The following is a 576,716-nucleotide window of genomic DNA, read 5'->3' as shown; positions in this document are numbered from 1 at the left end:
AGGGTTTTTTCCAGGAGAGTTTGAGGGAGGCCTAGAGATTCTTTCTTGGGAGCATGGAGGAGGAAGGAGAAGTGCTGTCCAGGCCTGAGGAGTCCTCCTCTTCCTGCATCCAGGCTCTTCCCTGCTTTCCCATGAATCAAACCGTAATCTATTTCTTCATTTATTATGTGTAAGGTTGGTGTACTAAAATTAATTGAGTAAATGTTCCAGACTGCTTTTAAAATCTGGATTATTCCCCCCTCTGAAGAATTCATCCCTTAGGGTAAGTTTAGTGGATAGCCACTGCTCTGAAATGAAGAGAGTGCCATGGGGTTTCTACCCTTATACTTTCTGCCCTGTTTCTTAGAGGGTGTAATTACTTGTGATGTTGATAAATTGAGGCACCACAAAATGTCAGACAAATTTCTCTCCTGAAATTCAGAAAGATTTGTTCTTTACCTACGTTCACTTCAGAGTTGCAGCTTGAGCTGTTTCTCTTGACTCAGTTCCTGCCATTCAGTGAACTCAGTGTGCTTTCTGCACACTGAGTTGTGATGTGAGCCTGAAGATCTGAACAGAAAGGAATAGAGAATGCATGAAAACAGCACCTAAATAAAAGTATGGTTATACCACAGACTTGACACAGATAGAAAATGGGGAGGGAAGAAGAAAGCTGAGCCATAGTCACATCAGTTCTTACATGGCAAACAGATAAAGGTAGCCTCCTTGAGCTCTGAATTGTCAAGTTATGAAAACATTACTTTAGAGGGAATTTCAGGTCAACTCCTCTGACCTGACCTCTAAAGAGGCTGCTCTTCATCAGCTACACAGCCTATGGAGACCTACCTCACCTTAGTCACGTGTACTACCTGAAGCTAAACCCTATGAATACACCCACAAATGTTATGTACTGGTTTGCTGTTATTCACTGCATTGCTAACATCACAGCATAATGTGAAAAAAATGATATTTAACTGGGCCAGGAAAGACTATCTGTTGTGCTGGGTCTGCATTCTTAGACATGTCACTTCAAATCTCCATGCTCATCTCATGAAATGAGCTGCTTTGAATACTTCTTTTGGAGACAGAAATTATAAGAAAAGCACAACCACTTTCTCACGAGCAGCCAGAGCCAAGGGAGCGTAAGTAATTTGGAGGAGATGAGTTTAGCAGCCGCTGTAAGCCCCGTGTCCTAAGGCATTCCAGCTGGCATGAGAACTGCACCTACTCGCCCCGATGTCCTGCGTTTCAGCTGGAGACAGCTCTCTGAAAACACACCCGGTGCTTCAAGTGCACATTCTGACCCAATACTCCCTCCCAGCGGGCTGTGTTTAACTCACACGTGAAATAATTTTATTCTGAATTAATTAAAAAATCACTTGTGCCTCGCTCATTATGGGTAGCGCCATATGAATAAAAAGCACCACATTTGCTTGTATCTTCAGGCGTGCTTTCAAATCATTCTACGTTTATTACTAATGCATATATACATACACCTTATCATTATCATTCTGTCACGACTCCAGCCATGTTTCTAGTCATTCCTTTCATAGCTCGCACTCATATTCCTCTTTTGTTTTTATAAATGTCCCTAAGGAATTGCTAAGTGCCGCGGGGTAACCAAGGAGCCCCTTCCAAGGAGCCCCTTCCAGAGATTTGACCCCGTACAAAGCTGTTCGCTGGCCCTAACCGCGCTCCCCTTCCCCGAACGGACCATTTCCTCCTTGAGTAAGGGCGGGCAGCGCGGGCAGCGAGCGCCGAGGGGCGGCGCGGAGCGGGCAGGGCAGCGGCGGCACCGCCCCGGCTCTGCCTTTATAGTCCGGAGCCGGGCTGCGATCTGCCGAGAGCTGCTGCGGATCCAGCACAGCACCAGCTGCAGCACCGGCCCCAGACCCAGCACCGGCTCCGCCGCCCAGGCACCGCCGCCGGTAAGTGCCGTGCCTCCAGAGCCCAGTCCGCAGCTACGGGCACCAGTGCGGCGTCTAAGTCGATCGACTGTTCTTTAAATTTTTAAAAATTTTCTATGCAATTTGAAAGCTGCTGTGATGCAGCAGCAGGGAAGGTCAGTTCTGCTTGCCACAGTATGTCAGAATTTTTAAAGGAATCAGCACTACTGCTGTTTGCGATGCAGAGGTTAGGCCTGAGAAATTAGTTATGGTAACAAGGAATAAATTACCTGTATTGCTGTCAAAAATGCTAAAAATAATTGTCTTAATAATGCTGAAGGGAAGTATATCTGCTGAAATTTCACGTGAATCTGAAAAGCGTGCATAGCCAAGTACCAAGGTATAATTTGCTTTCTTGCATTAGTGTTTTTGTGTGTAATGTCTAATAATGTCTGTTTTCTGAATCAATCAAGTTATTTTTATACTCCATGTTTTGGTTCATGCCACTGAATGTGTGAACTTAATGTGAGTTAGGCGTGTTCAGTAATGAGCTGTAGAGTCCTTGCACTCCATTTCTTCCAAATGAAGTAAAACTAGAAGGTGCAATTCACACATCAGCAGGCATTCAGTCTGCAGGACCAAACTGGAATTACTCCAGAAACCTGAAGCAAGTACAGTGTGGAGCAGGTCTCCAGCACCAGCTCAGTTCTGTACAGCCTCTTCTACTGCACTGTTTTTTGGGTTTGTTTTTTTTTTTTTTTTCCTCCCATGACTTACACTGCAATTTAAAAAAGAGAAAAAGGCGTATGGGATTTTACTGTACTCCCATTGTTATTACAAGATAATTATTTGCTATTGGTAAAATTCTTATGCATGCTTGGCTACAAGATCCAGCTGCATATAAGAAATCAAGATAGAGTATGTTGTAAACCTCTAATATTGTAAATAAGTGAGGCAACATCACCAGCAGACTTTCAAGAGCTGTCAGTGGTCAGAGGCAGGTGGCCAGGCTTACCTAAATGCTGAGCATCAACAAGATGCAGCTGATAACTACAGAGGTACTGGAAAAAGGAGTTTTCTTTCACACCCTGAAGTTGCAAGCTCAATGCTTTCCTTGAAGATAGCAATGGGCAGTTAAATAGGTTGGGTACCAGCTAAATACATCTGCCAGTTTCCAACTTTCAGTTCATAATGCAAAAATGGAGTATATATTTTTCCAATTTCTCTTTCCTTGCTTCATTTGCACTCTTAACAAAAGATATTGCTGCCTCTACCAAAAAAAGCTTTAAAGTACAACCTCTGATTTAATATATGGAAATAAGCAGATACCTCACTGTAAGTAAATGCTTAATTCTTCAGCAGTTGTGTTGTAATTTATTCTGAAACCAACTGAAGACAATAGAAGCAAGATAGCTGACTCTGCAAACTACAGCATGACACTAAATTTCCCTTTTATTTTCAGAACCAAATAATACAGATAGAAGAAGACAAAGGGAGAAGTTAACTAACAACATGAAGTTACTCATCTTCCTCACAATAACCTTGGGTGCACTTGTCACGGGACTAGAGTCTGTAAGTTTTTTACATTTATCAAAAGCCTAATATTATTTAATGGAGAAAGGCATACCCAGCCTGCAAAGCAGAGGGAATACTTTGAAGGACAGAATCCATTGTTGAATAAATTTTCTGGCTTTTATTCTATGGCACAAATGTGAAGCACCAAGGTCACCAAAGTGTCAGGGGCAATTGATGAATGTTGCATCTTTGCTGTACTGCTTGGTGGAGAGGGTGAGGTTTCCTTCCCTGTTTTAAGGACAGTGACCATTAAAAGCTGCTTAGGTTCTTACAGCATAAATAATTGCAATGTTGACTTGATGCAGTGGCACAGCTCAGCAGGGCTTGTCTAAGCTTGGGCTTTTTTGGTGGTTTTTATTTGCATGACATGGGATTGGGTTTTCCTTCCCCATTCTGTCTAGCTTAATTAGAGCTCCACTTCTGAAGTGCAGAGCCGGTTCAGCAGGTAGCTACATGCAAAAATCTAAACTGTTGAAGGTGTGCAGTAGGGAATAGAGTAGGGAAAAGATGATGAAAGATGATAAAAGGATCTGCCTCCTTAAAAAATCCTTTTTTTTTTTTTTCCCTGTAGATTTATAGCTGGAGGTACTACAAGCTGTATAAACGTAAATCAGAATACAAGGGTAAGCATCTGTCTGTTCTATTTGTACCTAAAAAGAACTCATTATCCTATGCTTGCTCCTTTATATAAGAAGACCCTTAATGATACTGAAACACCAAAATGTACCTTATTTTTAATTACATTTCACCTCTGCATTCAAATGTTTAGTCTATAATTAGTCATGTCTTTTACTTACAGAATGCCCTTGTTTGAATGGAGGAACGTGCATTACCTATTACACCTTTAGTGGAATTGGTCGTTGCATATGTCCATATGGATACACTGGGCTTCACTGTGAACTAGGTAGAGTATCTGTCTTCCTAATGCTAGCTAAATTTATTAGAAAGGTCTAAAAGGTAGTCAAATAATTAATATGAAATGCCAAGTGAAAGTATTACCCAGAAACATGACTGGATAGCCTTTAGCAGTTTATGCTAACAGGCTAAATGAGGAGAAGCAAGTAAATGTTGGTGCAAAATAATGATCTCTAATTTTTATTGTCCCTGCCTCCTCACTAAGGTTGTTTACTTCAACCTTTCTTTCAGTTTGTGGTGGGAAAAAATAAGCTGGTTTGTGAATGTTCAGAGGCAGAAGAACTTATCAGATTGTGAAGGTCACTTAAACTGTTAGAGAATTAATATGCATGCTTTAAAGTGCAAGCTACCTGATGCTCAAAATCCATAGAGAGCAAATTTAGTAACAATATCTAGTCAATCTAGATAGATGCAAAATCTGTCAATCTAGTCAATCTGTCTTTGAGTGTAATGTAATAACTTTTTTCCTCATTGGGAGGATTTGTCTGTCTGTCACAGAACAATTATGAGCCCAAATGTGCTGCTAATAAAAGATTTATTTTCTCAGACACTGGCAGCACATGCTATACTGAAAATGGGGAGAGCTACAGAGGGATGGCAACAGAAGACAAATGTCTGCCCTGGAACTCGCAGTCACTATTCAGGAGGGGTCTTTACAATGCTTACTCAGAGAATGCTTTGCAGCTTGGGCTGGGCAAACACAGCTACTGCAGGTAAGAAAAGCATCACTCTTCCTGTGATAACTTCTATTACCACAGATCCGGAGGTGGTTCAGTGAGAAACGTGTTTTTTAAAAACTAACATTACGGAGCTGAATTGTTGATGAAAAGTATTTGCAATGTGACTTTCCAAAGCATTTTTCCCTTGCAACAAAATATTTTGGGTTTTTTCAGAGAGGTTTTTTTTAAATCCCAAAACACCTGGGATTTTAAGATACTATGACTCTTACAGACTGTCTTCATGAAAAGACCACTCTTTTCATCTTTTAGAAACCCAAATGGAAGGAGCATGCCCTGGTGTTACACCAGAAGGGGATCTGTCATTCGAGAAACACCTTGCAACATAGACAAGTGTGGTAAGTAATATTAGTTTCAACACAATTGGTGCTTTGTTTTTTTTTAGTTGTATTCCTAATAGCACAAGGTTGGAGTTTATTTGTAAGAACATCTGAACAAAATTTTTCTTTTCACAGGACCTACATGTGGTCAAAGAAGTATCAGCAGGGCCTTCAAGATTGTTGGTGGAAGGCAGGCAGAGGTTGAGTCTCAGCCTTGGATAGCTGGCATCTTCCAAACCCTAAGGGGCATGGACATCTTCCAGTGTGGTGGCAGCCTCATTGACCCTTGCTGGGTGCTGACAGCTGCACACTGTTTCCACAATCCGTAAGTGTCCAGCTCCATGGGCTTCTTACTTGCAACTATCTTCAACTGATTTCTTAGTGCAGTGCTCCCTGAGCAACCCTTTGGAATGCACCACAGTAAGAATGTTCCTTTGAACAAAACAAGAGCAGCAAAATAAACATTAAGCCTGTGGGATCCCACATCTAACAGAATGAACTAGCATAACAAGGTGCAATTTAACCAGCCCAGTGTATATATTGGTGCCAGGATTTCATTTTTACCTTAGCCATTTCCCAAACTTAATGATTGTACTGATGAGCTGTGCAATACATCTATGGGTGTTTTTCTATTGAATTTTTGTGGAAAGCTGATCCTTTTGGCATCCTGCAGAGGATTCTTAAGGCCAACGCCTTGCATTAGTAGCAACTAGATAGGCATGTTTCAAAGTGTCTGAATATCTACCTTAATCCCTTCAAATGTGAAATTAGGATGCCTTCCTTCAGAGTATTGGATCAACTTTCAAAGCAGACTAAATTTTACTTTTTCTTATCTGCACTAAAATAAATATGAAAAAGAACTGGGGCTGGATCTCAGCTGTTGATCTTACTCTCAGAAATCAGCAATCTTATCAATGTCTCTACTCTCACTCAGGTCAAGAGGGCGTATAAACAAATCTGCCTACAAAGTCTTCCTTGGGAAGTCCATACTGAATGTTACTGATGATAAAGAACAAGTATTTATGGTTGATGAGATCATCTCTCACCCTGACTTTACAGATGAAACAGGTGGCAATGAGAATGATATTGGTAAGTGTCATCTTAATATAAGCCTTTAAAACACTGGGATAGGGGAAGGCTGCGCAATTGTGGCATGCATCTTCTAAAAGAAGCAGAATCAGAGATGGGAAGAAGGGGAACATGAATAGCCTGAAAAAAACCCTTGGCTGACAGTTTTGCATTTGTAGAAATTTTGGTTGTGGTGCATATCAGATGCATTACCTGGCAGGCAGACTCTGGACCTGTGGAAGACATGGCATTCCCATAAGCAATGGTGGCAGCATTGCATTTCTGCCACTTTGTTATGTTTAAAGATCACACTGTATATATAGTAAATGATGAAAAAACACATGCACAGTAGGTTTCATCATATACCATGGGAGTGCCATATCAGCCAACTCATTAGCTGAAGGTTATCCTGAATTAATTCAGACTTTTATGAAAGTCTGGGTTTCGCAAGCCTATACCTAAAGTCAGTCAGAGATTAGGTTTCTGCAACTTGAACAGAACCAACTTGCCACTCTTGCACTTGACACTTAGAACTCTACCACCCCTTCCATGTTCCTCCTGCTGCTGCAGGTAAAGAAGATCCAAGAATCTTTTGTAAGCCATTCAGGGTAGGGGGTGCCACCCTCTACAGCCAATCAGAAAGTTCATGTTTTAAAACATCTCAAGATACTGTTGAAGACTATTTTGCCTGAACTATCAGCCCCTATCCTTTGAGGAAGAAAGTTCAAGTCAGAACATTTGTCAATTTTAGTGTTGGGAAACTAATGTTGTTATTAAGTAATGACTCATTCCAAAAGCAATGAGGGGAGTCACGTGTAACCAGAACTAAATACAATTGCAACTATTCCCATTAACTGTACCGAATACAGAACTGGACCTCAGAACTTGAGGGGGAAAACTTGCTTTACAAATCTAACTGCATCTTTTCTGTCTTGGTTCATAGCTTTGGTAAGGATAAGGACAACTTCTGGACAGTGTGCAGTAGAATCCAAGTATGTCAGAACAGTCTGCTTGCCAGAGAGGAACCTTTACTTAAAAGACAATACCCGCTGTGAAATAGCTGGCTATGGAAGACAAGATTTTTGTAAGTGAATGACTTCTCTTCCCAAAGTTGGTCTTCCACAATGGTGGGAGTGTGATTATTTTTGCACCAAGAACTGTGAAATATTAAAAGAAAATTCCTTTCCATTGTATATAATCCATGTACATTTCTTGAAGATGAGCTTTGCTCATGTTCCATGGCATTTCCTATCTGATGCTTCTCTAGGTTGTCAACCATACAAAGTAAGCCAAGATGTAAACCACAACTTCTATCATTCCTGGTGTGATGAGGAGCAGAAAAAAATTAAAGCTGTGTGGGAGGATTAGCAAAGGATTGCATTTGTGCAGAATTTCTATCAAAAATTATTAAAATACTTCTCTCTAAAAACTAAGCTTTATATTTTGTATTTGGAAGACTTGTTTTTCTCTGAGACATGTATAAATAGTAAAAGCAAACCAATAAGATTTGCATAAGATTAGACTAAGAACCTCAATGGATAATTAGAATGATTGTGCTAATTTAAGTGCAGAAACTGTGTTCTGGGGGTTTCTTGCTTCTTTTTTCTTGGAGGGTGAAAATAATGAAATACTTTTTTTTTTTTTTTTGGCAGATGACCCCTTCTATGCTCAAAAACTGATGTCAGCCACTGTGAACTTAATATCACAGAGAAAATGCAAAAATGAATACTATGATGATGTTAGAGTTACTGACAATATGGTCTGTGCTGGGGATCCCATGTGGCAGATTGATGCCTGCAAGGTAAAATTGGTTTGGTTTATTTTCTAAATTATTTCAAATGCATGTAAGCTACTATATGAATTAGTTGGCAGCACCTTGTAATTCTGCTAGTCCTAAGAGTCTCTAATGTAACTGAAAATTACTATGTCACGTGGAGTTGACCTATAGTGTGGCCAAACATCTGAAAATAAAGTTGGAAACCAGAGTTAGGTGTTACCCTCTCCAGGTCTCACCTCCTTTGGAGGTGTAAGAAGTGCAGTATCTTAGCTACTGTTTTTCCTCAAGGCCTGATTTTCAATCTTTTCAAGCATATCTATCAGAGCTATATAGCAACTGTTCTAATCAGATTGGACATTAACTATATCTTTGATAGGGTAGATTACAATGAGCACTGAGCTTCTCCAGGTTCCTCAAAATTAGGTTTATTTCCCTGCATCTTACTGGGCAGAGTGGCCATAGGAGACACCGAAAAGAATAAACATCCTCAAGTGTAAAATTACCTTATGCACAGGGAGATAATTCTGTGATGAAGCATTGGGCATGTTGGCCTTAACTTTGTATCACTAGTCTAATATCTGTGCTTATAAACTTAGGATGGGGATGGAGGGTGTTTTTCCCCAGGTGACTGTTCTCCTGGTATCCTGACAGGAGGATCCTGACAGGGGGAGCCAGTGAACTCCTCAGCTTTGGACACTGCTCAAATCACAGCAGATGCCAAACCTTCTGTTCCATCTAAGCAATTTTCTCAAAGATCAAAGCTTTAGCTCATAGGTCCTTACTAGCTTGCTTAACTCTACAAAAACAATCACAGGCTCCATCTGCAGAAAATGACCTAATGTGTTCTCTTTGTCAGGGAGATTCCGGTGGCCCCATGGTCTGTGAGCACAATGGCAGGATGATGGTTTATGGGATTGTCAGCTGGGGAGATGGCTGTGCAAAGGAGAACAAGCCTGGTGTTTACACCAGAGTTACTCAATACCTTAATTGGATTGACTCCAGCATGAATGGGCTAGCTGCCAAGAGTCGTTTTCTTCCTGAACCAAAGTGACTTTTTTCTTCAGCTGGACTGAAATGAACAAAAGTCAGCCTATACTGACACCAGGACAGTGAAGACCTGAATGTCACGAGAGGCTTTCATTTTGAGTGCTTGTGTGGTCAGTCACTCACATCAGTGTTCCTGAGGCATGAGGCAGAGAGATGGTTGATTACCTGGAAACCACTCAGTGGGAAGCTAAAATATTTAACATTTAAATGAGTATTCCCATGCACAATACTATGCATAGCAAGTTAGCTGTACACTTCATTTATAAACCAGCATTTGCTCTGGAAATATTGATACAGTTTCAACTTAAGTATACTATAGATGACCTGAAGTCTAAAATCTCCCCTCATTGTACTGAATAATACTAAATCTCATGTCCCACAAACCTAACCTATTAAGACCAGTACTGAGAGAGTGATCAGACTTGGCATCAAAAAGTGGGAGGAAAAAAGTAGTAGCTGAGTCAGCATTACAAACTCTTAATGTATTTAACTTAAGAACTGCTGCAAGAAGGTGAAATGGAAACTTGCTGGACTTCCAGGTCACATGCTGAAGTTGTCTGGGTCCTTTGGAAAGTCTGATTATGCAATCTCTCTACATGTAAACAGAGAAGATTTAACAACTTGGCCTTTGAATGCTGCAGGCATCAGAAGTCACAAATTTATTTCCATTCATTTAACTGATATTATAGGGAAGTGATTTTTTTTTTTTTTCTCTCCAAGACTTATTCTGGGTTTATTTTTAAACTTGTCTTTGTTTTGTACATTTGAATTATTTTATAGATTTTAATTATTTGTATGAGGGCTGGAACCTCAAGCTTTATTTAATTATTTTTACTGTGTTTAACTTATTGTTTGTATTATGGATATTAAATATCATTAAAAAAACCACCTTCTTCTGTGTTTGTTTCTCCTCTCTGGAAATTAGAAGGGTATAACTCAAAAGAGAATTGTCATAATTAAGTTCTAATCTGACTGTAATCTTCCTCAGCAAAACAAATATTTGTACTTCCTGATTAGTGAAGTATTTGATATGTATAAGCTAAATTCTCTTTTCCCAAAAAACACATGGGTGTTAGTGAAAAGTATACTACAGCTCTAGCTTTGTGTAGTCTGGGTACATGAACCTTGCACACTGGTGATGGAATGAGAGGAAGAAGAACCTTGATGAAGTCTGGTCCTTAAGACTCAAAGTTCAGACAAAGTAGATAACATCTCCATTCTTTGCAGCCCTGTTATTAAGTCCTTCAGTTCCCTTTTTATAAAATGAGTGGGACAGTACTTCTCTTTTCCCACCATCTGCCTGGCTCTGAGGTGTCAGGAGTGAGAGTTGACAAGTGTGTGACTGTCCTGTGATTAATGCCCTGGCAGCCCAGTGGTAGACAGGGACACTAAGCACTACTGAAAATGGTTATCAAATGGTTACTGCACTGCTGGATTGCAAACTCTTAGGCAATACAATTTGTGATTGGGATCTGCAAGCAAATGTATTAGCAGAGCTCACCAGTGTGTGTGGTAGATTTGTTTGTGAATTCCTGATTAAAGTATGTGCAGGGAGTTGGTTACAATTGCATTGTTTCTGGAAAATTAGAGATCTCATGTGAGAGACATGGAGACTGTAAGAAGAAAAGCACCTCCTCACTGCTTCTTTTGACAGCAGCTACCAAGACTTTACTAGTGCTGGCAGAGAATATTTCATGCCCAAAGCAACAGTAATACAGTTTCAGACAAAAATATACTAGATTTTAAGCATGTCTTTTGGCATGCTACAACTTTCTTAGTTCAGTCTTCCACTTAATATCCAAATACTTAAATCAGTGAATTTCCAACAGGTGGAGAAGATAAATACTTTCACATCCATTATGTATTATTTTCATTGCAATGAACAGCACAACTTCTTGGGGCTTTTCCTATGCAGAGATATAATTTAAATTTCAACTTTTTTCCATCATTATGAATGTAAATAAGAATGAAAAAGGAGTGATAAATAAAACTTGCATTTAAGTCTCCTTCAGTTTGAAGTCTAGGAAACTCTAGGTAAAGTATAAATGAAGACAGGATCTTGGTAGCAGAGACCATTTAGATGCTGTTTGGGTGGGCAATCTTATTCTTTAGTTTATACTGGATAAGTTATTCCAACAAAAATCTTTAGATAAACATACACTATACATACACCTCTGCTCTGGCTGCTTTTCAGTGTTCTCAGCATGTTTTTGGCCCCACAGCTACACTATCAGCTGCCTGGCTAGTTATCAGATGCTGAAAAATGAAGGGCAAAGATAAGAGCAGTTTTGCAAACTTCTTCCTGAAGCAGACTCCACAGGAAATACTCTCTATGTTACAGAGAGTGTAACATGGTGTTGGTCCAGGTTGAGGTACTGGTGAAAAGGGAGAGAAACAGCCTAGAGAACTGTGCATGGAGGCTGGCAAACACCCCTGCAGAATGGCAAGAGCATGACCACAGAGAGAATGGTTTTGAAGATGTTAGCTATCTGCTGGATACAAACATAAATGCAAGGCAAGATTTCATATTGTAAAGCTACTCTTAGTTAGAATGGTTCATTGATTTCAGGTACTTGCTGGCAATCAAGAGGAGCAGAATAGGAGTCCAAAAAGTATTTAGAAACAGAGGTGGGCATCAGCCCAAGTGAAGAGATCATACTCTCGGAAGCCTTAGAAGCATGACTAACATGATCTCAAGTTCCTACTTATCTTCAGTACTTCCACATAAGAAACGTATCAAATAAAGAGGACAAAGCAGTACCCGATGTGTCCAGGGCACATAGGGAGCTTGTTTAATCTGTCAGCTCTTAGAAGGAAGTGATGAATCCTGAATAAACAGACTGCTTGACCTTATATAGCTGAAGCTTTCTTCATGGAAGTGAAACTAAAATGACTCAAAGCACTTAAAAATAACATCAGTTTATTTTAAACTAAGGAATGAGGAAATGTAATACATCATCACTTATTTGTTACACCTCTTCCATGTACAATTGTATGCATGAGAGGATTTTGCTTGTGCATATTGAAATCTAAACTAAAAACCCAACATGCCTATTTTGTCACTGAACCTTTGGCTCACTTCTGACACCTAACCACAGCTCTTATTTTAGGCCTAATGAATACAGAATTTATCCATAAAAAGAGGATAAAATCTTTCTGGATTCATCAGTCTTGTAATTTCAAGTTTCAGATATCTCCATCTTAGCTGAAGTTTAAACAGTGACATATTTGAAACACTACATATTCATTGAAGAAAAAATCTGGGCTCAAACTTGGTCTGTCAAACTCTTCCAAATCCATCACATCTAAACAGAAATAAACAAAATTAAAATAGTTGGTTTGGGCTCTTGCAATGCAACTGAAAGGTATTTTGAGAAATCATCTAACCTCCGGTTCCCTGCTTTATTATGAAATCAAGGAACATGCTCAGTGACTGAGATGACTGTGTGAAAAAACAGATATTGCAGGGAAATTTAGAAATAATATTACACAATTTACCCATCTTTTTTAAAAGTGGCTTTAAGAAATGGGTCCTATGAGAGAAAATAATCTGGATTTCTGAATTAACAATTAAAGGCAAACCTCTTAATGGTAGACTAATAACTATAGTTTTGTGCAAACTTTTCAGTGACTCCTCAGTGATTCTAGAAATGTCTAGAATCAAATTGTTTCTGTGTCCCACTGGACAAAATAATGTCAATGAATAACATGTGGAACTGGCAAGAGAGTAAAATTATTATCCCCCATTGGATAGTGGAAATGTTATTTTTTCTACTGAGTAACTGAAAAGTGGTTTGCATGTAATACTATGACTTGGCATCACACACATGAATTACTTCAGTATGCTTTGAGCTAGAGGCCTCTGGGTGTGTGATAAAATCTCCCAAAGCTCAGTATTATTGTAAGAGGCAATCACAGAAGAAAATTAAAATTACAGGCAACCACGAGACTTTGCCAGTCACAGGCATGCATTTTGGGATTTGGTGACAGTATAATTCCAGAAAACCAGACAGACACATTTACACATCCACAGGCAGTTTCACATTTATTAGATATGAACCAAAGTATCTCTGCTAGACACAGCTGGGATGTTTCAAGTGCAGTAAATTCATAACATCAACAGTAGTAGTTAAGAATTACTTACCACTAGTTCTTCACTAAATTTTTATGCCTTGTGGCACAAAACTTTAGTCTGAGTTAAAACAAAGCATCCCCAAGTGACATAAACCAGAACATCACTACAGCTGTTGAAATTGCAGCTGTTCCATGAAGATCACAGCATGTACTTGGCATTACTACCACATGTTAGCACCCAAGATAAAAAAATCTTCACTAATGTTCCAACTCCTTCATCTTCAAATGCACCTGCAAAGTCTGACACATTGCAAATTTGTGTGGTTGGGTAATATTTTTATTTTTAAACATGCTTATGTGCTTACATGCTATGTTAACATCAGTCCCAGGCACATGGAGTGCCTTAAACAGCTGCCTATGATCATCTCAGTCAAATTTTGCTCTAGAACTTGCTAGACTGTACCTGAGCCAACATTGCAGAACAGCAAGGGGGTTTAAGTAGCTGCGATTCAAAATTGAATAGATTTATCTCAGAAACTATTTTCCTTAGACACCTTGTATTTGGGAGAGGTGTATTTGATTAAAGACATGACATTTTATGTATCCTCTTAAAGAACAAGCATTTGCTAATTTAATCTCAAATTAGACATGCACAGATAAATTTGAAATATTTTCCAGAACAACCCAGTTCCATCTAAAATAACTGCAATTAGGTTTATCTTACATATTAAATCTTTTGCCCTCTAAGAAGACTCTGTCATATGTGAACTGTGTCCTCTATTTACAATAGGCTTGTTTTAATACACACAGCATCAAGAGATCTTTTGTTGATTACATGGAGAGACAAATCAGAAAATTTTTTTACATTCTGCAGCTGAAACCAGACTACAGAAATATTTTTTGACAGCCAATTCAACTCAGCCTTAAAATTACATTAAAGGAAATTTAAAACATTCAAAGGGAAAATTATATCAGTCACTAGCTTTACTCTTAAAAAATTGGAACAGTTTTTATTTTCACAGTCCTATTCTAGACATAAAATACACATATGTCCTTCTCAAGAATGAAAACAATCATATAGCCAGGAAAAATTCTGACTGTTCAGAGGCAACACAGCTATCAAACATAAAAGATGGTAAGTGTTGGAATAAGATAAAGAAGCAGTGGATTTCAGCCTCCCAAGGATGCTACTTTACGAGTGCTTTGAATGGCAAGCTTAAAACCAAAGCTTGTCACCTGACTGTGATCTACGTCAGCAATCTTTTATATCATCAAACCTGCAATAATAATAAAAGGATACATTATTAATACATTGAAAATGCCAAGAGGTAGCAATGTTTGTAGAACTCTCTGGAACCAGACACAGAATCTCAATGAAAATATCCCAGACTGCAGGGCCAGGCTATACATACCTGAGCTGGCACTTACACTGATAGATTTTGTGTCAGTATAAATAAAGAGACACATATAAAGAAATATCATAGTTTTCACTACATTAGTTTAAATAAGTTAATTATCTTTTCCTGATGGGACAATTTTACAGATACAAAGAATGTGGTAACAAGGTTCAAATTTCACAAATACCACAGATTTTCTGCTATGCTTTTTCCTACTAAACATTCATGTCAAAGGCTGAAGTTTTTTTAGATATGTAATGTATTTTACTGACTTAATCCAAAGAACCCTACAAATCTCCAGCATCTGAGCTCCTGAATTAAACCTGAAAGAGAAAATAGCTGTATCTGCTGGTATATTCTAGTTTCTATAGGGACAATCAAGATTAGATGCTATTCAATAATTAGATTTTCTTTGTCTGGTATCTGTTAAACTTGCCTGGACACTACAACTAACATTACAATCTCCAGGCTCTTCCAATGCCAAAGAGCATTTCTGTAGGAGCTTTCTCTCACAGAAGGTTACCAGTAACCCAACCATTTTGTTGGTATCACTGCACAGGAGCCAGTGGCTAATTTTTAGTAACTAACCCGCAGCCAAACAGAACATTTAGTCTTGTATTTTTAGTAAAATAATCTTGGTATGGAAACAAAGATGCATCAGGACAGGGTTTATACATTAAGTTTTACAAAAAAGAAATGTAGAATTCTTTATCTCAAAGATATAGGTAATCAGAGCAATTTGGAGATTTGTGAGTGATTAGAGAAATAATGTTATAAAGGCAGAATGTAAATATAGCACTGAAAAGCACACCTTTAATACTGAATGATCTACAAGAGTGATCGTAGTACTAAATCTCCAGATTTAGTACTAAGTGTTTGGGCCAGCCTCAGCTCTCATTTTACACAAAATAATATCACACCTACAAAGCTCCAGTGGACAAGGCAGTTTCCCTGATTTAAATCCCATTCTTCTCTACTAAAACTTTTATGAAAATCTGCAGAAAAATTAAGTATCTTTTATCGATTGGTCTAGATAGGCTCGGGCTTCGATGGGCCGCACTTTCTGTTGTTCAAATCCATGAGTAAGTTAAGGGCTAAGGCGGGCAGTGAGGCGAGAGCACCCCCCCGCTCTGCCGGCAGCCGAGGTGCAGACCTGCCGCTAGATGGGGGAGCAGCCTCGGAAAAGGAGACGCTGTCGCTCGCAGCCAATGCACAGGCAATTCATTGAGCACGTTAATCACAGTGAAGGGGTTTTATTTATAGCATCACCTTTGCCCTCCTTCCATCCCAGTAGTTATAAAAAGGTGAGCATGGGACAAGCAGTAGTTACTCAGCCGCTTGGGTACATAACCTGGCACTTCTGTGATCTTGCCAGACAGTCTGTGATTCTTCACTGGCATTTATAATCGTGCGTTTGCCTAATCTACCTAGACTTCAGGTAATGCTAACACCCTTCACAGCAGCAGAATGACCTGAATGCTGTGTCTGTGAGAACCCCTTGCCACAACAAAGACAGCTACTTCGTGAACAAAACATAAACAAACGGAAAAAACCCCAAACCACCAAAACCCCCAACAACCAAAACCAAAATCAAACAAAAGCAAGTTATTTCATGTCACGTTCACAGGAAGTCGTGGAAGGCATGGAAACAGCAGGAAAAGTGTTTAAGAAGAAGCTGGGAAAGCGTACTACAACACATAACCATCTTCCTCCAACAAAGCACGAGGTCGACTGAAACAGCAGAGGCAATGATAATCTGGCACGCAGAGCACAAGCAAACGCGGCAATACTAAATCTTACCTAAGAAGAGTAACAGTTATAATTGTGTTAAGTGGGAGCGCTGACAGTGATCCTCGCTGAGCCGCTCTAAAGCGATGGATCATTAAATCGCGCCCGCCAACTGCCGCTGTACGAGAGCATTTGCTGGGAGCATCTCCCGCCGCGTCCGCGCTGCCGGCCCCGCTGGAGGCGCCCGCGCCTCGCGGCGCGATGGGAGCGGCGGGATGGGAGCGGCGGGATGGGGCGGCGGGATGGGAGCGGGGAGACGGGAACGGCGGGATGGGAACGGGGAGACGGGATCGGCGGGATGGGAGCGGGGAGACGGGAACGGCGGGATGGGAGCGGCGGGATGAGACGGCGGGATGGGAGCGGGGAGACGGGAACAGCGGGATGGGGACGGCGGAATAGGAGCGGCGGGATGAGACGGCGGGATGGGAGCGGGGAGACGGGAACGGCGGGATGGGGACGGCGGGATGGGGACGGCGGGATGGGGACACCAGCGGCAGGAAGCCCCCGGCCAGCGGGGAGAGCGAGGACAGAGCGGGCGGCCCCGGCTGCGGCAGCCGTGCGTGTTGCCATACAAACGCCGTGGAGAGCGGATGGTGCCTTCCCCAAGGGACATCCCGGGCACCCGCAGTGGTGCGAGGCGGTAACCCCCACTCATTAAAGTAATTCCCATTTTGTTATAGGAATACTGACTTCAGGCCATGTGGCCGCGACTAAGCAGAAACCAACTCGCTGTTCTGGCCTGAGAGATGCTGACTCTTCTCCAGCTGTCACTTGCTACACACAAACAGAGACAAGTACTTTGCTGTCCCCGAGTTAGAACAACATAGTGAATTTGCTTGGGATTGGTTTACGCTTTCTTAAGGTAATGCAAACACACTCAGATAATAGGCAAAAGTTTGTTTGCAATTTACTTTTCATGGGTCTTCACATCTGACACGTTCAGGCAGGGAAACAAAGTACGGTCAAGTGAATTCTGGAAATATGCTGCCACCGAAAGCTGCATCAACATTTCCAGAACACAACTGATCATACATTGACTAATTATTGTGATCTATTCAGGCATTGATGCACAGCTAAAATGATAAATCTTATCAATTTATTCAAGAAGTTGCCCTGTTCTGAAAGTAAAAATGGCATAACAATGTCAAAATAGATGTAACACAAAGATTAGCAGAGCTTCCAGCCAGAGAGCATTTAAATGTTTTTAACAAATAAGTCTGCATACCCCTTTGCTACAGTTGTCTGATTTGTGTTATCACTTGTCACCAAATTTTAGGAAGCCCATGACCCATTACATTATCATTCTGTACCTTGGAAACAAGAAACTGTTAAAGCATCCATGACTGGAAAATTGTAAGATTAAGAAACTTTTTCAGGCTCTGAATTATCAAATTAACATATTTTAAAGAAATATAAGATACATGGCAAAGATAAAGAATCCTAATTCATCATTCCATTAAAGATTAGTTTAAAGATTATTTTCTTTTTGACACATGAACAGAACTCAACAGTGCTTAAAGAAGCAAATGAACAAAGCCAAACACTTATTTCATCTCACTCTGCTGATGGCAAACAAACATGACATCAGTCAGAAAGCTGAGATATGCTGCATTTCTCACAAATTACTCACCCTCATTAGAAACAGGTTTTGTAACATTTAAATAGGTTTGTTACTTATTCTCTTAGAGTATTACAGGAGCAAAGCACATTAAAATTGCCTAGTTTTTAGGTTACTATTGATCTTCCTTATGCATTACTTAAGTTCTAAAATTATGCCAAATTCTCCATTCCTTTTAGAGTTATTTCTGCTAGGATATATGATGTATTGTGTTTTGACAGCAAATGAGACCAAGCTTTGGCAACCAGTATTGATTCAGAAGTAAAAAGGAAGAGGCAAATAATTGTCATAACCTTCAGTGATTTCAAAAATTTATTTCTAGAATTTATATCTTTTGCAAAATTGGTGATTTAAATGCCAAGGGTAAGTAAATAGCTTTTTTTTTTTCCTTAAAGGATAAATCCTATCTGAGAATGTGAAGATAATTCAGCATAGAAATATTTCTAGAGCATTCAGTTAAGAATTAAATGAAATCTAACAGTCAAGCAATCAATTTCCTCAACAAGATTCATGTGACCTATTAGCATATGCTACATAAACTCAAGATTTCATTACACAGGAGAGATCTCTCTCGTGCAAAAGATGGGAGTTAAGTAGCTGTCAGTCCCAGGCCCTGCTGAAGAGGGGAGCTCCTACTGTTACTGCCTGGGCTGCACTCTGTGTGGCAGCCTTCCAGCACCTGCAGGAAGGTTATGAAAGCCACAGCATTGGGAGATACTCCACATGTGTCACTGGGATAAACACATGCAGAGAACTGATATCTTCTAGCATATGTATGAAAACAGAATTCTGTACCTTAGTGCAAACAAAGTGGCTTTCATAAGTTAATTCTTCTACCAGTGTCTTTCATCATGGACAGCTTCTGATTTTTTTAACTCTCTGACACCAAAGCTTATTGGGCCTTTCAAAGCATGATAACTTCTTATTCATAGCTGATAACTTCTTCAGGTCTTTTGGAATACAGTGCAGATACATCACTCTTCAGCTATCAAACATTCAGTTCTCAAATCTCAGCATCAGATATTCAGTCTAAGAGTAGTCCCAGACACTACAAGAGCCAGGGGTATATTTCCTGGACTCTTTGGAGAGTATTCCTGGTCTCTTCACCACAGAACTTACTCTAACTTGTGTGTTCCCTTTCTGCTTTTGTGCTTATCCATCTCTAAAAATAGGTTTTAACATATGCAACATTTCTCTATTCACTTACATTAAGAGGCATATCACGCAAATATATATAGAACATATTTTCTTACTATAATCATAGACTTAAAACATTAACAAATCTAACATTAATAAAAGTAAAGCCAGCTTAAAACCATTATTCAGTTTGTCCCAGGTCTTAAATTTGAATTTCCAGTTCTTTATGTCTCTTTAAAATTATCTCTGTGGTCAATAAGGAATTTTGTGAGCTCTTGTAATCACACATAAAGGATGTTACTGCAACCAGTTAGAAGACATATAAGTGAAGTTAAACTGCAGGTGAGCAAACAGCCCTCAAGGAGGAAGACAAGTGTCTATTGCTTATTTAGCAACCAGTTCAAATGTGTCCACACGCCAGTGTTTGGTCTGGCACACAGTTCAAGAAATAAAGAAATTCGATGGGAACACTGTTATGTCCCAGACCTTATGCAATGAAGTCTCTTGTAAAATAACTGGACAGACAATGTAAAAAAACAGGAGGGAGGATTCAGAGGCAGCAATTAGGACAGAGCTACACTTTGGCATTAACCTTTCAAGAATGAGTGAAAATTTTGCTCTGCCTAGGAATTATAAAACAATGGTGTGCTCTAAACATCTTGTTTTGTGAGATGTGATGGACAAACCTGGAATTCTGACCAAAATTTTCAGAGAAACTCTTTAATTTGTGGCTATTGTAGATAATTTTAGGTATAAAAAGGAATCCATGACCTCTCTGCAGAAGTAGAGTACAGGGCAATGATGACTTTGCAGAGGTTTTATTAGGACTTCTAAATGGTGGGGTAGCTGAAGAATGTTGGGACTCTGCTTCTAAAAGAGATATAGACCTGCACAAACTTGTAGAAACCACCCCCTACTTCTATACTGCATTTCAGTATTTATTAGTAAGACTGTCTGGGTTTGGAAGAAAATTATTTTGGGGACAGAAATTAATATCCTGAGTTTGAGATATGAAGCTCACCAATACATGGCAGAATATTCACAATGCATGGGCCCAGTTCACTAAAGATCCACATGTATTCATTGAAGGAAAAGCTTTCCCTTCTACAACAAAAAAGGAAAATCAGTGTATTTACAGATTAATGAAAGGAAAGGGGGTAATTCTTTGGTTATGTTTTATCTTTTTGATGCAAATAATTCCCACTGTTCCAATGAAGTGTAGATGTGTGTCTAAACAAAATATTTCCTACTTATAGGACATTTTCTGACTAGGGCTATAAATATTACAACTCTAAAATTTTAAAAAGTATTTTAATTTTTTCATGAAATATCACAGCTTTATTTTAGCTGTTGTAAAGGGGTTAAACTCTGCTAAAGAGGAAAGCAGTGCTTCAGCAAATGAATCCAATTTTCTTCCCTAACTATACAAACTGTTGCATATATTTTCCCCTCTAGCAATCTCATTTCCATTGTTTCACACTACCACCCTGAATAGTAATTTGGCTTTGAATAATTCCTCTCATCATAATGCAGATGTCAACACCAAATGATAGAGGCACATGCTACAGCATATGCAGCAGCTCTGGATTAAAATGCAGACTCTTGTATGCAGAGCCAGTGGAGCATGTGGTTTTTATTTTTCAGCTGTTTCCATCAGATTGAAAATTCCACAGACTACAGAGTTTTGAATAATTTAGAATGCTGCTTGGAATACTTTTTAGCTAGAAAAATATATAAAGAGAGGGGGGAAATTGCTTAATTTTAGTTTGTTGGATAGATTCAATTCCTAAATAATAGTGTCTTCCTAGGGAGGAGAGACTAAGTACATAAAACATGCCAGTTCAGGAGAACATATTGATTCACTATATTAATGAGACTCCAGAGCAATTTCATCTTTGAACAAGCCCAGCAGCAGGGCTATTTCTCTGCCTCTGTGACAGGAAAGGAATAAAAACTAAGCTGTCGACTTGCTTGACTACTCAGAACTGACAAGACTCAGGTAGGTGTAGAATAAATTAGCCTGCAACTGCTTTAACAGCAATGTTGGGGAGCCAAACACCATGGCAGCTGTTAGCTGCAAAGAAATAGCTAAAAATATTTATCCAAATGCATTGGTGATTTAAGTTAATGTTTTAAAAATGTGAGTTAAATGTTTTAAAAGTTCTATTACTTATAGATATCTCTTGAGTTAAAGAGCATGAAACCCAGCAAGGGAGTAGGTTAAGGTCAGATTTCTCATTATGTGTCTTTTTCCATCTCTTCTGCATGTGTTTTCCCCAGCTAGAGCCAAATCTAGAAAGGGTATTTATGTTGCACATAATTTTTCAAACAACTATTTTACCAGATATAAAATACATCTTAATGAATCTCACATGAAATAAAAAATAAAATCCTCTGCAAATCTTTTTTGTCTGGATTATGTTCCAATGAATAAAACAGCAGGACTTGAAATTGTTTTTCAGGATCAAGCCCAAATATTCAGCCCTCACCTCAAGGCCAGCAGCTCCCACAGAATCTGACAGGCACCATGTAATCATTCCAGAGGCAGAATCTGGCAGCTCACTTTTACCCTACAGTCCAGTTTGCTGTGAAATAGAAATATACTGCAGCAAAATCAATCTCCTGCAAAGGCAATACTCAGTCAAGAGATTCAAAACTACAAAATGCCCAAGTATTAATTTCTTATGCAGTTAATATTTTGCAAATATGTGCAAGTCATAGTTTGAAGGCTAGGCTGCATCTCCAGCAAGAGGCTGATAAGGGACTGAACTGTGGTAGCAATAGTGTTCTTTCTCTGAAGAGCCCCTCCGGGCCTTTCCTCACTCAGACCTGTCAAGTCTCTCTGCTCTGAGTGATGACTCACTCAATCAGACCTTCACACTTCTGCCTCAGTGTGCATTCCATGTGTTTGCAGCACTGGGATTCTCCTCTGGATCTTTGCTGTGCCTTGTTCATGTTTCAGAAGGAGCTGACGTGGCAGCAGTGCACATTTTCCAGGCAGCTGCCTGCAGCTCTGTGCTTTCCCACAAATACATGAGCCCATTACATGACCTTGAGCACACCAGATGCACAACCTTCTCCCTCATCAGCTGGAGTCCCATGAGTCAGCGTCAATATCTGCTAAAAGATTCCTGCTGGGAGCATTGACCGAGTGAGCAGTGGGAATATAATTCAACAAATCTCTCCATGTCTAATTAGACAGCACTTGCACTCAAGTGGAATCTACCAGAAGCCAACACTACTGGATTAATGGGGACTGGTAACAAGTCACCAACTGGACTGTGACCTTCCTCTGCTCCAAGCAACAAATGGAGCTCAGTGACTGACTGAGGGAGGAATGCCTGTGGTTCCAGCTTTGCTTCTGAGACTGACTGAGATTGGAAGCCCTGCACATCATGAAAAGCCAAATAACTCATCTCCTGCATCTCTCAAAGCCATGACTGAATCAAAGGGCTACACCTTGTGTAGGCTCTTGTCTGTATTCCCATTTGGACTAACTCCCATTTCAAGGCATAGTGGAAGACTATTCAGTAAGAACTAATCATACTTACAATCACATCCCTTACTGACTGTAATTGTAACTATACAACTTAAGCATTAACTTTCTGCACTGCACTTTCATGCTGTGTGTTACTTCATTTTGTGACACATTCCTAGGACAAATGGAAATACAAAATAAAAAAGCTGAAAACCACAAACTCAGGGAAGCCACGTTAATTTATGCATCCATCTGGTAAGTCCTGCTATTTTTTCTCACATAGTACCTAGTAGACAACAGTTATTTTATATGGTTCAAACCACTTCATTATTTCATTAGCACTTTTACTGATTAATTAAGTTGTCATGTCAAAAAGAATGAAAGCATAAATTCTGTTAAATAGGGAATTTATTATCATCATCACAGTCTAAAATTGATGCCTTGATTGAATTTTCTGCAAAAGCTGCACTACTAATTGAAGTGAACAATATTACAATGTCATGTATTCTGCACCTAGCTGGTTGCTCATATATTCAGAAGGAAACTAAGCTTAGTGGTTTATGAAGACAAAAAACTCACTAAAACAGGTAATTCCAACACAAGGAGAAGTGCAGGGAGATGAATCTTCATTTGGAATCTCTAAGGGCAGTTAACACATTAAAAGTAGCATATTGGTTGTGAAGATAGATATTAATATAAAGACATTCTGACATTCATGATTAGCCATAAGTAACATTTTTTTTAAATTAAAAAAAAACAGCTAGAACATATTTAAACCAAAAGGAATGAGGTATTTAGATTTCATGAGTAGTTATTCTTGTGTAGGGACTACAAGACTTCATACCAACAATCAAAGCAAGTTCTGAGTGTAAAAGCTGTCTTCACCTTCCTTCAACAGACATTGATCTCAGTGGACTTAGGATAACAACAGCTTTGGGAAATGGCTCTGATGCAAACCTGCATGATGACAGGAAGGCAAATGTTGATCCCAGAATATGATGTGCAGCAGAAGTGCTATTTTTTTCTGATCTCTGTGTAAAAAGAAGTGAAAGGGTGCGTCTGCATCCCTGACCCCAACAAAGGAAACATTAGAATCCTTCCTAACTTTGTCAGGGTGTCACCAAGCTGCTAAATGTTTATTATCATACTGGGAAAGAGTGTAGCACAGCAATTAAATCAACTAAATTGTGTTTCTCACCTGGTGCTTGTGTGTCAAGCACAGAAAATAAAATTAGGTCCCCATTCTGAACCTGCAATGTTCTTGTCTTCCTTCACCTACTAATCTCTTTCATGGCCAGAGATGAGACCTGATTTAAAACAAGCAGCCTAGTCAACAAGAATCCTGTATTGCAGAACAAGCTAAATAGGCATTTTGTGAATTACTAATGGTATTTAATGGTGTCTTTAATTAGAAATAATACCATTCATCCAAAATGGAATAAGAAAAGCTATGAGAACTTGTAATGACAATTGTTGCTTAGTGCAAAGCCCAGAGTCAAAGGATTTAAGGTTTCACTCACAAGAAAAATTGTATTCCTTATGGTTGGAGAGAAGAAGCAAAATCATAACTCAGGTGTTTCCTTAAACAACACAAAGACATAAGTGAAAAAACCCACATGGATCACACAAAAAAGCCCATGATTTTACAGGATGGTGGGGAAGGTGAGAGGAGGGATTTGTACACAATATTGCCATACTTGAATGGTGTATAACTGTATTTAGGATTATTTTAAAATAAATTTATTTTAAAGGTCATCCACAGGGAATCTTAAGCAAACAGAAGACAAATCTGAGTGGCTCTAAGATTGCTAACATTTGCATTTCACTTTCACATGCTGACCCAAATGAGAAAACCACATAACTAGACCAGCATATTTAATTCTGCCTTGCAGAATCATTCAAGCTCTCAAAATTAGTTTTATTTTCCCTCTGAAATGAAAGCAGGAAAAGAATTCCAATACTTTTGTAGCAACACAAGAGTTCAGGACAATTTAAATTCCTGCTCTAATATTTGAATATAGATTATGAATATTTACTGTGAATTTTCATCCTACACAAATCTAAATGTGGTAAAACATAGTTTTAAATGGGCTTTTTTCACACACCATGTCTGTAGGCCTATTTTTCAAGCTGTACTCAACCAGCAGGCTATAATTCAATCTTTAAATATCTCCTGTCTGTTTCTAAGAATTTTCACATTAACCACTAATCGTACTGAAGAACTAATTTCCACAAACTAGTTCTACATATTATTTAGCAATATTACTGCTGTCTTTTAAGAATTTTTCTTCTGCATGTAGAAGTATGCTTTAAGTCTTAGAAGAAAAGTGTATTTTCTAGGCTTGTATGTAGAAAGGAGGATGTAATAGACATCCACATCAGTGATTTCCTCTTCATTGAAAAGCCATCTTGGAAGTACCCAATATCTAATCACCACAATCTATCAGGGTAACACACAAAAATATGAAAGAGTAATTTATTTTCTTTCCCCTTGTTGGCTAGGCAGCATTTCACTTGACTGATACTCTATTCAGATTGACCAGGCCAAACAGAAAGCTGAGGATTTTAGCCAGGATGAAGACAACACACTCACATAACTGCACTGCTTCCAGCAGCCAAGCTGAATTGCCCAGGTTTAGCAGGCCACCTCCATGCAGCAAGGCACAGGATTTGGTGTGCATTAAGTACCAGCTTAGAGAGAAAAAAACCACTTAGACAAATCTTCCTCTTACAACAACCTCACTTGCTCATGAGAGTGTCTGAAATAGCCTTTGCAGTTAGATGGAGCAGGAAGAACATCTTTGGTGGTTTTGGGAACACAGTCAAAGTATTCTGAAAATGTAGCAAACATGAAAGGTTACCTTGAAAGCAAACAGCAGCAGCCAGTCTGCTACTAAGCCACAAAAGTACATCCATTAAAGATCTTTTAATGTCTTATGTGGGAAAGCTGGTAAGTGCCAAATCAATGAAGATATAATTTTAGATCACTGGGTAAGAATGCAGCAAAAATATTCCAGTCTTTTTTGAAAAATAAAAAAGACCAATTCTTAGAACTAGGAAAAAGGTACTGTCTGCTGTTTTATATCAAGATACCACTTTTTGAGTACTTTATATATAGCATCAGGTCACAGAGGATTTCACAACTCTACAATGAAGATGAAGCAGAAGCTGAAAACAGATATTAAATGCAACTGCATCTCACAACATGAAAGAAATGTACATGAGGGGAGTTTCCTCCTTCCCGGCCCTGCAGAACAAAGCAAGAACACCGACATCATTAGCCTCCAAAAACTTCTCCCAGAGATGAGAACCCAAATGGATTCCACACATCTGTCTGTGCTCTGTTCTTCCAGCCGTAAAACTGTTCCTTGCTAAGGTAAAACAGATCAAGTCCTCTGATACAACTGCGACAACTGAGGAATAGATTCTTTGTGATTTCCTGACCCCAGTCCTGAATTCCCCCTCATCAAATAGCACAGTTTTAGGGTTAGTCTGACTGGCATTATGTGAGAAAACCCAGATGGCTCTTACAGCTTTCAGAAAAGCACTTTGCCTTATCCTGGCATAGCCATTGTGCCAGTATCTGAGAAAGCTGTGATGTAAAGCTGACTGTTGTTTTTACAGCAATAACATTTGCCAATATTTACCCAAGGAAGAGGAGTGGCAGATGGTTACAAATGAGTCATTGGTAAATAATGCAAGAACATTTTTTAGCTCACCCTGAGTAATCCCTTGGGATTGCTGATGATCCCTAGGAGAGAGACAACATCAATTCCATGGACATGGATTTAAGAAGAGTCTTAGCTAATTCAGAGGTAGAATCTTGATTTGGACTAAATTTTGTACTGCTTCTTTGCATGGTCTAATCACTATTTATGTTTCCAACTAATTTTTATTAACTACATTTGCAAATGTCTGTAGGCCTTGAAGTCAGTGTTCCCAAAAGCTCAAATCAGGCTCCATAGTATCATTACCTCCTGAATAATTTTCGACACATAAGTGAGTGTAATGTTTTCCTCTCCTGCCAAATTAGGCATCGCAACATATGCACACCCAAAATCAGACATAATAGCAGCTGAACCACTGAGATGAGCAAGTAATTTTGTCAATGTGGTGTGGCTCAAACCTTAAATAAGAAAATTCTTATAGGGCCAGTTTTCTTTTCTATTGAAGTACATTTATTTTCTCCTCCACCACCACAGTGTAGCTATTGTTGATGGATTCAGACTTAAAGCAGCAGAAGCAAAAAGTCAGAAAATCTAAAATAAATCTGCATGAGTCAACAGTTAGGGAGTGGACTTTACTGTGACCCTCCATTTGTTGTGACAGAAAGATTTCAAAGTGAAGGCAAGTGAAGGCAAGGCTAGACAAAATTACAATTACGATTCCTTTTTAGAAACACAGTGTATCTCATGAACATGCCCTCATTCTACTTCCTTCAGCAGATTGACACATATTGCCCTTGCTTTAAGCCCCAGCCACAATGGGCTCAGCTGGCTGCTGCACTTCCGTAAATTCCTATACCCCCTGTACTGTCTCTAACCACAGCAATCAACCAGCCACCATATGGCTTAGTCCTTTCCTTACAAGCTTGTGTCTTACCAACAGGATAGATCCACATAACAGAAGCACTTGCAGCAAGTTTCAGAACAGAAAAACAAGTTTATCTAATTGGTCATTGAAGGAGGCAGTAAAGTTTTTGAGAAACTGAAACATTCCCTCTTTCAGACTTCTACTCCTCACTTGTGCTTCAGTCAGAAGAGCTTTAGATCTGAAATTTGGTGCTGCTGCTGCCTAGCAGCATGTACACAAGGCAGCAACAAAAGCCTAGAAAGGCCCAGCTCAGCATAAAGTCATTGTAAACTTAGCTCGATGAGCTAGCATTGCTCATCAGTCATCCAGAATCAGCATTGCTCTGCTGAGTGGCTGAAAAACACAATGGCCTGTTACAAAATATAAAATCAGAGCTGACTAACAGAACTCTGAATTTTCCCTACAAACAGAATTGAAATATTATATTCATCAGGTCATAAGGTGCATCACTACTACAAGAGCACCCAACATCACATATCAACTCTATTCTTGTTTGCCAGGACTAACACCTCACACAGGAAGACATTTTTAGCCATTGGGGAGCAACAAAAATCACGAAGAAAAACAACAAACTGCAGCTCTGTTTCACTGCTAGTTGGTTTTTTAAAGCAACCTTTACTGATCTTATCCATTTACTTTAATCTAACATCTGTGTACAGGCACATCTCTCATGTCCAAGTGCCACTAACACTTATTTGCTCTCTGATGCCTGTCTTCCTGTATGAAATGGAAATAGAGATCCTTCTACAAGCCTCGAATCTACAAGCCTACAATAACCACATCACAACTTGATTCTGAGGATCTGAAAGTCACTTCAGATGATGTCACTTCTTAGTTATTGTGCTGTCTCATCAACGTTAAAAAAATGTATCTTCTAATCAAGAAAAAAATTATTTCCCAAGCTATTAACACTATTTTGAAATTTTTCAGCTTACAGTGTCCAAGCACACTCAGATTGCTCCCCTCAGAACCATTCTCCCTATTGGTAATTGTATGCTTCTCCAGATAACTAGGAAATTACAGCTTATTGGGTGTAAGCAAATTACTGCACATATAGGGCTCTGGTTGGAGAGACAGAAATAGTGATGTATTTGCTTTAGAGTTGCCTAGCCCTTGCCATCAACCACCATGACATGCTGATTAGTGTACAACACAATTTATCAACCAGATGTTCCAGGCTGGAATTCTGTACCTTATAATCTGTGCTCTAAAATTGTTATATTTAACTGTGGTTGTTATCTGCTAGACAATAGTTTGAATTTTTAAAGTGCAGAAAATACCTAAATCATCAAGAGCAAGCAAAGACATTATTAATTTAAAAATATGTCCATTTAAACATACATTCCTACAGAGCAAAACGTAGTCAGGTAGGTGGCTAAAAACTGCTAGATACTAATGACTACAAAGGCACGTGGGTTACATCCTGTTGAGACTCCAGCAGATGCTCTTTGCCAAGTGCCCCTGGCAGCCCAGCAGCATCACCAGTACAATTTCCAAAGGTGTTGTGCTAGAAAAAGCTACAATTTATGGCAACCAAATGCAACAGAACAATGCTAGTTCCCCACCACCACAGTAAACCCACCAAATATCAGCAGTGCTTGTCACAGTAAGGATTACAAATATTACTTTGAATAGAAACCTAAGAAATTTAGGCTAGCCTGTATCCTGCCTATTCTCCTTTTATTTCTGTTCAGTTGGTTGTGAGATGGAAACAAGAAGGAGTGCTGTGGCATGCATCAGTAACTTACACAAGAGTTCATTTCTGATGCAAATAATTTTACAGTAAAAGGAAACACTATGCAAAGAGAAATTACACTAGTGAGAAAGATTAGGAAAAGGATACAGTCAGAGTTCTATAAAGAACATGATAGTACAAGAAAATCCAAAATAATAATAAAGAGTGTTATGTTCTGTTACAGTGTGGTCACTAGGGACAACATATGAGAGGCAGAAGTGAGAAAGACCAGTTAATCAAAAAACCTTTAGCTACAATTGATTTCAAAAGCTTTTCTCTTGCTCTGGCATAACAGGTAGGCTCTTCATTTAAAGTTTATAAGCTAAATAGACAGAAAAAAAACATTCCAGTATAGTAGTGACCAAAGGAACCACTACTTCCCTGCCATCCTTCCCCTGGCTGCATTCTGTTTTCTAAGAATTTCAAAGATTTAAAAAAAGAAAGAGGAACCTGAACAATTAAACCAATTTTGTGGTTGCTTACTACTTAAAATGCCAGTATGTCTAGATCCATTCATTCAGAACAGCCTCAAACTTAACATAGTGGTTCTGTTTTCTGTAATTCATGTTTACAAAACATGAAGATTTCCCAGTTGTATTACAACTTTTTCTAGGCAGGATTACACTAAAAATCCTTTGATTCTTGTGTCTGAAACTGCATCATAATAAAGCATCTCATTGGTTGTCCACAAAACTGTTTTCAGAGTTTAGCACTAACTAGAGTTTGGAATAAAGTAAACATAAGATATGAAAAATATTTCTGTGTATTTATGGACTTGGGCCAGGAGAGCAAACAACTGAACTTGTAGACCTTTGCAATGTGAGCTGGAGACTGCTGCATTGGACAGCAGGAATGAGGGTGCACTCTCTAATGCTGATGTAGAGGGTTTGCTTGCTGCCCCAGTGTAGACATTCAGAGCATTTTAGTGACTTCCCCAGAGTTCAATCTTCTACTTGAGACACCAAAAAAATTACCCTCTCCTTTCCTTGGAGTGACTTACACAGTGTACCTCAACATTTTTCCACTTCTCTCCATGCCTTGTACCCAGAAATATCCTGTTTTCCTAAGCAGGATAAGCATTGTGCCTGCTGTGCCACAGTGCCTGTCTGAAGGCAAGAGCAAACATCAGCAGGGCATCCCTAATCAGCTCAAACCTTCTGCCTCTTGCTTCCAAGCCACCAGCCCTTCTATTTCTGTACAAGTGTCATGACCTCTGATGGCACAACACAGCCATGCTGCCTTGCTTGGGTCTCCAGATGCTTCATATTTGTGGTCTGTCTGTTACACTGGCTAACAGCCCATTTCCTCATGTTGCTTAGGCTGGCCTGATAAAAATGCACATATTTGGGGATAAATGCAGTTGCATGATATGCCCACATTAGGATTTGCACTCCTGTGATATCTCAAATTTTAAAAAACATTACATTTTGCTTGAATAGTATATTTCATAAACTTGCCAGTATAAACAATGATGTTTGATAGGTACTTCTCACTTGCAAAATGAAATATGTAGTATTGTATTTAGAATTAAATACATAATAATAACTAAAAGCAATGAAAACTCAAACTGTCATAACCATTACTGACACTCAGCAACAGTATGGAAGCTTGAAAAGCAATATTATTCATATAACATCACTTCAGAGCCATTAAACACACTGGAAATGGAAGAAGAGGTGGGCACTATATTCTCCCACAGGCAATCACAAGAAGCAGAGAAAAACACAAAACAAAGTCCTTGTTTAGAACTTAAAGCATCCTTGAAGTACTACCACAGAAGTCTCTAATAGCCCATGTGTGTTACAGAAGGTTATTCTTCACACCACAGACTAGACTTATTTTCCTCTGCTGTAACAGAGACATCCAAAATCACCCACCCCCAGCACCTTGCATATAATGTTCTCTCTTTTACAGAAAATGGATTTTTGTTTCTGCTTTAGTCATGACACATAGAAAAGGACAAATATCTGCTTGGGAATTCCTGATCGAAACTGTCTGCATTCATATGACACTGTACTTGCACAGTAGTCATCTGCTTTTAGGACATGCCAGAATTACTGTGCATGCATAGCTGTTTCACTCAACATTTTCCAGAATGCCTGTGACAGCATGCCCAGGGTTTCTGGAAGTGCAAACCTGAATCAGAGCTGTTGGGACTTACAGCATTGTTCACCTCAGGAATTTCGTATATATTTGCATTTTGCTTACTTGGGAAAAGCAAAATAGGACAGAGTTGTTATATTTTTAATTGTGTGTTCGTTTCAGGCAAAAATAGAATTACCATTTTTATCTATACATTTCAACCATATACCAAGAAGCTCAGGGTTTTGCACACAGTTAGACCCATTGCACACAGATGATACTATTTTCACAGCTGAAATATATATTTACATGTGGACCTGCTTGCTTACATTAGTTGAAAATCAGCTGGAAAAAAGTGCAAATTAACAGAATACAGAGAAAAGTAAAAGTAAAAGAAAAGAGAGACATTAAAGAAACTTCTCCAGGGCACATAGCAAGACAGTGTCAATGCTGGAGTCCTAAGACTTAGCATTTCTTTTATTTGGAGCTCCCAGCTCAAGGAGAATATGCTTTTATCTCTTAGCTCAAAAAATTGTAGACTCAATTCAAAGTAATTCCTACCATCCTCTACCTATTATCAGGTTTTCCACTGTAGAAGTCGTTCAAAGATTTGGAATAACCTAGCTTTCTTAGCAGTGATTCATAAAAGCAACAAGAAAAATCATAAATAGTAACAATTATGGTTGATATCATTTGGCACTGATGCCAGGAGGAGGCTGCCTGCCAAGGGGAACATTCCTTGCAAGTTAGTCCTACAATGTGCTGGCAGCCAGCAGTGCCTGGAACGAATCCGATGTCCTGCTTTGTCGGGCTGCTCCCAGGGCACCAGTGAGACAGGCCAACACAGGGGTGCTTCAGGGAGCCCCTCAGGGTGCATGGAAACGAGGGCAGCCCCTCTTCATCTGGACAAGGGAGGCTTTGTGATAAGTGGAAGCTTTTCTCAAAGTTTGTGGAGTAAGACACAGGAAGAAAAAAATCACACTGGAGAGGCCAGGCTCTGCTTCTCAGGAATTGGTTTGCATCTGCTAGCAAACCTTAAACTGGAGTTTTCTCTTTAATTCAAAATACTATGTTTCACAGAGAGGAAAGTGCCAAGATTTTTAGCATCCATCTCCACGATAGAGCCGACAGCAAGTGCAGAGGATTGTTTCAATTTGTAAAGGATATTGTAGCTTTTGGACCTGTAAGCATCATTGTGTACTGCAGGAGGAGGGGCAGTTGTCAGACAAGGGATTTAAAACTAAAGCAAGTCCATGAACAGCGAGTTCAGTGCAGTTCTTTCTGGAATCCAAAAGGTTAAGGGTAATTTCTTTGAACCGTTGTCTTCCACCATAGAAAATGCAGATCTGCTCTGTTGAAGGCTGAACTGCCTCTCTATTTCTGATATTTCCTAATACATTTTTAATACCTGGTAAGGCATAGGAATGATTTCACCTAGTGATTTAGGAGCAGATTAAGACAGTAGATGCCACCTTACCATAGGACAGCACCTATATGAGTGCTTTAAAACACTTAATGAAGATTAGGGGAAAAAAAAGTATCTTGCATCTCCTACCGTTCATGGTAGCCGTGAATATTTTTATTTCACACTGACCAAGCACAGAGTCCCTTATGCTGACAAGTCCAGGCAATTTCAGATTCTCTCAGATACAATTGCCAGAATAATTGATTACTTTTGGCTCTCCATGACCATAAAAGAGTATTCTATGAGCAATTTCCATGAGTAGCTGAAAGTTGTTATTTGTTCATTAAAAGAGAGCAACTTCTACTGTCGAGAACTTAATGAAAATATATATAATGTTCTGTGATGCTCTTAATTTTAACTAAAACCAAGAAAAACAAAGGAAGAAAATAATCCCTTTCATGTCACTATCTATATTTCTTAAAATTCAGCTGAGTTAGAGATCACCATCTTGATTCAACAAGCTTTAAGATAAAGATGTGGATACTTTTCAGAATATATTAAGTACCACTTCCCAGATTTAATAACCATATTTTCTTTATTTATACATTTTTTTGGATGTTGAAATTCTCAAAGGTCTTGGTTTCAAGCTGAAACAAAATAAGAATTGAAAATTGAAAAAAAAACTAATCATAAACAGAGAGGTAATTTTTGAGAAGTTTAGACACAGCGCTTGAAGTAGCTTGGTTCAGGGAACTCACTTCCATGCAGAGTGATAGTACAGAAATGATGATCACAGACTGCCCAGGGCTGGAAGGAAGACTGCGGTGCCAAAGTCTGCTGAACTTCTTAAGAGCCTGTGGCACAAAACTTTCTTCTGCCCATCTCAAACCCTGCTAATATGAAGCACTGACTATTCTGAAGGCAGGCACAATATTCCATTTCATTGCTATTGTCCTGTATTCCAGTCTCTAGTTATGTAATCTTGAAAATCATTAAATAATTTCTCCTTTTTTGAAAGGACATTCTGCTAGTCCATGTTCAGTCCATGTTTTATTGGTGGAGAATTTTTAAAGCAAGACATCAGATAACCTGACTACATGCTTCATGTCTTTTCTTAGAAAATATGATTTTAATATATGCCAGCAATATTCTTTAGTTATTAAGCACATCTATACCTGAATAAAAAATACTATTGTATGCTGTCTGATGTTGCAAAAATCTTTGCTTTAAAAAATTTCTCTGAAGTTATCATTATAATCTTAAATACAGGAAGAGCCTTGAAACGCTTTTTTAAGTCCTGAAAACAGAATATTGAAAGTGTCTGGACAAAGATGTAACCCTATTAATCCTAAAAAGACAAGGATTTTAAAAGACTGAATAGCTCAAAGGATTAGCAATGAAAGACAGACACTTTCACATATAAACTTATCTGAGTTCATCCAAATACAACAGTTACTGAGGTCATCAAATTAAAAGAAGATTTGGTGGTTCACTGGAAGCAAGTCTGTGGCTCTCAGCCCAGTTTCTAAAGAAAAGATACTCATTAAAAACATGCCTCTATTTGGCATTCTGGCAAAGTGCGTCTTTCAGAAAAGACCAAGAAATGAAAATACACAGAACAGTTCTCTTACAACAAGAAATATTAGTGGCCTAGCTAGAAGCATGTGGGGGGCACAACCTCCCTTTTTTCAATTGTGGATATGCAATGCAATCCATAATCCAATAAAGCAGATTTTTACAGTATTACTAATGCAGAATTTTCTAAAAACTTGTAATGTATTCAGTAAGTGGTGAGTTCATGTGATTCACCACTGAATTCTTCACTTCTAAACCTAAACTCTGTTTACACCACAATGGGACTTATCACTTACACTGTTGCCGTGGGCTTTCTTTTCTACAGTCCTTCCACACAGAGCTGGACTGAGCAAAGCTGGACTCCTTTCTCTCAGGAGCACTCTGGGAAGGCATTATGAAGGCATTTTACTGGACACTGCTATCCCACACTCCCAGGGGACACTGGTGGGCCTCAAGTACTTCAGCAGACAGTGCTGTCAAAGGCACCAAAGTCACTGTGATGAGTCTTGTCCAGAGCTGCCAAGCCAGGGACAGAATGCAGGTCACTGCCCATCCACGTGGGATGAGGCAGGGGGAATTCCACAAGTGATCAAATCTCTTCTTCCTCAGCTAAGCAGCCATCAGACAAGACTTTTGCACTCAGTTACCAGATCAAATTTCTTCATAAAGATCCTCAGTTCCATGGGCATGCATTTCTTCAAGTGTTAAAAAACAAAGCTAGACACTGGGGAAAAAAAAGCAACATTTTCTGAGAAGCTACAAATTAATAATCTTTCCTCAAGCAAAAAATGAATGGAGAAAAATACATTTTTTCTTAGATGATTTTTTATGTGAAAGCATATGAAATCCTAGACATGTTTACATGGCTGTAAACTTACTGTGATCTCATCTCATAAAGATAAGCTGCATTTTAATGGAAAATACTTTTTTTCACTGTTTTTTATCAAAGCACCAATGGACTTAGTATTGGGCAGTCTCTATTCCTAACCTAGTTCTCTGGCTAAGTGATCAGATTAATTCTGTGCCTAGAAATCAAATCATGTCCTCATGTAGGTGTTATGAATGTACAAATGATACACATTATCAGATGGTTTGCCTCTTCTGCTTTAAAAACGGGGAGGGACATGGCACTCCAGAGCCTTCCAGCTATAAATGCTTTCTGTATATCATTGCATAGTACACTTGCACTCACCAAACTCAGGCTGGTGGTAAAAATAACCCTCTCTTGAAGAGCAGACATGAAGTTATCTACTAGTGCTTCCACCTGTTAACATTTTTCAGAGAGAGGCCCTGTCTGGAAATAACTTTGTATTTCATGATGAACTCTATGTGCTTTACTGAACAGAACCAAGATGTGAGTCACTGCTCTGAGCTGTGTAAATGCTAAACCTGCTTCAGGCATGGAGGCTCAGATTTGTCTGAAAATAGACAGACATCAGAAGTGGGGCAGAAAAGAGACAACATAAATCTGGACCCTGGATTTTTATTTTACCTGAAAGAAATGTTAGTGTTCTCAGGATAATCTCAAGAAATATGTCACTATAAGGAAAACATCACAGAGTAGGAGCAACAGGCTCTGCGTTCTAGAAGATAAGAAAATTTCAGGTCTCTATTTAAGCCATGCTTCTCCTTCCTGCTGGTCACTGGATTATATTGGTGAGCACTGGGACAGTCACTTTTGCTGATGACTCTTTTAAAGTGAAATGAAATAAAACATTTTAAATTTGCATGGAGTATATATTTATTTATTTATATATATATATAACGTTCTCAAATTTCTTCAGCATTATGTCATGAGATTATAGAATTCATTGAGTCAAACATATCTGAATTTAAACATTATTTGGCTACTGAGGTCATAAAATCATGGCATTTATGTATCAGAAAAAAATACTAACAACAGTAATTATGTTTAATGCAGAGATTGCCATTACCACTGAGAGCTTAGACAAAGCAATTGCAATATTTTGGATAACTGTGCACACTTGTATTAATTCTGCAAGAATAAAAAAAAAATGTGCAGTACAGATAAAGATGACATGGTGAGGTTTTGCTCCTGCCCTGATAATACTGCAGGTAAGTTAAATGTATGCATACAGAAAAAGAGCCACAGCAGTATATAACCATCTATTTATGAGATCTGCTATGAAAATGTTTTGGGTTTGATATAAAAGATTCCTTATCAAGGAAGATACAGTAGGGCTGAGGAGTGGGAAGAAAGATTAATTTACCTTAGGAACATGGCAGCTTAAGAAAATACCCTAGCAGTGTACAGCTGCAACCATCAAGAAAATCACTAGAGAGAGCATAGTTTAGCTGTATCTAATTCAGTGAGGAAGCCAGAGAACTGGGGGAGGGCAGTTTTGACTGTTGTAATTCAGCACTGCACCACGGCACAGTGGAGACTGCACCAATCCACAGGCTTAACCATGCTCCTCATATCCACACTGCCCCTACAGTCACTGGCAGTATGACCTCCCCAGCTCTCCCTCAGCCTGATGCCCAGCAGGGGTGTAGCACACCCCTCACTCACACAGGGTCTCTACAAGCTCTCAGAACTGTATCAGACCCACTCAGGGGATGTGTGGTGCAGAGTCTTGTGAATTAGAGTCAGTTCCTGAGTGGTCTTCAAGGGCCCTGGTCTCTGTACCAACCAAGAAATACTTTTCTAGGAATTTTAACAGATACTCCATTTTCCCACCTTCCATTATCTCCCCCAAAATAACAAATAACCCACAACCATTGTGACACACAGCAGATGTAACTGATAGACAGCTATTCACTTTCCCATATGAGAGACACTAGAGCTCCAACCTATAATATTCTGGCAAAGGTACTGGCAGCAAGGCAGCATTGCTTTCCAAAGGGAACTACAGGCTATTCTGTCTCTCCTATTTGATGGGTATTCCTGACCCTGAACTAGTCTTTTACATTGCAGGGGAAAAATACAGCAACTAAAACGTAAAAAATAACTCAGTTCTGATATATACACTTTTTCACAGGGGCAGAGCATACCAGCATAACAGCAAATCCTCGTGAAATTTTTGCAATAGATTAGTCTGAAATAAAAACATCATATTTCCGTCAAAAGGAAAGGAAAAAGCCAAAATTTTAGCATCTCTAGCAACTATTGTCTCAAGGCTTTTCTCAGTGACAGGATAGATAATTAGTGCATTGGCCAGTTACACAGCCAGTAACAAACAAGTGAAATAGGGCAAGGAAAAGAAATACTTCTCCATGTAGCTGTCACATAGAAGAATGTTCTTCTTGTATGACTTATATTGACAGTATAACTGAAACCAAGGTCTTTCCAAATAAACAATGCAAAAAGCCTGACTCAAGGAACCCAGAATCTGCATTTGGTTTCCCACAGAAAAACAGTATATTTATACTTCCGGTCTGCATGTCTTATTTTAGATCACAGAAAGTATTTTCACAGATCACTTAGTGGAATGAAAAGCTACAAGATCCTAAATCTCTTTTTTTCACTAAAGCAAAAATCATCTGATGGTAAAAACCTTATGGGTTTAGTTGCTGTTAAACTGGATTTGATTTGTTTTTTTAGCAATCTTCAACTTTATAATTTTTTAATCCTTCTCCTTTTTGTGTATGACAGCAAGTGAAATACAGAAACACAGACAGAAATACATAACATTTCTGACAACTATATTAAGTTGTTATCACAGTTGGTGCTGACAAGAAGAAAGATTGTAGTAAGCATGCACTGCCCTTGCAAGAAATCTGGAGGAAGTATTTCCTGAGTTGTCCACACATGTTACTAGAATCAATGGTTGTTCAAAAGACTGTAGTAATCTATGGATTCTGTACAATAACTCAGTGTCCCACAAAATTTAAAATCCAACAGCCTCCTAATTGTTGATGCTCTATTTCAGACAGCTTCAAGACAAAGCCTGGTTAAGTTTGTGTTTGAATCCACTACAGCCACTGTCCCAAGCAAAATATCTCTGGTTCTTTCTATACTAGGAGTTTCATTACTTCTGAAAGTGACAGCTAAACCTCAAGCACATCTGCTTGGATTTTTTGTGCAAATGTGTGTGTGTGTGTGTGTGTGTGTGTGTGTGTGTGTGTGTGTGTGTGTGTGTGTGTATTTTGGAGGGGGTGGGGAGGGTAGGGGGTGTTGGTTGGTTGGTTTGGTTTAAGGACTATTCCTAACCAGACCTATGGACACTGGTGAGAAAAGCTGGAATCTTCTGCTTCTGTTCCTATAGTACCTGCACATCACAGGCACATCATCTGGGAATGTGCTCTTTATCATGATTGAATACCAAGGCTGCAAATACACAATCTCTACAAGAGTTCTCACCTTGCATGTTTTCTAATCTGAGCTCTTAACTTGAGTTCTTTACTGCAAGGAATTAATGAACAGGAAGAAAACCTTTCTTGGTTTTCACTCTCCAATCAAAATATGTGTAAGTAGCTGTCAAAAATAGCATTTTATTTACAAGCAGATAAGATTTGAGATAGATACCAATGTGCAAACGCAGAGCATTCCAAAGCCACTTCATAATTCCTTCTGAGATTTGAACTGCACTATAAAACAGTCCTTTAAAAAGTATGAACTCTCTTCAACCAGCAAATGGCCTGACACTTCAAAGAAATATTTCCAAAAACCATCATAAAGATGATTGATATATACCATACAAGTTTAGCTATTTAGCCATCACACAGGTGAAGCTAAAGATGGAGAAGGTAATACAGCTTACCTGACAGTATTTGTTAAAGGAAGCACTGTAGGACCTTGAAGGCCTCAATGGAAACCAGAAACTTCTGCAGAAGTAGAGTTCATATTTATGAACTCTAGCATTCTGCACTGAAAAGCTCATTTCCCAAGATGCAATAAGGTATGTTTTAGGAGTCACCATCTGTGAGATTATTAAGTCTCAGAAGGCTCCAGAGTACCAGTAACTTCCTTTGCAATAGATTTATAGACATTATCCACAATACAAGAATGCTTGACATGAAATAGAAGAAAATTCTGAATCCCTTTCTAGGCTGGTGCTGGCCATGGATAAAGATAAGCCCAATGCAAAGTAATACATTAATGAACTACCACATTTAATGGGGATAACAGAAAGTAAATCAGATCCTAAAAAGTAATGTAGTGTTGTAATTAACAGCGGAGTTTTAATTAAGGGCTGGAACTTGAACTACTGTCTGGGATTTTAGAATTAGAGTGCCCCATTTCTGAGCTTTTGTCCCCAAATGAGCTACAGGAATTAGGCATACTTATTTTAGAGTTTTTATGACATTAAATAATTAGAAAACTCAAGAACTAGTGTTCAATTAGTAGTAATACAAAAGCTAAGACAAACTGAAATTGTAGACAGAAAAACTGAATGTTATATTATATGCGATTAGAAAATTACCTAAACTGATGTAATGAAAGCAGATTTTTTTCATCAAATAATAAGCAGTCAAAATTGTGCCTCTCCAAAGAAAAGCCTGACAACAACACTCCAGCCATCAAACAAAAAAACACTACTGAGTGTCTGAAGATAATGCAGTCACAGGGGAATTCCTTTTAAGCATATCTGGCTGACCCAGGAGTCTGTGGGTGTGAAGAGTTGTCTGCATTAGTATTCAGTTTTAATGCCTCTTTTGCACCACCATTGTCAGGCCCAGGAGAAAGCTACAGCCTAAGCAATACAGATGTGGGTGATGAATTTGTTTCAGACTGTGAGCTATTAACAAGTAGATTAGTCAGTCGGTTGGGTGAGAGGGATAATACACAGGGTGTGAAGGGAGCCTGTCACTGAGTCTCCAGAAAGAGCTATGAACTGTATTTCTGAACACATTAAAGGTGATCTGTTTTTAAAGGGGATTTTAAACTAGCTTTTAGACACGTGAATTATTTTTACTTATATTTAAAGGTCTTTACTTCACAGAAATATTTTGAACTGAGAATTCTTGTCTCAGTCACAATGAATTGCACACCCTGGAATGTTGCTCTTCAAAAACTTGACCTTGTCACAGCTCACATTGTTGCAACACTGCAGATTATTGGAAATCTAGGGCATTGTTTGGTCTGTAAACCACACAGCTCCTGAAGAAGAAACAAAGATAAAAAATAGTGTGAGCAGAGATGACTCCAGGATCGAGAAAAGCACCAGTCTGCGCTCTCTCTTACAGAACTGGAAGTTGTACTGTTTCCTTGCCTCTGTGTCTTCAGGCCTAATTCCAAACAAAAATTCCTATTAGGGATTTAAACATATTTAAGGGGATATGATCACCTTTCAGTAGAATGCTAATAGGAGTTTTGTAACAGTAATAGACTGTTGTTACCAAAAAGCATGTTGGAATGTCACAGACTATATAAATTCTGTCCAAGAGTCATATGTGAGCTGCTTGTCATCTCCCAGAGTGTCTGAAAGCTTTGCAGACCCTGAGAGATATTTTGTAAGATGTTAAAGCTCACCAACAGCACTCATGACTGAATGGTGATACCCCAACTTCTATCCACAGTTGTAAAGCCTCCCATACATTACTTACTCCTTTATGGCTCTTCACAAAGGAACCTCGGGCTCACCAGGCTCTGTGCAGTTTTCTAGCCAGCACAGACTGTGCACTGTGTTAACACAGCACTATTTATTGTGGTCAGACACAGCTGACCTTACCTATTGCTGAGCTACTCCCTGTAATTTCTACAGAAGAAGAAATTTATCTGGTTCAAGAAGCTGAATTTAGTTTTAACCAGACTAAGTTACAAGTGTTTATGTACACAGTCCAAGGGCAGCTCCTGCTCTGCTTCACAGCTCCCTTTGCAATATCCAGGAGCACCTCTGGACTGTCAAGGGTGTTTAAGTCTAGACTGAATGTGTTTGGGAATAATGTGCACATATCTAAAAATAAAATTCTGTTGCACTAGTCCTGGTAATGCTAAAAGAGAGACATAGTCTCCAGATTTTTTTCCTCAACACAGAAGTTATTTGAAGTTCAGAGGTAAATTCCTTGCTCTATTACAGAATGCGTGCATTCTATTACTTAATTCAGTGACATGAGGATTTCAGTAAAGATATTTCCTTGGGTGCTTAGGACTTGGACAAAATTTTGCAAAGTTGCACTAAGTACTTAGAAAATCTGGATCATCTGCATAATGGCTTATGCAGAAATTATGCAAGAATGAGGTATAAACTCTTTTTTTTTTTTTTTTGGTCTTGTTCGTATATAAAAGTAGTAGCTTTTATTAAATACTCATCCACATGTTCAAGTGTTCATATAAACATTTGAGAGATATGCAGAAGTCTTACAACAGTATAATCTACACAGAGAAAATAAATCACCTCCATGTAAGAAAGCTTTACCTATGCCAAATATTTCAAGAATGGAAGCTCAGAGAAAAAGACACTGCCAACACATAAGTAGTAGTATCACATCATCTCTAGCTGAAATCTAACACCTATAGATATGAATTTGAGAGAATGGATTCTCAGCCATGCATATTACTGGAGCTGGGAATCCACTGGAGAGGTCAAAAGAATTAGCCTAGAATACCCAGAGCTGGCAGAATAGAACTAACAGTGTTGAACACCTTGGGGTGTTGCAACTCAGGTGCTTATTCACAGATGTATCCAAGACCATTGGACAAAAATCTATAATAGGATTTGACTGTGAAACTAATTTTCAGACCACTTCTTGACACTTCTGAGTCTGATATGTAATCACTCCATTCATGTCAAATTAAGTGAAATAAAAGCACATAGAGACAGTGTTCTCAAACACTTAAAAAAGAGGCAGTACAGACTAAGCCTAAAAATATGACTCAGCAATTTCAGGCACTACTGAAGAAGGAAAATTGTTTATTTTGAAAAAGTCTCAGTTCCTTTTTTTCTAAAATAAGACTTATCCCATGCCAACCTCAGAAGACACTACTACATATTAGCTAATATCTAAACCATCCTTTGAAAAATACAGTGATGAATGAACTTGCAAAGCACACAAATAGATATAAGCAATACCATTTCTTGCAGAGAAAACAGGTAATCCACAACCATGGAGATCAATCCACCAGCAGATAATTTGATATTCTTACTGCTAAACAATACCTCTAGTTTTTTAATAACTGTAAATTTTGGCAGCAAAAAGATAGGAGTATTTACTATTCATTATCTCAAATCATTATGTTCTATCTGTATTTCTTGCAGATTACAATGGGGGTGTTTGAGATGATCAGTTTTGTAAATCCAAATACTTAAGAATGTCATTTTGCCAGTATGTGAATAATGCAGCCTGTGAAATCCCACCCTAATGGGATTTTCATATGTAGGGGAATGAATGTATCTAAATTCTGACCCAGCACTATTTTATGTCCAAAAGGAGTTTGATTTGTATCAGGTTACAACAAAAGTAACAGGAAGAGTTCACTGCCACATTATTGAGGTGAAAAGAACACCCACAGTCTCCTACCATGGGTGGGAATTCCTAAGTGGGGTTTCTTAAACCTTCCTCTGAAAGTGTCAGGACTGGCCACAGTCTGATTGAACTTGGAGGGGTTAGCAGTCTGAGCAATGACAACAGCTCCCTTCCTGTGGAAAGCCTGTGTAAGTATTTGTGCTCCTTGGAAAATGTACAGAGGAAGTACTTTCTATTTCTTATCTCAAATGAAGGCATCTTTCTCTGCTTTTGAAATACTAAAAAGTCTGAACTCGGTGTGTCTGTAGGATGCCAGCTGGGAAAGACAAAAGAGAACAGCCTGGAGATTTTCATGGTGCATTCCATACACATGGAAACATTTGCAGTAGCACTAGCAGTAGCACCAAATTACCTCTTCCCACCCTAGAAGTCATCTTCTGGCCATGGCATCTGCGAGACAATACATTTCTAAGGTGTCAGCTGCCATCTATTTGATTTTGCAGGCCAAGGGGGCAGTGACATCTTATTTCCCATGTATTGACTTGCTTGAAATTCAGTCTACAGAGATCAGAAAGTTAGAGTAGAAAGAAACAGTAAAGTAGAAAGAAACAAAACTCGTTTGATTTTGGAAGAAGTGGAAGAGTCACACACTGGATAAGGAGCAAAGAAGCACATTTCTCCATTCTGCAGTTTTTATCAGCTACATGGTTAATTCCCTGGGATGCTCCTGCAGTGTCTGTCAAATGTCTCAAAGTAAGCCATAACTTAAGAGTATTTAACAGTTTATAGCAGGCTCAAAGCTCATTGGAGGCAATTATCACCACTTCGAATATAACTCAGTTTATGCTTGCATGCATTTCTAAGTAGTTTCGTTATCAGTAAAAAAACCAAATTTTTTTATCATGATGACTACTCCTCTCCTTAGGTATCTATTTTGGTCTCAGCTTGGGCCAGAGTTGAGTCTTTCCTAAATTACTCTTTCCAAATGAATGTCATCATTATCGTTGCCTTCTTTTCCTTTTTTTCTTTTTTTTTTTTTTTCCCACCTTTTATTTGCTTTTATTTTTTTCTTGTCTTTTTTTTTCTTTTTTTTTTCTTTTTTTCCTAATATATATTAGCAGCTTTTGATGTCATCACAGAATGGAGGAGCCTGGGACACTATGGACAGGTGCTGGGCAAGATTCTTTACATAGCTTTTCTGGGAAAAGGCATCTCAACCTTTGGCCTCCAGCAGCTGTTGCTCTTCTAGTCCTGCATTCACTAAGGATTTCTCTCTCTGCTCCCTGAATGTCCACACTCCCTCTTGTTCTACTCCTGGACCACCCAAGTTCTTGCCTCTTTGCACCTCCTGCAGCTTCAGCCCTGGGCTGCCGACACCCCGAGCAGAATCTAAGCCATACAGATCCAGCCTATTGGGCTGTTTGTGGGTCAGGTGAACTTTGTTTGCTTGTGTGTTGGGCTAGTGGGGATTTTTAGGGGAGTATACACTTTTTTTTAAGATTTATTTGCTTTTTTTAAAATGTTTTCTTAATGCTCTTTTAGTCAGGCAGGTCTGAGTTGCAGCTCCGCTCCTTCCTGTTTTGTGGCTGGAGAGAGCAGAATGGCAGCAGCCAGGACGCAGTGCTTCCACTTCCTCCTTTCCCGTGGTGTAGCCTGCTGCATGGCTCTGTATGATCTGCTGGATTTCAGTGCAAAGGCCATGGTCCCCCACTCACACAGCACCTCTGTTCAGCCACCTGCATCCACCAGAGGCTTTGTGAAAAAAGGACATGTCTCTCATGACTACACAATCAGCATATTTGCTTTGGATTTTTGCATCTGCAATATTAGTGTTTCTTCAAAATATATATTCATGTTCTTCTTGCACTCACTTTTTTTTTTAAGAATACTAATGACATTTGTTTGCTATTTGGAACAGAACTTAAATTTTCTGACAGCCTAACCAAAAATGCACAAATTCAATGGTCTTGTTGTGTAACCTTGACTATCTGTTATGTAACCCTGATCAATTTCATGGACATGATCTCTTTCATATCTCATGTAATGACATCTGCTCTTTCATTGGTAGGTTTATTTCCTATCATAACATGTGGCATTTGATATTTATATATCCTCTTAGCATTGTACATTGGACATGAAAACAAAGTGTGTTGAAGCCCTTTCTTTATCCAGTTGAAGGGCACTTGCTCTTAGGGTTTGAGCCTCACAAATCCACAAACCATGATTCTCTTTGTACTTCAGCTATTTAACTAACACTCCTGTATTTCGCAATGAGACAGATTAAAAGGAGAACCAGGTTTCAGTGTCCAGTGGTGTCCACTCTGCTTCCCCCAGGATTGTCTCAGCTGCAAGATTTGGAAAGCAGCTGTGCCACAGTGATACACCTTGTAACCATGGAGGACCACAACTAGTCCTCAGAAACTCACAGCTTGTACAGAGCTTTCCTGACAACACCTAGTGCAGCAAATGGCCTTCCCTGCTCCAACTCACATTTGGAAATGCACTTAGTGATATTATTTTAAACTCTTCCTGAAAGTTATAGAAGTACTGGTTTCCTACAGCAGCAGAAGGAAGTTAACATCCCAAGTGGTTTCTGTTGTGGACATGTGAACTGTATGTACTCAGATGTGTGTGTGCATGTGAAATTTCTTAAAATGTGCCTCAGTTTTGAAACATGTTTTTCTTCTCCTTTATCATTAATTTGAAATTAAAATACAGAAAGCATGTTTCTTATGTTCACTTCTTTTTAATGTTTCATGGACAAAATAAAATCTCCTTTCATGAAATCTCTCAGCTACTCAAAGCAGTCCTGTCAGTAGAATGCCTAAATTATGTTCCCAAAATAAATTTTCTCCATCTCAGTCCTGTGTTCAGAATCTGTTTTCTTTACCTCATTTTCAGATCTAATTTTCCCAGAGTCTCTATTGAATTATATTCTCTCTGCCTTTGTTCCCAGTCTCGAGGAGAAACACAAACCTACTTAAAGACACATTGCATTTTTAGCCTATATTAGTTAGAGACATTTTGATTGAAAATAGGCTTGCATTAAGCCATGGGAAGTTGTTTCCAGGCTTCTTTTTTAGGAGAGAAATGCCATAAGCTTACTCCCAACTTACATAAAGGAAATGCAAGGAAAATATTCCACAGAGAGTACCAGTCCAGACTGGGAGTTGAACTGCTGGAAACTAACTGCAGGGAAGGATCTAAGGGGTCACAGTGGACAACAAGCTGTTCATGAGCCAGCAGTGTGCCCTTGTGGACAAGAAAGCCAAGAGTATCATGGGGCACATTGGGAAGAGCATGGACAGCAAGTTGAGGGAGGTGATCTTGCTCCTCTATTCAGTCCTAATGAAGGGCATCTGCAGCACTGTGTCCTGTTCTGGGCTCCCCAGGACACGAGAGAGACATGCAGCACCTGGAGCAGGCCCAGCAGAGAGGGACAAAGAAAAAATTAAGGGACTGGATCATCTCTCTCACAAGGAATGCCTGAAGGAGCTGGGCCTGATCAGCCTCGAGAAGAGACAACTGAGAGGGGATCTCATCCATGTCTGTAAGTATCTGAAGGGAGGGTGTGGAAAGGATGGATTCAGGCTGTGCTCAACGGTGCTGGGAAACAGGAAAAGAAGCAGAAGACATTAATTGATACACAGAAAGTTCCACCTGAACATGAGGAAGAATGGAACAGATTGCCCAGAGAGACTGTGGAGTCTCCCTCACTGGAGATATTCAAGAACTATTTGGATGCAATCCTGTGCAATGTGCTCTATGAAGACCCTGCCTGAGCAGAAAGGTTGAACCAGATTACCTCACATGTGATCTCTTCCCAACCTTCCCCTTTTTGTGATAAGAATCAATCAGTGCATGGGAGTACATGCTTTAATATAGGTATTCATGTACATATATTTAATATATAATATGCATATATTTAATATACGTAGAGTTATTTTCTTAAAGCTCATGTTTTGTGTGGTAAAAGCATGCATGGCATTTAAAAATTTGTTCAGCAAGCATTCCCTGCCACACGACTAGATGCAAGCCCACTTCATGACCTGATCCACAGCTGTGCTTCTCAGATCACTGTGTCCGTGGTTGTCCATAGTGCCAGGATGTGATGACACAGCATGAGTTGTTTTTCCTCACATTATCATTAATTATCAAATGCGAACAGTACTGTGTTTATACAATATATATCTTTGTTGCAACAGAGACAATTCTAGGAGAGGAAAAGCTCAGTCACAGAAAAGAGGATATAAGAGGAACAGCAGATAACAAGTTACTCTAATATCACACATTATTTCTTATTACCCTGACACAAATTTTGGTCCTTCTTTCATGAAAAGAGGTGCTAGAGTAGAACCATTTCACAGGAACGTGAAGATGCCCAGTCAGGCCAAGTGTGTCATTGAGCACAGTATCCTGACTCTGAGGGAGGTCAGAAGTAAATGTCTATGAAAGAGTACAAAAGGGGGAAAGAATAAAATAATTCCCAAAGTATATATGTTCATCTGAAAAATCTAAAGCTGGGGATTTGAACTAGAAATAAATATACCCTGATGGGTATATTTGTGAATGTGTACAAATGGCTTTTGATTTTTTTTTCTATATAAGCTTTTGGAATCAATAACTTTTTTGATGATGATATAGTGAAAATATACCTCTGCTAAAGTTATAAGCACTTAACATTCAGAACCCCCTTTTTTTTTTTTTAAATTTACAGCTATATGTAGCACCTTTTTTTTTTTTTTTCAATTTTTCAACTAAAGTCTGAACAGTTTTAGTATGTACTGGGGAGGAGGAATCTTTTAAATTAATTTTTGGACTCCATGATCATATATAGGAATGGAAGCTAAAAAGCAGAACCAAATCAGGCATTAGGGTTTAAGCCTTTTGAGACATAAAATGTACTGCCAAACAGCAGCCATACCAATATCTTCTTACAGAATAATGTCCAAAATCTCTTCAGTTAGGCAAAACCAATTTTATCTCTTTATATAAGTTGCTACATTTCCTATTTTGGACAGCTCTGGAAGATAAGGATGTCATATAGCAGCACTTCTGCTAAATCTTTCACTGATGGCACAGTAGCAGAATCACTATGACTCAATGTTAATATACAATCCTAATTTGAGAGACTTGTGACTTGAAATTTAGGAGTCCTTTCCAATATAACTTGCACTTTTCATCAACCAGAAAACTATTGATGCTTTTACCTAATGACATATAAATAATACACTCTTACATGGACCACTATATAACCTTAAGGAAACTCAAATTCAATTGCTATTTAGACAGCAGTCAGTTCAAAAAGGTTGAAACACATCAGTTCTCATTTGCTGACAGAACACAGAATATTTCCTTTAAGGAGTTTAAAAAGAAAAACAGAATCTATTGCTCTCACCTTCACCACCTTCACAGAGTCCCAGGACAACAAGTACCCTGTTTCTTTCACAGCCATTCTTGCCTGAGCTGTTCTAGAAAACTCACAGTTCTTTCAAATTCAGTAGGAAAAATAGCCTACAAATTATTTTCCTTCATAAGAAGCCCACGTCCATAAGAGGAAGGCTTTTCTAATGGCATTTCAATTTGTAAGACTTTGGTGTAATTTTCCTTGTTTGTTTCTTAAAGCCAGATTTATCCTCATGCTAACAAAAGGTCTTAAGCCTTGTCTATAATACACATGTCTATATACCCAGTGAACAAGGGTACAGAGAATTCTGTAAACAGTGGTCCTGTTTACTACAAATGTGAACCACATTGCACCCCCCCTACTCTGTCAGTTGCCCTTGCTGCTTTGGCTCTCTACTCTTTTTTGGCCTGTAGGTCACTGCTTTTTTATGTGCCTGGCTGACATGCACATGGTCCTGCTCATAGAAATCAGAACCCTCAAAGATCTGCAACAGCTAAATACAAATGAATCTACCAGCAAACAGAATCTTTGAGCCTTTACATTTTTTGGGCTATATGTATATTAAAAGTGCTTCTCAAGACTTTGAATCAGAATTTGCAGAATGTGAGGTCTAAATATTGGTGAATTTATTTCTATTGAGAGAAAATGTTCTGGCAGAATTTCAACCAGACCTGGCACTGAGCCCCACTAATTTCCTCACAAATGTTTTTCTTATGGGTTTTCCTGATTAAACTGTGATCCTAACAGATTGATATTGGCAGATATTTGGATCTGGAGTAAGTGCACTATTACATACTTTAAAATAGAATTGAAAAAAATAGATGTACTTCTGTTTTTGAGGCCCTAGACAGTTAACATAAACCATGCTTCTTTCTGCAAACACAGTATTTGTATTTCATTCCATCACTTTGGTTAAAACATGACAGCAATTACCTTTCTGAAGAAATTCCAAAAAGCTCATATACTTCCAACTGTTTTGTCCCTTGCTCTGCTGAGGATGTCTTCCCAGGCTACTACAGCTGCTTCTCTTCTCCCATATTTGGAAGTTGGCCTTCAGCATGGAGATCCCTTGTGGGTTTCTGTTTAAATTCCAGAGTCACTGTTGCATATTACCATTTCCTTCAGCTGATGTAAATCAAATACAGTATGAGTGAAAAATGAGTCTAGGCTTGGCTAACTGCTTTGCAAGGGGAACTGTGATGAAGGCAGAAAGTTTGTCTCAGGAGGCAACATTTCACAAGCACAGCATGCTTTGCACAGTGGGACATTGCTGAGGCTATTCCCCTTTTCCAGCAGCAGTTTGCACACACTTTACCATTGAGTTGGCAGTGCTGACACAGTATGCCACAGTGGAAAACTCACATGGAAAATATTGTTGCCTGGCATCAGAGACATTTTTCTATACACAAACAAGGAATTTCATTTCACTACTGGCATTTTAGGGCATTTGCAGTAAACTTAATAGCCCATAACTTTTGTTTCTCATCCTCCAGCACCTTCAAGACAGCAGAACCCAAACAGCTCCTAATTTAAAAAAATGTTAAAACTTTCATGAATCAACTGTTAGTGTGTAAGTACACTGAATACATTATATTGTATTGTATATAATGCCTATAGGAATTATTTTAAAACATTTTAACAGAACTGACAGTTTATAGCTAAGCTCCTTTGGGACAGGATTTATGAAACTCTCATTCCTATCTCTGAATACTGATGTGGCAATGTCACCTGTGGAATGGGGTAAAATGCCACTAACACTTGACACCTACCGGAAAGCAAAACAAAGCACACATCTCTTATGTATGGATAAGAGATGAACAGTTTGATTTTTAATAGCTAGGAATCTAGCTATAGAGGAGACTAAGATAAAAATGATCATGTTTTTGGTATACTGAAGAGATTCTAAACCAAAATTTATATAACATGCCATGAGAAGAGCTTCCAGGCCCAGCAATGTAGCATGAATTTATGTCATTCTGGATTCTTCCCTTTGCAGCAGGATAAAACTCTCACTGCAATCCTAATGGTCTTTAAAATCATGACTGCCAACGTCGAATACACACTGTTCTTTCTGTAATGTCACTGCATTTTATGTGGAATAGAGAAAAAAAACCTCACAAAGCAATCTTACAAAGAGTCCTACTGAATTTGCCCCAAGTACAAGGCCCAATTATATGAAAATAACTGCAAGTTCAGGATCTGGGGGCAGGAAGAAGGAAGTATTTTTGCATTAGGTTAATTATTCTTTACTGTAATTACTTGAAGCTCCTCTGAGACACTTTTAGAAGTGTCTTAGTTTTAGTCAAGATGTATTAATAAACACAACACAGATAAGAAACTCAAAAGTATGTCAAAAAGTATATTCATTCTGTGGATTTATATCTCTACCGTAAATAGAGGGAGTTTATAAAGTGATACAGAAATTAAGTGCTATCTAGCACTTTCTCTTTGAAAATAATTGGGTATTTAGTATTTGCCGATGTCAGTATATTCCTATATTTACTCATATATGGCTACAAATCTTTAGTTTGCACACTAAATCAGATAATTATATAAGCCATAAAGAAACCATGAAAACGTTAAAGATCTCTACAGTTATGCAGTTAAAACCAACCACATACAGGCATTTACAGAAAGAGTTCATTATTACTCCATATAGCACTTCTCAATTTCAGCCAGTGGCTTTTTAAAAAGCATTGGCCAGTCTAAAGACTTTGACTTCGTGGTGAATTTGAACACACATGGATTTACAGAACCCCCAAGACTGCTCATCCTTGCAGTAGGGAAATAAATGACTTACAAGACTCCAAACCAGCAGAACACTTAAAATGTCAGACCAAATTTACACTTCCCAACACACACATGCTTTAATACTTGGGTAAATCAACCCAGCACAAGGCACAACTAGGAAAGGAATTGATACATACAAGCTCCTAATATTAGAAGTTGAGAAAAAAAGTCTGCAGAGGCACTGATGAACATATACCCCTGCCCCCCAAAAATCAAGTATTGCTTAGATCATCTTGGAGGCTGATTTGGACACAGAGGCCCTTGAAATGAAATTGAACATACCTGCATGCAAAAATACTTAATAAAGGACTGATCCTTTCTTGTAAGGCAGATAAAAATATGAGAACTTACTGTAGGGATCTCATCTGAGATATCTGTCCATTTCAGTGCAAAGTAAAACAGGCAAAACTTAAAACTGATCAACAGGAGTAATTTAAAACAGCCTTTTCTTCTAAAGGAAATGCATCAAGACCACACAAGAAGGTAGATGCCACACCTCAGCTGGGAGATGCAGCAGCTCTGGAAACTGCTTGATAACAAGAGCTTTACTGCCCTCTCAAAGCAAGTTCTTGGAAAGGAATCATGGAGCAGAAAAGGGCATTTAAAACCAAATGACAACATCCACGTGAGGTTTAATATTATTATGTTAAACACATTTGACATCTTTGGTTTGTTTGCCTCAATTTCCTTGTGTCTGTGTGTCGAAATGACCATAAATATTAGCCAAAATCCCTATTTGCAAAATTAATGTTTAGATTATTAAAATGGTCACTTACTGCAAGTAAAGCATTTGGATTGTTTACCAGGTAGTCAATTATATTGACAAGCTCTGAGCCAGTTTACAAGTCAAGCTCCTGAAAACCACCTGTTGCTCCATGAAAAACCAAAGTCTACTGTAGGTTAATAGTAATGTTAGCACAAGAGTAGAAAGACTTTTTGTTTGTATTTACTGTGAATAGAATATATAACTTTAACTGCACATAAACTATCATAGTGCTTTGCAGGCACACAATAATGTATTTTCACTTGCAATTTCTTAGAAAAAAGTAGAAAAATGGTTTTTTGAACCTCATTCCTGGTTAGCAATTTCTAGAATAAATACACAAAAGTATGTATTTATTATGCTTACCTTTCTTTTCTACATGTTTCACATTCTTAAAAACATTCCTTGAATTTTTTGTTGCTATTGTTGTACTACTTACTCTGCAATAAACCCCTTCAGAATGCAGAGTAGTTAAAAAAAGAGTTCTGGGTTCAGTGCAGTTGACAGAGTAACTGAGAAGATGAAAAAAATTAACTATATTGGCACTCTTGGTTTCCCAGCAGAACTTCTAGCAAGAAACCCCTTGCAGGAGACAGGGAACTGGTAGCAGCCTTCTCTGCTGACCTAAGCTCCATTATGTCTGCACAGCAACAGAACACAGCTATAGAAGGGCAGCTGGGAAGGATGGAACAAAGTTTGTATCCACGAGCTGGATGACAACTGTGATGTAAATTTTCCAGTTGTAATAGGCTGCTCCCATCTAGCTCAGATAGTGACTGATGATGAGTCAGTGTATAAAAATTCTGAAGTGTTGGTGTCATTGAAGTTCCTAGCCAGCCAGCCAAGATGCAGAACTACACAGAACCTAACCTGGCTTCATGGCAAAAGTCAACTAAATAATGGTAAGGCACATTGACAGGCCATTGTGCAGAAGTTACATTGTCAAACACCTTAGTAAACTTTCTTTCTCCAAGGTTGTCATTTATTAGGCATGAAATTTATTCCTGCTGTGCCACTCACCTACATACCAGAGCTATTAGTATAGTAATACCATTCTACAACAAACTCATGACAAATTTAAAATTTAAGGTGAACATTAAATCTTTTTTGCTTAAAATTCAATCATCCATTGTTTACTCCTTAGATTACCCAAAGTCAATGCTTGAGAAGAGGGAAATGAAGACTGTCTACTGATCAACAGTAGTCTCCAATTCTCCAGAAGTTGATAAGAGAATTATCAGCTTCTGATAATTATTAAATTTCAGAATATTATTAAATTTCAACATATACTTAAATCTTCATAGGATCAAGACATTTATACAATCCAGTTTATGCAATATATGAATATAGCATTTCTGCGAATTTCCTCAGGTAGCTAATCAGTTTTTACTCAGAAAAGTTAGAAGTAGGTGCAATAAAGGAACAAGATTAGAAGATTCCAGAGAAAAGTGATTAATCACACCCAAGTGTATTTGCCTAGAAAGCATAATTCTTCCCTGCTGTTGTACCTAATACCGAAAATAACTACTGTAAAATGAAGGCTAAGGCTTCGAGTTAATCAGACATGTTCACTTCAATAAAGTACTAATACTAGCATTATAATTGCAGACAACTGCAGGTTCACAAAGCACTTTGCAAATAGCGCAGTTCCACTGCTCCCACCACGTGCAGCTGCAGTGCCATGTACCCTGAACATGGGATACAGAACTCTCCAAAAGACACTGTGGCAGAGGCTGCATTGCAGCTATGCTTTTTGTAAGCACACAGTGTCCTCCCTTTTTCCATCTAAGCCTATTGCTTCTGTATTCATGCATCTCACCTCAGCAAAGACAGAATTTCTTTGCTTCGTCAAAACATTTGTGAAAAAAGGAGAATTTATTTGATCATTTGGGTCAGAGAGATATTATGCCACTAAAGACAATGGAGATTTCTGTAAGAAGAAGAGTCTGCTGGCATCAGGTTCTCTGCAGAAATGGGTTTAACTGGACTCACCTGAGTTCACTTCAAAGACATGGAAAGAATGCCTTATAAAGCTCATCCTTTCATTGAAAGTGCATTAACTTATTTGAGATGCTGGGCACCACTATCGTACTAATAATAGATATTACTTCCTAATAAAGCTAACAATTTGAGTGTGTGGAAAGGAAAGGAAATTTTGCAGTCCTTTGTTTGTTTTGTTTGATATACAATATCATATTGGAGAGAAAAGAAATCATACGGTTCCATCCTAGGCTTTATAAACAGAAAATATCACATCTATCATTACTACTAAGACCCAATGAATTAATGATTAATGTAGAACTTGGGGAAACAACATCATGGTATGAAATGGAACTTTTTGAAAAAATTAACTGCCTGAAACTGTTACTCACATGACATCAATGTGACAGCTGTGAACACTGCAAAGGAAAGAGAAAAATCCGTCAATTTAGTACTTTAAAAGGAAAAAAAAACAACAACCAGAAAAGCAGTGTTACCTATATTGCTCTTAATTGCATAGAATTCTGCTGGATGTGGCTTCAAAAATTAGGCAGCCACACAAACAGCATGGAGGAATTTTCAGTGATGGGCACGCAGTACAGTCACATAATGCAAAGAATAAAATTTAAATTTTATATGGGCAAAAATTATACCAATGTAAGTGAAAGAGTGAAACAAACTCAATACCAACACATCCCAAATACAAGTACAGATTTTGGTCCTCTAGGCTGGAAAAGTTTCAGGAGGCTACCAAAAATTTCCATCTGTTCTATATTCTAATTTGCCTGTAGTAACTGTACTTATTTGAGCCACCAGATGAGCCTTTCGTAATGATCAGATAACACTTTTCCCTGAAAGTCATGTGCATAAACGTGCATATTTCAGCCATAAGTCAGTACACACAATCCTAAATCTAAAGCAATTATTTTTAATCAAAGAACTTCGCTTATACCCAAGTTCCACAAATGACTAAATACGTGGGGTTTAAGTTTGCATACTTCATTAAAACAGAATTTAGCAGATTATTAGACATGAACTAAATGCTTTTTGTAATTCTCAGATCCTGCACACTGCTGTTCAGAAGGATTTTTATCTATTCTCATTATTACTCATCCACAGTATGTGAAAGAGGTATTGCTAGGCATGTATATGCTAGAAATAGTACCTGCTATACAGCCAATAGCAAACAATATAAACTACTCTTACAGTGCACAATTCAAGTAACTTAAAACACTCATTACTGCTGAAAGACTGATACTGTAATTATGTTTTGCATGCCAATAGCATAATTTGATTATCTGTTATTGAGCCTACTGGTATACCTCTTTCCAAACCAAGGGGGATTGTACAATGTGGAAGTCAGTACTATGATTTCTACCTTTGGAGATTCAATAAATATACACAGAGAAATACAATTTCCATCACACTAAATGAGAACAGTAAACAAGCAAAAACAAAACCTCCGAGCTAAATGTGTTGCTGAGATTTCTTAGCCTTGCACAAAACCTGTTTTTCATAGCTTCTTAGGCCTACAACTTGTAACTGTCCCTGTAGCTCCAACCATGAGGACGCTGGTACAAGTTACAAAGAGATCCTTGAGCTCACCCCAGCCTTACTGATTTAATTGCTCTTTCTATACGTCTCTGTGTCTGCTGGCAGGAGTGGCTGTGTTCAAACACTGCACAGAAAACACATTGTTTGCTCTGCAACACTTCAGAGTGCAACCTAGTCTGACAGGGACATTGATTTATAGCTTAAAATAGCAGCGCAAGGATAAACCCCTACAACCCAGCAATAACTTTCCAAATGTGAACCTGTGCTGGTTTATCAAAGACAGTAAGAAGTGCAGAGCGTAACTCCTTACTCAAGTTTTACTTTATTTTACCACGAGTTCTGCCAGTGGCACAGGACACCGTGCCCGGGGCTCGCCTGAGGGCGGGCAGCGCTCGTACCCCGAGCTGGGACTGGCAGACACGATCCCAGCATCGGGAAAATGAGATTTATGTTCCTCTCTGACTACGGTCTGTACTCCTTCTCCCGACACCACGCCGCTCACCTAAGTATACCTAAACAAGCTCCCGCAGTTAGCGCCAGCCATAGCGGTAAAAGCCAAGCCGAGGCTCGCTCTCCGCGTTACGTGATGGCCCTCACACCGCCGCCGCCTCAGCATTGTCCCGCCGTGTTCCCTCAGCCCCTGAGGGCAGCGGGACGGCAGGGACAGCCCTCCCCACCTGAAGGGGAGCGCGGGCGGGAAGCGACGCCTGCAGCCTCTCGCCACTTTCCCTCAGCGTGGGCGGAAGCGTGTGGGGCCGCGCCCAGGGCGGGCCGCGCAGGGAGAACGCGCTACCAGCACGAAGCAGCGCGCCCCAAGCAGCGCTCGGGGACAGCGGCTCCGGCCAGGAGCGCCACCTCCCCTCGGCCAGGCCGTCCCAGCGGTGCCCAACCCCACGCGCCCGCCCAGGCGGCCACGCTCCGCCTCAGCCCCAAACAGCGAACTTGCGCCGGCGGCGGGCGTGGCGCAGGAATCCCACGGCCCTCGCCCCCCGCTATCCCGGCACCCCGGCATTAATCGTCTCCTTATATGGACACCAGAATGTCTGACGTAATCTGGGCTCTGGGAAACCAGCGCCCGCGCAACCAAGCTTGGTTGGGAAGGCGGGTGGTGCGGGAAGGGCGGGAGGTGGAGGGGGAAGGAGGCTCTGGAATGTTGATGGACGCGGCGTTGCGCCACTGGGAGCTGCGGCCCCGGCCCGGCCATTGGGAGAAGCGGCCGGGGGCGGGAGCCGCGGGAGGGGCGGGCTGTGGCGGTTGAAAAGCCGCCGCCTGGCTGAGGAGCGGCGCCAGTGCGGGGTGGGCACTGCTAGAGGGTGGTCGGAGGGCAGCGAGTTCGAGTCCCGCCTCCGCGAGCCTGAGCCGGCAGCCGCTTCTCCCTGTGCCACACTCCGCTCCGGGGCGACGGGAGCTCGGAGCGGTCGTTCGGTTTCCTATTCTTGCTCCTTTTCCTCTTTGCGCGGAGGCCGCGGCTTTCTCCGTGGGGCGCCAGCCCGCAGGGACAGAGTTTGCCCGGAGTTTGTGCTGAGTTCGGGCCCCGGCCCCCCTCCCCGCCGCCGCCATGCCCGTCTTCCACACGCGCACCATCGAGAGCATCCTGGAGCCGGTGGCCCAGCAGATCTCCCACCTGGTCATCATGCACGAGGAGGGGGAGGTGGACGGAAAGGCCATCCCGGACCTCACCGCCCCCGTGTCGGCCGTGCAGGCCGCTGTCAGCAACCTGGTGCGGGTGAGTAGCGGCGGCCGGCCCGCCTCCCCCGCGCCTTCTCCTGCGAGCGACTTTGGCCGCCGCGGCCAACTTGGGAGTCCGGCTGTGGCGGACAGGTGTCCCGGCCCCGCCCGCCAGGAGCGGCTGGGCGCGGGCCCCGAAAGGGAAGGGGTTAAGTTGGAGGGCTGGCTGGACCTCTGCGGCTCCCGGCTGGAAACCGCCTTCGACTGTTCCCGCTCCGGCCGGCGAAGGAGCCGGGAGGGCCGTGCTGGGGAGCGGCGAGTTGTCCCACCAGCGAGTTGCTGCCGTCTCGGAGCGGAGAAGCCCTTGCCCACCTGAGGAGCGGCACCACATTAAAGTGCAGTTCGCGTGGTAGTTGCTGCTGTTCATACCCGCCCCGAAACGCTTACAGATGGCTCTGATACGCTCTGTGGCTCTTTGCTGCCTAGGAAACTCCTATTTTAAGTGTATGCTCTATAAAAGGCAAAATACTTACTTGGCGTGAGCCTATCCAAAGAATCCCAAACCCAGCCAATAACAAAGCCCAAACCTCCCAGACATTTGGGTTTCATTTTTAAGTTGGTGAAGGCTGGCCGTTCCTTATCAGTGCAGGAGTTGAGGCGGGACAGACCTGTGGCTTCCAGGCAAAGTCTGGAGCTGTAAATTGCTCTTGTTACGTAGTGTCGAGTATGAGCTACTTTTTGCTTGTGGGAAGCTAAAGGTGACGGAAATTTGGCCTGACTTTCTCGACTTGGTGAAAGCAGTTACGCGTAGCTCATCTCTTGAAGATCTGAGTACTTTCAGTATGGACACTGCAGTATGAGAAGTGCAGGTGACTAATACATTTGAAATGTTTTAGTCGTATTAGCACTTTTATAGTCAACAAAAGAATAACGAGCTGTTGCAAGGCAGAAATATTTTCTTTGATATAGAAAGCACTGTGACATTGCCTACTCTTCTACTGCATTAAGAATTACCTGGTAATACTTACCTTGCACTTTTGTTAAGCTTGTTTCCACATACTGAGTTCATTTTTGAACATCACAAGTTGCTTGCTCATTTTAAATCCTATGAAATTCTGAAGTAATTCCTGGCAAGAAATACCCCTAGACGGTAAACTTTGCCTTCAAATGAACAGCTATGCAAGTTAAAATATTGTGTCACTGTTAACCAGTGTTTTAGTGCTCTGAAATCATGAGGCTTGTGGGCATAAGAAGCTGTCAAGATGACTAATGTACATGATGTGTTTATAACGTTTTGGCCTGTAGTACTTGCTGCTGCTAGAATAACACCGCTTTGAGGTTTTGCAGTTTGCTACGGTGTAGCTAAGTCTCTTGTTCACCATGATTGTTACAGAATATCTAATATATTTGTGCTTCTTGCTGGCTATAGCGGACTTATCTTTTTATGAAGAACAGTTGTTCTGCAGCACTTCATTGATGTAGTAATAGGTAATCATAGTAATTTGGCTGTAAGGATGTGAAGTCTGTGTGTATGAAATACTTTTCCTTGAAAGGAAGATGTTGGAGTAATGCTTTGCCTCTCTGAGCTAACCTTGTAACATTGGGTTGTGTGACTTTTTCCCCACACCACTTTCTATCAAAAGAGACTTGATCTGATAAAGTCTCATTTATTAGAGAAATGCAGAAATGGAATTAGTTTCCTTCTGCAGCTTGCTTATGCTAGCTCTGCTTTCATTTTGGACTGTTTTGGAAGCCTCTGTTTTTCTCTTCTTGCCTGCTAGTTAGATAAATGAAAGATTGTTGAATTATTTTTTTTTTTCCTATTCACAAAGAGCAAACAAAAGTGGTGTAATCTGAGGTGGCAGTTACCAGGAAGATGCCTTGATCTGTTAAAATACACCTTTGTCTACATTAGGAAAAATGCAGAATTAAAGTTATTTCCTGTCTAGAGCTCTGTTTTCAGTGCATCACTCTGAAATGTAAAGGTGATTTACAGCAGTTTCATAGGAGCAGGAGAATTTGTGCAGACAGGTTCTCAAATTACGAGCCTTCTGGTGGCTTCCCAGGTGACAGCAAAGATGGAGTCATCAAGCAAGCAAGAGAGAGATGTAGCTGCTGGCTCGTAGTGTTGCTTGCTGTCTGCCCAGGGTCCTGGTGTACTGTGAGTATCACAAAGTACATAAAGAGAAGTACTGAGGAACAGGGAGTTTTTTAGTGGTAATTTTTTATATACAGCAGCACTACTCTCCATCTGCCCAGCCTATAGTAAGGATTCTGCAGTTTGGAAAATACACTATTTAATTTATTTAACTATCGTGTGTATGTAATTGCTGGTAGCAGTGTTTGATGTTTGAGACCCATTCTTGTGGAAGGCCTGGAAGTACTGTGAGAGGAAATGGGCTAGGAAATTACTCTATGGCTATAAGGAAGGACCTATGTGCAATAACTTGAACATTCCTGAGATACACTATTCAAGGTGAAACAGAAGTTGATAGCTATGAGAGTTTTATATTAGGACTACTAGATTAGTCAAAAGGGGGTCCTTCTCCTAAATATCCTGACTAGAGGCCTCTATAACAGAACTTTAACTTTGGCATGCATTTCTGTATTAATGGTTATATTGTATTTTAAGGTTTGCCTGAAGCCATCTTAAATTACGTGGCTTTTTTAATGTAAAGTTTGCACATTCAAGTAGACCTATCATAGAGATACTTCCTTGTCAGAACTTAATTGTAAAGTAATCCTGAAGAAGAAATAGTCCAAGTCATTGTTGAAGTTAATGAAATAACTAAATCTTCACAAATTAGTCATTCTTGTAGTAAAATACCAAAGAAAGACTTGGCATCTGTTTGCAGTATGCAACAGTTTGCTTCCACTGCATCTTGATTATTCTCTTGGGGAACAGCTTTGCACTATAATTCTCAAATTGTTTTGAAGTATTTTGATGAAATTTCTTAACTGTGGGGTAAGGTTCTTGTTTGTGCAAAAATATAATGTGGAGGTAAGCATCAGAAGCTTTTTTACACAGATCAACTTTGACTGGAGGCAGAATTTGAGGGTGAGACTTCAAATACCACAAGACTATGTACTAAATTTGTCCTTTTGACTGAAAATCTTAATGTTTGTATTGGCTTGTATTTAGAGTGGATGTGTGCCTCTTATGGCAAGGTTGGCACTTAGTATTTCTTTTAGCTAAAAGATGCAACAGTGGAAGCCAACAGAAGTGGTGCTGGAAGTGTATAATAGTCAAGGCTACCTAATAGGTATGGAATAATTTTGAGCTTGCTAAATATCTAATTAGCTCAGAGGAGAGTGGAATGAAGTTTTGAGTTTTGACTAGTCAAACTTCCCCGGGAGAAAATGAACCGTATGGTGATTTTCTAGTTTCAGGCTTTCTTTCCCCTAATTGTTTTTGGAGGTTTTTTTATTTGTTTGTTTTGTTTGTTTTTGGTTTTTTGAAAATTCATCAGGCTTTTAGCCTATTTTAAAGAAAGTGATTTTTATCAAGGATGGCTGATGATGATGCAGAAATGGTAAACCAATCACACAGATTATATATGGTTTTATTTCATGGAGGAGAAAAAAATTGCTACTTTGCAGTAGTGAATTTAAGAGCAATTATGTTCAGACCAATGTTCTATTATTGCCAAACAGAGAAAGCAAATTCTCCTCTGTTTAAGCTCCATACTGCCTTGTGTGGATTCTGGCATCCTGTCAGTACAGGCATAGCCCACTGTGGTCACTTCTCTCTGCTGTTTCAGACAGAGCTGCCTCAGAGCAGTGTTGCTGTTGCTTTGCCAAATACCAACAATACCATGGGTGAAGCTGCTGAGTTTGACAGACTGGATTGTAATTCTCTGCATGAAAATTAAGGTAGTAGAATGGACTTCAGAAGCACAGAATTTAAAATACTGGAGCAGGCTCAGCAGCTCAAGGTGGTGTTGGTTTTTCAGAATCTGGGCTGTTGAACCAGGTTAATGGTCTGAAAGATCTGACCTTCTTTACCTGAGACCAATTGCTTGAGACTTACCCTGCTTTCATGTCCCTCATTTTCATAGAGCTTGGGCCATGTGAGCAAAGTGATACTCCTACGAAATGCTCATAATGGAAGATTTAGGACACTAATGGTAACAAATGCAGTGACTGAGATCCTTCAGAATAGAGATCTGCTCTGAAAAAACAGTGCTTGTCTATTTGGTGATGCATCTTCTGCCTTTCCATCCTCTGTGCTGTCCTTTTATATGTGAGTCGGTTTCACAAGTGTCTATATGCATCCAGTTTCTATTATATTATTTTTTATGGGGAAAAAAATTGCTTTCCTCTCTATTAAATTGCTGATGACCTTATTTCTCAATAATATGTTATTGTTGAATGCTGTGATATGACTTTATTTATCTACTGATGTTTGGAGGCTTATGAAACACTACTGGCACCTTTTTGTATCTCAGTCACTGTGAGTAGCTAGGTCAGGCCTGACTAGGTCAGGCTAATCATCAGGAAAGGTCTGTTAGACTATAAATCTACTGTTTCATAGTCAAGGTTTTTTAGATGCTTCCTTTAAGTAGGTCTGTGCCAAGTACTATTTTAAAATGTAAATAAATCCAATCTAGATTAAGCTTGACTGGAGATTGTACATGATGGGAACAAGACCCTGTAGTACTGGGTTAAAGTCATGCGTGTCAAAGGCTTTTGTGACTTCCTGAAGTTGTGAGGTCAGCCTCTTTAAACTACCACCAGCTGAAGCCCACTCCATCTAGGCATAACTAAAACTACCCAGATAGTTCTTAAAACAGATGGAACTTGATTCCAGTACTTTGGCAGTAACAAAAATACTAAACCAAACAAAAAAGTTAATTGTGAGAATGTTGCATTTAGAACAGCTGCTATAGCTATACTATTTCACCTTAGCAGAGGAAGAAGCAGCAATCACCTGAAGCTACTGGCATGTTCTGTCTGCATATCCATGGGCCTGTGACAGGTGAGAAGTTGCCTGGGGTAGCAGGGCCATTTGGAAAGGGCTATCCATCTTCCCTGGACAGGCTGTAAATTGCCTACTGACACCTGCAAATCACCAGCTTTGAAATCACCTGTTTAAATGAATTGGTGAAGAATGCAGCATACTTTGAAATCCTTGTCATGATTCTAGCAGCAAAAGTCAAATACATGGATAAACACTTGGAATGAGGAGAAATGGTCTGACTGATGGGAGAGGATGGTGAAACAGCTTTACCCTCCTAAGTTTTCTTTTGGCATGACTGGCTTGTCTGTAACTCAGGTTACAAAGAGGGGAGTGAACTCTTGTGAGCGGCTTAGTGTTTGTCTTTTGAGGGGAAAAATTAGCTTGCAATATGTTTATATATCTTAGAAAAGGATGGAGAAGAAAGGAAAAAGATAAGCTTTTTTCCTTGCAGAGTTCTCTGCACAGCACAAAAGATGACTCTCAAGGGGGTTGTGGTTTTTGCATTTTTCCTTGATGTTTGTAACTTGTCATGGAATATGTAGAGATCTATGCCTCTCTATTTCGAGTTTTTTATACTGTTACATTTTGAAGCTGAAAGAAATGGTCAAAAGAGCAGATCATCTGAGCTCTACAGAACTCAAACTTAGTGATAAGTGAATGAGCACTAGAATGGGCTCGAAGCTGTCATGAGAGAATGTCTTTTCACTACAGCTTTCTAGGTATTATCTATGAGCAGTAGAAAACCGTGATTAGTGTTTTACAAATAGTGAAAATTTCCTTTTTTTTTATTAGAACATCCTTTTTCAGTGTACAACAATTTCTTCAGGGATCATTTGCCATATTGTGGGAACTGCAGCCATATGCTCTGAGAAAGTAAATAAACCCCATTAGGGTGTGTTTGGGAGAGGCTGGGAGAAGAGTGATTAATCAGACAAAGCAGCTTTGTAATAACAAAAGCACATCATAAACTTTTCTTGCTTTTATCTGTTAGGAATCATCTTTGCATATGTGATTAATTAGTTTCTGATTTGAGTGGAATATCTTTGTTCTGTCGTTGTGTTTTTCTATACGTAATTTATTCCAATCTCCTCAATCAGCTTTAAAAGGAATCTTTTTCTTTTCTCTTCCTTTAAATGTACATAGAGATGGTGAAGGTCTTCTCATATGCAACTTGCTTTTCTGGACGTGAAAACTGAGACTATTATTGTGGGTTGGATAGTCTTTATGTAGCAGTTGAACTAAAAAGTTCCATATGCCAAGAATCTGGTGAACACTACTCCTGCTTTGAAAAATTTATTAAATGTTTTTTTTTCCTGAATAAGTCAATTGCACCAGTGTGGGAAGAGTAAGGACCAGTGTTTTTAGCAATTTATTCTTCCTGATGCCTTGTAACTTTAGGGAGTGATGTAGTTTTGCTTTATACTTTGAAACAAGAAGATATTTTTATCCACATAGTGATATTGGACTGTAGATGTGGAATTCCTTTTAGCAGTTAATAAAAATTAACCAAACAAAACATGGTTCATAAATGTGTATGTGTACCTTCAGAACAGAGTAATTTGCAAGTGTTTCCTCCTTCCCAGTACAGTTGAGACTTGGATGAAGCCAATGTGTGAGAGGACTGGGTGGGGGGTGGATCCAAACAGTGGTTTTAGAAATGTGTTAGCAGATGTGGTCTCAATGCTAGTTACTGGAAATTATGCCAACTGATTTTTCAAAGGAGAGCATAGGCCAATCCTAGTCATTCTTGCCTTGAGTACTGCTTCATTTTGGTAGTGGCTTTACATACAGTGCATACTAGTTTTTTATCCCTGCTTCTCTGTTGAAGACTTGTGTGTGTTTTTCCTAAGCTCCTTTTTCTGACTGCATTGTCTTACTAAGTCTTACTGGCTTGTTGCTACTCACACTGAAAACCAAGTCAGACTGGCAAACTAGATCTGAAGGAATACTACAATATAATTTTTTTTCGTGGCACAAATTGTATTCTATCATTTGCTCAGTCAAATACTGAGAAGCAGTCCTTGATACAGAACTTCTCTGCAGTCACAGTCCTTAACTTCTGCAAATTGAGAGCCTTCCTGGCATTTATCTTTAAACATAGCCATAGGAGTATTGTTATTGAATTTGAAGAGTAAAGTCGCTTTTTTGTAACTGTGTAACTGCTAGATTTTATCCACTATATTAATTTTAATGTCTAATTGTGTCATTTCTTCCTTAATTTTTATCACAAGAGATGAGAGGGAATTTACTCCAAATATTGTCCTATAATTGGAGTCCAGAGAAGCAACTTGTGTTGAGGCCTGGAAATAGGCTGGATGAATGAATGCAGCTACCTTTATTTCAGTAGATACTTTGTGGATACAAGATGACTTAGTGCATGAGGAGATGAAATGATCACATGAAGGCTGGATTTTCTTTTCAGTTACAGCTATTTCACTGATAAATATCTCTTCCAAGCACAAGCCTAGCGTCCCAGCAGCTCAAAACTGAACTGGGAGGTGGGGGGAATATGGGCATGACTCTACAGGTATAACACTTGGAACCAGATCTAGTTTGTCCTTGGAGTAAATCAGGCCCTAGTGCTTCTGTGAGGATGTGAAACATAGACTAGAGAATCAGTAGAGGGGGCAAACCTTTCCTGTGCTTACTTTGCCTAATTATTAAAGTGTACTGAGGTATGACTTGTACTTGCTCAGATCCTGAGATTAGAACCCAAGATTTGTGTCAAAATATATTGAACAACTCACTTTGTATCATACCTTGTATTCAGAAATCAATATTGTTCTGATGCTTCAGGAGAGCTTTTTACTACATGAATAATGAACAATGAATAACCATAGTGGCTAATGAAGGGGGACAAAAGCAAAAAACTGAAAACCTCTTCATTATTGAAGCCTTTGCAGAGTTTCTGAAACTGCCAGCTCATTGACTCTTGGTTGATGATGATATCTAACCTTTTCTCTCACTGAGAAAACATGTGTTTGAACAGTTTCCCAGTATTCTGACTTCATGGGTAGGATAGGAAACTGGTGATTCATGATGGGTTTCTCCAGTAAAGAATGGAGAAAAGAAACAAGCTGTTTCTGTTGGTGTTGGCCTAGGATACTTATGAAGAGACCTATTGTAATAATGTTGCATTGCATTTTACATCCATGGCTACACCCACAGAATAGCAGATGTAACTTGAGGTTTTTTTTCACCAAAACCAATTTTTTCTTGTGCCAAGCTCTCAGGGTATTTTGGGGACCTGGGATTGCTGAAGGCAGATATTCTCAGAAAAGACAAGAGAAAGAAGTCTTTGAGTACATAATTTTTTGTGTTGTTATCAGGCACCCACAGTGGGCCTATGTTTTACCTAATCTTTTTTTTTGCTGCTGTATTTACACAAGCAATTTTTGTTGTCTTTCATGCCCCTCACTAGGTTCAAGTCTAGATACTTTGGGATGGACCCCATCCCTGCATGCTCAGCTGATGTCTCTGTTCCTCCTAGCAGGAGCACTGTTCATTTAGGCAGGCCTCCTACCACTTGTCTTTCTGCTTGCCAGGGTGAGCCAGCTTGGAGTAGGTGATCCTTGAAAATCAACCAGCTCTCTGGAATCTCTTTCTAGGGCTGTATTCTGTGTGATTTCTACAGTTAGGTCCCTGCAGAGGCTAAAGTTGGTTCTGAGGCTCAGGCTCTGATTTGTCTATTTTTTTCCTTTCAGGATTCTTAATTTTACCATCTCATGGTCACTCCATCTGTCATCAGCATTCCCAATCAATTCTTCCCTAACAGGAGAGCACCTCCTGCCTTTGCCTCCTCAATCTGCATCTGCCAATGAAAGATAATTAGTGCTTACAGTCTGTGAAAGAAAAAGCACAGTCAAGCAGTTTTCATATTAAACCAGTTTTTTTTTTTTTTGGTGATGGCTTAAGAAGGTTTCATTTCAGCAAATATCACACTTAGTCTTTGTCCTCAGGTAGATATGGTGCATAAATAAAATGATGGCTAACAGACCTGAGAAAGTACTACTTTGAACTTTATAAGCTTTATGCTCAGATATCTTTGTATGCAGCTTAAAATGTTTGGGTATGTTACAGCTGTTCTGGTCTCATTGCTCAATGTTAAACTTGCATTTGTGGGAATAGTAAAATACAGTACTAGTCCGTTTGAACTTCATTTTAGTAGCTGAACCTTAGCATGAACTAGACACAAGCCTACCCCTCCTTAAATGCTGAAAAGCATGCAAGAAAACAACTATGGTCATTGATTTCATAAATGAGTATAGTCACAGAAGTGCCATAGTAGCAGTATGAGAAATGGTGGTGAGTTCTGCACCCCTGAACTCATGAGAGGCACTCTGATCACCTTAGTTAAGTCATTGAGGAGGCAGACTGATGAATGTTCTCAGCCTTTCTTTTTGAATGGATGCATCAAAATGAGAAGCTTGTTAAAGGCTGAGCCAGGAAAGTCCATATCAACTTCCCTGCCCATTCTCATCTTTCAGCCATTTGTCTTCAGTTTCTGAAGTCTGACTTTTCCTGTCAAGCAGGGGAGCTGTTAAAAGCTGTCATCTAGAACTTATTTCAGCTAACTTGCTTCTTTTCCTGCCTTCCAAGCTTTCCCTGAACTTGGAAGGGGCTGCATATTGCAACTGTTTTGGATGAGGGAAGCATTAATAATTTAAATAATTATTTTTAATATATTTTTATTATTTTTAATATATAATTATTATATGTGTTTTAAATATTTTTAATATATTTAATTTAACTAATTAAATAATAATTTGTTCTTATGTGGGTTTTGTTTTGTTCACCTGTACAAATACTTGCCAGAAGGAACAGAAACTGACTTCAGCTAGACTGATAGTACATGTGAGATACAGATATGTTGTGAGCTGTGAGTGTTTTTGGGTGGATTTGTTTCCAGGTGGCCACAAACTTACAGTTAGAACAAATGGACTTATTACAAATGACACCCAATTGTTCATAGGCAATGAATGGTTAAGCTCTTCAGTGCAAAATGGAATATAGTAATACATAACTGAGTGAAAAAATTAGTGTATTAATTGTATGCAAGCTGGCATGTTTAACCTTTCTATTTAAACTCTGGAAACCTTGTAAGTTGCTAACAGACATTTATGGTTTTAATACAGAAGTGTGTGATGCACTGAATAATTATCTAGAGTTATCACTAGAAAAAGATTGCTGCATCAAGCACCCAGATGGAAGTTACTGGAAGTTTAATTTTTTCTGGTATGCCTGTTTGCCATTAAAATCATAGGAGTTTTTGTAACTTTGGTCAAGATAAATCACAAAACGTGCTTCACATTTCACTTATGAATGTGTAGGCAGGTGTTTATTTGCCCTTTGGCTAAGTCTTCAAAAGCTTCTGTTTTTACACTTGATAAGAAGTTTTCTTCCAAGTGTTGAGTGGGCTCTGTTACTGCTTTTTCAAATTACTGCATAACCAGGTTTTTAGGTGAGCTAACAAATTAAACTGACTAATGTTTGGACTACAGTAAAAATCACTTTCATGAGCCTAGCTGTCTTTGCAGCTTTTGTAGCACAATAGTTGTGCTGAATAACAGAGATGAATAAATGGGGTTTCTCTCGAACTACAGAGTAGTAGCAAAAAGGTCACTTTTTATTTAGCTTGCCCTGATAGAATGACAAAAAGTGGATTGTGAAAGGCTAGTAATTGCCAAACCACTCGCTTAACTGTAGCAAGTGAAGTGCTCTTTGGGTTTTTGCCCCACCTATAAAATGCTCCCTTTTTCTCAAAAAAAAAAAAAAAAAAAAATCAAAGCATGGTGAGTGAGAACCTCAATAAATTATAGGTAGGTTTCACTTAGACTCCAGTTTTTCTGCGTAAAAAAAGACAACATAATACCATTGCATTTCTTTAATTTCTCTTTGGTAAATGCTGGCAAAACTTACATTCCTCAGCTCTCAGGCTAGATTCCACTGGCACTTGAGCTGTCAGACCAGCTGAGCCCAGACCACTGCCTGTGCAGCAGGAAGACAGGAATGTATCTTTTTGTTGAACTGATTTTTTTCTTTTTTCCTCCTCTTCCCAGCTTGACATCTGTGATGATTGTAGTTCAAAGCCATGGAATAGAAAGTGTTTTATCTGTCAAGCACAAGTAAATTTCTTGCAGAACAACTTTGCTTCTGGCAGTTTGGAGGTGGGCTGGGGTTTATAATTGGAATATCTGGCCTGTTCTCCAGTTTCAGAGTAGTGAAGTTTTGTGACCCTGAAATGGTCACTAACACTACAAAGCAACATTGCAGCAGATTTTTACATAGTTGTTGTGCATTTTTTTTTTGTCCAAAACTGCAAACTTCTTTGCATGTGGCTTTTTAATTGTAGGCATCACCAAAATATTTGAAACTGACCTGGCTACTGTATGGTAATGGAGGTAGTAAACTGAAGGCATTTGTAAACTTGATGGATCTAGTATTTGCTCTCACAATTGAATGCAATTCCTTTTTCCAGATAGATTTTTCCTATTACCTTGCTAGATGGCCCAAACCCTTGCATTTCTGTTTAACATAGCATAATGATTGTTCAGAAAAGTTGTTCTCTTCTGTTCTGTTACTATTAAATTTTGAGCACCTTCCTCAAGTAGGACAAAATGTTGGGAGCAAGTGTAGCTTCCTGTTATAGGAGTTGCTTTTACTTGGATTTGCAGCAGTACTGTTGTTTCTTTTCCTAATACATTGTTGTAGCTTGAACAATAACTTCATCTCTAATATATTTTTTCACCAATATATTGATATATATATATCTTCATTGATTTCTGTTAAACTTGCAAGAGGATTTTAACAGTTGGAAATGGGCAGCCCTTTAATGTATTTTTCCTATTGTAGAGTTGGTTTGTCAATCTTCTTGTTAGTGTGACACTATTGTATGTGAAAATGGATGATACTGTGTATTTGTAGAGTGCCTGGCACAATGGAGTTCTAAAATGCTAACAAATTGCAGTGAAGAAGAAAAAAAAAAGCTGTTTTAAAGAAGTTGAACTTTCTCATGTCTCTTTTTGATTAAATGTCAAATTTAAATATTTTTTTTTTTAAGACCAATTTGTAGAGGCTTGGCTTTTCTACCACTTCTGAGCTAACAATGACTAGGTTTATTCCTTTTATATGCAAGAGGTGAACCCAGGCTTTGACCAGCTTTGTCAATCATGGGAACTTAACTAAAGCAGTTTTAGCTGATGTATTTTTGTGGCACTGGACTGTAACCTTTTAGTTGCTTGCTCATATTGCCTAATTTTCCCTCATGGTTTCAAAAGAGAATTGAGTATAGCTCTAAGATGAAACTACTACTGATAAAGCCTGTCTATCCTGTCAAGCATGTGCAGAATCCACTGCCTACAATAACAGGGCCAAACAAATCCATTGATATAAAGAATTGCTACAGATTCAAGTATTATGTGAGCTGGGCTTTCCAGTAGGGACTGCAAGGGTAGGAGTAATGCTTTTGTAATGTTTTAATTGGCTGAACATAGAGAGATGGTGGAAAAGAGGTTTTAGCAGCTGAATGTTGACTGTAAAAGTGGCTAAGAGTAAATTCTACTCTAGATGCATGGAAAATAATAATTGTTCTGAGAGGGAAATTGGGTCTGTAGAATGAATTAAATGACAAAAATTCTCAACAGAATCGGTGACAACTAGGAATTGAATTGCACTTCTCTTAATGGTTATGTTTTTCCTTAGTAAAAGACTTTGATTACACTGGTAAGGTTTGCTTCTGTGCCACAATTCATAAGCTTTTACTACAAAAACTCCAAACCCTAGTCTCTTCAAAGAATATCGTTTTTCAGTATGAGTCAATAAAGAAATAGCAAATGCTATTGAAATTAGTTGGTTTTAACGCTTTTTTTATGTGATAGTGGTTTGTTATATGAACATATAATGAGCTTAAGATTGAAAAACTAATTTTAATGGCTGAATGAGTCTCTCTAACTTGGAATGAATGCTGCATCAGATACTATTTTATTTGATTTTTAATATTCTCTATCAGCTCTCTTGAGTGGCTGCTTTTTAATACATTGCAAATTCTTTGTAGTGACTCCACATATAAGTGGAATTTTCTACAGGTGGAATTCCTTGCAGAGCTGGTATAAGTGGCCTTGAGCACTGAAAGCAAAATCAAGCTGAAAAGTAATCACAGGATACCAAGCTTCTGGCACATATTTTCAATGGTGATGTAAATGTGTACTGTCCCTTGGAAAACAGCTTACCATATCTAGTTAAGTTTGCTTTAATGTAATTAGATACTGTTTTAGCTAATTAAAATATTGCGTTTAAAGTGTGAGCAATGATTTACACCATGAACTAAGTGCATGGTAGAATTAGTTGTTAATCAAGTAAAGTGAGACTATGAAAAACAAATTGTCCAGTGTGCTACAGAAGGTGGATAATTGCTATAAAACACTGTGTAGCAACTATCTTGTTGGTCAAGATACTTTTGCTGTGGCAGAGTTTATGCCAGAAGATTTAATGCTGTTCGTTTCTGTTGCTACAGTTGTGCATTAGTGAGCATGTGAAGATGTTTTCAATATATTAAAAACGTAGTGAAAAATATTTCTTTATCAGTGAAAGAATTCTAGATGAGTGGTTGTTTTCTTTTTCATGCTTCTTATATATCCTGTTTTCCTGCAGGAAACCATTCTTGCTATGAACTTAGGAAAAAAAATAAAAATCTGTTCTCTGGAACCACTGATGCTCTAGGAGGGAGCTGATAAGGGAAGTGGTGCCACTCTTTCAGTGGGAGAGAGAAAATCAGTGTTGAACAGTCTGATATTCAGAAGTCAGTACAAGCATATAACAACTGGATGATCCTAAAATTCACAGCCTGGTAGTCATCCTACGTTTTCAGTTGTGACATGTTAAAATGCCTTGTTTAGGTAGTAATGCCTGTCCAATCAGCAGTGTTTTCAACAAGTAAAGGAGTTATAAAAGGTAACAACAGACTTCGTAGTTAAATAAATGGTGAAGAAAAAATAAGGCACTTATATTACACATCTGTCCTGTAACAGGTACAGTCAGTTATAACAGCAGTAAATTTCAGATGCGAACAGTAGAGAAAGAAACTGCACCACTGTTCTACATTTGAAATGTACTCAACAAGTAATAGAGAACACATTTTGTCTTTGCTTTTTTTTAGCTTCTTGACTATCTGTGCCAACACATGGATAAGTGGAATACTAATTTATGTTGTGATCTATGTAACAAATAAGTTACTTTATCCTTCTGATGAAGGGAAAATAAGACTGGGTAGACTCAGCTATAAGTTGAGTTAATTTAGAGATGCTGCAGTACATCTTTATCTGTATCAGAATCAGATTCTTGTAGGCAGCCCTGCTGTATCTGGAACCAAATCTGCCTTCCGTTTGATATGATCTGTGCATTTCCTATGATAACACTTTTTGTTATTGCTCTCTTGCCAACAGGGCCAAAAAGCCTCAAGATTAGTAAACTTTCTGGGTGCTTTTACTTGACTTCACACTTGGAATGATGTGAGGGCAGGATACATCTCAATTACTGGGGCAGGACAGAGATCCTCATCCACCAAAACCCTCTGCAATGTGCAGATATTAGCATATTGTCAAAGGTGGTGGAAATAGACAAGCAGAATAATGATATTGGGTTTCTTGTTTTTCAGACAAGCATCTGAATAGTGAGAAAGCTTAGCTTTGAAATCCTGTTTTCTTTTAGTACAGTACTAATGTGTACATACCTGCAGCAGGATTTGTTAAGAAGTGCTCTGAAACTTGACCATGGATCTGAGTACATGGAAATGAGCTGGAAGAGCTTTTCCAGTCTGCATGCTGTTTTGGTATGTGGTGTTGTCTTTAGACTTCCTTGTAAAGGTAGCTGTTTGCAGCTCTCAATCTCATTTGTGGACTGTGGTTGCTGCATCTTGTTTTTCCTGCTGAGTTTTGTAAATGCCTAAGGGTCAGAGATGACTTTCATGAATTATGTTATTTGACTGAAGTAGAGTTATAATGTCCTGAAGTCATTTTAACCTGAAGTACTGCTTTGGATAAAGAAGCTTTTCTTTTGATAAAAGAACTAATTTCCAAATTATAATAGTTCTATAAAAACTACCACATAAATCAGTATGTATTTACTTAACTTCTGTTAAGTTAATCCTGTAATTAGACCAACCATCCAGGCCTCAGCTCTGTACTGGTAAGAGTTAGTAGGTACTAACAGCATGAAGAAGTATTTTGGTATCCAAATGATGTTGCTTTCTATTTTCCATATGGTTCTTGTTTCATAGTTCTGTATTTTGTGTGGACAGCAGGATTTCCTTAGCCTTAAGCCAATTAAATTTTTCTTAATCATCAATGCAGACAGGTAGGTTTGCTGGTGTTGGGGACCAGATGGCTGCTGTGTTCTAATTTGCCTCCCAGATGACTTTGGAATTGTACCCTGCTATGGCTAGAATGCAGTCTCCAGGGCAATCATGAGAAAACCAGGAGTCAGGACAGCTTCCATGCTGGCTGAAAGGACAAGTGAATAGGCTCTGATTCAGCAGTCTCTTTACTATCATTCCTGGTTTCAAGCAAGAGTCATGTGGAAAATTTAGCTGCAAGTTTCTTTGGACTTCTTTCTGTCTCTAATTGCATTGGCCTATTCCCCTACAGAGAAGTAGAAAACTCAAAGCTTCTTAAACCAGTGGTAAACTCACTAATTGCAGGTGACATATCAATCCTATTTATAATTCAAAGCAAGATGAGTAGATGAAGAAGAAATTGGGAATTTGCTTTGTTAAAGGCTTCTGAGAGCCTTTGAAGGTAAAACAAAGGTTTGTTTTTTAAAAAAAGTTGTAGCTTAAGACTCACTTTTTTAGCTGTATTAAATGAGAAGGATGAGATTGTGAAGTGACCTGTGAACCTGTTCACTTTGATTTTTTTTTTTTTTTTCTAAAAAGATCCAGCATTGCTTGATTCTTCTGTTCAGAGTTTGCAAAAGTCCTGTCTTTACTGGAATCTGGTTGTATATGACAGCTTTTGAGTGACTTGTAAATTCAGATGAGACAAAGTAATTTCATAAACCAAATCCCCAAAGCTGTTTGACTTGCATCTGACAAAGTTTGATGCTAGGCTGCTATGCCAGCACATACAGAATCCTGTTTTGACACATTTACCACATGGATTATGTCAGCTAAGGGTTAAGGCATGATAAACATTCACTCCAACACCTGTATTTCTAAATAGATTGGAATACCAACAACTAATCTTCTTGAGAGTGTAAATAAAGACAATGTGGGTTGCAATCAAAATTCTGTATCTGACAAGAACAGAGGTAAACAGCCAAGTTCTGTTTTGCTTCTTTCCTGCCCAGAGCTTCTTCCAAAGCACTTTCCATATAATTGAGCTCTGACTGGTTTCACAAAAGGAAAACTGAACAACTGTCAAGTATCTACTGAGCCCTTGCCACTTCTGAAGCCATTGAGACAAATTGGTCTCTGAATCAGTGTGGGATAAATGGTCTCCTTTCTAGGCCTTCAGTGGGTAGGCCTTGTCCAAGGAGTGAACTCTGAAAGGTATAGGATTCACAACTGGGTATAATGGATCTCAGTCATCACTTTCAAGTGTAAGACCCCTCAGTATGGAACCTGAATTAAAAATTCTTTCATGAAGATTTATTTATCTCTGCCCATGTTGTATTTTTTCAGTCCAGACTGAAATAAATGTCATCTATGCCAGCAAGGAGTTAGCATAAATTTGGTGTAACTTTGGCTTGCTTCTAGCTCAATTTGATTCTTTGTTCCTAGTCATGAGATCTAGGTCAGCTTTACTTTGTTAAAGTGTAGGATGTGTGAAAAGTACTGGTAATTCCATTTTGGGATGGATTCTAGGTGTAACTATGCAATATAGAGACTGTTGTCACTGCAGAATTAAAGCAAATACTTAATTTTATTTTTTCAGGACAAACATCTAAAGAAACTGGCAAAAAAATTGCAAGGAACTTGATAGGACTGAACTGATGAGATTTGATTTGAGATTTAATGCTCTTATTATTGTCACAGTCCTTCCTGAAAGCTTGCAAGACATGGAAGAATGCATAAAACAGAGAGTGGATTTTTATTGAGTTGTTCTCTGGTAAAGTTAATTTTACATCATACAGATCTTTGTGTGGCACTTGGGTTTGTCAAGCAAAACTCATATTGTAGCTTATTTCTTGGGGGACATGGGGGTAACAGCCAGGGCTCTTATGTGTTCACTGGATGATGATGATGGACTATTTTTAGGCTCCTTGCTGAAATGACAGATGTTTTAAATTAAGCTTCTGGAACATTGCAAGCACTCTTTCTAAGGTCATCTTCCCTCTTAACAGGGGAAATCATATAAGCTGTGAGGAAAATGTCCCTTCCAGCATTTGGCTAATTGTCAAACTGGTATTATCAACAGAGGCATTCAGAAGAATCTTTGTTTAAAAAAAATAAATAAAATAAAATGACCATTAAACAATCAACTTTGGACTCCCATCTTAATTATTTGTGTGTTTTTATTTGATATGATGAATGCAGCTTTTACTTTTAAACTGCAGAAGTAAAAAGGGCTAGATATTACTGGGTGCTTGTCTGTGTTTAAAGAAACTCTTACAGAATTACAGAAGATGAAGTTATTTCTCCTTCTGACTGAACAGCTGTTGTTTGCTATATCTAGCAGGCTAAGAAGGTGGGCAAGGGACCTTGTCTTATTTTTCCTCAGTAGAAACAGACATGACTAAAAACTGCAAAACAGCTTATAAGGAAGAAACTTGGCTTGATGAAAACTTTTTCATTCTTTTCCATGAAGAAAATTCTCCACACCAGAAAGCTTAAAGCATACTGGTTTTCTACTAATCAGTGGCAAATAGGACTTGCAGGGGACTTACAAACAAGGTTAAAAACTAAATGCAGCAGGAAATCTCATCTTCCTCCTGCTTATAGCTACATTCCTAGAAAGTTTTTCAGTAGCTATATATCCCCTCTGACTTGTGTCCCCCATTTCTTTTAAATTTCTTGACTTGTCTGCCTCTTGCTCTCTGCTTTTTTGAGCAGGGAGCAAGAAGGAAAGTAGCTCACACTTTCTTCAACTGATTAATCTCTGATCTCCAAAGAGTTTGGAAATTAATATGGATGGATAGAAGTTATAACTAAAACTGTCTTGGTAAGGTTTGCCTGAGAACTCTCCTTACTCTGTAATGTGCAGTGTTGAAATTATGGTTATTTTAGTGTGTTAGTCAGGGAATTTTCTTTAGAACCATGAGTAAGTGCCACTCCAACATTGTGTAATGGCAGAAGCTTCTATATCACTCTGTCACTTCCCAGTAAGCTAAAGAAAGATCATCTTAGGAGATAAGAATATCTAAAACCCAAGTAGGGATCCTGTCATTTTTTCTATATGTGTACTGTTAGATGGAAATAAAATGTGTGTTTTTCAGGTGGTTGTTTTATATTAGCATGAAGCTGGCCAAGCTACCTGTCTGAAATAAGGAATGTGTAGATACTACATCTTGAAGGAAAAAAAAAAAAATCCTCATTTTCTTGGATGGTGGAGAGGGTAGTTGTTACTGTGTATTACACTGTAGTGTGTCCAAAACTTGCTTCAACCCTGTGAAGTTCAATCTGAAGAAACCGGATCTTGTGAAAGCTAAGTAGGAAACAAAGCAACAAAAACCCTAACCACAAAGCTAGAAGTGCAAACCCACTAAACTTGGAGGATATATATATATTTTACTCATGACTCTGTCTTCATGTTTTGAGACTTTCCCTGTTAAATATTATGTGGAGTACATCTTTTGTTTTATATGCCATTTCTATAGTTTCTATATCTTGGCTACAGCTGCAAAGAGCAACAACTGAAGAAGTGAAATAACTTTGTTTGCATAGCTGTTTTCTATTTAAACACATTCAGGAGTGCATTCTGTGTTGGTGCTTAAAACAAGGTTGAAAGTCCCTTTTACTAGAGAGGTAGTGCACCTTTTTAATTGAGGCATCATTGAACCTGCTTGAAATCTTGTGACCCTTCTGCATGGTATGCAGTACTGAGGATGTGAATGAACTTACAAGAGAAATGTCATTGGAATTTGGGACAGGTTTTGAGATTTTTAATCTCTACAGAAAACCCCTAAACAGAGGAGGAGTTGCCTCTTATCCTGTATGTTACTTCCATTTGAAGACTAAAAATAGCTATTTAGCTACTTTGCTGGCTATAGCAAAAACGTCTGTACATCTATATATGTAAAGTAGATATATATCATCTGCCTACAAGTGGCTGATAATCCTTCTTTGACTACTGAGCTATCCCTTTATAGAAGATACTTATCCTTTCTAGACTGAGTGGTGAAATGCTTTTTCTATGTTCTAATACACCTGGCCAATATAAAAAATGGCTAAAGTGACCTTCAACTTGAAGTGCTCCCACATTGTAAGCTTTATTTTTTTTGCATACTTTAAAGTTATTCTTTTTCAATATACTGAACTATATGCAGGTGGCTACAGCTGCAGGAAAATCTTGAAGGCATAGTTCTTGTAAATCAAGTATTGCTCTTCATTTTTACCTGGTGAGAATCTTTTATCTAATGATGTAAAATCCAGAGTTACTGGGAATTACTCAATTTTTGGTGTTATCTTGATCATGCACCTATCCATGCCAACTTGTGAGAAATATAAAGAATGTGTTTCCTGAGTGCAGTGGAAAAAATGAGATTTAAGCAGGCATAGTCTGGTGGGTCATGAGGTGCATTTAGAATCATGCTCCTGAGGCATTGCTATGAAATACAGAAGTCAAAATAACACTGCAGTTCTGTGCACTAGGACAGTGCATGACTGTTGGTGAATCTACTGTGAACACAAGGGACAGAAACCTACCATAAAATTCAAGATCTTTAACATTTTTTGTTCTTTGACTTTTAAGTATCAGTGTGACTAATTCTGAGTGTAGTACTAATAGCTTAAAAAAAAAAAAAAAAAAAAGAAGTAGGCTAGGCTGAGTCTGTTTGAAGCAAATAAAGTACTCAGACCAATGTACTTCTGTGAAGTTCCTCTGAAAAGGAGCAGACCAGGACACAGTTTTTGGCAAGCAGCAAAAATTTGCAAGGAAACAGTGGTTCTGGAAAGCTGTACAGCATTAGAATTGGCAAGTGCTGTGCATACTGACACACTACATCTTCTGTCCAAACCCAATGAATCTTTAAGCACCAGCTGATCAGGGATTTTCAGGGCTATCTTGTCTAGCTTGAGCAGGTCTGGCAGCTCTTAACACAAAGTGGTGTCTGGTTTAAAGACCTTCTGCTTTGTGATGCCTTTCTGAATAGCTTATTCAGCTGGAAAATACAGCGAACAAAGGAGCTGGAAATATTTTGTCAAGTTGGTGATCTCACAGTTCAGAGAGTCAGCTACCAATTATAAAGACTTCTATTGTATAACACAAGAGCTAGTGTATAGAAAACTCCAGATCTTACTCTCTTTCTTTATTGGCTCCTGCATAATTACTTTTTGCCTAAAGGATGGTGTGGATGTGGGGTGTATTCTCGGTAATTAACTACATTTTTCTAATCAACTAAGCTGCTAGAAAAAGGGGGCAGTAATTTTTTTTAGCATTGAATTTGATTTCTGACTTGTGGAGATTAGGACAAAGGGAAACCTTCAGAGATTACTGGTTTTTTTCTGCACTTAGTTGTAAAAACTTATTGTTTCTATGAAGAGTAGGAAGAGGGAGAAGTGCGAGTTGGTGTCAACTCATTTAATTTAGTAGAGATTTAATTTAGGAGAGAATCATAAGGAAACAACTTATGATTTCTAAAGCATTAAGTTAAGCACAGCATATAGTGGTCTCAAAAGCAGATACAGGAACAAGAACCTGGTGAAAGGAGCTGTCATTAGTACAAAACATTTTTCTTGTTATTTCACAATTTGCTTTTATCTGGCCTTGACTCTGAAATTTTGATTCTTAAGTATGTCATTTTTTTCTCCTGCAGGTTGGAAAAGAGACTGTGCAGACAACAGAAGACCAGATCTTGAAAAGGGATATGCCACCAGCATTTATCAAGTAAACTAATTTTATTGTAAATCTTGTATTGTGCATACAGGAAACCTGTTCCAATGTCAGGAACAACCTCTTTGGCAGTAGAGATTTGTCTTGTTACGGGCTGTATATATGAATACATATCTATGGCATTTTTTCCTTTAAAAATAATAACAAACATTAATCATGGTAATAATAGTACTAGCTGTGTGCTCCTGTAGGTTTGCTTAAAGTGTCAGAGACAATGTGGTGTCTCAATATTTTTCTATTTATTTGGTTGATAGGAAAATGTGAATTTGTCAGTACAGGCAGCTGATAGCATAACTGCCCAGAAATCCAAGATATTTGAAGAGCAGTTACTTAGTGCACAGTGTAGTTAGTAGACAGTAAGTCCCCTTACAGAAGACATTCTTAATTCTATGTCTTGGTGTAAAGGAAGCTGATTCCTTCTGTTGCCTTAAGCCTTAAAAATAATACATAACCTCTTGTTGTGGAATTCCGAAGCTACTTATTGCTACCTGACAGATTTCTAGTGAAATAACTTTCCCCTACAATCTACTGCCTATGGGAACCTCTATGCTAGCACTGTCTAGTGTAGACAGAACTACTGAGTATTTTACTGTTACTTCCAAACACCAAACAGGCAGATAGCAAGGAAAGCATTAGGACAACTGGGAAATTAATAAAAGGGAGGAGGAAAGTGATGTCTAAAGAGAGCATTTATTGTAGTCAGTGAATAAGGATTTAGTTTATTGCATTGTAGGTTGACAAAATGAATAACTAAAATAATACTTAGGACCAGGTGATATTAGCACATGAGTTCAAGAATGAAATAGCTGAATTATTGGTGAAGTAGTCTCTCTCTTGAGACCACCAGTATGTCAATCAGTGATGCTGGAGCCTGAGGAACTTTCTGGGGAATTCTGGGGAACGGGAGATGTGTAGATCTGATCTACTTTTGGAATAAATGATTAGAAATTCTGTATTAGAGAGCAGAGACACCTCACCTATATGTAGTGTGCTTTGGGTGAATTGGCAGTGTTTCTGTGGAGGGAAATTCTGCCTTACAAGTCTATTGGTAATGTCTTAGAAATATCACAAAGAGGGGAAAAGGTAGCCCAGGTAATACAGTATACACTGATTTCTAAACTTAGCAGGATCTAGAGGCTTTTAAAAAGGTGAAGTAGCTGCAGGGTAATTAGAAAAAATTCTGTATGAAAAAGAGAAAACTGAAAGTGGAAAAAAAGATTATATGGTTAACCCTGACAATGGTAGGAGGAAATCAGTAGGACTGTGGAGCTCTTGATTGGGATTGTGCTTTTACCGTGTTAATAAATGTTCTGGAGACCAGGCTGATTTGTGAGGCAAGAGTACTTAGAGATGACCCCAAATCTTATGCAGGGCAGAGAGGTTAATTGATGACTCTGGGAAGTTACAGTGCCTTATTAATTGAAGTGACTTGATGTTAAGTGTGGATTAAATTACTTTGCAATATCTGAAATTTTGCACGCTTGGAAGAGCAGCAGGTCTAATGGCAGGTAGAATGATTGAACTGACCATTTCCAATAGTGAGCAAGGTCTTGGAGCTCTTGTACGTTGGTGAGAGCATCCTTACCTGTTCATAATGGTCGAAAAGTAAATAGAACATTATTTCCAACAATCCAAATGTCATGATATATTTTTGTTCCACAGCTTGAATACTGCATGTACTGGTAGTCACAATTTTTTTAAAGATGGTAGTGGGACTGGAAAAAGCTCACAGAAGGACTTTGAGAACAAAGGCATAGAATTACTTTTGTATAAGGCAAAGCTGAGAAGGATGGAACCCTTCAGCCTGGGAAAAGTGACAGAGGAGATTGAGGCCCTGACAATGTCTAAGGAAGTAATACTTGCATGAAGAAGGTATTTTTCTCGTGCAGAACTCGACGGGGGAATTGCTTTAAGCTAGTAGTTTGTAAGCCAGCAGTAGGGAGAGGTACTTTATACAGCCAGTTGTGTACTGTTAAAACTCTTTTTATGTGGGTTTGGAGATTAATAGCTAAGTACTTAGAGAGACCCATTGTGGGTCATCAAATAGGCAAACTGCAGGAAGTCCGAAGAACTGAAAATAGTTGAAGGATGGGAGAGTGCCTAGAGGAAGTATGATAATTGCTTATCCTGTTCTTAACCTTCCTTAGGCTTTTACTTGCAGCTACTACTGGAGACAGGATACTGGGCTAAATGGGCCTTTGATACAATCCACTACAGCATTTATCATGCTGTGTTCCTGGAGTGTGATCTTCTGTGGCTGTAGGGGAGTTTGATTTTTTTGAGGGGAGTGTTTATTTCATGAAATGAGATCAAAGATTTTTTTCTTGATGAATTGTATGCAAATATGCAATTTTGATTATGCTCATTTTCTAGGATGTGTGGAGTTTTTAGTTCATTTTCAGTTTATTGCTCACCTAGACAAGTAAGGGATTAAGGAAAAGAAATTTTAATTGCTATACTGTATTCAGCCTTTGATCAAAATGTAGCAAATTGTGCAAGACTTCAATAATTTCATTACTGTGGAAATGTGACACAAGCACTGCTGAGTGATACCACTTTATGCTCAGTGCAAGAACGTTTTCTGCAGCAATTCATGACTGCATAAAGCTATGATATAATGCAAAGTGGGAACCAGAGCTCTCTGTTGGAGTAATGACACCCACTTGACAGAGTACTTGCTATCCTAGATGCAGTAACCTGAGTTAGGATCATTCAATGGTTTTTATGAATGAGAATCTGTTTCATTTGTGGGTTTTTGTTAATCTGGAGTTTATACCAAAATGAATTAGTACATGTTAGCATTTGTTTTTAAGGAGTATATTGTTATGAATATCTTGGTTGTGAGGACAAATTATAGTCACAGGTGAGCTACAAAGGAAGCCTTATCTTTTACTGCTGTAAAGGACAGAATTTCTATGCAAGAATTGAAACAGATGAGGGTCCTTTTTTGGTTTTGTTTTTCTGAGAAAGAATTTTTATTTCTAAAGCATTAGTTCAGGAATTGGCATTCCTTTCTGAGGGAGTGCTCTGGCAGAATTTCCTGGTGCATGGATGATGGGTGAGAAGCAGTACACATGTGCTAGCACTGCATTCCCTGTTCATATTTCCTCCATTCAGAAAGTCTTGGAGGATAGATCTGTTTATTCTTTTGAAAGACTTGATACTGGTATCGAGGGTTCATAATAAATATATATTATGGTAATCTGTAAAATTTTTCAGCAGGAGTGTGATTGATTGTGCAGCAAAATAACTTGCTGCTGAAAAGCTGTCATGCATCTTTCACTTGCTACTGACATAAACCACATTGGAAGTGTTGACTTAGAGTTTAAAAAATGCTGAGTTCTTTATCTTAATTATCTTAATCATCAGGGAGTTTAAGTAATGCATATAATTAGCTTCAGATGTTTTGCAGTGTCTTCCTGTTACTTGTTAAGCTTCTCTTGTAAAGAAGTGAAGAACTGCAATCTCTAGGTAAAGAATAGACTATTTGTTTACATTCTGAATAAGAATTTCTTTAATTTGCATGCACAAGGTTATTTAACAAATCAAGCAATAATGCTGTTCTATGTTAACATTATTTTGGTAGCCAAGCTGTAGCTGCATTGCTGGTACCTGTATTAACAAATTATTATGAATGTAAAATATTAACTTTTTTCTTTATATTTCTAGAACTGCAAGTAATTGAAACTGTATTGGTTAAACTGGAAAATGACCTCTGGGAAAATTAAGATGTCAATCCTAAAACCTAAAAACTAAAATAATAGTTTAGCATAAGCTATGTTTTTTGCCTTGTGTTTTGTAAGGAATACATTTAACAGTGATGAAGTTGATTGACTACCCAGAGTAGTATGGTTAGAAATATTGTGACCAGTGACTTCCCCACAAAGAATTTGGCTGCTGTTAAGGTAGCTTTATTGTAATCCTGCCTCAAAAATAAATATACTTTTTTAAAATATGTTTTGTTGGGTTTTTCATGTTGCAATATAACAGAGATTAGAAACTTCATCATAGCAATGAACTTCTAAACATGTTTGATTCTTGTGATAGAACAAGTGGTTCATTGCATTTTTAGGGGCTTTGGTTGTTTGTGTTGTTTTGGTTGGTTTTTTTAATGGAAGTAAATGAATTTCTTTTCCTAATCTTTTGCTTCCTAGCATATGTGCTTTGCAGCAGATGAAGTGTGCCTAATTTTCAAATACCACTGTGTTTTCTTGGACATAGCTTACACTCCTGAAGTATTTTAAGTGCTTTGGGAAGTTTATACAAAATAGGCATTGTGCTATTGAAATTCATGTTTGCCTTTAAGAGTTCAACCCTAAAACTGCAAAAGAGAACTTTGAACACTTATAAACACTATTTTCATTAATTATTGTGACTTCTAGTATAATACACATTTATGTTAATTCTTTTCTTATAAAATGAAAAAGCCAGCCTTGAGATAATTATTAGTATTAAGCAGATAACCATGAAATTAAACTGTAGGAAATTAAGTATTTCTGTGCCTATAGCTCTGATCTGCTGAATAGGTGATTTGTTTAATCCCTTTCTTGGCAGAGTTGAAAAGAATAAATGTGAGAAGCAAGCACAGAAATCTAATTTAGTGAAGTCAGTTGACTTTGATAGCACAACTAAGTGCATTGCATAGTAATGAGCAGACCATTTCCACTTTCTGCCTAGAAGTCTTTCTGCATTTTCTTGCTTGGTTAGAAGTCCTTGCCATCTGATATGCTGAGCAGATGTCTCCCAAAAAGATCAGGTTATGATAATGCAGCTGGTCCAATTTGATCTACTCTAGGGAACTATTAGCTGAAAATTTTAGTTTCTGGATAAAAGTGTGTTTTCCTGTAATGGGTGTCTTATTTCTGCTAGTTAAATTTAGATGTAATCATTAAGTTCTAATATTTAAATTAGCAAAGAACATGGGGGGAAATGGGTTAACCCTAACTTTACAAAACTACTTTTATTAAAGTATGAGAAAAGAGCGTGCTTAACTGGTCAGTTGGGCTATGTGACAAGCATGCCAAGTGGTCATGAGAGGTAGCATTGCTGTACTAAGTGTTTTATATTTGTTGGAATCTCATGTTATTGAATGAGCACATGGTCTTCATATGCACAGAGCATTAGTATTACACTAGACTTAAATGGAATGGGAGACAGTGGAGGAAAGTGCAGTAAGTGTAGTCAATAACTACAGTCATGAGTAGCATACCTACCATGAAAGGGAAGTCTGAATTTTTTATTTTCCAAAGATGTCACCATGTAATTACAAGATAATAAAAGCAAAACATGTTCAATCTTCCAATTTTTGATATTTTAAAATTGTGTTAAATGGTTTGATGGAATCTAATTTCAGAGCTCATAATTTTATTATTGTAAATAGCTTTTGTTACTGTAGTTACATACTGTAATATCTTGCAAAAAATTTTTTTTACTTTTATGTCTGGGATTGCAAGCTGCAATTGAACATTGTACTTTACCACTACACTTTGTTGTTATTTAAAAAGCTCTTTCTACGAGTGTTAACATTCTGAAGACCTAGACTACAGCTTCAATGAGCAGAGCACAGTGTATTTTGTAAAACTATGTTATTTTGTCCTGATGTGTAGCTGTCATTTAATATTTATTAAGTGATTGCTGCTTGAATAACAATGCCTATACAAGGCTGATAAAAGTTAAGTTACTTTTATTGTGAACATAAAAGAATGATTGTTTTGTTCCCTCCCTTGCCATGAAGAATGTAAGGTATTTTGCTGGGTTGGGAACTCTCCTTAATGACACTGTAAGGGGTACTTCAAACATTCCCTACATGGGAAGACTGTGACTTCTGAAAAACTGGGTTGTATGGTTGCTGGTGACTTTCTGTTAGAAAAAATACAAGAAATACTCTTGTCTTTTAATGAATGATCAGTTTGCTTGTGGTGCTACAAATGGTGAAGTTAAAAATAAATCCAGCATTTTCTCCAGCTTGTTGTCATACAGACAGAAGCTGATCAGCAAATGTTGTCTGCTGGCTTTCCACAGAGTGGAGAATGCCTGCACCAAACTGGTTCGGGCAGCCCAGATGCTGCAAGCAGATCCTTACTCAGTACCAGCTCGTGACTATCTCATTGATGGATCAAGAGGAATCCTTTCTGGAACATCAGACTTGCTCCTGACATTTGATGAAGCAGAGGTAGGAATGCCAGCATGACTGACATAAGTGCCTGCACAACAGTATTATTAATTGAAATGTTCCTCTAATGAAATTAGCTGAACCAAACTATCAAATAGATTAATGAGGTTTTGACCATTTTAGCTTGATTGGAAGCATATTTTGCATTCCCTTCTGTCAGAAGGAGCTTAAGGCCTGTTGCTCTGTTTTGTTAGGAACATTTTTGCATGACATTGTTTAGATGTTGCCTGTGATTGTTGCTCAAAAAGGCCAGATGTTGTCAACTGTCTGATATCTTACTGATGCTTTTCTTTTTTTTACCTTACCCATTACTGATCATCGTAATTTCTTATGCCTTCTTTGAAAAGCCCTAGGCCACTTTCTAGCATGTCTGGCTCATTAGGTCTGGCAATTTAATTGGCCTTGGGGCATGGGAGATTATATAGATTTGGACTGTCTGGCTAGTCAGGCAGAAGATGTATTCTGATAAATCTAACAGTTGCTACATTTTGGCTGCTGCACAAGCCAAAAACTGACTCAGAAGTGCTGTTTGTACATCCTCATATGTACAAAAAATGCCATAATTGCAAGGAAATGTAAATCTCATTTTGGTTTGGTTTTTTTCGAGTCTTTCTCATTTCTGAATAAGAAAGATCATGCTACAATGAAGAAATAAAGCTAGTGCTGTTAGAAATGCTGATGTCAATCCTAATTCTGCAGCAATTTATTAAGCTATGGAATTGTGTTGCTCTTCTTGCTGTTCTGAGTAGTCTAACATCTCTCATGGCACTGTTAGCATGTTGTTTCCTGAAATGGTTTTTAACAGAAGTGTTATGGGACTTTCAAGGAAGTTAATAGGTTTTAATCTCTCTTTCTAGTGATTAGGAAATTGACTTTTGTGAAGTTAATGCTTTGTGGGACTCACCTGACAACTCCTCATTTAGGAAAAGAAAGCCATTAGTCAGGAATGGTTGACTTTTCCCAAGTACTGAAGTTGGCATGTGTCTGTCCTATGTTTCACTATTAAGTAAAATTGGGACAAACTGAAATGAGTTTCAGAGGAAGCTTTGTTTTTTTTCTAGGTGCTGAACACTGCATGTGGTTGATACAAATTAAATGTTAATTAACTTGTTCTTCCATAAGGATTTTATGTAGTGATGTCAGAAGTAATATGGTTCAGAGGTTAGAAGATTTACTGACTGAGAACTGTTTTGGAATCAAATGTGAACTGAAAAAAAGTTAAGCTGAGGCAGAGGTCCAGAGGTAAATGAAGTACAGCCTTCACAGATTTTTCTGGAAAGTTTAAGCTGTTGGATCTATCTTCCCTGCTGGAATGCTGGGTAATATTTTATCCATATGTAAAGCTGTATGGTGAATGATACTTCCTCTGAAAGCTTGAAGTATGCTTTCTATGTAGTTTTGCTTTGTGATTTAAGTTAAACATTTTATTGATGAAATTGCAATGGAAAACTTCAAGCATGACAGCATACATAGATGAAGTTCTTTCTAACCTATTTTCTCAATGCTGTCCTTCATTTATCATACAAAGTGAAAACATTGGAAGTAGGATTTTGCATTTCTTAGTAGTGGAAAGCTGATTAAATATTGGCTTGCCACTACAGCACTTGACTAATGGCATTTGGGTAACTTATTCAGGATCTCAGACCTTGATAATTGCCCATTTGTCATGTTAGCAAATGCTATAACTAAACTCTTCTAATAAGAGGTTTGCATTTCTAATTCAAGTGTTACTTAGCTTTACCTAAGAAATAATGGAATGTTCCTCTCTTAGGTCCGTAAAATTATCCGTGTCTGCAAAGGAATATTGGAATATCTGACTGTGGCAGAAGTGGTAGAGACAATGGAGGATCTGGTGACTTACACGAAGAATTTAGGGCCAGGTTTGATTTGCTCCCATCTTTCATAAATATACTAAGTATAGTCTTTTCCACTACTTTTTTTCCCTCTAGCACCTTCCTCACCCAAGTTTTGAATACTGGGACAATGATAAAGCAGTTGCTTTGGAGGTTTCTATTGGAAAGAGTCTGTTTCAGAGTCTCTCTTAAGAATGCAGAATATGTTGGTAAATGATATATGCATATGGGTGATGTATTTTTCCTATACTGTGAAGGAAGTAAGTATGCATTAGTAAGGATAAAACATAAAAAATGAAAAAGCTGTGTCACTGAGCACTCCCAGATATAAAATCCATTAAGCTGATAAAAAGTCTGCGCTGGCTGAGATAGTTAGGCCCAGTAGGAATTTCTTGGAATAGGATAAGCTACATGCCATATATTAACTTCTTAATGAGGTTGCAGAAATAGCTGTCTTAAATATAATACAAAGCCCAGCTGTTATGGAAATTCTATGTTTGCTATTTGATGCTCCTTCACTATTTGTTACTCTACTGTGCTAACTCACTTTCAGTGGTGGAAGTGATTGTAAGTGAGGAGCTGCTTTCTCTATCTCTTTATTGCTCTAAAAGAAACCTACCATTAATCTATGTCATTTGCTATTTCAAATGCTTTAGCTTCAGCATGAAATAGCTAAGGTATTTAACAAAAGCATTGTGTAAAATCAAGATGTGGTGGTGTAGTAAGATGTTGGAATTAAAATTACACTGAACTAAAGAATGCTTATATAAAACCAGCAGGAATCTAGTTAGTACTCTATATTTATAAATACATGTGTAATGTGGCTAGGTGATAAATGAAATTACTAAATTGTCATGGCACAGAGCATGTTTGTAGATTATCCTGTTTTTATTTAACACTTGTATACTTGACCTTGTGTCTAGATGTGGAAAAATTTCTAAGTTCCATGTGGAGGTATAGTGTTCTCTAAATTTTATTTCCCATCAGAAATTACCTTCAATTGAATAGTTTTTGCCTCATTTTGAAGAGGCAAAGATTAAAACAGAAGAACAATCTTCTCTTTCCCTGAAACTTTTTCTTTGACTTGGTATATACACTTTTAGTTTCTCTATGGTTATTGTCTTACATAGCTTTAAAATGAAAGTTCTTCCTAACTTCAGTTTGTGCTTTTGGGCTCAGTTACAAGCATTTGGATCTTTTCACTGAACCTCAGACATAATTTGCTGTTACATATGTATGACAGAGGTCTTGGGTGTCTTAGTTTCTTAGAGGGAGATGTAGGCTTGTTACCTTCATTGCAAATCATCTTCTTTAAACTCATGATATTCTGAATAAATAGTGAGCCTTGTGCCTCTGGAATGCTGTAGAAGCTCTGGCTTTGCCTGAGCTGGTTGATGCTCAACATCTGCAGCCCATGCACACAAAACATAATGCCCATAGTCCTTGTGTCTTGTGGTTACATTAATGGGCATCTGAACTTATCCTTTCATGTGAGTGCTATATAAATAGGAGTATGAGCAGGTACACTTAAAGTCAAGGAAGTGCTTATAGGTTTTGTACTGGAAGTAGAGAGAGGAACATGATTACCTGTTAAGGCTTTTGTCATTTAAAAGGAAATGTGGTTCTGCACAGCTTGCCTCTCTGTGCTGTCAGTGTGAGGATCCTACTACTCTTCAGTGATGTCAAGAAAGCAGTGTTGAAATGCCTAAGATGCTAACCAGCAGAAAGGTAATTCAGCCAAAGAATATACAGCTTCCTTCCAGTTTTATACCCTGGAGGAGAAAGAGTAGGACCACAACACCATCAGTTTAAATAATCTTAAGTTTTTATGAGGCTGTCTCTGAAGTTTCCACATGCACTGTGTGGTAAACCTCTCAGGTCTTAGCTATTGAAAATAGATTTGCTCTAGAATAAATGTAATTCTTTTCAGGCTTCTAGGGTACTGAAATATTTCTAGCAAATATGAAGTGTAAATAAATACAGTTCTTGACCTCTGGTAGAACTTCAAGCAAACAAACAAAATCCTGATGTTTTTGTCCTTCGCTTAAGGCATCAAATCCTAACAGAAAAGATTACACCCTCCCCCTCCCTTAAATCCTCCTCCCCTCTCCTCCTCCCTTAAATCAGCTTCCAGTGTTCATTAAGTGACTTCATGTCCTAAAACAGTAATTTTAAGTATTTTCCTGTTTTATTAATAAGATTCTAAAGAGAGAATTTTGAGTAGTCCTTTCTACTTTACATAGTGACTAGGTTTTGAATAGGTGATTTCTCTGAAGTATCTGGATTGTGTTAACAGCTGGTAATACAAAAGGTTTAAACTTCAATATAGTTTTCATCAATCATTATGCCTTATTCTTGTTTAGCAACCTCAAGTGTTTCAATGTTCCATTACTTTAATCTTTAGGAATGACAAAGATGGCCAAAATGATTGACGAGAGACAACAGGAATTAACTCATCAGGAACATAGGGTTATGCTGGTGAACTCCATGAATACAGTGAAGGAGCTATTGCCAGTACTTATTTCAGGTATTTTTTTTGCTTTGTTTTTTAATACCATTCTGAATTACTGTTTTGAACTGCAGTTCTGATGTCTTATGTTTATTAAAAATAACCTTGACATTTGTAATCAATTGCAAGTTACTGTGCTTCTTGCATTAAAACTACAATCTCTTTGAGATAAAATGGTCCATGCAAAAGAAAATGTTACATATAAGTACAGTAGAAGGTCAAATTAACCACAGATTTGTTTTGCATATACCTTTTTCTAATCTCTGGTATTTTCACAGCTATGAAGATTTTTGTAACCACAAAAAACTCTAAAAGCCAGGGAATAGAAGAGGCCTTGAAAAATCGCAATTTCACAGTAGAGAAAATGAGTGCTGAGATAAATGAAATAATTCGTGTTTTGCAACTCACTTCGTGGGATGAAGATGCCTGGGCAAGCAAGGTATTTTCATAGCTGCATTTGTATGTAGAAGCCTAGTTTTTGTCTACTGTGTTTTACCCTTTTAAACTTGTGCTTTTGAGACCACTGAAATATGTATGTGTGCATCAGTTTTGTAACAGTAGGTAATCTCATCATATAATCTCTTCAAGGTCAAATATCTTCAGAGATAAATATATTCATGTAACTTTCAAAATGAGCTTTCTCTCAATAAGCAAAGTTCAACTAGTGTGGCATTTGAAGGTAGTTCAGTGGTTTAGTGCAACTCAGTGGTCCAACAGAAGACAGCTTTATTCATGCTTTAGTTTCAGTATCGTTAGAAAGTCCTGGAAAATTGTGTATTCCACTCAGAGAAGGATATTTTCTCTATGTATAACTACCCTACATAATCATTTTTGACATAGGGAATTAGGTATAAAAGTTACCATTCTGTACATTCAACTGGTCTCATAGCTAGGCATTCATAAGTGAGATTGAGACTTTCCTTCTAGGTCCTGCTAGAAAAAATAGGCTACTGTTGTATTCCTTATGCAAAAGGCTTAAAATTGAGAAATTTTAGTTAGTTTGGAGAATTCCTCTTTAAACACCTGCCCCTTTTCTCCCTGCCCCATTTTTATTCTGGGCGTGAGAGTAAATTTCAGGTGTTTGTCTTGTCTCAAAGAAAGCTGTTAGATTGAAGAGGCTTTCTGGGTAAGTCTGATGCCTGTGAAGCTGCATTATGGTCAGGATTGGTTCCTTACAACTCAGTGCTCAGCTGCAACCACTTACCTGGAGCCAAGTGCTGCTCTGAAGTAATGCTGAAGCTACTGAAGTGTCTAGAAGACTGTAAAGCAGGTCTGGCAGACAGAATCACAAGTGTTGTGGGCTTACAAATAAATGCAGCTGCATAACTGAAATTCCTGCCAAGTTCTTTTGAGTACTTGGAAGTAAATTACTGAAGGTATTTTTTAAAGCATTTATGCTATGGGCAACAATATGAGCTTTAATGTAATAAAAAACTTACTGAGACCTGAAGCCAGACTGGTTAGTAAACAAACGCTAGCAGGAAATCTAACATTGGTGTAACCAAGACATAAAATCACTTTGGCCTATGTTGTTTGGCACTTGACCCTTAGTTTGCCTCTTGAAGTATTTTGTCACTGTCACTTCCTTATTATAACTACTGTATGCATCTCTGTTTTTGTTGTCCTGTTTCTTACCCTTTTCTCACCTTTAGAAGGTAAGCTTTCTTCCACACCCTCCACCTCTACCTTGTACTAAACCCAAAAAAAGCATGTCTGTGGGATTTTTTTGCTGTGTGCAGACTGTGTGCTGTGCAACTTCTGTGTGCCAGCTGTGACACTGGCATTTATACTTATGGATGTACACACAGTTTAAAAGAAAATAATAATAGCTCTGTCTAGCTGTGTGTAGCATTGGCTGTCACTGAGAATGGTAATTGCAAGCTGATCTGCATTAAGACTCCCTCTGAATCTGATTAGAGTTAGGGCAAGATTTTACAGCACATTCTTGCTGAATGCTTTTATGTTAATTTATGAGTCTCTGTAGTGACAAATAAAGGGTCCAGTCATGCAGGAATGAGCTTTCTGCATGGCCAGAAAGCTTTATTAAGTCAGGAATTTTGTCTGTTCCATAGTGGCCATTCCATAGTTTTACCCATAGCCTTCCTTCAGTTCATATAGTTCATGTTCTTTAGGTCTGTGCTTAAAACTGTAGTCTTGTATGGGTACTTCATCAATTCAGTTTTATTTTTGGATTTAAACTTAACTGTATTTAATGAAATGTGAATACAGTTTTATTTTACCCAGCAAATTTGGAAATTTTTGTGGTAAAGAAAAATGTCTATTGCTAAGAGTGGTGTTATGGGTTATGTTTTGTGATTAGGAAATTCTTATTCATATAGCTGGTAAGGCAGATTATTAAAGGATTTAATTAAGAAAACAGTTGGTATATTAGCAGCATTTCCTAATGGAAAATATTGGTTGTTATGCTTAATGCATACATATGTTCTGTGGATTAGTATAATTAAAGTATCATTCTATTCTGAACTGAGAAATTTTTAATTGTATTTTCTTTTTGAACTAAGGCTGATGATTTGGAACTGTAGCACTGGGCATTAATCCAGTGATGACAAAGTATTTGAACTGAAAAATGCAGTGGGATGAAGAAACAGAAATTTGTTTGCTAATAGCCACCTATTACAGACCTTATTCTGTATTTGCACACATATCTAACAATTTACTTGTTTTGCTGGGAGGGAGATGGAGCTATTTAGCTGTAGCTGAGGTCACTGTTGCATGCATTTTGTGCCTGGTGGTCAAAAGGAGTATTTCCCCCATGCTTTTCTTGAATAAAGTAAGGTGTTTGGAGGTGCCCAGCCTTGAATTTTTATGTGTGTAGTACATGCTATTGCTGATATTATTGGACTTTATTTTATGTTTATTATTTGTCTTGAGTTATTTCTTCCTTGAGTTATTACAGTCTCTCTAGAGAATGAACAAAGTATGGAGCCAAAGTTGTAGGTTTTGTAGGAGTTGTTGCTGCAGGTCAACTACTCTGTTGATCTTCCTGGACTTTGCACTTTACTATTACTGGATTGCAATAATCTCTGTTTACACTGAATTTTAAAAATAGTATAGTGGTTTAGAATTGAAATACTATTCTTGGACAAAATCTTGGGGAAAAGAATTGTATCTATTTTTTCATTCATAGCTTTTAAGTTTTTTCTTTGAATTTTTTCATTTTACAGAGAATTTTTATTTTGTATATCATTAGTGTTTGTTTTAAAGTGAATTTGAAGAAGTACTCAATTCAAACATCTTTCATTTCTATGGAATTGGAGGGTATTAACAGTTATAAGATTGAACCCTGAATGGTGACTAAGCTATCTATCTTGCCAGAACACTGGCTTTGTCTATTTCCTCCAGCATTGCCTTCTTTGGTCATGAAATGCAGATATCCTTAGACTACACCACTTTATTGAGTCAGAGGTTGTGTTTTACATTCAGCAAGGAGTTGTGTAGGATTTATTTTGCTCTTTTGCATAGCAGAGCCAACACTACCTGCTCCCTGAATAAACTCAAAATTCTTGGTAGTGGCAGAAATGATGCATAGCAGTGTCTTAAATAATATTTGCTTTGAATTGATTTGGAAAAAATCCAGCTTGCTCTTTTCTCTTCAGACAGTATTGCCCTAGTTGTTTAACTTGATTAACTGAAATTGTTTATCTCTTCTGAAAATATAATAGTGCTGAATTTTAAAATGAAATTCCTTTTGGCAACAGGGGATCTGTTGGCAGGAAGAGGAGGGAAAGAAACAATTTGTGCTGATAAAACTGTACAAAATTTTTATGCAGAAGAGCAGTAGGATTTAAGAAAAATAATGCTTGCAACTGATATTCTGTTAGAAAATCCTAAAGACTTAAATTTTAAACATGTTTAGCTGTTTAGGGTTTAAGCAGCTGTTTAAACAGCTACAGGAATCAGGACTATCAAGATGCTTTTAAGCAGTGAGACCTTGAGTAAGTTGCTGTATTTTTCTAGATTGAGTGTTTCTGCTTTTGTCTTCCTTCTGCTTACTTAAAAGCCTGAATTGGTAAGTCCAGACCTTTGAGAGTGGCTACACCTTTGTTGCTTGCCAAGTGTCAGACACCAGACAGCTCTGGAGACACAAAAGTGCTGTACCAACAAACCTAGTTAAGGATGCATTCTAGTTCATTGCATTACTCAGCTCACTGCAATGAAAGCTCCTTTTCAGGCTATAGCTGAGAGAGATTCCTTGGGCTGTGTAGATGGGAAATTGATGCTTTAAGAGCAGTTGTCTTGAAACACTTCAACTCCTATGCTAGGATTTGACCAGATTTTTTTCAATAGGAAAAGGGGACAATATTTTGCCAATATGAGTGCAGAGGAACACAGGATAGCAAGACTCAGCCTGGAGGGCAATCCAGTTATGGAACTTCATATGACAGGGCAGATGGATCCTGCTGCTGCTGGGGCAGTGCTGGCAGTTAAAAAATCATGAGTGCAAAAGCTGGAACACCCATGATTTTTTCCTCAGATATTAGACTTTAGATTCAGAGGCTTCTATATAGTTCTGCTGAAACTGCAACTCTGCAGGCAGCTGAGACAACACAAAAGCCTGTGATAGTAAAAGGGAGGGGTAAGGCAGTGTTTCCCAACACTCCTTTTCTCCACCCACTCCTATCCATCTCATTGACACAATAAGAACATCTGTTGCCTTTTAAAAAGTTCAGTCAGTTCCTTGTTTCAAATTACTTTTGGGTAGGCAGCCCTGGCCTAGACCATTCATTTGAAACTAAAGTGGCTTCAGCCCGATATAAACAGCAGAAAACAGTAACACCTACCTTCATAGCTGCTAAGATTTATATATATATTTGAATATTCATCGAATATTTGCTTGTCTCTTATCGTAACTGAATGTGCAATTCTTGAGCTACAGAGGACTTTTAAAATAATGTGCCCATCTCCCACCACTAGCTGCATATCCTACCTTTTGGAAGTTTTTTTGAAACAGGTCCTGACTAAATTTGGAGACCCAGTTTCTAGATTTGAAACCCAGTCATGCAGGTGAAAATAATTCTGCTTTTGGTTTTGTCTCTCAGGCTGTGTTCTGAGAGGATTTAAACATATTCAGCTGCATCACGTGACATTTTAGAAATTGACTGCTGAATTATATTATAGCACCTTATGGATAGCTGACAGACCAACATGCCTGAATAAAAATGCCAGAGTATTCAGTGTTGTGTTTTTAAAACTAAGCATGCAGAATGAACAACTCCACAAAACCATGGCATTTCTTTAGTATTGTCAGGATAGCATGTGCTATAGCAGGATACTGATGGTAGTAGGCTCCTCTTCAAAAGCATTGGACAATAGGCAGTCTGATTCAGATGCTACATGAGAGCCAGGCTTCTTTTTGTCATCTCTGTACCAATCATGGGATCTTAAATGCATTTAAAATGGTACATGTAGTAAAAAAACTGCTTTGGCTTTTCCTCAACATCTTACTTAGGTACTTGTTACTGTTTTCACTGTCCTTCCATTTATGTAAGATGGAAAACTTGTGGCCTCTAGTGGAGGGATGGCACATGAACAATGTACAGACTGTAGAGAAATCAGAACTGGGAAGTTTTTTCACCTGCAACCAGTCGTTGGATAGTAGTGGCATACTAGTGAAAGAAACAGCTTCTATGATGCTTCTGGCAGAGGAGTTCAGAGTCCTAAACAATCACATGTAAATACATGTGTTTATCTCCAAAGACATTCAGCTCCATACCTGACTTTCAGAAATTAGCTGGCAGTGTTGTTTTTCTGTAAACAGTGACTGTTTGACTTTAAGCAGCAGAGCAGGTGAGAAATGCAGATGTGCAGCCTCTTATGCTGAAGTAATAAAATTCACTGGCCCATTTCCAGATATGGCTATTCCAATTACATCACAACTCTTCTACATGCCCTGATGTAAAATGGAACTAACTCCAAGATGTGTGCTTATTAGAGCTCCAACTTTAGAAATGAAAGCACTAGTAAATAAAGAAATAGAAAACCACTAAAATTGCATGCATAAATTTTTGCATTTGAGTGAAATGAAAATGTCTGTTCTAACTGGAAAGAAGCAATTATGACCCGCTAGTTTGAAAATGGATTTTGAGCTGCTTATATGAATGTGTTTTTATAAGTAGACTCTGCTTTATAGAACCTTTGTCAGCTGTGGTTGTGTTGATTACTTGTACTTTGATTTTTTTTCTTTTATAATCATTTTGCTGGTTTCTCTTTTGTAAAGGACACTGAAGCCATGAAGAGAGCCTTAGCCTTAATAGATTCAAAGATGAATCAGGCAAAAGGTTGGCTGAGAGATCCAAATGCACCTCCAGGTAATATTTAAACACAAACAACAGCATAAAGTATTTTGATTTCTGAAGGCCTTATAATTTCTGTTGTTTAAGACAAAATGTCTTCAAGCATTACAAACCCTTCCATAGTGGATCATTGTGAAGGAGCCTGTTTTCACTCCTTTTATATACTGGGAATTAAACAAGATGTGTCTCATGGCCTGGAAGCTTTGCTGCTTCTCAGTGGTCTAAAAGATGTATTCTATGGAGCATGCATGTTCTTAATTTGCATTCCTGGAGTAAACCCTAAAACTTATGAATTGATTAGTACTTGACTGTAGCCATGGCTAATATTTAAAATCTCTTCTTTTGTATTTTCAAATTTTTATAAATTGAGATTTCCCTAACAGCATCTCTTAAAGTTTTTCTTTTAGTCTTGACATAAAATTCTTGGTGTGAAAATCTGCCATAAATATACTTAATTGCAATCACCTTTACTTATATAAGGGATTTGTTTACTGTTGTATGTGTCTTTAAAGTAAATGAAACTCAATAGAGGCCTGTTCCATATGAATGTTGAAAGACCTTATCAGATGGACTTCCTCTGAAATCAAAGCCAAACTAACATAGTTGTAAAAGCTGGATGTGAATTGTAGTTTTTTGGTGTCTATCTCTGTTTTTGCTGAATTTACTTTCATGCCTGAACCTAATGTAGCTCACATAACATGATGCTTTCAGTAGTTTTCTCACAGAATGTCTGGTTTGTTGCACTGACACTGTGTCTCAGGGGATGCTGGTGAACAGGCCATAAGGCAGATCCTTGATGAAGCTGGCAAAGCAGGAGAGCTGTGTGCAGGCAAAGAGCGCAGAGAGATCCTGGGCACCTGCAAAACCCTGGGGCAAATGACTGACCAGCTGGCTGACCTGCGGGCTAGGTAAAGCTCTCACGTGGCAGGGACACTTCACAAATGCTATGACAAAGTTTCTTCTGCAGTTGCCACTTCCTAACCTGTAGAAAAGCAGGCCAGAACTGTATTTTACCTTTTTTTCTTCAATCTCTTCTTTTCTGATAAGAATACTATATTTTAGTAAGAGAAATGTTAATTATATAATATGATGATCAGAACTGCTCAAGTAGATAATTCTGAGTTTGCTTGCTGTCTAACACATAACCTTCCTCCAATATGAGGCAGAAAGGAAGTTTTAAACTCTCCTGTTAAGTCTGTCTTCCAATGAGGATATACCATGATTGCTGTAAGATACATAGATATTCTACTTCTCAAGTGTTTTCTGGGATGTTAGATTACATGTAGTGGTTGTTGTTTGCCCTTCATTGGTAAATTCTGCTGAACTTTGTGTGTGACATAAATGAGGCAGCTGACATTTTATTTTCATATTTATTTTTTTAATTGGCTTGCTGTCCTCACTTAGATGTGGCAAGACTTTAACTCCTGCAGATTATGACTCTCTGCAACAGTCTGTAAATGAGAAGAGGCCTTGTCCAGGGTAGTTTAATGGAACTCTATCCTTAAATGGCTTTAGTTTTTGACACTTAAAAAATGTTTCTTCTGAGGATGCTAAATGTCACATTCTGGAATAGGGAAAATATGCTCTTAGTTTCTGTCTCTTCTTTTGTTCTTTGCTTGTTTTTTGTTTCCTTAAGGAAGAAACAAAATCTGATTAAATACTCTATCTATTGCAATAATTGCTGGGAATACTCACAAACAGGTTCTGTTCCCTTTTCACTAGAAAATAGCTTTTGTCAGTGCTGAGCTGAATCTGTGGTGCTGTTTTTGTCTCGGGCAGAGGGCAGGGTGCTACACCCATGGCCATGCAGAAAGCCCAGCAGGTGTCCCAGGGGCTGGACTTGCTCACTGCCAAAGTGGAGAATGCAGCCCGCAAGCTGGAGGCCATGACCAACTCCAAGCAGGCAATTGCTAAGAAGATTGATGCTGCTCAGGTACCACTAGTGATTGACAGATGCTTCACAATGTGATTACATTGCTGCTGTTAGAGCTGGGATACTGAACTGCTGTAGCTGTTTCCAAATAAAACATGGATACTTGATAAAAAGAATGAAGAGGGGATACATGCTTTAACAAAGAAAAATCTTAAATTCACTGATTTACAGCATATGGGGAGTTTTGCTTCAATTGATGATCTTTTTTAATAACTTACTTTGCATTGCTAAAGATTTTAAGGTTATTAAAGTAAAATAATGGAACACCTTGAATTTGCATAAAACTAATCATTAAAGAAAAGAATAGAAAAGTTTCAGATTGAACAGACTTACTTGTGGATAAAACCAGAGCCCTTTCTTGATGTATATTCTGTTGAATGAAGTTTTGAAAGCTGTGTTGGTATTTCTTGCTCTATGAAAGCATATATAGAATAAACATTTCTTTTTGTCTTCACTTGTACACAATTTCTTTCTGTTAAGAATTGGCTTGCAGATCCTAATGGGGCAGTGAAGGAGAAGAGCATATTCGGGGAATTATGAATGAAGCAAGGAAAGTTGCAGAGCTGTGTGAGGAGCCTAAAGAAAGAGATGATATCCTTCGTTCCTTGGGGGAGATCTCTGCTTTGACAGCCAAGCTGTCAGATCTGCGACGACAGTAAGTATTTGTTTTATCTCCATTCATTTATTTGAATGACTTTCATGTGCAGTTCACAATGCTGAGTAAGATCAGAATATTGATGATTAAAATAAACCCTTTTTAGTTGTAGCTTTTGTCTCAAAGCCTAGCTGCACTAGCTTCCTTAAAAAAAAGGTAACCAGAGATGTATTGCATAAAAGTATTTTCTTTCTACACCTATGGAATATTTGAGAAGGAAACTGAAGCTGAAAGTGAGCTTGTTGGTACTGTTGAAACAACAAGGTAATGAGAATTATAAGTTTGTTTATGCAGATGGATGTCATCACTGGGTTTTGCTAAGGAGTTTACTAGATATAAAAGTGGAATATCTATCTCTTCCATAGCTGTCAGTGTTCTAAGCTGTAACTGCAAATTACACAAAAGACTTTCACAAATTATACTTCTGTATCAGTTTTGTGAAGAGGCTGCTTGAGAATGGAAGAGGAGAAACAGTTATTGTATAAACTGTGATCTTCACCTAAGGCCGGTTGCAATATAGCAGTAAATATTTTTCTTGCTTCATTAGTTAATTGCTTTAATCAAGATTGCATTGAGGTTTAGCTACTGTAGGTCTTAATCTGCTACCTTTGTCAAGTTTATATATAGCCTTTAGTCTGTGGCTGCTTACTTTTCTGCTTGCAATCTGTATGGCATGATTGCAGTTGCTCATAAGACAGCCATGGAAATGGGAAATCAGTTTTTACACCAGTATTGGCAAAGACAGTGCTGTGCCTTCCCCCACCTCAGTGCTGTGCTGAACATATGTAATGTCCAGGTACCATAGCAGAAAATTGCTCTTCAGAATCTCAACCCAAGTGCCAAATTCAACCCTACTTAAAAATATCAACCTTAGTTAAAAATATTGTTTTCCTGCTGAATTTGAGATAATCTGTAAATGATATTTATATGACTATACTCTTTTTATTTTTAATCCTTAGTGGGAAAGGTGACTCTCCTGAGGCCCGTGCTTTGGCTAAGCAAATAGCTACATCACTCCAGAATTTACAGTCCAAAACAAACAGGGCTGTAGCAAATACAAGGCCAGTTAAAGCAGCTGTCCATTTGGAGGGCAAGATTGAGCAAGCTCAAAGGTGGATAGACAATCCTACAGTTGCTGATCGAGGAGTAGGTAAGTGTTTCTTTGTGATTCCCCCCCCCCCCCCCCATTTTTAGAATCAGCCTGTCACTAATTTTGTGGTGGAAACTACTCCTGAGATGCTGAGGAAGCATTGAATCTTCACTGATGTGGAGACTTGAAGATTTATAGCTAAGTCCTCACTGCAATTACAGAATTAAGCTGGGCCATGATTCCCTTGATGTTCTTTCCTAAGGAATGGAACAACATGTGCTGTAGAGAAGACAGACTTAAGATTGCTCCTTGCTTTTCTTATTATGCAAATATTGTATCTCAAATTTGAATTTATACCCACTCCAGCAAATTGAGTAATTAAGTCCTTCAGAGAAGAGAACACTCATAAACCTGACCTAAAACTATCACTTCTTGTATGGTTTCTGGGTTATCTGAAGAGAATGCTTTTAATTAAAGAGAAAAAGGATCTGATAATCCCAGTCTGCTCTCAATGAGCATGTAACTCTGGTCCAGGAGTTACTGGCACTTGGCAGGATACTCACAAGAAAAGTAAATTAAAACATAAAAGATGGCAGCAGTGCTGGGTTGATTCTTGGATAGTCTATCACTATGACAACTAAACAATTTTAAACTTGATCACAAACTTGAATTACTCGTAGGTTAACATTAGCTTAAAATTATTCTCCAGTAGGTCTTTGATGGATTTAATACATGATGAGTTCTTTTAGAAGAATACTGCTATTGTATTATTGAAAGAACAGAGAATTACATTCCTTTGAATGAGCAGGAAGGCATCTGGAAGTGAATGAAGGAAATTGCTCATGTTAAAAATAATTTTTTTTACAGAAGAGCAGTTTGACACCTGTGGAGGGTTGTAGGTGTTCCCTATTCCCACTGTCCCTTTCCAATCCAGACTAGCTTGAATTTCTTACTTATGGTTTCTGGAATTCTGGGAGAGGGCATTTGACTTTTTAAGTTATATTTTCTACTTTCCTTTTTTGTCTCATTGGCTGCTCACTTCGAATGATGTGGAGATGAAGTGCAGTGTTTGAATTTGCAGAGTACTTTCTGTTGGAGTCAACAGATCAGTTATTTAGAAATACCAGACAGTTGCCATGGTTAATTTTGCCAGAGCACTCCAGTTAACAAGGATGCATCTCTAGCCAGAGTGCTGAATGAACGCAAAAAGATAACGGGAGACAGTTGAGTTCCTCTGCGATTTTGAGCAGTAATTATTCAGTGATAAACTGCTGAGATCTTTTCTCCCCCTAGATGAGTGTTAGAGCCCCAAGAGCTCTGATGTGTGTGCAGAGCTCGGGGTGCCTCTGGTTGGCCACATTGGGGCACAGTGCCAGTGTCCCTGTCCCCTGTCCCTGCAGGCCAGGCTGCCATCCGCGGGCTGGTTGCCGAAGGCCGGCGCTTGGCCAACGTCATGATGGGCCCGTACCGGCAGGACCTGCTGGCCAAGTGTGACCGTGTGGAGCAGCTCTCTGCACAGCTGGCTGAGCTGGCTGCTCGCGGGGAGGGAGAGTCCCCCCAGGCCAGGGCCATCGCTGCCCAGCTCCAGGACTCGCTGAAGGTAAGGACTGCTCCCCTCTGAGCAAGCCTTCAGGGTGGGCGGCATCTGAAACAGAAGTGCAGCTGCAGACCTGCTGGCTTTGCTGAGCTGTTTAAAGCAAACTTTCTAGATGGGCCTTGTTATCGTGCCATAGGGGTTAATTTCAAATGAACAGTTTAGAAGGAAAATTTAAGTCTCTCTTATAAGAAAACAGTATGCCAGCGCTCAGATTTGAGGGGTAGGGTCTCAGATGATGCTGTTCATAGCTTCTAATGCTGGCTTCAATGAGTGGTATGTAAGGTTTTGTATATTTCAAATTCTGTAAGAGTCATACTTTCTGAGGTAATTTTATCTTGCCTGTTCCAATGGCGGACATTTTTTCTTTTTGCAAGAGGAGGTTTTATAGGATTTGAACCCCTAAAGCTTATATCACTCTTCATATGCTAATAATTTTCACTTTTGTTAAGGATCTTAAATCACGGATGCAAGAAGCAATGACCCAGGAAGTTTCTGATGTTTTAGTGACACCACAACTCCTATTAAATTGTTAGCAGTAGCAGCCACTGCTCCCTCTGATGCTCCCAACAGAGATGAGGCAAGTAGACCCAGGTGGTCTTTTCTTTCCATATAAAGCTTCAGTTATTGTTAATTTTACCTGGAATTAGTATTTTGAAAAATAAATCAGTGTTCTGAAAAATGAATTGGTATTTTGTTCTCCAGTCTGTGATACATCCTTATTAATTCTGACAAGATAACTATTGCTATGCAAACCTCTCCAGACTCCTGGAGATTGTGAATTGTATAACCTTGGAAACAGTGTTGTCCCTGATTTCAGGAAACAGCAAAAATGTCTCCCTGTGCTGTTAATATCACATTGCTGTCAGTGGGCTCCAAAATTCTTGTGCAAAAATACCTAACACACTAGTTGCTGCATTTTTATATCTTAGCATTACATAAGCTGATTACAATAGCTAAATTCATGCCAGAATTAATCAACAGATTAAACCTATTCTCTTGCTAGATATTGTTTCCTGTACTTGAAAGTCACTGGCTGCACATGAAGTACCTAAAATTTGTCTGGCAGTTCTGTTTGGCTATTTTGGCTTTTGGCTACATGATCAAAATAATTCCCAAGGCCTTGGAGAATTCAGCTTTACTGCAGGATAGCTTTTTGTCCAAGTATTTTGTTTCTTGAATATCTAAGGACTGTAAAAGGAGGGAATTTTTTTCCAGTGTGAATTTTTAGTGTAAATCCCCTTATTTATTTTTCAAATATAGCTACTTTCATATTATGGGTTTGAAGATGAACCTCTGAGCTAAAATAGTTTTCATAGAGTACTTCTTGCAGCAGTAGTCATCAGGAAGTACTGAACTTCATACCTTGAAGCTATAAAGTGTATATTGTCCCATTGAATTAGTAAAGAAGTGATTCTGGTAATGTAAAGATTAAAAAACCAAATGCCTTCAAAGCTTTTGTGTCCTTTTGCATCCTCTCAGGATGAGTTAAGTGGGGATGTCACAAAGATGTGTCTGACACTTTGAAGAAATTGTGTATTCTGTTAAGGGGTTAGGGCTTTTTAAAATGTATTTTTCTCTTCTGATAACTAGGTGTTTGATGAAAGAGCAGCAAACTTTGAAAACCATGCTGCTAGACTGGGAGCTACAGCAGAAAAAGCAGCTGCAGTTGGAACTGCCAATAAAACTACTGCTGGAGGGCATTCAGGCAACAGTGAAATCAGCAAGGGGAACTCACCCCACAGGTGCTTGCTGGGTTGAAGGGCTGGGGATGACTTCTGGGCAATTTTCCTTATGCTTCTGTTGTCAGAGAAAGTTATTACTACCAACAAGGAACATAGTACTGACATTCTTAAAAGGGGAATGGCAAATATTTCTAAACGTGATACTAAGAAGAACAAAATGATCAAATGACAGATTTTATTCTTCAACTCTTACACAGAAGTGTCTGTGACTAATGCTTGAAACAAAATGATTTTGAGGCTTAGTAAAATACATAAGTGGAAAAAATGCTCCTTTCTTTTTCCCAAAATGTTCCAAAATACACCTAAATGTTGTTCGTGTAATAAGTATTGTATTTTAGTGGTTTCAAGAGTTGTCATTAAGATAAATTAATATGTAATTGAGGTTCCAGAAAAAAGTGTTTGTGCCAACTAATTTCAGAAGTATGGTAGATCTTCAAGGAGCTAGATGTTGCACTAGAATTAATGAACTAGGTTTTCAAATGTGGAACTACACATCCAGTCCTGAAAAAACAAATGCATTTTCAAGGATGTGTGTAATGTTGATGTGTACTGAAAATTAAAAACTTCTTCTGCTGGCAGGTAGTATCAGCAGCTCGTATCCTCTTGAGAAATCCTGGAAATCAAGCTGCTTATGAACATTTTGAGACCATGAAGAACCAATGGATTGATAATGTAGAAAAAATGACAGGTAAAGTAGCAATTTTTGTTGAAGATCCTACCTGTGGCTAACTAGCTTGTATACATTTTTCTCCATTCTGCTTGCATTGATGAAACATGCAAAGAATGACTGATTAAAAATAAATTAAGATAAGTGGGAATGTGCTCTCTGACTCCAGGGATATGTATGTTACAGGATATACAAAAAAGGCTTCTTATCTGTTAATACTGAGCTGTAGAAAAGCAAATCCTGCTTTAGTTCTATTTTGGGAAAATCAGAATACCATAATTTTTTATTGCAGTTGCTATTCTAGCAGTACATCACTATGACAACTTGAGGTTTCTTCTTGGCATGTTGAAATAGGACAGATAATTAACTGAAGGAAAGAAAACATGTTAAAAATATTGTAACAGCTTGATGAACAGAGAAGAATACAAAGCTCCTGATCCTACTGAGGCACTAAAATGTTTCAGTCCTTGCCAAGTGCAGATCCTTTGCACTAACCTGCTGAGCAGCTGACTGTGTACTATCTCATCCTTCATCCCAGTAATTATATCCTGGGTATTTTAGATCTCACTGCCTTGTCACTATGAATCACACCTATGTGAAAAGCACATCCAGAGGCATATTTCCTTTGGAATGAATGAGTGAGTAAAAAAAAGTACTGAATATGTTTAAAGAATGTAGTGTGAGAATCTCTGCTGCATATACTGTGTTAAGCCAGTTCTTGACTGAAGCATTCCATGGTAGAGGAGTAAGAGCTTGGGGTGTTATTAACAAACTTCACCATGGTAACTGTCACAGAGGTACAGCAGAATCAGAAGTTGAACTGCAGTAGTACTTTAGTCTAATTTCCATGTCCTCTTCTGCTCTTCCCCACACCCCAGTTTTAAAATACTTTTCTGGTTTTGAACTATCTCTGGAACACCGAATATCCCTTTCCACAAGTGAAACTAGAATATTAATGTATTTAACTTTTATTCTAGGGTTGGTGGATGAAGCCATTGATACCAAATCTCTGTTGGATGCATCAGAAGAGGCCATTAAGAAGGACCTGGATAAATGTAAAGTTGCAATGGCCAACATGCAACCTCAGATGCTGGTAGCTGGTGCCACCAGCATCGCCAGACGAGCAAACCGCATCCTGCTGGTTGCGAAACGGGAGGTGGAAAATTCCGAAGACCCTAAATTTCGGGAGGCTGTTAAAGCAGCCTCGGATGAGCTGAGCAAAACTATATCACCCATGGTAATGGATGCTAAAGCTGTGGCAGGCAACATTTCTGATCCTGGTAAGGATTCAGTCAGCTCATTTAAAATGTGCCTTTTATTGACTGGAGATGTGAAGTAGTGCTCATTTTTTTTTCTTATACAGCTGTGTATCTCCTTTTATGTAAATATGGTGTACACTTAGTTCTCAGAATGATGAAATCAAGCTCACACCATTAACTGCTGTATCCTGCTCTTCTAAAATGCATCAAAGGTCTTTGGCATATTCAAGGAAAGGATTCAGCATTCTAGTATGATATGCGATTTCATGTTCTTAATTAGAAGCATTTGTTACTAGTTTTAAGTAATAGTACTTTATATAAGAAAATATTGCATAGGTTTTTTTATTCTAAAAGTTGTTCAGTGAATTACTTTGGCTATTGATAGTGATTATTACTCAGCCAAGGCTTTATTGCATGCATGTTGCATGTGACACTAACATTTCAAGCATGCAAGTCTGCTGTAAACAATTTGGTAGGTTTTAGACATATATAAGTGTACTTAGCATAGTACATTATAGCAGTAATTTTTGGGGGTAGTGTTTTAAATATTACCAGGTTCTACTAAATTGGTATTAAACTGGTAATGGAATTTTTGTTCAGGTTTGCAGAAGAGTTTCTTGGATTCTGGATACAAAATTCTGGGAGCTGTGGCCAAAGTCAGAGAAGCCTTCCAGCCTCAGGAACCAGATTTTCCTCCTCCTCCTCCTGACCTTGAACACCTTCATGTAAGTGGAGTTTGTAAGAAAATATGCAGTTGTCATTGACATGTGGATTACACTGAAATTACTTAGGTATATTATTATTCCTTAGAAATAAAAGGTATTGTCTGGCCAGCCATGCATACAAGTAGCCTCAAGTCTAAAAAATACCAATCCAGCATTCAAAAGGAAAGACTGAAATATGGTATTTTCTTTAACAGGAAGCACTTGAAAAACTGAGGTCATACAGTCATGTCTTGCCATGACACCACTGTTCACTCAATCTTTTCTTTATTTCATTTCATTGCACTCAATGAGATGTTTGCCTTCCTTAGCTGACTGATGAGCTCGCTCCTCCAAAGCCACCACTGCCAGAGGGTGAGGTTCCCCCACCCAGACCACCACCACCTGAGGAAAAGGATGAAGAGTTCCCAGAGCAAAAGGCAGGAGAAGCAATCAATCAGCCCATGATGATGGCTGCTAGACAGCTGCATGATGAAGCCCGGAAATGGTCTAGCAAGGTAAGAAATTGTTGTAAGTGTTTTGTGCTGAAAGGATTCTCTTTTAATTTTATTTTCAGGATCAGTGTGTTTTAACTTATGACAGTGCCTTTCACAGACTAAGTAGTAAAAACACTGGTGTAGGAGCAATAAGAAACCCTTTCAAGATCAGAGTGAACAAGGGTCAACAATGCTTGGAATTGCTAGGCTGCTTTGTTCACATACCCCTGGGAACACAAATATGCCCTGTATGCTAAGGTGTTTGTGATCCTTGGTGCTGGTATTGCCTAGAGAGTCACTAATACCTATACTTACGTGGGCTGATTGCTGTATTTAAGTGACTTAAGTATGGAAAAGTCAATATGGATGTTGCAGATCCCAGCAGTAGGAATCATAACCTGGTTTGTCTTAATTCTGGAAGAAACTGCAAGGTACTTTGCAGTTAATCTGATGCATTTATGATGGAAAAAAATTACCACATATAGGTGGCCTGGTCTCATTCTTTTTTTGGAGTGAATCACATTTGCTTTTAAGGCTGAAATCCTGAATTTCCTTCCCATTTCAGTGCTTTGACAAATAAGTGTGAATTTGTAGGTCTCATAAATGCTAATATAATTTTGCTTTGCTTTTCTCTTTTCTCCTTCCTTCCCCCAAGAGCTACATTTTTCCTCTGGCAGAAGCTGAGTGCTGAGTAAGAACTTCAGAGATTTAGCTAAATTTAAGGGTCATAATTTGGCTTTAATAATCTCACCCTTTCTCTGCACTAAATTAGGTGGTGAGTAAGGAGATAAACTTGAATGGCTTACAGAATCAACTTCAGTGCTTTGCACTAAAGGAACATCTGTTTTGCAAGCACAGATAAAATACAAAAGAAGTTTCTGCCAATCTGTTTGGATGTCTCTTATCCAAAATCCAAAGCTTTATTTTCCCCAACCAAACACATTTTTATATTACTAAATGGGCATTACTGGGATATATTAGTGATCTCAGAAGGTAATTTTGAGGCTAAAAGCCTTAATCTTGGTTTCCTAAAAGTGTTTTGATGTTGGAATCCCAGAACTGGTAACTTAACAATACAGAGTAGGTAATAAAATGCTTTTAGCATATATGTACTATATGCATTGTAAATTAAATAGTGCAAAGCCAACCAGCAGACCTTAAAACTCCTTGCTGATTATGAAAGACCTCAAAGCACAGTGACTTTAGATTATAAAGCTCTGTATTCATTGCTGTTTCTTTAATTTGAGACTAACAAACCAGTAAGTTAGCCTGGCAACTGTCCTTCTAATTCTTTTTTAGCAGTATCATTTTAGCAATAGGAGTTCTAAAGTTTTAAAAAAGTTTTAAAAAAACTTCTCTAGTCTCTAAACTCACCTGATTGGTTGGAAGAGGGATTGATGGACAGTGCTACTGAGGAATATGGGCAACACCTGGAAAAACAGAACTATGAGGTATTGCTCATATGAAGTCCCAACAGACTGTATGTCAACTGTCTTTTGCCTTTTTGCTGATCACTTTAATCTACTGGTACTTTGCCTGTAGTAAAGTGGTGGTGGTGGTGGGGGCGCAGGAGGTGAACAAGTACTTAGTCTTTAAAAAAACATTGATAACATTATTCATTCTTCTAAGAATGCAAATCTGGTTTTTTTCCTTCTTTGGAAAAGCTGCTCTTCACTGAGTGGCTTCTGGGCTTTCATGTTGTACTCCATTTTTCTCATGGATCAAGAGCTGAACAATGTCTATTGCTTTAGTTTCCCTGGATTCCCCCTCATTTGAATAAATCAGAAAATGAGGGATATTTGGATACTTTTCATCAGATTAAGACTTAAATAAAAGCTGCCTTTGAAATTGAGTTGATTAGGCCTTACAAGTGTTAGAACTTCCAAAATTCCTGTATGTTGTTGTTGACAACAATTTTTTTTTTTTTCTATAAAAGGTTATATCTTAGGCAAAACACAGTTGCAAATTCACAGCTTTTGGTAAGGGTACCTTTACTTTTATCACACTTGGTTTTAGTTGAAGAAAGACAGTTAGTAAACTTGCAGACTATTTTTGTATTGCAATATTTCTTATTAATGTCTATATGGTTATACCTCTTACTTCTTCCTTCTCTAACGTAATTTATTTGCTTGAACCCTCCCTCTTTTTTTTTTAAGGTACTGGATCATAGCAACATATCATGGCAAAACAGTATCATATGCTTCATAATCCTCTTTTTAAATTAATTCATTTTCAGTCTTCTTTAAGAACTGTAATATTCACAGTATTCATGGCATTCAACATCACCTCTTCTTTTTCCAACCCTGTGTTGCTCTTTTACATGTTCTGTGTGATACCTCAGTACTTGCTTCTACAGTGTCTTCCATCCCATCTCTTTTTTTTAACTTGACAGCAAGCAGCGTCAGTGGCTTTTCTGCTGCTATCTGCTCTTGATCACACATAGGAATGGGCTTCCATACAAAGCTTTGGATCTGCACAAACACCAGTTATCAGCTGCTGTGCCTGCTCTGTGCAGTCAGAATGGCTTCCATTGAGGCAGAAAAGCCATTCATTTCATTGTTCACCTGTCAGTAAAGTGTTGTACTATGGGTCAGCTTCTGTCTGCAGAAGCTGAATGCTCAGATGGAAAATGTTGCTGCATATTTGAATTGTAACTTCTTACTATTTTTGGTAACTTTGGTTCACAGGTGAACTGTTTGTTTCTTTCTGCTAATCTTACATCCCTTCCCATCCTCCCCTTGACCTGATCCTAGAGCTGCCTTGTCAGATCCTGAGAGGCCAAGAGGATGTTTTGGTCACTAAAACTGCTGAGTTTGTGCTCTTCTACCAAATTCTGCTTCTTGTACTAACTGTGCCCTGTTTCTCCACCCCTGCTGCCACCTGCAAAGCCTGATGTGACTGTGATTAATGAAGCGGCTGAGGCTGGTGTAGATGTAGATGAGGAGGATGATGCAGATGTTGAATTCACTCTCCCCTATGACATTGAAGATGATTACGAGCCTGAGCTGCTGTTAATGCCAACCAATCAGCCCGTTAACCAGCCCATTCTGGCTGCTGCTCAGTCTCTCCATCGGGAAGCAACCAAGTGGTCTAGTAAGGTACTCTGAGTCCCGGGGACTGATCCGCGTGCATCCGGCCACTTGGAACGCTGACACATTTGCACCACTCTTGATCCCTGCTGGGCCCCGCCATCCTGAATGAATAAGTGTGCCTGCACTTCATTTTAAGGACTGAGAGTGGCTTCACCAGTTTGCTAGATCTGTTTGTCAGTGCCGGATTGGAGCTTGATTGGGGTCACTTATTAATATTCAAAGACTTCCTCTCCCTTTGCATCTGCCTGGTCTTCTTTGTTATGGCAGTTTTCAAATTGTAAATAGGGATTGTCTTCCTCTCCTTCGGTTCCTTTTTCCTTTCACGTGGGCTACCTGGGAAGCCATGGTTAATGGTTTCCTAATGACTTCCGGATACAGCACAGTATACAGAATTCAAGAAGTCATTTAAGGTGTCTATTGTGCTTGGCCTCAGTTGATGCCGTCAATTAACATCCCTTCCAACAAGGAATGGCTTTGTATGACAGTGTTTATGGAAGAGACTGCCTGACTGCTGGCTTGCACTGGGCTCTATTGCAAATGCTGGTCTTGAGAGAATTCTTTTCTGAAGAAACTGCACTGAATGCTGTTAGCTGCTGAATTGAGATCCTGTCTATATGAAACCAGTGGAAATCTAACCAGGTTCAGACATTCACGAGTAGCCTGTCTTCTGTCTAAGCACAAATGTTTGCAAGACTGGGCACTTTTCATAGCATGCTACAAAAAATAAGGTTGGTGTCCCATAACAAACAAACTTTAGGGGAGTGTGCATATGTATGTGTGTGTGTATATACTTACCTAGATAGTTATACTAAACCATTTAATAAAAAGGGCTTTAAAAATGTTCTTGTCCTTTTCAGATTCTGGTGCTTGGATAACTTGTTAGACACTGATCCTTCTACGTGAAAACATGGAAAAGCTTTGTGTTATGTCATTTATATCCTAACTGGTTATAGCAGCAAACTGTTTAGCTAATAGGTCACGGTAACGAATAGCTCAGCTGTTTGGGTCACTCTGTCTGTAAAATGCCTGGGATATCATCTTCAACTTGCTCGTAGTGAGTCACAGAAATGTGTGCACAAGGCAGAGGATACCGCGGCTCAGCTGGGTTCTCACTGTGTAATTTTTTTCTCTGAACTTGGTCATTATCTGTGGGATTATTCCAGGGAAAGTGTGTGCTAATACTTAAACTCACTCTGCTACTAGTTCATCCACACAACAGGAATGCTTCAAAGCACCAAATAGTTCTCTTTTGACTAACAACTTTCTATGAAGGGGAAAAAGAGAAATATACTAAATGTACTGACAGACTACTAACAATCAATCAGCCAGGTCTGCTTTCCCTTGCACCAGGTTTCTCTTTGGAACAGTGTATAAGAAATGGGTTTGCCTTGGTCACAATTAACTCACATAGCAAATATTTCTCAGATGTATTTCTGTGATATTTTGATATACAAGAAATCTTGATTTTAATACAAGAAATATTACTAGATTGTCTTTTGATAATCCATGTTCTTATCTCCTGGAGGCTTTATTTTAAAGAGAGAGATTATATAAAAAAGATTTATTTTCAAGGAATAACTTAACAAAGTAAAAGTTGCATCTCACTTCCACATTACCAGTGACAAAAGTTTTTTTGTGTCAGATTCTCTTCTATTTATGCTTCAGCATTATTAGCAGCATAGCTGGTGCTTCAACAACTTCGGTTTCAGATGCCACTGAAAATTTCATGCGCAACTGTTATGGCTACAACTGGTTTAACAGGTTGTTTAGCACATTTTTTTTAACTTTAAAAGAAGTCTTTTTTTTTTTTTTTTGGGAAAATTTGGAATTTCAAACGCTAATAACATGCTTTATCCTAAAATCTAGTCATCAGAGCAGTAACTCATTCCATGGACAAACTAACACTTTACAACTTCTTTTTCAGTTTTGAAAGGACTTTTTTTCCCCTGAGTGTTAAGAAAAAAAAAAGTCAGAAACTCTGTAGTTAGTACAGAACTCCCCTGTTCCTTGAAGAAACCTTCCATGATTAACTTGTGAGCGCTGAGCGCGTGGCTGGCAGCAGCAGTGACCGTGTCGTTCCGTGCAGGGCAATGACATCATCGCGGCGGCGAAGCGCATGGCGCTGCTCATGGCCGAGATGTCGCGCCTGGTGCGCGGCGGCAGCGGCAACAAGCGCGCGCTCATCCAGTGCGCCAAGGACATCGCCAAGGCGTCCGACGAGGTCACCCGGCTGGCCAAGGAGGTGGCCAAGCAGTGCACGGACAAGCGCATCAGGACAAACCTGCTGCAGGTAACCGGGGACTGGCTGTGCTCCTCTCTGGCGGGGCGGGGACAGGAGTTGTGCAGGAAATCACAGCTATCTTCCCTTGGCTTGGGAAGTTTGGTCTAGGTCTGTGTTTTTAGGTCCCATGGGAATATATAAATATAGATATATGCATGTAGTAATTATGTTGGGACAGACTGGACTGACACCATTATCAGTCCTTCAATAACAACTTTTCATGTCTTCTCTCAGTGGACTTCTTTCAGGCAGCTCTGACTCCTTTCCTCACAGGCAGCTCCACACAGCACTGACTCCTTCCCTCTGCAAGTTTCCTTCTACGTGACTGACAAAAAATGTCCCTGTCCTGGCACCTAACCCTGTCTGTCCCTTACATGACCACGTCCCTTCTTCCTCACAGCACAGCCAGCAGACTCCATCCCAAACTGCAGCAAACCCTGGTTCTTAAGCTCCAAATGCAACTTACTCTCAACTAGCTGACCCACTCTGTTATAATACCCATCCTTACTGGACAGGCAAGGCTGTCTCTGCTTTCTGGCAATCAGCACAGCTGTAATTCATTAGGAAAGATTGCCTTCTACCCTATCCTTGCAAACTATTCTTCTACATATATGTATTTATGTGAATATATATTCTGTCAAGTTAGAATTTGAAGTCAAAAGAACTTTTGAAAAAATATTGGGCTACAAATACTGATCTGTCTAAATTCTGCATTGTTTTGTATTTCATTCCCTCATTCCTTTGCATCAAATAATAGTACCAGAAATGCAACAATTCTAAGTTTTTTCAGTCTCAGCCAAATATATATATATATATATCATGCTATTCCTAACCAAGCAGACATTTTAGGAGTATCAGGAAAAATGGAAAAATGTTGGCTCCATCCCAAATATTTCCAAAGTAAGTAAAATAAGATTCAAATATCCTACCAATATTTATCAGATAGTTTTGAAGGTTATAAGATCACCTCTATGCATATTCATTTTCTAATAGCATGAGAAAATAAAAACTGAAAATTAAAACCGTTTATCTGAAAAAAATGGATGCATAAAGTATTGGTTCAATTTACTATACAAAGTTTTTATACCTGTTGCTTAGGTCTGCGAGCGAATCCCAACCATCAGTACACAGCTGAAAATTCTCTCCACTGTCAAAGCTACCATGCTGGGCAGAACTAATATCAGTGATGAAGAGTCAGAACAGGTAAGAGGTGCAAAAGCTGTGATGGTAGCATGGAACTGTTGATCACTTTCATGGGGACAAATATACAGCCTGTTCTATCAGATGTGTTCTGATATTGAAGCTCATCTCAGCTGTTTAGGGAAGATAACTTTAGTACACCACCTTGGTTTCTGGCTCAAACGCTAATGTTTAATAGAGGAACAAGTAAAAAAGCTACTCGGGTTCCAGTTTTGCCATGAACAAGTTGCTAATCTCTGCTTTGCCCAGTAAAAAGCCGAGGGAATGACTCGCAGACACGGCAGGCTGGACCTGGGAGGGGCAGGGGCGCCCTCGGGTGGATTCCGGGGGAAACGTTCATTTTCCAACATCACCTCGAGTCCCTGCAGCTCAGTTACCTTCCAAATGCATCTTTTGAGGAGAAATCCTGCAGCTTTCGCTTCCGAGGGAGGTTATTCTACTTAGTTACATTAAGGTTGTATTCAGATTTTGCACAAATACCCAGTGAGGAATGGGACAGTTTTGTTTTGAGTCAGGATGACACTTGCTGGTTCCCAGAGTTACTTCACTTCTATTTTCATAGTTTCAGGCAGCAGACTTAATCTATTTGTACTGGGAGTCTTTGTGCCCAGAGTGTCCTAATCGTGATATTTACTGATACATTGGAAATTCTTCTTTTTTTTTGACAGGCAACTGAGATGTTGGTTCATAATGCCCAGAATCTGATGCAGTCTGTGAAGGAAACTGTGAGAGAAGCTGAAGCAGCATCCATTAAGATAAGAACAGATGCTGGATTCACCCTTCGCTGGGTCAGAAAGACCCCCTGGTATCAGTAAATACTTGCCACGTTAGTATTGCTTTCTGTAACTTAAAATGCCTTTTTTTGGAAACAGAAGAGATATATTAACAGCAAAAGGTGCTGTATACATGAGCTTAAGATTAGCTTATGCTAATACCCCATTCTAAGGGTATGAATTATAAGATAATGCATTTCAAATGTCTATGGAACACATTTGATATCCAACACCTCCAATTTGCTGCCAACAGTAGACAGTTGTTATAATTTTTTTTTCTTTTCAAGATTCTCTTAGTGAATTCTGTACTCCCAGAAGCACATTTCATTTATGCACTGTATAGTCCAGTAGTTTCCATGTGATGATATAAAACATGGACCTCACTTTCTAGCTTGTCTTGAGAGTTTAGGACACTTGGTTACTTGGCAGTTTTTTAGAGACACTCATGGATACAGAAACTTTCAACTTCTCAACAGGATTTCATCTGGCTATTCTAAAACCATGCAGAAATGATGGAAGGTATGAAGTTTAAAAGAGGGAAGATGGGGCAGCAGAACAGTTGTAAACTGAGGATTAAAACTCCATGTCTGAAATGCTATTTTTTTTTTCTTTTGATTCTTGCCTGGCAACAGTACTTTAACAGAAACTGGAGCTGTCTCTGTCCCTCCCCTGTCACCCTAGGTGAGCATTCCAGAATTCTTGTACTGTACTGAAAGGTTTTGCAGATGATGTTACTGGCACACTGTTGACAGCTTGAGCCTTATGGCTGGAGATCTTAAATCATGGAACTCTTCCCTTGCTCTCAATTCAGCAATGTATTGAGCTGAAAATTCAGTCCTGGTTCTCTTAATTTAGCTGCATGTCCAGGACCAGAAAATGCCACATGCTGGCTCTTTCTTTTTGAAAACCAAATGAGCACATGCAATTTTTCTTATTTCCCTCTTCCCTCCATTGAATGTTATTCTAGCTGCTCAAGGTGAAAATTTAAAAGATAAAGATATTCAGTTTAAAAATACCTTTAGCCTCACTGCTCTTCTTTCCAACAATGCATAAGCTTTTTGAAACCTGAGCTCTTCAGGGACATGAAACCCTTTTTAGGTAAGCTGGTGGCTACCAGCAAATGGTAGTTCCTAATGCTGCACATACCTCATTATTTTTACTGCTTGTGGAGTTTGGAGTCTCAAAATCTATTTTTTTTCAAATGAATTGAAAAAAGTGTTACTGTATCTTGAAAAAAATCCTAAACAAAATAACAACAAAACCCCCACACTCCCTCTCCTTTACTAAAATAGACTTGTGATGTTGTATCCTTCCATAATTGAATATGCCTTCATATATATATCTATCTCTATATATTCATATACATTCATGTAATTGCCCCATAGAAAACTTTGAATGTTTGAGAATGAGTTTCTACATTTGCAAGGAATACTTGCAGACCTTTGCCCAAATCAGCACTGACCTCATAATACCCTCCTAATTTGCTGAGAATTGTTGCACGATCAAACCAGCTTGAATAGAAGTGTCCTTGGGTAAAAACTTCTCAGTCTTAACAGCTCAAAGGAAGAGACACAGCACAGTCAGCTGTCCTCTACCTGCCTGCAGCAGTTATCTATGCTTGGACCTTCTCCCCTCCACCCCCTTCATTGCACTGTTACCTAAAAAGGGAAGTTAAACTGTTGATAATACAACTGTCTCAAACTGACCTCAGCAAGAGAAGGCGTGTGTTCGTCTTGAATTTGCTCCTTGTGTCTGGGTATTATGAAATATTTGGTACTTAGGATCTTTCCTTAGTATTCTCTTCTTGCAGTTACCTGCAACAGGAAGAGGAAGGAAGGGGTGCCAGAGCCTTAACCTGGATGCATTTGGTTGGTTTCTATAAGATCTTTAACATAATTTTAATGTAGTAATTTCTATTTAATAGTACATAACACTGAATATGTAGGGATTATTTTAAAGGGATTTTCTAAATAGTCTTCCTGTATTACTTTTCAATGCTCCTCACATCCCCTCATCCTGCTCCCACCATCCAGGCTTCTCTGTGAGATTTTTTTTTTCCTAATTATTATTATTTTAGCATCACTGTTTAGTTGCTTGAATGATATTAATGCAATATTACTAATGCCTTTAATACATAATTGTTTATGCCAAAGATCACTTTTTTGTTTATTGAGGAATGTTTGCAGGAGAGTTATGAATCATGGTTGCCTTTGATATTCTTCCAGAATGTTTGCTCTAAGTTCTCGAGCTGTTTGTAGAAGCCGAGATACTTGTCCACCTTATGCAATTACTGCATTTTTGAACACTATTTGTCTGAAGTGCAGCAAAACTTTGAAAAAGACCATGAATGTCACTTACAAATGTTTTACCACTATAAAACTTTGTTTATAAACCAAAATGTATTGTATAGTTTAATGTTCTCAACTTTTCTTTGGTTCTGTTAAAACAATAAAAATGCATTTGTACAAATATCAGCTTCTGAGTGTTAATGGTAACAGCAGTGGATGATGCTGTAACAAGAAGAGCAGCAAAAAGCTAAAGTAAAAACAGTTATTTCTACATGTTCTGAACAGAAAGCAAGTGCAAATTTTTTTGAACAGGACAAGATTAAACAAAGTTTTTTCTTTCGTGCCTGTCAAACCAGTAGTTAAAGAATTTACTGGAAGCTGTGTTCAGTGGAACAGAACAAGAGATTTTCCTGAAGCCTGACAGTGATCTGTATTGTGAAAACTTGAAATGGGGTTGGCCTGGTTCCATCAGTAAGGGAAGAACTGCTCCTCTGACCAGCATCTTGCTAATGTGAATTTTACCTCTTAAATTGAATGCAAGGGTGATTAGTATGAAACCACGGTTGTATTTCCTTCACTCCATCACTGTAAGAATATCTTAAAAACATTTTTTCTTGCCTAAAATTTCTACTGGCACACAGTATTCTGACCTGGTGGAACCAATGTTTATTGGTACTGTAGGATCAAACATAGCCCCATAGTGCCAGAGGGCACCTGGTATTTAGTAATAATTGATAAAATTCAGAGTTTTGTCCTGTTCACACAGTTTTCTCCATATGTGAAAGAAGATGAGACCCTGGCAGACAACCACCTTTGTCAGCACTCCCAGAGCTGGACAGGAGGAGAAGGGAAGATCAAAACTTGGCAGTGTAATTCCTTGCTAATGATATCCTGATTCCTTAAACTCTCTTCAGAGAGGTGCTGGTACTTTTTTTTTAAAAAAACAGAACACGAACACAGGCCCTCTTGTGTGCCTGAGCTTCCTCTGTTTGGAGATACAGAAGGAACCAGCACATGTACAAGAGGTACTGGATACACACACCTGCAGCCATTTTCTTGACAAAACACATCTCCGTGCCCAGACTGGTTTCCTACAGGTGAGTGCAGTTCTTGCTGACAGTGAGTTGTAGTGATGAGCTGGGCTTTTCCCTGCAACAGCTTTTGTGCAAGATCCCTGGTGCCCAGGTCCTGGAGCAGGCAGGTTTATTCAGTCACAAGTGGGAGGCAGCGCTGGGTCGGGACTGGAGCTCTGACACTTCATGTCCTAGCTCAGGAAGGATGTCAGCTCTGAAAGGCCATGGGGCAGCATTTCTAGGCTGCTAATGCAGCTTCAGCCTGGGATGTTACCAGTTACCTCTGAAGACAAGACTTCTTCTACAATTACCTGAAGGATGCCATTTGCTGAAACACAGAGTGGAACTCTAGGATGAGTGTTGAATTGATGGATCAATGGAAAAAGGCAGACTAGAAAATTGGTGGCTTTTAATAACCAGGGTTGTGTCTACACAACTGGAAGAACTTATTAGATCTTATTAGATGCTGGTTCTTCATAGTGCTGTTTTATCTACTGTAATTTTAGAATTTCATATGGTTGTTTATGGTCAAGTTTACCCCAACAACATTACCAAAGTTACAAATAGAGACTGTATACTCATTTCTTTCTTTGCTGCCAGGGTTCAGATAGACTTTCCCTCCTCTTTCCAGACTGGATCAGTTTTTGTCCCAGTATTTGAAATTTTGACTACTAAGTAACTTTGGTTCCTACTCTTCATCTGAAGTAAAGCTAGTACCTATTCATTGATTTTTAACAGGTTAGAGAAACTGAGGGTCTCCAGTATCCCACCCTGAATTAATACTGACCAAATGCATGGTTTGGAACCTGATAGCTACTCTGGAGTATACACTGGTTTAGAGAGATGTTTTTGTTGGTATATAACAAGAAGGTCAGCTTTGCTCTGACTGTCTTTGAAATACCACAAATAAGTGTCCTCCATTTAAAAATAAGAATATGAAAGGGACCATACCTGTTGTGCTCCAAACAGCCTTTTAAAACTCTAAGCAGCTGCACAGTGATCAAGTTCAGTAAAGATGAAGCAAATAGTCATTGTGTAATAGTGTATCAGATACTTCCTGCTTAAGAGCATCATGAATGGTTTCCAAGAGTATGAACATTTCATAAGGTGAGACACTTGCAGCAGAGTTCCCTTTATTTCAGAACATTAAAGCACACAACCATTAAATACAATTGACACTTCTATTGTGCTATCTAAAAAGCTAGGCTTGAAGGTACACACTGCACAGATCTGGTGGCATCCACTTCAAACAAGTGGAGCATCTAAATCAAAGCAAAGGCTTCACATAAAAAATAGATCTTACTCTCTGCAACTGTATTCTTAAAAAAAATGATGGGGATGATGAGATTGAATGGAAACAAAGTGGATTACTGAAGCAACAATCACCTCCCAGATTTAATGCAGGATGTTATTTTTATCAGCTCATCTGCAGATGGCAGAAATGAAAGCTGATTAAGGCAAATGCTTCTTTAAGAAAGGCGATTTCTTGTAAACAACACAGAAATTATTTTTTACTTCATCAGAAGCTTTTTCAGGAGTGACACTTGTGATGTCCCAGGCCCCAGGGCGACCCTTGCCCCCTCACTGCTACTCTCTGTTTCTGAAGGGATTACATGCTGCTTGGTGGAATGCCAGCTTGCAGCTGGCTGTGGGTAGAACTGAGCTTTCTTTGCAGGCAGCTCCAGCAGCAAAATATGCCACCAAAAGACTCTTCCAATGGCCTGTCTGGCCTCCAGAATGAGCTTGACCTCAGGGCTTTGGTATCTGACTGGCAGTGTAGTGTTTGCAACATTTTGTGGGTTGCCCATATCAAACTATTCACCAGCACAACAATTCAGTAAAAAAAGAGTGAAAGTATAATAGAAAAAAAAGTACCTTATTTTAAAGCCATATTAAGAAAAACTAAGCTATGCTTTCATTTTAAGAGCTGCTGTGCACAAATGCTTTGATCCCAAACTAATCAGTGTCTATTAATTAATTAATTGGCACCTAACCAACATAAGTCACTAAGCAGTCAAGTTTTTTTAAGGGGAATTTCCTCTCAGCCTCTTCTCATGTCCTGACTTGGAATTTTCCTGCTTTTGTAATATATTTGACACCTTTAAAAGGCTTGTATTTTTCTCCATACATGTCTAGGCGATTCACTTTCAGTCCTGAAAAAAGACAGAGACAGGAACAAAGTTAAAAGCAGAATGCTAGGAATCACAGAGGTCTGACTAGAAATCCAGTTGTCTTGAAGCACATTAGGATTGGTTAGAAAGCTCATTTTCCTTTCTTTCACAATTTCATCGGGTTTGAAGCAGCAGATGAGAACATTCTTGTCACCTAATCATAGCTGTCTTGGCAGGGCAGCACCTTGTTTCTCTTCTACTCCAAAAGCCAACATCCTCCTTCCAAGAGATGAGCTATCTTCCACAGCTCCTGTACACTGCACTGCTTTCCAGTCATGGAGATGAAGCAAGGGACAAGATTCAGAATTCTTTTCACTCCAAGTTGTAACTGCAAGAATCAGCAATCCCTCTGCTCTTCCTTGAGGAAGGCCAGTAGCTATTAATTACCTACAGCTTCAGGTTGTTCTGTGCTTTCTCACAGGTCTGTTATCTTTGGTGTCCAGCCACTGGAGCAGCTCTATCTTGCTAGATTTAAACTAGTTTAAGAGGAAACTGCAAGATTCAGTCCTTACACAGGAACTGTTATTTACTGTAAATAGACTAGGGGCCAAGAAGACCATAGCCTGGTACCTATCCAGAAAGGTACCACGTGTACTACCACCAACTCTCATCAACTACCTTCAGTCATCCTCCTCCTCCTCCTCTCTGAATGTGAGTTCTTGCACTGTTAGAGCCTTAATCCTGCAAAGCTTGCTTGGAGAAGCATTTTACACAGGGATAACTCACATGAATTAAGTGTTTGCAGACTGAGGCCTTGTCTGCTTTAAATTTACTTTAGCACTTACCCTATAGACTTCATTCTGCTTTGATTTGCAGATTGTTTCAAAGATGAACAACTAACCAACTTCAGAAGGAAAGAGTAAGAAGGGCATTCTTCAAAATTAATACATTTTTATGACCACTAGAAAGCAAGTCAGGAGCAGCACACTAAATCATTATCCATCACTCTTCACTAAAAGGATATGTTTGCATGTTTAATGCACCAAACATGCAAACAAATGCAACAAAGAAAAATCACAGTCTTTTTTGAGCAAAACAATTGAGAATTCACAATTCCCAGGAAAGAAATCTTCCAGCAAGGGTAACTTGGTAATTTGCAGGTTGGGACAAATCAGACTTTATCATTTTGGACCAAGCTGACTTTAGATTCTGCATCTCCAATTAAATTATTAACACTTTCCCACTTCATTTCCTACACTAACTTGTTCTGCTAGCAATTTTACAATTTCATGTAATACCTCCCAACTCACCTGAAATTGCAAGCTGCTGTATCTTAAACTGGATGTTTAAACTTGGGTTCTCCTCTGGCTTGGGGGCTCCAGACTGCAGGTTTACCATGCCCTTCAGGTTTGGTAGCTTTTGAGGGGTAATTTTGCCCACATCCCATGCTAGCACCTTGTCAGAAAGGAGAGAATAGTAGTAACAGTATTCTAGGAAACAACCTCTTAAGGTCAAGTTCATGTCCAGCTTTTAGCTTGCAGGCTGGGTACAGTCAGTAGCCTGGGAGCCCTGAGAATTACCTCACTGGCTGGGAGAGGGCTCCTGCAGGTATGGGGTCTTTTTTTCACCCTGTCAGTGTGGGTCTGTGCACTGAGAACATCTTGTTCCCTTTGCTAAGGATAATTGACCCTGATGTCTGTTTGTGTCAGCTGGATCCATGAAGCCAAGACACTAACAGCATATAGACCATGGAAACATAAACACAGGAATGAGGGGGTAGGAGCAAGGCACTGGACCAAAGGAGATGTCTAAGCCAGACTAACTTTCTCAAGGCTCACTTGTTTGCCAGTTTCTTACACTCACTGGAGAAACCACAAGAGGTGGTTTGTTTGTCCTCCTCATAAACTCATAAATACAGAAAAACCTCACTTCTCTATGCTTTTAAAAATTTTTGCAATTTCAATCCCAACTCTTGATAAAAACTCTTGAGTAAAACTCATTTCTGCAGAGAGGAAAGCATGCTTGAAGGGTTTTTTTTTTTTTGTTGGTGCTTTTCTTTTAAAATGATCAAGATCTATTGTTTTTGAAACAAAATGCTACTTGGAAAGCTTTCCCTAACAATTTTAATGAATTGCTGACTGAGATATTCCAAGGGCAGCAGAAAGCTCGGAGCAGCGTATTAGAGGCTGCAAAATAGTTTGGCTCAAACTGCTTAAGAGCAAAATGGCTCCTGGTACTAAAAGGTTTCAGGGACTTTATGAAATTTAGGTCTCAACCCCAACTCAGAGGGAAGGAATCAGGAGCCCAAGACATGTTTTTTCAGACACTTTTCATTTCCTGTGCATCTTTAGGCAGATCTTTTAGAAGAAATTTTTTCTCATCTCTTGCTCCCAGTTTTTCTGTGTACCCATTTTCAAGGGTAGTGCATTTTCTTCAGAAAAATAAGTTTTCACAACATTTATTGCAAAATGTATCATGGCTGAAACTATCAGAAAAATACTGCTGCATCCACTAATATATTAATGGGTTAAAGATCAGTGTGAAAAGAGAGGAAGGGAAGGAAAAGGATACTGACAAAGTCAGAAATCAGAGCTGGTGCATAACTAAGTTTGAAAAGCAAATTTTAAAGGTAAATTTTGAATTCATAAATGTATGCTGAACAGAGTTTTCTGCCAAATGTAGAACACTGTTCCAGTATTCTGCAATATGGGTGACTTGTAGTATTGCCACCTTCAATATTTAAATAAATAAAAATTCAAGACTTACTTTAGTAACTGGGTCAAATGTATAGCTGCCTTGTGTAGCAGTGAGGTTCATGTTAAGTACGGCCTTTGGCATGTGAACTGTCATGACAACTCCTTCTACTGTTTTCCCCATATTCTGTTTTGGTCCAATGGTAACATCAAATCTTCCTGAAGAAGTATTTTCCTTAAAACTGATCATGTGCTTCACGTATACAGGAATTGCCACCAAGCTGAAAAGAGAAGACAATAGCTGAATGCATCCTGGCTAAATCTCTGCTTGAGAAATTAATGCACTTCCTCATAAACAGTTCTTCTGTTTCTGGTAGGTATTCAAGTTAGAACTGGTTTGTTTGAGAAGTGATAAGTGAAGTGATACTCTGCTCTTCAGCATCATTGCTGAAATGATTTTATCAGCAGAAAATCACAAGAAAAAGATATTTACTTAATTTTTTTCTGAATACCTTGTCCTATTCTCTCTTAATTTTGTGGTTTTTTTTTTAAAAGTAATCTCACTGAGCCAAATCTCAGAAGAGCCACTAGTCAGATCAGGCTTTAGTTTGCAGATATCTGCAGTTTGGACTTTTTTTTGCTTTACTGTCTTCATGAAGCTCAGAATCCTCCATGTCCACAGACACTTAACCATAAAGTATCTAGCACCAACAACAGTTACTAGGACTGAATATCCCTATATTGCTGCCATCTGTGATTTACTCCACTGAAAAATTATTGCTGAGTATCTGCAGGTCACTGAAAAATGGTTTTCTTCTTTTAGTAGGGACAGAGCAACAGATGAGACAAAACCTGAGTACACTCATTTCAGAACAATGCCAATCCCCCCTAGAAGGAGGAATGTGCTGCTGCTCAGGTGGAGAGCAGCAGGTGGTGTAGCTGGAGGAGCAGTGTGTGAATGCAAACGTACTTCTGGGAACTGACACGGTAGGAGATCAGCCTGAAATTCCCATCGGGAGGGATAAAGGAAAGGACTCGCTCCGACTCCCAGCGTTTGAACCGAATGCAGGGATGGAAACTGACATCGTCCAGCAGCCGTGGGTTCTGCAGGAGTGGCAAAATGGTAAGTGACATCCCATCAAGTACCAGTGGTTTGAGCAACTGAACTCCACCCAATTCCTATTTCTTGGACTCTGAGTAGCCATTATCAGAGACATCTCACTGAGCTAGATGGATTTCTGATCTCACCCAGTACAGCAGCTCCTGTGAGGGTCTTTTTAAGTACAGACAAAAGTAATTCTAGCTACTGAACTATGCAGCTTCTACAATATACTGCAAAACTCGTTACTTTTCATGAAATAGTGATAGTGATCCTAAAGTTGTTTAATCTGATCACTAAGAAAAATAAATCCTGAGCAATTAAGATTTCCAAATATAGGCTGAATTTACCATGAAAGACAGAGAAAGATCTGGCATTCCTGAGAGCTTAATACACGAATCAATAACACCTTGGATTTCTGCAAAGACTGTGGAACCTGCAGGGAAAAACAAGACACTTGACTTAACATTATTATGAAGGGCCTAACAGATGTGGTGAGGTGCAGCTAGAGGGCACAGATGACATTTGCACAACACTCAACAACATGCCAAGCCCAGCTAGGAAAGGTCATTCCAGTTACCTGTGTCCTGGCTAGCTTGCTAAAATACATGAGCCAGAGCAAACAGCCTGTCCCAAATTGGTTAATTACACTTGTGCCAGCTGTTACACAGGACTTGTACTGGATGTGCTTGAACTGGTTGCCAGCAATAAGCAAATAAGAATTTCGTAACACATCAGTTCTGAATCTTTTCTTTCATCCCTATACCCAGTCCCAAAAAAACTAGCAAGTTGTGTAGTGGTACATCAAAACAGTCAATGTCAAAATGCATTAAGTTGGTGCTATAAAACTCCAGCTAACTTTGGCTTTCACAAGTAAAGGTCGTTTAACAATGAAATTAAATATTCATCTTGATGTTAAATAAATCTATAGCAAAAAACCCCAAACCTCCAAGCAAAAGTACCAAGCATTTTACCCAGGAAATGCTCATTTCCTGAAATACCCTCTAAGTACAGAAAGGCATAAGCAGGACTCTGAACTAATTAATTAGCTCCACATGCAAAGGTAATTTTAGAAGATAGGTAGAAACTGGCTTATCTTGGCAGGGGAAAGGAGAAATGGTGGCTTTATACTTTGAAAAGAATAGATCCTGTTTCAGGTTAAAGTAGTCAACCATATCCCTATGAAACAAGATAACTTCCCTATTCTAGGGGAACAGCCTCATCTACCATAGGCCTAGTGAAGGCTATAAAAGAGTTCTTGCATTGCTAGTCCCCAAGGGATCAGAGCAGAAAAGAGTAGCTATGACTACTGCAGCAGAACCTCAGCAGGAAATTAAACAGTGATTTGGCCTGAAATACACACAGAAATTCACCATAGTCTTGATTGTACCTTCTCAGACTGAGCCCTCACACTGCTCCTGGGAATCTGAAGGAGCTAGGACAGAAACAGTCCTCAGCATGGTCTATAAGGGCCCTATAAAGGGCACCTTCTTTTAGCTTCAAGATGGGGAGAGGAAGAGCTGCACAATAGCTATTTATGACTATCCACTTCAACAGTGGCTAAAGCATTTGCTGAAGTGCTGTACAGAACCAAACCAACACTGACACTGCTACTATTCATTCAGCAGCACTGAATGAATAATCAGAGGTTTGCTCCCTGCCCCATACCACCACAAAAGGGTGTCCTGCAGTCTTCACTCTTGCTAACTGCTGGCCCCAATACTGAACAAAACACCAGGTTCCTGCCCACAGCTTTGCAGTTTTCTTTTTGCATAATTATTTTCCTTTTTCTTGGCATGTAAGTTATCAGGTTCCTCCCCAAAGTTAAATCTCAGAATAAAGACTTCTGTATTTGAAAATGATACATTTCATTCACATAAAAGAATGAAGTATTATTATTATGCTTCATAGTACTTGGCTCCAGTTTGACTATAAGGAAAACAATACTGTCCAACTATTTTGCACCAAGTTTATCTTGCTATTAAGAAAGCTAATGAAGGATTTTGTCTTCCTCACTTGAGGGCCTTCAAGAAGTACATTGTTGGAAGAACAATGGGAGGGAGATAATTTTTTCATCACATTTCAACTAGTTTTTTTTCCTATTTATATCTGCTATGAGATAATCAATATACAAACAAAAAAACATACTTCTTGTGGATGTTCTCAAAGCAGCCCAGAGCATGTTGCTGTTTTAAGGTGAACTGAAGAAATACACTTAGGTTCATAATTTTAAATTGAATATTTCTACCAAAGATATAAATGCATGTATATAAAACATATGCAGAAAAATAAGAAGATTGGATTGTATTGTCTCTAAAACATCATTAGCCACATGTAAACACACTCAAGAAACAAATACTAGTTTGCAAGGCATCTTACCTGATTTGTCTATAATTGCATCAATTTCTTCAATGACATCGAAATAGGCTTCATTGTTCGTGTATTTTACTCCTGCTCTGCGCCAAGGAATGTTGGATAACTGTCCAGTGGGAAGAGTGTCTCCCACATTACTACTGCCTTAAAAACGAGAAGGAGCTCAAAATCAGTAATTCATTACAAAAGGAATGTTTCAACTGCCAAAATTAGAAAGCAAGGCAAGGCTTGCCCCCAAGAACTGCAGGCTAGAGCCTGGACCCTACAAGGTTATCTGTGAGGTGATCTGAAGGCACTGGAGCCATGTGTGCAGATTTAACAGCTATCAGACTGCATCCTGCACAGGAAAATACAGTGCTCGAGTCAGCAGGAGGTTTGAGTGGGAGTAGATGTGGGGCTAGATCTTGTGGAGGATTTCATCACTAATTCAAAACATGACAGCTCCCTGTGAGAGCCTTAAGCCTGCTGCCCCCTTCTCCTAAGAGTTTTAGCTGGATGTCTTCAGGGCTGATTAACAAGGTAAGAGTCATTAGCAAGAAAGATGTGTAAGAAGCCTTAGGGAGGGCTCCTACAATCCTTGCTTGGAGCTGGCGTTAGGCTGAGGGTTTCACCTTGGCACCCATCTGGGCTACCCTGCATCAAGGTGACAGCCATGTCTCTACCTGACTATGTGTCAAATCCATCCAGACCCTGGCCCAGACTGGTCTTTCTGGCTTGACCTGTCCCATTCTGATGGATGTTACTGGCAAACACTGAGCTGTAGATGACCCATTATCTTCTGATCCTGTCCCCGACCTGCTGCCTCAACTTCTGGGCTCCCAACCAATGATGCCAACTGTTCCTGCTGACCTTGCTCTCACCCTTGGCTCCTGGTTCTCAATATCATCCAGCATGAGAGGAAGGCTTCCTGAGCTACATAGTTATAAAGTAAATGGATACTTTAAAAAGGGGAAAAAAAAAATTATCTTAGCACTTCTGAGGCTTAGATGACTGATGCCTGAATCCCAGCACGGTGGAAACAACTCCCTCTGCTAGAAGTAGGTCTTGGGACAGGGCCACAGCTCATGCTGACTTGTGCCCTTTAGCACAATGAGCATGGTAGTGTGTTCTGCCACGTGAAGCAGCTCCACTGAGAAGCTGGTGGCCAGCAGGTATAATTTCTACAAAATCTGCTTGGGCAGGCCCTATTCTGGCAGGCAGAAAACAGAAGTAGTTACTAGTAGAAGTAGTTACTCAAAAAACCCCTTCCTAAAGTCCACCCCTGTGTGTGCTACAATGCAGGGGGGAGGAGCTGCAACCACTTCTTCACTCCCACTGCATCTCTGAAGAGGAGCAGTTGCTGTGTCTGTCCCTCTGCAGCCTTGCAGGGTGCAGCAGTGCTGCCAGGCCAGGTAGGCAGGAGACCTCCCAGGCTGCTCTTCCCACCTGCTCAGCACTGAGCTGTTGACAGTGACAAGATGCAGGCTGCCTCGGGCAGGCGCTTTAGGCTCCTAGGGAATTTTAATAAGGCTTTAAATAAAACAAGAGGATTTGATGCTGCAACCCTTGGCTTCAGCAGTCTTAATTCTCCTTACAGAGGTCCATCTAGTCCATTCGTGTCATATTTTTTATAAGTGTAAATACCAGCATCCCAATCCACATTTAAAAAATCAAACTAAACTCCAAATAAGGGAATTAAAACTGATGAGATTTATACTCAAAGACTAAACCATATCTACTACCTTAAATACCAGCTCCTCTGAGTATTTTCTGTGTGGCCCTGCAGCCCAGCTACTCCCCTTCTCTAACACAATGTACAGGCAACCATCTCGTGTCTCTCTGCCCCCATGTGACACCTCATGGCTCACCTCCCTTGCACCCTCTTGCCAGACAAGCAGATTCCACCAGCTCAGCTGACAGACATTTGGCTTCACCACTGCAAGACAGACCCATTTACAACAGCCTGAAACAGTTGTGAAATCAAATCCATATGAATCCATGTGCTTGGTGGTGGGGGTAGGGTGGAGGTTGAGGACAGGCTATTTGCTTCCCTTCATGCTATCTGTTCCCACCTGTCAAGGATTTATTAGGTATCTATTATGTACCTTCCTATAAGGATTTCTTACAAAATGCTTAACCTTCTCCACTGCCCCTCAGTTATTCAAGGCTTGGGGTGAGCTCTGTACCAATCCCAGTGCACCTGTCTCCAGTATGTCCTGACGGTGTTGAAGCTGCTGTTCCTGAGGGACTTCAGCAGCTGTGGCTGAACCAGGCAGTGCCTCTGAGGACAGCAAAGGGGCCAGGCATGAACTGCAAACAAGGAGGGAGTTGTTTTATTCAACTCCTATTGATAAGAAGTGGCAGGACAGTGCCCTCACCTTACAGATTCACACCAATATATTATTTTTTTAGCTACAAGGAATGATGGGGCTTTTTTGAAACAGCCATCATTGCTGAAATTACATATTTTCATACCTGTGATGGAGTTGACAACAGAGCGCAAAATTGTGGGAGGCTTAATCAGCTCCTTCAGTATGTTAGATTCTGTTGCCAGTGGAAAGCCATTGTCTAGCATTTCTTCTAGAAGTTCATACACAATTACTACATTGTCCTTAATTGCCGTCTCAGAACATTCGCCAAAGTAATCCTAAACAAATTCAGAGATTACAGGAGAGAGGATTTTTATTCCTGTTAGAATGCTTTACAAAAAGAAGTTTGTTTGTTTTTTTCTTACAGAAACCCCTCCAATATATGAAGGCATTTTAGTGCCTAAACTGACTATTTCTATAGTCTGATGGCATAATCTTGTTAATGTTATATTTATCACCTAACTGGAAATCCAAGCATGAATAGTGAAATAATGTAATATGATGTACTACATTTGACTTGTGAACATTTATACATCTTAAGTTACAAGACTCCTTGTAAAATACAGATACTATCTTTTGGCATTGCTCAATCTTCACAGTGTTTCCTTTACACACAGTAAAGTAAAATTGGTGGATAAGTGATTTCTTTGCAGCTTTTTCCTCACTACAGAGTGCATGCTGCCCAACTACATGCTCCTTCTTCCCATCTACAAAATATGAACAATACAAAACCTTACAGAAAAAAACCCCAGCATTTACAAAGTAGGATTTGGGTTCTGGCGCTTTTGAGTGCACAAAATAAACCTCTTTGTATTCTATAAACCTATACTTGACTTCAAGGGGTGGTCCCAACTCCCCCTGCCTGCTAAGGGCATAGACACCTCTCACTAGATCAGGTTGCTCAAAGCCCCATCCAACCTGGCCCTGACCACTGCCACAGTTGGGGCATCCACAACCTCTCTGGCCAACCTGTTCCACTCACTATTTTACTACCCTCACAGAATAGAATTTTTTTGTAATATCTAGCTTAAATTTCCCTTCTTTCAGTTTGTACTCACTTCTCCTTGTCCTATCACTACAGTTCCTGACAAAGAGTCCCTCTTTGGCTTCCCCATAGCCCCCTCCAGACACTGAATTTTAAAATCATTGAATGGTGACAGACCTGGAAAGTATCTGCTACTCGGTGCAAAAATTCAATTACAAAGAGTGGTGGCACTTCTGTCTGTATGACAGACACAAAGAAGATTTTATCCCGATAGATGCTGATGAGGTAGTGATGTGGAGTGGAGATGACAGGAGGCACATTCTCAACATCAATTGCTTTCTCCTGAGCTTCAAAGAAATAATCGCACACAGACTGGCTCACAACGCTCTTCCAGTGCTTCTCCAAGAAGATATCACCAGAACAGTTTATAAGAAACAGGCTGTGGATCATTTTCTGTTGGAAACACATTAAAAGAAGTTAAAATAAACAAAAGGGTATGTGGACATTTCTTATTCCAGATTCCCTTCCTTATGATGGTTATTCTTTATTAACACACACTATGAATTTAGGAAAAATATCTACTTTGTTGTTTTTCTTTGAATTCCATTTTCTTTATTTAGAAGAACATTCCACCAAAAAATATTTGCCACTGGATTAAGTTGCTAATCTGTATCATAATGCAAGCACAAAGAAAGCACCCTCGTTTTCCACTTTCATCCCTATCTGGAATTTGCAATTTATTTTTTAAAGAAAAGCTGACTCCCATGAGCTGGCACTCGCTCAGACGTGCTTGCCGAAGTGAAGGAGTTACTTGCACAGAAAGTTTCTATGGCACTGCAGTTGGCCTGGCAGTTGCCCACATAACTTAGAATTGCTCTGTCTTAAAGATACAGCTCTTTAGCTTGTCAGCTTTCAGCTGTTGAACTAGAAAAGTACTTTTTCCTTGCTGGCAGATTAGTCTTATGATCTATGCCAAACTGCACTTGGGTAAAGGGTTGGAATTCATTAAAAGTACACAAAACTAGCCATTTAAATCTGATTTAATGAATAAAATTGCCTCAAATGTGCTTGGCATGCATGAAATATGTTTACATAAAATGTTTTTCACTTAAAATCTTACTTACTTAAAAGGGGAGTATGAACTGCAGGTAAGGAATGTAACTTTCTTATCTCTTTAAACATTTACAAATAACATGCCTCAGCCACTGATCCTTTATTTTATTCATGAGGCAAGAAGCTTATGTGCCTATTAAAACAAATAATTCCAAGTCTATTTCTCAACTTTCAATGTGATAGTAAGTGAACTGAGTAGGTGGTAAAATGAATAGACAATTATCTCTGCATCTACAGAGGAGACAAATGCTAGCAGACTTCAGTTTATCTCTTCAGCCTTTACATGAGACAGATACAATGCTTTGGCTGACCTCTAGCATAAAGATCCCCTTACAAAAATAAGTTCCAGTTGAAACTTGGGCTTGGAAAACAAACCAACAGTGGCTTCTCAAGGTGAAGTTAACCTCAATGTCAAGCATAAATTCATCTGTAGTGGAAGAAGCTGGCACTGGATGTTCTTCCCTTTTGCCTCTCAGGTATTGATTTGAGTAGGTCTGTAGCTCTGCAATTATCTACATTAGGAAAATGGTCCAGGCAGAAATTGACCCAGCAAAAGGAGCTGCTGGTCACATCAGCTTCCTAAAGCAAGTTATTACACTGTCAGAGAGTGCTAGAGCCAGCACAGGGCATGTGGTGGAAAGGGTAGATGATAGCAATGGAGATCCAGAATTGAAAGTTAGTCTTTGGAGGAATTCAAACATGACTGGAAAGAGACCGGACAAGTACTGGGTGTCCACACCTTGAAATAGGAAGACCATCATCCATGCTGCATGTCCAAGAGAAGCCAAATAAACCAAAAACCTATCATGGTCTTCATTATTTTTACCATATTTGGCCAGGATCTTGACCTAAAATGCAGAAAAAAAATTCTCCTTCTCTGTTAACTCTGGCACACTAACGTAAAAATAGCATGGAAGCATCTAGATGCACATGGTCCAGTCCCACAGAGATTTTAACAAGTCCAAACACTCTATGACTAAATCTCATTCCAAAATACTGGAATAGGCACTTAGCTCCACCCAGAGTGAGCTTGTGTTGCTGTGTCTGAATCTAAACTACCCAGAGTACTAACTCATCTATCAATACACTTGTAACAATGAAAAATGGTTTGGCCCTCCAGATTTTGACAAAACAAACCTATGTCTTCCAAAGCTCACCAAAGACGGTGAAGAAGGACAGACAGCTCAAGAAGGTTGTCAGCATGCTATTCCCTCCACCTAAGTCAGCAGATGTGGGAAGAGAGCCCACATCCAGCAAGAGCAGCTGGAGTTTACAATTTGAAAAGATCCAGCTTTTCAAATTCTAAACTCCAGCTGCTCCTGCACATGCATGACAGCAATGTGCTCATCTTCACTGGGGCCATGCCAGGTCTCAGATAGCTCCTGCCAAGAGCATGCTGCCTTTGGTAGCCGACAAAAAAAGACCAATAGTCAAAAGGTGGACAAAAATATTCATCTAAGCCAATATGGAATGTGAAGGGAAGTTCTTTTAGAAACCGTGATTGAAAATTTGCCTAAGAGTGGGTAAGCAAATAAAGCTACAGAGTGTTATTGTATGTTTCTACTATCTCTCCCCTGGAGCAAATTAATATCTAATTTAGTTTGTTTAAAAAAACCAGACAATTTTAATACTGTGAAAACAGCATTTTTATAAATGAGCCTTGACACAATTGCTTTAATCCAGTTCAAGTAAACATGCTCTGAATTTAGCCAGTGTTGAACATTAAAGCCTTTGAAAATCTCCTGGATAGTCACACAACAGTGGCAAATATAATCAACCACTGAATGTCACTATTGTTCAATACCTCGGCTGCCCACACATATGAAGGTGCTCAGCTATAAAGCTTAGAACAGACCTCTGTACATTTTTAAATCAATACAATAGCATATCTGTTAACAAATATCAGACCCATTTCCTATTAGATGCACACAAAGCTGCATCTAAGAGTCCAGTACAAGCAGCACTGGTAAGACTCTGCTTCCAGAGCAGCTGATCCACAGCTCGCACTGGAGGAGCTGTGTTGGACAGCAGGTAGCTTCCAATGATACACCGACAAAGAGTATCAGACACATGTGACAGTGTTTGCAAGCCCCAGCAGTTGTGCTTCTGTTAATGTTTATCCAGATTCTATTCATCTACAGATCAGAAATGGCTGCATTTGTCACAATATACTTTGAACAAGCGCAGCTGTGCAGCAGACCACACAATCATAGCAAGCTCCTGTTGCACCAAATGACTGTAATAGCAGGGCCCCTTCTTTTGCCCTAAGTTCCACTTAGGATATTAGACCATGACTTGATATGCAATCAAGGGAGGGCATGGATAGCCAGAAGGGGAGGTACCTCTGCCCTTCTTCACTCATCTGCCCCAAGCTGCCTCAGTACCAGCTGTGCTCACAGGAGTGTGGCCTCGTGTGAACGGGAGCAGCACACTGATCCAGGGGACCGGGATCCCACCCGGCTGCCTACCCTATCTTCTATGTAAGATAGGGATTACAGCATTGCCCATGACATGTATTCTGCTTCTAGCCTAAGACTTCCCTTCAAATCCTCTCACATACTCTTTTTTTTTTTTTCGCAAGTTTTAGCAGTATGCTAATTTGAAGTGCTCTGGAAAGCGGAAGCTCTCTCCTTGCAGCCTAAGTGCAGAGCAGGCAGCCACAGACACACAAGCCCTGCCCTGTCAGTCAAGGGGCAGCTCAGCTGGTACACTTCCCAGTGCTGACCACTTATAGCACTGGGGACAGCAATCTATTACACACAAGACTAAGTAATTTGATTTATCCCATACATTGTCAAGCAATTGGCACCAGCTGATTAAAGATGGATTTTATGTTGAATACCTTAGAACTGGTAACACTACAAAAATATCAATACAAGATATATAAACTACTATTTAATAAAAATAACTAACATTGCTCCAAATACAGAAGATTCCTGTTACTCTATTTTGAGTGCCAGATTTCATTTCAGGCATGTAGAGATCCCTGAATTAATTTCTCAGTACCTGACTTTCTTGTCTCATCAGAACATAAGACTTGAAAAGCAGAAAGGATTGGCAAATGCTGAACATAAGAAATCAATCCAGTAACATCAAAATTCCTCACACCAGTAGGCCAACAGCAGTGTGTTAAGAGCTGCAGCACTTTGAGGGTAAAGGTCTTGAAACACAGGCCCTAAGTTTTAAAATCACCAGAATTCAGGAATCATGAGACTCTTCTCCATGGAGCAGTGTATGCAGACACCACTTTGAAATGTCAGCACAAAACCAGTCTATGTCAGGTACTGAAAGTGTTTCTAGGACTATTCTACAGGACACGCCTCCCATCTCTCTGCTCTTAGGCCTACCTAAGAGCAGATTGAAGGAGTCCATGGATAACTATTTGCATTTAGGCCAAAGCAAACTGTTCAAGCTCATTTTCAGTAGACTGACAGCCTTTCATGTTACTGCCTAACTGCAAAGCACCTTACAGACTCTGCAGCAACTGTAAGAAGCCCTGCAGTTTTGCAGCTTCTTCTCACAGACTCCCCATCCTTCCTCTGACATGCAAAACTCCACAAGATTCTTCTCAGCTATGTCCATCCTACAAGAATCTGAAGTCCACACAGAAAAAAACCCCATATTTTAACTAAGATGCTTTCAGTGAGCTGTTTCCACTTCTCAAACTTTTCTTTTGACTAAATCTGGATTTGCAATGTTACTGATTTTCAAATTCTTGGCATGGAAACATTGGACTAAAGTCACCGCAGGCTCACAAGACAAAAGTGGAGCTCACTGGCAAGAGAGAGAGGCTGAGAGCATGGGAAAAAAGACTGATTGCATATGCTTTTCCTTAGCTACAATTAAATACTCTAAAATGTAATTAATGCAGAAATACTGTCAACAGCTGCTTTTCTGTAACACTGAGCTGAGTTATATTCAAAGCTCTGAAACCATGAAGTGAGGAATTTATCACTGACCTCTGCAATGCCCTTTAGAGCTAGTACTAATTACTGAAAACAGCTCCAAATAGGACCATCACTAGGAAAGTATTCCACAGCTTCAACATTCCCAGAATTTGGAAAGCTGCTCTGAAGGGTGGAAGGATCAGTGGGGGTAGACTGTCTGAGTCTCTGTTATGTATTTGTGGAAATGAACTTCTAGTGACAAGTGAATGGAAAGTAATCAAATGCTTACAGTAATCTGGAGAAATAAGCTAAAAATAGGCAGTTCTATTTCTATTGTGAAGCTAATATTTTTGTCACAATCAGCTTAGTCAGTACTTTAGCTTTTTCCCATAGATTCAAAATGTGCCACAAATGTGTTCCTGACCTCCCCAACCCCATTCACTGGCTTTCAAACCAGCAAACCTAATAAAGAGAAGTCCCATTAAACATCTGAACAACACTTTAAAGACAGCCAAAGTGGCAGCTCTGAAATATTGTATAATTGGCAGGACCAACCTGACACATCATTATTAGCTGTGATTCAAGTTGATAAATCTGGAAGTCTCAGGTCTACTAAAACATGAATGTTCTATAATTTCACAGTTTTTTAAATGCTGTTATTATTTGTGTGTCTTAATGATGCTTCTCAAATGTCATTAATCTTTTTACATGTAAGATGATCACATCTTAGGTATCTGCATATCAAAGTAAAAGCATTTTTGCAACCTTTTTTAAGAACTGCTTGTTGTCCCCCTCTGTTAGTCAAGCAAAATTTTGTATCTACTCTACTCAACACCATGAAATACTTGTGTCTGTACAACTACTCAGACATATTTTATCAGCAAGATCATCCTATTAAAAACTAAATGCTTTGCTTCCCAGATGTTCAGCATATATTTATCTTTGCTCTCATTTAAAACACTGTTTGTAACTTTCTGAAATTGTTTTTAAAAGGAAGTAGTCCTTTGAGAATACTCTGAAGTTGTCTTAAATCAGTGTTTGGTATCCATAACAAAATTTGCAATTTCCTCTGTGCTTTTACTAGTAGCAATTACAGCCTGTATGATAATTTGTGCAGCATTTCATCTACTGTCTGATGAGCTTTCCAATAATACACTTACATGGCACCTCTGTTCAATTTACTTCCAGTGTAAATCTTTTAACTGCTGGTAAGAGATTTCCATCTCTTGTCAACAGAACAATATTAGATTCTGAATAATCGAAAAATGTTAGATCCTAAATAACTGCAGTTCCCTTTGGGACCTGCAAGAATAGAAAGCTTTGTTGTAAAAGCTGGAAAAGCAAGAATTTCTTAGGAAAAAACCCACACCAAAACCTACAAAAATTCATTGTTAAAACTACATTTTTACACGGAGACAGAACCTTTCAAACACAACTTATATCTGAATCAGCAGCTTTAGGACTACTAAGGGACAATTTAAGAAATTCACTCTCTGAAAGCAGTACTGAATAGACAGGGCCAAATGGACACAGATATGACAGATATCATGTGACATATTTGCAGTCCATAGTATTTGCAGGAAAATAATGATAGTACTGGGCTCATCTTCCAGCCAAATCATGAAGAACTCTGAATGGACAAGGCAGCAGGATTCAATCAGGAAATCCAAGCCACAACTTTCTGAGGATGTTTTGTTCACCATGCTCTCCCAATTCACTCCTCCAGTAAGTCTGACAGGCCAGAGCAACAGTGCTACCAGCTTTATACTACTGTCTTTCACAGTCTTCACTGTCTTTGAACAGGCACTCAGGGTTCCAGAAAGGACAAGCACAGTGCCAAAGAGCCATGCACTACTGAAACACTCCATCAGAGCCAGCAAGCACCACTGGAACTCTGCTGGGCATGACAGCTCTTCCTAACATATGCATTCTGCCCCAACCAGTCCAAACACAGAGGGCAGAAAGAAGGCACATAACTTCTTGTACCTTCCTTCTCCTCCGAGAAGACAGAGCAAAGCAGCACTCTAATTCTTTTATCCTTATGAATGAGTCTCATGAATACTAAGAAGCTCCTGTTAAAAGACTGCCTTTCATACATTATGTTAAATAAGCATTAAAAAGATTTAACTTTTCTATATTAATTTTTTAAAAATTATATGTGAAGCTGTAAGTTGGGGAAAATTAAAGATATATAAGAAGAAGGTATTAAATATTTTAAACAAATTTTAATTTGGTTTCTTACATTATCATCTCCCACTGTTCAGACTTCTCTACCTCAAGGACTTCAATTTCTCTTTTCTGAATGTTCATGATAAGGTTTTTATTAAGGATTCTTCATGTAAGGAGATCTTTATATGGGAGAATAGCTGGGACTTAACTGGTGCATAACTGTCTTGCACAACAGAAAATTTAATTTCTGAATAAAGCCAGCAAAATAAAACATGAGAGGGCATGGACAATTCTTCAAGTCTGATTTTCCATTGGCAAGGAATTTTCAGATATGCGTACAGAGGCAGTAAAGAATCTGCCGTTTCCTTCCCCCAAAAGAACAAAGTTTGCTTGTGTTTTTGAGTTAGCACCCAACATGGCATATAATACCTGAGACATTTTTACAGATAAATATAATTCAGATATTTCCTCTTTTTATTTTTTCCTTTTTATTTTTTTTTCTTTAATAAATAAAGGAGAAGCTATGTATGATTCAAACCTGCTGGGAACTGCCACAGCAGAATCATTCTCATGACTGGCCTAGTCAGTTCCTTTGTAAAACACTGCTTCCATCATATTACCTCTTGCATGAGTAATTAAGGTTGGTTTTGATTTTCTTGATAATTACCTTTTCCTCTCCCATACTGCAGTCTGCCTGTTATGAACACAAATTTTCATCTCCCAGGTATGATTTTTTTCCTGGTTCGTTATAGAAAAGCTGCCTTGAATGGTGACACTAATCCTCCAGTTTGATTAACACTTTGTGGGTACGAACCATTCATCACACTAAAAGATGGTAAGTGCATTACTAATTCAAAGAAGATTTGGACTGAAACAAAAGAAAAGAAGCGACAAGCTCCACTCGGTTACCGCTGGGTACTGAGCAGGGAGGGAGCGATGTGCAGCGCGTAGTGGTGGATGATAACGGGTTTATTCCCAACGCACATGATGCAGATCCGCACTCACAGGGCCCCTTGCTAATGAAGCGAGCTCAGCACGAGTAGAACCACCATGGCTACAGCAGCGCTGCCGAACGCCGACCCAGGTGAGCCGGCGCCGCTCCCCGCCCGCCCTGCCCCGCCCGGCCCGGCCTGGCCGCGGGCTCTGCCGCGAGCGGCGGCTCCCGCAGCGCCCCTGCCCCGACACCACAGCAAAGGAGCTGCCGCGGCACAACGCCCTCAGCCCCGCGCCTCCTGCGGCGTGAGCTCTGCCCCTGCTCACTGCCGCCGGGCGGCTCCGCGCTCCGTCGGGGCCCAGAACAAGGGGGTGGTATTCAAACACGGCCATGGTTTTGTATTTAAATGGGCACCGAACGACGGAAACGGGGGCGGGTAAAACGGAAAGCCTTGGATTTGCGGGGCAGCCTCCCGGTACCGCCGCTGGCGGGGATGTCGCCCCTGCCCGACGCCGGCCAACCAGCGCGGCCGGGACCAGGCACGGGCGGCTCCCGCCTAGCAGGGATCCCGTCCTCCGAGCAAGGACAGCGCCGCCCCCGCTCCCTCACGGCCCGGGCCCCCGCGCCCCACGTACCTCCCCCGGCCCGGCACGGCCCGTCCCGCTCCCGGGGCAGCGGCCAAGATGGCGGCGAGGCCCGGCGGCGGCGCGGGGCCGCCCCCCGGCGGAGGCGCGGGCGGCCGGGCCGCTGCCTGCTCCGAGCGCCCGAGCACGGCCCCCTCCCTCCCCGGGCCCGCCGGCCCCGCCGCCGCGGCCGCCCCTCACCGCCGGTCGGCACCGCTCGGCTTCGGCAGCCGGCAGGAGCCGGGCGCTAAACCCACCCGGGCCGGCGCCGCGGCAGCGCGCGGCTGGGCAGGGACGGCGGGCGGCGCGGGCTCCGCTCCCCGCCCCGTCAGGCGCCCGGCGCGGCCGTACGTTCGTCCCGGCGCCCCCGCCCCCCGGCGGCGGTGGCGGTGCCGGCGCGGTCGGCGGGGCGGGCCGGGGCCGGCGGGCGGGCCGAGGGGAGCGGAGCGCGCCGCACGCCGCCCAGCGCGAAGATGGCAGCGGGGGAGCCGCAAGCCAAGAAGCTCAAGCTGGAGCAGAAGCAGCTGAGGTAACGGGCGCCGGGACGGGCTGTGCTTCGCCAGCAAGCCCTGCGGGTGCCGGAGGGTCGGTGCGCTGCCCCCGGCGGAGGGCGAGACACGTGCCGTCCCCGCGGTGCGGGCGGGATCGGCGGGCAGGGTCCCGCCGCGCCGGGCTGTGCGCGGCCGGGCAGGCGGGGGGTGCGGGCGGCCCCGCCGCGGCACCGGGCGCACGTGGAGGCGGCGGGGCCGTCCCGCCGCGCTGCCCCGGCTCCTGCCGCGGTACCGCTGCCCGGGCCCGGCGGTGCCGCCGCACCGCGCTCCCCGCAGCGGGGCAGGGGCCGCGCTGTGCCCCGGGGTCGGGACGGTCCGTGCGAATGAGCTGCTGAGCATCTGCATGGGTGCGGTGAAACGGAACGCTGCCCGCAGCGATGGTCCCCGTACCAGAGCACAGCTGGGGTTGTCATTCCGCCTGCCTCCCCTTGGAAAATACCCTCTGAAAAATGCCCTCATTAATACTCGCGCGAGGGTCTCTGTCCCCGTTGGACAGGAAACTGAAAATCTGCGTTATCAGTTACATTTTCTTCCAGACACGTGAATATTTAAAAAATATTTTGATATTGAAAAATCAGTGCGATTTACTATACTTCCTCATATGTATGATCACAGTACAATAGCACTGACTGAATCCCATCTGAATGATGGCCTGCACAGACATAAGTCATTTATTTTTAAATGTCATAGCAGAAAAAGGTAAGGTTTCTCAATGGAGGATGCACAGTCAAAATGAGAACTCTGAGTACTGAGGGCTGTAGAGCGGGTTTTTTTCGTGCAATTTCAGGTTTGATTTCTCGGGATTATTCAGATATGAATATAACTGTAAGATAGCTGACTTCAAGTATTCAGTGTATGGAGATAATTAATGACATAAGGCTTGAAAGGTCCAAAATTATCTTGGCGATAACTGATAATGAATAAGTAGCTAAAATATAGCATAAATGGGATGTACTTTAGTATTGAGATGAGAACAGTCTTTTTCGGTATTGATGTCCTTAGTAGAAGAGCTAATGCTATTAAATTTGTCAAAGTCAGGCTACTTGCTTCTTTGGCAACCAAATGACTTTTCAAGTTTCATAATGGTTGACAAACTCAGTTGCAGATAGTAGAAGAGGAAAGATGTAACTGAGCTCTGAATGCAAATAAATGGCAGGCAGCAAGATAAGGTCGTAGTCAAAAAGCAACAGTTATCTCTATGGCCCTTAAAGCAAGATGAAGCAATACACTTGCAGATGCAATGTTCCTGTTTATAAGGTTTATTAAAGGAAACTGCATTTTAAGGTGAAACATGAGAGAAATTTAAAATTTGAGAATATTATTGATGTACTAAGTTAAAAATGTAAAGGTTGTTTGCAGTGGAATGAAAGGCAATGGTGACATGCTTTGGTAATGACTGACTAAACTGCAAATACTACTTCTGTAAGGTATCATAGGTAAAACATGAGGAATGTTGTTAGAACTTGCACATGCTAATTCTGTTGCAAGTCATTTCAAGACGAAGTGTAAATAGGCTCCAACTCTGTTTCGTAAGAGGAGAAATGCCGTAATTAACTGGCGATCAAATAAAGTTAAGTGTGTGCTGTGTGCCACAGGTTGAACTCGTGAAGCACTTGGTGGTTGGACTAGATTTGGCAGACCTCAGCACTCATTTGAACGTAGTGGCAAGAACGTATTTGGCTGAGTGAGTGTCTCAAAAAAGGTACCAGATTGGTCGAGGTTCCATGACTTGGCTGTATTTGTAACGAGGTTTAGTTGTTAATGCAAAGCACTGCTAGTTATGCTTGGAAACAGTTAATCTATAGACTAGAAAAGAAGTGAAAGATCACTTGACAGTTTTGAGGCTCAATAACGGTGTAGTTGTTACACCAAGAATTTGAGGAGATTGTAGAAAGCAATTCCTTGTTCTCAACATGTGGATCTGAGGCTCTCCAGTCTATTCAGAAGACCATGTCTAATGGATTCAACAAGGATGGTTGTACCACATTTATCCTTCCATATAAAATCAACCTCAACCTTTCCTGTGACTACCATGAAAACTAATTTATTGTAAAATAAATTTTAATTCCTCAATGCAATACATGCCATACCTCACCAAAAATTGCAAATGTTTCCTTTCCCTTTCTCTTTTTTTTTGTCAAAGTGGTTCATAGAGGTTTCATGGATACATTTTTAGACCCTTTTGATCTTTTCAGACAAAGGAAAGCAAGTATCATTCCCTCATGGGTTCAGATAGCTATACTAGTTTGAAAGCAGTATAGGATGGCTGGCTTCTGCCACCCAGTAAGCAGCAGACAAAACCCGAGACCCAAATTGGCATTCCCAGCTCAGCAATGTGTTGTGCTGACATTCATCTGCTGGGGGCCAGTTTTGCATTGTCTTTATTGATGGGTGCAAATCCCCACTACAAACCAATGGGCTTTAGGCAAGGCCATTAATGTGTGCTGCCTTGTTTCGGGCTTCTGACTGCATCTCTGCTGTGTGAAGTAGAATATCATTGTATGTGTGTGTAAACTGCGCTGTTTGAACAGAAAATGGGCTTGCAAAACTGCAAATGGCTTGTCACTGAGTGGCAGCATCAACTTACTAGAAACATCATGAGGCCTTACTTTAGAGGAGAATTACTAAGGATTTGTGTCCATTTATATTTGGTTTTGTTAGGGAGGTCTGTGAAAACCGCAGGCAGATTCTGATAACAGCCTGGTTCTGTTGTGTAAGAATTTGGACTTTTTCTGTAGAAATGTTTAAGCTTATATCTATGTGTCTGAATAGAAGTATGCATCCATATTTCATTTCTTCCTCTGCACACAAACTTGTCAAGTCTGCTGTGCTGCATTATGACCTTCTGGCTGTTCTGCAGCTGCTGTATTGATTGAATAGTCATGACGTGGCTAGTTGTTTGAACAAATCAGTTTATCTACATGAAGACAATGTAAGCATTCAGTTTGGCAAGTAGTTCATATTAAAAGTACAAAGTACAGTATTCCTCCTCTTCTTTTGCTATTAGACATCTCCTTTTTTAAGAATAAATTATCAAATATTCTGTACTTAATTGTTACCAAAAGCAGTCCTTTGTTATTACTATTCCACTGAATTTTAGAAAGCTTGATACTAGCGGCTGTAAAAAATGTTGCCAATTTCACGCATTTTTAATTTTCTTAGTAAACTGACTTTTAACTTAGTTTATTTCTTCATCAACTCTTTATAAATGAAAGAAGATTCTGAATATTTTAAGTTAGCTGTGACAAAGCTTTCACTTAGAATTTAGTAAGTAATTTTTCTTTCTCTTTTATCTTTTTTTTTTATTTTATTTTTTTTTTAATTGTAATTTCACCTTTCTCCTCAGTTGTATTCATTTCAGTTTTTGACTTCATGGCTTATAGTTTTCTTACTTTCCTGTTTCTTGTATCTGCACATACATGTAATACTTTCCATGTTGGTACTCGTAATGTCCTCAGGTCAAAGAAAGATCTGAAACTCAAGCAGTTTGCTGCATTTGTTCCCAGAATTAAAGCAATAGACTTTTTCGTCAGATTAATATTTAGTCCCTCTTTAGAAATCAGACAAACAAATACTGTTGAAGACACTTGCAACAGACCTTGCTGATTTTGTTTTATTTAGGATGCAACAGCAGTTACCTTCCCTTCCAAGCTGTGTTGACAGAAATATATCCAAAACCGGAATGACCTGCAGCATGGAAACTACTGTGCTCTTACAGTGCAGGCACTGGTTTCCTTTGTTCACATGTGTAACTCTCAAATTACCGGTAACAAGTGTCTTCACCTGGCCTTTGATGTAATCCTCTGGGATTTTGCACAGCATGTGTCATGTTTCCACAGTTTTGTTCTTGTTTTGGAGAAGCTTGTTATGGTGTTTCATCCTTTTAATTGAATAATTCCTTGCTTCATGGTAGGGAGTGTGTAACCTGAGGAAAGAGGAGGTTGTGGGAAGCTCTTTGTTCTCTGGAGCACAAGCTCTCTTTCCCTCCTTACTGATGTTACCTGCAGCCCACCTGGCCAGCAGAGTCAGGCCCCCAGCAGTAGTTCAGAATCACACCCTCAGAAAGGTGCACTCAGCCTTGCTGGGATGCCTCCCTTCAGTCACTGCGACTAGTTCTGTCTCTGAGGCTGCTTGCAAGCTGCATTACCTGGCAGAGAGGAGCCAGTGTAAATTGGCCTATTTAATCTTGAATCTTGAAATTATGAGTTTTCCTGCAATTTGAGTTCCTTCTTTTTTAGCTAAAGAAAGAGTTTTTGTTGGATTACTCACCTTATTGGATCTACTAATATTGCTTATAAACAAGGAAGATGCCCAGGAAAGAGACTTGAATGAATGTGGAATTAGCTGACTGTGGTGTTAGAGCAGCATGTGAAATTCTGTAGAACAAGACCTTGGCTTAGTCTACTGTTGCTGAGGTATATTTCATGTGGAAATTTTGGAAGCAAAATTCTGGCTTGTGATTCAAGGTTGTGATATTGAATTTTAGTAGTTACTTACACAGGCATAGTACACAAATATTTCACAAAACCAGTTTCAGAAGCAGGAAATGGGTTGCTATCTAAAGGTCATTAATTACTATTTGCTGACAATGTATTGGAAAACCTTATCTTCTTGAAAAAAGTAAATTGAATTTGCAGATACAGTGTGTACACAGTATTTTTTTCAAGGCTGTTCATTTTTTATTTACATAAATTGATTCTTAAAAATGTATTATTCATATAATATATAATAGTAGCACAAAATGTTATTGTTTGTATAATATCAGCACGTTCTGTGTGACTGTGTGAAGGAGAGAAGTCTTTGGTAATTACTCAGATTTCAAGAAAGGGAGAGGGATTTTTTTCCATTTTGAACTGTAATAATTTCCGTAATGATTGTTTGACCACAGTAAAAGCTGTTCTGCACTTGAAGGATATGGTAAGATAAAGCTACTTGCTGGCTTTATGCTACCTTGGGATTTCATTTACAGTGAAAGATTCTTGTGGGTTTTTTCCTTGTATGTTCAGTTGCACAAAGCAGTCGTAGCTGTCTCAAGGGCTATGCTATTTGATTAGAATAAAATAGAAGAAAGTATAGATGTCTGCAATATGCTGAAGAGTTAGCAGATGTATAGAGTTTCCTTTGCTTTTACAGCTGAACACTCTGTGAAGCTACGTGAAAAGAAATGGGATGATGTTATAGAATTTTTATAATAATATAAGATTTTTAATACTTTGCCAATACAACCCAATCAAGCTAAAGTGCATCTTATTTTATGTTGCAAGATATTAAATTCTCTCTATAGAAAAATTTCCAAAACAACTGTTATAATATATCTGCAAGCTCAGCAAAATGCAGTTATTGAAGGAGAATTTGTGGATTTGCTGCTCACTAGTCCCATTTTATACTGTCTGCTGGGCTGTTGTATGAAAGGTCACCCCTCTGTCTTGCAAACAGATGGGTAGCTTATCTAAGATCAACCTTACTTTAGTACTTTGAAGAAATTGAGTGAAAATATGGGGGTTAATGGAGAACTTTTTGTTTATATATTGTAAATGGTGAGATTTATACCAAATGTTTGTGATATAAAAAGTAACACATTAGTCTAGGGCTAAGGCCTAGATTGCCTATCTCTTGTACATGCAAGTTACAAATATATAACGTGTAGAGTTTCATGGATTACTTCAGTAAAGTACAGTTTTAAATGTCCTCATATGACTGCCTGTTATTTTATCAGGTAGGGGTGGTTTATTTTCAATTCATAGTGTGCTCGAAAGGAAACATTTTAGTGAAGTCACCTGAGGAAGTTGTTTGTCATATATAGAGAAACTTACATGGTCATGAAGATTTCTCTCTTGTATAGCAACAAAAGCAGTCAAGAAATTGTGGCTAGACCCTATCAGGCATTATATATTTTTAGGTGCAAAAGCTGTGAATTGCATGTATCTCTCAGGAATTTCTGAGGCCAAATCACATGTGAAGGCAAGGTCAGCTGCCCCATGCAAGAGCGAGAGTTTGGAAGGTCAGGAGTCAGGACGGCTGAGCAAACTCAGGCTGGCTGCCCAGCACATACATGATGGGGCTGCAAGTTGAACTTGGGGCACAAGTATTAAGTTCATCTCTGGATGATTCTAAGTCATAACTGACCATTTTCCCAGGGATCCCCTGGTTGCTGTTTCTTCACTCGCTTAGGTTAGCGTTAGGTCTGGATGTCTAGCACTTCCCTGGCAAGTGACAAAAAGCCCAGTGATAAGTGGTAGTAGAAGTAGGTGGTGTCTCAAAGATGTCAGTAGCAGTAGAACCTGTGGGTGTGTGATAGCACAAGCAAGATGATTGGGCACAGGGAATTGCTGGAACCTTATAAAGCGCTATTGACCGATGTTGAGGTGTCACACATGCTATTCCACGAAAAGATGTTAATATTTTTTAGAGAAAATATGCTTAAGTGGTGAAATTTAGAAACATTTGGTGGTATCTCATTTGGCCTCTTACTCTGTAGCTTACTGTTCATAATATGCAGCTGTACATTGCAAATTACTGTAAATATAGTTCATGTTGAAGTATTATATCTATTTTTATTTACATATCTTTATGTGCTTGTTAAATCGGGCAATTATTTATAAGGGAATCTATAACTAGTTGAAAAAAATGTTTTGATTATTTCAAATACAGTGATAGAACCAAGAAGGCAGCGTCATTCTATAGTTATATACGATAGCAAGTTATGTAGCTATTATATTTGCTGGTGATAGGGTTCTCCTCCCCCTCCTTCTAGGTTACAAAACAAAGGTTTGGCTATTAAGCACTGAAACGGTTAAAGTAGACATAATAAATTGTTGAACATGAATCAGAGAATACAGCCATTATGTATCTATGTATTTGCATTTCAATAAAGTTCACAACCCTCCCTCAGGATTTGAGGACCTCTTGCACCTTGCGTTGCAATAAAAGTAAGAGGATGGATGTGTTTCCCACTCTTACTTGACTTTTCAGGACCCCTGACACACTTCATAATGAGAATTTTGTGGCGAGTTCAATAAGTGGTGATGAGTGGTTTTGAGTGTCTGATTTAGAGAACCTAGGCAATTTGTCCTACATCACATATTGAGCATAAATGTTCCTGTTATTTTCTTGTGACAATGCAGGTCCTTAACCTTCATCAGTGTGTCATATTTTGGCATCATCTCCTCTGAGAGACCCCAAAATCAGAAATAGATGGAACGTGTGGCTTTTTCTGAGTACAGTATTTCCATTTTGTAAATGGAAAGGAAGGAAAACTTTGGACTAATAGCCACAGGATTATAAAGTTGTGAAGTTTAAGTATTTAGTTAGAGGTGACACAGCAGTACTTGACAATGTGGGATTCACTTTTGGCAAAAACAAGCTATTGACTTCAGTTTCATGAATCAGTGTTTCTGGTGCTAGTAAGTTAACAGAGTAAGTGCCAAATGTGCACAGTGTGGCAGTAACTTTGACAGCCAGATGAGGAGTGACGATAGAAACCTGGCTTTAGCGCGGCTTTCCCTTTCTGCTAGAGCAGTTCTGCCAGCGTCAGGCGAGTAAGAAAAGGGGGTGAGCAATGACGGGCTGCCCTTTTCTGCCCGTGTCTGCCGCCGTGCCCTCTGGCCGGCTGGGCACCCGGCGCGCTGCGTTCCACAGGTGGCCGCGGGCGCTCCGGCGGCGCGGCGTGAGGCGATGTGCGCGGGGCTCGGCCGCCCGGCCCCGGGGGACGAAGCCTCCGCAGGAGGGTACGCGGCGCGGCCTCGCGTCCGACCCAGCGCACAGTTCAAGAAAAAACAATGAAAACGCGCGTTCGTGTCGAGGGTGTCGCGATGGCGGGTCGGAGCGGGCGCCAGCTGCGGCCGGGACGGACCCGAGGCGGGGGGTCCCCTCGGCTCCCACAGCCCCGTGCCACCCGCGGGCAGCGCTTCCAGGGGCTCCGCGGGCCATCTTTACTGTGGGCGGTGCGGTGGAGCCCCGCACCTCTGCGCTACCGCCGCTAAACTTAATTTTCAATCAATTGTCACAGTCTCCCGCAGTCGCCGCCGGCGCCCGCGGAGGGGACGGCAGCAGCAGGAGGTGTGTGGGAGGCGCGCGCTCTCTGCCCGTACCAAAGATGGCGGCCGAGGAGCCCGGGGGTGCCGGGCGGGCGGCGCCGCTCGGTACCGGGCGCTGCCGAACCGGGGCTCGGGGCCCGTGGCCGGCGCCCCGCGGCTCCTCGCGCCGCGCGGTCGCCGCGCAGGGCCCGGGCCCGCCCCCGCCGGCCGCCCGGCCAATGGCGAGACGCGCGAGCGGGCGGGGCGGGGCGCGCGGTGGGCCGGCCGAGCGCTGCCCGGCGCTCAGTCGCGGCTGAGGCGCGGGCGCCGGGCAGAGAGGCGACAGTGCCGGTGCCGCTGCCGGGGGCTCTGCCGCGGGCGGCTGTGGAGCCATGGCCACTGTCAGGTAATGCCGAGCCCCCGCGCAGCGCCCGCGGCACAGCACTGCGTCCCGGGGGAAGGGGCGGCGGGTGCTGATGCACTCCCGCTGGCAGGGCGGGGGCGCCCGGCGCGATGCTCCGCCGCAGCCGGGCTCTTCTCCCCGCTGTGTAATCAGGGTGCGGGGCAAGGCGGTTTCGTCCCATCCTTCTCCCTCTGCTGCGAGTTGGTTTGACGGCTGCACGCCCGCTCCCCTGGGGCGAGGAAGGAGGGAGAGCCGTGCCGGTGCCCTGGCGGCCCCTCAGCGCGGTGGGGACAGCGCTCCCGGGGCGCCGCGTTGGTTTCTGGCGGGCAGGTGGGCGCGCCCAGCCGGGGCTCCTGCGGGCGCTGGGCGACGCCGGTGCCCAGCGGCATCGGGAGCGAGAGCCCCGAGCAGCCAGCGCCGGGCGGGCCCGCAGGTGATCGGCGGGGCGGTGGCCGGGGGCTGCGTGCGGCGTCGCTCGGCGGCGGTGCCGCTGTCACAGGTAGCGCCTGGGCGTGGGCGGCCGCCGCCCGCCGGGGTGCCGCCCGTGGGCGTGGGAGGACGCGCGCCGAGGGGCTCCGGCAGCCGCGCTGGAACCTTAAACCCCCGCTGTAGCTTGCCGTGACTGGAACTAGATTTTAAAAGAATCCCCAATAACGAGAAGCAGGATCTTAGTAGCAGGCTAAGCGCTTGGCAGGGTTTTTAGAACTATGGTGGTATCAGCCTGTCAGCGAAACCTGGAGAATGGCAAACCCGTAACTTAACATTCAGCTAAAGTCGTTACTGTGAATAGTTTTTCTCCCTCAAACGCTTCATCTTAAGCTGGGGTTGTACTGTGAGGTAAATCGGTAACCTGTGATCAGGTTTTCAGCTGCTGAAGAAATGCCTAAAATGACAGACTCCAAGTTCAATTTGGCAATTCAGGGCAATTCTCCCATCTCCTCTCTCCACCCTCCAAACTCCGTGTATCAGGTTTCATTTACACTGTTTCTGACCGAGACGGTAACTTTGAAATTGCAGTAGTATTTCACTGTTGGAGCTTGTGGAGTTAGTGCAGCTGTGTGAGGAGCTGAGTAGTGGTGGAACAGTTTTTTCTGCGGCAGCCTTGCTTACATAAGGCCAAAGCTTTTAGGCTTGTTTTCAAAGTTGGAACCTGTGAGTGCGTCACTTTAGAAGACTACAAAAGTTTCATAATAAATGAAATCTTCACTGAAGATGTTACTCTAAATCAGTATGTAAATAGCTTAGCCAAATATTGTCTTTGCTTAAGACTTAGGTCAGGCAAGTATGTGAGCAGTCCTGCAGGTCACCTTGTATATTTAAGGTCTATATGCTAAAGTGATTTGCTGACCAGTAACACAGGAAAAATTTCTGAACTCTAGAGGGATTGGATAATAGTTTTAAGGCACTTTTGTGTTAGATGAATTATGGTTAACAGTATCATCCTACTTGTAATGATGTTACATGGGTATGTGGGATGAGAGGAGGATGCTCTTAGTTGAGAGCTTATAGCTCAAGTGATGTAAATCTGATACTATTGCTATTTAATTACACGTAGCAATAACTTTTGGTAAGTTCAAATCTTCTATTATACGGGGTTTTAAACTGAAATGCTGTGAACAGGCTTAACACATGCTTTGTTTTGCCCTGCTTTAAAGGGCATAGTGAAACCTTTTAGAAATACTAATATTTTACATCTTACAGTACCATGTACCTTATATTTTTGTAAAAGGAAGACTAGGCACAGAGCGTGCTGCCATGCAATTGCACACCCAAATATCTCAGTCATATTTAAGGCTTTCTGACTTGCCAATATCTAAAGGCCCAAAATATTCCTCTGTCTCTGTGCCAGTAACTAATAATAAGCTTTCACTGATATTTTGATGTTGCTCTTTCACGGAAGTGCACAGCAGCATGGGATGATAACAGTATTGTGTGATAGTTGGATATAGTGCTGCTAATGTTCAGCAGCCAACTTGAATCAGGACCATATTTTAAAAATGCCTGCAGCCATAGAGCATGAGATTGGACACAGCTTTCCAGATCATTCAGTTGCAGTAAATTTTGTTGATTTCTTAAAAAAGGTTCAAGGGTAGCTCAGTATTGATATTGTGCGTTCTTTTTTGTTTGTTTGGATGTGTTTTGTTTTTATCCTGTTTGGTTTCATTTTATTACTTCTGTCACTTGTGATAAGAGTAAGGTGTGAAACACTGGCCATTTGTGTAAACTCAGTTGTATTGGTAATGTCTGAACAAAATGCCTAATTAATAGCTGAAAATTTATTTATAACTTAGTGAGTTACGTTGCTTAACTTATAATTGCAACTCACACTTCATGTAGTCCTAAGCTAAAAGCCAAGTCATAAAATATATTGCTGCTTGTCAGTAGTTATGAATGTAAATGTGATGTACATCAAAGCTTTCTGTAGTTACTGTTCTTATTTTTTGCCTGCTAAATGGATGGTGTGCTTTTGTGTCCAAACAACTTTTCAATTTGTATGAGCATCTTATTTGAAGTTTAGAGTTTAAAAAGTATGTGTCTTGTTTGTATATATATACTCTTTGTGTGTCTGTATGCATATACACACATAGATGCTGACTGTATAGTCAATTACATATGCCCTTACTTTGTGCAGGTTAAGGAATTATCATCTGCTTCTTGAAGAACTCCAGATATTCTTTTGCAGTAGGTTAGTTGGGTTAAACAAGAACATCCTTTTTGAATGATGCCAGTATTCCAGTGAAAGAGAAGGGATTGGGGTGAGTCAAGGAGGCTGGAGACTACAGAAATGTCTTCCATGTCTGTGACAGAGATGTGTTCCCAAATAACCTATGTATTGTGGAATCTCAGATTTTGGGAAATTATTGCTGCTTCCTCACTATGTTTTATCCCTAGTTGGTTGGGAATAATCACTGAAATTTTAATCACTGCAGATGTCCAGTATGACTTAATAGCAAACAGAAAGCCTGTAAGGTTCAAATCTACTGTTAAAGGCTTCAACTTGGTGAGAATGTAATAGTTAACTATCTCAGTTTTTTTCCTCTGGAGACTCATAATTTAGCATTCTCCAGAGTCATAAATTTTTGGGGTTTTTTATGCTTTTGCAGAAGCTTACATGGCTTTACAGAGTGTATGAGATTTAAAAAAAAAATTAGTTTTTGCTGAACTGAAGACAAGTAGTTGCTGTACTTCATGTAGTGCCACAAGAAGTGCAATAGTATAATAGAAGTGCAGAAGCTTTGCAGCTCCTCAGAAAGGGAAGGGTGATTTGCATTGCACTAAATGTAGCCAGTGTTGGGTTAGTCAGGTTGAACATGCTAACAATTTACACAGTCAAGTCTTCCTCTTTAGCAGTAGGACTTTCCAGATTGGTTCACAAAGCTTGTATTAGAAAATGCTGATCACAGTGGGGATCACAGAATCAGTTAAGTTGGAAAAGATCTCTGAGATGGAGTCCAACCTCTGAATTTTCTCTGCTTGTTGACTTTTGAAAATTTGTGACTTAGAAATTGTTTAGATTATTCCTGTTTTGCCTGTAAAGGCATTTTTGTCAACTACAGTGACAGTTAAGGACGGACGCAACTCCAGTCCCCAGAACAAATGGAGTGTAAGGATTTTTCTTATTTTTTTCCAATGGAATGTTAATATGTAATTTTAAGCGTGGAAATTCTAATATCTTGGGACTTGAGTAATTCTAACAGCTAGGTGAAAGAACCAAAAATGTAGAAATATATTGAAGACACAGAGCTGGAGATTAGTATATGCTATCTTATGTGTTTAGGTTATTTGCAAAAATAGGTAAACAATTTATAACATTTAACTTGATTGCTTCAAAGAGATCGATGTTAATCTGCTCAAAGTTTTATGTGTTTAAAATGCTGTCAAGTTTTGCTGTCCTACATTTAGTTGTGAGAAACAACTACTGAATTTGAGGGGAATTTACCCAGAAGTTTCAGTGGAATGTTTCTGAATTTACTAGTCTAATGATAGCTAGCTTGGCTTTTAAAACTTAGTTCCAAATGGTGCCCTACATACAGCCTCTGGAATATTGGAGATGATTATAAAATATTGTGGGAGAAGGAAGGCTTGAGAATGAGCAGGACTTACATGTGATGTAAAGAGCTGCCTGGATTAAATGGCACCGAAAGTTCTAGTTCCTGCTGCTGCTGACATGTGAGGAGTTTGTATACATATTATTGGCTTCATAGAGCTTCTGCACAAAGTTGCTCTTGTGCTGCTTTGAACACATTGACCTGCAGGTTCTGTAGCCAACAGCTCTTTGAATGTTTGGTAGCTTCTATTTTGCTTTTCCATTGAACGTGGTAACTTCTTCATAGGCAGTGACCTCTGCATGTCAGCTGTATTTCAGATTGTTTTTTTTTAAATACAGCTGCTGTTTTCTGGCATAATGACCATTATGCTGACTCTTGTCTTATGCAGAAGTTATTCATGGTATGTTTTTTTTTTTTCTTAAGTGTAGTTATAAATTTATTGATGTGTGGAATTTCACACCATGTGAGAATCAGGTAAACATTAAGTACATGAACATATAGCTTGGGACAGATCTGCATTTAACACTTGAAAAGTTCTGACTTCATTAATTGTCCTACAGTACTACTTATGCAATGCTTAGGTTTTACAATGGAGAGAATGTTCTGTCTTGTGACTTTAACTGCAATCCCCTTTATCCTTACTCTTCTGAACTATCATCTGTCTCTTGCACTTCTTGGCTTCTAGCCAGGTGTAACTTACATTATTTCTAACACTGTGCTATTTGTCACACTGACAAAAGTATTAAGTCAGTCTTTCAGGTTTTTACTAGGCAGATGTTAACTATCCCAGTTGTGAATGAGCTGGATTTCTGGCTTCATCTTCATGAAGCAGCATCTTCCACATTTTATTTACAGTGAAATGGACTCTAAAGGACTGTCCTTAAAGCTACAAAAACTAGATCCTTAAAGGATGGTTTGCTCTGTCTTGGTATCAGGGTTTCCACAGTGCAGTGTGGGTCACTGTTCCACTGAGTGCAGTCCTTCAAGGACTGGCTGCTCCAGCGTGGGTCCTTCACAGGGTCACAGGTCCTACCAGGAAACCTACTCCAGTGTGGGCTCCTCTCTCCATGGATCTGCAGGTCTCTGCATCCCCATGGACCTCCATGGGCTGCAGGGGCACATCCTGCCCACTGTGATCTTCACCATGGGCTTCAGGGGAACCTCAGCTCAGGTGTCCGGAGCACCTCCTGCCTCTTCTTCTCCGACCATGGAGAAGCTCTGACCATGCAGAGCTCTTCCTCTCACATGTTCTCACCCCACTCTTCTCTGGCCACATTATGTAGGCACAATAACATTTTCTCCCCTTCTTTTTAAATCTGTTATCACCAAGGTGTAATGATAGTTTCTAATTAGTCCAAGCCTGACCAGCAGCATGCCCATCTTGGAGCTACCAGGGACTGGCTCTGCTGGGCATGCTGGAAGCTTCTAGCACCTTCTCACAGAAGCCACCCCTGTAGTCTCCTGGCAACCAAAACCTGGCCACACCATCCCTGTACAGGTGGTCATAGTGAAGCTACCTTCGGTAGCCAGAGCATGGGTGTGCCTTGCTGGCTGGAGACAGTAGGTGTTAGTTTGGCAAGGAATGTGATGAGTTTGGATGTAGTTTTAGAGAACAGCTGCATTCACTCCTACTTGACACTAGGCCACGTATCTAATCCTTGGGTATTACTGCATTATCACCCAAGTACATGCTATTCAGGAAAATGTAACACATGGTTTCTGAATTAATCTAAAAAAAAGGTTAAAGCTATCCTTCTCAAAAGCACTGTTTAAAGTGTCTGACAATGCAGAATCCGTGGTCTCTTTGTTTCAGTTTATTAGAACATACCTAAATTGTTAATTATTTATTGGTATCCAACGACTGACCCTGGTGTGATACTTCCCCTGTCTAAAATTTGGTATTACCACTTGAGTGTCATCCTTTAAAACTCCAGAATGTGGCATGTGGCTTAAATTCTTTATCTGAGTACAGTTTAGCAGAACATTAACAGAATAATAATATTAATTTAACAATATATTAGCAATATAATATGTTTATTATTGCAGTCTATGTATTGATCAAAGATCACTATAGGATGTTACTCAAATTTGACTCTCTGTATATGCCAGGTCACTGTGTTTTTACTGGGCTGGGCAGAATGTGTGTTTTTTGTTTTCCTCTGTAATAAAAAAGTCTTTACATTTACTAGGAACAATAAACCAGTGCAAAGCTAACTTGAAATAATTGATTGTCTTACAGTGAAAATGTCCTGTTTGGAATGGGAAATCCTCTGCTTGATATCTGTGCAGTTGTGGACAAGGACTTCCTTGACAAGTAAGCATTGATATATATATTTTTTTAAATGTCAGTTTTGTTTCCAGAATGATGCCTGCAAATAAAGAAATACTTGCCTATGTAATGCTGTGTTTATGCTGATCCCTGGGATTCTGGCCTTGTGTTGGAAGTAGGCAGCATGGTATCTGTCATTTAATTGTTCTTGCTCTATGAAACTGTGGTGGTGGTATGTATGAAAACCTTCAGTGTTTTCATGTGCTTTTTTTATCAATTTATTCTAGTCTCCTCATGTTGTCTTTGTTATTCTTTAATTGGAAGGAGTCGTCAGTTTCAGTAAGCTTTAGGTAGCTCTTATATGAATCTTCGTGTGCTACTTTTGATTTACTATTACTGCTATTTCTTCAGGGATGTCTATGGGCCATTTCTGTAACACAGCAAGAAAACTTGTACAAATATACTTAAAAAAAATATTCCAGTTTATCAGTCAGGAACAGGACTGCTTCTTATCAGGTTGTCTGTTATCTTGCTTAAGCCTACTTGTTATGCTACCACCCATATAACCATGTAATATTGCTGGATTGCTTAATTGGCATTAAGCTTACTCATTCTTGAATCAGCTTAGAGATCTGTCTTTTCCAGAGGTGTAAAATACAGTTGTTCTTTTAAATCTTTCTTCTTGAGCTCCATTTTTTATTGTCAGTTTTTCTCTGCTATGTAAGTTGATTTGATCTTTCAGAGTGGTTGCAATTTTTTCTTTTATTTTTAGAGTGTTAATTTTTTCTCTAATAATTCTTAATTTTGTTAATGGGAATATTGCATCAAAACTAAGTTTCACATCAACAAATAAAGAACAGGTGCAGAGTTTTTTATTTTTGAGTATGTATTGTCAGCCACAAATATTATGCTTTTAATAGCAATAATTTGTCAATGATATTTAATCACTCAAATTTTATCTTAAGGTTTGTTTAAGTGGAAGCCTCCGTGTTGTAAGCTGGAAACAAAAGATAAGAATGTAATGGACTGTGTCAAAGTCAAGCACCTGGAACTTTAGAAATCAGGTCTATGTCTGGAATATTAAAAAAAGTTAATTATTGTGGTAAATAATTCTCTACCTCATGTTTCCACTGAAATACCTTGAAAGCCAGTCTCTAAAAATAAGTAATACCCTTCTCCCAACTGTGCAGTATTCCCAACTAATCCTTATAAATTGCTGACATAATAGAGATGATGGGATCTCTACTGCAGCACTGAAATCTTTCAGGAGTGCATTGTGCTTTTCACTGGATGTGATGTGCTGTGCAGAATTTAATTTAATTTAAAATTTAGAAGCCTTATGTACTCAAATTTGAATCCTGACAGACAAATTAAATTATCTCCTGGAGCAGAATATATTCTGTGAGGATTTCTTAACTGCCAAAATGTATTTGTGGGGTATTGCATTATTGAAAGCCATAAGCAATCTTCTCCCAGCAGTTTCACAGGGAGCCTGCTGATAGTGGGATAGCTCTGGTATTAACCTCAAACCTGAGGAGCTTGTTTACCTTCTCCCACACCCGATTTGCTATCCCTCTCCCTGTTTGTCAGTGTGTGCAGAGAAGTCCATTCTACAAACTGACAACACTGTTTCTACTCCAGGTCCAGCTACCTTTTGCAGCACTTCCTGAAATGGGAATCAGATCCCATGCTTCCTCAGCTTGTGTAGGGATATAAAATAGAAAATGTAGCTGTAGAACAACTGCTAGAATAAAGTTATCTATTCAAATGCTGCAGGGAGGTCCAAGAACACAGACATTTCAGGGCTGTGAAGCATTTGAAAAGGAAATTGTTAATCACTGTAGTCTCCTTTTTGTTGTGAACAAGACATGCACCCATCTCTAGCCATGTAGTGTGTCAGCTTTTGGCATCTTGGCAACCTTGAGTCTCTTTCTCACCTCTTCTACTGGATGGGAATGTTTAATGGGCTCGTCAGGCCAGCAGGGCTCTGACTTGAGAAGGTAGTTTAGGAAAGTACGAACAGTTTAGGGAAACAGCCCATATGAATTTTGTACTTTTAACTTTTACAATATTTCTGTTGCTTTATCCAGCTCTCATACATTCAGTTTGAGGAATAAATATCTTTGTTCAGAATAAAGGACTTGATGTTGCAAGTTGAATCAATATATATTGTCAGTGAAATTAGAGTATTAAAATGAGTCCTCTAAACAGCTTATTTTTGTAACTTCTGTTAGGAAAGTGTGAATAAAACAGCATGAGGAAGTAATGAAAGCAGGCTTTTAAACAATATTTCATTGGCTTACAATCCATGTTATAAATAAACCTGAAAAGAAACATATAATGCAGTCCTACCCCTTGCAGATTTAAACAGTTGGCTGCCATTTAATACTGGTTTGAGGAAACGAGCAGTATTGGAGGGCTGCATGAGCATTTTTGTCTTGGGTTGTTAGCACAACCCTGACACTTAGTTTTCAAAGTGGATTTTGGTTTAATCTGATCTCCAAAGTCTTTTGCTCTCCCGACAAGTTTTGGAGGGCTTTAATACCTTCCTAGACTTCAAGCCTTTCCTAGGAGGGGCAGCAGAACATCACTATGCCCAACTGAGCTTTTCAGACTGTATCAGCAGTCTGGCATTACCTGAGCCAGAGAAGCTTTAGCCTCTGTTCAGTTGTGATTGCTGGGTCCTATTTCTTGCCTCTGTTCAGGGAGACAATCTGGAAAAGTGTAGCAATCTTGATGCTACTCTTGAAAACTGGTGATACCACAAACCACTTTAGTTTATGTTTACAGAGCTGGAAAGAAGTCTTGAAATAAATATAGTCCACCATATGTCCTTTTTTTAGTATCTGCATGAAAGAAATATCAGAAATGTGGTTTTGTTTTGTTTTTTCAGTCTCCTTTTTGCTTGCATCAGCTCCATTATCAAAGAGTATTTTTCTTTAATTCTGTGGATGCTTGCTCAAAGAGCAGCTTCTTATGGGTGAGAGGGGAAGGAATAGAAGAAGTAATGCATTGTGGGTGAACTGTTAACTATAGCTATGCTAATCTGTGAAAATAACTTTGCTAACAGGTATTCATTAAAGCTTTTGGTGTATTCACTTCTACCCATGGCATTTAACAGGAATGATTCTTTTACCTTTTAACTTCGACAGGTACTTAAAAATAACTTAATCTACACTACATATGTTAAACTCTGCTAAAATGGGCGAAGAAATTCTAATTCATGCCAATGATGTTTTAAGACACTAAACTCTGTACTGCTGGCTCCTGTAAATACTCCAGTTGCTTGTTGTTAAAAGTTAGGAGATGACTTGTGTCCCTAGAGCACTCTGTTTTGCAAATAATCAGTTTTTGACATTGAATTTAGCTTACATAATTATAGTTAATTTTTAGGCTGTAGAGATCTGGGCAATACTTGTCACCTCAAGTGCACTTTGGTGGCTGAGAAATGTGTGCTCATGGTATGGATAAGTTTTCTCTTGCTGGGTCTGTAGCTGCATGAGCTGAAGAGGAAAAGAGAATCAATGTTGACAAATCAACATTGACAGAACCATTGTGCCAGTCCTGAAACTTCTCAATGTGTGAAACCTATCTTCCCTAACAGGAAGAGGGAAGGCAAGGAAAATATCTACAATTGCCAGCACCTGTATAAGCATGTAAATATCTTTCAGCCTGAGTTCTTAAAAAAGGAGTGAAGACATAGGGGTAAATTAGGATATATGTTCTATTTATCACAGCAAGTTTTAAGAATCATATTGCTGTATTTCACTAATTTCTGGGCTCTTGACCAGAGCAATGATCTCATCAGTTGAGGTATGTTTACCACTTGGGCTGCCAAATTCCATTATAGTTATAACCTGCAGACTGACTATTTTATCACCGTCATGGTCCAGGAGTACAAGTTTCTGTGTGATTACTTGTTGGTTGTCTAAGCAGACAAGTATTAGGTTTGTTTTCTTCCCCTTTAAATTAGGATCTGTGGCAATCTTTGCACAAGTTCATTGAGGATGCTCAGTAAAGATTGGAATTTTTATAACTGTCATGTCCTCTACCATCTTAGTTCTTTTCCCTGCATTCTCTGATGAAAATACAAACTGTATTTAAATCAACAAATGGGTTTGTATTATTTTTCCTCTTCACAGGAAAATAACAGGTTTGAAGAAACAGGAAAGGAAGAATAAATGGGGTCTTTGGAGTGGTGATAATGACTGCTATATGAAAAGAGAATATCTCAGTGAAGGAAGAAGTGCTGTCATTGTGATCTGTAGTTTCACAAGTGTGGGTTTGGATCTCCTGCAGTGTGCTGGGGACTTAACTGTGGCACTGAAAGTGGTTGGGTCATTCCTGGAGATCCCAAGATCATAAGCATCCTTCACCTTTCCTTACTACAAAGTACTGAGAGAAAGTGATGGATTAGTTGAGCACTAACTTAGGAATAGAACCACGTTAACATCTAGTAACTTAACCATTCCTGTGAAGCTGTTTTAATGTTTGCCATGATGAAGGTGAAGGAAATGTACGTATTTGATCTTTTTTCCATTCTTGTGGCAATTTGGATTTTAAATTAAGAAAAAGTTTGCAAGGCAGCTTCAGCTGACAATGACGAAAAGCTTCTGCTTACTTGTGTTAAATTTAGGTTGGTCTGTATAAACTGTGGCTTGTGTTATTCTCAACATTTTCATTTTGTTACCTTTGCTCCTGTCTAACAGAAGCCTTTGTAACTTCGCATGGCAAAAAAAAAAAAAAATCAAAACCATTCATGCAGTTAACTGTCATGAAGTGGCCAAGGGTCTAAATAGCTTTTACACAATCAGAGGTGATTCTTTTTTCACCAAACTTGGCTTCAGTGCAAAATAAACCCTTCCCCAAAATGCATGCTGGAGTGGGCTTGAAAAATGAGGACAAATGGTGATTCTGTACTAGGAGGTTGCAGTATCTAAGAGTGCACAGGCTGCAAATGTGGGTTTTGCTGCTAGATTTAAGTAGGGACCACCTACCCTCTTCAGACTTGCAGCTTTTTAAATTTCATTAATGTTAACTTAGATTCTGTGCTTCATCAGCCCTCGGGGAGTGGTTGGTGAGGTTTTGTATTGCTTTGAGCTGGGAATTGTGTTACCTGTTCTCCTGGGTTTGACTGAGACAGGGTTAATTCTCTTTCTAGTAGGTGTCACAGTGCTGTGTGTTTTGGATTTAGTATGTATGGTCTGTACAGTGATGAAGGTATGGAAAGTACTTAGTAAAAACTTTAAAACCTCTCCCTGAAAATTTGACCCTCCCCTTTCAGAAGATAATTTGGTGTATGATGTTCCATTGTTTCAGTAATTCTTGTAAAAGATTAATCCTGAAACTATCTGTTGCATTGGGTCATCTGGCAGAGAAGATGAACAGCTGAGTGCTATGTTATTACATTGTGTTTTTTGTATGTCTGTAGAAGTCCATTTAATTAATCTCAAGGTCTGAACATCGAACATTGTTGAAACTGTTAGGCCCAATTGCATCATCTGACTGTTGGTAAATCATAAAAACTCCAGTGTTTGCTTGCAAAAACTTACAGTAATGATAGCTGTCTTAAGAATGTCCTTTTCATACTAATATGTCTATAAATTTGGTAGTATTTCTGACAGCATAATTAAAGCTTTCTACAGACCTAATGCTTTCTCCTAGTGTAAATATGTAGTTTGAGTGAAAGATTTTAGTTATGCTCCATTTAGAAAAGGCTATTTGAAAAATCAACTTAAGGAGTGACAGTGTTGCATGAAGAGCTGTGATGTTTTCAGGGTGTATAGGGCTTGAACAGCATTTATAGAGGAGCTTGTAGCTATGTATTTACCTGTAAAATAAAATGTAAGATGTTCATGAATGGGAAATATTCCACTCTGCTCTTTATTGTGTGTCTTTGCTTTCTTAAATACTTGCTTAGTAATCAGCTGCAAATAATGAATTATTCTCTTATTTTTCCCATTCTTCAGAACACTTGTAGATTTTATGCATGTCAGTAGAGCATATCTAGTTAATGGACTAATTGTATTTAGAATAACCTTAAGCAGATGACAGATACACACAGAGCTTATCTATATTTTCCCTTTGCTTACAAGTGAAAATTTGTTAAACAAAACTTTGTGACTTTCATTACAAGGCAAATGATGAAATAATGGGTTCCATTTGCCTGTTCAATGCAAACAAGGAGCTTTATGTGAAAGAGGTCTGTAAATTAAGAATGTGTCTCTGCTTTTAATTAGGCAATAATATTAAATGAAAAGACCCTTGCTGAGGGTATCTTTGGAAAAAGCTGGGTCTTGTCAGTATAGATCTGGAAACCATCTGAAACTCACTGGTAAAACTTTTTCTTTGAAAGTATTACTTGCTGTTTGTACTGAAAAACTTTGCATATTAGAGTTTCCAGATCGCATGATTATTTCATTTGGGATACTGTAAACAAAAATTGTGATTCATGTTCTGGATATGGTTTCAGGCATGCTTTTTAATTACAGATTACTAAGATGTGATTTTAATATTATTTTCCTTTTCCATCCTGTTTGTCCAACCCAAAATTTTCAATAGAGTAGTACAGATTAGAGGGGTTTTTCCTGCTACAGTAATAAAGTGAAACTGGTTGATCATTTGTGATTTGAAGAGTAGAAAAACCCAGTCAAAAATTAGTGACTATTTGACATAGTCTCAGGTCTTTTACTCTCTAGATGAAATGGATATATTTTAGAAAAGATGGCCCTTTAGTGATAACATTTTTGAGGTGGTTGGACTACCTTCATCTTTCTAAAATCTTCAGTTTCAAAAAATGTTGGTATTTAAGTAAATTATAATACTCGTTACTACTTGATTAGTTTTTCTTCATTCAGGTCAGGCAATATGCAATCTCAACAGTTTTTCTTCCCAAGTTACATTAATCAAGAAGAGAGAGACTTAGTCCTTCCTTTTGAAATTAAATACTAATTGTTACCATTCCTTTTTAGTAGCTTGCTGTTACGTCAGGCTATTCCTGAGCAAAGTGCAGATTCTACATTGGTGTTACAGGTAACTGTAACCCATGATATGAGGTGCTTGTGTCACTGAAGATCCCTGATCCTGTGTGTCTGTTCTTCAGCACACAACTGTGCCCAGGCGCCTGCTGTGTGCTTTGCCTCTTCTCATCCTGCTCCTTTTTGGAGTGTTGGCCTTGTGGTCTCTTTTGTAGCCACAGGGAAAGGGTGGAGGCAGCCTGTCTTCCTCTTAATTACTGGTGTTCTTGTTTTCCCTTAGCCAAGAGCTGTAGTGGGGTAAACTAGCTGTTTGAGTGGTGTTTTACGTTATTTTTGTCAGGGCAGAATCATCAGTATTCCAACTTACTGGAGATCTGGTTGTGTTGTAGACTTCAGGATGTTATGAACCCTGCAGTTCCCTTTTAAATTCAGATTACATGCAGAGCTGGGGACAGATTATTTTCATTTTGCAAACCCTTGACTCCTTTCTTCAATATGTTAGCAATCAAATTATTTTCATTTTTAGTTCTACTTGAAACTTGTGGGTTTATGCCACATGAATACTCAGGAGCAGTGGCTTAACAATTTTTGGTAATTATTTTAGCAGATTGTTCCAGTAATTTTTTTAGCTTTTATTTCTTCCCTTGTTTGGTGACAGCAAAAGTGATTAAGTTTCAGTGTAAGAATCTGAGGTGCACAGGACAAAGTGTGAAGGGGAGCATATGGCTGTCTAACATGACAAGCTGTAACAAGTGAACAGTAGCATGAAGTCACAGAAATACAAACATTACCATGAACATTTCTTCAGTTCTTGTATTATTGAGGCTCTTTATTTCTTCAGTCTTGAGGCTGGGTTTTATTTTTTTTAAATAACAGAAAATTCCCACTGGTAGGAAGGTAGGCAATAAATACTACTGTAAGATTAGGCTGTCACTATAGTCTGGAAGTGTACAGTCAGCTTCCTCCATTAGAAATGAAACTATACCCAAATTCACTTCCAGACCACTCCAAGTAAAGGCTGCATGCAGTCTCACCTGTGAATATTAAGTTAAGCCCAGTGTCCTTCATGGCTTCAGGCTAGCATGCCTTATCTGTTCTATGTCAAGACAAGAAGTACTCTTACAAATGTAAATCTTCTGATTTCTGCCATTAATATTTCCCTGGTTTCCCAGCAAAAGAGACAAAGTGTTCGAGAATCTCACGTGTCTCCTGACAGTTTATTTTGTATATTTACTGCATACAAAAGAGATCAAAGACCTTTCCCCAAATCTGATTGCAGTAACTCCTATTTTGCCAGATTATCTTGCAGTGTGTTTCAGAAGCTGTTTTGAAATGTGCTTGTGATGTTATATGGGGCAGTGTTAAACTACAGCCAAAGTTCTGAACAGAACCCTCAGGACATGTCAAGGTCTGTACGTAATTCTGCAAGCAGTCCTAAGACAAAACACTCATCTGGGCCTAAAGTGACAGAAACTGTCCAAATACCTCAGTCAGTCTCTTTTTCTTCTGCCAGAGCCTTGCATGTCTGGACTTGATGTTGCAGGTGCCATTGTGGAGGAAAAATCAATATATACTAAGCAGTGGCAATGTCTTGAGGCAAAAGGGAGGAGCAGTTCTTCCCAGAAGACACAATTGCAGTTCTCGGTATATCCCAGTGGCAGCTGATCAAGGACTTAATCTCTCAAGAGCACTTCCCTAAATCTCCATCTTGGTATTGACCATTGATTTTTCAGGATGAAATCAAAATTTTCAGTGCAGTAAAAAAGCTTTCCCTGCCATTTTCTATGTGCTACTTTTTCTTAGAAAGCTGATGACTTAAATGGCTTGGATGTGTTCTTTCAGCATGGTGGAAGTTTCACAGTAGCTGTAACATTTGTCTGTAGCTTTCTATTTGCTCTAAACAGTGTTAAGAATAATTTGTAGAGAAGGCAAATTAAGATGCATGAATTCCATGGCAATTAATTATTTAAGTTTCTGTAAGCTGGACTGTCCTGTATTAAGCCCTTGGGTGTAGAGACAGGTGATGAGAGAGATGTGGCTTTTAGTAGAGACTCATTTAGGCTGCAGTAATAATATGAAATTAGTACTTCAGCCTAGCCTGTCACAAGCAGAAGCACATTGATAGTTGCCTAACAGGAAAATGGAATACATTTTAAACTATATTTTTTTAAAGAAATGAGAGTAGTTTTAACTGACATGTAAGACTTGCTGTTAGTTTCCTTATAATTTCTAAATGGAACAATGTGGATTTTATTAAATATGATACACCAGTCTTTTTCCATGTCTTCCTATGAATGACAAGGTCAATTCTTAGCATTTTGAAGACAGTTAAATATTTGATATCAATCAAGATTCAATACAGCCTCAGAACATTCAGTTCCTTCCTTTTGGAGGATTTTGTTGCTTGCAGGTAATATTCTGAGCTGACTCTGTGGTTTGTGAGGTCTTCACTGACAAATAAATGTCATTTGCTCTGTCTAATTGATTTTTATTGATGTGGCATTTATTTCTTTGTACTAGAGATGCTAAAATAATTCTATTTTAGAGATTCTAGTTTCATTTGTTCTTTTTGGGGATAGAGATGGAACAGATCTAGTACGGGGACAGAGTTGTAATTCAGTTATGAAATGTACTTTGTGTTAATGGAGCCCAGCATGGTCTTATGTTTGCAGCAGTGTAAAAAGTAGTGTGCCTTTGTTAGTGTGTCCAGAGTATTAACCTCTATTTTATTGTAGATGTAGAGCCTACTGAAGTTTATCCTGATGGCTTTTTAGAAGTCTGCCTTCCCTGAAAAGGCGATGAAGAGTTTGTTTTCAAGTGTAATTTGAGTAAATTGAGTAGCTGGCAGTGCTATTCATATATGGCAAACAGGGAGTCTTTGTTTAGAAGAAATCATCAATATTTAGAAGAAAAAGATCAATCTGAAGGTCACGAGTGATCACACTACTATACCTTCTCAGAATTAGATATATATTGTATATGTACATATATAAAATTCTCAAAGCAGAGCTCCTCATGGGGCAGGGGAAGTGTTTGGGGATTTTCAGTGCTAGTGGTGACAGGATCTGTTGTGGAATATGGTCCAAACAATAAATTTTAAAGTGATAACAGTGAGTGACTGTGGGTAACTAGGAACCCTTCAGTTTAGATTATGTACATGTTACTTTAATTGTTGTTTTTCAGTAAGTTTTATGCAAATAAAACTTTACACATGATTGCGGAAACCGGTTTGTGTTTATAATCAAGATGAATTATACTGCAAATGAATGTTTATTTCTGATTGAAGAAAATAGGTATGTAAATGTTAGATAGTCATTTCAGGACAGGAACAATGCAAAAAGAACTAGGAAAACTAACGAAGTGGCTGAAATATTCAAGGCTCAATGGAATGATAGTAATGGAGTATGTTAAGAGTTCAGTCTTTAAGGAAAATATCTATAGTTCTGCACAAATTGAATTAATATTTTATCCCTTGATAAAGTTATTAAAGGTCAACAAAATGTATTTCTACTGCTGGAATGAATCTAAAATTCAGAGTACCAATTAAAAAAAAATGTACAGAGTGTGTAAAACTTTTAAAATTATATTTGTAGTCAGATATTTTAAAAAATATGACTGAAAAACATTTTTCTATGTCTGTATACAGTAAGTGTTTAGCTGTCTTAAAATTTTAACTTCCTAGTTTGTAGCTAAGGAAACTGTTTTGACAAGGCCACTTCTATATGCTTAAGTCCAGAGTGATAGGGGCTGACCCTATTAAATGATCATAGTTTTTCGCAGTCTGGTGATTAACAGGCTTTGAACTTTCCTGGCTTTCTTAATCCCTTTTAATCATTTAAACCTATTATTGTTTTGACTTCAATTTCAAAAGCCCTTTAAATCTGTCTTACAATATTAATAGCTGATTAAAGTCCTGATTTCCAACCATATTATCAGTGGGGTGCCTTACCTTACTACACTGAATAATTTAGAAACAACTAGGAAAATACTGATCAAGGGTGAAAAAAAAAAATCAGAAAAACTGTACCTAGTAATTTCTATATTTAAAGTAGTGATCATATCCATGCATTAAGTGGGGGAAACAAAATGCTTTAATTTATGCCATGAATAACTATTTCTTTTTTCTTTTAGGTTTCAGTGGTGTCATTTTAAGCTGATCCAATGTTGGCATTTAATTCTATAATCTATCTTTTATAATAATTAATGTTAAAAAAAAATTCTGCTGTTTTCTTAATCCCTTCCACTCAGAAATTCCAACTTTTTTTTCTGAAAAAGAGGTTTGTATAGGGAGTGATGCCGCCAAATTATGACTCCAGTCATAATAGTGGACAGGAACTGAGTAAAAAGGAAAACATTTGAAATTTGCTCCATGTGTTCTCCAAGATGGTCCTTCATTCTCTCAGCTCTGACATAGCTATTCCCATAGCAAGGTTTTAAGTCTGGATTTTTTTAAGTGAAATGCCCAGTACATGTGGTTTGAGCTGCAGTTTATTTTTTACCTAAGCAGATGCTTTTGTTTAGTTAAGCAGTATAATTCTCTGCCAGTCAATGTACATGCCCTTTCCCAAACCAAACTTGATTCTTTGTCATTGGTAACTATGAAGTAATTTATTTCCTATTAAATATGAAGTAATTTATATTCTCTGAAGTAATTGCCATTTTTTCAAGTATCCTTCCCGTTACCACTGGTGTGTGCTTTACCTACGTTTCTTCTTCTGAAACTGAACACTTCAGCTAGAAGTTTTTCTGTTTGAAAATGGAAGAAAATGAAATAATTAGTGAGGCTTACTGCTCACTCTGGGGTCTTTTTGCTAATTTTTGTTTTGTTTGTTTACTTGTTCCTATTTCTGTATTGTAGTAGCTCATTGCTGTCTTAAATGCTTGGTGTGAATTGGAAGCTCAGGTTGAATTAGTTGCAGTTTGTAATGCCTCATTTTTCCTCTCTCCAAGTTACTGCTCTGTGGTATGCCTTTACCCCCACCCATATTTTTATGCTTTTAATTTACTTATTTGGCTTAACATTTGGAAGTCTTGACTGTCTGCTAGAATGCTCTGTTGTCATGGTATACCCGTGCTGTCGTCTGTGGATTTCATCAGTAGCTTTTGTACTTAATGCAGGTCACTCATGGATGTGTGGCATGGTGTTGGATCTAGCACTGATCCATGTTGAAGTCACTCTGATTTATGCATTCTCTCACAGTTCTAATATTTCCCCAAAGGAATGTCTCAAAGGTGTTTTAAGTAGTTTCCTCCTTTTTTCCTATAAGTGCAAAACTTAGGATTTTTTTCTGGAAGCAGGCTTTCTTTGGGGTTGTATTGCTGTAATACAGTCTGTCTTTACTCTTTCAGTTTTTCAGGGGTAGCAATCTGGACTTTTATATTTGTCAACAAAGCAGTATCTATTGAGTAAGGAATTTTTCTAAAATGCTCTAACCTGTTACAAGATCATCCTTAAGTAACAGTGAATAACGATGAGCTGTCACTGAACCCAGAAATTAGTGTAGAAAAGGTCTCTGTTTTGCTGTCAGCTTGAGGCCAAGAAGGAATGTGAAAAACAGGGAGGACCAATGCCCTGTTAAAGAGTAGGAGAGAAGCTAAAGAGGGGGAGAGACTTTGAGGGAATGGAGAGTGTGAGGGACTGGAGAGTGTGGTGCATTTCAGATGGTGAAACTGGGAGACTAAGCAACAATGAAATCTACAGGGAAAAAAAAAAGTAAACCTATTAAACTGGTAGAGTAAAAACAGTGCAAGTCAGGCAAGACAGTGAGACTCAGAATATGAATCAAAGGCCTTTACTGTTTGGGTTTGCCTTTTTTTTATGGAGGGAAAAAACATGTCTTAAATATTTGGACTAAGGTCCTTGTATCTGCCAGTTATAGAAAACTTTAATTTGGTTTAGCTAGTTTCATCTGGTCCATGATGACTTGGGCTGCTAAAATTACATACCAGGTGTGGTCTGGGTTGTGGATTTTTTTGTTTTCATCTGAATTTAGAAAATTCACAGCCCTAGAATCTGGTTTAGCAAGGTCAAAATAATGATCCAAACACATATAAGCCATGACACTCACACTGTATTTGTGTGCATGGAAAGATTATTGGGCTAATGGGAAGAGTAAGGCTATATTAGATTTAAGTGAAATGTCTAAGCTGCTGCAGCATTGTCAAAAATACAGAAATACTTCAAGTGCTGTTTTACTAGTAAAGGAAAAGCAGTTTCCTTACTGCTTTTTGATCTCTATGTTGATCTAGTCAGGAGAAATGGAGTTAGCACTTAGGGCAGCATTACTTATTCTGTCTGATAAATTGCAGATGGAACTTGAGAAACGGGCTGACCTTCTGTACCATCCCCCATAAATCTGGTGCGTTGGAAGTATTTTGTGAGCTGGGCTTGCTGTGTGCATTGGCCTGTAAATGCTCATGAGGATGCACTGTTGTAGCAGGTTCACACATGGCTGTGTTTCTGACCTGCATGATCTTGTGGGATGTGAGAACTGCATAGAAATCAGTCAATATACTCTGAAAAAGGACACGTGAATGTCCCAAAGATGCCTGTTCTAGTTTTGTCAAAATTAATAATTAAGAAAAAATAAAAGAAAAAGGACTGTGTTTCCCTTTTTTGTTTTTAAGCTAGTGAAGGTAGCCTTAACATCACTTGGAATTTGAAGTAACACAGTTGCTGAATCATTCTTATGCAACCTTCTTTAGATTAATCTGAGATACAATAAATCCTTAAGCTTCCTTAATGACTTATTTGAAAATTTATGAAGAAATGCTTCTGCAGAGTTCTGTCTTAAAAGGTTTCATCTTTTATTGATGAAGCATAGCATAGTATAAATAAAATCTACTTGTCTTGTCCACTTAATGCAACCAATGGGTGTTAAGTGTCTGATGGAGAAATCACACTCTGTTCCCTTTTTTTGATGATTTTTCTGCAAAGTTCAAAGAACACATTGGAAATCTGCCCTTTCATGTATTGAATTTTTGATCAATCTGGGGAATACTTAAAGCAGTAAGTGCAGCAAAGCTTGTCAAATACAATAAGCTTGTGGAATAGCAAAGCCCAGGTGCATTTAAAGGTGAGCAAGGTTAGTCAGAGCCAGGTACTGAAGCAAGAAATTTGTATTTATTTGTACGTCAACTGAAGTAGAGGAATATTTGTGTAGATCCATATTTACAGCTTCTGAAATGCTCTACTCTCCCAGCTTCTTATCATGGAAATAGTTTAAATATAGAGGTATTTTTTCTGGCTACTCACATTGATGGTTAATGCAGAAAAATACTTTTATCTCTAGTGTCTTGTTCTTCACAAGTATTTTTGAAAGTAGTGATCAGAATATTACCATCATGCATATGCAGTTTTTCATGCATCCTTGTGGGTGGTCTGCATTTTATCTTGGCTCTTCTGGCCCAAGCAGCACATATATGTGTGTGCTGATTTTCATTTTGATATCTGTGCAATTATTACTTATTGTTAGATTGGTGGATTCTGGTTAAGGTCTATTGCCATTTTTAAAACCTGTTTGCTCATCAACAGTTTCCTTTTGGACAGGAGAATTTTACCATTTTTTCAGGAAATTTTTGATAGAGTTGATCTGAACTTGGTATGTTTGGGGTTTATCAGCAGTGCATGTTTAGTGCAGGCTATGTTTTCTTTTTAATTTGGTTAAGGCTTTGTGAAATTGGATGCTGCCTGAAGGGAACTGTGCCTTATGGCTGTATGTTACATTAAAAATATTACTGTAAAAATGCTCGTTGCTGTCCAGGTACATGAACTTTCATTCTATCTTGTATTAGGAGCTGGGAAATAAAAAATGCTGGAGTTGTAGGATTACTATTTCAGAATGAACTTCAAAAGGCATTGCAGAAGTTGAACTTCAAAGTTCTGGTATGCTTAAAAAATGAAAAACAGGCATATAATAAAAATGATACATTTCTGCAGAAATTGAAATTGAGGTGATAAACTCGCAGGTGAATGTTAGGCAGGTCATGCACATGAAGAAATGAAGAATATACTACCTTTCTTAACTACTGTAACTAAATAGAATATATTGGCCAGAGTTGTACTTCTAGCTGTGGGAATAGATCTCTTCCAAGTGGCCTTGGCATTTTTCTCATTGAGTATATTTAGATATACTTAGAGCACATTTCTTCAACACCATCTGATTCCCCAATAGCATGTCCTCAGAATGCCTGCAATAATGTTTTAGTCTGGGTCTGTTACTTTTTTCCAGGCTTGTGGAGAGGAAAAAATATTTGAGATTTCTGTAGTTGTGAATTTATAATTTATTGTGCCTATGTTTCTTGATGAAATACAAGCCAGATGCAAGAGATTGCTTATTTGTCCTCTAAGTTAAATGTGTAAACGTGTCTTTTTGTAAGGTCAGAAAGAATGCTGTCTACTGTGAAACTTACAATTTAAACTGTCATTAGAGATGAATGATAGAATTATAATTTCTATTAGCACCTATCTGGAGCTAGGACACTTAAGCTTTGGTTAGAAAAGGGTATGTTGGAGTGACCATGGTACAATGACATCTAGAGTCAAACCAAGCTGCTGTGGCTGAAGAAACTTCCTCAGGAGCTGAGTTTGGAAAAGCTGCTGTCAGACGTGGCGGCTTTGCCCAGGGTGCAGCGAGGCGTGGGGCTGTCAGGAGCTCGGAGCTCGGGTGCGCCCTGGCACAGCACAGCTCCGTGCACAGGCAGCTGTGCATGGTGGTCATTGCTGCAGCTGCATGGACACCTGCCATGCTGAAGGGGCTGTCTGGAACACTGCCTGCTCTTCCAACAGATTCAATGTTTGAAGGATAAATCAAAGGCTTAAAGGTACTGCAGTGTGTTTCGACATTCACCTACAGTCAGGCTGTAGAGCCTTTTGCTTATTTTTACTCTGAAGCCCCCTTTTTTTAAATAGTACCTCAAGCAGTACTGAAAAGAATATTAACATTTTGAAAATATCACAGTTTGCAACTGGATAGTTGAAAAGAATAATAGTTATTTTGTGTTCTAGGATATGTTGAACTTCAAATTTCAGAGTAGAAAAAAAATGAAGTTGTGATCACTCCTTTGCTTACTTCCACAGCATATATGCTTTTCTTCTACTCACTAGTTTAATATCAGGCAATTAAATCTATAATGCATACACAATTTGTTGTTCTGGTTGCTTACAGGGTTTAGATGCCCTTACTTTAAATTTTTTGACTGCTTATCTTTAGCTTCAATTTTGCTCTTAGTATTGTTAGCTCCTAAATGTTTTTTAGAGAAATTCTGAAAAATCAAACTTTCGTCAGTTAGGACGACCCAACTGGTACATATCAATCTTGCCTGTGAACCACATGTTGGGAAAATATTATGTAAGCAGCTCTCTGTGCTAGTTCCACATTTAAATATATTAAATAGTTCAGCAGCTGTGTATGAAATACAATATACATCTTAATGCATAAATTACTGATAGGAGTTTGAACTCTACAAGCATGTCCCTTTATGGAAGGTTTCTTTGTCAACTTGCTATCAAAGCAATGTCTTTAGGGATCAAGGAAAAACATTTTTTAAAAACTGTTTTCTTAGTAAAAGGAGATGGTGGTAATAGTGAAAAAAAAATTGTATAAGCTGAGGTTCACCAAAGGAACCATTCTGCTAATCTCAGGGGTAGCAACTGTGTCCTTCCCAGCCCCTCTGTGGTATGTCAATAACATGGCCCAAAATCACACATCTGTTCAACAGCATTCCCCTTATGTTACATGATTTCTGTAGTAGCTTATTAAGCTGAGTAAGTAGTGACAGGTTTTATTTGTTTCAGTGTTTTCCCCTCTAAATAACTGGGGGGGGTAAAATTGTGGTTAAATAAAAGTGTAGTAACAAGGATTCTGGAAGCTTTGAAAAATTCAAAGATAGATTTTATTTCTCAGAAGAGGAAATTGTATTAAGCTGAAGTAGTCTGACTACTGATAGAGGAAAAGCATGCAGCTTAATTTTTAGTGAAGAATGCCTGTGACTTTCTGTGGGTATATTTGTTAGTGGGCTAAATAATCTCCATTGCAAAATGGATTGCATATTAGTGTATCTGCCTATGACAGATAAATCCTTTGGACAAAAGCCTGATTTTATTTTAAGTCAGATTCCATGTTTCTTAAGAAGAGATAGTGTCCTTTCCTGAAAGATCTTCCTTTCAGAATTTCCTGATAACTCCTTATGTTTTCTCTGATATATGAGTATTTGGTATCAGTGAAATGCTTATTAAGGCATAACAAATGGAGATATTAGGGAGGTCTAGCAGCATTATGAAGAGACTGGTATTGGGCTAGACCCTTTTCCATATAAGGTAGTCTGATACTGTTGATTACAGAAAACATTAAGTAAATGTAAGATTGTAACAGTAAAAATTGGTGTCTTAAAGACTGGCAGGATGGCAAAGTATGAAGAAGATTGGGCAATTAAAACAAGTGACCTGAATCTGTACAGGAAACCCTCCTTACTCTGAGTCAAACATGAGCCCTGCACTTGGAAGGAGGACAGGGATGAACCCCACTGTATCCTGATTAGGAGTGCCTACACCAAGGGTTTAGCACCAAAGTGGATAAATGGATTCCAGTTAGTATGATACTGTAGCAAATAACTTGGGGCAGTCTCTGTGTTTGCAAACAATAAAAATCAGTCAGTCAGTGTCTTGTATGTCTGAATGCAGTGAGCACTAGTGAGCTTGAGAATGTGTCCAGCATTGGTGTTTTCATTTTACATGGATGCTGAAAATACAGGTTTCAGAGAGTATCATCAGAAAGTGCTGTAAGGAATCAAGAAAGGATATTTTGCCTATTTATTATAAACAGAAATAATTTTGCAAGATAGCTTGAGTGTAGTTGTTGGTTCCCAGAATCTTTCCTCAGGAGGATTAACTTACAGTTCTGCAGTTGTCTAGAGCAAGGAATGGCAACAGAGGACAAAGGGACGGTGGGAACCTTCTGCAGTGTGAGCAGATAGCTGTCTGCAGGGTTGTCCAATGGACACTTCTAGATGCTTCCATTATGAATGACTGTATTGCAAACCAATCAACCAAAAAACCCACCAAATCCAAGAGAAAAAAAAAAACAAGCTACACAGAAGACTGTAGCAATTTATTTTGAGATGACAGAAGATTTTGCTGTGGGGCAGAACAAAAGTGAGGTCACTCCTTAAAGGTTTTCCACAGTGAGTGACAGTGCAGGCTGCAGCATGGCTGGCAGTAGGCTGCCCTTGCACAGACTGCATTCTTGTTTCCCTCTGATCAGGCAGTGTTGGCAACCTATTCTGTTAAGTCAACTATTAAGCTAGCAAAGTTTCTTTCTCTCAAGCACTTACTTTTATCAGAAGTTGCTTGTATGGCCTGCATAAGTTTTCCTAAATAGCCTGTGGTTAAAGTGTATTTTTTCTAGGAATTTTTTTGGTATTTATTTTAATAGTTTTATTTAGTACATGGAGAAACATTACAGACACATTTCATGTTCCTGTTGTCTGTAATCCTCCCTTTCATGTTTTCTCAGATTCAAATTATAAGTCCAATATATGGTTCATGGTATGAAGTGCAGTGATTTTTGGTAGTCAGCCAAAGTATCAGTATCCAGTAGAGTTTGAAGCCATGATATAAAGCAACATTTTGTGTGATGTTAAGTTTACTTTGATAAACACATGATAAGTCTTTAGAAAGTTTTGTGACTGTCTTTGCCATACCTGAGGTATCTGAATAGACAAATGCATAATTTAATAATTTGAAACTATAAAACTGCATTTTATGGCCGTATTCTCTTGCAAGTAACTCCTTTGTGTTTTTTCTTTTTTTTTTTTTCCCCAAGGTATGGGCTGAAGCCAAATGACCAAATTTTGGCAGAGGAGAAGCACAAAGAACTGTAAGCATTTTTGTGGTGATATACATGCATGTTACTGATATACTTTTTAATGTATATACATGTGTTACTGTTGAATATGTGAAACAGAAATGTTAGCTTTTGCTCTTTAGTATTGTCTGCTGTACCTTGCAAAGTTTGTCTGAAAACTAATTGTTGCAAAAAGAGATTTTAAAATCTTTTTTCACAAATTTATTTTAAAAATTATTTCTTTGTTCATCCGAAATGCCTGTGTTAATTTCTAAATTAGATACAGATTTGTAGGACGACTTTCACATTTCTTGTTTTCAAGGTAGAGATAGTGGGGAATTTGGCCCATTTTGTGTTCATCTGAATGCTTATATATAAAAAGAACACCCCTTTTTTTTCTTATTATTTTAAACTTCAGACTCTTTCATATTACTGTTTCCATTATTACATTAGTGTTATTTTGCTTTATTTCATTATATACCTAGAAGACTTTGGCAGTTTATCCTTGTGTAAGATAATGTGCCTGTTTCAGATGAAATTCACATCTATAGCTGTCAAGTTTTTCATGTTAAAAGTTTGGATCTTTTTAGTAAGGTCACAGATTTCAAGCAGTAGAAATGTATTCTGGTAACAAGGAATTTAATTCCTCTGGAAAAAAAGATTTTTTTCCAAAAGCCTTAGTGATGGAATTACTAACCAAATGTCCCATGTTCTTTCAGAGGATGGAAAAAGACATTTAAGTTACTACATCATGGTAATGTACCTGTGACATTAAAACTGTTTGAGCTCCAGGCAAAAGACAGGCAACAGCAGTTGCCTTTGATGAGTAGATAAGATTGGTTTTATGCAGAGCACATGCTGTAATGATAGAACCCTTATGGACAGCATAGCTATGATTAACCCATTAACCCATTTTGGATGCTATGAGCTAGAAGTGTTAAAAGTACTGGCATGCAGAGGGGTTAAACACAAGGTAAATCACATGCAGGTCTGTATTTTGGACAGTACAAGTTGTACTGTGTACACAAGCTTTATTGGTTCAATAGATACTGATTAAACTGAACCTTTTGATGTGAGATAGTTCGTTAGAAGTAAAGTCATCTTTCAGCTTTTCATTTTAGGTACATTTAATATTAGTTAATTGCATGTTTGTTACTGGTATGTTAACAGCATAATCACTTCTTAAATGGAGGGTTGAACTAATTTTATTAAAGTAGTTCTTTATTAAATTTTGTTTAATATAGAAAATTCAGTAATAATCAAGATTTACATGGATCAGCTGCAACAGAAACCCTTCTTTGGTGTTTTGTTGTACACACTGCAGTAGCTCCTGAGATGATTTATATGTTGTTCGGTATAATGAAAGAGGTTGAACATGCTTTTGCCACTCCTCTTGTCATCTTGAATGTCACTGGATACTTGACCAGGGAAAAACTCTTGTAGGTCAGTGTCACGTTGTTTTCAGGGGAGACCTTTGGAACTTTCCTAATGCTGTGTACTCTTCTCCTTGGACCATGTGAACACAACAGATTGCACATTGAACTTCAGAACACTTTCAGTCCTTCAAGCTAAATTCTCTGATTTAACTTATGGATGAGTTGTTAGATGCTTAATTAACCTTTCCTGATGTTTAAGTAGACTTTCCTATTTAAAAGAAATGCCAGTGCTAGGAAACATGCAAGACAACTTACCTCTAGGATAATTGTTGCTGATGTGGTTATAAACTTATTCTTAGGTACAGTGTCCTTATGATTAAGGTATTCTCCTGACCCTGTTATAATGTTTTAAGTCAAATACGAAGTTAGTTTCTACATATTACTGTTCAGTGCCAAAATCCTCCTACTTAAATTATTTTATCTTTCAGTCTTTGAAATGTCAGTAGCTTTTATATTGTCTTCCCTAGCAGTAAAGAAGACTTCTTTTGTTATTCTAAATCTAAAATCCATAATGGTGATTTATCTGTCTGTCAGATGTCCTTCATTTTCTCAGAGATACTTCTGTATAGCTGTTGTTCATAAAAATATAAATTTTGTTGAGTAATGAATTCCTTATCTCCAAAGGTAATTGAGCCTGCTATCCTAACTTGGCTTTATCCTTTAGTCCTTGAGTTAGTTATCTAGAGAGATAAGCACAGCCACTAAGACTGGCATTGGTTTACAGGCATGGCACCGTGCTTAACATCTATTTTAAGTGCTAAAGTATGAAAGATCACCTTTTATTTTTTTTTTTTCCTGCTTTCAATTTCAACTGTAGCTGCCTTCTAAATTTTTCTTTTTATTTTGTGTACTCTTCTTTTGTCTAACAGGAATTTATTAGCACTAAAGCTGTTAAGTTTGTGCATATATGCATTCTTTTCAGAATTTAGCTGGAAATATCTACTCCTTCCCTGCCCCAATCAGCTTTTGAATGTACCTCATGAAGGGTGGAGGGTACTGTCCTACAGCTCATCCTGTTTCCATGTAAAATCAGCAGATTAGTTGGAGCCATCAGCACTGGTGATCAAGCCAAGCCATGCCCATGTTGTAGGGAATCATATGAACAGCACACTTGTTTTCAGTGGCCAGTCTGCTGTTCTGCAGTGGGAATAACAAAGGTGGGGGAATGGTGGTATCTTCAGTTACCATTGATGTTTTACAAGGGAAGCATACATTTGTGGCTCAAGGGATGTCCTGAAGATGTTTCCCACCTTCCCTCACCCAGCTAATCCCCTTCAACTCCGAGTCCTGCAGGGCTGTTAGGGAAACTCACATGTAATAAGATTGGTAAGGCCTTAATGTTGCATATATTTTTTTCTTCTGAAAACAATAAAAAAATATAAAGTCTGAGTCAAACAAATATCTCTTTTGACCCTTTGTATGGACCTTTTACAGGAGTTGTTTCTATTTTTAATTCTCAGAATTGGACTGAATGGCTTTAACTGAAGGTAATATTGGCCAAGTATAGACTTGTGTATGCTGCTGCCTAGGCTGATTTTTCTAAATTATGGTTCCACATTAAAAGTATTGTAGTAGAATAAATTCAGGCTAGGTGCAGCAAGCGATGGCGTGTGATCTAAGTTGTCTTGGTATTAAAGTAGGAATACTTTAATACAGAGTCCATTTTCACTGTGGAGATTAAGTGTTGACGGAGTAGTTGGGGCTTTTTACTAATATTTTCTTTTATTAAAAATAGGGGCTGTTTGCCAAATTTTGGTAGCTTGACTAGCTTGTATGAATATAGGCGATGAAAATATAGTCATTGAGTTTTAAAACATTGGAATTCAGTAGTACCACTGAGACTGTAAGCAATGCTTCAGAGCACTTGTTATAGTGCAGCTTTGACTGCTGGTTGAACCGTTTTATAAACTGTTTTGCTTAAGCAGTTTTGGCTGTGATGGGGCACTTTTGAAAGTTTGTTGAAGGAGAGATTAAGAAATGTAGCATCTGCTTTGTGTTTCTGATTTTGTAAGCTTTCTTTTTCCAGAGATCAAGACCATGAAGTGAGGAGTAAGATAAATACCAGCTTTCTTTTTCTTCAGTTGGTTTTGGATGTGTTAGTCAGGAGGGAGAGAGCAGATGTGTTGCTCTGCTGCAAGTTAGCCGAGAGGGATTTCATTCTTACCTGCATACATGCTATTTTTCATATTGATACTGAACAATGGAGAGAGGGACTCTTAAATTTAAGGGCAATTGTTTGGGTGACTGATGGAGTTTTGATTTACCTGTAAGATCTGGCAGGAGGTGGTGTGTGTATGTTTTCTGGTTTTGCTTAGGTAATGTAGTTATTTAAGTGGAAGGGTCAATCTTGGAGTCATAATAAGGATGTTTGGGGATTGCAGGGGGCCTCTGATGCTTGGGAAAGAGTAGAGAAATCTACAGTAGGGATTTAGAGGTAGTCTGGGTATGTTAGAGAGGATGGCAAAGGGATTAGAACAATGTCAAGGGAATGTTGAAGAGCAGTGTGTTAGGGGCAGAGGGCTGCCCCGTGTTAGTCACTGTCTATCACAGAACTTCAATACAAAAGCTAAGGCACTCGACCCCAAGCACAACTGGAGAGCAGCCGTATGTCATTGATTGTTCAGCTTGCAGGGAGAGAGACATGAACTGTGGGTCTCCAAAGGGATGCAGCTTTTGGGAGCAGCCGAGTGTTCTGTGCCACTAGAGGGGGCGGTTTGTCTTCGCTGACACTCACAGGAATCCTTCCCTATGTGCTGCCTTTAGGGTTTGGCCTGTTGGGCTGAAGTCTCTCTAAAAACCCTTTGGTTTTTATCCATCCTCTTTCCCCCTAAAGCTAAAAAAGAGGGTAGAAAATTGTTTGTGGAAGCAGGGGGAAGAGAATGTAAAATATCAGAAATAGGAAGCTTTAAGTTTTTGTTGGTCTTCTCAGCATATGCTGACAATAATGGTGATTTGTATGGATGAGGTGATACATGAATCTGTCACAGCTGTTGAGTTACTTGATATAATATACTTCACTTGTAATTACATTTGAGTGGATTAATATATTTTATGAAATATGATTTGGTAATGAATTAATGTGGAAAACTGTTGTGACAGTTATAATAAAGTGCCCAGATTCATGAAAAAACTTGCCAGCTCCCACTTTTACATTACTTTATTTTAGATTTCTTCCTTTTTTATTTTTTATTTTTTTTTAAGATTAAGTATCATTTTGACCTGTATCCTGGTATAGAGTTTTGTCTGAAAATTTCAGTAAAAATCTCTACTGTGCAATTGATACTCAGTTTTACAAAATAATTTTTTTTTAGAATTTTTACAGAGGAAAACTCCTAAGCTTCTCTTTTTAATGAAAAAATAGTGATTTAGAATGACTAGTCTCTTAAATGGCCACTTTCTCCCAAGCAAATAAAATTCTGTTTATGTTGACTCTGATTGTTCCATAACATGTAATTAAGCACTTCTTTACTTGAACTTCCATTAAGTGCTTGGGAATTCTGTAGAGTAAGAATCTGGTTATTGTGCTGTGGATATTTGAGAAACTTGTAAATGTAAGGAATGAACTTGTTGGTTGGGAAGAGCTCAGTGCTGATCTGGAATGTTTTCTTAATCCGGTTCCTTGAGTTGTTGGCTCCCTCTGTAGAAACTATGTTAAATTGCAGTTTGATTTCTCTAGAATTCTTTTATCACTTCTGTGTGATATATATTCACACACACATAAAAGCTTGAGTCAAATGTACAAAAAGAGTGATTTATGGTCAGCTACAGAATTTCTGTTAAAGATTTCCTCTCTCTGTATTTTTTCCTTCATTTTTCTGCATGTCCACCTTTCATGCAATTATTTTGAATTACAGCACCAATGCAAATTAGTAGTGTATAAATCGGTTTATTAAATTCTCAGTAACAGTCCTGCTTAAAATTTCTGAAAGTTAAGGTTCTAAGTTATAGCAGAAATACTTTTAACTTCTTTCATGAAGCAGTCTTTACATATGCTTGAATTGAAAATCAAAAATTTCAAGTTAGTTTTAGTGTATAATTTCATTTTGCATCCTGCTGTTGGAGATATTAAATAAGTAATCTACATAATACTTGTACGAGATGGTAAGCAGATTGCATCTGTATTTTTGAACTGTGCTTATGTATTAGTACAGTGTTTTAATTGAGCCTCCTGCTTCTCTTCATGTTCTTTTGTGTATATAGTACATTAAAGCCCAACTTTGCTATGTGGCTTTTAAAGCCTCTATTAGAATAGTTTCTATTGTTAAACAGCTCCTGGAAATCAGTGTCAATTCATTCTTATATTGCACAGTGCTTATTTGATGTAAAATAAAAGGAAACTTCTGATAATGGCTATGGCTGGCAGTTAAGAACAGGCTTATGTTCCTCTGGGGAACTTGGTTTTGTAGCCCGAGATGCTTATCTGAGGCTGTTGTGAGATACAACACTTCCATAGTAGTGGGAAGGAGGAGTGCTGGAGGGGAAAGAGAAGGATAGATATGAAAGCCAGTGGAGAATCCAAAATATTTTATCTATGTGACATATGAGGTGTAAAAACAGCTGCTAAAGGATTGAAACTTTATTTGCTTATGAGTTCCTAGTGTCAGGTTCACTGTTATTGTACAGTTTTGCTTTTAATCTCATATGTTAATTTTTCTTCTCTTACCTTCAGTAGAGGTCTCCTTGTGCCATCTGCTTTGATTACCACAGCCATATCATACATAGGTGGTACAGAATAGATATCAAAAGATCCTTCAAGGGAAAGATGTTTTGTAATATTCCAAGTGGTAATTCCAGCTCAGATTTCATTGCTTACAGGAGCTCTCACTGTGCTGGTTATTGAGTTAGATTGATCTCTCGTAACGATTTCTTACTTTGACAATTTGTGCAGGAGTAGGTGGACTGACATGGGCCACCTATTTGGTTCTTCTGTGTAGTGAGCTAATGAGGCCAGGTTACTCTCTTTTTCTTCCTGACAATATTCCTGACATAGTCCTGACAGTGATTGCTGTTCCTCAGTGTCTACAAGACGTACATGCTTTAAAGCAAGGAAATAACATTTTTCCTTTTGCTGCCTGTTCATGAGTTCACCCTCTGCAGAGCCTGAGCAGAGAGCCCACAGCCTGAGCTGAGCTCTGACTCAGAAGGTTCACGCAATTGAACTCCCGTAGATCTCTTCAGCTTGCCTGTCACTCAGAGCTCATAGCAAAGGCTTCACAGACAGCACAGCATGGCTGCACCCTCCTGTCCTCCTGGCGTTCATTCCCAAGAAATGCAGTTTGGCACTCAGACAGGATTGTCCAGAACAAGGAGACTTTCCTCATGACTTCTCTTGGCACTTTTCTTATTTTTACAACTCGTTAAAAAATGATGTTAATGTTTCAGCTGCACTGACTCCTGATATTGATGAGGTGTGGTGCTAAAGCAGTAGTGACAGGACTGTGTGCAGCAGATGTATTTGAAGACTGAGTTTTGAATATGCACAATGATTTTTTTTCCATACTGCTGCATATTTCTGTCACTGTGGTTGTTTCTTTCCAATGGAGAATGAGGTGCACTGTTACAACAGGATGTAGTCTTGTGCTACAGAACATGCCAAATCTCTCGGCGTTTCTGCTTTTTAGCTAAGGTGGCTAAGGTTTCTGCATCTTTATTGCACAGTTTAGAATTGGACAAGATCTGTCTTGGGAGTATTAATTTTTGTGTTGTGCAATTTAGTACAAAACTTGTGATTTTTCTAAAATTTAGAAATCATTAATTGGACCTTTGAATAGCCTAGAGGATATAATGTCTTAGTGTCTCTTAGAGAATGTATTAAAGATTGCTGTGGGATGCCTTTTAGCTGTCAGAGTAATTATTTAACTTCAAGCTGCAAGTTACACTGTGAGAACTGCATATTCTGAAACAGAGTGAGAATTTAACATGGAATTTTAAATCCATTTTCTTACTGTATTTCTTACATGTCTTTTGCTCACAGTCCTCTAGAACTAGAATAAAAGCTAATACTCACCCAACCGTTTTATGGAATTACATTGATTTTCCTGCCTTAAGTATACTGTGTGTGAAGGAGAACCTTCAGGTAATCTTCTGTTGGCAGAGCCTGTTGTAATTCCTATTTTGTTGCGATTTTAATGATGTGGCACTAGAGCTGTTGGGGTGGAGGCGCGGTTTGAAATCCCGGCACAGAGTGCCACCAGCCAGGGGCTGCTGAGAGCCGCAGCCACCTTGGTGGCAGCTCTTTGAAACCTGCTGTAAAAGGTGTAAAATGTCTAAAGCTTTCAGCGGCTTGAAAGGACCTGACAGCGCACTGTTACCTTTTTGCTTATACACCTCTAAGCTTGAGGCGAGGCTTACCACTTTCATTGAGGCTCTTTAAAAGCAGGGGGGTAAGAAATGTGTATTCCATGTGCAAGCAGTTTGAGCTTGAGATGAAATGCACCTGAGCAAGGTGGGGCTTGTGTGGGGTTTTTTGTAATGTACACCACAAACAACTTTCATGTTCAGATTGCTGTTAACTGGTTAGGTGAAATTGCAAAACCCAGAATAGGAGTGTAATCATCTCTTCTCTAAATTCAATTTTGGTTTTGTTCTGGTTTTTAACATGTTGCTGGTATGATTATCTAAAACCTGGCAAATGCCAAAAAGAATAAAAATACTAGTTTTTTGTTTCTTAATATTTTTTTTATAATCCTGGGAGTAAATGGAGAATTTAAACTTCCAATATTTATGCATTTTAGTGAAAAAAAAATATTACTGTCTCAGAAGATAAACTGAATTTTCAAATGTAGACACACTTAATTTGGTTTTTGAAGAGGTCCAGGCTTCTGTGAACTCTTAGGAGTTTAAGAATAGGACTTATTTTTTGGTGGCATTCGTATTTGCCTGCTCTTTTAAAATTAATAAAGTATGTGTACTTATTGTGTATTGTTTTTCCATAATTCCATGAGAGACTTAGAATTTAATCCCAGCATTTTTCCTAAATGATCAGGTAATGAGCTTTATTGTAGCCTAGTCCTGTTGTTCTGACATTTGGATGCAGTGAATAACAAGGAATAAATTTTTCCTGTGTTGGGACTTCAATTTTCTCATTTAAAGGTTTGGGTTTGTTTTTTTTTTTTTTTAGTGAAACTCTTTAGAATTGACTTTCCAGAGAATTTCTACTGATGTCCTGCTTGTTACCGTATTATCCAAATGGCAGAATCACATCAGATATTCCATTTCCAAAGCAGTTAATGCAGTATCACTCTCTTTGCTAATTTGGCTTGAAAAGTATCCTCATTTAGAGATGTAAGCACCAGAAATAAAACATAAAATGGGCTGTATCATTTGTTAGCAATAAGAGAGAATGGATAAGTCTCTATTGCCCATTCGGTCTTTTCTGAGTTAAGCTTAGCCCCAAGAGTACCAATTAGTGCTCAGAATAGTGAAATCTGCTATTTTAAAGGTAGTCATCTATCAGAGCAGATTAAATGGCTTGTGTGAAAATAATTTAGTAGCTGCCCATTAATTGCATTTCCTTTCATAGAACTGTAGAAAGAGACCTCAAGAGAGCATTTAGTTTAAATCCCCCAATCCAGCTAGAGATGCATCTTTGTCATTCCTGGCAGATATTTGTCTGGCCTCCTCTTTGGAAATAGTGAGAGACAGTGCAGTCTTACTGCACAATTTGTAATGGTGGGCTGCTTCATTCTCACTGAAGAGTTTGCTTACAGGATGAACAGAGAACTGTTGCCCATAACAGTGAAGAGGGAGTTGGATGGATTACAGAATGCATAGGAATTGTGATGGGGATAAAAGGGCAGTGGTTCTAAGCAGCGAGCCAGGACCATGTAGGACAAGGCTGTGTGCAAAGAGAACCTGTTCATGTATTTTTGCTAGGGTAAGGTTCTGTGCACCCATGACCCCTACAGGCAAAAACATAGAGCAGACAGAGTAGCCTGTAGTGTGAGGAAAATATTGAGACTTAAGCCATTTTAGTAGTGTGATGGAAGAGGCCACCTGAAGTTGACCCTGTGATTTAATCAGGACATCTGGAAGCCCCTGCTTAGTAGTGTTGAGTGTATGTGTCCAGTATGGATGTGCAGTTCTGCATTTGCAGGGAAATAAGTTTCTTTTGCTTTCCTACTGCTCATGAATAACACTGAAGACTTGCCAGGAAATATAATCTGATCTACATACTTATATAGCTCAATAATCATTGTATAGTGTGAATCATCTCTCAGACATCTAAATTGATTTATTCTTGAACCTTTGTACCAGATAAGATTGTAATTTTATGGATTTGTGGCCAAAGCAAACAGGGAATGTAGCTGGCTCTAAATTGCGTGGGAAACTTGCTGCACATTGAGAAGCTGTGTGCCTGAGTGATGGAGCCACCTGCCTATTCTGAAGGGGGTCTCCTGCACTGATGCTGTTGTGGCTGTGTGATCAGGTGACCTTGTTTATAAGAAGTGGAAACAGCAACTGACACAGTGCAGCTTCTGTCCCCAAACCAGTGATCACAGATGGAGTGCAGCTGCTGCAAGGGATTCAGCGGTACCTTATGGTCCCCTGAGTCAGCTGGTGCAATTGCAGCTGCAGATGCCAGTGTCTCTGCTGAGCAGCTGAAACACACAAACATTATACAGGCAAGTGCAGGGTGTGTGGGAGGTGATGGACATAAACTCCCTGTGCCAGTTAAGCATCTGAACCACCCTGCACCCAGTATGTCAGTCCTGACCTGATCTTGTCTATTTAACTGATGTCATGATTCTGGTTGTGAAGGGAGTAACAAGAGAGCTACAGACAGTAGCAATATAATGGCATTACTTAATTTCAGTTACTTACTTCTAATAGCTGTGTAAAAAATCCCGAATATGCCTATGTTCTCCTATCTTGCTTGTCCTCAGTTTAGTTCAGTGGGATGTCTGCAGGTGCATTATTGGACTATCAAAGACAGGAAAACAGAACCACAGTCTTTCACTATATGGGAAAAAATATTTCGGGAAATTCAGTGTTAGTGCAAAAATATGTTGGGTGCTTTAAGTTGAAATTGAGTATTTAAACAGGCTCTGCAACTCCAGCAGTTAACACTGTGATTTTAAGCTGTAGCGACAAGTTATCTTAGAGATTTGGTGAAAAACTTCTGAATTAACTTAAAAGAACTTTTCTAAAAGTAGTTGATCTCTTGAGCTAACATTTCTAGCACTCAGCAACAGTGATATTTCAGTCTGTGTGCATCGATGTATAAGCCTACCAATTCACATCTATTGACACAGTCCTGCACAGATTTCTTGAATTCTAAGAAAAAAAAATTGGGTTAGAATTCCAGCAGCTGCTGTGAGAACGTTTAGAAACAAACAGCAGCTTTGTTAAAACTTTGCAGTGTAAATATCAAACTTAACAATGAAGAAAAAATAATTCCATCATAGTTGTCCAAATACATGTGCTAGTGGTTGATGTATTTTATGGGAATCCTTCCTAAGTGGGAAGGATGTGCTTGTGTCAGGGGTTGGACACTGAACTCTTAAACTTTGTGACTGTTTATTTACTCTCTACTCTGAGAAAACACCCTGCATATATCTTTTAAACCAGTATTTCCTTTATTTCTATTGCTCTGGTTATTGCAGTTGGCAATTACTGTATAACAGCCTTTTTCCCCTTTATTGTTTTATGGGATTTCTTTTGGTTCTGCCGCAGGTGCTTAACATCAGTAAAGGTTACCACTTCAGTACTGAAAATATAAAATATTTGTTTTTCTCAGAAAATAGGACATTAAAGGAGCAAATAGAAGGGAAAATCTTAAATTAGTATAAATACAAAAACTAGGGGGAAGAACAAGGAGGTATAAAATATACAGGGTGAAATTATTCAAGTATATTATTTAGTGGAAACGGCCATGGTTGTCTTTTTGTTTGGGTCTTTAAAGTGTATACTGAGAAGACACTGAATAATTTTTGCTAAAAACAATAAGAAGCAGCCTAGTTCAGTTAAAAATATTTTCAACTTTCAGTCAATATATTAGAAGGTTTCAGTATCAGAATAAACTTGAATTACAGATGTTGCAGTATTTGCAAGTTGCACAGTCTTATACTTGTTACTTCATTCATTATTTTCTCTCCCGGTTATTTGTACGTGCAGTTGCTCTTTTCAAACTCTTTGCTAGCACAACATTTCCTATCAATATCCCTATATTCTTAGACTGAGGGCAGCTCAAAAAACTCTGATTAGAAGTGGAAGTACCCTACTTACCTGCTTTACAGTTGCTTCAGTGGCTTCACGCTGTTATGAGTGCTGAATATCTCCAAGGGAAGATACTGCCACTGGATGGTGCTATTGTTATGTTATTTAACTCTCTTTCTGTGACAATGTGGATGGCATGGAACCTCCACCCCTCTCCCCTTCGATGATTTCGTGAAGATCTGCTGCAAGAAAGTCCTGTGTATGGAGGTCACAGTACCAATAGTATAATAGTCATTCACAATCCTTACCTTCCTGAAGGCTGGGCAAATGTAATTCTGTCTGCTGTGATCTGTATTTGAGCTTTGCAGATGAATGTTTAATACAAGTTGGGATGACAGCCTGCCTTTGCTAGTACAGTTGTTTGCAGGGAGGGTGATGTTCTTGAGGAGTAGGATATATTTGAGCCAATCAGCTGTGTGAAATCTGCATATTCATAATACATCTAATTATCCAGAAAGAGATGCTGAGTTACTGAAATTGTCACTTTGAACGGTTTCCTAACGAGGGGACTGTCTTTTAAAACGGCAGGGGTTACATAGTTAGCTACCTATTACATTAGAAAAAAAAAAAAGTTTTGACTGTTTTATGCAAATATACTGCATTACCTTGTAGAAATGAGAAGGTAAATCAGCTTTTGAAAGCCCTTCATGTTTTTTTTGAGGGTGGAGAAAATGAATTTTTCTTACAAATTTGCATTTCAAGAAGTAAATAACTACTTGAAAAGGTGTGCTTTCTTTTAAAGATTGCAGTTTGATAAGCTAGAGATCTGAGTGTTAAAATGGGCTTTAGAAATTTTTGAAATTCATCCTTGAATATGCTATGAACAATTGAAAACATACTTCAATTTTCTTATAAGATGGCTTAAAAATGGTGTTTTTTATGCTTGCTCTTTCTTTCCCTTCCATTTTCATTCACAAATTTTGATCTATCTGGAGCAATTGGAGTAAATTTTTTTAAGAGGCCTGGGAGAAGAGAGGAAGGGGAAGAAAGAACCCTAGAACCTAAGAAAACTATTGCTGTTGTCAGTCCTGACTTCAGAAGAAATTATGAGATTTGGCAAGACACCTCCTTGTGTATTTATAGCCTGCCTCTTTTACCAGTTGAGATACTCGGTGTCTGTCTCTAATAACTCTTGAGCTCAGTGGGCAATATCAGAACCCTGTTTGACAGGGAAGAGAAAATGTGTAGGATAAGAAGTTACTGAAAGTCTCAAGCAAGTTAAGGGCATGATAAATAGGAGAGTTGCATGTAGGGAAAGGGTGGTGGAAAACAGACTTTTTTTTTTGCAGCAGGATCAAGCCTGATGGACTGGAGCAGCCTATGGGCACTGCCCAGTCAACCTCAATGCAGGGAACCACAAATCAGCAGGTCCTCCCTTTTCACCAGCCAAGCAGCTGGGCTGGAGGAGGTGGGGAGAAGGATGAGGGGGAGAAGGAATTGTGAAGGGGTTTCAAGAACATGGCAGAGAAGTAAGACTGATGGTATAGCAAATATAGAATATGCTTTGTTAAGAACCAGGCTTTTTTTAGAAGCAGTTTTACCTACAGCAGATACATTAAGAGGCTGCTTCTTGGATATGTTTGTTACTTGCTGAAATCAGAAGCTGTGTGCTTGCTCCATCTGCACCTGAAAGACCTTAGTTTGTTTATGCTGCATCTGTCCTGGAGTTCTAATTTTCATTTTATTACTTGAATTCTCTAATATGAGAGTAGCTAGCTTTTTCCCCCCTTTTTAAAAAAACTTCTTTTTGTTGTCAGACAGCCTGTCTCAAAGTCTGTTTTAACAGGCATAAATTTCAGTCTTCTTTTTTTTGGTGCAATTATTGCATATGATTTATATTAATTTTTCTCCTTTCTGTCTCAACCCATCAACTCTTTTACTGTGTCAACTTCACTTGCTGTTGTAGATGTTAGCTGTATTTAGCACAGACATAATCAATGGCAACTTAAACTTCTGAGGTAACAGTAAGTCTATGTGAGGTAATGCTATGTATCTTAAATTCCCAAAGAGGAGGTAATTTTCTTCCTAGAGTTCTGATCAGTAACAGGGTTGGGATAAGGTAGGATGAAATTAAACTGTGAGGAGCTGGCTTGAAGTGTTGACAGACTATTTCTGAGAGAAGCCTGGGAAAAAATTCAGGGGCTTAGGGACATGCTGCAATGCTATTTGGTATAAATGGAAATTCTTGGGGCCAAGAGGGGTGCAAGAGAAGATGTGGGGTATGCCTGCTGGAAGCTGAAATGCAGGAGTTTACAGGGAGCTGACCAACATACTTTGGAGCTTCATGTGAAAGTTTTTTATGACAGTGGTATTGATTATATACTTGGAGTGTCTGTTGGGCTGAAGGTTGTACTTACTTGAAGCAGGGAGATGTTGTAGGTGGTAGAAGTTGAAAAGAGATGCAAAGCATTAGCCTTAATATGTCTAGGATGTTTTCTAAAAGGATTATGAGTAATGGACCCATTCCTCTTGCATTGAGGGTTGAGGAGATATATAAATCTAGTTGAAAATCCCCTTTGCTATGTTTAAATAGTTTAATAGAATATGTAACTCTTCCCACTTGACACAAGCAAATGAGCACCTAGATCCTGGGTTTTTTTTGGTTTTTTGTTTTTTATTTCCAGCTGGCTGAAGTTTTAAAAAATTGCTTAGCATTAGAAAAGGACCTAAAATGCTTAAAAGTAAGTGAAAATCTTGAATGATAATCTTATTCCATGTACACAACCCTGTAAGCTGGATGAATTCTTTTAGTGTGATATATTTTTTTCTTCATCTCTTGAATACCTGAAGATGTATTTCAGAAAGAAAAAATGGGAAAACTACCTTTGCATTCTTCTTTGTATCCGTCTTCCTGGGACAAACCGAGATCATCTGCAACATCCAATACTGGCAAGAATCTGTGTTCTTGTAATTGAAAATTGGAAGTCTTCTGTGGATGTTTATTGAACAATGTCATGTCTCTGTGAGGTGTTAAAGGATTAATTGATTAATGTATTTTATAATTTCATTTATCATGCTTTATATCACATTTTTTTGTAGGTCACTATAAAATAATGTTACTTAACAGTGGGGTAAAATATGGCATTATTCATCTCTCTGGGTTTTTTCAAATTCTTGTTTTACTGTAGGCTCAAAAATGACAAGGCCATACAAAAAATGTCAATATCAAACTGGAATGAAATTTCTGAATGTTTGTAGCTAGGTATGCGACTCTAGATACATTTCAGTTTTTCAGGGGTTTTTTCCTTGATGATTTGGTTTACAAGTGGAAGGGTTATTATGTTCTATTATGTGACTGCTGCTGTACTGTCCAGCTTCTGTATGAAATAGTGAAGCAGAATGAACCCTTGTTTGAAGGAATATGAAATCCTAGGTACATTCCCACATGGAGTTCTCATGTTCGGTGTGTCATAGGTCTGCCTCACTTCAATTCTTACTACTAGAGATTCATTTTCTGAGTGTGATGAAGTAACACATCACAAACTCATGTTTTAGTCAGTGTGATTGTGAATATAGATAGGGTGTTCAACATAAAGATGTAGTAGTAACATATGTCTTTTTAAAAATTTGTAATGTACAGTAGTTGGGATAAGTTTTGTATAACAGATATTGTTGAGAGCATGCAGCTTCATTTAATAAAGACAATTTTTAAAGATACTGTCTGTCCAGGCCTTATGTTTTTGGGTCCAATATATTTGTAGTGTAAATTCATGAATTTTTGCTGATTATTTGAAGTCCCTTCTCCAACTTTTTTTTCAGTTACCCATTTACTTCAACTTTTCTTTGCCGACTGTCATTTTTTTTTTTCCAGTCTCTTTTGTAAAAGCAGTTAGAACTTGGGGTTGCACCTTAGTGCCCTGTCACCTTTTGCATCTTGGGATCCTATTCAAATGCTCTATCTTGCAAGAGTAAGAGTCTTTAATAGATGCATTTTAAGGAGGGTGAAAACTGGCCTTATATACTTCTCCTCTGATTTTTTTTGGTAATATATCCTGGTTTCTTCTTTATCTGTTATCCATATACTAGTTGTGCTAAATCTGTAAACTGGTTTTAATTTGTTACCTTGTTCCACTTTTCTGTAAGATGGAATTGCTGTAATTGTCCTGTTTCAGTTCTGCTGTGACTGGTCCTGTCTGGTAGAGCTCTGTCTTTCACTGTATGGAGATACATGCACAAGTAAAAGAGGAGGGTGGAAATCTTGGCGTTCTCCCAGGAACAGCTTGCCTCCTCTGCCATAAAAACTTCAGTGTAAGAGATGTTGTCCCAGACTTGACAACAGCCTTGATAGGGAGAAAATGCAGACTGTTGGAGAGTGGTTTCTGATATAAAAGAGAAGCTAACCAAGATCAAACCAGTCTGGAAGTTTAAGGCATGCAAATTGATCTAAGATGAAGCATGCTGAAATTGGTAAACTGGTTGGATGAAGGAGTGAAAATCCTCAAGCAGTATGTTGACAATTAATGGAATGAATTATTTTTCCTTGTGAAGTCCTTAATAAACTGAGGTAGGAAAGGGCATATGCAGGTGTTCAATTTTGCATTAAATACCCGAAGATGCAATGAGAGGGAACAGAGCAGGGAAATTTCTCATATTACGTCATTACTTGTCTCTGAGTACTTGGCGTTATTTAAAACAACTTTGTTGAATTGAATGAACTTTGATCCTAATGAAGAACATTTGATTGAATTAACTGCAGACTTCCACTAGTGTTTGTCTTGAAGAATTGTTTACAAGTGTTGTATGTGTATCTAAACAATCTACAATTAGTATATTTAGCATATTATACCTTAATATGCAAATTTCAGTTAGCCAAGATGTATATGTTTAAAAATTGCGCTTGATGTTTCAATCTCTCTTAGCCAAAAATATAATTCACTTAGACTTGCTTTTTCTTCCTGCTCTTTCATCATGGAAATATGGGTTTGGAATGAGGCAGTGTAGGCTTGGTCTTCAAGGATGCAAAGCAGTGTTAGCCTAATCCTTTCTGATGCTGATAGAGTGGAAGTGATTTGCTCCACGTACTGTACCTTGGGGCCAGACACTCTGCTATAACCTTACCTTCTCTGTACTTTGCAGTGGAAAGGTGAGATTATGGCTGGTTTTGGGAGATGAGGGCAAGTATTGTGATTGTCTGATGTATAATGCTACCTATAGGTTACTACAGCTCTGGAAATCAGACTTGGAATGCCACTTCTGTTTAAATAGACCGTAGGTTATCTAAGTCAGTGTTAATACATAAATGAAGGGTGCTTAATTAAGATGACTCACTGGAATTACATACAAGAATACCAATTGGGAAGATGGATGTTATGTGTAATCCTGAAAACACAGCAGGGATTAGCCTTTGAGGAAAAGATCTTTAGCTAATCTGGGAGATGTCTGGACAGACTGTACTAATGTGTTCTGTAGGTGCCTAGATATTAGCATCTAGTTTGGATTTCCTTTTCTTCAGAACTGATTTTTTCATCTGTCCCCACCTATTTCACTTGACTTCCCATTGTAGAGTGTTTGTGAGCACATAAACTGAATTATTTTTGGACAAAACAAAAAAGAATGTTCCAGGAGCATGCCTTATCTGCCTCAGCTGCTGTGAGCTCAGGCTCTGGGCACAGGCAAGAGCTAGTCTGACAGCTGCCCTGAAAAGCTCATACAATGCGTGGCTACTCCTAAAGCCAGCTAATTGTCTGGCTCCATCATGGCTCCACTATAGGAGCTTGAAATGAGTTTTAGATCTAGGCCTACTTGGGGCAATGCACTACTATCCACAAGCTATCTTCTGTTGGCATTGTTAAACCTTTCAAATGTGGGACTGCAGCTGCTGAGCTCATAGCTGTTAATGCATTTGAAGCTTTTATCTTATTTGAAGACTAAGTAAGTAAAGACGTGGTGAAGAGTTCACACTGTTCTTGAAAAAGAATAACAACCACTGCTGGATTTAAAGAAAAGACAGAAATCAGGACTGGGCTGGAATGTATGTACTGGTTGTTAATTATGTTTGTTTGTTGGCTTAGGGATGTTTTCATACACTTAAGATTTATTAAAAGTTTGCTCTTCAGGAACTGAATTTAAAGTTGTAATAGTTGGCTGTTCCTCTTTTTCCAGTTCAATTTAAGTTCTACATTTAGGCTTAGCACAAACTGTTTTAATAGAGACTTTACCATCACTGCCAGACTTTCTGGTATCATTTCTATATTTAATTTCATTTGCAATACTAAGATTTCAGAGTAATTGCTGCTTGAAAAATCAATGAAGTAAAGCATATTTCACAGATATTAAATAGCGATATAACATAGAAAAATTGTGGGGAGTGGTAAAAGACATGGAATAGTTGTGCTTTTGTACCACCCAGGTAGTGAGTGAAGTAAACAGCATTTTGGGAGTTTGGGAGTTGACACCCTCTGACTCCTGATATAAATGAGAGAAAGTGGTTTGAGTTTTGAGAGAAGGGAGGAGAAAGTTGATAGATGATGCATCTACTGTCCTCTCTGAGGTTTACTTTTCATTTTCTTGTGATTTGCTCTGAAGCCTGTTAGATCATCTTCAGTTTTCTTGAGCTGATAGGCTACTAAACTGTTTCTTTGGGATTGGTTTTGTGACTTCGGTTTTGAGGTAAGACTTGACCATCTAGACGGAGGCCCGATTCTCTAATGTATAGGATTTGAATTTTTTTGATGACTGTTCCTCAGCCTGTCATAGTTTTGGGTTTTTTTGATGTCTACCAGATCTTGAGTTATCAGTGAAGTGGATTTTCTGGTGAGTGTTGTTATTGTATCGCTGGTGAGTGTGTGTGAGAGAGGAATCAGTTCTATTCTTAAACTTCTGGAAAAAGTATCAGTGTGTCTCAAATTGTCAATAGGCCAGGCATGAAAAAAATGACCTACTTCTATGGATCAGAGAGGCTAGTAGTACAGATAGTACAGACAGTACATTTGGATCACTGTGGTGAAAGCAGCACTTTGACCTTTTGTGTGCTGCCTGTGTGCTAAGTTTCAAAGGTTTGGAGGTGGAGGCTTGTGTCTTCTTGTTGCTTTGTTTGGGTTTTTTTTTTTTTTTCCTTAAACTTTATAGCTGAGAGTTCTTAACTAGTTTGAATTCCTATCATAGTCATGGTGTGGTCGTTGTAAAATTCATTTGTTAGCCTTTCAGAGGAAGGATGTGCATGCTTATTGTAAATTACATGCATCAAATTGATTTGAAATTGGACCATTAGTTACATTGATTTAAAGTGCCAGAAAATTGATCTAAATTTCATAATTTAAGAATGGAACTAGTTTCTCTTACTTACATGAGGATGATTTATTTAGAGACCAACTGGAGCATGAGTACTTGTATAATAAAGTAGATAATGGAGTGACAGTAGTGCTGGGAAAGAAATAAGAGGGCTATCACAGTTTGTTCAGGGAATAATTTCATTGTAGCCTATTACAAATCAAACACACCTGAATATTTCTAGAGTTCTTCTTAAAATATGTTTCCACATTTTTAACAATTGCATTTATTTTCCTTTTTTAGTGTGCTTTGAAGATTTGGTTATGTTTGTTTAATAAAACCTTCAAAATAGAAGGCTTTTCCTGTGTAATAAGTGAGAATTATATGCTAGCATATTAGATTCAGGAGATGCTGATTAGGAAAATTAGGAAGTTAAATATACGGGAAAATTGAAAAACGTGTCAGATACTGAAATTACCCCGAGAAGCAACAGCTGGGGGAGGTGTGTGAAAGTAAAATTTGAACTCCTTTTCTCTCTAAACCCTTAGAACTGATGGTAATATTCTGGGTAAACTGTCAGTTCTGTGGCTAGTTTGTGGAGCCAGCAAATACAGTTGGGCCATGTGGAAATGGCTGTCTTCTGAATCAAATAAAGTGAAATAAACTTGCATAAACTTGAAGTACAACAGTTTTCAAGCAACTTAAATAGTAGATTAACAAGTGTAGGTGACATTGGCAAATACTCCTATGTTATGGAAAATTTTTAACCACTTGACGCAGTTAATTCTTGGATTACTTAATTTGGATTACTTAAAATCTTGGATTAACTTGGATTACTTAATTAATGGCAAGAAGCACATTCATTCTTTTGTTCATTCATTCATTCATTCCTGTAAGTTGTGACCACTGATCCACAGGATGCTCTTAAACTTTAAATGTTTTTTTGTGCAGCTGAATTTGAATGTCTTAGTACCAACCTTTTTCTTGTCTTAGATTCTTAATGCTGCCAAGCACAGACCCAGGTTTGTGAAGGTGCCCTTTGTTGCAGGGGGCTCGTGCCATAGTTAGTGCTGTGCCTTACAGAAGCCAGAGGTTTTCTGGGGATGGGCTACTTGGCATCCCCTGTTAAAGGTCATGGAAATATTTGTTTGTTGCTGAAGGGTACTGGTGATGCATATGCTTTGAATTAACTTCATATCAGTTGCATCATTTTGGTGTTTGATTTTGCCAAAGTCATGTTTTTGACTTGGGCTAATTTGTTATCTTCGACAGTAAACTGATTTTGTTTGTTTAGTGTGAATGGATTTTCCTAAGTGTGCAAAAACTAAATCAGAATATTGTGATCAATTATGGTTATTCCTGTTGTGTTTCACTATAGTCTTAATACCTTGTATATGCAGAGAGCAGCACTGGTGCTAAGCTGTGTGAGTAAATAATGTGTGTAATTAGATTACTTGTTAGCTTATAAAAATATTTTGGAGAGACCAGTACAGAATTTGAGAGCAGAGGTGGGAAAAAAATGAAGAAGGGCATGGCCAAGAAGGTAAAAATGACTTCAAGATTGTGTTTATATACTAAATGCTTATTTTTAAAAATTGCATTCTAACTTGCATTGTGAGTAGTGCCATTAGTAATGAACATCATAGAGGGACCTGACAATGTATGAATTATTCACTGGTAGATTATTATATCTTTGTTGTTAGCATGCAAGATAATGAACATAATTACTGTGGCAGTGTACTCAGGGGAATGTGCACTTCTTCCCTCTGTCTAGACTGGAGTTACCATCCAAAGGAGTTTAAAGCAAATATGGGTGAGGTCTGGTAGCGAGTTGCTGCTGCTTATTTCCCTCTGCTGCTTTAATAGATGCATATGCTTTGTGCACTTCAACCTTAAAGGTGTTTTGGGGTTTTTGGGGTGGATTTTGGTTTGTTTTTAATTTTTGAGAGTAATAATCATCCTTCTGTTCTCAGTCTGGCAATACTGTGTACTGGCTGAAGGGATTTGATGTTTAATTGTAGCAGCTTTGTAGATGTACCTTCTTCTGTTAGAATGGTCTATTATAGTAAATTAGTATGAACAGTCTAATTGCTTAGGAAATCCAGGGTAAAAGGTTAATCAGCAATTTAACTTTCCTTAAAAGACTTAGCTTATTATGATTTACGTGTCTTGAAGAGCTCCACAGGCATTCGTTCGTATGCTGTCTAATCTGAGGATGTCCACCTGATCTTAAGTTAAGCTTACTTGATAAACCAAGTACTTCTGTTTTATATTATGATAACATAAATTATCTGTAATAAGCCATTCTAATTAATGTTGGTAAATCTAGAGCTCTGCTCCAATTACACACTAATCAATTATACGCTAATTGAATTCTACTTAGCTTGATACAGTGCATCATTAATCAGGTTCAGATTTAATACAACAGATTTACTGTATTAACCAAAAAATTGGTGCATTCAAGTAGGGGGAAATACAGGAAGTCACAAGTCAAACAGTGTACATAAATACTTTCTTATCAATAATGTGGTACAGAAGATTTAATTTTTCCTGAGGGTAGTATAACTGAAACTAGTTCTTTGTGAACAGATTATTGTTACGAGCTGAAACCACTGATAGTATAATAGATTTAAGCAGATCATGATGCTTGTTCTGAATGTTATACCTAATTATCTAATACAGGCAGTTGCCTCACTTCTAATGTTACTGAAATGATCATCTACAAATTAAGTGTGTAAATTCTGCTCAGACTTTTAAAGGCTTTATCCATATATAACTCTTCATAGGAGTTTGACCTATCTGCTGCCCTTATCAATGAGGCAGACACGTGTGCTCCCCCTCTTTTCCCTCTCCTTGTGCAGGGCCTAGCAATGACTGAAATCTGCCACCTGGAGACTCTCTAAAAGTTTGAGTTGCAGGGTGCAGTTACCTTGAACTGTAAAAAGCTGCACAGAACTAATATGGTTTCCAAGAGGGCTCCCAAATAAAGATATTAACCAGACAAATAGAAAATTCTTCCAAATAGAAGAGACAGTCCAGCTAACAAAACAAGGTCTGCAGATGAGATCACTGAAACACCTCTGTGCCTCTCAGAAATAGCTGAAGGGGAGTAAGTAAGTTGAATAGGTATTTAATAAAATACTAAGTAGGGATTAAATTGAATAATAAACGAAGTTAAATTTTCTTGCTCAGATGACAGTATGTTAAGTTCTCGTGTATCTTTGCTGGAGAAAAAAGCAGGAGGACAGTTAGGTTGGGAAAAATATTTTGGAAACTGTTACTTGAAAACAGGAATGAGAGAACACATGGATAATGATTGCTATCCTCAGGCCTGCTGTTATGGATAACATGCATGTTTGCAAAGAAAGGGATTTGAAGAAATACTTTTTTTTGTGATTCTGCCTGTTCAGGAACAAAAAAAGTCATGACCAGGGCTTACTTTCTTTTGCTATATAAGCTCTTGGTTTGTCCACATTCAAGATTTCTACTGATAACATGCATGCATTAAATTCTTAAATCGGGATGGTTTGCATTAAGGGCTTGGGAAAATAGAGTTATTTGTCTTCTAAAATATTAATTTGAGGTATGTGATGCCTTGATTGTCATTGCCATTGTGACTGCATTTTCCTGTCCTAAAAGTTCAAAGCATATTAAAATGATTATGTGTTCAGATGAACAGCAGCTTCAATTCATTTTTTCCATATTTTTCTGGTCAACCTTTTAGAGCTCTTCAGTTTGTACAGGCTTGATTTAGCTTAATAATATTTGGCAGCCAAGTCTGATTTTTCTGTTGTTGCATCTAAAACTGAAAAAGGAGGTAAGAAAAGGTCTTTGAAACTTCTCTGGATATTAAATGCATCATGTCTTCAGGATGTATCTTTGACAATACCTTATATTTTCATTTTGTGGATGTACTTGTTCTTTCTACAAATTAGGTAAACAAATGCATAGTTAATATCAGTTCCAGTAGCAACATGATAATTGTATATGACAAAAGTATTTAATTTAGGGAGTATTTTCAGTGTGGATGTGACTCCTCATTATCTCTGCAAGTGATTTGAAGTAATTTGCTTTGTTTTATGGTAAAACTAACCATCCACATTTATACAGGCTGTTACTGCCTTCTCCACTAAGGTGACAGTAGCTGTCAGCAGTATGATTGTCTTAAATTCTTTAGTCTTGATAACAAGCAGGTATCTCCATGCCAGTGATCTTTGACAATATGATCATACACTATTTTTTATGTAGTATTCTTGAGAGCACAAAATGGAACAGAAGGTGATTCTGAAATGACAAGATGTCCTTGTGCATAGAGCATCATACACTGTGGAAGATGGGATATGCACCTATGAATGAAAAGAGAGAGAGTGAAAATTGTACAGGTTTCTGTACAGCAGAATTAAAGAATCTCCTTTCTGGTCTTCTGTGATTGCTGGTCTTCTGTGTAACTTGTCTAATTTTCACACATGATTCTTTTTCTTCCAAGTGTTTGACTTGTGATCTAAATATATGCACATATATGTACAATGGGTTTTATATATGTATGCACACACATTCTTCTTTCTGATAATTGGGGTTTTTAATTTTTAATACTACTTTTGCTTTTTTTATTATTCTTGTATGAGTTAAAACTCAGTAAAGTGATTTTTGAAGACTGTATTGGTTGCATCATATCATCTTCTTAGATATTATTGAAGTATAGCATTTTTCACTATCGTGTAGTTACTAGAATGCAGGCTTTAAATACAACTTTCATTTGGCTCTGTTTTGACAATAGTTAATAATGTATGGTTTTTGTTAAAGCACTGTTGAAAAAATATCTTATTGAACTATTTGTGGTGTTTTTTTAAAAGATGTTTAAGATTTCACATTCAGTTTAACTGATCACAGATGAAACTGTAAATTAATACCTCATGAGTTTAACTGACTGCAGGGCATTGTTTGTGATTCAAAGCTGCTTTGTTCCTACTCACTAGGAAAAGCAAACAAATTAGAGTTCACCATGATATCAAACTACTTATTAAAACTAAGACTCTGATTTTGAATTTATTATTTGACTGTGACTTTTATTATAACCTGTTAAGAACATACTTTTAAAGGCCTAGATTTTGAAGGATTTAAATAGAATATATAAAATTGGTTTAATTGTTGGTCTTAATTCACCTTGGTTGAAATTTTGTTTGAATTTCTTGCTTCAAAGTGAGAAAATGTAAGTTACATCGGTTCAACTTGTTTTTTTGATGTGTTTCCATTGCTACTGATTTGTATATGGTCTTGATACAAATAATGGCTCTCTTGCAGAAAACCTTCAGTCATTCTTACCTAGAGAGAAGATAAATGTTTGTTTTTTCAGTGTCTTTTTTTTGTATTCTCTAATGTCAGAAAGCATTTGTAGGGAGGCTTTTGTACTTTTACTATTCTTGCAGAATTAATGAATGAACATTGGAGAGGGAAATAGTCTTGCACAATTGGAGACATTCTTCCTATGCCGCAGCTAAAAAGTTTCAGCTATAAATGTTTGACTTTGCCTGTGAACAGAGTGGCATATTCACAGTTACAGGGGAGTCACCCACCATCTGTAGGTAGTGACACTATCTTTAAGCTCTCTACTCAGTAATGCTCCCTGTGGATTATCTCACAAGGCCACCAAAAACTGCATTTGAGCTGTGTTTGAGTTGGGTACTACAGCTGTAGTGTGGCAAACACAGGCCAGCCTTAGGCATAAGATCAAATGTGGTTTTGCAAACAGTTTAGCCACACCAACATTAGTGTAATATACCCAAGTGTTCTCAATAATAAAGCAGTGTACAATTGTGACCAAGGCTGCTTAAAACAGCTGAAGTGGCTCGTGTTCCTCTGCTTGATTTTATGTAACAACATAGTTATGGTCACATCCAGTCAGTTCAAAAGCTTAATTACTAGTACTTGAGACTAGAGGGAAGGACTGTGAACTACAGCAAGCATGACTAAGTATTCGTGTTGAAGAGTCATTGTTCAGCTGACCATATTGTTTCTAGACATTTCTTTTCTCCATTAAGCTCAATTTTTTCCAATCTTTTCTTAAGGATTGGTTTGTGAAGAAAATGTTATTATCAAATCAGTGGTTACAGTTAATTACCAGGTAGTTATGCACAAGTATTTTGCTTCAGTGGCTTTCCAGACAAAGAAATTGACCTTTGCTGGTGTGTGGCTGCTGGGGATCCAGGTGGGATTTTCTGTGTCAGGAAGAGGGTCCATCAGAAGCCTGATGAGCTTCAACAAGGCCCAGTGCAAGCAGGGTCCTGCACGTGGGTCAGAGCAATACAGGTCAATACAGGCTGGGGTGGGTGTGAAGGGGCTGAGAGCAGCCCTGCCAAGGATGATTTGGGGTCAGAATAGATGGAAAGCTGAACGTGAGCCAGCTGTGGTGGGCACACAGCCCAGGAAGCCAACAGCATCCTGGGCTGCCTCAAAAGCAGCATGGCCAGCAGGTTAAGGGAGGGAGGAGATTCTGCCCTGATTGTCTGCCCTTGTGAGAGCTCACCTGGAGTGCTGCATCCAGTTCTGGGGTCCTCAGCACAGGAAAGTCACACCTGTTGGAAGGGGTCAGGAGAAGGGCCACATCCTCCAGTACATTCAAGGTGAGGCTGGACAGGGCTCTGAGCAACCTGATCTAGGTGAAGATGTCCCTACTTATTACAGGGGGCTTGAATTAGTTGACCTTTCAAGTTTTTTTTCTGATATAAGCCAGTCTATGATTTCATGGTCCATAATGTATTTCTGTACTTCATAAAGATAGATTAGATTTTTTGCAGGCCTAAGGGTGAGAAGGTAAGTTTCTTCCTCTTTCATTGCAGCCTTCTTTGGAGTGGAGGAAAATTCTTTGATGCACATCTCCTAATGCAAAATCCTAGTTTTATGAATATTGTTCAGCAAAAGAGCTGGTGGGATTCTGTACAACCTAACAGCTGACTATAAGTTTCTTAAGTGCATGAAGATGCACACAGAATGTCACCAAACATGTCTTGTTATTGTTGTAGTGGCAGGGTGCACGCAGTCAAGGGAAGTCAAAATTACTTATGTCAGAGGAAAGCTCAGGGTTGTCTTATTTATGTCAAATATTTTTATTTTTCCTTTCAGTCCATTAATTGTTCTGTGAAATTAGCCTTTTTTCTGCTGTTTAAAACATCGATTTTTGAAATATACTGTCCTCTTGTAGCTTTGCTGTAACTTTTGATTTTTTTTTCTTTGTTCTGTTAGGTTAGTGCCCCTGTGCCTTGCCCTGCCCACCCCAGTTCATTGCATATGCTAATTTTCCCCCTCAGAAGGTGACCCTCTGAGATTGTGCCTATGGAGTGGAGAGATGGACTGAATTGTCATAGGCTGTGGGATGAGTTATTTTTAGCTGTTGGCATTTCAGGCTGGAACACTTCATTCTGTCGTGCTTGTTAATGAGTCATCTGGAGAAAATGGGCTTGCTTTCAGAGAGGGTCTGTAGCAAATAATAATAGGCTAATCTCTGCAGGAGATACTCTGTCAAGTAACTAAAACTTCAGCCAGAAAATGTGCTGAAATGGAGACTAATCTCCCTGTAAGAATAAGCATGCACTCACTGTTACTATTATTGTATTATCATGTATATGAAAATCTCAAAAACTAGAAGACTTATGAAGAGCCTGGTAATGGCATAATAGTGAAACATTTTTGAGGAAGAAGGTTAATTGAAAACAGTCACCTTTTAGAGATGGAGAGGAAAATATAGTTGCTTCCTAATTCAGAACATCATAGACTTTCTAAAATTTAAATATGTTACCTAGTTCTAGAGGAATCTCCTGAAAAGATTCCTAAGTAGAGGACCACTATAAAAAGCTTGTGCCTTTGAGAGAACTCCAAATTCATTATCATTTTGTATTTCTTTTAAGGATTAACTAGCATCTTTGCTTTTCTCCCTACTGAAGACTATATATATTTTTTTTTTACTTCCCTGTGTGCAATTTGTAGTCTCTCCTTCACCTTCTTCCTCAAGGTTTGAAAGTTTTGTGCTGATACAGCATGGGAGGCTTAGTTTTGGAGATGAAAATATCAACACTCAAATGAAAGACTTAATATAAGAGTAACTAATCAAAGCTGTTGATCTGATTGCTTTGTTTCTGTGTTGAAATTTCAGACTTCGGTAGTGCAGATGATTCATTTGTTTAAAAAAGGGCAAATATTTAGGGCAAACTATTGAATATCAGAATAAAAAAGACTCTCAAATGCTATTCTGTAAGGGAATGTTTTAAGGAATAGCTTGAGTATCAAGTCTTTTGTCACCTTTGGTACTTTTAGTGCCACTTACCATTTGTACAGTTGTCTTATTTTGTTGACACATCTTTCTCTTGTAAAGGGGATTACATATCTGAAGACTCCTTTCCCTTTTTGGTGGCAAAATGATGTTTTCCTTTAGAGCTAATTATTTTTACTGACCATTGATTATTTAGCTGTTTGGGTTTCCTCTTGATTTATAAATGGAGTACTGAGATAAAAAGTTTCTCTTACCTTATTGAGATAAAAATTTTTGCATTATTAGCAGGTGTTGACCCTTCAGGGTATATTGTTTTAAGTCATGTTCTCATATTGCTGTGGTCAATCTACAAAATGCTTTAAACTAATCCAGTGTAATGATACTGATATTACCAGTGTGTACTGCTCCTAATTTACTCACAAATCTTGGATTGGGTTAGTCAAGATAAATTATTTGACATTTTAGAAATTTGGCAAGTATCTACACTGTGGGCAGGCGTGTTGGGGTCAAAACCTATAAATAAGCTGGTGTAAGTATCAGTCAGTTTAACTGCAGTAGCATGGAAGCTTTTTCCAACTATCAGTAGGTGACTGTCTTAATGTATATTGAAGACAGAGGTGTACTGAGAAATGGGGGATAAAGAGAACTTAAACAGGAAATATCTTGGTATTTACTGATGGTTGTGCTCAAAGCAGGATTTGCTGCACTCATTGTTTGTTCATGAGGAAAATTATAACAGTTCACTCCATGTTAATAGGAGCTTAGAGTGGATGCATACTGTCTTCCTGGTCTTCTTGGATCTCCTGATCTATTTTAATGTTTTCCTGGTTTCAATGTGCCAAATGGCTAATAATTTAAAGAATTTAAAATAGCACAAGGGCTGAAGAAAAATAGCTGCTTTAGCAGTGTAGTTACATTGACATGAACCGTTTATATTATTGTAACACAAAAAATTGGCTTAGGTTATGGTTAACAACTGTCACCATTATGTTGGATTTCGTGTTGATAGAGAATATTATGTTGATTAAATATTTCTTGATCTGAGTGATGCATGGAAACAATTAGTTTGTAATTAGGTTTTGAAACAGCTCTGCAAAACTTTCTAATATCTTATTGGCTCTAAATCGGAACCCAAACTTTGCACCCAACAGATTTTTTTCAATTTTTATGCGTTTACAGATAAAAGTACAAACTGTAAAATTTCTGTGCTAAAGCATTTCTGTCTACCATGTGTTTCTGTGGATTTTTGGTGTGTTTTTTTGGTCAGTTCATTACAGTTTAATATGATTTGTACTATAGCTTTAGATAATCTAAATTGTAGCAAAGATATGGTCTAAGATCTCTTGATGACTAAATACACTTAATATTAAAATATTCTTGGCAAATACTGATGAAGTTAAACAAATTTTCACTTTGATGTGAGCTGGAGTAAGTTGATGCTTGTGAAACAGCAGTTTCAATTAGCATTCACTAAAGGTTTATTGACAGTTAACACCTGGTCTCTACTGTGCCAAGTGGGAAGCAGCTATTGCAGTCTCTTATATTTGTTGCATAATTAGGATTATGATCTCTAATTTGCTTTTAATTTTGTAAATCTATTCTTACTTTCAAAACCAGTTAGTGTTTACTTTTGTTCCTGCATTTTTATTGTAGATCAAAGATACTGATGATAAAAGGATTAAGTTCACTGCTTTGTAATATGGTAAACAAATTGCCCTTTCACTGTTTAGTTAGCAAGTAAATTTGGACATGAAAAATGTACTGGTAGGTCTCATAAAGCACATATACTTCCCATGCTGCTTCTGAGAAGCAAACAGAAAATGACATAGTTTTTTTAGAAGTAGTATTCTTGTACACAAGCTTCCAGATGTATACTGGGAGCAAGTGTAAATGTAATGCTGCTGAGAAATAACAGAGGAAATGACCTTGTTCCTTAGTGCTCCAGAACAGGCTTTGGTGCATCCAAGGATGAAGAAGGTAAATGCTGCATCCTTTTCCCTGCCTGCAATGCCTTTTGATCCTTATTGGCTATGAATAAGGGCACAGAGCTGTTTCTGCCTATGTTGTTTTGCAACAAATACTGTGGTGAAAATCCCTAGATGTATCCACAAAATGTTTGAGTCTTGGCTGTAGTTTTGGAAGATCTTCCTTCAAAAAGACAGTGGGAGGAAAGCATGCAGTTATAGTGAATTATTGAAGTGACAGAATTTCTTTATTAATAGTATTCTTGATTACTCCCCTTATATGAAACCTCTTAAAATGTTTTGAATAGAAACTTAATAGAGGGCGGGATGTTATAGTAATTATATATTACACAGAGATTTAAGGTTTGAAAAGGTTCTTGGTGTATCTATAGTGTATATATTAGTAGTGTTTAGGAACAGAATCAGAAAGGTGATCTTTTAATAATCTACTGGTATAGGGTGGGGGGTTGTGGGATTTGTTTGTTTTGTTTTCATTTTCTTCCACTATTGTAGAATACCAACAGAAAAACTTGCCTTGTGGCTGATGCTTCTGAGTGTAATCATATATATTTTTGCGATAATGTGTAGGAAGATATCCAGCTAATCTGGAATAAGTGGGGAGGCTTTTCAAGAACACTTGCATAAATTTGCCTCTGATGAAGAAAAAAACTTAGAGAAATTTCTTTAAATCATGATCCTAAGAGCTGATGTTTTAACCTTACATTTGAATGACTGTTACTTCTTCCATCTTGTTTCAATATGCCTAAATGCAAACACATGTGGAAAATGTTCTTTTGGCTTTTATCAAACTGACATTTAAGTGCATTTTTTTCAACTTCACTAACATTTGTGGTAAAATATTTCAAAGCTATGAATCTTGCAATTTGCCTATGCATTTTTTTCTTCTTTAATATATTAACATTTGGTACTCATAATCCTAACCTGGTTGGAATTACTGGCTTTTTCATTTGGTGTTTGTTTGGATGAGGTGATTAGGAAAATACTTTATGTGAAATTCTAGTTTGTGGCAGTAAATGCTTCCATGAAGAGTCACCGTTCTGTGAACTTTAGTAAATAAAGGAGAAAAATATGATGATATGCTCCATTCAATTGTGGCAGTCCTATTCCTAACAAATTTAGCTTTCTGTTGTGTTGTATGTCTGTGGTGCTAACCTGTCTGCAATACTTCCTTTTTAGCATGCTTCATTCTTCCCCTTTACTCCCCTACCCATTCCCAAGCTCTTTAATTCTGTGCCAAACTAATAAGGAGAACTAGCTCTGCATAAAGTCAGTCATTGCCAAGCAGCTGTTATGAAGTTTTCTCATGTACCTCTGTGATTGTACCTCATTTCAAAAGGGGATTTTTGCTCTTTTAGGTTCAATTTTAAGTAAGAGCAACCAATTATATCTGTATCTCAATCTTAATTCCTTGTATCTCAAAGAGTAGGTATGAAATTGTTCATATATGTACTATCCTTTCTAGGGTTTGAACTTTGAACACAGAGTCGTGCAGTTAAGGTAGAGAAATTAGGTACATCATTTAGAGTTAAAAAACTATAAATTGCTTTTCTTTTTATCCACAGAATTAGTTCTAAAATATTCTCCCTTCTACTTCCTTTTAAAAATAATACTCTCTGATTTAAATATCATGTTTGAATCTCAAGACTAGACCTTTTTCTTAAATGTAAATTAGTTTTTTCTTAGGATGAAATTATGAAGGCTTCAGGCTGCCTGCTAACACTGACCAGGGAAGGTTGTCTTTCAACAACATGTGCCCCATCTGCCTGGTGGTGTGGCTGCCTGCATTGTTCTGGCACTGGCCCAGGCTGTGATGAAACTGAGAATGTGACAGATGACAGGCTGGTCCAGATGTACACATAACTACTTCTGCCATGCCCTGCAAAACAATCAGGATGCAGGTTTGGCATTATTTCGTTGTTTGTGTTGGTTTATTCCTTGAGGGTTTCCTTAAAAATTGAAATAATATTTGGTGTTGTTCTTGTAATTTTACTGAGCTTTTAGTATTATTAAAACAGATTGTAAAATATGATTCTCGCTCTCTTACATACTTTCTTCCTTAATTTATGGAGTGATTTCATAAGCAATTGGACACAGGTTGCTTAATTTGAAGATTTAAGTAGATAAAAAAAAAGCAATTAAAAGGATCAAACATCTAACTGTCAGCATATTAGTCTGGTTTTCCTCACAGCTGAACATTTAAAGCTATTGCCATCTCTGAATATGACTGCTTCTTGCCAGTAAAAATAAATATCTGGCAAAGGTGTCAGAATCGCCATTAATTATGATTTTTAATTAAAGTCTAATTAAAATCCATCCAGTACCTTAAAATCCTTGTCCACCTCCATGTCTTAGAGGTATCAGCAATGGCTGCATCCCCAGCCCTAAAATACCTTTAAAGGAAAGGAGTTACAGATTTACATGCAGCTTGCAACCTTTTATTGATTATTTAAGAGCTTTCCATCTTAGTGGTTTTGAAGATTTTTATAACACCAAAAAAAAAAAAAAAACCCAAACAATCCAATGAAAATACTTTATTATTGTTATACAAAATAACCTGGTTTCTGTCTTGTGTCATTATCTGGGTATTTGTCATTCAAAAGGGCAAAAATTACTTTTCTCTCTAGCTGCTTTTGGCAGGTGTTTTTTTTATGTGTAGCTCCTGCTGATGTGTGCTATTGAGTACATCTTAGGTAATAAGCAGATATATCAAAAGATATCCAGGGCAACATACCCTGCTGAAAAACAAGAGATTACTTTTCTCTGTTTCTTGCAGATTAGTAGCTTCTGACATATGTATCAGGAATGTTTTTTTTCTCTCAATGTAAGACTGGTATTCTGTGGCCATTTTACTCTTGAAAAAGGGTTTTTTATAATTTAATATAAATTATGTCATAAAACTTAACAGCATTACTTGAATTGTTTTAATTTTCCATAGTGTAGCTCCACTGCCTTGTCTTGCTTGCTTTTGGTTGTAGGGAATGTTTTATGTGCTTATTTTTCTTGTCAGTCTGATTTTGGAACCGTGGTGGAGCATGAGTGTGTCTGTTGCTGTGTAACAAGAAGACAGTCCCAGCTCCAAAAGCCTCAGAGTTTGTGTATAAAGCAAGTTAGGAGAGATGGGTATTGATCCACGAGAGGATTGCCAGTTATTAGGCTGGAGAGTAGCCTCGGGAAATCACACAGCCTTGCTGATGACTTTTTTATGACATTATGGTGAAAGATAGTTTGAAAGAAGATTTAAAGTAGTTTTGCTAATAGTCAGAAAATTCTAGTTACTGGACATTGGATGATATCATGGGTTAGTGAGAGAAAAGCTATTTTTGTTGACAGCTTTGTGCCTGGAGGCTGTTGTAAATCTGAATGTACCGAATGAAGGATGGTATGTTCAGTGCATAACCCTCTGCAGGGCCCTGAGAATGTAGAAAAGTGACTTCTGCTTGCCTGGACTGAGAAGGGGCTGTGAGAGCTGGGGTGAGAGGCAAGAGCTGGTCAGAGGGGCAGCTGACACAGATCATCTTTGCAGGTGTCTGAAGGGATTAGATACTACAGCGAGTGCATTTTTCTCTGCACTACAGTAAATCATGCTTTTAAAGAGGTGCTATGAGAAGCAATAGTGTAAGGGGTTTACACACAGTTCAGTAAAAGCACACAGAGAAAGTGACTAGTGGTGCTTGGGTTATGAATGGTCTGAGAGTCAAACAGGGTGGTGAAATTGTCAGCAGTGATATTTACTGGGGGGAAATTCTAACAGCTGTCTCCAGTTTGAAGTAATGGTATGGCATGTGTAAGAAGAGTCTGTGCCTTCTGAAAATCAGCCTCCACCTCCTGTAAAGCAAGGAGGTGTATTTTGTTTAAAAAAAAAAAAGAAAAGAAAAAAGGCAGATTGTATTCTCATTCTCATTTGTGTTCTTTTGTGTAATAGCTTCTTCTACTACCACCTTATTTTTTTTTAATAGCCATTAATTCTGTCAAAAGTGAGGCTAGTGAACAGCCTCACCTTTTGGTATCAAGTTCAATTAGGAGTACATTCTCTTTTGAAGAAGGGAAAAAAATCCCAACTGACACAAGTGTTATTGCATTTACTGTAACTGAGTAAAATATTAACATATCCTCTTTGGTCAGTGCCAGAGGTGATCAGCAATATCACAGCTGAAAACATATGCTGCTGCAAATGCAGACTTATTTTTGTTAAAATATGCTTTAATGTGGTGGACAAATTCATGGTACTAAAAATAGGGGCCCCTTTATATGGTGCTGATTGTGGGATTTATTATTCTGTTTGTTAAGATAATGGTATGTTGCGAGGTCAGGAAAAGGGTCACAGTTCTCAGATAGAGAACAGCCTTAGAAATACTCAGAAAAACCAGCAACTACAGAACATGAAGCAAAAATAATATTCCATTGTGCTCATAAGGTTCTAATTTTCTTGAATTATCCTAAGTGTGATAACAGCTTAGTTCTGAAGTACATACAGCAGCTCTGTTCAGCATTCCTGAGCCTTGGAGCAGTTTCTACAGTTGGACTTGCTTCCTTCAAGGGAGGGTTTTCTAAAGGCAAGCACCGTGTTTCTGAGACATGCTGGAATGATTCTTGTCTTTGCAGGTGAGGCAGGCAGTGCACAGTGACAAAGGCTGTGTGCCCACGCTGCCTGTGCCATCTGCTGACATTTGGAAAAGTGTCCATCTGACTTTCCATCTTGACATAAAAAACTGGGAGCACTCTGAATTTTGAGGTCATTCTTGATGCAATTCAAGCTCTTGTGTATTAAACCAACAGAATTAATATTGTTGTTCTGATGTGTCATGGAAAATGACAAATTTACTTTTCTCTCAGCTATATGAACTCATTGTTTTCGATCACAGATATTTAGAGATGTTAAATTTGCCATCTTAATTTGAATAAAAGGAGTTACATGTTTTTTATGTTCATCTGAAATAGTGTAACTATCATTTGTCTTATTGTATTAAGTAATTGTAAAGCAATTTCTTCAGATTATTTATTAGATTAAACAGCTGCCAACTTGAAATTTTTATAATACAAATGGTATTTTATGGCAATTTCAGTTTTTTTTCCTCCAAATTCAGATAGTCCCTATTTTATTCTTCATTTGAACTACAAGATAATTATTTAAACACATACTTACCTAGACATAGTGCTCAATTGAAGCATACTGTGTTTACAAGGTTTAGCATACTATTAAATAATGTGGACATGGAAACATTTTGAAGTTCCTTTAGGTAAAAGAATTAAAATACCAACTTGCATGCTTAAAGATATACAAGAATACAAAAAACAATCATGTGACTTGCACAGTACATACTCAAATTGAGTGAAAAGGCAAAATGCCAATTAAATTAAAGAAAAAATATTGCCAAAGTACTTAATTGGTTCACGATGGTTTGTATTTGCTTGAAAAGCAATTGTTAAGAGACCTGTTGGGTTTTGTTATTTTTTTCCCACTTTCAGCTACTTGCTATCATTTAAGGTTTCAATTGCTTGACTTAGTACTGGTGGGTAATTAATAGTGTGGATAACTGTGAAAAGCATATGTAGTAATTTAGTTCTTGATTCTTTCTAATTGTCTGCCCATTGGTATTTCGCTAGGGGTAAGTAGCTCATTACTCAAACACTTTAAATGAAAAGTACTGTAGAAAGAAAAATGCTCTTATTATTAAGATGGTATTGAAAATAAAATACTTTTTAATCAAACAAGTCATTAGTTGACAAACCTATCCACAGAGCTGTTGTTCATGTAATGTAAAAAGATTGGGGTTGTGGGGAGAGGAAGGGTAGGGTTGGTAGATAGCATTCAACTTGCACTGTGATTGAAATAAAGATGTGTCACTCCTTAAAAAGATGCTAAAAGGAAACATAATAAAATGCATTGGAATACATTGAACTGGGCAAGTTCAATTTGTTGAAGATAAAGTTAATAGGCATTAAAAGCAAATACATGCTATCAATTAGGGTAATAGAGATAGTTTGAACCTCAAATCTGCAAACAAAGTTTACAGTAAACATCTTGACTTGCCTGCAGAAGTACTTCTGAGTCTAACATCTTCTGAGTTTGCTAATCCTGCTGTTTAATCCACTCATTTTGAAGTGTGTTTGGGATTTAAAGGCATAATGCAATATTTGTGCATAGCCTCTCTGCAGTCTCCATAAATCCCTCATTCCAGTTCCCTTTTGTAGAGCCTGTGTGTGACCAGAGAGGACATTGTTCTGGAGTGGTTGTATCCTCTGATCAGAGCTGTCAATATCCTGGACAAAAAACAGCACCTTACAGTCACTGAGTCTTAAACAGAAAGTGTGATCTGAAATATGAGCGTAGATACTTCTGTTAAAAGTTTAAATATTTTAGTATTCAAACCTAATGTACTACTGAATGTTGACAGGGAATTCTATATTTTCGTAGTAGTATGGCATGAAGGGTTTGAAAGTTTGCCTTTCTTTTTACCAAGTTTTCTCACATATGGCTGGATTTGTTCATCAAGGTTGTTTACCTGTCAAAATACAATCTTTGATATGAGATCTTAAAATACAACACTATTGATTGGGTTAATTTTGAACCAGGCACCAGATCTCCTCAATATTCTCTCTTAAGTTAGAAACAGAATGTAAAATTTAATGAGGTGGAATGAATATCTGAATATCTTCATTTATGTAATTTTTCTTCAAGCATATATTTTACCCCTCTAACAGTTCATTGCAGTCAAGCTTATGCTCCAGATAATTTTTTTTTCCCTCCAATAGTTTATTCCAGTTACAACTGTAAGGTAAAGAGATTGATTTGATGTCACACTTTGCATTATGATTTGGACAAACTCTGAAGGAATGTTTCCAGCTTGCATTATGTGTCAATGCATGTGAATTTCTTGCTTTTAAGTAATATGATATCATCTACTTTTAATCTCCATGACTTGTTTTGGACAAAAAAAACCTGCACAATTTAACTTTTTTTTCTACCTTTTCTTTACAGATTCGAAGAACTTGTGAAAAAGTTCAAAGTAGAATATCATGCTGGTGGTTCCACTCAAAATTCCGTTAAAGTGGCCCAGGTTTGTTCTTCCTTAACAGAGAATTATTGATACTTTCAGGTGTTGTGTTTGAATCTGCTCTGTGTTGTCTGTTTTGTCATGACCACTGCAGAGTGGCCACTTGTGATTCTGTTGCTCAGCCTATGCTGAGAGTGTTGTATGTGACTTGTTTTGTAGTCGTGCTTTTTAGTCTTCTCTCAAGTGTTTTGCTGAGGTGTACCAGGAGTGGAAAGCTTTTGTCAAACATATGTGCTGGAAGGAGAAGAGGTGAGGACAAGGTCGCTGGCTGAAGTCAGGAATCTTACACTGAGAAAAGTCACAATGACAGTGGTTAAATACTGAAGTTGTTAAGTGTCTGTGCTTGGAAATGTTGATAATGTACCAGGATGAGTCCTTTGGTCAGGCAGATCTAAATTTGAGGCTGTCTCTGCTTTAACTGGTGTATTGGAGTAGAGAACTGCAGAGGTCCTGTCTGGCCTGCATTGTTCTGTGATTCTAAGCACATTTATCCTGTAAGAACTTCAAAGTTTGTCCATAAAAGATTGAAGCATAAAACTTCCTTTAATAATTTAATAAAAATTCCTTTAATGGGAATGTGTCTGGCTATGGGTATGATGAACAAAAATAATGATGAATTTGGTTTCAGGTATATTAGGTTTTCTATAACTAAAATGCGCTTCTTGCACACCACTTTCAAGAATATACCTGTGTGCATATTCTCACATTATGAGAGATGTAAAAATTCTATTTAAAAATACACAAATGGTACTTAGGAGCTTCTTGTTAATGATCCTGGCATATTAACTTTGAGGCTCCCTATATAATTAAAACTGACTGTCAGATAGCATTAAATGCACATTTGTAAGAAATAAAATTATAATATAATAAAGGTTGCCCCCCGCCATAAAAGGGAAAAAATTACTATAGTAATTACTGCTCCTTTCTACAAAATAGTTGTTGCTTCTTTACTCAAGTTTTCATTTTCTGAAACCCCTAATATCTTGAAAATATTTTTGATTTAAAAAAAAAAACTTGCATATGTTTTAATGTATATAGTGTTGTCATTCTGAAATGGTTATGTTTGTAAAATATAGTCAGCTTTCTGAGCTTTGTTTTTTAGCTATGAGGTCAAGCCAGTTTTTTGCTTCTGATAACTGATAAACTCAGATTTTCTAAACTTTGGAGTTTACAAAGAGCCCAGGATTTTAATTCCATCTCTCCTTGTAGTGACTTCTGTGGTATTAGCTAATTTATTAGTAAACTGTGTTTCATTCTGTAACTGTCATTAATCTATCAGTCCATGTATTGTTCAATAATTACACTATGAAGTACACAGAACCCATATAGAGTCAAGGAAATAGATGCAATTTAAATCAGTGAAATGTAGGTATTTGTGTCAATGTGCCTTTCTTATACTGATCAGGTTTTGTCAGTGAACTTTTCCTTTATCTTGGCTCAGAGCTGGGAGCCTCATTCAGCTCCAGTTGCCATCTGGAGCTGTATTTGTCTCCAGAAGGTTTGTCATCTCCTAGTTTCTGTTTCAAATACGATTGAAACTTAAACAGTTGTGCATGAATAACATCACATCACTAAAAGACTTTAAAAAGAGAGATGGCAGAGTGAGAGAGAGGAAAAAAAGTGAATTCTGGAAATCTTGAAAGAAACTGTTATTCTATAAGCTTCAGCAGAAGAAAAAAAAATTCAAGGATGGAAAACAAGTAGTTGAAATGCAAACCAAAAATTAAATAAGAAATTCTGGAAGAGTTTTTGCTGCAATATTCATTGGCTTATTGGAGAGAATAAGTGTGTAAGTAACCTTAGAGAGAGAGCCAGCTTAAATATAAGTAGTTTGTTGAAAGTAATGGGAGAAATAAACAGTTTCAGGAAGCTTATCTGGTGACTCAGAAGGACCAATAAATTGAATGCCAAGGTAGCCACACTGGGAGTGAATGTGGGTTCTCTGAGAAGTTCCAGGGAAGAATACAGCTCTTATTAATTTCTCAACATTATGGGAAAAGCTTGAAAAAGTGTGCCTTAAAATGAGAGATAAAACCTAAAAGAGTTTTCTCCAGCTGTTTAAAAGTTGGTGAGAAATAATGACATATTTAAAAAAGGCATCCTTGGAAGCCTGACTACAATGAAATGCAACTGAGTAGAATGGTTGGAAATGAAAAAACAGGCCCTGAAGTCTGGTAAATTGTTATTTTAAAAGTTGAGTTCTGAGTGGGAAGCATTCATTACTAAGGTGTGTAATGGGAAAAGTGCAACTAAAAAAAATTATTGGATTAAAAAAAAGAACTTAGGAAGCAGCTCAAGGTTATGGAATTGTTTGTTTCAGATAGACCCTCTTTAAGGGTCAGAAAAGCAACACTATAATGAAACAAAAATACCCAAAGGCAGTGGGTGGGGAAACTTTAGAGTATATAATGTGTTTAAAAAGGGAAAATGAACCTGTCAGATTCTTGCTTTCATGGTATATGGTGATCATCTGGTGATCATCTGCTCTTGGTGTATTGAGCACATCATCATCTGTTACACATGCTAATATATTTTGGATATTTCCTTTGTACCTGCAGAGGTAGTATTGTCTACTCAAGAAATGCCCTCTCTCTGTTTCTGAGCAGGGTAAGGCAATTTCTTTATGAAGAAAAGAAAAAAAGTCTTGGAAATACTGTATTTGTCATGTGTGAAAAATTTGAGATGGTAATCTCAGAAATAAGTAATAGGAAGAAGTTCTGAATTATGAAGAAAACTGGGAAGAAAATGACGCTCAAATCATGAGGCTTGGAAATAAATTTTAAAGCAGTGAAGATTTTATAAGTTTACAAAGGATTAACCAGAATTGCAGTTAAGCTGTGAAGAGCAGAGTTAGATTTTGTTTCTTTCTAGCATGTTAGCAGAAAGGAAAGATGTGAAGTGCAACTGTGATGGAGGAATTTGGCTGGTAAGGTATGAAAGGGAGTCTTGATGTTTTTTCAGTGTTGTCTTGCAGCAGAGCAGAAGGACAGTGTGTGGCACTCTGCAGGACTGAACCATAGTTGGAGAGCATCATGAAAATCAGAAAGCTGAAGGCTGGCCCTGTTGACTGCCCAAAGCAGACTTTATGTGGACAGGATATCTCAGCAGGGTCAGAAAAAGTGAAAGGTCTGGACATGTGAGGGACAATAGAAAAGGGGTTTGGGGTTTTTTTTTTTTGTAGAAATGCTTCTACAGTGGAGAAGGCATATTTCCACAAAATGAAATGTGGAAGCAGAGTCACATCATACATTAGAGGGACAGCTCTGTAAAAGGAAAGGAAAGAGCAAAGGAAAAATACTTCTGTTGCAGAAGAAATACAGAAGACTGTGGGATAAACATTGAGAGGATGGAAGATAAATGGCAAAGGGGTAGAAATTCAGAAATATCACACTCTTCAAAAGTGTGTTATATTAGCGCTTTTATAAGTACAATAATATTTCTTAAAAATACCTGCAAATAGTGAAAGGGAGTACCAAGAACAATGTAAAAGTATTAAAGGGCAGTACTAAAGCTCTTTTTGGTCAGGTTTTCTGGAATATTAAAATTTGTTTGAACTAATCCTGGAAAGTGTTAGGGAATTATTATCATTGCTTGACTTGTGATATGAAAGGAGGCAGGGGGTAAGCGATTTATATATTCCAGAAATGGCACTAGCAGGCATAAAAATTGAAAAGATAAAATAAATGGGATAACAGTTTAGTCATTCCTTAATGAGATTAAATTAACAGCAAATTATGCTTTGGAAATACTAATTCATATTATGAGAATAATTGTGACAGAATTGAAGAAAGTGGAGACAGAATGTGAGAGAAATGACAAAACTGAGAGAAAAGTTAATTAGTAATATGGAAAGAGAAAAACAGTATAAAATTCCCAGTGTTGCTCTGATTCTGTATTCCCTCACTGTCCCATTCTTGTTTCTTCCTTACCAATCTGCTTTCCTTGCCAACTCTAATCCTTCTTGCATGTAAGTTAGTTCACCTGCAAAATAAAGATGGCTAACTATGACAGAATGAGTACTTGTAAGGCCTTAAAGAAAAGTCTTATTGAAGTATCTTTTTGTTTGAGACTTTAGTACTCGCTGGAAAAATAGAGACACAATGTAAAGCATGGGAAGAGGGTAAAAGGAATAAAAAAGGACTTTCCTGACTGCAGTACAATACAGAAAACAGATAGAATCCAAATAATCAGTAAAGATGCAGGTAATGTGCTCCTAAAGGTGCTATATTACTATTAGACACAGTTGTTGGGTTGATTTTTTTTTTTTTTCCCTTAACCCACCAATAAGATATGTTCATAATTTTGTTGATGAAGTTTCAGCTGATCAAGCATCAGTCACTAAAAATTGCTTGATAATATTTTGGAAAATGAGGACTAGAGAGGATGACTGAATTGTAATCCTTTAGTTTCTGGAATAAAAACCATAATTTAACTTTCCTGTTTGCTTAGCATTAGAATTATAATTTTATACTAACTTTTAGTTTTTCTGTATGGTTGAAGTTGTGATGCATGTTTAAGAGCAAGAAGTGTAGGGGTATCAAATTGAAACTGCAGTGTGCTTCTCTGACCTTTACTTGTCTCATTAAATTTTGGCTTTGTATCTAATATGATATGTGACATCTTGCTTTAATCTGAGTTCTTGCATCTTGCAATCTCTCCAAATGATTGGATCCATTATATTAAATCTATAAAATATCCATACGTGTAACTGCATGCAGTTCATAAATAATGTATTGTTTTAGGGTTCTGCCAACAAAATAAATTCAGATTTGTAGAGACAGTGTTTTACAACTACTCAGCTTCCTTCTGTAATTTTAGTTAAGCCTGTGCCCATCTAACAACAGACATTGATTTGGAAAGGAAAAAAAAATTAAATTCTGAGTCTTTTAACAGGGCTCATGACTTTAAGGTATGTAAAGCAAATGGCTTACACATGCAGAGAGGGCAAGTATTGCTGACCAGGCTGTATTTGCATGATTTTTATTAGCATTTCTTTTGCTTTTGGAGTGCTGAGGTTTGAACTGCAATAAGTAGTCTTTGAAGTTTTATCTTTCTAACACAAGTGTTGGATTTCAAGTTTAACTTGATAGAATTTTATAACTTGGATTTCAAACTACACAACCTTGGCAACAAACAGCACATTTTCATTCTTGTTTTTCTGGAAGTTCTTACAAGGAATGCCACAATCTTCCTCCTCAGAATGGGTGCTCTTCGTTTTTGTGCTATTCTTAATAGCTTGTTTTTATTCTAGCAATTCCAGTATTGCTGTGGATCTAACTTAGCAGACAGAGAGTCCTGTATTCTATTGTTTATTAATTCTTGGTGGAATTGTGAAATTGTCATTGCACCGGTTTTATTACTGCTGATGCAATGTGAGCTTGGAAGCATGTAGTTTGACACATTTCAGCTTCAATTGGTAGGACTGGCAGGTGAATGGAAAATGTAAAATAGAATTTTTGCAAGTTTTCATATAGATACTCTTGGGAATTCACAATGATGTTTGTATAATCACACCTGAGAAAATCATCATAACTCCTTTTTTCTTTCTACATTGCTTCTTTCCATTTATGAGCAGTACAACATTTTTGGGAAAAGCCTACATCCTGTCATTAGATACTCAAAGAAGTTTGGCTTTAAAGTGGAGTGTCTTTATTTACTCTTAATAAAGTGTTGATTGGAATGACTTTTGAATGAAGGATAACATTAAGAGAGAATAATATGCTAAATTATATTGAACTTTTGAATTCACATCAGGGAAGTGTGGCACTTTTTTGAATATCAGCCTCTATTTCAAGGGCTTGTAAATTAATCCAAATTTTCATTCTTCCATTATGATTAACTTGTTCTGTTAATCTAAGGGGATTGTGCGTTTTAGCATGTAATGAACTCATAAGTTTGAGAATTTAGCTTTGGAAAGCAAACAAATTCATGCTTGTTATAAAAAGCAATATGCTCTAAAGGCTTAGAAGTATTTTAAATTTTGCTACTTGTGATGTGAATAATTAGCCAAACCTTGGATTTATATTAAACATGTCTGTCTACTGGGTCACCACATGCTTAATCCAAAAATAATATGTAAAATTAAAAATTTATCTGTGAAGAATACTTGCAGGCACAGAACTGCATTTTATTAGCAATATGAGGTGTAATCTTGTAAGCATCTAAGTAGTTTCATTGCAACTGACTCCATGCTTTTAAAATGAAATTTATACCTATTTACCAAGAAGTACCTTTGGCTAAACAATATTTACTGAATGTAATCTACAAGATTGATATCACAGTAATGCATCAGTCCTTTTGTGATTTCCTCCTCACTCTCCTCTGATTCTGTATAAATGAGCATATAACTAATGAATGTGATCTTTTTCTTACTTGTGAGGATTTCTGGATTACTTGTCTTCTGTAAATTAGACTGAGGCATAGAAGGAAGCAAGACTTGGCTCAGGAGCAGTCCTCAGAATGTGTTGAACAGGTATAACTGGCACAGAGATAATGGAAGGGCTATCAGAGGGACTCACCCTAAGCATGCTCCCAATTTCTTCATGTTGATCCAACTTTGCAGGAAATGTCATTTTTTTGTGAAATCAATTGTGCCATTGACTAGAAGTATTCTGCTTAATTGTGTGTTTAAAATCACTAAGGCAATGAATAGCTTTCTCCAAAAACTCTTTCTGGACTATCACTCCAAGAAAGTGCAAGTGAGTCCCCTAAACAACCTCTTGCTCCTACTTAGTGAAGCAAAGAACATTTAGCTCTGTATCTTTCTCTTGACCAAAAGGAAATGGTAATTTTTTTTGCTTGGTGAGGTAGGTTTTGTGCTTTCTGAACCATTTGGACCAGAATGTTAAATTCCTCAGAGTTAGTTTTGGCCACATGCTTGATATTCCTTAAGCAGCTACATTTTCATTCCTTAAGCAACTCTGCTCATATGGGCTTGGTGGCCCCATCAAACATGTGTTTCCAATATTTTCAGTGGTTTAATCCAGCTTTTAAGGAAATGTTAAAAAAAAAGGGTCTCTAAACCATTTTCTGTTTGGCCTGTTTTAATAAACTTAGGAGTAAATAGCCTTACTCTCTCTTCAGAAAAAAATCCTGAGGTGTGTTTCTTTCTGTGCCAGGTCCTGGGATAGCATTCTCAGTTTGGTCTGCTGTCAGCACCATGTCCTGTCCTGCAAGTGCACATACCTGCTTTTCAAACCTGTTCCATGTAAAAGAAGACAAACCAGACAAAAAGCTCGGACTTATATCTAATTTTTTTCTTATAGCTTACTACAATTTAGATGCTACTAGCCATTTAAGTGGATTTCTCTAACACCTGTCCTCAGTGCTCTGTGCGACCAGTCCTAATCAACAAGATATATACTTACTGAAGGAGTAGCAAACCATGCCTCAGAACTAACAAAAGCAGTCATTGAAGTTTGTCTATCTGGAAATACAGCAGAGGCTATTCCCACTCTGGCAGAGCTGATGTCCTGTTGATAGTGTCACAGCAGACAGTACCACGTGCCAGTGACATCAGTTTCCTGAGCCACTTTTCTCTCAAGCGCGTTCTGTCATTCGCGTGTGTTTCCAAATCAGTGTGTCGAACATCACAGTGATGTGTCCCTGCTTGTTACAGAGCAGACAGCCTTTCCTCACCAGAATTAAAACATGCAGCTTGGGAAACTGCTGTAATGCCTCAACTGATCAGTACAGATGTCAGAGAAATTTTGTAACATTTGAGAGCTGCCTAGATTTTTTTTGAAATGTCTTTGAGAAAATTGCCAGATCTTTTGCTCAGCTGTAGCTAAGATGATTTTTAAAGCCTTTTTCAGAGCTATGTGGACAGTTATGAAAAAAGCAACAGAACCTTTTTATCCTAATGACAAACTCTGCATAAAGGTAAGCAAGTTTGCCTCCAGATTACAAAGCTGGGAACTTGTCAAGCTTTCCTTGTGCTTGTGAAGGAAGGCCATCCATTGTTCATGTGGATATGGATGTGATGATGGAAGATGCAGCAGTGCCCTGGAGGCCGTGACTTTTTGAGGTTGCTGATAGACTTTTTTCTGTACCCTGGGAGTACAGAAACTGTACAATTCTGTGTACAACTCTGCCTATATTTATAGACCTAGGAATATAACTTCAGCAAATATCAGCATGGTCAGAAAATGAAGGTCCAAAGAGCCTGTGGCAGTTTTTCAAATTCTACAATGCTGGGTCCCTAAACCTGTCCTCTCAAAAATTGAGATGGTTTCAGTTACACCATTGTCAGTTTGACAACAAACTTTGTTATGTGACAGATGGTAACTGTTAAGCATTTCAAGACAAATGTCCTTATGTGCATCACTTTGGTGTGGAATTGAGTGATTCACTGCTGGTCCCATGGACTTGTCTGTCTTATGTACCAGAACCATATTGACTTGTTTTTTATAGACCTTGCTCCTGGCCAGCAATATCAATAGCATTGTAGAAAGACCATCTTTAAAGTGATTTTGGATATGACATATTTAAAAAAACAGAAAAGGAGTTGTACCATCACGTTCCTGCTAAATCCATTCAGATGGAACCTTGAAACTCTCTCTTCAATGTGTTTGACTGAGTTTCAGCATACATATGCAGCCTCTGCTCATCCATCAAAAAATGTAATTTATTTAAATGATTAGAAACTGTTTCCATATTCTGGAGTAATCAAACATCAGTTACCCACATGGAATCAGAAAGCACTATATAAATCGTGGCAGTTGGTTTTTCCTGGGTGTGCAATTCAGCTGCCTGCTGCTGGACTCAGCTTATATGCCTCTTTAGCTATGTTAACATCATGTTTTGAAGTTGTAAAAACTTTCCCAGATTTTTCAAAAGCAACAAAGGAATTTAGACAATGTCTCTAAGCTATTGTCCACCTGAATCAGGGGACTGAAACTTCATTGGTTTTTTGATTCTGTTTTTCCCTGAGCCAGGGCCACCTTTAACTTGTAAGACATGCTATATATGAGTGATATTAACTAGCATATTCCCTGATTTATGCTCATCCTGAAAATTAAGCTGTTTCTATCTAATGCAGTAATTAGTGCAGGCTGGGATTTCCCCTGAAGAAGCACAAATCTGTAAGTATCAGTAAGCCACAATAAAGGAACCTGGTTCCAAAGATGCCGTGATGTGAACACTGCAATGTTTTTGTATGCAGAATGACAATGGGACTTTCTTAGAAACTTTTGCCCCATAAAACTTTCCATGCAGCAGTGGGCTAATGGCTTAACTGCCATTTATTTGATTTGCTCCCATTAGTTGACACTGGAAGGAGAGTGAGTGCTTGATTTGGCAATCTCAGAAGAGAGGGTAAATCCCTGTGCTTCACTGATATTAATTTGGTGTGCCACTCAAGCCTTGGGAGCTCGGGAGCTGTTTTATCCTTAGCAGCTCAATAAGTTACATAACTACATCTTTAGCAATTAATTAATGTTAAGTGATGTGATACAGTGGGGAGTTAATTGCCCTGGAAATCTGAAATGCCAAGTTACAGAAGCTTCTTGCATATCTCTGGAATGCTTCCTGTTGGAAATACACTTTTTTCCCCCTTAACAGAAACACTGACAATCTTGCTGTTAGCTAAGAACTCCATGCAGGTTTTATGAGGTACTGTTCCTGACAATCTTGGGTTTTCCTCACAAAGTTTAAATGTGTTGGTATAAGTTCCTTACACATTTTTTAGATGTATCCATAGGTTTGTGGCCTAAAACCATTCTTTTCTCTCCTTAAGTGATTTGTGCTCAGTCCAAGAGGATGGATGTCTGATTTTCTACTTTTGGTTACTGCTAACTTACATTGGAGGCCTGTAATGAATTAGTATAACTTCCTCTTTCTTATGGATATGATGGAGGCAATTGTGGTTTATCAGAATAGAAATTTAATACAGGAATTTACCTAAACTTTTTAACAGTGCACAGAGGTAAGGACTGATTTGTCAGGAGGTACAGTAGTAGCTTTTTTTAGGATCCTGAGTATGATTTCAAAAGGGGCAAATTGTCAATCACATCAGCAGACTGTGATTCAGTGGCCTTTGCAGTGACTAGCATTATGTGCTACTTTGTTCAAAGAAAAGATATGTGATAATGCAATGAATTCTCAATAGGGAAGTCTAATCCTAGGACTACTCCATTAGCAGTCCACTTACACCCTGACCCATAAGAGTAGGCATGTAGGTTAATAAAATTTTGTCTCATTGATATTCATTGAGTTTCACAGTTTTATTTTTCTTGCTGCAAAATAGTATTTGGATTAGGCCTGTTATCATTTCAAGTGTAGTAGAAAATGTACCAGAATATTTACCTCATGTTGCTGGGATTCCATTCAAAATGGTCACAAGACCTGAAGGGGAAAAATATGGCTCTTGTATAATCTGAGTTTGTTAAAGCACAAAAACATATGCAGCAGCTCCACTTAGTTTCTTGTTATATTGTACCCATAAAGTACTGAAAGCTGGCAGTTATTCACTTCAAGTGCTGTGCTTGTGTTCTGCTTTTAACTGAGGATTTGTTTCACTTGTGAGTGAGGAAGACTCGTTTTTGTCTAACAGCTGCATTCTGCATCCTTTTCCTTGCTATGTCAGATCCTGCTCCTGAGGATCTATCTTCACTCTTCCTCCATCCTCACAGGACTGTCAGGACTAACTGAACAATGTCTGAAGTATTTCATTTGTTTGCTTCTACACAGTTTTATTTTTTACATTTTTCTTCTGAGTAGACTACTCTGATTTACTAAGGCGTCTTTAGGAGTTAGATGCAGACTGGACTTGTATGGTATTTACTTATAGAAGACATACTTTATATTACATATCCATCTGTAAAAGCAGAGTGAAGTTCAAAGATCCTACTGAAGTGAAATGACTACACCCAATTATAGTGAGTTTCTTCATTACATTACAGTCTGACAAATAAACTAATTAAAGAAAATTATTTATTCTTCTTCTGACAATGCTCACATTAATGTGTTGACACTTATTTGTAAACCCTAAGAATACATCTTTATTTTATTGTCATTGTAGTGGTGTACGTGAGCTGTAGGATCAATTGAGTTGGTTAGCTTGTCTTTTAAAAATACAGCCTAGAATCAGTGATCTCATATTCTTAGTTTGTAAATAAAGTAAATTGATTTTAGTTTTTAAGGACAGCTTTTGAGAGATCACTGGAACTCTTAAAATTAGCTAAGATTTTCTGCCTTTTTCATACATCTTATATCGAATTAATTCTGCATGACTGTAGATTAATTTCATAGTTTGAAATATATTATTATTAAATGAAAAAGGAAACTTGTTGACATCAGTGTTTAACAAGGTTACTATTCATTGTTCAAGTTTTTAAAATACGTTGTGTACAAATAAGAGACTACAGTGGGTGTGATGGATGAAAAGAGCTAACTTTTGTGTGGCCTTAGCAGTTCTCATCTATGATCTCAAAATAGGTCAGCTTGTTCTCTAACAGCTGCTGAATTGCTACAACCTGCAGGCTGGAATACTGAGAGAACATAGGTGCTGGTTTGTTTTAATTTGCCAGGCTGTCAGCTGTGGTAGCTCAGTAGATGAGTCGTGAGCCAGTGGATTGTTCCTGCAGTGAGGGCAAGGGGTCCTGGGAAAGAGATGGGTAGGCTGCTGGTTATACACCACTAAAGTCTCCTATGGAAATCTGTTCCTCCTGATGAGTCAGAGCTGGTCACCTAGCTGGGAACCCAGGCAACCAGCTCTTCCTCTCTAGGGGATGCACATTACAGAAATTCATCTGGATCATTCACTCGTGTCCAGCTCTGTCTCTATGGGCCCCTGCACTCTTGTGAGAAGGAATTTGATCTCAGAGTATTGCATCCTCACTTTATGAATATACCTAAAGATATTAGGTATTATACCTATATTATGAGTGAGTCCAAGATTCAGCATTAGTCTAATTACAGTAATTGATCCCCAAACAAACTTTGGTAATGGTTATCATGTGTGAAATGCAGCTACCTTGATAACATGGTGACATGCACTACCTTTTAAAATTAATGTGAAAAGTTGCTAACAACTTCTGCTTATAACAATCTGCCCCCCTCTCATTTTATTAATGACATAAGATGGTAACATAAGATTAAGTCTTTAGGGATTGCCTATTTAAGTCACTGTGAAGTTTTTTCAACTATTACTTTCAAAACTTTATTGAATGGAAAGTACAAAATGGAAAGAAATTAATACTGCTGTAATATACCTATGCCATAATTATATCTAACACTTACTGTATCATTAATAGCATTTTTAAACAATTATATGCTTTACAATACATTAAAAGTCTTGGTTTTCTGCCAAATAAATTCTTCTCAAATAATTAGTCTCAAATAAGCATTTGTCTGCCTATTTAGTTAGGTTCATAAACTTTTTTTGGTTTCTTGTTACAATCTGGTCCATGTCCCTCTAAACTGGCAACTTAACAAATTTTGCCATCACTATTGATGAAGATATATCTAATTTTAAAATTATTTGCAGTACTTCAGTAGGAAACTGCATGCCTTGTTTTCCACTAAGCATATTTTATGATCCAGAGGTCCAGAATGAGCTGAGACTGATGGGTCACAAATAAAAGCAAGTTGGCAGGAATCAAAGGAAAATTTTCTCTTTCTGCTACACTATTTCTGGTATGGGTGGATAATGGCTTTAGGTATGACACATATAATTTTTTCAGAAGAACTAACATGATTTAAAAAACTGTAGCAATGACAGTTTTTAAATTTACATACATAATGTAAATTTGAGTTTTATGCTGGGAATGCTGCTGTGAAGTAGACTAAGTGTGATTTTCTCTGACAATCTAACTGTGTTAGAATTTTAGACTAGATGACTCAAAGCTGCCCTGCTAAAAATAAAGCAGGTTTCTGTTTCAAAATCTGAGCTATACACACAAATTCAGAATATATGTGCAAATAGAAAAAAAAGCAGGCTTCTGTCTGTGAGATTTTTTTCATGGTATTTTATTTAAATCTTATATACAGTTCAAAGATTTGAAGATACTGACAATTAAGATACTTACAAGAATAGGTGACTGTGACCTGGTCATCCGAAGCTACATTTCCAAGGGACCCTTGTGTCAATAGCCTAATATTTTTCTTGCTAATAAAAAAAGCTCTATGGAGCAATTAGTGAGGCAGCAAAAGCTTGATGTTTTGTTAAATATCATGGCCAAGTTAAATTTTAGAACCAATTTAAAGATTAATAATTAAATTCCAAAGCACTTCCCTTACAAAATGAAGAATGGCATGGCATGCTTTATTACCCATGTTTAGGTATAGTAGTTGAGTGTGTTCCAAGTCAAGCAAGCAATAACATGTGTGAGATGATTGGTTTTTAATTGCAACATGATGGAGTGAATTGGCATTTTGGGTTCTCTGTTTTTCTTTTACTCTTGTAATTTTTTTAATCTTGTAATTCTTCCTATCCATTCTTTGAGACATATGGATAAACTGTTTTGTTAGTCATATCAATATGAGTTTTAATTATTCTTTTTTCTTTTCTAGAAGGTTTAGTAGGAGGGGAAGAATTTGACCATCATCTGACCTGTGTTCCTGTCAGATTTTTCTTATTTAATTAGCATTATGAAAAGTGTCTGGTTTTTAAGATGCTTTTAGACAGCTGAAAGCAGGCTTTTGCCTATTAAAATATAAATCTGTTCCATCAAAGACACAAAAAAGGCATAAATTTATTTTTTTTCTAACTCATGGTCTGAACTATTCTCTGACCACTGACATTGAAGTCCTCTTTTATAATGTGTCTGGCTTAATAAGAAGTGACCTCTTCGACTTTCCATGGACTCTTTCCATGCCTTTTTAGTTGTGAGCATGCAAACAACACCAAATATTCCTAGTTCAAAAGCTATAATTTTAAATTATATGGGTGAGGCAGCTAAAATAAAAAAGTTTTAAAATAAATCCCACCCTGGTCTTTTTAGGGCTTTTTTGATGGTTTTGCTTTGTAGTCTAGGGGCTTGAAATGGCTTTTGAAATGGCTTCTGACACTAGACAAATTCTGTGAAATTTCCTCTTCACCCTGAGATCTCTGCCAGTGTTTGCTTTGGATTTGTTCTCTAATACAAGCTCGCTGTACCTCTTAGAAGTCTGTAATCTTCCCTTGTTCTGATCTGAAGAAGGGAGCATCCCTTTTTCCAAGGGAGCCACTCCAAGTTATTGTTAGGAAAGTAGAAATATCCCCTCCTTTTACAAGAGTGGGACCTAGTCTGCAGTGGCAAGGTGTCATTACTAGAAAGTTTTCTTTTCATTTTGATGATCTGCTTAGGCAAGAGCTGGTGGCTCCTTGAATAGTACTTGCTCTTTCATTAGTACAGAATTTGTCAGGTGCTGCTTATTCTGTCAACAAGCAGCAGTCTCCATGTCCTTATGGAAAGAGCATCTTATAAACAGTTCCAAACAGTTCCTTTGTTGCTTTGGTTTTGGAGTATGCTTGGGAATATTGTGGCCAGACATAGGATTCCAGCCTGTACTATAGAGTTATGTTTGAAGTGTAGATACTTGCATCCCTTTCAAGGACAGTGCTTTTTTTTTTTTTTTTTTTTTTTTTTTTTTGATAATATATGTAGCATGCAAGTATGAAATATAATTGAGATGTAAGGGAAGATTAAAATGAAAAACACTTGATGCTTCTGCATCTTTCCCATTGAGTTATAACTTTCCACTTCTAAGGAATTTGTTTTAGCAGCAGATTGAAGGAAAATTCAAAAAAATGCACATCTTGTGCCACTCTTGTGAAGCTATTCCACTTGTCCTTTTCATTAGTTTGGCTTTGGATGTGGGTAAGCATTCCTTTCAAGAGCTAATATTAGGGTTGTAATCAGAGGAGTAATAAAAGAAGAGGTGGAAACAACTTTTCCACAGTCACATTCATTATTTGTTTGTCTCACAGCTCAGGGATCCAAGTGCTGTTGCTACTATCAGTAGCAGTACGTTTGGTAATTCTATATTATGGGAAGTGACATCTTTGTTGTGTGAATTGTCTTGTATGGAGTCTTTCAGACTTCTGTTTTCTTCTCCATGGTAGTTTGAATTCCCATGAAACCCCAGGAGGTTATCGAATATTGCCAGTATGCAGACATGAAATAATTGTATATTTCCTTTAAGTCAGTGCAGGGAGCATCAAAGACTTCTGAAGAATCTGAACATAAATGAAAATCAATATATTTGGACTGAACTTAGTGTAGAACTAATGGAAAGAGGAAACCTTTGCTAGAAGTTAGTTGAATGTCACACTTCATTAAAAATTATGTGCAGCTTAAGCTGTTCAGTCTAGGACAGAGCATTTAAAATTTGCTTTTTATTGTCTACAGGTTTGTGCTGTTACTGTGACAGATACAGATCTTACATTTGAGACCTGCATGCTTATTACTCCAACTAGCAATCATATACCTAGAAAAGACCTAAAGCTTGAGATAATGCTTTTTGGTGCAGGGCATGGCAAGTTAAGGTTCAGGTGAAAGTTTCAGTTCTAATCTGCAGTTTTGCACACTATTACATACTGAAACTGGCTACAGAGCATGCTACTAAATATCAAAACTCCCTGCTCTACCTCTCCCATGATGGCTGTCTTCCACAGAAAGAGGGGAACTGTTAGAAATTACAATTGGAAAGAAATAATCAAATTTAGAGACAAAAGGAAGTAATTTATAGGTATGAAACTATAGGTATGAATGTATGTATACTAACAGAGGCCAAAAAAGGCAAGTCAGTGTAAAGCAATATATTTTATAAGAATTTATATCATTGGAATATGGCCTAGACTTTTTTCTGGTTATCACCCCCCAGCAAATTTCTTGCAAGGGAAATTTGTGGTCTCAGGTATTCTGAACAAACTGAAAGCTTTTAGTGGTAACTGACATCCAGGTAACTACTCAGTAGCTATTTATGATAACAACCATTTTTATTTAATGCTTTCTACGAAGTAAAATAACTACAGACACAAGAAAAAAAGCAAGATAAACACAATAAAGTGTCCAGACAAGACTGCAAGGCAGCTAAAGGGAAAATAAAGACTTCTGGGTTTGGGTTGTTGGGGTTTTTTTGGCTTTTGTATTTTTACCTCTAGAATATTTAGCTCTGTGGTTGGGCTAGAAGGTAAAAGTATTTGTTCCTGGGCAAGTGAAGCATTGCTTGGTAGAATGCTGTCAGGCAACTTTATTTCACCCACTTTCTCTTTGGCATTTTAGAGTCTCATTCTATACCTATCTCTCAGTATATTAAGTTGCATGTGCACCCATCAATTTCTCACAAAGGTGATTGTGGTAGGGCAAGTACTAGAAGAGAAAAGTCATCTTTTTCTGTAGAAATAACCTCTTTCAAACACTTTCAGTAACAACTGGAAATAAAATGATTTACAATTGGGATTGATCCACAATACTGTAAAATTTCTCAAAAATGTGCCTGGGCTCAGCTTTCTCCTTACTAACATTATCTGTGGTACTAGAGCAGAATTATTTAATCATAGTAGCAGCTGAACTTGCATATACTCATGTTAAGGATTTTTGGATAATGAAACAAAACAAATGGATTTTTTATTCAAATATGTTGTTTTCTTCACTTTCAAGACTGTTGATGTTTGTTAAATAGGAAATTAAATACCCTGTGAGCACAAGTAACAGCTTTTCCCTGTGTACCAACTTGCTGTCCCAGTGTAGTGTGTGTGTCTAGGTATTGTAACAATTTCATATCTCTGATTGATCTTCTTTGTGGCATGTGGTGCGTTACCTAGACACCATGCAGTTAAGGTGAGGAATCCTGCTAGGATACCTTTGCTAGGCTTTAAATGCCTGCTCCAACTTGTTTGGGTGTTGGGCTTTTTATGGTGTAATATTTTCTTTGTGTAAATTGAAAACTCTCATTTTCTATATGATGAAATAATTTAGGGATCTATCAAACCTCTAATTTTAAAACAGTGATATATTGGTGATTATATGGGTAAACTGCTTTTGAAGCAGTGCTTTTGAATTAGAGCAAGGCAGAATCTGTAGATGCTCTTAAATTTCCACTGAGACAAATAAAAAAGAAAATTTTTTTCGAGACACAAAAAATGTTTTATATCAATAATGTAAGTACTTGTTCTTATCTGAATAAATAGAAAATTATTGGTTTACAAATGTTTTTTAAGAATAAATGACCTGCTGTGTACCTGCTATAAAGTCTTCCCTTGTTCCTGTGAATTTGAGGAAGTATCACCTCATTCTTCAGAGGAATGTTGTTTTGATATTGTTCTTCAGATAAAAAGGAGTAAACTGTAAAAAACCCATGCCAAAATATGAGCCACCTTGATAAGATAGGATTTAATTGCATTACTCCAGTCTTTCATGAGGGAATGAATCCTAGTCTGCAGATACTATAGTTCTGCTAGTGTAATATAACTTAATATCATTAATGTCAGGGTAAGTTTCTTCAGTTCTGGAGCTTTGGGGTTTTTTCTTAAAGAAGTCTTGAACCAGCATGGTGATGAAACTGAAATGAAGGAGATATGAGTATTCAAATATCTCATTTGAAAAATGAACTGGAACATAACATTTAAAATGTAATCTAGCAAATAATAGCAATTAAATTTAAAGTTAGTTTAAATTCAAGTTCCCTTTTTTGACATTTTAGGTAGGTTTATCTGTATTTCAGTTTTTTAATTTGGGCATTGCACGAATGAATCTTCAAAATTGGGAACTCAGAAATTGACACATACAGGATTTAATCCTACAGAGAGCTGTAATCCCATTACTCCTCCCTCTGCATTTGTCAGGGTTTCCTAGTAGTATAAAACACAGTATTTCCCAAGTGGATGTAGGAATTATGAACATATTCACACTTGGAAATACCTGGTGCTGTTGATTGCTGGAGGAAGACCAGTATCTCTGTAGTTTAAGAAACAAAAAAATAGTGAAGCTCTTTCTTTTCCTCTGAGAAAATGAAGTTTCACTGGTGTTTTGTGACACTTCACATTCAGCTATGCCTTTGTCAGTGAATACTCTTTCCTTCTATGAAATGCCAAAAGATTTTCAAGAGCCAGCTTTTTAAGAGCCTTTACCAGATTGAGCCAAATCTGCTAGGGTAAGAAGGAAATTGATAGAAGTGTAAGGAAATGAGCCCAGAAAGCCAACAGCACCCTGAGCTCCATCAAAATCAGTGTGGGTATCAGGTATAGGGAGGTGATTCTGCCCCTCTCCTCTTGTGGGACCCCACCTGGGGTGCTGCATCCAGAGGAGGGCCATGAAGATGATCAGAGAGAAGAGCACCTCTCCTGTGAGCAAAGGCTGAGACAGTTGGGTTTGTTCAGTCTGGAGAAGAGAAGGCAACATGGAGACCTTATTGTGGCCTTTCAGTACTTAAAGGAGGCTTGTACAAAAGAGAGGGACAAACTTTTTAGTAGGCCTTGTACTGATAGGACAAGAAATAATAAGTTTTAAATGTGTTAGATTTAGACTAGATATAAGGAAGAAAATGTTTAGAATGATGGAATTAAACTCTGAGTGGAGGGTTTTCCATTCCTGAAAACATTTAAGGTAAAGTTGGATGGGGCTGTGGGCAGCCTGACCTACTTCAAGATATGGTCTGGACACTGGAGGGGTGCTGGACTTGATGACCTTTAAAGGTCCCTTCCAACCTAAACCATTCTATGGCAAACATTAATCAGTCCAAGGAATCCTGAAGTAGTCCCTGCAGTCTTGGGGATACAGGAAACCCTTATTCAGAATGTCCTTTGCCATTTCTCAGCACCCTAATTAGATGATCTGCAGCAAAACTCCTGGATCTGCTCAGGTCTCTCTGATGAGAATATGCATTTTCATCATGAACAGTCTTGACAAAAGTCTTGTCACACGAAGATACCCTTCTGAACTGAATGAGATTTCCAATCTATGGGATTCATGAGCCACTTTCCTCTCTCATGTAAAAGCAAGTGAGAACAGAAAGCCTTTAACAGCAGGGAACAATACACAGTGGCTGTTGGCATTCCATGGAGCTTGAGTTAACTTCTGCCAGTAACTGAGTGCCAAAAACTGTCTGGACTCAGAGACTGAGGGTACTTAGTGAGATGTACCATCACTGGAAACAGCGTTAGTTAGTACTGCAATTTAGTAAGAATCTAGCAGAGAGGCTGGAAGCAAGGGGATATAAAAATTCCACTTCCATTAGGTTAGTATTGTTTTCTGAGAGGTAGAAAATGAAACACTTTGCAATGTTTTCTTCATGTTAATACTTTGTTCATTTCAGGAAAGATGTTTTTAGAGGTAAAGTCTCTTGTTATCTTTAAATGTTCAAGTTAGCTTAGATTAAGTTGGATAAATTATACTCTATTCAGATAAGTTCAAATTCACTTCTCAAGTCTGTTAGCTGCATTGCAGTAGACTTGCTAGAATTAGAAGTTGTGTTACAATTGTTTTGCATTCTTTATTTCAAAAGAAATTACAGAAGCATATGAATATATGCTGTTAACTGCTTTTGAAGCAATATGCACTGTTCAGAATATTTAAATAACTAATGAATCCATTTATAATTAATCTTTCATACTTTGAAAGAGTATTCAAGATGAAGCCTGATAAAAGGGAAAGGCTTTTGTGTTGTAATCTCATTTCATCATTCTTTTTGGAACTTGCATGCTACAAAAAGGATGTTTTAAATTAAAACTAGTTTTTGTGGTTGCTTGAAAGTTCTTGGAAAAAAACTGCTTGGATGTTAATAAAAATGGGATCCTGTTGGCATTTTCCATTTCATGCATGTGAAGTTAAAAGTGTAGTGTCTAAATATGCTACAGGGAATTATTAAAATTACATGGCTATTTCCTAGCCAAAACTTGAAATTATCTGCTAACTTTCTTGCTGTAATGTAGTGCTTTAAAATATGTAGAATTTAACAGGAGTTAAAATTATAGATAGTTTCCAACCTTTAAAATAATTCCCATTTGGTTGCAAATTCCATCGCAATTAGAAAAGGCCATAACAGTTTATAGTTTTATTTAAGACATAGAAGAATAGATTTAATTTCCAAAAGTGCTGTGTATCAGCAACTCTGAAGTATTTTAAATTCTAGCCAGAAGCATAACATAATTGATATTTATATTATTGGGTATGGCAGCATTCTCAGGGCTGTCATTTTGCTTGTAATTTTCTCCTTGCTTGTAAAATTGTCTTATTTATTATTTGCACTTTATTCTTAATCAGTTTTGCTAATGTAATAAAAACATTGAAATGTTATTATATGATTAGCAATTTTCCACTATATTAATCCAGCATTACATTATACTGTGTGGTGACAATAATGATTTCTAATGTGGTAATGAGAGAGAGTTATTAACATGTCCCAGTATTTAATAGTTTCTTAATTGCAAGATGGAAAAATGTTTTAAGTTACCATAATCAGCTGTATTAGTGGTGAGAATTGCAAAATCGTGGGATCTGGTACATAAAAATTAAAATATATTTGTTGAATGGAACACTTTCTCCATCACTATAAAACTATTTCAGTTTTCTGCTTGTTTTCAGGAGTCATAATTATTCATAGGATTTTTTCCCATATATTAAACTCAATATTGATACTAACAAATAAAGGAAGGTTTGCAGATTTATTACACGTTTACCAGTGTGCATTAAATGGGTGTGCAATGCACTTTTTAAAATGAGGAAGGTGAAAAGTCTGTATCAGTATCCAGCTGGGAAGATGATTTGAAGTGGTTAGCCTGTCCTAGCTGAGACACAGTACACTCAAATAACCACGTTAGCAGGAACAGAGATCCAGAAGTAGCACTAAATAGTGCATAAATGTTGTAAGTTATTTCTCTAACTCACTGCATTGAGTGAACCCTTACATTCAGTAAAGGATTTTAAAAGTAACAGAGGTACTTCAAAATTCAGAAGTCCAAATAGAGCTTCTGCCCTTCTTTGTGTGTATGTGCATGCATAGAGCAGGCAGGTTTTCATGTGTTTGTGTTTGGGTGTTTATACAGAAATGCTGCAAATACCATATTTTAAAATGTTTTTTCTTAATTAGGCCATAGAAGCTATTGAGACTTTACTCTGTTTTTATATAAAACATCAAAAAATTCCAAGAAAATGTATTTACCACTAAATTGTATGAGATTTATAGACAACTTTGAAAACTGTTGGGAAAGAGTGAAAGAGAGGAAAATAATGATACTTAGTGGGGGAAACAAGTGCTTTTTCCAACCTGAAGGTATTATAAACCTGTATAAGGTAATGATACAATGTGTACTGACAAGTATGCTTACAAAAAATCTTATTACACCAGCATCATGTTAAGCTTCAGAAGGAAAACACTGTAGAAATGGAAAATATGTAGCCCTATGGAGTATTATCATCAGTAATGCAGCTACTACAGGGAAATTCAGCACTCGTCCAATGCTGGGTGTTCCATTACTTCTAGAAATTAAATTTCCTGACAAGTCCCTCGAATACAGTGCGTGTGGCATAAGAACAGGAGCAAAGTCATCTTATAAAAAGTGAAAGTACTATGCTACAGCATTCTTAGGTGTAAATTGTGCAGCAGGAAATGTGGGCTGTTTACCTCGTACCCTTTTCAAATCAACAATTTAGTTTATGAGGTAGTGTTAATGACATATTAAAAAAATTCTTCTAATGGTTCCACTGGAGTGACTTACATTTTATTACCCAATAAAAGCAGTGAGGCTTCTATCAGGATTCTTATAACTGAGGATTTTGCATAATACAGCTGTCACTTGAAACCAGTATTTATGGGCATGAGTGCAGTCCTGTAATAACTAAAGGATATGCTTTCACTAATTTTGCATCTGCTACAATTAAGAGATAGATTTAGATTCACTTTATGTAGCATGCTGTAAAATAGATTCTATGAATGAAGCTGAAATGTTTAGCCTGCTTTTATTGCATGTTTAAATAGCATAAGGAATTGACATTTCAATACCCATCCCTCTAAATATGTATATTGTTCTCAGTGGTTAATTTAAATGCACTTCTTTGTCTCAGTGATTTGCTTCTAGCAGAAGTATTGTGTTCTCTTTAATTTTTCTGTATAAAACTCATTGAAAACTTGCTCATATTTCAAATTTTCTTTTCAAAAAGAAACAAATATAAACAAAAACATTGCCATTGCTTTCATCACTCTTGTGTATTAACTGGTGTTTAATCCACAAATTTTTACCAATTTATCTCTGCATTTTATCAAAAGAAGTTAGTCATATCTGCTTCAATTTTTTTTTAAAGTGGTACACTGCAGTCCTACATTGAAGGAAGTATTTCAGGTAATGGTTGAAATTCTGTGGTGAGGTCAGACAATCTGTAATCACAGACCAAATTCAGTTTTCCTCTCTCAAATACATGAATAATAGGATTGGTATTGTGGCACCTCTAAGCCCCTTCTTCTTAAACATCTGCTTTCTATTATGTATAATCTGGGTTATTGAAAATCCTGTTAAAATAGCACTCCATCTTTTCCTCAAGTTTTATATTATTTCAGGACCTATGCTAGGTGAAAAGACTTAAAGCAACAGCAGTAGTGAGATTTGATGTTTAGATGCTGCACTGACTGTAATGGTGCTACAAAAGTTGGGAGCATTACTTTTGCTGCTTGTAGTGTCATGTTTCAGTAATGCATACTTGCTTCCATTTTACAGCTTTCTTTTGCCCATCTGTATAGTTAAATATGACTCTCATGGTGTTTAATTCCTAGTTACTATACCAGAAGCTCTAACAGAAACAGATGCACTTTCACTAACAGAATAAATGCTTATGAGGGTGCACTGCAAAAGCATTAGCTACCTAAACATATGGGTTTGTGTTTGTCCCTTGCCACCCCTTTCAGATGTTCCTTTGTTGGGACAGATTAAATATGGAATGATATTTGTAGCTTAATTTATCTTTAAGGTAAATGTTGATGCATTTTTTTTTCTTCATATGTATATATTTTCTATTTCCAGATGAAAAGATTTGCAATACTTTTCTTTTGGATATTAGGGAGAAAGTTAATGTGTGAAAATCTTAACACAATTAAATAAAGATATATTAACAAAGTTTTGTAATGGTATACATAACTTTCACCTTAATTTTTGCCTTCTGCATCATAAGTGACAACTGCAGATTTTTGGATGATCCCACAGCAGTGTTCTCTTTCCTTTTTAGTAGTTGGATTGTTCTGCTCTGTGATATTGTTACATGTGGGTGGACACCTTTTCTCAGATCTCATGGATAAGAAATGAGGACATTTAAAAATAGGTGGTTTTCCCCTTGTGTCAAGGAGCAATGCTTGAAACTCTACATCTTAATGAACAGTTAAGAGTACTTTATTATTTGTCTCAAAAATTTTCAGATGCTTGTACATCTCTTTTGTCTCTGTTGGTACCTAAGCATTAGCTTGTAATTTAGGTTGATTTTATTGGAAAAGGGGTATTTTTTTGTTGCTGTATCAGTATTTCTCTTTTTGCCTACTTACTTCAAGTTTTTTCCCTGTTAGTCAAAAAACTCCAAACAAAGCAGTGCACCCTAAACAACCCCCAAAGGAGCTTTTATTCAAATACTTCTCAAACAACTTGACTGCTTCAGTGCTCAGGTCTGCTTTGTTGGTTTGATGGTTCTACATTTACCAATGCTTTACCTTTCTCCTCTCCTGTCTTGGGGTATTTGAGGATTTTTCTTTAGTGGTGATCATGGGTATTAACAGGCAGGCCATCTGCTCCCTCAAAGTTTTCTTCCCAGTCTAGAATCTAACTTTTGAAGGAAACTTTGAATTTATCTTTTTTAATGTAATTTATTAGAAAGTCTCTGATCATCCTCTCAGTTCTCTGTGTTCTGGTACATTCAGAATGGATTCTGGAATAGAGAATAGCTATATGTTACTAAAATTGTAAAAAGTAACTGCTTGATTTTTCTCAGCTGCAGTATTTGCATTAGAATGTTCTTCACTTGTCTTTTGGAGTGCCTATGACCTCACCTGGCACTTAATTTTTTAAAAATTCTGCATTGTTGCCAGTGACAGAGGAATCTCTCCAGCTATGCTATTTACTTCTGAAGGTTCACATATAGTTTCATTCTGTGAATTAATCTGTGAACTGCCTCAGGATCCTCAAGAGAGCTGTACTAAAATTGTCTTTTGACAGACCATTTCCTACCTCACGTCATTTATTTCTGGTTGTTCTCTTCTGGGTTTTGTGTATTGCATTTGTGATGTGCTCTACACAGCTGGTGGTCATTTGTCTTCTCATCTATATTGATCTCCTTGGCTGTGTCAAACAGCTTTCAGTCTGTTCCACCACAACCAGAAGGTAAACAAAATGTATGCTGTAACTGTGTTCATTTGTTCTGGGATGAAAAATATTGCCATACTTTAGGCAGTGAACTGCATCGATTGTAGAATTCTTATATTTTCTGTTAGTGTTCTGTATTAATAAAAGAAATATCCAATCTGATCATTCTAATAGTCAGTTGCTACCCTTTAAATTACAGGTATGAAATCTTTCCTTGGAGAAATCCATACAGCCATCAGAACAATAGCAGTGTGCAAATTAAGGCTTTTGCAGGAAATCAAGCAGGGAGTATGCAAGTCTCTGTTGTTTCTTTCTGTATCCATCTTTGCAATAACAATGTGTCTGCTCATTTTCACAATCCTTAATTGTCATTCAGAGTATCCCATTTGAGTTCAATTATGTGCTCTTAAGGGGAAGGAACCCTGTTAATGTTTATCTGTAAAGCCCTATGCTCATTTATAGCACTCTGTACGTAGTGATCAATTTTCTTTTATACTGTGCATTCTGGTTTGTACTAAATCCATTTTAGCAGGCAGTAATTTTTCAACACCAATCTTTCTCAGTGTGTGTTATTGATAGTTCAGTGAAAAACTACAACAGTGGCATGCAGTTTTTACTTTCTTTTTATCAATTTTGTTTCTTAACTAACATTTTCAAAAGTAGCAAAATTATATATTATTTAAGAACATTGCATACAGGTTAGGGTAAATCTTATTTCTTCTGTTTTTCCAAGACCCATGGTTTTCATGTGCCAATTAAAAAAAAAAAAAAAACCCAGTAGGGATATCCGTTTATGCATGTAAGAAAGCTGTTTTATTTTCTTCTAAGAGGGCCATATTCCAGTTCAAAGTGATTAAGTACATTTTATTTAATGTCTTCATTTTGTTTTTAGAGTACTTTTGTCTTATACATTAGAAAGAGAAGAGAAGGGTGTATTATTCCTATAGTTACAGTACAGAAGAAACTGAAGAGAGCATAAGGTCTTGTGTCTCTCTTAACTTTGCACTGGATATTATAACGTGAAGAATAGGAAACCCACAGTGCTACTACTACAAGAGAAACTTTTAGGGGTTTTACCAGAACAGAACTAGCTCTGAAGATTATTAAAACAGAAATGATTTTTACAGTACTAATTCTGCTTATGGTTACCTGATGACACAGACAATTATTCAAATACACTTTTATTGGACTTGCTGATTTCAGTTCTTGAACTAAGTAAAGAAATTTAGATTCACCATAGATTGAAACCAAATTGATTTGATCACTTTTTTGAGTGGTTCTGACTTTTACAAAGAATGCTGAGCACTTGTTTTAGAGTTTTTAATAATATTTTTTTTTTTTTTTAATAATTTAAGAGAATAAGACTAGGTGGCATACTCCAGAAATCTTCATACTGCACATTTGCTAGATTTTAGTTAAGATGTGTGTATCATGAGGAGTCATGGAGATGCACATTTCCATGGGAGTTGACCAACAGGCAGAGCCTGATGGCTGCCACTTCCTGGCTTCCCTTTTTCTTGTGGTCTTTGCAGACTGCCTGAAGTACCATTCTTACATATCTGGGAATTCTTGTTTGGTAGGTCTTCTAGCCTCCACACAAGTGTACAGGGGCATTTCTGCTAACTCTTCTTCCCTTCTGAAGTTTTGACTACTGTCTTCTCAACCATTTAGGTGTCTGTAGAGCTGAGTAAATGTCTGAAGTTTTATTTGGAATTGTAGATGTATTTTGAGTATGAAATGATTTTTGCAGGCCCCAATGCCCCCAGTCTCTTAACAATAAAACTGGAAGAAGCAAAGCTGTTTAAATGAGAAGCGAATTCTGTGATGGCAGTTCTTTAAATTCTCTGTCCTGCTGGCTAATGAGAGACTGATACAGTCAGTCTCAGTTGTGTCAGAGAATATCATTGCTTATACTGGACATGAGAACAGGAGTTTCTCATGAAAGATTTCATGTTCTCTTCTGGTTGAATGGTCACACAGAAACACTCGGAGCTGCTGAGTGAGCACCTTGCTTTCAGTGTTGTCATTCAGTATTTTATCTCCCATCAATGTCAGTAGATGTAGGAGTTATCTAATACTGTTGAACATTGCAGCCACTATATTCAGTACCAAACTTCAGTTATTTAGGCATGTAGACTTGAAAATTTCTGAGTGTGGATGCACACTGAAGAAATACTGACAGAAGCTATTTCTAGTAAAGTGAAACATTTTTAAAAGTTAAGTTTCTTACTTCTTTTAGGATTGAAAATGTGGCTACAAAGAATTGTTACAGAGATGAAAGATTGCTAGACAGAGTAACTGACAGTTTCTATATGTTTGTTGTCAAAAAAGACATCTCTGGTGTTACCAGTTCAAGTGAAATATAGTTGTCCCATAGCTTCTTAGCAGTTAAATATAACTCTTTTTTTCCTCAAAGTAGGGTTTTTTTCCCCTTGACTTGCAGGGTGTTTTTGCTTATGGCTCTTAATATATTTGCTTTTCTAACATATTTCCATGCAGGATGTTACCAAATGAAGTATTTGGAAGAATTAATTCTCTGATTTAGCAAAAATGAATAACACATCATGTGTAACTGCAGTATCCATGTATTGTCCTTGGAAAAATATGTTATGGTAGATACCTCAGCATTTTTTAAAGTGTTTGTTATCAAAGTTTTAAATTCAGAAACAATGTCATTGTCATAATGGTCATTTCGGAAATTACTTGATTGCTTGCTTATATTTTATGGAAGTATGATGAGAAGGGAAGGGGAATTTTTTTGTGTTGTGTTTTCGTTTTGTAAGATCATGGGATAGTAAAAGCTTACTAGAAGGGTATTAGGATAAAGTAGTACCTTCAGATTTTTACTTCACTTTACAGTAGTCCATTTGCATTGTTTGAACTATGTTGACTTTTAAAAGCCAATAAAGAGCATATGTTGAATGCCAGCATAGGTCAAATGTGTAAGAAAATCTTGCCTTTCAAAATAATTACAATGCAATTTTGTGTATTGTGTGGACAGCTGCTGTTTGCAAGAGAGGAAATTTAGTGATAACAGTTGAAAAGTGCCAAATGAGAAGGCAGGCTAACTCCACAAACTGCTGCATTTGAATGTGCTTCAGTAGAAGACAGTTTTAAAATGAAGTCTGCAGATATTTATTTTCTTGCGTATGCAAAACATTGGAGAATGATTAGTAGTTATTACTCCATGCCACAAATTGTTTGATACTGCCTTATTGCAGTCATACACTAAATGGTAACTTGCTAATCGGTTATAAAAACACCAAACAAAACCCCCTCAACTTATGTAGGTTTTGAATGCTTATTTGGAAATATGTTTACTTGCTTGCTGCCATGAAATCAATTATTCAGAAGCTATCATAAGCCATAGTTGGTGGGGCACTGAAGATGGTTTGGAGTGAAATAGATTCAAGAAAAGATAGGCTTCTTACATACAGTGATCATGAGACCCAGAAGTCAAGGAGAGGTGACATAATCTGTTGCAAATGTTTCCATTTTTGCAGGTTTACATTTGAAAATTAGCATCTCTTAGCTGTGCTTATTTGTTCAGGGTTTTATCTTTATTTGCTGAAATCATTCTCAATGCAGGCATTTGAAAAATTTTAATACAATTTTAGACTTTGGTGTTTGGGGGGAGTTGATCTTTTTTTGGGAGGGATGGGGGGGCTGGGAGTTGGAAGCTGGTTGATTTTGGTTTCTCCATTTATCATTTTCACTTCTTCTCAAGGTGTGTTAGTTAAAAGTTTCTATGGTAAAAATATAAAACTTAAGGTACTTTCCATGTACCTTCAGCCTAGAAGCTCAGATGGTTTTCAGGGCACTTCACAGTCCATTTACAGAAGCCATACTTCATCATTTGAGAATGTTATGAGAGAAGCTGTCAAACACCTTGCTGAAGTCAAGATAAACAACACCCTTTGCATTCCCTTCGTTCACTGACCTAGTAATCTCACTGTAGAAATACATCTAAAGTACAAAATCCTTGTCATCATTTTTTTTTTAATTAAGCTACACAAAGCTAGAATATTTTAGGATTCATTTATACCTTCTTCGTTTCTTATAATCTTACTGTTCTATTCAGTTTTTATTTTTCTGTTCAGAAAACAGTAACCAGACTGGTTCTGATTGTGGTCCTGACAGGGATGCTTACAGCAGACTTAATCCTTCACTCTCTGTATTGGAAATGCCTCCCTTTTTTTTGTTGTTGTTGTTATTGTTGTTTCTTTGCTTATTGTAATTTCAGAAATAGTGTCTTTTAAGACATTCAGGTTGTCTAAGGTTGTGGTTAATTATTATATCCCGATCTTTCTCCAAAAAATAAACTAGTGTACTTACTGTGCATTTAGCATGTGACCTTGCATTTGATGTGAAAACATTTCATACCACTTTCATTTTCGTAGTTCAATAAGTTCAAAGTCATTTTGTTTTTCTGCAAGGTTTTTTGGTTTTCTTCTTTACTGAGCTTCTTTGTAAGCAAATCTCATCTGCACTGTTCTGGGGTGTCTTTCATTAGAGTTTTGTGAGAACTGTCCTAGGGCTGATCCTGGAGGAGCTGCAGCATTAGCTTGCTTGAAGCCTCAGGATCCTTATTTCAGCATAACCCTTTGCCAGGCACCACTGCCTGTTACTTCCTGAGATTTGTGTACTACCAGTTTTATTTCTGCAGCTTCATTAATACTTCCCTCTACAGCATTAAATCAAATACTTCAGTCAAGCCCAGATATATTAAATATGAAAGACAAATGTCATGTTTGTCTGACATGATCTACCCTTAGGAAGTCCATGCATTTTTTCTCACTTCTGCTTCCATATGTTTCACTCAGCTGTTCAAGAAGAATGCCTGTAGTCTTGCATGATGTTAAAGTCACATTGCACTTCTTCATTTATCTATACCATGTTTTGCCTTTCCTTAAGTGTGCGAGCTATTTCTTGCTCCCTGTATTGGCAGTACATGATGTTTCAGTAGTCAGTCTGTTGTATCAGTACTCAATTTATTGTATCCTATAATTTTTAAAATGCCAATTAATACCTGTGGGCAAAGCTGTAAGTATCTGAAGCAGGCACTTTCTTTGAGAAATGATACTTGAGGTACTCGATCATGTTTCCAGTGGCTGTATTGAAAATTTTTGTGTATATTTTTCATATTCTTCATCAACCATATACATTTGTAGTAGTTTTAATTCAATGCCAGATTGATAGTTTTCCTTAGTAGAACTCTACTATTTTTCAAGTTTTTGGTTTGCAACATAATTTTTATCTTGCAATGGATGTTATCATCTGGTTTGGAATAAACATTTCCAAAGCTTTCCTAAGGGCACAGATAAAAACTTGGCAGTGTGTGATGTAAAATCTTCACTGGTTTACTTAAGACAGTTTTCTATTTTTTAAATTATTGTTAAGACTTAAATTATCTCTGGAAATATCTTGATTTTTCAGGGTTTGGGATAGTGGCCCAGTTGAGGAGGGAGTACATGAATTTGGTTTTAGTTTTAGAATGCTCATTGTAAAGCTGCCACCTGAAATTTTGTGCTTCCCTGCTCAAAATGCTCAAAATGTGCTGTGGTGTTGAAACTCAAGTAGAAAACAAGGTATGTGAAGTGTGGGTGAAAACTAGCAGGAAAGCAAAATGTAGCCAGCCGTTGGGCACAGTGTAATGAACAAATGTGTAAGTGCATTCCCATGGAGTGGCTGGTGCTGTTCTGGGAGAAGGCCTGGGGGCCCGTGCTGGAGCTGGCATGAGAACGGCGCATTGGGGCGGCAGAGGTGGGAGCGGGACAGGGTGAGGGGTGGGGAGTGCTGCCAGTCCCTCCCTGCAGCACACACATCTGACCCCCTGAGTCTGCTCAGCCAGCTTCTGCCAAGAGCATGAGAGCTGCCTCAGTGTGCCTTGCAGAGTCTTCCAGAGACATCAGACTCAGTCCTCACCATGGTTTTGCCTTATTCAGGAGGCACTCTGCCCATAATGGAAACAGGAATTGTCTCATTTCCTTAGGCGTGTTCAACAAGGGGTAAAGCTGTCTCCCATCTCCTGTGGTGCCTTGTGTTTGAATATGAATTATCAATTTATCAATTTTCACATTAGCAATCATGCATAGTACAAAGGTTTAAGTAGAATAAATACATGTAGCTCAGTTTTGCTCTCCCATCTTGTCCCAATCAGGAGCTAATTAAGCACAAGGGGATGATAGTGCTTTTGTGGATAAGAGATTCCCTAGACTTTTGCTAACTAACAAGAGGGTGTTGAAAAATAAGTACATGAAACAAATATTTTTTTTCCCCCTGGGAATTGTTTTATTTATTTGCTTAAATATTTATGTTACTGTGATTCTATTTATATCTTAAGCCAGATAAAGACACTATATAGTCAGATAAAGATAGCATTTCTGCATGTTCATTCATATTATAAGTTCCACAAAGGATTTTAGAAAGCATTATTTTGTGAACTTTGTGAGAGCATGATTAACTAGTATTTTCAGATTTTGCAAGTAATGGTTTTTATATTCGAAACTTTAATTTTTAAATTACATTTATGTGAAAAATAGTGTTTACATTCACCTACTGAAAACAAACTCCTTGTATTATTTGAGAGTGTACATTTTATATAAGATGTCTTTATATTGGCCTAATCTGTTAAACTTCTTATGGGTGACTAATTAGCTTTTCTGGTAACCCAAATGGATTTAAGGTCAATATTTGTCTCATTTTTTTTTTTCTGATTCATGATGATACTTCTGTCATTATCATAATAATGATTCTGTAATCTACATGTTTCTAACACTATATTCTGAAATCAGTATTTTTTTTCTAAATATCACTTTATTATTTACAGTCAGTACTTGCAATGTCTTAAATGTTGAAGACATAGGAAATTATATTATCACGGTTAGCATATTGGGCAAAATTTACATAAGTTATGAATATTGATCATCACAGGGTTCACTTTACACTGAATACTTACTAGACCAACAGTAAAAGTAAGGTATAAAATCCAGCTTGCTTTTTGTGCTACTTGGGATCTTTGGGGGGTTTTGAAAGCTGTAAGTAGCTTTTATATATTAATTTTCATGGTTTTTTGATAGGTAGTCGACTTAATTTTTTTTTTCCCTGTAATTACTAACATAGAATGGATTATTTAAAATTGGACTCTCAATATCCAAAAAAACCATTCTTCAGTAATATCCAACACCAAGTCAGTTGGCCATTAATATATATTTAAACTGAATGCTTTCAATGAGATCAAAATCAGGTGATAGCAAAATGTGTATCCGTGTCAAAATAATACTGATTATATATCTTAGCAGACTGCTGATCTGGATGCATTCATTTTATAATTCTCTGCAGTACTGTAGTTACAGTAGTAGGATATTTTATTTTGATCTTTCTAATGAATCATACAACACCTTTTGGAAAAGTGAGTGCTGGAACACTTCCATCTCAAAGTCTTTGCCAAATGTAGTATTATTATTATAAAGTGGGTGTAACTTCCTTTGCCAATCATATGAGCTATGATAGCAGAATGGAATGCCAAGTGCTGGCAGCTGTTAGTTCTTTTATTCACTCTCTTTGATATTCCTTGCTTAGTCATTAGTACTTCCACAAACATTTAGCAGGTTAATGTGTCAGCTACATATCAGCTATGGAAGTATTTCTGGCAGTCTTTCAAAGAAACTTTTCTTTTGTGGCTGAAACAATCCAGTCTTCTATTCAGAGTGTTAAAAATAACTTGAGTTTAGATTATACAGACTGTAGCTGTAAAATTGAATATGGGTATCACAGTTTTTATGAAGTATTTTAAAATCTATTAGGTACAATTTATTCTGAAAACTTAAGAAATCTTAAGACAGTTTTTCATCTGATATATAACTTCATTTTACTCTCATCAGTATTTCAGATTAAAGAAATAATAAATGGACAAAATGACAACACAAATTACCATTAAAAGAAAAAAAATAGTTGTGGGTAAGCTTCTATTAGCCAAATTAAATTCAGTGTCAAACTGTTAAAACTAATTAATTTTGTGTCTAGAATATTATGACATTTAAATGTACTCAGGCTCCTCTTCATATGGTAAACTACTGTGGTTACTTCCCTGCCAGTTGCACTTGTACTTCTTCCTCAAGATCTTTCTCTGTTTGTGTGTTACACTTGAAGTTGGTTTCTCAGAGCTGCAAATCCACCTACATGAATATATTGTAATTTTTGTCCCATTATATGACTTTTTCCTATTCTTCAAAGTTACAAGTTGTATTTTCTTACTACGTTCAAAGTTCAGAGAATCACAGAATATCCTAAATTGAAAGGAACCCACAAGGATCATCAAAGTCCAACTCCTGTCCCTGCACAGGACACCCCAGGAGTCACACCCTGTGTCTGAGAGCATTGTCCAAGCATTGCCTGAGCCGTGTCAGGCTGCTGCTGCCACACTGCCCTGGGGAGCTGTTCCAGTGCCCAAACACCCTCTGGGTGAAGAATATCTTTTCTCATGTCCAACCTAACTTCTCCTGACAGCTTCAGGCCATTCCCTCAGTCGTGTCCCTGTCCCCCCAGAGCAGAGATCAGTGCCTGCCCCTCCTCTCCCCCTCCCAGGAGCTGCACCTGCAGTCAGGTCTGCCCTCAGTCTCCTCTTGTCCAGGCTGAGCAGACCCAGTGACCTCAGACACCCCTCACACAGCTTCACCTCAAGGCTCTTCACCACCTTTTTAGCTCTTCTTTGGCCAATCTCTTATGCCTTTAACTTAAACTATTATAGCTAAATAGCTTAAAGACAAAATTCTTGCTCTTCAGCATTTCTCTGGATGGCTCTCAAATGAAATATTTAAGCTGTTCAGAATAAGACAGAAGTAGTTCGCAGCAGTTATGACTATTGACTATCCCCAGTTAGAGCTGTTCTCTGCTGTGAATCAATAGCTCAGGGTCTGAAGCATAGAGCTTTTCTGTCTTAGAGTTGGGAAGTGCAGTTCATTATCAAAGTATCTTCCCACTTGCCTGCAGACTCTGTACTGTGTATTTATTGAAAAGAGTTTGTTGTCACTGTGATGAACATGCATAACTTCCATTAACATTAATGGGAGCAGTGCCAGAATGTCAAGAGAAGAATAACTTCCCAATGCAGTAAAGGAATTAATTAAGCTGTGTTTGGTTCGTTGGTTACTGAAATGTGATCATTAGACTCAAAGGAGAAAAAAAAAATCTATTAGTGTGATAGACTACTTTATGCTGTGCTGAAACCTCTTGATTTGCCAAGGCAGAACTATTAGAAGATCAGTTAAATTTGGGTATTTGCTGTACAAGTATGGTGAATGTATAGCATGACAAAAGTACTGGCTACTGGTTCTGTGAGATGTAAAAGGAGCATATTTACTTTGTGCAATTAAAGAAGCCTAAATGAGACTTTTTTGAAGGTTGCTTATAAATAAAAATCTGACTTGTTTCTGTTAGCCATTTTGACATCTAACATGCTTATAGTAACCTCATGAAGAATCACTCACAGAAATAGTTTGGGAGCTTTAATAAAGAGAACCACTGAGGTATGTGTTCAAACCCCTTCTGTTGCTCCATTTGGTGTTAATAGTCTTGTGTTTGTTTTTTTCCTGTGGCCTGTATGTGGAGTCAGATTGTTATGGGTAGTTGGAGTTCTTGTTTTCTTGTTTGTCTATATATCAAGCCCCACTCTCAAGCACAAACTAGTCCAGTTATTTTGGCTGTTCTGGAAATTCTGTAACCTATTCTCTCTGCCATGCATCTGTTACTTCAAATGATATCTGAAAATAAACATGAATGCCTTCTTGAGTGCAGCATGATCTGAAACAAAAAAATTAATTCATAGATAGACTGGCTTGAATTTTTTTTTCTTTTCTCAATAGGTAGTAACAATTGTTGCTGCAATTTGTTTAGAAGACAAATCATAGCTTCTGTTAGTGTTTGTGTAGAAGGGTTCACTGACTGAGCCAGATCCCCGACTGTATATTTAGAATCATTAAGGTTGAAAAAGACCTCCAGACTGACTCCAGCCTTGAACACAACAACTAAACCATAGCTCTAATTGCTGTGTTGTTTCTTGAATACCTCCAGGGATGGTGACTCCTCTACCTCCCTGGGCAGCCCATTCCAATGCTTAATAACTCTTACAGTGAAAAAATTCTTCCAGATGGTCAACTTGAAGTAATTTTGTTTTCCAAATACTAGGTGCAATTCCATTTTTACTGTGCCTTGTGGTAGACATTGTCTTCAGAACACAATAAATAACACATATAACACTACTTGTATGGAGTCACCTTGCTTTAGGTGACTATTTTAGTCAGTTTTGAATATGCAGAATCTCTTTCCTTTTTGGAACAATGAATGTTTGGGTAGTTTATTATCTACTGTCTTTTCTCAACCAAATTTCAGGCTTTTACTGGAGTTTGGTACAAAACATAGGGATGGAAAATTGTTTTATAATGGCTTCCCATTGCTCATCTTTCATTTAAATATCTAGTGGGATGCTAAAGATTTTATGTGTCTTGATGAAAGCAGAACTGTACATATGCATACCTGAGAACAATTTATTGGGATTGACTGAACAAAATTTATCCATGTAATAGTAACAATAGCTTAATTCTCTTCCAGATACATTTGTTTCATTAGTACAGTTCAAGGAGACCTTGTCTTGGAATAATAGGTTCAAGCTGGAGCAATTTGTGATTGTTTTGCAGGTAGCTATGGTTGGAAGGTTTGAGGTGGTGCACTCTCCTAACAGAAAAGTAGATTTTTTACAGGGGAAATCAATTAAGTCAGCGTGGTCTTCCAGTGACACACTTGTGAGTAAGAAGTAATCCCCTGCTTTAATGAGGTGATTGTACAATACTGTGTGTTACAATAAAGAAGGTACAATTTAGGTGTATTTATGCTGTTAAAGTGACAAAATATTGAATGACTGTATAATGTTCAGCCATATGTGCTGTAGTTATAACTGCTTCTTTATTTTAAAGTAGTTTCCGTCTTAGGAAAGCTGAGGATTTTTCTCTGTGAAATTTCATGTGCAGTGTTAGAGTCTGAATTCCATAAATCAGCTGATTTCAACATACTTGATAGAAGTTACTAAGGGTCTCTGAGTGAGATCTGTCACTGCACACTGCCAGTTGTCATAATTCATTGATGTGCTCTAGAATTCTGCCTGAAATGTCTCTTCTCATTTTCAGTTCTTCCTCAGTGTACAGGAATGCAGTTTGCTAATCCTAAGTGTGGTATGTGCAAAGTGGCTTGATGTGGACAGATTAGTAACAATTTAAGAGGATTTCTGTGTTTGTTTTGGTATTTAAGGAGTCCAAAGCATTTGTGTAGTAAACTTAGACTTCTGTATCAGTGTTAAGGTTTTGTTTGGTTTTTGTTTGTTGGTTTGGTTTTTTGTTGGAGGTTTATTTTTGTTATTCTGAGGAGGGGAAGTGGAAGGTTAGTTTATTGTAAATTGGGAGTTTTCTAGATGTGTGTGATCTCTTGTCAGGGTAAAAAGGATTTTTACAGCTCCCTACATTGGTATCTTCTGAATGTGCAGCCTATAGTCCTATTGGAGTTGTTGTCTTTTTAAAACCTCTTTCTGAAACAGTCCAAGATTCATTGTATCTCTAGCTTTCAATTTTTATCATTGCTATCTTTGTTCTGGTTTGAGCAATTGTTAAAATGGATAATGGATTAGCAAGGAAATCGGATACGATTTCTTGATTTAAGAATTCTACTTTTGGCTTTTAGCAGAGGAAAGAAAGAAATAGTAAGTTGACATGATTAATGCTCTAAGTCATTTAATTGCAGGAATGACTGCAACAGCATTGTTTTCCTACATTTGTCATCCTAATGTCATCCTAACCTTTCCAAAATGTTAAAATACTGAGTTTTTAACTGGGATTTGAACAGATAAAATTTGGAAAAATCGAATATTTATTTTGGCTCACGTAAAAATTTCTAGAAGATGGTATGCTGGAGCTGGAGCTGAGTTGTTGAGAGACAAGACATCTAAAATACTGCTCCAAAGGGTGAGCTTTAAGTATCACTAAATCCAAAAGGAATCACCACTTTGACAATTACTTCTGCTGTTTGAGGTAGCAATCTAAGAGTTAATAAATCTGGATTTAGACACACCAGCATGATGCACAGTCTTTAACAAATATTAGCTGTAAGCTAATTGTTTCCTTTGTTACTTTCTATTGGTTTGGGAGCGGTAGTGGAATAGGAGCAGCTATTGAAGATATGAAGTTGAACTACCTGAATTTGGGTTCATTTCTAATTTTTACCCTTTGAAGGAGGATATTGTTTAGTATTTGCCTTGTGTTTGTCCATGGTAGGATCAAGTGTTCCTTTTAAGTCAATGTTTGTTATGTGGTCCATAGAAATAAAAGTGGAAAGTCTTGTCTGCTCTCTGTAAATTATTTGTGTTGTAAAAATCTAGTGGATGTGCACTTCCAGGAGACAACTGGAAATGTTTGAAAATTAAGACTTTTCATTACCATGTTGGATTTCATCACTAGAAATATTTGACTTAGTAGGCTAAATTTAAATGTAAATAGTTGTCAGGCCCTGTGAGAAGTTGGTAATGGTGGTCATGCTCCTCTGAAATTTCATTTAATTTGAAAACCGGAACATAATAGATTTTGGTCTTACAAAAGTCAGCCTGTCCTTTTGTGACAGCTGCACTTGTTTTTCTGGAAAATAATAGTAAAATTAAAAATGCCAGAAGAAAGGGTAAATAATAATTGTAGAAATAGAAGCAAGGGTGGCAATTGTTACTCGTCCCTATTCAGATGATGTGATGAGTTGATGGAACACAGTCCATTCCCTCTGCCTGCAGAGTGAGGCCCTAGAGAGGGAACCCATCCTGCTCATCTCATATCATCTGTCCATAGGGCACTGCTGTACACTGAAATGTGTTAAACTGTGAGTCTAGGAATGCTCTTTAAAAACCTGGATATCTGCTGTCTATAAACCTGGCCACTGCTGCTACTGGCCAGTCATGGGCTTTTAGTTTTCAGTAGCAATTTGTCCAGTCCTTCTGGACTGCCTCAAAGTAAGAGTAATCACATTGTTGTATTATCCCCAATTATTTTTATTAATATGGCATTTTTCAGAGTGTGGGTTATGTCATGCTACTAAAGAGATGAATGTTGTTAAAATAATGGATCAGCAGAAATATTTTTTTGTTAATCTGAATGGTTTAACTTAATTTCAGCTGGTTCTTTTTTATAATGAATTTCTTTGATTTAATAAAAGTAGTTTCTCTGCCTCAGCTGGTAAAAATAAATGTGTGTTTGTGTTTTCTTAGAAATAAAAAGTAGTGATGCTGCCTATGTATAGGGAGAACTTTCATGGCAGCATCTAGCATTGATCTGGTCTGTTCAGTTTCAAATTGCTTTATGGTTACTAGTTAATGTCCTCACAGCCAACTAATAGAGCAATGTATTTCCATCCTGAGGACTTAATTTTGAATAGGTACACTATGTAAAACAGTGAATAATTTGCCAACAGAATTAAGATCATAGGACCAAATTCTCTTAATCCATACTCCATCAGTGGGTATAATCTCACTGATATCAATCACATTCCATCAAAATAAGTATGAGCTGAAAATAGTCTTTTAGGTTAAAAGGATCTGAAATGGATAGGCATTTGTTCTGGAAAATTAAAAATAGGGACTAATGAGTTAAACTTTTGTATAATAACTTCTTAGCTTTTGCATAAAGGAAACAATGTTGTGTTCATTACAGCTGTTATATTTCAATATTGATACTTGTCCTTATCTTTCAGTTGATTTATTCACAGATTCTCTTCTTAATGAAGTTTAGATGGATTTTTTTGTTGTTGTTGTTGTTGTTGTTGTTGCTGTTGAGTCGTATCTTCTAATGCATTAGCATTTTTTTGTACAGAGGCTGCCTGAAGCATGCATTCTGTTCCTGTAGCTGGTTCAGTGCTTCTGTTTTAAAAAGTATTTCCAAATCTTGCATGCTGTATTTAAAAAAAAGTAAATTTGCATTTTATGTCAGGTTGTCATTTTGACAGCCTTCTAATCTACCATGCTTCTCAAAAGAGAATAAATAGATGGAATTGCAAGTTGTTATCCATGGGAAATCATTTTATGATGTAATTACTATTAATATAGCAGCTAACAATAATGATAAGATTAAAAAAAATCCAAAAGGGATCCTTAAAATAATGTTGCAGTTTTTATCTTTCTGAGAAGGCAAGTATCTCAAGATACTTCAAAAAAGTCCAAAATCCCTTGATTTTAGTCTTCCATGGATGTGAAGTTAAATGCAATTAAGCTTAGAAACTTTCATTATAATAGATTTTGCTCTGTACAGAAAATGATACTAAATGCCAGTGTAATGAAAGTTAATTATAGATCCAAATTAAATAATACATGTATAGTTAGGGTTTCACATGAAGTACAAGCTGTCTGCTATGTTGGATGTTGAGGTTGGCAGTTAGCATGTCCTGCAGCCAGTGCCAGCAGGATTTGGGGATATGGGGCTGTTGGGGGTGCTGCTGAAAGCAGCAATGCCTTTGAGCAGAAACCAATGACATTTTTGCTTAGACTCTTCTTTATCTTCTTCTATAAAGCATACATAAAAGTATTTCTTTAAAAAGTAAATCATATTATATGTGCTCAGATGGAAATGACTATTATATGTGCTCAGAAGAAATACTTTGACAGATTTTTTATAAAATCAGATTTAACAAATTTCTTGCATTACCAATGCATTCAGCTGAGGATTTCTGTCTCATTCTATAGCATTGGACTGTCCTCTGTTATATGTACAGGCCTGCAGTATATCACATCAAAATTTGGTCACAAGATTTTTAAGTTGTTTTTTTTTAAAATAACAATTATTGTCTGTGATACTAGTAGAAGCTACTCTAGTCCTAGAGTGTGTTTTGGGAAATAGTATCGTCTTGAAATATTTATGATTCTATTTTTTGAGGGAGGGATTTTCTTGGTATTTGGTTTGAATTTGTTTTTTCTTGTGTGGCAACCCTTCCAACTCTTGCCTTTTGAAATTAATTTCTGAATCCACATCTCATCGTTATAGTACAATCTTCATCAGTAGCATGCTTTCCAAAATACAGATCACCCCCTCATCTCCCCACAAAAATTCCAAATTTGTGAATTTGAGGGATAGAACCAAACAAATTTTCAGAGATGCTGTTTTTTCCTATAGTTAAAGGATCACTTGCCAGGAGTATCACAAGACATCTGTGTAAAAACTGGACTAATTGAGATCCCAAGTGGGCCAGGGCTTTCCAGATTCTCAGAAGAAATTGGTGAAGGAAGTTGTTAACTTCCAAATACACCTGACTCAAAGAATATTGACCACATCAGGAATGTACAGTTGCTAGCAAAGCATCTTCTCAGTGTTTGGTGTATGTATTTATGTATTTTTTCTTTCTTGTGAATTTTGATTTAGATACAAATATTTCCTGTTGTACAAAAGATAAAATGAAGTTTTTCAGGTACAATCCTGTGGGTTTGTTTTGTTTTTTTTTTTTTTTTTTATAGCCAATGTCCAAAAAGTTAACTAGTAAGTGTGAGCTTTCCTTTGCCTTCCACTCCTGCCAGATTAGGTCTTGGAGTTCAGTGCTGAGGCAGAGCTGATCGTGGGAGTCAAGTGTCAAGTGCCTTAGCTGTGATTGAATTCAGGAAAAAAACAAATTTAAGAGCAATTTGCAGTTCTTTTTCAGAAGTACACAGGAGTTGGCAACTAAATTATCTGTTCTGTGAAAATTATTTCGACTTACTGGAGTGTTTGAGCTATGTGCAAAGAAATCCAGGCAGTGTCAAGTGCTGCTTTCAACTGCAAATAATTATATGTGTCTTCTGTAATACATTTAGTTAAAATATTTTTTTTAAAAATTAGATTTGTTGCAATAAAATATAAAAATTACCATGAGGCAAGAAATACATCTGTTTAAAAGAAGTCTAAAGCTTTAGTAAGTAATTCTATTTTGCTATTTTTTTTAGTGCATCCTGGGAATCAGAATGGGATGTCTTTGTTTGTAGCAAATAGAAACTCTTTTAAATCAATTTGGTAAAGGTATTGCTTGTACCACCGCAGCAAATCTAAAGACATTATGGACAAAACTTGCAAAAGGAGATTCTTGTGATGGGAACGGATAAAATACAGTATTTATATGCTTAAGAAATAGTAAAAATAATTTTTTTGCGATTCACTTATCAGTGACTAGAATAAAGCCCCATCCATTTATGTGAGTGGCTGACATGAGCTGCAGTGGAGGAGCCACATAGCATCTCTCCCCTAAGTGATTGCCAGAAGCCTTGGACAGAAGAGCTTGGACAAATTCTCTGCACTGGGCTACAAAATTTCCATGCAGTTTCCCCTGGAGCCATTTGTGCAGACTTCCCCATTTTAGAAACAATAAGCAAGAAGTTGTGCAGCTTATCTCCTGTCTTGATTTTGTATCTAGCTGATACTGAAATAAAAAAGCTTAAAGGTAATTTAGAAATATGGAAGTGTATTCTTTATCCAAAGTTCCTTGTTCTTTTCTGAACTGTTAAAGACACCTATGTTTGTACACATAGCAGTGAACTTAGTGGATTTCAATAACAAAACATTCTAATTGTGAGGGAGTACTTCCTGTTGGGAATACTATGGCAGTTTCATTATTTTGTGATGGCACGTTTGAGTTCTCCTCCAAAGCATTGTTCATATGCACACTGTAGACCCAGTATTGCTCTGGAATCTCAACTGTCTGTTCCAGTCATAGATTTGCTGGACACAGAGAATTTCCACCTAAATGTGGTTGGAGGTCACACATGAGGAATTCAGAAGCTTTTCTGGGATTTACCTGTCTTGAGGCAAAAATTTTTCAGTTGATTCTTTCTTAGAAGAGGGATCATTCCTTAAGAATATTGAATCTTGGAGGGGGAGCATTTGCATGTGGAACTGTGGGTGAAGTATATGGTACAATAATTGGGAGAGGCCAATCCTGAAATACTAATTCCTAAAAGGATCGACTCAAATATCACCTTTCAAATGTCTTGGTCATTCAGAGGGCTCCTAGTCCAGTAAGAGAAAGTCTTGAAGTTAGAGGGAAGACACCATATTTTAATCTTTTTAAAAACTTCTTTTCTCCTAATCCTTTTGGAGAAGTTTGTTTATTAACTCCAGAGGAAAAAAAACAACTCCATATCAGCTTAGATGGAATGCTCCACCACAATGCTATAAGCCTTACTGGATATATACAATGAAGTTGAGGCTGAATTTGCACTGAAGAGATGCCATCATCCCAAAAGTCAACACATTCCTGAGGCATCTTCCATGACATTCTGAGGGCTATCTCTGTTCAAGCATTTTGTACATTTTTCCCTCATGGAGATGATTTACCTTCTTCCTTCCCAGCCCATGCCTTCATTGTGCCTTTGGTGCAACATCTGAGCACAATGCATCATTATAATAAACAGATTTGAAGTCAGTGTATTCCTGCAACTGCTAGGTAAACTTCTCAGGTTCAGATACTACTTGCAGTCAGCCACTGTGGGAACAAGGTGTGGAAAGCAAGCATTACCTGAATAAAAATGAAGGTTGTTCAGTAGTAGCTGAAAATGCTTTGAAGTGTACTTTGTGTAGACAGGTTTGCAACTAGCCCTCCTGCATTTGTTGACCAAAAGATTGGGATTTAGAAATGGAAGGGTGAAAAACATTTTACATTATCCAGTACTTGTTGCTGTGGCAACATAGATGCATAATTTTAAAGGCAAGCATTTTTTACTGTTTGGGGTAGATAGCATTTTGTATCTTTTTCCTATTTCAGACTGAGAAACAGGATTTATGTTTCATCGTATTTTTATAATTAGCATACTTTTGCTTGAAATACAATGTATGTTATGTTTGTAAGATGTATAATAATTTATAAATTAGTAAAAAGGGTGATTTCAAATTGCTCTGGGATGCCTTAAAAATGAAAGGTTTGCTATTACAGCAAAAATTATAATCTGTGTTACGAGAGCCTTAGTAAATAGTTTAATGCACTGGGAATTCTTGACAACAGATAGATGAAGACCTGCCACTTTAAAAACTCCCTTGCCTTAACTGCTTTCTAACTCCAGTAGTCAAAAGCTGTTAAGCTTTAAGTGCTCTGTCATATTTGTGGGCTTTTATAGCAAAGAGTAGAGCAGACAGCAGTGATGATGGAAAACGATGGTAGGTAGACTTAAAATACTATAAAGCATAGAGACAATTGTATGTAATGCCTGGAATTGAAACCTTTTTGAATGAAATGATCAGCCATATGTGCCACCCTTATGGACCCTGTAAGAAGAAGAAAAGAAATGTACCCTATTGCTAACTGTGCATGAAATTGCAGTGTTAGAAGATATTGACCAGATGTTTCAATCTCAACAAATAGCTTGTTATGTGACTGAGTGAAAATCTCTCTGCTGCTTTGATCACATACACCTTAAAGGAAGAAGTAATTTAATAGAGGTTGTCCAAGTTCATCATTGTCAATAAACTTTGACTTGACCTTTGCCATCTGTTTTTGATACTGTTGCTGATAGAAGCTGATAGGCAGCTGTTTACAGTTTGTGCTATGTGAATTCTGTGCTGCCAGACAATGAAAGAAGTCTTTCCACTTGTGGATTTTTTGCTGTCCTTTTCTGAGTGTGGGTGTATTCACTGAGACTGCACATCATTTAGCAGGGGAGTGTGGCTGACATATGCATGGATTTTGAAAAGGAAGTTTTGTTTTGCTGTTACAGATACGCAAATCATACACGAAATACTCTAAAAATGTCAATTTGCAACAGCATCAGTTTCACTTACAGAGTACTACCTAAATACATATACTGTGTTTTACACTGGAGAATTTTAAGGTATTTTAAATTTCCTTATCAGTTTTTTAATATCTATTTTAAGTGCTAATTCTTTACAAGTAGAGTAGGCTGAGGTGTTGCTGACAGTACCTTAGAGTTGCCCAGTGAGTCTGTCTTACTATGCCTGAGTATCATGTTCCATTTTCATGGTTTTTATATCCTTCTATTCACATCTGAACACCACTGCTTCTGACCAGAGAGGAGCAAGACTTTATGTTGTACTTCGTTTGCCACTTTTGATTATTTCACACTCAGTCTTCAAGAAGGATGTTGGTATCTTTTGATTTCTTCTACTGATAAAGATACTCTTAATTCTTACTTCATGCACAGCTTTGCAATATTGGCAAATTTTTAAATAAATATCGGCGTTCACTGAAACAGCTGCAGAAGAGTCCCCAGTAAATCTGGAATTCTTTCTGTTGTGATACCCTTCATCTGTGACAGTGAAGAAGAACTGGTGCAACCAGCCCTATTCTGTAGGTCTGTCATCTTTAACCTGTTTTTGGGAAGGGGATGCCCCAAGTTTGAGGACAGGGAGTGACACATCAGATCAGACATTGGGAAGTGGTTGATGTCTCAGGTTCTGCCCTTCAAATGGGAAAAGGACACAAGGCCAGCTGTGTCTCAGTTGTGTGCCTTGTAAGGCCTTGCAGGAAACATTCTGCCTTTGGCTTCAGATAACATAAATAGACCTTCAGAAGAGAGGCTGTAGCACTTTAGATGTTTGAGGCAGAACTGTAACATCATAAATACAGCATAAGAGTGTGATGTAGTGAGGTATATTGGAATTGAGTGTTATTCAAAGGGTGCAGTAAAAAAGAGCACTTGCATTTGGTCACATTCAAGCTTTGGAATATGGCTACTGCATGCTTAATTACAGAAAATATGCTTGTATTTCCTTGTACAGCAAGAAGCTTACAAGCTAGACTAAAAATAAAACAGTGAACAAGCAGATGAAGAGCAATGATAAATAGGAAATGGAATTCAGAAGAATGGCAGGACTGAAGATAATTATTTGGATTATAGATTTTTTTTTTTAAGATGCAGTTTGTTAAATTTGTTTTTAAATGTAGAAGTACTGCTCCTGGATGATTAATATTTTGATAGGCATCTTAATTTGAAAAGCTGTAGCAAAAGGCATTTGTGGCATCATGTTAAAACTAATAGAAGTTCCTGTGCAGGGATTTGTATCACACATGGACAGCCAAATGCTGAAAAGATTTAGATACTGGTCACAGTGCAAGGCTTTTAGTAGTCTTTTCCTTTAAAAAATAATATCACTTTTATCTCATTTGACTGTGAGTTGCTTGAGGGTATTGTCATGCATTTTAACAATATCACTTCCTCATGCAAGATTTGGGAGCTTCAGCTAATGGTGGAAGAATTACTGTGCAGGACATGGGACTCCTTTTCACAAACCTGCTTTTATGAAGATGAACTTAGTTTTTCCTTTTCTTGTTCTTTTTTCTTATATGGCCATTATGTGATAATACCTGTCGTGATGTTTAAAAATCCATCAATGAAAATAAGAGAAAGGAAAAATATTTTAAAGGTATTGTAGCAAGCTGTAATAACTCATCTGTTTTCAAGGGTCTTGCTGCTGTTGTCTCCTAACAGTGATTCTGGAGTTAGGTATACTAGGTCTGCTTGGGATGAAGTTAATTTTTCATAGCAGCCCATATGGTTCTGTGTTTTAAGTTTGTCACCAGAACAGTGTCATTTGACACAGCAATGTTTTAGCTATTGCTGAGCAATGCTTGCACAGCATCAAGTCCTTCTCTGTTTGCTTTTGCTCTTCTGCCCCAGCAAGTAGACTGTGTAGAGGGAAAGAGGTTTTGAAGGGACACAGTCAGGACAGCTGACCAAGGAGATATAATCCAGGCCACACAGAATATGGCCAGCAATAAAACTGTAAGGGAGGGAGTGTTTTTCCAGGTAGCAATGGGTTTAGACAGTGCCTGGGCATCAATCTGCTGATGGAAGGTAGTGAAAAAACGTCTTTGCATCATTTCTTCTTAAGCCTTGTGGGTTTTTTTCCCACTGTTGCACTTCTCATTCTCTCCTTTGCCCCTCCAAGAGGGAGGATTGAGAGAGTTTCTGGGTGGAGGCTTAACTGCTGGCTGGAGTTGCCCCACCACAGTAGGGATTTTAAATGACTTTTGTAATGGTAGCAGACTATTGCATTCCTTTGAAGCCCTAGGTGTATCATATACACAAGAGATAACTGAACTCACCTGGAACTGTCTTTTTTTAGGATTGTTTTGTATATTATCAGGCTTTTGAGCTTTTAAGATATATGATTTTATTTTTGATCCCATGTTTTCTAATTTTCTGTGGCTCTCTAAGATGAGTTATTTAATTTCTTTTAGCATCTAAAATATTCCCAAAAGTATTTCAAAGGGATTTTAATGGACTGGGATTTAATGGACTGTATATATATATGTAAGTGGTTAGACATAACAGGGACACATTTGGTGAAGGGCACAACAGATGGATAAATAAAACCTTTTGAAAAGTAGATGGACTCATTCTAAAATTTAGAATAGAAAAATAAGGGATACTCCATTCCTGTTTTGATTTACTAAAAAGAACACTTCATGAGTAGTTGCTCACATTGTTTAGTTTAGATTTCAGCAGGCATGTTAAACTTAGCTAATTTTAGGTCCTTGGAGTCCTCTCCTCTGTGAACTGCAATTTAAAATAAGATCAGATTTGACAGGTCATGCAGAGAGGAGTCCAGCTTCAAATAACATACTTCAGATGCACTTCAGATGTCTGTATTCAGTGTTAATGAGTTTTGAAGATCCTTCACTGTGAAGGGGCATAATGTTTCCTGTTGTGTTGTCAGTTCCTAGGCATTTAGGATTCAAGTCCACAGCTGAAAACTCCTATGTGCAGAAGGTATGTCAGTCTAAGCAAGGCTTTAGATGCTTTGGTGTTGCTAGTTTAAGATGACTGACAGATGTGGAAATGCACTACTAGCTGCCACTTAAAAAATTAATTCAGGAGCACAGACAGAGAACAATGTGGTTGTGAGTGTCTTCATCAGCCTTCTTGTTCCAGTTATCAGTGTTGTCCAGTTAATGGTGGCACTTACAGCAAAGCAAAGAGTTAGAGTAAAATGAAATAATTTCTGAAGGATCTTTGTTATAGACAGAAGACTGTAAAGCTGCTATAAGATTCATCTGTAGGATGTTTCTTTTTTATGGTAATGTGTACTGAGACCCAGCAGAAGAACACTCTCCTTTTACAGGGAAAGTGTCTTTGTAACTAAAGACAGTGAGGGAAGAGGATCTTCCTCTACAGTGAATTTTGCAGGAACAGCAAAGAAAAGCTTTGAATGCAGATCAAATGTTGTGATAGGGGATATGGACTCTTCTCCTGTGGCAGAAGAATGGCATTCTCAAGAAAAATAGTGCAAGCCTGGAAAATCGGAAGTTAAGAACTTTCCCTTCCTCTAATTGTATAAGGCCACAGATTTTCTTTCACATAATATGAAGAGGCTTATCCTTTTTTGGGGGTGGGGGGGTGGGGGGTGGGTAGTGGTTCTCAAAAGACAGCACTGAGTATCCAATCAAAGTCAAGTCACTTCTGGTGTTAAAAGTGCTTCTAGGGGTGCTTCTGTAACTCAGAAGAAAGGAGAAAGGTTGTTTCCAAAAGCCATTTTCAAATCAGACAAAAGTGGGAAATAGGTGTACCACATCCTCGAATCTGAGGATGTGAAAGAGTGGGACACAGTTCACTCCAGGCAGTCTCACAAAGTCACAACTCTTCAGAAGCTTTTCTTGTTACCAATTTTTCTTGGCATCTCAACATCTTGCAAGAAAAGATGGTGCTGTTCTCTGCAATTACCACCCACTCCCTGGAACACAAAGGTTCTTACACTTCTCTGATAGCTAAAGCTTGCCAGAGAGTTCATCCTCTTAAACTCTGATCATCAAAAACCACATGAACAGATAGTCCTGCTACTGTGAACCCAAGGGAGTTCACATGTTAGCCTCATGAAAATAAGGAGAGAAGTATTTTGTCACCCTCTAGTGTGTCTTGGAATAGCTGGGCGCTGACTTCTTTTGCAAGTGCTGGCCTCAGTATTTGATTGTAAGAAATAATGTGTCTGTAGGGCTATGGTAACCTAATATTATATTATGCTTATTTTGAAATCAGCTGAATTTTAAGACAGATTTATGCTAAAGAGAAGGCATAAATATAAAAACAAATAAAATTAGAGTGCATACAACAAAAATGTGATGAAAATGCAATCTGTTTAACTCAAGAGAATGTCTGAAAGATGCTCTATTTCCTGTGCTCCTTTCTCTGTCACAGATGTTTATGCTAACTGAAAAGGTCAGGGCCTGTCCTTGTGCGTACCTGATGTCCAAGCTGTGTTGACAGAAGAAAACTTTAGAGCAGAGAAACACATTAGATTTCATAAACCACTCCTTGAGTTTCCTCTGTGGTATCCCACTCCTGAGGCTGTCTTGTTCTTTCCTGATAAGTTCCTACTTTTGACACTTCTGTCTTTGGTCCATTAGCAGCCTCAAATTCCCTCGGGTGCTGGTGAGGATCCATGGTGTGGCCAGGTGCCAACCTCTCCTGACCAGACTGTCAATACAGTTTGTTAGTAGCTGCCTCTCTGCCTAGCTGAGCCCTGGATAATTAACTCATTATGCTGATTCCTGCTGGGCTGGGTCATTTTCTGTTTCTGTCTAGAGTCTTTTTCATTCAATTAAATCTTGTATTTCACATAAATCTATAAAACTAATTTTCAGTTTCTAGAACTGTATACCTGGCATTAATGTGTGTAGTTTGTTATTGCCCTGCATGTGATATTGGCTGTAATGCTGCATGGCTGCTTCACATGATAAACATCTCATGATGACTGACTCCCATTCCCCTTTAGAGTGTTTTAGCCAGAATCACGAATAACAACAGTGTGTGAAATAGCCCAGAGAAGCCTGGTTTTGTATGTCAGGTTATTCAAACTTAAAATCCAGCTCTGGGTGAAATAAAAAAGAAGTTCTCAAGGGTCTGCCTTGAAGAGCCTCTCTTTTTTTTTCACATGTATGCAAAAGATGCCTGGTGCAGCTCATTCCACAAGGTGCAACTGCAGTGGTGTACCACAGAGATACTGCTAGCATTCAGTTTCTTTAAATTTGTAATGATGTACATTTTAGTAATTTGCCATTACTAGTACACAGCCTTTTAGCTGAGGAGAATCATCTTGGAGGAATTCTGCAACACCTCACTGCCATTATTGTGGGACTAAGAGCAGGTCATTCAAAGGAGTGTTGGTAACTGGAGAAGTGTGATGAGAGGATTTTTGCAGTAACACTGCTGAACTGCTTTCCCATCTTCCTCAGTGCTGCTTAACTCATATACTCAAATGAAAACAATACCTATACCGTGGGAATATCTTCTCACTATATAGTACCTGTATTTTAAATAATTGTGAAGATGAGTAGAATTGCCAATGGAAGAAATAGTCTGCACCACATACAGAGGTTCAGCTCAGGAATGTCTGGATTGTGACTTTTGATTCTCAAGTATAACTTGACTTAAATTTCAAATCTGCATTGTGACAGTTTATATATGGCATATATCACATCAGAATTCAAACTGAGCTGGTGCCATTAGCCAAAACTTGTGATACTTGAATGGGAATTTTTTTTTCAGAGATCTATGTGAAATATTAGTTACTACTGCTATAAATGTTGTCAGACTTATATATAAAGTAACATCATTTGATAAAATGTTGTAAGCCTGAGGTGTGGTTTGAAGTCGCATGTTTTTTGATTCTTTGATAAATCTTGTTCATAGTGATCTCTATTAATTCTTGTTATTTGTGACAGTGAAGCATGCTTGCATGGGACCCAATGCTTCAGCTACCAATATTCTTATCCATGTGGAAATTTGTTCCATATTTGCTTACAGTTGGTCACAGCAGTTTTCATCTTTTTAACTAATCTATTCCACTTAATCATACCTCCAAATAGAAAAGATTATTGTTTCTGAGACATCCTAAATGAACACTGTGCAAATATGTATTATGTATATGCAAAGGTGTGTCAAATAAAAGGATATCATTGATATCTTTGTATGAAATGTATTTACTTCCCCTATTAGGGTTTTCCTTAATTTATATTAGAGTGGGATGGAGTGGATGAACAGAGTGTATGCATTTCATGAATGAGAGATTTAACACTGCCATCATCTGATGATAAAATATTTTTTCTCCCTAAACTTTATTCAAAATTGCTGCAAGAGAGAGACCTTGCAACTTTTGTCCACTTAATAGTAAAGACTTTACATGACTAAAGGTTTATTTTTTTTTCCCCTCTTGCACTTCCCTCTGGAGTGGGTAGTAATAAAGATATGACTAAGTATGTATTTGCAACTTAGTTACTTGACCTTTCTACAACCCACAGCTACCACTAATGCTGCTTTGTAATGGAGACATTATCATTTATTTAAATCTTGATTAGGAAACAATTATAAGTAGGGTTTTAGTATAGCAGAAAATTGCTGTAGCCTTTAATTCATACTATAGATTGAGTGGATAAGCTTTCTGACTGCAATTAGAGTGAATTATAATGACTTCAGTTGCCTGACTCACCACCAGCAGAGTAGGGCCTATGATTGTTTCTTCACATTTGTTTTTTTGATTCACTCTTAATTTCACATTGCTGATAAATGCTATTTTTTAACTTAGCGCAAAAAGGAGTTACATTTACCGCTGAATGATACATTTTTCATTAATAAAGGGGGAGCTTTATGAAACAATCTGGCACCTTAGCAATGTAGTGCATCAGCTCTTCTTTCTTTACAATTCAAGTGGCACAACTTCTCTTAGTTGGAGATTAGAGTTTCATATGTGGTTTAACAATGTAAAGAGGAAACATTTCCTTTTTGCATGCATGTAAATGGTAGACACAAATTTTTATTTTCAGTATCACTTAGTATTTATATATATTGTGAATGTTTCATAATGTTGCTTATGTTTCTCAAATGTTTTTCTTATGTGCTATCTCTTTTTATTTGTTTATTTTGTTTGTTTGGGGGGGGGTTGTGAGCTTTTTTTTTCTTTTTTTTTTCTGTATTTTCTGCAATTTTTCTTTGAAAATACCATATGTTGTTTGATTAAATATAAGTATAGCGACAACTCCTTTGAGCAAGGCAACTTCTTTTTGTATACCTTGTAAAAACATATTAATCTACTTTATTTATAATGAGCTAGATATATTGAGGTTTACATTAAGTGTTACGGGCCCAGTGGGATCACTGAGGGTAAATTTTGTTTTCTTTGCTGCCCGTCCCTCCTTTGTTGTACAAGATGTTTTTTACTTCAGGCATACAAATGTTCTGTAAGTCAAAATATAAGCACAGATTTATATATGGTGGGTGGAGAGAAAAAATGGCAAAAATAGTATACCAGATATATTGACTTTGTATTTGTTTTTTGTTTGTTTGTTTGTTTTCTCCTACCAATCTGCAGTGGATGATTCAGAGACCTCACAAAGCTGCAACTTTCTTCGGGTGCATTGGCAAAGATAAATTTGGAGAGATCTTGAAGAAGAAGGCTGAGGAAGCTCATGTGGATGCCCATTATTATGAGCAGAGTGAAGAGCCAACAGGAACCTGTGCTGCCTGCATCACTAGTGATAACAGGTCAGGGGCCTTTGATGTTTTCTGAAGATACAAATGCAGTTGGCATAGTGAGTGTAGCCTAATCTGCCTGGAGTATCCAGCCTTGAAAAATTGTGGTTTGAATGATAAAGCTTTAGCACTGGCTTGAGACAACACAGGACTGCCTGGGCCATAGTTTGGAGCTGGGCAGTATTGATATACTGTTAGAGAGTAGCAATTGTATTATGGCCAGAAAGTGGGAGATATTAACATACTACTTCTTTCTGAACTTGATAGCTTCACTTGCTCTGGAGAGAAAATAAGTGGGAGACAACAGTTGGTTAACAAGTATGTTTATGCTGTGTGCAAGCTAATTGGTACACAAGGCTTATACTTGATTGGCAAGTGAGGAATATACCTCAGGTGATACTGAGTTTAGCAAGAATAGCTGTCAGCATATAGCCACATTGAAAGGGTTAATTTCATTATCTACAAGGAAAAGGGGTTTTTGGGTTTTTTTTGCTATTGTACTTGTTGAGAAATTCTTCTAGTACCTGTACTTCTGTGTGTCTACATTTTAAGAATTTGTTCTGAATGTCTTTCATTTTTTCATTTGCTACTTTTTAAATTTGTTTTTCTTGACAATGACCCTTTGCTTTCTTCTTTCACCCTCTACTCAGAACTCTTGAACTTGTCTTCTGCTTCTTTGCTGATTACCTTCTGACAACTTTTTAGAGGTTTCAAAGCCAGCCAATCAGGTTAGCCTTAATTTTGAGAAGATACCAGCACACATCAGCCCTCCCTGATTTCTGTCAGTATTTGCATTTGCTGATGCTACATACTGAATCAGTAATGAAAATTGTGTCAGTTACCCTGAAGAATATTTTCTTTTTGGCTCAAAATACGATAAAAATAGCTGTCATTATTCTTTTTGGTTTCCCTCTGTGGCTTGCAGTGCCATTGATCCTGAGGACCTGCTCTTTTTCTTTCAAAGCAGTAGCAGGAGTTAGTACAATTTGTTAAGGTGAGACAGCAGTCCCATAATTAAAGTCCACACCATACTTCCAGAGAAGTTGGTAAATGTTTTGGCGAGAATTAGGAAAGGTGGTAGACAGCAACATGAATTGAAATGAGAATCAAAGGAGGAAGTGTTTTCCATGTAGCATGTAGAACTCCAGAACAATTTTAATTAGAGCAGACATCTGAGACAAAGCCCCTCAGAAGGCAGGACCAGCTTCAAAGCTAGATCAGGTTTTTCATGGTCATGTCCAGCTGGGTTTTGAATATCACAAGGGATAGACATTGCACAAGCTATCTGGGCAAACTGTTCAAACATTTGATTGCTTTTCATGGGAGAAATTATTTTGATGGTACTCAGTTGAAGTATTCCTTCTTCCATGTTACGTCTGTTCTTTCTTGTGTTCAGGAATACTCTGGCTCCATCTTCTGTAAACTTTCATTAGATATTTGAAGAAAGCAGGAAGCTCTCCCCTTAGGTACCTGTTGTTAAGGTTAACCCAAAGCCTTTCTGCATTTAAGTGTTTCAGCATCCTAATGCTGTTGATAGCCCACTGCTGGACTCACTGCTCTGTCAGTGTGTTGTAATGGAAAACTCAGAGCTGGATGCAGAACTCCAGATAAGCTGTGGAGACAGAGGTTTTCCTCTGTTCTGGATATATAACTTCCTTTGTCCTCCTGGCTGTGTGTTTGCTCATATACACCTGAATGGAATTTACCTGCTCTGTGTCATGCACTACTGACTCATGTTCCAAGCCTGGTTCACCAGCATCTCCAGGTCCTTCTCAGGAAAACTGTGTGGTATCCTGTCAAGATTCAGCCTATAATACTGTGTATAATTGCATGACTTTGCATTTACCTTCGAGTTTTCTGCCAGCCCTATTCTTCAGGCTGTTGAAGATGCACTGAATGACAGACAGCCCTGTCCTCCAGCTTATCAACCTGTCCCTCCCAATTTAATGTTGTACATAATGTCTTACTCTCATAAATGAATGTACATACTCTGTGGAGGAAGGAAGTTCATTCATCTTCATCTGGAGTTTTGACACTAATTATGTCTACAGACTTCCCCCTTCATCTCCAAGATCCATATTCAGTTTCTCAAAGAGAAGAAAAGCAATAAAAATGTTTTTGCTCTGTGATTCTCTCTCTCTCTCTCTCTTCAGTCACATAGTGTCTGTGTATATGTCCTGTAGCAATCACCATTTTCTCGATAACATGATGGGAAACTGAAGTTAAGACTGTCAATAGGCACACAGTAAAATTCAAGAAAGACACATGCATCTCAATTGAATTTAAAAGTTTAGGTAAATTTGTTCATAAGAATGTCTGCAAATACTTCTTTGACTTAATAAGCAGGATTTTTGATTTACTAACATAAACCATTCTTTTTTCTTAATGTCAAATATTTGCTCAAGTACTAGACAGTGGCTTCATCTCAGTCGATGCTTGAGAGAGACAGGGAGTTCATGCTCCTTGGGAGAAGAAAAAATGGCTATTGGTTGCTGCTAAAGGCTTTATTGTCCAATTGTCCATCCTGTGAGAGCAAGTTTGTTCTCAGTCTTTAATTACCCTCTGATTGTTCTTTGGGTTTTAGCATTTTCCATATTGGTAAGAATCCCTTCAACTTTGCCCCAGTTGATAATTCTATTTATTGATTAATCTCTTGTCCCAGGTCAGATATGTGCTAACTTCCTTCTTCATCTCTCTTGTCTCTTTTGGAGGAGCTGGCTGGTAGCACTCCTGATTTTCCTGGGAAGTGGCTGTATATATTTATGTTCCAGATGCCCTGATATGAATGTTTCTTGCTTCTGCTAACTCTGTCAAGCTTTTTGCAGGAAAGGGTTCTGAGCTGATGTGTGATTACCACCCTGAATTCTCTAGTATAGCAATACTAATGTGCTTTGTTTTCCCAGAGCTCTTCAAGAAAATCCTAACACATGATTAAAGTAATACCTATGCTCTGTAATAGTCTATGACTTTGATTTGTGTGTTCTGCTTAGAAATAACTACATGCACAGTGTCTCCATTAAGCTGTTTCAATTGAAGCACTCTGGCTGTCTCCAATTACTGTGTTTCATTGAAAAAAAAAAACCTACCTAGTCTGTGCCCCACATGTTGAACTTAGTGCTGTCAAACTTACAGTTTTAATTTGGAAAAGTTTGTTGCTTTGTCGTCAGTGTAGCAATCTTTTATTACCCATATGTGCAGAGCATCTCTACAGTTGGATGTAGCCACACAGAGCTGGGTTTACAATTTCAGGGGCATCTGGTAAGTGAAAGGAAACATATAGAAAATCTTTGCTCAGTTTTCTGGAACATAATTGCTTTTCGCTTAGTGACATACGTAGACAGACAATTTTTTTTTTTCAAACTATGTCCTTGATGGATATTTAGGGTTTGCCAAAACTGAAAGATTTAATTTGCGTTTAAAGTTTGATTTACAGAGAATTACCACAGTTATGCACATGTCTTTCTTGGATTCACTTGGTTCTCCAGTGGATTTCTTGGCATTGTAATGATAATACTCATGAAGAATGAAACTTGTTGCTGTGTTACTTGTAATGCTACAGAGGCTTGGTGTATTTGTTCATATGTTCTCTTTTTTTGTTGTTGTTTCTCTTTTCCAAATGTGCATTAGTTTTCATTGCACTTAGATATTAGAATTAAAGAGGTACGCCCCAAGTCTGCTCATGGGATGAAATGACATCGAACTGTAATTCTGATATATTCAGATAAAGTTAGCCTACTTTTGTTGTCATTTTATATATGTGATCTCTATAACTGACAAGGATTGTCAGTGATGAGTGCTTCAGGAAGTTTACAAGTAGAGTTGCTTGCACTGCTCATAAAAGTTTTCTTTTGGTCTTCTGTTTGTTTTTTACTGAGTAAAGAATGTCTTCTTTACTTACCTCCTGACACCTGAACATAGTCATGAGCCTGGAGGCAGAAGCACATCTTGATGGAAGCAGATGAGCAGTTTGCTCCCACTGCTGTCTGGATTGTGGGAGCACTTGTGTGGAGGAGGGTGATGCATGCAACATCAATTGCATGCACCTTGAGGAGGCCAAAGCTTTCAATAGCCAAATGTTGTATCTGCAATTACACATTCATTATCTAGCTAATGCACTTAAATATCACAAAATAGAGATTGTGTTAATGTTAAGAGGGCATTCATTGACTATTAAATTTTGAAAACTGTATTTAAAGCTCTGTATGGTAGCATGGAAGTCATCTGTTTCCCAATACCCCTTCTCTAAATATTCCATGTTATTAACTGTTCCCAAAATACAATTGCATAGAAGAATTTGGTTATGGTAGCCAGAGTAGACACATAGAGGTCTTTTTATGACCTCTCTTTAGGAGTACATCAGTAGGTTTTGTGTGTGTCATAAGGCTGAATGGAGTGGGTGAAGAAGACAATTGAAAATGGAATGAATCTTGCATGTAACAGAGGCAATGTGATGCAAGTATTTTTGTTCTTGGTAATGGAAGTTGTGTCCCACAGCTTGTGTTATAACTTGTTAGGAAAGAAGGAAGTACAAATGAGTTTTTGGTAGTGTTCCAGTAATCCACAGCTAAACCAAAGTTTTTTTAACAGTTCATCATCTAAAAGTAGCAACCTGACCCTTTTTTTATTTGCTAAAGGAAACTATGAACCTAATGGAGGGAAAAAAACCCAAACAAGTCCCTCTTAAAATAGCTATTTATTGGAAAATTATATTGGCAAGACTTTACATATCCATCAACCTTTTGCTTCTAGTGAGGGAAAATAGTTTTCAGAAGATAAACTGGAGTAACTGCTTTTCTTTAGATGTTAGGTACTAAAGGAGTTTTAATGGAAGTCTGCAGGTGCTAAACCATACGAAGGGAGTTGATCACAGACTGAAACTAAGGTTGATTGAAAGCAAAGGCCCCTGAACAATATAATAGTGATAGGTTACCTAAATTATGTAGCTGGATTTAAAATACATCAGTTAATATAATATTTAAATATTTACTTTTAATGAAATGGTACAATAAAGTACATGTAGCTTGTGGTGCTCTTTGTTAATCACTTTTATGTTCTTTAGGATCTTTGTGAAATTATGTTCATTGTAATAAATTTGCAGTACTGGTGTTTACAGAGTGTCTAATACTTGTTCTTTTAATCATTTGCAGGTCTCTTGTAGCTAACCTTGCTGCTGCTAATTGCTACAAGAAGGAAAAGCATCTTGATTTGGAGAAGAACTGGAAGTTGGTAGAAAAGGCCAAAGTTTATTATATAGCAGTAAGTTCAGCCTCTCAAATTGCTAAAGTTGGTGTTATAGTACCCTGAAGTTTAAGTAATTAGTATGTCTGTTGTATGTGGTTTTGAATGATTTTATAGGAAGACAGTGAAAGAAAATGACTGCTTCAATTTCAGCATAGTTTGATTTCTTCAAAATTAGATGTACAAATGCAGAAGTATGTTTTAGTTTTACATTCACTTAAATTTATAGGAAAAATCATAAGAACTAAACATATTTTCAGAGCTTTTGTAGTAATGCATCAAATTTACATTTCACATTTTCTAGTAAATTGTTGTGAAGGATGCACAAATTATGTAGAAAAACACTATTAGCATAATTATTCACTGAAAACAGTTTGAGCTTATTTGTGTGAACAATCTTAATTGCTATTTATTCCGTAGTAATTACTGTGGCACCTTATAACTCAATATTTCAGAAACAATGATTTTGACAAATCTTTTAAATGTGGGTGGGGGGGCAAACTGATTTTAATGATTAAATCTTACTTGTGGAATAAAGGAGGGTTTGAGAATGGGGCCTTAGTAGATTTACAATTAGTATTCTTTTTTTACCATCCAGAATGAATCAAGCCAGATAAATGTATTTTAGATTATGCCTTGCCTAAATAGCAGTGAACTTGTTTTCATCTTGCTCTCAAGTTGATGTGACTGATCAAAATTAACAAACATCGAACATCTATGACAGATTAAAACGTGATAACATGCATGTAATATATGGATTCTGTATGACAGCTGTTTCCATTCTGCTACCTGAGCTATGTGGGAACGGCTGGCAAGAAGTGTAAAAAATTGATTATCCAGGAGGAACAAGTTCATTGAAAATACAGTTATTTCTTTTAGGTAGTGTTAATGTCTCCCACAGCCAGTTAGTGTGCACTGCTGTAGGCTTTACATGGTTGTTATTGATTCTTGTTTATGGCCAAGACTGCCCCTTTATAACTGTCAAAAAACAGTTACAGCCTTCTCAGTGTACAAAGAAAAAAATTCTGCTGTTATGACCATATGTTTATTCTGTGCTTAAAATATATGTAGGTGTATTATCTACTAATTTTTTATTGCTGGTGTTCTCCCATGTTCCGAACTCTTTATTTTCCAAATGCCATGCTTGGGAATTACTGCTGTTGGCTGGAAAATTTTGAAAGGCTAAGGGTATAGTTTAAGTAAACAAGAATGACAAATAATCCCAGAAGTTTTACTGCACCGAGTTTTGGGTTGGGTTTTTTTTTTTCACATTTTCCCATGTTTGTGTATAATTCCCAATTAAGCTTCTAATGTATAATTTGGAAAAATTAAACTTAGTGTAGATGCTTCAGCAAAACTGGAAAATATTACATGAGTTGCTGAACAGGTTTGTATTTTTAAAGATAAAGCCTTCCCCTTATTTTAATTCTGATTTTTGTATATATTAAAAGCTGTTTTTCTCAGATGCCAGTTCTACAACATCCAAAGTTTGACTAGGAGACAGAGAATTACTGTACTTAACTGAAAATAAGCCCCAAGATGTGCATGTGATAATGGATAAATAAATAACGTTGAAGTGCTAATAAATGGTATTATATATTTACAAGCTTAAATTCAGATGATGGAAGTATATGATTGCCAGAGATGTTTTGAGTGAAGAGCCTTGTTCACATGTACAGCAAAAACACTCAGGGATGGGCCAAAGTCAGATTTCTAGGACAGTATTACCACTTAAAACCTTAAGATTGCATGTGTGACTTGACTGAAGGAGAGGAGACAGTGCAGAACCGTCCATGGTTCCTCATGCTACAGTGTGCACATGTCCTTTTCTTTCATTTAGCTTCTTTACTTGTGGGCTTGTAATGATTTACCAGATTAAACAAAACCATGTGGTGAGCAATTACCACTCCTGAGACAGAGGATAGGTCTCAGTTATTAATTTGTGTGCTGTTGTCTCTCTTTACTTTAGTCTTGCTACCCCTTGACTTTGCATTGTTCATTTGTTGCTTTTCATTTCCTTCTTTCTATCCAACTGTCACCTATTTCTTGAATTGCATTAGAGTGTATGTCAGTGGCAGATACTTATTCTGGGAATCCATGTCCTGAGATTATCAGTCAATCAATTTTCTTGGCAGAACAGGCCAGTTGTTGCTTTAGGACAGGTCTTTGATATCCTGTGGTCATCTGAATGTGCTTCCTAGAATAGATAATGTGCTTTTCAATGCAGCATTCAGCAGAAGGACCCTCACGTGAAACTTAGCTCTGAAATCTAATTAATTCACAGAGGGAGGAGTAGGTACAAAGGAAAAGATAGTGAAGCTGTGACAGAACCCTTAAAGACAACTTCTGTTACCATGAATGAACACAATACATTTATTTTAGCCATCTGGTAATCAGATCCAGCAGACAAATTAGAGAAAGACTAGCAGAAAATAGGACCCAGTAAATCACAGATAGAAGCAAAATACAGAGGCTGCCCCAGCTTTCTCAAAGATGGTAAACTTTAGAGGTGCATTTTAATCCTTTAAAATTACTCTATTTTGTATCATTTAAGATAGGCTACATGTACTGTCAAACTCTATGCAATTTCTTTCCCTTCTCCAGATCTAATTCCTATACTTGTGGCAATTTATACCATTGACATAATATCTTCCAGTCTGTCATATTCATTCTGCTGTGGATCAGCTAGCTGTGCTGCTGGTGTCTGATTAGAATTCACTGTGAGGGATTTTATTTGGTTCCTACTGAGGCTAGAAGATGTCTCTTCCTCAAACTTTTCCCTTATTTCAGAATAAGTTGAGAGTCATGATAGCACTAAACATTGTCATTCGGTCTCTGGAACTGTGAATGGGGCACAGCATGGAACTAATAATAAATTTGGAGGAGAAATAGGCAAAATAATATTTTTTTCCTTTTTTTTCTGTTCTACGAATTGTGTTTGCTGTCAGGACTTGCATTTTGGAAATCATTTGGAAAATGTCAGAATTGCATCTTACAAACTTGGGTGATAAAACTCCATATTTGTGCACCTTATCTTATTTTAAAAGGCGTCTGTGGGAGTTGCTTGTGTTCAGTTTCTTTAACATTGCACACAAACATTTTGACATGGTTAATGAAACTTGCAGTATATAGCTATTAATTTTCATATTTTACAAAGGCCTGAAATGCAAAGATATTTTTATTGTCAGTGGTTTGGGTTAAAAAAAAATCTGTTGAGAAGAGTTGCTTAGTAGAGCAGAAAAAAATTGAGGAGAATTTTAGTTAGTTGATTCCAATGGGTAACTCTGTGTTACTGTATATAAGTAAGAAATTTTGCATTTGTTCTTCCATAATGGGAAGAAAATGGAAAAGGAGAAAATGCTTTCCTTCATTAAAAGGTGGACTTAACCTTGTGAAATCTTAACTGTATCAATTCATACATGCAGCTTGCTTATACAGACAGCTGAATTTTAACTTTCTCCCTGTGATTGTTTACAAGTGTGGTGGTTTCCTAGATACGTTTTCTCCTGTTCCAGTCAGCCATCCTTATTTCAGCCTTTTATTTAGTTTTACTCAGTTTGTCCTTCAGTCCAACACCTGCATTTGTTTAATGTTTGCAATTGGTGATTAAGAGGTGGATGGAACACTACCATTTGATTTTCTTGGTGCTGAAATAATGTATTTTTTCTTAAAAGTTCCTTCTGTGCTTCAGTTGGGTTTTTTTGTTTCGTTTCTTTTTCTGCCCCTAGCACTTTCCTTTACTAAGCATCTGAAATGGCAGTATTGACTGCCCTTGTGTTCCTAATCTGTGATAATGTGAGTCTCAGCTTAGAACAGATCAGTAAAGTAGCTGCCAAAACCCAAAAAAATATTTGTTGTTTGTCTGTTTGATTTCATAATCTGTTAAAGTTTAAACTGTTTTCTTCTCCTACTTCTGCATAGTAAATACTTGAAGTTTCTCAGTGATGATGCCCTTCAGTTGTACCACATTGAGTATACAATTTTCTAATGCTGCTTAGATTTGTTAGCCCACAGTTGAAGTACATTCACCACCTTCAGCATCTTTTGTGCTTTCAATGTTAATATCAAGTGTAGTTTATTTTGATGATAATGACAATCCTGATGAAGACCAGGAATTCTAGGCTTAGGCTGAGTTCCAGGAGGAAATATAATTTATTACAGCAAATCATAATAAACCCAATACAACACACCTATCTGCTGGAGAAAATTTTAAAACTCCAACCACCCTGGTCTGTTTCAACAAACACTATATTTATTTTCTTTTAATGCCTAAGTGCTTGTCTAAGCAGAGAGTTACTGTGGTAGTGTAGTGGGCTTGATGGAGGAATTATCTGGTTTCAACATGAGTCTGTCAAAACATAAGCTTGATGTCAGCAATGAGTAGCAAAGCTTAAATAACATTCTACAGTATTTTACATGGAGTTTGGCTATTCTGCTTGAGAAAAAAATGCTGATTACTATAACAATGTAAGTATAAATGAAATTTCTTTTGTGCTGTCTATTCCTTTTAGAAGTGTATTCAGGGAATGCATTTTTATTGTAATTTTCTGCTATGATAAGTATGATAACTTACAATGGATTGTGATAGGCTTTTTCCTTTGAAATGTGCTAGGTCTGTATGTGCATCATAGGAAACAAGATACTTCCAGGAAGCAAAATATCCCTGAAAAAGGACACTTGTTTGAATAACTTCAGGGGAGTTTCCCATTGATAATTTTTGCCGTAGTGCTCTGGCACCAGTATGTTGTGCCATTTGACATGCAGAACTATTTCTCACACTGATGCATAGGTTTTGTGGCCAGGAAAACACCATACTGAGTATCTTAGCCATAGAGGAGGTGCAGCTGGCAACAGTGACCTGTGGCCTTTTTTGATGGCTTGGATAACATCCCCTTACTGAAACCCACCATCTTGAGGCATTGTGTTTTCTGGAAGTCATAGCTGAAATGGGATGCATTTGTTGTGGAGAGATGATAGACTCTGTCTAACTAGGAAGCAAATCTGCCATTTACTGCCTTCCAAAACAAATACAGGGGGAAAAAAACCTTTCTTTCTCATAAATACAAAAATCCACAGCTTTATTTCTTGAATTAAAATGCAAAAAAAGCTTTGTCTAAACTGGCATCAGCCACATGTTGTATCATCCTGTGATATATTTAGGAAGTGAAGTGCATTATGCTATCATTTCAGGTATAACTTCTCATGCATAAACTATTTTGTTAGTGTTTTCTCAAGTAACTTATGTGAAAAAGTGAATTATTTTTTCTTATTTTTTGTTGTGAAATTTGGTCTTCAAGATGCCATTCTTCAAAGTGAATGCTTTGTGCTTTATGCAGAAAAATATGTCACCAGCTTTAACAAAGGTTGTACCTCCTGTTTCTATAGGATAAAATTAACGGGAATCTGTCTAACATTGTAAAAATATTTAGTTCTAAATGTTCACCTTTACCTCTATGTTATTAATTTTTTTAAAATGAAGAACATGATTTCCTTTTCAGTCCTTCTCCTCCTACCCCAGTAGCCTTTAAATTGCAGATATGTTTCTTCAGCACAGTAATTAGTGAAGTTCAGTCATGGCTCCTTTTATCATGTGATTTTTGTGTGGTTTTTTAGAAGAATGCCTTATTAGAACACTTACACAGCCAGTCTAGCTGCAACAGCCAGGCGGCAATAGCAGTGCCATTTTTCACAAAGAAAATGTTGAAAAGGAGCCAAATGTTTGGTGGCAGAGTCTGTTGCTAGGAAATCAAGTTCCTGAGGCGATTAATGACAAAGCAAGCAATAAAAAGAAGGCAGAATTACAGATTTAAAAGAGAGGGAGAAAAAAAGTGGTTGGTGTTATAATTACCCAAAGAAATCCGTACTCATTAAATTGGCTGTTTTTATGATTGACTTTAATTGGAGGTTAGCTCAGATATTTAGCTCCTTTCCCACCCCTTTAAACACACACATGCACATAATCTGTAGAACTGCAGACTTGTTTTTCTAAGCATTGAGAGGAGCTTGCCCTGTAATTTGATCCCCACTGACAGATGCATTTTCTATGCTGCCATTTTGAATTAACCTATTGTGCAACAATTTTCCTCAGCTCTGTTGAATAAAACATCAAGTCTTATTACCTCAGATGGATTTGATAGAGTAAAAGAATGTACTTCTAGCTGAAGTAGACTATTTGCAATGAGTTCAGTGATTTGAACTCTGCCAACAAGCCCCAATAATTTGTGATGTATACTTAAAGAATGAAAGAGAGAGGAGCCACGTGGGGGGTCTTTTTGGCTGTATGAAGTTCAAACACAAACCTCGGAGTAATATTGTTGTATGTGCTAAGGTTATGTCCTGAGATCAAACCTTTTTAGATAAAGCATGTTAACTGAGATTTTTTACTATTAAGCAGATTAGGTTTGAACTAGAGATTCTCTTACCTCAGTAGTTATCCAAACTGTCAGGCTACTGTGGGTTTAGAAAAATTAAAATCGATTCCCATCTCCCAGAAGCTCCAGAAGTTGAATTTTACCTCTGAGACTTCTTTTGCGAAGAGAAATGTTCCCTTATAAAGTTAGGCTAGAATAAATGGTATTTTACAATTATATTAAATTCCAAATAATTCTGTGATAAGGGGAGAACAGGATTTCACCTTATTCACTTTTCTGCCCAATTAGAAAAACTTACACAGTTGCTTCAACAAAATTTTGGCACAGAAATGGCAAGGCAACTGACCCTGACATTTAAATCCTGTCATGTTTCATTGCTCGTTTCAAGACAATATTCCCTACTTGGAGCAAGTGATAAGTGAGAAAATAACCTTTTACAATACCTGCAAGTGAATACACAGAAGCTAACTGTAAAAACGAAATGATGCCATGGCTCTCCGAATTCCGAACCAAGCAGTGAAACAATAGAACTGTGCGCATTCTGTCCAACAAAACCCACATTACTAATCAGATGCCAATGCCAAGCTGTCTGCTTTGTTAAATACCCAGGTTCCCTGAGGCAAGAAGACAGCTGCTATAACTACTATGAAATTTGGTAGCTCAATCTATTTTTGCTACCCTTGGGCTATCAAGCTACTGTTAATTCAGACCACCCCAATTGGTACACTTTAGGGATTTTTTTTCAAAGTGTTTGTAATTAAAATGATAAAACATCATTATTACTCCAAAGATGTTATGCATGCTTTGTGTTTGACAGATACCTACAGAGATAAACCCAGCGTGTAATTTTCATTGACATAATGGTTGTGATTGCATTACCCTTTTTAAAGTATATTGCTTTTAAAAGGCGGAGGGGGAGAAGAAGGGAAAGGGCATGCTTTTATTTCATTATTAGAATATGTAAATCTGTTGAAATACTAAATCAGTCTCTTGGTTGTAAGGTACTTGTCTGCAAAGCCTGAATCAGGCTTTGTAGCAGGCTGGGGAGTGCTGAGTGTTCACAAGGGACAGGGACCTGCTGTGCCACCCACAGCTCACTGCAGAGACCTCTGCTCCCAGGTGCCTCTGCCTTCAGGGACACTGACTCTCAAGTCATATGTAAAGTCTGGGCAGACTTAACACACTTATTTAAATGTAAATTAAAAAGGGAAGACTTCATAATCGTAAATGGTGAGGTGAGTCAGTTGGAAGGGAAATTTTTACTGTAGCTTCTCTTGCATGTCAGGCTTTATTCGATGCTCTCCTTAAGTGAGCATAAGAATTTTGTCTGTTACCATGTCAACTTTATTACAGCAAAATCTCAAAACTAAAGCACCATCAAATCAAGGCATTAGAAGCTCTGAAACAATATTAGTTCTATCTTGTATTAGTTTTTATCTTAGTACGTCTCTGATAACATTTTAAAAAATAATTCAAGACTGTTCTAAAGACCAAAACTTGAAATTTGTGGATTTTTTTTCTACCAAAATTTATAATAAATTTTTAGTCACCACTGTGTACAGTTGGTTGAAATGTGAGATTCGTCCTTTCACCTAAAGGACTTGATCTCCTCAACATGAGGAAATGCCATGGTCTACTTAACCCTGAAATGTGTATTGTGTCTATGTCATCAACTTTTACATGAAAAAACATAAAAATTCTGCAGCGACTGTGCTCTGTTTTACATGACGAAAGTTTATTTTTTTAACAGCAAAGGCTGTGCATAACTTTAGAGCTCAGCTATTTATGATAGCTCACTACTTAGTCTGAAGTGAAAATTACAGTTTCGTTTATTGTTTACTTGTGTAATAAGGACAGTGCAGTTGTTTAAATACATTTTTTTTTCTTCAAATGGTTATGATGAATGATTTGCTTTGAAATTAGCATTGAAGTGATAACATTTGGGATGATATTTCAAAGCCAGTAACTTACAGTGAAATGATAGAATGTTAAAATATGCATGTACATAATATAAGGGGATTCAAATATGCTGCATCTTATCCCAAAACTTAAACTCTGTGAGGGGCATTGATCTTCAATGTAGACTATAGATGCTTTGAAATAACAGCATAGGAACCTGCAGGCTACTTTTTGATTCTGCAAGAAACAATTACTGTTTTAGAAAGTAAAAATGTTTTTACAGCGTAGTTAATCAATATCCTAAAAGTCTGTCAAGAAAATCGTTGTGCTACCTTGTGCTTAGTAATTGTGTACTTGGAGTAAAAAAAATATTTTGCAAAAATGCTTCTGCATGGATTTTCAGTCTTAGCATATTAAACACATAAATAGTATGTCTTGCAGATTGGGCTTTTTACAGTTTTGTGATAAATTCTTTGGCCCTTTAGGAGGCAGAAGGGCTGAGTCCTGCCAGCTTTTTGTTATCAGGTTTATTTGAAACAGGAGTTGACTGATCCCAGAAGTGGGCTCTGGAAGTTCATTTGAAAGGAGCTACTGAGAAGTTTTTGTGGTGTGGCTTTAATCCTCCTGGTTGTCAGGCTACTGTTCAATCAGCAGTGCATCAGGTCACCTTGGTAAATGTGCTTCAGACTGTCTAGTTTGGTCAAAAGAAAGAAGACCCTCCTTTTTTCTTTTCTTTTTCCTTTAATTAAGGGTAGAATGCTCAAGGAAATACTGCATTCTCTGAATAAGTAATAAGTGGTGTTTTTGAATTTTTTTTTTTTAATTTGGAGAAGTGGATGTGAGACTATTTCTGTCTAAGGAATATACAGACCATCATGGTAGCAGGTAGTGCTTGACAGATAAAACATAGTTTTAGCAATGTGAACAAGATAAAAACACCAGTACTACTTCTTGCAAAGGTTTGACTTAAACAAAAGATAAGGGCTCTTAGAGTTTTTCCATAATAGAAGGATTTTGCTGATGCAGCTGCTGTGGAAAACCATCTTGGGGATTTACACTTCTTTTTGGCATAAGCACCCTAGTATGGAGACACTTTGTGACAGCTGCTGCACCAGCAGAAGTGCTCTCACCTTCCCATCATACTTGCACCATGCTTCTATTGGCAGGACTATGTCGATTAAGGATGATGTGATTTTTTTCATGTTTCTAAATAATGCAGTTGCTTGAACAAAATAATTTAATAAACACCTGGCCATAGTATTCACCATGAATATTCAGGCCTCATGGTCCATAATTATTGCAAAGCTAAGTCACAAGGTTTCCCATGGTTAGTACATGGCTAACAATTCTCACCCTTGAAGATGTGTACACAAGATATGTCTTGTTTCCACTTTTTATGCTGAAGTTAGGGAAGTTGTTTTGCAGAATGCCCTGCTCCTAATAGTTTTTGCCAACTATGATATTGCCAGATGCAATATAACAATACTTTCCTGCAAATTTGAAAATGGTGGGAAACAGCAGTTAACAGTATTTATCATGAAATATGCCTCAGCATATGCCTCTGAACATGTCTTTTTAAGACCATATGGAGTATAATTGGTGCTGAACAACATTGAGGTGTTTTGTGAAAAGTAAAGGCTAAGCATTATAAAGAGTTATAAAATCTGAAAGAATGAGTCAAATGTAAGAAATGGGAGAAAGAGGGCGGTGCTGAATACTCTGTGTTACTCTCTGGATAATCTGATGTGAGAGCGCAGTATTTTTCATAGATTTCACTGTGGAGTTAAAATAAAGAAATTCAGCAAAACACTGGCAGATAGTGGATATGGGAGATTGTGTAAGTAATTGGAATGATGCAGAGACATCCTTATCATCCACTGAGGGCACCCAGGGCAATACTGGCATTTATAGCTGTGCATACTGTCATTGATCACAGCAAAGTAAGGTAAGAATGAACTTTGTTCCTTAAATATGAATTTCCTCTGTCCTTTGAGGACTGTAGTCAAAGCAAAATACTTTTTATTTATTTAGCTATTAAGATAGCTTATTTCCAAGAGGAAAAATTCCAATTTAGAATTAACAGAGCAATGTACTAAAATTTAAATTCGTCATTATTGTATTTATTTTAATAATGAACTACAACTGAATGTAGAAAAAAAATTACAAACCAGAAGTGACTGAAAATTTTTGACAATATGAAGGCTCTCATTTTTGCTGAAGAAAGAAATTTTCAATGAGTGTGTATATAAAGGATAGCAAGTATTCATTCCCCAGAACCAGTGCTGTTCCTAAGTGCTTCTTTATACTGCTGAGAATGGGCTGAAGAGAGTTTCTGCTGAGGACTGTAGATTCTTATCTGCCTAATTGAGCCATCATTTGTTGACATGAGGGAAATCATGTGACCTGTCTTTAATGCATTTCACAGTAACAGCAGAAGTAGAAAATGTAGTTCATGGAAGAGGAGCAGAAAATGTTACAATTTTTAGACTATGGAATATTGTGAAATTTGTATTGCAGCAGAGTCAAATGTTTGAACATTAGAATGGTAAATACATTAAATAAAATAATCAGATTATAATTATCTTGAAAACAGTGAATTTCTTTCTATCATAAAGCCTACAGACCTTCAAAATATGAATTTAATATGTACTTAGTTTTATCAGAATGATGATAAAATTATGTCAGTAAAATTGAAAGCATGTGTCATCTTTCTTTTCTTTTGAGTAAAAATGTCATAGTAATCTGCTCAATTGCAGAGTTGGTACCAAGTGTTGTACAGTGGTAAAACTAACAACAGAAAACATCCAATATTATGATTTAGTAGATAGATATCAGAAAAGGGTATTAAAACTCCCTGTAATTGGAGGCATATTCTCTGCTTTATTCAGTCACTACTGTATCAATTTTATAATAAACTTCAGTCATGCTCCCCAGCCAAATATCCTATTTTCTAGAATGTAGAATTGCAGGCTTAACAATTGTCTTGTTCGGGTTTTTTTACAGTACTAGGTTGAATTGATCTCATCTCTAAGAAAGTTAATTTTAATTTTGTTTTAAAAACATGGGATTATTGGCTGCTCTGTTGATAAAGTGACATCAAAGGTTGGAGGAGTGGGGTACAGCAGTGAAACCACTTTAGAATTATATCTGGAAATTAACCTGAGATTGATAGCATTGTGGAGACTTTTTTACTTATTAACAGATAATCTGTTTGTGTCTGCTGTTTGTCATATCACTAGCAGTCATGTCACCACTGACCTGACAGGACAGAGTGTCAGAAGAGTACTTCACTTCCGCAACTGCAGATCTGTGCAGGAAATCCCTGCTGAAAATAGTTGGCAGCTGGAAGAGTGTTGTATGTGCTTCTCGTGTTTTAGTCTTGTCTAGACATCCTTGTGTGGCTGCTGTTGGGTTGCCATGCTGAACTAGGAAGGACTTTGAACTGATAATTTACTATTGCAGCTTTTAAGTTCAAAAGATTCGTGGCTTGCACCTCTCATTCTTGCTTTTTGACCTAGTGTGAGAAGTGGAATGGAAACAATAATGAAAAATAAGACAAAAGCATCAGAGGTTAAAAAGAAAAGTATAAATCTTTAGATGTTAGGGGTGAAATTCTCCTGGGCATGTTGTAATGTAGTGCCTTTTTCTTTTGCATAAAAAGAATATATGTGCTTTAATGTTTTATTTTCAGAAATGTTGTGATAATGTTAATACAGTAGAATACAGCTTACATGTTGGTGAATCATGATAGAGCATTTAATTTTTATTTTCCACATTGTTCAAGCTATTGGTTTTAGATTTGAAAATAGATTTTGTTAAGCTATAATTATTTTAAACTTGTGTTACCAATTAGAAAGCCACTCAACAATTAACATCTGCCCTGAAGGCAAATGTTTTAATTCTGATGGTACAATGTAATAACATCCAAGTAAGTAGAAAATTCCAGGATGAATTTAAACTTTTACATGTAGAAGACAACACCCAGCATGTTACCCAGGATGTGAATTCCATTTTTTAGCTGTAGGCTATAAATGGTCATTATTCCTAAAAAACTCTAATTGAATCACAGTCAGTACATATTTGAGCTGCTGTTATCCTTGTCTCCTTGTTTACTCATATAGAGGAATAGTTTAGACCTTTGGACAGAGTGCAGGATATTTTGGTGTTGAATGACATTTACCAGGAAGGAAGAGCACTTCCACATTTCTTCCCATTCTTCTTGTTTCAACCCAATTAGATAAGAATTAGAGCAAACCTTGGATGTTGCTCTTACTTGCTCTTTTTTTACTCATAAATACATTTGTGCATATGCAACTGATGAATCAGTTGGAATTTTGAAAGTAATTTTTTCTTCCTCCTAACAATAATTAGGCAGTATTGTTACAGTAAGAGGATTTTTTTTTTCCAAAAATCTAAGCTCAGTCATCATTTTGTCTTTTCAATCTTATTATTACTGTATATATTATAGTGCTAAAAGTAGTCACTGACATTTATTGTAAATAGACACTATTTAATACTTCATCAGTTTTACAGTACTGTCTTGTCCTCTTGTTACAATTCAGAGAAGTTTTCAATTTAACAATAGACTAGGTTTAAAATTAATGGCAAATACACATCTTTACATGGAATTCCTGAAAGCTGCTTCTACTGACAGGAAGCTGGCAGACTTTAAAAATAAGAAAAACAGCCCCAAAAAAACGGAATATTGTGTGGTTGTGGTCTTGGTTTTGCCAGTTTAAAATGTCTAGTGCAAATCAATTTCTGGTTTAATACGGCAAGAAAACTGAGATCAAGATAATAACTTTGGTTTGTTGATATGGCCACTGGCAAAAATTTAATGTTGCAGAGTGACTCATCTGTACCAGAAGGGCAGCAGTAGCCCACAGCTAAATAAAAAGAAAATCAGTTGCTTTGTATGTACTCTTATGTTTTGCTTATGTGCACTAATTATTTTAAATGAAATAAGGTTAAATACTTATTATGACCTCAATACACTGAAAAATTGCATTATGAATTAGGCAAAATCTTACACTAAAATCCTGTATAGACTTTGGGCCAAATCTAGGATGTGTTTACAGTCCTTTCGAGTTGAAAAGCTGTAGCTAAATACAGAATTTTGATGAAATGCATAAAATATGTTAGGTGTAAATTCTACATGAGTATTATTTGCTTGGAGTTCTGTTTGCCCTCACTGATAAGTTTGCCTAGCAATCCTCAGAATGGTGACTGCCCTGGAATGGATGATAGTTCAAAAAGAAGCCTTGTGCAGTTTCGGGCGAGTTAATATTTGCCTGATATGACAAATGCATAAGAAGTTTTAGAGCAGACATAAAAGAAGTTCCCAAATTAAAATCTCTTGTTTAAAAACAATGAAAAGCTTTTAGAAATCCTGTGAAACACTGAGTTCATCTTCTGTGTAATGTTTATTGCCACAAATGTTTGAGAATATATTATAATAAACTACCCAGTTCTTCCCAGATGTTAAGGATTATTATTAATGATTCATTTGGCTTTGTAATTGCCATAAAATTTTTTCATTACCAAAACCTCTGATGAGAAAACAGCTTTTCCAAAATTTCTCAGTACACTGGTTTTTATATTGAACTTTATAGTTTGTTTGTTTTTCAAAAGCTCTTAGCTTGTAATGTCTGATATAAAGTGTTTTTTTTGTCTAAAATTCATTGTAAAAGGGCGCACATGTGGTTGATCTGCCTTTGTCTTATTTTGTATAGCCTTGTTTGGCATAATGTTTCAAATAATGGAGTACCATAGATCCTTCAACCTCCTAATACTCTCTGCTGTTTTGGTAATGATGGGCCAAAAAAATTGGATTTCATTCTTTTGTCATCTTTACTTCCTCTAACTTGCCACATTTAAAAGATTGCTGCCATTTTGCAACAAAATCCTGGATTTTAAGTGTATAGAAGCAGAGGGCTTACACTGCAAGGATGTTTGGTTTAGTCTCCAGAGATTATTTTTTTTAAATCCTCCTTCAAGATAATGTTCTCTATACTTTGTCATTTATTTTATAGTTTAATTTGCTTGTGTCACATAGAAGATTTCTGTTACTTGCTGTAATTTGATGTAAAATATAAAAATCCATCTTGTCTTTCTTGGAATCCCTCCTGCTGATGAGCTGCAGGATTCAGTAGCCCACAGTCACGTGGGCTTTTAAAACTGAGTCATGGACATCATAAATCATCTAAAGAGCTGTAATGGTACAGTCTGCAGTAGTTGTCATACATAGGAGGTATGACTTTTTTCACAGTATAGAAGGAAATTAAATGAGAAGGGGCAAAGAGCATGTTATAAGAGAGTTTAGAGCACCATAGGTATTGCTACTCATGTTTTTATTCAACATATTGAAGATACTTTGTTAGGATGTGGGACACCTCATTCGGTTTGCAGTGTGGTTTTCCTGAGAAGGTAACATTGGTTAAGCACAATAAAGCAAACAAATCATTTTCTGCAGACACATGTGGTTAAAGTTCAGTGATTGTTGGTGTTAGGAGCCCCAGACCAGCACTGCTTGATATGCCTTGTGCTAATGTGAGTGCCTGTGGTTGGTGGTTCAAATGTAGCCATAAATCTAAGTGTAATTTTTCTCTGGTTTTGCTCATACTTTTGTTATATGCATCTCATATCTCTTTTATAAGAGATTTTGTGCTAGTAAGCTCACCCAAATATTTGATGCATTATGTTGACTCTGCTGCATAATTACTAATTAAAATTTTATTAAAATTTTATTCAACACTGTCGTATGTTCATAATGGATATTTAAAATTTTAATATAAATGTTAGACAGTTTAATAAAAATATAACATGTTGTCTGACTCCAGCAAGCTAATTCTAAAAAAGAAAGGAAAAATAATTTCATTTCAGCAAATAAATTTTCAGATACTAACAAGTCAGATGCAAAATTAAGCACACTTTCAAGTTGCTGCTTTGTCAAAATGGATTTAGTTAGGGAAATTCCTGTGGATTTAAGTGAATTCTCCCAAGAAGTGGTGTACGTGACAGAAATAATGAAAACTACTTAACTTGCTATGAAATGCACAACATTTATTATCACTTTCCAAGCTGAAATTTCATGCAGTTGTAGCTGTTTATGACTGGCTTGAAAGCAGTTGGATAAGGCTGCTTTCAGAGGTGGCCATGCTGCTCCAGCTGGGATGTAGCAGGACTATTGACAACGGGATGTTGCTAAATGGGAGTTGTGCTACTTTCAGCAATGCTTTGTTCAGGAGTAATTTCTGCTCTGATTGATCTTGATAGTTTAAGGTGCTCTCTAAACTTACAGGGACATAGTTTAATACAAATGTTCAGGCATGGTTTGGACCAAGTTACTATCATTGATTTTCCTTATAAGTTCCAAAACAAGAATTAGCCTCAGCCCCTCTTGTTGCTTTAAATCAATGCTGTTTACTGCATAAACTCTTTTCCTTCCTTTTATATCACTCTCATTAGATAATCAAACATATATAAAATGGGGGTTAGATACTGTTCATTTTCTTTAAAATATTTTCTTCAACAGAATAAAACAGAAATGTAAATGAGAAATAAAACTGTGGAAAAAAGCAAGAGCAACATTTACAACTCTTGAATGAGCTGAGTACAGGAAGTGCTAAGGGAAGAGTAGGAGATCATAGCCATCCTGTAGGGAAATATGCACAAAATACCTTCTCAGCTTTCAGTAATCTGCAGTTCAGGGGCTTCCTCAGCTAAAGGCAGTAGCATGTTGCTCAAGAGATCTTGAGGTTTATCAGTTTTCTACAAGTAAATGTATATAACATATAAGAAGTTTTTCAAACTTCTCCCTTTGTGGCCTCCTGGAATAACAAGTAAATACACTTAAGTAGTGTATGGATGAAGTAGAATTTTCAATTTTGAACTTGCCCCATGGTAGTTTTATTGGATGTCCTTTAATCCCCACAGTATCAGAGACACTGAACAATTGTTCTCTGTGTCTTTCCTGAAACTCAAAGCTGGCTGTGGATTCTAGAAAGAGTGATTTTGTAAGAGGTGGTTGACATGGGGTATGCATTTATTAGAAAGGAGAGTGAACCCATATGGATCTTGTTAGTGTGGGCAGGTTGTGAGGAAACACTTCTAATATCTGCATTGGACTAGGCTGATGTGTGCAAGGGCTGTGAAGTCCTAAGGCTTGCCTGCAGAGGCCAGGCAACAGAACCATGGTGGTCACTGCTGTTAACATGAGTAGTGTGAACATGCACCACATTGAGGGAGTGGCAAGATGTACTTTCATTGTAAAAACATGGAAAAGCTTCAGGTATAGTCTTGCTGTGAGTTACCACGGAGTACAAACTGTTGGAGATGAGGCTTGATGATCTTGGAGGTCTTCTTTAACCTAAATGGCTCTAATTCTATTATGGTCTAGTTTACTGTATATGTATTTTGCAATGTGGATAAGCCCTAATACAGCAAGTGTATGTAGATTTGTATTTCTTTCTTTTTTTTTGTATTAATTATCCTTTCATTTTTTCAATCTTTTACAAAGTGTAGTATCTCTTAATTATATGATGCCACATGATTGTGGCATCCTTGCTCTAAATTTTTCAGTTGTGGTTCTCTTACTCTGTTTTCATACCCCAGGTCTGCCTGCAATCACATTGTCGTGCTTCTGGCTCCCAAGAGCTGAACGCTTTATTTCAGCTGAGGATGTATGACTGTAATTTATTCAGAATTATTTCCTAAATTTTGCTTTTTTTGCAATTGCTGAGCAATGAGTTTTTCTGAAAAAGGTAAACTTTGAGGATGTATCTGATTAGTTTTTTTACTTTCTTAAATACTCTAGTGATGGAGAATTAGAGACCAAAAGATAGAAGAAAAAAAAAACATTCATCTTTTAGGAGGGTAAAGACAAAATGAATAAATCAATTACCAGCATGTGAGAATAGTCCTTGCCTTAAAGCCTGAGTCAGTATGTCTGGTTTGGTGCTGCTGGTGAAGAAGAGGGCAAGCTCAAAGACTCTCTGATCAGCAATCAGTTTGCTTGTTTGTAAGTGGTTTTTGATAGTTTAGCTTTCAGGGAGTTGAAAATCTCATGTAAAAAAAGAATATCAATCTTGCTTACATTGTTTTGCCTTGGTATGCAAAGGTTTTTTTTTTTTAAAGTTTTGTGGTTTTGTTTTACATTGTTTAGACAACTCACAAAATGTTGCATATGTGGGTATCTCCCAAAAGTGTTGACTTTTTAAAAAGCCTAAGACTATTGTACAACCAGTAGCAATAAGGTAAAACAAACAAACAACAGAGAAAACACCAAACAATTGCCCCAAAACAACAAAACAAACTTAGTAATTATAAAATGTGGGCTGCTACACATGGCTTAATGCCAAAACAGTCAGTCATTTGCAAAGAATCGCTTGTAGCCTGAAAAGAATTTTTTCACACTGCCACCCTCCTACACCTAACCCTAGCAATTGCCTGTAGCTTTGCTCAAAATGAGGCTAAAAAATAATTTCTTGTTTTCACAACACCAAATATTCTTACTCATGCAGGCTGTTTGTGCACATCACTTATGATTTGTAAGGTTAGATTTACAGATAAATAAAAGTAATCAGCAAATACTTTCAAAAAAAAATAGTGGGAAGATGAGGTGGATGTGGTAGCCATTCAGTGATGCTTTATGGAATGCTTTTTTGCAGGGTTGCTCATTCCTTAAATAGTCTGAGTGTGTTTTCTGTGAAGTGTGAACGGGCTGTATTTCCATCCATTTAATTTAATTCATTTTTCTTTGGATATGATGTTAGTGGGACCTCAGTAAAACCATGCCAGTGTTTTGCCCTGTCTAAAGAGAGCCTGTTCTAAATCTTTTTTTCTGTACAGATCTGCTAATTTGTTTTGCCCCCTCTAAAACTCATTCACACCTTTTTTATGTCTGTTCTTGAATTAATAATATACATTTGTCAGAGTAACCTTTGCACACCCAGCCTGGTGTGAAGCAAATGTTAATGTGCAATGTTTGCAGTCAGACTGAGTTACTATCCAAGGGCACTATGTGCATTTCCACTGCTGGGTCAGGTTTTCTCAGCTCAAGCTGGCACACTGCAGGTTACTTACCTGAGTGAGGGTGGGCACACAGGGTGCAGAATAGCCCTTGAGCTGCTGTGCCCTGGCATTGCTGCACCTGGTGTGGGGCAGAGCTGCCAGGGCTCATCACAGGGTCAGCTCTAACACCATCCCACATGTCTACTAAGCAGTTATGTTGAAGCTACTCAGTCCTTTGGGGGCACATAATTATATGTGGGAAAGAGATGGCTCATCATGGAGTTTGTCAGCATCCACATTCAGAGTAGTTGCATTAGCAGGAACTGAGTTGTTCTAGATTGAATATTATTGGATATTGTATTAAAAACATTTCTGCTGTAGCAAAATGCATGCAGCTGACACCCTTGCAGCACAGCACTTCAAAAGATAATGTCCACACTCAGAATTGAGCCCTGAAATATTAAAAAAAAATTAAAATCCATCCAGAATAAGGGCCAATGGTTAGCAATAACATCGTTGCCACCTCAAGAATTGTTTTTTTCCTATGAATCACTGTAGTACAAGTCTGCTCATAAATACCATATATATGTTCTCTGGGGAAAATCTGGAGAGTATTTTCTTAAATGTACCAAACAAATTGAGTATTCCAGTTCTTTTCTTTTAAAACAAATATTTTCTGGAAGACTAGTCTCTCACAAAAGTGGATATTGATGTGGTATCCATGTGGGACAGAAAAGGATTGTTTGAGCTCACTCAAGTGAAGTCTTCCACCCCTTTTGTAACAAATACAGACACCAGTAGATGAATGAGTGCTACAGCTGGTTCCTGTCGTGATCACATGTTCTGCTTATGGATCTTGTCTTACTCTAGACTTGATGTATTGCAATAATTGAAGTAATAAACTTCACAGTGAAAGATTCAAGGAGTAAAAGATACAACTTCTACTTAGGCTTGAAAAGCTTCTCTTTTATTAAATTGAGGGTTTGAGGTTTAGGACAGCCGTATTTCTGTGGCTTTTTTTTTTTTTTTTATGAAAAGGCTGAAATGTTTGCTCTATTTCTAGTGAGTGTAGGTGTAAGAAGGCATTACTTGGTTAAACACATGCAAATATAACAACATTCTGATAGGAGTACTGTTAATTTATAAAAATTTTCCTTCACATGTGAATAATAGATAAGGCCAAAGTCTTACACTGAAGTTTCTACATGGCATATCCATTTCACAGAGGAGCTTAATCCTTTCATAATGATGCTTTTAACTCTGGAAAAACAAATGAATAGGTTACTGAAATGGATGTCCTTAATTCATATTTTTCCATATAGTAGATTTAAATGGTTCTTCTTTCAAGTGACCTATGCCCTGTATAACCTCAGTATTTTCATGTGTGGTCTGTAGCCCATAACAGTAAGAGGAATGTCCGTGCTGTGGAAAGAAAGAGAAAAGTAGCAGATGTCTGTGAATGCAAGGAAGTGCTGTGGAAGGAGAGATGGGGTACAATATTATCTATAGCTTTGTAGAGATTTCTGAGGGAACTTGACACTTCTGCAGTGTTGGTGTCCCATACCAGCATCACAGAGCACAATACCTGCCTACTGCAGGAACCCTGTTTATCAGCAATCCTGACATCAAACCCTCAGATTTATTTGTAGAAAATGCAAGGTCTCTGATTCAGCAAGTCTTCCATCAAACAAAACAAATCCATCTCTTAAAGAAAGCCAAGCCAAACCCAACCCATGATGAAAAAAACTCACTGAAGAAAATGAGTTTACAAATTAGTTCATGTTCTTTATTATTTGTGTGTTTCTGTTGTCACTGTAATATCCTGCCTTTTCTTTTAATTGTGACTTTTTCATTCATTTGCCACTACATAGATGAAACCACTGTTAATTTAACTTTCTTGTGTAATCAATGCTCTTATTATTCTTTAATAATGCATCAGCATTAAATATTTCTTTAGAAATTAGTGGAAAATATCATATTCTGCTCTATAAGGCTACCTAAGATAAATATGCAGGTGGGATATTATGTTTTCCCTTTGAATCCAGTGGTTTCCATATGTCTTAGTAATAAAACATGGACAGGAAAAACCCACTCATGACTAAGATCTAGTTCTGTCTCCCTAAGAGTATTCATCAATCAGAACAGGTTTCAAAGAAATTAAATGCCAGTGATGTGTTGTTTAGCAAGTTTGTGTATCCTAGACTTAAGGAGTCCTATTGTTACATTAACTGGTGCAATTTTCCTGAATTTCTTTCAGGATAGTTTCAGTACTATTTAGATGTGGTTTATAAAAGTACTATTTTACCTGAGTAAGCTAGTCTGAAATCCTGCATTTCCCTGGTGCTAAACTTGCTTGTCCCTGAATTGCAGCACGTGTCTGCCATAGCTTAAGGTGTCCAGGAGGAAGTACTTTATCTTGGGGACTTAAAAGCAAAAAGAACACTCATAGAAATATTAGAATCTTTCAATAAAATTCTCTGAGAATTGAGTAGTACAAATGGATTTTGTATATGGGAGTAATAATATGTATTTAGGGTGCAATTCATAGTGGGGGGATCTTAAAATAGATTTTCGATCTGTTTTGAAGTTTTTCCTTTCTGTTTCCTGGAGTTTTTGACCTACTGTAAGGTCAAAGATGGAATTGTCTATATGTTAAGTCCTGCTGTAGTGCTGGTTTTTTTCAGCATCTTGTATTACAAAAAATACTAGCAGAATAATGTATCCAATTCTAATTTGTGAAAAGCTCGGTTATAATCTACAAAGAAAAGCATCTGGTTTGCTACAGTCTCTCTGAACATTTGAACAGCTGTGTGTGTGTTTCAGCTTCAAGCTGATCTCTCAAAAATGTGTAAATGCATGCTTTACACAGTTCTGTCATAAAATTCAGTTGGTTGCATTACTTATGTGCCCTTTTCACAGCATTCTCTCACCTCCCACTCATCTTTAGCAAACCTCTGTAGTTTTTCCTACTGATTAAATTGATGCTTAGAGATGAGTAGAGAGTAGTGAGCTGCAGGCTATGCATATTGTGGATCTGATACGACCTTTGAAGGCTGGTGGTGATTTGTGGGTGGGCTCTTTATTTACCTGTTTGAACCTGGAGGTGAAGCTGGCATTCAGAAATAGCATGCAGTTCTCTACACCTGACATAGAAGCCTGAACATGAATCATTACATGAAGGTAGCTGACTCTTCCTTTTGTGCTGGTTTGAGTTTGTCAATAAACTTCCTTTCCTGTTTACTTTTTCAAACTAATAATTTTGCTATGATCAAGTGAAGGGTGCCTTAGCACAAGAATAAGCATTTAAACCCATGCATCTTTGGACCAATAAAGTTGCAGAGGTGAAGTGTGAACAGGGAGCCAAGAAAGTAAGTGGAGTTTTTTTCCAGCTGCTGGAATGTACTGAGTGCAACAAACATAAAGGGCCAAAATAATTACATGATCCATAAAAATATTGGCCCGTGCAGGCACAACTGTTGAACTATAATGGATGGAAATCACATATATAATCTTCCTCAGATTTTCTGACTCAAGTTTCTGAGTATGTAAATGTTACTGTTATTCAGTACTTAAATGTGAGATTCACTAAGATATTTGATCCTTAGTTTTTGGTGATGTGATATTGCATGCATTTAAATGTATACCACATCAAGTGTATACCACACTCCTTAGTCTGTACTGTCTGATGGGAAAGGAAACTAAAGAAAACCTTCCCTGTCCTGACAAAGTTAACACAGAATTCCCTAAAGTCTGCCTTTGTAGTAATACTTTGTATCAGACTTACGGTTCTGTTCCCATAAATTTTAAGTTCCTCTTAAGAGCGCCTTACATCTTTTATTGTAAGATTATTTATGTATAAAGATGTTACTGAATTTGCTGCTTGTTGTCCATTTTCACCATTGAAATCCAATTTTAAGGCTGGGGGTCACCATTTTTCAGTTTGCAAAACTGTAATCCTTGAAGAATATTGTACATAAAATAGCAAGCTGTTTTGTATTTGTGAGAAGCTGAGAAAGTTATTACTCCAGCTTTTGCCAAGTAAGATGACTAAAAAAAGAAAAGTTTATCATGGAGGATTACAGAAGGAACAGATTTATGGCAAGTGTCTGATATATACCCAGTATCCTCATGTTCAACTAAACCAGACTTGCCCTGCGCCTTCTGGGGCACAATGCCCTTAGCAAGTAGCTTTCGACAGCTTTTTCAGGAAGCAATATTTTTCTTCAGAAAGAGGGTCACTTAACTGTTTTTCTTTTTCCTTCTCTCCTGTCTTATCTTTTGAGTTCAGGAAGTATTTTAAATTTACAGCCAGCTTTGAAGGCATGAAGCAAGTTCAGCCCCAGAAGTATTTCCTGTTATGGCATTAATCTAATTCCATGAAAGTAGAACTGATTTTTCATCTGTAAAGTAAAGTGCCTGGAGCAGCAGACCATTACTCTAGGTTATCATGATAAAGAGGCTTAGTTTTGACACCAAAGTGTTTATCAGCATAACCAGAGGAAGATTTCATCCTTTTTGTTGAAAGAGATATTAATGGATTATAATATTTCTTTGCTTCATGGAGACAATGAGTTCATATTGAAAATGTTGACCCGAAATAACAATGTTCCCATAACATATTATAAGTTAATTTATCTGGAAAGCTACCAGTACCTGAGGGAACTAGTTGTAAAATAATAATGTAGTGAGCAAGTGTGTCCTAAGTACATGATAGTGATAATTTCAGAATTATAAAATAGTTTCAGAGCTCTGGCTGGAGCTGCTGTTTGCTTTATGGTTTCAGTGATGCCTGTGAGTGCAGTTAATCTGATCTGCCTCATTTTAAGGATGTTCTGAAATATACTGCATAATAACACTGGTATACTGTGGATGAGAACAACTTCCACACCTCTTTTAGTGACTAAAATGATATTGCCTTTATGTTTCTAACAGTGCTTAAAGCATTTAGCTTTTAACTAGAAATGTGCAACAATTTTAACTGTATTCCTTATTTGTAAGACTGCCTTTTCAAGTGATTAATATTTTTTCAATATTTATGTTTTAAAGAAATAGTTATTTAAACTTGTCCATGAAATCCTAGTGCCAGCTTGAAACCGTGACTGCACCCTGAGTGTGTAACTGTACAAACTACATGTGCAAATCTGTTTCAGACTGTGGGAGCTATAAAAAATCTGAGAGTGCAGTTCCTCCCCACTCCAGTTCCAGTGTCTGTATTTAGGTGTTGTCTTCCCAAATTAGCATTCATCTCCATATTTGTTTGCTGTCACTTTAGAACTACGGATAAAGTGTATTCGCTGGTCTTTTGAATATTAATATAAAAGTAATTTTTACTTTATGTGTAATTGAATAGGTTCTGATATGGGAGTGCCTGAGGACTAGATGGTGGTGCATTTGTTCCTCACTGACCACTTGGGAAATGTTGCCTTTGGTTTGCATGGGAAGACAAGAACCTGAATTTTTGCAGCTGGCAGGGAGGAGCACCTCAGGCAGGGACAGCAGCTAGAAGAGGGTTCTGAAAGCATAGGAAAAAATGAGAGGTGCACTGGACAATTTAGCTGTAAATACTCAGGGTTACAGAATCCCCAAGAATGACTGCAGACTTGAAGGAAACAGTGTTAAGAAGCAGAAGGAAGCATGATTCTGAGTGGAGTAATTTTCAGGGATGGCAAAACATGAGCCTGTGGCTGGTGAGAAGGAGCAGAGGGGGCCAGCAGGATTGTCCTGAGGATCAGCAGCCTTTGAAAGCCTCCCAGCTGAGGGGGTGCAGCAGTGCAGTCTGCTCTTGCTTCCCTGCTGTGTCTACCACCAGATGCCAGTCATATAGGTGGTTTATTTCAGAAAAATGTCTGTGCCCACCAGCACTAACTATCTTACACTTTCAGTCATTAAGCTATGAATTCTGTATCAATCCATTTTGTCATTTGAAAAAAAAAAAATTGCTATGTGGCATAGCATAGTATGATTGTATAGATATGTGCAAATTCATTATTTTTGAAAGTGCTTGCTGCATTTCCATGGCAGACAATACAGTCTAAATCTTTAAGAACAACAAGAAAGCCGTGTTTTCCCATATCTAGATCTAAAAAAATTTAGGAAATTTCTATACCTTGCTCATGGAGAGCACAGTGTATCCCAAGCATGTTCTCCCTGTCCTGAATTAATGTTTTCAGTTTTGTATTTATATAATCTGTTGGGCTGCACTCTGAGGTGAAACAGGGAACTGAGCTGAGTGAAAGAAACAGAAAATAAATGTTGGGGTTGTAACCAATCCCACAAACAACCCCACAAACATTTCTCCTATAAAACTGCCCATGGCTTAGGGATATTGAAGAGCAGCTGGGGAAGGTAGAAGTTAGGAGTTACTTGCACTAGCTCTGCTGATAATAAAAGTGTGCAAGTAATTGTGGTCTGTCTAGATCACACATTTTTAACAATGAAAAAAATGTTTTTGTAAATTGACCCCCATTTATAATACCATTATGCTTGTAATTTATTATTTTGGGCTTCCAAGACATTAATGCACTACTTAGTCTTAAAAATATAATTTTAATTAGATGTGAGTAGATGGTGGTGTAGTGCCTGAATAAAAACTGTTATATACGCAGAAAGTTAAATTTGAAAGATTTCAAAGAAACATGCTTATTATAATTTTGTTATTTGGCATAATTATATTAAAATTAATATTACTTGGTTTTGCTTGTTTTGTTGGGTTTTTTTTAAATTCTGTGTGAAATTGGAATTGCCTTTGTTTCTGCATTATCTGTTAGGGCAGGTCTGTAGTGGTGCATTCATTCTGCAGTAGATCTTCAGCTTCAAAGGCAATGTAACAAGCCCCTTGAGCCACTTTTCCCCACGGCTTTCCCAAAGTGCAGACTGGAAGTCTGCTGGGGGGGAGGGGATGGGAGCATCTGGGCCTGAAAGGATGGGGCACTTTCAACTCTGTGTTCTGTGCTGTAGAACAGCTGTTGAAAGAAGGCAACCACCATGCGTTAGAGCAGCAATTAGCACTGCTCTGGCATATGTTGAAATGCTCTCATCCACCCCCTGGGAAAGTCAAAAATTATGTGAGATGCAAAGGTAGAAGTCCTTTCTCCATTGTGTCTCCTGCATGATGCCTTCCTGAGATGGCATTATGTCTTTAGTCTATTCATCACATTTCTGTCTTTTGATATTTTGAGGAACAGAGAGGTGAAGGGTAAGAAAGTGATGATTCCTCAATTCATCAGTAGGCTTTTTGCATATGATCAATATTTAAAAGCTTTTTACTGAAAAGCGTTGTCTCTGAATTTCCCATGGTTCCACTGGAGGAGGGAAGGAAGAAAGGAAGGAAGAGGGAGTTGTGCATTATTACAGGAAAATTATGTCTTGCTCTGAAACTGCACCTATGGTTTCAATTAGTCAAGTCTCAATTATAATAATGTAATGAGGAGTAATGAGGAGGTGGGGGTAACCTGGGTAATTGTAAATGTGGCTAACACAAAACACATGTAAAATTAGATTGCAAGAGCATCCATTGAGAGCTTAGTGGAGTTAAAAGTCCTGTGATAACCACTGTTGTGCACAGAAGATCCCATGCAGTTAGACACGTGGAGCAGGTAGACACTTAGGTTGCTACAAGGAGCTTGTCCAGCTGGGTCACTGCTGTGCACAGCCAGTGCCAGCCAAACCAGCTTCAGCAGCCTTCATCTTACCATGGGCAGCATGAAACTGCCAGCAACAATGAAGCAAAAAATACCTTTGGTGAGGAAGGGAGTATTTTTTGGAGAAGACCTTTGGTAACTACTGAGTTGGTTTGTAAAAACTGTTGTTAGATAAGCCTTTAGGTGGTTTTTTCCTTATTGATAACTGATAAATATTATCCTGGTCAGATATGTTTGTTTATGATTTTTCCAGTATCTTTCTGTATAATAAATACAGATGACTTTAAGCTGCAGTTTTGTGGCAATCAGAGATTATACAATTGCATTTCATTCTTCTACCAGAAAATGCACACTTCGTAGCTGAAATGTAGAGGCAAATTGTTCCCTTCCTGTGTGTTGATATAGAAGCAGCATGTATGACTCCCTTCACATCTGCAGCAAATACTTGTATCAGTCATATCCCTCCTTTAATTTTTTTTAAAGTAATTTTGAGGGGCAGAAAGTGAAACTGAAAATATGCTTAGGGTATAAAAATATTTTCAGTTGGTTTGGTTGACAACTGTATCCATTGCCACCTTATCTGAGGTCAAGATAAAAATATATCTGTTATTTCCTTTCCTTGAAGAAAAGTATGTCTTTTAGAACACATTGTTAGAGGATTCTAATAATGCACAAAGGAATCTCTGTATTAGTATTTTCCCTAGCAAGTAATTCAACATTTTAGTTTAGATTATTAGAGATAATCCTGTTGTTCAAGCAATCCCTGTAGTTTCTGAGGATTTACATGCATGTAAGATGGAGATTTTATAAGGAAAATTTAGTAGAGACTACAATAAAACTGCATTAATGAATGCCTGGCTAAATACAATTCACTTGAGAAAAGTCAGTATGACTTCTGCAAAGGGAAATCAGATTTGTGCTGTTAGAAGGGCTCAACAAACCTCTGGGTGAGGGATATCCAACTATGTCTACATTAGGAAGGAATGCATGGTTCTCAGCTAACCAACAGGACTACAAAACAAAAGCAAACTTAAAAAATCCAACCCAAAAATTAGAAATCATAAAGCAAGCACTAGAAAAAAGGGCACAAACAAAATATCATTGAGTCATTGAGGAAATCCACACCTTGGATAATGCTGATAATTCTGTTCTGTCAATTGTAAAAAGCTGTAACAGAACTGGAAAGAGTTCAGAGAAAGGCAATAAACAAAGGTAAAGAATGGTTCCTGTATAAGGAGGAAGTAGGGCACTCTTGAAAAGTAACAGTTGACAGGAGGAAACTGCAGAAGATGAAAAATTCTTTCATGGTGTAAGAGGACACATAAGAATCAACTGTTCACTCATTCTTTTACAAGTTGAGATTAAAGTGTTACTTAGTCAAGCTAGTAGAAACCAAAATAAATACAGGTAGTAGACGTGGTACAGCTTTGGCAAAGGTGTTTGTAAAAACTGTTTACTAGGACGATGAGTTCTTGAAAGATGGATCCACAGAGTATTGCCTTATACAAGGAAAGATAGCTCAGGAAACTTAAGCTGGAAACAGCTGGAGGCTGAAAGATTACATGGGGAAAGTGAAAAATGCAGCTTGCCTTGTTCTCTGTTTTCCCTATGTGTGTCCACTCATAGCCATTGGTAGAGGTAGGACACAGGACTGGATGTATCTTTGTAAAAGTATGTCTGTGCTCAGTGTTGAAAGTTGTGCCTCATTTTCCAGAATGTTCTAGAGCATTTAAAATTTTATAATAAATTGTTATTCTGCAGAAAGGCTTTTCTTGGGTATAGAGCTCATAGGAGCAACTGTGCTACCACTTCTCCTTTCCATTGCTACTTCTGGTTTCAGTAGAAGTAGTAAGTGTGCTAACATGTAGAAGTTTGGGGGTTGGATAGAATAATATGGATGTGAACACCTGATGCACAGCTATGTGGGAAAATACAACAGTTTACGTAAGGAAAAATAGAGAGCTGCAGACTACCCTGTATGTAAGCCCCATTATTTCAACCAGCAGAGCTTCCTTTGGAATGAAATATTTTATTTTTACAGAGCAAGTACAATTAATAACACCAATTTAAATAGTGTAAGTTGCCCACCAGCTCATGCCAAAAAACAGTGATTGGAAAAATCTTCAGCACAAGGAAGCTAAAATCCAGAATTAATTTCAGATGCTTCACTGTAATGGCAACAAATTGTTCCACTTTGAGTGAGATGTGCAAAAACTACAGTCAGAGAATATCCTTTTTTGGAAGGGACCCACAAGAATTGTCAAAGTGCAACTCCTGGCACTGCACAGGACACCCCAAGAATTACACCATGTGCCTGAAAGCATTGTCCTAACAATGAACTCTGAATTTTGGCTATCTATGATGTGACCACTTCTCTGAGGAGCTGACCACCCTCTGGGTGAAGAACCTTTCCTGGTATCCAACCTAAATCTCCCCTGACACAACTTCAGGCCATTCCCTCAGGTCCTGTCACTGGTCACCAAGGAAAAGAACAGTGCCTGCCCCTCCACCTCCACTAGTATTATTACTAGCATTCTTCTTTTGTTGCAATTATTACTGAAATAAAAATGTTTGGGGTACTCTGAGTTCCTTTTGAAAAGTTCCCAGGTGGGCATCTGCCTGTGGCTTGTCTTTACACATGTTTTGAAAGATACCCGTAGCAGTTAAAAGTGAAACAGCATCCCTGAAATTGTAAGGCATGTTTTAAAGCATGTTTCACTGGTAGAATTGTCTGTATATGTGAAGCTATCACTGCTCTCTGGGCTTGGCATTTTTATCAGTGTCTTTGACCATCAACCATATAATTCTAACTCTATTTCATTTATTGTCCTGTCTCAGCTCAGGGATTTAAAATCATAAGGGCATGACAAAGAGGCTTGATGAGTGCCTGTTACTCATCTGATGCTGTCTTACATTGAGGTTGGCCAGGGGCTCTGCAGCTGTGAGAGAGATCAATGTGCCAGTCCCACAGCATGCATTCCTTCCTCAGAAAAAAAAAATAAATCTATTGTGCTTCACACATTTACTGATTTCTGTTAGAAAGTTTTAATATGTTTTGTTTACAGTGCCTTTATTACAGTATGAGTGATTGTGTTGCACTACTCACAATGCATTTATGTCCTGTTTTCTATGTGGGTGATAAGTGTATATGTTTTTATTTCTGCAAGGTTTCAGGTCAAGATAAACTTCCCTGGGCAAATTGAACATGATCATTTTAGTCATCTGTTAGCCTTTGCTCATCATGAGGTTGTTGGTTTTTTGGAGGGTTTGGGTTTTTTTTGTTTATGAAACAAAAAAAAAAAAACAAAAAAAACCCTTAAAACACTGCAGAAACCAAACACTGCAGAAATTAATGCTTGCTAGATATTCATGGTGTCTGTTTTCTCTCATAGTGAGAAAGCAGCTTAATTGTTTTCAAGTAAAATTTCAGATTGTTGGATTGAAATTTGAATCATTTCTTCAGAAGTAGAAACGGAGCATACTGTTTCTCTTAATATAATGACATGCATGTGCTCTTGACTGATTCAGTGTTTTGATCTCAGATGCTCTGGACATCTATCATGTAGCTACTGTCATATAAATTACACATTATTGCCACCAAGATTTATTCCAGTAATTGCAGTAGTAGAAGTTCCCTTCATGATACAATATCAAAAAATATAGGATAAGTATCATATTATTGGAAATGTAATTTTAAAACAACAAAAAAAGCTACCTACATAAACATACTAAGCATCTGCATCTCATCCAGCTTTCTGCTAAAAACTCATTACTGATTTAATTGAAATATTTGAAAAGCTTACAGAATTATTCACTTAGTAAATCAAAAAGTCCTAATATTTCAGGATTTGGTCTTCTGCATTTGATAAAGGATATGTGATCCATTGGTTATAAATTTTATAATATCTGTCTGATAATTTAAGATATTAATGAGGATTTCAGTAACCAGTGAAATTAGGTCATGAGGTCTTTTGTTGCTTTCACTTCTATTACAGGAAAACACATTTAAACCAAGCCCTGTCACGTGTGCAGGTTTCAGAGCCAATGGAAATACTAATATATGTTTGGATACCTTTGTATCCTTGAGCTTCATTTCCTGTTTCTAGGCACTTGCACTGTTTTATAAATGTTGACAAGTTATTGACCAACAAAGGCAGAACGAGGGAACTTGCAGACAGGGATGGAGGAGCAAGGTGATGGGGCAAGATGGGCAAGCAAGGAGTACAGAGGGTGTCTTCAGCTGAAAATATGAAATCACACCAAAAATATTAGTGATGATGAAACTGACACTTAGAAAACCTTCAAAAAAACCCGAGTATATATGAAAGAAGTTATATGAAACAACTTCTAGGCAGGGCATGCCCTGCAGAGGCAAGGCAGAGGAACGTTCTTGGGGTAGGACTGCACTCAGAAGACACCAGGGACAACAACTGGCCTAACTCCAGAGTTTGGGATGACCAATCATGGCATACATGGCAACAGCCATCCCTCCTCCTTCAACAGGAGGAGGTACCAGGAGCTGCTAAGTATCTGTGGGAGATTTGTACAACTGTTCCTGGGAGGAGTGCTGCACTAAGTAAATTGAGTGATTCTGATTCAGTGCAGTATGCTTCTTTTCTTAAATCTTTTTTTCTTGTAGCTAAAACATGAAACTGAGAAAAGAGATGTAATTGTTATGTTATTTACAGTGACAGAAGAGGAAATGGAAAGAGAATAGGAAATTTATGGAGGTTATAAAAACAGTAGGTAACTAATAGGAAGTTTGTCTGTGCTCTTAATTACTTTGCTTGTACCTTGTATCTTGTTCACTTGCAGTTTTTCTGAAGTTAGAATTTTAGGGTAGGAATTGAGTCAGCCTTTATGTATAGATCACCTGTACTATAATGAAGTTGCAATTTAGATAAGAGATTTTGAACATTACCACAACATGAACAAATAATAAAACATTATTAATAAGAAACAGCAGCCCATCTGCACAAGATGCACAACTACCCTAAATTCTATATATGTCAAGTGTAGATGACTCTCAAGCTTTGGGTTTCATGAGTTAGTGCACATTTCCAGTATAGAGAAAATTTCCTCAATCCATAGAAGGCTTTGTCATTGAAAAAGAACTATTTTTGTATGCATATATCTATTAAAAGAAAAAACATGTATATTCTAACAAAAAATAGAAGTTATCTGGATCTATCAGAACTTCCTGCTTTTGAGATTTTAAATGACTGGATTGTAAGCATTCCAAGATAGAAGCTGTTGGGTCATTTCTAACTGTAAAACAGTAGCACAATGCAATCTGAAGTAATATTAATCTTGCAAAATAATTTGTTCAGAGGTTTTACCTTCCTTTATGTTCCTTGCTGTTTTGAAATGTGAAGATATCAGATAGCTGAAAAAAAAAAAATCAATCAGATGTCCATGGGTAGAAACACCCAAATAAGCACTTAGCAGGATACTTAATGTACATTAATTAGTTACAAGTGTTATGTGTCATTAATAAATCTATATTTAATTACAACATTATATACTGTATATTTGTTTTGTGATTAATTACTTAACTAAAGCACACATTTGCGTGTTTGCAAATAAGTGATGATTGCAGAGGAATTTAAATGAATTGTTAACTATGTCATTGTAACCTGCTTCTTTCACTCAGTCTGAGACTGAATGAAACTTCTGATTGGGGAAGGGGGAAGATTCCTCACCTTGTTTATGTATTTGCATGAGGAAATTCTGGGCTGCAATTCATCATATATATTTTCAGGTTAAGAAACATAATGCAAAACAAATTCAGAAACAGCAGCCCATTTTTAGCAAAGGCAGATAATACTGTTTGCTCCTAAGTTTGTAAGTGTAATGTTTTTGCAATTTAGGATGTAAGTAGATGAATAAGGAAAAGTGATCCTCTTGTGTGTTTGGCAAAATGTTGGTCCATCTATGTACAGCTCCTTAAGAGAACAGATAAAAGCTATTTTATCTTTGTGTTAGAAGTGATTATACAAAATATGCCTTACAGTCTGTTTCTGTCTCACTGAAAGTTGGACTAAGTCTCATTTAACTTCAACAAAATCAGGCTGTTATTGTTCTACACATAAGGAACTGGTTTTGTTGCTTAAACTACTAAAATGCAGCTGAAAAAACTGCAGTTTCTAAGAACTATAAATTAAATTCTTCATCCTTTAGAGGCAGATGATTTGAGTGCCTACTAGTTCTTAAAAAAAAAAAAATTGAGAGGAAATCAGGTAATTTCTGTATTTTTTGCCTATTCAGTTTTCTAAGAATGGCAATCAGTTTCATTCTTGTTCAACAGATTTTCTGCAATATATGTTCTTCAGTCATTTTCAGTTAATATCTCTGGGCTTACTTTGTGTAGTAGATTGCAGAAAATGGCATGTGACTGAAAAAGCAGGAGGAAGGTGTTTTACCCATGCTTGTTTGTGCTGTACCTCTTACCTCATCATAAAAGTTTGGCTTATTAGGATATCCTTAGGGGTTTTTATGAAAACAAAGCAGTGGGTTTTGCACAAGCTCATTAGGACATTTGAGAGCTCAAAAATAATTAAATTAGAGGTGTTTGCTTTTCAAATGTCCATCACTTTGTAATAGTAAATAATAAAGTTTGTGATTCAATTTTATGAAAAAGTGAGTTGTTTAACTGCCATTCTCAGTGCATGTACAAAGTTCTTACAAAGCTGCACTGGTGTGGTGTTGATCCTTTCAATATGACTGAATGTTCAGTGGCAGGTTGTGAGAAAGATGAGCAAGGTGACAAAGTTGGAAGCAAGTACTTAATATGAGTCTTCTCTTAATGAAGAAATTTAAGTATTCTCTCCAGAATTATTAGGAGAAAGAGGGGAATGAGAGAAAGTTTGTCTTTGAGATGAAACACTAAATCTATCCATGAAAAACACCTTGCTTCCTGGTTGTACAGTAAGAATTTTTTGCTGAACCTTGGCTTGGAAACTTGATGTTTGTTTTAATTCAGTAACACTTGTGAAACCTTCTTAGCTTCTGTTATAAGTGCAAAGTATTAGCATGATTTGCCTTGTTGTTGACAATTTACCCCAGGGATTACTTCTTCAGCCAAAGTTTCCATTTGTATTCACTAGTAGTTACATATATGATACACCCATGGGTCCCATCCCTCCCTTTTTTACGATGTGCTCAAACAGGAAACTATGAAATATATTTTTGAAGAGATTAGGGGAGACTTCCAAGAAAATGTTCTGAAAAAATCCAATTACAAAATCAAAGTTCTGCTGTGCTGTCCCAAGACCAGTTCATTAGGCAGTGCTTCTGAGAGGTGATGACTGTATGAGAAATGTCACCATCAGGGACTTTTGGCCATATAAGCAAGGGTACAGATCTATTCCATGCGTGTGAACAGGTACACACAGAGATGTCTGTCTTTCTGTTCTAACTGGAATCCCTCAGAATCTTAAGCTTTGTTTTTCCTAAAGATACCAGGATGGTATCTACTTCATATATAGTTTGCAATTTGTTTTGAATGTAACTTCAAATTTTTCCTTATTGTAATAGAAATGTGATTGTAATTTTTGAAATTATTTTTCAGACATGAGAAATAACATTTAGTTTTTATCTCACAATATGTTTATGCTAGTGAATGTTAGATTTGCTGCTTTCAGCCTGCAAAGTACTCACAGAGGAAGTTAAGGAAAACATTGTTTCCCAGTAGACTTAACACATATTTTAGATAAAGATAATAAAATACATTGTAATATATAATATATTAGTTTTAGAAATGCATCTTCTATCATTGGGGGGTTTTCAGCAGCCAGCAGAATTTGCAAGAAGCCAACATAGATGCAGAATTGCTGCAGGACACTATTGATTTTCCTTTCTCTCATCAATTGCTAATTAATTTTGCTGCAGTTAATGAAACACTTGTATTTGTTCTAGCTCTTATTTTTTATAGTAAAAGAGAATCTCTAGTTCAACTGAATTAAACTATTACAGCATTGTGAGATGAAGCCAGAAATGAAATCTGGCTTGCATGCTCAAGTATTGCAAGTCACGCTTTTTGGAAAGCAGCCCATAATAACTTAAAACTTACAGAATTTAACTCCTTGCTATTCTTTAGGTGCTCCAAGTGCTCCACTGGATGTCATGGCCTGGATTCATTAACTAAGTTCTGCCAAAGCCCTTCTGTAGTTCTCCCAACTGGCTGTCTCTGTTTCCCAAGTGTTTTACCCAGTACAACACAGTGCATGCCAGGTTTGCAGCTTTTAAACAGGATGAGTCCAGCCTCACTGTGCTACTTCTGTGAAAATAATGAAAATAACTAAATTGATAAATTTTTAAAGTACAAGTGATTACTTTAAGTAATAATGATTTTTATTAAAGACTAATAAACTGCACTGTCTTCTTACTTTATCTGGAGGTCAAAAGCACATTAATGCATGAAATAGACTGCTTTACTTTTCACTGTTCTGCTTCTACTAATTTGAGTTTTGAAGATGTTCAAAGAGAAAAAAGTACCAAACTTCCATTCCATCTTTGAAAAAGCTATGCTGTTAAAAATCCATTTTGTGCAAAATCTAGAAGTTTTTATGTACCAGAAAGAGCTGGAGAAAATCCAAGTTTTATATAAGTATAATTTTTTTTTCCTTTGTAAACGGGAAATGCATCTTCTTTCTTTGGGAAAGTACTAAAAAACTGCCTTTCATTTTAGTAACATATATTAGATGCCTAAGAAAGAAAGGCAGTGGGACAATGTAGATTTAGAACATTAATTTAAATAATGAAGTTAAAACATTTTCTAGTGTTCAGTCACATGGGATACAAGACTAGTTTGAAGGCTTTTGTATTACTTGGTCTTTTCTGTCAGGACATAATCATCAGGAAGATGCAGAAGTTTCATGTTCTCTATCTGCAACATACTTCAGATTTGGTATTTTCAGGGCCAACAACTTCTGTAATTCTGAATGTGCACCTGGAATTTTCACAGTAAACATTATTTCACTCTAGCTTTGAGGAAAATACAGAATGGCATTCACTCATTTATCCTGTGCAAGGTTAATGAAAGACTTTGGACAAAAAATTCAGTAGTATTCAAGACTAATTCCTTGGATAGCTAATATAAAAGCCCTTATTTTCAGAACTAAGTCTTTGCTATGCATGATAAATATATCCCTTATGTTAGAACATTTCACTACACTTTTGAAATATTGTTCACATGTAGAACATAAAACCTGCATGACAGTCATGACTGGCCATCTAGTCCATAGAAGACCTTAAAATTAAACTAAATTCATTTCCCACTTTACTAGCCTAGATGTGGTAGCGTTTCCCTCAAATGAGCTTTAAACTTCTATTAAACTTTTCAGTATTCCACGGTAACCAGAGGAAATTGTGACAACCATTGACCTGTAGACAGCCAGAGTAGATCAGGTCTTTCAGAGTTCATGCTGCTGTTCCCTACAATCTTGGAACTGTGGGTGGTACAAAAAATAACTGTGGAAGAGTACAGAAGCATTACATACTCTGTTGAAGTCAAATAGCAATTATCAGTGGCCATCTAAAGTCATGAGTGGGAAACAAATGTGAAGTTACCTAAAGAAAAATTTCAATAACTTGACAGAGCAGTTTAAGGATTCAGTACTCAAACCTACCTGAGTGCCTTGTAATACTGATGGTCACCAAGAATAGTTTCAGAAGTATTTAGTATCTTACATGCCAGTATCTTTTTTTAAAGCCCTTGAGAGTGTCCAGTGTTACAAGGATGAATAAATAAATTTCTCCTCTTTAATTTCAAGTCTTCTCTTTTCCTGTGTTTTGAGAGTCTACTCCTTTCTTATCCTGCTCTGCAATTGGATGAGTCAGAAACCATGGCACATTTAGACATATCCTCTGAAAACCTTTCCTGTTGAAGTATTTGTTACATTGAAATGAGATTAGTGGTTTTCATGCTGTTGAGAAATGCAAGTTTCAGGAGCACATATTAGGATTTTTTCAGAAGAGCACAGTAAGGTATGCTCCTCTTAGTGATAATCTAACAGTTGTGTACTTTATTATGGGTGAGGATTTCTACAACCACTAAAGGGCAGTGCATGCCATCTTATGATTTCTTTTCTGCAGCTGTTGAACTGTCTGTCCTTGCTGTTAAGTAGATGAAGATAGGGCCCATTTCTGGGCTTTCTTTTTTGAGAGATTTGTGAGCTTGATGCAGTTTTCAGCACATAAGATTAAAGGTCTACTATTGTGAGCAGGACACGAAGAGGAAAATTCTGCCATTCTCTTGTTCCTATTCAGAGGCCAACTGCCTTGAGCCTGTAGTAAATAAAAGAGCTGGTTGTTTTTGAAACAACATTTTTGTTGGCCAAAAAATTGACTTATGTTGTAAGAAGAATCCTAATTTCAGCACTGATACTGAAACATAACTACTGTGCAGATCTAAAGGTCTCATTATGCTAAACACAATGTGTGGTATTTACTGTGCTGTTGAAACTCTTAGCTTCAGTGATGAGTAAATATGATCAGGTTTTGAATGAAGCAGGCAAACAAACATAATAAATGAAGGTATTTGAAATCACGTTTCTTGTTTATGTATTCTGACAAGTATACTTTAATTATTGATCAAGATAGTAAATATGCAGTTGGTTACATTAAAAATTCAGCATTTTTCAACATTTAGCTGGCAGTATCTATAAAATATTCTTAGTGGCATGTTTCTTTTACTGTGTATTGCTCCTGATGGACAATGTTGGTGTCTCTTTCAGAATAAGTGTCACCTTAACACTATGCAGTATGTCTGGAAATGTTGTCTTAGAAGGACAAGGCTACTCTGAATCATTGTGCTGTTATGTGTAACAAGTATTGACCAAGTATGTGACATAAGAGAGTGGAGTATCAGAGCTGTTCTCAGTGGTTATTGGGTTTGTAGTTTGTTTGGCCTTTTGGGTTGCTTTTCTTTTGGTTTTTGTGGTATATCAAATTTGGGTCTCCATTAGGATGAACTAGGGATGTTGTTACTCTAATAACAAATAAATATATTTTCCTTCAATACACAATAAGGAAATAAAATTCTGTAACAATTTAAACAAGACCTTTTTCTTCTAGGCAATTTTTCACCATCTGAGGGATAGCTTTTAGTTAGGTATCATCGTGTTTTCATCCAAATTCTAATGACAGAAAGAATGAAAAAGACTCTATTCTGACTTTGGCTATGATGGGAATGCAAATGTGAAATAGGTACTTATCAGGCAGGATATTAAGGAGCACATTCAGGGCAGTGGCTCAGGGTGCAGCTGCAGGTTGAGCTCTGGGAGGGAGCCCAGTCAAGAGGTCGTGAGTGCCAACACTCACATAATGAAGGGCTCAGGGAGCTGTGCCCGAGCCAGGGACGGTCACTCAGGGACACGGCAGGGTGGGAGGACCCCAGACCTTGCCATGCTTGGACTGAGAGTACAAAAACCCAACATCCATGGTCCCTGCTTGGAGGCACCAGCTCTAATTGTTACTGTGTTATTTAGTTATTGCACCAAGATTAAACCATTTGAAGGATTTGGTCATCTGAGCCTGTGCAGTGGGAGCCTGGGAGTGGAGCTGGTGAGGAAACCTTGTCACTCTCTGTGTGGGATGAACAGGGAGTCCCACTGGAGTCTCCTGCTGTGAAGGGCCTTTGGTGCCAGCACGGGTGGTGTGGTGTGAGTGCCAGAGTGGCTCCTGGATGGTCACACAGGGATGTTTCCTTAACGATGTGCAGTCCAATGGCTGCCAATTCTTCAGACTCACATTTGATTGCGTTTGTTTTTAATAGATATTTATAAAGCATTGCCATGTTATGGAGCCCCATGGCATCCAGACCAATGAAATGCTGTACTTGGCTCAAGATTTTACTTTAGTTTGTCTTTTATAAGAAGGATAGTATTTTAACTAAGTGGTGAAAATGTGTTCTGTTTCCAGCAAATAGGTATTCCAGGAATCTGATTCTGTGTAGGGAAGAGTAAATGACCAAAGGAAGCAAAAGGTTTGTTCATACTGTACAGCTCTGCTTAAAAAGAACAGAGGCTTATGAAAAAATATCAACTCCAGTACCTGGTCTGCTTCTGCTAAAGCTAGTTATTTTTATTGAATTACTTGGAATAAACTAAAGACATGGCAAAGCAATAAAGACAGGCTATTTCATTTTGTATATTAATATGCTGAAGTTTTTTTATTGGTGGATTGAGCAGCTGTGTTTTGTTTTCTCTTTATAAAAATTTTTTTAATTCTTTGAAACAGTATGAAAATCTGTCATTATTGAAACTTTAAAATGGTGATAAGTATTTAAAAAATAAGAATCTGGGATCATCATAGTAAGGAAATAAGGATTTGAGGCTTAGTTCAGTATTCTACTGGAAGGTGACAGTTTACTGTACTCTGTTCAGATGGTTTCCAGACCAGATTTTTTTGAGAGAAGTGTCTGCAAGATAGAACTGAGAGGTGACTTTGTCTTTGGAAAAATAAATTCTGGATTGGATCAAGTTCATATCTTCCACTCTTTACTATTTAAAAAAATATTTTAACAACACATTAAGATAAAGCATAGTCCTCACATGTTTGTCATCCTATTGAGAATTGAATTCAAGTGAGAGCTACTTCATGCCTTCCTTTCAATTCCTCTGTTTAACATTTCCTGGAAAGATTATTATTTTAGCTTAAAGAAGCCATTCAGCACTGACAAATTTTGACTTGAGTGGGAAGTTTTACAAAACCATACACTACTGAGAACAGCCGTACAGCTGGAAGTACCAAACCACTTAAATAGCTGTATGAATGGAAGGGAAAGGGAAATCCCTGGGAGAGCAAATTAAGTTCCCAGTTAGGTGTCACATGAACTGTTTTTCCTGAGGGTGTTTTGCAGTTGTGAATTGAGATCTTGCATATCTCACCTTTTGTCATTTGGGGATATTTTTGGGGGGAATTGGATTTGGGGGAATTTTGCCACTGGTCCAGTAGGTGAAGATATTTAGTAAATGTCTACCAGAAACAACACTTCTTTGTCTGAAGAGACTAGATGTGACACATGCAGTTGCCACAAAGGCTGTGTGTCCTGTCTGTAATGGTCTTCCTTGTGGATAGACACAGATTTGGTGACTGAAGTGTGTAAATCCAGTGTGCAGAGCTGCAGCTGCTGGTTTGGCCCATCTCTTTGTGGGGAATCTGTAGCCCTGCAGAGTTGTGCATTTCTAGAAGGTGCCACATTCTGACCTTCCTTGGCACAGGTGTCCTAGGGCTGGGCTGTGGCCAAGCCAGGGCCAGCCTGGGCTCTGCTGGCTCTGGCTGCTGGAGGAGAGGGGAGGCTCTCTGCTGGCCAAGGGGCACCATTTCCCTGCTGAGTGAAATGTGTGAGTGGCACCAGCTCCAGCAGATGGGTCTCTGTGCTGACCATAGTGGTGTGAGCTTCCAGTCCTCAGTGGGCTGTTGTTAATCTGCAAGGACTTGCTGCCTAGGGTGAGGTGGAAAGGTTCTAATAAAACAGCAGGCAACTCGGTTCCACACCATGCATCTTTCTCTCCATTTACAGTTGGAGGTTTTACACTGGTATAAGCAAGGGAAGATGCATATTTTACACATCCATCTGACAAAATAGCCATAAAAGTCTAGGTAGAAAAACTTTCAGTATTTAGAAGAAGCTTTTAACGTGTATTTGTGTATGTTTATTTTTTAAAATTTTGAATTGCGGGAATATGTTGCTACTGAATGGTGTATGGCCTTTTAAAGACAGAAAAGAAAAAATCACTGCCAACTGCTGAACAGCTAATTCACTCAATATAAAACAAAGATGCATTTCTGTAGGGCTAACGACATGCATCACATCTCCTTGACAACTGCTCTAATTACCTCAGCTTGGACGATCAATATTTGATCTTTTTCCCACCATACAAACATGTCACTTTAACTGCATAGCTTTCTCTTAGCTTTTTGATAATTTGCAGCCAAGTGAAAATGGCCCTTTCTATTTGTTCTCCCTGGCTTGAGGCCAAGGGTTCTCTCAATAGTATAATGCAGTTCATTGATATGAATTTGTTGATCTCCTGGGTAGTTTTTCACAAATTTAGGGCAATTAAAAATCTTAGGAAGGCATTTCAGTTGAAGTCAATAATTTTGCTTTTAGAAATTACTTCATTTTATGATCATTTTTCCTTCATCTGTTCATAAAACAACTTCAGGAAAAAAAGACAAAGCACCATTTTATTGAGTAGCTTATAGATACATAAAAACACAGCTTTCAAACCTAGAATTAAGCAATAATTTAGAAATGCTTCAATTGAAATTTTTAATTTGTAAGAGTAAGAATTGTTTAATTCTAGTTTGGACTCTGAGAAGTAGTTCATTAAGGGAGGTCACAGCTGAAGTACAGCATTATCTCCCAAATAATTTCTTTAAGAGATGTGAACACCAGACTTTGGCAGATGGAGTGATCATGCTTCCACTCAGTGAACACTAGTAAGCTGCTGAAGTTTGTTGAAGTGTTAGTACAGAGGAAATTATACTCTACAGTGCAAAAAAAGCTTTGTGAATTGTTCAGTGTGACCAGTCAGAAGCAGTAGAGAGCACTCAAAATTTAGGCCACTTAATTAGTTATAAAGTGAATTAAAATGAAAGTGATTTTATCAAGACAAATAATTTTTTTGTTATGTTTATTAGTATTGTTCCCTTTTTTCCTATGCTCTCATGAGGGGGATTCTGTGTTGCTGCAAAATGCTATGATTACCTCAGGTGGACAGTGTTAAGATTTTTTGTTCTCTGGAGTTGTATAATCATATTGTTATTTATGCCATCTTTAGGAATACCACTGAGCTCTTGGTGTTTTATGGAAGAGTTTAAATACTTTGTTTAGTACATGCTGTGTTTATTAAATAGCTGTGCTGTGTTGAATTATAATCTGTTCATAGAGTAAAAGGCTGCTATGCCCAAGGATACATTAAAATCTTTCCAATTGCTCATATCTGCAAAACAAATTCCATCAGAGTAGACCAGGGCTAAAATCATCTAGCCAAATACCCTGTATCTGATAGTGGTCAGATATTCCTTAAATGTTTAAGGAAATGGGGGGAGGGGGGGGAGAACTGTCTGTATTCTGATATTCTGATAGCTTGTGGTTGTCAGCAGTTATGGACTTCACTGATCTCAAGTTGAACCTCCTCAGTTAAGAGCACCAAGTTCTCATCATAATAATGAACAATTAATTCATTTATTTAAAGAATTTTTTCATTTGATATAATAGAATTCTTTACTGGTTTTAAAAATTCATTCACAATGTCAAATTTTTGCTTCTGCAAAATATAGCATTTTGATACAAATCCTGAGAATTTTGGTAGATATTGCTAGTGTTCAAGGACTACTGAATCTGTAATTTGGAGCAGAGTACAGGAGTAAATCATTCATGACCTGTACCAGACAAGCTGAGTGTTAATAAGATGACACAATTTCACTGAGTGTAGAATCATCTCCTTGAAGGCAAAAAATAATTTCCCATGAAATACCTTCTTTGCTTAGGCTAATTAGATTCACATTTGAAAAATCTTCACATTTAGCAATGGCCTAATTATTTAGCCAACTAAATATATTGCTTAACTAAAGAGACAGTCAAAAGAGGAATTACATCCTGTTATTTGTATGAAGTACATTTTTTTAACTACTACAGGAATTTGGGTTCAGCTTTATTACCACAGTTAGTCCTGTGAGAAAGTCCAATTCCAGAACATGTGTAATCCTCGGGGAGGAGAGAAGGATGTTGAGAGAGGGGATATTAGAATGAAAAAGTAGATAGAAAAATGTAAAGGCTAAACCATTAAATTCAGTGTACCCTTACAGTGTGTTTCTATATTGTCAAAGCACCATTTTCTATTACAGGATACATGACATTGAACTCTGGAGGTTGCTTTCCTTATTGCTTTTTGACTTATACCTTTGCTACTTCTGAACCAGATGGGTCACTTTGTCCTTTCATTTTGTTGTAGTTACAGAAAAGAAAAGGCATTGTTGTGGTATATGTTTGTCAAGTATATTTAGATAAATGATTGGGTTATTTTCTTAATAACCCAATCTCTTTAGAAAGTAAAATATCTTCAGGAGCCATTTCAGTATAAGCGTTGTGTGCAAAATGGTGAAATAATTTTCATGCACCTTATAAGAGTTTGTTAATTAAAAGTAAATAGGGTTCTTAAGTGGAAAATGAAATTATCCTATTGCTTGAAATACCTTGATGCAGTTTTTATTACAGGTTGCATATGGTATCTGTTAGGAATTTGAGCATGGTTGGTTGTTGAATTATTGTGTGGATTAGCTGTAGTATTTGAAGGTTCTCGACTTTAAAAGCATGTGTCTGTTTTAAATCCTACATAAATTACTCACAGTTTTTTAGAACAGTCTGTAACTCTAACCAGGGCATTTTTAACACCACAGCTTCAAACAACAGCAGGAGCAAATCTAAAACATTGCTCTGAGTGGTTTCATAACATCATTAAAAGATTTCCATTTAATTAGATAAATTCCCCTTTTCTTTAACTTTTCAACCTTTCTCTCCTAAGCCCTACAAGGCAAAGGGTGAAAAGACTAAGTGAATTGAATTAAATATTAAAACATTAAAATTGGCAGTTTAGAGCTCCTAAGAAAAAGACAGAGGAAAAAAGGAACTCATGAAAAACATATATTTCATGCATATTTTAGATTTTATTTTAAGACCTTTCCAAAACTATTATGGATATTCTTAGTAAAGAAATATTATAGGCTCTGTTGTCTCCCAGGGCAGCTAAAGTTTCCAAAAGGAAGTTCAATCTGTAATACATCTTTCACATGTTATTTTAATAAAAAAGCAAATATAATTTCTGTGTTTCCACTGCTAAATGGAGACTCATTGTTTGGTCATGTTTCCCTACATCAGCAAATACATTTAGAAAGAATAAAGTAAATTTTATTATAACTTATCTTGCTGTGAAACATTATGTGTGTGTTGCAATAAAATTGATTTGAGGTTGAATGTGAAAATAGCTTAGCTGATGTCTCCCAGGTTGTGTCTCTATATGTCCAGGGTTTTTTTTACATTCATAGATTAATTGACATGTATTTCCATGTTTGCAACTTTTCATGGTATTAAGTTCTTTCATTTCTCCTCACTTGAGTGGAGAAACTTTATTGGTATTCCTGTACTGTGATTTACAGAAGTGTAAACAAAAGAGAAATTACATTTACTTAGTGTGCTGTTACCATTTCTCCAGAGCAACTTGTAATTTGTATAACTGAAGTCAAGAAAAGCTGTTCACTGCATATAAGCATTGATCTGCATTGTAAAACCAATAGGTCTTTTGCTATTGTGGGTCATTAGTGTGAAATGTGCTGAAAGAATCATAGCAAGTCTTTGTCTTTCTAATGTGTCTTACTAATTAGTCTTACTAACATGCTGCCCTTGGTATTGGTAGGAAATGGATTTTCCACCAGTATTGTTACCACATCCAAACCTTTTGATGCCCTTTGGTTAAGTACTATGCCTATGATACCACACAGGCAGCCTGTGTTGTTCTTTGTGTTTGTTTAGGTTTTGAGACACAGTGAGCACCAACTTTTTTAAGAACATGAATTTGGTTCAAACCATTTAAATGATGAAATATGTTTGTTAGAATATCATAGAAAAATGGTGTTATAACTAGGTTTCTTGAGGAAATGGCTGTGATGTGTAGATGGACCTTATGTTAGTATTGTAGGCTGTAACCAGAGTAAGTTCTATGTTCCTGTATGTTGGGTACAAGGGGAAAAGGTAGCTACCACCTAGTCTTTATTTATATAAAATGTTCATACAGAATTCTTGCAGTGATGTCCAGGTGCCTGTCTTAACTTTGTTTAATAAGCAAACTTTGTTTAATAAGCAAAACAATCAACATCAGGAGGCTGCATTCTGCTGAAGTTACATCCATGCCCTTTTACTGCCCATCAGCAGATGGTGTGATTAGAGGTGATGTCCCCTACCCTGAGGACTTTACTGTGGACCCTCTGTCAGTCTTTAGGAAGGGAAGGACTGATGCAATGGATTGATGTGAGTGTCACAGAATTTACTCACCACTGTGGTACAGCTAAGAGAGGATTTTTTTTGCTGAAGTTGCATCACTGGTAAATGAGCTCTTGAGAGTCCAGCCAGTCACAGAGGCTTGGGTAGTGAAGCTTCAGTGCAGAAATGGACATCACTTCCCACCATGCTGGCCCAAACTCCTGAAGCACATTCCAGATGCAAAATCAGAAATTATGTTTTGAAGTGATGGGAATTAGGGCCATCTTCAGGTACATTATCCTCTTTGTTATTCAGGCTGGAACTGATGGAAGAGTAATAGGACAGCTCCCATGTGGTTGGATGAATGTTTTATTCTTAATTCATTCTGATGTGATGTTGCTTTGCTTATCCATATAGACAATATGTTCATGTCCTCCAAAGATGTTTTTCTTGCTCCATGCACAGATGTGGTGCCTGTGGCTGAGCAAGTGCTGCATGTTTGAGGTGCCTGTGGAAAGTGTTTGGAATCACCAGTAATTCTGGTCATGGGCTTGAGTGCCACCTCTTACCATGTCTGCCATGGCCATGGCTAGAGCACTACTTCTTTTTCCTTCCCACACATGTAACTATATAAGATTTTAAAAGATAGCTTGTGCCATTTTGCTTGTCAAAGTATCCTGGTTTTAGAGTTCAGCTCAGAGAGGCTTTACTTGTCCTGACTTATGGAGGAATTAGAAGAGTATGAACAATTGATACTGGATTATTTGACTGAATCCCAAATTAAAAACTGTAAATAGCAGCAACCTATTTGGTTAGCCCAGGTTTACCAAGTCTGTGGAAGCTGAAAAGTCAAGGAGAGCTATTTCTATTTCTTACTGTGACTTGAAAGTAACTGATTCCCTTTGGGGATTATATATGTTGCAGTTTTATTATATTGATCACTATTTTTAAATGCTTTTAAGACTTTTAGACCAAGTGTTATCTGAGGACTCAGCTTCTCTGGTCCTTTGTGAGCTGGTAAGAATGCTAGGGTATTACTGAGTGATTGACAGGGCATACTTGTGTTTTGTCATCTACTTCTTATATAATGCAAAAAAGCAAAAGGGAGTAAATACAGAAAAATACATTTATCAGTTTTTCAGTTTTGTATAATTACTTCTAAATCTCCTTTCTTTTTTCCCCCTAACACTATCGTGGGAACTGCAGCATCTTTATGTTTGAGGTAATTGAGGTAGCTTTTCTGAAAATACTGTCTGCAATTAATTTTTATTTGGCTTTTATTTTTGGTCACTCTACATAATTTGCCATAATCTAACAATTCTTACTTTACTTATACTACATTTTGAAAGTTGGGGTTTTTGAAAGTTTACACTACATGTTTATTGGAGATAACCTGACATCTCTGGTGACTTCTCAGAGAGTCTCAAAGCACTTTCTAGATGATGTAATTGATACATCATATAAAGAATAAAAAAGAATGAAGCTCAATAACTCACAATGGCACTGTGTGATAGTTTAGAACAGGAAGTGTGGAATAACTATGTGCAGCTGGATCTACAGGATGAAATTAAATAGACAGGAAATACTTAACCAAGCTGGAATTTAACCACATCCAAAGTGGAATTTGATGTGGAAACTAGCACCTTTAATTATATGATTTTTTTTCCAAAGGAATGCTTATGACTGTATGTGATCACAATCATCATTTTCTTCTGTTGACACTGAAATTCATTGATTGAACTAAATTTACTTCTCTTGTAATAATGTCAGGATCCTGTCTTTGGTATAACTTCCTCTGCTGTTCAGTATTTAATTATTGAATAGAAATGCTTTTTTTGGTTTTCCAGGACTAAATCAATAATGAGTGATTATTACTTTTGCTGTTTAACAAGAGAATTGCGGCTATCTCCCTTTACTACAATTGCAGCATATGGACTGACTGTGGTCAGTATTATGTGAGTTCCAAACTGTGCTCTTTCCTCTCTGTCTCAGGAACTTTCCATAAACTTTCACACAAACTTACTCTTTTTCATCCTGTTGTTGTAGTGCCTTGGAGCCCAATGACAGATCCAAGCCCTGCTGGGATGCTGCTCAAAGAAATATTTCCTGTTGCAGAGTGTGCAGTAGGGACAGCACATAAAAATGAGAACATAGCAATGATGTTGGTCTGAGTATTCCAGAATTCCCAGGATCTCCAGTGATAATAGTTTTATAGTGGACATGGAAAAGGAGGGCTTATGAGAAACTGTCCACCTGCCTGTGGGACAGAATGGGATAAAAGCAGGTACCTGATGGTTTCAAAAGTGAAGTAGCAAGCAGTGCATGCTCAAAGATAATCTGGTTTAAGATTGGTATCAAAGCCTGGAAGAGAAGCCAAATCTTGAATACTTGATTCAGTAAGCTGATGAATGGAAAATTATTTGTATTCCTTCTTCAAAAACAGTTGGAATAAGGTGATGCCTGCTCAATTTAAGCTGTGGGACTAATATATAAAGGGAATTTTATGGAGAAACTATTAGAAGAATTCAAGTGACAACATAAAAAAAGAATTGAGAATGTGATTTGAAATTAGGGATCTCATCTTGGACAGAATAAGTCAGGACTTCCTCTCTTTGAGAAAGGAGAAGAAAAAAAGGTCCTTCCACTGTCAGCTGAAATATGTTTGGTAATGATTACCTCAAAACAGGTTGGAGACAGAAGTGGTGTAAGGATATGTTAAGCCCACCTGTAGAACCATGTTCAGTACTATAGAAGGGGATCTTTCAAAAGAGATACTGAAGGAGTTGTTAGGTAAGAGCATCTAAATGGGAAAATCAGCAAAGTCAAGAGAAAAAGAGCACTTTGGAAAGAAGAATCTACATCAAAATTTACTATAGCATAAAATGAATGGAAAGTGAATTTGGGTTGGAAGTTGGTGACTGTATTATGGAAAAACAGTGCAATAATCAAAAAGATGGGAGAAGGGAACTTGAAAGTCAAGGGCCATTATTGGTGGAGAAAGGACAGGATGATGTAATAATCAGTTATTTTTATCCTCTAGCTGAAATCATTGAGAATTATAGCATAAATTACAGAATGTGCTACTTGAAAATTAGATGTCTTTATTATGAATTCTTTTCTATTGTCTTGCCTTCTATACCTGTCCTCTCCTTTTCCTTGTTAAAACAGTTGGCCAGTCTTTAGCTTGCTGAGTTTCACATTATGTCACTGGTATGTTGAGGCACATGTATCAGCACAGTTCATAAATGGAAGCAGCTGGTTTCCTCTGCACTTGTGAGAATGTACAAACACACAACCAGGATCTTCAAATCCTCTGTATGTTTTGGATATAATTCCTATCCTGAAAAACCATGCTGTGATTTCAATTAGTGCAGATGTGCACCAAGCCACCTTATTGGCTCAGGAAAGAATTCTTTTGTTTCAACACTTGAACTGCTAGATCTGGTTAATGTTACCAAATGAAAAAAAAAAAAAAAAATAACGTCACACCTATGGTATTAGTTTTATACTCCAGTATCTGAAAAAACCCTGGCAGACAAAAAAAATGTTGTCATCTCACAGGGAAAAGCTGAATTCATACACAGGAACTGCAGGATTACTTCGACATTTTACTAGTCCCCTGTAACACCAGCAAGTCCCATAAATGCCTAATGGAAAAACAGCAGAAAATGAGATCTGCAGCAGCCTTTAGAGATCAAATTTATGTTGCTGAACACTTTTTTCAGGTCAGGTTTAAAGGTCAGAAGAAAGTGGATAGATTAAATTTACTGATTTTGCCAACTTTGAAGGCCCCTTTTAGAGGTTTTCTGTTTCTACAGGAAGCCCCAATGTGCTTTTAGATTGTTTCCTGCAAGAACTGAAATGTAGAGAAGCTTTATTTTATTTTTCTCATTTGAGAAAGTTGCTCATGTAACAATACTTAGTTATCCCCAGTGTACTCTTGAGCAGTATCTGTTTTAGATCCAAGGTGAGTTATCATCTTGGAGTAATTAATACTTCCATTAATAAAGATTTTACTTTATATTAATTTCATACACAGGTTAAGACTCATCTATCACAAGACCAGTTGTGACACCAGAGTGGCAAAAATGATAACCCCAATTCATTTTCACACTTATGTTAAAATTTAACTCCTTGTTTCTCACCCAATATTAATCTCTTCTTTGTCCCAAACAGAAAAGTATCTTCCCATCACTAAATTTTACACTCTGTGCTTCTTTAAATGTGAATAGAATAGAATAGAATAGAATAGAATAGAATAGAATAGAATAGAATAGAATAGAATAGAATAGAATAGAATAGAATAGAATAGAATAGAATAGAATAGAATAGAATAGAATAGAATAGAATAGAATAGAATAGAATAGAATAGAATAGAATAGAATAGAATTTACTACCCTCAGTGGAGAAGAGACGAAGTGGAGTAAAAACATGATATCACAAGAGACTTTCTAGATCATCAGCCTCTGCAAGTACTAGTTGCAAAATGAATGACTGGAAGTGGGAGGATGACTGTGGACAATATCTTCAGAATCCTAAGTAATGTGGCATAATGCCAAAAATGTCATTTTTAGAAACAAAACACAAGCTTTTCTGAAGCATAGTAATACCTACAGAAAGACAAGTTGAATTAAAAGCTTAGTGTCTGTATATGAAGCAGTGCAGAACAAGCAGCATATTTGTATATCTGTATTTTGAGGGGGTGGAGGAAGGAGGGGAATTTATTTATGTGGAGTTATTTCATCACTCTTTAAACATATGGGTAATTCAGTGCAAGATTTTACAATATTAGCTCAATATCAAGTATTAATACTTCCCAATTAAAAAAATTTTGACCTGGCTTTCTCAGTGTTCCCTCTTAGGAAGATCTTGAATATGTAGCAAATGCAATTGTTCTCTAGCATATATGACTACTTATAAATTATCATGCTTAAATTATAGTAAATATTCACTCAAAAAGTCTTTTCAAAATTACATTGAATTTGCAATTTATTTAACTTTCTAGTGGATACTTTTCTACTATGTGGTAATTTTTTTGGGATAAAGGTTTTTAGAGTAGTCCACAATTTTATTAGTGTCAAATTGAGCAAAAAACAGACACAACTGTTTTGGCTCTTAACTGTGAATTTCCAGTGTACTCATTAGCATTAGGTATGTCTTTGGAATGGGGGAAGTGAGTGATATCTGTAATTATAGAATTACCAGTACTTTATTATGCACTCATTAAAGAAAAGCTTTCAATATTAAGTTTTAAACACTACCAACTGTTATTTTCCAGTTTAGTTTTTTAGTAAAGCTTCTGCTAGGATCTGAGGAGCTAGCTGTGATGGGATCTTTGTGGCTTGCATCTAGTTCCAGGGGATGTATTGTAGCTTGAACTCCACTATTTATGAAGATTTTCAAACTCAACAGAATAATTCCAGTTATTCAGGACTAACTGAAAAATTTACTGGGATGAGAGCTCAAATATCCAAGCACTCTAAGAAAAATACAGTTGTTTTTCATACCCACAAGCACAGAAGACTGTCAGACCAGATATGGACCTTGATGAACTAAGTGGAATAAAGCTTAACACTTGGGTTTCAGCTTAAAAACAGCTTGTAACAAATGTGCACAAACTCAGGGGAAATCTCAAAATTCTCCTTTTGGAGTAGAGCTGATGGGACAAATTTTAATAAAATTGGATACATCTGCAGTGGTATCATATATCAACCAAGAGGCAGACAAAGAAGTAGGAATTTATTGGAGGAATCCATCTGACTTTTCTTGTGGGCAGAATTACATCTGGCATTTGTGAGGGTGTGCCATTTCCCAGATCTTCACAGTACGTTGGCAGACATTTTTTAGCAGGCTTGGATGTTCATTGGGGAGAGCAAGATCTCTGAATAGATGCATAATTCACTGTAGTAAAACCAAGGTACACGTCTCCTCACAACAGACTCTTTTGCCATAAGAAAAATGTCCAAGCACAATTTGTAGCAGACAGTCAGAAGAACAGACAAAGTATTACTCTGACAAAATACCAGACATCCAGAAGATGTTTTATAAAAGTTTCAAACATCTCCTGGTCATCTGTATCCTCTTGTAGTATAGAATTCTCATAGAATGATTACTGTAGTAATTGTGGAATATTGGTAATCATCAGTGGTGTTAAGTATCTGAATTCTAAAATGTATCAGATTCTTGAAATTGTTGAATATTTTCCAAGGACTATTACTAGCAATGAATATTCTAAAGTTCCTTTGCTCCAAGATTGGAGTGGCCAGGGATATAGCAGTGAGATGTAAGCAATTGTTGTGGAGAGCAAATTGCTAGAAAAGCAGGTTCACAGGAAGGCTTCTGCAACTCCTGTTCCCATGAATGCAGTTTGTCAGGGGCAAGTAGGGTCAAAGACACTTCAGAGATGGTTTATTACACATATACAGAAGTACTGCTGTGCTGCAAACTGTTTTGTGAAGTCTGCTGTTTCAGCAGCCTGAAGTATTATTACTCCAAGGTTATGGATGTGCTTTAGACTTAGACTTGAGTCATGTTGGATTTACAAAGTTAAGTGCATAAGCTTCACAGGCCTGAGGATTTCATTCAAGGGAGACTCATGTAATTTCTCTGCTTCTAGACAAGGCCAGGACTGCAGTTTCTAGCAGTAGTTGCCTCTGGCTAAACCTAACTGTTATTAGCATTTTCTATGGTTTATGTATATCAGTTGGAAGCTGGTAAGGTGTGGATGAAGCCAGCTCTTAACTCCTAGTTCACACTGGATAAAATTAGTTGAGTGTTGGCAGCAGAAGATCTGAATGCTCTTTGTTGGGTATTAAGTGTCTAAAGTACTCATTTGTTGGAGCCAGAGCCTCAAACCTTAGCTAGGTCATTATATCCAAAAGAAGCTCTTGCTCTGGAGCAGTTTGGTCTGTTTTGGTGTCTGGAAGGGGAACTTCCCATCTGACTGCGTAGTCTAAACTCAAGTTCAGCAAATATAAAAATCCAGACCAGTGTCACCAGTGGTGCAGTGGTGCTCATTTGTAAAACCTAAAGTTAAGTCTATGCCAGTATGAAATTTATTATCCTCTTTCCATTTCAGTTTGTGCCTCTGGTGACTGATTTTAAAAATTACTCTTTTTAAAGTAGCATCCATGAAGAATAGTAAATGTGTCAGCACAGTAAGAGTGTGCCACTGTTGTCTGTTTCTGGTACAGAGCAACTGTGGTTATTGAGCTGAGGTGAGAGAGTTGTGCTGTAGAAGTGCAGGAAGAGCTGAATGTGCCTGCAAGGTTCTTTCACCTGAGTGACAGGTCAGAAAGAACAGCTCTCCAGCCTTCCTCTTTGCATATGGAAACAATAAACAAGCAATCTGTCTGTTTGTGGATCTTCTTTAAATCATTGATGCTGACATGTAATATTTTATAAACCAGTTATTTCCAGATAGAGTTTTTTAGCTTCAAGTTTTATGAAATAAGATTTCCTTAGTACAGAATTACAGAGCATAAAAGGAAAAGGAGTGAAAGGCAGTTTGTGCTCCAGATTAGTACATATAAAGTGAACAAAGCCATCCATTGTGTTGCTTTCGTGTCACTGTTGTTAGATACTAATTTGATAAGGACAGACTATGTAAAAATGGGGACTGAAAAAAAAATGCTGGAACTTTTTTTTTCCCTTGACTGCTCCATCATACATTATAATGTTTATTGTTGAGATTAAGTACTCTCTATTCAAGCAGTAACAAGTTTCATAGTGGAACAAAAGTAAGCAGCACTCATGAAATTCATTTTAACAAAAAGTATGAACAGAAAGATATGAAAACTATTGATTATGTTGTCTGTGGTGACATACAAACAAAATGATAACTGTTCACATCTATACAAGTGGAAGAATGGCAATGTCAGATTGTGCAGAGATTAACATAAGAATCTGACATCTTTGGTGAAAATTTATAATTACAATCGATGCTTTGGTAGAGATTGGAATGAGGGTGGAATCTTGTCAAATAATTTTTTCTGTTGTTCATGTCATTGCCAACTACTTAACCCTTTCATTATCAGTGATTATTGCTATGGATAAACATGACTGTTGTATTAAGTTTTTCTATGATTTGTACGAGTTCTGAACATGTTTCAGAAGGAAACTTTTTAAGCTTAATTTTGTTCTGCAGAAGTTGTTTTAAGTACTATCCTATAGATACTGCTCTCCAGGGCAGAGTTTTGCAAAAATTACTGATTTGTGTCTTGACTGCCTTTACTGAAGAAAATTAGAGCTCTAAACATCAGAAAATTGAAGAAACTTAAAAGAATTTATCCATGACTGCTGAGCTTTGGTTTCAAGGTACCATCATCACTTCTGTTTCTTATTATTTACAGAAGTGTTTGATACCACTCTACTAGCTTTGTTTTCTTACTAGATTCATGACTTGGTTGGGCCATAGAGGTTGATGAGGAGATATTGTTGGGACAGAAGTAAAAAGGAAATCCTTGATTTCCATTGTTAGCTGTTTTGAAGAGAGAGCAATCTCCAGTAAGTACAGAATCATCTGACCTTTCTGTAAATGAAGGCATATCATTGATACAGATGCATAAAATAAATCAATAACTTGAGACAGACACTTTCCATGATAATTTTCATTCCCTAAAATGAGGTTATTCTGTAACACAGATTCAAAATGTTCTTGTTTGGCTGTTTAAAAAGTATAAATTCAGTTTATCTAGCATAAGGAAGGGATTTAAACTCTCTGAACTAAGTAGGTGATTTTGAGAGATTCCAACTTCATTTTCTTATAAAAGCACTGAAACATGAGCTCAAATGCTGGTTTTAAAAGGAGTGCTTTTATGTTTGTCTTTGCTATGTGCCTCAAATATGTCAAAGTTATGCAGTGATAGTCTAATCCAGAAATCATGGTTATAGTGTATAAATTAGCACACAAGTTAACACTGTTAAATACATTATGATAGCTTTAGTATCCATTTTTCTTATTCTCTCTGTTTTCAGGGATACAAATTGAATGGGCAGATATTCAAGTAAAGGGTGAAAAAGAACAGGGAACGTTTTTTCATAATTAATATTCTGATTAATATTCTGTAACAGGGCTCATTCCTGTTCATTTTCAAAGGACTGTCTACTTATAGGGTTGTAGGCATTATTAAGATCACATTGACTTCATAATTTGGAATTCAGAGATGCTCTATGTGAAGAGGAAGGGCTGCAGAATGATCTCAAACTCTAAGGTGTTCTAATGCATCTACGTGGTTTGTTTGCAGAGTGTATGCATTTTGTGGTGTTTATTTCAGGGTAAAATAGCTAATTTCTGATTGCCAGAGTACCACCTGGGATGCTTTGCTTTGAGGTACTTTTTTAGAAGCTGATAGGACATCAGAGACTGTAGGATTTGTCCACATAATTTTGTCCATACATATCAATTGCACACAGATCTAGAATTTCATAGTGTTTAACACTAATTCACATTGCAATGAACCCCTAGAGGTTTACTAGAGCAAATTTGAAGTTTACAGTTGTAAATGTTCAGTCATTTTGAATGCTTCCAAGGATGTTCTAGTGTTTGATCCCTGTCATGAAAATTCTTTTTCCATGTGAAATTTCTTTGAAGATTGTGAAACTCACATGAGTTTCAAAAGCAGTTTGATTTATGTAATTTTAATACCATTTTTAAGAGCATGAACTCATATAAATCTCTTCTTTTTCCCTATACACTTCAACTTTTCAAAAATAAGCCAAATGAGTTAAAACACACAAATTAATTTGGGCACTAACAAATAGAAGAAACATTGGTTCAGGGGGTTAGGTCTGACTTGTAAAACTAGAATTGCCATATTGGAAGTATCTCCTTGAATGTAATCTTTGTTTCCATAAAGTAAAAGTTTTGGAGGCTTAAATGAATCCAAAGAAGTCACTTGATTCCTAGTTAGCAGTGATTTCTTAATTGCTAGTTGTGTTCAGCACTGTTGTTTCTAATCTGTAAATTGATTTGGAACTAAAAATTTTCATTAGCATGGCAGTTTGCAAAATTCAGTTTTTGCCATACATTAAAAAATAGTGCCCATACATTTCTACTGTTTCAGAAAAAATGTGTAACATTGCACAGTGTTTTTAAAATCAGCAGCACATAATCCTACTATGAGAAATCTCATTATGTTGCATGTCTGATAACCTCAGTCAGTATTTTCTGAGTTTTTAATGGGACATTTTAGATGAGCAGTTCTGTACATGCACAGTCAGGTGAATGTTTGTTGTTAAACACAGCACAGCATCCACACAAGGCACCTGTGTCCTGCTGAACTCAGGTACTGCTGGATGCTGAGGAGCTCCCTGGCTGCTTTATAAACTTCCAAGGCAACTAAAGGGATTGTCACACATTCTTGGGTATTTGCTCACTGAGTTTCAGGGGCCTCCTCAAAATTATTTGACTTTTAAACTCACTCATTTTCTGCATCAAGAAAAAGTAGTTGTCTATCATAGGTTGACCATCTAACCTGATCTTTTATTGATCTAAAACTTTTGTATAAAATATTGTATTTTTCATTAAATTGAAAGTGTTTGTTCTGTCATATTTCATGTATCTAGAGTGTGATTTTCTCTGAAGTTGGTCAAATAATGTGATGGGAGTAGAGTCCATTTCAGGTAGAGAAGCATGGAAAATATTCAGTAGAAAATTAAAACTTACTTAAGGTATTCAAGCATCTTGAATAGCAGTGCAAAGTGAAGCACCTACTAAAGTCTCTAACTCCCCCAGTAATATGGCATTACAAAAAATAATGTCTTTACAGAAAATAATGTCTTAGCAGGGAAGTTTCCCCTGAGGTTATAAGATCTGGAATAAAAGACTTGTACTACTTTCCCTGGTTGCAGTAGTGGTCCTGCTATTAAAAGTGGGTTTCTGAGGTATGAGCTCATAAGTTTATTAGAAACAGAAACTTAATGTAAGTAGTATTTGGCTCTAAAAAGCTAATAATTAGGTGTATTTCTCCCTCGCCTTGGAATTTGAAGGAAGTACTTATTCAGATTATAATAATTAATGCAAAACACTTACCTAGCTGGTTGCATTCAAAGTATTCTACAGGCAGTTATTACCCAAATTAATTTAAGTGAAGATATCTCTGTTTGGAGCTTAGCAACTGTCCACATTTCAACTATATTAAATAATTATTAGAATTAGCATAGATCCTGACCCTCATTTATTTGTATTCAGAAACAAAGCCATGTAAGAGTCTTTCTTTAATGAAAATTAAAAGGGCAAGCAATAACATTAATGTTCTTTTAAATAATTAATTTTAATGTGTGGAAGTGTGAGCAATAAATGTTTTATTGTAAACCCTGATGTGGTAATTAATCCAAGCGATTAGGACCTAATTGCATGTTCATAGTAAATGTTATATTTGCTGTGAAAGACATTTTGTTGGAATTGTGGTTTAGAGGATAGAGTTGTGAGAAGAGTGAAACTTGAAAGAAGTATTTAACACACTTTCTTGTAACTTGGTAAGCCAGAAATTGAAAGAAGTACACTCTTTATTACTATGCCAATTATTTTTTTAGCTCTTCTGAGCTTTTTGTTGCACTATACACTTACACACTCTACACAATAGTGGTGCCTAAACATGAAAGTAAACGTAAGGATATGTAGGCCCTTTAAAAATAGACAGGAAGTGCCTTGAGGACTGGGAGAGGTACTTGTTTTATTAATCATTTACACCTTAATTTGAATATAATGGAAGTCCTACTATTTCATGAGGCTGGTCATTTCTTTAATGCAAAGAATAAGTTGTCCTGTGAGCAGTGTTGATATCAGGTGCCCTGGTTGTGCTTTGGAAAGCTCTATCACACACCGGATGAATTCGAATCTCCACTGAAGATTTGGAGCTGCTCCAGAATATCACTAATATATTGATGGAGTTTGGATCCCTCTTTTTAAATTTTATTTTATTTGCGTGGGTAGGTTTTTTTCCTTCAGCAAAGTTATATTTTTAAAACATACTGTTGACTTCTGTGGTTCTATATAAAACTCAGTTTTGCCCATGGTGAGTCTGCCTTGTTTAAACAGAGTCAGTTAAAGGATGAGTTAGCATTTGAATAGTGCTATAAGCTTCAGAAATCTTTTGACTTACCACTTGATCATTTCTTTTTTCCTCTTCATACCTACCATGCTACATATTTCTGATGATACGATCTTTATTAGTGAAATAATATGCTCTTTCTTTGGGGCTCTTGAAATATGTTCTAACGATGATGGTAATGACTTTGATTAATATTTAATCCCCATGCTGCTATGTTCTTATAAATTGCAAGATCTCAAAGGTAGCTGGGGGAGGGAAGAAAGGTTTCTGCTGAAGTGTTTCAGTATTAGAGTGCTTAGGGAGAAAGATACCTATATTTCATTATACATTGTATCTGCTGTCAAACCTGAATTTAAGTATAACATTTGTACCACGACCACCTTGTTGACAGGGAAATCTGTAAGGTTGGCTTATTGTCCAGGGCACTGAACTCATTCTTGTGTGTGTTTGTTTGTGTTGTGTGGCTGTTGCATTCCTCTGCATCACCTGGGGGTCATGACACTGAGGCCACAGGTACTGCAGTATATACAGTATATACCAAGCCAGAGCTTGGTGAGACTGTTTTTTCCTTTAAACACCCAGTCAGTCAGTGGTGATTATCTACTAATATCACTGATTGTTTCACTCTGTGTTTAACCTGTATTCATAAAACAGACCATTGTGCCGATATAAGCACGTTTAATTAAGCAAATACTCCTGTTTGTACTCTTCTTGTTCAAGGCTGTTTTAATAAGCAAGAAATGGGCTTGTTTAAAGTATTTACTTAGAGAGCTTTCGAACTGAGGATTAACTGTCTAGAGAATTAGAAATTCTCTATGCATTTGTAGTTACATAGATTCTCTCAATTTACTAATATACTGTAAATATTATGTACACACCAAACTTGAATGAATTCAACATATGGTTGATGTTTGCATAATTTATGAGATGCCACATTATATTAATGGAACTAACCATATACAAAAAAGCGAATATTGCCCTATCATCGAGGGCTAAATTAGCCATACCTTTTTCTATGCTTCTTGAAGTGCTTATTTGTCAGGGCAAGGATCCTGGGATTGTGCTCAAAATTGTGGCAATTAAGACTGATAACCAGTTATCTCATTGTTCCAAATGTCATCAATAATATTGATGCCAATTTTCAGTCTTCTGGATATTGTTTAATTAAACAATAAAAAGTATGTCCGAGTCCACTTTTTGGTCTAAGCACAACATTATCCTCATATTAATGGACAAGTTAGACAAATCTAATAACGAGTTATTTTAAAAGGATGAAAGGTGAAAGAAATGGTTTCTCTCTTTAATCAGCAATTTAACAATTTTTTAAGATGCATGGCTTTCTCAGTAAGGATTAAAATTGGTTTTCAATGAAAAAAAAGTGCAGTAAAGTGGTTCTGGGATACTAGGAGAAATGAAGTGGCTTGCTCTTTATCATAGCTGGCTTGATTTGCTTATATTTTATTGATGGTAATACCCTATACTCTATAATACCTTTCAACACAAAATTTCAGTCATTTCAGTAATGTTAAGTAATTAAACCTCCCACTGGTTCTGCCAATGGAGGTGTATTTATCATTATAACTATTTTGCAAGTGGATAAATAGAGGCAAAAAAGGTTGAATTATTAATCAAAGTTATGAAATCTCTGGGCTCCTATCTCCCAGATGATGTTTAGTACTTCCTCCAAAATTTTGTTAAAAATTCAGTATAATGAAATGTATACATCTCACTCCCTGAGCTTAATAAATTCATGTAAAACTATATACAGAACTTGAGAGAGCATATTTGAGAGGTGTTTTTGTTTTTCCACAGAGGAGCCAACTTAAGGAAGCGTTGCCAAACCAAATTCTTAAGCTCATTTTGGCAAGATGAATTAAGATCTTAACTAACTTTGTACTTTCCAAGGAAATAGGAGAATTTCTTTATTTGGGATGACATTTCTGTACACCAAAAGTGTATTGCTGCTCTCTGGCACATGTGTTACATCTCATTGTTAAAGTTCTCATCTACACTGTGAGTCCACATCTCCTGAGGAAAGTCACACAATTATTTTGTCCTTAACACGGCTTAGAACAACTCCTGGGGAGTGCTAAGTTTAAACAATAGCAATCAGAATTGAAAAATATTTCCAAACTGATTAAAATTAAAAATACATCGGTAATATATGCATAAAATAATTGTTTTCTTTAGCATGCAATACCAGATATTGAAAGTTTTGTGCTACTGATAGATACAAATATGGCAACAATGGGAGTTCACTTCAGCAACAAAGAAGCTGTTCAAGTCTGAAAGCAATCCTCTCCTTCTGACATGTTGGCACCATCATAGAGGAAAATGTCACGGTCAATATAAGCACATTTACTGACAGTTAGGTTTTTTCCAATGTTCCTGAAAACTGTTTGAAACTTGGCTTTTATCGAAAACAGAAACACTGGCCACTCCGAATGATAAAACAATAGTTTATGGCTTAGTCATTTTCCAGTTATAAAGAAATACTTTCATAAAAATAAACAAGGCATACAGGAACAAGCCAAAACAATTACTCACAGAAATTGTTGCATTCTTGCTGTCCTTGCTTCCTGATTTAAAACAACTGTCTCCAGTAGGAACTGGGCAAAAAGCAGCAGGTTTTGTTTCACTAAGTAACTGCTTGCTGATCACTGCGATAAGATTTATCACTGAGATAAAATATAGTTCAGAAATGTAATTGATACTGTCTAGATACTTTCTGAATTCCTAAATTACCCTTTAAAGGAAGAACAGGTACATAGATTAAAATAACATTTGTGTATGTCGCTAATTTCCAGACTGAACGTTTCCCAAGTGGATTGTTGTAAAGAGCTTTTGTCCTTTCTAGAGAAAGTAAAACGCTAATTTAAAGCCACAAGCACCTTTATTAGTAAAGGTCATGTTGATTATTTAATTTGTAAGAGTTTGTTAATTATTTCTGGAGGGTTTTTTCCACATACTGTGAGTATTTTATTATCTGTATCACCATGACTATTCTGTTGTAGCTCAGTAAGGAAAATAATTTGACAATAATTTCAAGCAGAAACAGGTTGCAAGTATAAATGCTCAAAACTGAGAGATTTGAGAGTTAAGGGGTCAATAAATCTGCTAAGTTGACAGTCTTGCACATTCCAAGTAATGTGCTCAGATGTTTCAATGTTAAAGGTAGTTTTTAAATTGCTGCCTGCTCTTTTAAACTCACATAAGTACTAAGACAGATGAAGAGCTTTTTGCTCTTCAAGAAGATTCCTTCTGGTTCCTGTTCTGAGGGAAGATGATTTCATTGCCATGTCTCACAGTGGGTGGGACATGGACTGCACCCCATCTGTGCTCAGGCAGTTCAGAGGCTGGAATTCGAAAGTCTTTCAGAGTCTTCTGGTTGTGAGAGCACCTGGAAGCCTTGTGTAAGTTCTTCCATCTGGAGCAGTTACCTAGTGGTTCATTCTCCAGCTCAGGAGCTGCCATGTGTTCAGCCTCACTCTTTCCAAGCCCTGGTGCTTTTGTTAGGCTGCAGCAGATGAGACTGGTGGCAGAGCAAACCTGAGGGATGCCTCTTCTGCCCAAGCGTGTGGCTTCAAGCTCTCTTTGTGTGCAGAATACACAAAATTTAACTAAGTCCAAAAGCTTTGACTTGGTTGTGTCTGTCATGTAATGGAGCAAGTTTTTTTGGCACCTCAGGACTCTCACTCTTTCATTGGAGCTGCCAGCACACTTGAAGTTAGATGATTTCTGTAGGGCTTTACTGAACCATGGTATTTATCAGGACTGTCACTACGTAACTGTCAAGCTTTCTGTGTGGCTGACAAATTCCACCCTTTAGATGGATGAAAGAGTGATGTCATCATAATTGCATTTTTATATAAATGCTTCCAATAAAATAATTTTGGATTAAATGATGTGTTCCTTTCCTGTTGGCAGAGTATAATTTGTCTTAAATGGCAGCAGACTGTTGTATCTGTTTTCCTGAAAGTTAAATATTTTGATTCACACTTAGATTTATTCATTTTACATTGTTACCAAAGAGCATTCCCAAATCAGCTCAGAATACCATGGTTCAAAATACTGTCATTCATATGATCAAGTTGTTTTCATGTAATCCACTCTGCAAATGGGTGGCAATGGAAGTGGAAGAGCTAGAAAGAAAGAAATGCATTTTAGCAGGTAGTAGATTTGAAAGCAATCCTAATTTTTATTATCACTGCATGTTTTTGAGGCCATATTGCTTCTTTACTATTAAACAGTAATAAATACCAAACTGCAAGGCTGTTTGTTATCATCTTGCCCTGCATTTGTTTGGAAATACTCAGGAAAAAGAAACAACTTGATCCTGATTGTGCAAACATTCCATGTATGTAATCCAGACAAATTTGTGAGCATGAATTCAGTGTAAGGCAAGGCTTCTCAGCTTGGACAGAATACCTTTTACAGAATTGCATTCACCAGAGCCAGAGTTATGCTGGTTTTGTGAGGTCACCTCTTCAACACCCTGTTTCTGTGCTGCTGACACTTTTGACACCCTTAATTTGCTGACTTCACATCTGCTGTAGACGGTGCTGTAAGAGCTTTAGTAGGTCAGAGGAAACCTTTTGGGTCTGTGTGTGTGATAAAAATGAGAGAGGTGGCTTACAAGACAAATTACTGGTGTGTAAACTCACCAAATCCTTCCAGTAATGCTAGTGTCTACAAAAAAAAAGAAGACATGAATATGAAAGACAATCCAATATTCACAGTACCCTGGCATATCTTACAAGGTGCATCAAAGAATTCTTGAATATTGTAGAAGTGATATTAATATTATATTCTCTATTGACTTTGTCCTCTGCTGTTGTGTACATCTTACTGAATTTTAGAAGTTCTTAAGTTACAAACAAGTGACTGTATCTCCCATAGCCATGTGTCTGCAATTCATGAATGCATCTTTCTTATTTCTTATTTTTGTTTTTTCTTACCCACAAATAAAATGGAGGTTTTTGCTTACATTGGCTAAGAATGGGACTGCTTTGTGCCTGTATACATACAAACATTCATGCACATAATTTATAATTCATGTACATCCTGTTTTTCTGGTGTGTATTTTGGTTCAGCCCTGCTCTCTGGCTTGTGGTACGATGGTACCTTCCTCCTGGCACAGAAAAGACACTCATTTCATTTTGAGCAGCAGGAAATAGTAGCACATCATGAAGCAGTAGCATCTGGTGTGCTCTGTCAGCACACGCCAAAGGAATGCTCTGTGCTGCTAATATATCTGATAGCCTTTAATGTTTTATAGGTTTTCTTAGTGTACTGTGTTCCTGCCTTTCACTTTCTGTGACTGCACTGCCCAGTTGTCACATGTCCTTCTATCACAGAATCACCAAGGCTGGAAGAGACCTTTGAGAGCACCAAGTCCAACCATCCACCCAACACTACCACTGTAACCCTAAACCCCATCACCCAGAACCAGATCCTGATGCCTCTTAAACACCTCTGGGATGGTGACTCCACCACATTCTTGGGCAACCTATTCCAGTGCTTGTCTAACTTAACAGTGAAAATGTTTCTAGTGTCTAATCTGAGTCTCCCCTGCCTCAGCTCTAGGCTCTTTCCTCTTGTCCTCTGCAGCCACAGAAGAGACCAGTCCCCAGTTCACTGCAAGCTCCCTTCAGGCACTTGTGGAGAGTGATGAGATCCCCCACGAGCCCCCTCGACACAAAACAATCCCAAGTTCCTCACCCATTCCTGCAATACAAGTTTTGTGGATCTTTTCTGAGCCTTGTTGCCCTTCTCTGGACACACTCCAGCACCTCAGTGCCGTTTCTGAAGTGAGGGGCCCAGAACTGAAGGCAGTACTTGAGGTGTGCCCTCAGGTACAGAAGGACAAACACTGTCACACAGTTTTTGCTGGCCATGCTATTCTTGCTACAGGCCAAGATGTCCTTGGTCTTCTTGGCCACCTGGGCACATTGCTGGCTCATATTGAGCTGGTTGTCCACCAGCATCCCCTCCTTCACATACATAGATATATACACAGTAATTTCATTTGTCTATGCAATGTACATTTTCCAGGCTGTTGGAATTTGTTTGTTAACTGTCTCATCCTTTGATTAGAGGAGTTTTCTTCATGGTTGTTCTAAGTGCCTTTGGGTTTTGAAGGTAAATAGGACCTCAGCACTCTCTGTAGCAGTCTAAGGTGTCTAAGGCTGGCAGTTAATTGTTAGAGTAGGGAAGGGCAGTTGGCATAGGCAATGCTTTGTATACATCTGACTGGACCAAAAGCAGTGGCAGCTGCAAGAGCCTGCAAGCTGAGTTTCTAAAGAAGTCACAGAGCAACTTTGCTCTGAATCCCAGTGAGATATAAGAAAACCTGAGGATTTTAGGGGAATTCATTCCTGTACACAATTGTAGCACACCACATTAGAGTGGTCAGTGGCTTCTGTAGTTGTAATTTAAGGTTAGGAAGCTGGGTTACTGTAACTACACTGGTCCTGGCTGCGTGGAATTCCACTAAAATAGAAACAAAGTCAATTAAAATACTTGAAGAGGGGGGTTGAATTAAGCTTCTTTAAATCAATATCTGTTCAAATTGTATTTTCTCCCTCCTTTGTTAATTCCATTATGTGGATTGTACTGCTACAATTTTGTTTTGCAAAGAAATGTTATACTTGGAAAATAGTTGTCATACACAGAACTCTTAATTTCTAGATGCTTTAATGTCAAACAGTTATTTAAATAAAAATATAAACAAAATCATGGAAGAATACAATTAAATGGCAGAAGTGATTTATAAGAAACCCAGAAGACAGAGCTGTAGCCTTTGAGATTTCCTGGCCTTTACTTTGCAGGATCTAAATAGCAAACTCTCCTATCTGTATCTCAGCACTTTTATGTTGCCTTTTCCAAGGAAAAGGGAGTTGGATGCAGGCCTGAGTTACATCTCATGGGGATAGTGTTCTGTGCCTTAAATTACAATCAGATGTATTTTATTTCAGATGAAGTTTTTAGCCTAAAATTGGTAAGAAGCCTAATTATTTGACCAGGTTACTATTTACACAGACCACTGTAGAGCAATCTGTCATCTATCCAGAGCTGGCAACACGTCACCCTTGAAAGATTTTTATATTGCGTTTGGAACATTTTTTTAAGAAATCCAGTTAAAAAAAAAAAAAAAAAAGAAAAAAGTTGTTTTTTTTTTAAATCCATCTCTCTGTTCATTAAATAAAAAACAAAAAGATGGTAGAGATTGCTATGGAGATTAGAAGTTATATAAACTGTTCATTTTCATTCTTCAGAATGTAAAATTAGTAAAGAAACTTGGATGTTTACAGACTTCCAGTCCTTCAGGATACTGACTAGCAACATGCATAGTAGGATTTTTGTGCCCTTTGGGCTTGGATTGTCAACTAGCAAATCATGCCCAGATTTTGAAATCAATCATGTGTCTTTAGACTGGAGATTGTGGAGTGAGGAGAAGTAAATAGATATACTCTCAAAGTAGTCTTTAATCTGTAGACTTATTTTTTCTAGTGATTGGAATTCCTAAAATGATCTGATAACTAAAGTATGCAGGCTGAAAATATAGCTGTTGTGTGATTCAGAGGCATAATCACATGGGTGAAAACTGGTAGATAAGACTGTGTCACTATTACATCTTTTGGAGTGTCGTGGTGGTGATGTTACAGATAGGCCTGAGATGGTGTTTTGTCAGACCCTCCTCAAAGTTGTTTCTCACTGTGCCTTAGGTATTATCTCTGGCCCTAAATTTAACACTTGCTGCTCATGCTTGAAAAGTGCTATTGCTCACTGAGTTTAGAGAACAGTTAATAAAATAAGTTTTAGAATTTTGAAAAAAAACCATGCAGAATTTGTTTATTTATTGCAAATTCTAAGCCTTTGTTTAATTAGTAGATGAATGAAACTGTAGGGGTTCTTTACTGGAATGTGTGGTTGGGGTAACCATCTGAATTCAAAATGGTGGCCTTGTTCTTCATAGTACTTAAGTCAACATTCCCAATTTATTAGACAAGCAGTGATTTGTGGAAGTTGGTACTACTTGAATGTTGATGTTCTGAGTAAAAAAAAGTATTTTTAGAAGAAGGGGGCAAATAAAATACCTATGTGGAAACATGAAAACCCCTAGGTATTTTTTCTGCAAAACAGTAATAAGTGCTACAAAGTGAGCATTTTCATTGTAAACAAGGTACTAATGTTTAAGGCAAGGGATTTCATTAGTCTCCTGGCTGTGTATAGAACCATCAGACTGGACTTTGGAATTAAGCAACACAGTCTGATTGACTCTAGTACTATAAAGGGACATGTAGAATTATAATATATCACATTTTAAGATATGAGCATCAGTCTTAGCTGCCATGGGAAAGTGTAGTCTGTGGAATGCAGAGGTAAGGAGTTACATTTCATTTTGAAAGACTGTGATTCTAGGCATATGCAGATTCTTTACCACATCTTTAATACCTTAATGGAAAGGCAGTATTTCCCAGAAGCTTTTATCTGTACACATGTATGACAAATGTGAGTTGGGAGAGACTTTACAGAAATAGCATGCTTCATGTGGTACCTAATATAAAATTAGTAACATACATTGATTTGTTTTGATGCTTGCAGGGATTCTTCCTGACAGTGTCACCAGAAGCAGTATTAAAAGTGGCTGCTCAGGCTTCTGCCAACAACAAGATCTTCAGCTTGAATCTTTCTGCACCATTTATAAGCCAGTTCTACAAAGAGCCGATGATGAAGGTTATGCCATACGTGGATGTTCTTTTTGGAAATGAAACGGTGAGTCTTAAGGCAGTAATGGAACTATTTGTATCTCTTGCACTTGGGTGTTTGTGTCTCAGAGCCTGCTTCCCCAGGACACAGCCTCAAGCTGTGCCAGAGGAGGTTCAGGGTGGATATGAGGAAGAATTTCCTCACTGAAAGGATTGTCAAGCATTGGAATGAACTGCCCAGGGAGGTGCAGGAGTCCCCATCCCTGGAGGTGTTCAAGGAAAGGCTGGACGTGGCACTCAGTGCTGCAGATCTAGTGGTGGGGTGATGGCCAGTCAGAGGTTAGACTTGATGATTTGAAGGTATTTTCCAACCTTGATGTTTCTGTGATTCATGGTGCTCCTTTTTTTATAGAGGGAATCTGACCATATGAGATGTCACTAGAAAGTTAAATCTATGGTCACTGGACTGAGATATTTCAGTAGATGCCTAAGATGTCACTTGACCTGTTAGAGGTTTACAATTTGCCCATTCTAGCAGGAAATACCCAACACGTTGGTGCTGTGTAAATAACTGTCCATGTGCCTAATGTCCTCACCCTGAATTTAACTCTGTTGGAAGAAAACATATGAAGAGCTAACACTGAGCTCCTGTAATTTGATTCCTTAACCCATAATGCTGCTATTAATAGCATTTTCTGTGATGAACACGACTCTTTGGGGAGAAGTGGGAGGAGAAAGCTAAGAAATAGAGAGTTAGTTTAAAAGGTTCTCATTGATTTTATGGTAGATGGAGTGGCAGCCCATCAAAGAAAGGCTTAGCTTTGTTGTGTAAGTTGGCAAACGGATTGCATGAAATTCTGCCTGAAGTCCATGTTAATGGACCAAATTAATTCAAATTTCCCTCATCATTTTTGATTTTGCTTCACTGCAGAAAATGTTCTTCAATATTTATTAGTTTTCTCAGCAGGAAAAGGTTAAAAAAAGCCTTGAAATGTGTGACACACCTAAATGGAAATGTGGGTTTGTCACTCAAGATAACTACATGAGTACAGGAAAATGGTGGGAAAGCAACTTGCTCCTGTCAGTGGTTATTCCTGATTGGGACACAGGGACTTGCACCAACACAAGTAAATTTTTAAACTATTGTCCACATGTCCTCATAGGGGCTAGCATTGTTACAGACATAGGACTTAAAAAGTAATTAAAAATGCTTATTTTTAAAACAAAGAAAATTGCAATGTTTTTAAATGCAGGGCTAAGGAAAACCTTGCTAACTCAAGTTAACTATACAGAAAAAGTATTTTCCAGACATGTTCTTGCTGTTTCCAACAGTTACCTTTATATATCTTTCTTGATATGGTCCTCACAAAGATGATATTGAGTATTTTTATTTAATAGCAGTATAATCTTGACACAAATTCCTGTCAGATTTCCTATCAGATTTTACAGATTAAGTAATACCAAGTCTAGATAATTTTGGAGCAGAATCCTTTCATAGAAACTTCTGGGATTAAAATTTGAGGGTCTTTTATATGAATATTGCTCCACAGACCTATAGGGATAATTCAGATTGTAGTGGTTCATTAGGTGCTATTTTTCATAGGTATTAGGTGCATTAAGTGCTATTTTTCATGCACTTTCTCATAAACTTTTCGTATATTTGTGTATTTTATAAGCAATAGCCCATGATACAGGTGAACTCCCATTTCAGAAATTTTATTCAGACTAGGTTAATTTCCTCTGTCATTTCAGTTTGTTATGGTATTCACCTGCTGTCAAAAATATTGTGTAGTACTGTTGTGTATGTTGAAGTTGAAAGACTTCCTGCATTTTCTGTGTATAATTTCTGAAGCATTTGGTGTCTTTCAGGATAAAATATAACTATTTAAACTTAAGCAATCACCCTTAAACTTGATGGTACAATATATATCGTACTTTAGAGTTCCAGCCTCTTTGTTACTTACACTAATCATAAAACCCTGGTCATTTTTTAGTCTCAGCTTCCTGCTGGCTGTTGCTGCTCTGGAGTTTTTGGAATGCTGCTTGCAGTGGTTCATGGTCTTGCCTTTCTGTGTGACTTGAAACCATGCTCTTGGCATGATGTACTTCTAGCTTTGAGTGCCTTCTGTGTCTTCTCATTGTCAGTATTTCTGCTCTCTGCACATGGTTTTTAATAAAGAGTAGTTGCAGAACTCAAAGCTCAGTCTGGCATGTTCTGCCTTCTGGTACCTTCCGCCCTTGGTTTTGGTGCTTTTTCTTTCCTCCATATGAATTTCAGCTACAAGCACATTCAGGATTTTTTTGTGTTTGTGTATATTTTGATGGGCCACGAACCACTTCAGCTAGCCAACACCAAATTTTTGTCCATTTGGTGTGGTTTACTTTTGCTTTTTTTTTTTTTTTTTTAATTTTTCATCAGTGTAAGTGAATAAGTTAACAAATAAACAAGGCATACTACATTGTGTTGCTGTTACTTCATTAGTACAGACAATTCTCTTAGACACAATTTTATTCTTCCCTATATTTATCTTCACATTATAGTCCAATAAAATTCTATTGTTAAGCACTGAGCTGTTTATTTTTTGAGTAATACAAAAACATCCAAGTGCAGCAAAATTCCAAATTGCTGCCATTCCTAAACTAAAAACAATTGGCCAAGTGATTTTAAATTACATCTTCTACTTAAAAATTTACATCTGAATGGAGATTGGTTATTTCAAGTTTCAGCCAGATGGTAATTAAAATGGGCAAGTTATAAACCTCTCAGAATAAATATTCTAGTTTTGAATGTAAATGCCAACATACCCTTAACTGCAGTTTAGATACTGAATGCTGTGGTAACAGCTCAGTATATGTATCAATTTCAGCATTGACCACTATGACCATTGGTGTTTTGATAATTTATTTAAATCTCTTTTATAACCTACCTAAACGTCTTGATTTTTTTTTTTTTTTGTATTTATTAACAGTACTTCATATAACAAATGTAGTACAGAACATTCAGAACAGGAATAATTATATGGTCATTGCAGCTAACCAAGTAGGGCCATTCTGCAGTCATTATCTAGCAATACATGACTGAAGAACTTGATTATTGTCATTGCTTTTAATTTTTATTAAATTAAGGTTTTTTTAATAGTGTCATTTTGCAAATGGTTCTTAGCAGTAATACCTTCCAAGCTACCATAATCACTGGATAATTAACCTGCCAGGATTAAGCACACTCTACTTTGCCTCAGGATGCTTAACTCTCAAATAAGGTCAATTATCTCCTGATGAAAACTGCTTTGTCACAAGTTGCTGCTTAATTCAGCTCTGAAAGCTCACCTTAGAATACATATTTTAAAACTCAGAGCAAGTTTCAGTAACAGAATGGTCAAAAGAGTGGAAGATTTGAAAGCAACATCTTTACACAGAGTTGTAAAAGTTTCCTACACAGCAATTATTTAAGGCAAGTAAAGGTGACTGGATTTGTATATATCACTTTCTATTTTCCTGGTCAGAGCTACATGTTGATGTACATTAAATACTTGACCAATCAAAGTCAGTAATGGGCCCAGGAATCTGAATTCAATTTCCAGTCTCCCCAGAAGATGTGAGTTACAATGGCATCTCCTCAGGGAAGGAACTCCCTTGGGGGAGCAGCCTGTGTATGTTTGCATGTGCACCTGGATAACAGTTTCTTCAGGATATAAGGGACACTGCAAGGTTTTCACATGATTGATCTTCACATCTGGCACCAGTTCATGACTCAAAGGAATATTTGTTGATATTGATGTGGTAAAGATCTTCTGGGTTCTCTTGCTATGTGTAGGCAGGACATCACTGAAAAATTTCAGAATTTAGAAACTTTGGAGTTACAGACGTTGAGCTTTTCATCTAGTGCTTTACAACTATTCAAAACAAAGCTATAAGCCAATGATGTAACTTGTGGTAGTCAATGTACAGTGATCAGTAGAGGGTGAGGAGGTTATGTAGAAGAGAAATTTTGAGTTTTTTTGAAGTACAAAATAATAAAGAAAACTAAGATAAGAATTATTCTTAAAAAATTCATCCTCTTCCTCTCTAGTGTAAAAAGCTGTTACTTCTAAACACCCAGTCTCTGAACAAATTAATTGCAGGATTATAAACTGGAGTTTTGCAAAGACAGAGCATCTGTGAGCCCACTGAGAAATTGCTGCTGGTGTGACAGCAAATAATGCTGAAAAGAAAGCAGGTTGTGTATGAGACTGGCATATTATGAGATGCAATGACAATAGCCTTAGTGGTGGTGATTCTAGAGTTAGAAGCCCTGAGCTTTAAAGAGATGAATGCCTTTGAATGGAGCAAGATATCAAATGGGTCTTGTCATCATTTCCTCTTCACAATTATACTGGAATGGTACATTGTACCTCCTTTATTTAAAATATTTTCAAATGAGGTTTCAAATACTTAACAGAAAGATCCCTACAAATGTAAGTGGTTTGGACAACAACCTTTAATACCCTTTTTAAGCCCTTATAAAGGCCAATCTCTTCAGTAACATGGAAAAACCTCTTCAGTGGCAATGAAAATCAGTAAATATAAAACTGAGGGTTTGGTGGGATTTTAGTAAGATTAGAGTGAACTTATTTTGAACTTGCAGGCAGTTTGTAGTTTTGTGCTTATTTTAACTGAGGGAAGAAATGGAAATTCTGGTAAGTTTTCTGGCATAAACTGTGTTCATCACACTAGGATTTATGCCTAAATGTCAGTTTCCAAACAAATTTATCTATTCCTTTTGCTGTAACCTCTCACTCCACATAATTTTATGCATTACATTAAGAAATGACACTGAGAACAACCTGCAAATTTCTACTGCTGCATTATCACCTGGGATCAGATTGATACCTGCAGGCTTAGGAATCTGCCCACAGCCCAGAAGAATCTTGAATGAGACATAATCACTTTTATAAGATAAATGAGCCTCGTGGTGATTCTCTTCAAACTAGTATGCACTCAAAATGGCATGACTGAATTGATTTTAATTTACACAGTACAATTCCTGCTGTTTCTAGACCTAGCAGATAGCTTTCCACAGCCATGAGTGTCCTTTAATGGTGGTGAGTTGTCTGATTTTGAGAAAACAATTAAGAAATAGGAGTCAGGAGAAAATTCGGTAGCAGATGTAATTTGGTGTGTAGAAGGAGGAAAATACAGTTTGACTTTCAATAAATAATGAAAGAGAGACCAACATTTCAGTCTGGTTTTCAGTATCAGATGGGACTGAGAAGTGAGGAACATAGCAGAAGTTGGCTGGTCATGCCATAAATATCACTAAATTTATGTTGCTGTTTGAAGTATTTTCAAGTAAGCATTTTTAATTATTTTTGAATGTTGGAAATTATTATTGAAAGGTGAATAGTAGATGGTATTTGAAACTGGATATCCTGAAGAGGTTTTAATACAGCTAACTTGCATGTATGTTATGTAAAGAGCCCTCAAGAATTATTTTCTTTTTATCTTATTGGACATGGTCTATATTGAGGTTATTTTCAGTCAGTGGTTGTTGGCAAGCTATCGTCCTTAAGAGTTCAGCCTTTACCTTCTACATCTCTGTTCACTTGGAATTAAATTTACAGAAACATTAATCATCTTAAATGACATTAAGTTGGGTGTAAGTGTTTTCCATTTCAGTTTATATACAGGTATTTTCTTTTTTATTGTGCTTTCAGTTCTCAGAAACTTGCCCCACAGGTGAGGGTAATTATCTTCAGTTTCTAGGCTGGGTGAGAGACTGAGGTTCGCACAGTTCCCTACAGGGAGTCTGTGCTTCAGTTAAGAACTGTAGTCAGATATTCTGACCCAGTTTGTTACATACACATGGGAAAAGATTTTGTAAGGAGACATGTCATCTTCCCTTCTATTTTAACAGGTAGAGGTTTTTAAGGTCAGCTATGCTGGTGTTTGCTTTTCTAAACTGCAGTAAACAGATAGTATTTCTTTATATAAATCCTACGTTTAAGATTTCTGCAAGGTCTTTGGAGGGAGCCTGGGAATTAAAAATTGTAATTCTGAATGGAGAAAAAATAAATACTGTTTTTCTTTGATGTTTTTGTAGAATTTTGATGCCTATTTCCTGCAGCAGGTGTTGTGTTTTCAATTATAGGGCAGCTATGGTGTTGTAATACTGCTCCTTAATTCATAGAATTAACTTTCTCAGTAGTGGAATATCCAATAAATTGTGGCCATCTGAAAAATGAGAGGGTCTCTAGCACAAGGGAGGTTGATAATGTCAGTGGCATGTTGTAAAGATGTGCTGTGGGAAGGATGCTGAAACAGCCCAAGGCTATTTCAGCTGCAGACAGTGAATCTGCTGCTTCTTCTCTCCTCTCTTTTTTTTCCTCCTTTTATTCCCTCCCATGTGAACTGCAGTGGCTCTCTAAGATAAAATGCTTTTAAATCATTTCCCAACCATGCAGCCGTTTTTGATAAAAGCCCTGTTATCTGAAATGATATGAATCACTGTGGAGTTAACCATACCTTTTACAACAACATATTTTGTTGTGATTCATTCTGTCTCAATTAATCATCTTATTTATCTATATTGTCTCAGCTGCTGCACTGAAATTCATGAGTAATAAGCAAGTAATTATTTTAGTATAGTTTACCTAGTACATTATGAATGAAAGGAAAATTGAGAGCCAAGTATTTTAATTTATATTTAGTGCTGCTTTCAGCTAATGTCTAGCTATTTAAGCAATTTAGGAACCCTATCTCAAAAAATGTCTTTCTTGTTTCCTGTTATGGGAAACAAGCAGGTATTTAGAAGCAAAGCTTATACTTTGCAACAGACTTCACTTCTTAAAACTAAAAATATTTTCTGGTAGTCTCTCAGAATGCTTAGGGGTATTTATCCTTCCTTATGCTATGCAGTGTTGAGACACTTTTAAGACTGTGAATACTGGAGAACATGCAGCACAAGACAGAACATGTCCTTTGAGAGAGGCAGGCAGATTCCACTGTATTTCAGCAGCTTGTGTTTTACTGACAATGATTGATAACCCTTTTCACTTTGTAGCACTTCCCAGAGCATCTCATGGCACTTCATAAACATTAAAGCTCAGAATAAACCAATAAGGTGGGTGTGTAGTCTTGACTGTTTTACAGGTGGACAATTGAAAGGTTATTTGCCCAAGGTCATACAGCAAGAGCAGAGCCCGGAACAAGTAAAATTGAATTTTAACTTTTTTCTTCAGTTAAGTGTCCTGAAATGTGTTCAGCTGCTGAATACATTTTGGGCAAAACTTACCTGTCTGGAGGAAAAGACCTGCTGAACCTGGCTTCCAGTTTTCAGTATCATATTAACATATGTCTCAAAAGCCTTTTAAAGGTAAATTATATATGCTTTTTAATACTCAGATCACTAAGGCAAAGATATATAGTATATAATATCTAATATATAATTTAAGAACTGCAAAAATAAAAGTAGGAATAAAATTGAGTTGTGCAGTTGATACAAACAAGAACAGAGGCTGAAATGTTCACAAGAACTTCATTAAATCAGTGTAAATTCAGAACTTTGCAATTTCACAGAGATATTTGCAGATAACAATGTAGGTGAAAAATATGTTACAATAAAGCTTTGTTTTCCAATCCAGCTGAGGTTATTCAGTGCCTCCACATTTCAAGCCCTATTTGGGGCACATGTAGCCAGTTTCTCATTCAGAGTACTGTTAAGTTATGCTAAAGCTTCTTATGTCAACATGTGCTGGAGGTTCTCCCCTTGCTACAGGTAGTCCTTGCAGTGGATTGTAAGGCTGCAGTGCCATGTTATCCCCATGGATAGCATCTAAGTGTGAGCTGATGCAGACCTCTCTCACCTGCCCTTATCACATTATGTCATCTGCCCCCTTTACTCAGATTTAGCAATTTTACATCCAGAGCAACAGTGGGTTCTGTGGGCCAAACCACTGTTAATCACTGAGCTTGTCCAGCTCTCTCAGACAACACAATCACTAGATCTGATTAGATGAGAGGGTAATGCATGGTGGTACACAGGATTTCAAAAGAGAAAGCCTGATAACCTCTCTGTTTCATCAGATATAAGCAGCCAATGCTGTTAGGGTCTCCCAGGCAATACAGCAAAGAAGCATTCATTGACTGACTTAAATGTTATTATGCATGGATAAGTTGTATATAAGCTGTAAAAGTTCTTGGACAGAGGTTTTTATATAAAAGAGACAATTTTTACCTGAAGAGTACATGTTGATGCTTTCAGAGTATGTGTTGATGCTTCCTGTGCTTAGAAATTTGAGGCTGAACAAAGGGTTCTTAAAAAGGAAGAAAATGGTTTTTAAGGACATTTAAGGAGACAATAGTAGGTCCATGCTGATGTTCAGAATCTTGAAAATGTGGTTTGGAGGTTTTGGAATAGAATTGGCAATATCTTTATTATGTTAACCTATTTTTCTGTACTATTGCATAGCACTGTTTTCTCAAAACTGCAATTTCAGCCTTGTTCTTTCTCTCATGTTATCTTTCTCTGTCAACACCTTCCTTCGCTCTGTTTATATAGCTCATACAATATTTTTATTCCCTCAAGAGAGTTTCACATCTCATTATAAATCTATTAGCTAGTTTCATTTTTCTGGCTTCCTTCAACAAGGAAGAGCAAAATTAGGCATTTCTTTCCAATTAGCTATATAATCTTCTGTTACCAGGATTCCTTCTGTAGATTTTATAAGAATTATTTTGATGAATAATAATTGATGTTTCCTTGAGACTATAGAAAAGCTATGTATAAGTAAATCAATGCAAAGAGATTTTTCCTTCATGCACTGGCATACACATTGAGGGCATTTAGAATGGACTTATACTAAACTATTACTGATTAAAATCTGTATTTTATTTTGAAGTTATAATTTAAAGTTGAGGCAATAACATTGAATTGAAAGCTAATTGTGCACTATATTATGAAGCATATGCAGTGTGGCATAAATATATACAGGGGTTGAAAAAATATTTTGCTAATTTAAATTTTTTTTTCAGAGTTTTCCTAAAAGCAGGAAATAAGCTTGTGAAATAAGTAGAAAAATATATATTGCAGCATACCTAAAATATTTGAAAGATAGATAAAAGCATCCATGGTTTTCCCAAAGGCATTAATTGATCTCTTAAACCTTGCCTTATTTATAAACTTAAGCCACCCCGTTTATAACAGCCTTTGGGTGTGAATTTTGCAGCCACATCAAAGTATGTCCTTAAGCTATATTTTCAGGTTTAATGGTCATATTCTGACTTACAATACCATTTGTTTAAGTACTGACCTCCCAGGGAAGCAATGTGGAGAAATTGCTCTGCTCTGTAAGTTCTTTGTTTTAAGTTAACAGAACTTATCCCTCCTAGGTTTTTTTTTGTTTTTTTTTTTTTTTTTTTTAGTTCTCCAGGGCAATGATCCACTAAACCTGTGCTTTAGTAAAACTACTGCTAATCCATATGTGATAGGTAACATTGTCAAAATGTTGCTCATTTAGTCCTCAGACCTTCCTTTGACTCCTCATATTCTGTGTCAAAACCAGCAACATATGCAATCACATCAGGGAAAGAAGCATCCACGAGTCAGTTTGTTTTCCATGCTGAAATGGTTTCCAGGTGCAGGAGCTTCCCTCTACAGGTCACAACTGTAGCAATCTAATACTTCTAAGCAGTTTATTTTTGAAATACATAAACCTGTCAGGTTGTTGGTTATATTTCTAGCAGTGCAGAGGGGAACCATCTAGGCTGAGCTTGAAATTAATTCTACAAACAGTTGTGTTCATCATCTTTAATTTATGTTATTTGAAGGCTATAATTTCAGAAGTAGAGAGTTTCTTTCTTAACCCACAGCTAAGGAGAAGAACTTCCTCTCCACCCTTGCAAAGGAAGCAGCCATCAGCATCTGCTGATGAGCATGGGTCATCATTTGAGCCTGGCTGCAGCTCAGCCCCAGCTGGGCTGTGCTTTCAACAAGCAAAAACCTTTAGCATTGGAGGAACTCACTTGAAAGCAATGGCAAGGTGGTGCACATTCCAGTGGAAAACCATTAGCATTCCCAACTAACCTTTGTGGTACTTTTCAAGCTATTTTGCTTTTGTCAACCTATAGCCTTGCTAGTTGAATAAGCTGTTTGAAGACGTCCCAAGTATTTCTGGAGTTTGGAATTTTATTTTAAATTTTTCTGATGCTGAAGACTCATGGATCTCAATTCAAGGGAAATTCACTATTTTTATTGAGAACTTGAGAAATTCTGCTTCTTCATTTTGATATTGTTGTCCTGTGAGTCTAAACTAGTCTGCAGGCACCAATCAACAGCATGTATGTTTCTTTTTCTCTATGGCTGTCCTTCTGAAAGATTCTATTTCTATTCTATTTCTGTTCTATTATATGGACAGTATTTTTGATCCCTGGCAAGTAAGAGACATCACAGAATTAGGTTCTCTTTAGGATCTCTTTTAATAAAACCTATTTTTGCTCCAGAATTCTTCTGAGAGACCAGGGCATGTTCGTCTTGTCTATCAGACTGTTGACCTCTCCTGGTTGTGCAACACTATTTTAAATAAAAAGCCAGCTGGAATTTTCATGAGAAACTAAGTGGTAGCCATAAAATGTGTTGTTGGGGCAGTCCTGATTGCTCTGCAAGGAGGAATATCTGCAAGTAAAAATATCTGAAATTTCATGAAATTACAGGTATCCTTTGCCATCAGTTTACTGGTTTTTCTTAACTTCTTTTGAAACATGGATGGGCAGTCAGATGGTCTTAACACACAATATTTGCTGTATGTGCTATTTTGGAGCTGCTTTGATTAACATATCTTTTTCCTCTTGTTGGAATTTCTACTAGAGCAGGAGAGTTACATCTGTGAGTGGTCTTGGACACGTACCAGTTTCAGATAAATGGATCAGTCAATTTAAATTCTGTATATACAGTTGCCAAACACTATGCATTTGATTTGAACATCAAAGTAAATGCCAGATTTGGATGGAGCTGCATCTTGGTATATGTGAATTACAATAATGAGTCAAACTACTGAATCTCACTGCTCAAAAAAGAACACTCATCATCTGGAACCAAATTCCTTTTTTCTAGAATCTAAACTCCTGAAAAGAACTGCAGAAGTACATAGCCTTATGCTGCCAGTTGTAACCCTTCTCTGAACAAGCATTACCTGAGAGGTGGGTGGACACACTTAGCAGCATTCTAAAGTGTAGAAAGATGGGAGGTTGGACCCATTATTTAGACCCCATGAAACCCTGTGTTTCAGGAGTCCATATTAACTTTACTTGCAGATGAGTTTCTTAAATATTTCAAACAAGAATTCTGTGACCCAGAGTGAGTGGTGCATGTATATATGTGAGGTAGAAGAAACTAATATCAAAGTGTTAAGGGTTTTTTCATCATCTTCAGCAGAGTTCTTGGGATGATTTTTAAGTCTGCAAGGAAGTGACAACATAGCCTGTCCCAAAGTTATCTTTTCATTGAAGGTAAAGATATCAAGTGTTTTAGGGGAGGGTCTTCATTGTAACAGTCTTTATTCAGGCCATACGGATTCGTTTTGTACCCATTTCATACGAATTTCCTTTTTTTGGAACTTAAATGTCAATTATCACTTTTAACTGTGCTTCACCTCTACTATTCTTAAATAAATTTCTCTTTATTGTTACTTGAATTTGAAAAATACACTGTGTAAAATATTGCAGCATAAATTAACAGAAATTACCTACTTTGGAGGACATTTTCATAGATTTAGTGGGAAGAGAGCAGGTAATAGATTATTGAGCAATGTTATTAGACCAGGAAAATGCTTAATTCAGGAGTAAGACATTCTGTCTTGTGGATGCTGTTCAAAATAACAACTTTTAGAATTGTGTCTCATGTAACGAAACACAAAGCAAACCCCCTACTTTTTCTTTTTTAAAATCTTGTACATTCAATGATATTGTAATGATTTTGAATGTTAGGTGGATGCAGAGAATTGGGAAACATGTAATATGTAAAAATGTTTCAAATTAATTTTTTTTAATTAGGCTTGAAAAATGTTTTCAGTGCTACTGTTTTTTTCATTTGTAAATAAGATCTTCTGCACTAAATCCTTGTTCAGGATTACGAGTAAGAAAAATTATTCTTCATGTAAATAAAATTCACAAAAGAAGATCTGAAATATATAAAATTCATCCTGAAAACTATCTGAAATGTAACTAATTTTCTCTATGCTAAGCTTCCCAAACCCCATTACTAATTTAAATTGACATCAGAGTAAGTTGCAATGCTTACTTTTTCATAATATTTCCTTAACTGATTCTTTTTTCTTGTATATTTCTTACATTTAATTTTTTCTGTATTCAAGCAGATCATACTCAGGCACAGCCTGGAGTGCAAATTTGGTATAACTCTGCAATGTTTTCCTATTTCAATTCCACATTTTCCAATAGTTGTGTGGATCTTATGTTGCCTGTCTCAGCTCTGAGGAAAGTAGACCGAGGTCTTTGGTAGTGCTTATTACTGAGTTACTGCTGTCTCCCAAGGGCCAGCTTCTGTGCTCTGAACCACCCCAGCTTCCCATCTCCCTGTAATGAACTAACCTGCAAAAACCCTTTCCATGTTCCTAGTAAGCTCTCTGCAAATATGAGATGTCTCCTGTTGTAGTGGCTAGAGCCACAAGGCACACAGTGTTCAGCATGCACCTGTGCCCTTGCTGCTGCTGTGAATGGGAGGCTGGCAGTGGGGTTGGCACAGCACACACAGCCTGCTGCCTGCCTGTGGAGGCTCTCCAGGGTATTAAACCTTGCACAGGAGTTTGCCATTTATCAGCAAGCTATCATGAGATAACCTTAGAAGATTTCTGGAACGTTTTCCCCTGAGCCTCGTACAACTTTCTGGCTTTTCAGAGTAAGGTCTGTGAGAAATTGTGTCAATAAAATTTTTAAATTCTCTAAAATAGTTTTCACCTGAAGCATGTAATATACAGACTAGATGATGGGTTGGCCTGTAAAAATGGGGGTTTATGGATCCTTTTATAAGGCGTCTTGCATTATTATATTGGAATTGACTCTTTGAATTGTGTCCATCCCAAGACAGCTTTTCTAAGAGACCTTCATGTGTTCTTTTTGCTTGCCTATCTCTTACCTTATTATTACAGCAATTAACTTTATAGCTGATGTTTGCAGTTCTATACACTGTGCAAAACAGAGTAAGAGGTCTGTCTTGTCCTGAGAAACTTACATTTTAAAGAGATGACAAAAAAGACTGGAGAAGTAATGGCCAGAGAGAGGTGAAATGTCATAACACTGATATACTTGTTCAGTGCCATTACAAAATGTAGCTAAGGTTTTCGCTTTGTAATCTCATATATAAATTTCAAAAATAAATGCAGTGAATGGAAAAGAAAAAAAAGTAATGATGGCCTGTGCTAAGGTTGCATATACAAGTCCCTTCACTATGGTTTTTTTAGGAATTCATTTCCATGATTTTTTTGTTTGCTTTCAATCTTAAATATCATGCATAATTAAAGCAGCTCATGATCAGTTAAATTTTCAAATATTTAAGACAGCAGTATTTAAGATTAACTGTTTTCCATTTACTGACTGTTACTTGGAACCAAAAGAATCTTGTATTTTTGTAAGCATAGTAAGCTACACTGTTTTTCTTTAAACTTTAGGGTATGAATTATATTCCTATAATGACAGCTGCAGGGTGGAATGTTTTAACACACTGGAGTGAGATATATCTTGGACACATTCTTGGTACCTTAAGTTCAACATGCTCCATATGGTGCCACTGAGCCAGTGATTTTGAAGAAAACAGTTAAAGAGTGCTGAAACAGCGTAAAATACAAATTAGTCTTTGCTATATAAGTAAAAAAATTCACTGTCAATCTTTTCAGCTTTTTGCATGAATACTTCCAGCAACTTTTAGTAGTAGCCCCCATGTTTTAAAACAACTGTTGAATTCTAGCAGAACAGAGTGAAAGCTTATGGGCTAAGAATACATTAACTGAATTATGCCTAACTCTTATGCAGGGGAGCAAAGGGAAAGGAGATTGGGCTTCCCTGCATTTCCACATTAGTTTTGAATGTGATGGCAGGGATTGTGTGATGCAAAATTTGTGAGAAGTAGGTGGCTCTTTGTCAGCTTGGATCTCTATCAGCACAGGAGCACCGTGAAGGAGCTGTGTGCTGGGGAGGTGTCTCAGTCCTCCTGGTGAGAATACTAATGATAGGGTATCCTCTTGTAAAAATGCAGAATAACTGTTGTTACTACTAAATATTTTAATGTTTGGAGAAGCAAATTAGCTGGGAATTATGTTTTCAGGACATTGGACTTCTTTTCACGTATGTTTTTATTCATAGTATCAAGACAAGCAGGACTTAATGTATGAGTAACTTGCTTGTCTATCTTTTATCTTAATGTAGTTGAATTTTTTTCAGTATCAACCTAACCCTGGGTTTTCTGCGTTTATATCCAAGCTGTGGATTGCAAAATTCTTAAAGCATACTTGCAGGTCTTAATACTGAAGTTATCAGTTCATACCCTGATTTTTACTGGATATTGACTTCATGTAAATTTTCATCCTGGATGATGATGATGATTATTAATTATTAATAGTGTTGCTGTTGTCTTCATTATCATAATAGCTTTTTTAAAGCATCATACATAGATTCCAAACAAAAGACCAAGGATTACACAGCAATGCAAAAATTCTATTCTTCTCAAGTGTTACCAACCTTAAATTGTTTTTTATTGATGTTGAGAGATTTCCAAATATAACAGAGCAAACAGCCACAGTGCACCTGCCAGTTAACCTATATTGTGTACCTTCTATCTCAGCAAAACAGCACAATGAAGTGAGAGCACTGCTGATGAATGAAGCCTGTGAAGGGGTGATTTGCAGTTATATTAGGGTGAAGTTGCACATTACAGCCTGAGTTGATCTAAAAGTTTACTGCTGGAGGAATATGGAGATCTTGCTCCCTAGTGCCCCTTTCTAGACTCATAGGTTCTGTCTCAGGTTCCCTCTGTACAGTGTAACTAAGGCAGCAGAGACATGGGAGATATTTTAAAAAAAAAGATGATGTGGCCACATGATTTTTTTCTTTGGGATGCAGTTAATTAGAGACAGTCCATCTAAAAGTAAGAAACCAAAAAGCAGTCCTTGAGCTTCTTTCCCAGAGAAAATTGTTACAGTCTATGAAACCATGATGCAAGGAGTGATGAATAACTACCAGTTCAGTGATCCCATGTTAGAGCTCCCTGCACTGCTGTAGTCCCCCTAGATATAATTAGGTAAAGTAATCGTGAAGAGTTTGTGTACAAATTTCCATCTTTGAATATAGCCCGAATGTCAAATTTCAAATGATAATTGCTTGTGACATTTGGTAAACCCTTTAGGATAAAGCCAATGAGTACCTCTGGTAAAGGACCTAGTTGTCAAAGGATTCATAAATAAAGTTCTTGTATACACAAAAACTATATTCAAAGCATATAAGGCTTTTGATACAGTATATGTCATAGCAAACAGAGGTCAAATGTCTTCTTTAAGTGGAAAACAGGACTTAATATTGGCATTAGAGAAATAACCAGAGTATCAATGATACATTAAAGTGGATGCTTTCTCATCATGCATAAAATTAGTGCATTTTCTCATTTTTTTCTTGCAGCAATGGGATTCTCTAGTTTAAAAGGGTGCCTATTGATTTTTGTCCAGTCCCTGGGCATACATTGGTATGTGTTCTGTAAAGGACTTATTCAGCTGTACTTGCCTCATCATTGATAGCTGCCTGGGCCTTCCAGTCTCCATGGCCATCCTAATCCATTCGATATGATGATATAAGGCAGCTGTCCTAGAACACTATTCCCTTTGTTCCTGGAGCATAAGACTTCCCAGCCATACATGTAATGTAAGCCAAGAAAATGGTCCCAAGGGATCCTCTTGACCTATCAGTGATTGCCTTCATTCTGAGTCATGGGTAAATAGTCCCTTGCTCAGCAGAGTTACAGTCCTGCTCTAAATTGGAAGGCACTGTGCTTCCTTTCTCTGAGTATCAGTTCATTGTCACTATGTGTGAGAGGCTTGTGTTAAGCTATGTGTTAAGCTTGGGCTTCACTGTTCCAAAGCAAGTGTGTGTATGAAAGACATAACAGTGGTGTTACATTGCTCTGCTGGGACAAAAGGAGGACCTCCTTAGGTTTAACATTTTTTATGTTGAAGAGCAGAACACAAAAGGGAGACCAAAACCTTTTTATGCACATCACTGTTGTCTGCTGAAGGAGGCAGGGTCCAGCCTGTCTTTTAATTCCACATCTCAGCCATTGGTGGATTATTTGAGGAGAGGAGGAAATAAAGAATAAGGGGAAGACTTGAGAAGATCCAGTGGAGCTCTCTTCCTGGAAATGGCTCTGTATTTCCCAGTGATGGAGAAATTGCGTTTTAAACCCACAACAGCTCAGTTTTGCCTGAGTGCAAACCTGGAAGTGGTTTTCTTTATTCAGGCCAGAAGCCTGTTCATACTTTGCTACTTACAGGCCAATAAATTACTTCTTCAGAAAGTTCCTATTTTGATAAATTGATGTGCTTGTGTGTTTGCACTATATTATGTACGAGGAGCCTTGTCATCTTATTGAAATAATAGGACATTGAGAGATACCAAGTATTTATGGCTAGATTTAACGATTTTAAAGGAAGGAAATTATTGCAGCCCCAGGGCAACAGTAACTTATAGAGTGACAACTTATACATGTTTTATGTACCTACTTACTTCAATGTTCACTACAAAAGTATAGTTACCATAGCAATGACCATGTCACCAGACTTCTTTGCTAGTTCTGAAATACAAAATACCTAAATTCCACCTGAACTGTGATTATTTTCTGCACAAGTATTGAAAGAAGTTGAGAGTGTCACTTTTCTAAACAAACAGCAACAAAACATTTTTTTTACATAACATTTTATTATATTATGAACATATTATTTAGAGAACATTTTATGTTGCAGATGGATCTTGGGTTGTTAGCATCCCTAGTAGTGTAAATCCTTTGCCACTAAGCTGCAAGAAAAGCTCACTGGCTCCTATCAAAAGAGACTCCACTAGTATATACTTGACCTGTAGTCTTTTGTGGAATATTGGTACTTACCTGCAATATTTCAAGAAAGTAACATGTGATATTCAGGAAGACACTGTCTCTGATTTTAAGTGCTAACTCATAAATAAAACTGTCCTTTGGCTATTTACAGGTTGTTAGTATTATATAAAATAACATCCCAGAAAGTTATGTGATTTTTACCTGCTGCTTCTTTTACTTTAGAAATGACAAATTTATGAAGAATTTAGGTGGTAACTTCTACACCTTGGTGTGCAGTTCACTGACCAGTAGAATTGAGAAGCCTGGTACTAGGTTTCTCAAGTCAGCATTAACCACTGGGGCAGTGGTGGGTTACCTCAATATGACTTGTATGCAAATGAAAGATGAAAACACCACACATGTAGACCACTCCTTTTTGTAGCTAGGTTTTCCCATGTGTAGGCAGTGTTACTTAACCTGAATATATATAATAATTATTAGTGTAGATACTTGAACAAAAGCAATTTGCAGGACCACAGAATTAATTCACCATGTCAGTCATTCTCCTTTAATAGAGGCTTGTCTACACTGAAACATTAATCTGAACTGAGAGCACATCATTTTAAGCACAACAGCTTTAATTCAGATTTGTATTGTGTCCACTTGTGGACAATCCTATGCTGGGATAGGAGTATTTCTTTCTTATTTAACTGAAGAGAAGTATGGTACATGAATTACTGAGCAAACATGTCAACACTTAGAGCCAGCCTTTAGCAATTCCGGGTGAAAATGTGAAAGTAAAATTGATCTACATTCATGTAATGGTTGATCTTATCTTCCTTGCATTGTGTAGTGTGAGAATAATTCTCACAAAGAAAGAATCTCACTTTGCTGGGTAGGGATGTGGGCATGGTGCTGTTAGGTATTACTTTTATCTGTAGAAGTTGTAGAGAAGAGTTTAGCTAGGAAGTTTGATCCAACCATCCTAAGCCCTTGAACTGAACATGTAGACAAGGTGCTTCAGATTCCAGCTTTACATAGCAGTGCTGTTGTTTAGATTCTTTAATCTGATCAGAGAGCCCTAAATGAAAATGAAGTCTTAAATTGGAAGGAAGGAAAATTTTTTTTACACAGCTTCAGTGTTGACTGAGAGTTGTGTAAAAGGATCAAAAAAGCCTCTTTCATTGTGTTGTGATTCTTAACCATTAATAACTAATTCCAGCTACTTCAGTTTTTTTATTGGGATCTTTCCGTTCTCATGTGTTTCTTTCTCAGAAAAAAAACACTCAGTGTTTTTATATTTGTCTAGGCAACAAGTGGAATTTACAACTAATCCTTGAAGTGCATAGGTGTACTTTTCAATCAATGACATTTGAACTGACCCAGGACAGGCAACCTGCAAAACTAGATTATTCAATGTGCTGGTGCTTCAAGAGTGCCTTCAGCTGTATGGCTGTGCATGAATTACCAGCTCAGCCTGGTGGCTCAGCTGGTTGAGACCTCTGTGATGCTCCACTGCCTGCTATAACCATGCCCAGAGACTTGTATTTTGCCTGATCCTTGCAGAGACACTGTCTCTATGTCCCAGCTAGCCTTCAGCAGTGACCTATCCATGGGGAAAGTAAGACCTGCCAAATCAATGGACTTCATGCTGATGGGCAGGTGTGGGGAGAGCTTTGTCCAGAAGGCCCCTCATCCCTGCAGCTGACAGGCTGTGTGATGGATTAGGTCACTCTGTCTATGTCACCTCTTTTACCACACACTGCTTTCATAGTCAGAGGTGTGTTTGTTCCAGCTGTGATGTTAACAGGTGTAATTCTGTTTACATCTACAGGGATAGTCTGGCCAGAACATTATTTATTACTGGCAAATACACTCAGTACAGACTGAAGCACATGCATCTTGTGTATGGTTGAAGATATAACATACACTCATCATTGTTGACACTGCAACAAGTTTAGGAATAAATCTGCCTTATTTTCTGGGTGAAGGCTGTCTTTCTCCTGCTAAAATCTGACATCCAGTTCTTGTTCTGTAGCTAGTCAAGTATTGTATTTCTTCTCTGTTCTCTTGCTGGTGCAGCCACCTGGTGTGGGGTGGATTCCATTTATGTGATGCTCACACACATGCTGCTCTGCTGCCAGGAGCAGAGGACCTAATCTTTTGTGACATGAAAAGAAACTTGCTGGTACAGTACATTACTAAATGCTACAGACTGACTTCATGAAATGGGAGCACCGCAGGGGAATCTGGCAAGGAAGATGTGTTTATGTAACTGAATTGAGTGTTGCAACTGCCATCACTTAGTTCCCTTGGCTGCAGTGAGCGAGTTGTGAGAGAAAAACAATCCAAACGGAGATCTTCAGATGCTGAGGGCAGCTCTGATTACATACAAATAATTAATAAAAATGAAATGCAATATTGTTAGAAAATACAAATACCATTAATTTTCTTCCATGACTGTGTGTACCAAGATCATTGATAGGGACAGAAACACTCAGGCTTTTGCACTTTCATTTGAAGTACATACTGTTTGGGTGTCTTCAGCACATTCTGATATCCCAGGGAGATTCATGACACAAGAGTAATTGCACATAACATAAACAAGATCTGCATTAGTTGGCTCTTTTACTCAGAATCCTTTTCCAAGTCCAGATGTGTGATGTGTAAATGTTAGGAGAACAGAGTCCTTATGAAGTAGCTTTATCAAATGCAGCTAGTCTTCCAGCAAAATGGAGAAAATATAAATTAGCACTCAAGACCTTGGTCAAATCTGGTGCATAAAATTTTACAGTTATATTTATATTCCATGTGTGCTTTGGACAAGTGCCATGTTTGTAAAGAACTGCTTCAATATTATTTTTTTAAAGTGACACTTTTAGCACAGTATCCTCTGCAAACTGTTCACTGCTTGCCATGTAAGCCATCCAGTCTCCAAATAAACTGTTCGTTTTCATGGTCTGAACCCAAGGTCAAAATGCCTTTTAGAACATTTTCAAAACATGGCATGGTGGATATTGTATGTGGCTTTAAGCACAGTTCAGAAGAGTTGATTAACCTGATTGAAAGAGGAGCATGCATGTTATAAAAACCTGGCAAAGAGGTAAGGAATTAGGAAGTTGTATGCATGTTTGCTAGTGCTGAGTATCAGTTCTGACTTGTTTATAACATAATTAGGCTTTAGTATATTATGTGAGCACTACATTCCTTGTAGCTCTTTTGAAAAAAAATGAACCTCAAACCAAGGAGATTCTACAAATTTGTGCCACTTTTCAGAGGCCCCAGCCTATTTTTTCTTCATTTCCCTAAATCCATAAATAACTGTCTTACAAAAAAAAAATCTCCAGTGCAGCATCTGGTGTGCTGTTATTGCCACTACTTCTGCTCTGAGAGAGCACTACTGCTTTAGAATGTTCCCATTCACTTGTTATCTGGTGTTTGGCCAAAAAATTTATTACCAATGTAAGAGAAAGAAGTACATTTCTAAAACCCAAATCAGAATGCATCTGAACAAAAGAACAGCACTGAGCTGACCCTACAGCTCTTTTCAAATTTTGTATAAAATGGAAGAGACACAGCATCTTGGAAGAAATCACAGGAATTCTCTGTGTTGGAAAGTGTGAGTCAAACTAAATAGATTGAAATCACTTCTGTTATATTTAAACACAAATGTAATGCTAGAGACAGAGGGAAAAAATAGATTATTTGTATTTCAAAACACTCAGAGGTGTGAGAAATCTTCAGTGAAGGGATTAAGCAAGTACTTTAGCTAAAAATAACCTGTCCAAAACTGAATTACTATTACTATTACTACAAATTTCAATTTCAGAATAATTTGTATTCTTCCTCTTGTCATGTATAAAATAAGAAAGGTATCAGGTGCAATTTCATGTTCATTTGCTTGCATATACTAAGCATATACTAATAGTTAGCAAATATATAAATGCATACTAAAATTTAATGTCAATCTGTTATCTCAGTAATTAAAAAATAGTTGTGAGACGAATCCTAAAATAAATGTAACATTTTAAAGTCATAGAATTAGAGGTTAAATGGTAACAGTTCTGAAGCATAGCCGAGGCTTAAAAAAATTTTTCCTTGAGTCTGGAAGTATGTGGAGAATGCACATATGGCAGAACCAGAAATGGTAATTTTTTTGTATCATTCTGTTTTCAATCTTTTCTGATTGAAAACTATGATAGATTGTGATGATCCTTTAGAATATACAACTAGGAGAGTGTCCTTTCTTAGCAGAGATTTAGAGAACTGCTCTTGTAAAAAGAGCACAGTTGAAACTCAGAATTTTCTCTTACTCAAATGTTGACCAAATCTTTCATTTCTCTTCTGTGTAGACTTGAGTCCAAATTTTATTTTTCAGTTTGGTTTTAAAAGTTATCTATGTGAGTTTATGAACATAGCAAATTGTACAATAACTTTAGTCATTATGCTGAAAACAAAACATATTTATAACTTAATATTTTATAACAAGGGGAGCAGATAATAAGTTATTGCAATTCTATTAACAAGGTAAAGTAACTTCATAGTAACAAAAAGATCTTTCAGTACTATTTAACATGAATAGTGCTATAACCAATGTATTTCATATTGTAGCTGTAGGTCTTAATAACCTTCAAGTGCTCAGAAAACTTGACGGTGCCAATAAATTGTTATATTTTACTGGCTGGGATTCCATTGCAGGCACCTTGTTTTTCCCTAGCTGAAGGTCTAGTGAATAAAATTGATTGTGAAAACCACTGTTTTAACAAGGAAGGGTTTGGAAAATGGGTGCATATGAAAAGCTGAAACATAAGGGAGTTTTACAGAGGGAGATCACATTTGTTTTGTCATAATCTATATATGCATTCTTGAAAGTCATATATGTGTATGTATATATATGTGTGTGTGTATATAAAGTTGGTTTAACAGGGAAGGCAAATACCCTACAGGCAGAACCACTATAAATATATCCACTATGAACCACCCCTATCAGCATATCAGTATTACTGCTGCATATCCACTGCCTCTTGGGGCAAATGATCACATTGAAAGCAAGGGATCTGTGTACAGGTATCCATGGAGTAATGCATTGCTAAACTTTTGTAATGCACTGTTGGCAAATAAGTTGTTGTCATAATTATGTTGTTATGTATTAGGTGAAAGATTATTGATCTTTGATGCAGGAATGTAGTTTTCCATAATTACAATATCTAATTTCAATTTTTTTCCTATAGGAATTAATGCATATTTGTACACCTTTTTGCCTATTTTTATTATTTTCTTCTTCTTCATTTTTTCATAAGTGTGGTGTCTTAAAAGTAAAATGCTATGCTCAGTATGCTTATAGCTTCATTTGTCATAAGAATTCTGAACCCTGCTTCTTCAAGAAAAATCACAGTATAATATCAAATTTCAAGGACATTGACAGAGGAAAGATGGTGGGAATCTCATGGAGTTTAGCAAATGGAAATAGGAGGTCCTCTTACCTTGGGAGGAATGTTGGTCCCAGGACAGGCTGGGAATAGCTGGGTAGAAAGCAGCTTTACAAAACAGGGCCTCAGGATTTCAGTGGAGAGCAAAGGACATGAGGCAGTGATGTGCTGCACAAGGCAGGAGGAGCACAGCATCAGGGGCTGTGTTAGGGAGAGCATTGCCAGCGGGGGGGGCAGTGGGCCCTCCCCTCTGCTCAGCCCTGATGGGATGTGTCTGCAGGTTGGGTCCAGCTCTGGGCTCCCAGCATGAGAAGGGCAGAGTGTCACTGGTGTGATGCCACCAAAGGCCCACAGAGATGATGGAGGGGGGAGAATCTGCTGTGAGAGGAGGGGAGACTGAGAGCCTCAAGAAGAGGAGGCTCAGGGAGGTCTGGTCAGTGCACACTAACAAGAGGTAGTAAATAAAATGGAGGCAGGCTCTACAGCAGTGGGCAGTGACACTACAAGAGACAACAGGCACGCATTCAACTACAGGAAATTTCATTTAAACATAAGAAAAAAGCTGAGCTGTGATGGTGGTCAAGCGCTGGAACAGATTTTCCATAGAGGCTGTAGAGCCTCCATCCTTGGAAATATTCAAAACCCAGTGTTTCCTGGGCAGTCTGCTTTAGTGGGGTTGGACTCTGTAGATGATGTGCAGAGGCCCCTCCCAAACTCAACTACAGCATGTCTTTTGTAATACCATTTTGAAACATGTTGGAATTATATCCCTATAATTTCATTATTTGACTATTCTTTTGATCTCTGGTCTGTTTGAGTCTGTCACAAGTTCAGGATGGCTTTTAATAGAAAAATAAACTTTACCAAATTTCCTCTTCGATAAACACTTAATGGTCAACAGCAGTTGAATTCTGACTTCTATGGATTTTTTAAAAATTGATCCAAGAAATTAGCAACTTGTCCAAGATGATAAATAGTGCCTTAGTCACATCTGGAATTAGAGCTTATGTTCTTCACTCAGGACCACAGTGATCTAACTGTGGTCAGATTGAAATGTTGTTTTTCCATGTAATGACCATGTTAAGAGCACTGCTGGTACAGACTGAGAACAAGGTTTTTTCTTTCATAAAGTAGCTACACTTTGTTTCAGAAAACAAAATTTATCTTGAGTGTTTGTATTCTTGAACGCGGATTAATGCATCATTGAATTTGCTTTAAACAGCACAAGAAACTCCAGTAAGAATCCTAAAGTCAACTGGGTTTGAAATTCATTGAAAGGGTAAAATATGTAATTTGAAGATCAATTAAAAAGTTATTGTTACTGCTGAAGATTGCAGTGAGAAACTTTATTTTTTATTGCTGGAGTTAACAGGCACATGAGAGTGTGACATAGTGATTACTTTTTACAGAGTTCCCAATGCCACAGCCTCAGTTATAATTCTAAGTGGCTGTGCATGACATCACACCAAACAAAGTATATAAAACAACTCAATTTCAGTGCTAAAAATACATTAACCTTTTACCAGAACTAGAGGCAATCTTGCTCAATCCTAGCACTTTTAGCAGAGTATCTGATTATTCTCTTCATCTGAAATTGCTAGATGAGAATGTCTTGTCTGATTTCAGGCTAGTTTGAGTGGTTACAGTCATAGAAGGCCTCATTGAAAATGATGCAATCTTTTATTTCTATTTGTCACACTCCAGCCAGTAAGTTAGCAAAGGGAGCATTCAATGAACCATATTAAAGACTTCAAAAGACCCCACACATCTCCTATTTTAATATATAAATAAAATTCTTATCTTCTAGCTGTTAATATTTTTGTTTTCATTTTTATTATGTTCTGATTCAGTGATATTTAAGGAAAGGGTGTCTGTTTTTCTTCTCACTTCTTCTCAAATGATGATGCATTTGTTTTTAAGGTAGAAACAGACATACTTGTATCAAGAAATGGTGTAAAGAAATATTGTTCACTAATTTGATGTTTGTAATATGTAAGGAGAGAGACACATGCAGAGCCATAAGCAGTTCAGTTCTTTAGGTAAGGCTGAGGATAGAGATGTAAGTAATAGCACTTTATCCATCATAACATTTCAAAATGGCTCAGAGGCACATCCCTGCTGCAGCCGTTGCAGACCCTGTAGTGGCATTAAGCTCTGACTCACAGTGATTCTTTCCACAGAAGATTCTGGCAGGAACTATAGTTCTGGTAGTAACCTGAATAGGAGAATAAATAGCTTGAATATTAATGAATTGTACGTGATACAGACACTCCAGGGTGAACCCAAGCAGGACAGGAAATATGTTTCTGTCTCAATTCTTTTCACACTAAGCTTTTTCAGACAAAACCCTCTGGTACTCTGCCAGAACCCCCTCTGAACACTACAACTTTAACCCCATATGGTATTTATATTTATTCTGATTATTCACTTGAATTGATTCTTATTATTTTATATTTTCAGCTACTGGGTGAAGGTAGTGTACATATATTTACCAGTGTCTTTAGTATTTCTGGAGCAAGATGAAGTATTATTTTAGGATATGACATGAGTTCTTGATATCTATCTTTTATGAAAAAAAGAAAAATTGGGGTCTAGTACTGATCATAAAAAAGGAAAGTGGGGTAAAAAAACCCTCAGTGTTCCTTTATGATAATCTGCCCATCCAATTGATGCCAGCTGTGTTTTTTTCAGTAATAACCAGCAAGGGGTGGATACTTGCTGGTTCTCAGTGTTGATTCTCAAACTCTGCACGGGGTCTGTCCATTCTCTGACCACTTCTACTGATCTTCTCTTAAACATGAACAGGTTTACATTACTGACTGAATCAAGCATTAGTCCTCTCTGTGTTGTCAAACAAAAATAATATTGAAGCATTACATCTGTGTAACACATCCCCAAGTGTAGCACAAACTTGTTCAGCTGTAGCAGAATTTCACCATTTGTTTCAGAAAATATACTGTGTGGATCTTTTGTCCTCTGTTCTCAAACTCTTGTATGACCCATATTAAAGCAGCTATCTCCGAGGAAAAGAAAAAAAGGAAAAGCATGAAATTACATTTACCTTGGAGCCCTTAATGTCTTTATAAATGGCCCTTTTAAGTAAAGTCATATAAGCTTGTTGCCTTTACACAGTGAAGTGTAGTAATAGTTGACCTTAAAGTAATGCCTGTCTAAATCAGACTACAAAGAGTAGGACTATCTGCAGTGTTTTGAGTAAGCACTGATAGCTATTTAGCACTGATTGAAGATGAACACGTGTATCTTACCACTAACTACAATAAATGTACTGTTGGCACTAAAGGTTAGTGATCTAGCTAGAACTGTGTCCTATAGACTTTTCATCCATTTATTTTAAGTAGCAGAATAATAGCAGCTGTTTGTTAAAATCATGTTTTCAACTGATCTGCAGTCTTTAGTAGAATCTACCTCTAATTCCTTAGGGAGGTCATGATTGTCATTACCACAGCTTTGGCATCACCCCTATTTGCATCACATGAAAGTACTTGTAGCTCTTGTATGGTGTTAATTCACCATGTTAAGAACTGCGGATTTGCTGTGATATATTGTGTGTGTATATAAATATGATTCTGTTATTTTCCTAATATTGGTACAGGGAATAAAATCTGATTTACCTTGGTTTTGTGAATCATATACAGGAAAAAGTGGCATAAAGACAGATCATATTGCTGCACATTCATGGGCTGCATTAAATACTGGATTTGATAGAAGAACACCTCAGCAGCTCTGCTGTGAACATAGTGGATGTACTTATGACATCTTTGTTATAATTCAAATGCAACAATTGAAAATCCATTGTCCTCTCTGTGCCTTACGCCCGATTTCCAGATTTCCAGGGTCATTTTTAGTATGAACTGCCTGAAGCTGGAAGAGTAGAAAACATGGCATGGCACAGTTCACTAGATCTCTTTCTTAAAAACTAGTTTATCTCCTGCTCTGTGACAAGTTTTTTTAGGAAAGAAATACCAAAAGGAGGGAAAATGGTGATCTTCATAATTCATTCTTCATTACTTGTCTTCCAAGAAAACAAGAAGGGAGATTTTAACAAAAGAGAGTATCTGTTTTTTGCTTCATACTCAGATTTACAGGGCACAACAGAGCTACTGAAATCAAGAGGTTCTCAGTACCTATGGCATATATAAAACAAGAATATAGCTCTGAAAACACAGTTGTATAAGAAAGCTCCTTTTTAGGGACAGGGAAAGATGATAGAAGGGGCAGATAGATCGAAGGACAAATGTGCCTACTTAGGGAAAGATAAACTACAAGTCATAGTAATTATATTACAATAAAGACTCATGTCTCTATAGGGCAGAGAGACAAATAATACATGATTTTTTGGTGTTGTTTTGGGTTGGTTTTGGATTTTGTTTTGCAAGTCTGCTGTCCTTTAGGAAATCATGAATAGAAATGTCTATTTCAGAAATATGCATCTTTATCATCCACCTCTAAGAAAGGAGATTATCAGTCTAAACTAACTTTGATTATTTGAGTCTGTCTTCTGTCGAATTAAGTTGTAGATATTAATGGGTATCACTACTACAAAAATCTTCCCTATATCTTCATTTGTTTATTTCAGTTGTCACCCATTCCTTTTAGATAACAAGGTTTTAATGTTAGAGATTTGTGAAAATAACTTTGTTGCCACAAACAGTGCAATCTGTAGAGAAGCAAAGGAGGATACAAAGAAGAGGAGTTTACACCAGGATTGGAGATTAACTCAGAGGTGGCATGAATGGCAGTAAATTATTATACTGAAAAAAGGGAATTATCTGAGTGAGATAATCGTAACATTCAGTATGTTAAAGGAAAGAATGTAAATAGAAGAAAACTAGCAATCCATACTTCTGAAATGTAGGAAAGGAAGGAAATGTTTAAGAGTAATTTTTAGAAGATTTTAGCAGTCTAGAAAGGCTTTTAAGGGAAATACAGTATTGGAAGTACTATTCCAATTACAATCAAGCATGGTTGTTAGCAGTTGGAATTGTCCCATCGAATGCAGACAAAGTACATCATCCTCGTGGTCATTTATTCTTTCTCATTGAGTGAGTCCACACATATTTACTTTTTTATTTCTTTTTGTTGTTCTACGCTCTGCACTGAGCTGCAAGGACCTTCCTGTGCAGTTACACATGCTCTGTGTGCAGGCTGGAGATTGCACTGACTCGTGGGCTGGGCTGAACCCTCTGCGTCACAGAGCGGCTGTGCAGGGAAAGGAGGATGGTGTTCCTGAAAATGTGAATAGCCCATATTCTGGCCAAGTCGGGAAGTTTACAGTTAATGAAGCAGGAACTCCCTCAAAACCTGTCAGTAATCTCCCAATTAAAAGCAGTAAATCAAGTCCAGGGGGTAGTGCTGTAATACGTGAGTTGAGGTTATTCTGTAAAATGTTTTCCCTAGCAAGAAGGATGGCAGGGGAGGGATTATCTTCAGCATACCCTGCATTTGCTTTTTTGTGCAATTACAGGAAATGCATTCAGTGTGCAAGGGTATCATTGCTGTCCTGCTGTTTTATCATTTCTTTATGAGATAATGTTGATTTCGGCAATGAAATGCAAATTTAGTTTTCAGTGCTCCCTTTTTTCCTATGCAAAAGTTAAAATGCATATTGTAGATAGTAATGTTGCTGGTGTTTTTGAAACAACATTTATCAGCTAATTTTGGAAATACATGGTTTCAAATGCTGTTCATTGCAATTGTGTGAGTTTTATGTTGGCCTACATGAATTAATTTTAACCCACTATGCATGTTGTTACAATTTTGGCTGTAATTGGATCAAGTAATCATAAAACCTTGGTACCAACAAAAAAAAACTTTGGATGCATCAAGAATATTGAATATATGGTGTGCCTTCTGTGTCTCATGGCAAACAGAACATGCAATTACTGAAGTTGAGCCATCTTAACTCTATAATCATAAAAGTATTCTAACACAGGGAGCTAACATAGGATTATATGTTGCTCCTAGGATTGCAGAGGCTGATAGATTCTGGTTTAGAGGGTATGTTTCTGTTTACTTATAAACAAATAGTTTGCACTGCTGCTGATAAAAGGGCTCAGGATTTTAACAAGTCCTGTTAAAATTAGCCTGTGTGTAGATTATAAACAGTTCCTTTTACTGAATGCTGGGACTCAGACAGCAATAAAATACATGCAAGAATGGAAATAATTTTCAGCTGGGACTCCAGCAGCAGTAAAATACATGCAAGAATGGAAATAGTTTTCAGCTAGCAAGCCAATTCTAACATAACAGCGAGGCCAGCACTAACGGAAGTTGTCTTTTTTATTGTTATCTCCTTAATTAATCTCTCTTTCCTGTGTAAACTGCTCACTATTGTACAAAGAGAGGGTGTGTGCTAACTTTGGTGACATCGTGTTACCCCCATTAAGGAGCATTGCACACAGGTGTTGTCAGCATGAGTATACTTAGGATTTTTTCCCCCCAAACATCATGAGCCAAATGACATTTCACAACTAAAAACAAATCTCATTTCTAATTTAGGTGCTGCAACAATAAATTTTCTGTCACAGTTAGTAAAAAAATTATATAGAAAAAGGAGTGTGAGTTTTTAATACATTTAGTATGAAACAGTGATAAGGTGGGGAAAGGGTTTTATGAAATGTTCTGTAGGCAGTAACAGAAAATAGTTCTAAAAATGCTGAGTTGGAGTAATGAATGAATAATGTGTAAAGTTTATCAAAACTGAAATAACTCCTGATGTGAAATGAAGCCTCCTAAGAAAATTCTGTTCTGTCTCTGTTTTGCTCTGCTGTTGTCGCATGTCACGCATGAATGAAAATGCTGCATTCTCTGGAGAGCAGTAAAGCTTCTGTGTAGGTTGTTTATTTCCTTAATCCCTCCTTCTTCGTGATTTTCAGTGTCAGATATAAAATGGAAAGCCTGTAAATACAGTGATTATCATACTGATTATCACCTGCACCAGGGAACGCCCCGGCTGGCCGCTGTAACCCAAGCAGTCTCCACATGTTACATCCACTTAGACTTTAACCTGACTACTTTATTAGAGACGTGAAGCTCAGTATGAGGTGCCCTAGGGCTGCACAGATGGGTTCTGCTTGTTTCCTGTTCTCACTGTTATTGTGAATAGATACTAAAAGGTTCTCATCGCTTTTATCTGGTTAATTTACTTTGAACTGTCCCTGGCAATCACAGCCTGCCTCACATTTCTCAGCGTTTCACAAACACCCGACTGTAAATGTGTGGTTTGAGCTTTATTAGTTCTTTTTACTGGCAAGGCCTTAATTCTTAAAGGGATCTCATTCTGAGAAGGCTGGTTTTTAGGGGAGTGTAGGCACAATTCTTACTGAAATAAGCTGCTCAAAAGTCATTCTGAGGTTCACTTGATAGGAGAGAAGAAAATTAAGATTGCTGTTGTTCTTTGGCGTGCTCAGGCACCCTTAGATTAGAGGTCAACTGCAGGAAAATCTATGATTTTATGCTGGCTGCCATTATTCATGTAGCTGGGCAGCAGACCAGGCTAAAAGATGACGCTCTTACAGGAGAATCTGAAGACGAGATACTTTTAAACAAATGTGCAATCATTTATCCTTTCTTGTGGAAGGGCCAGGTCTTCCAAAACACATGTGCTATGCATGGGTGCCCCAGTACAGAAAATTAAGATGAATTCTTTCAAACTCTCCCACACAAGAAAGCACCACTTCACTGGAACAGTTTTTATTTCATGTACTGGTGTCCAATTTCCTGGCCAGACAATAGTTTAACACAGATGTTAATGTCCTGCTGTATTGAGATTTTAAAGAAATCCCTTAGGACAGATCACTGTAACTTCCGATTTCAATTGCATGACCGAAAACCTGAGGTTAAAGAAATTATTTGGCTACATGACACAATTTTTAGTCAATTTTTCTTTTTTTCTTCCCTCTTATCACTCACTTATTTCCCTTACTTTATTTTTTTTTTCTGTGTCACATCCCATTTGAGGCTTTCTTGATTGTGTTGCAGTTCATTGTAAGTGCATCACTTCAGAGTGGAAGCTTGCAAGGCTCCTTTTTTCATACGAGCATAGGCTTTGTTAATCACATGCTGGTTTAGGAAAACACTGCATGATATCTTTGAACCCTACACTCCTTCTTGACAGCCAGGCTAGCAAATGTCATTGACTGTGTGATGTACAAGAAGGGATTCAATTGTAAGTAAATTGTCAAAGTGGCTAACCTTGCCCGCACCCAATTGTCAGGACCATGATTCAGTTTTTTCTGTCAACATCAGCTAAGGGTAACCCGGTCAGCCTTATGTTTCTGCAGTGAAGCAGCCTGAGGAGTTGTGCTTTTCAGCTTATCACATTTTATTAACCTCAACTTACTGTTGTTATAATCAATTGTACCCACTTCAAATTCTTCTATTGCCCCCAAATTGACAGATCATGTAGGTCCACAACTATGTGTTTTCTGAAGCACTAAAACCTCTTGTAGGCACACTGGATTGGTTTGGTAGAGTAGTTATTTCTGTTTAGATCAACTCACCATTTTGGCTCAAGATGATCCCTCTATTAATATCACTTGGCAAGGATAATCTGGAAGAATGCAAGTTAAAACATAAAGACTTCAAGGGCTTTCTGCAATATTTCCAATGTTAAGATAGTGAGTAAGTGAAAAACATTGCTATTGTCTTCCATCCCCTTGCTTTTATTTCAAAACAGATTTTTAATTGCACCAGTTAATATAAATAAGGCATGAGGACATTCTGATACCATGATGTTTCCTCTGTTCTTTCAGGAAAAGTTAACTAAAAATAGTTCAATTGCTTAAAGCAGTGATTAAGAAATCAGAGTATTTTTAAATGTTCATCTGATTCTACCAGAAAGGTCTGAACACATTTAGTGATTCTGGCTTTTAATGCACTGTAGATGACAAATGATTTTTTTAAAATGGCTTGATAACAAATATCCCATGAAGTGCCTTACATAAACAGACTTATGATACAATTTCAATTAACAATATGAGGGATGTTTCCTAGTTCGAGTCCTATCTGCCGAAGTAACTTTCCTCGCTCGGAAGAAAACATTCTGTACCTTCCTTATTGGAACTTGTGAAATGTGTTGACATTGTACTGTTGTTGGGCTTGAGGGAAGAGGGGGAAGCTTTTGGTGCGACTATCAGAATTGAACAACTGTATATGGCTATATTGAGATAATCGTGTAAAAGGAAAACTGGCTGAGTGAGTTTCAAAATGTGTTATTTCTTCATTATCTAGCACTTTATAATTAACTGTTCTTTTTTTTATTATTTCAGGAAGCTGCCGCTTTTGCTAGAGAGCAAGGCTTTGAGGTGAGTTAACCCACAATTGCACACTAAACAGATCCTAAAGGTTTTTTTCTTGCTGATAATGAAGTTCTTTTGGACAATGATTGATGTGCTATTATACTCTCCAAGCCTCGCAGCGGTTGCCATGGAAACCTGGCAGTCGTCATGGTTTCTTTGTTCTGCCAGCTCAGTGTTATGACGCACTCTGCTAGGTCTGCACCCAACATCGCCTACAGATGTTATTTATTGAATTTTGAAAAGCCTCTTGGGAAGCCGAGAGGTTGGGCACGGTTTCAAGCTGCCTCTGCAGATATGGGACCTGTCAGTTTGTTCAGTTAAAAAGCTACCTCATTAGCTGCATTACACTCCAGAAGGATTCACTGCTAAAGCAGTGGTGAAGCAAGACTAAATAGTGAAATATAACACCGCTTAAATAACTTAAACCCTGCCATATGCGGATTATCATTATGCAAATGAATTTTAGAAAGGTTGTGTATAAAATTGTTAGGTACTGATTAATGTAAACCGTGCTTCTACAAACAGCTGCTTTTTAGAAAAGGTAATGTGGAAATTGTGTTTCAAAACATATTCGAGTTGGTGTTTTCCATCTGAGCTCTAAAAATGTCTGATCCTCTACTTTCTAGAAGTAAATACTGCTGATTTCACAGCGATTTTCAGAGCTTTTGATTTCATCTTCTCTAGGTATTTATTTGACTGGTACCTCCCATTGGCTGCATTCAGATAGCTTAATCTGGAGAGCCATCAGCTATTGGTCTCTAACCAATTCAAACAGGCAGGTTTTAAATACTATAATTAATGTGACAAGGCTTGTGCTAATTTTGCAGATAGTAAGTGATCTTACTGAAATCTAAATTGCAGAAGCGAACACACATAAATCCTTTTACATGTTTTTTTTTTTTTGTTTTTTTTTCCCCTGGAATAAGACCCACCTTAATTGATTTGTTTGCAATGTAGAAGAATAGAGAGGAGTTTGACTGCTCAACACCCATTTTGCATAAATAATAGAAGCCGCGCGATTCAAACCACATCGCTTACAGAATGTGCCACTTCTGTGTGTGGTTGGTTGCATATAAAAAAAGAGGGAAAGACTGACAGCTTTTCTTCTACAATTTAGATTTCTTTAGAGCCATACATCAGCAGGTACATCAATGCCATCACTGTTTTAGCTATTAAAACTGTGGGCTGTCCCATTTCATTTTATGTTTCCCAAATTCACGTGGCTGCTTTGTAGAAATCACGACTTTTTATCACTGTCAATTTTCATTTGTATAATCTGTATTGTTAGGCATAAAAATACACTTTGGGTTTATGCTAATGAATGAATTTCACAGATGCTTCCAAAATATGAAGCATAAGAAATTATTGGTACCCTCTGGTAGCTAGACAATAAAAAGAAAGGAAGTAGTGTATTAAGTCTACCCATTCTATATTTTTATTGCCCCCTTGAGCTAAAGACTTTGAATGTGCCTGGTTTAAATTCAGCTCTAGTGACAAACTGCTTTTGCTGGTGTCTGCTAACTACCATCATATTAACCTTTCCATTAGTGCTTGCTTAGAGATTTTAGCACAGTTCCTCCTGAACATCCTAAATCTGCCACATTTGATTACAGCATATCAGTAAAGTGCACAATGATTATGATCTTATCTCTTATTACTCCCTTGCTTGGTTGGCAACGACTCACACATCAAGTTTGCTGACAGAGAGGAGTAAAACTTGATAAGTGTCCACATTTTTGTTTTCCTATTGTGCTGTGGAGGCAAAAAAAAAAAAATCACTCTGATAATAAAGCATCTTATGAAAAACTCAAAGACCTTCAATTAGCCTTTCAATTAAAACAAAGAAAAATTTCCAGCAACTCTCAAAAGCTTGATTTTTATATTGAGAATAGAAAACCTGGTAAAGCATGGCAAATTGAAGAAAAGGACTTGATTGACCAGGACAAAAATCAAGAGGATATTTTCCATAGAAGTGATAAAAAGTTGCTGGTGACTGAATTTGAATTGCTACCTGGAAAGACTTTTATTTTTTAATCAGAAATCTTTTAGCATAGAGAATCAGTTGACTAGCTCCTTTTATTTAATTTGTTTGTTTGTGGTTTTTTGTTCTTCCTCACAGTAATTCCAACAGTTTTGTATACTAAATTCATATTTTACACATGGAATAAGTTCAGTGTATCTAAAACAGTTTTGGAAAAAAAAGTTGCAATTATAAGAACTTCAGTAAAATACTCACCTTTTCTGAAGAAATGAAACATTTAGTTTTCCATTGTACTTTGCTGAAATACAAAGTATTTTTGTAAAATCAATTACAATAATTGAAACGTATTATTTCCTTCACTTTATCCAGCACTTACCTGTAATACTCAAAAATAGAACATTACTTCTGATGCTATCTTCCTGAGCATCACTGTGGGGTTGGGTTTTTTTGGTGAATTTCATGTTCTATGGCATTTTAAAATTATATATATAAATATAGTGTCTATATATACATACTGTATATTTTAATTAGATTTCTAATGATTTTGAAATAGCAAAGGTTTATGAGGTTTTTCTTTTACAAAAATGTAACTTCCTGTTCCTTCTATGTAGAAATTAGGAAAACAAAATACTACTTTAAACATATAATTTAGGCTTCGGTTCTGTCTGTCAACCCAAGTAAACTGAAATGAATGGGACATTAAATATCCATGGGGTTAGTAGCAGCTTCCATGCAAAATAACTTTTCTTGTTAGAAGTCTCCTCTAAGTTCATCTTCATTGGGGAACCATATTAGAGAGAGTTTTGTTACCCTGGACCAGCTTTAGGTCGTCAAGTTAATGAGCTGCACTGCACAAGTCCTCTGTTTTCACAGGATTTGTGCTTGTTTAGGTCAGGGCTGTGGCAGTCCCAGCCATTGGGTAAGTGTTCAGAGGCAGAAATCAGAAGACAAGCTTTGATAGCAGTTCTAAGTGGATGTAGTTTGCCACATGCCTTTGTCTGATCCTGGGATATCTGATGTGCTTTCTTCACATGCACATCTCCCACTTACTTGCTGCAATAGATGCCACGTGCAAGGGTTTCCAGGTGCAGCATCAACAGGCAAATCATGCTTTAGTGAGATTTGTATGTCAGCTTTGTTAAATCAGTTCAAGTACATAACTGGATATGTGGGAGTATCCTGTGAATTCAGGGTGTGTGTAGAGGCTTTAGGACCACAGACCAGTTCAGTCTCATCATTCAGTCATGTCTGTAGGCACAGGATGTATAGGAAAGACTCAGTAAATGGGCAGGTAAAATCTGCTAAACAATGATCATACATTTTGGCAATTTATTCTGAAGAGAAATCAGAGATGGCAACATTTGATGATGTTTTCCTGACAATGGAATAAGGAGCATTAGTACCTATGCAGTCTTCAGCTGTAAATATTCACATATTGTGAAATGTCACAGTTGTACCATAAAAAAAAAACTGTACAAAAGTTAAAGTCTCCTTAACATTCATGCTGAAGCTGTATTTTGTTATCTTCCTTTGAAAAAAATCAGTATGGGAAGTAATTTTGGCTAAAAATGGTCAAGTTAATTTGCACAGAAGACACTATTCAGTTATTTCTGAAGTCTGCACAATCAGACAGAAGTGTCCAAACCTCTCTGTCTTGAATTTTCTGCTTTTAAAAAAAAATTTGCCCTTTACTTTCCTTCTACTGTTATACTCTTATTATATATTTAGTTCTTCCTGAAAACATATATGCTTTGTACTTTTTTTCCTGTCTACATTATTTCATCTGAACCATCACTCTTCACTAATCTCTTTCCTCAGGGTCCTCTTTTCTTCATCTAAATTAATCTTTATTCTTCCTTAAGCTGAAGAAATCATCTCTTGATCATGCCATTTTCTCCTGTTATAACTCCATCATTTTCCTTTTAAAATTTATCGTGCCTGTAAATATATTGTACAAATATATTCAAGCTCTTTGATTTCTGTGTCTGCTTTACTCCACTGAAAATGTGCCTAATAAAGTCACCAGTAGCCACTTCCTACTTAGCAAAAACTAAACACCTCTCCCCTGTTTCCTTTGATCTTCATAGTGCCTTATTGCAGTTTTTGGTTTGAGGATCTCTTGATTACCAAGGCCTGAAGTAGTTGAGAATTGAGGTTAACCTGTGTATGTCAGGGCTTTGGTAAGCCTATGTATCACCAACCTGGAGGGCTGCATTCTCCATCCATCCTGTGCTCAACAGCTTGTGCCACCAGCTGATATCTGCTGTTCATAAACCTCTTTAAAAAACCATTTCAAAACAGAAGAGCAACAATTTCTGTTTTTTTATTTGGCATCTTTAAGAGACTTTTTGCCTTCTGAGAATTAGTGGCAAGATTGCCCCTGTTACTGTCTCAGTTCTTCTTTTCTCTGGTAGCAGACATTGCCTTCTAAAAGCTTTATTAGCTGTCTAAGCAGGAGGAAGGAAGAAATAACACAAGTGAGAGTATCATATATGGAAATGAAAAGTATGAGAGAATTTTAAAAAGAGGTGAAGAGACCAATAAATAAAGGGGAACTGTTTTCATGTTTGCTGAATATATATATAAATCAATGGGTTCACTGACTACCCAAGTCTGGGAAGAAATTAGAGAGAGGTGTTGCAGAACAGGTAGGTATTTTCACACAAAGGGGTGCTAGTTAATATATAACCCAGGCATATTCTATGTTTGTAATAGTAATAGTGTTAAAAAGCAAGTTTGGATTCATAACAAAGAGTACAAAAAGCAATGCAGAAAGTATTATTATGGTTTCATGTATTCAAGGCTAGGCCCTACTATGTTTCAGTACAGTTCATTGTACAAAGAGGAAACTGGGAAAAAAACCAGTGTTTTTTAACACAGATGTGAACAAAGTGGGACACAGCACAAGGAATAATTAGAGTCATACATACTCCTTTCCTAATGTTAGAAAAGTAAAAGATAGATACATATATATATATATATATATATATATATATATATATATATATATATATAAATTATGGCAAGAAATAGATTATATACACCAAAGTTAATTTGTAGAAATACCTAGTATAGATTAGCTTGAAAGCTAAGTCAATTAGAAATTGAAATCCTTTTGTTTCAGATTGTAGGGCAACTGTGTGAATAGAAATTACAATATTCTAATGACAAGTGGTGGTGTTAGAGTTTACTGCATTATTTTAAATATTTCAGACTTACTGGTTTGTAAGACACTGGATGAATGAGAGGTTTGGTTCAATCTGCCAGGTTCTCTGTTCCTAGCTACATGCACAGTGAAGTACAACATCCCTTTAAAGCAAAGATTCCTGAAAGGTAGCAGGTGAGCCTTCCTTTAGAAAATGGCTCATATTCTGTACTCCACTGAATGTACCTTTTGCCCTTTGTTTCTTTGCATCTCAGTTATGCAACCAGCTAGTGAGAGCTGGGATGGACACCCTCTCAGGGATACAGTGTATAGTTTGCTTGATGGGACCAGTTACTGTAGGGAAGTTGGAGAAAGGGTATGTTAGTTTGCTGAAGTCAGAGGTAGTAAAACAGTATAAAACTTGAGAAAATTGGATGAAAATCAAGCTCAGAGTTTATCCAAAATGCTCCCTTACCGATTTTATTTTTAATTTTTTGGTAGGTATGGTTAGAATCCAGCGGCAAAGAAACCCACTAATTGCTCATTAAGAAATGCTCTGTGATTCCTTTGTTAGCTTTGCAGTGGTTGGATAGCTGAATTATCATTTTTAGGATTGAAAACAATGGTCTCATAGTACTACATAAACCCTTTAGAGAAGGAAGTATTCCTCCTTTTAACAATCTTCTTCTAGTGACAGTAAAATCTGTTTTATACCTAGCTGTAAGAAAATAAATCTTTGATCTGCTAATAAAGTTCCCACCACTCCAGTATGCTGTAACAAGAATTTTCTTTCTCTCTCTCAATAGACTGAAGACATTAAAGAGATAGCCCGGAAGACACAAGCCCTGCCGAAGGTGAACACTAAAAGGCAGAGAATTGTAGTCTTCACCCAAGGCAAAGATGACACTGTATTGGCTACAGGTTTGTTCTTCCAACCTCCCTTGGTGCTCACAATAAATATTCCAGCTTATCAATTGCAAGTTGTGGTTCTACAATTTTTAAATGGTACTCAGAGCATTTGCCTTTTGATGTTACTCTTATGTTTCTCATTTTTTATGCTTTTAATTGTTTCAAGAGTCTGAATTTAAGTAGCTATTATTTCACAAGATTGCCTGAGAATTTCGTTCTGAACATTTTTATAACATAAATTTAAAATATTGATCCAGTTGGTCTTACTCAGATTTTTATGACTTGAGATTTTATCTGTGTAGCCATCTTTGCTGCAAACAAGAATACACTGTGCCTGCTGAGAACAGCTGTGCAACAGTGTAGTATATTTAAACATTTGCAAAGAGGAGGAAGTGAAATCCAGTACTAAGTGAATTTCCAGGCTTTTTTTGCTTTGAGCAGAAAGTCTCACTTTAGTTTTTCTCAGCCGTCTGCTCTTCAATTCTCAAAAGAGTACGTGGGAAAAAGGTGTTCTAGCAGGGATACAAGTAGTGTCTGCTGTCTAAACTGATGATGTACGACACACAGATTTAAGCATTATAAACATGACTGCCTACCTTTTGACAGTCTCTTTAGTCCTGTCCACCTATGCTTCTAGACTAAATAAAGCTATTAAAAACATGTGCTGTGGCAAGCCATTTTAGTAGTTGATTCCTTCACAAGGTAAGTTGTTAGGCTGGGCTGAATTCCTCCTTTGGAAATCAAGTGAAGCAGAGGAAGCTTTGCACCTGAGGGACTGGTGCTTGCTCATAGAATATTTGCCTCAAAATAAAAATTGGCTTCAGACTGTGGCTTCAGGGCTAAGCACTGAGCAGGTGTGTCACTGCTATAAAGATCATTCCTAACAGCAGTTTAAATGGGTTCTTCAATAATTTGCTCCTTCCCCCTCTTTTGTTAGCCACAAACTGTTTTAAAGGAAATAGAAATCAGTCACTGAGAGTTGGATGTGTGTATCTCACTGAATGAGGATGGAAGCGTTCCTTCCAGAAAGTTACTGCCTAATGTGAATGGCCCATGTGGGGGCACTCCACTTGAGTATTGTACAGTTGACTGAAAAACAGCAGCATAAAAATGTTTTTATACATGAGCTAGTAATAATGTAGTAAACCTAAATCTTATATGTAACCCTCCTGTGCTCTTATTTAATTTTCACTGAGTACTTTTTTCATTCTTCAAACTGGAGTTGTTAACAAATCCATTAATCCCTTCTTTGATATTTTTACAACCGGGAGCTTATTTGAGGACTGACACTTGCTAATCTTAGCTGTTTGTTAGCTATGAAATGAACTTAAATTAGAGAATGCACTTTATATGCATGATAAATGTGAGATGGATAGAGACTGTATGCAATGGTGTCAGCTACAAAAGCAAACATGATAAATGTTAAGGCAGTTTTGAGCCGTGGGATAAGCTATTCAGTGCACAGGCATAGCTGAATCTCTTTGCTATGTTGTTATTCATGGCAGCCAAATAAATGTCAATAATAAAAGAGAATTAAAGATTTTCATTTCCCAGAGGCAGTCCTCTAATACAGCTTGATCTTTCATTTCATTTGTAATTCGTTCTTGTGTCAGGATGCAATCATTCGCCAGGCTCTGTGTGTCATGTTAAGTCATTTAATAATGATTAAGAACATAAAAATGTTTGGCCTGTGGGGCAATTCTCGAAATAGATAACAATTTGTTATTGTTTTCCCCCTTTTCCTTTGGTGTGGACCATCTTTTTCCCACCTCCTCACATTAAAATAATAATGGAAGAAGGAAAATGTCCCTTAATTTAGCATATGATACCACAGGATGGCACGGAGTGCTGCTAACACACTTATTTCAGAACTAACTAGGTCTGTATTTAAAACCTCCAGTGGAATGTATAAAAGTTTCTAAATTATCTTTGAAAGAATTGCTGCATTTAGGAGTTACCAGTATAAAATTATTTTCCTTTTTGTAATGAATGAGAGTATGATTTTTGGTAAAGCAGGCTGTGTGTACTTGTTTATCTTGCCTTTCTGAGGGAAGGGTAAAATCTCAATAAGCTTGTGCCTAGATCAAGGTGGTATTTGCAAAGTCAGCTATGGGTTTGGGTATGCTTGTTCATACCTTCTGCTTTATATTTTGTCCAGGTTAACAATAATAAAAACAACATGTTTATTATGTTCAAGAACATATTTATGTAGAGACCTCGGCAGATTGCAGAGAGACCTTGACAAATTAGAGAAATGGGCAATCAGCAACCATATGAAGTTTAACAAGGGCAAGTGCTGGCTTCTGCACCTGGGATGGGGCAGCCCTGGCTGTGTGTGCAGACTGGGGAAGGAGAGGCTGGAGAGAAGCCCTGTGGAAAGGGACCTGAAGGTCCTGGCCAGTGGCAAGGGGGGTGAGTCAGCAGTGCCCTGGCAGCCAGGAGGGCCAGGCGTGTGTGGCTTGGATCAGGCTGGGCTCTGTGAGGAGTCCCAGGCAGATGGCCACCCCCATCCTCCTTCCCATTCCCCCTGCCCCATGCATGGAAAAATGAGACAGGCAGCACGGGGGCTGTGAGGACATCTGTGACAGAGCTCTGTTTGCTCTCCCACAGGCTCTGCTAAGGATGCTCCCAGCCAAGGCAGCCATGGGCCTGGGCTGCCAGAGGAGGGTGCAACTCCTTGAAGAGTTGTGTGTAGGTCAAGTGAGGATCAGGTATGGAAATAATGAGGGGATATACTTGGATACAGTTCTGACTGGAAGGAGAGGAAATAAGATGGATAAAAAGGGTTGTTGCAGATTGCCAGGCCATTCATGAAGGGGCGCAGAATGATACATGCTGAAAGTGTGATATGCACTTTGTGGGGCAGGGTAGAGCTCTGTGTGTTATGCAGACAGCCAGATACAGCTGGTCATTACATATGGAGAGGGCTGTGGCAACAGCTCTTGATTCCTGGACATTCAGAGAATGGAAGTATCAACAGGTATTTTAGGAGCAGAGCATAAGGCAGAAAGGAACAGCTTATTACCAAAAAAAAGGATTGACCAAACAGATTGGAGAATCTAGTTCTTGCAAGAGAAAGAAAGAGACAGAGGAAAGCTTAGACTGAGACAGCTGAAAATATATCTTCCTCCAAAAATCTGGCAATGCCATACCGCAAAGATTTTTAGTCATCTTACGAATTGCTCCAATTGATACAACATCATTTTAATGTCAACCAAAAATACTGGTGGATTACCTCAAACAGACCACAAGCTGTGGGCAGTCAGGTATGGATTGACAGACAGCTTTTCGAGGTCCAGGCAGCTGGAGCAGATCATGGAAACAGTAAGCAGCAAAAACTGCATCAGCAGTCTCAGTCTAAGCCATTCCCGTTTGTCAGTCCACTTTCTATGACTGTCAGAATTATTTGTGTTTTCAGAGGAAAGATTTCTCTGTCTTTATCATGGAGTGCATTGGGTCTTTCTGCTGTCTGTTCGTATCTCTCTGTCAGTACTCCAGCCCCAAGGCCCCTTTTCTCTCCCCTTCCTTCCTGTTCTCTGTCATTGCAAGGAAGAGGCAAGCTCAAATTCAAGCTGAGTGTGATCAGTGTGTTTTAGAGGGAAGGAGTGTTTAGGATTGGCATCCAGGAGCTGTGGCAGATGAAGTGTTGACTGAATTAACTGTCACCTTCTAATAAGACTCCACTGAGCACAAGCAAATGATTGTGGTGTGAGGTTTTCCTCTTTGTGTCAGAACTGTAGATTGGTTTGGGTTGGAAGGAACCTTTAAAAGTCACCTGGTCCTACCCTCCACAATGAAAAAGAACATTAACTAGAGCAAGTTGCTCAAAGCCCTGTCCAGCCTGACCTTGAACATTTCCAGGGCTGGGAATATCTGCAACCTCTCTGGGCAGCCAGAAGTGCATTTTTTGGTGATGTTGAATTTTATCTTTTTACTGAAAAACTTGGAGGTGTTGGACCTTCTCAGTGACCTTAAGAATAAGCACAGTCAAAAAGATTGTAATTTTCTCCATCACTGATCCCCAACATGACTGAATTTTGATAAAACTCTCTTGGAAAAACCAGCCTGTGAGAGACACCTGTGACAAAACCTTTCAGCTCAGAGGATTATGCTCAGGAAAAGGGACTAGTAACATAAAATGGGATCTATGAACTTGCTAAAAAAATGATTATTCAATGAACAGTATTGGATTAATTTCTTGTGCAGATGCTCTTCAGATGTCCTGGGAATAACTTGGCTATCAAAACTCTGGTCCTACTACCACAGCCTTGTTTCATGATATCCCTCTTAGAAGGCCTGAGATGCTGGATTTAACTGAATTTTGAGGTTTGACTAAGCTTATAGGATACATTTCACATTTCAGGACTTTCTTCTGTAACCACAAGAATTACCTAAGCAGAGAGCAGGGGAAGTTAATGAACATGTGCAGTCTCCTGATTTCAGCAGCTAGGAGCTTTTAAGAAATACACCAAAAATCACAAGCTCTGGCAGGAACATATATACCCTATCTATATGTGTGCTCTAATGTTTGTCTGAATCAAATGTGGTGAAAGCTGTCCCTTTTTTACAGAGTTGCTCATAATAGTTTTAAACAAATTACTTTTAGTCAGATACTTTTTATGACTGGTCTTAGCCCAAAGGGAAATCTCCAGGAAGTCTGAGCAAAATCAGTTCAGCAATGGAAAATGCTTTTATATTGAAATATTTTCATAATTCAAGAACAGCTAAAGCTACAAACTTTAAACTTGGCTTGTTTTATAGCTTTAATAGAGGAAAGAAAAACAATCCAAATTTAAAGAAAATCACTTCAGCATTTTTCAAGTTATGAATGATGAAATCTGGCATATTCAGGGGTGAACATAGAATTTTCCATTCTTTTTTCCCCTTGATGTTTGTAGGACCACCTCTGGTTAAGGGCATGTTTGTAATAACCTCATTTGCTAGACTAGGACAGTAAAAATGGATTTTTCTACGGATTCAAGCATTAAAACCAGCTCAGGTCAGGCTTACTAACCACTTAAATCTTCATTTTTGGGACATGTTACTTGAGATATTTCAGGGAATCTATTAGCACTCCTGGCAAATGTGGTAAAAAAGAGAGTGATTCATCTCAAAACTTCATTAGTGCACCTACCACATAGTGCATGCAGAAATAGTTTTGTAGATTTCTGTGTGTTATCATTGTTGTTTGATCTAATCTGTAAATTAGAAGTCAGTGCAGTGTAGCCAAGTTAATATGTCACAATAAAATTGCAGTGTTACCAAATTTTGGGGCCTGCCTACCAAGCTCTTGATATTGGAGAAATAGTAGGCATTTGCTTCTACATGTTATCTGAAACAGAAGGCTGAGCTGTTGTATGGGTGTTGATGTCACCCAGTACAAATGTTCTTATGGTAATATATGCAGATATGCTCATAAATTAAAAGTTTCTATGTTTGAATAGAGCTAAAAGCTGATCTAAATTGAAATAATGACAAATGATAGTATGTTTTGTGAACTATGAAACTCCTTTTACATTGTAAGTGTATGTTAGATCTTAAGTATTTTAGGAGATTTTTTAAAACTCTTTAAGAAGGTTTATCACAGTTGTGGAAATGAGAGATTTTGAGAGCCATTCTTAGATTGTAATAGCATGATGGGGTATGTTTTTTTTGAGGGGAATAAAGAGGGCTGATGTTCAAGCATATAGGTCACTCTAAACACAGGTCAGTAGGTTTTTTGTGTCAGGTTGTGCTGCAGTCACACACCAACATGTTACCCTGTAAGCCTATCTATAAAACATAGATTTAATACTATTGACACTGCTGACATTTTTATGGTGGGTCTGTTTGCAGCTCCACTTCTGTAAGTAATGGAATATAATGTGTTCTTCTCTGAGAAAATATGTTATTTTTTTCCTTGCTTGTCCTTCCAGACAAGAAAATCTTGACTAGCCCTTTTTTTGTCAACTAGGCTTCCTATGCATTTATTCAAACCAGTGTAATGCCTTGGACCTAGGGAAACAGTAGCTGAGGGTTATTACCATGTGCTCTCTTTTTTACACAATTGCATGCTTTCACTCTTCCCTACCCATTTATATTCACATATAGAAAGGAAAATTTCAAAAACAAAAGTGGATTTAGTAACAAAATACATTTTAGTCCCCTAATGGCTTAACAAGTGAGCCAGAAAGCCCAAAATAATCAGTTTATTTATGTCTTAGGAAACCACAAAATCTAAATTAATAATTAACATTTGCTGAGAGAGATTAATGAATAGCAAAGCTGGTAATACCTTTTTGTAACTGAGACCACTCATGCTTTTATGCTGCATGGGAGTGGGAAACTGAGCATTTTATTAGGCAGGTGAAACACATTATTAAAATCTAAATTCCTGGATGCAGGTATCTTGACTCAGAAGTATCCCAACTGTTGCACCTCAGAGAATGTGTATACACATATGTAAATAGGCACATGTGTGTGTTTCAGTAATTTCAGGTTGATTTGAGTAAAGGATGTCTTCTCTAGTCTACTGTGTCAATGCACCAATTTAGCCCAGCAATTGAGACTGAAGATGGGAAATCTCTTTTTCAAGTATAATCACTGGTAGTAAGGAATATCAAACCTAGCTCCAATTTCAAATGTTACAATGAGTTTATATTCTACAGTTTTGAGGAAAAATTACCCCTTTAGGCTGTGGAAAAATGCATGTTTGTTAAAGGACAATAAATATTGGCCCCTACTCCATTCCTTGGAACTAGGCTATATTTACTCTTCCATGGAATAATTTCTCATGATAATTTCTCAGATACAGATACATACATTTAGGAATTCAGTTTTTGTACTGTAGTTCTAAAAAGGATTATTGGAGACATAACTATTAATAGCCAAATCCTGTGCTTAGGTAGCAGAAATGATATGATATTGGAGTGGCAATACAGAGTGGAAGAGTAGAAGCAGGACTGAGGGAGAGTAAAGGTCTGTCTCTATTGTGATGTTTGCAAGAGTGCAGCAGTAGGAACTTGGAAAAGAGGATAAAACCAGAGCAAATCTGGAATAATAGTTCCATGTTACACTCCAGCAAAATGTTGCTTGGGGATTTGTGAGCTGGAGATGTTGTCTTTGTGCTAGTGAGTGCCAGAGTCTGTGTTATATACAGAAGTACATCCCCTTACTTGTCTGGATTGAGACACGAGTGTTCCTGGCTGCCTCTGACTGCTTGTGTTGCACAGCCAATCTATAATCATTCCATGCACAATGTCTTTTTACTTTTGATTCTGAAGAACTCTTGCTTATCTCCCCTGCACTACTCTTTTTTTTCAGATTCTTTTCATATTCTGTTTACTTGTTCTGTTTTTGATCCATAATTCTGACACTCTGAGCCACCCTTCACTGCACCTTTCTGCTTAGTCTTTCTGTGGGGGACCAGAATGTTCAACTTGCAAGTTCCTGAAAAATTTACGAAGTGGCTTAATTTTGTTGTTTTCTATGTTTTGTATTCCTCTCTTAATAGTTCCTCACAGTCTACTTGCTTTTCTGGCTGCCACTTATGATTGATCTGACATTTTCATAGAATTATCTGTTATTACTTCAAATTTTCTTTATGGTGTGGTAGTTTGTGGTTTAGAGCCCATCATTGTGAGTTTAAAGCTAGAATATTTTTTAAATGGGCACATTTTATACATTGATTGACAAAGAATTCTATAGCCCATTAATCTTGGACACTTTTACCATTTTTCACACTCAACTTTTGTTTTTAGTATCCCAAATGCATCTAAATATCTCACAAGAAGATGCTGCACTGTAGAGCTCCCTCAGAAAAGGTTTATATGGGCAGAAGATGCTGTCCCAGAGCAAGTACCCACAGCTAACATTGAAACTGGACTTGGCAGGGGGATTTTGGTAAGGCCACTTCTTAAATCACTTGAGGCTTTTCTTCTTTTCTTGCTTGACTCTGGAGAGCAAAACTGAATGAATTGACAGTAAGATACTGATTCAGGTGCCATTAAATCCCAAATAAACATTCTTTTTCTGGGAAGAAAGTAAGAAAGTACCTCCAAACTGCAATGCTGCCTTTTGTTGTTGTTGTTGTTGGGGGGTTTTTTTGTTTGGGTTTTTTTTTTGAGTTTTTTTTAAAGAATAGGCCTTCTTTTGATATTATTACAGCACCCACACAGAATTAATTTATAATAAATTTCTGGTGTCTGCTGTAATGGCTGTAATGCTTGAAAACTGGTATCATTTTCCTTGCAACCTGAGTGAGTTGTGAGGTATTTGTTCAGAAAATGCCACATCAGTAGCATTATTATTCTGTTGGCTCAAGCCATGAAGAAACAGAACTGCCTACTACAAGTCTTGGGAGGGGAGAGTGGTAGGAGTTGAGCCTTGTGGTTATCAGTCAGGCCCCTAGGGAGAAATGGGGGTTCACCTTACACATTCTATGGCTGGAATGGCTCTGTCCTCAGAGCACAAGGTTCTGAGACTTGAGTCCATGGCAGTTTCAAACTCAGTAAAACCAGAAGTCCATGGCTCCTCCTAGGACAGTCATTTCCATCCCCTACTTTTCCTCCCACCCTGGCAGCACTTCTCCCCCACATGGGGCTGTCAGGCTGGCAGAAAGCTGCCAGCTGAGGTGCTGAGTCCCCTGGAGCAGCCCCTCGAGGTGTCCAGGTGGATGCTGGTGCCAGCATGGGAGGAGAGGGGCAGCATTTGCCATAGGAGGAGACAGGGATGAGGCTCCATATCTGCAAACTGGCTGCAGCCTCACTTTGAGGCATAAAACATGGGGCTTTGTTTTGAATTTCCATCTAGCAACAAAGACTGGTTCCAAAACTGGAATAGAAGTAGCTTCAACATTGCTCTTTGCTTTGCAGACATCATTCTGCAGCATTATCAGCCAAAGAATACAGGGACAGAGCCACAGAAGGGAAACAAAATCTATTATCTTATATGCTGAAAACCACCAATTTTATTATAGAACTCAACTAAAATGATGGTGAAATAGCAGAATCAGTAATTGGGAAGCACTGGAAGTGGAACAGTCTTCCATATTTAAATTGTGCTTTTCACATATACATGTAATTGATGCAGCTTTGTCAAGATTATCCCTGTTTTCTGAAAATGACACCTACCTACCTACCCACCCATCTCCATGTACACCAAACAGGGAATTCTGGTGACTCTCAGTTTTTCAACAACTGTTTCTATGTCTACAATGTTATATCAGTCTAAATATATCTCCCTGAGTTTTTGAAAAAACAGAAGAGAATCTAAATCTATAGCATTCCGTTTAATAGAAAATAATAATCCTAGACACTTAATTAAATTTATGTTTTAAGTTTAAAGTTCATCATTGTCCTTTTCTGTGCATTCATTTGATGTTCCTGGAATACTCAGTGTTGGACACCAGCCATTTCTCCTTAAAAACAAATGCTTTAGTGACTTGAAATCTGAAACCTGTGCTTTAAAGGTTTACAGTGCATACACTTCTCACCTCCCAACATTTAGGGTTGAATCATACTAACAGGATGTCTGTTTTATTAAATTAATCTGATAGTATTTTTTAACCAATAATTTTTGAGAAATAGATTTTATCGGTATCCTAATTTGGTGTGATTATTTTTTTCATTGTAAGAAATTAAATGTATGGCTTGTTCAGCAGGTTTCATAATAGATCAATAATTTGTTGGCTTAACTTTTTTTTTTTCCTGTGGAGATGTGGGAAGATCAATGTCTGTAGTGCCCTAGGTCAGGATCAATAGTTTTAATAAAACTTCCTTTTTTGTTGTTGTTTTGGGGTTGTTGGTTTTTTTGTTTTGCCTTTGTATCTTTGTATGGTTTTGCTTTTATTAATGAGCTTTTCCTTTAGTTTCAGACCATTAATGGTTTTCAGATAATGTCACACTGCCCAAGGTCAAGGCCAGTTTGAACTAAAAACTCTGCTTATCAATGTTTAAATCTATTGGATGGGCCTACATATGTTAGAAGACATAAGAGTTAGAATCACTGCTTTCCAAGGCCCAAAGTTAAAACAGAACAAAATCTCAGCCTTTTGGGAGAAAGATACATTCAGCCCTTTTTTGTGCTTTCTTAAATAAATAACAGTTGTCTCATTTATGGATCTCATACTGGTATTAACAACATGGGTAACTACTGTGGCCTTGACTGCTCTTCAATTAGTGATACTATATGCTCCATATGGACCTTTATAATGGTGCACTGCTCATTTCACAAAATCAGTTTGAAATAAGGTAGCATCTCTTGTTTATTCCTGAAATTCTGGATGGCAAATTATCAAAGTGTATGTTATCAGCTGGAGTGCCTGAGAGAATGCAATGTTGTTGTCTCTGAGGCTCAACTCTGTGTCTTTTGAAATCAATAGAAAGATCTCATTAACTTCATTGGCTATTGATTATGGTCATGGAGAACTTAAAACATTCATGAATATTAATGGATTATACTGATCCTTGTGTCTTTTTGTGTGTGTTCTGCCTTGTCTGGAATCTGCTATTCAATTTTTGTCTACCTAGAGGTTATAGAGAAAGCGAACTTCATGTGAGCTGAAATATTTGACAGCACATTTTACTGGAGGTGCCTTTTTTGTTGTGTGATACAAGTGAGGGGGACAAAGAACTGCACCCTTTGACCACTGGTACCTAGGCAGTTTATCCTCTGTAGGAGATACTTTTTCCATTATTTTGGCAGTGTTAGCCTGTTTTTTGCTAGGCAGCAGTTCACTTCCCAACAAATCATCACAGAGCAGTTTGAACAGCAGAATCTGTACTCAGAAGGTGCCCTACAGACTCTGGCAGCCCATCATCTTTAATTTAGAGATTTTATTTCCCATCTTGTGATTACAGTTGAATGAACATTGTAGAAAAGTTTAAATTGTAGCTATCCATGTCATGCTTTTGCCATAAATGGTGGAACTTATGTTTTCAAGCCTCTAATCTTCACCTGTTCCAATAGTCTCTATAGAATAATTGCACAGAATGGAAGGAGAGTGAAATGTGGGTATGTATGGTGTCCCTTGATGAAAATTAACTTAAGGAACTGACCCTTTGATTAGAAGTTTCTCTGCTGTAGCATCCAATTTCAGACAGTGAAAGTTGTGGGAAATAGATGGCTGAATGGAAGACAAATCCTTTGCTCCAGGAGGGACAGAGCAGAGATCCTGGCTAGTGGAAAAAGCAGACAAAGGGGAGATTTGAATGGGTCTTGCTTTGCCTGACTTTGGGGACTTGGAATTTATTTTGTGTAAGATGACAAAATGTCTAGAATGAACATTGAGGGCATGTGGGAGGTTAATTGGAGTGCTTTGAAATGGTTAATTGTCTAAAAGTGGAATTGTGAGATTTTATGATCAGTTTGGCTCAGTGATTTCCACAGTAGGTTTTAGAGATAATGCAAAGTGGAAATTATTTAAATGCCCAATGTGAAAAGTAGGCTATGCATGTGAGTCTGATACCAGTGACCTGGCCTATTATAGATTGTGAAGTGGTAGTGAAGATATAAACCTCTGGATGCCAAAAATAATGTTTATGTAGTTATGTAGTTGATTCCATTTGAATGAAAGTAGGCTCGGTCTTATTTTCTCCATAACTGTTTTCTTTGTTATGAATAATAAAGACAGTAAAGTAAGCAGACCTGGCATAGAGTATATACAGACAGCAGATTTAGTGAATAGGATAAACATAGACTGTTTCTATATTGTTATGTTTTGGCTATATCTACTGAATTATATAATTCTAATGTTTGTTCAAAAAGAATGCACAGAGCAGTCTGAGCCCAGATTTAAAGTTTGGGAGGCTGCATACGCTGATTTTGTTTGCTGTACTTCACTACCCTGTGCCCCCCACTGCCCTCCTAATCCATCCTGATTCTTCTGCCTGCCCCAGTGATTAGCAGTCAAAAACTAGATCAGAGAGGAGTCTATGGAACCAAATATTTATGTCCCTTGTAATGTGACACTGTGATATTGTACTGTGAACCTGAAAAGATGCCAGGCCATGCGTTGTGTTTAATAGCAATTGATCAAAAATGGAACTGCAGAACCCTACTCCAAATTGTTGGTTTTATAAATGTGATAATAAGTACATTTCTTGGTAGAATAGAACGGTGCAGTGCACTGTGTGTGCCCTCTCTTGCCTCCACACCTGTCCAACTGCAGAATGCTGTTTGTACAGTACATTGTCGTCGCTGACAACTGAATAAGAATTTTTAGGAGCAGTTGGCTATCAAGTGATGGCAAATTTAAAGGTTATGCAAATTGTGCCAGTACAGCCCAGCTTGTTTCAGACCTCTTTTCTCTATTATCATATCAATTGAGTCAGCTCATAGTAGACAAAGCAAGGTTATGGGAACCACCTAGAGCATCATGCACCATTAAACATCAATGCAGCACACATGAACATCTGCAACAACGATCTTATTAACAGAGGGGATAACGGAAGGCAATAAACAGCCTTCTTAGTCACCTAATTGTAAAAAATTTAATAACCCAATACTCGCATTATTTATCAACAGCACTTTGGTCAAAAATTACACGATTGCCGTGGATTTGATTGCAATACCTATTGTCTGCTGTAAATTGCTGCAAAAATATGAAAATCCTTTTGGGATTAGTGGAATGTTAAAAATAAAATTTTCTTTTAATTTCTGACACATTATGAAATATAAATATCTGCTTTTTGCACTGACGTTTTTATACTTGGCTAAAACGAAATATGATGAAAAACCTAAGAATTATTTTTGACCTCCTGCTTGTCTAGATAGTTTAACATTTCAAAAATCAGGGCAGAATTTTGTTGTGAAAAGCAACATACAGAAAACATAAAATGGTCTTGTGTGTGTGCAGTCAAAACAGATGTTTGGAGGGACAAAGTAAAGCATATTGGATGTCTGTACTGGGTATGTGTTGTGTGTTGGCTTCTGGAGGAGACACTGCCCTGCTTTAGAACATGAGAGTATGTGAAGCTGTGATCTCAAATAGCTGAGAGAAATGTATACAAAAATTAAAGTATGTGAGAAGGTGATAACAAAGAGAAAGGAAGTTTGGCTCTTCAGGCCAAGCCAAACTCTAGGAATAAGTTAGGCTTGAAGCACACCCTTTGCTGGAATCAGATCCCTGGTGGGGAGGGACACGCTCCTGTCCCTGGAGCAGGACACTGCTGGACTCCCTGGACCTGCTCAGAAAGCTCAGAGCTGCAGCAGGAGAGCACCACTCCTCCTGTTTCATCCTGAATGTGCATATGCACAGGTATGTAGGAATTAAAACAGAAAGGAAATAAGAGGCTTGATGAATCAACACAGGCTCAAAGGTTGAGTTTGACAAGTGCATCCGGCAGAAAATCCTGCTCCAAACATCAGTCTGCTCTCAAGCAACTTTGGTCTTTCATGGCACTGCCTGCTCCCAACTCTTGCCACTGAGTAGCAGCAACCAGATCAGATTTGTACTTGTGTGGAAGAAGGGTGGAGCCTTCTAAGTTTCTGTTAGCATAAAAATCCAAATTGTGCTAGGATCATTGGCTACAATTAGCCTCCTGGTCAGCAGTAGACACCTCAGTCATTGCTTTAATCAGCAAGAATCAACAGGTGAGAAAAGAGGAAGAGTGATTAGAAAAAGATGAGTAGAAGCTTGGTAAAAGGATGAATTTGCCAAGTTGAGAGTTACAGGCATTAATTTTGTTACCACAGGAAAAGGAAAGCTTTTCTTAAAAAATGTTAACATCTTTTCTTTTAAATCTGGTTTTATTTCCTCCAGGATAAGCTGGCAAAAGAAGCAGTGAAACTGTCTAAATAGCCATTAAGTATATGTTTTCTACTGAAATGCTTCTAAAAGGAACAAATAACCAGCATTTTCCATTTTTTCCACATTTTTGAGTTGCAGTTCAAATGATCTCACTCTCTAGGCTAACCAGAGGTTTTTTCCTGCATATCTCTGCAGTTTTTAAATTAGTATCTGCTTCTTGCCTTTCTTCATATCTTTTTATAACTTAATTGTATCAGCAGAGTGTCCATTTTTTGCTTATACACATCTATTTACTTCCTTAACAACCTTGCTTTTCAGATTGGAAACTCTTCAGAGCAGGATTTATTTTTTCTTCTAAAACATATCTTGGTGGTCATCTTGACAATACAAGAAGAATACATATTACAGAGAACATGACCTGTATGCACCAACTGAAGTTTGATTAATCTTAAAATGTTTTATTGCTTCTAAAAATACAAGTGTGTAATTTTAGGTATTGTTTTGGAATCACTTAAATTTGAATTATTCAGCAAATTAATAATACAGAAATAGTACTTTAAGGAAAAATAACCAGGATTGATAGACAGAGTCTGACAACATTCTGCAAAGAGAGAGGCTGGAAATTTTTTTTTTTTTTTTTCCTGCTAGATTATTTAAAAGGTGGAAGATTTACCATCCTGCTTATGTCAATGGTTTTAAACTGATAACATGATACTACAGAGATCTTAGTGATCTTACTTTGGGGTATTTAATTGTCTAAGAAATTATCTGCAACTAATGTAGGGAAAAAATAAACTCCTTCATTTTGGGCCAGATTTTTATCTTAGACTTATAACCCTTAAAGAATTCCATTTAAAACAGCAGAGTTTCTCTGTTTCAAGTGGCATTTTAAGAGTAGGATATTTTCTCACTGACATTAGAACAAATTTTGGCCTCCACTGCAGTGACATCTTCTAAATAGATTTAAAACCTGCTAAACTCTGATAAAATTAATTTAGTAAGCATGTTTTATTCTTTAAAAATAAATAAGTAGTCTTGGGAGATCTTAATTAAAGGATACAGGGAGCTTACAATTTCAGAAGAGATGAAAAAAATATTGTAAAATTCTAGACTTGAGCTCTTAAAAAATTGAAATTTCTACATTACTGTAATTTGAATTTTTAAAGAAAATGCTGCAGAATTTCTCTGGTATAGCTACCTCATCAGTAACAAATTCAGCTAGTAACAAATTTTTTTTCAAGGAAAAGCAGATATATACATTAACTTATTTTTAGTAATATATCCAGGGAAGGCTGTCTCTCTCATTCCAATGGACTGATTTTATTTATGAAACTAAATATAAATTCTCCCAGAAGAAAAATCTCCTTCAGAGCTGCTCTGTAGTGACCTAATGCTCACTCCTTCTCTTTTCAGTCCTACTGATGCTCAAGTGAAATAGAAGTGCCTTGGGCCCATTTCTGCCTCCACTGACAACCCATGCTTCTCAGATTATCATGTAGCATAAAAAAAGCTGTCATGTAACATGGCATTTATTTAAATGATGTGATTTCTGTGTTCACCACTCTGAAACTGAGGTATAGCTAAGAAAGCTTGCAAGTTTTGACAGGTGTGTTTACCCCGCTAGGGCAATATGGTTAATGTATGAAAAATGTGAGGCAGAATACAGTTTTTGTTCCACCCAAAATCAAATTAAAATGTGTTTTTCTCTCTCTTTTATTGGTTTTGTTTTGTTTTTACCCAATGCCCTGATAAGCTTTTGAGTAGGAATGGCATTGACATAATGTATAGGTTGATACTTGTCAGAAGATTCTCCCATAGGACAGTGTTGTGGTAGCCTAGCTGTGCAGTGGATTAAAACATATCTGTAGATACTGTGGAGTACTGTTTCCTGTTGGTGTGTTGGCCAGTGCACACAGTAAGTGAATGCACCCACAGTCAGGTTTCTGAGCTGAGAGATGTTTCATTTTTGCAGCGTGGTGAGCCAAACGTGTCACTGACCCAGACACACCTTTGTGATGCATTCCTTACACTGGACATTGACATTCCAGCTCTCATCTGTGTGTGTTTGCAAGGCTTGGCTACCTATTGACAAACAGAAATAGATCTGTTTGTACTTCTAATTCCCATACACAGCTCAAAAAATAATGGTGGAAGGGTGTGGCTTGGTTTTTTACATGTGAGGATCAAGTAAGATGTGCCCAAAGCAATACATGTAGGATTTACAATGCAGGGAGAGATACTTGTATTTATTAATATCCAAGGCCAGATGTGGTTTTGTGTCACTCTGTGCTCACTGATGTGGCTCAGCTCACTGTGGTAGAGCTTGCTCTTCATAGAGACCAGGATCATAGAGTTCATGGGCTTTGTTGTAACCCATCTCTCCTTCTGCAGGACTGATTTCTCCTGCTCTTCACAGTACTTCCAGCCAGCCATTGTGCTGTATCAGTGAATACCTGCAGAACCTTTGCTTGACTTTGGTGCCTGTGACTTCACACCCCTTCCTGAGTCCCCATCCCCTGTGTGAGCCCAGGCAGCAGTCAGAGGGGAGGTCTGAGCTCTGAGCAGTACCTTATGTCTCCAGCAGCCATGCTGAGCTGGAGCAGTGCATTGCTGGCAGTTCAGTGGGCGCCGTTTCAGCTGCCTCTGAAATCAGTGCCTGGCGGGCAAATGGCAATACTTTGTGTGCTTGTAAGGCTTTTTCAACAGAGTTCATTGCCATTCTAAACCTTAAACATTGTGACACATGCCAGAAAAATTCAGCAGCTTGTTCTTTAGGGCAGTTTTTCCATATATATATATATGCACATATATATGTTTAAAAATGTTTTATTAGCAACAAACTGAAGCAGAACTAGTATTTTCTGTTGACCTCTTGCTTCTCCATCTTTTAAGCAGTGTTCTGTTTACTTGTGCTAAAAATTACTTAATATGAGAAATAAAGTAGAGATTTAACTCTTGGCACTGGCAGTGATGATATAGAAAATAATGACATTTAAGGGTTCCCTACACCTTTGATAAAGTGAACAAACCACATTTTGCCTATAGATGTTCATGAGCCATTAGTCAATGCTGTTACATTTCTTACAATTGTTGTAACTATGTACAGAGTTCTGAGTCCAATCTTGTGCTGGTATAAATGAAGAGTTTTTTCAAATGACTGCTGTTGAATTAACAGGATTGCAGACAGAATGGGGTGTAGGTTCAGGGGATACATGCTGTGTGCAAAAATAGTATTTAATTTTACGTCATTGCTAACAGTTGATGTGTATGAGTGTACAAGTTGATTCAGATGAACCTTTTTTCCCCTATTAACTCTAATCCTATGAATCACACTTCAGTGAGAGGCTACAAATAGGACTTCTGAATCAAAATGCTCTTGACCAGATAATGGTACAATTTGTATGTCTGATGAGAGCTATAAGGGGAAGACAAGTCTCATTTACCTCCTAAGACAGAGGAAAATGGGGTCTGCACACTGTCATTTCCCCTACGGGTATCTGTGGGACTATGACTAGAGCCACAGGAGATTCAGTCTTTGCCATCATATTCTTTCTCTGTTTTTACTGAAAATGAGCTAGCTGTCTCTGAGGGACAGCACTTTGCATCCTGATCAACACTTTTGCTTGGCAAACTGCAAAGAGAATTGTAGTTCCATTGCTAGGGAAACCCATTAATTGGGGTTTTTATTACGTAAATCAATTAATATTTGTATTACCTATATCATACCACAGTCATGTTAAAGCATTATAAATGACAACTTCTCTCTAACTTGTTTAGGGTAATTTGTTTATTGTAGCAATAAAGGATAAACAACTTTTACATTACTAGTTATAAATATTTCTTGGGTAGATACAGATTCATTAGAATACAGCATCATTTGTTGTGTGCTATTAAAATACTTGACAGAAAGATCCCAAAGCATATTGCTGACTTGAACCTTTCCTGCCATGCTGTGATTCCGTTGAATGGCACAAAGAGGTCCCTTCTTTTTCTGACAAGCCCTACATAGCAGCACCAGGCCCACTGTGCACAGCCCTAGGTGGTGGAGGGAGGAGGTGTTGGGGTGCAAAACAAGGCCAGCCTAACACACACTATAAAGTGCCAGGAGCACCAGAGTGTCCATCCAGGGCTGGCTGAGAGTCCCAGCCTGAAAAAGTGGGATCTCATTCTGCTTGCTTAGAAGTGACAGGTTGCATCAGCTCTGCCAGGTGTGAAGTACTAATCAGGTTTGGAGGATTCCTAGCTGGGGTTCAGTGCCCTGTCCCACACTGTAGCTTTGGACAGTGCTGTGTTGATGGGGTGGGGGAGCTGCAGCATCTCTTTGATGTACATTACCCAGTGTGGTATCTTTGTGTGAAGGAGAGAAACAGAATAATTTTACTGCTGAACAAAACAGGAGAAAGTATTGCTATAATGGAGGGTTTTTAAAGATGTATTGATGTGCTGCAGAAGATACAGAGACTTTGAGCCTGTAGCCTTTTGGGGTTTACCTTCTAGAGACAGGTGAGAGCTAAAAACCATCCTAAGTAACATGGCCTGGTTTCAAATACTTTTCTCATTACTTCTTACCTTACAGCTGCCCAGAGACATTTATAGGTTTTGAGTTCAGGTTTCTACATTCTGTTAAGTTTTTCCTGTCTCATTTTTTTTCTTTTTTTTTATCTTTTTTTTTTTTTTTGGCCCCTGATCTGAAGAAAGTTAGAGAGGGTGGAGGTGGGGAGGAGACGGGACAGAATTCTGTTTCACAGTTGTTCCTTTATTTTACAAGTTAAAGCTCACAAAAGAAACGTGGATGTGACTCCATCTTGTAAGCATCTGTACTACCACTACATGGATCAAAAGATTATTTGAGGAAATAGCTAGACCTTTCCTGGTATATTTTTTAGGTCTACCTTCTTCCTTTCATTTTATTTTAAAACAAAAGTAAGGACACTCCAACATGTTGCCCATAAGAGTTCTGCTACAGGTAATTAAATGTAAGTTTACACATTTAATCTACTTTTAAGAGCAAGAGAGACTGGTAAATGACCCAGTTAAGGAAAGTACTCAGCCTAATTGGATGTAATGATTGCTTGCTGGTGTTTATTACTGTATTAAGAGTAGACATGTAGTCTGTGATTCTAATTTGGTTTGGAGACAGACCTGTAGTATTTGCACCTATCATTGGAGTTCTATTGTTTCTGCTAACATGGTGAGATAGGCTTGTATTTATTTGGGAGCTTAAGAGTGTTAGAATGGAAGGAGCACTGGGTTTTTTCAGTTACTATTGCTCTGCAGTTATTATCTCTCCAGACTGTTTTACCTACAATAATATGTTAAGCCAGATGTGCTAGCATATATTTTTGCTTAGGAAAATAGAGATTTCACCTCTTTATGTATGTAATGTGAGAGATTAACAATGACTACATTTACCAATGAGCTATATCCTTCTGACTTACCCATGAACTTAACCTTGTCTTCAGCCTGTGAAGTCAGAGTAATGTCTGTGTTTGATTATTTCTATGTCATTTTGAAAGAGCTGAATTCCTGACAAATGTAAAGTCACTGAAAGTTGAATCAAAGCCCCAAAATTTTAGATTTCATTAATGCTTATTTTCTAAAGTGTCCCTAATTGTAGTCACCTTGTTGCAATTAACACTCACAATTCTGGGCTTTCAGGAAATGATATACAAATGGAATATGTTGTATCACAGAAGATATTTGTTACATAAAAATAGAACACTGGACTTAATGCCCGGAGCAGCGGCACTTGGACTTCAAAACGCTTATGTAATTATTCTTTCTTTCATAAGCTCTCAGAATGATAAATGAAATGAGAACTGACTTGAAAAGCAAGGCCACTGATGACCAGTGCACTCAGCCAAGGTGTCTCAATGTTTGCTATGATGGATTTGGGGTATTATAACATAATGGATCAAAAATGAAGTTAAAGCAACATTAAATTCACAAAAACAAGGATACTCAGAATGGAGACTTCTGCTTCATCGTGATTCATCTTGTTGTGTTTAGTTGCTACAAAACACAGATCAGTAAGAGAAATTAGCTCTTTTGGTGCTGTTACACAGACATTGCAATGTAATTTAATGACAGCTTTAATTCTAACTTACTTCATTTATTGTAAAGGAAAGGAAAAAAACCCCAAACCTCGGTATTCTTTTGTTGATCTTCCAGTCTATATTATTGTCAGCTGACTCAATGCTAGAAGTTGTCCTAAGGTTAAAGAAAGATAATTTGCCAACATCCAACATATTGGATGTGTGCAGATGGTAATATTTTGTAATTTAGTATGTGCTCCAAAGCCATGCTCCTTCTTAAACTTCAGTACTTCAAAATATGAGATTCTTCCTCTGGTTGAAAATATATTGGAAGTTACAGAAAGAAAATTTATTACCCAGGTAGGCATGGAAAACTGTGACCAGAAAAAAAAATTTTTAAAATGTGTACACCAGAAGATGTTCCTAATGTATTTGGGATTTTAGACTAATTCAGTTACTTGTAACTATATCTACTATAGAAAGGATAGAATAGGAGCTTCTAGTGCAATACTTACCTGCACATACTAGAGGGAGCTGAGGGAGGGAGTCAAGACAGGGGAAAAGAAAGGAAAAAGATGGGGATGATGATAACTTTCATTTATGCTAGTTTGCTTGAATAGAATCTTACTTGATGCCACACCCCATTTACAGCTTTCAAAATACAATGTGCATTATTCAGTCTCTGTGCCCAAACACAGACATTTGTATGCATATCCAATTGTCTGCTGTGCATTTAATGTAGAACATCTGTGTGTGCCCATGCACACTCAGGAAGGAGCAGGTTAGTTTATTACAATGTGTCTTCAACAGACTTAGCACATTGCTCATTGTTTTAGTATTATCTAGAGCAAATCAATATACCTTCTTGTGAAATGGATGAATACACTCTGCTTGTCTGGCAGAGTTTAATGTAAGGCCTCTCTTTCATGATTTCCAATTCAAATGAATCCTGTTAAAATTACTAAAAAACATTGCTCTTGAAGACTTATCTTAAGAGCACAACACAGCATTGAAGCACATTTCTAAATAGCTTTCTTAACAGGGTAGAGAGTAGGATGCACTGAGAACTGACTGAAACCTGTTCTTTAATTGGAATATTCATCTTATGTTTTTCATTACCCTTTTTCCTTTGCCTCTCATGGATGGTTGTTGCTAATGCTCCCCTCCCCTCCTGGTGGGCCAGCCAACAGTTCCCTCTGGAGGCAGCATCATTATATCTGCCTGGTTCACTTAGTAGCAGATGGTGAAGAGCAGTAGAGCTGATACACTGCATTTCACAGAAACCAGGATCCTTCTGGTACCTCTGCAGCATACACAGACTTGCCTGATTTGAGACTGTGAATTCTTTATATGCCTTCCAAACTAGGTTTCCTTGTTTGCTACTGTGTATGTCAGTGTAAGACTGATTTTTATGATCTGCTCTGTTGCTGGACAGTGAAGAAACTACTCATCTCCAGGTTTCAGCTTCTGGAAGCTCTGTTTCCCATTTTATTTCTATTTTTACCAAAAATTAAAAGAAAACAGCTCTGATGGTTTTTCTTTTCACTGGTTGACAGGATTTTCTTCCCCCTCCCCTTTTTGTAATTCCTGCTGTCTGCCAAAGGACAATCTGTTTGCTCTGAGACAGTTTAATGCATACTGACTACCAGAGGCAGAACTTCCATTGGCTCTGTTACAGGGGTAATTTACACTTTAACAAGGTATTGTGACAAGGTGGTAATTATATTTTTATCACGTCATTATGACATTACCACCTGGAAAGCCATAGCTGATTAATTAGTGGCATATATTAAATTTATAACCCTGGAACTCTGAAGTTATCATACCTAAGTGGTGTAATTATGCTGAACTGTGGTGTGGCAGTGAATTGGAGGTGAAGATGCTGAGTATCCACCTATTGCAATACATTTAATGAGTGCCAGTAGAGGGCAGGGAGCTGAAGGAAATAGTTGGGGTTTTTAAAATAAATACTAAGGAAGAGAGTGAAATCATTGGAATCTTGAAACCAAATCTAGTCAGATGGCAAGTTGCAAGGCTCCTTGCATATATGGATTTTTTTAAAAGGTGTAATTTGAAAGCACTTTGATTTTCGCTTGCATTTGCTTTTTATTTCACAGCTTTATTTTAGTTAATTCACGTCTGTTTTTGGTTTTAACAATGCAGCAGTTTCTGTTGATCTTTTGGAGGCTTGTACTGGTCATTCTGGAGGCCCTCTCACCTTCTTGCCACTAGTGGAAAGCACTGTTTTTGGCAGGATGGATTTTTCCATCTTGTCCGTATGCCCAGGTGTTCTATGTTGTTCCTTCTGATTTACTTTATTTCTTTTACTCTTTTCCTAAATCTTTTTCTCTTGTCCTTAGTATTAGGAGGTAGAGAAAATAAATGAGGCTGGAAGTAAGCAATGAAAATGCCCACAACTTATGGCTTGTTTGAATGTGTTCCCATATGCTGATGAAGTAAATACAGACAGAATTATAAACCAAATCTATTTTTACCCGAATTATCATGCTAAAGGTCATAGTTTTGAATTGTTTTGATTTTCCCTTTTTGTTGTGTATTTCAAAGTCAGATTCCCAAGTAACTCATGTTTTATTCTTCCCTTTCTTTACAGAAAATGAAGTGACTACTTTCCCTGTGTTGGTGAGTGATCAGAGTGAAATTGTGGATACCAATGGAGCTGGAGATGCATTTGTTGGAGGTATTCCTTACTTCTTTCTGTTGTTTGGAGATTATCTTATTATTCTCCCTGTATAAAATTTAATGTTTTTTCATTCAGCTTGTCCTTCAAAACAAGCTTCATTCTTTTACAGCTTTTCTCTGCATCCTGAAGTTATATGATTTAATTAAGTTCTGACTTTGAAGGGGAAAGTGTGTTCTATTACTTCAAAAATAATATGCCATTATGCTGTATTCTGGTCGTTTTCATGAGATTAATTGTATCTGTCAGACTGTTGCATAAACAAGCTGCATCAAGTACTATATAGTGTACAGAAATCCCTCCTGGCTTAAATGTTAACACATTGTTGTTCTTTAAAACAGGTTGTAGTGAATATTAAACAGTATGTTAATAAGTGAGCATAATGTCTCTGATCATGTAAATTTTGGTAGAACATCTGCTTCCAATACAATTATTTGGACATCAGAAAAGAACGCAAAGGGTTAATTTGTTAAAACAAACCCCAAAAATATCTGGCATTGCTTAATATCCATTTGCAAACTTACTAATTTTTTTTGGCACAAGCTGTAAAGGAAAAAAGAGGATGTTATGTCTATGCCTGCTTAAATAAATTATTCAATATAAGCCAAAACTCAATCTAATCCAAGATTTCTGTCATTTGTTGTAACCTTCATCCATGTAGTTCTGTGATGCACTATTGCATCCTGAAGGCTCTAATATCCAGTCTGTAGTAGCTGTAAGGGGTTCCATTAGTCACTAATTTACTGGAAATATTACAAAAGAGACTTTATAAATAGAATTGTAGGGCTCAGTCTCGTAGCTATGAAGGGGATAACAAGCAGTGTGTTACCAAATTAAAGTTCAGAATAGTGTCCCACTTCAAGAAAATATTCAACATAAGCTTAATCTTAAGCATGTGAGTAATTCCATCTTTACTTAATACAGCATTTAAACCAAAGATAAATGTTCAGTATATACTTAAATCTGTCTGAGAATAGGAATGTTTTACTCATTACTTCAGTGCTTTCATGAATCAAAAAGGACAGAAGTAGGGGGAAACACGTTAGGTTGTATTATTCATACACCTTTTAGAGCATGATAGTCACTCTATTGTTCCTAAATCACAAACAAGACTAAATTTGATACAGTAGATAACAGTGACTATAACATAAATAAGATCATCTTCAAGTGCTTGTCCTTGTATGCATTTGCTCTGTGTGTCAGCTGTGCCAGAAAGCTGCTGTTCTTGTGAGGAGGACAAAAAAAAGAGAGAATAGGTCTTGCCATGTTTATCTCATGTTGTATTTATTTTCCATTCTTCAGTTTTAGGCCTCTTGAAATCAGGACTTTTGTTTTAATAATCCTAATTTTGTTCTTTCCTAGGTTAGTTGCAGGAAGATATTGCAACTAAATAATCAGGGCTTTAAGAACTCTTTTATAATATAATAGATCAAATTAAAAATAGATTTCTCAAAAGCCTTCCTCTTTAAATTACATTCTTTTCCCTGGTACTGCCATAGCTGCAGGTTTTCTGTAGAAGGGCTAAAACATTGACTTTAATCAGAATATCCTGGATGGAAAGTCTGATATAAACCAGATCAGTCTCTATTCCTAACTACTGCCTTCCACCAGCAATGCAAGGAACTGGGGCACATCCTGTCAGGCTGATCTTGGATCAGTTGTGAGATTCTTTTCTTGAAGGGGAAAAAAGATAGGGATAATATTCAGCAGTGTAAGAGAGGCTGAAGGGACATCATTCTAAGTGTTAATATACTGATCCTGTATATTTGGGATAATCTTAACAGAAGTTCCATATCACTGCTTATGGATGTATATTATCTTCGGTTGCCTCACAAATGGCACTGAGGCATCAGGTGCTTTTTCATTGGGGCACAGTGCAGTGCAGTCCAGTGCACTGCACAGTTCTCCCTCACTATCAGAGAAGGGACCACAGCTGGTTTTCCCTCTGTAATGGAAGTCATCTCAGCCTTGGCAAATCTGTCTGGGCTGTCCTTGCAGTCAGACACTTACCTGAGCATCACTGTGTGAGCTCAGCCTCTTGTTGCGCCGTGCTTCTCTCTCCTGTGACTCAAAGCAGCATGAACTTTGGAATATACATAGTTTTTCCATTGGCTTCTGAGATACCTTTGTTCTCCTCTGCCATTCCATAAATAATAAATTGATCATTTATCCTTCTCAGAGATTAGATTTTCCTGAGTTTAGTCCAGATGGTTGAATTGGGGGTCATAACAGTCTAGATACACAGCTGATTCTAGTCTTATGTGTACTGTGGGCTCCTTCAAGGAGTCATTCAGTTTTCCTTCCCATATGTAGGAAATGGGATACTGGCCTGGATAGTCTTTGATATGGGCTGTGTTTCATTTGGGGGAGATGTCTGTATTTCATCTGTGCCACACTTTTCATATGTTTTCAAAGTGTGTATTTGGAACAGGAGAAGTTCTTGAACATCTTAGCAGCAAGCCCTGTGCAGTAGTGTAGGTAATGCTGCTCAACATATGTGTCTTCTAGCATTGGGTCTAGCACTGAGCCAGCTGCAGTGTTACTGTCCTGACAGAATTTTTACAACAGGAAAGTTATAGTATCTTCAGTGCTTTTCTGCTTCTTTCTTTGATTGAGGTTTTTATCAGTTGTTACTACCTAGGCAACAGTACATGTAATGTTTTGGTTTTAGTGTCCTTGTAGTAAAATGTTTCAAAATTAATCCCATAACTAAAAAATCCACTCAGTGTTAGAATATCCCCTCTGGGAAACCTAGTTCTTTTATTCAAGAATTACAAGACTCCCATGGCAAAGTTTCCCATACTTCTCTGGAACCAGTACATTAACATGACTGAACAGTGGTTTTTGTGGAGCAGGTGTCTTGGCTGAGAGGAGAACATGGGATATAATGAGAACTAACCCCATTAAACAAGATTTGTTTTGCATTAGGAGGTCAGGTTTGTTAGACTCTATCATATTTTGAAAGCTCTTTCACAGAGGCGTTCTCTTCCAGAGGTATAACTCACAGACTGGGGGGAAATTCCTTCTCAATAATTATGCCAACTTGGCAAATCACCCCTTGTATATTTCTCCATGTAAAAATTTTAAAAAACCGAAACTATGGTTTTTTTTTTTTTTCACTAGAGCCAGTCTAACTACTGAAGCTCTTGAGGCCTTAAAGTCAAGAAAAAGTTTAAAGACACAAAGTTTCTGTGCGCTTGTAACTCTGTGAGTTGATTCATGAGTTCAGCATTTCTGAACATGAAGCCACCAGCCTTCAAGGAGAACTAGCTCACCCCAACAGCTAGCAGCAAGAAATAAACCACAGTCTTCAGCTGAAATGTGGTTTTATTAAGTTGGCACCAGGAATATCTCTGAATTTCTTGCCTCTTCCTGCAGGCAGCAAGTCATCTGCCACTTCAGGCTGGTGCAGAGCATGAATAAGAAACCAAGTTTTAAACTTGCTGCAGGAATCTTTATGCTAAAAACACTTCTCTAAACAACACTAACGCAGTTCTGCTTTTATTGCTTTCCAGCAACACTGCTACATTTTACAAGTTTAAGCAATAATGGTTTACTTTGTAGCATCTCAGCACCTCTTGTGGTTTTCAGGAGTACCGCAGATACTTGGTTATAAATCCTTGGAAGACCCATAAATAAAGGTTGCAATTCCACCTCCAGATTCTTATGACATTAACAAATCACTTGAGCTTCGCTGACATGGCTTATGTCACAGGCGTCCTCTTAATGGAATTACAGCCTTAGTTTGTAGAGTTTGGGGAGCATTCTGTTGCTCATTAAATTAACATTTATTTATTGCTAGTCAGCCCCAGTTTGCACCATTGCAGTAATGATAACCAAAGCATACTTAATGGCAATAAATAGACTGAAATATGGGCAGTTTTAGCATCATGTGCTTTCCTTTATGCCATCCTGCTCTCTTTAGCCAGAGCAGGCCTGCCTTCTGTTTGAACTCCCCTTTGTCATTGCCACCGTAACTAATGAAAACAATAAGCATCTGTTCTGATAGTTGCTGCCATTGTTCCCAAAACCTCTCCCCTAGAATCTGTCTACTGCCTGGAACTGAGTACAGGGTTCATAACAAATGAATAGGAGAAGGTGTAAAATCGATGTTTCTTCAGGTTCCATCAATATAAATATATTGACTTAATAATCTGCTATGATTTAGTCATACACTACATGAAAAGTACTAGAGTATGAAATGGAACCACAAATCATTTTCAAGTAGCCTGATAAGGCAGTGACAGAATGATTGCAGCAAGCGTGTATTGCTTATCACCATGCTATAAAGATGTTATACCATTCTCAAGGAAAAGAAATCCCAAGGTAGAAGGAGCTCTTCATTAAGCATTGTACAGTGCCAGATAGGAGCTGATAGCAATTTGCCTCTGTCAGTATCAAAGGGGAGGTCAATGGCTCAAACCACCTGTCAATTTAAAAATGGCATTGGCAGCTTTCATGTGCTGAGGAATCTCATAAAGTTGCTAGCTAGAGTTTGAAAGCTACAGTCACAATTTTCTGGTGCACATTCTTACAGAATAAGCAGTTCTCTCTCTCTCTCTTTCTTGTGAAGCCCAGCATGAGCCTTATGAGATGGCCAGCTCCTGTCTCAGCTATCAGACATCTACTCTGGTAGAGACAGGGAGAGCTGCAAAAGAGGAGTGGTCCTCTTTCATGTGTCCTTGTGTGAGTGGGCCTCATGGCATCCTTATCTCCTCTTTAGGGACCACAGGGCTTACTGAAGATACTTCCCTCTTTCTGATTCTATTTGAGCCAAACCATCTCAGCAAAGCCATTTCCTCATATCTAATAGAGAGGTTAATTCCAGGCTTTATTTTTCCATCTTGTTCTAAATGTCTCTACAAATTAGATACAGACCTTGGACTTGTAGGAGTTTGCCTAAAGGTTCTCACGTTGTTCAAATAGTAGCCTCTGTTCATGAGGTAAATGCAAATGATTTTTGATAGAGTGACATCCAGCTTTAATTTCAGAGCTAAGTAATATTTGATATACTTCTACATTATTGAAATATTGAAATACCATCGTCCACGTGAAACATTCTTTGAATATATTATGCATGTACATGTATGTGTATGTGTATCTCTAAAACCACAGTACAATAAATAAAAGTACAATAAATAAAAACACAGCTTTACAAGGAACATATAGTGCATGGAATAACTGGTCATCATTACTCGTCTACTATGAAGTGTTTGACTCAGAAACCTCTTTGAAAAAAATTCTGGTTTTGTTTTGTGAACACACTAGGATAGCTTTGGATTACATTGGCTGAAGCTGGTGGATTTAAACAAATATAATACTGATAAAAATAAACATAATTGAAACCAGTATACTAATTCTTAAGCTGTTGTTAGGTAGCATCCATCATTTATGGAAGGAATACAGTGATTTTTAAATTTAAAAATCATCTTGATGGGATTTTACATCATCTGAGTTGACCCTGCCTTAAGCCAGGGGCTGGAGGAAGAGACCTAAAGAGGTCCCTTCCTACCTAAGTTGTGTTATGGTCCTATGTAGGTGTTAAGTTCCCAGGTGCCAGTTCCTGCTTCTCTGGAAATCCAGGCTCAGTCACCTTCAGAGGGTGATGTTGGTGGCTCTAGAGCAGGAGCTGGCTGAATTTAAAAATGAAGCTCAAAGAGTGGGAATTCCATCTTCTTACAATAAATCTGTTCTAGGGCAAAGAGGGACTGTACTCATGACTCTGTCTAATAAGTCCCTTATGCATTCCTTGTGCAAGCATTGTGGGGATAGAGGCATGTGCACATGTGAGAAATGAAATAAGCTCTTATGAATAGTTCCTATATGGCTATTCCAGGAGTGCTAAACATGCAAAGATCTAATAATGCCTTCAGCAGAGACAGATTTGGATGTTTTTTCAGAACACTAAGTTATGAGTAAGCTTGTGACTATATAAAAACGAAAGTTACTTAATGGATTTCTGGGCTTTCTGGGGAAGAATTTATATACACTAAAAATGAATATTTCTCTTATTTGTTGTATTTTCCTCTCTGTATAAATCTGTGCTGTAAGGGCTGCTCTCCCTCCAGTATTCACCACCCCTAGAACATTCTAGATTTGTTGAAATAGGAGTACGAGGAGCTGGGAATAGTTCTTTACTGAACAGCAGGAGTGTGATATCAGAAGCTACTTCATCCACTTATAGCAGTCTTTAATTTTTATAAGGTTTTTATACTTGTTTAAGATACCTTGGGAAGTTGTCATTTTTTAATCACATTTGATAGAGAGAAATGCAGTGGATAAAATGTCACTGCTGTGAAATACTCCCTTCTGATAACACCAGAGCTCTGAGATGCAGAGCTACTTGTCAGCTGGGAGAAAGGGATATTTTTTTTTTGGTGATATCAATTAAATATGTATGTGCATGTAATTTGTAATGGCTGATTTTTGCTACAAAATTTATCTTTACCAGCAAAGAGTGAGGGGATACTACTTTGAATTGTTCTGGCTTTTCTTTGAAGTGAAGATAACTGTAATAACAGAAAGCAGCACTCTCTTAGTTTTCATTTGTATGACATTGGTGGCTAATTGCCTCTGAGCAATCCTGTTGTTACTGAGATCATGGTGGATGAGATAGGAAGCTTTGAAATAAAAATACTTTAGTGTCATCAGCACTTTGACTGACAGCCCATTTTTCCCATCTTTACTACTCCTGGTTTATAAACAGCATACAGGAGTATAATAGCTGAGCTGCAGAGAGGGCATCAATCTTTGCTTGCTAGGGGATAACCTGTCAGCATGTCCATGACTTACCACCCCTGTGTTCTGATGGCACTCAGAACTCTGTCAGATAAACACCCCACATAAACCCAGGCTATTAGAGGACCGTGTTATCTCTGTAACTGACCTTCTACAAACTAGAAAGTTTATATGATACCAGATTATATGTTCCTGGTTGATTTTTCTGAGTCTCAGCTAGAGGCACATCATTATTCTGATCAATAATGTAGCCAGTTGGTAGTAATCTAAACATTAGTATTGGCTCATTTTCGAAATTTGCCACAGTTTGAATTGCAGCTTAAACAAAACCATAAAAGTAGGTATCACTCAGAAAAAAACATGGAATATTTCTGGTTTCCTTTTGATTCCCTACTTCTTTGTTTACCAATTTCCATTCAAAATGATTTCTTTGGAAAGAATACCCTCTTCTGTGCTGAGATTTATGCATAAACCTGTTTGCATGTGTGGTCCAAGTATAATTGTGATTATATTGTTTTCGTTGCTTTAATTGCTACTCTTGTCTTGGTCTCTAACTGTTCGTCCTCCTTTCATTACATATGTATTCTTACAATACAGTAATGTAAATATAATAATTCACATTTTTACCTGTTCCATTTAAAGGCAATCCAGAAAAAGGCATAGTAGAATAAAAGTAAGGCAAAGCATAGTATACTTGCTGTCATTTCTTAAATAACATGTAGAAGCAAAAGATCCACTTAAAAGGATCAGTGTATGGAATTAAAAAACCCTCAGAAGTTTCTAATTAGTCTGAAGCAGGAGCTGATTCCTTTAGCCTCTGTGTCTCTCGTTCTGTCAGTGTTACCATCAGTTTTAAGGGAGCCTCAGTACACAGCAAGAGGATTAATATTTTGCAAAATTGGCTTTTAAAAGACCTAATTTACCTCACCATAAATTCAGTGACATTCTGGACAGGTTTTGTGAAAAATATACGTCAAATAGATTGTGTACACTTTAAAAAACAAACCTACTGTGTTAAAAATAGATTTTCAAAACCAATTACAAAGTTCCAATTTTTGCTGTAATAGCTATGGGACAATTACAAATTGACTTAACGCCTCAAAGCAAATCATCACCGTTTAAAATACTTTGTCATGCCTACTATGCCTACCCTCATAACATTTCATTTTATGTTAATGTGTCATGTGTTAGAAAATCATGTAATGATAAAGAAAATGTTCATGTGGAAGGTTAGAAATTACTTTAATGAGTTACTATTACCTTGCTTGCAGACTGTTGGCAATATTTTTGTGTTATTTTAATGTATTCTGAGTAGAGACAGAGGCACTCGTCAGATTGGATCATCAAGAACATTCCCCTGGGAATCAGTGCAGGATATAGTCCCCTAAGAAATGATGTGTCAGATTAAGCTGATGCTATATTCACAGGAGATAAAACACCATACAATGAAATACAAAAATACACTGAAATATATTGTCTGTTTGACGTCTGACATGCCTCAGTGGGTGCTGAGGACACAATGACCATAAGGACACTTCTCAGGCCATGGTGTTCACAAGCTGGGTTCTCTTTCACTTATTATATAACAGCATGGTAAAGTCTCCCAGAATTTGTTCACTTCCCCCACACTGCAATGGACTCATACTTGAAGTGTGAAGATGGCAAGGTTGCAGTAAAAAGGAATTAAAAGAAAAACCATGGTCCCAGTTAAGAGCAATGGTAGTAGCAGTGCTTGTGGGTTGATTTGTCCCTGATCTCTGACCCAGTGGAAAGGGATGTTATTGTTATTGGTGATCACAAAATTTCTGCTATCAGTCCAGAATTCTAACAGATATTTAAAGAGGCAAAAGATATTAAGTGTCACTTTATTAAAATAGGAGCATTATGAATATAATGCTAGGGTAGGCTATTTCAGCCCACAAAAGGAAATTCACAGGCTGCCTAGCTCCCATATTCCCACTGCACTGGGTGTTGCTTTTTGTTCTCTTTTCATACTACTGGCTTGGCTGTGTGGAAGCACACCTGCAAATAAAACTCTCCTGAGAGATGGTTGTTCTGCAAATGCAACTTCAAATCTCCTAGCTTTTGTGCATATGAATCTTGGCTATAAAGTTACATTCATGCAACCTTTATTGCACTTGAATATGTGTTAAAAACTGGGTAGAGGATAGGACATATTATTTCATTTTATAATGCTTAGAACTCCATTATATCTATAGTAAATTAGTGCAGTTCTCTTCCTCTTATTCCACACAGTGTGTGTAGTAATTGTCACCATTTAGTATCAATACAACAGATATGGTTTGAGGCTCAGAAACTTTCCACAGGTACTAATGAAAGAAAGCTTATTTCACTCTTCTGTCTCAAAAATTACTAAGAAGAATTTTAGATTTTGAAGAACACTTCTAGGAAATGCTTTTAGGAAAAACAAAAAGAAATATCAGCATAGAATTTTTTTTATTTTATTTTTCAAAAAGAGAAGATACTTTCAATGAAAATACCTGTTTCTGGTTTGGCACATGCAGTGCCTTGGATACTCCTTGTAAGCTTGGAGGGGGTTTTTAATCACATGTTTCCCCTGGAGGCTGCTGAAGACAAGCCTAAGGCAACCAGACTCTGATCCTAAAGGAAATTTTCCAACGCTCATCATGTGGACTTAAAAATGAAAAATAGGACCAGACCGTGAGAAGTTATAACTTTGTGATCATTTTCCTCTATCACATCTTTCTTGGAGCATATTATAGACTGAAATGGTTCTTTTCTTGGGAAGTAAGATGTGCTGGGGAATTTAATAGAAGTGGTATGCAACAGGTTATAAATACAGTCCACTGAGGATGATTAATGTAGAAGGATGTCAGAGTATAAAATACTTCTTAAATTTATAACAAAATATAACAAAGCTCGAGCGTTGAGCTGTCCCCTCTCAGCAGGTGGACAGTATGCAGTCAAGGCACAGGGCAGTGAATGAAAAACTCTCATCAATCTAAGCAGGCTTCACCTCAGGGTCTGTTTTCTCAATCCAAGGCACAGCCTTCGGGAGCAAACCAGCACACAGCTGCATACACTGTTCCTACTGGGATGCAAGCATCAAAGGATTGAGACTGCTGATTTTCCTTAGAGGGAGTCTCAGGTGGGCCTGAGCACATCCAGGCCCTGGGAACTATGAAACTATGATGACACCTTGTTCTCTGAGCTGCAGTGGGCTGGCCCAGTAGAGCCAAACAGTGGCAATCATGTGCAATGCAATGAAATTGTTCAGCCTTGAGTAATTGATTCCTAATGGAATATCAGGGATGTAATGAAGTTTTATTTCTTGTTTTTTATTGTCACATTTCTGCAGAAATCTTTCATTAACATTTTCCACATGTAATGCTTTAAAGCTTTGGAGACTGCGTTCTTTTTTTGTTTTGTGTATTCAACACCTCCTCTCCATTCCAGGAAAAGGCTGCTAAGCTGAAAACACGCCTTTCACTTATTCATAGTTGTCTAGTAAATGCAAAGTTGTATTATTTGCATGAGTCCATAAATGACTGTATAACCTCAGACTGAGGAAGATGTACACCCATCTGAGTGATCCTTACAGAAATTCAATGCATTGAAAATGTATCCATAAATAAGATGAAAACAAGAGGGATAGGCATAGTGATACCAATATCACTGCATTTCTTAAAACATGCTCAGTTTACTATACATGCTCCTGATTATAAAAGAATAAGTTTCTTGTACACAGGCAGTGAAATGCTTTTAGCACATGACCGTTTTATAAATAAAGTAAATACAGACTTCTGAAACATTTTAGTCGTGATCTCATGGTTTTGTCATTCTCTGGAAGTAAAAATATTGACATTTACCAAGCTGTTTGTTCCAGCTTTCTGGTCTCCTGCAGTTTATTTATATAACAACCTTATCGATGAGCCTCTTACTCAGCTCTCTAGGTTTAACTGAGTTGAGTCGATTTGCTACCACAGCTTCAAGTCGCTGTTACAGAACAAGCAAGACATCCTAATAAAGCTGTAAACGTGTTTACTCAAACATGGTATTGATTTTACTTGGAGAGGGAGAAGCCAGTGCTTAGCATGGTGTCAGGGAGGATGAATTTAACTGCAGTTTTTCATTGTCATCTGTCATGGTTGTGAAACACTAAGTGAAGCCACAAGAGGATAATTAGAATTGCCAGAAATTTAGCCCCTAAAATCAGTTAACCACTTGAGATTTTTGTAGTTTAATTAGTTTTTATTAAAACTTTCCTCCAGTGGTATAGTCAGGAAGGATTTTCTAATGTTCTTTCCAGTGAGAGATTTCAAGGTTGCCACTTGTTAGATATACATCTTAAATGACCATTTTTACGGAAGGGTTGGTAACCTTTTTTCTCTCAATTGTAATTAGCCTGACACTACAGTTCTGTGTTAGCACAGAGCCATTTCATTTTAGAGGAGAGAAAAAGACACATGTTTCTATGCATATACATTTGTATTTAATAACATATATATGCATGTATGGATTCATTTTTACAGTAAATTTTGAGAGAGAAAGTGCTAAAGTGCTTGAAGGTTGAAATATAGAGTGTTTGAAGATGCTTACATTTAATTTGTCTTATATACTGTAAGTCTGATGTGTCAGACCACAGTGCCAAAAGACATGAAAACAGAAGCCAAATCCCACCCTTAATCAAAAACGTTTCCATTTAGAATAGCCAACATTTGGTTTGATAGCAACGGGCAGGGCCTCTGGCTTACCACAGTTCTTGGCTGTAATATCCACCATCTGCCACAAAATTAAAAAAGGAGAAACCTCAGCATGTTGACGTACAGTCGTTCAGTGACTACATTGCAGAATCAACTGATGCCAACATCTTTTACAAAATCTAGGGTGGCTGCTTGGCTCTTGGCAGCAGCATTGCCAATCACCTGGTTACTACTGACCAGGCTCATGCAACAACATTACCCCACTCCAACAGTGCTAAAAGACCTCCAAAAAAAGCCCCAGTCACATCAGCTACAAGGCTGACATTGACTGGGTAATATTTCTTGAAAACTGCATCTTCCCACACTCCTGGCCTGGAAATCTAGTGGGATCACTTAAAAATAGATGAGCATCCCAGCAACTGTGATAAATTCTGTATATGAACAAGAGTGTGAAAAGGTGCTTGCAACTGTCCCCATGGAGGAATAACACAATTTTTAAAAGTGCAGTGCACCAATTAGGCTGTAGAAATTTTAAATACAGAAAAAAAGAGGAGTCAGCTAATCTGGTCTTGATCCTTTTTGTGGCTGGGACAATTTTGATGGTGAATGGCCTGACTAGCATAGGTTATATGCTTCAGGGCTCATCTGCAAGCAGAATTGTCTGGGAACATCACATAGCAAAAATGTTTTGAGGGGCTCTGACTCAGGGTCAGCTTGTAGTTGTTTATAATTGATGCATTTGATAACTGGATTTTTTCAGCTTTTCTCTCTTGCATTAAAAAAAAAATAATTCTGCCATGGGCATTTTATAGAGGTTGGAAGTGTGAGAGAAACTGCAGAAAGACGGATACGGGGAAGCTGGGTGTCGGAGGCTATAAATGGATTTTCAGCCAGCATTAGTTATTAACAGTCATTAAAATTAATTGTCAAGTGTACTATTTGAAATGAAACATTTGGCTTCAATATGAGCTGTTTTTAAGTGTTGTTAAACCATTACTGGAGCAGACCAGAACTGTTTTAAATCTCCACTATCGGACTCCCACATTCCTGCCCAACTGCACTAGTGCTAAGTATTCATTCAGAATTACCACTAATAATCCAGAAATAAAACTTTCAAAGGAATCACTGATTTCAGTGAAATTGTCTCTGAAATATCTGCTTTAATGATTTTTAAGTGTTGCTCACCTCTAAGGAGTAACAAAGTGAAGACAACACCTTTTGTGTCAGTCAGTGGACTGTCTTCTGTGCCTTTTCAAACTTACACTGACATCCCCAAAGAGATTTGAGCTGGCCTCAGTTTGGGTCTGGCTGTTGGAGCTCAAGTCCTACTTCTGGCACTTGGCTTGCAGGACTTTCCATTTGGTTGGGTGCACAAAAAGGAACAAAGCACCTTCACTTTTCCTGTCCCTCATTCTGTTTGCAGACCTAACAATTATAAACGTTGTCTTTGAGAATATGTAGTAAGGAAGCTGGAGATAGTAAAGATTAACTCAATTATTTCAAGCACACTTTTCAGAGCAAAGTGATTTCAGAATCGCTTTTTTCTACTGAGCAGAAAAGAAACAATTAAGGGCCAAAAATAGCTATTGGTGTGTTATAATCTCTTCTGTCATCTGAGAATGCAAATACATTTTTTACCACTCCAAGGTTTAAAATAACTTTTGAAACAAATTTATCTTTTTTCTTGGAAGATCAATGGGATGAATTGGACCCAGTTCCAAAGAAGTTCTCATCATTAGTAGGTGCAAGGTGGTTACTTGGCCATGGTGGCTACTGTCCATGCCTGTGAAGGACAAAAGGCATTCTAGTCTACTCTGAAAGCTTACCAAGATGGCTCATTGCATCAAAGTGGCTTGCTAGGCATCCTGCAACTGCCTTTTCCCTTACTCCAGAAAGAGTTAGCCTGTTGGATAACAGGGAAGGAGGCAGATGGGAAAGCCTCGAGTTTGGCTCTTGCCTTTGTGTTCTAGTGTGACGAGAGTGGTGCGCAGTGCTTGCAACACCATCCACAGCTTCAGCAGTGCAGAAATGCTGCTGCAGAGCAGCTGCAGTTAGAACAAGGTAAACAGTATTGCCTGAAGTTGTTTTGGTAAAATACTTGAAGTAAGGCTGTGTGGTGTAGCCAAAATTTACTGCTGCTTTCTGCGCTCCATTCCAGTGATAGCCAGGGACCAGTTCAGAAATGAAGGAGATGCTGAGCTACTTTAGTATATGCTGGGATGATCTAGGTCTGTGATCCCAGCCTGTGATACAGGATCAGAGTTCAATCCTGCCCTTTTGGTCTCTGAAGTTGTAGGAGGAATGTGAAGTAAGTCTGAAGCCATGTTCACTTATCTTCTTGCATTTCCAATCATGGCACCTTAAGAGATTACAGCCTTCAACTGCTTCTCATCTTCCCTCACTGTCCTGATCACTGGTCAGACTGCATGAGTGCTCACTAACCCATTTCAGGTTCAATCAGCTGGGTTAGCAAAGATTCCCCTGCTCAATAGCAACTGTTTAAAGTGATCTGGCTCATTTTGACGAGTATCAGGTTATACCAGCAGCAAAGCAGCATGGTGAAAAACAGATGGGGGAGTAACTTCTTTAGCTGGGACTCAGATCTGAATCCATGCCTTGGGAGTATGACTCATGGGGTTTACATCACCATGGCTTATACACTGGGGGAGGCAAACTCTGAATTATATTCTGACCATGTTGCTTTTTACTGCATTAACTAAAAAGAACATTCTGCAGCTAAGGCAGCCAACCTGATAGAGTTCTTTGCTTCTCTGCTCAAACAACACTGCTTTCTGGTGTTCCCTTGGGGTCTGCTTTGCCAACTGCCTAGTCTTACTGTGTGATGTAGTTCTGTTTGTGATATGTGTGTTTGTATTGTCATTCGATGCGATATTGTGTCAGATGCTGCTATTTCCATTTCATCTATGAAACACATACCTTTTAAGAGAAACTCAGCAGACAAGAGAATGGTTTGAGGGCAAACTCCCCATGCAGTTTCTACATATCTCATATATGACAGCTGTACTTTATGTCATTTCTGCAACACTCTTAAATCACAGAGATCTCTCATTTCTATCCCCAATTAGAACAAGATGTTTTTTTCACCTGACTCTGCTTTCACTTAGATCAGAATAAATAAGAAGTAGCTTCACTGAAGACAAAAGACTCCTACTAACTACAATGAGCCTGGGAGGTGATGACAATGTCAGTCTAGTTGATATTGAGAAGTAATTCATGTTTTATGGTCTTTTGCTCTGTGGATTTTCTCATATTCATGTATGTTTGATGCCTTGATCATAAATGTAGGGGATAGTCATTCTTTTTCACATAAATCTCTTTCTGAATTCATGCTCTGCACAAAACTAGCCCCATGTTTGCCTTTGGAGACCTGCCCAGTGCATCTTCATACTTACTGAGTCAGAAATGGACTGTCTGAACAGCCTCACTTTACATATGGTTACAACTTTCTCTCAAGTTTTAACCACCCAGAAGCACACTGGCAAGCTCCTGCCTCCCAGGCAGTTTAAATTTAATGATTGACACCCTCCATGGATCCAAGAAAGTTTCTCCTTAGAATGCATGTTAATTTAATGGAGAGCAGACCATTTTCATCTTGTTATTCAGAAACTATCTGATTTCTGCCAGGCATGCTGTTTGAATTTCTCAACTGTTACCCAACTATTGCAGCTGGACCATTCTGCCACAGTTGTGTTGTCTGTCATCCCTGACTGCCATCAGTGATAGCACTCACAGCACAATTTCTTCCTGTTTCAGATTCTTATCTTTATATACTGGTAACTCCTGTCTTCTTCATTTGTGCTTGTGGACTTACCTTTTGTTGGTGAAGGAGTAATTTTTTCCCAGCTAGTGTCAGTCAATATCTGTGAAATGCCAGCCTATACGTAGTTCTCTAGAAAAGTATTGCTGTCAGAAACATATGAGTTTTCTCCTTTTTTAACTAATCTGCCTACTCTCTATGGCCTCCCTATTCCAATGCAAAGTGTGATTTATAGATTTTGTAGTTTCAAGCTCTTCTCCAATTTGGTGTAGTTTAGAAAAAGCTATATCAATTAGGCTTCTTTTCACTATCAGTCATGACCAAGAAGAGAAGATAGATATTGGTAATTCATGAAAACAGGTCTTTTGCTCACCAGTATTATCCTTCATTACTCTAACCTTATTTTTCTTGTTTTACATGATATTTAATCTCCAAAGAGCAGACATCATTGCATAGGATGAAATATCTTTATTGTCTTCTAAAATTATACTCTAGTGTACCAAAAAAGGAAATATTTAGAAGCAGGGCTCAGGTTAAATGACAGCATCACAATACAATGTGGAACCTTTTCCCAATAGTAACCCAGAGGAACAGAGAAAGTTAATATGGAGGCAAGCTAGCAAAAGATATCAGCTTTGAATCAAAATTTGTAATATGTCAGAAGTTGGTACTTATGGGTTTTACACAGTACTTAGCAGAGACATGATTTCAACACTACATTTGTACTGCCAAGGCCCAAAGCCTGAGCATGACAGAAACTTGAAATGGTGGATGAAATCTTTAAAAAGAACATCTTTCAACTTGCTAGAATTCTGATTTTCTTGGGCAAGTCTCACTTTCCTTCTGTGATTGGATAAGAAAGAGAGATACATCTGAAACATATTAAAAACAGGATAAAAGTGAATAAAATATTACCTCTAAAATGACAGAGTTTTAAATTATGAGATACTAAGTTTACTTCTCACATCTTGAAAACCTCTTCCAAATTTAAAATATATATTTCACCTCTGCCATAATTTCTGTCATGCTTTTGATCACAATAACTTCAGCCAAGACAAAATGCTTTAGAAATGAGGGACTCAATCCATAAAATTTCTGGTGCTGCTTGTACTAAACTTCTCTGAGTAGTGTCTTGGGACTGTCTAGCTCTGTTCATTTAGGAGGTGCTCAGGTTTTCAAAGCCCTGAGCTCCTGGTGATTGCTGGGTTTCCAAGCTGTGCATGTGGCAGCTGAAGCTGTGAGCCATGTGAGAGGCACCTGGTTCTGTTCTCTGCACAGTTTGCTGTTTGGGGGCATCTGCACATGCTTAGGGGTACCCACTCCTCCTGAAGTTTTAGATTAAATGTCCCATCATCAGAGGCAATGATGTCACAACTTTCCTCATCAGGTAAAAATTTTTCACCTTCCCTGCACTGTGAGTACCTTTAACTCTGAATATAGTGTTTCTCTATTACGTGCCTTTCTCTGTTTTGGAGAAAAGCTTGCACACAGTTGTGTTGGGACTGTAGCTGTAGCCAGTGAGAGCAGAAGGAATTCTCTTCAGCAGGTAGAACTCCCTCTTTGTTTTAAAAATGTTCTTGAGGAATCAGGGGTTATCTCTATGAAGAAGAGAACAGGATTTCTGTTAAAATAATTTTGAGAACGCTAATAATGATCAGTCTTGATAATCTTGATTTTACTGGAAGCTACCAACTGGACACTTCACGAAGAAACAGCAGCAGCACCACTCCAGCCCTGCAGGTCACTCAGGTGCAATTCTCAGTTTAAACTGGTCAGGCTGCAGAGATACCTACAGGCAGGCCAGGATTTCAGTGCTTTGCCCTGTCACAAGCTGGTACAGTCAAAAAACTAACCTGACCATTTTCTCCCTTCTCTTTCTCTCCCACTGTCCCATAGGCTTTCTGTCCCAGCTCGTCTATGACCGGCCGGTGACTGAGTGCATCCGGGCTGGGCATTACGCAGCCAGCGTGATCATCAAGAGGTCAGGTTGCACCTTCCCAGAGAAGCCTGACTTCCACTGATAGTGGTCAATTGGAGGGATCAAGAGTAACTTCTGTGTTGCCATGGGATTGCTGCCTAAATTTTTCCTTTTTCCTTTTCCTTACCTTTCCAGTACCTGCATCAACGCTTCTGTACTTCTGTTCATTGTATTCTAAACAAAATATATATTTCTATGGTGTTTTCCATTTCGTACATCTACCACATCTCAGTAGTCTTAACTTTTGGGAACAGTGCTAAGTGAAGCTTATTATCTCATCCATCAGGAAAAAGTGTTCTATTTACACAGTTTCCAAGGAAGTCCCTTTAAATGACACTGCTGATTAACACCATTAAAGTCCTTCTGTTGAATTATCTAGTTTGTATCCAGCTGTGGCCAAATACTATTCAACTTACATGAAATCGACAGAGCTGACTTTATTCATAACTTAACCTTATAAACAGGGAGCTGTTCTTTCTATCTAGTAGAGTCAGACCTGTGTAAAGAGTGGTGTAAATGTCCCAGGAATTTCCATGCATATTGGAGTGTACAAGATGTGGCTATCAGATAGTCCAGCTTCCATGAAAGTTCATCACTGTTTTGTCAGTAATTTCAAGACCTGATCCACAGCTGTGATATCTTGCATTCAGCCATCTTGCACTGATGGCAGTAGCTTTGGGTTTGGCCACTTTTATCTGTCAGTACATCTCTAGGTCTATAGGTACAGTCACTTTTATCAGTCAGGTGAGCTAGCAGATAGGTACTTTCAGTGATTTCAGGGCAGATGCATGAGTTGGTGATGAAAATAAACATACAGATAGGTCCTATCTCCTCCATGTGTGTTTTCTAGAGGCTGCATTAAGGTACACATAATGAAAATGAGGTACAGAAATATTTATGCAGGATATATTGACAGGATATGCCAAATGGAATCTCTGAAACGCACATTTTTAAACTTTTAATTTACTTTGGATAATTAAGCAATATGGTGGATTTTGTTTGTATTTACAGTATTCAAAAATATGATCTGACACTGCATTCATTACTTTGCTATGTAATTTGATACTGATAAATAAAAAATTGTCATACAATAATTCCTGGTTTTGTTTTGGTATGTGTCTGTCTTTCTTCTGTGTATCCTGCTGAAAAGGGAACAAGACATGGGTGCTCAACCCACGGTACCTGCTAAATTTCAGTGTTTTATACAGACTTTCAGCATCCAGGTGGGTATTCAAGGGTGATCTCAGCAGTAAGGAAGAGAGGGAACATCAGACTGGTGTTTGTACCACAGAAGAGATGAAAAAACAAAGGCTAGGATTCACCAAAGAATGTTAAGTCAGTGCAGGGTTCACACTTTACTGCCCAGGATGGAGCAAACGGCGCGCAGAGATTGAATGCTGTTATTGCAGTTTGTGTATTGGAAGGAGTGTGGGGAGGAATCAAGGCTGACATCCCAATTCCCTTGTTTGGTCCAATGTCTGACACATTGGCCAGCAGGCTCTGTCATCTTGGAGATCACCTGGTGTGGGATTCCTGCCCAGCTTCAGCCAGTGCCTCGTGCGGATGGCAGCGGGGCCGTGGAGCTGCAGCGGGCACTACGCCCTGAGTCCTGTTCTGCACAGCCCTGGCTCACACCTGGGAAAGGCAGCCTGGGAAAGGCTCCTTGTACACACCTCTGCTGACCTGCTCCTGAGCAGCTTTGTGCCATACTGGTGTGGTTTCCTCATAGTGCTGCTCTCAAAAGAGCTTTAGGCTGTACATTTCTCATGTTCTAGCATAGGTGAGAGGAAGAGAAATCATTACGTTGGAGTGAAAATAGAGTGACAAATTAAACTAAGAGTCTGCGATGTGCATGGTCTTCAGGCTTTATGGTTGATCAGAAGAATGTGATTTTTTACATCTCGTAGTTAATTTCTGATTTCTTAACTTGATGTATCCATGTGATATGTTTTAATCAAGAAAAACTGACAGGCTGAAGATGGATTTGTTGCAGTCCCTGCTTTTAATATATGGTCACATATGCCACACCACTCTTACTGCATGAATTTGCCTGTCAGTAAGGAAAACTCCAGTGGTGGTTAAATTTGCTGTTCCTCTTGCTCTACACCCATGATGCTTTCCGTTCTTTTTGAAACAACTCTACCAATTTCCTGGCCTGATAATTATTGCTCATTTAAAATCAATATAAGTGCATAAACATTGTTTGTCTTTCCAATTAAACTACAAGACACTTGTATACTGTGAAGAAAACCAAGAGGATATGTAAAGACAAGTAGTCATTGTGAAGACTGCTTCCTTCCTTCCTTCCTTCCTTCCTTCCTTCCTTCCTTCCTTCCTTCCTTCCTTCCTTCCTTCCTTTCCTTCCTTCCTTCCTTCCCATTCCTTCCTTCCTTCCTTCCTTCCTTCCTTCCTTCCTTCCTTCCTTCCTTCCTTTCCTCCTCCTTCCTTCCTTCCTTCCTTCCTTCCTTCCTTCCTTCCTCTTCCTTCGTCCTTCCTTCCTTCCTTCCTCTCTTCCTTCCTTCCTTCCTTTCCTTCCTTCCTCCTTCCTTCCTTCCTTCCTTCCTTCCTTCCTTCCTTCCTTCCTTCCTTCCTTCCTTTTCCTTCCTTCCTTCCTTCCTGCCTTCCTTCCTTCCGTCCTTCCTTCCTTCCTCCTTCCTCCTTCCTTCTTCCGTCCTTCTTCCTTCCTTCCTTCCTTCCTTCCTTCCTTCCTCCTTTCCTCTTCCGTCCTTCCTTCTTCCTTCCTTCCTTCCCTTCCTTCCTTCGTCCTTCCTTCCTTCCTTCCTTCCTTCCTTCCTCCTTCCTTCCTTCCTTCCTTTCCTTCCTTTCCTTTCCCTTCCTTTCCTCTCCTTCCCGTTCATTCCCTTCCTTCTTCCTCCTTCCTTCCTTCCTTCCTTCCGTTTCCTTCCTGTTTCCTGCCTTCCTCTATTCCTTGTTTTCAGTTCAGGATGCAAGAGAGTCAAGTCAGAGGTTCTGTTCTGAGCTTTTCCACTGATCTGTTCAAATGAGCTTGGGCTCCTGACATTTGGCTTTAAGTGTCAGCTACAAAGCTTAATTTGAAGCCAGTGGGAGCAGCTGAGGAATAAACTACTACCCAGTTCACAGAAGGGCATCAGTGTCTGACCTGCTCTATTTAGCCATTCATTATTTCTCCAATATCTGTCAATGGATATTTTTGGATGCTATATAGATACTTGGAAACATATTGCTAAATCATGCTAAATAGTTTCATATTGTGCTGTCAGATTGCCTAACAATTTCATTCTGTATTTTTTGCAGGATCTGTATTGCTTTCCTCCTTCTTACTGCTGAAGGGGAGGTTTATCTGTACAATGGATAATGTTGTCACCCTTAATATTCTCTCTCACAAATAGTCTTCCTCTGTTTTCCAGCTTATTCCACATAGAGGTGTGTTAAGAAACTGGGCTTTCTGAAAAACATCATTGAAAGAGTTGTCTGCCAATGATGTGTGCCACTGTCTCAAATCCCAGATGGGATGACAGGAGTGACTCTGTCACTGAACTTGAGCCATTATTCAAACACAGCGTTTTTACCTGGGTTACTATCAGGAAAACAAATATTGGAAATCCATTTCCCACTAGCCAACAGCCAAAGCATCCCTCACTTGTGTAAAACTTTCCCTTTGCTGGAAATAAAACTGCATCTCCTGAACCCAGCACTGAGCATTTTAGGCTTGTTTTAATGCCAAGTGTGTAGCAATGCTGCTCAGATTTACAGGCAAAGAAACAGGCCCAGTATTCTGAAAGCCACATGCTTAATAGCTGGACAAAATGATGAGCTGGGAACCAGGAAATAAAGGTTGTGCTTCTGTTTCTGCAGGTGATCTACTGTGTAGCTTTGAGCAAATCACTTTCCTCTCTCAGTCTCTTTCTATCTGTAAAGATGATAAGCTCAATTGGATGGTAAACTTGAGAAGTGAAAGCAGTAAGAGTAATTCAAGTAGGGTAGTATCAGCCACATCTCTGCCTGTGCTCATTGCTGGATTTTTGAATATTTGAATGCTCTGTTTTGTGTGTGAGCTAATGTAGAGCTATTTGTTTACCCTTGGAAAATAGGGCTAGCTGTTCCTACTTGTGTGAGGGTTAAGATAGGAGAGGGAAAGGAGGGGAAAGGGGAAGTAAAAAGCTTTACTTATATGAAAGTGAAATAAAATATGCTACATGAAAATGACAATAGAAATGCAGACTGTTTTAAGATGACAAGTCTGGGAACAATCTTTAATTTAAAGGGTCTTATCCACAGTTTTCATAAAGAAATGTTAATTAAAAGTGTGATGACATGTTTGGGATTTAAAGGAAATCATTCTGCAAAGGATTTATAGCAATCACAGCTCCAGAGCATTAGGATTACAGATCCTTGTGCTGTTCCTTTTCAGTGATCATGTGATTGGCCTGCTGTTAAATATAGCTCCCATTTAGCGAATTGAGACAGGCATGGGAAAGGTAGGGAGAGTTTCCCTTTAACCAGCAGGATTTCAGAGGTGTTGGAGATTATACAATTCATTAGTTTTTACATAAGATCAAAGGGAAAGAGGAAGTCTTAATTTGGGCACCAACTGCTACTGTCTGAAAGTCTTGCAGATTAACTGAGAAGAGAACATGTGCAGTGCTAACTGCTTGTGTTAGAGCATGAGACTATTGTTTTATATCTCACTAACTCATTGTTCTCTTCCCAGAGATAATTCTCACACTTAAGACCTTCAGAGATAGTTATGTCTATTGTGAATAGTTCAGCAACCAGCTGGCTCAGAGGTTATTGCTTAAGCATCTTTCCCTTGGTCTAATCCCCTGCAAGGTTTTTTTCTGGGCAGTGTTATTAATCTAAAATGACTGCTAACTGACTCCTGTGTCAAACATTATTCATTATGTGCTTTAAATGCTTCCTGCAGAGGCCAAAATAAATTTTGCTTTTTAAAAAGCAGACCACAAGGAGTGCCTATGTAGGATATTTCCTAAAAGATTAGACTCAAAATGGCAGTTTAGATGAGGAGGGAAAAAATTGTCTTCAAAACAAAGCTTTGTAATTTAACCAGGGACATACAAAATGGACAAACCTCAGTTACCAAACCCCACTTTTCAAATAGAGCTATCTATAAGTTGCTCCTGTGAAAGAAAACATGCAGCCTTGCAGGGCAGGAGAAATACTTTTAGAAAGACATGGAGTAAGTGACCTTATTAGAAAACGAAGACCAAATAAACAAAATTCTTAAAAACAGTAATTCTTTTGTGTCTGGGTTTTTTTTCAGGTGTCACTGGTGTTGGCATAAAGCATGAGGGGTTTTTTGTGTCAGTGACACTGACGAGCCTTGCATGTGTAATGGCAGTATGGAAGAGAGACGGATAGATTTGAATAGCAATAAGGTGGGTTTTCTTCCAGTGTGAAAAGAGCACAGGATTCATGTGTGCTGAGATGAAGTATAGCCTTGCTGCACAGTGCAAATATTTAATGCTGTTCTAACTACCCCCTGGTTATTGGAGTGTGACAGTTAATAGCCGTCAGCTGCCAAATGCAAAAGTTAAAAAATGAAGCCAAGTCAAACTGGAAACCCTCAAATCATAAATGTGCTGTAGCTTAGCAGGCAGATCATCTCCAAAGTTTAGAGTCATGTCGACCTGAGCTGCCTCTCAAGTGAGAGAAGGAGCGAGTGCATCTGTCTGCAGGTCCTCGCTTTGCCAGGTGCTCACAGGCAGGTTTTGGCTGGGCTTTCTGCCTCCCAAGGCCCTGGCACTCCCAAGTGACATTTGTGAAGGAGGTTGGGTTAGGGCTGGAATGAAGAAAAGCAAAGCATTATCATTATTCTGGATCAAATATCTCAAGTCAGTGGTGCAGTGTAAATGCATAAAGAAATTGAAGAGCTCCTAAACTGAGTGTGAGAGAAATTGTGTGCTTAGAAAGCCTCCCTGTCTGTGGTGCCATGGAGATGGTAACATTGGTGTAAAATATTGCCCTGAAAGAAGCATTACTGTGGAATAATAACAGTATATGAGAGAATATTTCAAGAAAGGTTCAGCTTGAAAATCACCTCTCATTCTACCTATTATTTTTCTTATCCATGCTAGAAGTAACACTTCACTGTACTTAAAAATTGCTCTGCTTGGAACATACCTGTTTTTTGGGTCCCTGGGAATAGTTACATTCCCTCATCCCCTCTATATTTGCTGGCTGTTCCTCTGTGATGGTGATTACCAAATGTAAGTGATGAGAAGGCCACGCTGCCCTGGATACACAGTGTCCCTCCAGAGGACAAGACAGAGTTCAAACACACTTCCTACCCCAGTTAGTTTTATAAAAAGAGTAAGTTTGGGGTTTTTTAAGGGGTGAGGCAGTTACCAGTCACAGTAGCTTTTTAAAAAAAAATTAGATTGTTGTCATATCTGTGGATCAGTGAATTATAAGTGAAATCATTGAGCTAACTTGGTGATTCATTTTCAGATATTTTACTTATTTTGGGTTCTATTAATGGCACTCAACTTGCAGAATTTCCAGGGTTCTTCTATCAGCCTCTCACATGGACAGACCTATTTTAGTCTGGCCTGTCCTAAAGCATAGCCAGCTGCTGTGGCTGTCTTGCAGGGTAAGGACAAAGCTTCCCTATTTGTCTCCCAAGGTCAGTACAATAACAAACACATTTTATGTCTGATAGTAAAAAGCATTTGTCAGTGCAACTTTTGCATTCCATAAATGGTGACAGATTTCGCAAGATGAACATTCTGGATTTGGGGAAGGCTGTGCTCCAGATACAGGGTGTTTTGCATGGAACAGGAATATGTACATAATACAGTTCATTGCCTGAAATTAGCAGTAAGACAGCCTTTTGAGACTTGATGTTTATTATGCACCACAACATTTCAGGACAACGCAAGAAACAAGATTTTAGCACATAACCCAGTAAATTCAGCTTGGGAAAGGAAGAAATTAATTTGGAATGACTTGTCATAGTGTGTTTACTATAGAAATTTATGCGAGCTCAGAAGTTAGCCCTTCTACCCTGCAGCAGCAGCACAGCTTAAATTGGGCCATGGGAGTCTCACAGAATAGGAAGTTATTTGAGTTTCCCTGAGGCTCAGAGTTCTGCCCTGAAGAAAGCCTCACATATTGTTGTCTCAAAGAGAAAAGATAATTGTAGCGTGCTTGGGTATTAACTTGCACAGTATCAGCTACAGCTTTGCAGTTTTTGTTGACATGCAGAAGTACTGTGTCATCCTGAGCATGACAGATCTGCTCACCTCTGCCTGACACAGTGTTTGCTTGTCCCTCTTCATCCTGCCTACAAAGTCACAAGCAGTATGTTTTATTTATCCTATTTTCCTAATGACCTCATTTTTCTGAAAGAGATAAAGATGGGGCAGTGGGGAGGGCATCTCCTCTGTATCACGGGAGAGAAGATCTGAGAAAATCAGCTTCCCTGAAGACACACTCCTCTGATGAACTGAGCACAGAAGAGCTATCCTGTGCTAAAAAGACCAGTGAGATTTCTAACAATCCACTCTTGGTTATGTCTCCTCCTATATTTCACACAGTAGTGAGAAATCAACTCTGTTACACCAGCAGGGAGCCCTAGGACAGGCCTTTTTTATTTAATTTGCTTTAATTCTTACTCTTTAATTCTGCATGGATATAACCTGCCCTTCCCAATGCTGTGATATCGAGTGGGAGCAGGGCACAGGGCATTTGCCATTGCAGCCTCAATCACAGCAGAGCTGTGCAGCTGGTGGGGAGCACACAGGGCAGAAAGCATCACAAGGGGCTTGGTTTACCTTCCCTCCAAACATCACTGGCAGAAAGAAAACACACAAATGCCTGTTGCACAGACCTCTTGCCTCTCAGTTCTGCTCATTTCACAATTCTGTTTGGCTGCCCCTTTCCTTCCAAATCCTAGCTGTGAATACTCAACTTTAAAAGGGAAGTGTTATGGAAGGGGCCTTCCTGCAGGACTCCCACTGGCTGCCACTCCTGAAATAAAAAGATTGCAAGATGCAAGAATTTGAATGAAGGACAAACATCACATATGCTGTGTGCTCTGGAGGACAAATGCTGCATACAAAATATGTTTAATTGCTGAGTTAATTATCCCACTAAAGTCTAAATGTTGGTTTTTGGCACTCCCCCCCCCTCCCCTTAGTTGTTTACTTTTATCAGTTAGAAAATAAAAAATCAATGTCATGAAAAACATAATTATATTCCTACTAATCTGGAGTGTTTTCTCATTTGAGTACTGCTGTCTGATGCATTTTATCACTTTCCATCAGATTATAGCAGTGGAAATTGCCAGCTGAAAGCTATGGCTTGAGAGCAAAAAGGTGGAATAAGCAAACCCACCCCAAAGCCATGTGCCTTGCCAATCAAATCTTATTCCTAATGACAAAGCTTCAGCGATTTCCTTTCTGACAATACATGAATAGCTGGTGAATAATTGGTTCAACAGGAGCTTCATTACAGTCCAAAAGAGAAAGCAGGATATTTCATGTGAATAATTTGGAATGATTGGTAAAGATGAGGCATTATTATAGGATTGCCTTCTGCTCCACAGTCGGAAATATGCAGCCTCTTCCTTGTTGAAGTATGAAAACATTTTGTAAATAGTTCTGGGAGCTCCCAAGTGGTGGATGATCTTGCTACTCAATGAAATGACTTTTTGGATTGAACACACTCATTCTTTACACAAATGGAAGGTAGTTGAGCTTTGTCTGGGGAGTGCAGCTGTGGACACATGCTCCCACTCCCAGCACAGGTTTTGGTGTAAGCTTTGGGTGCTTCTCGTGCTCTGCAGCACGCAGGGTGGTGATGCTGACCTGCAGAAACCCAGACCCTGTGCTGTGCTTTGGCTCCCCCCACCACACTGCTGCACCCTGTCCAGTCTGGGCTGCAGAGGATGAGCCAGAGAGGTGCCTCAGGCTGTCCTCGAGGGCTCTGCCATGCCAGCTCCCAGCTGGGCAAAAGCAGCATGGGAAGCTCAGGCTGGTCAGCAGAGTGAGCATTGCCCAGCAGTGACCGAGGGCATTGAGCAGGGGATGAGCCTGTGTCAAACCTGCCTCACCCACCTCAGCCTCACCCCAGCTCCCCTGCCCTGACCCCACGGAGCAGGGCAGTGCTGGCCAGCAGGGCTCTGCCATGAGCCACAGATACTCACACCACACTCCTGGCAAGCTGGGGAAGGGCAAAAGAGCAGAGATGAGCTTTCAGGGAATCTCAGCCTGGAACTGGGAGCTGACACCCTCTAAACACAGGCCTTTATTTTGAATTGCCAGCCCCAGTGCTTCTGCCTAGAGCCAGTTAACTTTGCCTGGGGATTTCATATGCACCCTAAACTCTACATATACCAGATTTTAACAATCCCCCATTTTTTAAAAGGAAGGGTCAGTTATTATCTTTACCCTGCAATAACAGATGCTTCACTTCAGTGAAAAGTTGAGATGCCTGACTCCAGCCATGTTGGATGAATGTGAGCTCAACATGGGAAGCTCAGCAGTGGAGCAGCCATCTCCTTGCCTGTACCCCTGAGGGTAATGAAGCCTTCTCCAGTACGTCATCCCCAGACATCATCTGTGAAGCTTTTAAACAGTCAGAGAATGCATTAAAATATTACTTTAAAGATAACCTCATAAGGTCATTCAGTCTTGAGGCAGTGCTTTGTTAGTGATGCACAGTGTCGGGGTGGAGGAGTTCAGAGCTTCTTGCTGTCTGTTGAGTCCTTTTTAGGTCGAGTCAAAGAGGGCCTTGAGAAGTACCAGCAAGGTTCCCAGTACTCCAAGGAAACAAACCCACATCCCTGGAGCCTTCCCTAAGAGGCTCAGCAGTCTGTGCCACAGCAGGACCATGGTCTGAAGGCAGGTCTCAAGGAGAGCATATGGGGTGAGCATCTGGTGAGTGTGTCCATATGTGTGCCAGTGGACACACATGCCCTCCTGCTCTGGCCTCGGCCTGTTTTGACAGGAGCCAAAACCCAGGGAGTTGATTTTTCACCCAGTGTACCCACCATAGCACAGCTCAGTTATGCTGATACAGAGACATACGCTACCTGCCAGAATCTGGCTAATTCCTGCCAAATTCATGACTGTAATAAATAACAACAGCAATGTTGAACATGATCCTACTCCTCTAGGCAGTGAATAAAACAGCCTTCCCAACTCAGAGGCTGTGGCCTGATGTCAAGTGGCTGCAACCCAGCCAACTCAGAGCAGCTGATGAGGCTACATACACCAGAGGAGATTCACTGCAGGGTGACTTACAGAGGGGGAAGCAGGTTCCATTTGCTAGGAGCGCCCATTTGTGTGGATAACTCTTAATCTGAGCTGTCTCTTGACCATGCTAAGGCTCCTCACCCCATGTGTGCATCAAATGTGGAGCACCACACTATCCCTGCAGGACTGACAATCTCCAGAGAGCCTTGGCAGACCATTCTCTGCAGGTTTGGAGTTTGCAGACAGTGCCCATGTTCATTTCCATATCCTTGCACCCTGCTTTTAGAAACATTTACCCCATCTCTTTCTCTTTTCACAGGTCTTCAGGTAGCTGTTCAGCCAAGTGTGTATTGCTGGCATTAAATAGCCCTGCCTGAGATGAGAACTCATAGCATCAGGATTGATAAGTGAAAAACATCAACAAATTCAGGACATGCAGCAACAGTGAGCAGGATTTGTGTGAACAGTTTGGCCATTCATTAACAAAAAGAAAATATTTGTCATCACTTTTCCCCAGAATGTTTTTGCAATGGCAGCTGCTACCTGAGCTGGTATTTGTGTTGCTGAGCAAGTGAGCAGCATCCTCAGGAAATAAACACACAGGCAGGTGTGCAACCATGCTCATTTGCTGCTTTTTGAGGGCAGGAGAAGGGTGATGTAATTAGCAGACACATGTTTAAATTTTTAATTAAGAGTTTTAATGGATTATTCACTGCCTACCAGAACACACATGCTCTTACTTTCTCACTTTTTCAGTCTGGGTTCCTAAGGAAACCAGGCTTAGTCAGTCATGCTGCCTGCCTGCCAGCCAGCCTTCCTTCCTAATCAGTGTTGAACTCTTTCGGGTTCATGGCAGGCAAACACCACTTTTCTGGTAAAATCATGACTGCATCACAACACAGTGGTAGGAAAAGGCCTGAGCAGCTGCTGCAGAGTTTAGCAGTGAGCACAAATAGATTTTTTCCAGGAATGGAGCCGAGTCTCCAGCAAAATCAGCAGGGTCAGAGGGAGGAAGGCATAGGAGGAAAGAAGGGGAAGAAGAAAAGAAAATCCTGATGGGTTGACCACAGCTTCCACAGACCCCCTCTGTCTTACTTACTGTTCAAATAGCAAGTTTTAACATTTTTTTAGTCTCATGCCACTTGCTGGTGCAGTGATATTCTTCATGGCACCTCTGTGAAACAATTAGCAATGTTGGGCTGAAGGGCACAAAACTGAAAGACCCACTGGACTCCAAGAGTTCTAAGTGTTCACACAAGTTATTTTCTTCTGCTTGTAAATTCATGGTATTATTTCCAGGGCATCTCTCTACTTCGTGTATGGAAAGGCTGGAGGCCTAAGAAAAAGAGTTCCCAAAGTGTCCAGGCCAGTGTTCTTATCCCTGGGAGAGTGGAAACAATGCAAGATTATCCATTTTCTCCATCCATGGTTCAGTATCATTAGGGTAGGTTTGATTGCTGCGTGAATTCACCATTCCTGCTCTTCTGTGAAGGAAAATGAGTTAACATTTTTTTGCTGAGATCATCAGTCCTTGAAAGCTGTGGAGATTCTGAGAGGAGCAGCCTGTCAGGAAGCAGGCAGAGCTGGCTCTCTGCAAGGAGAGGTGAGCTGGCAGCTGAGCACACCAGCACAGCCAGCAGGGCAGGATCCACAGCCCCAGGTGAGCCAGGCAAGGGTCAGGCACAGGGAGCAGGGATCAGCACTGCCCTGTGAGCACCAGGCACAGAAGCTGATCAGCCAGAAATGAAGCATATTGTGACAGCCAAACAAAAATAAAAACTGAACATAGGAAAACAAAGAAAAAAGAAAACAAACCCAAACTAAACACCGAGATCTTTCTGTACATGCACAGTTTAAGTGGGGAAAGTGACTCCACTTCACCCATGCAGCCCCTGTGCCCTGAAGGCTCCACAAACACACCTGGCAGCAGCACTGGGGTCTTGCCTGGGCTCTGATCTCTCAGACAGTCCCAGCACAGTATAAAAAACCTGAACATTGCATAGCAAAACTGGCAGGGAGCTCCTAGCACCACAATGCAAGAAGATTCTTGTCCCATAATTGGGATCTGCATATTTGTCTTGATTGTTTTGCTGCAAAATACCTCAGTGAAACTACAAAGGATATATTTGACACCTATGGCTGACAGGCTTTTTCTACACCACTTACCAAAGCAATGTTTGTGTGACTTCTATGCTATTTGCTGGGAGAATTCTCCATGCATTGCCACAGTTTACAATCACTTTCATTTTCATTGCTGTGGCACTCAGCTCCTGGGTGAGGTTGTTTATTAATTCCTTCCCCTGAGGTGCCTGCAGGTAACACTTTGCTCTGCACTGGCACTGTCCTGCCCCAGCTGAGGGTCTCTTCGTCTGCTCCATTCCCAGTGCTTCAGCTGGGCTCTTGGTTTGTGCCAGAGGTTCTGCTCAAACTCAGGGCACCCTCCCCACGGGTGTCTCTGCCAGAGCTGCTGTTTGGAGGGATGTGGGAGGCTGGTTCAGACCACAGCACTGGAGAGACAATCTTGGAGCCTTACGATCTCTTCCCATCCCCCTAATCACTTCTGGAGATAAAGTGTTGAACACAAGTGTTGGAGGAGGAAAGAGAAATTATTCTTGTTATGACTCTTCTCAACATAGAGAATACAACTGGGATCTTAAACTTGTTACTGCACGTTTTGCTGGTAATCTGCTTTGTTTAGACTGTTTACATTATTTTAGTAGCCTATATATAAACCATGTATCATTGCACCAGAAATATGTGTGCATATGCATGTTTGAGCATGTCTCTACAATTTTATAGAGATATGAAGTCATTTGGTTGGTTTCTAATATAGAAGTTGTCTTCTTAGATTTTTAGATGTAGTGCCAGTTTTTCAAGGTTCTGGATTAAAATAATTTTATTAATTTAGGATTAAGATTGCATTAGACTTACAGGAAACTTTTAAGACAAAAATGCAAAATATAACATAGAATTGAAAATATAAGATACATTTTGCCATCTTCTGTCTATTTCAAGACCTGTAAAATGAAAAAAAATTTGGAACCTAAAAACAACAACAAATGAACAAACATCAAACTTGGAAATCAGCAGCTGGTAGAGGAAAAAATAAAAAACAGCTTCTTCTAGGCTTCCTTTCTACAGGAAAGCATATATCAAGGGTTGAAGTGTAAGAGAATAGGAATATTTGGCTGGAGTTCAGACTAGTTCTAATAATGATCCTTTCAAAAGATTATTTGAATTCTTACAGCCAAAAATATTTGCCAGTCTTTTTCCATGTGAAATGCTATAAATCAAAAGGCAATGGATATTGTAACAAGTCCTGAAAGTATATAGATGAGTTTTCCACTGAGCATCCCAAATCCTGAAAATGTCAGGGACTCTTTAATTCACCCTTACTAGCACTTTCCATGGAGCACTGCCTTCATGGGAACTGCTCCCATACTCAGATATTTGCAGTGGCATTTTTGTGCATGGCAAACCCTTGCAAAATGTAAGGTTTTCTTTTCCCTGGCAGTGCAATATGCAAATACACTCCAGTGATGCAAAACTGAGCCCACTTAGTGCAGCTTATCATACTGAAATAGCCTCATCAGTGCAAACACCCAGCATCCTCTTACCCAGGCTGTAATAAGATCTCAATGACATATACACGGGTTTGTAGGATCAGATTATTATTTGTGTTACATTAAAGTCCTGCTCTATCTGGCAGGCCATGTTATGGCACTGCTCATGACATTTAGTTACCAAGAAAACTTGAAGATGCAGTGCATCTCTCTGGGAGGGCATTAGCAGCCCTGAGCAGTCTCAGCTGGAGCATCCCCACCACCCCAGCTCATCCCTGGGCTCTGGAGCTCAGCTGCAGCCTGGCCTGTGCCTGCCCGTGGGATCTGTTTTCCCACCCCAGCTCTGCAGTTTGGGCTTGGCTTTGGCCCTGCCAAGGATCACTGGACCCAGTACAGACCTTGCCATCCTGACCTGGACCTGCCTCATCATCACTCACTTGCCTGGTGAGTTTGACTTTTGGTTTAAATATTGGGCTCTGCCCTTCCCTGCTCCCTTGCTGCCAGCCCTGGGTGTCCTTTGGCTCCTGGGGTGCAGGTGACCCTTGCTGCTCCCTGACATGGCACCAACCTCTCACTGTGTGTGCCCAGCAACAAGAGAATGAAACCAAGGGATGAGCTACAAGCTCAAAAAAGCTTGTTGATAAGGGAATCTCTCTCAACACCCTTGCCACCACTAGGATGGGCCACATGAAGGATTTTTTCTGGTGTGTCTCAGATTCTGCTTCAGCAGTATGAAATATAGATCATTAATTAGAAATAATTCAGTTGCATGATCATAAGATTGTTTTTCTTTCCATGAATGGATGTAACTCGTATGTCTCAGTCACAAGTGCTCATATTTGTCTCTGGGGAGGGTTAACTCTGTCTAGCCATAGGAAATAATCATCCTTCCTTCTTCTACCCAGCCACAGGGCTGCCCATGTGGCAGAGCCTTGTCCCTGGGACAGTGGCAGGCTGCCAGCAGGGCACCAGGCTGGGCAGAGGCAGGAGGAACCTGCCACCTCCAGCTCTTACTGAGTCCCTCCCATGCCCCTCAGTTGAGCTGCACATCACACACAGCCTCCTTTTGGCTGGATAGCAAAACAGCTGCTCTGCTCCACTGTTCTTAGAAGACAGACTTTTGTCACTGGCAGACACCTGTCTGTCTTGAAGTGTGTGCATAGCATGGAGTATGTGCAGATTTGCTGGATCTGTGCTAAGGAAACTTTTATCAGGGGATTCTGGGGAGCAGAGGTGCTTCTTGGTGTGTGGGGGGAATGATTTTATTTCTTCACTGCATATTTTGTGAACTGTCACATCTTTTGATCTTAAAAAAAATGCTCTACTAAACCTCATCAGTTCATAAAGCAGTGTATATATTGAAAAATATAAGATGCACCTGAAATCAAGTGTTGCTAAAATCCACATGTATTTTGCCATGTCTAAAGGCTTCTTTCCCCACAACCTGCAAAAGATGAATTTAAAAACCAAACAAACACATACCCCTGCAGCTCCCCCAAGGTCAACATGCAGTCATTCAACTCAAGCAGTCAGTGCTGCCTGTAAAGAACAACACACTTTAATATTGCTAGACTCATAATGGAGATCACAGCAGTGTCAGTTCTCAAATCAAAGAGAAATAAAGTTCATGTTTCTGTCCCAAGGGAAGGCAACTGGATTTGAAGGGTTGTCAGTCTAGAAGTTTCAAACACAAACATGTACATGTGCCTGCACAGTCAGTTTTCTGGATGTAGGAATAACCTTTCTCTAGACAGGACAGTGTGGCATAAAACCCTTTGCGTAGCAGTCTTTGGCACTACTGCATGTGGCGTAGTTTGTTCAAATATTTCAGTTAAAAACTATTTCAAAACACAAAGGAAAGTGGCTACAGGTTACTTAATTGTTTACTAGTGAGGAATATGGCAATTGCTTACCCAAGATAACACTAAGAAGGACTGATTTAGGACTATAATTAAGGTAGCAATGGCTAGAAATACATGAGAGAAATATTTAGACTGAGCATCAATAAAAAACACCAGCAAGTTGCAAGGTGTGTATTCTGTGAAATGTTGGGAATGTATTGAGGGAACCTCCACCCATGTCACTTCAAATAGCTCACTGAGAAAAGGATACAATTGAGTTACACGTTTGTTCTGGACTTTCGTTTGTACATCATCTTTAAGCTCTGAAGAACATATTTTAAGGAGAGGTCCTGAGGAAAGAAATTAAATTTACCAAGCTTTCCTCATTTAGATCTATGTTTTCTGCTTCTTCTCTATGACCCTATACTTGGAGCACTTACAAAACTAAATCATCAACCCAAAACAAGTCACTTCTTTCTTCCTACCTTCTCTCAAAAAGGAAGGAAAAACATCAGAGAAATTATGAAGAGATTTTTAACTAGATAAAATCAAGGGAATTTTAAACTGAAGTAGGTCCTTCTGTTAAACGGTAGTTAATGCTGTTACTGATTAGAATCACAGTAGTGCCTAGATGTCTTAGCTGAGATGGAGGGGGGGAATAATGTCACTTTCTTTATACTCTAGATCAAAAAGACAGACAAAGGAGGTATTACTGTCTCTGTATGATAGAAGATGAAACTCAGGGAGGTTAAGTGACTGCCTTACTGATAGGCAGCCTGCCTGCAACAAAGATAGAAAATGAAGCCAAAGCTTCTGGGTTTCAGTTTGGTGCTTCATTCCAAACTCTTTCCCTCTGCCAGGGAGCTTTGTTAGGGTAGGACTCCAAAAAGGTTTGCTGTTATTTCACCAGTACATTTCTGCCTGTGTAAAGCAGGAACTGCAGTGCTTGGATCAGGCAGGTTTTGTGGCATGAATTGGAGCCAGTTAACGTGGCTGGCTGTGGGTTAATTCTTTATGAAATGAGATTGTTGTTCATGTGTGTCATGCAACTGCACTCGAGAGACCTGATTTTGATTGCTTGCATTACCAGCTGGGAAGTCAGAAGTTTGTAATTTTAGAAGCAAAAGGAGAAATGTAATTTCCTGGACCTATAGATGATTTTTTAAAAGCAATTATCCAATGTCTATAGAGTCAACATGTAAACTCAGTGTTAATTCTTTTCTAAGAGGTTAATTGTTATAAGAAAGAAGCTCATATGCAGCAATTGAAATTGAGTGGGTTCATCACTATATTCAGAACCCCACTCCCAAGCTGAACATCTTCTCTCTAATAATCCTCAACATTTATACAGACAGGAGCATTTCTGAGCTTTGCCAAGAGGCAGCCTAATATCTTTCCTTACAAACAAGAAAACTGTAGCAAAGAGATTTCAGCATGTCCAGATACAATGCTATGCCTTTAAAACTCAAAAGATCCTGCTGCCCACTGTTGTATTTCATCTCTTCACCCATATTATTTCCCATTAGCCTATTTGTCTCTGATACTTTGGGATAGCTGTAGACTTGCAGCCAAGGAAAGATTGAAAAAAATAAGACCAGTAAAACTCTGAAACAAAGGACTAGTAGGCTTATTTACTGTCCTTTCTGAAATATAGACATTAGTTTTTCCTGAATCTAGTAAAGAAAGAATTATTTTTCTTATATTCCTGAATATTCTCAATTTACAGATAGCTCTTCAACTCCACTTATGTTTTAACTTTAACCAAATTAAGCATTGAATTAAAAACTCAACTTTTGCTAATAAAAACATAAAGTTTATTGTGAGTGCTCATTCTTTAATATGCTGCCTGAATTAATAAAGAGAATTTCTAGTTTACCATTTAAATGATATTTCAAATTCTACCACACCCAATTCTCAGTATAAGGAGACATCTACTATAATAGATAATTTGGTAATATCTTTTAAAAAATCCAAACAGGCCAGATGAAAATAGAAAATGCATATGTCCAATGCAAATAATTTCCCACTTGCTTACTCAGTTTTACTACTAATTGAAAGGTCTCCTATGTGTCTTGGCATTTGCAATGATAGCATTTGTGAGAAAGTTAGTTTTATGATGTAATGTGGGAATTTATTACATATATTTGGAGATTCCTTTTCTGTTAGGTAACTCAGTATTTGCTTTCTTTTTGATTCTTTTATGTATCCCTTGCTTCCCAGAAAGAGCACTGGGGCCACAGATGAGCTCTTTATTTAACTTCAAATTATTTTAATTTAGTCCAGAGTTTCCAAAGATTAATTATTTGGTGTGCTCTACTTCAGATTGCTTCATTTGCAGGAAATTAATGTTCAGCATTACTTGGAAGTGAAGGAAAAGGAGCAGATCATTTATAACAGCCTGTCACTAATACCATACTCTTATTTTTCTGTTCCTAATGACTGGGATTTTAAATCATCTGTACAAAATTAAGCCCAAACATGCAAACACTTAAGATATGGTAGTCAGCTCCTCATTTTTTATAAGATTTGGGATTATTCCCTGAAGCAGGTGTGTAAATTCCTAAATGCACATGAGTATCTAAAAACTTGAAGATTGTTGAGTTGCAGCCACACATCTTGTTCAGACCACAGCAAAGCTGAGAGCTGATTGAGGCTCCTGGCACCCACCTTCCCTCCCCAGACTGTCTGTCCAGGCACAATTGCATCTGCAATCACTCCCTAACCCGACACAGTTGAGCTTACACACTTTTAATGGCAGGTCATTGCTAGCATGTCTGAAAAGTTCTTTGCACCTTCTGTGGGGCTGTTTGTGTGTGGGTGACAATTCAGGGGGTGACTCACTGGATGCAAGTTAAGCATGCAGCTCCTGTTGAAAAACAATAAGAGTTGATTAACTCCCAGCTGAGCTTTTGAAAATATCCAACTTTGCTCTTAGGCCACCCTTCAGCTGAAGATAATGCATAGAGAATGCTACTAGTTGCAGTGGAGCAGAATATTCATCTTAGTTATTAGCTCAGGCAGCATGATATCTCACTTAGCAGCAATAAGCTGTGTTTAAAAAAAAAAAAGAATCTGGCAGCCCAGAATTAACAGAGTGGGTGAAATACTGTGAGGAGTGAGAGAGGCAGTGGTGGATGTTATGGAAAGACACAGGGTCTGATTATCCAGGCGTTGAGAGGGATGGGGAAAAAAAAAGAGGGGATGTTCTGCAGCTTAATTAATGGAAAGAGGCTTGTGCATCTGACAGCAGCCCCTCTGCAAGGTGAATTCTTTCATAAAGAGCCTCATTCATGAGTTGCCAAGACATCCACAACCTATTCTTGAATTCACACAAAAATTAAAAGAAAAACAACTGACTGGCTAATTTAGCGACTTGCAGGATGCAGCTGGTGCTACTGTTTTCACAAAAAAAGGCCTTTTCCCTTCCACCTCCTAACCATTGCAGTCTTCCTCCCCACCCCCAGCTATTTTGTATCCTGCTGCACCAGTGAGGAGTGTGACAACTCCTGACTTAGCTGGCACTGTGGGATATCGAATAACAAAGGGGAATAATATCAGGATAACAGAGGGGATCTGGCCAGCACTGAGGAAACAAGCTCACCGCTGCCCAGGTCCTGCCATCAGCTGAGAAGCAGAACTTTCCTTTTTCTTAATTTTAATTTTTTTAATTAAATAAACAAAGGGCTTCATGATGCTGGACAATGCAACTGGCACCCTGATAAATCATCAGCTACCTCTCCTGTGTATCCCTGAGAAGACAGTTTGTGTAGTTCTATGCATATGTAGAAGACACTTCACGTTTCCAACACTGATATGTTATTACTTTAGTTCTTCCTAGCTTCTACTTCACATTTTTCATATTACCTGATGCAGACAAACAAGTCTCTCCTGCCCTCCAAATCCCTTTCCACTCAGATTTTCCTTCCCAAAGGACATTTAATACAAAATCCTTCTGTGCATGACAATAATTTAACAACCAGAGTTAGCCAGGTTGGGGGCCCTAACACAAGCAAGCCAGTGGTGATTTTTAAAGGAGCACTGAGCAGATGTAAAGGTTCCTGAAAGGGTGTTTAGAATGATGTGGTGTATTGCCACCTGACTCTGACAGGCCTTCTAGTCTAGCTAACAGAGCCTGAGTTGCTGCAGTACCAGCAGCTATGGGAAGTGACTGAAATAAATTGTTTGTGCAGTCAGAGCTTTATTTAGCAAAGGAACCTCACAACTAATGCTGCCAACAAAGAAAGTAAAGAAAACATCATAGAGACACCACTAAAAATCCAGCTGGAGATAGCAGTGTGGTCCTTGACACCAAACACCTCTTGATTCAAGCTGCAAAAAGAAAAGACTAAAGTGGATGTTGCTCAATTTCCAAGCATTGCAGAGCAGACCTAAGGCTTTTCTAAGCCTGGCCTCAGCCATTCAGAGCTGGTTTGCCACATGGATTATCTCCCAAACTCCCACCCTTAGTGAGGATGTTGGTGTGCCAGGAGATGCTGAGCAGAAGTTCAAAGGAGAAGCACTCCAGCCAGCTTTGCAGTAGGTGAGGATTGTCACTGTCCACTGAGTTTGAAAAGGGTTGTTGTGCTTATCAGTCACATTTCTTAGAACTCTGCACACCAAGAGTTGATTATCATCAGAAGTCTCCAAATGATGTGGCTCGTAGCAGCCTCTCTGGTCACTACTATTAATGACTCTGGTCATTAATACGCTATTCATCTTATTAATAAAATTTAAAAAAATATATTGTGGAAACTGGATGAGAATAGGATTAACAAGAATATGGTCAAGCTTTCTCCTTCCCTTTTCTCTCCATGGTTCTTGGCAATCTTTGGTCAATAAAAAATTGCAACAACTACAGATTTGGAAATTTTCCCCTGGCTAAAACTGAACTATATTATAGTCCACCCATATCACAGCTGGAAGTTGTGAGGATTGTTTCAGTTACATTAAGGGCTGTCAGAATCCCTTCACAGCTCAAAGTAACTTTATTTAGCAAAACTGCCTTTGCAGTCTCTTTTAACAACTTCTAAGTACAGAGGATGGTCCTATTTTCATCTGAAGGCCTTAGCAAGTGTGCTACTTGCCTTTTAGGAGAAGCTTCCCCCCTTCTCCCTCCTCCCTGGTTGTCTAGGTGGATCTGGAAAAAGTTGTATAAGTCATGTTCATTAAAACAGAGACCAAGAGAACAGTCCAGCAGTATGGGGAGCACAATGAGCTGTTGGGAAGCTGTGAAAGGGATCGGGTGCAAACCTTAAAATGAATCCCCCCTCTCATAAAGTGACAACCCAATATCCCCAAAGGGAACAGCAGGAGGGAAACCTAAACCTATCGACAAAGTCAACCGGTAATGATTGGAGAGTTAATTACTTTAAAGCTCACAAAGAGAAGCTGAGGTGTTAAAATGGCCCCTGCAAACATCAGCATCCTCTCCTTTCACCAGACTAACTAAAACCAGCAGGACAATAGCAAGAAGGACCTGAGCAGCCCCTGATTATGGCAGTTTTCACTATGTCTGAGCAAACTGCTCTTTATTCATTTATCAGCTGCTCTCATGAAGTATTACTGCAAATGTGTTTAAAAACACAAGGCTGCATCAAGTTCAGTGATGCTGGTTGGCAGAGTCCAGCAATATCCCAGCCCTCCTCTTGGGATCAGCCTTGAAAACACCACTCTTGCACTCAGCAGCAAAATGCTTCCTGTCATATCAGTGCCTTTTACATGGCAAAAGGAGAAACTTAAATCCAGTACAGCTATAACTAACAATTTACTGTGGAGCCTAGGTGCTAATCCTTTTTTCTCCAGCAAATTTGTTTTGAGTCACACTTTATATTAAGATTCCATTTGTGGGGTTTAACACAAGATTAGCAGGTGTTTCAATGGAAAGCATACAGAGGTTAAATGCATTGGAAGGGTGTTTCAGACCATGATGAGCTATTGTTGCAAAAAACCCTATTGACCCATTGAACCCATAACAGCTGATTGCCATTTCTTAAAACATCTATTAATCACTTACTAATCCTTTATCATGCATAAATAGAACCTCCACATCAAGTATTGTGAGATACTCACATGTGTATATGAAAGACACCACCATTGTCATATATAAGAGCCACCTGTTTTTTTCCTTCTTTGCTTTTGGCCTTTTCCTTTGCACTCACAAATTCTATTAATCCCATTGCTTCTTTAACATGTTGCACAGTTAATGCAGCAAAAAGACACATTCCTGCAAAGGTCTCAAAGGTGCATTAACAGGCCAGCAGTTTCTTCTCCATGACTAGCACAGGACCTCTGAAACTCCATCTCCTGTGGCTGGAGTCAAGCCCTTATTGCTCAGGGGCCCAGATTTTTCCTGAGGCCAGTGTCCTCTCCTAACCACTTTGCTTTATGCTTTGTATATCTCTGGCTGGAGAGCAAGAAGAATAATAGTCACCTAACAAAGGTCCTACAGGAACTAATTCATTAAGGGTTGTAAAGTACTTTGATATAGCAGTGTGGTATATTTGCCAGAGTAGAAAGGAACATGTGGGATTTATTATAAACAGTCACTGTCTCCATCCCTGTGGGATGACAGCTGATCTACCACAAACACTTATTTCCAAATTACAGTATTATGCCAATTACAACTCCTGAGTTGAAACTGCTATAGCATTTACCTTATAATCTGCTAGTTTCAGGAATTAAAAAGCACCCGAATCAGGAAAATGGCAGCAGGAGACTATTTTACACTATTATTCAATTTTATTAAATGTAATAGATGAGACAGCAAATGATCAGAAAATATGCCCACAGGTTATTCACTTTGTGTCTATATAAATATATGGGTGTATATATTATTTTAATCTACAGTGCTTAAATTGAGCTGTGATGTTCTGTTGTGTGCAGTAATGTATATCCTCATACATAAACCAGGAAGGATTCTGCTTGAGTTCAGAGGAGTAGACCTGATTTCATGGATTAATCTTCCAGATTAAATTAAAATATAAAAGACTGGGGGGAAAATATCACAAATAAATAAATAAATAAATAAATAAATAAATAAATAAATAAATAAATAAATAAAATACATAAATGAAAAAGGCTATTTTAGCCCAGAAGGAATATGAGGTTGAGGGTTAGGGTGGCAGGGAAGCTCTGGCAGGTGAGCTAAGCAGAAGAGTTGGTGCAGGTAAATAAATTATGCATTCAGCTCATGTGCTTGGGATGACTGGAGAGGCTGGGACAAAACTCTCTGTACTCTTAGGACGACTTTTCTCCCCAGGGTCACTTCTTTCAACAGCATGTGCCAGGGGATGCAATTTCCAGGTGACTGTAGTCAAATATGTGGTTATGTGTGGTAATAATAGAAGGAACATCATGGCTTGGTTGAAGTCATAGGACATTTTGCCAGACTTTGATGAGGGCCAAGATTTTACCCTCCAGCAGCTCCAAAGATAAATAGGGATCTGTCACCATACCAACATGGACAACTACATAATTGTTTCTAAATATGTAACAGCCCCACTAGTTCTAATGGAACTGCATCAGTGATTAAAGCCCTCACAGGGAAATTCTTAATATGGCAGTAATTTCATGCACAGGAATTTTCTTACTGATTTCAAGCAAGTGTTCAAACTCTAATTTGGTGTTCTTTTTTATACACTGATGAATTTGTTCTGCACATGTCTGGGCTTCATTTAAGCAGCAGTCTCCAGCATGTTTTATACCACAGCCATACATATAGCAATTCTCAGATTTTCATTTTTGAGAACTGAATTTAACTCAGACCATACAGAACCCTTAACTTCTTGCTTTCTCTCACTTGTGATCCAAAAATAGCAGTGTTAGTGCATTTTTAATTCTAAGGACTTTTGAGGGGAAGCATATGCTTACTACATACTCTGCAATGGAGATGTGCAATCATATGTTTTTCCATGGGGGGATGTGTGGGGTGAAAATCCCATAAATAAGATTATTTAAACTATAATAAAAGCAAAAATACTAATAGAACAAAGTGAAATGGGCCAAAGTAGTCTTTCTATAAGAATATATGGTAAAGTTATTTTGATTTTAGATAATCTTTTTTAATATTAAGGACATGTTTTCAGCAGGTGGTATGGGTGTATTCAGTGTATGAGTGTTTAGACACCTGTTGCTCCTTGGGGGAATCAGTTGTACTCATCAGTTTGTAGGAATTATGGGAGAGAAATCCCACAAAGTCTGCCCATAAAAGACATACTAAGGTGTAAATTTTATTGCTTGCACTGACTTCCTTGATGGGCTTATTACTTTTCCATAGATATTTTTAATACAGGCCTGAAGGCATTTTCATACAATAAACCAAAAATATTTCTTATCTAGATGATAAACCAAAATGCAACATATTAGACATTCTCAGATCCAAAGCATTCCAGGTCTTTAGGTTTCTCTGTGTAACATGCACTGTCTCAAACTGAGCTGCACTAAATTGCCATGATGTAGCTCTTTTGAAGTTATAATTTTGGAAAATAGTATAATTTACAGTGATATTGGATCTGAGCTTGCTGGATGATGATTCATGGATAAAGAGGATCGTGTGCTTAATGTTACAGTTTACATAATATCAGGTACACCTGTAAATGTCAAGATCCATAGGGGAGCCTCTCTGAAAAAAAAGGGTTCTTGAATATATTAAAAACTGGAACACAACACCCAATGACATATCATCCTATAAAATTTATTTTTTGGGAAATAGTTAAATTGAGAAGAAAGAATGGAATTATTTAAATCAGAGACTTTTATGATTTTTCTCTGTACTCAAAATGGCCAAACAGATTATCAAGTTTTCTCCAGTGTTTTGTTTCCTGAACTGGGATGTGGCCATGCCAAGTTTCAGTTTCAAGAAATTATTTTTATGTTTTTACCATTAACCAAGTTGTAAATTTCCCAGAAAGGAAAAAAAAACTGACTTTCTGATGGAAATGTTGACACAACATTCAGAATAGTGAGAATACTGTTGCAAATGTAAGGCTGTGCTACAAATTGTGCTGAAATGATTTATAACATTTCCAATAATTTAAAAACTATTTTAAATCACAGCCAGGTCCTGCATAATACATGAACCTTGACGGATTCTCCAACAAGTATTAGGTCACTACACATTTCAATTTCCCTCTTTATGTTTAAAAGGCTGCATCTGGCAGTTAAAAGACTAAAACCTCAGTCAATGGTTATGGTGTGATAGATACATGCTGGAATATTATTTTCACCCGGTAGCTTTCTGTAAGTAGGTCATACAATTTTACAGTGCTCTGAAACATCACCAAAGAGCTTCCTCACGCAGTATCTCCAGCAAGTGACTCTGAAGGAAGTTGCACTAAACCTTAATGGTTTTTTTTATTATGGAAACTTTGTTTCCTTACTAGTCTACATGCAGTACATCATCCAGGGAAGGCCTTCAAAATTTATTGTAGAAGGTAATTTTCCACCCACTCTTAAGGAGATTTTTGATAATTTTATATTTTATTCTTCAGGAACAGATATTTTTAGAAATTTTTTCAGACATCTAACACAACATGTCATCCACAAGGTGTGGAGAAGAGGATGTCGAGGAGACCTCTGGAACAGTCATGTTTCAAGTTTGGGAGGATGGGGAATGTCTAGCTGTGCCTGCTTGTGTGGATGCTCTGGTAGGTGGGCTGCCTTTTCCTCCTTGTGTGGTACCCTGTGGGATGGGTCCCACGGCATTTTGTCACGCCGTGCTGGGGTGGAAACTGATGTTTGGGTGAAAAGTGCTGTTTGTTGGTGAGAAAACCATCACAAGGAGTACTAAACCCCAGGAGTAGGACTGGGTGGTTCTGATGGGTCCCTTCCAACTCCGCATATTCTGTGATTGCTGAGAATTTTGGCACGGTGAGAGGCCTTTGGAAGCGCGGAGAAAACCGAGCTTTAATCCCGTACGTGTAATCACCTTGTTCTTTAAAACGCATTCCTCCGAACATCTTCTTACGTGTACAAACTCAACGGGAGGACAACATCTGTGATTTGTTCACCGTGTTTCCATCCCCGGACTAATTGCGGTGGGCTCAGCACGGCCCCGGGGGCTCCCCCCGGGACAGCCCCGCTCGCCCCCGCGGGACCGAGAGCCCAGCGCGACCCCGAGGGGGGCGAGGGCCCCGGAGGCGCCGGTGGCCGCTTCCCGCCCAGGGACGCGCCGCCCCCCAAACTTTATCGCCTTTCCCCCCTTCCCTCTCTCTCTCTCCCTCTTCTTTTTTTTTTTTTTTTTTTTTTTTTTTTTTTTTTGAGGGAGAAAAAAAGGTGGGGGGAGCTCAATTTCCCACTTGCCAACAGCAGATAAAAAAGTGGGGAGGGACCTCTTCTGTCACAGCCTATGTAGATTAACCTTTCAATTAGCTGTTATCAGGTCCTGTGTCTTAGCACCAGTCCTCGCAATCCGCGTCCGCCCGCACCGGGGAGGCTGGAGGTCTGGGGTGGGTTTCTGTTTTAATTTCTAAATTAATGATAATTGCTCGCGTGGCTCCCCTTCCCCGCCGGGAGCTGAACGCGTGTGTCTGATCTGCCCGTCCACCTTTTAGTATTTTGGAGTGAGAAGAGGAGCCCCGCGGAGGAGGAGGAGGGGAGACAAGGTATTCTCTCTGAATTCATCTCCTTTTTTCCCCTCTCGCGGAGGGGCTTAGGGAAGGTAACTGGTGCAATCAATCCGCTGGCTGGGGATTCCCTCCACCCCCTCCCCGGCTCGTCTGGCTCTCCTGGCTGGGTCTCTTCAGTGTGTATGTGTTTGGGGAAGGGGGTGGGGGGAGGCTGTGTTGTTGTTGTGTTCCTGGCTCTGCTTGCAGCCAGGAGAGAGAGCGAGCGGGCGAGCGAGAGACAGAGCGGAGCGAGCGAGCGAGAGAGAGAGAGGAGCCGCGATCGCGTTTCAGGGGCAGCACATTCCGCAGGAACCGCTGCTGCAGAAACACACACGGGCAGAGAAAGGAGGTCATTGCCAGCAAAGGGGGGAACCTGCACCGGAGGTTAGATTCCCAGGAGTTTATGCGGGGGATAATAGGGAGCATGCGATGGGGTTTGTTTGGCGTTGGGTGACAGGCTGCAATTTGCCATAATAACCCCCTTTCCCTCCCCTGTGCCAGCGCAGGGGGCTTGTCACTAGGCTGGGTACTTTTTTTCCTTTAGCATCGGAGCCGATGCACGTGTTTGCAGACACTCGCGCTGGGTAAATGCATTGCAATGCTCTGCGTTTTGCAGGGGAGGGGGAGCAGCAGCAGGAGGTGATGGCTGGGTTGGATGGGGTGGGGAGAGGGGGAATGGAGCGGCGGAGGGAAGCAGGGGATGGCCGAGGTTTTTGTGTTGCATGTTCCCACCCTGTCTTTCCGAGGCGGCGATTGTTCCCTCGCAGACGGGGTGACAGAGAAGTCCCTGCGCTTCGCATGGCGAAACTTGCAGGGACCTGCATGTGGCTGCAGAGCCGGGAGTCATTGTCGTGGTCCCCGTTCCCACCCCCTTCTCCCTCCCTGGCGGTGCGGGGTGTGTGTGTGCGCGATAAGCGGCTGCCAGTGCCAGGCACCTTGGGAGGCTAATGCTGCGAGCACGCTGCTCCATCTCGCCCGCCCGGGCCGGTGCCAGCCTCTGAGGCGCGCGCGTGACGCTCAATATTTAAGGCTGCTCATTAGTGTGTGTCGCGCGCCCGCCCGCCCTGCCGAGCTGGTTCAGGCGGCCGCCGCCGGTGTCTCGGCAGCGCTCGCGCTCCCGAACAAACTTCGGGAGGGAGCGGGTGGGGCGGCGGCGGGGGGCGGGGAGGCCGGGGGGTGCCGGACGGGCGGCAGCGGCAGCCAACGGGAGGGCGGGATTGCGAGAAGTCCCGCCCCCGCTGGCGGCGGGCGGCCAATCGCGAGCGCCCGAGGCCCAGCGGCGGGGCGGGCGGGTGGGCGGGGCGCGCGGGTGTGTGGCGGCGGCGGCGGCCAGTGCGAGCGGCCGGCCCCGCCCCATGCCGCGGGTGGGCGGTGCTGAGCGCGCAGGGAAGGGGCGCGCCGCGTGATTGACAGGCGCCGCTCGCCAATCGCAGAGCCGGGCCGGTTGCCGGGCGGGCCGGGGCCGGTGTGGGCGGGTGACGGACAGCGCCCCCCGGCCCGTGAGCGCGCAGCGGCGTGCGCGGCGCGGGCCAATGGCGGGCGGCGGTGGGCGGGGCGCGGGGTAGGTAAGGTTTTAATGAGCCTCCATTGGGCTGTAATCAGTGTCATGTCGGATTCACGTTAAGTACAACAGGGCGAGACAAAATGGCGGCGTAGGTGCGCCGAGCCGCGCGCGGCGGCGGCGGGGCGGTCGCGGCGGCCGCGGGCAGCGCGGAGCGGGGCGGGCGGCCCGGCGCGGCCCGGCGGCGGGAGCGGCGGAAGAGCCGGCAGCAGGGGGAGCCGCTGCGGCGCCCGGAGGAGGCTCCTCCCCCCGCGGAGGTGAGTGGTACCGGGGGGTCTCACCTGCCTCCCGCGGGGGACGCGCGGGCCGCCGCCCCCCGGCCCCGCCCGTTGTCCCGCGGTGCGGGCGCGCCTGGCCCCGGCCCCTGCGCTGCCCGCCCGCGGAGCGCTGCCCGCGCCGGGGGCTCCTGCCTCGGGAGCGGCACATCCCGGCGCGGAGCCAGCCCCGGCGCGGCCCCTGTCAAACCCAACAATGCCTTGGCCCGCGGCTCTAGGCGTTTCGCGTCTCCGTGGCCGGGCTAAGACTGTCCGAACCTTAAGTGAGTTGGGGAGGGGAACAGTCCAGCCTGGCAGTGCCACGTTTTGGAAGTGATGTTCACATTGTGTGTTCTCTGCCCGGACCTCACCTCTCGTACTCTGTCACTGAGCATTGAAAATGACCCTCTCTGGCAAGAGCTGACGGATACCCACCCGTGCTGCTGAAAACCACTGTCCCAAGAAGAAATTCTGTTTTCAGTGGAACCCTTTTCCACAAGAGGTGAACTCTTGGCAGTGAATATTACCTCCCAATATTTCCTGCTGTTCTCTAGTACTGTATTTTGAAGTGCTCAGAACTTCCACGGGAGAAGGTGGGAAAGGTGAATTTGGGTGATTTTGCTGGTGTCATGTTGTGCTGATGCTGTTTCCCTGGTGGCGCTTGCTGCTGTCATGCTGTGAGATGATTTTAAGCGTATGATCTCAGAGAAGCTGGTGGGGTGTCTCAGAGCACCAGCACTTCTATCCGCTCGGTTCACATGTGCCACTCTTCACACCCCCCCGACTCTTTGGTGTCGTTTTGAAGTTACTGTAGTGTGTACACATCTGTCGTTTTAAAGCATATAGATGTGTCATTGTCCTTTCTTGTTGTTATTGGAAACTGTGTGTTGTGTAAAGAATAATACCAGAGCTGCCTTCATGACCTGAGTAATTTTAAGAGGGATATGCATGATGGGAGTCCTTACCAGGATCTGCTTTCTCCCCCTCTCTTTGTAGGGCCTTGTATTTTACAGTGTCTAAAACAACTATCTTTTCTCTTTTGCATCATTAATTGAGGTGGGGGTGGTATACAGAGTTGATCAGCTACAGAATTCTTAAGTAATGGCCTGGAGCAAAGAAAAATGGCAAAAAATGGAATGCAATGGCAGTCTTCTCTTCTTCCTCCTCCTCTGCTGCAATCCTTATCTGACCCTGATGCTGCAGCAGAGAGCTGGCCTGCTGCTGCTTCTCCCGGGTGTGTGCAGAGCAGGTAGGAGGGAGCAGAATGAGACTGTGCTTCACAGGTCACCCGCAGGTTGCACAAGTTGCTGTCATCTCCCCTCTGTCTTTTTGTTTTTGTTTTTATAGCTGCGTTAACCTCAGTTTTTAAAAGTTTAACTGCATTTACATTTATGGAAGCCAAAGCAAACTTTTCATTAGTAAAAAACAAACAAACAAATCTTTAGATTGTATGTTGTGATACTTGTGTAGTAACTTTTAATTCTGGAGAGAAGCATAGTTTTTTTTGTTGCCTTTTTTTTTTTTTTTTTTTTTTTTTTTTACTACACAGCTTGTTTTCACAATCTGGATCACCTGGAAGCGATTCCAGGTACTAGTTGAGTCTAAAAACCACCTTATTAGAGGATTATAGGATTACTGATGACACCTGAAATTGAAGTGTTCAGTCACTGCCTTCTGTAATTACAATCAGCTGTGCAATAGGTGTGTACCTTTTAAAGAGCATATTTGCATTCATTCTAAATCCCAAGCTGAAATTTTGCAAGTTCTTTGTTTCTGCCTGATAATTTATGACCTAGGTAAAGGGACAAGCCTTTACTAGAGAGGTTTTTCATGTTTTAGAGGTAATGGTACTTCACCCTCTAATGCTTCTGTTCTGCAGCTCTTTGGTGGCAGACTTGGTCAGTAATATAATACAGTCAAAATTTCTCAAATGCCTTTATTTTCTAAATAAGTTTAGAAGCTGAAATATGAGCAATTACATAGAAAGAACTTTATGACTGTTGCCATAAAACTTGGAAGTTGTCCTGTGCATTTAACAGTATGGAAAATCTATTTTGTGATTGAGTGAGTGCTGCTGAGGGCTTGATTAAAAGTTAGTTAATTGTAAGGGGAGGAAGATAAATAAGTAGACATGACTACCTAAATAGACTAATTTATAATCACTTCTTTAAAATGGTATTGCCTCAAAATCTGTTTAAGTAGTCATCACACTTTTTATATTAAATAATGTATGACCACCTATTTGTACTTTTGGTATAATTGCATTCTAAACTTAGAAACCTGAATGTAGCTCTATATTTGTAAGTGTCCTTTTATGCTGAATCTTGAAAGATTGTTTCTGAAACAGTTTATTTTGTCTTTATCTAGTCACTTTGCATGTAAATGCATGTATTTCTATATTGCCAAACTTGGATCAATCTGTTTTGGTTTCTGAAAGATCTCCTTGATTAATAGCTGCAGGATCACTCACCCAAGTTGTTTTGCTGGGGAAGATGTTTGTTAGTGATGAGTGATTCTGACTCTAGGTGTGGTGAACCTTGGCACAGCAGTCATGGAGGTCAGGGGCTGCACCTCAAGTTCACGTGTGCTCCAAGTGCCAGAGCAGGAGAGGCTCTAAGCTGTGGCAAAACAATTAAAATCTTGGGTTGGATGCACTTTGCATGGTTCCCTAAGGCAGAATGAACTTGGATACTGTTGGAAGGTGTGCATTTAAGATGCTTTGATTTTTCCTCCTGAAATACCCTGTCCAGTGCATTGGAAACTGTTCTGCTGATCCACTCTGCTGGTGTTGATTTAGTAGGTGCTAGCATGCAGGAGGTTGTATTACACATAGGGAGTTTTAAGTAAATAAGTAAAAATGTAGTTCTGAATGTATATGGCTGTGAAATTTCTGCACCAAGATGTAGACTTTATGAAGATCTAGGTTTATGCTAACCTTTTGCCACAGTCGTTGGCCAATAAAAATTCCTGTAACCCACATGTTATAGCATTTATACTGGAATGTTCATCAGTGTCCAGGAGCTTGGAACAGACCCTGTACTGTGTGTTCTGGAATTTAATGGAAGTGATGTGGTTGCTTGTATGAAATTTAATATAACAGTATTGCAGTAGATGTGAAACTGAGACAAGTATGTCTGACTCAGCAAATGCAGTGTTCAGCATTTAATTAAGTCGTGACTATCTTAATGAAGACTTACAGTGGAACATCCTAACTAAATGACTTTAAAAGTAGCTTTCTAGGAATCTGGGGCTTTATATGTAGCTACAGAGAACTTCCAAGTCTATAGGGAGAGCATATGAAATAGTCTAAAAGTGAGTGAGCCTTCACTATTTGTAGGGTTCTGCTTTGGTGTGTTATTCTATTTTCAGTGTCAGATTTGTGAGAGAATTTGTAGGATTTATAATACCATGGAAACTCTTTCCTTCCCTATATTTGTCTGGATTTTGTAGCTAGTGTTATTTTGGAATTATCTGAAAACAGTGAGTATAAACAATTCTGTCAGGGGAAGAATGGCTTTTGCTAGCTGGAGTAAATAAAAAAGGTCTGTTTACAGAACAAGTTATTGTTTGCTTACAGATACTTGAAATACACAGAGCTGTTATCAAATGCAGCTTCCATGGGTATGGCCTGGAAGCAAGAAACACAATCCAACCCGTGTAGATAGTAGGGTTCAGTATGTGAGCCACTTGAGTGTTCAGGCCCTGCATTTGCATCAGGAATGAGTCTCAGTCTGGCAGTCACTTGAATTTTAGGTTTTTTTTAAATCTGAAGTTGTTTAAGCTTTGGTCAGATTTGAGAAGGACAGATCCATAAAATGAATTGATTAATATTGACTATTTGGGCATAGAAAAATTTTATACTCACCAGTAACCAGCTGCTCTTTTTTTAATAGTTTGTGAAGCATGAGATGGAATTTATATTTAAGGCCATTTTTGAGGGATAGAAGAAGGAAAAGGTGTAGGGCTAAAAGTATATATTGTTATACTTTGTCTTCATAGTTGCAGAGGAATCTTTTTAGCAAGTTGTAAGTAAGTTTGATTACTGCATCAGTTCAGGGTTTTTTCGTAGTTATAATTTACTCGAGTTTTTGAACATGATTTCAATGCAGGATGGCTAGAATAAATGAATAAAAAATGAGATCCAGGACTTGTGTAATCATAAATGATTTTGTTATTTGCAGGCTGCTTGCCCTAGCTTTATAAATGTACTTGCATATTAACGAATTTTAAATTTTTGCTGTGAAACTAGTAAATCTTCTACTTTACAAGATAACCCATATATTGAGATTTATTTTTTCTCTTCTGTTTTTTGTTTTCCTTTGAAGTAATTATGCAATTTTGTTAATGCCTTCAAAAGTTCTCACACTTTATTGCAGAAAAAAGTAGTACTTCAAATATATTTGTTTATTCATTATGCAACTGCTAAGTTTAATTTGTGAGACTTTAAAATTGTTTTGTTTTTTCAATCTATGTTCCCAGATTGAGTAAACTCCTCATCAAGATGTTCTTTCAGGTTTCTTAAATGAGTTTTGTAGCCACGGAATTTTCTATTGGAGTGATGTATTCCGTAATAAGTAAAATAAAAGAAAAAAAAAATTTGTTCAACTGAGTCAATAAAGTATTTTTAAATGTGACCTCCTTATGCATCTTTGTGCTGACAACCTATTTATGTGACAATGCCTCCTGTTACTTTGTTTTCGTTTCTGTTCCTAGAGGTTTGAATCAAAAATTCTCTGTGCTGCACGCCTTAAAATGAGAAGTGCTTTTGTGATGGCTTTTGGTTTTCTAGGGAGCCTAAATATTAATGAAGGATGTAATACTTGTAGCTTGGTTCAGATATTTTTGGTTTTGGTTTCTGAGTTGTGTAATCAACATGGCAGGACTTTAAAGACCGGATACTGTAAGAATTGGCAGTGGTTAATAATTTATCTTTCATTGGTTGGGGTTTGGGTTTTCTGTTGCATGTATAATCCACGCAGAAATGATTTGTAGGCAGTTTGTTTTAGAGAGTGTTTTCAGATCCCTGACTGAATGGAAATTGTCCAACAGGTCAGTAGTAGGTTAAGTGTTGGGCTGGTGGAATTTAGGAAAACTAAATCCACTGACTGTTATGAAAAGCAGAAGGCTTTTACGATGACTTGTTTGGTGAGGAGTGGAAACTGACAAATGTTTCATATAATATCGCAAAGATTTTTCTATACTGTAACATCTATACTATGAGCGCATGTCTAAATGTGTTTTTAATTTTTAGTACTTCAGCATTAACTGTGTTCTCTCCCTGTCTCTTGTTTTTTCTTTTTAAAGGTTGCAACAAACTTTCTTTTAAGGACATACCAGTGTCATCAGGGATGAACCCCTTCTACGTTTCGGTAACAGTAACATAATTGGAAAGTTTCAGTCAGCAAGTATTTCTCTGCTTTTTCTGACTCCTCAGGGTGGATATTTTTGACATGTTTCCAAGCAGTGTGTGGAATCCTTCCATTTGTGTTTGAGGTGTGAACAACCTCTGAAAGATCTGCTAAAAGGATAAGGAGGAACCTCTATGGGTAACTCTTGGCTGGAAACAATTACTGGTCAACCATGGTAAAACTTGCCAACCCTCTTTATACGGAGTGGATTCTGGAAGCTATACAAAAAGTTAAAAAGCAAAAGCAAAGGCCTTCTGAAGAGAGAATATGTCACGCTGTTTGTGCTTCCCATGGATTAGATAAGAAGACTGTTTCAGAGCAGTTGGAACTTAGTGTTCAAGATGGTTCTATTCTTAAAGTCACTAACAAAGGTCTTGCATCCTACAAGGACCCAGATAATCCTGGACGGTTTTCATGTGTTAAACCTGGCGCTATTCCTAAATCTGTGAAGGGATCTAGAGGAGCTTGTAATGAGCTTCGTAATGTGGATTGGAATAAACTCTTGAGAAGAGCAATTGAAGGGCTTCAAGAACCTAATGGCTCCTCCCTGAAAAACATAGAGAAGTATTTGAGAAGTCAAAATGACCTAGCAAGTATTTTCAACAATCCTGCCTTTCAGCAGAGGTTGCGGCTGGGGGCCAAACGTGCTGTGAACAATGGGAGGTTACTGAAGGATGGTCCTCAGTATAGAGTGAATTATGGCAGTTTGGAAAGCAAAGGAGCTCCAAAATACTCCAGCACCTTCCCAGCTTCCCTTCCACCTGTCAGCCTATTACCCCATGAAAAGGACCAGGTAAGGCTGAAAAATGAGAGCTAATGTAGTAATGAAAAACTATTCTTATTATCCTTTGTTTATTTACCTAATACAAAAGTCATGATTCTCATGCTTTATTTGCCCATTTAAATGTCTGTGAGTAGGGATGCGTGTTCAAGATTTATGCAGGATCAGTTCTTGGCTTCCTGTGTCCTGCCAATCTGCGTTGGGTAGTTTGCTTTGTGAATTTTCAGTAGATGAACAGAGCAGCAGGGAAGAGTACAGCTGTATGCTCTGTTGTAGGTGTGAGATCTGGGTCTGTCTTGCCTGACAGACTGGTGTAGTTGAAATCTGCAGTGTGATTCGATTGTGGCCTTTTACCTTCATTTTCTGTCAGGATATACTGATTTTCTTTGTAGTTTGACAGCCTGAGATACCCCTGGTAGGACTCGTGATGTTTAAGGCAGAATTATTAATTTTAAATGATATTTATATGTAGATAGTGAGCTTTAAAATGTCAGTTAATAGAGACCAGAATTAATGTAAATATTCTAGGAACAGAAGTGAAGGTTTTAGAGTGAAAATTTGAGCTAAACAGAAAGATCCTCCTTCTGTTTTACTTTTGTTGCATTCCCTACATGGGTTTATTTTTGCTATTACTTGGGTCTTGTTTTGAAGTTAATTCAGGGTTTCAGCCTTGAGGGAGAAAGGGCTATCAATTAGGTTTTTGTTTATGAAAGGATAGTGTCAAAGACATGTCTGCAGGCATTCTTTGATCATTTCCCATTTAGTATGGTGAAGTGTGTTTGGAATTTTCAGTGTACTTGGGGGAAATAAAGTTACCTGTCCAGTGGAATTGACTTACTTAAAATATTTGTAAGTTGATGGCTTGAAGTTTTTGGTTTGTTTTCATTTTTTGTTTTTGTTTTCCTCTTCTGGCTGGTCAAGTTTGATGGCAGTTGTTATAGACATGGAATAATCCAGAAAGCTTTGCTGTTGTAGAGGTGCCACCAGTGTATCCTAGAAGCTGCATGATGGTTTTCAGTGGTCTTTTTCCTTTGGTGGTGAGATGCTGGAGGGTGCAGAGTAAAAACACTTGTGTTGGAATTTTTTAGTGAAGTCTTCAGGAGCAGTTGTTTGGGGAACTGTCAGAGGTGAGCAGTTGTAGCTTTATTTTTGTGAGCTTCTCCAAATGTCTGTTAAATATGATTGCATTTATATATGGAAATCTATTTCTGTCAAATTGGACTTCTCGGGTGTTTGTGGGACGCATGGAGCTTCATGCTCTGTAATCAGAATGGAAATTCAAAAGTGCTGCATACTGTGCAATTACTGCTGTAGCTGTACACTATAAACATTTAATTACTTGTAGTGATAAAGCATCTGTTTAAGTACTTTGAGTTTCTACTGTAATTCTGATACTGTAATGACATGAAAAATTTGAGGACTGGAGTACTGAGCAACTCAAGTAATGTGAATTTTGTAAGAAGAAAAATCTCCCATGTTAGTCTACCTACTGGGACTGGCAGCCTTTGCAAGGAATGTTAGTTGGGTCATGGTGCTGAAAAAGCCATTACTGCCATACTAAAATACTGGTATAAGGATAAATCTGTCTTCTAGAAGTTAGCCAAACAAATCTGTTCTCTAGCAAGTGCTTTGGCAAGAAATAAGCTTTCATTTGGGTGCCTCAAAATTAGCAGTGTGACTTGCGTGTTTAAAAACTGGCATACGGTTTTTCCTGACAAAAATAGTTTTGATGTGAAGTTGGTGAATCAGTAGTTCCATGTTAGTGTAGCTTACCACTTAATTGTGCTAAGTTACTGAGGTTACTGAGCAAATATATAGAGACTTGTTTTAAATATGGGATTTTTACTGTTCTTCATTATGCATGGCATTAAATACTTCAGGGACAGTTCTGAAAGTAAGTGTACATAAGTTGTGCCTGTTATTGGGATGACTGCATCTTCATTTGAAATTGATGTTAATTCATGTATAAGCTGGATGACATTGCAAGAAAACTGTTAGGCTATTTTTATTGTAAGCATTTAAGTGACAGTATGAGACGTGTCAAGATTATTTATTGAAATTAATACAATAAATGTATCCAACTGTCATCTCTTGGGAATGGCTAATGATTGGCATATTTTAAATTCCCTTTGTCTCTTTCTATAGCTCACACAGGTAAGAGATGATTTTTGTTGGGGTGGCTAACTTTGTATATTTGTTTTGTTTTTTTATTTTCAAATACTAGAGGTGACGTTCTAGTATGTCTTTTGTTGATTTTTCTGGAGGAAAAGAACAAATGTAAAGATGCATGGAAATCTATTTTGATGACTGTGGAAGTTTGAGTAATTTTGATTATTTTTCTTTCTTTAATGCATAATTAACATCTTGTCAGGATGAGACAGAAGATTTGGTCCATTGGAAGTGCTTTAGAGCTCTCTGTCACTCTGAACGTTCACACTCATAGTACCAAATGCAGACTCTGAACCTTTCTACCTGAGTGAGTGAAAGGTGATCAGAAGAGATACAGTGTGGCCTGTGTTGTGTGTGGGCTCTTGTTGGCTTGTTTGGGGTTTTTTAGGTTGATTGATTTTGGGATTTCTGTTTCTGTTTGCTTGCTTCAATCACCCAACCAAAGCAGCTGAATCTGTAGTGCATTGAGAAGATAAATACTGTTGAAATGCAGTGTCACTGAATTTAGTTTTGCAGACTTGGAGCCTTGACTGTGTGACAGGAGTGTTGAGTGGTTTGCCTTCTATGAAATACTTGGGGCAGGGATATGGAAGTGCTAAAAGTTTGTCTTAGTGGTGATGATACGGGATGCTTTTCTCATCCCTATTAACTGGGTGATCCAATTCAACTAGATATAGTTCTCTGGTTCCATTAGATTTAAAAATAGCTACTGTCAATTTTAGCAGTGCAGTGGTCATGTTTCCTCCTGTTATCCATAGGCCTAGAAGAAAGCATTTGTTTAAAAATGGTGTTTCAAGTCTTATCCAGACTCTTCTGGATTTGGGCAAAGTTGTATCAAGTGTTGAATTGCAGCAAGAGAGAGCACCCAGTGCAGCTGTTTAACTCTTCCCTTACTCCATCCCTTTCCATTCCTTAGTGTGTGTGGAGAGTTGCTTTTCCATCTCTAAATGAAGAGATAGACACAAGTACAAGGTTCATGGAAAGACTGATCTTGTTGGAAGGTCAGTAGCTTTTGGCAGCTATATGGTGTCTAGGTGATATATTGTAAGTGTCATGATTAGTATATATATTATATAAAGGACTTTTCATTTATCTGAAGTATTCTGGTGGTTACATTGAGGTAAATACTCACTTGATGTGTCTGGACAGGTAACTTGAATCAATGCACTTGAAAAGATGCCTGATTTAGTGTTAACTGGGTCTGTTGAGGACAGCATCCAGCCAGAGGTGGAGCTGCCTTAAGAGTGAAGGAAGACTGAAAGCCATGGTATCTTTCAGGATGAAGACTTAGTGTCTTTTTTATGTCCTGAAAAAAAATCTTCCTCAAATAAAGAAACAAAAAAGCTTAAAAAACCATGCACACAAGAAAGCAGAAAAGGAATTCATTTTGTTGTGCAGCAGTTTGATCTCGTGCACTTCGCTATGTTACAGTGCATATTTAAACAATTTAACTGCTCTTATGTGCTCTTCCTTATGCTCAAGAGCATCTTGCATAGTTACCCTCCCTTTTGCTTCACACCTTTTCTCACCAAGCATTTTCTGAAAAGGGCTGTATGAATATATTAACCAGAAAATGCAGTGTAAAAACTGGTTACATAGCAGGGAAGGGTGTGAAGAGAGAGGAAAATTGAGTGATACTTAGCTTTTCAATAAGCTTTTGAAGCATTAAAATGCGCTTCTGGAAATGCAGCAAAGTGGTATTTAAAACTTATGGTTAGTTTTAAGAAGGTTGTTTAATTTCTCTTGATGGTGTCAGTTGTAGAATGGCAATATTGCTGATGTTTTCTGTTTTCCTTGTGACTTGGACAAGCACTAGGAAGGTTCTGCAGTTTGGGAGCTGCATGAAACCTAGCAAGTCTTAGGAGTTAGCTATCTCCTGAGCACAAGTGCTGGGTGACTGTAAACTCAAAATCTAGCTATTTGTAGACTGCTGGCAGCTCTTTATTTGCTTATTTTTAGACATAATTTAAAAGGATAAATCCAACTTTTGAGGGCGAAGAGGGGAGTGGCCATGGTAACATTACCAGAAGGTGGTGGGAATGCATAATGTATCTCAGCAGTTTCATCTTTGCTGTGTTCATAATAATTAGTACTTAAACTTCATAGTCGTTCAAATAGACATGGCTTGATGTTGGTTCTCCTCAATGCTCTCTTGAACAGCCCAGCAACTGTGATTTTCATCTGATTCTTGGCATGAAAAAATTTACTAATCTTTCACTTTTGTCTTTAAGCTGACTCTCATGCGAAATTGAACTAGTTTTATTAATTTTTCTTACCCGAACTCCTATCTAATTTTGTTTTCACTGGCCTACGTACATTTAGCTTTTCAAAATGTAACTTGGCATGGGTTGAATTTCAGTTTTCTGGTATGTAGCTTGTGCCAGTGCAGACACTGGGTGTTCCTCCTTCTGTCTTTCAGGCAAAGGGCCAATCTATAGCGAATTGCTTTTTTGGCATTCAGGCTCCTCCTTGCTCAGTTTTTAAGCTTCCTGCCTTCCTGTGGGTAGGCAGCAAGACAGCGTTGGTTGAGATTTCTTGTTGCCTCTCTCCTCTAAACTTTCCACTGTGGAGAAAGAGAAAAGGGAGACAGAAAGGAGAGCACAATGTATCTTGCCAATTAACACATAAGGGGATATTTATGATGGTGATTTTTGGGAGCTGCCTTTATGTGGTGTCTGGGCTTCTGAGGGTGAGTCTGAGCACCAAAATACAGTGATGGGGAAATTTCTAGTGTCTGCAGTGCTACAACTGAAGAGCCTGTACACAGGAAAATGAAAGAGAAATCTAGGTTTGAACTTGGTCAGTCCATAAAATGCTGTTGTCTTCAGATGCGCCCTTTGTCTCCTCATGACATCTTCATGGTGACAAAGTACTGAGGAATTTTGGCATTACTTGGCAAACACTAAGTCTCATGTTTGTGCTTCTCATTATTTCAATTCACAAGTTATCTTTATTTCTGCACCTTAACTGTGTGTAGATCTGGTCTTGGAAGTTCTGGGATGATTACTAGGTTCTGCTGCTCTTGTGTTTCGGGGTGTTTAGCTTTTGGGTTTTGATTTGGGTTTTTTTGGTGGGTTTTGTTGTTTGTTTTATTTGGGGGGGGGTTGTTTTGTTTATGTGTGGTGGTTTTTGTTTTGTTGGGTTTTTTTTCTGTCCCTGTAGCTTCTGAAATGCTACAAGTACCAACTCTGTGCATAAGCCAAGAGAACACTTAGAAATTGATCCTATTAACACCTGACACGTTGGAGTTTACCAGAAATTGAAGTGGAAAATTCTTATCAGCCCATATTGTGGAGAAGCAGCTCATACCACTGCATAGATGGATATATCTGGCTTTGGGGGCCTATTTTTTTGTTTTGTTTCACAATTCAGCACATTTGGACCAACCCAAGAAGCATATTTGTAAAAGTTTTCTTGAATCGTATGGTGGGAAATAAGTTGAATACTGCTGTTTCCCGAGTTCAATTGGTCTATTTTTTTATAAGGCAAGATAGAGGTTAGTTTTCAATTTCTGATGTGAATTAGTTTCTGCAAATAGGGTCATATTTGCAGTAGCCTGTAGATCTGTGAGGGAAGACCCTACTCATCCTTTTTTCCCCCCAGGCTAGATATTCTGAACATAGTTCTGCATGATGTGCACATGGCTCTTGTTTACTGCAAGGAGTGATTCCAAACCTTATACTGCAAGCTCTTTAATCCTAAGGCTTGCTAAAATTTGATTATTTTGCTTGTTTCCCTTCAAAATTAATTGATGTGGTGTTCTGTGATTAGTCCTTTATTGAAACTGACAGCAGTGAGTTAAAGAAATCCTATGTAGTTCCAGCAGTTCTCTTGGTGTTTATTCTTCTATTTTCTGTGAACTCCTCTGTCTTAACTGGGAGTGACATTGGATTCCTAAACTATGGTTAGAGGTTTTACTCTTTGCATTTTTCCTCCCAGACTAATTTTTCTTCAACTAGTTAGTGCGTGGATATCTGCTTTATCAAGTTTCCTTCTGAAACAGAAATACCAGAAGGCTGCCTTAGATATAAGGAGAGCTACCTTGCATATTTTCTCAGTGCTGTTTTCTTATCTGTTCATTGCTCTTCAGTGTTCAATAATAGCAATGGTCTTGACTGTTGGGTATTTTTTCTGTGTCAGTTGAAATGTGATAGCAATTCTGTATTGCTTCTTATTGTTGCAGGGATTTTATTGTAAAATGTGATGAAAAACCTTCATAACTTGCAGTTGAAGTTGTCTGCTATTTTTGACATGTTATTTTTTTGTCAAGAAAGATAACAGGTATAGATTAACTGCAGTTTTCCAATTAGTTAGACTCTCACTTTTGAAAGAATTTCAAGCTAGCTTTAAGAAAAGACTCAACTGGTAAAAATGCCGGAGTTTTCTTTACAGCTTTGAATCCATTTATGGCCCTCTTGGCGACTTGGTTCTCTGTGATCAGGACTGTATTTGTCTGGGTATAAGGCCAGAGCCATGATTTGAGGGCCTCTTTCAAGCTGGCCACTAGGACTTTATGGAAGCAAGTGGGTGGAGTGCTGCTGTGGGCTGGAACAGCAGTATTAGGGCTCAGATGATGTCTGAATTCTGAACATGGCATGTCAGATCAGGCACCACTTAGCTGGCAAATCCACTGCTGTCCTTTGTGGTTACCTGGTAAGTGACAAATCAACTTTTAAACTAGTGTGATTTCCTTCAATTGAAAAATTATTTGGATTTGTTTTTTCCAAATCTGCTTGTATCCCTCATTGAGGAAAATAATTACTGGTGTCACATGGATTTTTCTGTGGGCTTTTTTTTTTTTCTCCTCTTGAGGCTCTTTGTGAAGAGCTTAAAAGTTTTGGTTTTGTAGGGACAGCCAGCCTTCTTGAAATGAATGGCTGTGACCTTTTACAGGGATGGCTGTGCAGGCAACTCCAGGGCTGCTGTACTTGGATTCCAGGTTTGTGGGGATTATTGTGACTTCAGGTTGTGCTGTAGATAAGATGTTACATAAGTAAACATCCCATGTGGTGAGGGAAGCTGTGGACCTGTAAATTGTCTACTCTTATGTAAATGTTTTATCAATGAAGTGCTAGCTGCATGTGTGCAGGAATTTCTGCTTTGTTGGGTTTTTTGGTCCAGAGGGGCAGTGTCCCATTTTTCTCCCCTCATAGTTGTGGTGGTACAGCCCAGCAGTTACCAGTTATGCAGTTCTAGGTGGTGAAGGCTTGAGACTTCTGGTTTTAATTACAAGCAGGACTCTGGCACAGGAAAAAAGCTGTGTATGATCTCAGCAGAGGTGTCTGGTAGGCATGGCTGATGTTTGCTCATTTCCAAATAGAAGTAGAGCTAGCTGGAGCTGTGGTGAATTTGCCACACGTTTTCCACATACTCTCCAGGAGTTAATTTCATCACTGGTGGTATTTTGAAGTTGGCTTTAGTTTCACATCTGTTTTTTCCAAAATAGTACAGATGAGTGGCTACTTTTAAGGACTAATTTTTATGTAATGTTCATGTATCCGTGGCAACACTAACTAGCAGTGTTTGCATTTGGCTCAATACAAGACAAATGTCAGTGGCACCTGTGTTCCAGACATAGAGTACAGGCAGTTCTTAACTGATGAATTAGTAGAATCACAGAATTATTTAGGGTGAAAAGATCACTCAAAAATCATTGACGCCAGCTGTTAACCTAGCACTGCCTTGTTCTCTATTAAATCATGTTCCTAAAGGCTGCATCTGCATGTTTTGTGAATTCTTTCAGGGATAGTGATTCCAACACTTCCCTGGGCAGCAGGAACTACTTACACAGGGCAGTTGAAAGGAGTACAGTCAAGATAAAATTGCCATAGATGTGTGGGACTGTTGTGCTAAAGTACCTCTTTCAGAGCTGTATATTGGGTGATTATAGTGAAGATGGCGACTGCTATTTTTTTTCAGATGGCAAAGTAATGAGAGGTAACTGGTGTAAGTTGCATCAAGGGAAATTGCAGGTAGATGAAGGAGAAAATCCTTTAAAATGAGGATAGAGAGACATGGAACAGGGACTCAGAGTGGCTACACAATCTCCATCCTCAGAGCTGGACTAAGCAATGTCCTGAGCAACCTGATTGGTAAAAATGTGACTAATACCTAACCTGCAAGTAATGTGGAATTCTTTAAAATGCTTAGCATTAGTGGATAATGAACAGTAGTTAGAAAAGACATTATACAAAAATACAGTTAAACGGGTGATGAAAAAGTCCATGTTTGTGCCTGAAAAGATTCTTAAGTAAGCTCTGTTATGATCACTGAACTTAATAGTAGCTAGTTAACAAGTTCTATGCTTATGAAGGCTACTGTATCCACTCCCTTGTATTCCAAATTTAAAGATACTCAGCTCTCATTTCCTACTTTGCATTTTTCTCTCTTGACCTCTGAATGCTAGTATGCCTGCTATAGGAGTTGGTTTAACAAAAATCTGTTAATGGTAGAGGAAGAGGACAGTGCATTGATGCCTGCAAGTAAGTGTTTGGTTATCAGTCAGTTTATAGATATTAGCATGGAGGTTAATGTAATGAACAATGGGGTTATACATAAACATGTTTTTTTCTGATCTGAATATTTTTGCTCTGCCTTGAACTGTCTAGCTCTCTTCTCTTTCCTCTTTATCCAGTTGTAAAAACTGAATGTCACAAAATCCTTGCTAATGCTGTTTTGCAAATATTAATCTACTTTAATATTGAAGAACTGCATAGTAAAGCCAGTGTAGTTATTTTTATATGTTTTGCATGCATTCTGCTGATCTAGCAAAGCAGGCTTTTGGATGTTACAGATGTTTTCTGAGGGTCTAAAATTTATAGATAAATTAGTCAAGAGATGACTCAAACCACATGCAGGGTGGGTTCTCAAGGTAGCAGCACTTGCTAAGTGCCTGCAGGATGCTCTGTTTTCCTGTGCTTGCACCTGTGTGCTTTAGCTGCATTTGAAAGTACTGGAGCTCATGCTCCCTTGGAAGCAGTGACTTGCCCTGTGGCTTTTTCAAAGAATTGCTCTTGTCGAGTCACTTGACGTGCTTGTCTGCCATACACTTCAGGAAGGAAATTATTGGTACTTGTGCTCAGTAAGTTCTCTGCTTTGCCATTTGGAGTTTTTGTGACAATGGGTGGTTGTTTTTGCTTTATGAATCTGTGCACTGAGTTTAAAACCAGGGACTAGCTGGCTCTTCTTGCAGGCATGTTTTCAGTCTTTCAGTGGAGAGTTGCAAGAGTCTTTTCTGATCTGAACATGAGATGGGTGGTAGGAGTCTTTTATTTAGAATAGTAAACCACCTCAGGAATCTTCCCGTGTTCCCAGTTTCCTATACTGCCCTGAATTTAGGATTATATCACAATTCTGACTGTGAATTCAAGTAAATAAATGTGACTTTATTCAATCTAGGATTGACAGATTCTGTTTTATGTCTTGTGGAAGATATTAGAGATGGGAAAAGCAAAACCGCTCATTATCTGCTACCATGAACCAGAATCTAAATGATTTATTTTGTTTCTTTCTCAATATTGTCTTTGGATGTATTTTAAAGAGACCTCTGTATGACTTATTTCCTAGAGAAGAGCTTGTAATATATCTGAAAAGAAGCTTTATCCATTTCCTGATCTCCATCTGGTGTTAAAATTTTAATTTGCTTGATGTTTTGCTAATGCAAATGAGTTTTGCTAATACAAGTGTATTTCTAATTTTATTAGAGGTTTTGTGGGGAGTTTATTTGTAAAGATTAATGCCTTAAAATTTTGTATTTGTTCCCATGTAGCAGAGAAGGGAATTGTAAAATAGTTTTAGTAGCAAGGTGGGATTAGCATTGAATATCTTATTTTGCCTTTCCTGTAAAAAATATTTATCTTTGTTTTGGTGGACTTGTCTTAGCTTTCAGTTTCTGACAGCAACTTTAATAGCAAATTCCTTCCTTTCCCCACAACACAAGCGTGTTTACTTCACTGTTACTGATACTGTGAGACCAGTAGCTTTAAATAAGGTTAGCTTCTGTCTTTTATGTGCACAGCTAGAATGACTCCCGTTGTCACTGCTTTCTTAGGCCATGACAACTTGACTTTTTCTTATTTAAGATATGTATTTAATAAATTTTACCAATTAGTGTATAGGCATCTGTTTGGAGATCAGCAGCAATCAAAATCACTTATGAAGAAATTGTTGGCTCGTGATGCATCTGAAATATTTCTGGAAGTTCAACTTCTTTTAGCTGTTGCTAAGAGATAAATTTTCATTGACATGAGTGATGTGAGGACATGTCAGCATGCTACCAGTTGTTTTATAGGCAGTCAGCTCTGCCGCCTTGCAGATGGTTGGAAAACTCTTGGTAGAGGGTAAATGTGTGCTGATTATCTCATTGAATTAAGGTAACCTTTTGTCGCTCATTGAATTCTGCAGAGCAGGCACCGAGCAGCTGCTCTACTGCTGAATCTGGATTTAGTGAATGCAAAGATTATGCTAAAGGGTTTTTAGTCCTGTTCCAGGTACTGAGCATCCGACTGCTGGAAGGATTTATTTCATGCTACCTTTAAAGTGTTACCAATCTTACTGGATTGGTAACTGTGTAAAACATTTTAACTAAACTGAGTTTTACCACTTTGTTGTCACCACATGCTTATTGATCTTTTGAAACTTTGAAAGCTCTGCCTTTCTTCAAGCATGCCGAGGGGAGATTGTTGTTTCTGCCTGATTAGACTTGCATCAAATATAGTTTAAGCAATCTGATTATCAACTTGATACACTTAATTTGGATTACGTTTATGAGTGTACACCTGATCTTTGGCAGTATAGTTAGAGGTCATACTTCACTGTCATGTTAAAGCTTGTGTAGACTTCTTTTCCCCATCCTTCAGAAAACAAATTAGTACACAGAATTTTATTAAGGACTGTTTTCAAGATTGAAAGTATTTCGTTTCTAGAATGATTTTGGAAAGGGATTGGGGAAGGAATCGTAGTATTCCCCAGACCAAACTTAAAGTACTTGGATTGCAGAAAACATCTTGGATTGTTAGTGTTTGCACACTTTTTCATAAAGCAATTAAGGTCTTCAGATCAGTATAGCTTTGTCCAAGAAAATTCTGTTTTGTAAGGATCTAAAAGGTAGTTATTCTGAGAATATTTCAATTGCTTCAGAAAGTCAGTGGGTAAAATATAAATCTAATAAGGTATTGTTGTGTCAGCTATATATAAAGGGGTGTGCTTGTGTACCTTGCTATATAGAAGGGGATAATAGACACTTCTTCATATAGACCCTGTGTTTAAGGATTGGTCTCTAATGCATGTTATAGAAAAATGTTTTTCAGATCCAGTTTAGGTTCATTTTCCCTGCCCTAAGTGTAACTTTGACTTCATTCCTGAAAGCTCTGGGGGTTCATTTATTTTATCAAGTATATAATAATGTTTTACAGGATTCTTATGTTTCCTTTCAGCCCACATCATACACTGACTACCAATAAACAGTTGACCATCTTCCAGTTGACCATCTGCAGTTTCAGGAAGTATTGTTGAGCTATTTCTGTAGAAACTATATTGTTCAAAAACTAGAAATTCTATTTTAATGCTAGGATTATAATGAAAAAGGTGATTTAAAAATCAGTATTTGGGGTATGGAATTTAGAAATTAATCTATGTTAAATGAATTTTGTTACATAAAGCTGTAACACAATGGGATATGATATTCTCAAACCCAGAAGCTGAAGTGTTTTTTTTCTGCTGTAGAAATACCACAGTCAAATGATACATCTTTGAAGTTATGTGAATAGGAAGCAACTTCATGTTTGTTTCATTACCCCCAATATATTTTTGCCCTAATAAGCAAATTGATTTCCATTTCTGAAGTCAGTGCTAAAGCACTTAGTGAAATACATTCCATCATAAATGTTCAAAATACCTTCTCAAACTGAAGAAATTGCTCTTCTCTTGTGCCTGGTGGAATTTTTGTGGATTTTTCTTCCTTGCCTTTTAGTTGACTGAAATGCTGACATCTAGCTCCAGTACATTTCCAAAAATTCCTCTCTATCTCTGCTTTGTATCAAACAGGTTTCTTTTGTGATCTGGTTTGTGTTTTAAAAGTTAATTATATAAAAATCTGAGATATTGTCATAGCTTGAAAGAATGGTCTGCTTAGCATCCTTAAGATTGCCTCATGTTAAAACTAACTATTGCATAATATTATATATATATGAAAATTAAATCTTTAATCTCTTAGCAACCTTCCCTATAATATGTTGCATGACTAAGGTAAACTGGTATTCATTCTTTCTTCAGGCAAAGCAGCCCAAGATATAATAGCTCCTGCAGTGATAGCTCTCACTTGTGAGGGACTGTGGCCTTATTGGAGATAAGGATGAAGATAAGGCAGGTTGCATGATGACTTCAGAAGTACTGCTTCCAGTATCAGAGTTGGAAATGGCAGCTTGTGACACAGCCTGGGTTACAGCACTGCTGTTCCTTGCTGCTGTTACAATCTACCCAAAATGGCACAGATAAGCCTTGTGCACACTTGTAACAACTTGGAAAATTGCTCAGTTATGTGATCTAGCAGTCCCCTTCACCTCTGATCTTTTTAAGGCCTGTAATAAAAGGTGCTTGCTTTTGGATAGCTTTTCAGTAGAATATTGCAAAATGGTACAGTTGGACAAAAAAAAACCCCTTGAGTTTGTAATTTTAAATTTTACGAGTTTTCTTGAAAGGAGTTTCACTGGGAGGAGGTACCAGAGGGAATATTGCATGTTACCATATATCACTTTTCATTGAAAATGAGCTGTTAGACTATAAAGCCAGTAAAGGAGTAGTTAAATTCTTAATTGGGGCTGATATTAGCAGAGGTACAATGACAAGTGTTTTGATACAAACAAAATAGCAACAGGGAAGCATGACTTAGAGCTACCTTTCAAACTAAGACAGCAGCCCTTGCTTGCTAAGAGCTCTGAAGTTGTATTTGTTCTCCTATAGTCTCTTGATATGCTGACTTTTATATACAAGTAAAAACACCACTTTTTCTAAGAGTTTTTGGTATAGTGCCACAAGAAAGTAATGATTATATTTTATTTGCAATTTTAATGCATTTGGATTCACAAACCAGTAATTAGTCTACAAAATTTTTTTCTTAGTAGATCTATTAAATTCCATCACAACTCTTTTTTTACAGCTTCTGCCATCAGCACTTATTCCTGCTGTGGTTAGTACCACAGAAGAGAAGTTTGAAATTTATGCTCTATGCTTGTTTTTTTTGTTTCTTAGATGTGCTTTTTCAGGCTTGTCCAAGAGTAGCATGATCTAGAATATATAACCCACTTAGTGAAAACAATAGAAAAGCACAGAGGGCTTTTGTTTTGATTTTAAAAAAGTATTTTTAAAAAAATATATTTTATGCCAGTTTAGCAGAAGTACATTGAAGGAGTTTTTTGGGAATTATATTGGTTGTCTAGCTTCATCAGTGTAGAGCTTGAGTGAAAAGCTGTAGTCAATACTTCCTTAGCAGCTTCCATGGAGAGTACTGACAAGTGTCCTGTTATGAAATTAAGAGGCAGTAATGTATAATCTATATAAAACCTGTTCACATGACATACAATTTAGCTGCTTTCTCTGGGATGGTTTTCCAAATTACCAGTTTATATTCAGACTCTGTACTTCCTAGGTGATGCCAGTATCAGTAAAAACAGTGTACTGTGGGGTTGTTTTTGTTACTTTTGTTTCACTTTGAGTGCTTCTCAAGAGTGTTAATTAGGAAGTCACTAATACAAATATCTCAAGTGATGGAAGTGGCCCAAATATTGTGTCAAATTGGACAGATTTCATTCTTCTAAACTTGTGTCTTCTTCAGAGACTTGAAGCTGAGCAGTGATTCTTTGTACAGCTGTTTCTGAACTTTTCCCATGAGGGAACCTTAACTGATAAGATCTTAACATAGGTTTTGTGGTTTGACTGCTCATAATTAGGGGAAGGAAAAAGCCAACTATGATTTGAGTTTGCTATTGTGGTATAGGACACAGTATGGTTCATGCTGTTTCCTGTCATGCAATAATCTCTATTAGGTTCTTTTGCAGAGTTTAATATATTTTTTTTTAGCCTACAATAATTTGGAGAAATTATGCACATATATGGGAAGTGTTGGACTGTTCATCTGCTGCAGGAGTGAAAAAATGCCTTATTTTTCAGCTCTTTCACTGGCTCTACCTTTTCCTACCCACCTACCTGCCTTCCACCATCAGTTCACACAGCTTAAAAAAATAGCTGATTTGAGGCTCTTACTTACATGTGTGTATTTTTTGGCTGATGTAAAATTAAGTGGAAAATATAGGTTTAACATGCTGTTTATGTTTCCAGAGTCTAAAGTCAGGACTCATCAGTCTCTTCCCATGGTTTTTTGTGCTTCAGGATCTGCATTGCTAGTACAGTAGCTCAGGTGAAACTTGAGAATAGGTTGATGTAGTGTGTTAGCTCAAGAGCTCAAGCTTTTATAGCTGGATTAAAATAATCTTTTTTTGGTTGTGACTTGTAACACTGGATTAAATTCTGACTAAGTCAAATAGATAATCCATTGGAGTAGAATCAAAAGATCAAGTGAATGCAGTGAAGACTGTTTCTTAAGAGCTTAATTTAATGCTTAATTATTCTGACTTGGGAGAAGATTCTGTCTTGGGAGGTATGATGCAGATGCTCTGTTTGAAGATGGAAAGGTTCTTACCTAGATTACAGGCAAGAGCTGTTCTGCAAACAATTAAAGAAAGGAGTTTTGTTAATAGCACATTATTTGGAATTGAGTAGCCTCATTTATGCTGCAGAAGCACTTCTGTGGTACTGCAGTTTTCTTCTATTTAATGTCTGAATTGTACCTGATTTAAGAAGAACCTGAATCTCCCCCATGATACAACAAGTTGAAAAGTAACCTTTCAGTATAGAAGACCTTATTTGTTATCCTCAGCTTTATCAATATGTCAACTTAGTGAATGTATGTTCATAACTAATTTGAAATTAATTTTGTGGTCATTGATTCCAGGACTCCAAAGACTAGCCTCACTAGCTGCCCAATCCATGTCTAAAGAATGCATTTCTCTTGAGGTTGGTTTGTTTGAATTTTTGCCTTGAACACAAATATTCAAATATTTTTAATGGAGTGCTACAAACTTCCTATTTTTTGCCCAACATTCCACCGCAGAGATCACTTTCTTCCTCATTAGTTAGAGCATACTGAAATTGTAATCCCATATGATTGAAGTATTGTTCTTTGGCTGTAAGGCTTTGCTGCAGGTTTGCTTTTGTATTTGTAGCAGATTAATGCAAACATGTCATTGTTGGTACACTGATAAATGATAAAATAGTTTAAATGATAAAATATTGGTATTGAAGGAAAAGATGATGTGCTGTGTAGCTCAGCTGTACTGCTATGCTGTTGTATCTTGCAGCCACACTGTAGAAGGGAGTGAGGTGTTTGCCTTGATTTTGTTTTCCTGAATTTGGCCAGTACAGATTTTCATGTGCATGTTGCTGTAAGACTAGGGAGCTGTGAAGAAATAGAGCAACACAGGCTTCATCCAGAAAGCAGAAGCAATAATTTATTGCAGAAGTAGACACATTTTTATAGACTGGTTTGCAGAACCAAGGATAGCATTAAGCTCATTGGTCCAAGGAAGGCAACACCTCTTGTAAACATGATTTTACTAAAATATCACATTCCTCACACACTCCTCCTGTCCACAACACCAGATGCTGTACTTTGTTATTAATTCTTTCCTTTCTGTTTTCCTTTGATTAGCTTGGGAAAACTCAAACTGCTTTTTTCCCTGACTCTCACCAGCATCCACATGTGCAAGATTCATAGTGGCCTAAATAATTTGCATTCTTTTGTGGGTTGAAAACCTGAAGTATCTTTAATGGTGTAAAACAGGAATGCCAAATCAAAACTTAAATTTTGTACAGGTTTTGAGTTGTAATCTTCCCTATTTCTGTCTTTTCCCCTTCCCATGAATCATATGGCTTAATTGGACAAAATGCTTCAGACAGTGCAACCACAGCAGCAGATGCCCAAGACAACTTTCCAAATGTCATCAGTACTGGTAGGCATCTATCTACCTGTGAGCTATCTGGAGACATTTGGCTGGTGTGTTATGCTTGATGAAATACACTTGCTCTGAGGAAATGGCCTGAGTGCTAACAGGTTTTTCTGTCCTGGCTGTCAAGGTTTCCAAGTGACACATTGGAAGTGCAACAACTACAAGGCAGAATTTTTTGCCTGCTAACAGAAAGCTGCTTGGTTGCTTTTTCTTGTGCTTTGAGATTTGGTTTTTTGTTGTACCTAGTAATACAAAGACAAATCTTTGGAATTGTCTGAAATTCCAAGCCATCATGAATATACCTGATGTGCAAATGGTATTAACAAAACCCTAAATCCACAATATAAAGCTGTATAATGTAATTAAGAGGTAATATCCATTGAATTCCAAGGAAGGTGTGGGGGGAAAAAAACCATAAAAAGAGTTTTATTTGTTTTCAAGATATAGAATAAAGGATAGAAGTGAGGGGGGGAAAATACTACCTTGCTATGAACTTGTCTTCCATGTGTATGTACAGCAGTACAACATGTTAGATTTCCTAAAATTTGCTTTTTCCCTTTGCCTTTTGATCTGTAGGGCTGAACACTCCTGCACAGTACAGTTGCAGGTTGTCGAGTCCTGTCTTTTCTATTACTGTGTTCTCCTTTGATTAATGAGTCATTAGATTCATTAATGGTCATTAAGACCATTCTTGATAGGTTTGAGGGCCAGTAAGAGAAGGCTTATTGGCTTTCAGTCTTGGAGATGTTTTTATGCTAAGTAAGGTATTTTCTCTGATCTTCTTGTTCTTGGATATAATGATTTTGCAGAAATAGGTGAAAACATCTCAGGGTTTCTCATGACTATGTGAAATTAGGTACTTTACTGAATTGTCCTTTATCTTACATGTCTGCCCTACAGGTAGTTTAGATTTCAAGCTGTTGGGTTGAAGAAATTCTAGGAGCATGCATTCCAGGTTTGCCATAAGGATTTAGGAGGATCTAGCATGTTGGTCACTAGGTGAGATTTGAGTCAGCTAGGATACTTCCTCCCTCCATTGGTCCAGGGGAGTATCTGGTATGCCTGGATTTGCAGAACTGCTATCTCCATCTCATTCACAGCTGTAATCAAAAGTAGTGTATTAATTTCTAGTATGAGAGGTAAATGATCTTCAATTGCTTTTCAGACTCTTAAGTAATGAGTCTAATCTATTGCAATAAAAGCTCTACCAGTCAATGAGTGTGGTACTTTAAGTAATTCTGTGGTTTAAATTTAATTACTGTACAGTGCTTTTTAAATCAAACTTTTGCTGGCTGCAGGGCAAAGCATCTTAAGCTTTGTCAAATTTAAACTGTATGTTATGTGGAATTTTTTCAAGAGTGATAACTATGATTCTGTCATCTACAATATGTTCTGTATTTACAAGAGAAGAATTGCAGCTGTTGAAGTTGGTCAATTATATAGGAAATAATGGGAGCAACTGCACTGGGATGCCAGAAAATAATTGAGTGTGTAAATGAGAGCCAGACTCAGTAGTCTGTGACATCATACAGTGAATGCAAGGTTTAATGATAAACTAGGTACTAATTATGGAGCTTTTCTGTGCTACAAATGAGCTAATTTATAGACTGCCAGCACCTGAAGAAGGAAGTCTCTTAGGGCCAGAGGCTTGTGTATTATAACATATTTATTGGTTTGATAAAAGCTATATTGCATTATCTGTCCAATTTAACCAGGAAGTATTTTTCTTATCATTTAACTGTAAATCTCAAGAGGAGAAAACTGTAGAGTGTGATTTTTATATTCTAATGACACTTAGCAATAGCAATTCAGGAATTTATGCAAATAACAGTTTTAAACAGCTTCCAGGGAAGAGAATTTTCTTTTCTCCTCAGAAGTGATTTTTATATGCCTTGAGCTACTCTGCTTTTAAACGTACTAATTCACAGATGTATATATACAGTATGTTTTATTTGCACTGCCCTCATTTATACAACGATTTACCAACCTCATTGTTTTGTGAAGACTGAAGGATTTTGATTTTAAAAATAGAAAAATGAGGTGCAAGGTTGAGTAAGGATAAAAGTGAAACCCAGAAGACTACAGGGAATGAAAGGAAGGTGAGAGCAGAAAACGCTGTCTACTATAAACTTTGTAATGATAATGTTTGTTACTGACAACAGCTTCCTTTCTACAGGTCCTGTCAGCCACTTGGCAGTGTTGAGGTTTTGAGCTGTATTTTCAAGGTAATTGAGTAACTTGGTACCAGCTGCAGCCAGTTTCAGATACTTGGGCCAGAAACTGTGGGGTGCTGTAACAAATGTCATGGCGCCCTGTCCAACTGCAGTAAACCAGAACTTTGTTACTGATGAGTTTGATGCCTTCTGAGATCTCTAGCAAGTGCAGTGTTAGTGTGTTCTTCACCCATTAGGTAATTTTGTGACCAGTTTATATGAGGAGAGGGAGAAACTCAATAGTAGAGCCATTCTGGTTGTTGTGGGTTCTCCTTTTAGTTGTAGGAACTTAAGGAGTGATCTTTGCACTACTATGCTTGTTCACTGTTTGCTTATGGAATAAGTGGTAGTCACCTGAACATCACTTGAATAACCCTGTGATGTTTGTTTTTGGAGATGGGAAAGATTTCTAGGTATTTGAATCCCAATTCAGATCCTGGAACCACAAAAGTATATCAGACTAAGCCTTAGGGAAAATTAAAGGCTATGAGGAGTGCAAACCATTTATGTCTTCTCTTTCTTTTGTTTTAATACTGTAGTAATAACTGGGATTGACTAGAAACTAGTGTAACTGATTAGCCTTGGAACGTGGTACTATTTTGTTTTGAAGAATTGGAAAAACTTCATAAGGGCTCAGGTTGAGTGCGGGGTTTTTGTGCCTTTTTTTTTTTTAATTGGTAGGAATACATTTTTTTATTTCATGCTAGATTATCGCTTTCTTCATTCCCATCCCAGTTTAACATGTGACTGCTACTTAAAACTCAGTTTTAGCATGGGTATGGCATAGTAAAGCTGAAATTACACAGGTACGTTTCTGTTGCTGAAGGACTGGGCTTGGAGGCATGAGCTATACATGTGGTGATAGCAGGGGGATGGGACAGGGCCCAGTCTTGTCTTGGGAAGGTCAAAATTTAATTTGAAAAGCTCTTCACCTCTTGAAATCACAAACATATTCTGTTTTATCTGAAATGTGTGTGTACTACAATACTATTATTCAGGAAAATAAAAATCTCTGGAGAGATCAGCTTATTCATACCATCTAGGATTTTGTTTATGTGCCTACCTGAGAGTAAGCAGTCCCTTGGCATAGAATGTGCTGTCTGTTGTGTCTCTCCAACAGAACAGAGAGGTAAATGTGTGGAAGTGATTAACATTATGCTCTTGAATTTCTGCACACGTCTTTAAGCACACTTTTAGTGTAACTCTCTCTGTTTTGCCAGATGTTCCTATAGTATTATGCTGACATGAGTGCTCCTGTGCAATATGCAGTGACACCAAGCTCTATCCTGAAAGAGACTGGGGTGAAGACTTCAAGTTGGAGACCTGGTTGTGCTATTGGACTGCTCAGTGTCCTGGCAGCTACATATGGAGCTGTGATTGCTGCCACCTTTTGCAGAGCTGCTGGATTTGGATTTATGTAGAGAGGAATGTTGGTATAATTCTCTTAGCTGGATCTGTCACTTTTGTGCAGGCAGGTAACTTGGCACAGGTTTCCCCAGCACATGGATGTGGTGTCTCCCAAGGTATCTTTGCACCAGCCACCTACTGCTGATGATTTCCAAGCTAAGTAAATCTGGGAGCCACAATGCTAAACTACATCTGTGTTGAAAGAATTAAATATAACTCTTAAAGCAGGAAGCTGTGAGGTTGTCATAATAGCCTGAGCTTCTAGACACTTTATTTTGGTGGTCTTCCAGCTATTTGTCCATGTGTGGTTCTGTGGGCAGTAAGAAAGGAGTGTCTGTGCCTCAAGAAAATGTATGGAAAGCAACAGATCATTAATGTTGGCTTTTGCTCAGATCAAATGCAAATGCCCTTATTATATTATGTATTAATGGTCTTGGTTTGTTTGGGTTGCTTTATAAGACACAATTATTTTAAAGGAAATGAATCTTTTTTGACTTTGTTCAAATACACCAAGCTTAACGAAAAGCAGTTAGAACTAGATCAGTTTAATGAGGCCTGCTTCTATCAAATTTACTGCTTTAAACCCAACTACAAATAAAGTGAATTAAAGACCAAATTATTTCAATACAGATGTGCATTGAACCAGAGTGTTATAATGATTAATTTCCTCAAGTGTTTCATTCCCAGTAGATTTTTGTGTCAACAGCCAAAAAAGAATTTATTGACTTTGCATTAGGCATAGTTTGGTCTAGTTGATTACATTGTTCAAGTGTAAATTAGAGGGTGGTAGAAGACTGTGTTGTATTGGAATTTTATTTTGTCTTAAGCAAATTATCTCATGCCTTATTAGCAGTGCTTAAAATATGTAGTTCTGACTTCTCAAAGAGATGCTGGGGCTTTCAGAGGTGTATGGGTTTCTCCTGTTCATTAGATATGACCTTTCATATTAAAGCAGTTTTCTTCCTGCCCTGCCCTAGGAGTGTGCTGTTAAAACTGTAGCAGATTTGAATGTTTTGCATCAAATTTGCTAGGCTTTTTACAATTTTACATTACAAGTGATGTTTAAGTTCAGTTTCAGCATATACAAATTCAGAGACCATTTTCTATCTGGGATAAGCATGGCCTAGATGCAAAACACTTGCTGTAGCTTCCCTTCCAAGTCCTGTCTTGTACATCTGTTGCTCTAAATAGATGACTTTCATTTGTCTCTGCTTTCTATGGATTGCAGTCAGGAAACATGATTTGACTAATGTCTCCTGTCTCATACAAAGATAATGCTAGAGGTGTATCTATCTTTTTGGTTGTGTTTTAAAGGGCTGCAGATGCCATATGGAGTAGTTAATACTGTGTGTTTGTCATTGTCAAAGAATTTGTATCCTCAAATGCATTCTCTTCTCCCATACCCAAACATGCCATCAAAGTATTATTAAAAATGATAGTTGTTGAAGTAGATGTTACTGAAAGGTGTTGAAATAGATGATCCTGATAGACCTCTTTATATTTCAATTAAAATTGGTGCTGTATATTTTTTTAAAAAAGCAGATTTCTCATTGGGCATGACAGCCCTCCAGTTTGAAAAATAATTACTGTTGGATCAAACTTTCTGTTTTGTGCCTGTTATCAAGTTATCTATCAAAGAAAATAAGATGAACATTTAAAAGGTTCAGATCAAAGGCAACTGATTTAGCTACACTGGAGGCTCCTATCTTTTAATTTAAAATGTATCTATGACTAACTGATTACCTCTCTCATTTATAAAAAAATATTGACATCCTGCTAAAGTATGCAGTGACCTCACTTCTATCTGAGTTGTGTAGGTTTCACTGCAGGCACACTGAAAGCATTGATATTCCTGTAACCTTTTGAGGCAAGATATGTGCTTAGTGTATTAATGAGCTGGTTGAAGTGATGTACAGTAATTTCATCCTTGGGTAAAAACAGATGTGAAAGATTCTGTTTTAATATTTAATCAAGCTCAAAGCCTCTGTTGGCTTGTTTAAGTTGACCTGACAACATTATACCTGGAAACACTTTGAATTAAACCCTGAGTGCTTGACCTTGTTCAAACAGTTGTAATTTAATAAGGCTGCTGTCTTTGTGGAGATAGTGCGGCTAATGGGCAAATCTTTTCTTGGCCAGGATTACTTTTTATTGCAGTGGAAAAACTTGGTATCTGCTCTTAAAAAGATGCTAATCAGATGAAGTAATAAAAATGAAATTAAGGGCATAAGAAGTTTTGTATGAGAGTTACTAGTCCTAGATTATAGTTTTAAAAGGAATTCTGGAAGATTCCTGCTTTATTTGAATGTCTTCAGCATTCTTTTGTTACAGGTTTCTGGCAATTGCTCTACTATAGCTTGTCTCTCTCAGAACTTTTCTTAGGGTTAGAAAGCTCTGTTTTTAGAGTGGTGTATATTGGTTTGGACTCAGTGAAGTTTGCATCAGTTTAAGGCAAGTGGAACTTTTGAAAAGTTTTTGTTGGTGTTTGTGTGGGGTTTTTTGTTTTGCCTTTTCCTCTGCTTGTGCCTGCAACAGTATTTCTTTGGCATGTTTTTAAAAAGAATGAGCCAGGGAGAGATGGAGATGGGAGGGAAACAAAGGCTTCAATGTTTGAGAATAAGTGTCACTGTATCAGCTAAAATTCCGTGAAAGGAGGTGGCAGTGAAGTAGAAGAAAGATGGTAAGCTGTGAGCATCAAAGTAGGTTTCTGCATGGTGTCTGGGGTCTAAATGAAGTATTGAGACAGAGGAGCAGTTCTTATTCATTAAATGTAATCACAAAGCTGGGAATGAAATGAGAGAAAAACATCAGGATCCATATCTCCCTAATTTCATTCAAAGACTTAATAAAATCTTTAGGTTTGCTAAAGACTGACTGGGCAGAATTGTGCTGCTGTTAAAATTTGCCATCAGATTTGACATTTTGACTGGTTTACCAAGGCTAAGCTTGCGTTTTAGTAATCCCAGAAACTCCATATTTTAAATAACAATACTAAAGTCAGAATTAGTTTGGACCAATTTTTCTATGAAAAATAGCAACACTTACAGCTACAGTGTTGTAAAATATTGTCTTCTTGTTGCAAAGAGTATTAGTATAGCTTGAAAGTACATATTAAACAAGGACTGCATCTGCTTACACGACAGCTTCCACATGCTGTAACAAATTTTCCTCACTATGCCAAACAAAACAATAATTCATTAAAATCCATTTTTCTCACTGTATCAAAATATAACTTTTATTCTCATGTTTAGTAAGGTAATTATAGTTTTAATGTAATAGAATTTCTGGTGTAGGTTATTATATTACAGCTTTCTTCGTATTCCTAGGATTCAGTTGATAAATATGATATGTATGGATGCATGCATTCAACACTTCTGTTCTAGAGTCAAGCAACAGAGCAGGGTAAGCTTGAAAGAATTAAAGAATTTGCAGTAATACAGTCTGCCCCAGAGTGGATCCAACACACAGTCATTTCTTCAGTCATCTTTTTTTTTTTTTTTTTTCAAGGATATTAAAAGGAAATAGCAGTTCAGAGTCCTAAGCCTTGCTGAAGGTAGTTATTGCTGGTCTTGGACTTATGTAAATGAAGAAAGGAAAACAAAATCTAAAATAAGAGTTCTTTCACTTAGTAGTTACTCATTTTGACACCTTATCTTTAGGGATTTTAATTGTTGCTGTAGTTTGAGAGCTTGATCATGGTTTGTCAAGCTCGAGAAACATTGAGTTTGCATCTCTGATCTGTCATCACTGTTTTGTGCAGGAGTCTGTTTCTTCTGAAGCTTGTGTTTCTACTAAAACTGTAACTCAAGTACAGACAGAAAGTGGCTGTCAGCACTGTGTTAGGATTAGGAGCCTCTGGCAAGACCTCAGCTTCATCCTATGCTTTTGTGGATCTTCCTCAGATTCTCTTTGGCTGCAGTGTTAGCCTGCAGCGTTTTGGCACTTTATTGTTGCATATTGTTGCATGGTTTTACCCTGGAAGGCTGATGACGTGGTGCTTTCACCTCCAGAGGACTGTTGGAAATACAGTTCAGGCCTTTTCCTGCGGGAGGTTACCTTGGCTGCCTGCAGGCTTATGTAAATGACAGGGAGTCTCAGTGCAGTTCTTTAAGAACAGGTGTCCATTTTAGACTTGTTCAGGGTAATTCAATGGTCTTGCAAGTTTCAACAGTCTAGCCTCATATGTGAAGGTGATGCCCTTTATCATAGTTGTTCCTGGTTTGGTTTCTTAGAATGTATCCGAAGCCACCTGATAAACACAGTTGGGGAAATTCCATGTGCTGTACATGCTAGAAATACATTTCCCAGGCCTATTGCAGTGATACCATAGCAAGCTGGCAGGTTTTATCTGTTGTCTCATTTTCTTGGTAGGACCTGGGACCTTGCAGGTCTGTTAATTGCTGCTTGAGTCGTGGGGACAGATGTGGCTGCTTCTTAGACCCAAGAGGTAGCAACTAATTTTGCTAATAGGGCAGAGTCTTCATCTCAGGCTTGTTTGATTTGGATGCGATTGAACCAGCACCCCATTTTTCCCATTAGCAGGAGGAAAAAAAAAAAAGGTAATTTCAGCGTTGTGGCAGATGGACAGGTTTTGTATGGATGGAAAGTGTCTAGTTTCTATTCTGCTATTAGCAGTGCTAGTTTATTCTGAAATACATGGATCTTGGATACACACTGATGAATGGGTAGAGGTGCTTAAGCTGGGTCTGTTCCAATATACAGAAGTAGTAGTGGCATTGGAGTGACAATTCCACTGAGGGGGAAAATGATACCTTTGGTATGTTTGTTAAAGGTACCTGCTTGTTGATTTACCTTCTACTTCCCTACATTTAAAAAAAAAAAAAAAAAAGAGAAAAAAGCATTGTGGTTACTTTGCATCTGCAGTTAGCGTCAGTCAGATGTATTTTGCCCATCTTCCCTCAGTAAAGTTGAACTTAATGGCCAGATCACACAGTTAACTTCTACTCAAGCAAAAATGACAAGTAGGTCTTATGGAAACTGAGAGTAGCAAGTAGATGTCTTGGGAAGCATTACTGCTGAAAGAGGAGGGAGGACAGCTCTATCTTCATGTTCGTGTTTGATATTTCACATATTGGTAGAAGTAGTAGTCAGATAAAGAATTAATGTATGATGCTGGATTATATGTGGCACATGTTCCTTGGTAAGATGGAGATCTGGGGTAGATAGCAAGGAGGAAGAATTTTGGGTTCTAAGTGTGAGCATGGGGGATATATTTTGAGAATTTCGAGTTGAGGGGGTAATGAAGATAGATAATCCAGCCAGAAGCCAATTTCACAAGATGTGTTGGGGAATGAACTATTCATAACTGTCCAGGATGCTAGGTTAAGCTAATGTTTCATAGTGTGAAACTAAGTACTTTCAAAATCTGATGGGTTTAAGGGATGTTTCATAGTTGGAATAAAGAGAAATCTTGAGTGGTTTTTTTTTTTTGCTTTTATAGCAACAGAAAGGTTTCACCATCTTGTTTAAAAGCAGGATCTACATGTTCTGTGCAATCAGCTTGCCGATACAACCAGATGTAATGAGGAACAATGCTTTCATTTCTTTGGTGTGATGTTTCTGGCCTTTTTGACCTCTTCTCTCCCATCTTGTGCCCATTACACAAAACTGGTTTCAAACCCTACATTTTTTTCTGTTTGTGTACCTTAATGAAAGATGCAATGCAGCTAGGAATTGCTTAATTTTATTTAATAAGGTGATAGTGTAGTCAAATTTAAGGCCTTTTACACTTGTATTTTTGTGGGGGTTTTGTTGCTGTTGCTGCAGACCAACTGAATACAAAATAGTCCAGTGAGTGGGTTTTGCTTTGGTTGCACTGTTTGGGCATGTATTTGTAAGAGATTAAGATGGAATCTCTTGTATATACAACTACCCCCATCCTCTTAGATCTTGTGTAATATAAGTACAAAACAATATTCTTGTCTCAGAAGTGTACAGTGATTATTTTTGATATGCAGGCTCTCCAGAAGCTGTAGACTTGTAGTAAGAGTGGTATGCTTCCCAGTGGTTGGGATGAAAATTTTGAAAATTTTGAAAATTTGCATATGTAGTACTGATTAGAGAAATGCCTTTGAATTACTTTGTTGCAAGCTTCTCCATTTAATTTGCCTTCCTAAAAAATCAATGCATACATAGGTAATTAAACCAGAAATCAGACTAGTTTAGTTTCCTCATAGGACATGAAGATAATTTTACAACCTGTTTGTCATGACTACAGCTTTATTTTCTGAAGGTGCCAGCAATTAGCTGTGCTGATTTGGCTGTATCCTTGGTATCAATACCTCGCCCTGTGCCTACAGAGTGATCAGTGTCACATTGAGTGCTGTGTGCTAGGATCTATCTAACACAGTTCTGTAACACCAAGCCCAGGGGGGACTAGCAGCACGAGCAGCAGCTTGCTTTTGACAGCAGAATGTCCTTGTTGCTATTGATTAGATTGTTCAGTGAAGTGAAAAAACATTGATCCAGCTTTAAACTGGTAGTTATATGATAATCCTGGAGATGAATGAGTATCAAGTGGAGTATTGCTGGGAGGAGGTGGCATGGGGGGAATCCAATGATGGTTTTCTTGTAACTAATAATAGGCTAATGATATTAAAAAAAAAAAAAGAGGTATTTTATTATTTAGATCTACAGTAAATGAAATGCAGTTAATAAATATGAACCAGATCTTTCCACACAACAGATGTAAACAGCTGTAAAATGACATAAGTCTCCTCTCTCTAATTTCCCAAATCCCTGTTCACTATTGTTCTCTAGTCTGGGCACTGGAAGTAGTGCTGGTATTTTCACTGGTGGAGGGTTGGGGCGTTGCTCTTGCGATGTTTTGGTGTCTGATTGGTGGTTATGTTTGGCACTGAGCTCCTCTGAACATGTTTTGGAGCCAGAGTCAGTTCATGTTTAAGTCCCATCTCATCCTGCTGTTATGTCGGAAGCTTATTTGTATTGTTACTTTTTCTCTTGAAAAATAACTTATTTCTTCCTTTCTTTTCCTTTCTGAAATGAAGACTCTTGGGTGGTTGTGGGGTGGAATATTAGCTTTGAGATGGATCTCCTAACACTTGGTCTTCTAATGGTCTTGGTCTGCTCAGATACTACCAGGTTAACATGGATGAATGCCACTGCTGGTATTGACATTTTCTGAGATTTGAGTCTGCTTTGACATTTGCATTCAAGTATTTTACTTTTCTATGGGTTCATCTAAGGCAGCTCCCTTAAGGAATGAGGAAGGCATCTTGAATATAGATGGAAGGGTCCTCTTCCCCAGGCATTATTGAAAATGCCACTGTGAATTGCTTAGCCAGAGTTTTGACATCAGTAGTGGAGAATGGCAGCACCTCTGTGTTCCTGGCTACGATTGTTCTGGTGCCTGCTCAGCCTGGGATCCAACATGACTTAGATTTGAGGGGTGACAGCATCTCAAAAGATTGTGTTTGCTACACTGAGCTTGATACTTGACACTGTTTCACCAGTTTTTGGGGTTGTGGTACTAGGGTTAAGTGCACTTTTTTCTTACAATGTGTTCTTATTTTCTACTCTATAAAGACACAGTGGCACATACTTCAAGGAAGATGTCATGCAAAGATTCTGTGTGGAGATCAATTTCTTTGTTTCATGTGGAACACTGAGCCTTCTTCAGACATGAACAGCAACTATAACTTAGTTTGAGATATCATACTGGCAAATTAGAGCAGTGTGCAGGTCAGACTTTAGGAAATACCAAATTTCATCCTCTTTCTCTGCTGACTTGTTGATGTGGAAATAGGGATTGTTTCAGGATATAACAAGTCCAAACTTTGGCCTACAAGACCATTTCAGGCTTGGATTTTCAGCATTTGAACTTAGTTTGGGCAGGTCATCAATTAGAAATAATGATACTAAGCTTATGGAGGCAAAAATGGTTTCAGTATTATTCCCGTTCTATGCAACATTATTTCACTATTTCCTCTTGGTCTATTTCTCTACTACTCTTTTATCTTAGATATGAGATGTAATAGCCTTTCAGGAAGGTGAATGTTAATAGTGAAACTTCTCCTGCCACCCTGCCATTAGCCTTAAATTTACTACTAAAGCATGAATGATCTTGTCTTATGTTTACCTTTCAGTCTTGCTTTATATATCTTGTAATCAGATGATTATGTACTTAATTGAGAAACTAGAAGGGGCAAATCAATTTAAGTGCTCGGCTGTAGTTGTCCTCAGTATCAGAACTGTGGTGGTATTACAACAGAACCTGGCTGCAGCAGTTGCCTTCTTTGCCTTGCATGCAGAATTCAAGTGTATGCACTGTAGCTGTTTTTAGGAGTGTAACATCCTCTACAATGCACCTGTGTGAAATACACATTTTACCTTTCTCCTGCCTCCATGCTAATCTGGATATGAACCTGTTCTTTTGCTCAAGTTGTATATTTTGTTGCTCCAGCACAACTTGTTGTATGTAGTTGGGTAATTTAGGGGACCATTACATTAGATCAATTGGATATAAGTTAAGCCTGGACATTCACAGAAGTTACTCAGCTGCTTTATTTCTAGCATCATTAAATGTTGTAACTTTTGATTTGTGGTTAGATTACTGATGCTTAGATGGCAGTGGTAAGAGTTTGCAGCTCTGCCATGCTGTTCCTTTTGCAGAACTACAACAGAAGAACTACTGATTATTAGGCTTAAAAACTGTTTAGAAGGGAGAAAACTATGCAAAGGGCTTCAGTTCCTTAAATTCTTTTTTACAGTTTTCCTTCCTAGAAGGGGGGTGGGTGGAGTATTCAGACTAAAATGCAGATGCATTTTAACTTTCAACCTAAATTGCACATACATAGTAATGTAAATGTACAGACAAACCCCTTTTTTATAACCCAGTATTTTCAGAAGGTCCTTTGATGCAATGGGGAGGTGTACATTAGAGCTCCATATGGTTTTAAAAAGTTTCAAGGAAAAATGTGTTTTTAAAAAATGTTTAATGGGCTTTATACTGGTACACATTTATTGGTGTGCAGTAATGTTCTTTCTAGCATTAGTTACTTTATTTGTTCAAGTAGCATAAGATCAACTTCAGTACTTTTTTTTCACATAAACTAGGTATGCAGGGATTTGTCTCTGTAGGAGACAAATGTTGGATGGTTTTTGGACCTGGGACTGTATTTTCAGGACACTGGAGAACTCCCTTTTTCCCTACTGTGGTCAAAATAGAAATTTGGTATTTCTGATGTCTTCCTTGGCCCTCAGTCACATGACCAAATATTTTATCATTTTCTCTATGCACTACACATACAGCTTTTAAGTGTACCTAATAGGTATTACAAATAAGCTAAAGGGTTTGGTTGCCAGGTGGTCACTTCTCAAACTGAAAAAATATTAAGGCATCTCCTTAAATTCTTCCTTATAAAGCTGAACGAGTAGAAGGGTCAGTTTGAAAAGTTGGTTAATTTTTTTGAGGTAAAGCAAGGTCGTATAGTCTAAAACTATGAATAGTGTAGTAGTTGGTGGGTGTGTTGTCTTAACAGTAGAATTGCTCTAGAATTACTTTAAAGTTCTAACCTGATATCTAGGGCAAACAGTGAAGTTCTTTCAGAGAGATGATACTTGATACAATCTCTGAGCAGATCAAGTATAGATGAGTGCATATTGCTTACCTCTGCTAAATCATGGAATGAAGACTGACAATCATTTTAAATTGCTTTATATTGCAGTGTACCACAAACTCTTCACTTCAACAATTGCTGCACAGTCCTCTCACTTTTGTCTCCAGTGTACTTGGGAGTTTGGGGTGGGAAGAACATTTCTTGTCTCTGTAAACTTAGATTTTTAAGCTGAAAAGTTCTTGATGTAACCATTGCTGAGAATGAATTAGTATTAATTTATGATGTTACTTTCTCTAAGCTGACACCTTTTGATGACAAGTGTGCTGTAGGCTTCTCTCCTTTTTTTCCTCGTATCATTTGAGGGATGCAGGTTTATGCTGACTGTGACACAGTGACTCTGTGTCACTGAAGCCCAGCTGCATATTCAGCTTCAGTTCCAAGGGATAGGGCCAGAGCCCCCAAGTGCTGGGATCTCTTCAGTGGTATTTAAGTGTTGGGGAAGAGCAAAGAACAGTCTGTAAGTTCTTTGAGTTTTTCTCTAAGCAGTGATGCTTTAATCAACTGTCCAAAGACAGTGTGAAAGGAGAAAAATTATATATATCCAAAACAGAAACTAAAGCTCATAATTGAATTATTATTCTAGCAGCTGTTTGTAGCTTTATGTAGATGATTTCAATTAAATGTGACTTAAGAAAGCTGTAAAAATGCCCCAGTACATTGTTCAGAATTGTAGTGGAAATAAATTTCAAGTGGGGGAATGTGGGTTTAACTAGTGCAGTAAGAGATTTATGCCCCAGTATAAACAAAAGTTGCCATGTGGCTCTGACATCTTATACAACTTTGTCAGGTGGTACCATTGTGATTTGTCTGCTGGTTGACTTTACTTCTGTTTGGCTTCAGAGATTTTAAGCTTTTAGAGAATGTGCTTGTGATGGTAGATACAAGGATTTATTCTTGAGAAAATCAAGAGACTGCCCAGAGATCATTGAACCTCCATCCTTGTCAGTGTTCAGGACTCTGATATTGATTTGCTGTGTTTCCCTGTTGTCTGATTTGACATCAATTTATGTTTTTACACTGAATTTATCTCCTTTCATGGTGTGTCCAGAGAAGATTTACCAGAAGTGTTTCGGGAAAAAGTAATTTATCTTAAGAGATACTGGTTTCTAGGAGTGTATATAGGTTTGTATGAGGACTGCCTTTTCCCTCAGCTGGTGACTTCAGTATTCCATTATACTTCCTTTCCACCTTTCCCCTCCAAGCAGTGCAGATCCTCTAGAGAATGCTGCTCAGCAGACCATGAAGATGCTCAGCAGGCTGGAGCATCTCTCCTGTGAAGACAGTCTGAGAGAGTTTGGCTTGTTGCACCTGCAGAAGAGAAGGCTCCAAGGAGAAGGTTTAACACCTTCCAGTATCTGCAAGTGCCTACAGGAAAACCTTTTTACAAAACTGCAGTGATAGGACAAGGGGTAGTGATTTTGAATTGAAGGAGTTAGGAGCAGGTTCAACTGAAATGGTTTGAGTAGGTTTAAATTATATACTAGGAAGAAATTCTTTACTGTGAGTGTGGTGAAGAATTGGATTGGGTTGCCCAGAGAAGCGAGGGATGTCCCATCCCTGTGAGTTTTCAATACCAGGTTGGATGGGACTTTGAGCAAAGTGCTCTAGTGAAACACACACACATGCACATACACACAGCCTGGTGGCAGGGTATTGAAACTAGATCATATTTAAGGTCTCTTCCAACCCAAACCATTCTATAATTCTGTACGGTCACATGAGTAGTGGAAGTGTTGATTTTTCCTAGAAAGCAGTGCTGGAGTAGTGACTACTGCATGATTAACTATGATTATGGGCAGGGGAACATCCTTTCTCCCAGGGAACAGATGTCTTAATTTCTAGAATTACTCTTGTAATGTCCTTCCTCTGTAACAAAATAAGAGGCAAAAAAAGGTAGAAAATACTTTACTTCATTCTGTACCTGTGGGTATTATCTGTAGTTACTGTGAAGGAGAATGGTGTCAGTGCATGAAAGATCTCATAATTGAAGTTGATGTTTTGGAGGAGTTACAGTGCTGCTTCTTTCTCCTGAGCTGGGAGAGAGATGCTCTTAGGAAACACTCACAGAATCACAATATTAGCAGTAGCTTTTGCATATAGCTGCTGCTTTCTCACCTGGTGGTTTATGATACAGACATGTTCTTCACCTTGCTTTTAGTGTGGCAAGGGGCATGATAGGTAAACAACTTATTAGTTCTCATCAGTCTTTCAGCACTCTTTGAACAATGAACTTTACTCCAGTAAATAACTGGAGTATGTAATTTTTCTCATATGAATACTAAATTATTGAATTACTGTGATACAATTAAAAGGAATATAAATCTGCAGATTATGTGGGTTGCCACTGATACAGGATTTGGAGGGACCTTTTGAGAGCTTTTTTCATAACAGTAGAAATCCCTGACTTCCTAAATCAACACTTCTGCCTGCCTGCGTAGTCTTACTGTATCAGTTAGAGTGCCTTGGCCATTTGGGGTTTGAATTTGCTATCAGAGAGGCCTACAAGGGGAATTAAAAGTACATTCTCAAGAAAAATTGATTTTTGCCTTTTTATATCTCACTTTCTTTATTTTATAGTTTAATTAATCGAGTATTAATTTATTGGCAGTTTGAAAATGCAGATCTGAGAGTGTTTTGAACTATAAAAGAGGTCTGTGCTTGGTCTGAGTGCTACTAGATGTGTCCCAAACAAGAAATAAACCCACAGCTAGATTCCTGATCTCAGATAAGTGCCACAGAATAAGTTGTGTGATTTAGGTTTATTTCTCAAATTCCATCAAACATAATTTCCAGAAATAGTCTGTAATTTTAAAGAAGAAAAATTGGAGTGAAAAGTTAGTTTCAGTTGCTTGATTCATGTATTTTGGCTTTTAAACTTTGCTATGTTTTGAATAATAAAGTTATACAGGGGGTTGTGTGATATGAATACTTTCCCCTTCCTTTCCCCCCTCTTTTTCCTACTCTCGTCATGTTTTGTCACTGTCATCTCTCTTCAAGTGTAGATTTATTTCTCATTCAAACTGTTGTTTTTGTTGGCAGGAGCTACAAGCAAGTCTGTGAAATTATGTAATGTCTGAAAAGTTATGTTCATGATTAATTAGCCCATCATGAAACTATTTTAGTGTGTGTGGAATAACTAGATCATATTTTTTATTTATTTGGCAGGGGTAGAAGGCACTCTGGTCAGATCAAGGAACTTCAGAGTGCTTTGTATTAACTATTCTATACATTACCTGTTTACATTTGGAGCATGAAATGTATGTCTTTTTTTATTGGTCACTTAATGTAAACCTCTATTTTTATTATTTTTTAAAGGAAACGAGCTTGGGCTACAGGTATTCCTTTTTTCCTAAATTGTAAAATTTATAGTTGTTTGCTTAAAGCTGAGCACCCTTTAAATGGCATACTCAAAGAAAAATTTGCCAGAAGTTAAAAAATTGGGGTAATGATATGTTATTTCTGAACTGTATGGGCATGAATGGCACAGCTATCATGGCAGTAGAATCAGGATCTCAAGCAGAATTTGAAGTCTGGAGGGAACTTTCTCTGTTATTTACTCTGTTATTTATACTGCAGGGCTTTGTCTTTGCTTCCCCTCCACCAAAAAAATAAAGGTATCCTAGTGGAGTTAGATTATAATCTGAAAGATCAGAGGTATAGATATTGAACCTTTCAGATGTTGATTTATTTATTAGGACTTCTTGCTAGTAATGAAGACCTCTAGGTTTTATTGTAAGCATCAAAACAGAGAGAGAGAAGGCATCTTCTGTGTGTTGGGCTATAGAGAGGTCTTAGCCTGTTATTGAAGTGATTTAGACAAGTAGCTTTCAAAACTTTTTGTCTTCTTTAAAACTTCTGATTTTTATCACTGAAGTGCTGATTCATAAATCCTTGCTTTTCAGAAATTTGAAGGAGATATTGTGCCCATCCTAAATGTAATTACTCATTTAAACCAGCTTTACTCTTAAAAAGCACCATGTATAATTTTTTGTTTTCACTAAGTTGACAATACTCTTTCTTACAGTGTAAGTGTAAATGCTTAGTTGTGAGTATTTTAAATACTGGAAAGTTAAGGCACAAACAGACAAGAGTTGTAATAATAATTTTATTTAGACTATTAAGAAACAGTGGTATTGTCAATCTTCTGGTTGTGTCTCAGGATATGCTGTCTACTTAGTACTTCAGAGTGGTTAAGGGAGGTACTTTTCTCATACTAGCCTCTATGGCAGCCTGAAATATGTACTCTGTAGGGATCAGAATTGCAGGCTTCATTGCAATGATCAGATTTTTGTTGTGTTTTTCTGTTGGTGCTAAAACAAATGAATAGTGGATGCACAAATTGAAAAAGGGAGATATGCGAGTCAGTTGTTTACCTCGTCTCTTGGTCTTGCAGGCTAATCCAGTCCTAAAGACTTTTTGGTGGGTTATATAGGGTAGCTCTTGTCGTGCTGCTTGTCTGTTTCCATTAAGGTACCATATTTCCTCCTGTGTGTGAAAGAAGAGGCAAGGGGAACATCTTTACACAGAAAATTTTGTCATGAAGTGGATTCCTGCAGTGTTTTAATGAGTATATCACTGTGTCTTGTCCTGTCTGTGGTCTGCACTCATTTGGAATTAGATCAAAGTGTTTTTGCAGTTCCACTGCAAAGAAAATGTGCAGTGGAAGTAGTTTGAGTATTACTAGTGAGAGTTGTACTTTAATGGCCAGGGCCCTTAACTGTGGATGATGCTGTAGGTACAGGTTATTTCACTGGTTAGGTCTTTCACTGGATAGATGCAAACAGGAACTGCTTCCTGTCAGAGTTGAAAGGAGGTTGATTCTAGAGGACTTTGGTTGCAAACTTGGGTATGGTCCAAGAGCGCTGTTAGATGGATTTACTAAGTGATGATTTCTTAATTCATTCTTTCCTTTGGTTTTGCCTTTTTCTTGAAGTTGCTTATCACCTTCTGTAGTCTATCAGCAGTCCAGCTGCTGCTTTTGAAGCAGACTGTAACTGCCTCCGACGTTCAAAAATCCCTCATGAAACTGCAGTCAACAAGCTGCTCACTTAATGAACTTGGTTATGACCTTTCTCCTGTCCTTTTGCACAAATGCTGATGCTAGAATTCCTATGTTTTCCTTGAGTAGCATGGCAATTTAATATTATTGGTAGGACAAAGAATAGCCTCATGGGCTTCATAGACTTTAATACTTGGAAATGGTGTAGAAGATAAATTGAAACCAATGCTTGAGAGCCTCACAGGATTTGTTTCTACAAGCCACACAATACAAGTTGCTGCAATAATTTTTTTTTTTAATTCCCCTTCCTCCCCCTCAGTCCTCCAGCTTACATGTAATAGTTAAGGCAAATTTTAAGCCTCTTTCCTTCAAGAGACTTTCATTTAATTTTATATAATAGGCCTACTTGAAAGCCTTTCTAAGAAAAACTGGTCTTCTGTGAAATGTTTACTGGCTTTGTTCTGAGCTGTTCGAGCTCTGGTTTACATCACATGGCTAGTTAGCAGTGTTTCATTATATTCTAAGGGAGATTATTTTACTCTATTTGTAAAATGACCTACAGTGATCTGGGTTTTTAATTATGAAATTGCTATTTGATTTGGGGGGGGTGCATGATTTCTTGATAGTATGTCACTATAGAACATGATCTATACATATAAAGAAGCAGAGACTGGCAAAGCAATCTGTCATTTGTTGGAAGTGCCAGCCTCTTGGGTAACTCCTTGGGGTCCGGGGCTACTGTGCCTATTCACCTTTATTATCCTCTGCCATGGATTTCAGCACAAGATCAAGCAAGAAACTCCTACTCTCCCAAGCCTTGTGTAAAAAGCACTGTATGTACTTTAGAGCTGGCAGATTTTCAATGGCTTTGTGTCTTGGGCAATGGCTTGTAAAGGTAAATGCCTGCAAATTATTTCAGTGTCTTAGCTGTTGAATAAACTGCTTTTCTTCTCTCAAGAATAAAGTTCAGTTCCTGTCAGGGGAAAAAAAAAAAAGAAGTTGTTAGCGTTTAATCAGCTGTTTGTCCACATCCTCTTGCTTCAGAAAAGAGACCAGGATTACTTCATTTTTAAAAGAATAAATAGATAAATAAGTAGATTTTAATTACTTGTAGTACTCTGTAGCTCACCTGGTAGACAAGTATCTTAGTACTGGTGTTTTTTACTAGATAAAAAACAGTGACTGAAAAGCAAATGGTGAATGGCCAAGCTGCTGCTTCTTGTTGCCTATAAGAATATGAGTTTAGCCATGTCATTTTTCTACTACTTGAGCCTTGGTAAGAGAAGTGTCTGTTACTTACAGTGATGTAATTTATACTGCATTTGCTCTATAATTGAGCAGAAAGGATGTTAAGTTATATGTAGGAGTTTTTGTTTAAAAACCCAAAATATATACAACAAAACCAAATAGTATGTGTTCTCTATTTAAAGCTTTCATTTCCTTATCATATCAGTGGAAGAAATCTAATGAAATAGTTCCCTTGTAATCCTGTATCAGATTCTGAAATCTGTGGCCTTAATAAATTTGATTTGGTCCTAATATTTTTCCCTTCCCTAATATTTTACCTTACATGAAGCAAATGTGCAGGATATGTCTTGGCTTTGTGCAGAAATTCACCTACTTTCTCTTGGAGTAGAACAGGGCTCTGCTTGTTTTACTTAAAATTGCATTTCAGACACTAACCCAGTTTCAAAAAGCCCTGCTTCTGTATTTAGTATACTGCTATTCAAATCTAGATTGTGCTGACAGTAAATTTGCCCCAAAGAGTAAACTAGATAAAATATGCATATGATCAATTTAATATGCAATTAAACATTTTCCCTGAGCAATTAGCATCAAGACAACTAATAATTATCCTGTGCCACGCTGCAAACATTATACACATTTATGTAGGATGACTTTGGTAATAAGTTATGGATAAAAATATGCATATATACAAACATCTGAGTAAACATAATATCATAGCAATGAAGCATGTGTTTTTCATACTGGAGTTGATTTAATCTGTGTAAAAACAATACATTTCCCCAAGGATTGTAAAAGCTGACATCCCATGGGATCATGGTCTGTGAATTGCAACTCCACTTACCTTGTGGTTACATGCATCACCTGCTTCATTCTAGTTGCAGTGCAGTAAAAGATAAAATTTGGAGTTGGAAAATGCAACCCCATTCGAACAATTGTATATACACATAGCAAAAGCCAGTGTTCCATGTTTGGAAGTCTCTAAGCATATGAAGAAACTGAGATAAAGAAGGCATTGTGGAAATTAGCATGTGATGAGCAGGATTGTCGAAAGTTAGATACATAATGCACTTTACCTCTGCATGAATACCTAGAAGTGTACTTGAAGGACATAATTTTTGTTATAAAGAGTGCATGGCAAATAATTCTAGGTGTCTCTGATGGTTGCTTTGTATATCACAATATCCTTAGAGAGATATCCTTTCAAGTGTGTGATGCTCTTAAGACATTTAGATGGATTTAAAAACTGAGTTTTGAGGGAGTTGGCAAGTGTAAAAACTCATTACTTTGTAGAAAAAAAAATTGAGCTTTGTGAAATGAAAAGGTGGCATTTGGAAGATGTGGCGTTCTTGTACTACTGGTAGGTATGTGAGGAGTAACATAGCTTATGTTTGATCTACAGTAGTGATTGCACTTTGGTCATGGAAGTCAATGGACTATTTGGACAGCAAATGAAAAAAGCAAGCCTGTTGTTGGTACACTTGAGGTTTCTTTGTGTGCCAGATTGAAGAGTGTAATTTAATAAACATAGGCATAGAAACAAAAAGTCTTCTAGCTAGAAAGTGGATATTAAGAGATTTAGATTTTGAACCAGTTGCTGGCCTTGTAGTAAGCAAGGGAGCCGAAGGGATGAAGTTTGGAATTAAAAAAATGTTGGAGCCCCTTAAATTTTAAGTATTATTTCAGTATATTTTCAGATGAGTCTGAAGACAGAAGTTATCTATGTCTTAGGTGTCAAGGAAATGGAACTGAGTTATCTTTATATAAAGTCTAATTTAGAAATGCGTTTCGAATTAATTTCCCGAGGGTACATTGCAGAAGGTGAAAGAAGGGGTCAAACCCAATTGTAGTTGAATGTGGAATTGCCTACATGCAGTTCCAATGTTGCATGGTCTGTTCAGTTTCATCTGTTTGATAAAGACAACGTAGATATGTATTCCTGAAGGAGCTATATTGCCACAGATATTAATAACATAGTTGAAAAGTGTTAAAATACCCTTTTTTCCTTAGTCTTTTCACTTCGAGACCATTGAAGATAGACTTTCAGGAAGGCTGAAGACTGCTTGGCCAAAGGTTATGCTTACACAATGTAGGTAATGGTCATCAGAATTTAGGAAGATGCAAACAGGAAACTGCAGTGTATATAGGATGCATTTGCAGCTTGAGCTGTTGATAACCTGGTAAGCAACAGGTTCTGTAGCTGAGCTCTGATCTCAGATTGGAGAATGCATAAGAAGGAATTTGAGGATTACCTTCTTCACAACCCAGTTACATTAATAGCCTTGGCTACTGAACTTATTTTAAAACACTCTGTACTATTACAGTGGAAAGGTGAATACATTTTTCAATTGTTTAGTCCCAGGTGCAGGACCAAAGTGGGAAACCTACAAATTAAAAAACAGATTCATTCTCATTCAGGAGGGAAAAGCTTGCATTTTTCTGTGGTGCTACCACAGTATGCTGTTATTGACTAGGGCAGAATATTATTTTGTTTAAATAAAATGATGTTATCTTGGGCTTTTGCTGGAAATGGTGTCAAAAAGGGATAGTTCTGGTTATTGCTGAGCAGTGCTCATACAGAGTCAAAGCATCTTCTGCTTCTCACACGTTCCTGCCAGTGAGGAGGCTGGAGGTGCTCAAGAATCCTGGAGGTTACCTAGGCAGGGCAGCTGGTCCCAGCTGACCAAAGGGATGTTCCACACCATCAAATGTTATTCACAGTGTGTAGAGTGGGAACAAGAAGAAGGCAGTGGGGTGCACCAGCACAGGGTGATGGTGTTTGTCTTGCCAGGTAACTGTTGCACAAGAAGGGTCCCCACTCTCCTGGTGATGGCTTAACACCTGCCATGGGCACTGGTGCCTCAATTCCTTGTGTATGTGGGTTTGCTTTGGCTATTAAACTGTCTTTATCTTAGCTCATGAGTTCCACTTTTACTCTTCTGATTCTCCCCCACATCCCCATGTGGGGGTAATGAGTGAGAAGCTGTGTGGATCTTAATTGCCAGCTGAGGTTAAACCCTGGCATATAGAAATTAATGCAGGATCACAGAAGGGATACAGTTTAAATAGGTAAAGTATCAGAGATTGTTGACAGAAAAAGCAGCAGGATGTACAGTATCCAAAGGCTGTTTTTGGATTGACTTCAGTAGTTCTGTGTGTCTGTTGAATTTGAGTTATAGTTAGAAAGCCTCCCTTCTGTAAGTGTAGAGGCTTTATAGTCATTCTGTTGAAAATGAGAGCTGAGCCTCCAGAGCTGTATTAATACAGCTACACCTGTATAAGCTGTATTTTTGAGCTGCTGCTTTGCACCTTTCTCTAGATGTCTTCTGTGATTGCTTTGGGTCGTGGTTTTTCAACAGAAATGGAATTTGTAATATTTTCAGTGGATACAAACTACAAATGAAATATGAATGCAGATTGGCTTCTGTGCAGCTAATTAAGCCTAAGCTAATCTAGTATTACTCTTGCAGTTAGATAGCTTTGGGGTGTGTGAATCCAGGAGGACGTGAAGGGTTTTAAATTTACTCTTTTTGCATAATTCTATCTCTGATGTTACCTTGTATATCACAATGCCCTCAGAGAGATATCCTTTCAAAGTACAGGAGGGCAATGTGAGCAGAGGCACAAAGCCACTGTGTAGTAAGGGAGTGAGTTTTATACCAAACAAAGCACACAAACCTGCATTCTAGCAGTGATCATGATCTTGGGGGGGAAGAGGAGACGTTTCAGACTCTAGTCTTTCCTCAGTACACACCATTTATGCAGTTAGTTGATTTAAAAGTGTAATAGAGAAAGTTCACAGCCTGGTCAGTTCTCTCTTTCTGGAGCTGCCCTTGTGCTGGCCTTTGCTTTGTGCTCTCTGAATGCATAGCTGTTACATTAAGGTTTGTAGCAGGTGTAATGTTTCCACACTTCTGCCTGTCAGAGTGTTTGCCATCATACGAGTTAGTGTGTGCTGTTTATCATGCTTTGTGGGCCTGTAGGACTAACATGGGAGCTACTGGATAGTTAGCAAGTTGGTTTTAAAAATTGGAGTTTAATTCAACTTAGCGTTCCTGAAACATAATGGTTTTGTTTTTTCAGATATGGAAAGTAAACTGTTTTTTCCACAAACAGAATGGATGCAGGAATAGGATTGCAGCTGAAAGTGCTCACAGAACCTTGTCTTGCCTAGGACCAAGAGTGGCTGCTTCAGTATCTGAGACAGAAATCAATACATATTCCTGATGAAGCTTTTGCTTTTCAATATTAATATTTTTTAAGCAGTATTTAGAGATGCTTCTGGCAATATTTCTTGTTCAAAACATTTTTTTTTTCTTTTCAGATCAGGGTATAAACAAAAAAGAATAGAAAAAGGAGTGCAGATAGCCCTCAAAGGTACTTTGAAAATGTTGGTATTCTGAGAAAGCCAGCTTGCTGTTGCTGTTCTTCCTAAGGCTGTAAATAGGTTGGGACCAGGACAGTGGATCTATATTGAAGGTTGTGGCAGCGTCACTTTTCAGTAAAATTTGCCCCTCTATCCTGGTAACCCTGTAATTACTTACATGCTGTTTCTGTTCATAGGATAGCAGAGATCTAATGTTTGGGTATCATGCATAAGGATGTGTTTTCCAGCAGGTAGTCAGGTGATGGTGAGGTGTTTCTGAACAGGCATTGAGAGGCAGTTGCAAATGTGAACAGCTGAGGTTTTTGGTTTACTAGTCAAATTTCTTGAGAGTGTGTGTTAAACTTTTAATTTCTTTTAATGTGTGTGTAACACTTAATGAGATAGCACTTAAGACTGTAATTGTGTGTACACAGCTAATGCCTAACAGTTTTCTGACAATCTGTTTAAAAACTCAGAGTGCTAGAGCAATGCAAATAGGAATCTTCTTGCTTTGAATAGGATTTATAGTTTTGGGTAACTTTGCATGTGCAAAAATGAAGTAAAATAAAACTTTTTCAGGACCTAATGTGACTTCTTAGGGGGTAGGATGTTAGAACATGCTACATGCTTTAAGAATTTCATGGTAATTGTAAATATAATCAAATAAGCACATAAATTCCACAAGCACAGAAACTACATAGGAAAAAACTGTTACTTTGAGCTGTAATTCTGAGACCAGTTCTGAGGTAAGGTAACAGAAGTCCAGCTGACTTTTTACCAAGGATTGGTTTTGTGCAGGGACAAAGCTTGTTAGTTTCTCAGAGTAGATAGCTGTGAGTCATTAAAATAAACAAAATAATTTACTGGTTGCATAAATGATTTCTAAGTCTTTGCTTAAACATGGACACTGCTTTAGTTTAACTAATGCTATCACTATGTTGTTATTTCTAAATTAGTGATGATATGAAAGGTGTCCCTGCCTATGGCAGGGCTCTTGGAATTAGATTTTTGTCCTTTCTAATCTAAACCATTCTATAATTTTTAAATTTTTTTTTTTTTTTTTTTTTTTTTGTGGACCAGTCAGAATACAGAATATGTAAAGACTGTGAATCGCAAGGAGAGTGGGTCCTTAATGTTTCACAATGTGTAAACTATTTGAATAGTTAAAATGCTTTGTGGTTTTTTGGTGGCTTTGGGGTGGTTTTTTCAGTTGGATCAATTACAAAACAGTGACTGAAGGCACTAAACCAGTATTTTTTATTTTAGTCTTTATCTGTAGCACAAACTTGTGTTAAACTTGTGTTTTATTCTTGTGTTCTTCAGTGATTGAAGTAATGAAGCTATAAAAAAAATTTAGTGTACACATGTTCATATAGTTTTAGTGAAAACTGTTTCAAGTTTTAGAATAATCATAATCAATTATTGTTTAAAATAATTTTGAACTGATAAATGTGAAATTGGATTTTGGTGATACAATATTGTCATGCAGTACATGGTTTTAACACTATTTAGTGGATTGATGGACTGCAGTTGTTGTATGTATGATGTTTTGAGGAATTGATTGAATATGGCCCTTGAATGTGTGATGCTTAAATAAATACGGTTCAATTTCTACTTGGAAAGTATCTTTATTTTTTTATATCCACTTTCCTGACTGCTCTTTATGAAATTTCAATTTCTGAATGCATTTTGGCATAAGGGATGAATTTTGTGTAAATTACCCTTACTGCAATTGGGAATACAGTTATTAGAACAAGGCAGTCTTTTAAATTTGGATGTTCAGTTTCTAGTAACCTAGAAAACTAAATTGTTTTGCAAGTTGTCATTTACCTTTGCAAAATTCAAGGGATGACAAATTCTTCTCAACATATTAGTTCTGAAGCAATAGTGTGTTACTGGGAAGAGTTATTCAGACTTCCCTTGTGTGACAGAGAAGACACCATATTCCTAAAGCTTTTGTTATACAAATATTAATATTAAATATTAACACAAAAAATGTTACTGGTTCATCTGGTAGCAAATACTGCAGTGTTGAATAACCGACTTGAATAGAACTCCTTCCTGTAGGAGATAAAATGGAATTAACCTTCCTGAAGACTAATCATTGTTTTTCAAAAGATAGGTGATTGCTATATTTTAGAAGATAAACTACTGATTAGAAAAATAGATTAATTTCTCTTGGAGTTCTCTTTGATTAAGGTAGGAGGTGCATTGCTGTTTGGACTGCATTCTGCTGCTGTTAATAAACAGCTAAGAAAATGCACCTGCCCCCCCCAAATTAACCCCCAAATCCCTTAGTTTATGCTAATTGAGACAGTTGTGAGCCAGAACTAATACTATCAGTATGAATTCAGGTTTGCTTTGACTGTGCAAGCTAAAGCAAATTGAGATGATGTCTTGTTTACTGTGCTGACAGGAGTGTGTGTGTACTCTTTCAGCAGCTGAGAGAACAGACCCTGTAATACAGTTATGAATGTAAATGGCTTTGAAGAATATACTGGAGGCTGTAAGTTTCTTGGAAACTTGTGTATGAAGTGATAGGATTTGCAAGCTCTTTGTGATTGGTTTTGGTATGGGAACATCAGTCTTTGTAGCCCTGAACTGCCAACAACCTTTGTCCTTTATTTTACCTTCAGAAAAAAGAGAAGGGGGGATGGGGGCATGTTTGAAATAGGGAAGTAAATGAATGTTGGCTAATGGCCATGTCTTTTCCTAGAGCAAAAAAAATATCTTGGAAAGATAGATGAGATTGTGGACCTGGATTTGAATGATATGTGAAGCTTAGTAAATTATTTATCAGCACAAGCCTTTTTGAAATGGGTGAAGCACTGTTACATCGAAGGGAAAGAGAATGGTATGGTTGCCAAGAGGAGATTTTTACTGGATTTCACAAAAAGAATAATCTGTCTTTTTAAATTATCTGTATTAAACTTTAAGTAGCAGTTAGGAAATGTCCACACAATGCTGCAAAAATCTGTTTGAATAGCTCTGGACCCTTTTTTCTACTGCTGATTATTGGTGTGGTTTTTTATGTATTTTGGCTTTTTAGTTAATATAATTTTGCTCCAGTGACATATCTAATAAAAGCAAAATGATGGGAAAGATCTGTTGAGTTATATCTGACTGGCAAGAATAGTAACTAAATAATTCTATTTTGTGTTATTTATATATACTTATATATATTTATATGTTTTTAACAAGTGAAAAGTCCTGCAAGTCATTGGTATAACCCTTCCCACCTACAGAACTACTGATCTGATTCAATGTCATCCTTCTAAAACTGACAACACCAATAATGCTTTTTTTTGGAAGCACAACCATTTTTGAAAATTGTCTGTTTTATAACTTAAACAATTGTTTTTATCCAAGTAGAAATTTTGTATTTCAGCTATCCCTATAATGAGTAATGGAGGCCTTAATAAGACAAAAGACTGTAGATGCTGATTGTTCCTATTGGTTGTGAGAAGGTTACAGAAGTTCCATTTTGTAGATGATTAAAGAGAGCATGCATCTCCTTATTTACAAGAAGTTCAGCTCTGTTTATCTTTTATGTGTATTCTTTGGGTATACAAATATATATTTCATATATATACTTCATTATTTCAGTAATTAGATTGTGAAGAGTTGAACAGTGAGCAGACCTTCTGAGGACTAAGTTTTCAGAAAAAGTAGGATGTGTCAGGGTATGTTTATATGGAAGTATGTTTGTGTGCTTCCTCTTCTATGGCTTGGACAAACCTTCCTGGTGTCAGTATTCTTCATACTGTTTGACTTAAAATGATCATAAAGCTTAATAACATGAAAGTAGTTTTGATATAAGGGCATATCTTCATGGAACTAATTTCTTCACAAGAATACCCTTAAAAACAAGGATTCCCCACTTCCCAGATCTGTAATAGAATATAGATTTATAGGTCAAGTGATGATAGCTTCCAAGTATTGTAGCATAAAGAAAAAATGGAAAATGAAGGTAAAGCAAATAAATTATTGTTTTGATATGTTAAACAGCATTGCCTACCTGAAACTGGAAACTATGAATTTGCAAAAGAAACCTTTTAAATCAGAGTTATTGTGATACTCTCTGCTAGAAGGCACTCTGTTATTTGACTATCCCCTTTGGAAGAAACAGCTGTATATCATTTTATTTCATACAGACCTGTTTACAGATACTTCTGTGTAGTCATTAAGACATTAATATTTTGGATATTGCGGTTAGTATTTTTATTAAAGCTCTAAAATGTAATCCAGAAACTATAATAGATACTTCTCCTCTCATAGTTTGTCATGTAATTGATAAGGAAGATGGGAAGTAAATTTGTGTCAGTTCTGAAGTAATTCTCTGAACAGTTCTGTGTATTGCTTCCAGATATTAAAAGATTTGCATGTTTTTTATTATGGATGTGCATCAGAGCTGATGGGACTCATCAGACTGTAATGGATAACTCTTGATCTGTTAAATCCAGTGCTTTTACCCTAAAATGGTAGTTTCAGAGGGAGGTGTGAATTGTATTGGATTTCAAAGTAATACTATGTGTCTTGAATTTGAGAATTTTTACTAAGTTTGTTTTCTTGTGTAAAGGAGCTGTATTAGTCTGTAATAAAGGGTAGTTTACATCTTGATCTTTGAGAGCTGTTGAATTTGAAGAACAAGTGATTGTGTTCTGGAGTTGCAGTTGTGTGTGCAAGAAGAGTGTCCCAAGTTCTAATTTTTCCTTGTTTTTGTTAATACTACTCTTGTATTGGAGACATTTACATGGATTAATAAAGAGTGGCTTATTATGGGCCAACTTAGTTTATGAAATTTGTTAAGATTAAAACTTTGTAACAAAGTTAGTATAGTGGACACGTGCCTAGGCAATTAATATGTGGTAGAACAAAATAGCCAGTAAAAGCCATGGAGGCTGGTGGGTTTTGGTTTGGGGTTTTTTTGTTAGCTAACTGTCTGTTTATTTTTAAATCTAGCCACGAGCTGATCCCATCCCAATATGCAGCTTTTGCTTGGGAACAAAAGAATCAAATCGTGAAAAAAAACCAGAAGAGCTCTTGTCTTGTGCAGATTGTGGCAGCAGTGGTAAGTTGGCTGAATTTACAAGTATCAGAAATGTTTGTTTTAATGTGTCTTCTAAAAAATATTTTAAACTTATGAATCTTATTCTCTCTTTGAACAAACATAAATGGAGAACTGAGCCCAGGAGGATGAAAGTTTGTTGGGTTTTTTTCTTAGTTTTGTTTGTTGTTTTGTTGGTTTTTTTTAATTTTTAAACTAGAATTTTGTCATATGTATAAGTAGATTAATTACAAATGAGAAGTATGAATACATCTTTGTCTAAGTATATATCTGCTGAGTAAATTAAGAGGGGAAAAAATACACTTTTTCAATTGAATAATTCAGTTATTGTTCGGGATATATGTTGGCTCTGAAAATTTTTGCATTGTGACATTGAATGATGGAGAATTTTGCTTGCACAGATTTGCAGCATTTCAGAAGCTGAGGAATAATCACAGTAATAAAGACTATGTAGCAGTCTCTGCTGCTGTACATCTTGTGTATCTAGCTCATTTTTGAATAAAAATGTGTTACTGAAGAGGGGATTTGAATACTATTTCAGGTAAAATACCACATCAGGTGGGCAGTCTGTTACTTGTCAGGCACAAGATAATGGCACTACTGATTGCATGTACCTTACCCCTATGTGTTGCAGCAACTCTTGCACATTCTGTGGCTGTTCCTAAGTCAGGTGTCTCTCCTCTGTGGTGACCAGTGTGGGCACAAGAGAACAGCCTGAATTTGCGTCAGGGGAGGTTGAGAAAAAGCTTCTTCACCCAGAGGGTGGTTGTGCACTAGAACAACCTCCCCACTAGAACTGGGGACTAGTTGTCCCCAGTTGTGCACTGGAACAGGCTCCCCAGGGCACTGGTCATTGCACCAAGGCTGACAAAGCTCAAAAAACATTTGCACAATGCTCTCAAGGCACACGGTGTGACTCCTTGGGATGTCCTGTGAAGGGCCAGGAGTTGAACTTGATGATCCTTGCGGGTCCCTTCCAGCTCAGGATATTCTGTAAATCTGGAGTCTGAGTATCATCATTTCGTGGGTATGTTGATGGTAGCTGTGGCAGTACCCAGGACAGACTGCATCAGTGCTTGAGTAAAAACAAAACAGTATGGATAAAAACATGTTTTCATTTAATCAGGATATGTTATTGATTGTCTGCTTTTTAATCTGTCACCCTGATAGCTGCTTTGTATTTTAGCTAATGCATTTTTTAGTATATTTTAACCAATTATTACACTCTGAAATAAGAAAATAACTTTTTAAACCCAGTATGCAACAGCAAACCTCATAAATTTTAAGCTGTCTTCCTGTAGGGGTTTACAGGTCTCTATTTTCAAATCTGTTTTCTGATATTTGCAAAATTAATACTTGGTTAGACTCTGGTGCACAGGATTTACGTTAATCAGGTGAGCTTAGGTATCAGCCACTCTTCTGTTGTGTAATAATTCCCTGTTGGGTCTTAAGACACTTTGGAGCTGAAAGTCTTGACTTTCATGGATCAGCTTCTATTTGAATTAACACTGATACGTTCTCTCTGCCTCATTAAGACTAAATTATCTTTAATTAGTTCCTCAGATGTATTAGATATAAGGAATGAAATGTTGAAACTGCCAATCAGTTTGCTGGTTGGTTAAACTTTAGCTACTGATGCCTAACTAAAATAAAAACCAATTTCGGCGCAATTTATAAATAACAAAACTTCACTCAAGTGGAGTTTTATTGTAATTGGATTTGTAATTTTGCACATTGCAGTGTATCTCAAAGCTGGTCTTGCTGTCTAACAAATAGAAAAGAAATTGCATGTTGTGCACAGCAAGCAAATTGTTCAGTTGATCAGATATTAAATTGCAGTGCCCACTACTGGTATGTCTGTTTTCCCTTTTTGTTTTTGTGTCAAATTGCTTTTGTCTTTTCAGGTAGTGCTTCTCCATTCTGAAAGCAGAAACTAGCTGGATAACTGCACATTTTTGTGGTATTTGGGAGGAAAAAGTATTTGGGTAGTAGAAATGAAATGCATTGCTATGTCAGTTGGCACAGAGGATTTTCTCAAGAAGTAAGATGAGGGATGTCAGATGTGAGAAAACAAGTCCCATTACAAAAGCAGACATAGTTCCTCTTGGTTTTGGTTGGGTTTTGTGTTGGCTTTTTTTTCTCCCTCTCTTACTTCTTCACTATCTCTTGATTTTGAAAAATCAATATACTTGAGAACTGGAATTGAACTCTGCTTCTATTTTTCCAAACAAGATGTGCAGAAGCAAATAAAGAGCTGCTGCTGACAGATTTTCATAAGGGTTTGAGGTTGTAGAATGAGGAGGGGAAAAAAATGAGTGATTGGAGAATTAAAATTTTTTTTAAAAGCGGGGGGGGAAAAATACTCTCCTTTCAAATTGTGTGTTATCCTGAGGAGGCAAGAGGGTTATTCATCAAAGATGGGTAGAGGAGGCTGGAGAGCAGAGCAGCAGAGACACAGGACTCAGTTCAAGAGGAATAGGGACAGAAAATGTTTGGAAAGAGCTGGGCAGAGATTACTTTCTAAATGAGATTTAAGGTATACTGTAGTAATAAAGAAATATAGAAATTGTCTTAATTATTGCTATCTATATAAGAATATTAGGCTAGTTGGATAAAAGGAACTGCTAAGAAACCTGCAGGTGGAAAAAACTGGTACATCCCCAAGACAGGTGCAATGACCATCTCTGCTCATAGCTGAAGTCTCCCTACATAATAATAACACTTTCTGCCTGAAAGATTATCAGGCACAAGTTGAGGATTTGGTGGTTTTGGGTGAATTATCTTATACAGTAGTTCCCAGCATTTGTGGTAAAGTTAAAAATATCTGGAGATATTAGCATAACTAATTTAGCACTGTGTTTAATTGTAGTCACTGATCTAATGCTTGTTTTAAAAGACTAGTTTTTCCTCTAATCCTTTAATGAATAAAGGATTTGTGAGCAAGACATGAAAGTGGGCTGGTTAAAGAAATTGCCTTCAATCACAAAGGAATGAGACCCACACCTCACTTTTGACTTCCTGGTCTCTCCTATTCCTGCCATGTCAGTGTATCACGAATCTTAACCATTTCTAACATGGATGAATGAATTTTGAAGTGTTTCTTTTTAAACTAGGCCTGTATGTATTCCTGGTGAAATTTTTGAGCTTGTAAAGGTCTAAATTTCCAGTAATCTGGTAAACTTGTTTGATGTGTTAAAATATTGATGCTGCCAAGTTTTAAAAGAAACATGGTGGAACCAGGAGAAATTACCAGTTTAAACACTTCAAACTAGTGTTGGAAACATCTTAAAGTTTTATCAGCTTCTGGATATGGAGAATATAGTATGTTTTTAATTTCAGTTTAGATTAGTTGGGGCTTAAATACTGCAAATTTGGAAACCCAAAACATGTTTTCTTTCAACTCTCAAATAAAAATAAATTTTAAAAAAGCTGTAAAATCAGTGAAGGGCACAGTAACTTCAACTGGCTATTAAAGAACAATATAATATGGTATTTTAAAATCTGAAAGTTTCTGGGCTGTCTCTGCTTGTGCATGCCTAGAAAAGACTGAAAAAAGATGGCAAATACATAGTGATGGTTCCCATTTGCACCCTTCAAGTTCCAGTTACTTGTGGCTCAAGGATTTGAAATTACAGACAGAATCTTTGCATTTAATACCAGTGGAATATTTTTATTGAATTTTTGTCTAATAATAAAATGTAGCACTTAAAGAAATATATTAAGCTGTGTAATTGCTTGAATGAGAAATGTTCCATTGGTAGATAAGAGATAAAAAGTTACACAGCTACACTTAATTTGTTTAATCAGTGGTTACCAGCCAGTGAGATTGGATGTTTCATATGTTTATACATCACAGTTATTTACTTTAAATTAAAATCAACCATTTTAGCTGCAACTTACTTCCTCCTTGCAATAAATCACTTCTGTGCAGCATAGATAACTGAAATTAAATACACTTACATGGAAGTGATTGATTTATGACTATGCTTTAATGTGTTAATAGAGTTGTTAAATCATAGTTGATAAAATAAGTCTTTATGTGATATTGATTACTAATATCAGCCTCTTCAGGGGGTTTCATTGAAAGGAACAGTATCTCATTGAACTCATCTCTGCAGTTATAGTATATTTGTCACACTCTTGAAAGTGCATACTCAATTTTAAGCACAAAGAATGTTGGTGTGTATCTTAAACTGTATGCTAAGGATGAAATGGTTATGCTTTTTCATTATCTTTTTGAAGCTATTATTTGAATTTATTATTGATTGCTCCTTAATAGATTATATCTTTGCTTTTTAATTTCAGAAAATGCACAATTCAAGTTGTCTTTCCAAGTTTAACAATGAAATGTTTTAGGCCTTGGACAAATAGAATAAAAGGAAATAAAATCTGAAATTGTCACTTACTCGTGTGGCTTTTGCATTCCAGCAGTCTTTGCCATTCATGCCTCATTAGAATACAAAAATTGCAAATCCTCGTAGATTAGATTTTATTTTTGCTTATGGTGTTTTAGCTCAGTCCTGGACTGAGAAACAATGGAGAGTCAATGGAGAAAGTCTGAATCACTGTGACTACACCATTACCTAGAAGAAAGCACTCATCCCAACTCTGACAGTGAGAAGAAAGCTCCTTTGATGCGTGCCACATCACTGCAGCCATCTCTAAGTGCAGCATGGCATCAGGGATTCATATCTCTTCTGTTTGTGTTCTTGATAGATAATCTCTGAATATAATACTATCATAAAGTGTTTCCCTGGGAAGGCTTATCCCTTCCTATATAGCAGTGCTTTTATCTTTTCTGGATGAAGGGTACACTCCGAGGTTGTTGAAGACATGAAAAAATCACTGTCAGTATTGCCTAAGGTAGTGGATGTGTTCAGTTGTCTGCTATCTTCTGTTAATTGGAAAAGTCATGTAGGCCTTCAAGGCTACTGTGAAAAGAGGATGGTCCTGCCAAGGAATTTTTGTGCTTTATGGGGGTGGTAGTTCTACTACTCCACACCCACCTCCACGATTTTAAACCTTGTATTGTTTTCTTTATGCCAATTGCCAGATTCACTTTTTCCAGTTTTATTACTCTGAAATTGTTCTTTGTGTATAATTAAATAATAAGTTGAAATGAAAAAAAATGTCTATAGTTGGGCTATTCAGTTTCTCTGGTAGATACTTAGTATAGTTAGAAAAATAACTAATGCAGTTTTAGCTAAATATTTCCTCTGTTTAATTTGCAGTGCTAAGAAAGGAGAGTGTGGTCAAGTTCATAAATATACTTTTTTCAGAACAAATGACAGTTTAATATTCTATGGAAATAATTCAGTGAGAATTAAAAGTTCAGTTTTAGGTGCTTATGTAGACTGTTCACTGATGTCAGTTACAGAAGAAGTCAATTTTCTACTTGTCTTCATGACAATTACTCTTTATATTTGCATGAAGTAGATGACTTAAATAATGCGTTACAAAATTATGAAAGGAGCTGGTGCTTGCAGGGTTCTGATTGTGCTGGCTACATCCTACTGAACTTCAAAATCAATCTAACCAATCTTAGATCTCAAGCTCTCAATAACATTTTGGTGTTTTTTAGGACATCCATCATGTTTGAAATTCTGTCCTGAGTTGACAACAAATGTGAAGGCCCTGAGGTGGCAGTGCATTGAATGCAAGACATGCAGCGCCTGCAGGATCCAAGGCAAAAATGCAGTAAGTTACTTGTTCAGTGTTACTTGACTCTTCTTTGTTTATAGAAGCTTTATAATTAGCACATGTTCAAATACAAATAATTGATGTACAACTTGAAGCAATGCTGTATTAAATCTTTTTTCCTTTTTCCTTTTCTCCCCCTCTCATCCCTGCCCCCCAGGATAACATGCTTTTTTGCGACTCCTGTGATCGAGGGTTCCACATGGAGTGCTGTGACCCGCCCCTGTCCCGAATGCCAAAAGGTGATCTTAAAAATCCTTCCCATGAAATTACTCTCATTTTCAATTTTGTATTAAGTGACCAAAGCCTCTTGAGCATGCTGTTTTAGTTTTTCTCTTTGATGATAAATAATATGATTTAATTCATATCAAAGGTGATTTTTATTTGTTATGTGAGGGTTTTTTTCCTCAGGAACATAATAAAGGTCTGCATATAGCTGACCAGATAAATTCACTGTGTAATGAGTTGTTGCCCAGTTATTGAAGGTGAAGTTTTAGAAAGGCTGTTTAAATGCTGGGAGTATATACACTGCAAAGAAGTCCTTGGAATATGTAGAAGAGACTCTTCATGCCTTTTGTAGGAGTAATTGGAAAAACAGACAAACAAAACAAAATGAATTTATCTTCAGTTTCTCCAATGTTTAGATTCAACCTATGGCACCTCTCACATTTGCTCTTACATCTTTATGGCTTTCTCTATTTAATCTTAAAGTTACATCAGTTCCTCCCTCCCAGTCCCCAGCCTTACTTACAATAAGTGTTTAGACATGGCTGGCTAATGTTGAAAGGATATTTAATACAAGTTGTATATTAAAACAAATATACCTAGGTGTGATATAGCATATTCTTCAATATGCTCTACCCTAGTGGCTGTGCAACACACATGTAAATATTTTGCCCTGTCTTAACTGTGTCTGGAGGAAGATGTAGATAGTATTGGGAAGGACAAGCTAGAACAGAAATTCTTCTAGGAACCTAATAATCTTTTGTATGATCCTTATTGCCTCTTGTTTCTCCTTTTGCATGAGCACTTTGCTTTTAAAAATTCCAGAGTATGGATAGAGGTAGATCACTTTTTTGTCCACTTTGCCTTCCCTATGTCCTGTGCAAGAGATAATTTGCTGACCTTGTATACTCGGTATGTATCTTGGTACACATCTGCAGTACAGGTTAGATAAGTTGTGTTCAACTGAACTCTTTTTCCTCTATATAGGGATGTGGATTTGCCAGGTCTGTAGACCAAAGAAGAAAGGGAGAAAGCTGCTTCATGAGAAAGCTGCACAAATAAGGAGACGATATGCAAAACCTATTGGACGACCGAAAAATAAATTAAAGCAACGAATGTTGTAAGTTTCTCTTAATTTACATTTCTTTAGATGTTTCTGAGAATGTAGTTAGATAGGAGTTTGATACACATTTAAGCACTCTATTTCAATAGAATAAAAATAGAAAACTAGTGATTTAGTATCTGCCTTTCTCCCCAATGTTCAATAACTTCTAAGTTATAGTAGGTGCTTTTGGTGTCATGTGATAAAAAGGTGATAAAAAAATACTGCAACTTAATTTTTCAGACCCTGTAAGTTTTTTACCAAAAATTGTACCTATAGCAGATGCAAATAAACTTCTCTGTAATAACATATGCCAGAGCTGTCTTTTAACAGCTTCAAATAATTGAAGATTACCTACAGAATATAAAGAGGATAATATCAAGCTAGTTATATACAACTTCAGGAGACTGTTCTGCTCAAGGAACTGTTTGAAAACTGTATAAAAATTACTTTGTTAGTTAATATCTAAAAAAACAGTTTCAAAAAGCAAACTGTATAAGTAATAGAAAAGTTATGATTTCAGTGGTACTCTGGAAAAAATTACTTGAGTTCTGCTGTTAAGCTGCCACTGGTTACTATGAAAAGAGATGGCAATTCCTCTTGCTTCTCAGGAGTGTGTTTATCTAAAACAAGTGTGTGCTGTAATTTTTTTTAGCATCTGTCTTCCCAGGGAACATTGTAGTTGGACATTGTAAGTCTTGGTTAGAGGATTGTTTAAGTAGCATTCAAACACAGAGTTGACATTACACTGAGTGTTAAACAGGGATAGATTCTGTGTCAGCTACAGTAGCTTGTTGCTCTCCACCACATATTCCTATCCACATACACCTTTTTTACTCCCTATTTAAATATTATTTAACTGTTTGACTATGTCAAGTGAGCAGTTGAAAAGTTTTCTGACTCTACCAGCTATTCATTCTGTACATTGTGATGTTCTTCTCTACAGTCTAAAAGCTCATCTTGTATTATTCAGAGTTACATGGGAGCTTTTCTAAAACTTTGCAATTTGCAAAACAAGGGTTTTTAAACCCAGTGGAGCTCACATGTGAAAATAGAAGGAAAAGTACTTACGGTATAGTCCACTAGTCAAGTTGATGTACTTGATGCTGTGCATCTTGCTGTAGTCTCTTTTGTTTTTCTGTCTGCCAGGATCTTTTCATCTTGCCTTTTTGGTTTTTGTCCCAAAGTTCAGTGTATGTTGCTCTAGTAAAGTAGTTCAGGACAGGAATCAAGTGTGACACTACATGAGAGTAAAAGATATAGTTGTACTGGTGGATGAGACCATGCTGTTAGACTGGGTGAAACATTGTACTTCTCCAGTCTCCTCCTGAATAAATAGCTTAGGAATTTGAAGGTCACTGAGATTTCTATATAGCATTGTGTGTGCATAATAAAAATATTCCCTATATCTCTACCAATGCCTTGGGCTTTAGTTGTATCTGTGGTTTTACCCTTTGAAAACACATAAACCTTCAGCTGGAGATTAGGGCTCTCTTGTGGTTTAGGAGTGGTACTCTCTAGCTTAGTTCTACTGCTGAGACTCCAGACCACTGGCTGCTCACTTACTTCCCCCTCTCCTTGCCAGTGGCTGGAGAGGTGAATTAAAGACACAAAAAGTAAAGATCTAGGTTGAGATGAGAACAATTTGCTGGGAACACCAGTGAGATAAGAAAGCAAACAGTAACAGCTACAGTACCAGTAACAAACTATACAAGATAGGCAAAACAATTCACATGTGAATGTGAATTGTTTGGAATGGTGTTACCCAGCTGCTCCCTGCTTACCTGACTGGAAACAACCCCTGCTCCCTGGAAGAGAGTCCCTTTCCCTCCCATGGCATGGTACAGAATAACCTCTGGGTCCTGGACATGTTCCCCCAGGCTACTGCAGAAGTTAACCCTGTCCTGACCAGAACCAGGACCAGTTCTAATACAGTCCTGCCATTTTACCTGTCCACAGACATGCCTCTGGTGTGGGTTCTTAAAGGGTGGATTTAGCAGCAATGTCCCCCCCCCTGCCTAATTCTGCTTCTCATTATTCCTCATACATGTAATAGAAAAGTTGGAAATGTTATGAGGGTTTTCCTGTTGTATTTTGCTATTGAGATTCTGAGCTGCAACTTTTAAAATGAGCATCATGCTAAAGCCTGCAGGAGTTTTTAGTATTATATTAAGATTATTAATATTTTCAGAGAGGTTTTCTTTGTAGCACATGATCTGCATGAGCATGTTACAGGAGTACTTGGGATGCTCTTTGCAAAATAGATATTTGCAATACTGCCAGCACATTTCTTAAGTGTGTCATATATAAAAATAAAGTAATCTTGTTTTGGAAAAATAGTGGTTGGAGATAGAATAAGAGAAGAGACTCTTCCACATGAAATCCTATTCAAAAGCAATGGTGGAGTATGGAAGACAATAGTGTCAAACTAAAAAGTATGTGGTCAGGTGAAATACAGGAAGGTTAGCCAATGCTGTTTAGTCCTTGTATAGTACAAAGAAAATCTGTCCAGTGGTACTGGAATGATTTTTTGCCTGTTGACCATCTACAGGAAGCCCTTCACAGGCAAATTACTGGGTAAGATTAACTGAAACCAGGTGTGTGTGGCCTCTGGCACTGCTGGTGATTGCCACATCTGGTACTGGGAATAGGTCTTGTGACAGACTTATGTGTATGATGCCAAAGGATTCAAAAGACTTGGAAGTTTTTGGCTTTGTTGCCTCTTAGGAGCTAACCAGATTTAAGGATGTGTGGGTGGAAAAGGGGCTAGTTCTTAAGCTGGTGGACTCAGAGGTCAGTAAGCCAGACGGTAGCCCTAGGCTGTTGAATCCCTAATTAGAAATAACCTGTTGCAATTAATTACTTCAGTGTCTCAATTAAGAGAGAAAAAATCTGTGGGGAAAAAAACTTTCTGCTTCAAAGTAAATAAGCTAACTTCAAAGAGCAGGATGGAAAAGGGAATGAAAAAAAAAAAAAAAGCATGTGATACAACTGTGTAGCTTTGTTTGGCTTTGTAATTTGATTGTGTGTCCTGATAAGTATTTATTTTACTGCAGATATTTTTCAAAAGTTCTGTTTCTATAAGCTAGAATATACTTCTCTGCAGTGTAGTTCCTCTCTTCAGTTATTAGCAACTCGTTAAGAAACTGTAATTCTGCTCATACAAATGTTGGCTTTGAGTATGCCCTTTTTCTTCCTAGCATTTAAATGAGATTTACCACTCTGGGTTTTTTTCCCAATATCTTCCATGCTAGGCCTGAGTAGTTAATGGCTTTTCTACAAATGCACCTTGGTTGTAGTCTTGCTCTTTCTTTTCCTTTGCTATTTTTGTTTTTTGCTATTTTTAGAATTTCTAAAGAGTCTGTGTCTTTGGTTTTGTTGTAATGCTCTTAATAAACTACCTCATTTGACTTTGAGATCTTTGGTGGTAACTTTTACTGCTGCATTTTACATAATCCAACAAGAGTGTGGGGGAAAAAAATAGCAGTTTCTTGAAGATTGACTGTATTGCTTTAAAGGATTAATAGGCTTTCTCTGCAGTTCAAGCAAATGTAGTCTGAAGTTAACTGTTTTGATATATTAACAATGAAAACATTCATCTCCTCTGTGTGTACAATAAACTCTATGGTGATAGAGCAGTTGTTGTACAAACACAGTGTAATGATATTTTTCAAAAAAAGCACACTTTGGCTATGCCTAGAATTATGTTAGAAGGCTGTATACTTGGGAGATCTTGGTATGCCAACACTTATATGTACTGTGGACTATCTTTTAAAGATAAGGGGGAACAAAATGGAGAAGGGGCAAAAAAATGAATGTTATGTCATAGTGTGAAATGTATTTCCAAAGTGTTTGTGTCTTCAAATGTATTTAAAGATTTTTAAGTACAGTGGCTGAGGTAACTTGTGTAAACTATAGTGTTATTTGACAGTGAAGATTTTGAATGCTGATTTTTATTTTTCAAATTTTTGCATAGGTCTGTAACCAGTGATGAAGGATCCATGAATGCATTCACAGGAAGGGGGTCACCTGGTAGGGGTCAAAAGACTAAAGTCTGTACCACACCTTCATCTGGTCATGCTGCATCTGTGAAGGATTCAAGCAGCAGATTGCCTGTTACAGACCCCACTCGGCCTGGTGCCACCACCAAAATCACCACCACCTCCACCTACATATCTGCCTCTACACTTAAAGTTAACAAGAAAACCAAAGGTCTTATTGATGGCCTTACTAAGTTCTTTACACCATCACCTGATGGTCGCAGATCACGAGGTGAAATAATAGACTTTTCAAAGCATTATCGTCCAAGGAAAAAGGTCTCTCAGAAACAGTCATGCACTTCTCTTGTGTTGGCTACAGGTACCACACAAAAGCTAAAACCTCCACCTTCTTCACTTCTACCCCCAATCCCCATCTCTGGTCAGAGCCCCAGTTCTCAAAAATCCAGCACTTTGACAAGTTCTAACTCTCCCCAGAGTTCTTCCAGTCAGTCAAGCATACCCTCCTTTAGCAGCCTCCCTAGTAGCAGTCAGCTCAAAGGACTCTTTGATGGACTCTCTCATATCTATGCCACTCAGGAACAGTCTCGTAAAAAGGGTCACCCAAGCTGTGCACCCCACAAGCATTTGTGTAGTAAACTAGAATTATCTTCCACATCAACATCTGATAGTCATTTCTGGGGAAAGAGAGATATTAGGAGTAGGTTTATGTCTCATGTCTGTGCCTCTGGATGGGGTGTGTCTGGAGGACATGCTTTTAAAGCAATTGCTCACCTCAAGAGAACAGCTTTCTTTAAAAAGCCCAGGATTCTAGGCAGATTAAAGTATAAAATGACCCCTCAGATGGGGACCCCCTCACCAGGGAAGGGGAGCTTGACAGACGGAAGGATTAAACCTGATCAGGATGATGGTAAGCAAAGGTCGAAGCGCCAACCAAACCTGCGTCCCGTCCAAAACCAAAATTTTTATCACATAGGTCTTAGCTATTTCTCTTGTTCTTACTTCACTTTCATACAAAAACAACAAAACTTTGACCTTTTATCTAATGCTGACTAAATCTCCAAAACATTTTTGGTTGTTTTTTTTTTTTCCTGACTAATACCACAGCACTTTTTTGTTATTTTTTGCATCTGTAGTGACACTAGGAGCCCCAAATGCCTTCATGTTGCTTATGGCTGTGTAGTACCGCATGAGTAGCCACTTGTCCATGCTACTGCCTTGTTCTTCCCCTGCCCTTCCTGTGGCAGTAGTGCTGTCATCATGACTGTGCTGTCAGTGCTTATAACGGTGGGCATTTCAATTCATTTCCCTCTGCTCCATTGCTTTTTCATGAACAGTTCCATCATACTGCAGTCTCCACAACACTTGATCTGTACTGCTGTGAACTACCTTTTTATTACTTTTATTTAAGAAAAAATGCATTTAATTTATAATGTTTGAGTACAGACTTAGCTTAGCATTAATCTTCAAGTTTTAAGGGCAACTTTTTTTTCTCTTGTGTTTATTTTTACCTTCTGGAGTATAGTGGAATTTATCAGGTGGCATAGTTCTAGCAATAAAGTGTGCTCTATTTCATGAAGTTCAAAACTGATTTAGTAGAACTGGACTATAAGGGCTTATACAGACAGACAAGCAAGTACCAAAAAATAGCTGGTGCAGCAGCAAGCTACAGAACAAGAAGGGGGGTGAAGGGTTCACTTCTGTTACTTAGTAATCACAAATTAATATGGGGAGTTCATGACAGCCATAGTTGCAATCCTGTTTAGTAGTATCACTTTGCTAATGCACATGTAACCTTCATGTCTGTGAATAAACTTTTTGCTGGTTTTAAATAACAGATACTGAAATCAAACTAAGCATCAAACAAGAGAACACGGATGTATTTCTGTTGGGAAGCAAGGACACTGTTACACAGGAGGATTTGGAAGTGTTTAAGCAGGCCCGAGAGCTTTCCCTGGAGGTAAGATGTTGCACCAAATATAGTTACTTCTGTTAATAACAAGTGAGTTAATTTTCAGTGTCTTCATCTTAGTTTATAATGTATTCCTTTTAATCCAGTTCATCATGCTTGCTGTGAATTTTATTTAGGAGACACTGTATTTACAGATAGGAGCAAAGGCCTCATGCTGGAATGGATCACATGATAAATGACTCTTAAGGTAGACTTTGAAAGATATGCTTGTGCATTTTGGACACAGGACTACAGGATCAAACATAGTTTAAAAGTAGCTGACATCCTGATCAGGAGTGAGAGGATACTGATTGGTAAGGATGTGCGTAATGATTTCCCTTTGCAAATAAAGCAGATATTCTGAAAAGCTAAGTTGGTCACAGAAAACCCTAGTTTAGTGAATCCATAAGTTCATTTTGCCTGGTTAGTTACCACACTTTGAGTTTAAATACTGTTGACTTTATCTAGCAGTGATAATATTTGAACTGAATCAGACTAGTGAACCAAACTTTTACTTCTCTGTGTCCACAAAATGAGCAACCAGTGTCTCTAAACCTGGGTCAGAAGGTGGGTGAATGTGATGTTTCAATTGCTGCTTTCTTAAAATGGCATCATAAAGACTGTGTTGTACATTTTTCAGCTAGGAAGTCACTTTGGTTTTTTTCAAGTTTCGTCTACAAGAACTGACATTACATAGTTACTTTTTTACAGTCTTCATTCAGAGCATGTTAACCAACAAACTCAAACTGAGTTTAAAGATACAGTTTCATTATTAGCTTGTACTTCTGTTTACTCATGGAAATAGTTCCCACTACTTGTTTTCTTCATCTGCCATATGCAGTCTCTAAAAATGTTGAGTGGTCAGATTTCTAAAAGTTAACATTGAAATTGCTTGGTTTTCCCCACCTTTTTTTTTATATTTTGCCAGTCCATTATAGCCTAACAGTCATTTTCTGATCAGCTTAAATCAGTATTATAGCTGAAATCAATGTATTAGCATATTCTTGACTTTAAGGTAAATTCCAGTGACTCTTGAAGGGTTGTGCTGATACCTTTTCTCTCATTGCTTTGACAAAAGGCAGTTTGAGTTTGCACCAAAGTTATTGGGACATCATCACATTAGGTGCTGTGGGAGAGTAGAATTGGAGGCTCTTGTGCTTCTTCTCTGGCTGGGCTTTTGCTGCCTGCAAACTCTGTCCTCTGTCAGGGTTTAAAGAGCTTAAGCAACTAATTTGGATGCTTCAGGTTTCTTGTGCTTTCAGTGGGTGAAATTGGTTATATAAAGCTAAAATTTCTTCTGCTTTTCTATAACTAATACTTTTTTTTTATTGCACCTGACAGAAAATTGGATGTAAAAACACTGGTGAAACAAGTGGGCGATACCCTTCAGTGATTGAGTTTGGAAAATATGAGATCCAGACCTGGTACTCTTCACCTTACCCACAGGAATATGCAAGGTAGCAAGTTGTCAAGATTGCCATACGTGGTTGGCATTTTTTCTGATGTGAACATTGCACCTTACTCTTCACTCTTTTGTAACTGTTTATAATTTAAAGCCTTTAAAAGTAAATATGCTTTTGTAATTAAAACTGAGAACAAGGATTAGTCATTCTTTTTAGCTAGTTATAAATCATAGATTCAATAAAAAGTTTTTTTCCTAGTCCAGTATAAATGTCAACATGCAATGTGTACTGGTGTGGTTTTGTTCGAGGTTTATTTTGGTGATTTTGTTTGGTTGGTTTTATTTTCATTTATTTGTTTGGTTTTGTCTGGGTGGTTTTTTGGTTTGTTGTTTTTTGGTTGTTTCTTTTTCTTACACCATTGTCATGAGATATGTCCAACTTCTGGCCCTCTAAACAGATTAGTCTTGGTTGTGGTCCAGTGTTTGTTAACCTCCTTTTTTCTAAGGACCAGGGGAGATGTCATGCTAAATAAATAAAGTCAAAGTGGGCAGGTTGTGGCAACAGCATCTCATTTCTGGCCGTCTTTGCAAGAGTGCACCTTGGCAGAGAGCATGGGCTGGTACATGTGCTCAGCAGATCTCTGCTGAGTTTTGTGTGTGCTGGGAATAAATGTTTTATTAATCCATTGTACTATGGTTCACTGGGAGATATTCAGAACTGTATGTTTATCAAGCTCTACTACTATAGTATGCAATGTGATCTTTTTCAAAATGCTGTTGCACAGTTTACTCTAAACTGCCTTATTTTTGTGTGGTGGGAGTGAGAGATATGTCATGTATCTATCCATCATATATCAATCAAGGGCTAAAAAAAAGTGGAGGACATTTCCATTTCCTATTATTAGCACTGCTTGGGTAGTGTTAGTTTTTATTTCAATTTTGCTTTTTATTCCCTCAATTTTTATCATATTGTGAAAGGGTGAGTTCCCTATTCCATCAAGTAAGTTAATCCCAGACTAGAAGCATAATGGTGGCTAATTATCAGTATGAGCTAGAGTGGGATGACACTGTAGGAGGGACTGTGGCTCTCAGCTGAGTGCAGTGGGATTACATAATTGAACAAACAGTTCAAACTACTTTTTATATTGTTGATGAACTTCCTTAGGATACTGAAACAGTACAAACCATGGCTATAATCCCAGGATGTGCTAGTAACTTCAGAGCAGATAAAGATTGTCCTCTGCTCTAAAACTTTGCAGACTAATTAATTTCTAGAGCATTAATTTCTAGTCTTCCACTGCTTCAGTAATTTAAAAATGAAGGTAAATAGCCATAGAAATTACCCAAGAGAGTGGTTTATGATGGCATGTAGAACACAGGGCATGTGGGTTACTTGCATGTAGTGTGAACAGGATCCTCCCCAGAGAAGTGCACTTTGTGTTGCCTGTGCTGTGGAGGTGTCTGGAGGGAAGATGTTTTGCCTATATGAACTCTGGGTTGGCTTCTGTAGTAAAGTGGTAGTTTAGGTAGAGGTGAAGGGGTACAATCCTACTGCAGTTTGCTGTCTTGCCTGAGTGTTTGGAAGACAGTGGGAAGAAAAGTCATTTCTGAGCTTTCCCCAGATGCAGAAAAAGGAAAATTCAAGGGAAGGAGATCCCCTGTATCCTGCTTTGTGCTTCCTTTATTTATATTAGGAACAAGGAAGATGAAATTTGAAGTATGACTCCAGTGTACTTAACTTTGATGGAAACCACAGCAAAAGTTGAAGTGGAGTGTGGGAAGGGGGAAGTAACTGAGGTCTGCCAGAGGCTGGACCACAAACTGACCACAGCACAACTCTATTGAATCAGGTTCACTGTGATTGATTGATTGAAGCTGATACTTTATTTTCCTTTTCTGATGACTAGTGTGTGAATGTTTAATAATTCACTCTAATGTTGTATTATCTTATTTTGTTATGCTTTAGCAGCATTTATGAAGGGTACATTATATTTGAATGGAAAGGGTTTTTCATTTGTAGTAACTTTGTTTACAGAATGTAACAAACTTTTTGTGTAAAATATCTTCTTAATTTTTCTGCAGATTACCAAAGCTTTACCTGTGTGAATTCTGTCTTAAATACATGAAAAGTAAAAACATTTTGTTAAGGCACTCAGAGAAATGTGGCTGGTTTCATCCTCCAGCCAATGAGATCTACAGAAGAAATGACCTTTCAGTATTTGAGGTAGGTGTATGAAAAGTATAAACTTTTGGAAAATAGCCAGTCTGCAGAGGTTACAGACCAGCTGTTGAACTAGTGAACACATTAACATGCTTAAATACTTTCTTAGAGGTTCTTTTTATACTGCAAAACCAAGTTGAGATTGTGCTTATACTGCAAAAACAAATCCATCTTCCCAATTCCGTTCTACTCTGCCATGTTCTTTCATGATTTGTACTTTACTTGTACTGCATGCCTTAGCCAAGCTCTTTAAGATACTTGACTAGCATGAATCTTTGGGCTTCCTTTGCAGTTCTTATCTTGGATTGGTTTCCTTTTCCCTTCTCAGCTAAAGTACCCCTTGACACCCATTCATTTCTGGCTGCTTGAGTGTCTTGGGGGTAGGGAGAAGACTAATGGTAATGCAGGTGCTCCCAAAGTATAAAAGCAAGTAAGGCAGCTTCACTGGGTGTTCTGAAATGACAAATGTAGCTCCTGAGTGCTTTTGCCTTAATTTTGGATGTTTGAGAAACCTGCCCTGAAGTATAAGAAATCCCACAATCTCAACTTTGGATTTATTAATCGATGTTATTCTTTTGGGAGATGATGTATTTTAAGTGTGGGTTTTCATGGATATCCTGGACAAGAGAGTTCTGTGTTTCTAATAGCATACCTGCAGTTATTAAAACTGCCTTAACTTTCACATTCCAGTTTCTCAAGCATTCTTACAGGTAGCAATAACAGAAAAGACTGATGGAGTTATTAGGGCTTCTTTTCTCAGTAGTGTTATTGAGTTCCATGTATTGATATTTTTTCTTTATTGCAAATGTCAGATTCTTCTTCAGAATTGTATAAATGTGTTTTGTACTTGGTCATTACCATTATCTGTTCAAACAATGGTAGATTCTGTCTTGAAGTTCTTTTTTAAGTTAGAACAAGATCATTTGGTTGTGTTTGTGCTATTAAAAAATAGCTGTTTGCTTCTAGATTATTTCCTTCCTGACTTGAGCAGTTTTTATAAATATTGAAGACCTACTAGCAAAAGACTTGTGTTGTAAATAGACTTACCTCTTTTCCTATCAAGAATGAAATTGCCCTAGTCTGTTCAAAATAACTTGATTTTTCTCTGTTAGCCAGTGTTAAGAACTGTGGAGCATACAATAGGCAAATTGTATTTTCTCACTTATTTTTATTTACTACTGCTAACATGTACATGAAAAATTCTCAATAAAATAAAATACAGAAAAATGTTGAGAGGGGATGGGGAGGTGGGGAATTGCTGAAAAAAACACATGGAAAACAAAGTATTGTGAAAGCCATGTCCCAGCTCTTTGTCCACTGCTTTTATTCCCTTTGTCTATTTTGAGTGCTTCAGCAAACACTTGTGTTAAGCCTTCTGAAATAATGTAGTTGGTTTGGGTCTTTTTATTTCCAAGGTTAGTGTCAGTTGTCACTGATTGCTGTAGAAACTTAGTCATTAGTTGATGTCCTTCTTCATAGATGCTTTCAGGAATTCTGTGCAACCATTTCTTTTAAGTGGAATGTAGAGTTTGTGGTTTCCTTCATGCTTTATGTTTTTGAGAGAAGTGGAAATAAGTTTGGCATTTTGTGATTTATGTACCTCTGCCCAGAGCATGACTTTGACAGATTTGAGAGCAGACTTTGATAAATCTTACTACTATAGCCAAGCAACTTTTGACAGATGCTTCCTTTAGAGCTTGCTGTCTTTTTTCCCCCACTTCTCACATTTAAAACTGATGAACAAGCTGTGTTTGCCTGAAATTTAAGAAGTTTTTTACATTTCTGTACAAATGTTCTTGCTGAAGAAGACAGCTCACATAATTTGTGTTTTCAGGCTTATACCTTACCTAGTGGTGATTTCTGCTTCCTTAATGTTCACGTTTAATTTGCACACTTTCTAGTAAGTGTGAAAAGTAATAAAAAGCATCTGGACAATGGAGTGTGCTGTAAGAGAGCTTGATGAATGTAGTAGGCTCTTAAGAGCTGTATGCAAATTTATCCTGATGCCTTTAAGAGCAGTAGCTATTCATTGAATGTTTTTTCTTCAATTCACTTATTGCAGCTATACTACTGATATTCCCTTAAAATCTCGAAATATATCCAAAAGGAGGATAAATTTTGCTTAGATTTGTAACTAGGATTCTTACTCAAAACAAATTGGAATAGAAGATGGCTTCTTTTTCTCATCAGTTCCTATCATTGTCTCTCTCTGAATGAAATACAGTTACTGTTATTATCAAAAAAATCAGTACAAGCAAACCTTCCTATTAAGGTTATTCAAAAAATGTGTTGCCTTTGACTGAGCCTTTCAGGAAGTACCTAATTGATCTAGGAAATCTGCATTTGTGTCTGGCTTTTCTGTAGCTGTCTGAATCACAGCTTGACTCTTTACACTCATAATATACCTAGACTAATTGTAGTATTTAGCCAGGAAATTTACCTCTCTCGCTCAATAGGGTTTTAGCCTGGCATGGAAATTTTGTCTTGTCTAATTTATCCAAACCACTGATGTGATTGATATGTAATTTGCTACTCATTTATTGGTCTTACACCTTAAGGATTCAACATAATACACTTCTTTGTTTGGGGTTTTTTTAAAAGTTGCTGCCTTCTAGCAAACCACAGTTTAAGGCAGTTTAAACTAATGTATTTTATCTGCCAGTCGTACTCATTTTCATTCCAGGAATAAAGTGAAAGAGGTAAGTCTGTCATGAACAATTAAAAGGTGAGGTTACTTTGTTTAATAAAACCAGATACTCAGAGGTTACTTAAAAATGCAAAGTACTTAGCACCTGCTGAAGATTCCTTATTTAAGAAGGAACAGGGGAAATTTCTCTTCTGAATCTTGGTGTGATTTGGTTTGTTTGTTTCTTGTAACAACATACTGTTCACGTTTCCTTTTAGGATATGATTGATTCTGTAAGTTGTTTTGTCCTAACTTGTTGGTGTCATGGAAATAACTGCATCTGTCTTGCTTTTCTAGGTTGATGGAAATGTGAGCAAAATTTATTGTCAGAATCTTTGTTTGTTAGCTAAGCTCTTTCTGGACCACAAAACCTTGTATTATGATGTTGAACCATTCCTCTTCTATGTCCTTACAAAAAATGATGAGAAAGGCTGCCATTTAGTTGGATATTTCTCTAAGGTAAAAATTTTAAAAGTGAGTTTATTTAATATTTATAATGTCCTGCTCTCCTTAATACTTCTGCCAACAGCAAAGAAAGATCAGAAGTTGGGAAAAAAACTCATAAGCTTGAAAGTCTCTCTGTAAATCTTGAATGTTATGTGCACTGTCTCAGATACATTGTACTTTCTTGCCTCTGACTGATGCAAATTGAGAATTCGTTCAGCCACAGGAATGGGGTAGGTTTTTTCTTTTTTGGGGAATTTTTTTTCTGCATTTGTTTCCGGAATTTGTTGTGGTTTCAGTTGAATATTTAAATCTTCCTTCCCCAACATTTTTGCATTAGTATGCCAAGTCTAACTTGTAAGAGCTGCAGGTACTTGGAATGTTGATGTGTTTTCATGGTTTGACTGCTGGCAGTTCCAGCTGGCTATTTAGATGTAAATGGGCAGTGATGTTGCTCTCTTGTGGGCAGTCTGATCTGATGCAGTTACTTGCTGTTCCCAAGTAAGAATGCATTGTCTAACTTCATGGTTAGAGTGGATGCTTTGTTTAGAGTGGATGTCTCAGTTGAGGCTGATTTTTTTCAGGTAATAGATGGCTGCTATTGACAACAATAATACTTAAGTGGACTATCTTGACAAAGATGACCAAGAAAAACGGTGAACTATAGTTATATATGCCTGCAGCAGGGAAAGCTTCCATTATTGTTCATTATTTGCCCCTAAGGGATGTGTTGCACATAGGTACAGTTATTCAGAAATCCACTACTTCCTGATCCTAGTATTGCTACCTCCTATTGACTATATGTTTTCTTTCTTGAATAAGTGATTTGTGAGAAAATATAGTAGTTAGGAGAAGCCCAAAAGCCTTGTAAGAGTCCCTGGATATTATACAGTGATCTCTGGGATGCCTGGCCACATCCTAAAGGTTGGCCTTGCTGGAATTAAAGTGAGACATGTAGGCACAACTTACACTGTCTTTAATGTCAGTCAGAACTTCTTGTGACAAACTTGTCACCTTTTATTTAGACAAGTATTTTGTCCATTTATTTAAGGTGTTGGAGCTTAAGGTGAGTCTCTTGAGGTTTTGTTCCTTTTCATAGAATGGTTAATGCTGGAAAAGAGCTTTGAGATAGTCCAGCTGTTGCCCTAGCACTGTCATAGATGCTGGTAAACTGTGCTCCCAGGTGGCACATGGACAAGTATTTTGAACATTTCCAGAGATGGTAATACCACTTCCATGAGTATTTCCAATGCTTCATAACCCGCTCAGTGAAGGTTTTCTTAGCATCCAATCTGAACCTCCCTTGGTGCAACTCAAGGCCATTTCCTCTCAGCCTGTCACTACTTACTGGGAATAAGAGAAAACCCAAGTAGAACAGATCCACAGCCTTTCTCTCATCCTCCAAGTGGGTCACCCTGTCATAGGAGGAGATCAGGTTAGGCAGCACCTGCCTTTCATAAAACCAATCTGGCTGGCCCTGATTCCCTGGTTGTCCTGCATGTGCCATGTGATGGCAGTCAAAATGATGTGTTCTGTCACCTTCCCCTCGCACCAGAGGTCAGGCTGACAGACCTGTAGTTCCCCAAATCCATGTTCTGCCACTTCTTGTTTTACAGTTGTTTATCTCCAGTCAGCTGAGACTTTTGTGGTTACCCAAGACTTCTGGTAAATGGTAGAGAGTGGCTCAGTGAGCTCTTCCAACAGTTTCTTTGGACTCTGTGGACTTGTAGATGTTTTAAATGGCATTACAGGTCACTAAGCATTTTCATGTGGATCACAGGGATTTCATCCTGCTCCCTATTTGTCTTCCAGCTCAAGGGGCTGGGTACCCTGAGTACAGCTGGTCTTGCTGTTAAAGACTGAGACAAAGAAGGCATGAAGTTTCTCAGCCTTTTCCTCATTGTTGTGGTTTAAGTCTAGCTGGAAATAAAGCCCCATGCAGCCACTCCCCTCTCCCCACTCCCTCTGGTCATAGAGGCAAAATGCAGAGGTTAGAAGTTAGGATATCAATTTACTGGAAATATCAATGAGATAAGAAAATGAACAGTAACAGCAACAATACTAATAACAGTGTATAAAAGAGGGTGATTACATGCAAAATGCTCAGAGGTGACCTGCTCCCCCCACATTTTTCTTCCACCCCAAGCCTGAGGCAGTGGAAATCATAGTGGACAAGCCTCCAGTCAGGACTAGCAGCACTGCCCTGCATTGCTTGCCACCCGCTTCTCTGAAAAGGATAAAAATCTCCAGTGATTATGCAGGTGGTATAGAATAACAACAATTTTTACTCTCTTGTATGCTAGTGGCCAGTTTGCATTCTATGTGTGCTTTGGCCTTTCTAATACTGTCCCTGCAAAAGCTCACAATACATTTGAAGTCCTCCTGTGGCCTGCCTCTTCTTCCAAAGGTGATAGACTCTCATTTTCCCTGAGCATGAGACAGAGCTCTCTGTTCCACCAGTCAGGTCATCTCTCCATCCTCATCTGGAAGCACGTGGGGATGGCCTGCTCCTGTATCTTTAAAAATTTTTTTCTTTAAGCATGTCTAGCCTTTATGGACTCCTTTGCCTTGCAGAACTGCATCCTAAGGAACTTTCTCAACCAGCATCCTAAAAAGGTCAAAGTCTGCTATGTGGGGAGTTAAAGGTAGCAGTTCTGCTGACCCCCCTCATTATTTCTTCAAGAAACAGATGTTATAATTTCATGATCACTGCCCAAGATAACCTCCAGTCATCACTTCACCCCCCAGTCCTGTGTGCCTTCTCTTCTTGGTTCACACACTAGCTCTATCAGGAAGTTGTATTCCACACACTCCAGGAACCTCCTGATCTGCTTCCTCTCTGCTCTGCTGTATTTCCAGCAGGCATCTGGTAAATTTGAGTTCCCCTCAAGAGCAAGGGCTAGTGATCATGAGACTAACCCAGCTGTTTATGGAATAATTAATCTGCCTCTACATGGTGGTTGAGTGGTCTATAACAGATTCCCTCCAGGATATCTGCCCTGTCACCCTTTCTTCTGATTCTTGCTCAGAAACATTCAACTCTCTCAGCACTGTGATTAAGCTGAAGACAGTCCTTGTCATACAAGGCTACCCCACTGCTTTTTGTTCCTCACCTGTCCCTTCTGAAGGGTTTATAGCCATCCATTTCAACACTCCAGTTGTGTGTGATCCCACCATGGCTCTGTGGTGGCAGCAATGTCTGAGTTTTGGTGCTGCCCAGTGGCTTCCATTTACTCCTGTTTGTTGGCCAGTGTGCATTGGTGTAGGTGCACTTGAGCTGGGCAATTCAGTCCTGCTGCCTTTTTGGGGGGACCAGCTCTAATTCCTGTGTGATCATTCTCAGGCTTTTCCATGGTTTCTAACACATCAGTGGCCCTTGTATCCTTGCTGCCACATGGGACTCCATGCCCTGCCTTTACTGAGGTGGCAGAGTGAAGGATGTCCTTAGCATACCTTCCCTCAAACAATGGTTACATTTTCTTCTTCCACTTCACCCCAGTTGCTTTTGGCCAGTCTACATTGATCACAAATAATATCACCATCAAAGCTTTGGGAAAAATCTTCATCTTGAATTATTGCATGTCATCCGTCTGTCTCCCCCTTCTTTTTTTGAAAGAACGTGTATGTGTGCCCTTGCTGGCAGAAATGCTGTGGCTTTTTGTACCTGTTATAAACATTTTTCTAGGATGTGGACTTCTTACTAGCAGTTGTGTAACTGCACAGAGCAAATATTTAACTATGCAGTAGAAACTAAGAAACCTTGTGAAATACAGCTTGGGTATGTGATGGAGTATTTGGAATGAATGTACTGACATGTGGTCCTGTCATGTCATCACTGCCCTAGTGTCATCTTGTGTGGAGGCTGAAATGATAGCTGATGTCTTAAAGTGTACATGTGCTTAGCACAGCTCCTTGTCAGTTATACTGACCTGGATATTTCTGGTTGCTTTGATCTCCCTCAAAACTGCCTCTTGCTGATTTTTTTTTTTTAGGTGTCATCTTTTAAAGGTAGCAGAGCTCTTGCTTTGTATCAATAAACTGGAAAGTGCCTATAAACTTCTAGAGTTAGAACAGCTTCCTAATCTTGGCTCCTGTTGTCTTAATCAATGTAGTATTTGTCTTCATTGCCTGTATATGAGTTCATTCTGTCTGAGAGCTTTTGTTTCTGAGCATTCTGCCTTGATTTGTGCTCTGATGATAAGCATCTAGCTTTGAAAAACTTAATATGCTTCAAGTATAACTTCTTAGTTCAGCACATACAGTGTTCCTCCCCTGCACCTTGACCACATATTGAGAGAAGGAAAAAAAAAAAAGGAAAAGTGAAAACCTGCAGGTACTTAATGTAGCAATTATAGAAAATGCAACTTCACCATGTATGTGTGTGAATATTGTATTCCACTTCCATATCCTTGAGAGAATGGTCAGTGAAGCATGAAAATATTTTCTTCTTCTTACTGTCTATCTCCTTTACCACATTTAAACTTTGTTATCGTGTTCCAACAATGTATTTCATTTTTAAGATGCCAAGTATTTAACTAATTTAAAAAATATTCTGAAGGGTATGTTTGATACCTCTTTATTAAAATTAGATATTGACATGGAATTATTTGACTTTGGTACTGAACCCATGCATCTGTTCACCTTATTGGGATATTTTACAAGGATAGCAGCAGGTGCAGGCAATTGCCCACTTCAGCAGTGCTTTGACATACTTGATCTGTTTCTCCTTCCCACAGGAAAAGCTTTGCCAGCAGAAGTACAATGTCTCCTGCATAATGATCATGCCCCAATACCAAAGGCAAGGATTTGGAAGGTTTCTCATTGATTTCAGTAAGTGAAGTGTTTTATTTACACTTGTGATCCAAGGAGCTGATGGCTGTACTATGAAAGTGTAACATATGAAACTTTATTTAACTCACTTTGTTATTTTTATCAATAGATAATAGAATTTCTGTTTATATTTACATAGGATAGAAAAGCACCCTGAAGTGAAAAACTTGGTGCTGCTCTGTTATTGTACTCGAGGAAATTGAGAATGGATCTCTTGGCAGTAATATTAGCTCACAAAGCTATTACCCTGAATGAATTGTCTAAATTAGTTTCCATTTTGCTTTGCTCATTAGTATAAGAAGAGGCAATTATTTGTGATTATAGCTAAGGAGGTGTTAGTCTGTGGCATTCTCTCCATTCTAATGTTTCGAGCTTGTATCTTCTTTTATCCAAAAAAAGAATGCTTTAATTGAAGAATTGCCCCATGGAAGAAAAGCATTCTTTGGTTTTTGTGTTCATCACTTTCTTAGTGAAAATTGTTACCAGAAAGGGTGTAGGTGTTAGTGGCTGTACATGTATTTGCTGCTTTATTTTGCTGAGCTGCCTGACCTGTTAAAAAGCTTCAGGCACACTTGTTTAAATATAGCTTTGTTATTCCCCAAATCTTTCATGTGCAATGGCACTCCAAACAAAATTATCTAAGGAAACTTCTCAGTTGAGTGTCCTCATTACTACTGAATCCATCTTTCTACTCTAATTTAGAGGGAGGATGATAAGGATTTAGTGTATATTGTATGTGGTTGCTTTTCACTATTATGTTTTATAAAGCACTGTAGAATTACATGATAGTAGAGATAGTTCAGATAATAGGATTCCTGCCCTGAAGGTATATGCAAGAACATTAAAATGCAAATAATAATACATTGCAGTATAACAGCAGGACAAAGACAATCATTTGTAACTGTAGAGTTTTCAAGTTCTGTGTCTTGCAGTGTTGTACACAGCATGACTGTGCTAGAGTGTATAAAGATACTTAGTATGTCCCATCATTGCATGGCTTAATAAACAGCCTTCACTGTACCCCTGTGAGTTAGGTAAAAATGGTTCTGGACCACTTAATCCACCACTGAAATGTAGCTGTCACTGGAGTGGAACACAGCAGCTGTTCCACTGTGTGCCTTCTGCAACCTTTTAACAAAGGCTGTGAGAAGAAACATATATTTCTGGATCTGTGCAGAGAACTTTAAGCTTACCTAGGTAGAAATCAGCCTTGTTTAGGATTAGAATCCTTTTTCTTTTTTTTTTTTCTTTTTTTTTTTTTTTTTTTGGCAAAAGGAGATGAAGGACTCTTAAATGGGCGCTAGTAAATGTTTCCAGGCTTTTCCTTTGTTTGTTAGTCTGTAGTGTCTCTCTTTCAAAAAAAAAAAAAAAAAAAAGGCACTCCCAACAAATGTTATTCTGGTTGAGTTTGCAATGATTATAAATGCAAAACTGATGGCACAGCCATGAACCCCGTGGGTTCCACAGAATGTCTGGGTATGAGTATGCTGTGTCTCTGGATGTGTGCTCTACTACTGTGCCTTGTGCTGCTCAATCTGGGAAAATCAGTGTTCTGCCCTTCTTATCCTTTTGGAAGAATCTGCAAGTGCATGAGACTGTTTGTTTGAATCACCAGGTTTTATGTTTATAGCTTTCTTGGAGCTTATCTGCAGCTCTATGAACTGGCACAGGCTAGAGACACCTTTGGCTTCTGCTGTGGCTACCAGACTGTCCCCTTCATGAGCACACATCAGTCCTTTGGTGTTTCCCACAGTGTTTCCCTTTGTTTTCTGGTCAGAGTTCCCTTAACTTGCTGGGAATCAGTGTGTTTCATTTGCCAACAGACTGAAGAACCAAGAGATGACTGAGGTCTGGCTCTGTACTGTGAGTAAGGTGCAAACTGCCTGAAAGGCAGTGAGGGAACTGCTTTTGGCTGTTTTTCCCTAGATGTAGAAAAGAAGGGAAAACTTCCAAGGTTAGTTTTCCTACATTGTATTTGTATCTTTTTTCAGGAGGGAGGCTGAATGCCCTGAAATAGGGCATAGCTTCATCTGAATTAGTGACCCCAAAATCTGTCTTTGTACAGGAAGACCCTTCCAAGTTAATTATTTACTCTTTTACTTGGAATTTGACATGTTTCTGCCTTGTGACTAACTCCCATCTTCTTTGTGCTTTACTCTTTCTGTTCACTTGTGGTCTCCTGAGTATAAATTGCTCTAACTGGTCTGAGAAGATACAATACAAAACCCCCCCAGTTATTATTCTAAACTTGAACAGACCAAGTTTATCATAGTTTAAAGCATTCTTTGCCAGTGACTTTATCTAGACTGTCATGTTCTCATAAAGTCATAGCAAGATAAATTTTATGCTCTGAATGTTAAGTCTTCATTTGTTATGTGGGTAATGCTTATAAACTGCTCTATTTTGAAATCTGTGAAGCAGTCACTGGTACTTGTCTTTTTTTCATAACAGTAACCAGAACAGCATTTATACTATAATAATAAAAATGTAACTGAGCAAGTCATTTTCAGAAAATGATAGTTACAAACCACTGAAGGGAACATTTTAAGAACTGTGTGCAAGCAGTTGACTGCTCACATTATTTTCTGTATATCCAGACACTTGATAGGCTGGAAAGAACACAGCCTTTGAGCCACTACACGACTTCTGCTTTGTCAGCAGTCTGCTGAAAATGTAGTTTGTGGTAAAAATTTGCTTCTTTTTTTTTTTTGGTAAGTGAAATGCATTTGTTTGTTCAGATAGTGATGTATTCTTTTGTCTTGAACTAATTTAATCTTCACAGATGAGTCTTATATGGTTATGCTGTAACTAGCAAGGGAAAATAAATTATTTCATTTTGCTGAAGGAAAAATAGGTATTTGTCTTCTGGTCACTGATTTTTGTTTTTTTCACCTTTACATTTTCTTAACTACATTTAAACTTACCTGTATTTCATATTCAAACTGGTAATAGCAGTATTTCTTTCACTACAGACACGAATATGAAGGTCTATTAGTCTGTCTCTTCAGGAATCTATAGTCTTACCTATGGGAGAGGAGAGTTTTTAAAAGAGGAGATTCTCTCCTGTAGGAAGCAGGTGTGCTGTAAAATGCCTGAGTTCTCTACTCTGATTGCCTTCAGTAGTTATTTCATTTCTAGCTTTCTGTATGTCATTCATCATTTAAACATATATATTGTTGTTAAAATTAAATATATACTTGTATCTATATTTTTAAAGCATGGTAAGATTTTTTTTTTTTTCATCAATTGTAGGGAAGTTGGAGATTTTGACTGTGATAGAAACTTGTTGGGCTGTTTAGAAGTTGAAAAAGGTTTAGTTATAAATATTAAATGGTTAAACTATTGATTTGTAAAATTGAAGACTTGATACTGCTTCATTTTGCTTAATTCACTCTAAGACAAGCAGTTTAACCTGTTTTATTTTCTTGAAGCATGTTATACTGAGGGCAGAATGGTTTATATGAAGTCTGCACTTTGTTTACACTAAGTATGCTTTATTAAATGCTATTTTGTAACAGTTGATTTTTCGGATAGGGAACCTAATTTTCACTTGGAGTGTAGCTAACATAAAAAGCATTTCCTGAAAATGAATAAGGGTCTTAATTTGCTTGTTATATTTATACCTTCCTGCCTTTTACAGGACTAAAAGCTCCTGCCAAACTTTTTGGAGTTGCGTTGTTTCTGTTTTCATTTCCTTGTTGTTCTTGTATTCTGTGGGATTTACTGGATTGTGATTACAGGGTTTTATCTGAGGGAGAATAATTGACTTCTGCATCCATCTTTTGTATTTGCTGTAAATACAGTTTTTGGGCAAGTAGACTCCAGCTGAAGTTGATCCAGAAACACCCAAAAAGCAGATTTTGTTGCATAAGAGCCCATTGTGGGTTTGTTTCATTTCAAGTCCTTTTGTGGTGATACTCAGCTGTCATTCCTGTCCCAGGGATTACGTGTGCTTGCAGTGGGTGAGCCTTTGTGTGTCCTCTGTCAGCTCAGTCTATACTCTGCTGTGCTGTGGGTAGTGAAGCTGCTGCAGTCTTGTTGCCTCTGTGCAGACCCATTTCTTATATAAACTTGAGCAGCTTCTCTATACAAGATGTTTTTCTTTGCTTTCCTGATTTGAGCTCTTGCAAAGCCTGGAATCTTCATATGCTTTCTATTTCTATTCACTAGACTGCAGTGCCAGAAGATATTAGTATTTCTTTATTTGGCATATCTAACACAGAGTTCATTATTACTAGAATGAAATACAGCAATATTTCATATTTGCTTTCTGGAAATTTAAAGTCCTCTTTTGATTCATGCTTCTTTACAAAGCTCATCTTGTCAGTGTCTCACATTTCTGCATACTGGATTGCAAATTCCATGCTGGAGGCTCAGCCAGCAGCTGGAAGAGAAGAAATGCATGTGACTGTTAGGATAAACCTTTCCAACTGTGCTGGCTAGGATGTTGACAGTTCATTTGCATTACAGTAACAACTGGGCTTAATGCTGAAGAGCAAAGTCCTTGGTATCCTTTTGTTATTTATCTTGAGGCTGTTTCTGGTCCAACTGATTGTAGCAGTTTCTTCCTCCCCTTCAGAATTCCTTGTTTTTATTTGGTTTATCTGTTCATTGCAAAATTATTATTCTTGCTCAAGAGATGAAACATGTTTAAAGGATGCTGGGATTCTGTTTGGGCTAAATACATTCTTTGTTTTGTGGGGTTTTAGGGTTTCTTGGTTCATTTATCTGTGTGGGAAAGTCAGGGCTAACTTTTTTAACTTTCCTATCACTTCTTGCATGCAACTTGAAAACGCTGGACTTTTTTTTTCCCTTAGCTTGTCTTAACCCCTGATTCTCCTTTAGGATTTAGCATGTGTAGCTCAGATTTTTTGTGAGAAAACCATAGTAGGTAAAGGCAATTCAAGTCTGACAGTGGAAGAAACAAATAGAATTTATATTACCTGAGGGCTTCTATTCTGGTGTAGGAAAATTGGCTATGTTAAATGTCTATGTTTGCTCATTTCCCCAAATGTTGGTTTTTGTTTCTCGTTCTATTCAAACAGGTGAGTAAGCAGGAGGGCAACAGCAGTAACAGCACTTGTACAGCAGCTAAGGTGTAGCACCAGGGAAGGCAAATTTTCAAAGGATGAGAGGAACAAAAAAATTTGCTTTACAAGTAAGGGAGAAGTATTAATGAAAAGTTATTTCTTCCCTCCTAAATGCTTTTCATGAGTAAGTATCAGAGCCATTGGTAAAGGAGACCAGTACCATTAGTGATACTTTAAAATTGGTATCCAAGAGAGATCCACTCTTGCTCAGGTAGTGGTAACATTCATTAGCTCCCATTGCTTCATAATAGTGTTTATTTGTGTTTACAGCTTTGAAGAACTTGACTGAAGATCTGGAACTGAAGCTTGTATTTTTTCTCTCAGTTCTAATCCTGTCCTCTTGGCTGCAAATAGCTACCATCTCATGTTCACTTAGAACCATTTAGGGGCTTTTGAGCACAAAAGCTGAATCAGTGAAACATTCTGGGCTGAAAGTGTGTGGGGAGTAAGTACAGATGTCCTTAAAAGTGTTTGTTATGCATGATACTGTATGCACTTGCCTTGAGAAGTGAGGGATGGTGATGGGGCACTGAATAGGCAAAAAAAAGATGCATAGCTTTGTAAAGTGCATTCTTGAATCCCTTCCAGTTTGCACTTGTTTCAGAAGATCTGCACCTCTCTGGAAATGTGGAAGATGTTCACTGCTTAGTGCCCAGTGATGCAGAAGTGCTAAGCATTGTGTATTGAGCCCAGAGAATTGCTGTAGGCAGAGAAGCTTTCTGTCCCACTGGTGTCTACAGGTATCATAAACCTGTACTGATGAGAGTGGGGACAGTGTGTTTATTTCTTGCAGCCAGCAGTTTTGAGATACTTTTGAAACAAGCTGAAAAATCTGCATTCCATGAAACCTGGGTTAGTCCTCAGGCACAGTTTGAGACTGAAAAGGATGAGATTTTCTTCCGTTGGTTCATGCAATTTTTTTTTCCATCAAGTTTGTTAAAGAGCTGGTCTAGCCTGTAGAATCAATGTTTTTGTCAAAGGAAGAATTTGGGTTTCTGCTAAGCTTGAAGATGAGCATACAGCTCAGAAATAAAACCTTTATTTTTTTAATATGCTCAGTTCAAACTGCATTTACTCTTCTAGGATCAGCTAGTTATTTCCAACTTCCTTGTGGCTCCTGTACTTGAAAAGCTCTGTCTTCTGATACAGGCAAAAGGTTATTTTTGATTGAAAGTAAAAATTCCTTTTAGACAATTTTGGCCTTGGTTTTCTCACTCGTATGCATTACTGTGCCTTGGGTTTTTGCAGTATCTTCAGGAGGAATCAGGGTTGAGCTTTGCATGGCTAGTTGAAGTTTGGACAATGATCATTCTTCTAGTTTCATCTTCCAAAGTGGCTTTGTGGTGCTTTAATGTATCAAGAAGGTTTGAAAATGTTGCTGTGCCAAAAGATCTGTTTTATAACTCACTTATCTGTGGTTCTCACTGTAGTGTTTCCAGGCTTTCTGCTTTAACAGCAAATTAGGCTACTCCTTTGTGGAAACCTGAAAAGCAGTGATTTTTTTTTTTTTTTGTGAAGCACCATGTTTGTGCAGCCAGCCAAAAAAATCTAATTGAGCAAAACTGACAACTAGTAATGGACTAACATGTGGCCTCTCATTTAGGGCAACATATTGCTGGTAAGATATTAACATTTGGGAAAATGTCATCCCTGTTTGGAAGATGAATAACTTTTAAAACACAATAAATGTGTTGATAATAAGTGGTGGAATAGAATAAAAATGCTTGCACAGGTTTTTACAGGACCTCTGAAAAAGTAGTATATCAGTAAAGGAAGAGCCTCAGAAAAGGTGAAAGGCTTTCTGGATTGAAACATTTTCATTTTTTGGTGGGAAGGCAGAATGAGGTAAATGAGCAAAAGCCATTACAGTATGGAAATGGTGTTATTTCTTTTCCAAAACACATGAAAATGGAAACAATGGCAAACTATTAACAGAGAAGTGCTGTGAGGACAACAGAGAGCAGAAGTAATGAAATTGTATTCTTCATTATGATGAATTCACAGAGTTTACTTGCTTTGTGTAGCCTTACTTGGAGGTAAGTACCTGTATAGACTTCTCTTAAAGTAAAATGTCAAAGAGGGGATAACTTATTTTAAACTATTTAGATGGAAACAGGACCTAGATCCTGAACTGAGAAAACTTAAGTTCTTTTAATAGTTCATGAATTGACTTCTGGAAAACAAAGCAATTTTTAAAAAAATGTAAAGGTGGATGGTGTCATGAAACAGATGTGTTAGGAGAAATGAAGTGTGTTCACATGTGGCATTTAGGTTCTGGTGTTCTTAGGGAAGTGCTGGGAAGCAGTGTCTAATACCTGCCTGCACTTTGAAGCTAGGCCTGAGCTGCAGGAGACTGCAAGTGGTTGGATCTACTTGTGTGATATGTGTTTTATATAACAGTGATAGTTTTAGTCTCTTTATGAGAAATAATTTGTTGGCAAGAAAGTAATATTTTGGAAAACCTGCTTGAAGAAAGTTATATGGAATTTTTTAATGCCTAAGTATTTTAATAAAAAATGAATATGAAGTAGAAACAGCATTTGAAAAATTAGGTTGTCTGTGGAATTAGGAACACATTCAGTAAACACCTCTTGTGCTGTTGTTTTCCAAAATCTGGTGTTAAGGTGTTTTACAGCTTGCCCTAACAAATACTGAAATATAACAGGAATACAATCTAGGAACAAACAACACTTTTTAAAAGAGTTGTTCAGTCATGCTTTGCTGTGGTCTGTAAACAGAATTAAGGTGAGGATGAAATGAGACCATGGGAGGTTTTTTTTAAGATAAAATTTACTTTAACTAAGAGCATTTCAGCATTTCCTTTCTCACATTACATTCCTGAAAGAAGTGTTTTGTTACTGCTGGGGCTGTGGCAAACAGTGGAAGGTGAAAATGCGAGACCAAGGGTGGAGAGGAGCAGTTTGGGTTTTTTAATAGGCTTTATTGGAAAGGTGTGCTCTCAAACAACACTTAGGAAGATTTAAGGATCTGTGTAAAGCAGAGCTGTTTTGTTTGTTAAATGTGGTGGCCCCGTGTTGAATCATTCTGTGCTGTGGGGTTTCCTACTCTTGACTACTTGTGTACCCCAGTACAGAACTCTGTGTCAGTCTCCCCACTGTTTTGTGGTGGTGGTTACAGATGCATTGTGTCCAAAGGAAAGGTTGAGTTACCTGCTTTTTCTTTTCTTTTCTTTTTCCTTTAGGAATGAATTTAAAATGTCTGTGATAGCTGTAGATTTGTGAGGGAGCCTGACTGCTGCTGCTTTTTTTCTGTTCTTTTCTTGATGATTGATTATGTTGCTGACCCCAAGGCTTGAGTTTGGCCTCTCCTAAATAACTAATAAGGAGCATTCTGTCAAGCTGAGATTTAGATGAGGGGGGAATGAAGATGGATTTTGAATCAAGCTTAGTTGACTTAAGATTATTCCAAGAAAATCAGCCTCTTGGGATTTCTTGGCATCACTTTTGTATAGCTTTAAGACACTGTGCATTTATCAGAATTGCAAAAGAAAGCAGGCATGTCACTTCAGATACAGAAGCTAAGGCTGTTTTAACTGAAGAGCATCTTTATTCCAGATAGCATTGAAAACAGTTAAAAGGCAAAGCTAAACATGGTAAGAATGATAGTATTTGTTGGACAAAGCTGTATTTATAGGGCATTAGTGAACATGGAAAGCCATCTGCTGAAGACTGGTGGTGGAAAACAGATTTTAATTAAGTAATGCATCTTTAATGATTAAAATTTTTACAGAGGGTAAGGTACCCTGGGAGGAAAACAGATATTGTCTGAGTTAGTAGGGCTCAGGTTAGGAAAGCCAAAGTCCTGATAAAGTTAAATATGCCTGGGGACATTGAGGGCAACAAGAAAATCTACAGATACATTATGATAGGAGGAGGAATAGGGAAAATGTGAGCCCTGTCTGGAAGGAAATGGGGAACTTGGTTGCCCAGTATATGAAGAAGGCTGAGATGCTGCATGACTTCCTTGCTTTGGTCTTCAGCAGTGAGAGCTCAGAGCACATGGCCCAGGCAGCAGAATGCAAAGGCCTGTCACACTGGTGTTAAGGCACAGAGAGAACCTTGTGGCTTCCTTAAGACATGTCTTGTTTCCCATGCCAGCATTTTTATCAGTCAGTTCTACCTTCTTTCTTTTATTTTTCCCTTGTATATTGCTGTTTTGAGTCACAGGGATATTAGCAGATTACTGTATCCTGGGCTTTCTGAAGTATGCTGTAATAATAGATACATTTGTGTTTGGTGCTTGGTAGATAATGTGCACTTTCTTATGCCATTTCTGTATATGTTGACTAACCAGGTATTACTATCAAGTTTAACCTTCTTCATCTCTTGGGGATTTTTTTTTCTTCTAAATCTTCTTTGGTTAATTCCCTGTTACACAGCATGCTTTAGCAGAGCAAATGAACAGCAGTGACATTTTGCTTCTCCCATCAGACAAATACAGCTTGCATCTTTTGTATCTTATGGAGTATGTGTGTCATGACCACTGACCTGAGCAAACTCAGTGCTTGCAGTGGTTTCTTAGATGTGCCTTTTGGCTTCTCTGTATTCAACTCCCCGTTTCACTTTTGTTCATGTTGTTTAGTACTACTAGGCTGTCCTTTCTATGTATGAATAAAATAATGATAGGAAAAGCTCTTGGGCTCTGGAACTTTATCTACTCTAAAACTGTTAAAACTGTCCCTGATACAGTTTTGGTCCAGGGCATCTGTCACTTTCCAAGTGTGATAACAATCTTCCTGAGCCATAAGTCTGGGAGGGATTATGTTAACAGCCAGGTTAACACTCCAGCTGAGAGTCAGAGCTTAATGGTATGGACACCATCTGTCTGTGCTGCTTGGCCTCAGTGCCCTGTTCAGATTCTGAGGATATTCACTGTACTTGTTACATTAGGCAAAGCCTCCTGGTCCATCTTCCTGGCTGGTCAGTTTGGTTTTGTAGAGGGACACAGAGCCTGTAAGAAGGCAAGCAGGTATTGTCTAATGAGCACAGGAGATATATTTACAACCTCAGTATTCAAGTGCTGTCAGCATTAAACCAGAAGGTAAAGGCAGTTCCTGAAGGGAGTTCATTCAACAGTTACTGTTGTATAAACAATTCACTTTTCAGTGAATTTATTGAATAGTTTTTAAAATGTAAATTTAAATAACTTAAAATACTGCTTATAAAACCAAGAACAATACAGAGTTGTTAATGATCTTCTAAGACACTTAACCTACTGACAAATTTATTCATCCAATTGGTATTCAAGACTGATGCCCTCTGCACATACAAGTCTTGCTTTTAAGGGTACTTCAGTTCCCTTTCTCTTGCTTATGCTTTCACTCTGCTTATAAGTAGTCCACTTCATGCACAGAACCTCCACTCAAGGGGTTTACTGGCAACTGGCACAGGTAAAATAAGTGTTAGCAAATTAATTCACTCAAAGGGTGCCTTTTGTAGGTCTGACTGTAATGCAGTCATCTTTACCTTTCCTTTTATTCATGAAGGGCATTTGTTTAGCCCTAACCTTTTCTGTGAAGCTTTAAAAAAAGGAGTTAAAGGTTTTGGGCCTCCTGTGTTGGGTTTACTTGAGGATGTGGAGAGGAATGAGAGCTGGCATTATTTCTTGTAACAATAATGAGAGAATCTTTGGCTTACTCTGTTCATCATGAAGAAAGCTTTTCTTTACCCTGACAAAGAAAAGAGAATGTAGCAGGTTGTTCACTGATCTGAGCATCTCAAGTTACAGCTAGTCTTTTTTTTTTTTTTTAAAGTAGTGTTTGTGTGGATCTTGGGATTGGGGTCCTTTGAAGCTGTTTCAAAAGTGCTTTCAAAGAGGGTACTAACACCTATTTAAGGTCCTCTATCTTTGACCTTCCTCCCACTGACACAGATAAGAACAGTTCAGAGGCACACAGAATAGTTATGGAAAAAATGGTAACATGATTTACAGTTTTAGAAATTGTAAGTCTTAATAAGCTCACACTTTCACCTTACCTATTTCTGCCTTCCACTCATGGTCATACCCCTGAACTTGCAGTGTTGAGCTGACCTATCTGTATTGAGTTGTCCTGTCTGAATACTCAGCTGGTTTGATATTTCTGACTACCCTTTTGAACCTTTGTCTTCTCAACTTGTTCATATAATAAAAAAAAAGGATGTGATGTTTTGTACAACAAAAAACATTAGCTCTTAGGATGGCTTGAAACATTAGTTTGAGGTAAATCTTCGCTTTAGATGCTGGTATATTATTGAAACTTGCTAGTACTTGCTGTTCTTTCAGATCTTTGGCTTGATATGGAACATTTCATGAAAACTCACAAGTTCTTCCCTTCCATACTAAAAGATTTATTTTACTTGGTTTTGTTTCAAACAAAACAAACTTTAATGGAAAAGTGCTTGATTTCATTTGTGGGGGATGGCCTTTAAAGAGACTGAGAAGTACTCTGAGCATACAAGGGTAACAGCTCACTGGTTGCTTTTGTTCTGGATGGAGTCTCATGAGTATGTTTTCTTCTGACACAAATACTAACAAAATATAAACAGGAGTTGAGTGGTGCTGATTATATAAGGGTTAGGTTCTGAGCACAAGCTATTGCATAGGACCTTCTGCAGAGCTCTGATTTGGGAGTAGGGGGTCTCTGAGAAGCAGATTTTAAAACTCTTCTGCTCCCAGCAGTAGCTGAATTTTGCTGTGACACTCCTATCTTCTTATGGTTTTCAGCTGTGCATTGGCATCTTTTGAGTGTGTATTTGGAAGCCTTTCCTAAGTGCCTTGATTATGTTTTCTGTAGAAGAGTTACTTCAGTCTTGAGTTCTCTTTGCTGCTTGTGAAATTGTATGTAAATGTTGGTATGTGTGATGATGTGCATATGTAAATATGAACCTGAGATTGACAGGTTTAAGTTATGCAGTGCATGGCAAAAAGTTGTTATCCTTATAAATTAGAAGGATCTGAGGTCCAAACTGTTAGCATTACTTAGTTACGTGGTGTTACTTTATTTTGCAGAATTAGTGTGGATGTAATTCTTAAAAGACTTCTGTGAAGACTTGAAAGACTGCTGTGAAGGCTACATTCAATCTAAAATTGTGGGAAGATCAGTAGACTAAAATCTGTTCTTGTGATCCAACAAACCTGCTCCTATTTGACTCCATTTGCATGACATCAGTACATGGTTCCTACCCTTTTGTTGCCCTTCAGCAGCTCTTGCCAAGGTCCAACTTCACTGGCAGATAGGCCACATCAGTGGACTTGATTGCTGACTGCTTATCAACATGATGACATTAATAACTAAAATGATCAAAATTCTTAATTACAAGTATTGTTGCTCTCATTTGTTCATAGGGCATGTTCATGCTAGCTCTAATACTATATATATAAAAATAGTGTTTAAAATGGGCAGAAATGCATCTAGAACAGTAAAAGCACTGATGTCTTGAACCCTTCCCAACCTTTGTCTGATAAAAGTTCATAGGAAGTGCTCTCTAACATGAATCCTCCCTAATAGGAGTATATGCTGACTTCTTGGTGAAGCTTCTTAAAATTGTCTATCTTAACACTTCATAGAGAGATCCATACTTGTTTTAAGTGCTTTTTTCACTTTTTTGTAGCAGTAGAAAAAGATGCAAATGCAGGGATCTTTGCTGTAAACTCAATACACTGTAAAATACAGTAGAATATTGGTATTGGTTTCTTGTACTGAGCAATATTTAGACTGAATAGCAGAAAATGGAACAAGGTACTGCATTTTAGAGCTGTGGGATAGTGGTTAAGGAGAAATACAACACATGTGTTTCTTAATACATTTTGAACATTTTGGGGCATAGCATAGAAAGAGGGAGCATATTGATGGATCCTGAGTTCAGAAGGTGATGGAACTTTGTAACAAACAGGTGGATAGCACCAATGACAAACACATGCAAACCTTACAATTAATGGAGCAGTTGGCCCAGAATCAGTTGTCCTGAAGGTCAGAGAGCTGTTAGGAGTTGGTACAAGTAAGAGGGTGATGTGTCACAGGCATCAGTTGGAATGACCACACTACCACATCAGAAATCAATCTGGACAGCTCTTCTAGGGGAATAAATAGCCATCCTGGTCTTGGGCTTGGTGGAAAATGAGATTTTTACGAGATAATTGGAGTAGGCAGGGGAAGGGAGCCCTCTTGCCTTGCATTGAGATCCCATTATTCCAGTTTCTCATGTCCTGTAGACAAAAAGGTGGAGTTAGAAGACTGTACTTTGTCCTTGAGCTATAACTTCACTGGGGTTACAGAGGTGCAGTGGGCAACTCCTAAGACTGGACTGCTGCAATAGATGTGTCACAGTCTCTGCAGGGACAGGCAGGGAAGCCAAGGAGAGGAGCTTGTGCTCTACACAAAAGAATTACTTGGAAGCATGATTCTCTGCTGTGGAATGGGTCATAGGCCTGTCAAGCCTGTATGATTCAGAATCAGACAGGGCAGCAGCCACTAATGCTGTGCTGGGTGTTTGTTATACACAGTTGATCAAAAAAAGGCAAGGGGATGAGCCTTCCATGCAGCTATGCAGGTGATACCTGTTAGTGAAAGGCCTTTTTTCCCAAGGGCTATTTGAAACTGTTCTGCAAGGACAGCAGAATACCTGGGGCACTATTTAGACACAGATTTTGAAAGGAAAATAATTTGCATTTGGCAGCCCAGGCTGTAATGGCTGCAGATGGTAGGATTTCAGATCCTTAGAGAAATTAGGAGGGTAACTATGAGACTAAGGTCCAGAATTCTATCTTTGGAAGTAAACTTCTCAAAGTTTGGAAGTAAAGTGCTGTCAGCAGGCTGTCATTTAGGCACTGTGTTGCATAGGTGCAAGTTTGGAACCATTTAAGTTGGCTTTTTTGTTTTGCTGTGAGACAAATTACAGTGGCAAAAGAGACTTCACGTTGGAAGCCAGATAAGCAGATTTGAATTTGCTTTTTCATATAATCTATTCCTCACCCTGATTCTCTGTCATTACATATTACAATCAGACAAAAGTCTGATTTTAGTTTAAAAATTATTGGAAGATTATTCAGATATGATAATATAATCTTTGTTTTGTGGGTATTTTAATACATAAGCAATAAATTAAGGGTTTTGCAATGATACTTCTCTTAAATTTTGATCCTTTGTACTTTAAGAGGTGGAGACTCAATTTCATTCATATAAATGAATTAAAGATTCCCAATACAGAAAAACAGAAATTTTTTTCTTTGAAGGTGCCATGATGATGCTCATGTAGTTTTACTGGGACACATGGAAGATGATAACAAAAACGAAATGTTTATTATGTTCAGCAGGGTTTCATCAAGACAGCTTCTTTTTGTGCTTTTAAGACCAAGCCCTCTCTTTTTCAAAGGCTAGTAGTAGGTTAATAGCCACTGGCAGGGTTCTTCCTGTAAGACTCAGGAGTTATTCTGGTCTAGGGACCTTTGTAATATTGTATTTTCTGTATGGTTCTTCTCCTGTAAGAGTTGCTCCTTTAGAAGAGCTAAGTGTGTAAAGTCTGATAATTCTGTGAATGTGGAGGTATGAAACAAGATGTAAACATTGCTCTGTAATGAGTTTTTGCAGTGAAGTAAAGCTCTCATTTTCCTGCATTAAACTACCATTGATGTAGTTCTGAAGTTTTTGAAAGAAAAACTATTTGATTGCAGCTTTTCTTTAAGGTAAATGCCAATCTAATCTGTAGATATTTTAGAAAAGTGAAAATACAAGTTTGAATTATGAAATTTGAGTAGAAAATTCTGTTCTTTAGAACAACTAGGCTAATCCAAGATAAGGGCTGGAACACTCTGGTAGGACACATTAAAGACATCTGTCTTTTTGCTGTTTCTTTTATAAAGTGAGCTCTGTCTCAGTTCCAAGAATATAACAGACTTTCTTTACTAGTATTTGTAACTTTCTTTTTCAGAGAGATTGATATGATTAATTTCCTAGAAAGTGATATTGAACATGACTTCTTAAATAAGATCAGAACTATATTTGTCTCCAGTGCATGATGTGATTGATACATAAGATACATAAAACTGTTCCCTTGATCATAGGCTCTCAGATAAAATACTTGTAAATTTTTCAGTGTAAACTGTTATTTCCAGAGTTTTTGTAGCAGACAAAAAAAATCTGTTCTTGCTAAAAAAGTAGGTTTCATTAATCCTTACCCTTGGGGTCCACTTTGAAGACTGTTTGTTTTGGGTTTTAGCCTCCATAAGTGAAAAGCAAATACGTGGATTTGTTGCTAGTAGCATAGGAGAAAGGAACTGAAATTTCCAAGTACTTGTCCAGGCACAGAATGACATTCAGCACTGTGTTTGCCGTTCAGGTATGTTTTTGCTGATTCTGTTTCTGCTGAAGACAATGCAATGCACTGATGTTTCAAAAAAATAGTTGAACATCATAGACAATGCCCTCAAAAGAGTCAAGTGCCTCTCTTTGTGGCTCTGTTGTCAAAGAACCTGGCTGTCTGTAAGCAGTGAAGTTGAAGGAATGGAGGAATTGTGTTAGATCAGCAGTGTCCATGGCATATGTCACTGTTGTTCATGGTGAGGTTGCTGTCAGATCCTCCCTTAAGGGAGCACACGGTTCATAGAACACTGGCAATCGTACTAAGGTTTCAGCTAGTGGCATCTTCTGGAGAATATTGCATTGAAGCTGCCTCAGGATTATATTCTGGCTATGTGGACTTTTCAGTAAAATGTACAACTGTATTGCCCATTGGAGAAAGCAAGAAATGCTGTGATCCTTTCATAAAAGGATGAGGGACGTACTTACAAGCCAACTATAACCCTCCATTTCACCTTCTTAGGAGCTACTCAGCTGCAATTATTTATTTTTCTAAGTGTGTATGCTAACTGACTGACTATTGTTTGCTCTTGGGCTAAACAAAGTAATCTTTGTATTTAATAATAAAATACAGCATTTCTAGGACTTTTCTAGGTGGTTTTAAAGTAGAAATAGTAAATACAGTTACATCAAAAGTACTTGTTCAAACCTTCATATTATCTGAGATCCCTGGCTTCTCAGGTGAATTGCAGAGTCTTCATTCATTCCTGTGCAATGTGCACATCATGGTCTGGCTGTTGCTGTGTGTAGCTGAGCCACAGTGTGGCCATGAAGTCGTGTGCACATGAACATGTGCAATTCAAACACCTGCATCAGCTCACAAGTTGGGTTTTTTGGTTTGTTTGCATCAAGATTAATTCCTTAGTTTACAGAAAGCCTAATGGCTTTATAATGATTGTGATCATTGCTACTTGCACTGAAGGAAATGGAACATTTCAATCTAGATGTCTGTTCTTTGTTCATCAGAAATTATGGATGTGAGGGGGGCTGAGCACTAGAGCAGGTTGCCTGCAGAGGTTGTGGAGTCTGCTGTCCTGGAGGTGTTCAGAAGCTGTCAGGACACAATCCTGAGCAAGGTGCACTAAGGAGACCCTGCTTGAGCAGGGAGGTTGGCCAAGATGAGCTCCAATGGTCCCTTCCAACCTTAACTGTTCTGTGAAATGAAATGGTACATTGATTTGTTCATTGCTATAGAACATAAAGCATGTATTGAGAGCACTCAGATTGCAGAAGTGGCTTCAAAAAGATTTTCAAACTTCATTTTTATTTCCTTCTGTCAGTTTTAGATTGTTCATTTGATCTTTGCCTGGTTAATGTCTTTGCTGCTACTTTGTATTTCACTGTCCTCTCTACAGTCTGCATCTCTATCCTCTTACACCTTTACAGGCTAACCTCCATTTGCTACCATGTTAAAGGCAAAAGAACAAGTGTGTTCCTTCAACAGGTAAAAAAATTCAATTCACCTGTCTCAAGATAAATTAAAACTGTTTTGATTTTTGCTTAATATTATAAACCTGAGGTTAGGCAGTTTGTAACTTGAAGTATGCATAAAAATGCCTGGGAGTGAAAGGGGCCGGTCTGATCCTGATTTTTAGAAGATTTTTAGGACAGAGCTCGTGAGATGTAAGTCTGTTCACCTCACAACAGACATGACAATAAATTTCTGCTAGTGAACACACAAGTAAATGCAGTGAATGGAGGAGGAAGATGGACTCTGCACTGCTTGCATAAGGGAGTGATAGTTATCACATCTTACCAAGCTTTTAAAAAGTGCTGAAAAGTGTGAACATTAAACTTGTCTGGTTGGTTCCAGTTGTTTGGATGAAGCCAGACTAATTCTGTTTGCATGTGTTTCAGGTGGTGGTTGCCAGTTTCAGGTTGTCCCTTGTTTTTTTCCTATTGGTCACTGTCCTGCTATCAAGCCTGGACCACTGATCTCATGCTATTTAACTTAGAACCAAGCATTAAAAAAATAAATACATCAGTAGTTAACTAACCGAAAGTTTCTGGAGATGGGCACAGATGTATTAAAGTTACTGTTTTCACATAAGTGTGTTGTGGATTCTGTAGCTATTTCAGGGGCATTACTAGGAATGCTGTAGATTGAAATTACTAGGTAATTACAAGACTGTTTGTTTAAATGTATGTTTTAATGCCTAATTATCTCCTTAATTTGTGTTGAAGGCATAAAATTCTTGTATGTTATATGAAGTTTCCCTTGCTCAGATTGCATTTCTTCTAATTGATTTAAATCTTGGGCAAGATGAAACCTTAGTGCTTCTGGGGAGGTTTGTGTGACAGAAACCAAAGGCTGTAAATCGCATTTGGAGCGTTGCTTTGCTGTGGAGGGTAGAGATAAAGCAAGAAATAAAAATCATTAATAATGCTTTGGCTGTTGAATTTTGTGATACTATCACTCATATGCCCAGAAGATAAGATAGACGATTCTTTGTTCTTGATTAGGTCTTACATTTTGTTCTGGTTTTAGTTGTTTGTGTAGCATATAGTCTTGGGGGTGGGTGTGAGGAGCTCTGTTTTGTCCTGAGAGTGTTGCTGTTGTTCATAACCTGCTATCAAGGACCATGCCTTAAGAAAGTTCTTTCAGGTTGCCACTGGGAGGCTATTCATTATTAAGATTAAGTAGACACAGTGAGGCTGCAGGTATCTGTTTAGCAGGGGCATATTGTGCTCATTTCAAATATTCTGGGTAGGTACATGAGCTACCAAGATCAGTGTTTTATTTACCTGCAACTTAGATCAATTACTTGGCATCTCTTTGGTAAATTTAATTCAATAGGTGTTATTCAAATCACAGAATCTGTTAAGAGGGACTTTGCATTCAGTGTTTGCTACGTGTAACCAAGACTGTTATATCTGTTTCGCTAGAATGTGAGCATCTTGGAAAAGCATAGGTTATATTTTAGAAAGGTAGGGGAAGAATACTGACAGGTGTTACTGCCATGCAGGTAGTGTTTCACTGCTTTAATGTAGAGTGAAAATCACCACTAGGAACTAGTCTGTAAATCCCCAGACACAGGAAAGATACAGTGAGCCAGTTTAGTAAAACTCTAAAGGTACTTTGGTTGCCGAAGTGATTCCAAACTTGTTTGGTAGTGGTTTTTTAAATTCAGCTTCATATGTTTACCAAGAAATTATAGGTGCAGCCCCCTTATCTATAAGGAAAATGAAAGTAGAGGAAGAATTTTTGTCAAAGTAACTTTAAAGTGTAGTGAAATGCAAGAATGAAAAAAAACCTAGGTCTTGCAAATACCCTACAAACACTTCCTATTAGTACCAAAGACTTCTTGAATGTGAAGTTGGTAAACTGTAAAGTTACTTGAAGCAACTCTTAAATTCTCATAGGTTTATTTTTAAAATCTAGGTTATTCTCCCTCTCTTTTCCTGTGTTGAGGTTTCTATCACTGCTTCTTTTACCTACCTCAGTTTTGCCTGCTTTTTATGGACAGTGACATCTTAGTATAGAACTTGGGTTTGTATGTTGTACACAAGGTGATGCAGAATTCTTTCTTGATACAAGTGAAGCTTTGCTTAAAATTAGACTGAATAGACTGTACACTATAGATCTGCTTTTGTGCAATTGGAATTAAAGCAACAATTCTTTACCTTTAAACTATTCAGGATGCATTGTGGTGTTGAATGTGAAATTTGATGTTTCCTGTCAGCAGTAGTTGCATGTAGTACCAAGATCTACTAAACTGTGTCATCTAGTTATAAAAAAGTTTAATATGTTGCAACTTTAAATGCTAATATGCCTTCATTGTTATAGTAGTGTTTCTTCTGTAAAACAAACTAAATTTACTTGTTGAGTTTCTGGTGGTACCATGCATATAGGCAGACTTCAGGAGTAGGCAGATGTGGGATGGTATTCCTGAAGCTCTGGCATTTTGTCACAAATCATGCTAATAGATATGAAAGGCACACTACTTATTTCAGTATCTATGTTGTGATCACTTGAAATGGCAGGATGTCTGCTTTTCTATGTAAATTTCTTTAGGTAAACTGGACTACAATGCATATCTTTGTATGTTTTTTCTGCATTCTGTTGTGGGCCTTTGGTATTGTCCAAGAATGGGAGGACAAATGTCTCAGGCAGAGTAAATAGACACATATTTGTATGTATTTCATGTTTTTATCTAAGAAAAATATACAGCAAAAGAAAGAAACAGCCACTGCTTTTCTTAAACCTGGATGTTAATCATATACTTTTAATTTATAGCTAATTTGATTAGGAGAAACTTTGTGAAGAGGTTAGAAGGATTTGTTAAACAAACATGGCATAACTGTACTACATGTTTTACATCAGTCTGAAAAAGAAAAGTGAAAATTTTGAGGGGAAAATATTTTAATATTGGAAGGCACAATAACTATATTTTGGTGAATTCCAAATGACTTTTAATAATTAATTCCATAAACATACTGTTTGTGCTTGTGGTTGAGGAAGTGTTTTGTAAGCCTGGTTGTTTAAGGCCTGTTTGTTGGCAGTTTTTGGAAAGGCACAATGCAGAATATGTTGTCATGGAGAGATGATATTGTGAAAGGATACCTGTTATCAGTTGTGTTATTTTTTCCTCTATACTGGATTAGTTTTACAGGTGGCATCTTCTGGTATCTCCAAGCAGGTGTGTTCTACTCTAAATTGTAAAATCCTCTTAAAGGTGAAGAGTTAAAAGGGACTTAGAACATACATGGAATATAAAATGAAGGTGATATATTGTGCAATAGTGGATCAGTTACTGTCTTGAAGACTGCATGCAGGAATTATGTGGATGTTCTTAAATGTGAATTAAGGGAGATTATTTTTTAATTATTTCTCTTAACTAATTCTCCGAGTAATTCATCTTGTGAATTATGTTACCTGCAAAATACAACTTCTAGCTATTTAATCAAAAACTTCAGTCACCTGGGGCTTCTTGAAGAAAAATGACTTAACTGATATTACCCATGATAGTTCCTCTTGAGATTCTTCTGAAAGTTCTTGGCTTCAGTGATGTAATTCAGATGTAAACATTTGTCAAAAGCCCGGAGTTGCAATTCTGAAGGAGAATGTGTATTATGGGACCTGTTCTGAAACATGTTGGCTTTTTCTTCTCATTCTTGCCTTGCAATTAGAAAAGAGTTTTTGGTTATGATTTGATTCTCATAACATGAAATCTAAGTCAGTCACAAGAATGTGATCTTTCCTATGTCACTGCAATGATGAAAACTCATCTTCTTTATAGAGAGGATTTCTTTAATTGCAAGACATTCCAGTAGTTCAATCATTCATGCTGATGGTGTCTTGTATTGATTCCAACTTTCTTACAGGCTAGTTAAAATTCCTTGATTTTTTTATCTCCATCAGGCATCTTTTTTATTTTTATTCTAGGTTATTTACTTTCTAGAAGAGAGGGTCAAGCAGGATCCCCTGAAAAGCCATTGTCTGATCTGGGTCGTCTCTCCTACTTGGCTTATTGGAAAAGTGTCATATTGGAATACCTGAACTGCCACCACGAAAAACAAATCAGCATCAAAGGAATGAGCCGAGCTACTGGGATGTGTCCACACGATATTGCCACAACCCTGCAGCAACACAGCATGATAGATAAAAGAGAAGATAGGTCAGTGAATCTTGTAACAAAAAAAAAAAAAAAATAATACTGAGACCAAACATTACTTACAAAACAGTTGATATGAAAAATGTCTGTGTAAAAGTTTGACTTTAAAATGAGTGATAACCATCTTACTGTAGAAGTCAGTACGAATGAGTCTTACATAAAGAGCTTTTCTTCCTGGGGATTTTTTGGATGGTTAATGGTTATTAGAAGTATGTATCCAGCTCAAAATATTTTCAGTTTAAGAATTTTGTTTCATTCAGTATAATCTTCCCCTAAGTGTTCCCAGCTCTGGTTGTGCAAATATTTTGCTTTGAATACCAGTGAGGGAAAAATTTGTGTTTGTGGGTGGCAGTCTCTGTTTCCACACCTCCTCTGTCAATCATTGCTGAGTTCATGGGACCAGATCAGCTCTCCATGAAGTGCTCCTGCTCAAGGTGCTGGTAATACAAGTTTCTATTTAACATTATGATCAATGTTGAAAGTCAATGCAGTGAGAAGGTGAGTTCCTGTTTTGTGAATAACTTCTTTCTTCATGCTCTTGATGGGTAGTTTAGAACTTTACTGGGTCATTGTTCTTGTTTGGTCTGTTTCTTTCCATAAAATGTCTTAAATGACTTTCAATGTTATTTATGTTTCTGAAGATGATCTTAATTATTTTTGGATATTCCAATCATAGAAACTTTATAATTAAGCAAAGCTGCCTTACAAGCACTGGCTTGCCAAAAAAATAAAATTAAAATCAGAGAAAGTTCAGCCTCAGTAATTTTTATGTGTCCCAGCACTAGTATTCAAAACAAGTAATTTTTGAACCAGTAAGAACATAAGTCTTCAAAACAGAGATGGTTTACAAGATGGTGTATGAAAGTAGTAAGAGGAGTGCTGGCATTGCCTTAAACCCTTACTGGCGTACTTAGTTATGGACAACCTGACAACAAATGTATTTTAAGGGAAATTTTTCCTGCATGTAATGAAGTAGAAGTTTGTCACAGTTCTGGGAAGAGGGTTCTGGATCTGGTTTCTTTTTTTAACTTTTGTTTTTCACTGAGACTCTTGTTACTTCACCAACCTGATTTTTACAGCACTTGAAATTCTTGCTAATCCTTGTTTAGAATTGTATAGTTCTTGGTAACAAGGGAGTTTGATGGGATAAGTGCTAATATATTAGCATATTGTACAATTTTATTAATCTTTACCTACTTTTGGTATGCCACTTCATAGTAATTGGAAAGTTGTTTTGTACTTCATTAGCACAGGACTAAAGTACATTTGTATGCCTTGTTAGAAAACCTGTGCATCTGACTTGCTTTCTTGTCATCAGCTGTAACATTACAACTTTCTCACTCTTGACTTGATGATCCACAGTATTTTCTTTCTATGTTTGTATGCAATATTAAAATTAGAAATTGTTCTGGCAGTGATTCAAGTGCCACCACAAAACCTCTTGAATTAGGTTTGGAGTAGTCAACTATAAAACCTTTACTTTCCACTCTGTTGCCCTAGTGATGGTTAATACTGAGCTTTCACTTCATAAACTGTTGTTTCCTCAATTCCTCTCAGTAAACAGTCAGTAGTGTAAGGATGTTATCACTGTGTGTCAGTTGGTATTTTTAGTTTGATAAATCCTTTCATTTACCCATCTTTTTTCCCAGGTTGTTTTGCAAAAGGATGACAACTATAGAAGGGCTATTCTAGGTGATCACTTTCTAAATTAAATTACTGTTTATTTGATTGTAGATTTGTAATTATTAGAAGGGAAAAGCTGATTTCAAGTCATATGGAGAAACTGAAAGCGAATCCACGTATCAATGAAGTAGATCCTGAAAGCTTGAGATGGACTCCTTTGTTAGTTTCTAATGCTGCAGTTTCTGAAGAAGAGAGGGAAGCAGAAAAGGAGGTAATATCAGAAATATTTTCTGAATTTCTCTTCCTTTGGCTTTCATAACTCTGAATATTCAACACAGACAGTCTTAAATAGAGCAAATTTAGCTTTGACCACTACACACTGTTATTGTAATGCAGAATTTTTGGAAGCTGTGCAGCAACACATGGTAAGTTTGGGGGAGATGCATATAAAAACTTAAACTGTGAATCACTTGTCGTAGAGCTGTATTTATCAGTCCTGAGGTAGTCAAAGAGCATGTAATCAGATCAAATTTGGTGCAGAGCTCAGGGGCTGCACTGTCAATCGATTCTTTGTGTTCTCAACTTGCTCAAAGTGATCCAGTCAGTGGGCATGTAATGTAGTGCTAAAGGACTTAAATCAATTCGCTGCATCATTAATAGTGCTAAATATCCCATGAAATGCAATCTTCTTTGGTTTGTTATCTGTTAACTGTTGTAAAGGAGCAACTAGATGATTCAGCTGAAATGTTGTTGCTAGGTTAGCCAGCAGTGCTAATCAGGGTTGACTTATTTTAACTATTTAGCTGCATGTAAAGGATATGGCTAAGTAAATGCTGTTTCAGTGACCTGTTATTTTAACCTCAACCCTTCAGGCTGAGCGTCTTATGGAACAAGCTAGCTGCTGGGAGAAGGAAGAGCAAGAAATGTTCTCCACAAGAACTAATAGTAGGCAATCACCTGCAAAAGTACAATCTAAAAATAAATATTTGCGATCTCCAGAAAGTGTGGCAGTGGTGGGGGAGCGAGGGCAATCCACAGAACAATCTAAAGAAAGCAGTGAGGAGGATGGAGGGGATGAGAATCAGCGGAGTTCCCCTCCCCGCCTGACAAAGCCCCAGTCCCTGGCCATGAAAAGAAAGGTGTGTAACTTCAGTGCTGTGTTCCTTTGTCTCTGATTTCAATCTAATTGTTATCAACATAATAACAGCCTGGTTTTTTTACAAACATTTCTTAGACTGTTTTAATCCTTTATGTGTTATTTGGAAACTTAACTACTCCTCTCTTTTCTGCACTCCATCCAATTTTTTTCCTTTTGGGTTTTTCACAGAACTGTAAAATATTAGTGACAAAAAATCAGATTTTTCTGTTAACTTTTAAACTAGAGATTGCCCTCTGCTGTTTGGCATTGGTATAGGTTCAATATCTTAATGGTTCTTTCTTTTTTTATATTAAGATGGAGTCCAGCTTGTGGGATTTGTCATTTTATGTTTTGTTGTTTTGCTTTGTTTTTTTTAATTTAGGAACTCCTAAAAGGGGAGTACTGTTTTTTCAAAAGAAATGCTGTTAAAGTAAAAGGGTTTTTTTTTTTACCCATGTTCTTCTAATTTGAATGCTAAATTCTGGTTACTGTCATATTTGCATAATTCTTAATTTCTTTAAAAAACCAACTCTTTGTGTTGCTTAAATTAGTAAACTTAAGAATCCCAAAATTTTAAAGCAGTCACCTTAGCCTATGTATTTTGGCATCTCTGATGAGAATTTGGAAATTGGATTGTCACTTTGGTTATACTTGAAGTGAGCTTGCTTTCAAGTAACCATAAATCTCTGAGAGTGTATAATAGAAAAACAAAATCTTGACCAGTTTTTTAGAGCAGCCAACTGTAGGATTCTTGAGGTGCACTTCTTCAATGTTATCTACTTTTCTGTATACATACTTATTTCTAAAAATAGCAGAAACCCAAAATGTGGAAGACAAGCTTTGATACTTGTGAAAGTTGTTGGGGAATTTTAAATCTACAGAGGAAAAATGTGTGAGTACAATTTAAGTAATAGTGCTATGAATATTATTTGGCAGAAGAAGGTAAAAGCTACTACAATATAAAGAAAATTTCAGTCTTCATTTTCCCTTAGAGAAAGGTTGATATACATGTATACATACTTATTTTAACTGTTTAGACACTTTACTTTTAGATTCTGTCTACATCAGAATTTGATGCTACTTAAGGGTTTTTTTTTTTAGTAAGTAAATGGATTATTGTAAGCTCATTCTACAAAAGTTTTGTCTAGAATAAATGAATGAATGGGACTGTAGGAAGAGTTTGATTTGTGGAATTATTTTTCAGAGACCTTTCATACTGAAAAAGAAAAGGGGCCGTAAACGCAGAAGGATAAATAGCAGTGTTACCACAGAGACAATTTCTGAAACAACAGAGGTGTTGAATGAGCCTTTTGATAACTCAGATGAAGAGCGTCCCATGCCACAGCTGGAACCCACCTGTGAGATGGATGGAGAGGATGATGACTTAAAGCCTGTGATTAGAAAAGCTTTTGAGTATCAACCTGGGCAGCAGAAGCAGGAGGAACAAGAGCAGAACAAGGAGGAGAAAGATATTAATTGTTACAGGAGTGATGAAAATTGTACAGGTAAACTTAAAATGTTCCTGTATCTTTGCAAAAATGATTTTGTTGGGTTGCCTTCTAAAGAAGTGTTTATTTTTGTTGTAAGTCTGGAAATTTTTAATGAAATGTATTTAGCAGTTATTATAATATCTTTTTTCCTTGAACACAAAAAGCAAATCTTTTCCAGTCTGAGGTATAGAAGTTCTTGTCACATTATCAAAAACAATTTCTATGTCCCTACGGCAGGGCATTTCTTGCTCAACAGTGCAAAGGGTATCACTGGAATATTGTCCAATATAGTTTTTGTACCAGTGGTAAAGGATACAAGCAAAAAGTAAGGTTTGATTTATACAAATACCTTTCTATTCAGCATTGTTGGTAATTCAGTGAAATATTTGGTGCTTCTGTGGCATAATACAGCCTCAGCACCAGGATGCTGACTTTTTTCCCCATGAAAGAGACAGTTTTAACTGTGTCCTTTCAAAGCTGCTTTTGTAGTTTGATTTCAAGGATATTTCCTGTCAGAAAAGTTAATGAATGGATAGTGAAACTACTAATGAGCTACTCTGAATGTACACTCTTCCCTTGACCTCCTAGCCCTCAAATTATGCATATGAGTTTTAATTCCAGGATGAAATGACTAGACTCTCAGGTCTGTATATTTTCTGTAAGAAGCTGGTAGGTACCACTTCAGTATTTTTGTAATTGCATTAGAAGTTTCATCCTTGTGATCCTCAATTGAGGGATCATGGGCTGATTTTCTTTCAAGCAGCTCTTGTGTGATGTGGTACATTAGAGCATGATCACTTTTTCTAGCTTCTTAAAAGAAATTACTTAAACTAATAGTAGCAAATTCCAGCTATGTCCCAGTGGTCAGGTTTGCACTGTTTTAACTAGACTGATGTTTTGTATTTGCCCATGGACCACATCATCACAATAAAGAAGTATCACTGAAGCCATTACACTCCCAAGTGCAGCATGTTTTATCTTGATAATTCTCCTTGTTTTCTGGGGTATATGTAAGTGATATCTGGGGAGAAAGGAAAGAGATTAATGTGTTTGGATCCTTTTTTAATAGTCAATGGATTAGTTTAATGTTCTGATGCACTCTGTGTATAACTTAAATTATATTTTGCCTTTTATCATCTCTTGTGAGCCATGTCATGACATGTTGCCATGAGAAAGTACTACAATGCACCACTTTTTCAGTATTGATATTAAAGCATGATTATATATTTGTTATGGCTTGTCCTCCAGAATGATCAAAGAAGGAACTCCAGACTTTCATGTCATTACTGTCAAAAAAGATGAATGCGTGTTAGATCAATGTCTGTATAAAGTGAAGGCATACATCTGTTCTAAAACCAAAGGTGGAAAATGAAATATTTGGACAGTATTTGCTTTAGTTTACATGCCTTGTCATTTAAATCTCTGGGATTCTTCTAATGTATAAATGGTGGTTCTGATAGTGTCTGTTAAAAGGCCACCAAACCATAACATATCTGTGTAGTGTCTTTGAGCTGCAGATACTACATTATTCTACTGTGTTTTGAGACCTGTTTATAACTCTTTCATACTTAGTACATTTTGAGTTTATAAATTATTTTCAGGTTTATATTGGAGAATATTGATTAGTCTGCAAGCTAAGACTTTTTTCTTTTTTTTGTCTCTATTACCTCCCAAAGATAATACAGAGGATGTAGCTGTGTTGGAAGAAAGCACTAAAGACAATCTTGAACCTTTAAAGAGTAAGCAGGGTTGGCCCAAAGGAGTTAAACGTGGTCCATCTAAATGGAGGCAAAGCAAAGAAAGAAAACCTGGCTTTAAGCTTAATTTATACACTCCACCTGAGACTCCCATGGAGCCTGACTATCAGATGCTGGTGGAAGAACAAAAGGACGTAGCTGAAGACAAGCCCTGTTCAGTTCCTGCTGTTGCAGAGGAACCTATTAAAGAACCTGATGAAGCATTACCACCACCAGATGATGAGGTGAAAGAAGTAGAACCTGAATCTCTGAATCCACCCAGTGAACCCTTTGAAAAAGAAGAAAATAATATTGTGAAAGCTGGGGAAGAAGAAAGGAGCATAGAAGAAGATGAAATCACTTCAAAAGATCAAGAAAAAGACAAAGCAGAAGTTTTTGTGCACAAAGAAGAGTCTGTGCATTTGGATGATCAGGAGGAAGAGGAGGAGGAGGATGAAGAACCCTCTCACAATGAGGATCATGATGCAGATGATGAAGATGATAGTCACATGGGTTCAACAGAGGTGGAGAAAGAGGAATTGCCTGGTGAAGCTTTCAAAGAAATGCTGGAAACTCAGCAGTCTTTTTTAGACGTAAATGTTCAAACTGGTAATTCAAATCAGGAGGAGTTAATGGATTGTGGGGTTGACCTTGCAGCTGATGAGTGTGAAAGTGAGCAGAAAGAACTTGCTACAGATTCAGACCCGGTGCCTGAATCTGATGATGATCACGCGGACAACAACCAGGACCAAAAAGCTGGAGAAGAATTACATTCCGATTTCAAGGGAGAGAGTACTGAGACCATGGAGATTGACTCCGAGACAGTTCAGGCAGTACAGTCTCTAACCCAAGAAACAAGTGAGCATGAAGATACATTTCAGGACTGTGCAGAGACTCAAGAGGCCTGTAGAAGTTTGCAGAACTATGCCCACAATGACCAAAGTCCCCAGATGACCACACTGGATGACTGTCAGCAGTCTGACCACAGCAGCCCAGTCTCATCCGTGCACTCTCATCCCAGCCAGTCAGTTCGTTCTGTCAGTAGTCCAAACGTTGCTCCTTTAGAGAACAGCTATGCTCAGATCAGCCCGGATCAAAGTGCCATTTCTGTGCCCTCTTTGCAGAACATGGAGACCAGCCCAATGATGGATGTGCCCTCTGTTTCTGATCATTCGCAGCAAGTTGTGGATAGTGGGTTCAGTGACTTGGGCAGCATTGAGAGCACAACAGAGAACTATGAAAACCCAAGCAGTTACGATTCTACAATGGGCAGTAGTATCTGTGGGAACAACTCTTCTCAAAACAGTTGCTCGTACAGCAGCCTTACATCTAGCAACCTAACACAGAGTAGCTGTGCAGTCACCCAGCAGATGTCTAACATTAATGGAAGCTGCAGTATGATGCAACAAGCAAACATCAATTCTCCTCCCACTTGTAATGTGAAATCTCCCCAAGGTTGTGTTGTTGAAAGGCCTCCAAGCAGCAACCAACAGTTATCCCAGTGCAGCATGGCTGCTAATTTCACACCACCTATGCAGTTGACTGAAATCCCCGAGACTAGCAATGCCAACATTGGATTATATGAAAGAATGGGGCAGAGTGAATTTGGAGCAGGGCATTACTCACAGCCATCTGCCACCTTCAGCCTTGCTAAACTGCAACAGTTAACTAATACGCTTATGGATCATTCTTTGCCTTACAGCCATTCAGCTGCTGTAACTTCCTATGCAAACAGTGCCTCTTTGTCTGCCCCCTTAAGTAACACAGGGCTTGTTCAGCTTTCTCAGTCTCCACATGCTGTTCCTGGAGGACCCCAAGCACAGGCTACCATGACCCCACCCCCCAACCTTACTCCTCCTCCCATGAATCTGCCACCTCCCCTTTTGCAGCGTAATATGACTTCATCCAATATTGGAATATCCCACACCCAAAGACTGCAGACTCAGATGGCCAGCAAAGGTCACGTCTCTGTAAGAACCAAATCCACGCCTCTGCCACCTGCTGCTGCAGCCCATCAGCCACAAATTTATGGGCGAGCTTCACAGACTGTGGCCATGCAAGGGCCTGCACGGACCTTAACAATGCAGCGTGGTATGAACATGAGTGTAAATTTAATGCCAGCCCCTGCTTATAATGTCAATTCAGTGAACATGAATATGAACACCCTTAACGCTATGAATGGTTACAGTATGTCCCAGCCAATGATGAATAGTGGCTACCACAGCAATCATGGGTATATGAATCAAACCCCCCAGTACCCTATGCAGATGCAGATGGGAATGATGGGAACTCAGCCATATGCACAGCAGCCAATGCAGACAGCACCCCACAGTAACATGATGTACACTCCTCCGGGCCACCACGGCTACATGAACACAGGCATGTCCAAGCAGTCTCTCAATGGATCCTACATGAGAAGGTAGGCCCTGGGAGAGACACGCTACCGAACTGGCGTATGGCATTGATCTGCACAAATACCTTTGGAGAGTACGATTTCAAAACCAGCAATTGGTGTGAATGCAAAAACATTTGTTGGCACCATTTAAAAGCTGTATGCAGCAGAAAGCCTTATACAAGTTTTTCTTTGTTTCTTGCTTTGTTGTCTTTTTCTTTTTTTTTTTTTTTTTTTTTTTTTTTTTTCTGTTTTGGGGGTTTTTGTTTATTTTTTAACATTGTGAGATTTAACTTCTCTTTGGGGGGAATTAGGTGATTTTCCATTTTTTGTTTATTTCATTGAGCTTGAAGTTCTCTGGAAAGGAAGAACTCTTTCTATGAACTGCAATTACACAGCAGCTGATGGTTCAGAGCCATTTTATGTGCCTGCTCCCATTAAAAATGTGGATAAACAGACTCCAAACCTATCAGACAGTACTGGATCATGAGCTTTTTCTCTCTCCTTTCCCCACATGTAAATGCCTTTTAGCAGTTCTTTTATTGTATTATTTTGTTTCTGAAGGTGACACTTCTGCATGCCGCTAATGTCTTTGTTAGTGACAGTGCATTTTGTAGTACTGTACAAGTGTTGTGCTTAACAGTAAGCCATTTCTTAATTTTTTTGCCTTGATTAGGTTACCCTAGTTTGAGGGGTAAAAAAACCAGAACTATATTTTTGTTAATTATAAAACTTGTAAAAATAATAAAAAAGCTGCAAAAGCTATTCACATTTTGGTTAGCTCAAAGGGTTTTATTGCTGTATGTTTAGTGTAAAGTTGAGACTCTTTTCCATTTTTGTGACCAGTTTCTTTGGGGCTGGGTAGGAAAAAGGCAGCTTTCTGTTTTATAAAAACTTACATTTTTTTTGTTGATTGAAACATCTCAGTGTTTATTTGTCAAGTTTTGAAACATTTTCGTATATGTCCAAATACTTGGCAGGATTTAAAAAAAAAAAAAAGTAGTGAATTTGGTGTAAAGTTGCTATTTTATGGAAATGCCTCTAACTTTACATTTTCATTCCATCTGTAGATTTTTCTATCTTTATAAAATATTGGAGTTATTTTTTAAGGGAAAAAATAGAGCAGTAGCGTGTGAATAGCTCAAACTAAGCTTACAGATCGCATGTAAAAAGGCAAAAGTTATTTGTGTCTGTTTATATTGCTTCCTTTTTTGTAGCCTTTGTACCTGTACAGAGTGACTGTAAGGGCCGAAGAGAAGAGGCTTGATACATGTAAAAATAGGACCCAGTGACACTCTTGTATTTATCTGTTATCTTTTTAGTCAGTCACTTAAAAAATACCCACAAAAGACCCACCCAAGCAACAAAAATAAAAACTGCAAAAAACTACAAACACCCCTACCCCGAGCTGTACATTTTAACATAAAATAAATTATGATGAGCCATTTTTAGCCTCTTGTGTCTTGTCATAGTTTGATGTTGCATGGGAATTACCTCCTGAAACAGTGTTTGTTACAGTGCTCTCACATGCTTGATCTAAAGCCCATTAAAGTTGGTGGGGTTTGGATTAGGCTGTTTAGAGCTTAAGTGTAGGTTACTCATCATAATTGCATACACCTTGTGAAAATAAAGAATACCTAAGATTATTTTTTTTAATAATCTTAATAAAATATTGAATAAATATGTATTTAATACCTTACAAGGTTGTCAATATTTAATGTATGAAACTTCTTTCTTACAGAAAGTGTGAATATATATATAAAAGGATATATGATAGTAACAGATATGGTGTTTGAACTGTATTTTAATGATAGAATTGTAATATCTTCCTTTGTCATTGTTGCTGGGTGACAAGATGCAAATTCTGCATTGAATCTATGGGTTCTGTGTATATGTAGGTATTTGGGTACATACAAACACACAGAGATGAGCACTTCTCATCTAACAATGGAAGATCTGTTAAAGACAAGAAGGCTGTCTATATGTGGATCTCGTGAGTGGACCAATTCAAATGTGGCAAGTGTGAACCTACACCAGAAAATGTCTTTATAATAATTTTTCAGAATGCTTCTAATGTGGATGTTGCCACTGTCACTGCAGTAAGGTGTGAGGAGTGCCCATCTTGACTAAAAACTGTCCCCATTCCAGTATGTAAAACAGCTTTAAAGGTAATATTTCACTTATCTAAAAGTAAAAAAAATGCGTATTTCCTAAAATAAAACCAGTACTGTGTGGTGGTGTCAAATCAAGAAACTGATGCTACTGATTCACGTGCATGACCTGTTAGTTTTAATACAGTGGGGCAGCAGTGAATCTAAAATAGTGAATCTAAATGAGAGCTAAAATTGCTGGTCAAATGGTAATCTGGAGTAACTTGTGTTTCTGGGGTTCAGAACACCTGATAAGGGAGCACAGTACAACAAAAATCTTGGTTCATGCCTTACATTGTCACATTTGTTGACTGAAGGCGGAGAGTATTCATAGTACTTAAACTTTGTTTTCATCTTCACAAAGTAACTCACCTTTTTTATGCTTAGGGAAAGGAAAGTGGAACTTGACACAGTTCTGTGCTGCCTTTAGGTGTGTTTAGCTTTATGTTTTGTGATTTTTTCATTGGTGTGTTTTCACAGGGAGTGTAAAAGCTACCTGGGTCTTTATCTGCTGCTTATTTTCAAGTTTTGAAGCCTGTAACATACAGGCAAGTCAAACCTTCTTACTGTTTCAAATATTTGCTAACCTGAAACAGAGCATCCTGACTCCAGCATATTGCTAAAATTCTATATTGGCAATATATGGGTTAAGAGTTGGTTGGGAAATGATGCAGAGTGTGTGCACCACAGGCAAATTTCCATTATAATTCTGTTATTTCAGAATTTAATTCCTTTCAGGAATCCTACATCTTTTCCCCTAACAACTGTTGAGCTCTGAATTGCATTACAGCCCTAAAATTTCTGATAAACAAGAAAGTTGTCTTTTCCTTGACAGTTGTACTTGTTCTCTCTTATGCACCTTTCAGTGTGAGTTTTGCCGGTGTGCTCTCGCACTCTCTCAGAGGGCAATGAGCTCTTGCTTTAACTGTCTTCAAAAAATTCTTCACAGAATTGCAATAGATGGTTCTTGTGAAAGGCAGGAGGCTTCCTTGGCCATGCACTCTTACAGAATGCTCCATGCCACAGGTGGTTGGCAAGAAGGAAATCCACTTGCCTTGTTCAGTGTGTGTGTTACTGCAGACCTGGCTTGTAGCTGGAGTCTGTGCTGCTGGCACTGTGAATCAGCTGATTAGCAGCTTGCAAGAGTTGCCTCACTTCATGGAAATCACATATTCCAGAACTTCTGCTTTTCTGTTTAGTCTCATTAATTCTGGGAGAACAGTAGGCAAAAGAAGCTGAGAAGTAAATGAAAAGTATGTTCACTTCAGAACTGCTTAATGGCACAGCTGTGGCAGCAGAGTCCTTCAGGCAAGACCTGGTTCTAGGAAAGGTACTTGTCTTTGGAGCAGGACATACTTCATCTGGAAACTGCACTCAGCCCTTTAGCAGAGACAGGAATGGTAAGTGTTGTTCTGCTCAGGCTGCCTGATCCCCCAGCAGCTAGCAAAATGCAACCAATTCTTTAATAACATTGTAAGAATCTCTGATATAAGCAGAAATGAAGGACTGCTGAAGGTACTAATCTTCCATGTTAGATCACTGTCTGTGTCTGTGTTTCATAAGCTGTTTAATTTGTCCATCTGGAAGGGTGGCTGATGGAAGCAAACTCCATTTATATCAGAATGGTAAATAGAAAGAATGGCCCTGGCAATTTTCTGTAGTGCTGAGGGTGATCAATTATGCATGCAAATCAATGACAAATCCCCTTTTAGTTACAGCAGTCATCAAGTTCTCATGCAGGAGACAAGAAAGAAGACAACCTGTAACTAAACAAAGGGAAGTCCTTACAGATTTTTGTTACCTTTTAGTTTATCATTTGATACAGAATTCCTGTCTGTAAATCAAATGCTAAGAAACATTTGGCTTTCACTGCCAGTGCAAAGTAAAGCAGAGCCATGCAAGGCAGGTTTCTCTGACACAAGGCTGGAAGACCTGTGTCTGTGAAAATTAAACTGCAATAGACAAGAAGGTGCATTTGGAAAGGTGCATTTCAAGGAAGTAGGTGGAAAGAGTTGAGGACCCCATCCAAAAATATTTTTATTCTAAACCCACCTTGTGAGTGCTTATTTATTTTTGAAATGTCAAATTACTTCCTTTGAAGTAATTCATAGTTGAATTTCTGAATTATAAATTCAGAAATAATAGTTCACTATTATTTCTGGGGGTTTTTTTCAGTGGTTTTTTTTTTTTTTCCTTTTTCCATTGTAATACAGGTATAGGGATACTTAATTTGTTTAAAGTCCCAGAGTTTGTGTATTTCTATCATGAATATTGTTCATGTTGTGATGCCTAATCTGTACTCAGTTTTTAGCAGTATTTTAGTTATGTTAAATGTGGTCTGCTTTTTTGGGAATTTAAATATAAGGTGCTTATTTATGCAGATAAATCCAAATGATAAATCAAAAGTATTGCATTATGGTTATTTGCAGCCTTGGCTACAGGTAGTGTTTGGAGATGAATTGTTTCCTGGGTTTTGAGCCCCAAAAGGAAATGAAGGAATAGAATAGCTTTCACACTAGAGGTGCCCAGCCTGTGAAACACTGTTACCATCTACTAAAAATATATAAAGTTGTGCTCAACTCTGATTAGTAGCCTATCCTTGCAGTTCCCAATTACACATTTCTGCCCTGTATTTTTTTTTTTCTTTTTTAGTATCCATACTTAGTTCATACACTACCAATGTTGCAAAGTCCCTTGTCAGCTGGCAAAGACCAAGAGAACTCTCCTGTGTGCTTGAGGGCCAGGCCATTTCTCTCAGCACTGAGCAAATACCTCCTATCCTACATTAAATTAGGTAAAATTCTGATAGGGAGGGTGAGTACCTCACCTTTTGCAGATGCAGCAAAGGTAAATGTGACTTAATTGGGATACTCCTCATTTTAGGAATAACAAATGCTGGCAAAACTCATTGTTTCAAAATACAGTTGGTGATCATTTATATTAAACAGGGTAAATGGAATAAGTTAAGGCAGAAAATTTGTCTGGTGTCCCCATTAGTGTATTAGCAGCACTTCTGTCAGCAGATGCAGTTATTGACAAATGTAACTATGTGGGAGCACAACAACCTATTAAGATGGCTAAAGCTGAGATAAAAAGCACTTGGTAGTGATAAATATGAGCAGTGTCTGGAAGCACTGCAGCAGCTTTCTTCTGCTGTTAGGTCACTGAGAGGTTTTTTATTTTAAAGACTTGATTGGTGCTTCTTGCCTTTTCTAAAGTCTCATTAAAACTGGTTATAATCCACTATTAGTTAGGGGGCTGTTAGAGCTCTAAAAGTTCAGAATTGAACTTCATCATAACAATCATCATAGCAATGTAAAGAACATGATTCAGGCAGTTGAAGGATCTAGAACAAGTTAAGCAATTAAAACTGAAAGTCCTAAAATGTCATGTCTATGTATCTCCTTGAATTGTTGTCCATTGTAGCTGCTCATGTATCTGACCTCCTCGAGGGTGTTGCTTTGTTTCTAGTTCTCATGGTGCAGTTGATCCTCATGTAGAGGCTCTAACTGCTGTGCTGCCCTGGATTATCACTGAAAAAAATAAATAGAATTGCCAGGAAACAGCACAAAAAGGCAAACTCCTGTAAAACCCTTCAGGACACTGGACTAAACAATTCAGTGTTTTTCCTGCAAGATTTCTTCAGGAATGCCTATTTGCACTCCTTTAAAGGCTGTGGGCTTGAGTTAGGATCAGGATTTTGGAGGTACTCAGCTAGGAGATAGTTTTAAGTTCTGCTTCTGTGTTGTAAACGTTTGTGGGTTTTTTGCAGAGAGCAAAACTTATTTGTTGGTGTAACAAAGAATTCTCCTAAGGCTGGAACTTTCTAAGATGATGAGTTTTAAATTTGGTTTGCCTTCTTTCTCATCTTGACATTATATATGAAACTACTTTGGTTTTTTTTCCTAGCAAATAACACGATCCTTGTTCCTGTGTAATTAACTGCACCTTCTCCTCCCTCCTTTTGCCGAGTTTCTTTTCCAGCAGCGCAGCCGTGCCGGGCCATGCTAGATGGTGGTGCTGTTCTGCTGCTCAGCAGGTGCTGTGCTGCTGTTGCTGTTCCTCCTCTGCAGTGCCAGTGCTATGTCCAGCTCTCGGAGCTGCTTGAGGAAGCCGCGGTTTGGCATGATGCAGCGGTGCCGGCACACGTGCTCAATGGCTCCCACCACCGTCATGTTCCTGTGAATCATCAGGAACGCCAGGACCAGCGTGGCCGAGCGGCTGCGGCCCATGGCGCAGTGAACCAGCACCTTGCCTGCGGAAAGAGGCACACGTCAGAGGGACACTGCCTGATCCTGGCCCTTCGACAGGAAGGTTCTCTAATGCCCTTTCACATATGGGAAAACCGAGGCTGTAAATCATACACCTGAACACCATCTACAGTAGGGATGATCCATTTAATCCTACACCAAATTTCTTGGTATTTGTGAACAATGCTTGCAGAGAAGGCCTGGGAGCTGCATTAAGTATCATAGCAAGCCCTGCTGCTGCCTTGTCTTACATGCCTCACAAACAGTGTATGTAATTCTGTGTTTGGGAATAATGACCAAAGCACGAGTGTGTGGGAGGGTTTGGTGTGCTCTGACTGTCCTTCCATGAGAATAAATGGAATGCCTTTCCCAGGTCTAACTAGACACAAAAAGTAACCAAATTTTATTTTGATTTTTTGTTCTGACAATAATATCCTTTGAGATCTAGACTGCATCACTCTCTGCCCATTTTTGAGGGCAGAGGATAAGAAAGGCCATAGGTATATAACCAGGGCATGGAAAGAAACCACCTCTTATACTATGGAAAATCTTCTGCAGAAATTTCTGGCTAGCACCCTGTTGTGTTGAATGCAAGTAATGTTTCCCCACCACCATAATGAGTGTTCTAATGTGATCATCTCCTTACAGTAGGAGCCTGTCTCGTATCCTGTGAGTGCAGAGTCTTTGCCAGGAGTTTTCATCTCGGAATCAACATGCCACAGTTTAGCTCTGTGACACTGCCTGGCTTAACTTGGAGCTTCCAGAGGCAGAAGGTCCTTGGCTTTGGGTACTAACAAGGTTGTAAGTCAAAGTGGAGCCTTCCCTGTTTGCAGTATCTGGGGGAGGTGGAAGAAGAGAACAGTAAGTGGGTTCAGGTCTGATTGGCAGGTTTTGAAACACTTCAAAAGAGTTCCAAAAATGATTCAAAGCCCTTGAGGGGGTCTCGCAAAAGGTTGAACTGCTGAAGGAAGTAGATTTGGAGCACACTCTCTAACACCCTGCTAAGCAGAATTGCCACAGGAGAAAAAAATAAAAAGTGTGCTATCAGGGCCAATAATAGTTTATCTCTGTCAGCAATGCCTAGTGAGAAGTGCTGGGTGCAAAGCCATGACTCCTGCTGATTAACTCCTTTGCTTCCAGGCACAAGAGGATGCCTTGGCACAAGTAGCATTGCTGTGTGATGGATGCATCAAGAACTGCCAGCACTAAAGGATTAATGGTTACAGTCTGCATCCTAATCCCAGCAGATAGTCTTTGAGGCATCTTGGCAAAATTCCAATCCTTCTGATAACTAAAAGTGCTTCTTCCTCTCCTAGAAAATGATAATCCAATCTATTATTACTGCAAATATTTGAAGTGGATGAAAACACTCATTTGTTTAGCCTTTCAGTGCTTCTCTTTAGAGTTTCCCACCTTGTAAATCTGTTGCTGTTGAGGTGATAAAAACATGATGGGACAAGGAATGCTTTGCCTTGTGTGGGTGGCAAATGCAGGAGATGTAGGAGAAAGTACAGTTTCATCTTGTTTTAACAAAAGCAAAAAATGGCTGTACAATCTTCTGAAATGTCTACTGGTTTGCAGAAGAGAAAGTCTGTCCTTTGGTGTGTGTGGATAGTCAAGAGCCAACTGCCTATTACAGCAGAACAGACACTTTTCTGCAGAGCCATGTCCCTTCTGTACTATTTTGTAGTCTCTTCCATCCTAATATAAGGACCACTCATTCCCCAAAAGGGAGTCTGCTCTCCAGTCTTGGATGCTGACCACTTGTATCTTCAAGGTGTGCCAGAATATGCAGTTTTAGTGCACAGAGACAGAGATCTGCTGAGTGGTGACAGGACTCTGAAATACTTCATTTGCTTGACTTGGGTTTGTGTTTCTTCAAAATGTAGCATTCCTTTTCCAGAGTCAGTTGGAGCCATGAATGTTGAGGTGTCTTTGGTTAAAAGTCTCAGGTCTTTTTTTCTGTCTCATATATTTCTTCACACTTTGTTTTCTTTTAAAATCTCTGTCTTCAGTGTATTTTCCCCTGACATTTTAGCATGAAGTGAAAATGCCATTCCCCTCTATTCTACATTCTGAGGAACTAAAATTCCAAAGGAATGAGTATTAAATCTGTAGCTTAGTAGGAAATCTAAAAACTTTTTTAAAAAGCCTTCCTTTCATGTTTCACAGGTCTCACTGATAAAAATTTTAAGTGGTTCTATGCTCTGAATTGCATGTTTTGGAAAAGCTTTATGCACAGCTGAATGAGAGCATGCATAATTGTGACCCTTAAGAGTTTGCCTGTAAATCTTACTCTTATAAGTGTTCTTCTGTCCATCAGCCCATGCTAAGCCCTGCAGATACTGTTCTGATCAGGGAGTTTCTTCACCATCATGAAGATTTTGAATGTTAAGTTAGAATTAGGACTGTTTTGACAGCATCCAAATTGCCAAGCTTTCTGGTCTTTTTCAGAGAAGGCTTTCTTCATTAGAATGACAGCTTGTTTCAACAGTATTGACTATTGAGCATCTTCCCAGCAAAAATCATTATCTGAAGACATCTATTCAATTAATTTGATCATTTGACTGAAGGTTCATACCCCAGATACAGCCAGAGTAAATTCATTAACACATAACATTCTGGTCACACAAACTGAACCTTTTTCCTTTCTTCCCCTTTCCCTCTGCATTTGCTCAGATCTAATAAAAAGCAGCAAAGCAATGCAAAGAGGTTACTGATGAAAAGTATTTAGCACCACACACTGAAGTTCATGTCATTACCACTGGAGATATGTGCTTGGCTACTTCATACAAAATCCTGTTTAGGAACCTGGATGTTCTTTGTCAGTCAGGAAGGTGCACACAAAATAGCCTGTTCATTTGGCACTTGAGATGCAGAACACCTCTCTGCACTAAATATTCATTCACAAATAATACATTTACATTGTTGGAGGACAGCACAAGATACCTCTAATCTTTTCTTCCATAGGAGGCATCAGTCCACACTTTAGTCTAGCTTCTGGAGTCATTCTATTCTGTAAATGTATTGGAAAGTTATTGTCATGCTTTAAACCTCATTGTCTTGCTGGGCCATGCATAGTGCCTTTATGCATATCTGTGGCTAGGATAAGAGGTATACATACATTTTAGTTTTCCCTCACAAGAAAGTTGAGAGCTTGCTTTTTTTCTTCATGAGTATTACAGTAGTTCTTTTATTTGACTTCATCAGAAAAGGTCCTAGCTAACTTGTTTAAAAGCATGAGAATGTGACTGAAATTACTACAGCTGCAGAAATCACTGCAATTTGTAGTACTTACTTAAGTGCAGATTTTTTTGGTTTGTTTGTTTGTTCACCCACTCACTCTTTAATTTGATTTTATGTTCCAGTGCTGGGCTGTAGCTTGCTGCTGTCTCAGGACTTCCTGGACTTCAATGTGGTTTTGAAATAAAAAGGGCAATATCCCCCCCCCCCCCATGTCATCCTTTCCTCCTGCAATATTTATTGAGAAGCAAGACTTTCTTCTTGCCCTTGCTGCTTCCCCTGTGCTTGTTTCTTTACCTCAGTACAGCAGACTAAAGTCTTACAGGAACAGGAGGGTGGTGGGAATGAGGAAGTCTGCATTTCTTATTCCAGCTACTCCAGTCTGACACTGACCTCTGGCCTGCAGCCATGGCTAGACACAGGTGTGTGTTAGTTATCCTCTCCTTTCCAAAGGCAGTGCTTCAGACACACTTTTTTGAAATGCTGAGTATCTCTCTTCATAAGCACGTAAGCTCCTGAAGCAGTTTCTCCTGCTATTAGGACTTTGATTTTTAAAACTGATCTGCTTTCAAGGTTTTCTCCTGAGCAAGGGAAGGGACTGTTTTGTGGACTGAACTTGCTGAAAGGGTAAAATTGTAAAGACCTGGCTGGCTATTGGAAGCAAGTCAGGTAGTAACTGCCTGCAGCTGAGCTAGACAGCCAGAACACAAGCTGACACAAGGCTAGAAACTTGATATCTAACCCTCTGATAGTAAGGTCTCTGTAGGTCAGCAGGAAAGTTCTAAGTTTCTCAACTGGTTTCTGGTAAAATATCCTGCTGAGGTTTTTTTTTTTTTTAAAGTATGTGGGGAGAAGGAGTAGTAATAATATTGAAAGTCAGTGTGAGGCATAGACTGTAGCATTTCACATCAGTGTAAAGCTTTCTGGTAGAACACTGCTGGAGATCACCAAATAATGAATTGTAGTGATCAAGCTGAGAAATTACAAACACTTTGATGAAATGTTTCTAGATTACTGCTGTCAAAGCTGTATCAGTTCCCTGCTGTGTGGAAGATGGCAGAGATAAATGCTATAGGTTGGGGAAGGTCTGATGGTCAGGTAGGAGGGGTGGTTTCTGTATTTATAGAGAGAATCTAATGGTGCCGAGCATGAAGCTGTGGAATGACAGCATGGAATGTCTGAGACCACTCATGCTCTACTCCCACCACTATACAACTTATTTCACGAAATCTGTCTTGATAAGGACTAACTAGAAAAAGGAGGAAAAGACAGCATATTCATGGCACTTACGTGATGTCCAGTTGTCTCTGATGTGCTTTTGAAGGAGTCAAAACAGCAACAAAAAAAATCTGTCAGATGGGACCCCTTAATACAAGCTGTGATGAGAACTTTGACAAAAGTGCTAATTACGTCATTGCCTTCTCTTACACTGGTTACCTACTACTAGTTTTATTGTCTCTGTTGAACTATATTGGCTTTGTTTCATTCCCATATTGTTAAATGCCATGGAATTATGCTTTTAATTAGATGTGGTAAATACTACACTGATTTTAAACCATTTTCAGCACCCTCCTTACTTCTTTCATCCTGAAGTGCATTATCAATGAATTTGGAAGCCGAATAAAAGAACTGGCTGAGGTCAAAAGTGGGGAGATCATCTGCTTCCACCCCGTGGTACTCCACGCTCATGCTGCTGTAATATTCTGCTCCCGTGTCCACGTTGCGCTGCCCGTGGGCCGCGTTGAGGATGTGGGTGAATCCCTCCTTCTCCAGGCTGTAGCGATCCAGGGCAGTTTTCCTGGTAAAACAAGAGCTGTCATGTAAGTCAAGATGCTTCTTCAAGACTGGAAAAAGATTTAAGAAAACCTCTAATTTGCTATGTTCTAAATGTTAGTGAAACTGATAATGCTTTAACGATGCGCCATTTACCATTTTAAGGATTTTAAGATATTGTCATTCTGTTTGAAGTTGTCATTCTTTTTGGAGTTCCTAATTATCTACCCCAGATCCTCAGAGCACATTTAATATGAATTTATTTTCCTGTTATCTTTGCATATTGGCAATACTGGCTTCAATCCATCTTGTACAGGAAGAAACTTGAGATACAGAAAGAAATAGAAGGAATTAACTAAAGTCAGAAAAAGAAATCAGTGGCAGAACTTGAAATAGGACCCATGAATGCTATTTTCCCCCTTCTGTCCCATCAAATGATATTTCAGATGTAATAAAAGAGTCTGTAATATGTGAGTAGTAAAATCATCTGGGATTCAAAAAGCAGTTCTTCTTCCCTAAAAGAAGTTACTGAGTTTTTCTCCAATTCTATAAAAAATAAATAAGGTTTTTAAATCCCACCCTTGTGTGAATATAACTTCCTATCACTACTCCATTTTGCTGTCTTGTTTGGTTGAATCAGAGCTGTAAAACAAAAAGAACCAGATAAGGAAATTGGATATTAGCCTTCAGAGGAAGCTGGAAGTGATGTATTTAGCTAAATGGTCACATTTGTTCTTGTCCTCTCTTTCCTTGGACAAGGGAAGTCACTGAGGAGAGGAAAACGTAGATTTGTATGTTCAATACCCACTGCAGGTGTTGCTTTAGGATTAAATTCCTTAAAAACATAGAGTTTGTGGCCAGGCATATAAAAACTTTTTTTCTTCCATTACAGAAAAGTTTTAGTATGGGAAAGTTCTGTTCTGAAAAAGCTGACAAGTTTGATTAGTGCCTAGGAAAACTACAAAGCTTTTTACAAAAAGAAAAAATTGCATAGCCTTTATTCTGTTAATATATTTTCATATAACTGCTGCATGATGTAAAAAAGCTTTTTCAAACAAAAGTGCCTCTCTCCATGAATGTTTCCTGAACACTTCCATGTGTAAATGTAGCTGCTGTCACACAGGACACTGTGGTGGGCTACCTGCTGTGTTTCATAATTCTACTGACATTGTGTTTCATAATTCCAGTGACAGCCCACAATAGCTTGAAGTTGACTGCCTTTCTAACCTCTAAGTCAAAACCCCCTCTGAGCAGTCAACAAACTAATGATTAGAGCATTTAACTGGGATATGGATACTGAAGGTTTTTACCTATGCTTGCTCTTACTTAAATTAAACCCATGATCATTGGCTGTTCTGAGTAGATATGCCCTGCAGAAATTCCTTTCTGGTCAGGGTTGATAATGTCTTGCCATGAAATAATATCACACATCCCCTATACAATCATGTAAAAAGTTAATAGAAGCTTCTCTTAGTGTGGTGATGCCTACCTAACAAGTTCAGTAGACTCTGGAGGACAGAGAAGCAGCAGCACCCTGCTTCTAATGCTGTAAGTTGCATCTTCACCTCATGTGAAATAATGCTTACTCCTTCTCTTTGTATTCCTATAGCAGTGATTGACTGAGGAAGATGACTTCTCCCTCCTTTTTGGAAGCCTGTGCCTTAGGATTCTATTCAGGTGTGAATGCTCTGTATGTGCACGTTGCCAGCAAAGACACTTCAGTTCTATACTGAAAGGATGGAGAGTACTTTAAAATAAACCAGGTTAAATGTCCTGGCTGAAGTGTAAGGGTACAGTGAATAACTATTCTCTTCATTTTGATGTCCTTGAGGTGAGCTATATTCCTGCTTTCAAACTAAGCTTGGTTTTACCTCCCCACTGGAATAGAGAAAATGTGGGTTTTCATTCAGACCCAAAGCATGTATCCTACAGACCACATAAGACTCAGGGCCTCAGGTCAGAGAGCCATGCACAAGGAGAACCCTTGCCAGTGGAGACCTACATGCTGAGTAGGAGGGAGGATTGCAGAGCAGTAAGGATCAGCAGGAAACCAAAGATTTTTATGGACTTTAGATACTGTCACACTTTGGCTTCTGCAAGCACTTCCCAGGATAATAAATAGCATTAGAATTAAATTATGAAGTTGTTCTGAGCAAGGTCAAGCAATAGGTTTCAGTCATTAACATTTGACACTTGTTTTTATACGAAATCAAATTTTTCTGTTTCCTTGATTGGAGATTGCCTTTTGACACAGTGGATGCAAGGAATACATTTTTCTGACAGTCACAGTCTTGTTCTGTTTTCTAGAACCAGACTTTGCAGTGTTGGGTGGCCTCAGTTTTCCCATAGGTATTCAGAAAGAAGGGATAGAGTCCTTCAGTGACTTGCATACACAGCTCAGCCTGGCCAAGTTCCTGTGACCTTCCCCTTCCATTTCCCAGTCTTGCCTGTAGCTGCATTCTGTGAATTTGAGGCCCAGGATGGAATTAATCCTCCTTTTTATTTCATCAATTTGATCATTTTGCATGGCAAATGCATTAGCTGTTGTTTTGCCCTTGACCTGTGGGAGGTTAGGAATATGCACATTGTTACTCTGCTCCATTTGTTTACTGACTTGGGCTGGAAATGGACTCAGAAGCAGCAATGTATCAACCTTGAATGGTGTTGCAAATATTCATTATAAATGCTTGTATATAACTACATCATCTTCTGTGAAATAACTTTTTTTTTTTTTTTTTTCAAACCAGCAAATTACAAGTGTATCAATGAATTTATGCTCTGTTTTCTTCAATGCTTGGGGTAGGCTAACATTATTACATGCTTTCTTAATTGTGTTGATATGCAAACTGATCTGGCAGTACCCTTTGGACTGAATTGAACTTTTCCCAATGGAATTGTTTTCTTTATAATACAGATGCATGTTTTCTTTTTTTCTACTGATATTGCTAATCTGAAAAACTGCCAGAAAATGAATGCTCAGTACTGAGCACTCAAATCTGTTAAGTTCTCCACATTTTCCCTGGAACAGCTATCACTCAAACTGTGTGTGGGTGTTTTAGAACCTGTTAGTAGAAGCAAGACCTAAAATACTTGCCCTAAGTGGAGCAGGGTCAGTACAGGTCCTGTGGCTACGTGACTTCTGCATCTGCAGGCCAAGCTAGTGCACACAGTCTGTAAAGAGGCACTTTTATTACAGCAGATATCCTGGACACTTTCATGTATGGAAAGCTTTTCCTAAGGTTTCTAATAGATAATGTTTTGTGGAGCTATGAAGAAACAGTTGTTGTGTAATAGAAAATAGGGTTCACTGGACTGAAAGAGGTGCTTGCCTTGGGCTTTAGAATCTGCATCTTTTGAAGAAAGCTGAAGTGACACTTAGTCTTTTTCAAGAGCGAGAGTGCTTGGTTTCAAACCTAATATGGAGATTAGAAAGTACTTCAGCTCTTTCATCTTCTTCTCTGTCCCCCCAGTCTCACACTTGATAATTCTATTTTCGTAAGAGATTTTGCTACTGTTCTCTGCAAATTTTTCCTTTTTTTTTTTTTTTTTTTCCTCGTAAAGTCTTTCCTCAAAATCTAGGTCAAGAGCCCAGCTGGACCACCACTTGTCATACTGGCTCAGATTTATCTTTTTACCTCCTGTCAGCCAGTACTTTGTACTTTGATCATCAACACTACCAGGCAGAGATGGCCTGTGCTGAGACTGACACTGCCATAGTGTAGGCAGTTAAACTTGGGGTCACACTGGGCTTGCAGCAGCTTGCTTGCCAGTTAACAGAGCAAGAAACAGCCTGGTAAGGCCTGACATGGGGGACCTGTGTGCCTGCAGATTGAAATGTTACTGTGCACCCAACCTGCGTGCTTGGACTGCCCGTAGCCAGCAGTGAGCTCTGGCTTTGGGAGAAGGACTGGTTTGCTTTCCACCCTCAGCTGAGTCTGCAGTGCCCATGCTGCTGTGAAAGCATCCCTCTGTACACTGTAACCAGAGCCTGTGGGATTGGCTGTGTTTCATCATGCATGATACTTCTGATTACACCCCAAGGAGAGGGGAATGCTTTTGGCCTTCCTTGCAGTTTTTGCCATGCCTGAGGTATCAGAATTGTAGAGAAAAGAGAGAAATAAATCAGTCATGAATTGGCTGAGGTTACTAATAGCATAGGATTGTTCAGGGGTATGTGAATCATTACCTTATTGGAGGATTTATGACTCTATTTCTAATTCACTTTTGACTAGAAAAGGCACCATTTTTTTTCCCTTGCAGTTGGCTCACTACCAGAGTGTAATAGTCAAGCTAACAAGATTCTTCTTTTCCCCTCTTTGGGTGCTGCTGTTTCCTATTAAATTGCGATTAATAATTCCATTTTTGTGATTATGGTTGAATTTTAAGTAGCCATTGTAAAGAGGAATTTGCTACAAATGCCAATGTAGGTGAAGCTGTAAGCACTTGGCTACTCTTGCAATTGTTTTCATTTTGTATATCTCCACCATCTGTGCTATTAGCACTTGATTTCCTTTTACATGGTGCAGCTGTGGTCTCCAGTGTCTGCCTTGAATGTGTTCTATGCAAGGAAGGTGAAGTGTGGTACTGGGAGATAACTGAAAATTTCAATGTAATTCAGTTTAGTAGGAGATGACCTGGGCCAATTAGTCCCATGTAAAGCTCATCAGCTCTTCAGTTCAGAGCACATAAACTTTTAGCATAAGTTAAGTATACCCAGAAGTCCTTTTCTCTATATTAAGCAAAAGCTCAGTGCTTTGCTGAATCTGACCCTGCATTTACTGTAGGGCAGATGGATTCATAAACATGTTTTTAAAGTTCTGAGGCAATGGGGAATACTTTGATGTGGGAATCCCACCTCAGTGGTGAAAATTGGATATAAAATCACTTTCACATATGGATATATTGATACTAACAGACTCACCAAAAGGGGAAGCTGACCCAGACAAAAGTGTCATCCATTTTCAGATGGTTCCCAAAAGACTATTTACCTCTTGGGTTGTACAAGGGCAAACAGAGGGCTTGTCTGAGACTTTAACCATACTTGCTGCCAGTTTTAAGGCTAAGTTTCATAGGATTAATAGCAAGTGCAGCAGCAAGCTCTGCATTCCTCTAGAAGAAACAATATAAGTAGTTTTAACATTAAAAAGAATACTTTCTTTGACATTACTGTCTCCAGTGTACCAAATCCCCTCTCTTCAAAAATCCTGTCATAACAAGCTTTAGTCCCAGCTGCTTTTGGTAGAAAGTTGCCCAAATCAATGGAATTGGAAGAGAGGGGAAAAAAGAACTTGCAGGCATTTCAGCCTGCACCTTCAGACACAGTATTAAATACATCAAAAGCAGCTAACGAAGGGAAGATATGGCAGCTCATGAGCAAAACATATGTACACTTAAAGGAAGGGTTGTATTCCTCCAAAATACCTCAGCAGTGTGTGGGCAGAGCAGCTCCCTCCCCAGGTAAGTCAGCACCACAGAGCTGGTACCGCTCAACCATGACTGGTGTGCTTATCAACTTTAGGTAAGCCAAGTCTCTTAAACTTCATGTAAAGGTTGTGCAATGCAAACATGTTTCAGGATAGACTGTTAAAGCCACAGATTGACATGACCCAGATTGACATAACACCAGGAAATCTGAGGCAACATGTTACTAGGAGAGGAATCATCTCTCTCAAACTTTTCCATTTACTTAAGTGCTAAAGGAAAGCTCGTTGCAGGATGATAATATACCAGATGGTCAGTGTCAGAAAGAAGCTTGCTGAATATAGGCAATATTGACACTTTCTTAAGGAAATCTGGCAGTTCTCCCTCCTGAGATGTTAAGAATTTCCAATAATACTGACCCAATTTTCCTCGGTAACTCCAGCATTGAGGGAGTCTAGAGATAGTGTAGCATTGTATCCCTTTTTCCTTCTGAGGTGTTGCTCCATTTCTCTGGGTACCTCCTGTTCAGTGTGAATTAAAAGAATTTTTAGGTATCACTGAAAAATACTGAACGGGATTGTCAGGATATGGGATAGAAAAGATTTGTAGTTCATTTTTCTTTAGCCTGAAATGGTGGATGTAGTTTTTGTAAGTGATACAACCTAGACAGATGAAATAGCTCTCTGCTTTCTATACAGCAAAGACAACAAGTACATGTGCTGTGGTCAGTCAATTCCTGCTCTTGACTTCAGTCACTTATCAAATGTTAGAAATCATTGATAGACAGAGAAGTTCTATGGATAAGTGTCAATTGTCTTGGAAACCATTGGAGCATTGAGGTTTACTGCCCAGTGTTAAAGACCTGATTTTCTGGATTGTTAAACTGCTGTTACAATGGGCAAATTCTCATTTTTCCCAAGTTAAAACTATGTCCTCAAGAGTGTTGTTATAATCTAAATCTGCATTGGCTTCTATTTTTGTATGATTAATACTGGTGTAGATGCTAGGAGTTCGTAATGCTGAACGGTGGGAGCTATCTGTTTTCTAGCCTGAGTGAGTCCCATCTGTTTTCTTCTAGGTTAGTGTAAATTGTTTTTTCACTTAGTCACCTGGAAAAAGCCATACTGTGTTGCTTCTCTGCAGAAAGGTAAAAGGAAAGAATGAATTTTAGTTACGCATATATTTAGTGTTTAGTTATTTGTCTTAATTATCACGCACTTCAAATTGTGGCTTTGAGTTACTCATCTTCCTTACCTGTGTTAGTTCTGAAGACCATGAGCCATAGCACAGCCCAGGCACAGACCATAGCTTTTGTGAATTACAAGCTCAGTTCAACTGCATACCCAGAAGATTATTTTCCATACTTAACTTGTAAAGAATTACATTTCAGAAGACTTCTTTTTTCTGGGAATAGTTTGAGAAAATGGCAAGATCTGAAATTGTGATCAGGCCTTAAATCCTAATGAGATCTAGTGGATGCTCAAGAAAACAAATTGGGAGGCCTTTGTCTTCAGCTGAAATATTCTTTGAACTTCAGAAATGTGGAAGCCTAAACATCATCTCCAGTAATAAGGCCATCACTGAAGAGCTGCAAGAAGAAACCACAAGATGAGCAACTGGCAGAGATTTTCCATGTGATCCCAGTGAACCAAGCAGGTTTGGGATTTGCCAGTAAAACTGCCTGTGCAAGCAACCAGATGGCCAGTGAAACAAAGGAGGAAGACAAGGCTGCTTTCTATCCCTTTAGAAGACTTCTAAATATAAGGAGGATACATGCAAACACTAATCCTTGTAGCAATTGAATCAAAATCTTAGCCAAGAGTGATTTATTCCTATCACTGGGCTGTGTCATACAAATTCCAGTATCTGGTCTTTAAAAGCCCTTGGAACTTGCTGGGGGAAAATTTCTATTGGAGCTGAACACAGCATGTTATATTTTGAGGCTTTGATTATTCTGGGTCTGACAGGCTCATAGAGATTTCATTGCCTCTGGGCAACATCTGCAGTGAAGCCTCCTAACAAAAGGATGGAGTGGCCTCACAGGGCTCCTTGATAGCCTGTATTGCATTAGAAGGAAGATGTGGTTACGTAGTCAGGGTAATTAATTAGCATTTCCATAAGCAGTGACAAGTCCTGTTAGTCTGGTAAATGCAGGAGGCAGGAATGAAGCACAGATGTGGAGGCTCTGAAGATAAACTCTGCATGTGTGTGTTCATTTGATTTTGTTGATGTATTCTACCAAATTCTTTCAAGATCTACCTTAATTTAGCATGGCTGAGATGCAAATGCACCCAACATCTGTTCATGGCTTGTGGCATCTCTTTGGCCACCAGTTCTAAAGCAAGATCTTAAAACAATACAAAAACCCTGCCACACTGAGGGAGTAAGTTCTTGGTCAAGGGTAAGATATGGAGCTGGCTCTAGAAAGGATATAAAGGTCTGTGGACTTTACCCTAATTAAAATTTGCTTTGAAATAGGCAGTGAAAGCCTACATCTTACCTGCAGACCAGTTCTCCTCTCAGATTTTCTGCCATGTCAAGTTTGCCCTTGCCTGGCTGACAATAGCTGCTCTCTTTTGGGGAGTCCCATTTTCTGGTGAAGTTTTATTTCTGTTCCCCCCTACCTGCTCCTCACTGTTTTTCCTCTCCATTGGTTTTCTCATGCTTTTGTCTTGTCTTGGTGAGGGAACGGAAGCTCCTGACTTAAGACCAGTCCCCAGCAGAACCACACTGCCCAGCATGATGGGATGTAGCTCTATGTGCCTATCAAGAAGCTTTTGTTTCTGTTCCTCTGGTTAGTTTGTATGAAGTGCCAGGTGTGTGGTGTATTCTGAGTCATGCCTTTTAGCTTTTACTAAATTACAAGGTGTAAGAAGCCACTGCTACAGGAAGATTATAGGAAGGAGTCAGTGACTGCTGCCCTGGGCTGCTGAGAGACTGACATCTTGTGTGGTTACATCCCTTTGCTCAGCAGGCACAGCTATGGCTTCATCACAGACATTAGAAGAAAATTATTCTAACAGCTTCATTCAGAATAATTCTGCTGGTGATTTTAAACAAGGAAGTAGGAAATAAATGCCAGAAGAGGCTGCTCTTTATGGTGAATCTTGAATTAGAAATATCTAACAGGAGGGGCAGGGCAGGATGTTTGTTCCTGAATCATTTGGGCAGGCTGTTCCAATGGCTTAATTTTTTTATCCCACACCACACACATACACACTCTCTTCCACCCTGTCTCCAAAAGTGGGAGCCCTGGCTTGGTTCATGACCAGAACTCTTGTGTCTTTCTGTTGCCTCTGGCGCCATGGAAGTAATTGGTGGATGATATTAGAAGTCTTGTAACTTTCAAAGCTGTATATCTTTCCTCTTTTATAAGCTGGCAACAGATGAATTTTAGGACCTTTTAAAAAATTATTGAGAACTTTGGAGCCACTGGGGCTCCTACTTCCAGTGATGGTGTAAAAATAAATGTCACGTTAGTGCAGGGTGTAGAGGAAAATGGGAATTGGACCAATAATGCCAAAGGGGTAAGAAAAGCTCTCTTGCTCTGTTCAGGGCTTGGGCTGGGGGATTTTCTGGTGGCATGTCTCCTGCTGCAGCAGTCTTCTCTGCTTCTTGGAATAGCCTGTTTTTAGTTTAGTCCTGTGCTCAGCAGAACTAAGTCTGTTTTGTGGGCTTGGTTTTTTTCCAGATCACACTTGGTCTGATCAGTGAGACACATCTCTGCAGCTTTTCCTTCCTCAGGGTTCTGTTTGCTTTAATCTCTTGAGCAATTTGGAAATGCAGAGTGTTCTATGTACACAAGCACAGGCTTGGAAATGCAAAAACACAACTGCAGGGTGAGCTGTCTCTACAGACACTTCTCAAGAACTACATTTTAGGCCTAAACCAACCTAAGGTATGTCAAACGCATCCAGGCCATGCTCTGTAACTGTGGAACAACTTTCACTTAGAGATAAATGACAAATTGCTCCTTGAAACAAACCATTTACAAACAGATCATAGAAATAGAGCTTCAACCTCTGGTGCCTACGACCAGTTCTGTCCCTCTGCCTTTAACAACAGCCCAGCTGCACTTACTCTGTGCCTTTCTGACATCTCTCAGTGTTCTCAAACACTGCTCTGTTGCTGAGCTGTGTTTAGAAGAGCTTGGTCATCCCCTGTGTAGAGGAGATGTACCAGGTACCCTTATCTGCCATGCAGTGGGTACTGTGTTCACTTACTCATCTCCTATGTAGAGGTTGGGCCAGACTTCATTGACGTGAGTGTACTTAGGGCACCCCTTCCACAAGAGTCTCTCCAGTTCAAATGCCCCTGGGGTACAATAGTCTTCATCAGGATCTACTTTGACTGTTGTATATGCATTTTTCTTCCCAGCATTCCAGCTTCCTGATGACATCTTGTCCATGGAGTAGCACTCTCAGGATGTGTAAGAAACTGGAATGCAACCAAAACAGAATATTAACCCAAGGATACACAAAGCAAGTGACTCCTGCTCCAGCTGTGGGATCCTGGGAGCAGCACTGACCAGGTGTGATTGAGCAGTGCTTGAGACAGATAAACACGTTCTGTGGCAAACACAGACCTGCACCCGGATTTCTGCCTCCCCAGAGTAAGGTGAGGAATATGTTCTTGGATGAGCTCACCAGCAAAGGAAACAAAACTCAAGGGTTCATGATTATTGAAGTTCAGCTTCTGCCAGGAATTTGTTTCCTGAAAAACCCACTGGCAAGAATTTGGTAGGTCTAGCAGCCTAAGGATCTAAAGCACCTGAGGAAACTGAGTGCAAATTTAAGTTGTTGGGGTTTTTTGTCATTAGCTAAGACCCTCCTAAAGGCTCATCCTAGAGCAATGTGGGGAGAGTTAATGTGTCTATTCAGGTGAATGTTGCATGTACTGTTGTATTCTCTTCTACTCTTCTTTTTTCAATGTTGCCAGCTGCAGATTCCCTGTCTGCTGCATCTCCCTGTGGGCTCTGCTTTTATTTCTCCTGCTGGACTCTCTAGTGTCTCAGGGTAGCAGTTGTTCATGTCTCTTATTCCCTTGAAGGGAGAAATTGAACCTTGTGGTTCTGTAAGAGACTTGTAACAAGATGAGGAGTTGGGCTTGATCTTATGAAATGTACAAGTAGAATCTGCCAAAAATCCACCTTTCTTGCAGGCAGTGAAGCCTGTAGTTGCTCCAAATTTTTTTTTTTTTTTTTTTTTTTTTTTGGTGTTGGCTGCTAAATGTTTGTGTCCTTTTAATTCCAAAAATCTGGTTAATACCTTCATGCAGCTAGCTATTGTAGAGCTCTCCTGAAAGCAAGATGTCCATTTTTCACTAACATCCTGTGTACCCATGGGATTTGTTTACTCAGTTTGGGCTTTTTTGTGCCTGTCATGTTCTGTTTCTCCACAAAGCTTGAAAAAGCCAAATGATTCCTGTTTTCCTACTCCAAAGCTGTGTAAGATTGTTGAGTCAGTTTTTGTTTGGCAAGTGTACACCTTTGTTCAAAAATTGGCTTGCTTTCACTGGCAAGGGATTCTATCTTTCAGCCACAAACATGATGATGATGTTTAGCTAAGCAGTCCTCTCGAGATTTTTAAAGGGCTCTGAGAATTCCAGCTTGTAGCAAATTTACCTTGGGCTTGTCTTGCATGCCTATGTGTAATACCAAGTCCCATCTTTGTGCCCCAGTAGCCATGCCCTGGGAAAGCCTTTTTCCTTCCCATGCCAGAATTATGCTAATTCTACATGCAGACTCGGCAGTGTAGATAGATAATGTTTGTCTGTCAGAGATACAAATCTACAACAGTCTGACTTTGGGGGTGATTAGGCTGTTATCTAGAAATTGATAAGAACTGCTGTTTGTCTAGTAAAGAATTATCTTAACTGAGAGCCTGTTGCCTTGATGCTGAAGGACGGACTACTTTTATTCACTCCATAACATGGGATGGAGGAGAGGAAGGGAAGAAGAGAAAGCAATGTAATCAGTAATCACAGTTGGTGGCCACAGTGCATTGATTTGTTACACCTCAGAACAGGGCAATTACATCTGCAAATGCTGGTTTGTGGTACTGGAACACCGGCGCAGTTTGAAGCTTGGTTAACACTCTGAAAGCTCGACCACTGCTGAGAAATCCTTGTTTCTGTCTGTCCCAGGAAGCCATATGCTCCCTGAACTTTCAAGTATGCTATGTTCTTTTATGCCTTGCCAATGTTATCTGCTGCAGGGATTTTTAAATTGAATTAGAGCACAGGAAAGCATCAGCTGAAATTCCTCTAATAAAACATGTATTTCAGATTTGACTCTAGACTACGTACAAAGTAACAGACTTTAACTAGGAGGAGGGAAATGGGGGCTAAAGGGCTGTTTTGCTACTTTAACTCTAGAAATAATTGCCATGAAGCTTTTGGTTGGGGGCAGAAGGGCTTGTGTCTTCCCAGGAATCAATGTCTAACTCATCTCATATTAGTTGTTCTATGCACACCAAACAGAGCTTCAGGAAGACTTTTCCCTAGGCCAGCCCTTTTGGAATAAAAAGTGAAAAGGACATTGTATTTTTATGGAGTTCTTAACAGTTCTGTTCTCAACAGTCTTGCTGTGGGTATAAGGGATGAATGTTCAGCACAAGTCCAGGCAGGGAAAGCTCAAATTTCTCTGGCAGACTTGTGTGGAGAGGAGACTATCTCTTGCAGAGTGTTCACCCAGTACAATCAGGTGGCAGCCAGATTGCAGGGTTACCTCTGCACAGGCTTGTTGGAGCAGGCTCCAACCAGCACCCCTTGTGGTGCTTCATGTGGGCTGTAGATGAGTTAGTGCAGGCTGAATGATGTACCAGCACTGTGCCAGCTTGGCAGTCACTTCATAGCAGTGCACTGTGTTGGGGACACACAACCTTAGACCACAGAATAGTCTGAGTTGGAAGGGACCCACAAGGATCATGGTAAATGAATGGTCCACATGGAGATTTCGAGACTGGCACTATCAGCACCTTGATCTGACCAACTGAGCTAATCCCAGGGTCATGTGGAAGCCCTCTGGAGTAGGGACTGTCCTTATGTCCTTTGCATAAAGAACTCTGCACCCTGCCTGCTCCTGGAAATACTGCTTCAGGACAGCCTTTTTATTTCATGGGGTAGGGATGAGAAGTCAGCTGGCTGTGGAGCTGCCCTTGTCCCAGAGGGCTCTCCCCAGCCTGAGGGCATAGTGAGGAGCAGAGCCCTGTATCTGGAGCCAGGAGCTCATTCCCAACGAGGCTAGGCAGTCTGCAGCTCACCCTACCCCAAAGCACAGCTTCCCACTCGTTCTGCTGGCCTGTGCCAAGCCCAGGCTGTGTGAGCTGGTGAGACTTTCCTGTTCCCTCTGTGTGCCACCTGTGGGGGTTGGTCACACCTGGGTGTGGGGCACACTTCTGTGGGTGTGTCAAGCCTGCCAGATTCTGCCTGCTAAGCCCAGCATTCTGCAGGTTCTGTGCACACAGCACTGAGCTGCTGCTGCTCCCCAGTTCTGCTGTCATGGACTTAAGGGTATTATCAGAACAAGGATGATAAAAATCCAGTCATCTGCATTTTTATACCCTAATCTTTCTCTTCATAAATAAGACCAAAGTGCATGTTATCTAATAAATTTTATTTGTTAATCGCTTGGATGACTGGAATATTTGTCCCCCTTGGGTTATATGTATATAAATGAAAATATTGTTAGTGATTTCACAAAATGGTAATTCAGAATAATGGAGAGTTAATCCTCTTTTCATTAGTGAGCCACTTCAGGACATACACTGTGGCAAATTATACTGCATTTTAAGTCATTCTCAAGTGCTGTGCACTAGAAAAAAAACATTAAACTAGTTTTGCATCGATAGAAGTAATTGTGTGGCTAATTTGGATAAGCAGCATGCATTAGGCGCAGCAAAGGAATCTCTTCTTTATGTTCACTATCTACTCTACAGCTGCCAGATGGAATTTCTTATACAGCTCTTTAGCTTTTTTTTTTTAAATTTTATTTTTAACAAAGCAGGGAGGGGAAAAAGAAAGTGCAGAGAAAAAAAAAAAATCTACCAGTCTATCTGCTGTTTAATTCAGAGCATGAACACAGTCTAGTGGCTAGAGCACTAATATGGTGAAAGATTTGCCTTCTGCACCATGTTTGGAGTCCCTTGAACTATTCAAATTAACCAAAAATTTTCAGTAAGGCCCTGTGAAGTCGCAGAGTGTAGTGGCCCATTTGAAGGGATGTCTAATCCCACCACAAAATTTGTAGGGGTGAGTTAATGCTTTTGGAAGTGTTAGTCATGAGCTCTACAGTTTGGTAATCCCACAGATAAGGGAGGAAAACTGAGCTTTTTTTCTAGAGGTGAACATCAGAGTCTCGGTGGTGCTATGTACATTTCTAATGCTAGTTTTTCACATGTAGTGGAAGTTTCTGAGTACTTTGAGACTGAAAGCTATAAGTCATTAGCTGCATAACAAAATACTATGTTTCTTAATATTTTTGGCTCAATGTGCTGTGCAAGACCTAGCGCTGTGTATAAAGATGCCAAACAATTTGGCAAGATTTATGCCTGGGAGTTAAGATCCAAGTCAGCTGTAGAGACTTTAAAAGAAAAAAATCAGGCATGCACAGACAAGGACTGCATTTGCCTATGTCCTGTGCAAGGACCTGTATATCCTTTCCTTTTCTGTATCCCTCCCTGGCTCAGGGGGTTTCTCCACCACTCTTGTCCCCACCATATGTACTCTGGCTACCAAGTTGTAGCTGTATTTGTGTGCCTGAAGCTCCAGATCATCAATAAAGTCAGAGCCCAGTGGCATTGGTATAAAAATGCAATGAGAGAGGCTAAACAAGTGAAAAATGGAGAGAAGACAATTTTCCTTACTGTTTTCTTTAGAAGTATTAGCTGTTCTGTCACACTGGGCACAGGTTTTCCTTGCCTTGATGCCCACTTCAGTCCATATTTATACAGGAGAATAGTTTAAATTCTTTGCCAACCATGCATCCTACTCTTGGAAGTTCACCCAGCTCCTATGACATTGATCACTTTTGCTAGTGGTGCTTTTGATGCTTTATTAAATTTAATTTGGTGTGCACATCTGTATAAGCCTTGGTTTTGTACTTGGAGTTGTCTAAAAGCTACTTCTCCCTGAAAATACCAGGCAACCACAAATTTACCTGGTTTACCTGGGAAGTGAAAGTTTTTAGCATTTAGCAAACACCTAAATACATAATCTGTTTGTAAATGTGGAGGCAGATTTTGGTCATACTCCTATTCTGATGCTTTCAGATTTTTTTTTTCCTACCTGTTGTCAGCTCTGAAAAAGGAGTGGAACTGTGATATCATCATAGGTTTTTTTTTTCCAAGATGCCAAGGGAAGGAAGGAAAACTACCTATCAGTGTTGAGCCTTTCTTGAGGAGTCTACAAAGGTAATGACATATCTGCTGGACCTTATACCCATTTTAGTACAGTAGAGACAAAGACTGTCCCCTTGAAATTAATTGCTAGTTTGACCCTCAAAACTGGGAACTAAAGTAGTTAATCTACTGCCATGAACACTAAATACAAAAGAACACAAAAGAGAAAAAAACCCCTGCATTTTGATTAAGAAATCATTTTTGTGCATGAAGAGCTTGTTACTAAGAAATTACTCCCATTTTGTTTTCTGATCTTGGATAGAGGGCAGACTTACTTGAATGTTTTTATTTATCTGAGAGAATTCAACACCACTGAAGTTGTTGGACTTCTATTTTCCAGGGAGTAAAACATGCCTTAAAACGACTGCAAAACTAATGGTTTTATTTTTATTTACTTCCTTTTAGTTTAATAATCGCCTTAGATAAGAACTTCATGGAGAAGCAATGTTTGTAACAACTGTGTACAAGAGGGAAGGACTCAAGAGAAGGGAAGGATGGAGAATACCAGTTCTATGCTTTGAAAAAATGTGCAGAAGATTTGAATCTAGTTTAGTAACTGGTCTTCAAGTAAGCACTTGCTCAGTGTTGAAGGCAGACAAAAATCAGATCTAATGACTGAGAGTCTTCAGAAATAGTGAGGGAGGATCTACTCAGCAAGCCTTTGAATTTTTAAGAAATGTTCTCTTCTTCCATTTCCAGCCCACATGCCAGACACATACCTCCCTTTAGGGTGAAAAAGTGCTTGCCCTTTTTGAGTATGACTAAGCAGAGGGCTGTTTTATAAACTGAAAAATTCTTGCAGAAGCCAGTGCATGTGTCTGGAGCACAGTGTTTGCACTGTGGAGGAGGGTAAACAGTGCTTTGGTTTCTAAGCTTTTTGCAACTCAAAGTACATCAGTTGAGCTGAGAGCTGGTCAACTGCAGAGACAAAACTTGCTCTGTCAGATGATTTAATGAACTAAATTGAAAATGGTGCTGCCTGATATGCCCCCCCATTTTGTTTTGCTCAAACTCTGAAAGCTGGCAGCAGCCACGAAGAGCTGTGTGCTTCCCCTGTAACCTCACACTTGTTGCACCCCAGGGCACTGCAGTGAGCTGTGCTGCTGCAAAGGCTCCTTGGGTGGGGCTGTGTCTTTTTTTGTTTTATTGGATTTTTTTTCCCTAACACTAGGCCAAAAGGTTATTTTTTAACAAATACTTCTTGTGATGGAGAAGTCTTTCAAAATATATCTCTCTAAAAGACTCCTGAAAGAATTTACCAAATTCCAAAACTGTATTTGCAGGATACTTAAGCAAAATGTATAATCCTCTGCTCCTTATTCCTCTCCAAGCCTTCATTTTCAAATCTTCATTCCAAAATTCATTTACTTCAGTAGTATTTACCTTATTTTAGCCCTGCATTTTTATACTTAAAGTATTCATGGGCTATAAAATAGTTCATCTACTGAAGTCATCTTTAAACAGCTTTAAACCAGAATAATTGTAGCCTCTGTGCAATTATTTCCCAGACCCTCCTGCTGTGAATATTCAAAATGAAGCAGTTATTTCAACAAATTTCTTAGCCACATATGACTTTTTAAAAACTTATTTTTGCCCTCATTCTTTATTGTTGACTGGACTGGTTAATTGAAAACAGATTAAACTGAGATTTTATTAAATATTATTACTGTCCAAAGAAACTTAAAACACAGCATCATCTGAGAGAATTTTAATTCAATTGGAAAAGCTAGATTTGACTGGAGGGTGGAACAATTATTGAAGAATAGGCAAAATATTCTGGGACAGATGTTACAAGTCTTTAAAAATTGCATTTTAATTCCCTAACTTTTACACTGAAATTATCTCCAGGATAATTGCAGATTTGGCACCTAATTTCCTAATTTATAAAATGATTTCTGTAACACAACAAATTTGGTCTTCTAAAATTATATATTACACTTTCAAAACCTTTGTGAGTCTATAATAATTTTTTTTTCTCTGCAGCAAGCTAATTACATTAATAGTTACCTCGGCAAGTTTTCCAGTTCTCAGTCCTCTCCCTGCTTTACTAAACCAGGTTAGAAAAAGAAGGAAAAAGGAGCAGAAGTACAACAGCAAATGTATATTGCTTAGCCTTACCTGTAAGCTTAGGTGGGTGCACTTGTAGGTAACTGGGTCCTGTGAAGTGCAGCAGACGACAAAAGAAACCTTACTAACTTTGCAACTAGAGTCTATTTTTAGAGGAGGTTTTGCTGACTCTGACCTTGAGTGCTACCCACTCCAAATGACGATCTTTACATCTGCTGGTAAAACTATTCCCTGATGTGACCTGAAACATTAAACCTGGCAGTTTAGTTATCTAGTCTTGGTATGACTAAGATAACATGATGCCTGCACGTTGACTATAATAAAACAAACACCATCTTTGATGTTGTCCCCTTGTCAAGGCTGATGCTATGTTTACTGCTGCGTGTGGGTGAGGAGCATTGCACTGCTGTTTCCTGTCGTGCTGTGCACAACTGATTTGGCACTGGCACAATGGCCAATGGGAGAGGTGGCATCCTGACAGGGTCCTTTTCTCTTGCATGTGCACCACAAGAAAACCATCTTCGCCTGCTTCTTGTTTTAGTTTTCTCCAGTGCCAACACTTTCAGTACCCATTTAACTTATGAAATGCCTTTCTTTGCTGAGAGTGCAACATGGTGCTCAGCCCTGGTCAGACCTGGTGACATGAGCACAGCTCACCAAAAAGAGGCAGAGATGCACCCTTCAATCTTTGAAAAATTCTTTACTTTCCTAAAGAGCTCCATGACTTCCTGCTGAAGAAAGCCTAAAACTTTCTCTGGTAAGTCACAGCCAGATTCATCAAAGATCAAAGCTGGGTTCCCTGGTTTCAGAGCCATGCCTCTTGCCCTCCAGTACTTTGCTGCTGTGAATGGTGACCTTCATGGCCACAGGGATGCAGGGCTCAGGGACCACACATCAGCAGCTGGTACACAACATCCTCTGCTTGAGCATTTGTTCTGAAGCAAACCCTGCCTCAGAGCTGCAACTTGCACCACAGCATTAGGAGGAGATTTTGGTGCTATAGCTTTGTTGCTTTGATGACCTAATATCCGGCTGTCATATGAGTATTTCTATTTCTTAAGAGAAATACTTCAGATCTTTTGCCTTCTGCCTGAGAGCAGAAAAAAGAGGCAGAGAGAGCAGTCAGGGAAAGTGTGTGATACTGGAAGCAGCCCTTTGGTCACTGGACCCTTTTTCTTTGGTTGCATTGACCATCCTGGGAATTATCTCTCTGAGCAGACCTGCATGCACTGCTTGCCTATCTTTCTGCCTCACAGTGCTCTCTACTGTCACACCACTGTCTGCAAAAAAGCAGCCACCTATTAATGGAAACCTCTTGTGAAACTTTTTTAATTTCTTGCAAAAACAGAAACAGTCTTCTGTCACTGCAAATGTCTGTGCCCTACCAAAGATTCATGTTGCCTGATCATTTTTTTCCAAAGTACCCAAGTCCTACAGTAGTTGCCATTAATTTTCAATGGGACAGAAATTCCTGACTCTGTCAGTTATTTTCAATGTTGCATTAAATCCTTTCAATCACCTTTGTCATCCCCTCTCTGTTTAAAAGATAAAAGTTCATCCCAGAAGGGCCAGGGCCAGACTTGGCCGTGGCCTGTGGCTAATGCTGCAGTACAGATGTGAAGTAATAACAAAGAGTTTCAGTTCAAGTTCTGGGCATTGGATCTGCTGCTGTTTCATGCTAAGAGCATCACTCTAGCCAAGTTTCTGCATTACAGAGCAGCCAAGTTCCTCCCTGCCAATTATTCAGACAGTCACTCTTAAAATGAGAAAGGGCTTGGATGATAGAAACCTGCTGTGCCTTCTAAGATATCTTGTAAGGTTGTTGTGTAAATTAATTAACAGAGAAACTTTGTGGAGGAGGAGATACAGACCCCATATAACAGAAACTAGCAGTAGCTGCTTTATCTTTATCTCTGCCAGTGACCCAGTAAGGGTAACATGGGTAAGATGATGCAGCAGAGCAGCAGTGCTGGTGAGAGGAGGCTGCTCTGTGAGGTCTGTGTGCCCCAAGGATGGCCAGTCTGTTGCTTGTCTCTGCCCAAGGTTGTAATTCTGGTAAGATCCATAGCATTACAACATTTTGTGGTATTGTCATTTTCAGGCAGGCATCTGAAAAAGAAGTATTTTTCTGGTTGAATGGCTGTCAAAACAATATGAGCCCTTGCTCCTTTCTCTCTGTAGGGTCCTGAGAACATGTGCAGAAGGTCACTCAACTCCTGTAAAAGTCACAGAATTGGAAGAACCACAGTGGGTCATCTGGTGCAACCTCCCTGCTCAGGCAGAGTCATGCTAGAGTACATTGTAAAGGATTGTACAATTTTTGTGACTACCAGTTTTTGTTTCCATTAGTTTTGTTTTTGCTAAGTAAAAAATCCTAATTGCTGAGATGTTTTGAGAGTGGCAAATGACTTGGAGTGCTTTGAGTCTGGACACACAGAAAGCACAGCAGGAAGGCTGTCATTTTGGAAGAGGTAAGCTCCTGCCTTCTGGTAAGTTGAATTGTTTCCTTGGACTCCTAAAAGCTGATATGTGCTGTGTTATTGGTAATTTCTGAAAATCTTGGCCAAACTGAGGATGGTGCTTTGAGCACACGGATCACCCCCTGTTCCTGGAGCCTTGCCTGCATCCAGCCTGCTCATGTTCTGTATGCAGATCACTGCAGCTGGGGATCAGCTCCCAAGGACAGTCACCCACTGGCACCAGGTACCAGATGCTTTCTGTTCAACAAGAGTATGGAACTGTGGGAAGAACAACCACTAAAGTCCCATCCAGAGGGAAGAGTTGGGAAAAGGGGAGGGGGGAGGAAAGAGCTGCTTTTTTTCCCCCCCCTTGAAAAAGAAATCTTAGAAGGAATGAGCTTGTTCCACAAAGAAAAGGGAAAGGAATTGTAGATTTCTGGCCAGAGCACACTAGAGGTACAGTTGGGAAAATCTGACCCTGGAAATTTTTATGTTAGTTTAAAGAAAAAAAACTTGGAGTAAAGTTCTGCTTTAGAAGACTTCCCTCCCCCATTCCAACCTGGTGAACTGGAAGATTTCCTCTTCACTACAAAATACATTCTTATTTGGAAAAGCTGGGTTTTTAACAATTTCATGGGAAGAATAAGTATATAATTATATAAGATTGTCCTAATGGACGTTTGCAGCTGTACTGAGATGCTAACAGCATGCAGAAACCATTATGTTTCCAGTTGTTTGGCAAAAGTTAAGAAACCTTATATATATATTTTAAAGTTAACTGTAAAGTAAATCCAGATGGTTCTGTCTCACAGAGACAAGCAGTCTTCAAACTAGACATATAGTTGTAGCCTGGCTATAACTTGTTTTGATTACTGCAGATAGAGAGAAATACTTTAAATGACTGCACCCTCCTCACAAAATGCTGCATGCCCTTGATTCTTGCTGAAGTCAACTGGTGTTTATACAGCACTACATAAAACTTGTCTGACAAAACCTTGCATGCAGGAGTATCTCACTGGGTGTTACTCATTTAATTTCTCTTCATACTGAAGTATTGCTTAATGGCCCCCATCAGGGCTGGGGCTCTGCTGAGACAAGCACTGCAGACCCATAAAACAAAAATGACAATTACTGCCCTAGGAACCTACTGTTTGAGCCTGGGTTTTTGCTTCCCTCTTCATCTCCCAGCTATGCATTGCCAGAAAATATTGGTTGTATGCTTATTTTTGATTGATGTATTCAGAGTTTTATTTGATTCTTTAATAAGCGCTGTCTGTTGTGTTCATTACTTCATTTCAGCCAGACGTCGGCTGTGTTGCTGCTATCAGCAGGGGAATCAGAATTATGTTGACTTGTGAGGCCATTCTGCAAATCAAATCAAAGGGGCAGCTTTGCTCCACAGAGCAAGGATTTCAGTGGCTGAATGCTTGAAGTTGACACATTAAGGAGCATTTCTAAAAGTCTGAAAATAGATGAAACTGAAAGGTCCAGCAGAAATTATAGACTTGTGGTATGTTACTTTTTTTATGTTTTGTGGTTTTCTTTTTTTTTTATTCAAAAAGCAAACGTTCTTGTAGATAAAGGTTGATGTTGTTTGTCCAAGTCATATAACAAGTAGACACATTGTTTTATGAGCTTCTTAGGCAGTATTGTCAAGAGGGTAATTTGGATTTGACCTGATAGGAGTCAAATTTACTGACCAGTGCATCTCTTGCTAGGTTTGTGACAGGGCTAATAGCCCAGTATAGTGGCTGTGTTTGTGAAGATAGTATGTGAGACAGGGACAAAGCAAGTTCCCTGGGGGTTAGTTAGGAAGGACCCCAGTCCTGAACAAGGCTCTCTGGGTTTGTGGGGTGAGGCTGGGGGCAGGGCTCTGAAAAGCATTTTGTTCATTGTTCTACTTTTTCTCTCACTGTCAGCAGAAAAAATGTTCTGGGAGATTTGTGTTGAAATGGAGTATAGATCCCAAGGCATAGTAATGTGGAAAATAAGGATGAGGTATTTCTTGTAACCTCCCCTTACTGAAGAATGCTGGGAAGAGGGAGAGCCTGGGGCCCCAAAATGCTGGCTCCCCTGTTGCTCAGTCAGTGCTAAGAGGAAGCCCTGCAAGGAGAGGAATCCTCTGCAGAGAGTGCACCCAGTGAGTGCCTCGTTCTGTGCTGTGAAGGGCATCCTGATATACTCCTTAGGCCCAAAAATGGGACATCTCCAATTGGTCAGTGTTCAAACTGACCTCTAAAGAAAACGGCATTGCCAAAAATCAAGTGGGTTTTGTCCCTATTTTACCACAGTAACACAAACAGAATTACACCTAATTCTCTTGACAAAGGAATTGGGAAACTGCCAGTCTGTTTCTACTCTTGCTATTTGTGGGGATAAGAAACTCTTTTTCTTTTACTTCTCTGTATCATTAAAAACATATTGCTGCAGAGGTTCCAGAAATGTGTGGTCCAACCTATTTCCTAAGCATAGCATACTTAAAAAAATAAACAAAAATAGTAGATACTTGGTATGAAAGGTCGATCAGAAAAATTGTCCAGACATGCTGAGAGCAGGTTTCAGGTCAGAGTAATCTCATGGCATCCAGAGTGCCAAATCTTGATTTAAATAAAGCTGGGAGACAGAAATTAGATTGATGTTTGCTGTCCACTTGGTACAGGATTCTGACTTGCTGGCAGGGCAAATGGGGAAACACCAGAATTGCTGTGCTGGTGCCACAGGTCTGGTGTCTATTCCACTGACTGTGGTCAATAACAAACCTGTTAAAGGAAACTACGTGAAATCTCTGCTCCCCACTTATGGGACACATTTTCTGCCCTAGAGAAACTCTGTTTATTCTTCCCACTCCACCTTCTTAGATAAAACCTGGCTGAAAGCCTGAAGTTTTATATCTTTTCCAAAACTATTTCTTTTCTTCCAATGTAAATTGTCTCTGGTGGTGGTTTTTCTTATTTATGTGACTACATTATATTCTCTAACTCTTCTGTGGTCTTTGCCTCCAAGTGTTCTGATAATGAGTTGGACAGACTAAATAATGATGACAACTTTAACACTAACTAGTCTGAAATATGTCCCCTTTTCATTCTTCCTTAGCAAGCCTGGGGGAAGTTTACCCAGGCACTGCTCAGGTGCAGCTGTTCTGCTGTACTTGGAGCATCTGGTCCTGTGGTACCATATGGCTATGACCTACTGTCCCTCTAGAAGTAATCACTTCATGTCATAAAATCCCACAACAGCAAAGCAATGCCTTATAATCCACCAGGAATGCTCCAAACCACCTCAGGGCAAGTGCCTTTTAATGATTTTTTGCTCTGAGTTTGATCAGGTTCCAGACTATTTTAAGCTGAGAACACCATAAATGCTGGAAATTAGGAACTCCATTTCAGGAAAAATGCAAAATCCAGACTGAGCAGATCTGCAAAGCAGAAACAGGGTTGTTACACTGAGAAGAGATAGCAAGGCTGCCTTAATAGATGGCATTCAAGTACAGCTGCTTATGGTTCTTAACTGGTGCTGGCCCACAAAATGCACACTTAGAAAGGAAATCAGGGAGAGCTAACACATGCCTGGGGGCTTTGAAGTTGTTATTATCATCCACATGCACAAGAACGGGAGATCCTCTCTAGTCCAGCAAGTACTGAGAAATGAATGAGTTTGGCGCATACATCAAAGGTCTTCACTTGTAATTTGCTTAAGAGATTAAAAATGAAATATGAGGGAATTATTGAAGAAGAGCAAGCTGCTTTTTTTTCCCCCTTGCAGCAAGAAAGAACAATTGAGCATCTATTCTGACTGAAAGTGATTACTGAAAAGCTTTCTGACAACCTGGAGCAAAACAGCAGTTACATCTTAGTTTTACTGACATCAAATAAGCTTTTGATTTACTGAGACCCAACTGGACCTGTCCAGTGCCAAGGATTGTCTTTGAGAAGCAAACAAACTTGATAAAGCTCTTTTTTTTTTAAAGAGCCACAATCTCTGAAGCAATGCATTGCCTGACCATGAAATGTGCTCTGCATTTCAGCTACCAGAAATATTCTATTTCAGAAATAAACTAACAAAACCTAGTGACAAACACCTGAAGTTTGCTACTTTTCCCATGCCTGTCAAATGTGATTTTTACTAAGGTTCTTGAGTTTGAGCAACCATCAGGAAGGAGAGAGCATTGACAAGCTATTGCATCATGGCCAGATTAGGAGATGTGGAAGATTGATAATTGTGGTCTTCTGGGGAAAAAAAAAACTATGAAAGCTTTGGAGGTGGAAGATGGAAACAAGTGGCTTCCTGGAACAGCTTCCAGTAGGACTGCAGAGTGGGGGAAACCCATATTTTTGGGATTTGAGGAAAGACAGTGATGAACTTTTGAAAAGAATCCAGAGATATTGGCAGAGGTCTAGGTCATGTAAGTCTTTCCATTGCACATCCTTTTCTGTGGCGAGTCAGATGTTGTGGAAGGACTTGTTGCCTCTGAACCAAGATCACATACCTTTAAACAGAGCCTGGCCTTCTTTGGAACTGATACAGGAAGTGATGGGTATTAGTCCATAACATGATCCAAAATGCAAGATGCTAACTACAAATAATTTCCATGCTTACTTTGATAATTTCCTTAACAGCATAAAATTTGTATTGTTTATTGACTTTATATCTATCATGTTTTAGCACCTTTTCTCCCCTTCACCACACAAACTCTTACTGAGTGTTCTTGGTCCATATCATCTTCTTTGGTTGGAATTTTACCTGCTCTTCTATGTTCTGAAGTGGGTGGTTGTTAAAAAAATCTTGTCTGTTACTTTGCTGTCCCTGGAGCAGAATATCACTGGCTCATTTATTATTTTTATATCATGGAGGCACAAGGCAGCAGTAATAAAAATGAGAGTAAGTTTCCTAGTCAGAATTAATCAACTACATTTATGAGTATTGCTGCTCTTAGCTGTTCTGCAGTGTTAAAATAGTCTCTTGTTAAAACAGCCAGCCACTCCCACGTTTTTCAACCCATAAACACACACTGAAAATTTTGTGACCAGCTATTAGCTTGACCCACTGCTTTTCCAGTAAGACACCAAAGCACCTGCATTTGTGTAAGTATCCATTCAACACACCTTATTCCAGCTGTTACAAATGCTGATTTCACTGTAAATTATGGATTCAGTCCACTGCATTTTCCTGACTTACAAACAGTGAATTGACAACCAATTATTTCAAATGACCATAAATGTAGAGCATTTTCACATGAATGAAAATTACCTCCAAGCCACCAAAGACCTGAGAACACAGCCCAGTGGCTGTAAGGAGCATGGAAAGGGGCATCAGGAGATGCTTTGCTGCCAGAAAGGGAGTGCTGGGGACAGAACTGGCCATCAGGAACACTTACTTAAGCAGTAAAACTGTGGGAAAATGGCTGGATGGTCAGTGAGATGATTTTTAAAAAGTCTTTGCAGGAAAAGAGGACTTAGGGCTAAGATGCAGACTCTACATTTTTGAAAAATCTGAGTTATCAACTTGAGTTGCTGCCTAATGCAATTATAGCTCATTTGCTAACAGAAAAGCAATATGTATAAACAGTGCATAAAATTATTGCTAAGCATATTTTTGAAATGTCTTGAAATGTTCAGTGCTATGAATAAGCCTGGTTTTAGAGAAAGAGAACTACGTGGCATGCCAGAGATAAATACAGGTTTTACCTATTGACTTGTCTCTTTAAAGAGAGAGGAAGAGATCAGTGGAGGGGGGAAAACCTAAAGGAAGAAAAACTTGAAAGTAGAATACATCAAATATTGTTTCCTTGGAAACAAAAAGGAGGATTACATCACAGGATTCAAGCCTATAAATAGAAACCTACCAGTGCAGATACAGAATATACTCATGTTTCTAGAGAGAAAATGTAGAAATGAAGATGACCTCCCTTTAGACACTGCTGTCACAATGCAGTCAGCACAACCCGATTGTGAGGACCAGCAGTAAATTTAGCTGATGGTACATGACAGTCTTCTCTCAATTAGCTGTAGCAGTCAGCTCAGGGAACTGGTTCAGCTGGTGAGGAGAGGTACAATTTTCAGGCTGCTATAAATACCATCAGTGTCTCCAGAGCCCTGCTATGCTGCTGTGGCAGAAATTACTAAAAGTCTTCAGCCTGAACTCTAAATCCTTTGGGCAGCCATGACAGGACAGTGAAAACATCAAGTCTGTATTAATGTTTGTAAGGAACAACCTGGGCAAAGTATCTCTGTGCTCTGGTGGGGATTCAGGCCTTTGGAGAAGATGAGCTGCGGCTGACGGTAGTGACTCAGGGGTTCTGTCCCCCACTATGCCCTGCCCCTTCTCCTGTCTCTCCCCTGCCCCTGCTGCATTTGTGTGACTGTCATTTCAGTGTTGAGGCCCGTGGGGAGAGCAGGAGCCCCTGAGGAGGCTCTGGAGGCAGGCACAGGAGGGTGGCTCAGCACACACTGGGTGCCTGCTCCTGCTGTGAGCTCATGGTCTCTGCAGTGTTGGGGGCCAAGATCTTGCATCCTGCTAGTGTGTGTGAACTGTGACTGCAAGTATTTTCGGTTTCTGAGTTATGTTTCCTGATGCTATGGAATATTTATACCATTAGTTACTAAACCAAATAACCATGTTTTTATTGTTACAGATGAGTTCCTTTGGACTATGCAGTGGTTCATCTTACAACCTTTCCTTTTTAGTGACATGAAACCTTCTCTCTGCTTTTGCAGCTGAACACTCATGTGGGTGTGTATAAACAGCACTGCTAAAGGATAACTCCAAAACTGGGCAATTCATGCATCTTATGGGCTAATGTAGCATAATCTGCCTTCGGAAGACTAAAGCCTTGAATAAATCATATTATTGTACAGTCTTTCCATATGTTAAAAAAAATCAATTTGCTATGGCTTTGTTAGGAAACAATCCCCTCCAAACTGAAACACAGATTTGTTCCATCAGTTTGTATGTGATAACACAGGGCCTGGTCAAATTTCCACTTTCTGGTGGGAATCATCTTGGTTTGAGTAGGGAAGTCAGTGTGACCAACAGCTCACAGAGGATTGCTCCTTCCCAGAGCTGGCTGAGTAGGGACTGAAGGCACTGGTGAAAGAAAAGATTTCTTAAATGTCCCGATGTCATGGATGTTGATGATGCTGTAATATATATGTATGTATACATCCTTCCCTTGCACTGCTCATTAAAATGCATAGCCAAGTCAATGAAACAGCATATGCTCCCAGCTGCTTTAGCCCTAGGACACAGTGTGCCAGGTGGCAGGACTCTACTCATGTAGCTTTTTTTCCATGTCTTGTGACATGGTACATGCTCCTAAATTTACCAAAGAATCTCAGCTTTCCTTGACAGGGAAGAGGAGGAGGAATCTAAGTTTATTACCCTTGTCAAGAAAATAATGAAAACAATGAACTTTAAAACAAATAATAAAATCCCATGTTTTAAAAAGTCATTCTCACAATGGGAAAGGGTGTATATGTATGTGATACAAGTGTTCTAAACATCTGGGGCTGGCAGAAATACAGCTCTTGCTTAGGTAGATGCAGGGGTCATTTGCATGTGTCTGAGTCCAGCTGTGATTCTGGATCTTAGACTGCTATTACCATAATAATTTTTTTAAGAATGCAGAGCTGTAAATGTCTAGTGCTAAGTGAAATCTGGATAGGATTTGATAGGATTTGAACATTGTAGTTTACGTCAATATTCAATATTTAATCTTGTTGTTTTAATTTGAATGAATTGTAAAGGATTTGGCATATTTCTTTTCATGGGAAGAGTGGTTTGAGTGGGGAGGGGATGCTGATATGTGCTTTCTTTGACTTGCTTGGGTTTGCTGCTGTAATCTCTCATCTCAAACATTGTGTCTGCACAGTTTTCTTTTTTCTTTTCAAAATGTAAGTTCTACATTGTAAGTTGATATTCTGTGGTGTAGTGTTCTCCTAGTATAATCACAGAGTTCCAGAAGCTGTATTACATGGGAAAACTACTAGAATATGTAGATTTTTTATGATTTTTTTTCCAAGCAGCCCAAAATTATTTTTTTAATTCTTTAGCAGACCAGTACCCTTATTGGCAGGCAAGCATTTCTGAGCATTGGGATTACTGAATGAGCAGTCTGAGAAAGATGTATTAGTATTTGTCTGTTAAAATGCTTTTGGATGGCTGGCCAGTCATTCTGCTATGGCTTTGGTACTTGACAACTGACCAAAAGGAAGTGGGATAGCAGAGATGCTGTGAAGTTGACATATGGCTGGTGTGAAGCAGGCTGGATCAGAAACCAGAGGACTTGCTGGAGGTTAATAGTGATGGTAAAACCAGAATGTCACCACATGGAGCTATAATGGAGTATAAACTAATTTTCTTTTCTTCCAAAAAATTGTCAGTAG

General features: G+C 38.2%; 6 protein-coding genes and 1 long non-coding RNA gene across 22 annotated transcripts; 4 read left to right on the top strand and 3 right to left on the bottom strand.

The window, feature by feature from the left end:
• Positions 1-1,861: 1,861 nt before the first annotated feature.
• On the top strand, positions 1,862-10,192 carry PLAU (plasminogen activator, urokinase). Its single transcript, XM_079313202.1, has 11 exons — positions 1,862-1,907; positions 3,328-3,437; positions 4,012-4,063; positions 4,240-4,344; positions 4,903-5,068; positions 5,345-5,430; positions 5,548-5,737; positions 6,347-6,501; positions 7,424-7,564; positions 8,133-8,281; positions 9,114-10,192. The coding sequence occupies exons 2-11, from the start codon at positions 3,378-3,380 to the stop codon at positions 9,306-9,308; spliced, it is 1,299 nt and encodes a 432-aa protein (XP_079169328.1). The 5' UTR covers positions 1,862-1,907; positions 3,328-3,377; the 3' UTR covers positions 9,309-10,192.
• Positions 10,193-47,519: 37,327 nt separating this feature from the next.
• On the bottom strand, positions 47,520-52,012 carry LOC306805457. The gene is made up of 2 exons (XR_013775215.1): positions 51,956-52,012; positions 47,520-49,042 (listed from the first exon to the last, which is right to left on the bottom strand). It is a non-coding gene; the product is annotated as an uncharacterized lncRNA (long non-coding RNA).
• A 4,267-nt stretch (positions 52,013-56,279) lies between these two features.
• On the top strand, positions 56,280-114,530 carry VCL (vinculin). The gene is given in 25 exon segments (XM_079313189.1): positions 56,280-56,776; positions 77,645-77,715; positions 83,743-83,893; positions 85,665-85,773; positions 88,151-88,273; positions 88,534-88,694; positions 94,494-94,584; positions 95,330-95,477; positions 96,349-96,502; positions 96,983-97,007; positions 97,010-97,157; positions 98,117-98,307; positions 99,648-99,847; positions 100,294-100,339; positions 100,342-100,421; positions 101,435-101,533; positions 101,535-101,570; positions 101,572-101,586; positions 102,166-102,274; positions 103,231-103,533; positions 104,113-104,237; positions 104,546-104,731; positions 109,889-110,092; positions 111,182-111,286; positions 111,952-114,530. Coding segments are annotated over 25 exon segments (3,195 nt in total). The 5' UTR covers positions 56,280-56,608; the 3' UTR covers positions 112,099-114,530.
• Positions 114,531-116,431: 1,901 nt separating this feature from the next.
• AP3M1 (adaptor related protein complex 3 subunit mu 1) lies at positions 116,432-136,163 on the bottom strand. Of its 3 annotated transcripts, none has more exons than XM_079313205.1 (9): positions 136,010-136,163; positions 127,204-127,479; positions 126,148-126,319; positions 123,700-123,837; positions 121,671-121,756; positions 121,192-121,325; positions 120,295-120,502; positions 118,839-118,983; positions 116,432-117,570 (listed from the first exon to the last, which is right to left on the bottom strand). In XM_079313205.1, the coding sequence occupies exons 2-9, from the start codon at positions 127,474-127,476 to the stop codon at positions 117,470-117,472; spliced, it is 1,257 nt and encodes a 418-aa protein (XP_079169331.1). In that variant the 5' UTR covers positions 127,477-127,479; positions 136,010-136,163; the 3' UTR covers positions 116,432-117,469. The 3 variants fall into 3 exon arrangements, with proteins under 3 accessions (XP_079169331.1, XP_079169329.1, XP_079169330.1); XM_079313203.1 differs by having other exon boundaries at positions 135,954-136,086; XM_079313204.1 differs by having other exon boundaries at positions 135,765-136,019.
• On the top strand, positions 136,148-405,277 carry ADK (adenosine kinase). Of its 2 annotated transcripts, none has more exons than XM_079313206.1 (11): positions 136,148-136,281; positions 151,010-151,084; positions 169,839-169,892; positions 205,950-206,028; positions 256,633-256,805; positions 261,941-262,049; positions 326,599-326,769; positions 358,478-358,513; positions 364,440-364,554; positions 386,918-387,004; positions 404,102-405,277. In XM_079313206.1, the coding sequence occupies exons 1-11, from the start codon at positions 136,226-136,228 to the stop codon at positions 404,224-404,226; spliced, it is 1,080 nt and encodes a 359-aa protein (XP_079169332.1). In that variant the 5' UTR covers positions 136,148-136,225; the 3' UTR covers positions 404,227-405,277. The 2 variants fall into 2 exon arrangements, with proteins under 2 accessions (XP_079169332.1, XP_079169333.1); XM_079313207.1 differs by lacking the exon at positions 136,148-136,281 and adding an exon at positions 144,579-144,724.
• Positions 405,278-430,044: 24,767 nt separating this feature from the next.
• KAT6B (lysine acetyltransferase 6B) lies at positions 430,045-539,025 on the top strand. Of its 13 annotated transcripts, none has more exons than XM_079313175.1 (17): positions 430,045-430,387; positions 437,510-438,406; positions 483,475-483,583; positions 489,162-489,277; positions 489,438-489,519; positions 490,490-490,622; positions 494,581-494,636; positions 496,441-496,562; positions 497,895-498,010; positions 500,038-500,179; positions 503,160-503,321; positions 508,043-508,136; positions 528,967-529,198; positions 530,930-531,089; positions 531,691-531,957; positions 533,161-533,461; positions 535,123-539,025. In XM_079313175.1, the coding sequence occupies exons 2-17, from the start codon at positions 437,786-437,788 to the stop codon at positions 537,603-537,605; spliced, it is 5,196 nt and encodes a 1,731-aa protein (XP_079169301.1). In that variant the 5' UTR covers positions 430,045-430,387; positions 437,510-437,785; the 3' UTR covers positions 537,606-539,025. The 13 variants fall into 13 exon arrangements, with proteins under 13 accessions (XP_079169301.1, XP_079169302.1, XP_079169307.1 ...); XM_079313176.1 differs by having other exon boundaries at positions 430,122-430,231; XM_079313181.1 differs by having other exon boundaries at positions 430,122-430,231; positions 494,581-495,512.
• Positions 539,026-543,486: 4,461 nt separating this feature from the next.
• DUSP29 (dual specificity phosphatase 29) lies at positions 543,487-566,140 on the bottom strand. The gene is made up of 4 exons (XM_079313213.1): positions 565,928-566,140; positions 558,635-558,848; positions 548,795-549,015; positions 543,487-543,979 (listed from the first exon to the last, which is right to left on the bottom strand). The coding sequence occupies exons 2-4, from the start codon at positions 558,817-558,819 to the stop codon at positions 543,732-543,734; spliced, it is 654 nt and encodes a 217-aa protein (XP_079169339.1). The 5' UTR covers positions 558,820-558,848; positions 565,928-566,140; the 3' UTR covers positions 543,487-543,731.
• Between the last annotated feature and the right edge of the window lie 10,576 nt (positions 566,141-576,716).

This window comes from Erithacus rubecula (assembly GCF_903797595.1).
Source record: "Erithacus rubecula genome assembly, chromosome: 9".
Lineage (NCBI taxonomy): Eukaryota > Metazoa > Chordata > Aves > Passeriformes > Muscicapidae > Erithacus > Erithacus rubecula.
The sequence above is the reverse complement of the archived record's forward strand: the minus strand, read 5'-3'. Positions and strand labels throughout refer to the sequence as shown.

What these genes read in the sequence shown, in the direction of transcription:
- PLAU (XM_079313202.1), top strand. Translation starts at nt 3,378, where the DNA reads ATGAAGTTACTCATCTTCCTCACAATAACCTTGGGTGCACTTGTCACG. An exon ending in TGGGCTTCACTGTGAACTAG is followed by an intron (nt 4,345 to 4,902) that starts GTAGAGTATCTG and finishes TTATTTTCTCAG; the next exon opens with ACACTGGCAGCACATGCTAT. An exon ending in CTATGGAAGACAAGATTTTT is followed by an intron (nt 7,565 to 8,132) that starts GTAAGTGAATGA and finishes TTTTTTTGGCAG; the next exon opens with ATGACCCCTTCTATGCTCAA.
- AP3M1 (XM_079313205.1), bottom strand. Translation starts at nt 127,476, where the DNA reads ATGATCCACAGCCTGTTTCTTATAAACTGTTCTGGTGATATCTTCTTG. An exon ending in TGCAATTATAGACAAATCAG is followed by an intron (nt 121,757 to 123,699) that starts GTAAGATGCCTT and finishes TTTTCCCTGCAG; the next exon opens with GTTCCACAGTCTTTGCAGAA. An exon ending in CATTTGACCCAGTTACTAAA is followed by an intron (nt 118,984 to 120,294) that starts GTAAGTCTTGAA and finishes CTTTCTGACAAG; the next exon opens with GTGCTAGCATGGGATGTGGG.
- ADK (XM_079313206.1), top strand. Translation starts at nt 136,226, where the DNA reads ATGGCAGCGGGGGAGCCGCAAGCCAAGAAGCTCAAGCTGGAGCAGAAG. An exon ending in TTCTTTTTGGAAATGAAACG is followed by an intron (nt 326,770 to 358,477) that starts GTGAGTCTTAAG and finishes TTATTATTTCAG; the next exon opens with GAAGCTGCCGCTTTTGCTAG. An exon ending in CTAGAGAGCAAGGCTTTGAG is followed by an intron (nt 358,514 to 364,439) that starts GTGAGTTAACCC and finishes CTCTCTCAATAG; the next exon opens with ACTGAAGACATTAAAGAGAT.
- KAT6B (XM_079313181.1), top strand. Translation starts at nt 437,786, where the DNA reads ATGGTAAAACTTGCCAACCCTCTTTATACGGAGTGGATTCTGGAAGCT. An exon ending in CCCGAGAGCTTTCCCTGGAG is followed by an intron (nt 496,563 to 497,894) that starts GTAAGATGTTGC and finishes TGCACCTGACAG; the next exon opens with AAAATTGGATGTAAAAACAC. An exon ending in TAGTTGGATATTTCTCTAAG is followed by an intron (nt 503,322 to 508,042) that starts GTAAAAATTTTA and finishes TCCTTCCCACAG; the next exon opens with GAAAAGCTTTGCCAGCAGAA.
- DUSP29 (XM_079313213.1), bottom strand. Translation starts at nt 558,819, where the DNA reads ATGGACAAGATGTCATCAGGAAGCTGGAATGCTGGGAAGAAAAATGCA. An exon ending in AACCTCTACATAGGAGATGA is followed by an intron (nt 549,016 to 558,634) that starts GTAAGTGAACAC and finishes TTGTTTTACCAG; the next exon opens with GAAAACTGCCCTGGATCGCT. An exon ending in TGCACTTCAGGATGAAAGAA is followed by an intron (nt 543,980 to 548,794) that starts GTAAGGAGGGTG and finishes CTCTTTCCGCAG; the next exon opens with GCAAGGTGCTGGTTCACTGC.